Source organism: Balaenoptera acutorostrata, chromosome 18 (assembly GCF_949987535.1).
Source record: "Balaenoptera acutorostrata chromosome 18, mBalAcu1.1, whole genome shotgun sequence".
Taxonomy (NCBI): domain Eukaryota; kingdom Metazoa; phylum Chordata; class Mammalia; order Artiodactyla; family Balaenopteridae; genus Balaenoptera; species Balaenoptera acutorostrata.
This window is the reverse complement of record NC_080081.1, coordinates 43,632,155-44,199,668: the sequence shown is the minus strand read 5'-3', so window position 1 is coordinate 44,199,668 and position 567,514 is coordinate 43,632,155.

Here is a 567,514-nt window from a genome sequence, read left to right as displayed (position 1 = left end):
ACTCTCCAGTTTGTAAGTTGATACGCAGCATACACGCAGGACCCAAGCTTCCTGGTTCTAGGCAGTTTTCTGATACCCAAACGGCTGCTTAAGCAAGGTCTCTAGCCGTCTTGAAAAGCTTACTCCCGTGAAACTAAAGCAGAACAGCATTGAAGGCCTCATGGAGCTGCTGCATGCCTCCCGTTTTGTAAGGCTATTCAGAACCTTACATCGAGGCTAGTCCTCCCCTTTCCTTTCATTTAGTTATAGAGCAGAGCAGGGTGAGCTTCCAACTAGGAACTGGAAGCACAAGGTTTCTTTCAGGAAAACTCATTTTCTTCGCAGAATCAGGCAGGCAGTGACTAAATCCCTGGCAACAACAATGCTTTTCAGGGATCTTTGAGGCCGCATGAACGGCGCTTTCCTAATGGGAAAACAAGCCTTGTGCCATCAGTCTCCAGTTTCTAGGTTGACACGCAGCATACACGGAGGACCAGAGCTTCCTGGCTCTATGCAGTGTTCTGTTACTGAAACGGGTGTTGAAGTCAGGTTCCTAGGAGTCTTGGAAATCTTACTACCGTGAAACTAAAGCAGGCCAGCCTTGAAGGCCTCAGGTAGCTGCTGCCTGCCTCCCGTTTTGTAAGGATTTTCAGGGACTTACATGGAAGCTAGTGCTGCCCTTGACTTTCACTCTAGTTATAGAGCAGAGCAGGGTGAGCTTCCAACTAGGAAGTGGAAGCCCAATGTTTCTTTCAGGAAAACTCGTTTTCTTCGCAGAAGCAGGCAGGCAGTGACTAAATCCCCGGCAACAACACTGCTTTTCAGGTATCTTTGAGGCCGCATGAACGGCGCTTTCCTAATGTGAAAACTAGCCTTGTGTCATCAGTTTCCAGTTTCTAGGTTGACACGGAGCATACACGGAGGACCAGAGCTTCCTGGCTCTATGCAGTGTTCTTTTATCGAACGGGTGCTGTGGCAGGTCCCTAAGAGTCTTGAAAAGCTTACTACCGTGAAACTAAAGCAGAACAGTGAAGAAGGCCTCATGGAGCTGCTCCACGCCTCCCGTTTGGCAAGGCAAATCAGGGCCTTCCTTCGAGGCTAGGGCTCACGTTGACTTTCACTTTAGGTATAGAGCAGAGCAGGGTGAGCTTCCAACTAGGAACTGGAAGCACAAGGTTTCTTACCGGAAAACTCAGTATCTTCTCAGAACCATGCCGGCAGTGACTAAAACCCTGGCAACAACAATGCTTTTCAGGTATATTCGAGGCGGCATGAACGGAGCTTTCATAATGGGCAAACAAGCCTTGTGCCATCACTCTCCAGTTTGTAAGTTGATACGCAGCATACACGCAGGACCCAAGCTTCCTGGTTCTAGGCAGTTTTCTGATACCCAAACGGCTGCTTAAGCAAGGTCTCTAGCCGTCTTGAAAAGCTTACTCCCGTGAAACTAAAGCAGAACAGCATTGAAGGCCTCATGGAGCTGCTGCATGCCTCCCGTTTTGTAAGGCTATTCAGAACCTTACATCGAGGCTAGTCCTCTCCTTTCCTTTCATTTAGTTATAGAGCAGAGCAGGGTGAGCTTCCAACTAGGAACTGGAAGCACAAGGTTTCTTTCAGGAAAACTCAGTATCTTCTCAGAACCATGCCGGCAGTGACTAAAACCCTGGCAACAACAATGCTTTTCAGGTATATTCGAGGCGGCATGAACGGAGCTTTCATAATGGGCAAACAAGCCTTGTGCCATCACTCTCCAGTTTGTAAGTTGATACGCAGCATACACGCAGGACCCAAGCTTCCTGGTTCTAGGCAGTTTTCTGATACCCAAACGGCTGCTTAAGCAAGGTCTCTAGCCGTCTTGAAAAGCTTACTCCCGTGAAACTAAAGCAGAACAGCATTGAAGGCCTCATGGAGCTGCTGCATGCCTCCCGTTTTGTAAGGCTATTCAGAACCTTACATCGAGGCTAGTCCTCTCCTTTCCTTTCATTTAGTTATAGAGCAGAGCAGGGTGAGCTTCCAACTAGGAACTGGAAGCACAAGGTTTCTTTCAGGAAAACTCAGTATCTTCTCAGAACCATGCCGGCAGTGACTAAAACCCTGGCAACAACAATGCTTTTCAGGTATATTCGAGGCGGCATGAACGGAGCTTTCATAATGGGCAAACAAGCCTTGTGCCATCACTCTCCAGTTTGTAAGTTGATACGCAGCATACACGCAGGACCCAAGCTTCCTGGTTCTAGGCAGTTTTCTGATACCCAAACGGCTGCTTAAGCAAGGTCTCTAGCCGTCTTGAAAAGCTTACTCCCGTGAAACTAAAGCAGAACAGCATTGAAGTCCTCATGGAGCTGCTGCATGCCTCCCGTTTTGTAAGGCTATTCAGAACCTTACATCGAGGCTAGTCCTCCCCTTTCCTTTCATTTAGTTATAGAGCAGAGCAGGGTGAGCTTCCAACTAGGAACTGGAAGCACAAGGTTTCTTTCAGGAAAACTCATTTTCTTCGCAGAATCAGGCAGGCAGTGACTAAATCCCTGGCAACAACAATGCTTTTCAGGGATCTTTGAGGCCGCATGAACGGCGCTTTCCTAATGGGAAAACAAGCCTTGTGCCATCAGTCTCCAGTTTCTAGGTTGACACGCAGCATACACGGAGGACCAGAGCTTCCTGGCTCTATGCAGTGTTCTGTTACTGAAACGGGTGTTGAAGTCAGGTTCCTAGGAGTCTTGGAAATCTTACTACCGTGAAACTAAAGCAGGCCAGCCTTGAAGGCCTCAGGTAGCTGCTGCCTGCCTCCCGTTTTGTAAGGATTTTCAGGGACTTACATGGAAGCTAGTGCTGCCCTTGACTTTCACTCTAGTTATAGAGCAGAGCAGGGTGAGCTTCCAACTAGGAAGTGGAAGCCCAATGTTTCTTTCAGGAAAACTCGTTTTCTTCGCAGAAGCAGGCAGGCAGTGACTAAATCCCCGGCAACAACACTGCTTTTCAGGTATCTTTGAGGCCGCATGAACGGCGCTTTCCTAATGTGAAAACTAGCCTTGTGTCATCAGTTTCCAGTTTCTAGGTTGACACGGAGCATACACGGAGGACCAGAGCTTCCTGGCTCTATGCAGTGTTCTTTTATCGAACGGGTGCTGTGGCAGGTCCCTAAGAGTCTTGAAAAGCTTACTACCGTGAAACTAAAGCAGAACAGTGAAGAAGGCCTCATGGAGCTGCTCCACGCCTCCCGTTTGGCAAGGCAAATCAGGGCCTTCCTTCGAGGCTAGGGCTCACGTTGACTTTCACTTTAGGTATAGAGCAGAGCAGGGTGAGCTTCCAACTAGGAACTGGAAGCACAAGGTTTCTTACCGGAAAACTCAGTATCTTCTCAGAACCATGCCGGCAGTGACTAAAACCCTGGCAACAACAATGCTTTTCAGGTATATTCGAGGCGGCATGAACGGAGCTTTCATAATGGGCAAACAAGCCTTGTGCCATCACTCTCCAGTTTGTAAGTTGATACGCAGCATACACGCAGGACCCAAGCTTCCTGGTTCTAGGCAGTTTTCTGATACCCAAACGGCTGCTTAAGCAAGGTCTCTAGCCGTCTTGAAAAGCTTACTCCCGTGAAACTAAAGCAGAACAGCATTGAAGGCCTCATGGAGCTGCTGCATGCCTCCCGTTTTGTAAGGCTATTCAGAACCTTACATCGAGGCTAGTCCTCTCCTTTCCTTTCATTTAGTTATAGAGCAGAGCAGGGTGAGCTTCCAACTAGGAACTGGAAGCACAAGGTTTCTTTCAGGAAAACTCAGTATCTTCTCAGAACCATGCCGGCAGTGACTAAAACCCTGGCAACAACAATGCTTTTCAGGTATATTCGAGGCGGCATGAACGGAGCTTTCATAATGGGCAAACAAGCCTTGTGCCATCACTCTCCAGTTTGTAAGTTGATACGCAGCATACACGCAGGACCCAAGCTTCCTGGTTCTAGGCAGTTTTCTGATACCCAAACGGCTGCTTAAGCAAGGTCTCTAGCCGTCTTGAAAAGCTTACTCCCGTGAAACTAAAGCAGAACAGCATTGAAGGCCTCATGGAGCTGCTGCATGCCTCCCGTTTTGTAAGGCTATTCAGAACCTTACATCGAGGCTAGTCCTCTCCTTTCCTTTCATTTAGTTATAGAGCAGAGCAGGGTGAGCTTCCAACTAGGAACTGGAAGCACAAGGTTTCTTTCAGGAAAACTCAGTATCTTCTCAGAACCATGCTGGCAGTGACTAAAACCCTGGCAACAACAATGCTTTTCAGGTATATTCGAGGCAGCATGAACGGAGCTTTCATAATGGGCAAACAAGCCTTGTGCCATCACTCTCCAGTTTGTAAGTTGATACGCAGCATACACGCAAGACCCAAGCTTCCTGGTTCTAGGCAGTTTTCTGATACCCAAACGGCTGCTTAAGCAAGGTCTCTAGCCGTCTTGAAAAGCTTACTCCCGTGAAACTAAAGCAGAACAGCATTGAAGGCCTCATGGAGCTGCTGCATGCCTCCCGTTTTGTAAGGCTATTCAGAACCTTACATCGAGGCTAGTCCTCCCCTTTCCTTTCATTTAGTTATAGAGCAGAGCAGGGTGAGCTTCCAACTAGGAACTGGAAGCACAAGGTTTCTTTCAGGAAAACTCATTTTCTTCGCAGAATCAGGCAGGCAGTGACTAAATCCCTGGCAACAACAATGCTTTTCAGGGATCTTTGAGGCCGCATGAACGGCGCTTTCCTAATGGGAAAACAAGCCTTGTGCCATCAGTCTCCAGTTTCTAGGTTGACACGCAGCATACACGGAGGACCAGAGCTTCCTGGCTCTATGCAGTGTTCTGTTACTGAAACGGGTGTTGAAGTCAGGTTCCTAGGAGTCTTGGAAATCTTACTACCGTGAAACTAAAGCAGGCCAGCCTTGAAGGCCTCAGGTAGCTGCTGCCTGCCTCCCGTTTTGTAAGGATTTTCAGGGACTTACATGGAAGCTAGTGCTGCCCTTGACTTTCACTCTAGTTATAGAGCAGAGCAGGGTGAGCTTCCAACTAGGAAGTGGAAGCCCAATGTTTCTTTCAGGAAAACTCGTTTTCTTCGCAGAAGCAGGCAGGCAGTGACTAAATCCCCGGCAACAACACTGCTTTTCAGGTATCTTTGAGGCCGCATGAACGGCGCTTTCCTAATGTGAAAACTAGCCTTGTGTCATCAGTTTCCAGTTTCTAGGTTGACACGGAGCATACACGGAGGACCAGAGCTTCCTGGCTCTATGCAGTGTTCTTTTATCGAACGGGTGCTGTGGCAGGTCCCTAAGAGTCTTGAAAAGCTTACTACCGTGAAAGTAAAGCAGAACAGTGAAGAAGGCCTCATGGAGCTGCTCCACGCCTCCCGTTTGGCAAGGCAAATCAGGGCCTTCCTTCGAGGCTAGGGCTCACGTTGACTTTCACTTTAGGTATAGAGCAGAGCAGGGTGAGCTTCCAACTAGGAACTGGAAGCACAAGGTTTCTTACCGGAAAACTCAGTATCTTCTCAGAACCATGCCGGCAGTGACTAAAACCCTGGCAACAACAATGCTTTTCAGGTATATTCGAGGCGGCATGAACGGAGCTTTCATAATGGGCAAACAAGCCTTGTGCCATCACTCTCCAGTTTGTAAGTTGATACGCAGCATACACGCAGGACCCAAGCTTCCTGGTTCTAGGCAGTTTTCTGATACCCAAACGGCTGCTTAAGCAAGGTCTCTAGCCGTCTTGAAAAGCTTACTCCCGAGAAACTAAAGCAGAACAGCATTGAAGGCCTCATGGAGCTGCTGCATGCCTCCCGTTTTGTAAGGCTATTCAGAACCTTACATCGAGGCTAGTCCTCCCCTTTCCTTTCATTTAGTTATAGAGCAGAGCAGGGTGAGCTTCCAACTAGGAACTGGAAGCACAAGGTTTCTTTCAGGAAAACTCATTTTCTTCGCAGAATCAGGCAGGCAGTGACTAAATCCCTGGCAACAACAATGCTTTTCAGGGATCTTTGAGGCCGCATGAACGGCGCTTTCCTAATGGGAAAACAAGCCTTGTGCCATCAGTCTCCAGTTTCTAGGTTGACACGCAGCATACACGGAGGACCAGAGCTTCCTGGCTCTATGCAGTGTTCTGTTACTGAAACGGGTGTTGAAGTCAGGTTCCTAGGAGTCTTGGAAATCTTACTACCGTTAAACTAAAGCAGGCCAGCCTTGAAGGCCTCAGGTAGCTGCTGCCTGCCTCCCGTTTTGTAAGGATATTCAGGGACTTACATGGAAGCTAGTGCTGCCCTTGACTTTCACTCTAGTTATAGAGCAGAGCAGGGTGAGCTCCCAACTAGGAAGTGGAAGCCCAAGGTTTCTTTCAGGAAAACTCGTTTTCTTCGCAGAAGCAGGCAGGCAGTGACTAAATCCCCGGCAACAACACTGCTTTTCAGGTATCTTTGAGGCCGCATGAACGGCGCTTTCCTAATGTGAAAACTAGCCTTGTGTCATCAGTTTCCAGTTTCTAGGTTGACACGGAGCATACACGGAGGACCAGAGCTTCCTGGCTCTATGCAGTGTTCTTTTATCGAACGGGTGCTGTGGCAGGTCCCTAAGAGTCTTGAAAAGCTTACTACCGTGAAACTAAAGCAGAACAGTGAAGAAGGCCTCATGGAGCTGCTCCACGCCTCCCGTTTGGCAAGGCAAATCAGGGCCTTCCTTCGAGGCTAGGGCTCACGTTGACTTTCACTTTAGGTATAGAGCAGAGCAGGGTGAGCTTCCAACTAGGAACTGGAAGCACAAGGTTTCTTACCGGAAAACTCAGTATCTTCTCAGAACCATGCCGGCAGTGACTAAAACCCTGGCAACAACAATGCTTTTCAGGTATATTCGAGGCGGCATGAACGGAGCTTTCATAATGGGCAAACAAGCCTTGTGCCATCACTCTCCAGTTTGTAAGTTGATACGCAGCATACACGCAGGACCCAAGCTTCCTGGTTCTAGGCAGTTTTCTGATACCCAAACGGCTGCTTAAGCAAGGTCTCTAGCCGTCTTGAAAAGCTTACTCCCGTGAAACTAAAGCAGAACAGCATTGAAGTCCTCATGGAGCTGCTGCATGCCTCCCGTTTTGTAAGGCTATTCAGAACCTTACATCGAGGCTAGTCCTCTCCTTTCCTTTCATTTAGTTATAGAGCAGAGCAGGGTGAGCTTCCAACTAGGAACTGGAAGCACAAGGTTTCTTTCAGGAAAACTCAGTATCTTCTCAGAACCATGCCGGCAGTGACTAAAACCCTGGCAACAACAATGCTTTTCAGGTATATTCGAGGCGGCATGAACGGAGCTTTCATAATGGGCAAACAAGCCTTGTGCCATCACTCTCCAGTTTGTAAGTTGATACGCAGCATACACGCAGGACCCAAGCTTCCTGGTTCTAGGCAGTTTTCTGATACCCAAACGGCTGCTTAAGCAAGGTCTCTAGCCGTCTTGAAAAGCTTACTCCCGTGAAACTAAAGCAGAACAGCATTGAAGGCCTCATGGAGCTGCTGCATGCCTCCCGTTTTGTAAGGCTATTCAGAACCTTACATCGAGGCTAGTCCTCCCCTTTCCTTTCATTTAGTTATAGAGCAGAGCAGGGTGAGCTTCCAACTAGGAACTGGAAGCACAAGGTTTCTTTCAGGAAAACTCATTTTCTTCGCAGAATCAGGCAGGCAGTGACTAAATCCCTGGCAACAACAATGCTTTTCAGGGATCTTTGAGGCCGCATGAACGGCGCTTTCCTAATGGGAAAACAAGCCTTGTGCCATCAGTCTCCAGTTTCTAGGTTGACACGCAGCATACACGGAGGACCAGAGCTTCCTGGCTCTATGCAGTGTTCTGTTACTGAAACGGGTGTTGAAGTCAGGTTCCTAGGAGTCTTGGAAATCTTACTACCGTTAAACTAAAGCAGGCCAGCCTTGAAGGCCTCAGGTAGCTGCTGCCTGCCTCCCGTTTTGTAAGGATATTCAGGGATTTACATGGAAGCTAGTGCTGCCCTTGACTTTCACTCTAGTTATAGAGCAGAGCAGGGTGAGCTCCCAACTAGGAAGTGGAAGCCCAAGGTTTCTTTCAGGAAAACTCGTTTTCTTCGCAGAAGCAGGCAGGCAGTGACTAAATCCCTGGCAACAACACTGCTTTTCAGGTATCTTTGAGGCCGCATGAACGGCGCTTTCCTAATGTGAATACTAGCCTTGTGTCATCAGTTTCCAGTTTCTAGGTTGACACGGAGCATACACGGAGGACCAGAGCTTCCTGGCTCTATGCAGTGTTCTTTTATCGAACGGGTGCTGTGGCAGGTCCCTAAGAGTCTTGAAAAGCTTACTACCGTGAAACTAAAGCAGAACAGTGAAGAAGGCCTCATGGAGCTGCTCCACGCCTCCCGTTTGGCAAGGCAAATCAGGGCCTTCCTTCGAGGCTAGGGCTCACGTTGACTTTCACTTTAGGTATAGAGCAGAGCAGGGTGAGCTTCCAACTAGGAACTGGAAGCACAAGGTTTCTTACCGGAAAACTCAGTATCTTCTCAGAACCATGCCGGCAGTGACTAAAACCCTGGCAACAACAATGCTTTTCAGGTATATTCGAGGCGGCATGAACGGAGCTTTCATAATGGGCAAACAAGCCTTGTGCCATCACTCTCCAGTTTGTAAGTTGATACGCAGCATACACGCAGGACCCAAGCTTCCTGGTTCTAGGCAGTTTTCTGATACCCAAACGGCTGCTTAAGCAAGGTCTCTAGCCGTCTTGAAAAGCTTACTCCCGTGAAACTAAAGCAGAACAGCATTGAAGGCCTCATGGAGCTGCTGCATGCCTCCCGTTTTGTAAGGCTATTCAGAACCTTACATCGAGGCTAGTCCTCTCCTTTCCTTTCATTTAGTTATAGAGCAGAGCAGGGTGAGCTTCCAACTAGGAACTGGAAGCACAAGGTTTCTTTCAGGAAAACTCAGTATCTTCTCAGAACCATGCCGGCAGTGACTAAAACCCTGGCAACAACAATGCTTTTCAGGTATATTCGAGGCGGCATGAACGGAGCTTTCATAATGGGCAAACAAGCCTTGTGCCATCACTCTCCAGTTTGTAAGTTGATACGCAGCATACACGCAGGACCCAAGCTTCCTGGTTCTAGGCAGTTTTCTGATACCCAAACGGCTGCTTAAGCAAGGTCTCTAGCCGTCTTGAAAAGCTTACTCCCGTGAAACTAAAGCAGAACAGCATTGAAGGCCTCATGGAGCTGCTGCATGCCTCCCGTTTTGTAAGGCTATTCAGAACCTTACATCGAGGCTAGTCCTCCCCTTTCCTTTCATTTAGTTATAGAGCAGAGCAGGGTGAGCTTCCAACTAGGAACTGGAAGCACAAGGTTTCTTTCAGGAAAACTCATTTTCTTCGCAGAATCAGGCAGGCAGTGACTAAATCCCTGGCAACAACAATGCTTTTCAGGGATCTTTGAGGCCGCATGAACGGCGCTTTCCTAATGGGAAAACAAGCCTTGTGCCATCAGTCTCCAGTTTCTAGGTTGACACGCAGCATACACGGAGGACCAGAGCTTCCTGGCTCTATGCAGTGTTCTGTTACTGAAACGGGTGTTGAAGTCAGGTTCCTAGGAGTCTTGGAAATCTTACTACCGTTAAACTAAAGCAGGCCAGCCTTGAAGGCCTCAGGTAGCTGCTGCCTGCCTCCCGTTTTGTAAGGATATTCAGGGATTTACATGGAAGCTAGTGCTGCCCTTGACTTTCACTCTAGTTATAGAGCAGAGCAGGGTGAGCTCCCAACTAGGAAGTGGAAGCCCAAGGTTTCTTTCAGGAAAACTCGTTTTCTTCGCAGAAGCAGGCAGGCAGTGACTAAATCCCTGGCAACAACACTGCTTTTCAGGTATCTTTGAGGCCGCATGAACGGCGCTTTCCTAATGTGAATACTAGCCTTGTGTCATCAGTTTCCAGTTTCTAGGTTGACACGGAGCATACACGGAGGACCAGAGCTTCCTGGCTCTATGCAGTGTTCTTTTATCGAACGGGTGCTGTGGCAGGTCCCTAAGAGTCTTGAAAAGCTTACTACCGTGAAACTAAAGCAGAACAGTGAAGAAGGCCTCATGGAGCTGCTCCACGCCTCCCGTTTGGCAAGGCAAATCAGGGCCTTCCTTCGAGGCTAGGGCTCACGTTGACTTTCACTTTAGGTATAGAGCAGAGCAGGGTGAGCTTCCAACTAGGAACTGGAAGCACAAGGTTTCTTACCGGAAAACTCAGTATCTTCTCAGAACCATGCCGGCAGTGACTAAAACCCTGGCAACAACAATGCTTTTCAGGTATATTCGAGGCGGCATGAACGGAGCTTTCATAATGGGCAAACAAGCCTTGTGCCATCACTCTCCAGTTTGTAAGTTGATACGCAGCATACACGCAGGACCCAAGCTTCCTGGTTCTAGGCAGTTTTCTGATACCCAAACGGCTGCTTAAGCAAGGTCTCTAGCCGTCTTGAAAAGCTTACTCCCGTGAAACTAAAGCAGAACAGCATTGAAGGCCTCATGGAGCTGCTGCATGCCTCCCGTTTTGTAAGGCTATTCAGAACCTTACATCGAGGCTAGTCCTCTCCTTTCCTTTCATTTAGTTATAGAGCAGAGCAGGGTGAGCTTCCAACTAGGAACTGGAAGCACAAGGTTTCTTTCAGGAAAACTCAGTATCTTCTCAGAACCATGCCGGCAGTGACTAAAACCCTGGCAACAACAATGCTTTTCAGGTATATTCGAGGCGGCATGAACGGAGCTTTCATAATGGGCAAACAAGCCTTGTGCCATCACTCTCCAGTTTGTAAGTTGATACGCAGCATACACGCAGGACCCAAGCTTCCTGGTTCTAGGCAGTTTTCTGATACCCAAACGGCTGCTTAAGCAAGGTCTCTAGCCGTCTTGAAAAGCTTACTCCCGTGAAACTAAAGCAGAACAGCATTGAAGGCCTCATGGAGCTGCTGCATGCCTCCCGTTTTGTAAGGCTATTCAGAACCTTACATCGAGGCTAGTCCTCTCCTTTCCTTTCATTTAGTTATAGAGCAGAGCAGGGTGAGCTTCCAACTAGGAACTGGAAGCACAAGGTTTCTTTCAGGAAAACTCAGTATCTTCTCAGAACCATGCCGGCAGTGACTAAAACCCTGGCAACAACAATGCTTTTCAGGTATATTCGAGGCGGCATGAACGGAGCTTTCATAATGGGCAAACAAGCCTTGTGCCATCACTCTCCAGTTTGTAAGTTGATACGCAGCATACACGCAGGACCCAAGCTTCCTGGTTCTAGGCAGTTTTCTGATACCCAAACGGCTGCTTAAGCAAGGTCTCTAGCCGTCTTGAAAAGCTTACTCCCGTGAAACTAAAGCAGAACAGCATTGAAGGCCTCATGGAGCTGCTGCATGCCTCCCGTTTTGTAAGGCTATTCAGAACCTTACATCGAGGCTAGTCCTCCCCTTTCCTTTCATTTAGTTATAGAGCAGAGCAGGGTGAGCTTCCAACTAGGAACTGGAAGCACAAGGTTTCTTTCAGGAAAACTCATTTTCTTCGCAGAATCAGGCAGGCAGTGACTAAATCCCTGGCAACAACAATGCTTTTCAGGGATCTTTGAGGCCGCATGAACGGCGCTTTCCTAATGGGAAAACAAGCCTTGTGCCATCAGTCTCCAGTTTCTAGGTTGACACGCAGCATACACGGAGGACCAGAGCTTCCTGGCTCTATGCAGTGTTCTGTTACTGAAACGGGTGTTGAAGTCAGGTTCCTAGGAGTCTTGGAAATCTTACTACCGTGAAACTAAAGCAGGCCAGCCTTGAAGGCCTCAGGTAGCTGCTGCCTGCCTCCCGTTTTGTAAGGATTTTCAGGGACTTACATGGAAGCTAGTGCTGCCCTTGACTTTCACTCTAGTTATAGAGCAGAGCAGGGTGAGCTTCCAACTAGGAAGTGGAAGCCCAATGTTTCTTTCAGGAAAACTCGTTTTCTTCGCAGAAGCAGGCAGGCAGTGACTAAATCCCCGGCAACAACACTGCTTTTCAGGTATCTTTGAGGCCGCATGAACGGCGCTTTCCTAATGTGAAAACTAGCCTTGTGTCATCAGTTTCCAGTTTCTAGGTTGACACGGAGCATACACGGAGGACCAGAGCTTCCTGGCTCTATGCAGTGTTCTTTTATCGAACGGGTGCTGTGGCAGGTCCCTAAGAGTCTTGAAAAGCTTACTACCGTGAAACTAAAGCAGAAGAGTGAAGAAGGCCTCATGGAGCTGCTCCACGCCTCCCGTTTGGCAAGGCAAATCAGGGCCTTCCTTCGAGGCTAGGGCTCACGTTGACTTTCACTTTAGGTATAGAGCAGAGCAGGGTGAGCTTCCAACTAGGAACTGGAAGCACAAGGTTTCTTACCGGAAAACTCAGTATCTTCTCAGAACCATGCCGGCAGTGACTAAAACCCTGGCAACAACAATGCTTTTCAGGTATATTCGAGGCGGCATGAACGGAGCTTTCATAATGGGCAAACAAGCCTTGTGCCATCACTCTCCAGTTTGTAAGTTGATACGCAGCATACACGCAGGACCCAAGCTTCCTGGTTCTAGGCAGTTTTCTGATACCCAAACGGCTGCTTAAGCAAGGTCTCTAGCCGTCTTGAAAAGCTTACTCCCGAGAAACTAAAGCAGAACAGCATTGAAGGCCTCATGGAGCTGCTGCATGCCTCCCGTTTTGTAAGGCTATTCAGAACCTTACATCGAGGCTAGTCCTCCCCTTTCCTTTCATTTAGTTATAGAGCAGAGCAGGGTGAGCTTCCAACTAGGAACTGGAAGCACAAGGTTTCTTTCAGGAAAACTCATTTTCTTCGCAGAATCAGGCAGGCAGTGACTAAATCCCTGGCAACAACAATGCTTTTCAGGGATCTTTGAGGCCGCATGAACGGCGCTTTCCTAATGGGAAAACAAGCCTTGTGCCATCAGTCTCCAGTTTCTAGGTTGACACGCAGCATACACGGAGGACCAGAGCTTCCTGGCTCTATGCAGTGTTCTGTTACTGAAACGGGTGTTGAAGTCAGGTTCCTAGGAGTCTTGGAAATCTTACTACCGTTAAACTAAAGCAGGCCAGCCTTGAAGGCCTCAGGTAGCTGCTGCCTGCCTCCCGTTTTGTAAGGATTTTCAGGGACTTACATGGAAGCTAGTGCTGCCCTTGACTTTCACTCTAGTTATAGAGCAGAGCAGGGTGAGCTCCCAACTAGGAAGTGGAAGCCCAAGGTTTCTTTCAGGAAAACTCGTTTTCTTCGCAGAAGCAGGCAGGCAGTGACTAAATCCCTGGCAACAACACTGCTTTTCAGGTATCTTTGAGGCCGCATGAACGGCGCTTTCCAAATGGGAAAACAAGCCTTGTGCCATCAGTTTCCAGTTTCTAGGTTGACACGCAGCATACACGGAGGACCAGAGCTTCCTGGCTCTATGCAGTGTTCTGTTACTGAAACGGGTGTTGAAGTCAGGTTCCTAGGATTCTTGGAAATCTTACTACCGTGAAACTAAAGCAGGCCAGCCTTGAAGGCCTCAGGTAGCTGCTGCCTGCCTCCCGTTTTGTAAGGATTTTCAGGGACTTACATGGAAGCTAGTGCTGCCCTTGACTTTCACTCTAGTTATAGAGCAGAGCAGGGTGAGCTTCCAACTAGGAAGTGGAAGCCCAATGTTTCTTTCAGGAAAACTCGTTTTCTTCGCAGAAGCAGGCAGGCAGTGACTAAATCCCCGGCAACAACACTGCTTTTCAGGTATCTTTGAGGCCGCATGAACGGCGCTTTCCTAATGTGAAAACTAGCCTTGTGTCATCAGTTTCCAGTTTCTAGGTTGACACGGAGCATACACGGAGGACCAGAGCTTCCTGGCTCTATGCAGTGTTCTTTTATCGAACGGGTGCTGTGGCAGGTCCCTAAGAGTCTTGAAAAGCTTACTACCGTGAAACTAAAGCAGAACAGTGAAGAAGGCCTCATGGAGCTGCTCCACGCCTCCCGTTTGGCAAGGCAAATCAGGGCCTTCCTTCGAGGCTAGGGCTCACGTTGACTTTCACTTTAGGTATAGAGCAGAGCAGGGTGAGCTTCCAACTAGGAACTGGAAGCACAAGGTTTCTTACCGGAAAACTCAGTATCTTCTCAGAACCATGCCGGCAGTGACTAAAACCCTGGCAACAACAATGCTTTTCAGGTATATTCGAGGCGGCATGAACGGAGCTTTCATAATGGGCAAACAGGCCTTGTGCCATCACTCTCCAGTTTGTAAGTTGATACGCAGCATACACGCAGGACCCAAGCTTCCTGGTTCTAGGCAGTTTTCTGATACCCAAACGGCTGCTTAAGCAAGGTCTCTAGCCGTCTTGAAAAGCTTACTCCCGAGAAACTAAAGCAGAACAGCATTGAAGGCCTCATGGAGCTGCTGCATGCCTCCCGTTTTGTAAGGCTATTCAGAACCTTACATCGAGGCTAGTCCTCCCCTTTCCTTTCATTTAGTTATAGAGCAGAGCAGGGTGAGCTTCCAACTAGGAACTGGAAGCACAAGGTTTCTTTCAGGAAAACTCATTTTCTTCGCAGAATCAGGCAGGCAGTGACTAAATCCCTGGCAACAACAATGCTTTTCAGGGATCTTTGAGGAGGCATGAACGGCGCTTTCCTAATGGGAAAACAAGCCTTGTGCCATCAGTCTCCAGTTTCTAGGTTGACACGCAGCATACACGGAGGACCAGAGCTTCCTGGCTCTATGCAGTGTTCTGTTACTGAAACGGGTGTTGAAGTCAGGTTCCTAGGAGTCTTGGAAATCTTACTACCGTTAAACTAAAGCAGGCCAGACTTGAAGGCCTCAGGTAGCTGCTGCCTGCCTCCCGTTTTGTAAGGATTTTCAGGGACTGACATGGAAGCTAGTGCTGCCCTTGACTTTCACTCTAGTTATAGAGCAGAGCAGGGTGAGCTCCCAACTAGGAAGTGGAAGCCCAAGGTTTCTTTCAGGAAAACTCGTTTTCTTCGCAGAAGCAGGCAGGCAGTGACTAAATCCCTGGCAACAACACTGCTTTTCAGGTATCTTTGAGGCCGCATGAACGGCGCTTTCCAAATGGGAAAACAAGCCTTGTGCCATCAGTTTCCAGTTTCTAGGTTGACACGCAGCATACACGGAGGACCAGAGCTTCCTGGCTCTATGCAGTGTTCTGTTACTGAAACGGGTGTTGAAGTCAGGTTCCTAGGATTCTTGGAAATCTTACTACCGTGAAACTAAAGCAGGCCAGCCTTGAAGGCCTCAGGTAGCTGCTGCCTGCCTCCCGTTTTGTAAGGATTTTCAGGGACTTACATGGAAGCTAGTGCTGCCCTTGACTTTCACTCTAGTTATAGAGCAGAGCAGGGTGAGCTTCCAACTAGGAAGTGGAAGCCCAATGTTTCTTTCAGGAAAACTCGTTTTCTTCGCAGAAGCAGGCAGGCAGTGACTAAATCCCCGGCAACAACACTGCTTTTCAGGTATCTTTGAGGCCGCATGAACGGCGCTTTTCTAATGTGAAAACTAGCCTTGTGTCATCAGTTTCCAGTTTCTAGGTTGACACGGAGCATACACGGAGGACCAGAGCTTCCTGGCTCTATGCAGTGTTCTTTTATCGAACGGGTGCTGTGGCAGGTCCCTAAGAGTCTTGAAAAGCTTACTACCGTGAAACTAAAGCAGAACAGTGAAGAAGGCCTCATGGAGCTGCTCCACGCCTCCCGTTTGGCAAGGCAAATCAGGGCCTTCCTTCGAGGCTAGGGCTCACGTTGACTTTCACTTTAGGTATAGAGCAGAGCAGGGTGAGCTTCCAACTAGGAACTGGAAGCACAAGGTTTCTTACCGGAAAACTCAGTATCTTCTCAGAACCATGCCGGCAGTGACTAAAACCCTGGCAACAACAATGCTTTTCAGGTATATTCGAGGCGGCATGAACGGAGCTTTCATAATGGGCAAACAAGCCTTGTGCCATCACTCTCCAGTTTGTAAGTTGATACGCAGCATACACGCAGGACCCAAGCTTCCTGGTTCTAGGCAGTTTTCTGATACCCAAACGGCTGCTTAAGCAAGGTCTCTAGCCGTCTTGAAAAGCTTACTCCCGTGAAACTAAAGCAGAACAGCATTGAAGGCCTCATGGAGCTGCTGCATGCCTCCCGTTTTGTAAGGCTATTCAGAACCTTACATCGAGGCTAGTCCTCTCCTTTCCTTTCATTTAGTTATAGAGCAGAGCAGGGTGAGCTTCCAACTAGGAACTGGAAGCACAAGGTTTCTTTCAGGAAAACTCAGTATCTTCTCAGAACCATGCCGGCAGTGACTAAAACCCTGGCAACAACAATGCTTTTCAGGTATATTCGAGGCGGCATGAACGGAGCTTTCATAATGGGCAAACAAGCCTTGTGCCATCACTCTCCAGTTTGTAAGTTGATACGCAGCATACACGCAGGACCCAAGCTTCCTGGTTCTAGGCAGTTTTCTGATACCCAAACGGCTGCTTAAGCAAGGTCTCTAGCCGTCTTGAAAAGCTTACTCCCGAGAAACTAAAGCAGAACAGCATTGAAGGCCTCATGGAGCTGCTGCATGCCTCCCGTTTTGTAAGGCTATTCAGAACCTTACATCGAGGCTAGTCCTCTCCTTTCCTTTCATTTAGTTATAGAGCAGAGCAGGGTGAGCTTCCAACTAGGAACTGGAAGCACAAGGTTTCTTTCAGGAAAACTCAGTATCTTCTCAGAACCATGCCGGCAGTGACTAAAACCCTGGCAACAACAATGCTTTTCAGGTATATTCGAGGCGGCATGAACGGAGCTTTCATAATGGGCAAACAAGCCTTGTGCCATCACTCTCCAGTTTGTAAGTTGATACGCAGCATACACGCAGGACCCAAGCTTCCTGGTTCTAGGCAGTTTTCTGATACCCAAACGGCTGCTTAAGCAAGGTCTCTAGCCGTCTTGAAAAGCTTACTCCCGAGAAACTAAAGCAGAACAGCATTGAAGGCCTCATGGAGCTGCTGCATGCCTCCCGTTTTGTAAGGCTATTCAGAACCTTACATCGAGGCTAGTCCTCCCCTTTCCTTTCATTTAGTTATAGAGCAGAGCAGGGTGAGCTTCCAACTAGGAACTGGAAGCACAAGGTTTCTTTCAGGAAAACTCATTTTCTTCGCAGAATCAGGCAGGCAGTGACTAAATCCCTGGCAACAACAATGCTTTTCAGGGATCTTTGAGGAGGCATGAACGGCGCTTTCCTAATGGGAAAACAAGCCTTGTGCCATCAGTCTCCAGTTTCTAGGTTGACACGCAGCATACACGGAGGACCAGAGCTTCCTGGCTCTATGCAGTGTTCTGTTACTGAAACGGGTGTTGAAGTCAGGTTCCTAGGAGTCTTGGAAATCTTACTACCGTTAAACTAAAGCAGGCCAGACTTGAAGGCCTCAGGTAGCTGCTGCCTGCCTCCCGTTTTGTAAGGATTTTCAGGGACTTACATGGAAGCTAGTGCTGCCCTTGACTTTCACTCTAGTTATAGAGCAGAGCAGGGTGAGCTCCCAACTAGGAAGTGGAAGCCCAAGGTTTCTTTCAGGAAAACTCGTTTTCTTCGCAGAAGCAGGCAGGCAGTGACTAAATCCCTGGCAACAACACTGCTTTTCAGGTATCTTTGAGGCCGCATGAACGGCGCTTTCCAAATGGGAAAACAAGCCTTGTGCCATCAGTTTCCAGTTTCTAGGTTGACACGCAGCATACACGGAGGACCAGAGCTTCCTGGCTCTATGCAGTGTTCTGTTACTGAAACGGGTGTTGAAGTCAGGTTCCTAGGAGTCTTGGAAATCTTACTACCGTGAAACTAAAGCAGGCCAGCCTTGAAGGCCTCAGGTAGCTGCTGCCTGCCTCCCGTTTTGTAAGGATTTTCAGGGACTTACATGGAAGCTAGTGCTGCCCTTGACTTTCACTCTAGTTATAGAGCAGAGCAGGGTGAGCTTCCAACTAGGAAGTGGAAGCCCAATGTTTCTTTCAGGAAAACTCGTTTTCTTCGCAGAAGCAGGCAGGCAGTGACTAAATCCCCGGCAACAACACTGCTTTTCAGGTATCTTTGAGGCCGCATGAACGGCGCTTTCCTAATGTGAAAACTAGCCTTGTGTCATCAGTTTCCAGTTTCTAGGTTGACACGGAGCATACACGGAGGACCAGAGCTTCCTGGCTCTATGCAGTGTTCTTTTATCGAACGGGTGCTGTGGCAGGTCCCTAAGAGTCTTGAAAAGCTTACTACCGTGAAACTAAAGCAGAACAGTGAAGAAGGCCTCATGGAGCTGCTCCACGCCTCCCGTTTGGCAAGGCAAATCAGGGCCTTCCTTCGAGGCTAGGGCTCACGTTGACTTTCACTTTAGGTATAGAGCAGAGCAGGGTGAGCTTCCAACTAGGAACTGGAAGCACAAGGTTTCTTACCGGAAAACTCAGTATCTTCTCAGAACCATGCCGGCAGTGACTAAAACCCTGGCAACAACAATGCTTTTCAGGTATATTCGAGGCGGCATGAACGGAGCTTTCATAATGGGCAAACAAGCCTTGTGCCATCACTCTCCAGTTTGTAAGTTGATACGCAGCATACACGCAGGACCCAAGCTTCCTGGTTCTAGGCAGTTTTCTGATACCCAAACGGCTGCTTAAGCAAGGTCTCTAGCCGTCTTGAAAAGCTTACTCCCGTGAAACTAAAGCAGAACAGCATTGAAGGCCTCATGGAGCTGCTGCATGCCTCCCGTTTTGTAAGGCTATTCAGAACCTTACATCGAGGCTAGTCCTCTCCTTTCCTTTCATTTAGTTATAGAGCAGAGCAGGGTGAGCTTCCAACTAGGAACTGGAAGCACAAGGTTTCTTTCAGGAAAACTCAGTATCTTCTCAGAACCATGCCGGCAGTGACTAAAACCCTGGCAACAACAATGCTTTTCAGGTATATTCGAGGCGGCATGAACGGAGCTTTCATAATGGGCAAACAAGCCTTGTGCCATCACTCTCCAGTTTGTAAGTTGATACGCAGCATACACGCAGGACCCAAGCTTCCTGGTTCTAGGCAGTTTTCTGATACCCAAACGGCTGCTTAAGCAAGGTCTCTAGCCGTCTTGAAAAGCTTACTCCCGTGAAACTAAAGCAGAACAGCATTGAAGGCCTCATGGAGCTGCTGCATGCCTCCCGTTTTGTAAGGCTATTCAGAACCTTACATCGAGGCTAGTCCTCTCCTTTCCTTTCATTTAGTTATAGAGCAGAGCAGGGTGAGCTTCCAACTAGGAACTGGAAGCACAAGGTTTCTTTCAGGAAAACTCAGTATCTTCTCAGAACCATGCCGGCAGTGACTAAAACCCTGGCAACAACAATGCTTTTCAGGTATATTCGAGGCGGCATGAACGGAGCTTTCATAATGGGCAAACAAGCCTTGTGCCATCACTCTCCAGTTTGTAAGTTGATACGCAGCATACACGCAGGACCCAAGCTTCCTGGTTCTAGGCAGTTTTCTGATACCCAAACGGCTGCTTAAGCAAGGTCTCTAGCCGTCTTGAAAAGCTTACTCCCGTGAAACTAAAGCAGAACAGCATTGAAGGCCTCATGGAGCTGCTGCATGCCTCCCGTTTTGTAAGGCTATTCAGAACCTTACATCGAGGCTAGTCCTCCCCTTTCCTTTCATTTAGTTATAGAGCAGAGCAGGGTGAGCTTCCAACTAGGAACTGGAAGCACAAGGTTTCTTTCAGGAAAACTCATTTTCTTCGCAGAATCAGGCAGGCAGTGACTAAATCCCTGGCAACAACAATGCTTTTCAGGGATCTTTGAGGCCGCATGAACGGCGCTTTCCTAATGGGAAAACAAGCCTTGTGCCATCAGTCTCCAGTTTCTAGGTTGACACGCAGCATACACGGAGGACCAGAGCTTCCTGGCTCTATGCAGTGTTCTGTTACTGAAACGGGTGTTGAAGTCAGGTTCCTAGGAGTCTTGGAAATCTTACTACCGTTAAACTAAAGCAGGCCAGCCTTGAAGGCCTCAGGTAGCTGCTGCCTGCCTCCCGTTTTGTAAGGATATTCAGGGATTTACATGGAAGCTAGTGCTGCCCTTGACTTTCACTCTAGTTATAGAGCAGAGCAGGGTGAGCTCCCAACTAGGAAGTGGAAGCCCAAGGTTTCTTTCAGGAAAACTCGTTTTCTTCGCAGAAGCAGGCAGGCAGTGACTAAATCCCTGGCAACAACACTGCTTTTCAGGTATCTTTGAGGCCGCATGAACGGCGCTTTCCTAATGTGAATACTAGCCTTGTGTCATCAGTTTCCAGTTTCTAGGTTGACACGGAGCATACACGGAGGACCAGAGCTTCCTGGCTCTATGCAGTGTTCTTTTATCGAACGGGTGCTGTGGCAGGTCCCTAAGAGTCTTGAAAAGCTTACTACCGTGAAACTAAAGCAGAACAGTGAAGAAGGCCTCATGGAGCTGCTCCACGCCTCCCGTTTGGCAAGGCAAATCAGGGCCTTCCTTCGAGGCTAGGGCTCACGTTGACTTTCACTTTAGGTATAGAGCAGAGCAGGGTGAGCTTCCAACTAGGAACTGGAAGCACAAGGTTTCTTACCGGAAAACTCAGTATCTTCTCAGAACCATGCCGGCAGTGACTAAAACCCTGGCAACAACAATGCTTTTCAGGTATATTCGAGGCGGCATGAACGGAGCTTTCATAATGGGCAAACAAGCCTTGTGCCATCACTCTCCAGTTTGTAAGTTGATACGCAGCATACACGCAGGACCCAAGCTTCCTGGTTCTAGGCAGTTTTCTGATACCCAAACGGCTGCTTAAGCAAGGTCTCTAGCCGTCTTGAAAAGCTTACTCCCGTGAAACTAAAGCAGAACAGCATTGAAGGCCTCATGGAGCTGCTGCATGCCTCCCGTTTTGTAAGGCTATTCAGAACCTTACATCGAGGCTAGTCCTCTCCTTTCCTTTCATTTAGTTATAGAGCAGAGCAGGGTGAGCTTCCAACTAGGAACTGGAAGCACAAGGTTTCTTTCAGGAAAACTCAGTATCTTCTCAGAACCATGCCGGCAGTGACTAAAACCCTGGCAACAACAATGCTTTTCAGGTATATTCGAGGCGGCATGAACGGAGCTTTCATAATGGGCAAACAAGCCTTGTGCCATCACTCTCCAGTTTGTAAGTTGATACGCAGCATACACGCAGGACCCAAGCTTCCTGGTTCTAGGCAGTTTTCTGATACCCAAACGGCTGCTTAAGCAAGGTCTCTAGCCGTCTTGAAAAGCTTACTCCCGTGAAACTAAAGCAGAACAGCATTGAAGGCCTCATGGAGCTGCTGCATGCCTCCCGTTTTGTAAGGCTATTCAGAACCTTACATCGAGGCTAGTCCTCTCCTTTCCTTTCATTTAGTTATAGAGCAGAGCAGGGTGAGCTTCCAACTAGGAACTGGAAGCACAAGGTTTCTTTCAGGAAAACTCAGTATCTTCTCAGAACCATGCCGGCAGTGACTAAAACCCTGGCAACAACAATGCTTTTCAGGTATATTCGAGGCGGCATGAACGGAGCTTTCATAATGGGCAAACAAGCCTTGTGCCATCACTCTCCAGTTTGTAAGTTGATACGCAGCATACACGCAGGACCCAAGCTTCCTGGTTCTAGGCAGTTTTCTGATACCCAAACGGCTGCTTAAGCAAGGTCTCTAGCCGTCTTGAAAAGCTTACTCCCGTGAAACTAAAGCAGAACAGCATTGAAGGCCTCATGGAGCTGCTGCATGCCTCCCGTTTTGTAAGGCTATTCAGAACCTTACATCGAGGCTAGTCCTCCCCTTTCCTTTCATTTAGTTATAGAGCAGAGCAGGGTGAGCTTCCAACTAGGAACTGGAAGCACAAGGTTTCTTTCAGGAAAACTCATTTTCTTCGCAGAATCAGGCAGGCAGTGACTAAATCCCTGGCAACAACAATGCTTTTCAGGGATCTTTGAGGCCGCATGAACGGCGCTTTCCTAATGGGAAAACAAGCCTTGTGCCATCAGTCTCCAGTTTCTAGGTTGACACGCAGCATACACGGAGGACCAGAGCTTCCTGGCTCTATGCAGTGTTCTGTTACTGAAACGGGTGTTGAAGTCAGGTTCCTAGGAGTCTTGGAAATCTTACTACCGTGAAACTAAAGCAGGCCAGCCTTGAAGGCCTCAGGTAGCTGCTGCCTGCCTCCCGTTTTGTAAGGATTTTCAGGGACTTACATGGAAGCTAGTGCTGCCCTTGACTTTCACTCTAGTTATAGAGCAGAGCAGGGTGAGCTTCCAACTAGGAAGTGGAAGCCCAATGTTTCTTTCAGGAAAACTCGTTTTCTTCGCAGAAGCAGGCAGGCAGTGACTAAATCCCCGGCAACAACACTGCTTTTCAGGTATCTTTGAGGCCGCATGAACGGCGCTTTCCTAATGTGAAAACTAGCCTTGTGTCATCAGTTTCCAGTTTCTAGGTTGACACGGAGCATACACGGAGGACCAGAGCTTCCTGGCTCTATGCAGTGTTCTTTTATCGAACGGGTGCTGTGGCAGGTCCCTAAGAGTCTTGAAAAGCTTACTACCGTGAAACTAAAGCAGAACAGTGAAGAAGGCCTCATGGAGCTGCTCCACGCCTCCCGTTTGGCAAGGCAAATCAGGGCCTTCCTTCGAGGCTAGGGCTCACGTTGACTTTCACTTTAGGTATAGAGCAGAGCAGGGTGAGCTTCCAACTAGGAACTGGAAGCACAAGGTTTCTTACCGGAAAACTCAGTATCTTCTCAGAACCATGCCGGCAGTGACTAAAACCCTGGCAACAACAATGCTTTTCAGGTATATTCGAGGCGGCATGAACGGAGCTTTCATAATGGGCAAACAAGCCTTGTGCCATCACTCTCCAGTTTGTAAGTTGATACGCAGCATACACGCAGGACCCAAGCTTCCTGGTTCTAGGCAGTTTTCTGATACCCAAACGGCTGCTTAAGCAAGGTCTCTAGCCGTCTTGAAAAGCTTACTCCCGAGAAACTAAAGCAGAACAGCATTGAAGGCCTCATGGAGCTGCTGCATGCCTCCCGTTTTGTAAGGCTATTCAGAACCTTACATCGAGGCTAGTCCTCCCCTTTCCTTTCATTTAGTTATAGAGCAGAGCAGGGTGAGCTTCCAACTAGGAACTGGAAGCACAAGGTTTCTTTCAGGAAAACTCATTTTCTTCGCAGAATCAGGCAGGCAGTGACTAAATCCCTGGCAACAACAATGCTTTTCAGGGATCTTTGAGGCCGCATGAACGGCGCTTTCCTAATGGGAAAACAAGCCTTGTGCCATCAGTCTCCAGTTTCTAGGTTGACACGCAGCATACACGGAGGACCAGAGCTTCCTGGCTCTATGCAGTGTTCTGTTACTGAAACGGGTGTTGAAGTCAGGTTCCTAGGAGTCTTGGAAATCTTACTACCGTTAAACTAAAGCAGGCCAGCCTTGAAGGCCTCAGGTAGCTGCTGCCTGCCTCCCGTTTTGTAAGGATTTTCAGGGACTTACATGGAAGCTAGTGCTGCCCTTGACTTTCACTGTAGTTATAGAGCAGAGCAGGGTGAGCTCCCAACTAGGAAGTGGAAGCCCAAGGTTTCTTTCAGGAAAACTCGTTTTCTTCGCAGAAGCAGGCAGGCAGTGACTAAATCCCTGGCAACAACACTGCTTTTCAGGTATCTTTGAGGCCGCATGAACGGCGCTTTCCAAATGGGAAAACAAGCCTTGTGCCATCAGTTTCCAGTTTCTAGGTTGACACGCAGCATACACGGAGGACCAGAGCTTCCTGGCTCTATGCAGTGTTCTGTTACTGAAACGGGTGTTGAAGTAAGGTTCCTAGGATTCTTGGAAATCTTACTACCGTGAAACTAAAGCAGGCCAGCCTTGAAGGCCTCAGGTAGCTGCTGCCTGCCTCCCGTTTTGTAAGGATTTTCAGGGACTTACATGGAAGCTAGTGCTGCCCTTGACTTTCACTCTAGTTATAGAGCAGAGCAGGGTGAGCTTCCAACTAGGAAGTGGAAGCCCAATGTTTCTTTCAGGAAAACTCGTTTTCTTCGCAGAAGCAGGCAGGCAGTGACTAAATCCCCGGCAACAACACTGCTTTTCAGGTATCTTTGAGGCCGCATGAACGGCGCTTTCCTAATGTGAAAACTAGCCTTGTGTCATCAGTTTCCAGTTTCTAGGTTGACACGGAGCATACACGGAGGACCAGAGCTTCCTGGCTCTATGCAGTGTTCTTTTAAAGAACGGGTGCTGTGGCAGGTCCCTAAGAGTCTTGAAAAGCTTACTACCGTGAAACTAAAGCAGAACAGTGAAGAAGGCCTCATGGAGCTGCTCCACGCCTCCCGTTTGGCAAGGCAAATCAGGGCCTTCCTTCGAGGCTAGGGCTCACGTTGACTTTCACTTTAGGTATAGAGCAGAGCAGGGTGAGCTTCCAACTAGGAACTGGAAGCACAAGGTTTCTTACCGGAAAACTCAGTATCTTCTCAGAACCATGCCGGCAGTGACTAAAACCCTGGCAACAACAATGCTTTTCAGGTATATTCGAGGCGGCATGAACGGAGCTTTCATAATGGGCAAACAAGCCTTGTGCCATCACTCTCCAGTTTGTAAGTTGATACGCAGCATACACGCAGGACCCAAGCTTCCTGGTTCTAGGCAGTTTTCTGATACCCAAACGGCTGCTTAAGCAAGGTCTCTAGCCGTCTTGAAAAGCTTACTCCCGAGAAACTAAAGCAGAACAGCATTGAAGGCCTCATGGAGCTGCTGCATGCCTCCCGTTTTGTAAGGCTATTCAGAACCTTACATCGAGGCTAGTCCTCCCCTTTCCTTTCATTTAGTTATAGAGCAGAGCAGGGTGAGCTTCCAACTAGGAACTGGAAGCACAAGGTTTCTTTCAGGAAAACTCATTTTCTTCGCAGAATCAGGCAGGCAGTGACTAAATCCCTGGCAACAACAATGCTTTTCAGGGATCTTTGAGGAGGCATGAACGGCGCTTTCCTAATGGGAAAACAAGCCTTGTGCCATCAGTCTCCAGTTTCTAGGTTGACACGCAGCATACACGGAGGACCAGAGCTTCCTGGCTCTATGCAGTGTTCTGTTACTGAAACGGGTGTTGAAGTCAGGTTCCTAGGAGTCTTGGAAATCTTACTACCGTTAAACTAAAGCAGGCCAGACTTGAAGGCCTCAGGTAGCTGCTGCCTGCCTCCCGTTTTGTAAGGATATTCAGGGACTGACATGGAAGCTAGTGCTGCCCTTGACTTTCACTCTAGTTATAGAGCAGAGCAGGGTGAGCTCCCAACTAGGAAGTGGAAGCCCAAGGTTTCTTTCAGGAAAACTCGTTTTCTTCGCAGAAGCAGGCAGGCAGTGACTAAATCCCTGGCAACAACACTGCTTTTCAGGTATCTTTGAGGCCGCATGAACGGCGCTTTCCAAATGGGAAAACAAGCCTTGTGCCATCAGTTTCCAGTTTCTAGGTTGACACGCAGCATACACGGAGGACCAGAGCTTCCTGGCTCTATGCAGTGTTCTGTTACTGAAACGGGTGTTGAAGTCAGGTTCCTAGGATTCTTGGAAATCTTACTACCGTGAAACTAAAGCAGGCCAGCCTTGAAGGCCTCAGGTAGCTGCTGCCTGCCTCCCGTTTTGTAAGGATTTTCAGGGACTTACATGGAAGCTAGTGCTGCCCTTGACTTTCACTCTAGTTATAGAGCAGAGCAGGGTGAGCTTCCAACTAGGAAGTGGAAGCCCAATGTTTCTTTCAGGAAAACTCGTTTTCTTCGCAGAAGCAGGCAGGCAGTGACTAAATCCCCGGCAACAACACTGCTTTTCAGGTATCTTTGAGGCCGCATGAACGGCGCTTTTCTAATGTGAAAACTAGCCTTGTGTCATCAGTTTCCAGTTTCTAGGTTGACACGGAGCATACACGGAGGACCAGAGCTTCCTGGCTCTATGCAGTGTTCTTTTATCGAACGGGTGCTGTGGCAGGTCCCTAAGAGTCTTGAAAAGCTTACTACCGTGAAACTAAAGCAGAACAGTGAAGAAGGCCTCATGGAGCTGCTCCACGCCTCCCGTTTGGCAAGGCAAATCAGGGCCTTCCTTCGAGGCTAGGGCTCACGTTGACTTTCACTTTAGGTATAGAGCAGAGCAGGGTGAGCTTCCAACTAGGAACTGGAAGCACAAGGTTTCTTACCGGAAAACTCAGTATCTTCTCAGAACCATGCCGGCAGTGACTAAAACCCTGGCAACAACAATGCTTTTCAGGTATATTCGAGGCGGCATGAACGGAGCTTTCATAATGGGCAAACAAGCCTTGTGCCATCACTCTCCAGTTTGTAAGTTGATACGCAGCATACACGCAGGACCCAAGCTTCCTGGTTCTAGGCAGTTTTCTGATACCCAAACGGCTGCTTAAGCAAGGTCTCTAGCCGTCTTGAAAAGCTTACTCCCGTGAAACTAAAGCAGAACAGCATTGAAGGCCTCATGGAGCTGCTGCATGCCTCCCGTTTTGTAAGGCTATTCAGAACCTTACATCGAGGCTAGTCCTCTCCTTTCCTTTCATTTAGTTATAGAGCAGAGCAGGGTGAGCTTCCAACTAGGAACTGGAAGCACAAGGTTTCTTTCAGGAAAACTCAGTATCTTCTCAGAACCATGCCGGCAGTGACTAAAACCCTGGCAACAACAATGCTTTTCAGGTATATTCGAGGCGGCATGAACGGAGCTTTCATAATGGGCAAAGAAGCCTTGTGCCATCACTCTCCAGTTTGTAAGTTGATACGCAGCATACACGCAGGACCCAAGCTTCCTGGTTCTAGGCAGTTTTCTGATACCCAAACGGCTGCTTAAGCAAGGTCTCTAGCCGTCTTGAAAAGCTTACTCCCGTGAAACTAAAGCAGAACAGCATTGAAGGCCTCATGGAGCTGCTGCATGCCTCCCGTTTTGTAAGGCTATTCAGAACCTTACATCGAGGCTAGTCCTCTCCTTTCCTTTCATTTAGTTATAGAGCAGAGCAGGGTGAGCTTCCAACTAGGAACTGGAAGCACAAGGTTTCTTTCAGGAAAACTCAGTATCTTCTCAGAACCATGCCGGCAGTGACTAAAACCCTGGCAACAACAATGCTTTTCAGGTATATTCGAGGCGGCATGAACGGAGCTTTCATAATGGGCAAACAAGCCTTGTGCCATCACTCTCCAGTTTGTAAGTTGATACGCAGCATACACGCAGGACCCAAGCTTCCTGGTTCTAGGCAGTTTTCTGATACCCAAACGGCTGCTTAAGCAAGGTCTCTAGCCGTCTTGAAAAGCTTACTCCCGAGAAACTAAAGCAGAACAGCATTGAAGGCCTCATGGAGCTGCTGCATGCCTCCCGTTTTGTAAGGCTATTCAGAACCTTACATCGAGGCTAGTCCTCCCCTTTCCTTTCATTTAGTTATAGAGCAGAGCAGGGTGAGCTTCCAACTAGGAACTGGAAGCACAAGGTTTCTTTCAGGAAAACTCATTTTCTTCGCAGAATCAGGCAGGCAGTGACTAAATCCCTGGCAACAACAATGCTTTTCAGGGATCTTTGAGGAGGCATGAACGGCGCTTTCCTAATGGGAAAACAAGCCTTGTGCCATCAGTCTCCAGTTTCTAGGTTGACACGCAGCATACACGGAGGACCAGAGCTTCCTGGCTCTATGCAGTGTTCTGTTACTGAAACGGGTGTTGAAGTCAGGTTCCTAGGAGTCTTGGAAATCTTACTACCGTTAAACTAAAGCAGGCCAGACTTGAAGGCCTCAGGTAGCTGCTGCCTGCCTCCCGTTTTGTAAGGATTTTCAGGGACTTACATGGAAGCTAGTGCTGCCCTTGACTTTCACTCTAGTTATAGAGCAGAGCAGGGTGAGCTCCCAACTAGGAAGTGGAAGCCCAAGGTTTCTTTCAGGAAAACTCGTTTTCTTCGCAGAAGCAGGCAGGCAGTGACTAAATCCCTGGCAACAACACTGCTTTTCAGGTATCTTTGAGGCCGCATGAACGGCGCTTTCCAAATGGGAAAACAAGCCTTGTGCCATCAGTTTCCAGTTTCTAGGTTGACACGCAGCATACACGGAGGACCAGAGCTTCCTGGCTCTATGCAGTGTTCTGTTACTGAAACGGGTGTTGAAGTCAGGTTCCTAGGAGTCTTGGAAATCTTACTACCGTGAAACTAAAGCAGGCCAGCCTTGAAGGCCTCAGGTAGCTGCTGCCTGCCTCCCGTTTTGTAAGGATTTTCAGGGACTTACATGGAAGCTAGTGCTGCCCTTGACTTTCACTCTAGTTATAGAGCAGAGCAGGGTGAGCTTCCAACTAGGAAGTGGAAGCCCAATGTTTCTTTCAGGAAAACTCGTTTTCTTCGCAGAAGCAGGCAGGCAGTGACTAAATCCCCGGCAACAACACTGCTTTTCAGGTATCTTTGAGGCCGCATGAACGGCGCTTTCCTAATGTGAAAACTAGCCTTGTGTCATCAGTTTCCAGTTTCTAGGTTGACACGGAGCATACACGGAGGACCAGAGCTTCCTGGCTCTATGCAGTGTTCTTTTATCGAACGGGTGCTGTGGCAGGTCCCTAAGAGTCTTGAAAAGCTTACTACCGTGAAACTAAAGCAGAACAGTGAAGAAGGCCTCATGGAGCTGCTCCACGCCTCCCGTTTGGCAAGGCAAATCAGGGCCTTCCTTCGAGGCTAGGGCTCACGTTGACTTTCACTTTAGGTATAGAGCAGAGCAGGGTGAGCTTCCAACTAGGAACTGGAAGCACAAGGTTTCTTACCGGAAAACTCAGTATCTTCTCAGAACCATGCCGGCAGTGACTAAAACCCTGGCAACAACAATGCTTTTCAGGTATATTCGAGGCGGCATGAACGGAGCTTTCATAATGGGCAAACAAGCCTTGTGCCATCACTCTCCAGTTTGTAAGTTGATACGCAGCATACACGCAGGACCCAAGCTTCCTGGTTCTAGGCAGTTTTCTGATACCCAAACGGCTGCTTAAGCAAGGTCTCTAGCCGTCTTGAAAAGCTTACTCCCGTGAAACTAAAGCAGAACAGCATTGAAGGCCTCATGGAGCTGCTGCATGCCTCCCGTTTTGTAAGGCTATTCAGAACCTTACATCGAGGCTAGTCCTCTCCTTTCCTTTCATTTAGTTATAGAGCAGAGCAGGGTGAGCTTCCAACTAGGAACTGGAAGCACAAGGTTTCTTTCAGGAAAACTCAGTATCTTCTCAGAACCATGCCGGCAGTGACTAAAACCCTGGCAACAACAATGCTTTTCAGGTATATTCGAGGCGGCATGAACGGAGCTTTCATAATGGGCAAACAAGCCTTGTGCCATCACTCTCCAGTTTGTAAGTTGATACGCAGCATACACGCAGGACCCAAGCTTCCTGGTTCTAGGCAGTTTTCTGATACCCAAACGGCTGCTTAAGCAAGGTCTCTAGCCGTCTTGAAAAGCTTACTCCCGTGAAACTAAAGCAGAACAGCATTGAAGGCCTCATGGAGCTGCTGCATGCCTCCCGTTTTGTAAGGCTATTCAGAACCTTACATCGAGGCTAGTCCTCTCCTTTCCTTTCATTTAGTTATAGAGCAGAGCAGGGTGAGCTTCCAACTAGGAACTGGAAGCACAAGGTTTCTTTCAGGAAAACTCAGTATCTTCTCAGAACCATGCCGGCAGTGACTAAAACCCTGGCAACAACAATGCTTTTCAGGTATATTCGAGGCGGCATGAACGGAGCTTTCATAATGGGCAAACAGGCCTTGTGCCATCACTCTCCAGTTTGTAAGTTGATACGCAGCATACACGCAGGACCCAAGCTTCCTGGTTCTAGGCAGTTTTCTGATACCCAAACGGCTGCTTAAGCAAGGTCTCTAGCCGTCTTGAAAAGCTTACTCCCGTGAAACTAAAGCAGAACAGCATTGAAGGCCTCATGGAGCTGCTGCATGCCTCCCGTTTTGTAAGGCTATTCAGAACCTTACATCGAGGCTAGTCCTCCCCTTTCCTTTCATTTAGTTATAGAGCAGAGCAGGGTGAGCTTCCAACTAGGAACTGGAAGCACAAGGTTTCTTTCAGGAAAACTCATTTTCTTCGCAGAATCAGGCAGGCAGTGACTAAATCCCTGGCAACAACAATGCTTTTCAGGGATCTTTGAGGCCGCATGAACGGCGCTTTCCTAATGGGAAAACAAGCCTTGTGCCATCAGTCTCCAGTTTCTAGGTTGACACGCAGCATACACGGAGGACCAGAGCTTCCTGGCTCTATGCAGTGTTCTGTTACTGAAACGGGTGTTGAAGTCAGGTTCCTAGGAGTCTTGGAAATCTTACTACCGTTAAACTAAAGCAGGCCAGCCTTGAAGGCCTCAGGTAGCTGCTGCCTGCCTCCCGTTTTGTAAGGATATTCAGGGATTTACATGGAAGCTAGTGCTGCCCTTGACTTTCACTCTAGTTATAGAGCAGAGCAGGGTGAGCTCCCAACTAGGAAGTGGAAGCCCAAGGTTTCTTTCAGGAAAACTCGTTTTCTTCGCAGAAGCAGGCAGGCAGTGACTAAATCCCTGGCAACAACACTGCTTTTCAGGTATCTTTGAGGCCGCATGAACGGCGCTTTCCTAATGTGAATACTAGCCTTGTGTCATCAGTTTCCAGTTTCTAGGTTGACACGGAGCATACACGGAGGACCAGAGCTTCCTGGCTCTATGCAGTGTTCTTTTATCGAACGGGTGCTGTGGCAGGTCCCTAAGAGTCTTGAAAAGCTTACTACCGTGAAACTAAAGCAGAACAGTGAAGAAGGCCTCATGGAGCTGCTCCACGCCTCCCGTTTGGCAAGGCAAATCAGGGCCTTCCTTCGAGGCTAGGGCTCACGTTGACTTTCACTTTAGGTATAGAGCAGAGCAGGGTGAGCTTCCAACTAGGAACTGGAAGCACAAGGTTTCTTACCGGAAAACTCAGTATCTTCTCAGAACCATGCCGGCAGTGACTAAAACCCTGGCAACAACAATGCTTTTCAGGTATATTCGAGGCGGCATGAACGGAGCTTTCATAATGGGCAAACAAGCCTTGTGCCATCACTCTCCAGTTTGTAAGTTGATACGCAGCATACACGCAGGACCCAAGCTTCCTGGTTCTAGGCAGTTTTCTGATACCCAAACGGCTGCTTAAGCAAGGTCTCTAGCCGTCTTGAAAAGCTTACTCCCGTGAAACTAAAGCAGAACAGCATTGAAGGCCTCATGGAGCTGCTGCATGCCTCCCGTTTTGTAAGGCTATTCAGAACCTTACATCGAGGCTAGTCCTCTCCTTTCCTTTCATTTAGTTATAGAGCAGAGCAGGGTGAGCTTCCAACTAGGAACTGGAAGCACAAGGTTTCTTTCAGGAAAACTCAGTATCTTCTCAGAACCATGCCGGCAGTGACTAAAACCCTGGCAACAACAATGCTTTTCAGGTATATTCGAGGCGGCATGAACGGAGCTTTCATAATGGGCAAACAAGCCTTGTGCCATCACTCTCCAGTTTGTAAGTTGATACGCAGCATACACGCAGGACCGAAGCTTCCTGGTTCTAGGCAGTTTTCTGATACCCAAACGGCTGCTTAAGCAAGGTCTCTAGCCGTCTTGAAAAGCTTACTCCCGTGAAACTAAAGCAGAACAGCATTGAAGGCCTCATGGAGCTGCTGCATGCCTCCCGTTTTGTAAGGCTATTCAGAACCTTACATCGAGGCTAGTCCTCCCCTTTCCTTTCACTTAGTTATAGAGCAGAGCAGGGTGAGCTTCCAACTAGGAACTGGAAGCACAAGGTTTCTTTCAGGAAAACTCATTTTCTTCGCAGAATCAGGCAGGCAGTGACTAAATCCCTGGCAACAACAATGCTTTTCAGGGATCTTTGAGGCCGCATGAACGGCGCTTTCCTAATGGGAAAACAAGCCTTGTGCCATCAGTCTCCAGTTTCTAGGTTGACACGCAGCATACACGGAGGACCAGAGCTTCCTGGCTCTATGCAGTGTTCTGTTACTGAAACGGGTGTTGAAGTCAGGTTCCTAGGAGTCTTGGAAATCTTACTACCGTTAAACTAAAGCAGGCCAGCCTTGAAGGCCTCAGGTAGCTGCTGCCTGCCTCCCGTTTTGTAAGGATATTCAGGGATTTACATGGAAGCTAGTGCTGCCCTTGACTTTCACTCTAGTTATAGAGCAGAGCAGGGTGAGCTCCCAACTAGGAAGTGGAAGCCCAAGGTTTCTTTCAGGAAAACTCGTTTTCTTCGCAGAAGCAGGCAGGCAGTGACTAAATCCCTGGCAACAACACTGCTTTTCAGGTATCTTTGAGGCCGCATGAACGGCGCTTTCCTAATGTGAATACTAGCCTTGTGTCATCAGTTTCCAGTTTCTAGGTTGACACGGAGCATACACGGAGGACCAGAGCTTCCTGGCTCTATGCAGTGTTCTTTTATCGAACGGGTGCTGTGGCAGGTCCCTAAGAGTCTTGAAAAGCTTACTACCGTGAAACTAAAGCAGAACAGTGAAGAAGGCCTCATGGAGCTGCTCCACGCCTCCCGTTTGGCAAGGCAAATCAGGGCCTTCCTTCGAGGCTAGGGCTCACGTTGACTTTCACTTTAGGTATAGAGCAGAGCAGGGTGAGCTTCCAACTAGGAACTGGAAGCACAAGGTTTCTTACCGGAAAACTCAGTATCTTCTCAGAACCATGCCGGCAGTGACTAAAACCCTGGCAACAACAATGCTTTTCAGGTATATTCGAGGCGGCATGAACGGAGCTTTCATAATGGGCAAACAAGCCTTGTGCCATCACTCTCCAGTTTGTAAGTTGATACGCAGCATACACGCAGGACCCAAGCTTCCTGGTTCTAGGCAGTTTTCTGATACCCAAACGGCTGCTTAAGCAAGGTCTCTAGCCGTCTTGAAAAGCTTACTCCCGTGAAACTAAAGCAGAACAGCATTGAAGGCCTCATGGAGCTGCTGCATGCCTCCCGTTTTGTAAGGCTATTCAGAACCTTACATCGAGGCTAGTCCTCTCCTTTCCTTTCATTTAGTTATAGAGCAGAGCAGGGTGAGCTTCCAACTAGGAACTGGAAGCACAAGGTTTCTTTCAGGAAAACTCAGTATCTTCTCAGAACCATGCCGGCAGTGACTAAAACCCTGGCAACAACAATGCTTTTCAGGTATATTCGAGGCGGCATGAACGGAGCTTTCATAATGGGCAAACAAGCCTTGTGCCATCACTCTCCAGTTTGTAAGTTGATACGCAGCATACACGCAGGACCCAAGCTTCCTGGTTCTAGGCAGTTTTCTGATACCCAAACGGCTGCTTAAGCAAGGTCTCTAGCCGTCTTGAAAAGCTTACTCCCGTGAAACTAAAGCAGAAGAGCATTGAAGGCCTCATGGAGCTGCTGCATGCCTCCCGTTTTGTAAGGCTATTCAGAACCTTACATCGAGGCTAGTCCTCCCCTTTCCTTTCATTTAGTTATAGAGCAGAGCAGGGTGAGCTTCCAACTAGGAACTGGAAGCACAAGGTTTCTTTCAGGAAAACTCATTTTCTTCGCAGAATCAGGCAGGCAGTGACTAAATCCCTGGCAACAACAATGCTTTTCAGGGATCTTTGAGGCCGCATGAACGGCGCTTTCCTAATGGGAAAACAAGCCTTGTGCCATCAGTCTCCAGTTTCTAGGTTGACACGCAGCATACACGGAGGACCAGAGCTTCCTGGCTCTATGCAGTGTTCTGTTACTGAAACGGGTGTTGAAGTCAGGTTCCTAGGAGTCTTGGAAATCTTACTACCGTGAAACTAAAGCAGGCCAGCCTTGAAGGCCTCAGGTAGCTGCTGCCTGCCTCCCGTTTTGTAAGGATTTTCAGGGACTTACATGGAAGCTAGTGCTGCCCTTGACTTTCACTCTAGTTATAGAGCAGAGCAGGGTGAGCTTCCAACTAGGAAGTGGAAGCCCAATGTTTCTTTCAGGAAAACTCGTTTTCTTCGCAGAAGCAGGCAGGCAGTGACTAAATCCCCGGCAACAACACTGCTTTTCAGGTATCTTTGAGGCCGCATGAACGGCGCTTTCCTAATGTGAAAACTAGCCTTGTGTCATCAGTTTCCAGTTTCTAGGTTGACACGGAGCATACACGGAGGACCAGAGCTTCCTGGCTCTATGCAGTGTTCTTTTATCGAACGGGTGCTGTGGCAGGTCCCTAAGAGTCTTGAAAAGCTTACTACCGTGAAACTAAAGCAGAACAGTGAAGAAGGCCTCATGGAGCTGCTCCACGCCTCCCGTTTGGCAAGGCAAATCAGGGCCTTCCTTCGAGGCTAGGGCTCACGTTGACTTTCACTTTAGGTATAGAGCAGAGCAGGGTGAGCTTCCAACTAGGAACTGGAAGCACAAGGTTTCTTACCGGAAAACTCAGTATCTTCTCAGAACCATGCCGGCAGTGACTAAAACCCTGGCAACAACAATGCTTTTCAGGTATATTCGAGGCGGCATGAACGGAGCTTTCATAATGGGCAAACAAGCCTTGTGCCATCACTCTCCAGTTTGTAAGTTGATACGCAGCATACACGCAGGACCCAAGCTTCCTGGTTCTAGGCAGTTTTCTGATACCCAAACGGCTGCTTAAGCAAGGTCTCTAGCCGTCTTGAAAAGCTTACTCCCGAGAAACTAAAGCAGAACAGCATTGAAGGCCTCATGGAGCTGCTGCATGCCTCCCGTTTTGTAAGGCTATTCAGAACCTTACATCGAGGCTAGTCCTCCCCTTTCCTTTCATTTAGTTATAGAGCAGAGCAGGGTGAGCTTCCAACTAGGAACTGGAAGCACAAGGTTTCTTTCAGGAAAACTCATTTTCTTCGCAGAATCAGGCAGGCAGTGACTAAATCCCTGGCAACAACAATGCTTTTCAGGGATCTTTGAGGCCGCATGAACGGCGCTTTCCTAATGGGAAAACAAGCCTTGTGCCATCAGTCTCCAGTTTCTAGGTTGACACGCAGCATACACGGAGGACCAGAGCTTCCTGGCTCTATGCAGTGTTCTGTTACTGAAACGGGTGTTGAAGTCAGGTTCCTAGGAGTCTTGGAAATCTTACTACCGTTAAACTAAAGCAGGCCAGCCTTGAAGGCCTCAGGTAGCTGCTGCCTGCCTCCCGTTTTGTAAGGATTTTCAGGGACTTACATGGAAGCTAGTGCTGCCCTTGACTTTCACTCTAGTTATAGAGCAGAGCAGGGTGAGCTTCCAACTAGGAAGTGGAAGCCCAATGTTTCTTTCAGGAAAACTCGTTTTCTTCGCAGAAGCAGGCAGGCAGTGACTAAATCCCCGGCAACAACACTGCTTTTCAGGTATCTTTGAGGCCGCATGAACGGCGCTTTCCTAATGTGAAAACTAGCCTTGTGTCATCAGTTTCCAGTTTCTAGGTTGACATGGAGCATACACGGAGGACCAGAGCTTCCTGGCTCTATGCAGTGTTCTTTTATCGAACGGGTGCTGTGGCAGGTCCCTAAGAGTCTTGAAAAGCTTACTACCGTGAAACTAAAGCAGAACAGTGAAGAAGGCCTCATGGAGCTGCTCCACGCCTCCCGTTTGGCAAGGCAAATCAGGGCCTTCCTTCGAGGCTAGGGCTCACGTTGACTTTCACTTTAGGTATAGAGCAGAGCAGGGTGAGCTTCCAACTAGGAACTGGAAGCACAAGGTTTCTTACCGGAAAACTCAGTATCTTCTCAGAACCATGCCGGCAGTGACTAAAACCCTGGCAACAACAATGCTTTTCAGGTATATTCGAGGCGGCATGAACGGAGCTTTCATAATGGGCAAACAAGCCTTGTGCCATCACTCTCCAGTTTGTAAGTTGATACGCAGCATACACGCAGGACCCAAGCTTCCTGGTTCTAGGCAGTTTTCTGATACCCAAACGGCTGCTTAAGCAAGGTCTCTAGCCGTCTTGAAAAGCTTACTCCCGAGAAACTAAAGCAGAACAGCATTGAAGGCCTCATGGAGCTGCTGCATGCCTCCCGTTTTGTAAGGCTATTCAGAACCTTACATCGAGGCTAGTCCTCCCCTTTCCTTTCATTTAGTTATAGAGCAGAGCAGGGTGAGCTTCCAACTAGGAACTGGAAGCACAAGGTTTCTTTCAGGAAAACTCATTTTCTTCGCAGAATCAGGCAGGCAGTGACTAAATCCCTGGCAACAACAATGCTTTTCAGGGATCTTTGAGGAGGCATGAACGGCGCTTTCCTAATGGGAAAACAAGCCTTGTGCCATCAGTCTCCAGTTTCTAGGTTGACACGCAGCATACACGGAGGACCAGAGCTTCCTGGCTCTATGCAGTGTTCTGTTACTGAAACGGGTGTTGAAGTCAGGTTCCTAGGAGTCTTGGAAATCTTACTACCGTTAAACTAAAGCAGGCCAGACTTGAAGGCCTCAGGTAGCTGCTGCCTGCCTCCCGTTTTGTAAGGATTTTCAGGGACTTACATGGAAGCTAGTGCTGCCCTTGACTTTCACTCTAGTTATAGAGCAGAGCAGGGTGAGCTCCCAACTAGGAAGTGGAAGCCCAAGGTTTCTTTCAGGAAAACTCGTTTTCTTCGCAGAAGCAGGCAGGCAGTGACTAAATCCCTGGCAACAACACTGCTTTTCAGGTATCTTTGAGGCCGCATGAACGGCGCTTTCCAAATGGGAAAACAAGCCTTGTGCCATCAGTTTCCAGTTTCTAGGTTGACACGCAGCATACACGGAGGACCAGAGCTTCCTGGCTCTATGCAGTGTTCTGTTACTGAAACGGGTGTTGAAGTCAGGTTCCTAGGAGTCTTGGAAATCTTACTACCGTGAAACTAAAGCAGGCCAGCCTTGAAGGCCTCAGGTAGCTGCTGCCTGCCTCCCGTTTTGTAAGGATTTTCAGGGACTTACATGGAAGCTAGTGCTGCCCTTGACTTTCACTCTAGTTATAGAGCAGAGCAGGGTGAGCTTCCAACTAGGAAGTGGAAGCCCAATGTTTCTTTCAGGAAAACTCGTTTTCTTCGCAGAAGCAGGCAGGCAGTGACTAAATCCCCGGCAACAACACTGCTTTTCAGGTATCTTTGAGGCCGCATGAACGGCGCTTTCCTAATGTGAAAACTAGCCTTGTGTCATCAGTTTCCAGTTTCTAGGTTGACACGGAGCATACACGGAGGACCAGAGCTTCCTGGCTCTATGCAGTGTTCTTTTATCGAACGGGTGCTGTGGCAGGTCCCTAAGAGTCTTGAAAAGCTTACTACCGTGAAACTAAAGCAGAACAGTGAAGAAGGCCTCATGGAGCTGCTCCACGCCTCCCGTTTGGCAAGGCAAATCAGGGCCTTCCTTCGAGGCTAGGGCTCACGTTGACTTTCACTTTAGGTATAGAGCAGAGCAGGGTGAGCTTCCAACTAGGAACTGGAAGCACAAGGTTTCTTACCGGAAAACTCAGTATCTTCTCAGAACCATGCCGGCAGTGACTAAAACCCTGGCAACAACAATGCTTTTCAGGTATATTCGAGGCGGCATGAACGGAGCTTTCATAATGGGCAAACAAGCCTTGTGCCATCACTCTCCAGTTTGTAAGTTGATACGCAGCATACACGCAGGACCCAAGCTTCCTGGTTCTAGGCAGTTTTCTGATACCCAAACGGCTGCTTAAGCAAGGTCTCTAGCCGTCTTGAAAAGCTTACTCCCGTGAAACTAAAGCAGAACAGCATTGAAGGCCTCATGGAGCTGCTGCATGCCTCCCGTTTTGTAAGGCTATTCAGAACCTTACATCGAGGCTAGTCCTCTCCTTTCCTTTCATTTAGTTATAGAGCAGAGCAGGGTGAGCTTCCAACTAGGAACTGGAAGCACAAGGTTTCTTTCAGGAAAACTCAGTATCTTCTCAGAACCATGCCGGCAGTGACTAAAACCCTGGCAACAACAATGCTTTTCAGGTATATTCGAGGCGGCATGAACGGAGCTTTCATAATGGGCAAACAAGCCTTGTGCCATCACTCTCCAGTTTGTAAGTTGATACGCAGCATACACGCAGGACCCAAGCTTCCTGGTTCTAGGCAGTTTTCTGATACCCAAACGGCTGCTTAAGCAAGGTCTCTAGCCGTCTTGAAAAGCTTACTCCCGTGAAACTAAAGCAGAAGAGCATTGAAGGCCTCATGGAGCTGCTGCATGCCTCCCGTTTTGTAAGGCTATTCAGAACCTTACATCGAGGCTAGTCCTCTCCTTTCCTTTCATTTAGTTATAGAGCAGAGCAGGGTGAGCTTCCAACTAGGAACTGGAAGCACAAGGTTTCTTTCAGGAAAACTCAGTATCTTCTCAGAACCATGCCGGCAGTGACTAAAACCCTGGCAACAACAATGCTTTTCAGGTATATTCGAGGCGGCATGAACGGAGCTTTCATAATGGGCAAACAAGCCTTGTGCCATCACTCTCCAGTTTGTAAGTTGATACGCAGCATACACGCAGGACCCAAGCTTCCTGGTTCTAGGCAGTTTTCTGATACCCAAACGGCTGCTTAAGCAAGGTCTCTAGCCGTCTTGAAAAGCTTACTCCCGTGAAACTAAAGCAGAACAGCATTGAAGGCCTCATGGAGCTGCTGCATGCCTCCCGTTTTGTAAGGCTATTCAGAACCTTACATCGAGGCTAGTCCTCCCCTTTCCTTTCATTTAGTTATAGAGCAGAGCAGGGTGAGCTTCCAACTAGGAACTGGAAGCACAAGGTTTCTTTCAGGAAAACTCATTTTCTTCGCAGAAGCAGGCAGGCAGTGACTAAATCCCTGGCAACAACAATGCTTTTCAGGGATCTTTGAGGCCGCATGAACGGCGCTTTCCTAATGGGAAAACAAGCCTTGTGCCATCAGTCTCCAGTTTCTAGGTTGACACGCAGCATACACGGAGGACCAGAGCTTCCTGGCTCTATGCAGTGTTCTGTTACTGAAACGGGTGTTGAAGTCAGGTTCCTAGGAGTCTTGGAAATCTTACTACCGTGAAACTAAAGCAGGCCAGCCTTGAAGGCCTCAGGTAGCTGCTGCCTGCCTCCCGTTTTGTAAGGATTTTCAGGGACTTACATGGAAGCTAGTGCTGCCCTTGACTTTCACTCTAGTTATAGAGCAGAGCAGGGTGAGCTTCCAACTAGGAAGTGGAAGCCCAATGTTTCTTTCAGGAAAACTCGTTTTCTTCGCAGAAGCAGGCAGGCAGTGACTAAATCCCCGGCAACAACACTGCTTTTCAGGTATCTTTGAGGCCGCATGAACGGCGCTTTCCTAATGTGAAAACTAGCCTTGTGTCATCAGTTTCCAGTTTCTAGGTTGACACGGAGCATACACGGAGGACCAGAGCTTCCTGGCTCTATGCAGTGTTCTTTTATCGAACGGGTGCTGTGGCAGGTCCCTAAGAGTCTTGAAAAGCTTACTACCGTGAAACTAAAGCAGAACAGTGAAGAAGGCCTCATGGAGCTGCTCCACGCCTCCCGTTTGGCAAGGCAAATCAGGGCCTTCCTTCGAGGCTAGGGCTCACGTTGACTTTCACTTTAGGTATAGAGCAGAGCAGGGTGAGCTTCCAACTAGGAACTGGAAGCACAAGGTTTCTTACCGGAAAACTCAGTATCTTCTCAGAACCATGCCGGCAGTGACTAAAACCCTGGCAACAACAATGCTTTTCAGGTATATTCGAGGCGGCATGAACGGAGCTTTCATAATGGGCAAACAAGCCTTGTGCCATCACTCTCCAGTTTGTAAGTTGATACGCAGCATACACGCAGGACCCAAGCTTCCTGGTTCTAGGCAGTTTTCTGATACCCAAACGGCTGTTTAAGCAAGGTCTCTAGCCGTCTTGAAAAGCTTACTCCCGTGAAACTAAAGCAGAACAGCATTGAAGGCCTCATGGAGCTGCTGCATGCCTCCCGTTTTGTAAGGCTATTCAGAACCTTACATCGAGGCTAGTCCTCTCCTTTCCTTTCATTTAGTTATAGAGCAGAGCAGGGTGAGCTTCCAACTAGGAACTGGAAGCACAAGGTTTCTTTCAGGAAAACTCAGTATCTTCTCAGAACCATGCCGGCAGTGACTAAAACCCTGGCAAAAACAATGCTTTTCAGGGATCTTTGAGGCCGCATGAACGGCGCTTTCCTAATGGGAAAACAAGCCTTGTGCCATCAGTCTCCAGTTTCCTGGTTGACACGCAGCATACACGGAGAACCAGAGCTTCCTGGCTCTATGCAGTGTTCTGTTACTGAAACGGGTGTTGAAGTCAGGTTCCTAGGAGTCTTGGAAATCTTACTACCGTTACACTAGAGCAGGCCAGCCTTGAAGGCCTCAGGTAGCTGCTGCCTGCTCCCGTTTTGTAAGGATATTCAGGGACTGACATGGAAGCTAGTGCTGCCCTTGACTTTCACTCTAGTTATAGAGCAGAGCAGGGTGAGCTCCCAACTAGGAAGTGGAAGCCCAAGGTTTCTTTCAGGAAAACTCGTTTTCTTCGCAGAAGCAGGCAGGCAGTGACTAAATCCCTGGCAACAACAATGCTTTTCAGGGATCTTTGAGGCCGCATGAACGGCGCTTTCCTAATGGGAAAACAAGCCTTGTGCCATCAGTCTCCAGTTTCCTGGTTGACACGCAGCATACACGGAGGACCAGAGCTTCCTGGCTCTATGCAGTGTTCTGTTACTGAAACGGGTGTTGAAGTCAGGTTCCTAGGAGTCTTGGAAATCTTACTACCGTGAAACTAAAGCAGGCCAGCCTTGAAGGCCTCAGGTAGCTGCTGCCTGCCTCCCGTTTTGTAAGGATATTCAGGGACTGACATGGAAGCTAGTGCTGCCCTTGACTTTCACTCTAGTTATAGAGCAGAGCAGGGTGAGCTCCCAACTAGGAAGTGGAAGCCCAAGGTTTCTTTCAGGAAAACTCGTTTTCTTCGCAGAAGCAGGCAGGCAGTGACTAAATCCCTGGCAACAACACTGCTTTTCAGGTATCTTTGAGGCCGCATGAACGGCGCTTTCCAAATGGGAAAACAAGCCTTGTGCCATCAGTTTCCAGTTTCTAGGTTGACACGCAGCATACACGGAGGACCAGAGCTTCCTGGCTCTATGCAGTGTTCTGTTACTGAAACGGGTGTTGAAGTAAGGTTCCTAGGATTCTTGGAAATCTTACTACCGTGAAACTAAAGCAGGCCAGCCTTGAAGGCCTCAGGTAGCTGCTGCCTGCCTCCCGTTTTGTAAGGATATTCAGGGACTTACATGGAAGCTAGTGCTGCCCTTGACTTTCACTCTAGTTATAGAGCAGAGCAGGGTGAGCTTCCAACTAGGAAGTGGAAGCCCAATGTTTCTTTCAGGAAAACTCGTTTTCTTCGCAGAAGCAGGCAGGCAGTGACTAAATCCCCGGCAACAACACTGCTTTTCAGGTATCTTTGAGGCCGCATGAACGGCGCTTTCCTAATGTGAAAACTAGCCTTGTGTCATCAGTTTCCAGTTTCTAGGTTGACACGCAGCATACACGGAGGACCAGAGCTTCCTGGCTCTATGCAGTGTTCTTTTATCGAACGGGTGCTGTGGCAGGTCCCTAAGAGTCTTGAAAAGCTTACTACCGTGAAACTAAAGCAGAACAGTGAAGAAGGCCTCATGGAGCTGCTCCACGCCTCCCGTTTGGCAAGGCAAATCAGGGCCTTCCTTCGAGGCTAGGGCTCACGTTGACTTTCACTTTAGGTATAGAGCAGAGCAGGGTGAGCTTCCAACTAGGAACTGGAAGCACAAGGTTTCTTACCGGAAAACTCAGTATCTTCTCAGAACCATGCCGGCAGTGACTAAAACCCTGGCAACAACAATGCTTTTCAGGTATATTCGAGGCGGCATGAACGGAGCTTTCATAATGGGCAAACAAGCCTTGTGCCATCACTCTCCAGTTTGTAAGTTGATACGCAGCATACACGCAGGACCCAAGCTTCCTGGTTCTAGGCAGTTTTCTGATACCCAAACGGCTGCTTAAGCAAGGTCTCTAGCCGTCTTGAAAAGCTTACTCCCGTGAAACTAAAGCAGAACAGCATTGAAGGCCTCATGGAGCTGCTGCATGCCTCCCGTTTTGTAAGGCTATTCAGAACCTTACATCGAGGCTAGTCCTCTCCTTTCCTTTCATTTAGTTATAGAGCAGAGCAGGGTGAGCTTCCAACTAGGAACTGGAAGCACAAGGTTTCTTTCAGGAAAACTCAGTATCTTCTCAGAACCATGCCGGCAGTGACTAAAACCCTGGCAACAACAATGCTTTTCAGGTATATTCGAGGCGGCATGAACGGAGCTTTCATAATGGGCAAACAAGCCTTGTGCCATCACTCTCCAGTTTGTAAGTTGATACGCAGCATACACGCAGGACCCAAGCTTCCTGGTTCTAGGCAGTTTTCTGATACCCAAACGGCTGCTTAAGCAAGGTCTCTAGCCGTCTTGAAAAGCTTACTCCCGTGAAACTAAAGCAGAAGAGCATTGAAGGCCTCATGGAGCTGCTGCATGCCTCCCGTTTTGTAAGGCTATTCAGAACCTTACATCGAGGCTAGTCCTCCCCTTTCCTTTCATTTAGTTATAGAGCAGAGCAGGGTGAGCTTCCAACTAGGAACTGGAAGCACAAGGTTTCTTTCAGGAAAACTCATTTTCTTCGCAGAATCAGGCAGGCAGTGACTAAATCCCTGGCAACAACAATGCTTTTCAGGGATCTTTGAGGCCGCATGAACGGCGCTTTCCTAATGGGAAAACAAGCCTTGTGCCATCAGTCTCCAGTTTCTAGGTTGACACGCAGCATACACGGAGGACCAGAGCTTCCTGGCTCTATGCAGTGTTCTGTTACTGAAACGGGTGTTGAAGTCAGGTTCCTAGGAGTCTTGGAAATCTTACTACCGTTAAACTAAAGCAGGCCAGCCTTGAAGGCCTCAGGTAGCTGCTGCCTGCCTCCCGTTTTGTAAGGATATTCAGGGATTTACATGGAAGCTAGTGCTGCCCTTGACTTTCACTCTAGTTATAGAGCAGAGCAGGGTGAGCTCCCAACTAGGAAGTGGAAGCCCAAGGTTTCTTTCAGGAAAACTCGTTTTCTTCGCAGAAGCAGGCAGGCAGTGACTAAATCCCTGGCAACAACACTGCTTTTCAGGTATCTTTGAGGCCGCATGAACGGCGCTTTCCTAATGTGAATACTAGCCTTGTGTCATCAGTTTCCAGTTTCTAGGTTGACACGGAGCATACACGGAGGACCAGAGCTTCCTGGCTCTATGCAGTGTTCTTTTATCGAACGGGTGCTGTGGCAGGTCCCTAAGAGTCTTGAAAAGCTTACTACCGTGAAACTAAAGCAGAACAGTGAAGAAGGCCTCATGGAGCTGCTCCACGCCTCCCGTTTGGCAAGGCAAATCAGGGCCTTCCTTCGAGGCTAGGGCTCACGTTGACTTTCACTTTAGGTATAGAGCAGAGCAGGGTGAGCTTCCAACTAGGAACTGGAAGCACAAGGTTTCTTACCGGAAAACTCAGTATCTTCTCAGAACCATGCCGGCAGTGACTAAAACCCTGGCAACAACAATGCTTTTCAGGTATATTCGAGGCGGCATGAACGGAGCTTTCATAATGGGCAAACAAGCCTTGTGCCATCACTCTCCAGTTTGTAAGTTGATACGCAGCATACACGCAGGACCCAAGCTTCCTGGTTCTAGGCAGTTTTCTGATACCCAAACGGCTGCTTAAGCAAGGTCTCTAGCCGTCTTGAAAAGCTTACTCCCGTGAAACTAAAGCAGAACAGCATTGAAGGCCTCATGGAGCTGCTGCATGCCTCCCGTTTTGTAAGGCTATTCAGAACCTTACATCGAGGCTAGTCCTCTCCTTTCCTTTCATTTAGTTATAGAGCAGAGCAGGGTGAGCTTCCAACTAGGAACTGGAAGCACAAGGTTTCTTTCAGGAAAACTCAGTATCTTCTCAGAACCATGCCGGCAGTGACTAAAACCCTGGCAACAACAATGCTTTTCAGGTATATTCGAGGCGGCATGAACGGAGCTTTCATAATGGGCAAACAAGCCTTGTGCCATCACTCTCCAGTTTGTAAGTTGATACGCAGCATACACGCAGGACCCAAGCTTCCTGGTTCTAGGCAGTTTTCTGATACCCAAACGGCTGCTTAAGCAAGGTCTCTAGCCGTCTTGAAAAGCTTACTCCCGTGAAACTAAAGCAGAACAGCATTGAAGGCCTCATGGAGCTGCTGCATGCCTCCCGTTTTGTAAGGCTATTCAGAACCTTACATCGAGGCTAGTCCTCCCCTTTCCTTTCATTTAGTTATAGAGCAGAGCAGGGTGAGCTTCCAACTAGGAACTGGAAGCACAAGGTTTCTTTCAGGAAAACTCATTTTCTTCGCAGAATCAGGCAGGCAGTGACTAAATCCCTGGCAACAACAATGCTTTTCAGGGATCTTTGAGGCCGCATGAACGGCGCTTTCCTAATGGGAAAACAAGCCTTGTGCCATCAGTCTCCAGTTTCTAGGTTGACACGCAGCATACACGGAGGACCAGAGCTTCCTGGCTCTATGCAGTGTTCTGTTACTGAAACGGGTGTTGAAGTCAGGTTCCTAGGAGTCTTGGAAATCTTACTACCGTGAAACTAAAGCAGGCCAGCCTTGAAGGCCTCAGGTAGCTGCTGCCTGCCTCCCGTTTTGTAAGGATTTTCAGGGACTTACATGGAAGCTAGTGCTGCCCTTGACTTTCACTCTAGTTATAGAGCAGAGCAGGGTGAGCTCCCAACTAGGAAGTGGAAGCCCAATGTTTCTTTCAGGAAAACTCGTTTTCTTCGCAGAAGCAGGCAGGCAGTGACTAAATCCCCGGCAACAACACTGCTTTTCAGGTATCTTTGAGGCCGCATGAACGGCGCTTTCCTAATGTGAAAACTAGCCTTGTGTCATCAGTTTCCAGTTTCTAGGTTGACACGGAGCATACACGGAGGACCAGAGCTTCCTGGCTCTATGCAGTGTTCTTTTATCGAACGGGTGCTGTGGCAGGTCCCTAAGAGTCTTGAAAAGCTTACTACCGTGAAACTAAAGCAGAACAGTGAAGAAGGCCTCATGGAGCTGCTCCACGCCTCCCGTTTGGCAAGGCAAATCAGGGCCTTCCTTCGAGGCTAGGGCTCACGTTGACTTTCACTTTAGGTATAGAGCAGAGCAGGGTGAGCTTCCAACTAGGAACTGGAAGCACAAGGTTTCTTACCGGAAAACTCAGTATCTTCTCAGAACCATGCCGGCAGTGACTAAAACCCTGGCAACAACAATGCTTTTCAGGTATATTCGAGGCGGCATGAACGGAGCTTTCATAATGGGCAAACAAGCCTTGTGCCATCACTCTCCAGTTTGTAAGTTGATACGCAGCATACACGCAGGACCCAAGCTTCCTGGTTCTAGGCAGTTTTCTGATACCCAAACGGCTGCTTAAGCAAGGTCTCTAGCCGTCTTGAAAAGCTTACTCCCGAGAAACTAAAGCAGAACAGCATTGAAGGCCTCATGGAGCTGCTGCATGCCTCCCGTTTTGTAAGGCTATTCAGAACCTTACATCGAGGCTAGTCCTCCCCTTTCCTTTCATTTAGTTATAGAGCAGAGCAGGGTGAGCTTCCAACTAGGAACTGGAAGCACAAGGTTTCTTTCAGGAAAACTCATTTTCTTCGCAGAATCAGGCAGGCAGTGACTAAATCCCTGGCAACAACAATGCTTTTCAGGGATCTTTGAGGCCGCATGAACGGCGCTTTCCTAATGGGAAAACAAGCCTTGTGCCATCAGTCTCCAGTTTCTAGGTTGACACGCAGCATACACGGAGGACCAGAGCTTCCTGGCTCTATGCAGTGTTCTGTTACTGAAACGGGTGTTGAAGTCAGGTTCCTAGGAGTCTTGGAAATCTTACTACCGTGAAACTAAAGCAGGCCAGCCTTGAAGGCCTCAGGTAGCTGCTGCCTGCCTCCCGTTTTGTAAGGATTTTCAGGGACTTACATGGAAGCTAGTGCTGCCCTTGACTTTCACTCTAGTTATAGAGCAGAGCAGGGTGAGCTCCCAACTAGGAAGTGGAAGCCCAAGGTTTCTTTCAGGAAAACTCGTTTTCTTCGCAGAAGCAGGCAGGCAGTGACTAAATCCCTGGCAACAACACTGCTTTTCAGGTATCTTTGAGGCCGCATGAACGGCGCTTTCCAAATGGGAAAACAAGCCTTGTGCCATCAGTTTCCAGTTTCTAGGTTGACACGCAGCATACACGGAGGACCAGAGCTTCCTGGCTCTATGCAGTGTTCTGTTACTGAAACGGGTGTTGAAGTAAGGTTCCTAGGATTCTTGGAAATCTTACTACCGTGAAACTAAAGCAGGCCAGCCTTGAAGGCCTCAGGTAGCTGCTGCCTGCCTCCCGTTTTGTAAGGATTTTCAGGGACTTACATGGAAGCTAGTGCTGCCCTTGACTTTCACTCTAGTTATAGAGCAGAGCAGGGTGAGCTTCCAACTAGGAAGTGGAAGCCCAATGTTTCTTTCAGGAAAACTCGTTTTCTTCGCAGAAGCAGGCAGGCAGTGACTAAATCCCCGGCAACAACACTGCTTTTCAGGTATCTTTGAGGCCGCATGAACGGCGCTTTCCTAATGTGAAAACTAGCCTTGTGTCATCAGTTTCCAGTTTCTAGGTTGACATGGAGCATACACGGAGGACCAGAGCTTCCTGGCTCTATGCAGTGTTCTTTTATCGAACGGGTGCTGTGGCAGGTCCCTAAGAGTCTTGAAAAGCTTACTACCGTGAAACTAAAGCAGAACAGTGAAGAAGGCCTCATGGAGCTGCTCCACGCCTCCCGTTTGGCAAGGCAAATCAGGGCCTTCCTTCGAGGCTAGGGCTCACGTTGACTTTCACTTTAGGTATAGAGCAGAGCAGGGTGAGCTTCCAACTAGGAACTGGAAGCACAAGGTTTCTTACCGGAAAACTCAGTATCTTCTCAGAACCATGCCGGCAGTGACTAAAACCCTGGCAACAACAATGCTTTTCAGGTATATTCGAGGCGGCATGAACGGAGCTTTCATAATGGGCAAACAAGCCTTGTGCCATCACTCTCCAGTTTGTAAGTTGATACGCAGCATACACGCAGGACCCAAGCTTCCTGGTTCTAGGCAGTTTTCTGATACCCAAACGGCTGCTTAAGCAAGGTCTCTAGCCGTCTTGAAAAGCTTACTCCCGAGAAACTAAAGCAGAACAGCATTGAAGGCCTCATGGAGCTGCTGCATGCCTCCCGTTTTGTAAGGCTATTCAGAACCTTACATCGAGGCTAGTCCTCCCCTTTCCTTTCATTTAGTTATAGAGCAGAGCAGGGTGAGCTTCCAACTAGGAACTGGAAGCACAAGGTTTCTTTCAGGAAAACTCATTTTCTTCGCAGAATCAGGCAGGCAGTGACTAAATCCCTGGCAACAACAATGCTTTTCAGGGATCTTTGAGGAGGCATGAACGGCGCTTTCCTAATGGGAAAACAAGCCTTGTGCCATCAGTCTCCAGTTTCTAGGTTGACACGCAGCATACACGGAGGACCAGAGCTTCCTGGCTCTATGCAGTGTTCTGTTACTGAAACGGGTGTTGAAGTCAGGTTCCTAGGAGTCTTGGAAATCTTACTACCGTTAAACTAAAGCAGGCCAGACTTGAAGGCCTCAGGTAGCTGCTGCCTGCCTCCCGTTTTGTAAGGATTTTCAGGGACTTACATGGAAGCTAGTGCTGCCCTTGACTTTCACTCTAGTTATAGAGCAGAGCAGGGTGAGCTCCCAACTAGGAAGTGGAAGCCCAAGGTTTCTTTCAGGAAAACTCGTTTTCTTCGCAGAAGCAGGCAGGCAGTGACTAAATCCCTGGCAACAACACTGCTTTTCAGGTATCTTTGAGGCCGCATGAACGGCGCTTTCCAAATGGGAAAACAAGCCTTGTGCCATCAGTTTCCAGTTTCTAGGTTGACACGCAGCATACACGGAGGACCAGAGCTTCCTGGCTCTATGCAGTGTTCTGTTACTGAAACGGGTGTTGAAGTCAGGTTCCTAGGAGTCTTGGAAATCTTACTACCGTGAAACTAAAGCAGGCCAGCCTTGAAGGCCTCAGGTAGCTGCTGCCTGCCTCCCGTTTTGTAAGGATTTTCAGGGACTTACATGGAAGCTAGTGCTGCCCTTGACTTTCACTCTAGTTATAGAGCAGAGCAGGGTGAGCTTCCAACTAGGAAGTGGAAGCCCAATGTTTCTTTCAGGAAAACTCGTTTTCTTCGCAGAAGCAGGCAGGCAGTGACTAAATCCCCGGCAACAACACTGCTTTTCAGGTATCTTTGAGGCCGCATGAACGGCGCTTTCCTAATGTGAAAACTAGCCTTGTGTCATCAGTTTCCAGTTTCTAGGTTGACACGGAGCATACACGGAGGACCAGAGCTTCCTGGCTCTATGCAGTGTTCTTTTATCGAACGGGTGCTGTGGCAGGTCCCTAAGAGTCTTGAAAAGCTTACTACCGTGAAACTAAAGCAGAACAGTGAAGAAGGCCTCATGGAGCTGCTCCACGCCTCCCGTTTGGCAAGGCAAATCAGGGCCTTCCTTCGAGGCTAGGGCTCACGTTGACTTTCACTTTAGGTATAGAGCAGAGCAGGGTGAGCTTCCAACTAGGAACTGGAAGCACAAGGTTTCTTACCGGAAAACTCAGTATCTTCTCAGAACCATGCCGGCAGTGACTAAAACCCTGGCAACAACAATGCTTTTCAGGTATATTCGAGGCGGCATGAACGGAGCTTTCATAATGGGCAAACAAGCCTTGTGCCATCACTCTCCAGTTTGTAAGTTGATACGCAGCATACACGCAGGACCCAAGCTTCCTGGTTCTAGGCAGTTTTCTGATACCCAAACGGCTGCTTAAGCAAGGTCTCTAGCCGTCTTGAAAAGCTTACTCCCGTGAAACTAAAGCAGAACAGCATTGAAGGCCTCATGGAGCTGCTGCATGCCTCCCGTTTTGTAAGGCTATTCAGAACCTTACATCGAGGCTAGTCCTCTCCTTTCCTTTCATTTAGTTATAGAGCAGAGCAGGGTGAGCTTCCAACTAGGAACTGGAAGCACAAGGTTTCTTTCAGGAAAACTCAGTATCTTCTCAGAACCATGCCGGCAGTGACTAAAACCCTGGCAACAACAATGCTTTTCAGGTATATTCGAGGCGGCATGAACGGAGCTTTCATAATGGGCAAACAAGCCTTGTGCCATCACTCTCCAGTTTGTAAGTTGATACGCAGCATACACGCAGGACCCAAGCTTCCTGGTTCTAGGCAGTTTTCTGATACCCAAACGGCTGCTTAAGCAAGGTCTCTAGCCGTCTTGAAAAGCTTACTCCCGTGAAACTAAAGCAGAACAGCATTGAAGGCCTCATGGAGCTGCTGCATGCCTCCCGTTTTGTAAGGCTATTCAGAACCTTACATCGAGGCTAGTCCTCTCCTTTCCTTTCATTTAGTTATAGAGCAGAGCAGGGTGAGCTTCCAACTAGGAACTGGAAGCACAAGGTTTCTTTCAGGAAAACTCAGTATCTTCTCAGAACCATGCCGGCAGTGACTAAAACCCTGGCAACAACAATGCTTTTCAGGTATATTCGAGGCGGCATGAACGGAGCTTTCATAATGGGCAAACAAGCCTTGTGCCATCACTCTCCAGTTTGTAAGTTGATACGCAGCATACACGCAGGACCCAAGCTTCCTGGTTCTAGGCAGTTTTCTGATACCCAAACGGCTGCTTAAGCAAGGTCTCTAGCCGTCTTGAAAAGCTTACTCCCGTGAAACTAAAGCAGAACAGCATTGAAGGCCTCATGGAGCTGCTGCATGCCTCCCGTTTTGTAAGGCTATTCAGAACCTTACATCGAGGCTAGTCCTCCCCTTTCCTTTCATTTAGTTATAGAGCAGAGCAGGGTGAGCTTCCAACTAGGAACTGGAAGCACAAGGTTTCTTTCAGGAAAACTCATTTTCTTCGCAGAATCAGGCAGGCAGTGACTAAATCCCTGGCAACAACAATGCTTTTCAGGGATCTTTGAGGCCGCATGAACGGCGCTTTCCTAATGGGAAAACAAGCCTTGTGCCATCAGTCTCCAGTTTCTAGGTTGACACGCAGCATACACGGAGGACCAGAGCTTCCTGGCTCTATGCAGTGTTCTGTTACTGAAACGGGTGTTGAAGTCAGGTTCCTAGGAGTCTTGGAAATCTTACTACCGTGAAACTAAAGCAGGCCAGCCTTGAAGGCCTCAGGTAGCTGCTGCCTGCCTCCCGTTTTGTAAGGATTTTCAGGGACTTACATGGAAGCTAGTGCTGCCCTTGACTTTCACTCTAGTTATAGAGCAGAGCAGGGTGAGCTTCCAACTAGGAAGTGGAAGCCCAATGTTTCTTTCAGGAAAACTCGTTTTCTTCGCAGAAGCAGGCAGGCAGTGACTAAATCCCCGGCAACAACACTGCTTTTCAGGTATCTTTGAGGCCGCATGAACGGCGCTTTCCTAATGTGAAAACTAGCCTTGTGTCATCAGTTTCCAGTTTCTAGGTTGACACGGAGCATACACGGAGGACCAGAGCTTCCTGGCTCTATGCAGTGTTCTTTTATCGAACGGGTGCTGTGGCAGGTCCCTAAGAGTCTTGAAAAGCTTACTACCGTGAAACTAAAGCAGAACAGTGAAGAAGGCCTCATGGAGCTGCTCCACGCCTCCCGTTTGGCAAGGCAAATCAGGGCCTTCCTTCGAGGCTAGGGCTCACGTTGACTTTCACTTTAGGTATAGAGCAGAGCAGGGTGAGCTTCCAACTAGGAACTGGAAGCACAAGGTTTCTTACCGGAAAACTCAGTATCTTCTCAGAACCATGCCGGCAGTGACTAAAACCCTGGCAACAACAATGCTTTTCAGGTATATTCGAGGCGGCATGAACGGAGCTTTCATAATGGGCAAACAAGCCTTGTGCCATCACTCTCCAGTTTGTAAGTTGATACGCAGCATACACGCAGGACCCAAGCTTCCTGGTTCTAGGCAGTTTTCTGATACCCAAACGGCTGCTTAAGCAAGGTCTCTAGCCGTCTTGAAAAGCTTACTCCCGTGAAACTAAAGCAGAAGAGCATTGAAGGCCTCATGGAGCTGCTGCATGCCTCCCGTTTTGTAAGGCTATTCAGAACCTTACATCGAGGCTAGTCCTCTCCTTTCCTTTCATTTAGTTATAGAGCAGAGCAGGGTGAGCTTCCAACTAGGAACTGGAAGCACAAGGTTTCTTTCAGGAAAACTCAGTATCTTCTCAGAACCATGCCGGCAGTGACTAAAACCCTGGCAACAACAATGCTTTTCAGGGATCTTTGAGGCCGCATGAACGGCGCTTTCCTAATGGGAAAACAAGCCTTGTGCCATCAGTCTCCAGTTTCCTGGTTGACACGCAGCATACACGGAGAACCAGAGCTTCCTGGCTCTATGCAGTGTTCTGTTACTGAAACGGGTGTTGAAGTCAGGTTCCTAGGAGTCTTGGAAATCTTACTACCGTTACACTAGAGCAGGCCAGCCTTGAAGGCCTCAGGTAGCTGCTGCCTGCTCCCGTTTTGTAAGGATATTCAGGGACTGACATGGAAGCTAGTGCTGCCCTTGACTTTCACTCTAGTTATAGAGCAGAGCAGGGTGAGCTCCCAACTAGGAAGTGGAAGCCCAAGGTTTCTTTCAGGAAAACTCGTTTTCTTCGCAGAAGCAGGCAGGCAGTGACTAAATCCCTGGCAACAACAATGCTTTTCAGGGATCTTTGAGGCCGCATGAACGGCGCTTTCCTAATGGGAAAACAAGCCTTGTGCCATCAGTCTCCAGTTTCCTGGTTGACACGCAGCATACACGGAGGACCAGAGCTTCCTGGCTCTATGCAGTGTTCTGTTACTGAAACGGGTGTTGAAGTCAGGTTCCTAGGAGTCTTGGAAATCTTACTACCGTGAAACTAAAGCAGGCCAGCCTTGAAGGCCTCAGGTAGCTGCTGCCTGCCTCCCGTTTTGTAAGGATATTCAGGGACTGACATGGAAGCTAGTGCTGCCCTTGACTTTCACTCTAGTTATAGAGCAGAGCAGGGTGAGCTCCCAACTAGGAAGTGGAAGCCCAAGGTTTCTTTCAGGAAAACTCGTTTTCTTCGCAGAAGCAGGCAGGCAGTGACTAAATCCCTGGCAACAACACTGCTTTTCAGGTATCTTTGAGGCCGCATGAACGGCGCTTTCCAAATGGGAAAACAAGCCTTGTGCCATCAGTTTCCAGTTTCTAGGTTGACACGCAGCATACACGGAGGACCAGAGCTTCCTGGCTCTATGCAGTGTTCTGTTACTGAAACGGGTGTTGAAGTAAGGTTCCTAGGATTCTTGGAAATCTTACTACCGTGAAACTAAAGCAGGCCAGCCTTGAAGGCCTCAGGTAGCTGCTGCCTGCCTCCCGTTTTGTAAGGATATTCAGGGACTTACATGGAAGCTAGTGCTGCCCTTGACTTTCACTCTAGTTATAGAGCAGAGCAGGGTGAGCTTCCAACTAGGAAGTGGAAGCCCAATGTTTCTTTCAGGAAAACTCGTTTTCTTCGCAGAAGCAGGCAGGCAGTGACTAAATCCCCGGCAACAACACTGCTTTTCAGGTATCTTTGAGGCCGCATGAACGGCGCTTTCCTAATGTGAAAACTAGCCTTGTGTCATCAGTTTCCAGTTTCTAGGTTGACACGCAGCATACACGGAGGACCAGAGCTTCCTGGCTCTATGCAGTGTTCTTTTATCGAACGGGTGCTGTGGCAGGTCCCTAAGAGTCTTGAAAAGCTTACTACCGTGAAACTAAAGCAGAACAGTGAAGAAGGCCTCATGGAGCTGCTCCACGCCTCCCGTTTGGCAAGGCAAATCAGGGCCTTCCTTCGAGGCTAGGGCTCACGTTGACTTTCACTTTAGGTATAGAGCAGAGCAGGGTGAGCTTCCAACTAGGAACTGGAAGCACAAGGTTTCTTACCGGAAAACTCAGTATCTTCTCAGAACCATGCCGGCAGTGACTAAAACCCTGGCAACAACAATGCTTTTCAGGTATATTCGAGGCGGCATGAACGGAGCTTTCATAATGGGCAAACAAGCCTTGTGCCATCACTCTCCAGTTTGTAAGTTGATACGCAGCATACACGCAGGACCCAAGCTTCCTGGTTCTAGGCAGTTTTCTGATACCCAAACGGCTGCTTAAGCAAGGTCTCTAGCCGTCTTGAAAAGCTTACTCCCGTGAAACTAAAGCAGAACAGCATTGAAGGCCTCATGGAGCTGCTGCATGCCTCCCGTTTTGTAAGGCTATTCAGAACCTTACATCGAGGCTAGTCCTCTCCTTTCCTTTCATTTAGTTATAGAGCAGAGCAGGGTGAGCTTCCAACTAGGAACTGGAAGCACAAGGTTTCTTTCAGGAAAACTCAGTATCTTCTCAGAACCATGCCGGCAGTGACTAAAACCCTGGCAACAACAATGCTTTTCAGGTATATTCGAGGCGGCATGAACGGAGCTTTCATAATGGGCAAACAAGCCTTGTGCCATCACTCTCCAGTTTGTAAGTTGATACGCAGCATACACGCAGGACCCAAGCTTCCTGGTTCTAGGCAGTTTTCTGATACCCAAACGGCTGCTTAAGCAAGGTCTCTAGCCGTCTTGAAAAGCTTACTCCCGTGAAACTAAAGCAGAACAGCATTGAAGTCCTCATGGAGCTGCTGCATGCCTCCCGTTTTGTAAGGCTATTCAGAACCTTACATCGAGGCTAGTCCTCCCCTTTCCTTTCATTTAGTTATAGAGCAGAGCAGGGTGAGCTTCCAACTAGGAACTGGAAGCACAAGGTTTCTTTCAGGAAAACTCATTTTCTTCGCAGAAGCAGGCAGGCAGTGACTAAATCCCTGGCAACAACAATGCTTTTCAGGGATCTTTGAGGCCGCATGAACGGCGCTTTCCTAATGGGAAAACAAGCCTTGTGCCATCAGTCTCCAGTTTCCTGGTTGACACGCAGCATACACGGAGGACCAGAGCTTCCTGGCTCTATGCAGTGTTCTGTTCCTGAAACGGGTGTTGAAGTCAGGTTCCTAGGAGTCTTGGAAATCTTACTACCGTGAAACTAAAGCAGGCCAGCCTTGAAGGCCTCAGGTAGCAGCTGCCTGCCTCCCGTTTTGTAAGGATATTCAGGGACTTACATGGAAGCTAGTGCTGCCCTTGACTTTCACTCTAGTGATAGAGCAGAACAGGGTGAGCTTCCAACTAGGAAGTGGAAGCCCAATGTTTCTTTCAGGAAAACTCGTTTTCTTCGCAGAAGCAGGCAGGCAGTGACTAAATCCCCGGCAACAACACTGCTTTTCAGGTATCTTTGAGGCCGCATGAACGGCGCTTTCCTAATGTGAAAACTAGCCTTGTGTCATCAGTTTCCAGTTTCTAGGTTGACACGGAGCATACACGGAGGACCAGAGCTTCCTGGCTCTATGCAGTGTTCTTTTATCGAACGGGTGCTGTGGCAGGTCCCTAAGAGTCTTGAAAAGCTTACTCCCGTGAAACTAAAGCAGAACAGTGAAGAAGGCCTCATGGAGCTGCTCCACGCCTCCCGTTTGGCAAGGCAAATCAGGGCCTTCCTTCGAGGCTAGGGCTCACGTTGACTTTCACTTTAGGTATAGAGCAGAGCAGGGTGAGCTTCCAACTAGGAACTGGAAGCACAAGGTTTCTTACCGGAAAACTCAGTATCTTCTCAGAACCATGCCGGCAGTGACTAAAACCCTGGCAACAACAATGCTTTTCAGGTATATTCGAGGCGGCATGAACGGAGCTTTCATAATGGGCAAACAAGCCTTGTGCCATCACTCTCCAGTTTGTAAGTTGATACGCAGCATACACGCAGGACCCAAGCTTCCTGGTTCTAGGCAGTTTTCTGATACCCAAACGGCTGCTTAAGCAAGGTCTCTAGCCGTCTTGAAAAGCTTACTCCCGTGAAACTAAAGCAGAACAGCATTGAAGGCCTCATGGAGCTGCTGCATGCCTCCCGTTTTGTAAGGCTATTCAGAACCTTACATCGAGGCTAGTCCTCTCCTTTCCTTTCATTTAGTTATAGAGCAGAGCAGGGTGAGCTTCCAACTAGGAACTGGAAGCACAAGGTTTCTTTCAGGAAAACTCAGTATCTTCTCAGAACCATGCCGGCAGTGACTAAAACCCTGGCAACAACAATGCTTTTCAGGTATATTCGAGGCGGCATGAACGGAGCTTTCATAATGGGCAAACAAGCCTTGTGCCATCACTCTCCAGTTTGTAAGTTGATACGCAGCATACACGCAGGACCCAAGCTTCCTGGTTCTAGGCAGTTTTCTGATACCCAAACGGCTGCTTAAGCAAGGTCTCTAGCCGTCTTGAAAAGCTTACTCCCGTGAAACTAAAGCAGAACAGCATTGAAGGCCTCATGGAGCTGCTGCATGCCTCCCGTTTTGTAAGGCTATTCAGAACCTTACATCGAGGCTAGTCCTCTCCTTTCCTTTCATTTAGTTATAGAGCAGAGCAGGGTGAGCTTCCAACTAGGAACTGGAAGCACAAGGTTTCTTTCAGGAAAACTCAGTATCTTCTCAGAACCATGCCGGCAGTGACTAAAACCCTGGCAACAACAATGCTTTTCAGGTATATTCGAGGCGGCATGAACGGAGCTTTCATAATGGGCAAACAAGCCTTGTGCCATCACTCTCCAGTTTGTAAGTTGATACGCAGCATACACGCAGGACCGAAGCTTCCTGGTTCTAGGCAGTTTTCTGATACCCAAACGGCTGCTTAAGCAAGGTCTCTAGCCGTCTTGAAAAGCTTACTCCCGTGAAACTAAAGCAGAACAGCATTGAAGGCCTCATGGAGCTGCTGCATGCCTCCCGTTTTGTAAGGCTATTCAGAACCTTACATCGAGGCTAGTCCTCCCCTTTCCTTTCATTTAGTTATAGAGCAGAGCAGGGTGAGCTTCCAACTAGGAACTGGAAGCACAAGGTTTCTTTCAGGAAAACTCATTTTCTTCGCAGAATCAGGCAGGCAGTGACTAAATCCCTGGCAACAACAATGCTTTTCAGGGATCTTTGAGGCCGCATGAACGGCGCTTTCCTAATGGGAAAACAAGCCTTGTGCCATCAGTCTCCAGTTTCTAGGTTGACACGCAGCATACACGGAGGACCAGAGCTTCCTGGCTCTATGCAGTGTTCTGTTACTGAAACGGGTGTTGAAGTCAGGTTCCTAGGAGTCTTGGAAATCTTACTACCGTGAAACTAAAGCAGGCCAGCCTTGAAGGCCTCAGGTAGCTGCTGCCTGCCTCCCGTTTTGTAAGGATTTTCAGGGACTTACATGGAAGCTAGTGCTGCCCTTGACTTTCACTCTAGTTATAGAGCAGAGCAGGGTGAGCTTCCAACTAGGAAGTGGAAGCCCAATGTTTCTTTCAGGAAAACTCGTTTTCTTCGCAGAAGCAGGCAGGCAGTGACTAAATCCCCGGCAACAACACTGCTTTTCAGGTATCTTTGAGGCCGCATGAACGGCGCTTTCCTAATGTGAAAACTAGCCTTGTGTCATCAGTTTCCAGTTTCTAGGTTGACACGGAGCATACACGGAGGACCAGAGCTTCCTGGCTCTATGCAGTGTTCTTTTATCGAACGGGTGCTGTGGCAGGTCCCTAAGAGTCTTGAAAAGCTTACTACCGTGAAACTAAAGCAGAACAGTGAAGAAGGCCTCATGGAGCTGCTCCACGCCTCCCGTTTGGCAAGGCAAATCAGGGCCTTCCTTCGAGGCTAGGGCTCACGTTGACTTTCACTTTAGGTATAGAGCAGAGCAGGGTGAGCTTCCAACTAGGAACTGGAAGCACAAGGTTTCTTACCGGAAAACTCAGTATCTTCTCAGAACCATGCCGGCAGTGACTAAAACCCTGGCAACAACAATGCTTTTCAGGTATATTCGAGGCGGCATGAACGGAGCTTTCATAATGGGCAAACAAGCCTTGTGCCATCACTCTCCAGTTTGTAAGTTGATACGCAGCATACACGCAGGACCCAAGCTTCCTGGTTCTAGGCAGTTTTCTGATACCCAAACGGCTGCTTAAGCAAGGTCTCTAGCCGTCTTGAAAAGCTTACTCCCGTGAAACTAAAGCAGAAGAGCATTGAAGGCCTCATGGAGCTGCTGCATGCCTCCCGTTTTGTAAGGCTATTCAGAACCTTACATCGAGGCTAGTCCTCTCCTTTCCTTTCATTTAGTTATAGAGCAGAGCAGGGTGAGCTTCCAACTAGGAACTGGAAGCACAAGGTTTCTTTCAGGAAAACTCAGTATCTTCTCAGAACCATGCCGGCAGTGACTAAAACCCTGGCAACAACAATGCTTTTCAGGGATCTTTGAGGCCGCATGAACGGCGCTTTCCTAATGGGAAAACAAGCCTTGTGCCATCAGTCTCCAGTTTCCTGGTTGACACGCAGCATACACGGAGGACCAGAGCTTCCTGGCTCTATGCAGTGTTCTGTTACTGAAACGGGTGTTGAAGTCAGGTTCCTAGGAGTCTTGGAAATCTTACTACCGTTACACTAGAGCAGGCCAGCCTTGAAGGCCTCAGGTAGCTGCTGCCTGCCTCCCGTTTTGTAAGGATATTCAGGGACTGACATGGAAGCTAGTGCTGCCCTTGACTTTCACTCTAGTTATAGAGCAGAGCAGGGTGAGCTTCCAACTAGGAAGTGGAAGCCCAAGGTTTCTTTCAGGAAAACTCGTTTTCTTCGCAGAAGCAGGCAGGCAGTGACTAAATCCCTGGCAACAACAATGCTTTTCAGGGATCTTTGAGGCCGCATGAACGGCGCTTTCCTAATGGGAAAACAAGCCTTGTGCCATCAGTCTCCAGTTTCCTGGTTGACACGCAGCATACACGGAGGACCAGAGCTTCCTGGCTCTATGCAGTGTTCTGTTACTGAAACGGGTGTTGAAGTCAGGTTCCTAGGAGTCTTGGAAATCTTACTACCGTGAAACTAAAGCAGGCCAGCCTTGAAGGCCTCAGGTAGCTGCTGCCTGCCTCCCGTTTTGTAAGGATATTCAGGGACTGACATGGAAGCTAGTGCTGCCCTTGACTTTCACTCTAGTTATAGAGCAGAGCAGGGTGAGCTCCCAACTAGGAAGTGGAAGCCCAAGGTTTCTTTCAGGAAAACTCGTTTTCTTCGCAGAAGCAGGCAGGCAGTGACTAAATCCCTGGCAACAACACTGCTTTTCAGGTATCTTTGAGGCCGCATGAACGGCGCTTTCCAAATGGGAAAACAAGCCTTGTGCCATCAGTTTCCAGTTTCTAGGTTGACACGCAGCATACACGGAGGACCAGAGCTTCCTGGCTCTATGCAGTGTTCTGTTACTGAAACGGGTGTTGAAGTCAGGTTCCTAGGAGTCTTGGAAATCTTACTACCGTGAAACTAAAGCAGGCCAGCCTTGAAGGCCTCAGGTAGCTGCTGCCTGCCTCCCGTTTTGTAAGGATATTCAGGGACTTACATGGAAGCTAGTGCTGCCCTTGACTTTCACTCTAGTTATAGAGCAGAGCAGGGTGAGCTTCCAACTAGGAAGTGGAAGCCCAATGTTTCTTTCAGGAAAACTCGTTTTCTTCGCAGAAGCAGGCAGGCAGTGACTAAATCCCCGGCAACAACACTGCTTTTCAGGTATCTTTGAGGCCGCATGAACGGCGCTTTCCTAATGTGAAAACTAGCCTTGTGTCATCAGTTTCCAGTTTCTAGGTTGACACGCAGCATACACGGAGGACCAGAGCTTCCTGGCTCTATGCAGTGTTCTTTTATCGAACGGGTGCTGTGGCAGGTCCCTAAGAGTCTTGAAAAGCTTACTACCGTGAAACTAAAGCAGAACAGTGAAGAAGGCCTCATGGAGCTGCTCCACGCCTCCCGTTTGGCAAGGCAAATCAGGGCCTTCCTTCGAGGCTAGGGCTCACGTTGACTTTCACTTTAGGTATAGAGCAGAGCAGGGTGAGCTTCCAACTAGGAACTGGAAGCACAAGGTTTCTTACCGGAAAACTCAGTATCTTCTCAGAACCATGCCGGCAGTGACTAAAACCCTGGCAACAACAATGCTTTTCAGGTATATTCGAGGCGGCATGAACGGAGCTTTCATAATGGGCAAACAAGCCTTGTGCCATCACTCTCCAGTTTGTAAGTTGATACGCAGCATACACGCAGGACCCAAGCTTCCTGGTTCTAGGCAGTTTTCTGATACCCAAACGGCTGCTTAAGCAAGGTCTCTAGCCGTCTTGAAAAGCTTACTCCCGTGAAACTAAAGCAGAACAGCATTGAAGGCCTCATGGAGCTGCTGCATGCCTCCCGTTTTGTAAGGCTATTCAGAACCTTACATCGAGGCTAGTCCTCTCCTTTCCTTTCATTTAGTTATAGAGCAGAGCAGGGTGAGCTTCCAACTAGGAACTGGAAGCACAAGGTTTCTTTCAGGAAAACTCAGTATCTTCTCAGAACCATGCCGGCAGTGACTAAAACCCTGGCAACAACAATGCTTTTCAGGTATATTCGAGGCGGCATGAACGGAGCTTTCATAATGGGCAAACAAGCCTTGTGCCATCACTCTCCAGTTTGTAAGTTGATACGCAGCATACTCGCAGGACCCAAGCTTCCTGGTTCTAGGCAGTTTTCTGATACCCAAACGGCTGCTTAAGCAAGGTCTCTAGCCGTCTTGAAAAGCTTACTCCCGTGAAACTAAAGCAGAACAGCATTGAAGTCCTCATGGAGCTGCTGCATGCCTCCCGTTTTGTAAGGCTATTCAGAACCTTACATCGAGGCTAGTCCTCCCCTTTCCTTTCATTTAGTTATAGAGCAGAGCAGGGTGAGCTTCCAACTAGGAACTGGAAGCACAAGGTTTCTTTCAGGAAAACTCATTTTCTTCGCAGAAGCAGGCAGGCAGTGACTAAATCCCTGGCAACAACAATGCTTTTCAGGGATCTTTGAGGCCGCATGAACGGCGCTTTCCTAATGGGAAAACAAGCCTTGTGCCATCAGTCTCCAGTTTCTAGGTTGACACGCAGCATACACGGAGGACCAGAGCTTCCTGGCTCTATGCAGTGTTCTGTTACTGAAACGGGTGTTGAAGTCAGGTTCCTAGGAGTCTTGGAAATCTTACTACCGTGAAACTAAAGCAGGCCAGCCTTGAAGGCCTCAGGTAGCTGCTGCCTGCCTCCCGTTTTGTAAGGATTTTCAGGGACTTACATGGAAGCTAGTGCTGCCCTTGACTTTCACTCTAGTTATAGAGCAGAGCAGGGTGAGCTTCCAACTAGGAAGTGGAAGCCCAATGTTTCTTTCAGGAAAACTCGTTTTCTTCGCAGAAGCAGGCAGGCAGTGACTAAATCCCCGGCAACAACACTGCTTTTCAGGTATCTTTGAGGCCGCATGAACGGCGCTTTCCTAATGTGAAAACTAGCCTTGTGTCATCAGTTTCCAGTTTCTAGGTTGACACGGAGCATACACGGAGGACCAGAGCTTCCTGGCTCTATGCAGTGTTCTTTTATCGAACGGGTGCTGTGGCAGGTCCCTAAGAGTCTTGAAAAGCTTACTACCGTGAAACTAAAGCAGAACAGTGAAGAAGGCCTCATGGAGCTGCTCCACGCCTCCCGTTTGGCAAGGCAAATCAGGGCCTTCCTTCGAGGCTAGGGCTCACGTTGACTTTCACTTTAGGTATAGAGCAGAGCAGGGTGAGCTTCCAACTAGGAACTGGAAGCACAAGGTTTCTTACCGGAAAACTCAGTATCTTCTCAGAACCATGCCGGCAGTGACTAAAACCCTGGCAACAACAATGCTTTTCAGGTATATTCGAGGCGGCATGAACGGAGCTTTCATAATGGGCAAACAAGCCTTGTGCCATCACTCTCCAGTTTGTAAGTTGATACGCAGCATACACGCAGGACCCAAGCTTCCTGGTTCTAGGCAGTTTTCTGATACCCAAACGGCTGCTTAAGCAAGGTCTCTAGCCGTCTTGAAAAGCTTACTCCCGTGAAACTAAAGCAGAAGAGCATTGAAGGCCTCATGGAGCTGCTGCATGCCTCCCGTTTTGTAAGGCTATTCAGAACCTTACATCGAGGCTAGTCCTCTCCTTTCCTTTCATTTAGTTATAGAGCAGAGCAGGGTGAGCTTCCAACTAGGAACTGGAAGCACAAGGTTTCTTTCAGGAAAACTCAGTATCTTCTCAGAACCATGCCGGCAGTGACTAAAACCCTGGCAACAACAATGCTTTTCAGGGATCTTTGAGGCCGCATGAACGGCGCTTTCCTAATGGGAAAACAAGCCTTGTGCCATCAGTCTCCAGTTTCCTGGTTGACACGCAGCATACACGGAGGACCAGAGCTTCCTGGCTCTATGCAGTGTTCTGTTACTGAAACGGGTGTTGAAGTCAGGTTCCTAGGAGTCTTGGAAATCTTACTACCGTTACACTAGAGCAGGCCAGCCTTGAAGGCCTCAGGTAGCTGCTGCCTGCCTCCCGTTTTGTAAGGATATTCAGGGACTGACATGGAAGCTAGTGCTGCCCTTGACTTTCACTCTAGTTATAGAGCAGAGCAGGGTGAGCTCCCAACTAGGAAGTGGAAGCCCAAGGTTTCTTTCAGGAAAACTCGTTTTCTTCGCAGAAGCAGGCAGGCAGTGACTAAATCCCTGGCAACAACAATGCTTTTCAGGGATCTTTGAGGCCGCATGAACGGCGCTTTCCTAATGGGAAAACAAGCCTTGTGCCATCAGTCTCCAGTTTCCTGGTTGACACGCAGCATACACGGAGGACCAGAGCTTCCTGGCTCTATGCAGTGTTCTGTTACTGAAACGGGTGTTGAAGTCAGGTTCCTAGGAGTCTTGGAAATCTTACTACCGTGAAACTAAAGCAGGCCAGCCTTGAAGGCCTCAGGTAGCTGCTGCCTGCCTCCCGTTTTGTAAGGATATTCAGGGACTGACATGGAAGCTAGTGCTGCCCTTGACTTTCACTCTAGTTATAGAGCAGAGCAGGGTGAGCTCCCAACTAGGAAGTGGAAGCCCAAGGTTTCTTTCAGGAAAACTCGTTTTCTTCGCAGAAGCAGGCAGGCAGTGACTAAATCCCTGGCAACAACACTGCTTTTCAGGTATCTTTGAGGCCGCATGAACGGCGCTTTCCAAATGGGAAAACAAGCCTTGTGCCATCAGTTTCCAGTTTCTAGGTTGACACGCAGCATACACGGAGGACCAGAGCTTCCTGGCTCTATGCAGTGTTCTGTTACTGAAACGGGTGTTGAAGTAAGGTTCCTAGGATTCTTGGAAATCTTACTACCGTGAAACTAAAGCAGGCCAGCCTTGAAGGCCTCAGGTAGCTGCTGCCTGCCTCCCGTTTTGTAAGGATATTCAGGGACTTACATGGAAGCTAGTGCTGCCCTTGACTTTCACTCTAGTTATAGAGCAGAGCAGGGTGAGCTTCCAACTAGGAAGTGGAAGCCCAATGTTTCTTTCAGGAAAACTCGTTTTCTTCGCAGAAGCAGGCAGGCAGTGACTAAATCCCCGGCAACAACACTGCTTTTCAGGTATCTTTGAGGCCGCATGAACGGCGCTTTCCTAATGTGAAAACTAGCCTTGTGTCATCAGTTTCCAGTTTCTAGGTTGACACGCAGCATACACGGAGGACCAGAGCTTCCTGGCTCTATGCAGTGTTCTTTTATCGAACGGGTGCTGTGGCAGGTCCCTAAGAGTCTTGAAAAGCTTACTACCGTGAAACTAAAGCAGAACAGTGAAGAAGGCCTCATGGAGCTGCTCCACGCCTCCCGTTTGGCAAGGCAAATCAGGGCCTTCCTTCGAGGCTAGGGCTCACGTTGACTTTCACTTTAGGTATAGAGCAGAGCAGGGTGAGCTTCCAACTAGGAACTGGAAGCACAAGGTTTCTTACCGGAAAACTCAGTATCTTCTCAGAACCATGCCGGCAGTGACTAAAACCCTGGCAACAACAATGCTTTTCAGGTATATTCGAGGCGGCATGAACGGAGCTTTCATAATGGGCAAACAAGCCTTGTGCCATCACTCTCCAGTTTGTAAGTTGATACGCAGCATACACGCAGGACCCAAGCTTCCTGGTTCTAGGCAGTTTTCTGATACCCAAACGGCTGCTTAAGCAAGGTCTCTAGCCGTCTTGAAAAGCTTACTCCCGTGAAACTAAAGCAGAAGAGCATTGAAGGCCTCATGGAGCTGCTGCATGCCTCCCGTTTTGTAAGGCTATTCAGAACCTTACATCGAGGCTAGTCCTCTCCTTTCCTTTCATTTAGTTATAGAGCAGAGCAGGGTGAGCTTCCAACTAGGAACTGGAAGCACAAGGTTTCTTTCAGGAAAACTCAGTATCTTCTCAGAACCATGCCGGCAGTGACTAAAACCCTGGCAACAACAATGCTTTTCAGGGATCTTTGAGGCCGCATGAACGGCGCTTTCCTAATGGGAAAACAAGCCTTGTGCCATCAGTCTCCAGTTTCCTGGTTGACACGCAGCATACACGGAGGACCAGAGCTTCCTGGCTCTATGCAGTGTTCTGTTACTGAAACGGGTGTTGAAGTCAGGTTCCTAGGAGTCTTGGAAATCTTACTACCGTTACACTAGAGCAGGCCAGCCTTGAAGGCCTCAGGTAGCTGCTGCCTGCCTCCCGTTTTGTAAGGATATTCAGGGACTGACATGGAAGCTAGTGCTGCCCTTGACTTTCACTCTAGTTATAGAGCAGAGCAGGGTGAGCTCCCAACTAGGAAGTGGAAGCCCAAGGTTTCTTTCAGGAAAACTCGTTTTCTTCGCAGAAGCAGGCAGGCAGTGACTAAATCCCTGGCAACAACAATGCTTTTCAGGGATCTTTGAGGCCGCATGAACGGCGCTTTCCTAATGGGAAAACAAGCCTTGTGCCATCAGTCTCCAGTTTCCTGGTTGACACGCAGCATACACGGAGGACCAGAGCTTCCTGGCTCTATGCAGTGTTCTGTTACTGAAACGGGTGTTGAAGTCAGGTTCCTAGGAGTCTTGGAAATCTTACTACCGTGAAACTAAAGCAGGCCAGCCTTGAAGGCCTCAGGTAGCTGCTGCCTGCCTCCCGTTTTGTAAGGATATTCAGGGACTGACATGGAAGCTAGTGCTGCCCTTGACTTTCACTCTAGTTATAGAGCAGAGCAGGGTGAGCTCCCAACTAGGAAGTGGAAGCCCAAGGTTTCTTTCAGGAAAACTCGTTTTCTTCGCAGAAGCAGGCAGGCAGTGACTAAATCCCTGGCAACAACACTGCTTTTCAGGTATCTTTGAGGCCGCATGAACGGCGCTTTCCAAATGGGAAAACAAGCCTTGTGCCATCAGTTTCCAGTTTCTAGGTTGACACGCAGCATACACGGAGGACCAGAGCTTCCTGGCTCTATGCAGTGTTCTGTTACTGAAACGGGTGTTGAAGTAAGGTTCCTAGGATTCTTGGAAATCTTACTACCGTGAAACTAAAGCAGGCCAGCCTTGAAGGCCTCAGGTAGCTGCTGCCTGCCTCCCGTTTTGTAAGGATATTCAGGGACTTACATGGAAGGTAGTGCTGCCCTTGACTTTCACTCTAGTTATAGAGCAGAGCAGGGTGAGCTTCCAACTAGGAAGTGGAAGCCCAATGTTTCTTTCAGGAAAACTCGTTTTCTTCGCAGAAGCAGGCAGGCAGTGACTAAATCCCCGGCAACAACACTGCTTTTCAGGTATCTTTGAGGCCGCATGAACGGCGCTTTCCTAATGTGAAAACTAGCCTTGTGTCATCAGTTTCCAGTTTCTAGGTTGACACGCAGCATACACGGAGGACCAGAGCTTCCTGGCTCTATGCAGTGTTCTTTTATCGAACGGGTGCTGTGGCAGGTCCCTAAGAGTCTTGAAAAGCTTACTACCGTGAAACTAAAGCAGAACAGTGAAGAAGGCCTCATGGAGCTGCTCCACGCCTCCCGTTTGGCAAGGCAAATCAGGGCCTTCCTTCGAGGCTAGGGCTCACGTTGACTTTCACTTTAGGTATAGAGCAGAGCAGGGTGAGCTTCCAACTAGGAACTGGAAGCACAAGGTTTCTTACCGGAAAACTCAGTATCTTCTCAGAACCATGCCGGCAGTGACTAAAACCCTGGCAACAACAATGCTTTTCAGGTATATTCGAGGCGGCATGAACGGAGCTTTCATAATGGGCAAACAAGCCTTGTGCCATCACTCTCCAGTTTGTAAGTTGATACGCAGCATACACGCAGGACCCAAGCTTCCTGGTTCTAGGCAGTTTTCTGATACCCAAACGGCTGCTTAAGCAAGGTCTCTAGCCGTCTTGAAAAGCTTACTCCCGTGAAACTAAAGCAGAACAGCATTGAAGGCCTCATGGAGCTGCTGCATGCCTCCCGTTTTGTAAGGCTATTCAGAACCTTACATCGAGGCTAGTCCTCTCCTTTCCTTTCATTTAGTTATAGAGCAGAGCAGGGTGAGCTTCCAACTAGGAACTGGAAGCACAAGGTTTCTTTCAGGAAAACTCAGTATCTTCTCAGAACCATGCCGGCAGTGACTAAAACCCTGGCAACAACAATGCTTTTCAGGTATATTCGAGGCGGCATGAACGGAGCTTTCATAATGGGCAAACAAGCCTTGTGCCATCACTCTCCAGTTTGTAAGTTGATACGCAGCATACACGCAGGACCCAAGCTTCCTGGTTCTAGGCAGTTTTCTGATACCCAAACGGCTGCTTAAGCAAGGTCTCTAGCCGTCTTGAAAAGCTTACTCCCGTGAAACTAAAGCAGAACAGCATTGAAGTCCTCATGGAGCTGCTGCATGCCTCCCGTTTTGTAAGGCTATTCAGAACCTTACATCGAGGCTAGTCCTCCCCTTTCCTTTCATTTAGTTATAGAGCAGAGCAGGGTGAGCTTCCAACTAGGAACTGGAAGCACAAGGTTTCTTTCAGGAAAACTCATTTTCTTCGCAGAAGCAGGCAGGCAGTGACTAAATCCCTGGCAACAACAATGCTTTTCAGGGATCTTTGAGGCCGCATGAACGGCGCTTTCCTAATGGGAAAACAAGCCTTGTGCCATCAGTCTCCAGTTTCCTGGTTGACACGCAGCATACACGGAGGACCAGAGCTTCCTGGCTCTATGCAGTGTTCTGTTCCTGAAACGGGTGTTGAAGTCAGGTTCCTAGGAGTCTTGGAAATCTTACTACCGTGAAACTAAAGCAGGCCAGCCTTGAAGGCCTCAGGTAGCAGCTGCCTGCCTCCCGTTTTGTAAGGATATTCAGGGACTTACATGGAAGCTAGTGCTGTCCTTGACTTTCACTCTAGTGATAGAGCAGAACAGGGTGAGCTCCCAACTAGGAAGTGGAAGCCCAAGGTTTCTTTCAGGAAAACTCGTTTTCTTCGCAGAAGCAGGCAGGCAGTGACTAAATCCCTGGCAACAACACTGCTTTTCAGGTATCTTTGAGGCCGCATGAACGGCGCTTTCCTAATGGGAAAACAAGCCTTGTGCCATCAGTTTCCAGTTTCTAGGTTGACACGCAGCATACACGGAGGACCAGAGCTTCCTGTCTCTATGCAGTGTTCTGTTACTGAAACGGGTGTTGAAGTAAGGTTCCTAGGATTCTTGGAAATCTTACTACCGTGAAACTAAAGCAGGCCAGCCTTGAAGGCCTCAGGTAGCTGCTGCCTGCCTCCCGTTTTGTAAGGATATTCAGGGACTTACATGGAAGCTAGTGCTGCCCTTGACTTTCACTCTAGTTATAGAGCAGAGCAGGGTGAGCTTCCAACTAGGAAGTGGAAGCCCAAGGTTTCTTTCAGGAAAACTCGTTTTCTTCGCAGAAGCAGGCAGGCAGTGACTAAATCCCCGGCAACAACACTGCTTTTCAGGTATCTTTGAGGCCGCATGAACGGCGCTTTCCTAATGTGAAAACTAGCCTTGTGTCATCAGTTTCCAGTTTCTAGGTTGACACGCAGCATACACGGAGGACCAGAGCTTCCTGGCTCTATGCAGTGTTCTTTTATCGAACGGGTGCTGTGGCAGGTCCCTAAGAGTCTTGAAAAGCTTACTACCGTGAAACTAAAGCAGAACAGTGAAGAAGGCCTCATGGAGCTGCTCCACGCCTCCCGTTTGGCAAGGCAAATCAGGGCCTTCCTTCGAGGCTAGGGCTCACGTTGACTTTCACTTTAGGTATAGAGCAGAGCAGGGTGAGCTTCCAACTAGGAACTGGAAGCACAAGGTTTCTTACCGGAAAACTCAGTATCTTCTCAGAACCATGCCGGCAGTGACTAAAACCCTGGCAACAACAATGCTTTTCAGGTATATTCGAGGCGGCATGAACGGAGCTTTCATAATGGGCAAACAAGCCTTGTGCCATCACTCTCCAGTTTGTAAGTTGATACGCAGCATACACGCAGGACCCAAGCTTCCTGGTTCTAGGCAGTTTTCTGATACCCAAACGGCTGCTTAAGCAAGGTCTCTAGCCGTCTTGAAAAGCTTACTCCCGAGAAACTAAAGCAGAACAGCATTGAAGGCCTCATGGAGCTGCTGCATGCCTCCCGTTTTGTAAGGCTATTCAGAACCTTACATCGAGGCTAGTCCTCCCCTTTCCTTTCATTTAGTTATAGAGCAGAGCAGGGTGAGCTTCCAACTAGGAACTGGAAGCACAAGGTTTCTTTCAGGAAAACTCATTTTCTTCGCAGAATCAGGCAGGCAGTGACTAAATCCCTGGCAACAACAATGCTTTTCAGGGATCTTTGAGGAGGCATGAACGGCGCTTTCCTAATGGGAAAACAAGCCTTGTGCCATCAGTCTCCAGTTTCTAGGTTGACACGCAGCATACACGGAGGACCAGAGCTTCCTGGCTCTATGCAGTGTTCTGTTACTGAAACGGGTGTTGAAGTCAGGTTCCTAGGAGTCTTGGAAATCTTACTACCGTTAAACTAAAGCAGGCCAGACTTGAAGGCCTCAGGTAGCTGCTGCCTGCCTCCCGTTTTGTAAGGATTTTCAGGGACTTACATGGAAGCTAGTGCTGCCCTTGACTTTCACTCTAGTTATAGAGCAGAGCAGGGTGAGCTCCCAACTAGGAAGTGGAAGCCCAAGGTTTCTTTCAGGAAAACTCGTTTTCTTCGCAGAAGCAGGCAGGCAGTGACTAAATCCCTGGCAACAACACTGCTTTTCAGGTATCTTTGAGGCCGCATGAACGGCGCTTTCCAAATGGGAAAACAAGCCTTGTGCCATCAGTTTCCAGTTTCTAGGTTGACACGCAGCATACACGGAGGACCAGAGCTTCCTGGCTCTATGCAGTGTTCTGTTACTGAAACGGGTGTTGAAGTCAGGTTCCTAGGAGTCTTGGAAATCTTACTACCGTGAAACTAAAGCAGGCCAGCCTTGAAGGCCTCAGGTAGCTGCTGCCTGCCTCCCGTTTTGTAAGGATTTTCAGGGACTTACATGGAAGCTAGTGCTGCCCTTGACTTTCACTCTAGTTATAGAGCAGAGCAGGGTGAGCTTCCAACTAGGAAGTGGAAGCCCAATGTTTCTTTCAGGAAAACTCGTTTTCTTCGCAGAAGCAGGCAGGCAGTGACTAAATCCCCGGCAACAACACTGCTTTTCAGGTATCTTTGAGGCCGCATGAACGGCGCTTTCCTAATGTGAAAACTAGCCTTGTGTCATCAGTTTCCAGTTTCTAGGTTGACACGGAGCATACACGGAGGACCAGAGCTTCCTGGCTCTATGCAGTGTTCTTTTATCGAACGGGTGCTGTGGCAGGTCCCTAAGAGTCTTGAAAAGCTTACTACCGTGAAACTAAAGCAGAACAGTGAAGAAGGCCTCATGGAGCTGCTCCACGCCTCCCGTTTGGCAAGGCAAATCAGGGCCTTCCTTCGAGGCTAGGGCTCACGTTGACTTTCACTTTAGGTATAGAGCAGAGCAGGGTGAGCTTCCAACTAGGAACTGGAAGCACAAGGTTTCTTACCGGAAAACTCAGTATCTTCTCAGAACCATGCCGGCAGTGACTAAAACCCTGGCAACAACAATGCTTTTCAGGTATATTCGAGGCGGCATGAACGGAGCTTTCATAATGGGCAAACAAGCCTTGTGCCATCACTCTCCAGTTTGTAAGTTGATACGCAGCATACACGCAGGACCCAAGCTTCCTGGTTCTAGGCAGTTTTCTGATACCCAAACGGCTGCTTAAGCAAGGTCTCTAGCCGTCTTGAAAAGCTTACTCCCGTGAAACTAAAGCAGAACAGCATTGAAGGCCTCATGGAGCTGCTGCATGCCTCCCGTTTTGTAAGGCTATTCAGAACCTTACATCGAGGCTAGTCCTCTCCTTTCCTTTCATTTAGTTATAGAGCAGAGCAGGGTGAGCTTCCAACTAGGAACTGGAAGCACAAGGTTTCTTTCAGGAAAACTCAGTATCTTCTCAGAACCATGCCGGCAGTGACTAAAACCCTGGCAACAACAATGCTTTTCAGGTATATTCGAGGCGGCATGAACGGAGCTTTCATAATGGGCAAACAAGCCTTGTGCCATCACTCTCCAGTTTGTAAGTTGATACGCAGCATACACGCAGGACCCAAGCTTCCTGGTTCTAGGCAGTTTTCTGATACCCAAACGGCTGCTTAAGCAAGGTCTCTAGCCGTCTTGAAAAGCTTACTCCCGTGAAACTAAAGCAGAACAGCATTGAAGGCCTCATGGAGCTGCTGCATGCCTCCCGTTTTGTAAGGCTATTCAGAACCTTACATCGAGGCTAGTCCTCTCCTTTCCTTTCATTTAGTTATAGAGCAGAGCAGGGTGAGCTTCCAACTAGGAACTGGAAGCACAAGGTTTCTTTCAGGAAAACTCAGTATCTTCTCAGAACCATGCCGGCAGTGACTAAAACCCTGGCAACAACAATGCTTTTCAGGTATATTCGAGGCGGCATGAACGGAGCTTTCATAATGGGCAAACAAGCCTTGTGCCATCACTCTCCAGTTTGTAAGTTGATACGCAGCATACACGCAGGACCCAAGCTTCCTGGTTCTAGGCAGTTTTCTGATACCCAAACGGCTGCTTAAGCAAGGTCTCTAGCCGTCTTGAAAAGCTTACTCCCGTGAAACTAAAGCAGAACAGCATTGAAGGCCTCATGGAGCTGCTGCATGCCTCCCGTTTTGTAAGGCTATTCAGAACCTTACATCGAGGCTAGTCCTCCCCTTTCCTTTCATTTAGTTATAGAGCAGAGCAGGGTGAGCTTCCAACTAGGAACTGGAAGCACAAGGTTTCTTTCAGGAAAACTCATTTTCTTCGCAGAATCAGGCAGGCAGTGACTAAATCCCTGGCAACAACAATGCTTTTCAGGGATCTTTGAGGCCGCATGAACGGCGCTTTCCTAATGGGAAAACAAGCCTTGTGCCATCAGTCTCCAGTTTCTAGGTTGACACGCAGCATACACGGAGGACCAGAGCTTCCTGGCTCTATGCAGTGTTCTGTTACTGAAACGGGTGTTGAAGTCAGGTTCCTAGGAGTCTTGGAAATCTTACTACCGTTAAACTAAAGCAGGCCAGCCTTGAAGGCCTCAGGTAGCTGCTGCCTGCCTCCCGTTTTGTAAGGATATTCAGGGATTTACATGGAAGCTAGTGCTGCCCTTGACTTTCACTCTAGTTATAGAGCAGAGCAGGGTGAGCTCCCAACTAGGAAGTGGAAGCCCAAGGTTTCTTTCAGGAAAACTCGTTTTCTTCGCAGAAGCAGGCAGGCAGTGACTAAATCCCTGGCAACAACACTGCTTTTCAGGTATCTTTGAGGCCGCATGAACGGCGCTTTCCTAATGTGAATACTAGCCTTGTGTCATCAGTTTCCAGTTTCTAGGTTGACACGGAGCATACACGGAGGACCAGAGCTTCCTGGCTCTATGCAGTGTTCTTTTATCGAACGGGTGCTGTGGCAGGTCCCTAAGAGTCTTGAAAAGCTTACTACCGTGAAACTAAAGCAGAACAGTGAAGAAGGCCTCATGGAGCTGCTCCACGCCTCCCGTTTGGCAAGGCAAATCAGGGCCTTCCTTCGAGGCTAGGGCTCACGTTGACTTTCACTTTAGGTATAGAGCAGAGCAGGGTGAGCTTCCAACTAGGAACTGGAAGCACAAGGTTTCTTACCGGAAAACTCAGTATCTTCTCAGAACCATGCCGGCAGTGACTAAAACCCTGGCAACAACAATGCTTTTCAGGTATATTCGAGGCGGCATGAACGGAGCTTTCATAATGGGCAAACAAGCCTTGTGCCATCACTCTCCAGTTTGTAAGTTGATACGCAGCATACACGCAGGACCCAAGCTTCCTGGTTCTAGGCAGTTTTCTGATACCCAAACGGCTGCTTAAGCAAGGTCTCTAGCCGTCTTGAAAAGCTTACTCCCGTGAAACTAAAGCAGAACAGCATTGAAGGCCTCATGGAGCTGCTGCATGCCTCCCGTTTTGTAAGGCTATTCAGAACCTTACATCGAGGCTAGTCCTCTCCTTTCCTTTCATTTAGTTATAGAGCAGAGCAGGGTGAGCTTCCAACTAGGAACTGGAAGCACAAGGTTTCTTTCAGGAAAACTCAGTATCTTCTCAGAACCATGCCGGCAGTGACTAAAACCCTGGCAACAACAATGCTTTTCAGGTATATTCGAGGCGGCATGAACGGAGCTTTCATAATGGGCAAACAAGCCTTGTGCCATCACTCTCCAGTTTGTAAGTTGATACGCAGCATACACGCAGGACCCAAGCTTCCTGGTTCTAGGCAGTTTTCTGATACCCAAACGGCTGCTTAAGCAAGGTCTCTAGCCGTCTTGAAAAGCTTACTCCCGTGAAACTAAAGCAGAACAGCATTGAAGGCCTCATGGAGCTGCTGCATGCCTCCCGTTTTGTAAGGCTATTCAGAACCTTACATCGAGGCTAGTCCTCTCCTTTCCTTTCATTTAGTTATAGAGCAGAGCAGGGTGAGCTTCCAACTAGGAACTGGAAGCACAAGGTTTCTTTCAGGAAAACTCAGTATCTTCTCAGAACCATGCCGGCAGTGACTAAAACCCTGGCAACAACAATGCTTTTCAGGTATATTCGAGGCGGCATGAACGGAGCTTTCATAATGGGCAAACAAGCCTTGTGCCATCACTCTCCAGTTTGTAAGTTGATACGCAGCATACACGCAGGACCCAAGCTTCCTGGTTCTAGGCAGTTTTCTGATACCCAAACGGCTGCTTAAGCAAGGTCTCTAGCCGTCTTGAAAAGCTTACTCCCGTGAAACTAAAGCAGAACAGCATTGAAGGCCTCATGGAGCTGCTGCATGCCTCCCGTTTTGTAAGGCTATTCAGAACCTTACATCGAGGCTAGTCCTCCCCTTTCCTTTCATTTAGTTATAGAGCAGAGCAGGGTGAGCTTCCAACTAGGAACTGGAAGCACAAGGTTTCTTTCAGGAAAACTCATTTTCTTCGCAGAATCAGGCAGGCAGTGACTAAATCCCTGGCAACAACAATGCTTTTCAGGGATCTTTGAGGCCGCATGAACGGCGCTTTCCTAATGGGAAAACAAGCCTTGTGCCATCAGTCTCCAGTTTCTAGGTTGACACGCAGCATACACGGAGGACCAGAGCTTCCTGGCTCTATGCAGTGTTCTGTTACTGAAACGGGTGTTGAAGTCAGGTTCCTAGGAGTCTTGGAAATCTTACTACCGTGAAACTAAAGCAGGCCAGCCTTGAAGGCCTCAGGTAGCTGCTGCCTGCCTCCCGTTTTGTAAGGATTTTCAGGGACTTACATGGAAGCTAGTGCTGCCCTTGACTTTCACTCTAGTTATAGAGCAGAGCAGGGTGAGCTTCCAACTAGGAAGTGGAAGCCCAATGTTTCTTTCAGGAAAACTCGTTTTCTTCGCAGAAGCAGGCAGGCAGTGACTAAATCCCCGGCAACAACACTGCTTTTCAGGTATCTTTGAGGCCGCATGAACGGCGCTTTCCTAATGTGAAAACTAGCCTTGTGTCATCAGTTTCCAGTTTCTAGGTTGACACGGAGCATACACGGAGGACCAGAGCTTCCTGGCTCTATGCAGTGTTCTTTTATCGAACGGGTGCTGTGGCAGGTCCCTAAGAGTCTTGAAAAGCTTACTACCGTGAAACTAAAGCAGAACAGTGAAGAAGGCCTCATGGAGCTGCTCCACGCCTCCCGTTTGGCAAGGCAAATCAGGGCCTTCCTTCGAGGCTAGGGCTCACGTTGACTTTCACTTTAGGTATAGAGCAGAGCAGGGTGAGCTTCCAACTAGGAACTGGAAGCACAAGGTTTCTTACCGGAAAACTCAGTATCTTCTCAGAACCATGCCGGCAGTGACTAAAACCCTGGCAACAACAATGCTTTTCAGGTATATTCGAGGCGGCATGAACGGAGCTTTCATAATGGGCAAACAAGCCTTGTGCCATCACTCTCCAGTTTGTAAGTTGATACGCAGCATACACGCAGGACCCAAGCTTCCTGGTTCTAGGCAGTTTTCTGATACCCAAACGGCTGCTTAAGCAAGGTCTCTAGCCGTCTTGAAAAGCTTACTCCCGTGAAACTAAAGCAGAAGAGCATTGAAGGCCTCATGGAGCTGCTGCATGCCTCCCGTTTTGTAAGGCTATTCAGAACCTTACATCGAGGCTAGTCCTCTCCTTTCCTTTCATTTAGTTATAGAGCAGAGCAGGGTGAGCTTCCAACTAGGAACTGGAAGCACAAGGTTTCTTTCAGGAAAACTCAGTATCTTCTCAGAACCATGCCGGCAGTGACTAAAACCCTGGCAACAACAATGCTTTTCAGGGATCTTTGAGGCCGCATGAACGGCGCTTTCCTAATGGGAAAACAAGCCTTGTGCCATCAGTCTCCAGTTTCCTGGTTGACACGCAGCATACACGGAGAACCAGAGCTTCCTGGCTCTATGCAGTGTTCTGTTACTGAAACGGGTGTTGAAGTCAGGTTCCTAGGAGTCTTGGAAATCTTACTACCGTTACACTAGAGCAGGCCAGCCTTGAAGGCCTCAGGTAGCTGCTGCCTGCTCCCGTTTTGTAAGGATATTCAGGGACTGACATGGAAGCTAGTGCTGCCCTTGACTTTCACTCTAGTTATAGAGCAGAGCAGGGTGAGCTCCCAACTAGGAAGTGGAAGCCCAAGGTTTCTTTCAGGAAAACTCGTTTTCTTCGCAGAAGCAGGCAGGCAGTGACTAAATCCCTGGCAACAACAATGCTTTTCAGGGATCTTTGAGGCCGCATGAACGGCGCTTTCCTAATGGGAAAACAAGCCTTGTGCCATCAGTCTCCAGTTTCCTGGTTGACACGCAGCATACACGGAGGACCAGAGCTTCCTGGCTCTATGCAGTGTTCTGTTACTGAAACGGGTGTTGAAGTCAGGTTCCTAGGAGTCTTGGAAATCTTACTACCGTGAAACTAAAGCAGGCCAGCCTTGAAGGCCTCAGGTAGCTGCTGCCTGCCTCCCGTTTTGTAAGGATATTCAGGGACTGACATGGAAGCTAGTGCTGCCCTTGACTTTCACTCTAGTTATAGAGCAGAGCAGGGTGAGCTCCCAACTAGGAAGTGGAAGCCCAAGGTTTCTTTCAGGAAAACTCGTTTTCTTCGCAGAAGCAGGCAGGCAGTGACTAAATCCCTGGCAACAACACTGCTTTTCAGGTATCTTTGAGGCCGCATGAACGGCGCTTTCCAAATGGGAAAACAAGCCTTGTGCCATCAGTTTCCAGTTTCTAGGTTGACACGCAGCATACACGGAGGACCAGAGCTTCCTGGCTCTATGCAGTGTTCTGTTACTGAAACGGGTGTTGAAGTAAGGTTCCTAGGATTCTTGGAAATCTTACTACCGTGAAACTAAAGCAGGCCAGCCTTGAAGGCCTCAGGTAGCTGCTGCCTGCCTCCCGTTTTGTAAGGATATTCAGGGACTTACATGGAAGCTAGTGCTGCCCTTGACTTTCACTCTAGTTATAGAGCAGAGCAGGGTGAGCTTCCAACTAGGAAGTGGAAGCCCAATGTTTCTTTCAGGAAAACTCGTTTTCTTCGCAGAAGCAGGCAGGCAGTGACTAAATCCCCGGCAACAACACTGCTTTTCAGGTATCTTTGAGGCCGCATGAACGGCGCTTTCCTAATGTGAAAACTAGCCTTGTGTCATCAGTTTCCAGTTTCTAGGTTGACACGCAGCATACACGGAGGACCAGAGCTTCCTGGCTCTATGCAGTGTTCTTTTATCGAACGGGTGCTGTGGCAGGTCCCTAAGAGTCTTGAAAAGCTTACTACCGTGAAACTAAAGCAGAACAGTGAAGAAGGCCTCATGGAGCTGCTCCACGCCTCCCGTTTGGCAAGGCAAATCAGGGCCTTCCTTCGAGGCTAGGGCTCACGTTGACTTTCACTTTAGGTATAGAGCAGAGCAGGGTGAGCTTCCAACTAGGAACTGGAAGCACAAGGTTTCTTACCGGAAAACTCAGTATCTTCTCAGAACCATGCCGGCAGTGACTAAAACCCTGGCAACAACAATGCTTTTCAGGTATATTCGAGGCGGCATGAACGGAGCTTTCATAATGGGCAAACAAGCCTTGTGCCATCACTCTCCAGTTTGTAAGTTGATACGCAGCATACACGCAGGACCCAAGCTTCCTGGTTCTAGGCAGTTTTCTGATACCCAAACGGCTGCTTAAGCAAGGTCTCTAGCCGTCTTGAAAAGCTTACTCCCGTGAAACTAAAGCAGAACAGCATTGAAGGCCTCATGGAGCTGCTGCATGCCTCCCGTTTTGTAAGGCTATTCAGAACCTTACATCGAGGCTAGTCCTCTCCTTTCCTTTCATTTAGTTATAGAGCAGAGCAGGGTGAGCTTCCAACTAGGAACTGGAAGCACAAGGTTTCTTTCAGGAAAACTCAGTATCTTCTCAGAACCATGCCGGCAGTGACTAAAACCCTGGCAACAACAATGCTTTTCAGGTATATTCGAGGCGGCATGAACGGAGCTTTCATAATGGGCAAACAAGCCTTGTGCCATCACTCTCCAGTTTGTAAGTTGATACGCAGCATACACGCAGGACCCAAGCTTCCTGGTTCTAGGCAGTTTTCTGATACCCAAACGGCTGCTTAAGCAAGGTCTCTAGCCGTCTTGAAAAGCTTACTCCCGTGAAACTAAAGCAGAACAGCATTGAAGTCCTCATGGAGCTGCTGCATGCCTCCCGTTTTGTAAGGCTATTCAGAACCTTACATCGAGGCTAGTCCTCCCCTTTCCTTTCATTTAGTTATAGAGCAGAGCAGGGTGAGCTTCCAACTAGGAACTGGAAGCACAAGGTTTCTTTCAGGAAAACTCATTTTCTTCGCAGAAGCAGGCAGGCAGTGACTAAATCCCTGGCAACAACAATGCTTTTCAGGGATCTTTGAGGCCGCATGAACGGCGCTTTCCTAATGGGAAAACAAGCCTTGTGCCATCAGTCTCCAGTTTCCTGGTTGACACGCAGCATACACGGAGGACCAGAGCTTCCTGGCTCTATGCAGTGTTCTGTTCCTGAAACGGGTGTTGAAGTCAGGTTCCTAGGAGTCTTGGAAATCTTACTACCGTGAAACTAAAGCAGGCCAGCCTTGAAGGCCTCAGGTAGCAGCTGCCTGCCTCCCGTTTTGTAAGGATATTCAGGGACTTACATGGAAGCTAGTGCTGCCCTTGACTTTCACTCTAGTGATAGAGCAGAACAGGGTGAGCTTCCAACTAGGAAGTGGAAGCCCAATGTTTCTTTCAGGAAAACTCGTTTTCTTCGCAGAAGCAGGCAGGCAGTGACTAAATCCCCGGCAACAACACTGCTTTTCAGGTATCTTTGAGGCCGCATGAACGGCGCTTTCCTAATGTGAAAACTAGCCTTGTGTCATCAGTTTCCAGTTTCTAGGTTGACACGGAGCATACACGGAGGACCAGAGCTTCCTGGCTCTATGCAGTGTTCTTTTATCGAACGGGTGCTGTGGCAGGTCCCTAAGAGTCTTGAAAAGCTTACTCCCGTGAAACTAAAGCAGAACAGTGAAGAAGGCCTCATGGAGCTGCTCCACGCCTCCCGTTTGGCAAGGCAAATCAGGGCCTTCCTTCGAGGCTAGGGCTCACGTTGACTTTCACTTTAGGTATAGAGCAGAGCAGGGTGAGCTTCCAACTAGGAACTGGAAGCACAAGGTTTCTTACCGGAAAACTCAGTATCTTCTCAGAACCATGCCGGCAGTGACTAAAACCCTGGCAACAACAATGCTTTTCAGGTATATTCGAGGCGGCATGAACGGAGCTTTCATAATGGGCAAACAAGCCTTGTGCCATCACTCTCCAGTTTGTAAGTTGATACGCAGCATACACGCAGGACCCAAGCTTCCTGGTTCTAGGCAGTTTTCTGATACCCAAACGGCTGCTTAAGCAAGGTCTCTAGCCGTCTTGAAAAGCTTACTCCCGTGAAACTAAAGCAGAACAGCATTGAAGGCCTCATGGAGCTGCTGCATGCCTCCCGTTTTGTAAGGCTATTCAGAACCTTACATCGAGGCTAGTCCTCTCCTTTCCTTTCATTTAGTTATAGAGCAGAGCAGGGTGAGCTTCCAACTAGGAACTGGAAGCACAAGGTTTCTTTCAGGAAAACTCAGTATCTTCTCAGAACCATGCCGGCAGTGACTAAAACCCTGGCAACAACAATGCTTTTCAGGTATATTCGAGGCGGCATGAACGGAGCTTTCATAATGGGCAAACAAGCCTTGTGCCATCACTCTCCAGTTTGTAAGTTGATACGCAGCATACACGCAGGACCCAAGCTTCCTGGTTCTAGGCAGTTTTCTGATACCCAAACGGCTGCTTAAGCAAGGTCTCTAGCCGTCTTGAAAAGCTTACTCCCGTGAAACTAAAGCAGAACAGCATTGAAGGCCTCATGGAGCTGCTGCATGCCTCCCGTTTTGTAAGGCTATTCAGAACCTTACATCGAGGCTAGTCCTCTCCTTTCCTTTCATTTAGTTATAGAGCAGAGCAGGGTGAGCTTCCAACTAGGAACTGGAAGCACAAGGTTTCTTTCAGGAAAACTCAGTATCTTCTCAGAACCATGCCGGCAGTGACTAAAACCCTGGCAACAACAATGCTTTTCAGGTATATTCGAGGCGGCATGAACGGAGCTTTCATAATGGGCAAACAAGCCTTGTGCCATCACTCTCCAGTTTGTAAGTTGATACGCAGCATACACGCAGGACCGAAGCTTCCTGGTTCTAGGCAGTTTTCTGATACCCAAACGGCTGCTTAAGCAAGGTCTCTAGCCGTCTTGAAAAGCTTACTCCCGTGAAACTAAAGCAGAACAGCATTGAAGGCCTCATGGAGCTGCTGCATGCCTCCCGTTTTGTAAGGCTATTCAGAACCTTACATCGAGGCTAGTCCTCCCCTTTCCTTTCATTTAGTTATAGAGCAGAGCAGGGTGAGCTTCCAACTAGGAACTGGAAGCACAAGGTTTCTTTCAGGAAAACTCATTTTCTTCGCAGAATCAGGCAGGCAGTGACTAAATCCCTGGCAACAACAATGCTTTTCAGGGATCTTTGAGGCCGCATGAACGGCGCTTTCCTAATGGGAAAACAAGCCTTGTGCCATCAGTCTCCAGTTTCTAGGTTGACACGCAGCATACACGGAGGACCAGAGCTTCCTGGCTCTATGCAGTGTTCTGTTACTGAAACGGGTGTTGAAGTCAGGTTCCTAGGAGTCTTGGAAATCTTACTACCGTGAAACTAAAGCAGGCCAGCCTTGAAGGCCTCAGGTAGCTGCTGCCTGCCTCCCGTTTTGTAAGGATTTTCAGGGACTTACATGGAAGCTAGTGCTGCCCTTGACTTTCACTCTAGTTATAGAGCAGAGCAGGGTGAGCTTCCAACTAGGAAGTGGAAGCCCAATGTTTCTTTCAGGAAAACTCGTTTTCTTCGCAGAAGCAGGCAGGCAGTGACTAAATCCCCGGCAACAACACTGCTTTTCAGGTATCTTTGAGGCCGCATGAACGGCGCTTTCCTAATGTGAAAACTAGCCTTGTGTCATCAGTTTCCAGTTTCTAGGTTGACACGGAGCATACACGGAGGACCAGAGCTTCCTGGCTCTATGCAGTGTTCTTTTATCGAACGGGTGCTGTGGCAGGTCCCTAAGAGTCTTGAAAAGCTTACTACCGTGAAACTAAAGCAGAACAGTGAAGAAGGCCTCATGGAGCTGCTCCACGCCTCCCGTTTGGCAAGGCAAATCAGGGCCTTCCTTCGAGGCTAGGGCTCACGTTGACTTTCACTTTAGGTATAGAGCAGAGCAGGGTGAGCTTCCAACTAGGAACTGGAAGCACAAGGTTTCTTACCGGAAAACTCAGTATCTTCTCAGAACCATGCCGGCAGTGACTAAAACCCTGGCAACAACAATGCTTTTCAGGTATATTCGAGGCGGCATGAACGGAGCTTTCATAATGGGCAAACAAGCCTTGTGCCATCACTCTCCAGTTTGTAAGTTGATACGCAGCATACACGCAGGACCCAAGCTTCCTGGTTCTAGGCAGTTTTCTGATACCCAAACGGCTGCTTAAGCAAGGTCTCTAGCCGTCTTGAAAAGCTTACTCCCGTGAAACTAAAGCAGAAGAGCATTGAAGGCCTCATGGAGCTGCTGCATGCCTCCCGTTTTGTAAGGCTATTCAGAACCTTACATCGAGGCTAGTCCTCTCCTTTCCTTTCATTTAGTTATAGAGCAGAGCAGGGTGAGCTTCCAACTAGGAACTGGAAGCACAAGGTTTCTTTCAGGAAAACTCAGTATCTTCTCAGAACCATGCCGGCAGTGACTAAAACCCTGGCAACAACAATGCTTTTCAGGGATCTTTGAGGCCGCATGAACGGCGCTTTCCTAATGGGAAAACAAGCCTTGTGCCATCAGTCTCCAGTTTCCTGGTTGACACGCAGCATACACGGAGGACCAGAGCTTCCTGGCTCTATGCAGTGTTCTGTTACTGAAACGGGTGTTGAAGTCAGGTTCCTAGGAGTCTTGGAAATCTTACTACCGTTACACTAGAGCAGGCCAGCCTTGAAGGCCTCAGGTAGCTGCTGCCTGCCTCCCGTTTTGTAAGGATATTCAGGGACTGACATGGAAGCTAGTGCTGCCCTTGACTTTCACTCTAGTTATAGAGCAGAGCAGGGTGAGCTTCCAACTAGGAAGTGGAAGCCCAAGGTTTCTTTCAGGAAAACTCGTTTTCTTCGCAGAAGCAGGCAGGCAGTGACTAAATCCCTGGCAACAACAATGCTTTTCAGGGATCTTTGAGGCCGCATGAACGGCGCTTTCCTAATGGGAAAACAAGCCTTGTGCCATCAGTCTCCAGTTTCCTGGTTGACACGCAGCATACACGGAGGACCAGAGCTTCCTGGCTCTATGCAGTGTTCTGTTACTGAAACGGGTGTTGAAGTCAGGTTCCTAGGAGTCTTGGAAATCTTACTACCGTGAAACTAAAGCAGGCCAGCCTTGAAGGCCTCAGGTAGCTGCTGCCTGCCTCCCGTTTTGTAAGGATATTCAGGGACTGACATGGAAGCTAGTGCTGCCCTTGACTTTCACTCTAGTTATAGAGCAGAGCAGGGTGAGCTCCCAACTAGGAAGTGGAAGCCCAAGGTTTCTTTCAGGAAAACTCGTTTTCTTCGCAGAAGCAGGCAGGCAGTGACTAAATCCCTGGCAACAACACTGCTTTTCAGGTATCTTTGAGGCCGCATGAACGGCGCTTTCCAAATGGGAAAACAAGCCTTGTGCCATCAGTTTCCAGTTTCTAGGTTGACACGCAGCATACACGGAGGACCAGAGCTTCCTGGCTCTATGCAGTGTTCTGTTACTGAAACGGGTGTTGAAGTCAGGTTCCTAGGAGTCTTGGAAATCTTACTACCGTGAAACTAAAGCAGGCCAGCCTTGAAGGCCTCAGGTAGCTGCTGCCTGCCTCCCGTTTTGTAAGGATATTCAGGGACTTACATGGAAGCTAGTGCTGCCCTTGACTTTCACTCTAGTTATAGAGCAGAGCAGGGTGAGCTTCCAACTAGGAAGTGGAAGCCCAATGTTTCTTTCAGGAAAACTCGTTTTCTTCGCAGAAGCAGGCAGGCAGTGACTAAATCCCCGGCAACAACACTGCTTTTCAGGTATCTTTGAGGCCGCATGAACGGCGCTTTCCTAATGTGAAAACTAGCCTTGTGTCATCAGTTTCCAGTTTCTAGGTTGACACGCAGCATACACGGAGGACCAGAGCTTCCTGGCTCTATGCAGTGTTCTTTTATCGAACGGGTGCTGTGGCAGGTCCCTAAGAGTCTTGAAAAGCTTACTACCGTGAAACTAAAGCAGAACAGTGAAGAAGGCCTCATGGAGCTGCTCCACGCCTCCCGTTTGGCAAGGCAAATCAGGGCCTTCCTTCGAGGCTAGGGCTCACGTTGACTTTCACTTTAGGTATAGAGCAGAGCAGGGTGAGCTTCCAACTAGGAACTGGAAGCACAAGGTTTCTTACCGGAAAACTCAGTATCTTCTCAGAACCATGCCGGCAGTGACTAAAACCCTGGCAACAACAATGCTTTTCAGGTATATTCGAGGCGGCATGAACGGAGCTTTCATAATGGGCAAACAAGCCTTGTGCCATCACTCTCCAGTTTGTAAGTTGATACGCAGCATACACGCAGGACCCAAGCTTCCTGGTTCTAGGCAGTTTTCTGATACCCAAACGGCTGCTTAAGCAAGGTCTCTAGCCGTCTTGAAAAGCTTACTCCCGTGAAACTAAAGCAGAACAGCATTGAAGGCCTCATGGAGCTGCTGCATGCCTCCCGTTTTGTAAGGCTATTCAGAACCTTACATCGAGGCTAGTCCTCTCCTTTCCTTTCATTTAGTTATAGAGCAGAGCAGGGTGAGCTTCCAACTAGGAACTGGAAGCACAAGGTTTCTTTCAGGAAAACTCAGTATCTTCTCAGAACCATGCCGGCAGTGACTAAAACCCTGGCAACAACAATGCTTTTCAGGTATATTCGAGGCGGCATGAACGGAGCTTTCATAATGGGCAAACAAGCCTTGTGCCATCACTCTCCAGTTTGTAAGTTGATACGCAGCATACTCGCAGGACCCAAGCTTCCTGGTTCTAGGCAGTTTTCTGATACCCAAACGGCTGCTTAAGCAAGGTCTCTAGCCGTCTTGAAAAGCTTACTCCCGTGAAACTAAAGCAGAACAGCATTGAAGTCCTCATGGAGCTGCTGCATGCCTCCCGTTTTGTAAGGCTATTCAGAACCTTACATCGAGGCTAGTCCTCCCCTTTCCTTTCATTTAGTTATAGAGCAGAGCAGGGTGAGCTTCCAACTAGGAACTGGAAGCACAAGGTTTCTTTCAGGAAAACTCATTTTCTTCGCAGAAGCAGGCAGGCAGTGACTAAATCCCTGGCAACAACAATGCTTTTCAGGGATCTTTGAGGCCGCATGAACGGCGCTTTCCTAATGGGAAAACAAGCCTTGTGCCATCAGTCTCCAGTTTCTAGGTTGACACGCAGCATACACGGAGGACCAGAGCTTCCTGGCTCTATGCAGTGTTCTGTTACTGAAACGGGTGTTGAAGTCAGGTTCCTAGGAGTCTTGGAAATCTTACTACCGTGAAACTAAAGCAGGCCAGCCTTGAAGGCCTCAGGTAGCTGCTGCCTGCCTCCCGTTTTGTAAGGATTTTCAGGGACTTACATGGAAGCTAGTGCTGCCCTTGACTTTCACTCTAGTTATAGAGCAGAGCAGGGTGAGCTTCCAACTAGGAAGTGGAAGCCCAATGTTTCTTTCAGGAAAACTCGTTTTCTTCGCAGAAGCAGGCAGGCAGTGACTAAATCCCCGGCAACAACACTGCTTTTCAGGTATCTTTGAGGCCGCATGAACGGCGCTTTCCTAATGTGAAAACTAGCCTTGTGTCATCAGTTTCCAGTTTCTAGGTTGACACGGAGCATACACGGAGGACCAGAGCTTCCTGGCTCTATGCAGTGTTCTTTTATCGAACGGGTGCTGTGGCAGGTCCCTAAGAGTCTTGAAAAGCTTACTACCGTGAAACTAAAGCAGAACAGTGAAGAAGGCCTCATGGAGCTGCTCCACGCCTCCCGTTTGGCAAGGCAAATCAGGGCCTTCCTTCGAGGCTAGGGCTCACGTTGACTTTCACTTTAGGTATAGAGCAGAGCAGGGTGAGCTTCCAACTAGGAACTGGAAGCACAAGGTTTCTTACCGGAAAACTCAGTATCTTCTCAGAACCATGCCGGCAGTGACTAAAACCCTGGCAACAACAATGCTTTTCAGGTATATTCGAGGCGGCATGAACGGAGCTTTCATAATGGGCAAACAAGCCTTGTGCCATCACTCTCCAGTTTGTAAGTTGATACGCAGCATACACGCAGGACCCAAGCTTCCTGGTTCTAGGCAGTTTTCTGATACCCAAACGGCTGCTTAAGCAAGGTCTCTAGCCGTCTTGAAAAGCTTACTCCCGTGAAACTAAAGCAGAAGAGCATTGAAGGCCTCATGGAGCTGCTGCATGCCTCCCGTTTTGTAAGGCTATTCAGAACCTTACATCGAGGCTAGTCCTCTCCTTTCCTTTCATTTAGTTATAGAGCAGAGCAGGGTGAGCTTCCAACTAGGAACTGGAAGCACAAGGTTTCTTTCAGGAAAACTCAGTATCTTCTCAGAACCATGCCGGCAGTGACTAAAACCCTGGCAACAACAATGCTTTTCAGGGATCTTTGAGGCCGCATGAACGGCGCTTTCCTAATGGGAAAACAAGCCTTGTGCCATCAGTCTCCAGTTTCCTGGTTGACACGCAGCATACACGGAGGACCAGAGCTTCCTGGCTCTATGCAGTGTTCTGTTACTGAAACGGGTGTTGAAGTCAGGTTCCTAGGAGTCTTGGAAATCTTACTACCGTTACACTAGAGCAGGCCAGCCTTGAAGGCCTCAGGTAGCTGCTGCCTGCCTCCCGTTTTGTAAGGATATTCAGGGACTGACATGGAAGCTAGTGCTGCCCTTGACTTTCACTCTAGTTATAGAGCAGAGCAGGGTGAGCTCCCAACTAGGAAGTGGAAGCCCAAGGTTTCTTTCAGGAAAACTCGTTTTCTTCGCAGAAGCAGGCAGGCAGTGACTAAATCCCTGGCAACAACAATGCTTTTCAGGGATCTTTGAGGCCGCATGAACGGCGCTTTCCTAATGGGAAAACAAGCCTTGTGCCATCAGTCTCCAGTTTCCTGGTTGACACGCAGCATACACGGAGGACCAGAGCTTCCTGGCTCTATGCAGTGTTCTGTTACTGAAACGGGTGTTGAAGTCAGGTTCCTAGGAGTCTTGGAAATCTTACTACCGTGAAACTAAAGCAGGCCAGCCTTGAAGGCCTCAGGTAGCTGCTGCCTGCCTCCCGTTTTGTAAGGATATTCAGGGACTGACATGGAAGCTAGTGCTGCCCTTGACTTTCACTCTAGTTATAGAGCAGAGCAGGGTGAGCTCCCAACTAGGAAGTGGAAGCCCAAGGTTTCTTTCAGGAAAACTCGTTTTCTTCGCAGAAGCAGGCAGGCAGTGACTAAATCCCTGGCAACAACACTGCTTTTCAGGTATCTTTGAGGCCGCATGAACGGCGCTTTCCAAATGGGAAAACAAGCCTTGTGCCATCAGTTTCCAGTTTCTAGGTTGACACGCAGCATACACGGAGGACCAGAGCTTCCTGGCTCTATGCAGTGTTCTGTTACTGAAACGGGTGTTGAAGTAAGGTTCCTAGGATTCTTGGAAATCTTACTACCGTGAAACTAAAGCAGGCCAGCCTTGAAGGCCTCAGGTAGCTGCTGCCTGCCTCCCGTTTTGTAAGGATATTCAGGGACTTACATGGAAGCTAGTGCTGCCCTTGACTTTCACTCTAGTTATAGAGCAGAGCAGGGTGAGCTTCCAACTAGGAAGTGGAAGCCCAATGTTTCTTTCAGGAAAACTCGTTTTCTTCGCAGAAGCAGGCAGGCAGTGACTAAATCCCCGGCAACAACACTGCTTTTCAGGTATCTTTGAGGCCGCATGAACGGCGCTTTCCTAATGTGAAAACTAGCCTTGTGTCATCAGTTTCCAGTTTCTAGGTTGACACGCAGCATACACGGAGGACCAGAGCTTCCTGGCTCTATGCAGTGTTCTTTTATCGAACGGGTGCTGTGGCAGGTCCCTAAGAGTCTTGAAAAGCTTACTACCGTGAAACTAAAGCAGAACAGTGAAGAAGGCCTCATGGAGCTGCTCCACGCCTCCCGTTTGGCAAGGCAAATCAGGGCCTTCCTTCGAGGCTAGGGCTCACGTTGACTTTCACTTTAGGTATAGAGCAGAGCAGGGTGAGCTTCCAACTAGGAACTGGAAGCACAAGGTTTCTTACCGGAAAACTCAGTATCTTCTCAGAACCATGCCGGCAGTGACTAAAACCCTGGCAACAACAATGCTTTTCAGGTATATTCGAGGCGGCATGAACGGAGCTTTCATAATGGGCAAACAAGCCTTGTGCCATCACTCTCCAGTTTGTAAGTTGATACGCAGCATACACGCAGGACCCAAGCTTCCTGGTTCTAGGCAGTTTTCTGATACCCAAACGGCTGCTTAAGCAAGGTCTCTAGCCGTCTTGAAAAGCTTACTCCCGTGAAACTAAAGCAGAAGAGCATTGAAGGCCTCATGGAGCTGCTGCATGCCTCCCGTTTTGTAAGGCTATTCAGAACCTTACATCGAGGCTAGTCCTCTCCTTTCCTTTCATTTAGTTATAGAGCAGAGCAGGGTGAGCTTCCAACTAGGAACTGGAAGCACAAGGTTTCTTTCAGGAAAACTCAGTATCTTCTCAGAACCATGCCGGCAGTGACTAAAACCCTGGCAACAACAATGCTTTTCAGGGATCTTTGAGGCCGCATGAACGGCGCTTTCCTAATGGGAAAACAAGCCTTGTGCCATCAGTCTCCAGTTTCCTGGTTGACACGCAGCATACACGGAGGACCAGAGCTTCCTGGCTCTATGCAGTGTTCTGTTACTGAAACGGGTGTTGAAGTCAGGTTCCTAGGAGTCTTGGAAATCTTACTACCGTTACACTAGAGCAGGCCAGCCTTGAAGGCCTCAGGTAGCTGCTGCCTGCCTCCCGTTTTGTAAGGATATTCAGGGACTGACATGGAAGCTAGTGCTGCCCTTGACTTTCACTCTAGTTATAGAGCAGAGCAGGGTGAGCTCCCAACTAGGAAGTGGAAGCCCAAGGTTTCTTTCAGGAAAACTCGTTTTCTTCGCAGAAGCAGGCAGGCAGTGACTAAATCCCTGGCAACAACAATGCTTTTCAGGGATCTTTGAGGCCGCATGAACGGCGCTTTCCTAATGGGAAAACAAGCCTTGTGCCATCAGTCTCCAGTTTCCTGGTTGACACGCAGCATACACGGAGGACCAGAGCTTCCTGGCTCTATGCAGTGTTCTGTTACTGAAACGGGTGTTGAAGTCAGGTTCCTAGGAGTCTTGGAAATCTTACTACCGTGAAACTAAAGCAGGCCAGCCTTGAAGGCCTCAGGTAGCTGCTGCCTGCCTCCCGTTTTGTAAGGATATTCAGGGACTGACATGGAAGCTAGTGCTGCCCTTGACTTTCACTCTAGTTATAGAGCAGAGCAGGGTGAGCTCCCAACTAGGAAGTGGAAGCCCAAGGTTTCTTTCAGGAAAACTCGTTTTCTTCGCAGAAGCAGGCAGGCAGTGACTAAATCCCTGGCAACAACACTGCTTTTCAGGTATCTTTGAGGCCGCATGAACGGCGCTTTCCAAATGGGAAAACAAGCCTTGTGCCATCAGTTTCCAGTTTCTAGGTTGACACGCAGCATACACGGAGGACCAGAGCTTCCTGGCTCTATGCAGTGTTCTGTTACTGAAACGGGTGTTGAAGTAAGGTTCCTAGGATTCTTGGAAATCTTACTACCGTGAAACTAAAGCAGGCCAGCCTTGAAGGCCTCAGGTAGCTGCTGCCTGCCTCCCGTTTTGTAAGGATATTCAGGGACTTACATGGAAGGTAGTGCTGCCCTTGACTTTCACTCTAGTTATAGAGCAGAGCAGGGTGAGCTTCCAACTAGGAAGTGGAAGCCCAATGTTTCTTTCAGGAAAACTCGTTTTCTTCGCAGAAGCAGGCAGGCAGTGACTAAATCCCCGGCAACAACACTGCTTTTCAGGTATCTTTGAGGCCGCATGAACGGCGCTTTCCTAATGTGAAAACTAGCCTTGTGTCATCAGTTTCCAGTTTCTAGGTTGACACGCAGCATACACGGAGGACCAGAGCTTCCTGGCTCTATGCAGTGTTCTTTTATCGAACGGGTGCTGTGGCAGGTCCCTAAGAGTCTTGAAAAGCTTACTACCGTGAAACTAAAGCAGAACAGTGAAGAAGGCCTCATGGAGCTGCTCCACGCCTCCCGTTTGGCAAGGCAAATCAGGGCCTTCCTTCGAGGCTAGGGCTCACGTTGACTTTCACTTTAGGTATAGAGCAGAGCAGGGTGAGCTTCCAACTAGGAACTGGAAGCACAAGGTTTCTTACCGGAAAACTCAGTATCTTCTCAGAACCATGCCGGCAGTGACTAAAACCCTGGCAACAACAATGCTTTTCAGGTATATTCGAGGCGGCATGAACGGAGCTTTCATAATGGGCAAACAAGCCTTGTGCCATCACTCTCCAGTTTGTAAGTTGATACGCAGCATACACGCAGGACCCAAGCTTCCTGGTTCTAGGCAGTTTTCTGATACCCAAACGGCTGCTTAAGCAAGGTCTCTAGCCGTCTTGAAAAGCTTACTCCCGTGAAACTAAAGCAGAACAGCATTGAAGGCCTCATGGAGCTGCTGCATGCCTCCCGTTTTGTAAGGCTATTCAGAACCTTACATCGAGGCTAGTCCTCTCCTTTCCTTTCATTTAGTTATAGAGCAGAGCAGGGTGAGCTTCCAACTAGGAACTGGAAGCACAAGGTTTCTTTCAGGAAAACTCAGTATCTTCTCAGAACCATGCCGGCAGTGACTAAAACCCTGGCAACAACAATGCTTTTCAGGTATATTCGAGGCGGCATGAACGGAGCTTTCATAATGGGCAAACAAGCCTTGTGCCATCACTCTCCAGTTTGTAAGTTGATACGCAGCATACACGCAGGACCCAAGCTTCCTGGTTCTAGGCAGTTTTCTGATACCCAAACGGCTGCTTAAGCAAGGTCTCTAGCCGTCTTGAAAAGCTTACTCCCGTGAAACTAAAGCAGAACAGCATTGAAGTCCTCATGGAGCTGCTGCATGCCTCCCGTTTTGTAAGGCTATTCAGAACCTTACATCGAGGCTAGTCCTCCCCTTTCCTTTCATTTAGTTATAGAGCAGAGCAGGGTGAGCTTCCAACTAGGAACTGGAAGCACAAGGTTTCTTTCAGGAAAACTCATTTTCTTCGCAGAAGCAGGCAGGCAGTGACTAAATCCCTGGCAACAACAATGCTTTTCAGGGATCTTTGAGGCCGCATGAACGGCGCTTTCCTAATGGGAAAACAAGCCTTGTGCCATCAGTCTCCAGTTTCCTGGTTGACACGCAGCATACACGGAGGACCAGAGCTTCCTGGCTCTATGCAGTGTTCTGTTCCTGAAACGGGTGTTGAAGTCAGGTTCCTAGGAGTCTTGGAAATCTTACTACCGTGAAACTAAAGCAGGCCAGCCTTGAAGGCCTCAGGTAGCAGCTGCCTGCCTCCCGTTTTGTAAGGATATTCAGGGACTTACATGGAAGCTAGTGCTGTCCTTGACTTTCACTCTAGTGATAGAGCAGAACAGGGTGAGCTCCCAACTAGGAAGTGGAAGCCCAAGGTTTCTTTCAGGAAAACTCGTTTTCTTCGCAGAAGCAGGCAGGCAGTGACTAAATCCCTGGCAACAACACTGCTTTTCAGGTATCTTTGAGGCCGCATGAACGGCGCTTTCCTAATGGGAAAACAAGCCTTGTGCCATCAGTTTCCAGTTTCTAGGTTGACACGCAGCATACACGGAGGACCAGAGCTTCCTGTCTCTATGCAGTGTTCTGTTACTGAAACGGGTGTTGAAGTAAGGTTCCTAGGATTCTTGGAAATCTTACTACCGTGAAACTAAAGCAGGCCAGCCTTGAAGGCCTCAGGTAGCTGCTGCCTGCCTCCCGTTTTGTAAGGATATTCAGGGACTTACATGGAAGCTAGTGCTGCCCTTGACTTTCACTCTAGTTATAGAGCAGAGCAGGGTGAGCTTCCAACTAGGAAGTGGAAGCCCAAGGTTTCTTTCAGGAAAACTCGTTTTCTTCGCAGAAGCAGGCAGGCAGTGACTAAATCCCCGGCAACAACACTGCTTTTCAGGTATCTTTGAGGCCGCATGAACGGCGCTTTCCTAATGTGAAAACTAGCCTTGTGTCATCAGTTTCCAGTTTCTAGGTTGACACGCAGCATACACGGAGGACCAGAGCTTCCTGGCTCTATGCAGTGTTCTTTTATCGAACGGGTGCTGTGGCAGGTCCCTAAGAGTCTTGAAAAGCTTACTACCGTGAAACTAAAGCAGAACAGTGAAGAAGGCCTCATGGAGCTGCTCCACGCCTCCCGTTTGGCAAGGCAAATCAGGGCCTTCCTTCGAGGCTAGGGCTCACGTTGACTTTCACTTTAGGTATAGAGCAGAGCAGGGTGAGCTTCCAACTAGGAACTGGAAGCACAAGGTTTCTTACCGGAAAACTCAGTATCTTCTCAGAACCATGCCGGCAGTGACTAAAACCCTGGCAACAACAATGCTTTTCAGGTATATTCGAGGCGGCATGAACGGAGCTTTCATAATGGGCAAACAAGCCTTGTGCCATCACTCTCCAGTTTGTAAGTTGATACGCAGCATACACGCAGGACCCAAGCTTCCTGGTTCTAGGCAGTTTTCTGATACCCAAACGGCTGCTTAAGCAAGGTCTCTAGCCGTCTTGAAAAGCTTACTCCCGTGAAACTAAAGCAGAACAGCATTGAAGTCCTCATGGAGCTGCTGCATGCCTCCCGTTTTGTAAGGCTATTCAGAACCTTACATCGAGGCTAGTCCTCTCCTTTCCTTTCATTTAGTTATAGAGCAGAGCAGGGTGAGCTTCCAACTAGGAACTGGAAGCACAAGGTTTCTTTCAGGAAAACTCAGTATCTTCTCAGAACCATGCCGGCAGTGACTAAAACCCTGGCAACAACAATGCTTTTCAGGTATATTCGAGGCGGCATGAACGGAGCTTTCATAATGGGCAAACAAGCCTTGTGCCATCACTCTCCAGTTTGTAAGTTGATACGCAGCATACACGCAGGACCCAAGCTTCCTGGTTCTAGGCAGTTTTCTGATACCCAAACGGCTGCTTAAGCAAGGTCTCTAGCCGTCTTGAAAAGCTTACTCCCGTGAAACTAAAGCAGAACAGCATTGAAGGCCTCATGGAGCTGCTGCATGCCTCCCGTTTTGTAAGGCTATTCAGAACCTTACATCGAGGCTAGTCCTCCCCTTTCCTTTCATTTAGTTATAGAGCAGAGCAGGGTGAGCTTCCAACTAGGAACTGGAAGCACAAGGTTTCTTTCAGGAAAACTCATTTTCTTCGCAGAAGCAGGCAGGCAGTGACTAAATCCCTGGCAACAACAATGCTTTTCAGGGATCTTTGAGGCCGCATGAACGGCGCTTTCCTAATGGGAAAACAAGCCTTGTGCCATCAGTCTCCAGTTTCCTGGTTGACACGCAGCATACACGGAGGACCAGAGCTTCCTGGCTCTATGCAGTGTTCTGTTACTGAAACGGGTGTTGAAGTCAGGTTCCTAGGAGTCTTGGAAATCTTACTACCGTGAAACTAAAGCAGGCCAGCCTTGAAGGCCTCAGGTAGCTGCTGCCTGCCTCCCGTTTTGTAAGGATATTCAGGGACTGACATGGAAGCTAGTGCTGCCCTTGACTTTCACTCTAGTTATAGAGCAGAGCAGGGTGAGCTCCCAACTAGGAAGTGGAAGCCCAAGGTTTCTTTCAGGAAAACTCGTTTTCTTCGCAGAAGCAGGCAGGCAGTGACTAAATCCCTGGCAACAACACTGCTTTTCAGGTATCTTTGAGGCCGCATGAACGGCGCTTTCCTAATGGGAAAACAAGCCTTGTGCCATCAGTCTCCAGTTTCCTGGTTGACACGCAGCATACACGGAGGACCAGAGCTTCCTGGCTCTATGCAGTGTTCTGTTCCTGAAACGGGTGTTGAAGTCAGGTTCCTAGGAGTCTTGGAAATCTTACTACCGTGAAACTAAAGCAGGCCAGCCTTGAAGGCCTCAGGTAGCTGCTGCCTGCCTCCCGTTTTGTAAGGATATTCAGGGACTGACATGGAAGCTAGTGCTGCCCTTGACTTTCACTCTAGTTATAGAGCAGAGCAGAGTGAGCTCCCAACTAGGAAGTGGAAGCCCAAGGTTTCTTTCAGGAAAACTCGTTTTCTTCGCAGAAGCAGGCAGGCAGTGACTAAATCCCTGGCAACAACACTGCTTTTCAGGTATCTTTGAGGCCGCATGAACGGCGCTTTCCAAATGGGAAAACAAGCCTTGTGCCATCAGTTTCCAGTTTCTAGGTTGACACGCAGCATACACGGAGGACCAGAGCTTCCTGGCTCTATGCAGTGTTCTGTTACTGAAACGGGTGTTGAAGTAAGGTTCCTAGGATTCTTGGAAATCTTACTACCGTGAAACTAAAGCAGGCCAGCCTTGAAGGCCTCAGGTAGCTGCTGCCTGCCTCCCGTTTTGTAAGGATTTTCAGGGACTTACATGGAAGCTAGTGCTGCCCTTGACTTTCACTCTAGTTATAGAGCAGAGCAGGGTGAGCTTCCAACTAGGAAGTGGAAGCCCAATGTTTCTTTCAGGAAAACTCGTTTTCTTCGCAGAAGCAGGCAGGCAGTGACTAAATCCCCGGCAACAACACTGCTTTTCAGGTATCTTTGAGGCCGCATGAACGGCGCTTTCCTAATGTGAAAACTAGCCTTGTGTCATCAGTTTCCAGTTTCTAGGTTGACACGCAGCATACACGGAGGACCAGAGCTTCCTGGCTCTACGCAGTGTTCTTTTATCGAACGGGTGCTGTGGCAGGTCCCTAAGAGTCTTGAAAAGCTTACTACCGTGAAACTAAAGCAGAACAGTGAAGAAGGCCTCATGGAGCTGCTCCACGCCTCCCGTTTGGCAAGGCAAATCAGGGCCTTCCTTCGAGGCTAGGGCTCACGTTGACTTTCACTTTAGGTATAGAGCAGAGCAGGGTGAGCTTCCAACTAGGAACTGGAAGCACAAGGTTTCTTACCGGAAAACTCAGTATCTTCTCAGAACCATGCCGGCAGTGACTAAAACCCTGGCAACAACAATGCTTTTCAGGTATATTCGAGGCGGCATGAACGGAGCTTTCATAATGGGCAAACAAGCCTTGTGCCATCACTCTCCAGTTTGTAAGTTGATACGCAGCATACACGCAGGACCCAAGCTTCCTGGTTCTAGGCAGTTTTCTGATACCCAAACGGCTGCTTAAGCAAGGTCTCTAGCCGTCTTGAAAAGCTTACTCCCGTGAAACTAAAGCAGAACAGCATTGAAGGCCTCATGGAGCTGCTGCATGCCTCCCGTTTTGTAAGGCTATTCAGAACCTTACATCGAGGCTAGTCCTCTCCTTTCCTTTCATTTAGTTATAGAGCAGAGCAGGGTGAGCTTCCAACTAGGAACTGGAAGCACAAGGTTTCTTTCAGGAAAACTCAGTATCTTCTCAGAACCATGCCGGCAGTGACTAAAACCCTGGCAACAACAATGCTTTTCAGGTATATTCGAGGCGGCATGAACGGAGCTTTCATAATGGGCAAACAAGCCTTGTGCCATCACTCTCCAGTTTGTAAGTTGATACGCAGCATACACGCAGGACCCAAGCTTCCTGGTTCTAGGCAGTTTTCTGATACCCAAACGGCTGCTTAAGCAAGGTCTCTAGCCGTCTTGAAAAGCTTACTCCCGTGAAACTAAAGCAGAACAGCATTGAAGGCCTCATGGAGCTGCTGCATGCCTCCCGTTTTGTAAGGCTATTCAGAACCTTACATCGAGGCTAGTCCTCCCCTTTCCTTTCATTTAGTTATAGAGCAGAGCAGGGTGAGCTTCCAACTAGGAACTGGAAGCACAAGGTTTCTTTCAGGAAAACTCATTTTCTTCGCAGAAGCAGGCAGGCAGTGACTAAATCCCTGGCAACAACAATGCTTTTCAGGGATCTTTGAGGCCGCATGAACGGCGCTTTCCTAATGGGAAAACAAGCCTTGTGCCATCAGTCTCCAGTTTCCTGGTTGACACGCAGCATACACGGAGGACCAGAGCTTCCTGGCTCTATGCAGTGTTCTGTTACTGAAACGGGTGTTGAAGTCAGGTTCCTAGGAGTCTTGGAAATCTTACTACCGTGAAACTAAAGCAGGCCAGCCTTGAAGGCCTCAGGTAGCTGCTGCCTGCCTCCCGTTTTGTAAGGATATTCAGGGACTGACATGGAAGCTAGTGCTGCCCTTGACTTTCACTCTAGTTATAGAGCAGAGCAGGGTGAGCTCCCAACTAGGAAGTGGAAGCCCAAGGTTTCTTTCAGGAAAACTCGTTTTCTTCGCAGAAGCAGGCAGGCAGTGACTAAATCCCTGGCAACAACACTGCTTTTCAGGTATCTTTGAGGCCGCATGAACGGCGCTTTCCTAATGGGAAAACAAGCCTTGTGCCATCAGTCTCCAGTTTCCTGGTTGACACGCAGCATACACGGAGGACCAGAGCTTCCTGGCTCTATGCAGTGTTCTGTTCCTGAAACGGGTGTTGAAGTCAGGTTCCTAGGAATCTTGGAAATCTTACTACCGTGAAACTAAAGCAGGCCAGCCTTGAAGGCCTCAGGTAGCTGCTGCCTGCCTCCCGTTTTGTAAGGATATTCAGGGACTGACATGGAAGCTAGTGCTGCCCTTGACTTTCACTCTAGTTATAGAGCAGAGCAGAGTGAGCTCCCAACTAGGAAGTGGAAGCCCAAGGTTTCTTTCAGGAAAACTCGTTTTCTTCGCAGAAGCAGGCAGGCAGTGACTAAATCCCTGGCAACAACACTGCTTTTCAGGTATCTTTGAGGCCGCATGAACGGCGCTTTCCAAATGGGAAAACAAGCCTTGTGCCATCAGTTTCCAGTTTCTAGGTTGACACGCAGCATACACGGAGGACCAGAGCTTCCTGGCTCTATGCAGTGTTCTGTTACTGAAACGGGTGTTGAAGTAAGGTTCCTAGGATTCTTGGAAATCTTACTACCGTGAAACTAAAGCAGGCCAGCCTTGAAGGCCTCAGGTAGCTGCTGCCTGCCTCCCGTTTTGTAAGGATATTCAGGGACTTACATGGAAGCTAGTGCTGCCCTTGACTTTCACTCTAGTTATAGAGCAGAGCAGGGTGAGCTTCCAACTAGGAAGTGGAAGCCCAATGTTTCTTTCAGGAAAACTCGTTTTCTTCGCAGAAGCAGGCAGGCAGTGACTAAATCCCCGGCAACAACACTGCTTTTCAGGTATCTTTGAGGCCGCATGAACGGCGCTTTCCTAATGTGAAAACTAGCCTTGTGTCATCAGTTTCCAGTTTCTAGGTTGACACGCAGCATACACGGAGGACCAGAGCTTCCTGGCTCTACGCAGTGTTCTTTTATCGAACGGGTGCTGTGGCAGGTCCCTAAGAGTCTTGAAAAGCTTACTACCGTGAAACTAAAGCAGAACAGTGAAGAAGGCCTCATGGAGCTGCTCCACGCCTCCCGTTTGGCAAGGCAAATCAGGGCCTTCCTTCGAGGCTAGGGCTCACGTTGACTTTCACTTTAGGTATAGAGCAGAGCAGGGTGAGCTTCCAACTAGGAACTGGAAGCACAAGGTTTCTTACCGGAAAACTCAGTATCTTCTCAGAACCATGCCGGCAGTGACTAAAACCCTGGCAACAACAATGCTTTTCAGGTATATTCGAGGCGGCATGAACGGAGCTTTCATAATGGGCAAACAAGCCTTGTGCCATCACTCTCCAGTTTGTAAGTTGATACGCAGCATACACGCAGGACCCAAGCTTCCTGGTTCTAGGCAGTTTTCTGATACCCAAACGGCTGCTTAAGCAAGGTCTCTAGCCGTCTTGAAAAGCTTACTCCCGTGAAACTAAAGCAGAACAGCATTGAAGGCCTCATGGAGCTGCTGCATGCCTCCCGTTTTGTAAGGCTATTCAGAACCTTACATCGAGGCTAGTCCTCTCCTTTCCTTTCATTTAGTTATAGAGCAGAGCAGGGTGAGCTTCCAACTAGGAACTGGAAGCACAAGGTTTCTTTCAGGAAAACTCAGTATCTTCTCAGAACCATGCCGGCAGTGACTAAAACCCTGGCAACAACAATGCTTTTCAGGTATATTCGAGGCGGCATGAACGGAGCTTTCATAATGGGCAAACAAGCCTTGTGCCATCACTCTCCAGTTTGTAAGTTGATACGCAGCATACACGCAGGACCCAAGCTTCCTGGTTCTAGGCAGTTTTCTGATACCCAAACGGCTGCTTAAGCAAGGTCTCTAGCCGTCTTGAAAAGCTTACTCCCGTGAAACTAAAGCAGAACAGCATTGAAGGCCTCATGGAGCTGCTGCATGCCTCCCGTTTTGTAAGGCTATTCAGAACCTTACATCGAGGCTAGTCCTCCCCTTTCCTTTCATTTAGTTATAGAGCAGAGCAGGGTGAGCTTCCAACTAGGAACTGGAAGCACAAGGTTTCTTTCAGGAAAACTCATTTTCTTCGCAGAAGCAGGCAGGCAGTGACTAAATCCCTGGCAACAACAATGCTTTTCAGGGATCTTTGAGGCCGCATGAACGGCGCTTTCCTAATGGGAAAACAAGCCTTGTGCCATCAGTCTCCAGTTTCTAGGTTGACACGCAGCATACACGGAGGACCAGAGCTTCCTGGCTCTATGCAGTGTTCTGTTACTGAAACGGGTGTTGAAGTCAGGTTCCTAGGAGTCTTGGAAATCTTACTACCGTTAAACTAAAGCAGGCCAGCCTTGAAGGCCTCAGGTAGCTGCTGCCTGCCTCCCGTTTTGTAAGGATATTCAGGGACTTACATGGAAGCTAGTGCTGCCCTTGACTTTCACTCTAGTGATAGAGCAGAGCAGGGTGAGCTCCCAACTAGGAAGTGGAAGCCCAAGGTTTCTTTCAGGAAAACTGGTTTTCTTCGCAGAAGCAGGCAGGCAGTGACTAAATCCCTGGCAACAACACTGCTTTTCAGGTATCTTTGAGGCCGCATGAACGGCGCTTTCCAAATGGGAAAACAAGCCTTGTGCCATCAGTTTCCAGTTTCTAGGTTGACACGCAGCATACACGGAGGACCAGAGCTTCCTGGCTCTATGCAGTGTTGTTACTGAAACGGGTGTTGAAGTAAGGTTCCTAGGATTCTTGGAAATCTTACTACCGTGAAACTAAAGCAGGCCAGCCTTGAAGGCCTCAGGTAGCTGCTGCCTGCCTCCCGTTTTGTAAGGATTTTCAGGGACTTACATGGAAGCTAGTGCTGCCCTTGACTTTCACTCTAGTTATAGAGCAGAGCAGGGTGAGCTTCCAACTAGGAAGTGGAAGCCCAATGTTTCTTTCAGGAAAACTCGTTTTCTTCGCAGAAGCAGGCAGGCAGTGACTAAATCCCCGGCAACAACACTGCTTTTCAGGTATCTTTGAGGCCGCATGAACGGCGCTTTCCTAATGTGAAAACTAGCCTTGTGTCATCAGTTTCCAGTTTCTAGGTTGACACGGAGCATACACGGAGGACCAGAGCTTCCTGGCTCTATGCAGTGTTCTTTTATAGAACGGGTGCTGTGGCAGGTCACTAAGAGTCTTGAAAAGCTTACTACCGTGAAACTAAAGCAGAACAGTGAAGAAGGCCTCATGGAGCTGCTCCACGCCTCCCGTTTGGCAAGGCAAATCAGGGCCTTCCTTCGAGGCTAGGGCTCACGTTGACTTTCACTTTAGGTATAGAGCAGAGCAGGGTGAGCTTCCAACTAGGAACTGGAAGCACAAGGTTTCTTACCGGAAAACTCAGTATCTTCTCAGAACCATGCCGGCAGTGACTAAAACCCTGGCAACAACAATGCTTTTCAGGTATATTCGAGGCGGCATGAACGGAGCTTTCATAATGGGCAAACAAGCCTTGTGCCATCACTCTCCAGTTTGTAAGTTGATACGCAGCATACACGCAGGACCCAAGCTTCCTGGTTCTAGGCAGTTTTCTGATACCCAAACGGCTGCTTAAGCAAGGTCTCTAGCCGTCTTGAAAAGCTTACTCCCGTGAAACTAAAGCAGAACAGCATTGAAGGCCTCATGGAGCTGCTGCATGCCTCCCGTTTTGTAAGGCTATTCAGAACTTTACATCGAGGCTAGTCCTCTCCTTTCCTTTCATTTAGTTATAGAGCAGAGCAGGGTGAGCTTCCAACTAGGAACTGGAAGCACAAGGTTTCTTTCAGGAAAACTCAGTATCTTCTCAGAACCATGCCGGCAGTGACTAAAACCCTGGCAACAACAATGCTTTTCAGGTATATTCGAGGCGGCATGAACGGAGCTTTCATAATGGGCAAACAAGCCTTGTGCCATCACTCTCCAGTTTGTAAGTTGATACGCAGCATACACGCAGGACCCAAGCTTCCTGGTTCTAGGCAGTTTTCTGATACCCAAACGGCTGCTTAAGCAAGGTCTCTAGCCGTCTTGAAAAGCTTACTCCCGTGAAACTAAAGCAGAACAGCATTGAAGGCCTCATGGAGCTGCTGCATGCCTCCCGTTTTGTAAGGCTATTCAGAACCTTACATCGAAGCTAGTCCTCCCCTTTCCTTTCATTTAGTTATAGAGCAGAGCAGGGTGAGCTTCCAACTAGGAACTGGAAGCACAAGGTTTCTTTCAGGAAAACTCATTTTCTTCGCAGAATCAGGCAGGCAGTGACTAAATCCCTGGCAACAACAATGCTTTTCAGGGATCTTTGAGGCCGCATGAACGGCGCTTTCCTAATGGGAAAACAAGCCTTGTGCCATCAGTCTCCAGTTTCTAGGTTGACACGCAGCATACACGGAGGACCAGAGCTTCCTGGCTCTATGCAGTGTTCTGTTACTGAAACGGGTGTTGAAGTCAGGTTCCTAGGAGTCTTGGAAATCTTACTACCGTTAAACTAAAGCAGGCCAGCCTTGAAGGCCTCAGGTAGCTGCTGCCTGCCTCCCGTTTTGTAAGGATATTCAGGGACTTACATGGAAGCTAGTGCTGCCCTTGACTTTCACTCTAGTTATAGAGCAGAGCAGGGTGAGCTCCCAACTAGGAAGTGGAAGCCCAAGGTTTCTTTCAGGAAAACTCGTTTTCTTCGCAGAAGCAGGCAGGCAGTGACTAAATCCCTGGCAACAACACTGCTTTTCAGGTATCTTTGAGGCCGCATGAACGGCGCTTTCCAAATGGGAAAACAAGCCTTGTGCCATCAGTTTCCAGTTTCTAGGTTGACACGCAGCATACACGGAGGACCAGAGCTTCCTGGCTCTATGCAGTGTTCTGTTACTGAAACGGGTGTTGAAGTAAGGTTCCTAGGAGTCTTGGAAATCTTACTACCGTGAAACTAAAGCAGGCCAGCCTTGAAGGCCTCAGGTAGCTGCTGCCTGCCTCCCGTTTTGTAAGGATTTTCAGGGACTTACATGGAAGCTAGTGCTGCCCTTGACTTTCACTCTAGTTATAGAGCAGAGCAGGGTGAGCTCCCAACTAGGAAGTGGAAGCCCAAGGTTTCTTTCAGGAAAACTCGTTTTCTTCGCAGAAGCAGGCAGGCAGTGACTAAATCCCTGGCAACAACACTGCTTTTCAGGTATCTTTGAGGCCGCATGAACGGCGCTTTCCTAATGTGAAAACTAGCCTTGTGTCATCAGTTTCCAGTTTCTAGGTTGACACGGAGCATACACGGAGGACCAGAGCTTCCTGGCTCTATGCAGTGTTCTTTTATCGAACGGGTGCTGTGGCAGGTCCCTAAGAGTCTTGAAAAGCTTACTACCGTGAAACTAAAGCAGAACAGTGAAGAAGGCCTCATGGAGCTGCTCCACGCCTCCCGTTTGGCAAGGCAAATCAGGGCCTTCCTTCGAGGCTAGGGCTCACGTTGACTTTCACTTTAGGTATAGAGCAGAGCAGGGTGAGCTTCCAACTAGGAACTGGAAGCACAAGGTTTCTTACCGGAAAACTCAGTATCTTCTCAGAACCATGCCGGCAGTGACTAAAACCCTGGCAACAACAATGCTTTTCAGGTATATTCGAGGCGGCATGAACGGAGCTTTCATAATGGGCAAACAAGCCTTGTGCCATCACTCTCCAGTTTGTAAGTTGATACGCAGCATACACGCAGGACCCAAGCTTCCTGGTTCTAGGCAGTTTTCTGATACCCAAACGGCTGCTTAAGCAAGGTCTCTAGCCGTCTTGAAAAGCTTACTCCCGTGAAACTAAAGCAGAACAGCATTGAAGGCCTCATGGAGCTGCTGCATGCCTCCCGTTTTGTAAGGCTATTCAGAACCTTACATCGAGGCTAGTCCTCCCCTTTCCTTTCATTTAGTTATAGAGCAGAGCAGGGTGAGCTTCCAACTAGGAACTGGAAGCACAAGGTTTCTTTCAGGAAAACTCATTTTCTTCGCAGAATCAGGCAGGCAGTGACTAAATCCCTGGCAACAACAATGCTTTTCAGGGATCTTTGAGGCCGCATGAACGGCGCTTTCCTAATGGGAAAACAAGCCTTGTGCCATCAGTCTCCAGTTTCTAGGTTGACACGCAGCATACACGGAGGACCAGAGCTTCCTGGCTCTATGCAGTGTTCTGTTACTGAAACGGGTGTTGAAGTCAGGTTCCTAGGAGTCTTGGAAATCTTACTACCGTTAAACTAAAGCAGGCCAGCCTTGAAGGCCTCAGGTAGCTGCTGCCTGCCTCCCGTTTTGTAAGGATATTCAGGGACTTACATGGAAGCTAGTGCTGCCCTTGACTTTCACTCTAGTGATAGAGCAGAGCAGGGTGAGCTCCCAACTAGGAAGTGGAAGCCCAAGGTTTCTTTCAGGAAAACTCGTTTTCTTCGCAGAAGCAGGCAGGCAGTGACTAAATCCCTGGCAACAACACTGCTTTTCAGGTATCTTTGAGGCCGCATGAACGGCGCTTTCCAAATGGGAAAACAAGCCTTGTGCCATCAGTTTCCAGTTTCTAGGTTGACACGCAGCATACACGGAGGACCAGAGCTTCCTGTCTCTATGCAGTGTTCTGTTACTGAAGCGGGTGTTGAAGTAAGGTTCCTAGGATTCTTGGAAATCTTACTACCGTGAAACTAAAGCAGGCCAGCCTTGAAGGCCTCAGGTAGCTGCTGCCTGCCTCCCGTTTTGTAAGGATATTCAGGGACTTACATGGAAGCTAGTGCTGCCCTTGACTTTCACTCTAGTTATAGAGCAGAGCAGGGTGAGCTTCCAACTAGGAAGTGGAAGCCCAATGTTTCTTTCAGGAAAACTCGTTTTCTTCGCAGAAGCAGGCAGGCAGTGACTAAATCCCCGGCAACAACACTGCTTTTCAGGTATCTTTGAGGCCGCATGAACGGCGCTTTCCTAATGTGAAAACTAGCCTTGTGTCATCAGTTTCCAGTTTCTAGGTTGACACGCAGCATACACGGAGGACCAGAGCTTCCTGGCTCTATGCAGTGTTCTTTTATCGAACGGGTGCTGTGGCAGGTCCCTAAGAGTCTTGAAAAGCTTACTACCGTGAAACTAAAGCAGAACAGTGAAGAAGGCCTCATGGAGCTGCTCCACGCCTCCCGTTTGGCAAGGCAAATCAGGGCCTTCCTTCGAGGCTAGGGCTCACGTTGACTTTCACTTTAGGTATAGAGCAGAGCAGGGTGAGCTTCCAACTAGGAACTGGAAGCACAAGGTTTCTTACCGGAAAACTCAGTATCTTCTCAGAACCATGCCGGCAGTGACTAAAACCCTGGCAACAACAATGCTTTTCAGGTATATTCGAGGCGGCATGAACGGAGCTTTCATAATGGGCAAACAAGCCTTGTGCCATCACTCTCCAGTTTGTAAGTTGATACGCAGCATACACGCAGGACCCAAGCTTCCTGGTTCTAGGCAGTTTTCTGATACCCAAACGGCTGCTTAAGCAAGGTCTCTAGCCGTCTTGAAAAGCTTACTCCCGTGAAACTAAAGCAGAACAGCATTGAAGGCCTCATGGAGCTGCTGCATGCCTCCCGTTTTGTAAGGCTATTCAGAACCTTACATCGAGGCTAGTCCTCCCCTTTCCTTTCATTTAGTTATAGAGCAGAGCAGGGTGAGCTTCCAACTAGGAACTGGAAGCACAAGGTTTCTTTCAGGAAAACTCATTTTCTTCGCAGAATCAGGCAGGCAGTGACTAAATCCCTGGCAACAACAATGCTTTTCAGGGATCTTTGAGGCCGCATGAACGGCGCTTTCCTAATGGGAAAACAAGCCTTGTGCCATCAGTCTCCAGTTTCTAGGTTGACACGCAGCATACACGGAGGACCAGAGCTTCCTGGCTCTATGCAGTGTTCTGTTACTGAAACGGGTGTTGAAGTCAGGTTCCTAGGAGTCTTGGAAATCTTACTACCGTTAAACTAAAGCAGGCCAGCCTTGAAGGCCTCAGGTAGCTGCTGCCTGCCTCCCGTTTTGTAAGGATATTCAGGGACTTACATGGAAGCTAGTGCTGCCCTTGACTTTCACTCTAGTGATAGAGCAGAGCAGGGTGAGCTCCCAACTAGGAAGTGGAAGCCCAAGGTTTCTTTCAGGAAAACTCGTTTTCTTCGCAGAAGCAGGCAGGCAGTGACTAAATCCCTGGCAACAACACTGCTTTTCAGGTATCTTTGAGGCCGCATGAACGGCGCTTTCCAAATGGGAAAACAAGCCTTGTGCCATCAGTTTCCAGTTTGTAGGTTGACACGCAGCATACACGGAGGACCAGAGCTTCCTGGATCTATGCAGTGTTGTTACTGAAACGGGTGTTGAAGTAAGGTTCCTAGGATTCTTGGAAATCTTACTACCGTGAAACTAAAGCAGGCCAGCCTTGAAGGCCTCAGGTAGCTGCTGCCTGCCTCCCGTTTTGTAAGGATATTCAGGGACTTACATGGAAGCTAGTGCTGCCCTTGACTTTCACTCTAGTTATAGAGCAGAGCAGGGTGAGCTTCCAACTAGGAAGTGGAAGCCCAATGTTTCTTTCAGGAAAACTCGTTTTCTTCGCAGAAGCAGGCAGGCAGTGACTAAATCCCCGGCAACAACACTGCTTTTCAGGTATCTTTGAGGCCGCATGAACGGCGCTTTCCTAATGTGAAAACTAGCCTTGTGTCATCAGTTTCCAGTTTCTAGGTTGACACGCAGCATACACGGAGGACCAGAGCTTCCTGGCTCTATGCAGTGTTCTTTTATCGAACGGGTGCTGTGGCAGGTCCCTAAGAGTCTTGAAAAGCTTACTACCGTGAAACTAAAGCAGAACAGTGAAGAAGGCCTCATGGAGCTGCTCCACGCCTCCCGTTTGGCAAGGCAAATCAGGGCCTTCCTTCGAGGCTAGGGCTCACGTTGACTTTCACTTTAGGTATAGAGCAGAGCAGGGTGAGCTTCCAACTAGGAACTGGAAGCACAAGGTTTCTTACCGGAAAACTCAGTATCTTCTCAGAACCATGCCGGCAGTGACTAAAACCCTGGCAACAACAATGCTTTTCAGGTATATTCGAGGCGGCATGAACGGAGCTTTCATAATGGGCAAGCAAGCCTTGTGCCATCACTCTCCAGTTTGTAAGTTGATACGCAGCATACACGCAGGACCCAAGCTTCCTGGTTCTAGGCAGTTTTCTGATACCCAAACGGCTGCTTAAGCAAGGTCTCTAGCCGTCTTGAAAAGCTTACTCCCGTGAAACTAAAGCAGAACAGCATTGAAGGCCTCATGGAGCTGCTGCATGCCTCCCGTTTTGTAAGGCTATTCAGAACCTTACATCGAGGCTAGTCCTCCCCTTTCCTTTCATTTAGTTATAGAGCAGAGCAGGGTGAGCTTCCAACTAGGAACTGGAAGCACAAGGTTTCTTTCAGGAAAACTCATTTTCTTCGCAGAATCAGGCAGGCAGTGACTAAATCCCTGGCAACAACAATGCTTTTCAGGGATCTTTGAGGCCGCATGAACGGCGCTTTCCTAATGGGAAAACAAGCCTTGTGCCATCAGTCTCCAGTTTCTAGGTTGACACGCAGCATACACGGAGGACCAGAGCTTCCTGGCTCTATGCAGTGTTCTGTTACTGAAACGGGTGTTGAAGTCAGGTTCCTAGGAGTCTTGGAAATCTTACTACCGTTAAACTAAAGCAGGCCAGCCTTGAAGGCCTCAGGTAGCTGCTGCCTGCCTCCCGTTTTGTAAGGATATTCAGGGACTTACATGGAAGCTAGTGCTGCCCTTGACTTTCACTCTAGTTATAGAGCAGAGCAGGGTGAGCTCCCAACTAGGAAGTGGAAGCCCAAGGTTTCTTTCAGGAAAACTCGTTTTCTTCGCAGAAGCAGGCAGGCAGTGACTAAATCCCTGGCAACAACACTGCTTTTCAGGTATCTTTGAGGCCGCATGAACGGCGCTTTCCAAATGGGAAAACAAGCCTTGTGCCATCAGTTTCCAGTTTCTAGGTTGACACGCAGCATACACGGAGGACCAGAGCTTCCTGGCTCTATGCAGTGTTCTGTTACTGAAACGGGTGTTGAAGTAAGGTTCCTAGGAGTCTTGGAAATCTTACTACCGTGAAACTAAAGCAGGCCAGCCTTGAAGGCCTCAGGTAGCTGCTGCCTGCCTCCCGTTTTGTAAGGATTTTCAGGGACTTACATGGAAGCTAGTGCTGCCCTTGACTTTCACTCTAGTTATAGAGCAGAGCAGGGTGAGCTCCCAACTAGGAAGTGGAAGCCCAAGGTTTCTTTCAGGAAAACTCGTTTTCTTCGCAGAAGCAGGCAGGCAGTGACTAAATCCCTGGCAACAACACTGCTTTTCAGGTATCTTTGAGGCCGCATGAACGGCGCTTTCCTAATGTGAAAACTAGCCTTGTGTCATCAGTTTCCAGTTTCTAGGTTGACACGGAGCATACACGGAGGACCAGAGCTTCCTGGCTCTATGCAGTGTTCTTTTATCGAACGGGTGCTGTGGCAGGTCCCTAAGAGTCTTGAAAAGCTTACTACCGTGAAACTAAAGCAGAACAGTGAAGAAGGCCTCATGGAGCTGCTCCACGCCTCCCGTTTGGCAAGGCAAATCAGGGCCTTCCTTCGAGGCTAGGGCTCACGTTGACTTTCACTTTAGGTATAGAGCAGAGCAGGGTGAGCTTCCAACTAGGAACTGGAAGCACAAGGTTTCTTACCGGAAAACTCAGTATCTTCTCAGAACCATGCCGGCAGTGACTAAAACCCTGGCAACAACAATGCTTTTCAGGTATATTCGAGGCGGCATGAACGGAGCTTTCATAATGGGCAAACAAGCCTTGTGCCATCACTCTCCAGTTTGTAAGTTGATACGCAGCATACACGCAGGACCCAAGCTTCCTGGTTCTAGGCAGTTTTCTGATACCCAAACGGCTGCTTAAGCAAGGTCTCTAGCCGTCTTGAAAAGCTTACTCCCGTGAAACTAAAGCAGAACAGCATTGAAGGCCTCATGGAGCTGCTGCATGCCTCCCGTTTTGTAAGGCTATTCAGAACCTTACATCGAGGCTAGTCCTCCCCTTTCCTTTCATTTAGTTATAGAGCAGAGCAGGGTGAGCTTCCAACTAGGAACTGGAAGCACAAGGTTTCTTTCAGGAAAACTCATTTTCTTCGCAGAATCAGGCAGGCAGTGACTAAATCCCTGGCAACAACAATGCTTTTCAGGGATCTTTGAGGCCGCATGAACGGCGCTTTCCTAATGGGAAAACAAGCCTTGTGCCATCAGTCTCCAGTTTCTAGGTTGACACGCAGCATACACGGAGGACCAGAGCTTCCTGGCTCTATGCAGTGTTCTGTTACTGAAACGGGTGTTGAAGTCAGGTTCCTAGGAGTCTTGGAAATCTTACTACCGTTAAACTAAAGCAGGCCAGCCTTGAAGGCCTCAGGTAGCTGCTGCCTGCCTCCCGTTTTGTAAGGATATTCAGGGACTTACATGGAAGCTAGTGCTGCCCTTGACTTTCACTCTAGTGATAGAGCAGAGCAGGGTGAGCTCCCAACTAGGAAGTGGAAGCCCAAGGTTTCTTTCAGGAAAACTCGTTTTCTTCGCAGAAGCAGGCAGGCAGTGACTAAATCCCTGGCAACAACACTGCTTTTCAGGTATCTTTGAGGCCGCATGAACGGCGCTTTCCAAATGGGAAAACAAGCCTTGTGCCATCAGTTTCCAGTTTCTAGGTTGACACGCAGCATACACGGAGGACCAGAGCTTCCTGTCTCTATGCAGTGTTCTGTTACTGAAGCGGGTGTTGAAGTAAGGTTCCTAGGATTCTTGGAAATCTTACTACCGTGAAACTAAAGCAGGCCAGCCTTGAAGGCCTCAGGTAGCTGCTGCCTGCCTCCCGTTTTGTAAGGATATTCAGGGACTTACATGGAAGCTAGTGCTGCCCTTGACTTTCACTCTAGTTATAGAGCAGAGCAGGGTGAGCTTCCAACTAGGAAGTGGAAGCCCAATGTTTCTTTCAGGAAAACTCGTTTTCTTCGCAGAAGCAGGCAGGCAGTGACTAAATCCCCGGCAACAACACTGCTTTTCAGGTATCTTTGAGGCCGCATGAACGGCGCTTTCCTAATGTGAAAACTAGCCTTGTGTCATCAGTTTCCAGTTTCTAGGTTGACACGCAGCATACACGGAGGACCAGAGCTTCCTGGCTCTATGCAGTGTTCTTTTATCGAACGGGTGCTGTGGCAGGTCCCTAAGAGTCTTGAAAAGCTTACTACCGTGAAACTAAAGCAGAACAGTGAAGAAGGCCTCATGGAGCTGCTCCACGCCTCCCGTTTGGCAAGGCAAATCAGGGCCTTCCTTCGAGGCTAGGGCTCACGTTGACTTTCACTTTAGGTATAGAGCAGAGCAGGGTGAGCTTCCAACTAGGAACTGGAAGCACAAGGTTTCTTACCGGAAAACTCAGTATCTTCTCAGAACCATGCCGGCAGTGACTAAAACCCTGGCAACAACAATGCTTTTCAGGTATATTCGAGGCGGCATGAACGGAGCTTTCATAATGGGCAAACAAGCCTTGTGCCATCACTCTCCAGTTTGTAAGTTGATACGCAGCATACACGCAGGACCCAAGCTTCCTGGTTCTAGGCAGTTTTCTGATACCCAAACGGCTGCTTAAGCAAGGTCTCTAGCCGTCTTGAAAAGCTTACTCCCGTGAAACTAAAGCAGAACAGCATTGAAGGCCTCATGGAGCTGCTGCATGCCTCCCGTTTTGTAAGGCTATTCAGAACCTTACATCGAGGCTAGTCCTCCCCTTTCCTTTCATTTAGTTATAGAGCAGAGCAGGGTGAGCTTCCAACTAGGAACTGGAAGCACAAGGTTTCTTTCAGGAAAACTCATTTTCTTCGCAGAATCAGGCAGGCAGTGACTAAATCCCTGGCAACAACAATGCTTTTCAGGGATCTTTGAGGCCGCATGAACGGCGCTTTCCTAATGGGAAAACAAGCCTTGTGCCATCAGTCTCCAGTTTCTAGGTTGACACGCAGCATACACGGAGGACCAGAGCTTCCTGGCTCTATGCAGTGTTCTGTTACTGAAACGGGTGTTGAAGTCAGGTTCCTAGGAGTCTTGGAAATCTTACTACCGTTAAACTAAAGCAGGCCAGCCTTGAAGGCCTCAGGTAGCTGCTGCCTGCCTCCCGTTTTGTAAGGATATTCAGGGACTTACATGGAAGCTAGTGCTGCCCTTGACTTTCACTCTAGTGATAGAGCAGAGCAGGGTGAGCTCCCAACTAGGAAGTGGAAGCCCAAGGTTTCTTTCAGGAAAACTCGTTTTCTTCGCAGAAGCAGGCAGGCAGTGACTAAATCCCTGGCAACAACACTGCTTTTCAGGTATCTTTGAGGCCGCATGAACGGCGCTTTCCAAATGGGAAAACAAGCCTTGTGCCATCAGTTTCCAGTTTGTAGGTTGACACGCAGCATACACGGAGGACCAGAGCTTCCTGGATCTATGCAGTGTTGTTACTGAAACGGGTGTTGAAGTAAGGTTCCTAGGATTCTTGGAAATCTTACTACCGTGAAACTAAAGCAGGCCAGCCTTGAAGGCCTCAGGTAGCTGCTGCCTGCCTCCCGTTTTGTAAGGATATTCAGGGACTTACATGGAAGCTAGTGCTGCCCTTGACTTTCACTCTAGTTATAGAGCAGAGCAGGGTGAGCTTCCAACTAGGAAGTGGAAGCCCAATGTTTCTTTCAGGAAAACTCGTTTTCTTCGCAGAAGCAGGCAGGCAGTGACTAAATCCCCGGCAACAACACTGCTTTTCAGGTATCTTTGAGGCCGCATGAACGGCGCTTTCCTAATGTGAAAACTAGCCTTGTGTCATCAGTTTCCAGTTTCTAGGTTGACACGCAGCATACACGGAGGACCAGAGCTTCCTGGCTCTATGCAGTGTTCTTTTATCGAACGGGTGCTGTGGCAGGTCCCTAAGAGTCTTGAAAAGCTTACTACCGTGAAACTAAAGCAGAACAGTGAAGAAGGCCTCATGGAGCTGCTCCACGCCTCCCGTTTGGCAAGGCAAATCAGGGCCTTCCTTCGAGGCTAGGGCTCACGTTGACTTTCACTTTAGGTATAGAGCAGAGCAGGGTGAGCTTCCAACTAGGAACTGGAAGCACAAGGTTTCTTACCGGAAAACTCAGTATCTTCTCAGAACCATGCCGGCAGTGACTAAAACCCTGGCAACAACAATGCTTTTCAGGTATATTCGAGGCGGCATGAACGGAGCTTTCATAATGGGCAAGCAAGCCTTGTGCCATCACTCTCCAGTTTGTAAGTTGATACGCAGCATACACGCAGGACCCAAGCTTCCTGGTTCTAGGCAGTTTTCTGATACCCAAACGGCTGCTTAAGCAAGGTCTCTAGCCGTCTTGAAAAGCTTACTCCCGTGAAACTAAAGCAGAACAGCATTGAAGGCCTCATGGAGCTGCTGCATGCCTCCCGTTTTGTAAGGCTATTCAGAACCTTACATCGAGGCTAGTCCTCCCCTTTCCTTTCATTTAGTTATAGAGCAGAGCAGGGTGAGCTTCCAACTAGGAACTGGAAGCACAAGGTTTCTTTCAGGAAAACTCATTTTCTTCGCAGAATCAGGCAGGCAGTGACTAAATCCCTGGCAACAACAATGCTTTTCAGGGATCTTTGAGGCCGCATGAACGGCGCTTTCCTAATGGGAAAACAAGCCTTGTGCCATCAGTCTCCAGTTTCTAGGTTGACACGCAGCATACACGGAGGACCAGAGCTTCCTGGCTCTATGCAGTGTTCTGTTACTGAAACGGGTGTTGAAGTCAGGTTCCTAGGAGTCTTGGAAATCTTACTACCGTGAAACTAAAGCAGGCCAGCCTAGAAGGCCTCAGGTAGCTGCTGCCTGCCTCCCGTTTTGTAAGGATATTCAGGGACTTACATGGAAGCTAGTGCTGCCCTTGACTTTCAGTCTAGTGATAGAGCAGAGCAGGGTGAGCTCCCAACTAGGAAGTGGAAGCCCAAGGTTTCTTTCAGGAAAACTCGTTTTCTTCGCAGAAGCAGGCAGGCAGTGACTAAATCCCTGGCAACAACACTGCTTTTCAGGTATCTTTGAGGCCGCATGAACGGCGCTTTCCAAATGGGAAAACAAGCCTTGTGCCATCAGTTTCCAGTTTCTAGGTTGACACGCAGCATACACGGAGGACCAGAGCTTCCTGTCTCTATGCAGTGTTCTGTTACTGAAGCGGTTGTTGAAGTAAGGTTCCTAGGATTCTTGGAAATCTTACTACCGTGAAACTAAAGCAGGCCAGCCTTGAAGGCCTCAGGTAGCTGCTGCCTGCCTCCCGTTTTGTAAGGATATTCAGGGACTTACATGGAAGCTAGTGCTGCCCTTGACTTTCACTCTAGTTATAGAGCAGAGCAGGGTGAGCTTCCAACTAGGAAGTGGAAGCCCAATGTTTCTTTCAGGAAAACTCGTTTTCTTCGCAGAAGCAGGCAGGCAGTGACTAAATCCCCGGCAACAACACTGCTTTTCAGGTATCTTTGAGGCCGCATGAACGGCGCTTTCCTAATGTGAAAACTAGCCTTGTGTCATCAGTTTCCAGTTTCTAGGTTGACACGCAGCATACACGGAGGACCAGAGCTTCCTGGCTCTATGCAGTGTTCTTTTATCGAACGGGTGCTGTGGCAGGTCCCTAAGAGTCTTGAAAAGCTTACTACCGTGAAACTAAAGCAGAACAGTGAAGAAGGCCTCATGGAGCTGCTCCACGCCTCCCGTTTGGCAAGGCAAATCAGGGCCTTCCTTCGAGGCTAGGGCTCACGTTGACTTTCACTTTAGGTATAGAGCAGAGCAGGGTGAGCTTCCAACTAGGAACTGGAAGCACAAGGTTTCTTACCGGAAAACTCAGTATCTTCTCAGAACCATGCCGGCAGTGACTAAAACCCTGGCAACAACAATGCTTTTCAGGTATATTCGAGGCGGCATGAACGGAGCTTTCATAATGGGCAAACAAGCCTTGTGCCATCACTCTCCAGTTTGTAAGTTGATACGCAGCATACACGCAGGACCCAAGCTTCCTGGTTCTAGGCAGTTTTCTGATACCCAAACGGCTGCTTAAGCAAGGTCTCTAGCCGTCTTGAAAAGCTTACTCCCGTGAAACTAAAGCAGAACAGCATTGAAGGCCTCATGGAGCTGCTGCATGCCTCCCGTTTTGTAAGGCTATTCAGAACCTTACATCGAGGCTAGTCCTCCCCTTTCCTTTCATTTAGTTATAGAGCAGAGCAGGGTGAGCTTCCAACTAGGAACTGGAAGCACAAGGTTTCTTTCAGGAAAACTCATTTTCTTCGCAGAATCAGGCAGGCAGTGACTAAATCCCTGGCAACAACAATGCTTTTCAGGGATCTTTGAGGCCGCATGAACGGCGCTTTCCTAATGGGAAAACAAGCCTTGTGCCATCACTCTCCAGTTTGTAAGTTGATACGCAGCATACACGCAGGACCCAAGCTTCCTGGTTCTAGGCAGTTTTCTGATACCCAAACGGCTGCTTAAGCAAGGTCTCTAGCCGTCTTGAAAAGCTTACTCCCGTGAAACTAAAGCAGAACAGCATTGAAGGCCTCATGGAGCTGCTGCATGCCTCCCGTTTTGTAAGGCTATTCAGAACCTTACATCGAGGCTAGTCCTCTCCTTTCCTTTCATTTAGTTATAGAGCAGAGCAGGGTGAGCTTCCAACTAGGAACTGGAAGCACAAGGTTTCTTTCAGGAAAACTCAGTATCTTCTCAGAACCATGCCGGCAGTGACTAAAACCCTGGCAACAACAATGCTTTTCAGGTATATTCGAGGCGGCATGAACGGAGCTTTCATAATGGGCAAACAAGCCTTGTGCCATCACTCTCCAGTTTGTAAGTTGATACGCAGCATACACGCAGGACCGAAGCTTCCTGGTTCTAGGCAGTTTTCTGATACCCAAACGGCTGCTTAAGCAAGGTCTCTAGCCGTCTTGAAAAGCTTACTCCCGTGAAACTAAAGCAGAACAGCATTGAAGGCCTCATGGAGCTGCTGCATGCCTCCCGTTTTGTAAGGCTATTCAGAACCTTACATCGAGGCTAGTCCTCCCCTTTCCTTTCATTTAGTTATAGAGCAGAGCAGGGTGAGCTTCCAACTAGGAACTGGAAGCACAAGGTTTCTTTCAGGAAAACTCATTTTCTTCGCAGAATCAGGCAGGCAGTGACTAAATCCCTGGCAACAACAATGCTTTTCAGGGATCTTTGAGGCCGCATGAACGGCGCTTTCCTAATGGGAAAACAAGCCTTGTGCCATCAGTCTCCAGTTTCTAGGTTGACACGCAGCATACACGGAGGACCAGAGCTTCCTGGCTCTATGCAGTGTTCTGTTACTGAAACGGGTGTTGAAGTCAGGTTCCTAGGAGTCTTGGAAATCTTACTACCGTGAAACTAAAGCAGGCCAGCCTTGAAGGCCTCAGGTAGCTGCTGCCTGCCTCCCGTTTTGTAAGGATTTTCAGGGACTTACATGGAAGCTAGTGCTGCCCTTGACTTTCACTCTAGTTATAGAGCAGAGCAGGGTGAGCTTCCAACTAGGAAGTGGAAGCCCAATGTTTCTTTCAGGAAAACTCGTTTTCTTCGCAGAAGCAGGCAGGCAGTGACTAAATCCCCGGCAACAACACTGCTTTTCAGGTATCTTTGAGGCCGCATGAACGGCGCTTTCCTAATGTGAAAACTAGCCTTGTGTCATCAGTTTCCAGTTTCTAGGTTGACACGGAGCATACACGGAGGACCAGAGCTTCCTGGCTCTATGCAGTGTTCTTTTATCGAACGGGTGCTGTGGCAGGTCCCTAAGAGTCTTGAAAAGCTTACTACCGTGAAACTAAAGCAGAACAGTGAAGAAGGCCTCATGGAGCTGCTCCACGCCTCCCGTTTGGCAAGGCAAATCAGGGCCTTCCTTCGAGGCTAGGGCTCACGTTGACTTTCACTTTAGGTATAGAGCAGAGCAGGGTGAGCTTCCAACTAGGAACTGGAAGCACAAGGTTTCTTACCGGAAAACTCAGTATCTTCTCAGAACCATGCCGGCAGTGACTAAAACCCTGGCAACAACAATGCTTTTCAGGTATATTCGAGGCGGCATGAACGGAGCTTTCATAATGGGCAAACAAGCCTTGTGCCATCACTCTCCAGTTTGTAAGTTGATACGCAGCATACACGCAGGACCCAAGCTTCCTGGTTCTAGGCAGTTTTCTGATACCCAAACGGCTGCTTAAGCAAGGTCTCTAGCCGTCTTGAAAAGCTTACTCCCGTGAAACTAAAGCAGAAGAGCATTGAAGGCCTCATGGAGCTGCTGCATGCCTCCCGTTTTGTAAGGCTATTCAGAACCTTACATCGAGGCTAGTCCTCTCCTTTCCTTTCATTTAGTTATAGAGCAGAGCAGGGTGAGCTTCCAACTAGGAACTGGAAGCACAAGGTTTCTTTCAGGAAAACTCAGTATCTTCTCAGAACCATGCCGGCAGTGACTAAAACCCTGGCAACAACAATGCTTTTCAGGGATCTTTGAGGCCGCATGAACGGCGCTTTCCTAATGGGAAAACAAGCCTTGTGCCATCAGTCTCCAGTTTCCTGGTTGACACGCAGCATACACGGAGGACCAGAGCTTCCTGGCTCTATGCAGTGTTCTGTTACTGAAACGGGTGTTGAAGTCAGGTTCCTAGGAGTCTTGGAAATCTTACTACCGTTACACTAGAGCAGGCCAGCCTTGAAGGCCTCAGGTAGCTGCTGCCTGCCTCCCGTTTTGTAAGGATATTCAGGGACTGACATGGAAGCTAGTGCTGCCCTTGACTTTCACTCTAGTTATAGAGCAGAGCAGGGTGAGCTTCCAACTAGGAAGTGGAAGCCCAAGGTTTCTTTCAGGAAAACTCGTTTTCTTCGCAGAAGCAGGCAGGCAGTGACTAAATCCCTGGCAACAACAATGCTTTTCAGGGATCTTTGAGGCCGCATGAACGGCGCTTTCCTAATGGGAAAACAAGCCTTGTGCCATCAGTCTCCAGTTTCCTGGTTGACACGCAGCATACACGGAGGACCAGAGCTTCCTGGCTCTATGCAGTGTTCTGTTACTGAAACGGGTGTTGAAGTCAGGTTCCTAGGAGTCTTGGAAATCTTACTACCGTGAAACTAAAGCAGGCCAGCCTTGAAGGCCTCAGGTAGCTGCTGCCTGCCTCCCGTTTTGTAAGGATATTCAGGGACTGACATGGAAGCTAGTGCTGCCCTTGACTTTCACTCTAGTTATAGAGCAGAGCAGGGTGAGCTCCCAACTAGGAAGTGGAAGCCCAAGGTTTCTTTCAGGAAAACTCGTTTTCTTCGCAGAAGCAGGCAGGCAGTGACTAAATCCCTGGCAACAACACTGCTTTTCAGGTATCTTTGAGGCCGCATGAACGGCGCTTTCCAAATGGGAAAACAAGCCTTGTGCCATCAGTTTCCAGTTTCTAGGTTGACACGCAGCATACACGGAGGACCAGAGCTTCCTGGCTCTATGCAGTGTTCTGTTACTGAAACGGGTGTTGAAGTAAGGTTCCTAGGATTCTTGGAAATCTTACTACCGTGAAACTAAAGCAGGCCAGCCTTGAAGGCCTCAGGTAGCTGCTGCCTGCCTCCCGTTTTGTAAGGATATTCAGGGACTTACATGGAAGCTAGTGCTGCCCTTGACTTTCACTCTAGTTATAGAGCAGAGCAGGGTGAGCTTCCAACTAGGAAGTGGAAGCCCAATGTTTCTTTCAGGAAAACTCGTTTTCTTCGCAGAAGCAGGCAGGCAGTGACTAAATCCCCGGCAACAACACTGCTTTTCAGGTATCTTTGAGGCCGCATGAACGGCGCTTTCCTAATGTGAAAACTAGCCTTGTGTCATCAGTTTCCAGTTTCTAGGTTGACACGCAGCATACACGGAGGACCAGAGCTTCCTGGCTCTATGCAGTGTTCTTTTATCGAACGGGTGCTGTGGCAGGTCCCTAAGAGTCTTGAAAAGCTTACTACCGTGAAACTAAAGCAGAACAGTGAAGAAGGCCTCATGGAGCTGCTCCACGCCTCCCGTTTGGCAAGGCAAATCAGGGCCTTCCTTCGAGGCTAGGGCTCACGTTGACTTTCACTTTAGGTATAGAGCAGAGCAGGGTGAGCTTCCAACTAGGAACTGGAAGCACAAGGTTTCTTACCGGAAAACTCAGTATCTTCTCAGAACCATGCCGGCAGTGACTAAAACCCTGGCAACAACAATGCTTTTCAGGTATATTCGAGGCGGCATGAACGGAGCTTTCATAATGGGCAAACAAGCCTTGTGCCATCACTCTCCAGTTTGTAAGTTGATACGCAGCATACACGCAGGACCCAAGCTTCCTGGTTCTAGGCAGTTTTCTGATACCCAAACGGCTGCTTAAGCAAGGTCTCTAGCCGTCTTGAAAAGCTTACTCCCGTGAAACTAAAGCAGAACAGCATTGAAGGCCTCATGGAGCTGCTGCATGCCTCCCGTTTTGTAAGGCTATTCAGAACCTTACATCGAGGCTAGTCCTCTCCTTTCCTTTCATTTAGTTATAGAGCAGAGCAGGGTGAGCTTCCAACTAGGAACTGGAAGCACAAGGTTTCTTTCAGGAAAACTCAGTATCTTCTCAGAACCATGCCGGCAGTGACTAAAACCCTGGCAACAACAATGCTTTTCAGGTATATTCGAGGCGGCATGAACGGAGCTTTCATAATGGGCAAACAAGCCTTGTGCCATCACTCTCCAGTTTGTAAGTTGATACGCAGCATACTCGCAGGACCCAAGCTTCCTGGTTCTAGGCAGTTTTCTGATACCCAAACGGCTGCTTAAGCAAGGTCTCTAGCCGTCTTGAAAAGCTTACTCCCGTGAAACTAAAGCAGAACAGCATTGAAGTCCTCATGGAGCTGCTGCATGCCTCCCGTTTTGTAAGGCTATTCAGAACCTTACATCGAGGCTAGTCCTCCCCTTTCCTTTCATTTAGTTATAGAGCAGAGCAGGGTGAGCTTCCAACTAGGAACTGGAAGCACAAGGTTTCTTTCAGGAAAACTCATTTTCTTCGCAGAAGCAGGCAGGCAGTGACTAAATCCCTGGCAACAACAATGCTTTTCAGGGATCTTTGAGGCCGCATGAACGGCGCTTTCCTAATGGGAAAACAAGCCTTGTGCCATCAGTCTCCAGTTTCTAGGTTGACACGCAGCATACACGGAGGACCAGAGCTTCCTGGCTCTATGCAGTGTTCTGTTACTGAAACGGGTGTTGAAGTCAGGTTCCTAGGAGTCTTGGAAATCTTACTACCGTGAAACTAAAGCAGGCCAGCCTTGAAGGCCTCAGGTAGCTGCTGCCTGCCTCCCGTTTTGTAAGGATTTTCAGGGACTTACATGGAAGCTAGTGCTGCCCTTGACTTTCACTCTAGTTATAGAGCAGAGCAGGGTGAGCTTCCAACTAGGAAGTGGAAGCCCAATGTTTCTTTCAGGAAAACTCGTTTTCTTCGCAGAAGCAGGCAGGCAGTGACTAAATCCCCGGCAACAACACTGCTTTTCAGGTATCTTTGAGGCCGCATGAACGGCGCTTTCCTAATGTGAAAACTAGCCTTGTGTCATCAGTTTCCAGTTTCTAGGTTGACACGGAGCATACACGGAGGACCAGAGCTTCCTGGCTCTATGCAGTGTTCTTTTATCGAACGGGTGCTGTGGCAGGTCCCTAAGAGTCTTGAAAAGCTTACTACCGTGAAACTAAAGCAGAACAGTGAAGAAGGCCTCATGGAGCTGCTCCACGCCTCCCGTTTGGCAAGGCAAATCAGGGCCTTCCTTCGAGGCTAGGGCTCACGTTGACTTTCACTTTAGGTATAGAGCAGAGCAGGGTGAGCTTCCAACTAGGAACTGGAAGCACAAGGTTTCTTACCGGAAAACTCAGTATCTTCTCAGAACCATGCCGGCAGTGACTAAAACCCTGGCAACAACAATGCTTTTCAGGTATATTCGAGGCGGCATGAACGGAGCTTTCATAATGGGCAAACAAGCCTTGTGCCATCACTCTCCAGTTTGTAAGTTGATACGCAGCATACACGCAGGACCCAAGCTTCCTGGTTCTAGGCAGTTTTCTGATACCCAAACGGCTGCTTAAGCAAGGTCTCTAGCCGTCTTGAAAAGCTTACTCCCGTGAAACTAAAGCAGAAGAGCATTGAAGGCCTCATGGAGCTGCTGCATGCCTCCCGTTTTGTAAGGCTATTCAGAACCTTACATCGAGGCTAGTCCTCTCCTTTCCTTTCATTTAGTTATAGAGCAGAGCAGGGTGAGCTTCCAACTAGGAACTGGAAGCACAAGGTTTCTTTCAGGAAAACTCAGTATCTTCTCAGAACCATGCCGGCAGTGACTAAAACCCTGGCAACAACAATGCTTTTCAGGGATCTTTGAGGCCGCATGAACGGCGCTTTCCTAATGGGAAAACAAGCCTTGTGCCATCAGTCTCCAGTTTCCTGGTTGACACGCAGCATACACGGAGGACCAGAGCTTCCTGGCTCTATGCAGTGTTCTGTTACTGAAACGGGTGTTGAAGTCAGGTTCCTAGGAGTCTTGGAAATCTTACTACCGTTACACTAGAGCAGGCCAGCCTTGAAGGCCTCAGGTAGCTGCTGCCTGCCTCCCGTTTTGTAAGGATATTCAGGGACTGACATGGAAGCTAGTGCTGCCCTTGACTTTCACTCTAGTTATAGAGCAGAGCAGGGTGAGCTCCCAACTAGGAAGTGGAAGCCCAAGGTTTCTTTCAGGAAAACTCGTTTTCTTCGCAGAAGCAGGCAGGCAGTGACTAAATCCCTGGCAACAACAATGCTTTTCAGGGATCTTTGAGGCCGCATGAACGGCGCTTTCCTAATGGGAAAACAAGCCTTGTGCCATCAGTCTCCAGTTTCCTGGTTGACACGCAGCATACACGGAGGACCAGAGCTTCCTGGCTCTATGCAGTGTTCTGTTACTGAAACGGGTGTTGAAGTCAGGTTCCTAGGAGTCTTGGAAATCTTACTACCGTGAAACTAAAGCAGGCCAGCCTTGAAGGCCTCAGGTAGCTGCTGCCTGCCTCCCGTTTTGTAAGGATATTCAGGGACTGACATGGAAGCTAGTGCTGCCCTTGACTTTCACTCTAGTTATAGAGCAGAGCAGGGTGAGCTCCCAACTAGGAAGTGGAAGCCCAAGGTTTCTTTCAGGAAAACTCGTTTTCTTCGCAGAAGCAGGCAGGCAGTGACTAAATCCCTGGCAACAACACTGCTTTTCAGGTATCTTTGAGGCCGCATGAACGGCGCTTTCCAAATGGGAAAACAAGCCTTGTGCCATCAGTTTCCAGTTTCTAGGTTGACACGCAGCATACACGGAGGACCAGAGCTTCCTGGCTCTATGCAGTGTTCTGTTACTGAAACGGGTGTTGAAGTAAGGTTCCTAGGATTCTTGGAAATCTTACTACCGTGAAACTAAAGCAGGCCAGCCTTGAAGGCCTCAGGTAGCTGCTGCCTGCCTCCCGTTTTGTAAGGATATTCAGGGACTTACATGGAAGCTAGTGCTGCCCTTGACTTTCACTCTAGTTATAGAGCAGAGCAGGGTGAGCTTCCAACTAGGAAGTGGAAGCCCAATGTTTCTTTCAGGAAAACTCGTTTTCTTCGCAGAAGCAGGCAGGCAGTGACTAAATCCCCGGCAACAACACTGCTTTTCAGGTATCTTTGAGGCCGCATGAACGGCGCTTTCCTAATGTGAAAACTAGCCTTGTGTCATCAGTTTCCAGTTTCTAGGTTGACACGCAGCATACACGGAGGACCAGAGCTTCCTGGCTCTATGCAGTGTTCTTTTATCGAACGGGTGCTGTGGCAGGTCCCTAAGAGTCTTGAAAAGCTTACTACCGTGAAACTAAAGCAGAACAGTGAAGAAGGCCTCATGGAGCTGCTCCACGCCTCCCGTTTGGCAAGGCAAATCAGGGCCTTCCTTCGAGGCTAGGGCTCACGTTGACTTTCACTTTAGGTATAGAGCAGAGCAGGGTGAGCTTCCAACTAGGAACTGGAAGCACAAGGTTTCTTACCGGAAAACTCAGTATCTTCTCAGAACCATGCCGGCAGTGACTAAAACCCTGGCAACAACAATGCTTTTCAGGTATATTCGAGGCGGCATGAACGGAGCTTTCATAATGGGCAAACAAGCCTTGTGCCATCACTCTCCAGTTTGTAAGTTGATACGCAGCATACACGCAGGACCCAAGCTTCCTGGTTCTAGGCAGTTTTCTGATACCCAAACGGCTGCTTAAGCAAGGTCTCTAGCCGTCTTGAAAAGCTTACTCCCGTGAAACTAAAGCAGAAGAGCATTGAAGGCCTCATGGAGCTGCTGCATGCCTCCCGTTTTGTAAGGCTATTCAGAACCTTACATCGAGGCTAGTCCTCTCCTTTCCTTTCATTTAGTTATAGAGCAGAGCAGGGTGAGCTTCCAACTAGGAACTGGAAGCACAAGGTTTCTTTCAGGAAAACTCAGTATCTTCTCAGAACCATGCCGGCAGTGACTAAAACCCTGGCAACAACAATGCTTTTCAGGGATCTTTGAGGCCGCATGAACGGCGCTTTCCTAATGGGAAAACAAGCCTTGTGCCATCAGTCTCCAGTTTCCTGGTTGACACGCAGCATACACGGAGGACCAGAGCTTCCTGGCTCTATGCAGTGTTCTGTTACTGAAACGGGTGTTGAAGTCAGGTTCCTAGGAGTCTTGGAAATCTTACTACCGTTACACTAGAGCAGGCCAGCCTTGAAGGCCTCAGGTAGCTGCTGCCTGCCTCCCGTTTTGTAAGGATATTCAGGGACTGACATGGAAGCTAGTGCTGCCCTTGACTTTCACTCTAGTTATAGAGCAGAGCAGGGTGAGCTCCCAACTAGGAAGTGGAAGCCCAAGGTTTCTTTCAGGAAAACTCGTTTTCTTCGCAGAAGCAGGCAGGCAGTGACTAAATCCCTGGCAACAACAATGCTTTTCAGGGATCTTTGAGGCCGCATGAACGGCGCTTTCCTAATGGGAAAACAAGCCTTGTGCCATCAGTCTCCAGTTTCCTGGTTGACACGCAGCATACACGGAGGACCAGAGCTTCCTGGCTCTATGCAGTGTTCTGTTACTGAAACGGGTGTTGAAGTCAGGTTCCTAGGAGTCTTGGAAATCTTACTACCGTGAAACTAAAGCAGGCCAGCCTTGAAGGCCTCAGGTAGCTGCTGCCTGCCTCCCGTTTTGTAAGGATATTCAGGGACTGACATGGAAGCTAGTGCTGCCCTTGACTTTCACTCTAGTTATAGAGCAGAGCAGGGTGAGCTCCCAACTAGGAAGTGGAAGCCCAAGGTTTCTTTCAGGAAAACTCGTTTTCTTCGCAGAAGCAGGCAGGCAGTGACTAAATCCCTGGCAACAACACTGCTTTTCAGGTATCTTTGAGGCCGCATGAACGGCGCTTTCCAAATGGGAAAACAAGCCTTGTGCCATCAGTTTCCAGTTTCTAGGTTGACACGCAGCATACACGGAGGACCAGAGCTTCCTGGCTCTATGCAGTGTTCTGTTACTGAAACGGGTGTTGAAGTAAGGTTCCTAGGATTCTTGGAAATCTTACTACCGTGAAACTAAAGCAGGCCAGCCTTGAAGGCCTCAGGTAGCTGCTGCCTGCCTCCCGTTTTGTAAGGATATTCAGGGACTTACATGGAAGGTAGTGCTGCCCTTGACTTTCACTCTAGTTATAGAGCAGAGCAGGGTGAGCTTCCAACTAGGAAGTGGAAGCCCAATGTTTCTTTCAGGAAAACTCGTTTTCTTCGCAGAAGCAGGCAGGCAGTGACTAAATCCCCGGCAACAACACTGCTTTTCAGGTATCTTTGAGGCCGCATGAACGGCGCTTTCCTAATGTGAAAACTAGCCTTGTGTCATCAGTTTCCAGTTTCTAGGTTGACACGCAGCATACACGGAGGACCAGAGCTTCCTGGCTCTATGCAGTGTTCTTTTATCGAACGGGTGCTGTGGCAGGTCCCTAAGAGTCTTGAAAAGCTTACTACCGTGAAACTAAAGCAGAACAGTGAAGAAGGCCTCATGGAGCTGCTCCACGCCTCCCGTTTGGCAAGGCAAATCAGGGCCTTCCTTCGAGGCTAGGGCTCACGTTGACTTTCACTTTAGGTATAGAGCAGAGCAGGGTGAGCTTCCAACTAGGAACTGGAAGCACAAGGTTTCTTACCGGAAAACTCAGTATCTTCTCAGAACCATGCCGGCAGTGACTAAAACCCTGGCAACAACAATGCTTTTCAGGTATATTCGAGGCGGCATGAACGGAGCTTTCATAATGGGCAAACAAGCCTTGTGCCATCACTCTCCAGTTTGTAAGTTGATACGCAGCATACACGCAGGACCCAAGCTTCCTGGTTCTAGGCAGTTTTCTGATACCCAAACGGCTGCTTAAGCAAGGTCTCTAGCCGTCTTGAAAAGCTTACTCCCGTGAAACTAAAGCAGAACAGCATTGAAGGCCTCATGGAGCTGCTGCATGCCTCCCGTTTTGTAAGGCTATTCAGAACCTTACATCGAGGCTAGTCCTCTCCTTTCCTTTCATTTAGTTATAGAGCAGAGCAGGGTGAGCTTCCAACTAGGAACTGGAAGCACAAGGTTTCTTTCAGGAAAACTCAGTATCTTCTCAGAACCATGCCGGCAGTGACTAAAACCCTGGCAACAACAATGCTTTTCAGGTATATTCGAGGCGGCATGAACGGAGCTTTCATAATGGGCAAACAAGCCTTGTGCCATCACTCTCCAGTTTGTAAGTTGATACGCAGCATACACGCAGGACCCAAGCTTCCTGGTTCTAGGCAGTTTTCTGATACCCAAACGGCTGCTTAAGCAAGGTCTCTAGCCGTCTTGAAAAGCTTACTCCCGTGAAACTAAAGCAGAACAGCATTGAAGTCCTCATGGAGCTGCTGCATGCCTCCCGTTTTGTAAGGCTATTCAGAACCTTACATCGAGGCTAGTCCTCCCCTTTCCTTTCATTTAGTTATAGAGCAGAGCAGGGTGAGCTTCCAACTAGGAACTGGAAGCACAAGGTTTCTTTCAGGAAAACTCATTTTCTTCGCAGAAGCAGGCAGGCAGTGACTAAATCCCTGGCAACAACAATGCTTTTCAGGGATCTTTGAGGCCGCATGAACGGCGCTTTCCTAATGGGAAAACAAGCCTTGTGCCATCAGTCTCCAGTTTCCTGGTTGACACGCAGCATACACGGAGGACCAGAGCTTCCTGGCTCTATGCAGTGTTCTGTTCCTGAAACGGGTGTTGAAGTCAGGTTCCTAGGAGTCTTGGAAATCTTACTACCGTGAAACTAAAGCAGGCCAGCCTTGAAGGCCTCAGGTAGCAGCTGCCTGCCTCCCGTTTTGTAAGGATATTCAGGGACTTACATGGAAGCTAGTGCTGTCCTTGACTTTCACTCTAGTGATAGAGCAGAACAGGGTGAGCTCCCAACTAGGAAGTGGAAGCCCAAGGTTTCTTTCAGGAAAACTCGTTTTCTTCGCAGAAGCAGGCAGGCAGTGACTAAATCCCTGGCAACAACACTGCTTTTCAGGTATCTTTGAGGCCGCATGAACGGCGCTTTCCTAATGGGAAAACAAGCCTTGTGCCATCAGTTTCCAGTTTCTAGGTTGACACGCAGCATACACGGAGGACCAGAGCTTCCTGTCTCTATGCAGTGTTCTGTTACTGAAACGGGTGTTGAAGTAAGGTTCCTAGGATTCTTGGAAATCTTACTACCGTGAAACTAAAGCAGGCCAGCCTTGAAGGCCTCAGGTAGCTGCTGCCTGCCTCCCGTTTTGTAAGGATATTCAGGGACTTACATGGAAGCTAGTGCTGCCCTTGACTTTCACTCTAGTTATAGAGCAGAGCAGGGTGAGCTTCCAACTAGGAAGTGGAAGCCCAAGGTTTCTTTCAGGAAAACTCGTTTTCTTCGCAGAAGCAGGCAGGCAGTGACTAAATCCCCGGCAACAACACTGCTTTTCAGGTATCTTTGAGGCCGCATGAACGGCGCTTTCCTAATGTGAAAACTAGCCTTGTGTCATCAGTTTCCAGTTTCTAGGTTGACACGCAGCATACACGGAGGACCAGAGCTTCCTGGCTCTATGCAGTGTTCTTTTATCGAACGGGTGCTGTGGCAGGTCCCTAAGAGTCTTGAAAAGCTTACTACCGTGAAACTAAAGCAGAACAGTGAAGAAGGCCTCATGGAGCTGCTCCACGCCTCCCGTTTGGCAAGGCAAATCAGGGCCTTCCTTCGAGGCTAGGGCTCACGTTGACTTTCACTTTAGGTATAGAGCAGAGCAGGGTGAGCTTCCAACTAGGAACTGGAAGCACAAGGTTTCTTACCGGAAAACTCAGTATCTTCTCAGAACCATGCCGGCAGTGACTAAAACCCTGGCAACAACAATGCTTTTCAGGTATATTCGAGGCGGCATGAACGGAGCTTTCATAATGGGCAAACAAGCCTTGTGCCATCACTCTCCAGTTTGTAAGTTGATACGCAGCATACACGCAGGACCCAAGCTTCCTGGTTCTAGGCAGTTTTCTGATACCCAAACGGCTGCTTAAGCAAGGTCTCTAGCCGTCTTGAAAAGCTTACTCCCGTGAAACTAAAGCAGAACAGCATTGAAGTCCTCATGGAGCTGCTGCATGCCTCCCGTTTTGTAAGGCTATTCAGAACCTTACATCGAGGCTAGTCCTCTCCTTTCCTTTCATTTAGTTATAGAGCAGAGCAGGGTGAGCTTCCAACTAGGAACTGGAAGCACAAGGTTTCTTTCAGGAAAACTCAGTATCTTCTCAGAACCATGCCGGCAGTGACTAAAACCCTGGCAACAACAATGCTTTTCAGGTATATTCGAGGCGGCATGAACGGAGCTTTCATAATGGGCAAACAAGCCTTGTGCCATCACTCTCCAGTTTGTAAGTTGATACGCAGCATACACGCAGGACCCAAGCTTCCTGGTTCTAGGCAGTTTTCTGATACCCAAACGGCTGCTTAAGCAAGGTCTCTAGCCGTCTTGAAAAGCTTACTCCCGTGAAACTAAAGCAGAACAGCATTGAAGGCCTCATGGAGCTGCTGCATGCCTCCCGTTTTGTAAGGCTATTCAGAACCTTACATCGAGGCTAGTCCTCCCCTTTCCTTTCATTTAGTTATAGAGCAGAGCAGGGTGAGCTTCCAACTAGGAACTGGAAGCACAAGGTTTCTTTCAGGAAAACTCATTTTCTTCGCAGAAGCAGGCAGGCAGTGACTAAATCCCTGGCAACAACAATGCTTTTCAGGGATCTTTGAGGCCGCATGAACGGCGCTTTCCTAATGGGAAAACAAGCCTTGTGCCATCAGTCTCCAGTTTCCTGGTTGACACGCAGCATACACGGAGGACCAGAGCTTCCTGGCTCTATGCAGTGTTCTGTTACTGAAACGGGTGTTGAAGTCAGGTTCCTAGGAGTCTTGGAAATCTTACTACCGTGAAACTAAAGCAGGCCAGCCTTGAAGGCCTCAGGTAGCTGCTGCCTGCCTCCCGTTTTGTAAGGATATTCAGGGACTGACATGGAAGCTAGTGCTGCCCTTGACTTTCACTCTAGTTATAGAGCAGAGCAGGGTGAGCTCCCAACTAGGAAGTGGAAGCCCAAGGTTTCTTTCAGGAAAACTCGTTTTCTTCGCAGAAGCAGGCAGGCAGTGACTAAATCCCTGGCAACAACACTGCTTTTCAGGTATCTTTGAGGCCGCATGAACGGCGCTTTCCTAATGGGAAAACAAGCCTTGTGCCATCAGTCTCCAGTTTCCTGGTTGACACGCAGCATACACGGAGGACCAGAGCTTCCTGGCTCTATGCAGTGTTCTGTTCCTGAAACGGGTGTTGAAGTCAGGTTCCTAGGAGTCTTGGAAATCTTACTACCGTGAAACTAAAGCAGGCCAGCCTTGAAGGCCTCAGGTAGCTGCTGCCTGCCTCCCGTTTTGTAAGGATATTCAGGGACTGACATGGAAGCTAGTGCTGCCCTTGACTTTCACTCTAGTTATAGAGCAGAGCAGAGTGAGCTCCCAACTAGGAAGTGGAAGCCCAAGGTTTCTTTCAGGAAAACTCGTTTTCTTCGCAGAAGCAGGCAGGCAGTGACTAAATCCCTGGCAACAACACTGCTTTTCAGGTATCTTTGAGGCCGCATGAACGGCGCTTTCCAAATGGGAAAACAAGCCTTGTGCCATCAGTTTCCAGTTTCTAGGTTGACACGCAGCATACACGGAGGACCAGAGCTTCCTGGCTCTATGCAGTGTTCTGTTACTGAAACGGGTGTTGAAGTAAGGTTCCTAGGATTCTTGGAAATCTTACTACCGTGAAACTAAAGCAGGCCAGCCTTGAAGGCCTCAGGTAGCTGCTGCCTGCCTCCCGTTTTGTAAGGATTTTCAGGGACTTACATGGAAGCTAGTGCTGCCCTTGACTTTCACTCTAGTTATAGAGCAGAGCAGGGTGAGCTTCCAACTAGGAAGTGGAAGCCCAATGTTTCTTTCAGGAAAACTCGTTTTCTTCGCAGAAGCAGGCAGGCAGTGACTAAATCCCCGGCAACAACACTGCTTTTCAGGTATCTTTGAGGCCGCATGAACGGCGCTTTCCTAATGTGAAAACTAGCCTTGTGTCATCAGTTTCCAGTTTCTAGGTTGACACGCAGCATACACGGAGGACCAGAGCTTCCTGGCTCTACGCAGTGTTCTTTTATCGAACGGGTGCTGTGGCAGGTCCCTAAGAGTCTTGAAAAGCTTACTACCGTGAAACTAAAGCAGAACAGTGAAGAAGGCCTCATGGAGCTGCTCCACGCCTCCCGTTTGGCAAGGCAAATCAGGGCCTTCCTTCGAGGCTAGGGCTCACGTTGACTTTCACTTTAGGTATAGAGCAGAGCAGGGTGAGCTTCCAACTAGGAACTGGAAGCACAAGGTTTCTTACCGGAAAACTCAGTATCTTCTCAGAACCATGCCGGCAGTGACTAAAACCCTGGCAACAACAATGCTTTTCAGGTATATTCGAGGCGGCATGAACGGAGCTTTCATAATGGGCAAACAAGCCTTGTGCCATCACTCTCCAGTTTGTAAGTTGATACGCAGCATACACGCAGGACCCAAGCTTCCTGGTTCTAGGCAGTTTTCTGATACCCAAACGGCTGCTTAAGCAAGGTCTCTAGCCGTCTTGAAAAGCTTACTCCCGTGAAACTAAAGCAGAACAGCATTGAAGGCCTCATGGAGCTGCTGCATGCCTCCCGTTTTGTAAGGCTATTCAGAACCTTACATCGAGGCTAGTCCTCTCCTTTCCTTTCATTTAGTTATAGAGCAGAGCAGGGTGAGCTTCCAACTAGGAACTGGAAGCACAAGGTTTCTTTCAGGAAAACTCAGTATCTTCTCAGAACCATGCCGGCAGTGACTAAAACCCTGGCAACAACAATGCTTTTCAGGTATATTCGAGGCGGCATGAACGGAGCTTTCATAATGGGCAAACAAGCCTTGTGCCATCACTCTCCAGTTTGTAAGTTGATACGCAGCATACACGCAGGACCCAAGCTTCCTGGTTCTAGGCAGTTTTCTGATACCCAAACGGCTGCTTAAGCAAGGTCTCTAGCCGTCTTGAAAAGCTTACTCCCGTGAAACTAAAGCAGAACAGCATTGAAGGCCTCATGGAGCTGCTGCATGCCTCCCGTTTTGTAAGGCTATTCAGAACCTTACATCGAGGCTAGTCCTCCCCTTTCCTTTCATTTAGTTATAGAGCAGAGCAGGGTGAGCTTCCAACTAGGAACTGGAAGCACAAGGTTTCTTTCAGGAAAACTCATTTTCTTCGCAGAAGCAGGCAGGCAGTGACTAAATCCCTGGCAACAACAATGCTTTTCAGGGATCTTTGAGGCCGCATGAACGGCGCTTTCCTAATGGGAAAACAAGCCTTGTGCCATCAGTCTCCAGTTTCCTGGTTGACACGCAGCATACACGGAGGACCAGAGCTTCCTGGCTCTATGCAGTGTTCTGTTACTGAAACGGGTGTTGAAGTCAGGTTCCTAGGAGTCTTGGAAATCTTACTACCGTGAAACTAAAGCAGGCCAGCCTTGAAGGCCTCAGGTAGCTGCTGCCTGCCTCCCGTTTTGTAAGGATATTCAGGGACTGACATGGAAGCTAGTGCTGCCCTTGACTTTCACTCTAGTTATAGAGCAGAGCAGGGTGAGCTCCCAACTAGGAAGTGGAAGCCCAAGGTTTCTTTCAGGAAAACTCGTTTTCTTCGCAGAAGCAGGCAGGCAGTGACTAAATCCCTGGCAACAACACTGCTTTTCAGGTATCTTTGAGGCCGCATGAACGGCGCTTTCCTAATGGGAAAACAAGCCTTGTGCCATCAGTCTCCAGTTTCCTGGTTGACACGCAGCATACACGGAGGACCAGAGCTTCCTGGCTCTATGCAGTGTTCTGTTCCTGAAACGGGTGTTGAAGTCAGGTTCCTAGGAATCTTGGAAATCTTACTACCGTGAAACTAAAGCAGGCCAGCCTTGAAGGCCTCAGGTAGCTGCTGCCTGCCTCCCGTTTTGTAAGGATATTCAGGGACTGACATGGAAGCTAGTGCTGCCCTTGACTTTCACTCTAGTTATAGAGCAGAGCAGAGTGAGCTCCCAACTAGGAAGTGGAAGCCCAAGGTTTCTTTCAGGAAAACTCGTTTTCTTCGCAGAAGCAGGCAGGCAGTGACTAAATCCCTGGCAACAACACTGCTTTTCAGGTATCTTTGAGGCCGCATGAACGGCGCTTTCCAAATGGGAAAACAAGCCTTGTGCCATCAGTTTCCAGTTTCTAGGTTGACACGCAGCATACACGGAGGACCAGAGCTTCCTGGCTCTATGCAGTGTTCTGTTACTGAAACGGGTGTTGAAGTAAGGTTCCTAGGATTCTTGGAAATCTTACTACCGTGAAACTAAAGCAGGCCAGCCTTGAAGGCCTCAGGTAGCTGCTGCCTGCCTCCCGTTTTGTAAGGATATTCAGGGACTTACATGGAAGCTAGTGCTGCCCTTGACTTTCACTCTAGTTATAGAGCAGAGCAGGGTGAGCTTCCAACTAGGAAGTGGAAGCCCAATGTTTCTTTCAGGAAAACTCGTTTTCTTCGCAGAAGCAGGCAGGCAGTGACTAAATCCCCGGCAACAACACTGCTTTTCAGGTATCTTTGAGGCCGCATGAACGGCGCTTTCCTAATGTGAAAACTAGCCTTGTGTCATCAGTTTCCAGTTTCTAGGTTGACACGCAGCATACACGGAGGACCAGAGCTTCCTGGCTCTACGCAGTGTTCTTTTATCGAACGGGTGCTGTGGCAGGTCCCTAAGAGTCTTGAAAAGCTTACTACCGTGAAACTAAAGCAGAACAGTGAAGAAGGCCTCATGGAGCTGCTCCACGCCTCCCGTTTGGCAAGGCAAATCAGGGCCTTCCTTCGAGGCTAGGGCTCACGTTGACTTTCACTTTAGGTATAGAGCAGAGCAGGGTGAGATTCCAACTAGGAACTGGAAGCACAAGGTTTCTTACCGGAAAACTCAGTATCTTCTCAGAACCATGCCGGCAGTGACTAAAACCCTGGCAACAACAATGCTTTTCAGGTATATTCGAGGCGGCATGAACGGAGCTTTCATAATGGGCAAACAAGCCTTGTGCCATCACTCTCCAGTTTGTAAGTTGATACGCAGCATACACGCAGGACCCAAGCTTCCTGGTTCTAGGCAGTTTTCTGATACCCAAACGGCTGCTTAAGCAAGGTCTCTAGCCGTCTTGAAAAGCTTACTCCCGTGAAACTAAAGCAGAACAGCATTGAAGGCCTCATGGAGCTGCTGCATGCCTCCCGTTTTGTAAGGCTATTCAGAACCTTACATCGAGGCTAGTCCTCTCCTTTCCTTTCATTTAGTTATAGAGCAGAGCAGGGTGAGCTTCCAACTAGGAACTGGAAGCACAAGGTTTCTTTCAGGAAAACTCAGTATCTTCTCAGAACCATGCCGGCAGTGACTAAAACCCTGGCAACAACAATGCTTTTCAGGTATATTCGAGGCGGCATGAACGGAGCTTTCATAATGGGCAAACAAGCCTTGTGCCATCACTCTCCAGTTTGTAAGTTGATACGCAGCATACACGCAGGACCCAAGCTTCCTGGTTCTAGGCAGTTTTCTGATACCCAAACGGCTGCTTAAGCAAGGTCTCTAGCCGTCTTGAAAAGCTTACTCCCGTGAAACTAAAGCAGAACAGCATTGAAGGCCTCATGGAGCTGCTGCATGCCTCCCGTTTTGTAAGGCTATTCAGAACCTTACATCGAGGCTAGTCCTCCCCTTTCCTTTCATTTAGTTATAGAGCAGAGCAGGGTGAGCTTCCAACTAGGAACTGGAAGCACAAGGTTTCTTTCAGGAAAACTCATTTTCTTCGCAGAAGCAGGCAGGCAGTGACTAAATCCCTGGCAACAACAATGCTTTTCAGGGATCTTTGAGGCCGCATGAACGGCGCTTTCCTAATGGGAAAACAAGCCTTGTGCCATCAGTCTCCAGTTTCTAGGTTGACACGCAGCATACACGGAGGACCAGAGCTTCCTGGCTCTATGCAGTGTTCTGTTACTGAAACGGGTGTTGAAGTCAGGTTCCTAGGAGTCTTGGAAATCTTACTACCGTTAAACTAAAGCAGGCCAGCCTTGAAGGCCTCAGGTAGCTGCTGCCTGCCTCCCGTTTTGTAAGGATATTCAGGGACTTACATGGAAGCTAGTGCTGCCCTTGACTTTCACTCTAGTGATAGAGCAGAGCAGGGTGAGCTCCCAACTAGGAAGTGGAAGCCCAAGGTTTCTTTCAGGAAAACTGGTTTTCTTCGCAGAAGCAGGCAGGCAGTGACTAAATCCCTGGCAACAACACTGCTTTTCAGGTATCTTTGAGGCCGCATGAACGGCGCTTTCCAAATGGGAAAACAAGCCTTGTGCCATCAGTTTCCAGTTTCTAGGTTGACACGCAGCATACACGGAGGACCAGAGCTTCCTGGCTCTATGCAGTGTTGTTACTGAAACGGGTGTTGAAGTAAGGTTCCTAGGATTCTTGGAAATCTTACTACCGTGAAACTAAAGCAGGCCAGCCTTGAAGGCCTCAGGTAGCTGCTGCCTGCCTCCCGTTTTGTAAGGATTTTCAGGGACTTACATGGAAGCTAGTGCTGCCCTTGACTTTCACTCTAGTTATAGAGCAGAGCAGGGTGAGCTTCCAACTAGGAAGTGGAAGCCCAATGTTTCTTTCAGGAAAACTCGTTTTCTTCGCAGAAGCAGGCAGGCAGTGACTAAATCCCCGGCAACAACACTGCTTTTCAGGTATCTTTGAGGCCGCATGAACGGCGCTTTCCTAATGTGAAACTAGCCTTGTGTCATCAGTTTCCAGTTTCTAGGTTGACACGGAGCATACACGGAGGACCAGAGCTTCCTGGCTCTATGCAGTGTTCTTTTATCGAACGGGTGCTGTGGCAGGTCACTAAGAGTCTTGAAAAGCTTACTACCGTGAAACTAAAGCAGAACAGTGAAGAAGGCCTCATGGAGCTGCTCCACGCCTCCCGTTTGGCAAGGCAAATCAGGGCCTTCCTTCGAGGCTAGGGCTCACGTTGACTTTCACTTTAGGTATAGAGCAGAGCAGGGTGAGCTTCCAACTAGGAACTGGAAGCACAAGGTTTCTTACCGGAAAACTCAGTATCTTCTCAGAACCATGCCGGCAGTGACTAAAACCCTGGCAACAACAATGCTTTTCAGGTATATTCGAGGCGGCATGAACGGAGCTTTCATAATGGGCAAACAAGCCTTGTGCCATCACTCTCCAGTTTGTAAGTTGATACGCAGCATACACGCAGGACCCAAGCTTCCTGGTTCTAGGCAGTTTTCTGATACCCAAACGGCTGCTTAAGCAAGGTCTCTAGCCGTCTTGAAAAGCTTACTCCCGTGAAACTAAAGCAGAACAGCATTGAAGGCCTCATGGAGCTGCTGCATGCCTCCCGTTTTGTAAGGCTATTCAGAACTTTACATCGAGGCTAGTCCTCTCCTTTCCTTTCATTTAGTTATAGAGCAGAGCAGGGTGAGCTTCCAACTAGGAACTGGAAGCACAAGGTTTCTTTCAGGAAAACTCAGTATCTTCTCAGAACCATGCCGGCAGTGACTAAAACCCTGGCAACAACAATGCTTTTCAGGTATATTCGAGGCGGCATGAACGGAGCTTTCATAATGGGCAAACAAGCCTTGTGCCATCACTCTCCAGTTTGTAAGTTGATACGCAGCATACACGCAGGACCCAAGCTTCCTGGTTCTAGGCAGTTTTCTGATACCCAAACGGCTGCTTAAGCAAGGTCTCTAGCCGTCTTGAAAAGCTTACTCCCGTGAAACTAAAGCAGAACAGCATTGAAGGCCTCATGGAGCTGCTGCATGCCTCCCGTTTTGTAAGGCTATTCAGAACCTTACATCGAAGCTAGTCCTCCCCTTTCCTTTCATTTAGTTATAGAGCAGAGCAGGGTGAGCTTCCAACTAGGAACTGGAAGCACAAGGTTTCTTTCAGGAAAACTCATTTTCTTCGCAGAATCAGGCAGGCAGTGACTAAATCCCTGGCAACAACAATGCTTTTCAGGGATCTTTGAGGCCGCATGAACGGCGCTTTCCTAATGGGAAAACAAGCCTTGTGCCATCAGTCTCCAGTTTCTAGGTTGACACGCAGCATACACGGAGGACCAGAGCTTCCTGGCTCTATGCAGTGTTCTGTTACTGAAACGGGTGTTGAAGTCAGGTTCCTAGGAGTCTTGGAAATCTTACTACCGTTAAACTAAAGCAGGCCAGCCTTGAAGGCCTCAGGTAGCTGCTGCCTGCCTCCCGTTTTGTAAGGATATTCAGGGACTTACATGGAAGCTAGTGCTGCCCTTGACTTTCACTCTAGTTATAGAGCAGAGCAGGGTGAGCTCCCAACTAGGAAGTGGAAGCCCAAGGTTTCTTTCAGGAAAACTCGTTTTCTTCGCAGAAGCAGGCAGGCAGTGACTAAATCCCTGGCAACAACACTGCTTTTCAGGTATCTTTGAGGCCGCATGAACGGCGCTTTCCAAATGGGAAAACAAGCCTTGTGCCATCAGTTTCCAGTTTCTAGGTTGACACGCAGCATACACGGAGGACCAGAGCTTCCTGGCTCTATGCAGTGTTCTGTTACTGAAACGGGTGTTGAAGTAAGGTTCCTAGGAGTCTTGGAAATCTTACTACCGTGAAACTAAAGCAGGCCAGCCTTGAAGGCCTCAGGTAGCTGCTGCCTGCCTCCCGTTTTGTAAGGATTTTCAGGGACTTACATGGAAGCTAGTGCTGCCCTTGACTTTCACTCTAGTTATAGAGCAGAGCAGGGTGAGCTCCCAACTAGGAAGTGGAAGCCCAAGGTTTCTTTCAGGAAAACTCGTTTTCTTCGCAGAAGCAGGCAGGCAGTGACTAAATCCCTGGCAACAACACTGCTTTTCAGGTATCTTTGAGGCCGCATGAACGGCGCTTTCCTAATGTGAAAACTAGCCTTGTGTCATCAGTTTCCAGTTTCTAGGTTGACACGGAGCATACACGGAGGACCAGAGCTTCCTGGCTCTATGCAGTGTTCTTTTATCGAACGGGTGCTGTGGCAGGTCCCTAAGAGTCTTGAAAAGCTTACTACCGTGAAACTAAAGCAGAACAGTGAAGAAGGCCTCATGGAGCTGCTCCACGCCTCCCGTTTGGCAAGGCAAATCAGGGCCTTCCTTCGAGGCTAGGGCTCACGTTGACTTTCACTTTAGGTATAGAGCAGAGCAGGGTGAGCTTCCAACTAGGAACTGGAAGCACAAGGTTTCTTACCGGAAAACTCAGTATCTTCTCAGAACCATGCCGGCAGTGACTAAAACCCTGGCAACAACAATGCTTTTCAGGTATATTCGAGGCGGCATGAACGGAGCTTTCATAATGGGCAAACAAGCCTTGTGCCATCACTCTCCAGTTTGTAAGTTGATACGCAGCATACACGCAGGACCCAAGCTTCCTGGTTCTAGGCAGTTTTCTGATACCCAAACGGCTGCTTAAGCAAGGTCTCTAGCCGTCTTGAAAAGCTTACTCCCGTGAAACTAAAGCAGAACAGCATTGAAGGCCTCATGGAGCTGCTGCATGCCTCCCGTTTTGTAAGGCTATTCAGAACCTTACATCGAGGCTAGTCCTCCCCTTTCCTTTCATTTAGTTATAGAGCAGAGCAGGGTGAGCTTCCAACTAGGAACTGGAAGCACAAGGTTTCTTTCAGGAAAACTCATTTTCTTCGCAGAATCAGGCAGGCAGTGACTAAATCCCTGGCAACAACAATGCTTTTCAGGGATCTTTGAGGCCGCATGAACGGCGCTTTCCTAATGGGAAAACAAGCCTTGTGCCATCAGTCTCCAGTTTCTAGGTTGACACGCAGCATACACGGAGGACCAGAGCTTCCTGGCTCTATGCAGTGTTCTGTTACTGAAACGGGTGTTGAAGTCAGGTTCCTAGGAGTCTTGGAAATCTTACTACCGTTAAACTAAAGCAGGCCAGCCTTGAAGGCCTCAGGTAGCTGCTGCCTGCCTCCCGTTTTGTAAGGATATTCAGGGACTTACATGGAAGCTAGTGCTGCCCTTGACTTTCAGTCTAGTGATAGAGCAGAGCAGGGTGAGCTCCCAACTAGGAAGTGGAAGCCCAAGGTTTCTTTCAGGAAAACTCGTTTTCTTCGCAGAAGCAGGCAGGCAGTGACTAAATCCCTGGCAACAACACTGCTTTTCAGGTATCTTTGAGGCCGCATGAACGGCGCTTTCCAAATGGGAAAACAAGCCTTGTGCCATCAGTTTCCAGTTTCTAGGTTGACACGCAGCATACACGGAGGACCAGAGCTTCCTGTCTCTATGCAGTGTTCTGTTACTGAAGCGGGTGTTGAAGTAAGGTTCCTAGGATTCTTGGAAATCTTACTACCGTGAAACTAAAGCAGGCCAGCCTTGAAGGCCTCAGGTAGCTGCTGCCTGCCTCCCGTTTTGTAAGGATATTCAGGGACTTACATGGAAGCTAGTGCTGCCCTTGACTTTCACTCTAGTTATAGAGCAGAGCAGGGTGAGCTTCCAACTAGGAAGTGGAAGCCCAATGTTTCTTTCAGGAAAACTCGTTTTCTTCGCAGAAGCAGGCAGGCAGTGACTAAATCCCCGGCAACAACACTGCTTTTCAGGTATCTTTGAGGCCGCATGAACGGCGCTTTCCTAATGTGAAAACTAGCCTTGTGTCATCAGTTTCCAGTTTCTAGGTTGACACGCAGCATACACGGAGGACCAGAGCTTCCTGGCTCTATGCAGTGTTCTTTTATCGAACGGGTGCTGTGGCAGGTCCCTAAGAGTCTTGAAAAGCTTACTACCGTGAAACTAAAGCAGAACAGTGAAGAAGGCCTCATGGAGCTGCTCCACGCCTCCCGTTTGGCAAGGCAAATCAGGGCCTTCCTTCGAGGCTAGGGCTCACGTTGACTTTCACTTTAGGTATAGAGCAGAGCAGGGTGAGCTTCCAACTAGGAACTGGAAGCACAAGGTTTCTTACCGGAAAACTCAGTATCTTCTCAGAACCATGCCGGCAGTGACTAAAACCCTGGCAACAACAATGCTTTTCAGGTATATTCGAGGCGGCATGAACGGAGCTTTCATAATGGGCAAACAAGCCTTGTGCCATCACTCTCCAGTTTGTAAGTTGATACGCAGCATACACGCAGGACCCAAGCTTCCTGGTTCTAGGCAGTTTTCTGATACCCAAACGGCTGCTTAAGCAAGGTCTCTAGCCGTCTTGAAAAGCTTACTCCCGTGAAACTAAAGCAGAACAGCATTGAAGGCCTCATGGAGCTGCTGCATGCCTCCCGTTTTGTAAGGCTATTCAGAACCTTACATCGAGGCTAGTCCTCCCCTTTCCTTTCATTTAGTTATAGAGCAGAGCAGGGTGAGCTTCCAACTAGGAACTGGAAGCACAAGGTTTCTTTCAGGAAAACTCATTTTCTTCGCAGAATCAGGCAGGCAGTGACTAAATCCCTGGCAACAACAATGCTTTTCAGGGATCTTTGAGGCCGCATGAACGGCGCTTTCCTAATGGGAAAACAAGCCTTGTGCCATCAGTCTCCAGTTTCTAGGTTGACACGCAGCATACACGGAGGACCAGAGCTTCCTGGCTCTATGCAGTGTTCTGTTACTGAAACGGGTGTTGAAGTCAGGTTCCTAGGAGTCTTGGAAATCTTACTACCGTTAAACTAAAGCAGGCCAGCCTTGAAGGCCTCAGGTAGCTGCTGCCTGCCTCCCGTTTTGTAAGGATATTCAGGGACTTACATGGAAGCTAGTGCTGCCCTTGACTTTCACTCTAGTGATAGAGCAGAGCAGGGTGAGCTCCCAACTAGGAAGTGGAAGCCCAAGGTTTCTTTCAGGAAAACTCGTTTTCTTCGCAGAAGCAGGCAGGCAGTGACTAAATCCCTGGCAACAACACTGCTTTTCAGGTATCTTTGAGGCCGCATGAACGGCGCTTTCCAAATGGGAAAACAAGCCTTGTGCCATCAGTTTCCAGTTTGTAGGTTGACACGCAGCATACACGGAGGACCAGAGCTTCCTGGATCTATGCAGTGTTGTTACTGAAACGGGTGTTGAAGTAAGGTTCCTAGGATTCTTGGAAATCTTACTACCGTGAAACTAAAGCAGGCCAGCCTTGAAGGCCTCAGGTAGCTGCTGCCTGCCTCCCGTTTTGTAAGGATATTCAGGGACTTACATGGAAGCTAGTGCTGCCCTTGACTTTCACTCTAGTTATAGAGCAGAGCAGGGTGAGCTTCCAACTAGGAAGTGGAAGCCCAATGTTTCTTTCAGGAAAACTCGTTTTCTTCGCAGAAGCAGGCAGGCAGTGACTAAATCCCCGGCAACAACACTGCTTTTCAGGTATCTTTGAGGCCGCATGAACGGCGCTTTCCTAATGTGAAAACTAGCCTTGTGTCATCAGTTTCCAGTTTCTAGGTTGACACGCAGCATACACGGAGGACCAGAGCTTCCTGGCTCTATGCAGTGTTCTTTTATCGAACGGGTGCTGTGGCAGGTCCCTAAGAGTCTTGAAAAGCTTACTACCGTGAAACTAAAGCAGAACAGTGAAGAAGGCCTCATGGAGCTGCTCCACGCCTCCCGTTTGGCAAGGCAAATCAGGGCCTTCCTTCGAGGCTAGGGCTCACGTTGACTTTCACTTTAGGTATAGAGCAGAGCAGGGTGAGCTTCCAACTAGGAACTGGAAGCACAAGGTTTCTTACCGGAAAACTCAGTATCTTCTCAGAACCATGCCGGCAGTGACTAAAACCCTGGCAACAACAATGCTTTTCAGGTATATTCGAGGCGGCATGAACGGAGCTTTCATAATGGGCAAGCAAGCCTTGTGCCATCACTCTCCAGTTTGTAAGTTGATACGCAGCATACACGCAGGACCCAAGCTTCCTGGTTCTAGGCAGTTTTCTGATACCCAAACGGCTGCTTAAGCAAGGTCTCTAGCCGTCTTGAAAAGCTTACTCCCGTGAAACTAAAGCAGAACAGCATTGAAGGCCTCATGGAGCTGCTGCATGCCTCCCGTTTTGTAAGGCTATTCAGAACCTTACATCGAGGCTAGTCCTCCCCTTTCCTTTCATTTAGTTATAGAGCAGAGCAGGGTGAGCTTCCAACTAGGAACTGGAAGCACAAGGTTTCTTTCAGGAAAACTCATTTTCTTCGCAGAATCAGGCAGGCAGTGACTAAATCCCTGGCAACAACAATGCTTTTCAGGGATCTTTGAGGCCGCATGAACGGCGCTTTCCTAATGGGAAAACAAGCCTTGTGCCATCAGTCTCCAGTTTCTAGGTTGACACGCAGCATACACGGAGGACCAGAGCTTCCTGGCTCTATGCAGTGTTCTGTTACTGAAACGGGTGTTGAAGTCAGGTTCCTAGGAGTCTTGGAAATCTTACTACCGTGAAACTAAAGCAGGCCAGCCTAGAAGGCCTCAGGTAGCTGCTGCCTGCCTCCCGTTTTGTAAGGATATTCAGGGACTTACATGGAAGCTAGTGCTGCCCTTGACTTTCAGTCTAGTGATAGAGCAGAGCAGGGTGAGCTCCCAACTAGGAAGTGGAAGCCCAAGGTTTCTTTCAGGAAAACTCGTTTTCTTCGCAGAAGCAGGCAGGCAGTGACTAAATCCCTGGCAACAACACTGCTTTTCAGGTATCTTTGAGGCCGCATGAACGGCGCTTTCCAAATGGGAAAACAAGCCTTGTGCCATCAGTTTCCAGTTTCTAGGTTGACACGCAGCATACACGGAGGACCAGAGCTTCCTGTCTCTATGCAGTGTTCTGTTACTGAAGCGGTTGTTGAAGTAAGGTTCCTAGGATTCTTGGAAATCTTACTACCGTGAAACTAAAGCAGGCCAGCCTTGAAGGCCTCAGGTAGCTGCTGCCTGCCTCCCGTTTTGTAAGGATATTCAGGGACTTACATGGAAGCTAGTGCTGCCCTTGACTTTCACTCTAGTTATAGAGCAGAGCAGGGTGAGCTTCCAACTAGGAAGTGGAAGCCCAATGTTTCTTTCAGGAAAACTCGTTTTCTTCGCAGAAGCAGGCAGGCAGTGACTAAATCCCCGGCAACAACACTGCTTTTCAGGTATCTTTGAGGCCGCATGAACGGCGCTTTCCTAATGTGAAAACTAGCCTTGTGTCATCAGTTTCCAGTTTCTAGGTTGACACGCAGCATACACGGAGGACCAGAGCTTCCTGGCTCTATGCAGTGTTCTTTTATCGAACGGGTGCTGTGGCAGGTCCCTAAGAGTCTTGAAAAGCTTACTACCGTGAAACTAAAGCAGAACAGTGAAGAAGGCCTCATGGAGCTGCTCCACGCCTCCCGTTTGGCAAGGCAAATCAGGGCCTTCCTTCGAGGCTAGGGCTCACGTTGACTTTCACTTTAGGTATAGAGCAGAGCAGGGTGAGCTTCCAACTAGGAACTGGAAGCACAAGGTTTCTTACCGGAAAACTCAGTATCTTCTCAGAACCATGCCGGCAGTGACTAAAACCCTGGCAACAACAATGCTTTTCAGGTATATTCGAGGCGGCATGAACGGAGCTTTCATAATGGGCAAACAAGCCTTGTGCCATCACTCTCCAGTTTGTAAGTTGATACGCAGCATACACGCAGGACCCAAGCTTCCTGGTTCTAGGCAGTTTTCTGATACCCAAACGGCTGCTTAAGCAAGGTCTCTAGCCGTCTTGAAAAGCTTACTCCCGTGAAACTAAAGCAGAACAGCATTGAAGGCCTCATGGAGCTGCTGCATGCCTCCCGTTTTGTAAGGCTATTCAGAACCTTACATCGAGGCTAGTCCTCCCCTTTCCTTTCATTTAGTTATAGAGCAGAGCAGGGTGAGCTTCCAACTAGGAACTGGAAGCACAAGGTTTCTTTCAGGAAAACTCATTTTCTTCGCAGAATCAGGCAGGCAGTGACTAAATCCCTGGCAACAACAATGCTTTTCAGGGATCTTTGAGGCCGCATGAACGGCGCTTTCCTAATGGGAAAACAAGCCTTGTGCCATCAGTCTCCAGTTTCTAGGTTGACACGCAGCATACACGGAGGACCAGAGCTTCCTGGCTCTATGCAGTGTTCTGTTACTGAAACGGGTGTTGAAGTCAGGTTCCTAGGAGTCTTGGAAATCTTACTACCGTTAAACTAAAGCAGGCCAGCCTAGAAGGCCTCAGGTAGCTGCTGCCTGCCTCCCGTTTTGTAAGGATATTCAGGGACTTACATGGAAGCTAGTGCTGCCCTTGACTTTCAGTCTAGTGATAGAGCAGAGCAGGGTGAGCTCCCAACTAGGAAGTGGAAGCCCAAGGTTTCTTTCAGGAAAACTCGTTTTCTTCGCAGAAGCAGGCAGGCAGTGACTAAATCCCTGGCAACAACACTGCTTTTCAGGTATCTTTGAGGCCGCATGAACGGCGCTTTCCAAATGGGAAAACAAGCCTTGTGCCATCAGTTTCCAGTTTCTAGGTTGACACGCAGCATACACGGAGGACCAGAGCTTCCTGTCTCTATGCAGTGTTCTGTTACTGAAGCGGGTGTTGAAGTAAGGTTCCTAGGATTCTTGGAAATCTTACTACCGTGAAACTAAAGCAGGCCAGCCTTGAAGGCCTCAGGTAGCTGCTGCCTGCCTCCCGTTTTGTAAGGATATTCAGGGACTTACATGGAAGCTAGTGCTGCCCTTGACTTTCACTCTAGTTATAGAGCAGAGCAGGGTGAGCTTCCAACTAGGAAGTGGAAGCCCAATGTTTCTTTCAGGAAAACTCGTTTTCTTCGCAGAAGCAGGCAGGCAGTGACTAAATCCCCGGCAACAACACTGCTTTTCAGGTATCTTTGAGGCCGCATGAACGGCGCTTTCCTAATGTGAAAACTAGCCTTGTGTCATCAGTTTCCAGTTTCTAGGTTGACACGCAGCATACACGGAGGACCAGAGCTTCCTGGCTCTATGCAGTGTTCTTTTATCGAACGGGTGCTGTGGCAGGTCCCTAAGAGTCTTGAAAAGCTTACTACCGTGAAACTAAAGCAGAACAGTGAAGAAGGCCTCATGGAGCTGCTCCACGCCTCCCGTTTGGCAAGGCAAATCAGGGCCTTCCTTCGAGGCTAGGGCTCACGTTGACTTTCACTTTAGGTATAGAGCAGAGCAGGGTGAGCTTCCAACTAGGAACTGGAAGCACAAGGTTTCTTACCGGAAAACTCAGTATCTTCTCAGAACCATGCCGGCAGTGACTAAAACCCTGGCAACAACAATGCTTTTCAGGTATATTCGAGGCGGCATGAACGGAGCTTTCATAATGGGCAAGCAAGCCTTGTGCCATCACTCTCCAGTTTGTAAGTTGATACGCAGCATACACGCAGGACCCAAGCTTCCTGGTTCTAGGCAGTTTTCTGATACCCAAACGGCTGCTTAAGCAAGGTCTCTAGCCGTCTTGAAAAGCTTACTCCCGTGAAACTAAAGCAGAACAGCATTGAAGGCCTCATGGAGCTGCTGCATGCCTCCCGTTTTGTAAGGCTATTCAGAACCTTACATCGAGGCTAGTCCTCCCCTTTCCTTTCATTTAGTTATAGAGCAGAGCAGGGTGAGCTTCCAACTAGGAACTGGAAGCACAAGGTTTCTTTCAGGAAAACTCATTTTCTTCGCAGAATCAGGCAGGCAGTGACTAAATCCCTGGCAACAACAATGCTTTTCAGGGATCTTTGAGGCCGCATGAACGGCGCTTTCCTAATGGGAAAACAAGCCTTGTGCCATCAGTCTCCAGTTTCTAGGTTGACACGCAGCATACACGGAGGACCAGAGCTTCCTGGCTCTATGCAGTGTTCTGTTACTGAAACGGGTGTTGAAGTCAGGTTCCTAGGAGTCTTGGAAATCTTACTACCGTGAAACTAAAGCAGGCCAGCCTAGAAGGCCTCAGGTAGCTGCTGCCTGCCTCCCGTTTTGTAAGGATATTCAGGGACTTACATGGAAGCTAGTGCTGCCCTTGACTTTCAGTCTAGTGATAGAGCAGAGCAGGGTGAGCTCCCAACTAGGAAGTGGAAGCCCAAGGTTTCTTTCAGGAAAACTCGTTTTCTTCGCAGAAGCAGGCAGGCAGTGACTAAATCCCTGGCAACAACACTGCTTTTCAGGTATCTTTGAGGCCGCATGAACGGCGCTTTCCAAATGGGAAAACAAGCCTTGTGCCATCAGTTTCCAGTTTCTAGGTTGACACGCAGCATACACGGAGGACCAGAGCTTCCTGTCTCTATGCAGTGTTCTGTTACTGAAGCGGGTGTTGAAGTAAGGTTCCTAGGATTCTTGGAAATCTTACTACCGTGAAACTAAAGCAGGCCAGCCTTGAAGGCCTCAGGTAGCTGCTGCCTGCCTCCCGTTTTGTAAGGATATTCAGGGACTTACATGGAAGCTAGTGCTGCCCTTGACTTTCACTCTAGTTATAGAGCAGAGCAGGGTGAGCTTCCAACTAGGAAGTGGAAGCCCAATGTTTCTTTCAGGAAAACTCGTTTTCTTCGCAGAAGCAGGCAGGCAGTGACTAAATCCCCGGCAACAACACTGCTTTTCAGGTATCTTTGAGGCCGCATGAACGGCGCTTTCCTAATGTGAAAACTAGCCTTGTGTCATCAGTTTCCAGTTTCTAGGTTGACACGCAGCATACACGGAGGACCAGAGCTTCCTGGCTCTATGCAGTGTTCTTTTATCGAACGGGTGCTGTGGCAGGTCCCTAAGAGTCTTGAAAAGCTTACTACCGTGAAACTAAAGCAGAACAGTGAAGAAGGCCTCATGGAGCTGCTCCACGCCTCCCGTTTGGCAAGGCAAATCAGGGCCTTCCTTCGAGGCTAGGGCTCACGTTGACTTTCACTTTAGGTATAGAGCAGAGCAGGGTGAGCTTCCAACTAGGAACTGGAAGCACAAGGTTTCTTACCGGAAAACTCAGTATCTTCTCAGAACCATGCCGGCAGTGACTAAAACCCTGGCAACAACAATGCTTTTCAGGTATATTCGAGGCGGCATGAACGGAGCTTTCATAATGGGCAAGCAAGCCTTGTGCCATCACTCTCCAGTTTGTAAGTTGATACGCAGCATACACGCAGGACCCAAGCTTCCTGGTTCTAGGCAGTTTTCTGATACCCAAACGGCTGCTTAAGCAAGGTCTCTAGCCGTCTTGAAAAGCTTACTCCCGTGAAACTAAAGCAGAACAGCATTGAAGGCCTCATGGAGCTGCTGCATGCCTCCCGTTTTGTAAGGCTATTCAGAACCTTACATCGAGGCTAGTCCTCCCCTTTCCTTTCATTTAGTTATAGAGCAGAGCAGGGTGAGCTTCCAACTAGGAACTGGAAGCACAAGGTTTCTTTCAGGAAAACTCATTTTCTTCGCAGAATCAGGCAGGCAGTGACTAAATCCCTGGCAACAACAATGCTTTTCAGGGATCTTTGAGGCCGCATGAACGGCGCTTTCCTAATGGGAAAACAAGCCTTGTGCCATCAGTCTCCAGTTTCTAGGTTGACACGCAGCATACACGGAGGACCAGAGCTTCCTGGCTCTATGCAGTGTTCTGTTACTGAAACGGGTGTTGAAGTCAGGTTCCTAGGAGTCTTGGAAATCTTACTACCGTGAAACTAAAGCAGGCCAGCCTAGAAGGCCTCAGGTAGCTGCTGCCTGCCTCCCGTTTTGTAAGGATATTCAGGGACTTACATGGAAGCTAGTGCTGCCCTTGACTTTCAGTCTAGTGATAGAGCAGAGCAGGGTGAGCTCCCAACTAGGAAGTGGAAGCCCAAGGTTTCTTTCAGGAAAACTCGTTTTCTTCGCAGAAGCAGGCAGGCAGTGACTAAATCCCTGGCAACAACACTGCTTTTCAGGTATCTTTGAGGCCGCATGAACGGCGCTTTCCAAATGGGAAAACAAGCCTTGTGCCATCAGTTTCCAGTTTCTAGGTTGACACGCAGCATACACGGAGGACCAGAGCTTCCTGTCTCTATGCAGTGTTCTGTTACTGAAGCGGGTGTTGAAGTAAGGTTCCTAGGATTCTTGGAAATCTTACTACCGTGAAACTAAAGCAGGCCAGCCTTGAAGGCCTCAGGTAGCTGCTGCCTGCCTCCCGTTTTGTAAGGATATTCAGGGACTTACATGGAAGCTAGTGCTGCCCTTGACTTTCACTCTAGTTATAGAGCAGAGCAGGGTGAGCTTCCAACTAGGAAGTGGAAGCCCAATGTTTCTTTCAGGAAAACTCGTTTTCTTCGCAGAAGCAGGCAGGCAGTGACTAAATCCCCGGCAACAACACTGCTTTTCAGGTATCTTTGAGGCCGCATGAACGGCGCTTTCCTAATGTGAAAACTAGCCTTGTGTCATCAGTTTCCAGTTTCTAGGTTGACACGCAGCATACACGGAGGACCAGAGCTTCCTGGCTCTATGCAGTGTTCTTTTATCGAACGGGTGCTGTGGCAGGTCCCTAAGAGTCTTGAAAAGCTTACTACCGTGAAACTAAAGCAGAACAGTGAAGAAGGCCTCATGGAGCTGCTCCACGCCTCCCGTTTGGCAAGGCAAATCAGGGCCTTCCTTCGAGGCTAGGGCTCACGTTGACTTTCACTTTAGGTATAGAGCAGAGCAGGGTGAGCTTCCAACTAGGAACTGGAAGCACAAGGTTTCTTACCGGAAAACTCAGTATCTTCTCAGAACCATGCCGGCAGTGACTAAAACCCTGGCAACAACAATGCTTTTCAGGTATATTCGAGGCGGCATGAACGGAGCTTTCATAATGGGCAAACAAGCCTTGTGCCATCACTCTCCAGTTTGTAAGTTGATACGCAGCATACACGCAGGACCCAAGCTTCCTGGTTCTAGGCAGTTTTCTGATACCCAAACGGCTGCTTAAGCAAGGTCTCTAGCCGTCTTGAAAAGCTTACTCCCGTGAAACTAAAGCAGAACAGCATTGAAGGCCTCATGGAGCTGCTGCATGCCTCCCGTTTTGTAAGGCTATTCAGAACCTTACATCGAGGCTAGTCCTCCCCTTTCCTTTCATTTAGTTATAGAGCAGAGCAGGGTGAGCTTCCAACTAGGAACTGGAAGCACAAGGTTTCTTTCAGGAAAACTCATTTTCTTCGCAGAATCAGGCAGGCAGTGACTAAATCCCTGGCAACAACAATGCTTTTCAGGGATCTTTGAGGCCGCATGAACGGCGCTTTCCTAATGGGAAAACAAGCCTTGTGCCATCAGTCTCCAGTTTCTAGGTTGACACGCAGCATACACGGAGGACCAGAGCTTCCTGGCTCTATGCAGTGTTCTGTTACTGAAACGGGTGTTGAAGTCAGGTTCCTAGGAGTCTTGGAAATCTTACTACCGTGAAACTAAAGCAGGCCAGCCTAGAAGGCCTCAGGTAGCTGCTGCCTGCCTCCCGTTTTGTAAGGATATTCAGGGACTTACATGGAAGCTAGTGCTGCCCTTGACTTTCAGTCTAGTGATAGAGCAGAGCAGGGTGAGCTCCCAACTAGGAAGTGGAAGCCCAAGGTTTCTTTCAGGAAAACTCGTTTTCTTCGCAGAAGCAGGCAGGCAGTGACTAAATCCCTGGCAACAACACTGCTTTTCAGGTATCTTTGAGGCCGCATGAACGGCGCTTTCCAAATGGGAAAACAAGCCTTGTGCCATCAGTTTCCAGTTTCTAGGTTGACACGCAGCATACACGGAGGACCAGAGCTTCCTGTCTCTATGCAGTGTTCTGTTACTGAAGCGGGTGTTGAAGTAAGGTTCCTAGGATTCTTGGAAATCTTACTACCGTGAAACTAAAGCAGGCCAGCCTTGAAGGCCTCAGGTAGCTGCTGCCTGCCTCCCGTTTTGTAAGGATATTCAGGGACTTACATGGAAGCTAGTGCTGCCCTTGACTTTCACTCTAGTTATAGAGCAGAGCAGGGTGAGCTTCCAACTAGGAAGTGGAAGCCCAATGTTTCTTTCAGGAAAACTCGTTTTCTTCGCAGAAGCAGGCAGGCAGTGACTAAATCCCCGGCAACAACACTGCTTTTCAGGTATCTTTGAGGCCGCATGAACGGCGCTTTCCTAATGTGAAAACTAGCCTTGTGTCATCAGTTTCCAGTTTCTAGGTTGACACGCAGCATACACGGAGGACCAGAGCTTCCTGGCTCTATGCAGTGTTCTTTTATCGAACGGGTGCTGTGGCAGGTCCCTAAGAGTCTTGAAAAGCTTACTACCGTGAAACTAAAGCAGAACAGTGAAGAAGGCCTCATGGAGCTGCTCCACGCCTCCCGTTTGGCAAGGCAAATCAGGGCCTTCCTTCGAGGCTAGGGCTCACGTTGACTTTCACTTTAGGTATAGAGCAGAGCAGGGTGAGCTTCCAACTAGGAACTGGAAGCACAAGGTTTCTTACCGGAAAACTCAGTATCTTCTCAGAACCATGCCGGCAGTGACTAAAACCCTGGCAACAACAATGCTTTTCAGGTATATTCGAGGCGGCATGAACGGAGCTTTCATAATGGGCAAGCAAGCCTTGTGCCATCACTCTCCAGTTTGTAAGTTGATACGCAGCATACACGCAGGACCCAAGCTTCCTGGTTCTAGGCAGTTTTCTGATACCCAAACGGCTGCTTAAGCAAGGTCTCTAGCCGTCTTGAAAAGCTTACTCCCGTGAAACTAAAGCAGAACAGCATTGAAGGCCTCATGGAGCTGCTGCATGCCTCCCGTTTTGTAAGGCTATTCAGAACCTTACATCGAGGCTAGTCCTCCCCTTTCCTTTCATTTAGTTATAGAGCAGAGCAGGGTGAGCTTCCAACTAGGAACTGGAAGCACAAGGTTTCTTTCAGGAAAACTCATTTTCTTCGCAGAATCAGGCAGGCAGTGACTAAATCCCTGGCAACAACAATGCTTTTCAGGGATCTTTGAGGCCGCATGAACGGCGCTTTCCTAATGGGAAAACAAGCCTTGTGCCATCAGTCTCCAGTTTCTAGGTTGACACGCAGCATACACGGAGGACCAGAGCTTCCTGGCTCTATGCAGTGTTCTGTTACTGAAACGGGTGTTGAAGTCAGGTTCCTAGGAGTCTTGGAAATCTTACTACCGTGAAACTAAAGCAGGCCAGCCTAGAAGGCCTCAGGTAGCTGCTGCCTGCCTCCCGTTTTGTAAGGATATTCAGGGACTTACATGGAAGCTAGTGCTGCCCTTGACTTTCAGTCTAGTGATAGAGCAGAGCAGGGTGAGCTCCCAACTAGGAAGTGGAAGCCCAAGGTTTCTTTCAGGAAAACTCGTTTTCTTCGCAGAAGCAGGCAGGCAGTGACTAAATCCCTGGCAACAACACTGCTTTTCAGGTATCTTTGAGGCCGCATGAACGGCGCTTTCCAAATGGGAAAACAAGCCTTGTGCCATCAGTTTCCAGTTTCTAGGTTGACACGCAGCATACACGGAGGACCAGAGCTTCCTGGATCTATGCAGTGTTGTTACTGAAACGGGTGTTGAAGTAAGGTTCCTAGGATTCTTGGAAATCTTACTACCGTGAAACTAAAGCAGGCCAGCCTTGAAGGCCTCAGGTAGCTGCTGCCTGCCTCCCGTTTTGTAAGGATATTCAGGGACTTACATGGAAGCTAGTGCTGCCCTTGACTTTCACTCTAGTTATAGAGCAGAGCAGGGTGAGCTTCCAACTAGGAAGTGGAAGCCCAATGTTTCTTTCAGGAAAACTCGTTTTCTTCGCAGAAGCAGGCAGGCAGTGACTAAATCCCCGGCAACAACACTGCTTTTCAGGTATCTTTGAGGCCGCATGAACGGCGCTTTCCTAATGTGAAAACTAGCCTTGTGTCATCAGTTTCCAGTTTCTAGGTTGACACGCAGCATACACGGAGGACCAGAGCTTCCTGGCTCTATGCAGTGTTCTTTTATCGAACGGGTGCTGTGGCAGGTCCCTAAGAGTCTTGAAAAGCTTACTACCGTGAAACTAAAGCAGAACAGTGAAGAAGGCCTCATGGAGCTGCTCCACGCCTCCCGTTTGGCAAGGCAAATCAGGGCCTTCCTTCGAGGCTAGGGCTCACGTTGACTTTCACTTTAGGTATAGAGCAGAGCAGGGTGAGCTTCCAACTAGGAACTGGAAGCACAAGGTTTCTTACCGGAAAACTCAGTATCTTCTCAGAACCATGCCGGCAGTGACTAAAACCCTGGCAACAACAATGCTTTTCAGGTATATTCGAGGCGGCATGAACGGAGCTTTCATAATGGGCAAGCAAGCCTTGTGCCATCACTCTCCAGTTTGTAAGTTGATACGCAGCATACACGCAGGACCCAAGCTTCCTGGTTCTAGGCAGTTTTCTGATACCCAAACGGCTGCTTAAGCAAGGTCTCTAGCCGTCTTGAAAAGCTTACTCCCGTGAAACTAAAGCAGAACAGCATTGAAGGCCTCATGGAGCTGCTGCATGCCTCCCGTTTTGTAAGGCTATTCAGAACCTTACATCGAGGCTAGTCCTCCCCTTTCCTTTCATTTAGTTATAGAGCAGAGCAGGGTGAGCTTCCAACTAGGAACTGGAAGCACAAGGTTTCTTTCAGGAAAACTCATTTTCTTCGCAGAATCAGGCAGGCAGTGACTAAATCCCTGGCAACAACAATGCTTTTCAGGGATCTTTGAGGCCGCATGAACGGCGCTTTCCTAATGGGAAAACAAGCCTTGTGCCATCAGTCTCCAGTTTCTAGGTTGACACGCAGCATACACGGAGGACCAGAGCTTCCTGGCTCTATGCAGTGTTCTGTTACTGAAACGGGTGTTGAAGTCAGGTTCCTAGGAGTCTTGGAAATCTTACTACCGTGAAACTAAAGCAGGCCAGCCTAGAAGGCCTCAGGTAGCTGCTGCCTGCCTCCCGTTTTGTAAGGATATTCAGGGACTTACATGGAAGCTAGTGCTGCCCTTGACTTTCAGTCTAGTGATAGAGCAGAGCAGGGTGAGCTCCCAACTAGGAAGTGGAAGCCCAAGGTTTCTTTCAGGAAAACTCGTTTTCTTCGCAGAAGCAGGCAGGCAGTGACTAAATCCCTGGCAACAACACTGCTTTTCAGGTATCTTTGAGGCCGCATGAACGGCGCTTTCCAAATGGGAAAACAAGCCTTGTGCCATCAGTTTCCAGTTTCTAGGTTGACACGCAGCATACACGGAGGACCAGAGCTTCCTGTCTCTATGCAGTGTTCTGTTACTGAAGCGGGTGTTGAAGTAAGGTTCCTAGGATTCTTGGAAATCTTACTACCGTGAAACTAAAGCAGGCCAGCCTTGAAGGCCTCAGGTAGCTGCTGCCTGCCTCCCGTTTTGTAAGGATATTCAGGGACTTACATGGAAGCTAGTGCTGCCCTTGACTTTCACTCTAGTTATAGAGCAGAGCAGGGTGAGCTTCCAACTAGGAAGTGGAAGCCCAATGTTTCTTTCAGGAAAACTCGTTTTCTTCGCAGAAGCAGGCAGGCAGTGACTAAATCCCCGGCAACAACACTGCTTTTCAGGTATCTTTGAGGCCGCATGAACGGCGCTTTCCTAATGTGAAAACTAGCCTTGTGTCATCAGTTTCCAGTTTCTAGGTTGACACGCAGCATACACGGAGGACCAGAGCTTCCTGGCTCTATGCAGTGTTCTTTTATCGAACGGGTGCTGTGGCAGGTCCCTAAGAGTCTTGAAAAGCTTACTACCGTGAAACTAAAGCAGAACAGTGAAGAAGGCCTCATGGAGCTGCTCCACGCCTCCCGTTTGGCAAGGCAAATCAGGGCCTTCCTTCGAGGCTAGGGCTCACGTTGACTTTCACTTTAGGTATAGAGCAGAGCAGGGTGAGCTTCCAACTAGGAACTGGAAGCACAAGGTTTCTTACCGGAAAACTCAGTATCTTCTCAGAACCATGCCGGCAGTGACTAAAACCCTGGCAACAACAATGCTTTTCAGGTATATTCGAGGCGGCATGAACGGAGCTTTCATAATGGGCAAACAAGCCTTGTGCCATCACTCTCCAGTTTGTAAGTTGATACGCAGCATACACGCAGGACCCAAGCTTCCTGGTTCTAGGCAGTTTTCTGATACCCAAACGGCTGCTTAAGCAAGGTCTCTAGCCGTCTTGAAAAGCTTACTCCCGTGAAACTAAAGCAGAACAGCATTGAAGGCCTCATGGAGCTGCTGCATGCCTCCCGTTTTGTAAGGCTATTCAGAACCTTACATCGAGGCTAGTCCTCCCCTTTCCTTTCATTTAGTTATAGAGCAGAGCAGGGTGAGCTTCCAACTAGGAACTGGAAGCACAAGGTTTCTTTCAGGAAAACTCATTTTCTTCGCAGAATCAGGCAGGCAGTGACTAAATCCCTGGCAACAACAATGCTTTTCAGGGATCTTTGAGGCCGCATGAACGGCGCTTTCCTAATGGGAAAACAAGCCTTGTGCCATCAGTCTCCAGTTTCTAGGTTGACACGCAGCATACACGGAGGACCAGAGCTTCCTGGCTCTATGCAGTGTTCTGTTACTGAAACGGGTGTTGAAGTCAGGTTCCTAGGAGTCTTGGAAATCTTACTACCGTTAAACTAAAGCAGGCCAGCCTTGAAGGCCTCAGGTAGCTGCTGCCTGCCTCCCGTTTTGTAAGGATATTCAGGGACTTACATGGAAGCTAGTGCTGCCCTTGACTTTCACTCTAGTGATAGAGCAGAGCAGGGTGAGCTCCCAACTAGGAAGTGGAAGCCCAAGGTTTCTTTCAGGAAAACTCGTTTTCTTCGCAGAAGCAGGCAGGCAGTGACTAAATCCCTGGCAACAACACTGCTTTTCAGGTATCTTTGAGGCCGCATGAACGGCGCTTTCCAAATGGGAAAACAAGCCTTGTGCCATCAGTTTCCAGTTTCTAGGTTGACACGCAGCATACACGGAGGACCAGAGCTTCCTGGCTCTATGCAGTGTTGTTACTGAAACGGGTGTTGAAGTAAGGTTCCTAGGATTCTTGGAAATCTTACTACCGTGAAACTAAAGCAGGCCAGCCTTGAAGGCCTCAGGTAGCTGCTGCCTGCCTCCCGTTTTGTAAGGATTTTCAGGGACTTACATGGAAGCTAGTGCTGCCCTTGACTTTCACTCTAGTTATAGAGCAGAGCAGGGTGAGCTTCCAACTAGGAAGTGGAAGCCCAATGTTTCTTTCAGGAAAACTCGTTTTCTTCGCAGAAGCAGGCAGGCAGTGACTAAATCCCCGGCAACAACACTGCTTTTCAGGTATCTTTGAGGCCGCATGAACGGCGCTTTCCTAATGTGAAAACTAGCCTTGTGTCATCAGTTTCCAGTTTCTAGGTTGACACGGAGCATACACGGAGGACCAGAGCTTCCTGGCTCTATGCAGTGTTCTTTTATCGAACGGGTGCTGTGGCAGGTCACTAAGAGTCTTGAAAAGCTTACTACCGTGAAACTAAAGCAGAACAGTGAAGAAGGCCTCATGGAGCTGCTCCACGCCTCCCGTTTGGCAAGGCAAATCAGGGCCTTCCTTCGAGGCTAGGGCTCACGTTGACTTTCACTTTAGGTATAGAGCAGAGCAGGGTGAGCTTCCAACTAGGAACTGGAAGCACAAGGTTTCTTACCGGAAAACTCAGTATCTTCTCAGAACCATGCCGGCAGTGACTAAAACCCTGGCAACAACAATGCTTTTCAGGTATATTCGAGGCGGCATGAACGGAGCTTTCATAATGGGCAAACAAGCCTTGTGCCATCACTCTCCAGTTTGTAAGTTGATACGCAGCATACACGCAGGACCCAAGCTTCCTGGTTCTAGGCAGTTTTCTGATACCCAAACGGCTGCTTAAGCAAGGTCTCTAGCCGTCTTGAAAAGCTTACTCCCGTGAAACTAAAGCAGAACAGCATTGAAGGCCTCATGGAGCTGCTGCATGCCTCCCGTTTTGTAAGGCTATTCAGAACTTTACATCGAGGCTAGTCCTCTCCTTTCCTTTCATTTAGTTATAGAGCAGAGCAGGGTGAGCTTCCAACTAGGAACTGGAAGCACAAGGTTTCTTTCAGGAAAACTCAGTATCTTCTCAGAACCATGCCGGCAGTGACTAAAACCCTGGCAACAACAATGCTTTTCAGGTATATTCGAGGCGGCATGAACGGAGCTTTCATAATGGGCAAACAAGCCTTGTGCCATCACTCTCCAGTTTGTAAGTTGATACGCAGCATACACGCAGGACCCAAGCTTCCTGGCTCTATGCAGTGTTCTGTTACTGAAACGGGTGTTGAAGTCAGGTTCCTAGGAGTCTTGGAAATCTTACTACCGTTAAACTAAAGCAGGCCAGCCTTGAAGGCCTCAGGTAGCTGCTGCCTGCCTCCCGTTTTGTAAGGATATTCAGGGACTTACATGGAAGCTAGTGCTGCCCTTGACTTTCACTCTAGTGATAGAGCAGAGCAGGGTGAGCTCCCAACTAGGAAGTGGAAGCCCAAGGTTTCTTTCAGGAAAACTCGTTTTCTTCGCAGAAGCAGGCAGGCAGTGACTAAATCCCTGGCAACAACACTGCTTTTCAGGTATCTTTGAGGCCGCATGAACGGCGCTTTCCAAATGGGAAAACAAGCCTTGTGCCATCAGTTTCCAGTTTCTAGGTTGACACGCAGCATACACGGAGGACCAGAGCTTCCTGGCTCTATGCAGTGTTGTTACTGAAACGGGTGTTGAAGTAAGGTTCCTAGGATTCTTGGAAATCTTACTACCGTGAAACTAAAGCAGGCCAGCCTTGAAGGCCTCAGGTAGCTGCTGCCTGCCTCCCGTTTTGTAAGGATTTTCAGGGACTTACATGGAAGCTAGTGCTGCCCTTGACTTTCACTCTAGTTATAGAGCAGAGCAGGGTGAGCTTCCAACTAGGAAGTGGAAGCCCAATGTTTCTTTCAGGAAAACTCGTTTTCTTCGCAGAAGCAGGCAGGCAGTGACTAAATCCCCGGCAACAACACTGCTTTTCAGGTATCTTTGAGGCCGCATGAACGGCGCTTTCCTAATGTGAAAACTAGCCTTGTGTCATCAGTTTCCAGTTTCTAGGTTGACACGGAGCATACACGGAGGACCAGAGCTTCCTGGCTCTATGCAGTGTTCTTTTATCGAACGGGTGCTGTGGCAGGTCCCTAAGAGTCTTGAAAAGCTTACTACCGTGAAACTAAAGCAGAACAGTGAAGAAGGCCTCATGGAGCTGCTCCACGCCTCCCGTTTGGCAAGGCAAATCAGGGCCTTCCTTCGAGGCTAGGGCTCACGTTGACTTTCACTTTAGGTATAGAGCAGAGCAGGGTGAGCTTCCAACTAGGAACTGGAAGCACAAGGTTTCTTACCGGAAAACTCAGTATCTTCTCAGAACCATGCCGGCAGTGACTAAAACCCTGGCAACAACAATGCTTTTCAGGTATATTCGAGGCGGCATGAACGGAGCTTTCATAATGGGCAAACAAGCCTTGTGCCATCACTCTCCAGTTTGTAAGTTGATACGCAGCATACACGCAGGACCCAAGCTTCCTGGTTCTAGGCAGTTTTCTGATACCCAAACGGCTGCTTAAGCAAGGTCTCTAGCCGTCTTGAAAAGCTTACTCCCGTGAAACTAAAGCAGAACAGCATTGAAGGCCTCATGGAGCTGCTGCATGCCTCCCGTTTTGTAAGGCTATTCAGAACTTTACATCGAGGCTAGTCCTCTCCTTTCCTTTCATTTAGTTATAGAGCAGAGCAGGGTGAGCTTCCAACTAGGAACTGGAAGCACAAGGTTTCTTTCAGGAAAACTCAGTATCTTCTCAGAACCATGCCGGCAGTGACTAAAACCCTGGCAACAACAATGCTTTTCAGGTATATTCGAGGCGGCATGAACGGAGCTTTCATAATGGGCAAACAAGCCTTGTGCCATCACTCTCCAGTTTGTAAGTTGATACGCAGCATACACGCAGGACCCAAGCTTCCTGGTTCTAGGCAGTTTTCTGATACCCAAACGGCTGCTTAAGCAAGGTCTCTAGCCGTCTTGAAAAGCTTACTCCCGTGAAACTAAAGCAGAACAGCATTGAAGGCCTCATGGAGCTGCTGCATGCCTCCCGTTTTGTAAGGCTATTCAGAACCTTACATCGAAGCTAGTCCTCCCCTTTCCTTTCATTTAGTTATAGAGCAGAGCAGGGTGAGCTTCCAACTAGGAACTGGAAGCACAAGGTTTCTTTCAGGAAAACTCATTTTCTTCGCAGAATCAGGCAGGCAGTGACTAAATCCCTGGCAACAACAATGCTTTTCAGGGATCTTTGAGGCCGCATGAACGGCGCTTTCCTAATGGGAAAACAAGCCTTGTGCCATCAGTCTCCAGTTTCTAGGTTGACACGCAGCATACACGGAGGACCAGAGCTTCCTGGCTCTATGCAGTGTTCTGTTACTGAAACGGGTGTTGAAGTCAGGTTCCTAGGAGTCTTGGAAATCTTACTACCGTTAAACTAAAGCAGGCCAGCCTTGAAGGCCTCAGGTAGCTGCTGCCTGCCTCCCGTTTTGTAAGGATATTCAGGGACTTACATGGAAGCTAGTGCTGCCCTTGACTTTCACTCTAGTTATAGAGCAGAGCAGGGTGAGCTCCCAACTAGGAAGTGGAAGCCCAAGGTTTCTTTCAGGAAAACTCGTTTTCTTCGCAGAAGCAGGCAGGCAGTGACTAAATCCCTGGCAACAACACTGCTTTTCAGGTATCTTTGAGGCCGCATGAACGGCGCTTTCCAAATGGGAAAACAAGCCTTGTGCCATCAGTTTCCAGTTTCTAGGTTGACACGCAGCATACACGGAGGACCAGAGCTTCCTGGCTCTATGCAGTGTTCTGTTACTGAAACGGGTGTTGAAGTAAGGTTCCTAGGAGTCTTGGAAATCTTACTACCGTGAAACTAAAGCAGGCCAGCCTTGAAGGCCTCAGGTAGCTGCTGCCTGCCTCCCGTTTTGTAAGGATTTTCAGGGACTTACATGGAAGCTAGTGCTGCCCTTGACTTTCACTCTAGTTATAGAGCAGAGCAGGGTGAGCTCCCAACTAGGAAGTGGAAGCCCAAGGTTTCTTTCAGGAAAACTCGTTTTCTTCGCAGAAGCAGGCAGGCAGTGACTAAATCCCTGGCAACAACACTGCTTTTCAGGTATCTTTGAGGCCGCATGAACGGCGCTTTCCTAATGTGAAAACTAGCCTTGTGTCATCAGTTTCCAGTTTCTAGGTTGACACGGAGCATACACGGAGGACCAGAGCTTCCTGGCTCTATGCAGTGTTCTTTTATCGAACGGGTGCTGTGGCGCAGGTCCCTAAGAGTGTTGAAAAGCTTACTACCGTGAAACTAAAGCAGAACAGTGAAGAAGGCCTCATGGAGCTGCTCCACGCCTCCCGTTTGGCAAGGCAAATCAGGGCCTTCCTTCGAGGCTAGGGCTCACGTTGACTTTCACTTTAGGTATAGAGCAGAGCAGGGTGAGCTTCCAACTAGGAACTGGAAGCACAAGGTTTCTTACCGGAAAACTCAGTATCTTCTCAGAACCATGCCGGCAGTGACTAAAACCCTGGCAACAACAATGCTTTTCAGGTATATTCGAGGCGGCATGAACGGAGCTTTCATAATGGGCAAACAAGCCTTGTGCCATCACTCTCCAGTTTGTAAGTTGATACGCAGCATACACGCAGGACCCAAGCTTCCTGGTTCTAGGCAGTTTTCTGATACCCAAACGGCTGCTTAAGCAAGGTCTCTAGCCGTCTTGAAAAGCTTACTCCCGTGAAACTAAAGCAGAACAGCATTGAAGGCCTCATGGAGCTGCTGCATGCCTCCCGTTTTGTAAGGCTATTCAGAACCTTACATCGAAGCTAGTCCTCCCCTTTCCTTTCATTTAGTTATAGAGCAGAGCAGGGTGAGCTTCCAACTAGGAACTGGAAGCACAAGGTTTCTTTCAGGAAAACTCATTTTCTTCGCAGAATCAGGCAGGCAGTGACTAAATCCCTGGCAACAACAATGCTTTTCAGGGATCTTTGAGGCCGCATGAACGGCGCTTTCCTAATGGGAAAACAAGCCTTGTGCCATCAGTCTCCAGTTTCTAGGTTGACACGCAGCATACACGGAGGACCAGAGCTTCCTGGCTCTATGCAGTGTTCTGTTACTGAAACGGGTGTTGAAGTCAGGTTCCTAGGAGTCTTGGAAATCTTACTACCGTTAAACTAAAGCAGGCCAGCCTTGAAGGCCTCAGGTAGCTGCTGCCTGCCTCCCGTTTTGTAAGGATATTCAGGGACTTACATGGAAGCTAGTGCTGCCCTTGACTTTCACTCTAGTTATAGAGCAGAGCAGGGTGAGCTCCCAACTAGGAAGTGGAAGCCCAAGGTTTCTTTCAGGAAAACTCGTTTTCTTCGCAGAAGCAGGCAGGCAGTGACTAAATCCCTGGCAACAACACTGCTTTTCAGGTATCTTTGAGGCCGCATGAACGGCGCTTTCCAAATGGGAAAACAAGCCTTGTGCCATCAGTTTCCAGTTTCTAGGTTGACACGCAGCATACACGGAGGACCAGAGCTTCCTGGCTCTATGCAGTGTTCTGTTACTGAAACGGGTGTTGAAGTAAGGTTCCTAGGAGTCTTGGAAATCTTACTACCGTGAAACTAAAGCAGGCCAGCCTTGAAGGCCTCAGGTAGCTGCTGCCTGCCTCCCGTTTTGTAAGGATTTTCAGGGACTTACATGGAAGCTAGTGCTGCCCTTGACTTTCACTCTAGTTATAGAGCAGAGCAGGGTGAGCTTCCAACTAGGAACTGGAAGCACAAGTTTTCTTTCAGGAAAACTCAGTATCTTCTCAGAACCATGCCGGCAGTGACTAAAACCCTGGCAACAACAATGCTTTTCAGGTATATTCGAGGCGGCATGAACGGAGCTTTCATAATGGGCAAACAAGCCTTGTGCCATCACTCTCCAGTTTGTAAGTTGATACGCAGCATACACGCAGGACCCAAGCTTCCTGGTTCTAGGCAGTTTTCTGATACCCAAACGGCTGCTTAAGCAAGGTCTCTAGCCGTCTTGAAAAGCTTACTCCCGTGAAACTAAAGCAGAACAGCATTGAAGGCCTCATGGAGCTGCTGCATGCCTCCCGTTTTGTAAGGCTATTCAGAACCTTACATCGAGGCTAGTCCTCTCCTTTCCTTTCATTTAGTTATAGAGCAGAGCAGGGTGAGCTTCCAACTAGGAACTGGAAGCACAAGGTTTCTTTCAGGAAAACTCAGTATCTTCTCAGAACCATGCCGGCAGTGACTAAAACCCTGGCAACAACAATGCTTTTCAGGTATATTCGAGGCGGCATGAACGGAGCTTTCATAATGGGCAAACAAGCCTTGTGCCATCACTCTCCAGTTTGTAAGTTGATACGCAGCATACACGCAGGACCCAAGCTTCCTGGTTCTAGGCAGTTTTCTGATACCCAAACGGCTGCTTAAGCAAGGTCTCTAGCCGTCTTGAAAAGCTTACTCCCGTGAAACTAAAGCAGAACAGCATTGAAGTCCTCATGGAGCTGCTGCATGCCTCCCGTTTTGTAAGGCTATTCAGAACCTTACATCGAGGCTAGTCCTCCCCTTTCCTTTCATTTAGTTATAGAGCAGAGCAGGGTGAGCTTCCAACTAGGAACTGGAAGCACAAGGTTTCTTTCAGGAAAACTCATTTTCTTCGCAGAAGCAGGCAGGCAGTGACTAAATCCCTGGCAACAACAATGCTTTTCAGGGATCTTTGAGGCCGCATGAACGGCGCTTTCCTAATGGGAAAACAAGCCTTGTGCCATCAGTCTCCAGTTTCCTGGTTGACACGCAGCATACACGGAGGACCAGAGCTTCCTGGCTCTATGCAGTGTTCTGTTCCTGAAACGGGTGTTGAAGTCAGGTTCCTAGGAGTCTTGGAAATCTTACTACCGTGAAACTAAAGCAGGCCAGCCTAGAAGGCCTCAGGTAGCTGCTGCCTGCCTCCCGTTTTGTAAGGATATTCAGGGACTTACATGGAAGCTAGTGCTGCCCTTGACTTTCAGTCTAGTGATAGAGCAGAGCAGGGTGAGCTCCCAACTAGGAAGTGGAAGCCCAAGGTTTCTTTCAGGAAAACTCGTTTTCTTCGCAGAAGCAGGCAGGCAGTGACTAAATCCCTGGCAACAACACTGCTTTTCAGGTATCTTTGAGGCCGCATGAACGGCGCTTTCCAAATGGGAAAACAAGCCTTGTGCCATCAGTTTCCAGTTTCTAGGTTGACACGCAGCATACACGGAGGACCAGAGCTTCCTGTCTCTATGCAGTGTTCTGTTACTGAAGCGGGTGTTGAAGTAAGGTTCCTAGGATTCTTGGAAATCTTACTACCGTGAAACTAAAGCAGGCCAGCCTTGAAGGCCTCAGGTAGCTGCTGCCTGCCTCCCGTTTTGTAAGGATATTCAGGGACTTACATGGAAGCTAGTGCTGCCCTTGACTTTCACTCTAGTTATAGAGCAGAGCAGGGTGAGCTTCCAACTAGGAAGTGGAAGCCCAATGTTTCTTTCAGGAAAACTCGTTTTCTTCGCAGAAGCAGGCAGGCAGTGACTAAATCCCCGGCAACAACACTGCTTTTCAGGTATCTTTGAGGCCGCATGAACGGCGCTTTCCTAATGTGAAAACTAGCCTTGTGTCATCAGTTTCCAGTTTCTAGGTTGACACGCAGCATACACGGAGGACCAGAGCTTCCTGGCTCTATGCAGTGTTCTTTTATCGAACGGGTGCTGTGGCAGGTCCCTAAGAGTCTTGAAAAGCTTACTCCCGTGAAACTAAAGCAGAACAGTGAAGAAGGCCTCATGGAGCTGCTCCACGCCTCCCGTTTGGCAAGGCAAATCAGGGCCTTCCTTCGAGGCTAGGGCTCACGTTGACTTTCACTTTAGGTATAGAGCAGAGCAGGGTGAGCTTCCAACTAGGAACTGGAAGCACAAGGTTTCTTACCGGAAAACTCAGTATCTTCTCAGAACCATGCCGGCAGTGACTAAAACCCTGGCAACAACAATGCTTTTCAGGTATATTCGAGGCGGCATGAACGGAGCTTTCATAATGGGCAAACAAGCCTTGTGCCATCACTCTCCAGTTTGTAAGTTGATACGCAGCATACACGCAGGACCCAAGCTTCCTGGTTCTAGGCAGTTTTCTGATACCCAAACGGCTGCTTAAGCAAGGTCTCTAGCCGTCTTGAAAAGCTTACTCCCGTGAAACTAAAGCAGAACAGCATTGAAGGCCTCATGGAGCTGCTGCATGCCTCCCGTTTTGTAAGGCTATTCAGAACCTTACATCGAGGCTAGTCCTCCCCTTTCCTTTCATTTAGTTATAGAGCAGAGCAGGGTGAGCTTCCAACTAGGAACTGGAAGCACAAGGTTTCTTTCAGGAAAACTCATTTTCTTCACAGAATCAGGCAGGCAGTGACTAAATCCCTGGCAACAACAATGCTTTTCAGGGATCTTTGAGGCCGCATGAACGGCGCTTTCCTAATGGGAAAACAAGCCTTGTGCCATCAGTCTCCAGTTTCTAGGTTGACACGCAGCATACACGGAGGACCAGAGCTTCCTGGCTCTATGCAGTGTTCTGTTACTGAAACGGGTGTTGAAGTCAGGTTCCTAGGAGTCTTGGAAATCTTACTACCGTTAAACTAAAGCAGGCCAGCCTTGAAGGCCTCAGGTAGCTGCTGCCTGCCTCCCGTTTTGTAAGGATATTCAGGGACTTACATGGAAGCTAGTGCTGCCCTTGACTTTCACTCTAGTGATAGAGCAGAGCAGGGTGAGCTCCCAACTAGGAAGTGGAAGCCCAAGGTTTCTTTCAGGAAAACTCGTTTTCTTCGCAGAAGCAGGCAGGCAGTGACTAAATCCCTGGCAACAACACTGCTTTTCAGGTATCTTTGAGGCCGCATGAACGGCGCTTTCCAAATGGGAAAACAAGCCTTGTGCCATCAGTTTCCAGTTTCTAGGTTGACACGCAGCATACACGGAGGACCAGAGCTTCCTGGCTCTATGCAGTGTTGTTACTGAAACGGGTGTTGAAGTAAGGTTCCTAGGATTCTTGGAAATCTTACTACCGTGAAACTAAAGCAGGCCAGCCTTGAAGGCCTCAGGTAGCTGCTGCCTGCCTCCCGTTTTGTAAGGATTTTCAGGGACTTACATGGAAGCTAGTGCTGCCCTTGACTTTCACTCTAGTTATAGAGCAGAGCAGGGTGAGCTTCCAACTAGGAAGTGGAAGCCCAATGTTTCTTTCAGGAAAACTCGTTTTCTTCGCAGAAGCAGGCAGGCAGTGACTAAATCCCCGGCAACAACACTGCTTTTCAGGTATCTTTGAGGCCGCATGAACGGCGCTTTCCTAATGTGAAAACTAGCCTTGTGTCATCAGTTTCCAGTTTCTAGGTTGACACGGAGCATACACGGAGGACCAGAGCTTCCTGGCTCTATGCAGTGTTCTTTTATCGAACGGGTGCTGTGGCAGGTCCCTAAGAGTCTTGAAAAGCTTACTCCCGTGAAACTAAAGCAGAACAGTGAAGAAGGCCTCATGGAGCTGCTCCACGCCTCCCGTTTGGCAAGGCAAATCAGGGCCTTCCTTCGAGGCTAGGGCTCACGTTGACTTTCACTTTAGGTATAGAGCAGAGCAGGGTGAGCTTCCAACTAGGAACTGGAAGCACAAGGTTTCTTACCGGAAAACTCAGTATCTTCTCAGAACCATGCCGGCAGTGACTAAAACCCTGGCAACAACAATGCTTTTCAGGTATATTCGAGGCGGCATGAACGGAGCTTTCATAATGGGCAAACAAGCCTTGTGCCATCACTCTCCAGTTTGTAAGTTGATACGCAGCATACACGCAGGACCCAAGCTTCCTGGTTCTAGGCAGTTTTCTGATACCCAAACGGCTGCTTAAGCAAGGTCTCTAGCCGTCTTGAAAAGCTTACTCCCGTGAAACTAAAGCAGAACAGCATTGAAGGCCTCATGGAGCTGCTGCATGCCTCCCGTTTTGTAAGGCTATTCAGAACTTTACATCGAGGCTAGTCCTCTCCTTTCCTTTCATTTAGTTATAGAGCAGAGCAGGGTGAGCTTCCAACTAGGAACTGGAAGCACAAGGTTTCTTTCAGGAAAACTCAGTATCTTCTCAGAACCATGCCGGCAGTGACTAAAACCCTGGCAACAACAATGCTTTTCAGGTATATTCGAGGCGGCATGAACGGAGCTTTCATAATGGGCAAACAAGCCTTGTGCCATCACTCTCCAGTTTGTAAGTTGATACGCAGCATACACGCAGGACCCAAGCTTCCTGGTTCTAGGCAGTTTTCTGATACCCAAACGGCTGCTTAAGCAAGGTCTCTAGCCGTCTTGAAAAGCTTACTCCCGTGAAACTAAAGCAGAACAGCATTGAAGGCCTCATGGAGCTGCTGCATGCCTCCCGTTTTGTAAGGCTATTCAGAACCTTACATCGAAGCTAGTCCTCCCCTTTCCTTTCATTTAGTTATAGAGCAGAGCAGGGTGAGCTTCCAACTAGGAACTGGAAGCACAAGGTTTCTTTCAGGAAAACTCATTTTCTTCGCAGAATCAGGCAGGCAGTGACTAAATCCCTGGCAACAACAATGCTTTTCAGGGATCTTTGAGGCCGCATGAACGGCGCTTTCCTAATGGGAAAACAAGCCTTGTGCCATCAGTCTCCAGTTTCTAGGTTGACACGCAGCATACACGGAGGACCAGAGCTTCCTGGCTCTATGCAGTGTTCTGTTACTGAAACGGGTGTTGAAGTCAGGTTCCTAGGAGTCTTGGAAATCTTACTACCGTTAAACTAAAGCAGGCCAGCCTTGAAGGCCTCAGGTAGCTGCTGCCTGCCTCCCGTTTTGTAAGGATATTCAGGGACTTACATGGAAGCTAGTGCTGCCCTTGACTTTCACTCTAGTTATAGAGCAGAGCAGGGTGAGCTCCCAACTAGGAAGTGGAAGCCCAAGGTTTCTTTCAGGAAAACTCGTTTTCTTCGCAGAAGCAGGCAGGCAGTGACTAAATCCCTGGCAACAACACTGCTTTTCAGGTATCTTTGAGGCCGCATGAACGGCGCTTTCCAAATGGGAAAACAAGCCTTGTGCCATCAGTTTCCAGTTTCTAGGTTGACACGCAGCATACACGGAGGACCAGAGCTTCCTGGCTCTATGCAGTGTTCTGTTACTGAAACGGGTGTTGAAGTAAGGTTCCTAGGAGTCTTGGAAATCTTACTACCGTGAAACTAAAGCAGGCCAGCCTTGAAGGCCTCAGGTAGCTGCTGCCTGCCTCCCGTTTTGTAAGGATTTTCAGGGACTTACATGGAAGCTAGTGCTGCCCTTGACTTTCACTCTAGTTATAGAGCAGAGCAGGGTGAGCTCCCAACTAGGAAGTGGAAGCCCAAGGTTTCTTTCAGGAAAACTCGTTTTCTTCGCAGAAGCAGGCAGGCAGTGACTAAATCCCTGGCAACAACACTGCTTTTCAGGTATCTTTGAGGCCGCATGAACGGCGCTTTCCTAATGTGAAAACTAGCCTTGTGTCATCAGTTTCCAGTTTCTAGGTTGACACGCAGCATACACGGAGGACCAGAGCTTCCTGGCTCTATGCAGTGTTCTTTTATCGAACGGGTGCTGTGGCAGGTCCCTAAGAGTCTTGAAAAGCTTACTACCGTGAAACTAAAGCAGAACAGTGAAGAAGGCCTCATGGAGCTGCTCCACGCCTCCCGTTTGGCAAGGCAAATCAGGGCCTTCCTTCGAGGCTAGGGCTCACGTTGACTTTCACTTTAGGTATAGAGCAGAGCAGGGTGAGCTTCCAACTAGGAACTGGAAGCACAAGGTTTCTTACCGGAAAACTCAGTATCTTCTCAGAACCATGCCGGCAGTGACTAAAACCCTGGCAACAACAATGCTTTTCAGGTATATTCGAGGCGGCATGAACGGAGCTTTCATAATGGGCAAGCAAGCCTTGTGCCATCACTCTCCAGTTTGTAAGTTGATACGCAGCATACACGCAGGACCCAAGCTTCCTGGTTCTAGGCAGTTTTCTGATACCCAAACGGCTGCTTAAGCAAGGTCTCTAGCCGTCTTGAAAAGCTTACTCCCGTGAAACTAAAGCAGAACAGCATTGAAGGCCTCATGGAGCTGCTGCATGCCTCCCGTTTTGTAAGGCTATTCAGAACCTTACATCGAGGCTAGTCCTCCCCTTTCCTTTCATTTAGTTATAGAGCAGAGCAGGGTGAGCTTCCAACTAGGAACTGGAAGCACAAGGTTTCTTTCAGGAAAACTCATTTTCTTCGCAGAATCAGGCAGGCAGTGACTAAATCCCTGGCAACAACAATGCTTTTCAGGGATCTTTGAGGCCGCATGAACGGCGCTTTCCTAATGGGAAAACAAGCCTTGTGCCATCAGTCTCCAGTTTCTAGGTTGACACGCAGCATACACGGAGGACCAGAGCTTCCTGGCTCTATGCAGTGTTCTGTTACTGAAACGGGTGTTGAAGTCAGGTTCCTAGGAGTCTTGGAAATCTTACTACCGTGAAACTAAAGCAGGCCAGCCTAGAAGGCCTCAGGTAGCTGCTGCCTGCCTCCCGTTTTGTAAGGATATTCAGGGACTTACATGGAAGCTAGTGCTGCCCTTGACTTTCAGTCTAGTGATAGAGCAGAGCAGGGTGAGCTCCCAACTAGGAAGTGGAAGCCCAAGGTTTCTTTCAGGAAAACTCGTTTTCTTCGCAGAAGCAGGCAGGCAGTGACTAAATCCCTGGCAACAACACTGCTTTTCAGGTATCTTTGAGGCCGCATGAACGGCGCTTTCCAAATGGGAAAACAAGCCTTGTGCCATCAGTTTCCAGTTTCTAGGTTGACACGCAGCATACACGGAGGACCAGAGCTTCCTGTCTCTATGCAGTGTTCTGTTACTGAAGCGGGTGTTGAAGTAAGGTTCCTAGGATTCTTGGAAATCTTACTACCGTGAAACTAAAGCAGGCCAGCCTTGAAGGCCTCAGGTAGCTGCTGCCTGCCTCCCGTTTTGTAAGGATATTCAGGGACTTACATGGAAGCTAGTGCTGCCCTTGACTTTCACTCTAGTTATAGAGCAGAGCAGGGTGAGCTTCCAACTAGGAAGTGGAAGCCCAATGTTTCTTTCAGGAAAACTCGTTTTCTTCGCAGAAGCAGGCAGGCAGTGACTAAATCCCCGGCAACAACACTGCTTTTCAGGTATCTTTGAGGCCGCATGAACGGCGCTTTCCTAATGTGAAAACTAGCCTTGTGTCATCAGTTTCCAGTTTCTAGGTTGACACGCAGCATACACGGAGGACCAGAGCTTCCTGGCTCTATGCAGTGTTCTTTTATCGAACGGGTGCTGTGGCAGGTCCCTAAGAGTCTTGAAAAGCTTACTCCCGTGAAACTAAAGCAGAACAGTGAAGAAGGCCTCATGGAGCTGCTCCACGCCTCCCGTTTGGCAAGGCAAATCAGGGCCTTCCTTCGAGGCTAGGGCTCACGTTGACTTTCACTTTAGGTATAGAGCAGAGCAGGGTGAGCTTCCAACTAGGAACTGGAAGCACAAGGTTTCTTACCGGAAAACTCAGTATCTTCTCAGAACCATGCCGGCAGTGACTAAAACCCTGGCAACAACAATGCTTTTCAGGTATATTCGAGGCGGCATGAACGGAGCTTTCATAATGGGCAAACAAGCCTTGTGCCATCACTCTCCAGTTTGTAAGTTGATACGCAGCATACACGCAGGACCCAAGCTTCCTGGTTCTAGGCAGTTTTCTGATACCCAAACGGCTGCTTAAGCAAGGTCTCTAGCCGTCTTGAAAAGCTTACTCCCGTGAAACTAAAGCAGAACAGCATTGAAGGCCTCATGGAGCTGCTGCATGCCTCCCGTTTTGTAAGGCTATTCAGAACCTTACATCGAGGCTAGTCCTCCCCTTTCCTTTCATTTAGTTATAGAGCAGAGCAGGGTGAGCTTCCAACTAGGAACTGGAAGCACAAGGTTTCTTTCAGGAAAACTCATTTTCTTCGCAGAATCAGGCAGGCAGTGACTAAATCCCTGGCAACAACAATGCTTTTCAGGGATCTTTGAGGCCGCATGAACGGCGCTTTCCTAATGGGAAAACAAGCCTTGTGCCATCAGTCTCCAGTTTCTAGGTTGACACGCAGCATACACGGAGGACCAGAGCTTCCTGGCTCTATGCAGTGTTCTGTTACTGAAACGGGTGTTGAAGTCAGGTTCCTAGGAGTCTTGGAAATCTTACTACCGTTAAACTAAAGCAGGCCAGCCTTGAAGGCCTCAGGTAGCTGCTGCCTGCCTCCCGTTTTGTAAGGATATTCAGGGACTTACATGGAAGCTAGTGCTGCCCTTGACTTTCACTCTAGTGATAGAGCAGAGCAGGGTGAGCTCCCAACTAGGAAGTGGAAGCCCAAGGTTTCTTTCAGGAAAACTCGTTTTCTTCGCAGAAGCAGGCAGGCAGTGACTAAATCCCTGGCAACAACACTGCTTTTCAGGTATCTTTGAGGCCGCATGAACGGCGCTTTCCAAATGGGAAAACAAGCCTTGTGCCATCAGTTTCCAGTTTGTAGGTTGACACGCAGCATACACGGAGGACCAGAGCTTCCTGGATCTATGCAGTGTTGTTACTGAAACGGGTGTTGAAGTAAGGTTCCTAGGATTCTTGGAAATCTTACTACCGTGAAACTAAAGCAGGCCAGCCTTGAAGGCCTCAGGTAGCTGCTGCCTGCCTCCCGTTTTGTAAGGATATTCAGGGACTTACATGGAAGCTAGTGCTGCCCTTGACTTTCACTCTAGTTATAGAGCAGAGCAGGGTGAGCTTCCAACTAGGAAGTGGAAGCCCAATGTTTCTTTCAGGAAAACTCGTTTTCTTCGCAGAAGCAGGCAGGCAGTGACTAAATCCCCGGCAACAACACTGCTTTTCAGGTATCTTTGAGGCCGCATGAACGGCGCTTTCCTAATGTGAAAACTAGCCTTGTGTCATCAGTTTCCAGTTTCTAGGTTGACACGCAGCATACACGGAGGACCAGAGCTTCCTGGCTCTATGCAGTGTTCTTTTATCGAACGGGTGCTGTGGCAGGTCCCTAAGAGTCTTGAAAAGCTTACTACCGTGAAACTAAAGCAGAACAGTGAAGAAGGCCTCATGGAGCTGCTCCACGCCTCCCGTTTGGCAAGGCAAATCAGGGCCTTCCTTCGAGGCTAGGGCTCACGTTGACTTTCACTTTAGGTATAGAGCAGAGCAGGGTGAGCTTCCAACTAGGAACTGGAAGCACAAGGTTTCTTACCGGAAAACTCAGTATCTTCTCAGAACCATGCCGGCAGTGACTAAAACCCTGGCAACAACAATGCTTTTCAGGTATATTCGAGGCGGCATGAACGGAGCTTTCATAATGGGCAAGCAAGCCTTGTGCCATCACTCTCCAGTTTGTAAGTTGATACGCAGCATACACGCAGGACCCAAGCTTCCTGGTTCTAGGCAGTTTTCTGATACCCAAACGGCTGCTTAAGCAAGGTCTCTAGCCGTCTTGAAAAGCTTACTCCCGTGAAACTAAAGCAGAACAGCATTGAAGGCCTCATGGAGCTGCTGCATGCCTCCCGTTTTGTAAGGCTATTCAGAACCTTACATCGAGGCTAGTCCTCCCCTTTCCTTTCATTTAGTTATAGAGCAGAGCAGGGTGAGCTTCCAACTAGGAACTGGAAGCACAAGGTTTCTTTCAGGAAAACTCATTTTCTTCGCAGAATCAGGCAGGCAGTGACTAAATCCCTGGCAACAACAATGCTTTTCAGGGATCTTTGAGGCCGCATGAACGGCGCTTTCCTAATGGGAAAACAAGCCTTGTGCCATCAGTCTCCAGTTTCTAGGTTGACACGCAGCATACACGGAGGACCAGAGCTTCCTGGCTCTATGCAGTGTTCTGTTACTGAAACGGGTGTTGAAGTCAGGTTCCTAGGAGTCTTGGAAATCTTACTACCGTGAAACTAAAGCAGGCCAGCCTAGAAGGCCTCAGGTAGCTGCTGCCTGCCTCCCGTTTTGTAAGGATATTCAGGGACTTACATGGAAGCTAGTGCTGCCCTTGACTTTCAGTCTAGTGATAGAGCAGAGCAGGGTGAGCTCCCAACTAGGAAGTGGAAGCCCAAGGTTTCTTTCAGGAAAACTCGTTTTCTTCGCAGAAGCAGGCAGGCAGTGACTAAATCCCTGGCAACAACACTGCTTTTCAGGTATCTTTGAGGCCGCATGAACGGCGCTTTCCAAATGGGAAAACAAGCCTTGTGCCATCAGTTTCCAGTTTCTAGGTTGACACGCAGCATACACGGAGGACCAGAGCTTCCTGTCTCTATGCAGTGTTCTGTTACTGAAGCGGGTGTTGAAGTAAGGTTCCTAGGATTCTTGGAAATCTTACTACCGTGAAACTAAAGCAGGCCAGCCTTGAAGGCCTCAGGTAGCTGCTGCCTGCCTCCCGTTTTGTAAGGATATTCAGGGACTTACATGGAAGCTAGTGCTGCCCTTGACTTTCACTCTAGTTATAGAGCAGAGCAGGGTGAGCTTCCAACTAGGAAGTGGAAGCCCAATGTTTCTTTCAGGAAAACTCGTTTTCTTCGCAGAAGCAGGCAGGCAGTGACTAAATCCCCGGCAACAACACTGCTTTTCAGGTATCTTTGAGGCCGCATGAACGGCGCTTTCCTAATGTGAAAACTAGCCTTGTGTCATCAGTTTCCAGTTTCTAGGTTGACACGCAGCATACACGGAGGACCAGAGCTTCCTGGCTCTATGCAGTGTTCTTTTATCGAACGGGTGCTGTGGCAGGTCCCTAAGAGTCTTGAAAAGCTTACTACCGTGAAACTAAAGCAGAACAGTGAAGAAGGCCTCATGGAGCTGCTCCACGCCTCCCGTTTGGCAAGGCAAATCAGGGCCTTCCTTCGAGGCTAGGGCTCACGTTGACTTTCACTTTAGGTATAGAGCAGAGCAGGGTGAGCTTCCAACTAGGAACTGGAAGCACAAGGTTTCTTACCGGAAAACTCAGTATCTTCTCAGAACCATGCCGGCAGTGACTAAAACCCTGGCAACAACAATGCTTTTCAGGTATATTCGAGGCGGCATGAACGGAGCTTTCATAATGGGCAAACAAGCCTTGTGCCATCACTCTCCAGTTTGTAAGTTGATACGCAGCATACACGCAGGACCCAAGCTTCCTGGTTCTAGGCAGTTTTCTGATACCCAAACGGCTGCTTAAGCAAGGTCTCTAGCCGTCTTGAAAAGCTTACTCCCGTGAAACTAAAGCAGAACAGCATTGAAGGCCTCATGGAGCTGCTGCATGCCTCCCGTTTTGTAAGGCTATTCAGAACCTTACATCGAGGCTAGTCCTCCCCTTTCCTTTCATTTAGTTATAGAGCAGAGCAGGGTGAGCTTCCAACTAGGAACTGGAAGCACAAGGTTTCTTTCAGGAAAACTCATTTTCTTCGCAGAATCAGGCAGGCAGTGACTAAATCCCTGGCAACAACAATGCTTTTCAGGGATCTTTGAGGCCGCATGAACGGCGCTTTCCTAATGGGAAAACAAGCCTTGTGCCATCAGTCTCCAGTTTCTAGGTTGACACGCAGCATACACGGAGGACCAGAGCTTCCTGGCTCTATGCAGTGTTCTGTTACTGAAACGGGTGTTGAAGTCAGGTTCCTAGGAGTCTTGGAAATCTTACTACCGTTAAACTAAAGCAGGCCAGCCTTGAAGGCCTCAGGTAGCTGCTGCCTGCCTCCCGTTTTGTAAGGATATTCAGGGACTTACATGGAAGCTAGTGCTGCCCTTGACTTTCACTCTAGTGATAGAGCAGAGCAGGGTGAGCTCCCAACTAGGAAGTGGAAGCCCAAGGTTTCTTTCAGGAAAACTCGTTTTCTTCGCAGAAGCAGGCAGGCAGTGACTAAATCCCTGGCAACAACACTGCTTTTCAGGTATCTTTGAGGCCGCATGAACGGCGCTTTCCAAATGGGAAAACAAGCCTTGTGCCATCAGTTTCCAGTTTCTAGGTTGACACGCAGCATACACGGAGGACCAGAGCTTCCTGGCTCTATGCAGTGTTGTTACTGAAACGGGTGTTGAAGTAAGGTTCCTAGGATTCTTGGAAATCTTACTACCGTGAAACTAAAGCAGGCCAGCCTTGAAGGCCTCAGGTAGCTGCTGCCTGCCTCCCGTTTTGTAAGGATTTTCAGGGACTTACATGGAAGCTAGTGCTGCCCTTGACTTTCACTCTAGTTATAGAGCAGAGCAGGGTGAGCTTCCAACTAGGAAGTGGAAGCCCAATGTTTCTTTCAGGAAAACTCGTTTTCTTCGCAGAAGCAGGCAGGCAGTGACTAAATCCCCGGCAACAACACTGCTTTTCAGGTATCTTTGAGGCCGCATGAACGGCGCTTTCCTAATGTGAAAACTAGCCTTGTGTCATCAGTTTCCAGTTTCTAGGTTGACACGGAGCATACACGGAGGACCAGAGCTTCCTGGCTCTATGCAGTGTTCTTTTATCGAACGGGTGCTGTGGCAGGTCACTAAGAGTCTTGAAAAGCTTACTACCGTGAAACTAAAGCAGAACAGTGAAGAAGGCCTCATGGAGCTGCTCCACGCCTCCCGTTTGGCAAGGCAAATCAGGGCCTTCCTTCGAGGCTAGGGCTCACGTTGACTTTCACTTTAGGTATAGAGCAGAGCAGGGTGAGCTTCCAACTAGGAACTGGAAGCACAAGGTTTCTTACCGGAAAACTCAGTATCTTCTCAGAACCATGCCGGCAGTGACTAAAACCCTGGCAACAACAATGCTTTTCAGGTATATTCGAGGCGGCATGAACGGAGCTTTCATAATGGGCAAACAAGCCTTGTGCCATCACTCTCCAGTTTGTAAGTTGATACGCAGCATACACGCAGGACCCAAGCTTCCTGGTTCTAGGCAGTTTTCTGATACCCAAACGGCTGCTTAAGCAAGGTCTCTAGCCGTCTTGAAAAGCTTACTCCCGTGAAACTAAAGCAGAACAGCATTGAAGGCCTCATGGAGCTGCTGCATGCCTCCCGTTTTGTAAGGCTATTCAGAACTTTACATCGAGGCTAGTCCTCTCCTTTCCTTTCATTTAGTTATAGAGCAGAGCAGGGTGAGCTTCCAACTAGGAACTGGAAGCACAAGGTTTCTTTCAGGAAAACTCAGTATCTTCTCAGAACCATGCCGGCAGTGACTAAAACCCTGGCAACAACAATGCTTTTCAGGTATATTCGAGGCGGCATGAACGGAGCTTTCATAATGGGCAAACAAGCCTTGTGCCATCACTCTCCAGTTTGTAAGTTGATACGCAGCATACACGCAGGACCCAAGCTTCCTGGTTCTAGGCAGTTTTCTGATACCCAAACGGCTGCTTAAGCAAGGTCTCTAGCCGTCTTGAAAAGCTTACTCCCGTGAAACTAAAGCAGAACAGCATTGAAGGCCTCATGGAGCTGCTGCATGCCTCCCGTTTTGTAAGGCTATTCAGAACCTTACATCGAAGCTAGTCCTCCCCTTTCCTTTCATTTAGTTATAGAGCAGAGCAGGGTGAGCTTCCAACTAGGAACTGGAAGCACAAGGTTTCTTTCAGGAAAACTCATTTTCTTCGCAGAATCAGGCAGGCAGTGACTAAATCCCTGGCAACAACAATGCTTTTCAGGGATCTTTGAGGCCGCATGAACGGCGCTTTCCTAATGGGAAAACAAGCCTTGTGCCATCAGTCTCCAGTTTCTAGGTTGACACGCAGCATACACGGAGGACCAGAGCTTCCTGGCTCTATGCAGTGTTCTGTTACTGAAACGGGTGTTGAAGTCAGGTTCCTAGGAGTCTTGGAAATCTTACTACCGTTAAACTAAAGCAGGCCAGCCTTGAAGGCCTCAGGTAGCTGCTGCCTGCCTCCCGTTTTGTAAGGATATTCAGGGACTTACATGGAAGCTAGTGCTGCCCTTGACTTTCACTCTAGTTATAGAGCAGAGCAGGGTGAGCTCCCAACTAGGAAGTGGAAGCCCAAGGTTTCTTTCAGGAAAACTCGTTTTCTTCGCAGAAGCAGGCAGGCAGTGACTAAATCCCTGGCAACAACACTGCTTTTCAGGTATCTTTGAGGCCGCATGAACGGCGCTTTCCAAATGGGAAAACAAGCCTTGTGCCATCAGTTTCCAGTTTCTAGGTTGACACGCAGCATACACGGAGGACCAGAGCTTCCTGGCTCTATGCAGTGTTCTGTTACTGAAACGGGTGTTGAAGTAAGGTTCCTAGGAGTCTTGAAAATCTTACTACCGTGAAACTAAAGCAGGCCAGCCTTGAAGGCCTCAGGTAGCTGCTGCCTGCCTCCCGTTTTGTAAGGATTTTCAGGGACTTACATGGAAGCTAGTGCTGCCCTTGACTTTCACTCTAGTTATAGAGCAGAGCAGGGTGAGCTCCCAACTAGGAAGTGGAAGCCCAAGGTTTCTTTCAGGAAAACTCGTTTTCTTCGCAGAAGCAGGCAGGCAGTGACTAAATCCCTGGCAACAACACTGCTTTTCAGGTATCTTTGAGGCCGCATGAACGGCGCTTTCCTAATGTGAAAACTAGCCTTGTGTCATCAGTTTCCAGTTTCTAGGTTGACACGGAGCATACACGGAGGACCAGAGCTTCCTGGCTCTATGCAGTGTTCTTTTATCGAACGGGTGCTGTGGCAGGTCCCTAAGAGTCTTGAAAAGCTTACTACCGTGAAACTAAAGCAGAACAGTGAAGAAGGCCTCATGGAGCTGCTCCACGCCTCCCGTTTGGCAAGGCAAATCAGGGCCTTCCTTCGAGGCTAGGGCTCACGTTGACTTTCACTTTAGGTATAGAGCAGAGCAGGGTGAGCTTCCAACTAGGAACTGGAAGCACAAGGTTTCTTACCGGAAAACTCAGTATCTTCTCAGAACCATGCCGGCAGTGACTAAAACCCTGGCAACAACAATGCTTTTCAGGTATATTCGAGGCGGCATGAACGGAGCTTTCATAATGGGCAAACAAGCCTTGTGCCATCACTCTCCAGTTTGTAAGTTGATACGCAGCATACACGCAGGACCCAAGCTTCCTGGTTCTAGGCAGTTTTCTGATACCCAAACGGCTGCTTAAGCAAGGTCTCTAGCCGTCTTGAAAAGCTTACTCCCGTGAAACTAAAGCAGAACAGCATTGAAGGCCTCATGGAGCTGCTGCATGCCTCCCGTTTTGTAAGGCTATTCAGAACCTTACATCGAAGCTAGTCCTCCCCTTTCCTTTCATTTAGTTATAGAGCAGAGCAGGGTGAGCTTCCAACTAGGAACTGGAAGCACAAGGTTTCTTTCAGGAAAACTCATTTTCTTCGCAGAATCAGGCAGGCAGTGACTAAATCCCTGGCAACAACAATGCTTTTCAGGGATCTTTGAGGCCGCATGAACGGCGCTTTCCTAATGGGAAAACAAGCCTTGTGCCATCAGTCTCCAGTTTCTAGGTTGACACGCAGCATACACGGAGGACCAGAGCTTCCTGGCTCTATGCAGTGTTCTGTTACTGAAACGGGTGTTGAAGTCAGGTTCCTAGGAGTCTTGGAAATCTTACTACCGTTAAACTAAAGCAGGCCAGCCTTGAAGGCCTCAGGTAGCTGCTGCCTGCCTCCCGTTTTGTAAGGATATTCAGGGACTTACATGGAAGCTAGTGCTGCCCTTGACTTTCACTCTAGTTATAGAGCAGAGCAGGGTGAGCTCCCAACTAGGAAGTGGAAGCCCAAGGTTTCTTTCAGGAAAACTCGTTTTCTTCGCAGAAGCAGGCAGGCAGTGACTAAATCCCTGGCAACAACACTGCTTTTCAGGTATCTTTGAGGCCGCATGAACGGCGCTTTCCAAATGGGAAAACAAGCCTTGTGCCATCAGTTTCCAGTTTCTAGGTTGACACGCAGCATACACGGAGGACCAGAGCTTCCTGGCTCTATGCAGTGTTCTGTTACTGAAACGGGTGTTGAAGTAAGGTTCCTAGGAGTCTTGGAAATCTTACTACCGTGAAACTAAAGCAGGCCAGCCTTGAAGGCCTCAGGTAGCTGCTGCCTGCCTCCCGTTTTGTAAGGATTTTCAGGGACTTACATGGAAGCTAGTGCTGCCCTTGACTTTCACTCTAGTTATAGAGCAGAGCAGGGTGAGCTTCCAACTAGGAACTGGAAGCACAAGGTTTCTTTCAGGAAAACTCAGTATCTTCTCAGAACCATGCCGGCAGTGACTAAAACCCTGGCAACAACAATGCTTTTCAGGTATATTCGAGGCGGCATGAACGGAGCTTTCATAATGGGCAAACAAGCCTTGTGCCATCACTCTCCAGTTTGTAAGTTGATACGCAGCATACACGCAGGACCCAAGCTTCCTGGTTCTAGGCAGTTTTCTGATACCCAAACGGCTGCTTAAGCAAGGTCTCTAGCCGTCTTGAAAAGCTTACTCCCGTGAAACTAAAGCAGAACAGCATTGAAGGCCTCATGGAGCTGCTGCATGCCTCCCGTTTTGTAAGGCTATTCAGAACCTTACATCGAGGCTAGTCCTCTCCTTTCCTTTCATTTAGTTATAGAGCAGAGCAGGGTGAGCTTCCAACTAGGAACTGGAAGCACAAGGTTTCTTTCAGGAAAACTCAGTATCTTCTCAGAACCATGCCGGCAGTGACTAAAACCCTGGCAACAACAATGCTTTTCAGGTATATTCGAGGCGGCATGAACGGAGCTTTCATAATGGGCAAACAAGCCTTGTGCCATCACTCTCCAGTTTGTAAGTTGATACGCAGCATACACGCAGGACCCAAGCTTCCTGGTTCTAGGCAGTTTTCTGATACCCAAACGGCTGCTTAAGCAAGGTCTCTAGCCGTCTTGAAAAGCTTACTCCCGTGAAACTAAAGCAGAACAGCATTGAAGTCCTCATGGAGCTGCTGCATGCCTCCCGTTTTGTAAGGCTATTCAGAACCTTACATCGAGGCTAGTCCTCCCCTTTCCTTTCATTTAGTTATAGAGCAGAGCAGGGTGAGCTTCCAACTAGGAACTGGAAGCACAAGGTTTCTTTCAGGAAAACTCATTTTCTTCGCAGAAGCAGGCAGGCAGTGACTAAATCCCTGGCAACAACAATGCTTTTCAGGGATCTTTGAGGCCGCATGAACGGCGCTTTCCTAATGGGAAAACAAGCCTTGTGCCATCAGTCTCCAGTTTCCTGGTTGACACGCAGCATACACGGAGGACCAGAGCTTCCTGGCTCTATGCAGTGTTCTGTTCCTGAAACGGGTGTTGAAGTCAGGTTCCTAGGAGTCTTGGAAATCTTACTACCGTGAAACTAAAGCAGGCCAGCCTTGAAGGCCTCAGGTAGCTGCTGCCTGCCTCCCGTTTTGTAAGGATATTCAGGGACTTACATGGAAGCTAGTGCTGCCCTTGACTTTCACTCTAGTGATAGAGCAGAACAGGGTGAGCTCCCAACTAGGAAGTGGAAGCCCAAGGTTTCTTTCAGGAAAACTCGTTTTCTTCGCAGAAGCAGGCAGGCAGTGACTAAATCCCTGGCAACAACACTGCTTTTCAGGTATCTTTGAGGCCGCATGAACGGCGCTTTCCTAATGGGAAAACAAGCCTTGTGCCATCAGTTTCCAGTTTCTAGGTTGACACGCAGCATACACGGAGGACCAGAGCTTCCTGTCTCTATGCAGTGTTCTGTTACTGAAACGGGTGTTGAAGTAAGGTTCCTAGGATTCTTGGAAATCTTACTACCGTGAAACTAAAGCAGGCCAGCCTTGAAGGCCTCAGGTAGCTGCTGCCTGCCTCCCGTTTTGTAAGGATATTCAGGGACTTACATGGAAGCTAGTGCTGCCCTTGACTTTCACTCTAGTTATAGAGCAGAGCAGGGTGAGCTTCCAACTAGGAAGTGGAAGCCCAATGTTTCTTTCAGGAAAACTCGTTTTCTTCGCAGAAGCAGGCAGGCAGTGACTAAATCCCCGGCAACAACACTGCTTTTCAGGTATCTTTGAGGCCGCATGAACGGCGCTTTCCTAATGTGAAAACTAGCCTTGTGTCATCAGTTTCCAGTTTCTAGGTTGACACGCAGCATACACGGAGGACCAGAGCTTCCTGGCTCTATGCAGTGTTCTTTTATCGAACGGGTGCTGTGGCAGGTCCCTAAGAGTCTTGAAAAGCTTACTACCGTGAAACTAAAGCAGAACAGTGAAGAAGGCCTCATGGAGCTGCTCCACGCCTCCCGTTTGGCAAGGCAAATCAGGGCCTTCCTTCGAGGCTAGGGCTCACGTTGACTTTCACTTTAGGTATAGAGCAGAGCAGGGTGAGCTTCCAACTAGGAACTGGAAGCACAAGGTTTCTTACCGGAAAACTCAGTATCTTCTCAGAACCATGCCGGCAGTGACTAAAACCCTGGCAACAACAATGCTTTTCAGGTATATTCGAGGCGGCATGAACGGAGCTTTCATAATGGGCAAACAAGCCTTGTGCCATCACTCTCCAGTTTGTAAGTTGATACGCAGCATACACGCAGGACCCAAGCTTCCTGGTTCTAGGCAGTTTTCTGATACCCAAACGGCTGCTTAAGCAAGGTCTCTAGCCGTCTTGAAAAGCTTACTCCCGTGAAACTAAAGCAGAACAGCATTGAAGGCCTCATGGAGCTGCTGCATGCCTCCCGTTTTGTAAGGCTATTCAGAACCTTACATCGAGGCTAGTCCTCCCCTTTCCTTTCATTTAGTTATAGAGCAGAGCAGGGTGAGCTTCCAACTAGGAACTGGAAGCACAAGGTTTCTTTCAGGAAAACTCATTTTCTTCGCAGAATCAGGCAGGCAGTGACTAAATCCCTGGCAACAACAATGCTTTTCAGGGATCTTTGAGGCCGCATGAACGGCGCTTTCCTAATGGGAAAACAAGCCTTGTGCCATCAGTCTCCAGTTTCTAGGTTGACACGCAGCATACACGGAGGACCAGAGCTTCCTGGCTCTATGCAGTGTTCTGTTACTGAAACGGGTGTTGAAGTCAGGTTCCTAGGAGTCTTGGAAATCTTACTACCGTTAAACTAAAGCAGGCCAGCCTTGAAGGCCTCAGGTAGCTGCTGCCTGCCTCCCGTTTTGTAAGGATATTCAGGGACTTACATGGAAGCTAGTGCTGCCCTTGACTTTCACTCTAGTGATAGAGCAGAGCAGGGTGAGCTCCCAACTAGGAAGTGGAAGCCCAAGGTTTCTTTCAGGAAAACTCGTTTTCTTCGCAGAAGCAGGCAGGCAGTGACTAAATCCCTGGCAACAACACTGCTTTTCAGGTATCTTTGAGGCCGCATGAACGGCGCTTTCCAAATGGGAAAACAAGCCTTGTGCCATCAGTTTCCAGTTTCTAGGTTGACACGCAGCATACACGGAGGACCAGAGCTTCCTGGCTCTATGCAGTGTTCTGTTACTGAAACGGGTGTTGAAGTAAGGTTCCTAGGAGTCTTGGAAATCTTACTACCGTGAAACTAAAGCAGGCCAGCCTTGAAGGCCTCAGGTAGCTGCTGCCTGCCTCCCGTTTTGTAAGGATTTTCAGGGACTTACATGGAAGCTAGTGCTGCCCTTGACTTTCACTCTAGTTATAGAGCAGAGCAGGGTGAGCTTCCAACTAGGAACTGGAAGCACAAGGTTTCTTTCAGGAAAACTCAGTATCTTCTCAGAACCATGCCGGCAGTGACTAAAACCCTGGCAACAACAATGCTTTTCAGGTATATTCGAGGCGGCATGAACGGAGCTTTCATAATGGGCAAACAAGCCTTGTGCCATCACTCTCCAGTTTGTAAGTTGATACGCAGCATACACGCAGGACCCAAGCTTCCTGGTTCTAGGCAGTTTTCTGATACCCAAACGGCTGCTTAAGCAAGGTCTCTAGCCGTCTTGAAAAGCTTACTCCCGTGAAACTAAAGCAGAACAGCATTGAAGGCCTCATGGAGCTGCTGCATGCCTCCCGTTTTGTAAGGCTATTCAGAACCTTACATCGAGGCTAGTCCTCTCCTTTCCTTTCATTTAGTTATAGAGCAGAGCAGGGTGAGCTTCCAACTAGGAACTGGAAGCACAAGGTTTCTTTCAGGAAAACTCAGTATCTTCTCAGAACCATGCCGGCAGTGACTAAAACCCTGGCAACAACAATGCTTTTCAGGTATATTCGAGGCGGCATGAACGGAGCTTTCATAATGGGCAAACAAGCCTTGTGCCATCACTCTCCAGTTTGTAAGTTGATACGCAGCATACACGCAGGACCCAAGCTTCCTGGTTCTAGGCAGTTTTCTGATACCCAAACGGCTGCTTAAGCAAGGTCTCTAGCCGTCTTGAAAAGCTTACTCCCGTGAAACTAAAGCAGAACAGCATTGAAGTCCTCATGGAGCTGCTGCATGCCTCCCGTTTTGTAAGGCTATTCAGAACCTTACATCGAGGCTAGTCCTCCCCTTTCCTTTCATTTAGTTATAGAGCAGAGCAGGGTGAGCTTCCAACTAGGAACTGGAAGCACAAGGTTTCTTTCAGGAAAACTCATTTTCTTCGCAGAAGCAGGCAGGCAGTGACTAAATCCCTGGCAACAACAATGCTTTTCAGGGATCTTTGAGGCCGCATGAACGGCGCTTTCCTAATGGGAAAACAAGCCTTGTGCCATCAGTCTCCAGTTTCCTGGTTGACACGCAGCATACACGGAGGACCAGAGCTTCCTGGCTCTATGCAGTGTTCTGTTCCTGAAACGGGTGTTGAAGTCAGGTTCCTAGGAGTCTTGGAAATCTTACTACCGTGAAACTAAAGCAGGCCAGCCTTGAAGGCCTCAGGTAGCTGCTGCCTGCCTCCCGTTTTGTAAGGATATTCAGGGACTTACATGGAAGCTAGTGCTGCCCTTGACTTTCACTCTAGTGATAGAGCAGAACAGGGTGAGCTCCCAACTAGGAAGTGGAAGCCCAAGGTTTCTTTCAGGAAAACTCGTTTTCTTCGCAGAAGCAGGCAGGCAGTGACTAAATCCCTGGCAACAACACTGCTTTTCAGGTATCTTTGAGGCCGCATGAACGGCGCTTTCCTAATGGGAAAACAAGCCTTGTGCCATCAGTTTCCAGTTTCTAGGTTGACACGCAGCATACACGGAGGACCAGAGCTTCCTGTCTCTATGCAGTGTTCTGTTACTGAAACGGGTGTTGAAGTAAGGTTCCTAGGATTCTTGGAAATCTTACTACCGTGAAACTAAAGCAGGCCAGCCTTGAAGGCCTCAGGTAGCTGCTGCCTGCCTCCCGTTTTGTAAGGATATTCAGGGACTTACATGGAAGCTAGTGCTGCCCTTGACTTTCACTCTAGTTATAGAGCAGAGCAGGGTGAGCTTCCAACTAGGAAGTGGAAGCCCAATGTTTCTTTCAGGAAAACTCGTTTTCTTCGCAGAAGCAGGCAGGCAGTGACTAAATCCCCGGCAACAACACTGCTTTTCAGGTATCTTTGAGGCCGCATGAACGGCGCTTTCCTAATGTGAAAACTAGCCTTGTGTCATCAGTTTCCAGTTTCTAGGTTGACACGCAGCATACACGGAGGACCAGAGCTTCCTGGCTCTATGCAGTGTTCTTTTATCGAACGGGTGCTGTGGCAGGTCCCTAAGAGTCTTGAAAAGCTTACTACCGTGAAACTAAAGCAGAACAGTGAAGAAGGCCTCATGGAGCTGCTCCACGCCTCCCGTTTGGCAAGGCAAATCAGGGCCTTCCTTCGAGGCTAGGGCTCACGTTGACTTTCACTTTAGGTATAGAGCAGAGCAGGGTGAGCTTCCAACTAGGAACTGGAAGCACAAGGTTTCTTACCGGAAAACTCAGTATCTTCTCAGAACCATGCCGGCAGTGACTAAAACCCTGGCAACAACAATGCTTTTCAGGTATATTCGAGGCGGCATGAACGGAGCTTTCATAATGGGCAAACAAGCCTTGTGCCATCACTCTCCAGTTTGTAAGTTGATACGCAGCATACACGCAGGACCCAAGCTTCCTGGTTCTAGGCAGTTTTCTGATACCCAAACGGCTGCTTAAGCAAGGTCTCTAGCCGTCTTGAAAAGCTTACTCCCGTGAAACTAAAGCAGAACAGCATTGAAGGCCTCATGGAGCTGCTGCATGCCTCCCGTTTTGTAAGGCTATTCAGAACCTTACATCGAGGCTAGTCCTCCCCTTTCCTTTCATTTAGTTATAGAGCAGAGCAGGGTGAGCTTCCAACTAGGAACTGGAAGCACAAGGTTTCTTTCAGGAAAACTCATTTTCTTCGCAGAATCAGGCAGGCAGTGACTAAATCCCTGGCAACAACAATGCTTTTCAGGGATCTTTGAGGCCGCATGAACGGCGCTTTCCTAATGGGAAAACAAGCCTTGTGCCATCAGTCTCCAGTTTCTAGGTTGACACGCAGCATACACGGAGGACCAGAGCTTCCTGGCTCTATGCAGTGTTCTGTTACTGAAACGGGTGTTGAAGTCAGGTTCCTAGGAGTCTTGGAAATCTTACTACCGTTAAACTAAAGCAGGCCAGCCTTGAAGGCCTCAGGTAGCTGCTGCCTGCCTCCCGTTTTGTAAGGATATTCAGGGACTTACATGGAAGCTAGTGCTGCCCTTGACTTTCACTCTAGTGATAGAGCAGAGCAGGGTGAGCTCCCAACTAGGAAGTGGAAGCCCAAGGTTTCTTTCAGGAAAACTCGTTTTCTTCGCAGAAGCAGGCAGGCAGTGACTAAATCCCTGGCAACAACACTGCTTTTCAGGTATCTTTGAGGCCGCATGAACGGCGCTTTCCAAATGGGAAAACAAGCCTTGTGCCATCAGTTTCCAGTTTCTAGGTTGACACGCAGCATACACGGAGGACCAGAGCTTCCTGGCTCTATGCAGTGTTCTGTTACTGAAACGGGTGTTGAAGTAAGGTTCCTAGGAGTCTTGGAAATCTTACTACCGTGAAACTAAAGCAGGCCAGCCTTGAAGGCCTCAGGTAGCTGCTGCCTGCCTCCCGTTTTGTAAGGATTTTCAGGGACTTACATGGAAGCTAGTGCTGCCCTTGACTTTCACTCTAGTTATAGAGCAGAGCAGGGTGAGCTCCCAACTAGGAAGTGGAAGCCCAAGGTTTCTTTCAGGAAAACTCGTTTTCTTCGCAGAAGCAGGCAGGCAGTGACTAAATCCCTGGCAACAACACTGCTTTTCAGGTATCTTTGAGGCCGCATGAACGGCGCTTTCCTAATGTGAAAACTAGCCTTGTGTCATCAGTTTCCAGTTTCTAGGTTGACACGCAGCATACACGGAGGACCAGAGCTTCCTGGCTCTATGCAGTGTTCTTTTATCGAACGGGTGCTGTGGCAGGTCCCTAAGAGTCTTGAAAAGCTTACTACCGTGAAACTAAAGCAGAACAGTGAAGAAGGCCTCATGGAGCTGCTCCACGCCTCCCGTTTGGCAAGGCAAATCAGGGCCTTCCTTCGAGGCTAGGGCTCACGTTGACTTTCACTTTAGGTATAGAGCAGAGCAGGGTGAGCTTCCAACTAGGAACTGGAAGCACAAGGTTTCTTACCGGAAAACTCAGTATCTTCTCAGAACCATGCCGGCAGTGACTAAAACCCTGGCAACAACAATGCTTTTCAGGTATATTCGAGGCGGCATGAACGGAGCTTTCATAATGGGCAAGCAAGCCTTGTGCCATCACTCTCCAGTTTGTAAGTTGATACGCAGCATACACGCAGGACCCAAGCTTCCTGGTTCTAGGCAGTTTTCTGATACCCAAACGGCTGCTTAAGCAAGGTCTCTAGCCGTCTTGAAAAGCTTACTCCCGTGAAACTAAAGCAGAACAGCATTGAAGGCCTCATGGAGCTGCTGCATGCCTCCCGTTTTGTAAGGCTATTCAGAACCTTACATCGAGGCTAGTCCTCCCCTTTCCTTTCATTTAGTTATAGAGCAGAGCAGGGTGAGCTTCCAACTAGGAACTGGAAGCACAAGGTTTCTTTCAGGAAAACTCATTTTCTTCGCAGAATCAGGCAGGCAGTGACTAAATCCCTGGCAACAACAATGCTTTTCAGGGATCTTTGAGGCCGCATGAACGGCGCTTTCCTAATGGGAAAACAAGCCTTGTGCCATCAGTCTCCAGTTTCTAGGTTGACACGCAGCATACACGGAGGACCAGAGCTTCCTGGCTCTATGCAGTGTTCTGTTACTGAAACGGGTGTTGAAGTCAGGTTCCTAGGAGTCTTGGAAATCTTACTACCGTGAAACTAAAGCAGGCCAGCCTAGAAGGCCTCAGGTAGCTGCTGCCTGCCTCCCGTTTTGTAAGGATATTCAGGGACTTACATGGAAGCTAGTGCTGCCCTTGACTTTCAGTCTAGTGATAGAGCAGAGCAGGGTGAGCTCCCAACTAGGAAGTGGAAGCCCAAGGTTTCTTTCAGGAAAACTCGTTTTCTTCGCAGAAGCAGGCAGGCAGTGACTAAATCCCTGGCAACAACACTGCTTTTCAGGTATCTTTGAGGCCGCATGAACGGCGCTTTCCAAATGGGAAAACAAGCCTTGTGCCATCAGTTTCCAGTTTCTAGGTTGACACGCAGCATACACGGAGGACCAGAGCTTCCTGTCTCTATGCAGTGTTCTGTTACTGAAGCGGGTGTTGAAGTAAGGTTCCTAGGATTCTTGGAAATCTTACTACCGTGAAACTAAAGCAGGCCAGCCTTGAAGGCCTCAGGTAGCTGCTGCCTGCCTCCCGTTTTGTAAGGATATTCAGGGACTTACATGGAAGCTAGTGCTGCCCTTGACTTTCACTCTAGTTATAGAGCAGAGCAGGGTGAGCTTCCAACTAGGAAGTGGAAGCCCAATGTTTCTTTCAGGAAAACTCGTTTTCTTCGCAGAAGCAGGCAGGCAGTGACTAAATCCCCGGCAACAACACTGCTTTTCAGGTATCTTTGAGGCCGCATGAACGGCGCTTTCCTAATGTGAAAACTAGCCTTGTGTCATCAGTTTCCAGTTTCTAGGTTGACACGCAGCATACACGGAGGACCAGAGCTTCCTGGCTCTATGCAGTGTTCTTTTATCGAACGGGTGCTGTGGCAGGTCCCTAAGAGTCTTGAAAAGCTTACTACCGTGAAACTAAAGCAGAACAGTGAAGAAGGCCTCATGGAGCTGCTCCACGCCTCCCGTTTGGCAAGGCAAATCAGGGCCTTCCTTCGAGGCTAGGGCTCACGTTGACTTTCACTTTAGGTATAGAGCAGAGCAGGGTGAGCTTCCAACTAGGAACTGGAAGCACAAGGTTTCTTACCGGAAAACTCAGTATCTTCTCAGAACCATGCCGGCAGTGACTAAAACCCTGGCAACAACAATGCTTTTCAGGTATATTCGAGGCGGCATGAACGGAGCTTTCATAATGGGCAAACAAGCCTTGTGCCATCACTCTCCAGTTTGTAAGTTGATACGCAGCATACACGCAGGACCCAAGCTTCCTGGTTCTAGGCAGTTTTCTGATACCCAAACGGCTGCTTAAGCAAGGTCTCTAGCCGTCTTGAAAAGCTTACTCCCGTGAAACTAAAGCAGAACAGCATTGAAGGCCTCATGGAGCTGCTGCATGCCTCCCGTTTTGTAAGGCTATTCAGAACCTTACATCGAGGCTAGTCCTCCCCTTTCCTTTCATTTAGTTATAGAGCAGAGCAGGGTGAGCTTCCAACTAGGAACTGGAAGCACAAGGTTTCTTTCAGGAAAACTCATTTTCTTCGCAGAATCAGGCAGGCAGTGACTAAATCCCTGGCAACAACAATGCTTTTCAGGGATCTTTGAGGCCGCATGAACGGCGCTTTCCTAATGGGAAAACAAGCCTTGTGCCATCAGTCTCCAGTTTCTAGGTTGACACGCAGCATACACGGAGGACCAGAGCTTCCTGGCTCTATGCAGTGTTCTGTTACTGAAACGGGTGTTGAAGTCAGGTTCCTAGGAGTCTTGGAAATCTTACTACCGTTAAACTAAAGCAGGCCAGCCTTGAAGGCCTCAGGTAGCTGCTGCCTGCCTCCCGTTTTGTAAGGATATTCAGGGACTTACATGGAAGCTAGTGCTGCCCTTGACTTTCACTCTAGTGATAGAGCAGAGCAGGGTGAGCTCCCAACTAGGAAGTGGAAGCCCAAGGTTTCTTTCAGGAAAACTCGTTTTCTTCGCAGAAGCAGGCAGGCAGTGACTAAATCCCTGGCAACAACACTGCTTTTCAGGTATCTTTGAGGCCGCATGAACGGCGCTTTCCAAATGGGAAAACAAGCCTTGTGCCATCAGTTTCCAGTTTCTAGGTTGACACGCAGCATACACGGAGGACCAGAGCTTCCTGGCTCTATGCAGTGTTGTTACTGAAACGGGTGTTGAAGTAAGGTTCCTAGGATTCTTGGAAATCTTACTACCGTGAAACTAAAGCAGGCCAGCCTTGAAGGCCTCAGGTAGCTGCTGCCTGCCTCCCGTTTTGTAAGGATTTTCAGGGACTTACATGGAAGCTAGTGCTGCCCTTGACTTTCACTCTAGTTATAGAGCAGAGCAGGGTGAGCTTCCAACTAGGAAGTGGAAGCCCAATGTTTCTTTCAGGAAAACTCGTTTTCTTCGCAGAAGCAGGCAGGCAGTGACTAAATCCCCGGCAACAACACTGCTTTTCAGGTATCTTTGAGGCCGCATGAACGGCGCTTTCCTAATGTGAAAACTAGCCTTGTGTCATCAGTTTCCAGTTTCTAGGTTGACACGGAGCATACACGGAGGACCAGAGCTTCCTGGCTCTATGCAGTGTTCTTTTATCGAACGGGTGCTGTGGCAGGTCACTAAGAGTCTTGAAAAGCTTACTACCGTGAAACTAAAGCAGAACAGTGAAGAAGGCCTCATGGAGCTGCTCCACGCCTCCCGTTTGGCAAGGCAAATCAGGGCCTTCCTTCGAGGCTAGGGCTCACGTTGACTTTCACTTTAGGTATAGAGCAGAGCAGGGTGAGCTTCCAACTAGGAACTGGAAGCACAAGGTTTCTTACCGGAAAACTCAGTATCTTCTCAGAACCATGCCGGCAGTGACTAAAACCCTGGCAACAACAATGCTTTTCAGGTATATTCGAGGCGGCATGAACGGAGCTTTCATAATGGGCAAACAAGCCTTGTGCCATCACTCTCCAGTTTGTAAGTTGATACGCAGCATACACGCAGGACCCAAGCTTCCTGGTTCTAGGCAGTTTTCTGATACCCAAACGGCTGCTTAAGCAAGGTCTCTAGCCGTCTTGAAAAGCTTACTCCCGTGAAACTAAAGCAGAACAGCATTGAAGGCCTCATGGAGCTGCTGCATGCCTCCCGTTTTGTAAGGCTATTCAGAACTTTACATCGAGGCTAGTCCTCTCCTTTCCTTTCATTTAGTTATAGAGCAGAGCAGGGTGAGCTTCCAACTAGGAACTGGAAGCACAAGGTTTCTTTCAGGAAAACTCAGTATCTTCTCAGAACCATGCCGGCAGTGACTAAAACCCTGGCAACAACAATGCTTTTCAGGTATATTCGAGGCGGCATGAACGGAGCTTTCATAATGGGCAAACAAGCCTTGTGCCATCACTCTCCAGTTTGTAAGTTGATACGCAGCATACACGCAGGACCCAAGCTTCCTGGTTCTAGGCAGTTTTCTGATACCCAAACGGCTGCTTAAGCAAGGTCTCTAGCCGTCTTGAAAAGCTTACTCCCGTGAAACTAAAGCAGAACAGCATTGAAGGCCTCATGGAGCTGCTGCATGCCTCCCGTTTTGTAAGGCTATTCAGAACCTTACATCGAAGCTAGTCCTCCCCTTTCCTTTCATTTAGTTATAGAGCAGAGCAGGGTGAGCTTCCAACTAGGAACTGGAAGCACAAGGTTTCTTTCAGGAAAACTCATTTTCTTCGCAGAATCAGGCAGGCAGTGACTAAATCCCTGGCAACAACAATGCTTTTCAGGGATCTTTGAGGCCGCATGAACGGCGCTTTCCTAATGGGAAAACAAGCCTTGTGCCATCAGTCTCCAGTTTCTAGGTTGACACGCAGCATACACGGAGGACCAGAGCTTCCTGGCTCTATGCAGTGTTCTGTTACTGAAACGGGTGTTGAAGTCAGGTTCCTAGGAGTCTTGGAAATCTTACTACCGTTAAACTAAAGCAGGCCAGCCTTGAAGGCCTCAGGTAGCTGCTGCCTGCCTCCCGTTTTGTAAGGATATTCAGGGACTTACATGGAAGCTAGTGCTGCCCTTGACTTTCACTCTAGTTATAGAGCAGAGCAGGGTGAGCTCCCAACTAGGAAGTGGAAGCCCAAGGTTTCTTTCAGGAAAACTCGTTTTCTTCGCAGAAGCAGGCAGGCAGTGACTAAATCCCTGGCAACAACACTGCTTTTCAGGTATCTTTGAGGCCGCATGAACGGCGCTTTCCAAATGGGAAAACAAGCCTTGTGCCATCAGTTTCCAGTTTCTAGGTTGACACGCAGCATACACGGAGGACCAGAGCTTCCTGGCTCTATGCAGTGTTCTGTTACTGAAACGGGTGTTGAAGTAAGGTTCCTAGGAGTCTTGGAAATCTTACTACCGTGAAACTAAAGCAGGCCAGCCTTGAAGGCCTCAGGTAGCTGCTGCCTGCCTCCCGTTTTGTAAGGATTTTCAGGGACTTACATGGAAGCTAGTGCTGCCCTTGACTTTCACTCTAGTTATAGAGCAGAGCAGGGTGAGCTCCCAACTAGGAAGTGGAAGCCCAAGGTTTCTTTCAGGAAAACTCGTTTTCTTCGCAGAAGCAGGCAGGCAGTGACTAAATCCCTGGCAACAACACTGCTTTTCAGGTATCTTTGAGGCCGCATGAACGGCGCTTTCCTAATGTGAAAACTAGCCTTGTGTCATCAGTTTCCAGTTTCTAGGTTGACACGGAGCATACACGGAGGACCAGAGCTTCCTGGCTCTATGCAGTGTTCTTTTATCGAACGGGTGCTGTGGCAGGTCCCTAAGAGTCTTGAAAAGCTTACTACCGTGAAACTAAAGCAGAACAGTGAAGAAGGCCTCATGGAGCTGCTCCACGCCTCCCGTTTGGCAAGGCAAATCAGGGCCTTCCTTCGAGGCTAGGGCTCACGTTGACTTTCACTTTAGGTATAGAGCAGAGCAGGGTGAGCTTCCAACTAGGAACTGGAAGCACAAGGTTTCTTACCGGAAAACTCAGTATCTTCTCAGAACCATGCCGGCAGTGACTAAAACCCTGGCAACAACAATGCTTTTCAGGTATATTCGAGGCGGCATGAACGGAGCTTTCATAATGGGCAAACAAGCCTTGTGCCATCACTCTCCAGTTTGTAAGTTGATACGCAGCATACACGCAGGACCCAAGCTTCCTGGTTCTAGGCAGTTTTCTGATACCCAAACGGCTGCTTAAGCAAGGTCTCTAGCCGTCTTGAAAAGCTTACTCCCGTGAAACTAAAGCAGAACAGCATTGAAGGCCTCATGGAGCTGCTGCATGCCTCCCGTTTTGTAAGGCTATTCAGAACCTTACATCGAAGCTAGTCCTCCCCTTTCCTTTCATTTAGTTATAGAGCAGAGCAGGGTGAGCTTCCAACTAGGAACTGGAAGCACAAGGTTTCTTTCAGGAAAACTCATTTTCTTCGCAGAATCAGGCAGGCAGTGACTAAATCCCTGGCAACAACAATGCTTTTCAGGGATCTTTGAGGCCGCATGAACGGCGCTTTCCTAATGGGAAAACAAGCCTTGTGCCATCAGTCTCCAGTTTCTAGGTTGACACGCAGCATACACGGAGGACCAGAGCTTCCTGGCTCTATGCAGTGTTCTGTTACTGAAACGGGTGTTGAAGTCAGGTTCCTAGGAGTCTTGGAAATCTTACTACCGTTAAACTAAAGCAGGCCAGCCTTGAAGGCCTCAGGTAGCTGCTGCCTGCCTCCCGTTTTGTAAGGATATTCAGGGACTTACATGGAAGCTAGTGCTGCCCTTGACTTTCACTCTAGTTATAGAGCAGAGCAGGGTGAGCTCCCAACTAGGAAGTGGAAGCCCAAGGTTTCTTTCAGGAAAACTCGTTTTCTTCGCAGAAGCAGGCAGGCAGTGACTAAATCCCTGGCAACAACACTGCTTTTCAGGTATCTTTGAGGCCGCATGAACGGCGCTTTCCAAATGGGAAAACAAGCCTTGTGCCATCAGTTTCCAGTTTCTAGGTTGACACGCAGCATACACGGAGGACCAGAGCTTCCTGGCTCTATGCAGTGTTCTGTTACTGAAACGGGTGTTGAAGTAAGGTTCCTAGGAGTCTTGGAAATCTTACTACCGTGAAACTAAAGCAGGCCAGCCTTGAAGGCCTCAGGTAGCTGCTGCCTGCCTCCCGTTTTGTAAGGATTTTCAGGGACTTACATGGAAGCTAGTGCTGCCCTTGACTTTCACTCTAGTTATAGAGCAGAGCAGGGTGAGCTTCCAACTAGGAACTGGAAGCACAAGGTTTCTTTCAGGAAAACTCAGTATCTTCTCAGAACCATGCCGGCAGTGACTAAAACCCTGGCAACAACAATGCTTTTCAGGTATATTCGAGGCGGCATGAACGGAGCTTTCATAATGGGCAAACAAGCCTTGTGCCATCACTCTCCAGTTTGTAAGTTGATACGCAGCATACACGCAGGACCCAAGCTTCCTGGTTCTAGGCAGTTTTCTGATACCCAAACGGCTGCTTAAGCAAGGTCTCTAGCCGTCTTGAAAAGCTTACTCCCGTGAAACTAAAGCAGAACAGCATTGAAGGCCTCATGGAGCTGCTGCATGCCTCCCGTTTTGTAAGGCTATTCAGAACCTTACATCGAGGCTAGTCCTCTCCTTTCCTTTCATTTAGTTATAGAGCAGAGCAGGGTGAGCTTCCAACTAGGAACTGGAAGCACAAGGTTTCTTTCAGGAAAACTCAGTATCTTCTCAGAACCATGCCGGCAGTGACTAAAACCCTGGCAACAACAATGCTTTTCAGGTATATTCGAGGCGGCATGAACGGAGCTTTCATAATGGGCAAACAAGCCTTGTGCCATCACTCTCCAGTTTGTAAGTTGATACGCAGCATACACGCAGGACCCAAGCTTCCTGGTTCTAGGCAGTTTTCTGATACCCAAACGGCTGCTTAAGCAAGGTCTCTAGCCGTCTTGAAAAGCTTACTCCCGTGAAACTAAAGCAGAACAGCATTGAAGTCCTCATGGAGCTGCTGCATGCCTCCCGTTTTGTAAGGCTATTCAGAACCTTACATCGAGGCTAGTCCTCCCCTTTCCTTTCATTTAGTTATAGAGCAGAGCAGGGTGAGCTTCCAACTAGGAACTGGAAGCACAAGGTTTCTTTCAGGAAAACTCATTTTCTTCGCAGAAGCAGGCAGGCAGTGACTAAATCCCTGGCAACAACAATGCTTTTCAGGGATCTTTGAGGCCGCATGAACGGCGCTTTCCTAATGGGAAAACAAGCCTTGTGCCATCAGTCTCCAGTTTCCTGGTTGACACGCAGCATACACGGAGGACCAGAGCTTCCTGGCTCTATGCAGTGTTCTGTTCCTGAAACGGGTGTTGAAGTCAGGTTCCTAGGAGTCTTGGAAATCTTACTACCGTGAAACTAAAGCAGGCCAGCCTTGAAGGCCTCAGGTAGCTGCTGCCTGCCTCCCGTTTTGTAAGGATATTCAGGGACTTACATGGAAGCTAGTGCTGCCCTTGACTTTCACTCTAGTGATAGAGCAGAACAGGGTGAGCTCCCAACTAGGAAGTGGAAGCCCAAGGTTTCTTTCAGGAAAACTCGTTTTCTTCGCAGAAGCAGGCAGGCAGTGACTAAATCCCTGGCAACAACACTGCTTTTCAGGTATCTTTGAGGCCGCATGAACGGCGCTTTCCTAATGGGAAAACAAGCCTTGTGCCATCAGTTTCCAGTTTCTAGGTTGACACGCAGCATACACGGAGGACCAGAGCTTCCTGTCTCTATGCAGTGTTCTGTTACTGAAACGGGTGTTGAAGTAAGGTTCCTAGGATTCTTGGAAATCTTACTACCGTGAAACTAAAGCAGGCCAGCCTTGAAGGCCTCAGGTAGCTGCTGCCTGCCTCCCGTTTTGTAAGGATATTCAGGGACTTACATGGAAGCTAGTGCTGCCCTTGACTTTCACTCTAGTTATAGAGCAGAGCAGGGTGAGCTTCCAACTAGGAAGTGGAAGCCCAATGTTTCTTTCAGGAAAACTCGTTTTCTTCGCAGAAGCAGGCAGGCAGTGACTAAATCCCCGGCAACAACACTGCTTTTCAGGTATCTTTGAGGCCGCATGAACGGCGCTTTCCTAATGTGAAAACTAGCCTTGTGTCATCAGTTTCCAGTTTCTAGGTTGACACGCAGCATACACGGAGGACCAGAGCTTCCTGGCTCTATGCAGTGTTCTTTTATCGAACGGGTGCTGTGGCAGGTCCCTAAGAGTCTTGAAAAGCTTACTACCGTGAAACTAAAGCAGAACAGTGAAGAAGGCCTCATGGAGCTGCTCCACGCCTCCCGTTTGGCAAGGCAAATCAGGGCCTTCCTTCGAGGCTAGGGCTCACGTTGACTTTCACTTTAGGTATAGAGCAGAGCAGGGTGAGCTTCCAACTAGGAACTGGAAGCACAAGGTTTCTTACCGGAAAACTCAGTATCTTCTCAGAACCATGCCGGCAGTGACTAAAACCCTGGCAACAACAATGCTTTTCAGGTATATTCGAGGCGGCATGAACGGAGCTTTCATAATGGGCAAACAAGCCTTGTGCCATCACTCTCCAGTTTGTAAGTTGATACGCAGCATACACGCAGGACCCAAGCTTCCTGGTTCTAGGCAGTTTTCTGATACCCAAACGGCTGCTTAAGCAAGGTCTCTAGCCGTCTTGAAAAGCTTACTCCCGTGAAACTAAAGCAGAACAGCATTGAAGGCCTCATGGAGCTGCTGCATGCCTCCCGTTTTGTAAGGCTATTCAGAACCTTACATCGAGGCTAGTCCTCTCCTTTCCTTTCATTTAGTTATAGAGCAGAGCAGGGTGAGCTTCCAACTAGGAACTGGAAGCACAAGGTTTCTTTCAGGAAAACTCAGTATCTTCTCAGAACCATGCCGGCAGTGACTAAAACCCTGGCAACAACAATGCTTTTCAGGTATATTCGAGGCGGCATGAACGGAGCTTTCATAATGGGCAAACAAGCCTTGTGCCATCACTCTCCAGTTTGTAAGTTGATACGCAGCATACACGCAGGACCCAAGCTTCCTGGTTCTAGGCAGTTTTCTGATACCCAAACGGCTGCTTAAGCAAGGTCTCTAGCCGTCTTGAAAAGCTTACTCCCGTGAAACTAAAGCAGAACAGCATTGAAGGCCTCATGGAGCTGCTGCATGCCTCCCGTTTTGTAAGGCTATTCAGAACCTTACATCGAGGCTAGTCCTCTCCTTTCCTTTCATTTAGTTATAGAGCAGAGCAGGGTGAGCTTCCAACTAGGAACTGGAAGCACAAGGTTTCTTTCAGGAAAACTCAGTATCTTCTCAGAACCATGCCGGCAGTGACTAAAACCCTGGCAACAACAATGCTTTTCAGGTATATTCGAGGCGGCATGAACGGAGCTTTCATAATGGGCAAACAAGCCTTGTGCCATCACTCTCCAGTTTGTAAGTTGATACGCAGCATACACGCAGGACCCAAGCTTCCTGGTTCTAGGCAGTTTTCTGATACCCAAACGGCTGCTTAAGCAAGGTCTCTAGCCGTCTTGAAAAGCTTACTCCCGTGAAACTAAAGCAGAACAGCATTGAAGGCCTCATGGAGCTGCTGCATGCCTCCCGTTTTGTAAGGCTATTCAGAACCTTACATCGAGGCTAGTCCTCCCCTTTCCTTTCATTTAGTTATAGAGCAGAGCAGGGTGAGCTTCCAACTAGGAACTGGAAGCACAAGGTTTCTTTCAGGAAAACTCATTTTCTTCGCAGAATCAGGCAGGCAGTGACTAAATCCCTGGCAACAACAATGCTTTTCAGGGATCTTTGAGGCCGCATGAACGGCGCTTTCCTAATGGGAAAACAAGCCTTGTGCCATCAGTCTCCAGTTTCTAGGTTGACACGCAGCATACACGGAGGACCAGAGCTTCCTGGCTCTATGCAGTGTTCTGTTACTGAAACGGGTGTTGAAGTCAGGTTCCTAGGAGTCTTGGAAATCTTACTACCGTGAAACTAAAGCAGGCCAGCCTTGAAGGCCTCAGGTAGCTGCTGCCTGCCTCCCGTTTTGTAAGGATTTTCAGGGACTTACATGGAAGCTAGTGCTGCCCTTGACTTTCACTCTAGTTATAGAGCAGAGCAGGGTGAGCTTCCAACTAGGAAGTGGAAGCCCAATGTTTCTTTCAGGAAAACTCGTTTTCTTCGCAGAAGCAGGCAGGCAGTGACTAAATCCCCGGCAACAACACTGCTTTTCAGGTATCTTTGAGGCCGCATGAACGGCGCTTTCCTAATGTGAAAACTAGCCTTGTGTCATCAGTTTCCAGTTTCTAGGTTGACACGGAGCATACACGGAGGACCAGAGCTTCCTGGCTCTATGCAGTGTTCTTTTATCGAACGGGTGCTGTGGCAGGTCCCTAAGAGTCTTGAAAAGCTTACTACCGTGAAACTAAAGCAGAACAGTGAAGAAGGCCTCATGGAGCTGCTCCACGCCTCCCGTTTGGCAAGGCAAATCAGGGCCTTCCTTCGAGACTAGGGCTCACGTTGACTTTCACTTTAGGTATAGAGCAGAGCAGGGTGAGCTTCCAACTAGGAACTGGAAGCACAAGGTTTCTTACCGGAAAACTCAGTATCTTCTCAGAACCATGCCGGCAGTGACTAAAACCCTGGCAACAACAATGCTTTTCAGGTATATTCGAGGCGGCATGAACGGAGCTTTCATAATGGGCAAACAAGCCTTGTGCCATCACTCTCCAGTTTGTAAGTTGATACGCAGCATACACGCAGGACCCAAGCTTCCTGGTTCTAGGCAGTTTTCTGATACCCAAACGGCTGCTTAAGCAAGGTCTCTAGCCGTCTTGAAAAGCTTACTCCCGTGAAACTAAAGCAGAACAGCATTGAAGGCCTCATGGAGCTGCTGCATGCCTCCCGTTTTGTAAGGCTATTCAGAACCTTACATCGAGGCTAGTCCTCCCCTTTCCTTTCATTTAGTTATAGAGCAGAGCAGGGTGAGCTTCCAACTAGGAACTGGAAGCACAAGGTTTCTTTCAGGAAAACTCATTTTCTTCGCAGAAGCAGGCAGGCAGTGACTAAATCCCTGGCAACAACAATGCTTTTCAGGGATCTTTGAGGCCGCATGAACGGCGCTTTCCTAATGGGAAAACAAGCCTTGTGCCATCAGTCTCCAGTTTCCTGGTTGACACGCAGCATACACGGAGGACCAGAGCTTCCTGGCTCTATGCAGTGTTCTGTTCCTGAAACGGGTGTTGAAGTCAGGTTCCTAGGAGTCTTGGAAATCTTACTACCGTGAAACTAAAGCAGGCCAGCCTTGAAGGCCTCAGGTAGCTGCTGCCTGCCTCCCGTTTTGTAAGGATATTCAGGGACTTACATGGAAGCTAGTGCTGCCCTTGACTTTCACTCTAGTGATAGAGCAGAACAGGGTGAGCTCCCAACTAGGAAGTGGAAGCCCAAGGTTTCTTTCAGGAAAACTCGTTTTCTTCGCAGAAGCAGGCAGGCAGTGACTAAATCCCTGGCAACAACACTGCTTTTCAGGTATCTTTGAGGCCGCATGAACGGCGCTTTCCTAATGGGAAAACAAGCCTTGTGCCATCAGTTTCCAGTTTCTAGGTTGACACGCAGCATACACGGAGGACCAGAGCTTCCTGTCTCTATGCAGTGTTCTGTTACTGAAACGGGTGTTGAAGTAAGGTTCCTAGGATTCTTGGAAATCTTACTACCGTGAAACTAAAGCAGGCCAGCCTTGAAGGCCTCAGGTAGCTGCTGCCTGCCTCCCGTTTTGTAAGGATATTCAGGGACTTACATGGAAGCTAGTGCTGCCCTTGACTTTCACTCTAGTTATAGAGCAGAGCAGGGTGAGCTTCCAACTAGGAAGTGGAAGCCCAATGTTTCTTTCAGGAAAACTCGTTTTCTTCGCAGAAGCAGGCAGGCAGTGACTAAATCCCCGGCAACAACACTGCTTTTCAGGTATCTTTGAGGCCGCATGAACGGCGCTTTCCTAATGTGAAAACTAGCCTTGTGTCATCAGTTTCCAGTTTCTAGGTTGACACGCAGCATACACGGAGGACCAGAGCTTCCTGGCTCTATGCAGTGTTCTTTTATCGAACGGGTGCTGTGGCAGGTCCCTAAGAGTCTTGAAAAGCTTACTACCGTGAAACTAAAGCAGAACAGTGAAGAAGGCCTCATGGAGCTGCTCCACGCCTCCCGTTTGGCAAGGCAAATCAGGGCCTTCCTTCGAGGCTAGGGCTCACGTTGACTTTCACTTTAGGTATAGAGCAGAGCAGGGTGAGCTTCCAACTAGGAACTGGAAGCACAAGGTTTCTTACCGGAAAACTCAGTATCTTCTCAGAACCATGCCGGCAGTGACTAAAACCCTGGCAACAACAATGCTTTTCAGGTATATTCGAGGCGGCATGAACGGAGCTTTCATAATGGGCAAACAAGCCTTGTGCCATCACTCTCCAGTTTGTAAGTTGATACGCAGCATACACGCAGGACCCAAGCTTCCTGGTTCTAGGCAGTTTTCTGATACCCAAACGGCTGCTTAAGCAAGGTCTCTAGCCGTCTTGAAAAGCTTACTCCCGTGAAACTAAAGCAGAACAGCATTGAAGGCCTCATGGAGCTGCTGCATGCCTCCCGTTTTGTAAGGCTATTCAGAACCTTACATCGAGGCTAGTCCTCCCCTTTCCTTTCATTTAGTTATAGAGCAGAGCAGGGTGAGCTTCCAACTAGGAACTGGAAGCACAAGGTTTCTTTCAGGAAAACTCATTTTCTTCGCAGAATCAGGCAGGCAGTGACTAAATCCCTGGCAACAACAATGCTTTTCAGGGATCTTTGAGGCCGCATGAACGGCGCTTTCCTAATGGGAAAACAAGCCTTGTGCCATCAGTCTCCAGTTTCTAGGTTGACACGCAGCATACACGGAGGACCAGAGCTTCCTGGCTCTATGCAGTGTTCTGTTACTGAAACGGGTGTTGAAGTCAGGTTCCTAGGAGTCTTGGAAATCTTACTACCGTTAAACTAAAGCAGGCCAGCCTTGAAGGCCTCAGGTAGCTGCTGCCTGCCTCCCGTTTTGTAAGGATATTCAGGGACTTACATGGAAGCTAGTGCTGCCCTTGACTTTCACTCTAGTGATAGAGCAGAGCAGGGTGAGCTCCCAACTAGGAAGTGGAAGCCCAAGGTTTCTTTCAGGAAAACTCGTTTTCTTCGCAGAAGCAGGCAGGCAGTGACTAAATCCCTGGCAACAACACTGCTTTTCAGGTATCTTTGAGGCCGCATGAACGGCGCTTTCCAAATGGGAAAACAAGCCTTGTGCCATCAGTTTCCAGTTTCTAGGTTGACACGCAGCATACACGGAGGACCAGAGCTTCCTGGCTCTATGCAGTGTTGTTACTGAAACGGGTGTTGAAGTAAGGTTCCTAGGATTCTTGGAAATCTTACTACCGTGAAACTAAAGCAGGCCAGCCTTGAAGGCCTCAGGTAGCTGCTGCCTGCCTCCCGTTTTGTAAGGATTTTCAGGGACTTACATGGAAGCTAGTGCTGCCCTTGACTTTCACTCTAGTTATAGAGCAGAGCAGGGTGAGCTTCCAACTAGGAAGTGGAAGCCCAATGTTTCTTTCAGGAAAACTCGTTTTCTTCGCAGAAGCAGGCAGGCAGTGACTAAATCCCCGGCAACAACACTGCTTTTCAGGTATCTTTGAGGCCGCATGAACGGCGCTTTCCTAATGTGAAAACTAGCCTTGTGTCATCAGTTTCCAGTTTCTAGGTTGACACGGAGCATACACGGAGGACCAGAGCTTCCTGGCTCTATGCAGTGTTCTTTTATCGAACGGGTGCTGTGGCAGGTCCCTAAGAGTCTTGAAAAGCTTACTACCGTGAAACTAAAGCAGAACAGTGAAGAAGGCCTCATGGAGCTGCTCCACGCCTCCCGTTTGGCAAGGCAAATCAGGGCCTTCCTTCGAGGCTAGGGCTCACGTTGACTTTCACTTTAGGTATAGAGCAGAGCAGGGTGAGCTTCCAACTAGGAACTGGAAGCACAAGGTTTCTTACCGGAAAACTCAGTATCTTCTCAGAACCATGCCGGCAGTGACTAAAACCCTGGCAACAACAATGCTTTTCAGGTATATTCGAGGCGGCATGAACGGAGCTTTCATAATGGGCAAACAAGCCTTGTGCCATCACTCTCCAGTTTGTAAGTTGATACGCAGCATACACGCAGGACCCAAGCTTCCTGGTTCTAGGCAGTTTTCTGATACCCAAACGGCTGCTTAAGCAAGGTCTCTAGCCGTCTTGAAAAGCTTACTCCCGTGAAACTAAAGCAGAACAGCATTGAAGGCCTCATGGAGCTGCTGCATGCCTCCCGTTTTGTAAGGCTATTCAGAACTTTACATCGAGGCTAGTCCTCTCCTTTCCTTTCATTTAGTTATAGAGCAGAGCAGGGTGAGCTTCCAACTAGGAACTGGAAGCACAAGGTTTCTTTCAGGAAAACTCAGTATCTTCTCAGAACCATGCCGGCAGTGACTAAAACCCTGGCAACAACAATGCTTTTCAGGTATATTCGAGGCGGCATGAACGGAGCTTTCATAATGGGCAAACAAGCCTTGTGCCATCACTCTCCAGTTTGTAAGTTGATACGCAGCATACACGCAGGACCCAAGCTTCCTGGTTCTAGGCAGTTTTCTGATACCCAAACGGCTGCTTAAGCAAGGTCTCTAGCCGTCTTGAAAAGCTTACTCCCGTGAAACTAAAGCAGAACAGCATTGAAGGCCTCATGGAGCTGCTGCATGCCTCCCGTTTTGTAAGGCTATTCAGAACCTTACATCGAGGCTAGTCCTCCCCTTTCCTTTCATTTAGTTATAGAGCAGAGCAGGGTGAGCTTCCAACTAGGAACTGGAAGCACAAGGTTTCTTTCAGGAAAACTCATTTTCTTCGCAGAATCAGGCAGGCAGTGACTAAATCCCTGGCAACAACAATGCTTTTCAGGGATCTTTGAGGCCGCATGAACGGCGCTTTCCTAATGGGAAAACAAGCCTTGTGCCATCAGTCTCCAGTTTCTAGGTTGACACGCAGCATACACGGAGGACCAGAGCTTCCTGGCTCTATGCAGTGTTCTGTTACTGAAACGGGTGTTGAAGTCAGGTTCCTAGGAGTCTTGGAAATCTTACTACCGTTAAACTAAAGCAGGCCAGCCTTGAAGGCCTCAGGTAGCTGCTGCCTGCCTCCCGTTTTGTAAGGATATTCAGGGACTTACATGGAAGCTAGTGCTGCCCTTGACTTTCACTCTAGTTATAGAGCAGAGCAGGGTGAGCTCCCAACTAGGAAGTGGAAGCCCAAGGTTTCTTTCAGGAAAACTCGTTTTCTTCGCAGAAGCAGGCAGGCAGTGACTAAATCCCTGGCAACAACACTGCTTTTCAGGTATCTTTGAGGCCGCATGAACGGCGCTTTCCAAATGGGAAAACAAGCCTTGTGCCATCAGTTTCCAGTTTCTAGGTTGACACGCAGCATACACGGAGGACCAGAGCTTCCTGGCTCTATGCAGTGTTCTGTTACTGAAACGGGTGTTGAAGTAAGGTTCCTAGGAGTCTTGGAAATCTTACTACCGTGAAACTAAAGCAGGCCAGCCTTGAAGGCCTCAGGTAGCTGCTGCCTGCCTCCCGTTTTGTAAGGATTTTCAGGGACTTACATGGAAGCTAGTGCTGCCCTTGACTTTCACTCTAGTTATAGAGCAGAGCAGGGTGAGCTTCCAACTAGGAAGTGGAAGCCCAATGTTTCTTTCAGGAAAACTCGTTTTCTTCGCAGAAGCAGGCAGGCAGTGACTAAATCCCCGGCAACAACACTGCTTTTCAGGTATCTTTGAGGCCGCATGAACGGCGCTTTCCTAATGTGAAAACTAGCCTTGTGTCATCAGTTTCCAGTTTCTAGGTTGACACGGAGCATACACGGAGGACCAGAGCTTCCTGGCTCTATGCAGTGTTCTTTTATCGAACGGGTGCTGTGGCAGGTCCCTAAGAGTCTTGAAAAGCTTACTACCGTGAAACTAAAGCAGAACAGTGAAGAAGGCCTCATGGAGCTGCTCCACGCCTCCCGTTTGGCAAGGCAAATCAGGGCCTTCCTTCGAGGCTAGGGCTCACGTTGACTTTCACTTTAGGTATAGAGCAGAGCAGGGTGAGCTTCCAACTAGGAACTGGAAGCACAAGGTTTCTTACCGGAAAACTCAGTATCTTCTCAGAACCATGCCGGCAGTGACTAAAACCCTGGCAACAACAATGCTTTTCAGGTATATTCGAGGCGGCATGAACGGAGCTTTCATAATGGGCAAACAAGCCTTGTGCCATCACTCTCCAGTTTGTAAGTTGATACGCAGCATACACGCAGGACCCAAGCTTCCTGGTTCTAGGCAGTTTTCTGATACCCAAACGGCTGCTTAAGCAAGGTCTCTAGCCGTCTTGAAAAGCTTACTCCCGTGAAACTAAAGCAGAACAGCATTGAAGGCCTCATGGAGCTGCTGCATGCCTCCCGTTTTGTAAGGCTATTCAGAACCTTACATCGAGGCTAGTCCTCTCCTTTCCTTTCATTTAGTTATAGAGCAGAGCAGGGTGAGCTTCCAACTAGGAACTGGAAGCACAAGGTTTCTTTCAGGAAAACTCAGTATCTTCTCAGAACCATGCCGGCAGTGACTAAAACCCTGGCAACAACAATGCTTTTCAGGTATATTCGAGGCGGCATGAACGGAGCTTTCATAATGGGCAAACAAGCCTTGTGCCATCACTCTCCAGTTTGTAAGTTGATACGCAGCATACACGCAGGACCCAAGCTTCCTGGTTCTAGGCAGTTTTCTGATACCCAAACGGCTGCTTAAGCAAGGTCTCTAGCCGTCTTGAAAAGCTTACTCCCGTGAAACTAAAGCAGAACAGCATTGAAGGCCTCATGGAGCTGCTGCATGCCTCCCGTTTTGTAAGGCTATTCAGAACCTTACATCGAGGCTAGTCCTCTCCTTTCCTTTCATTTAGTTATAGAGCAGAGCAGGGTGAGCTTCCAACTAGGAACTGGAAGCACAAGGTTTCTTTCAGGAAAACTCAGTATCTTCTCAGAACCATGCCGGCAGTGACTAAAACCCTGGCAACAACAATGCTTTTCAGGTATATTCGAGGCGGCATGAACGGAGCTTTCATAATGGGCAAACAAGCCTTGTGCCATCACTCTCCAGTTTGTAAGTTGATACGCAGCATACACGCAGGACCCAAGCTTCCTGGTTCTAGGCAGTTTTCTGATACCCAAACGGCTGCTTAAGCAAGGTCTCTAGCCGTCTTGAAAAGCTTACTCCCGTGAAACTAAAGCAGAACAGCATTGAAGGCCTCATGGAGCTGCTGCATGCCTCCCGTTTTGTAAGGCTATTCAGAACCTTACATCGAGGCTAGTCCTCCCCTTTCCTTTCATTTAGTTATAGAGCAGAGCAGGGTGAGCTTCCAACTAGGAACTGGAAGCACAAGGTTTCTTTCAGGAAAACTCATTTTCTTCGCAGAATCAGGCAGGCAGTGACTAAATCCCTGGCAACAACAATGCTTTTCAGGGATCTTTGAGGCCGCATGAACGGCGCTTTCCTAATGGGAAAACAAGCCTTGTGCCATCAGTCTCCAGTTTCTAGGTTGACACGCAGCATACACGGAGGACCAGAGCTTCCTGGCTCTATGCAGTGTTCTGTTACTGAAACGGGTGTTGAAGTCAGGTTCCTAGGAGTCTTGGAAATCTTACTACCGTGAAACTAAAGCAGGCCAGCCTTGAAGGCCTCAGGTAGCTGCTGCCTGCCTCCCGTTTTGTAAGGATTTTCAGGGACTTACATGGAAGCTAGTGCTGCCCTTGACTTTCACTCTAGTTATAGAGCAGAGCAGGGTGAGCTTCCAACTAGGAAGTGGAAGCCCAATGTTTCTTTCAGGAAAACTCGTTTTCTTCGCAGAAGCAGGCAGGCAGTGACTAAATCCCCGGCAACAACACTGCTTTTCAGGTATCTTTGAGGCCGCATGAACGGCGCTTTCCTAATGTGAAAACTAGCCTTGTGTCATCAGTTTCCAGTTTCTAGGTTGACACGGAGCATACACGGAGGACCAGAGCTTCCTGGCTCTATGCAGTGTTCTTTTATCGAACGGGTGCTGTGGCAGGTCCCTAAGAGTCTTGAAAAGCTTACTACCGTGAAACTAAAGCAGAACAGTGAAGAAGGCCTCATGGAGCTGCTCCACGCCTCCCGTTTGGCAAGGCAAATCAGGGCCTTCCTTCGAGGCTAGGGCTCACGTTGACTTTCACTTTAGGTATAGAGCAGAGCAGGGTGAGCTTCCAACTAGGAACTGGAAGCACAAGGTTTCTTACCGGAAAACTCAGTATCTTCTCAGAACCATGCCGGCAGTGACTAAAACCCTGGCAACAACAATGCTTTTCAGGTATATTCGAGGCGGCATGAACGGAGCTTTCATAATGGGCAAACAAGCCTTGTGCCATCACTCTCCAGTTTGTAAGTTGATACGCAGCATACACGCAGGACCCAAGCTTCCTGGTTCTAGGCAGTTTTCTGATACCCAAACGGCTGCTTAAGCAAGGTCTCTAGCCGTCTTGAAAAGCTTACTCCCGTGAAACTAAAGCAGAACAGCATTGAAGGCCTCATGGAGCTGCTGCATGCCTCCCGTTTTGTAAGGCTATTCAGAACCTTACATCGAGGCTAGTCCTCTCCTTTCCTTTCATTTAGTTATAGAGCAGAGCAGGGTGAGCTTCCAACTAGGAACTGGAAGCACAAGGTTTCTTTCAGGAAAACTCAGTATCTTCTCAGAACCATGCCGGCAGTGACTAAAACCCTGGCAACAACAATGCTTTTCAGGGATCTTTGAGGCCGCATGAACGGCGCTTTCCTAATGGGAAAACAAGCCTTGTGCCATCAGTCTCCAGTTTCCTGGTTGACACGCAGCATACACGGAGGACCAGAGCTTCCTGGCTCTATGCAGTGTTCTGTTACTGAAACGGGTGTTGAAGTCAGGTTCCTAGGAGTCTTGGAAATCTTACTACCGTTACACTAGAGCAGGCCAGCCTTGAAGGCCTCAGGTAGCTGCTGCCTGCCTCCCGTTTTGAAGGATATTCAGGGACTGACATGGAAGCTAGTGCTGCCCTTGACTTTCACTCTAGTTATAGAGCAGAGCAGGGTGAGCTCCCAACTAGGAAGTGGAAGCCCAAGGTTTCTTTCAGGAAAACTCGTTTTCTTCGCAGAAGCAGGCAGGCAGTGACTAAATCCCTGGCAACAACAATGCTTTTCAGGGATCTTTGAGGCCGCATGAACGGCGCTTTCCTAATGGGAAAACAAGCCTTGTGCCATCAGTCTCCAGTTTCTAGGTTGACACGCAGCATACACGGAGGACCAGAGCTTCCTGGCTCTATGCAGTGTTCTGTTACTGAAACGGGTGTTGAAGTCAGGTTCCTAGGAGTCTTGGAAATCTTACTACCGTGAAACTAAAGCAGGCCAGCCTTGAAGGCCTCAGGTAGCTGCTGCCTGCCTCCCGTTTTGTAAGGATATTCAGGGACTTACATGGAAGCTAGTGCTGCCCTTGACTTTCACTCTAGTGATAGAGCAGAACAGGGTGAGCTCCCAACTAGGAAGTGGAAGCCCAAGGTTTCTTTCAGGAAAACTCGTTTTCTTCGCAGAAGCAGGCAGGCAGTGACTAAATCCCTGGCAACAACACTGCTTTCCAGGTATCTTTGAGGCCGCATGAACGGCGCTTTCCAAATGGGAAAACAAGCCTTGTGCCATCAGTTTCCAGTTTCTAGGTTGACACGCAGCATACACGGAGGACCAGAGCTTCCTGGCTCTATGCAGTGTTCTGTTACTGAAACGGGTGTTGAAGTAAGGTTCCTAGGATTCTTGGAAATCTTACTACCGTGAAACTAAAGCAGGCCAGCCTTGAAGGCCTCAGGTAGCTGCTGCCTGCCTCCCGTTTTGTAAGGATATTCAGGGACTTACATGGAAGCTAGTGCTGCCCTTGACTTTCACTCTAGTTATAGAGCAGAGCAGGGTGAGCTTCCAACTAGGAAGTGGAAGCCCAATGTTTCTTTCAGGAAAACTCGTTTTCTTCGCAGAAGCAGGCAGGCAGTGACTAAATCCCCGGCAACAACACTGCTTTTCAGGTATCTTTGAGGCCGCATGAACGGCGCTTTCCTAATGTGAAAACTAGCCTTGTGTCATCAGTTTCCAGTTTCTAGGTTGACACGCAGCATACACGGAGGACCAGAGCTTCCTGGCTCTATGCAGTGTTCTTTTATCGAACGGGTGCTGTGGCAGGTCCCTAAGAGTCTTGAAAAGCTTACTACCGTGAAACTAAAGCAGAACAGTGAAGAAGGCCTCATGGAGCTGCTCCACGCCTCCCGTTTGGCAAGGCAAATCAGGGCCTTCCTTCGAGGCTAGGGCTCACGTTGACTTTCACTTTAGGTATAGAGCAGAGCAGGGTGAGCTTCCAACTAGGAACTGGAAGCACAAGGTTTCTTACCGGAAAACTCAGTATCTTCTCAGAACCATGCCGGCAGTGACTAAAACCCTGGCAACAACAATGCTTTTCAGGTATATTCGAGGCGGCATGAACGGAGCTTTCATAATGGGCAAACAAGCCTTGTGCCATCACTCTCCAGTTTGTAAGTTGATACGCAGCATACACGCAGGACCCAAGCTTCCTGGTTCTAGGCAGTTTTCTGATACCCAAACGGCTGCTTAAGCAAGGTCTCTAGCCGTCTTGAAAAGCTTACTCCCGTGAAACTAAAGCAGAACAGCATTGAAGGCCTCATGGAGCTGCTGCATGCCTCCCGTTTTGTAAGGCTATTCAGAACCTTACATCGAGGCTAGTCCTCTCCTTTCCTTTCATTTAGTTATAGAGCAGAGCAGGGTGAGCTTCCAACTAGGAACTGGAAGCACAAGGTTTCTTTCAGGAAAACTCAGTATCTTCTCAGAACCATGCCGGCAGTGACTAAAACCCTGGCAACAACAATGCTTTTCAGGGATCTTTGAGGCCGCATGAACGGCGCTTTCCTAATGGGAAAACAAGCCTTGTGCCATCAGTCTCCAGTTTCCTGGTTGACACGCAGCATACACGGAGGACCAGAGCTTCCTGGCTCTATGCAGTGTTCTGTTACTGAAACGGGTGTTGAAGTCAGGTTCCTAGGAGTCTTGGAAATCTTACTACCGTGAAACTAAAGCAGGCCAGCCTTGAAGGCCTCAGGTAGCTGCTGCCTGCCTCCCGTTTTGTAAGGATATTCAGGGACTGACATGGAAGCTAGTGCTGCCCTTGACTTTCACTCTAGTTATAGAGCAGAGCAGGGTGAGCTCCCAACTAGGAAGTGGAAGCCCAAGGTTTCTTTCAGGAAAACTCGTTTTCTTCGCAGAAGCAGGCAGGCAGTGACTAAATCCCTGGCAACAACACTGCTTTTCAGGTATCTTTGAGGCCGCATGAACGGCGCTTTCCAAATGGGAAAACAAGCCTTGTGCCATCAGTTTCCAGTTTCTAGGTTGACACGCAGCATACACGGAGGACCAGAGCTTCCTGGCTCTATGCAGTGTTCTGTTACTGAAACGGGTGTTGAAGTAAGGTTCCTAGGATTCTTGGAAATCTTACTACCGTGAAACTAAAGCAGGCCAGCCTTGAAGGCCTCAGGTAGCTGCTGCCTGCCTCCCGTTTTGTAAGGATTTTCAGGGACTTACATGGAAGCTAGTGCTGCCCTTGACTTTCACTCTTGTTATAGAGCAGAGCAGGGTGAGCTTCCAACTAGGAAGTGGAAGCCCAATGTTTCTTTCAGGAAAACTCGTTTTCTTCGCAGAAGCAGGCAGGCAGTGACTAAATCCCCGGCAACAACACTGCTTTTCAGGTATCTTTGAGGCCGCATGAACGGCGCTTTCCTAATGTGAAAACTAGCCTTGTGTCATCAGTTTCCAGTTTCTAGGTTGACACGGAGCATACACGGAGGACCAGAGCTTCCTGGCTCTATGCAGTGTTCTTTTATCGAACGGGTGCTGTGGCAGGTCCCTAAGAGTCTTGAAAAGCTTACTCCCGTGAAACTAAAGCAGAACAGTGAAGAAGGCCTCATGGAGCTGCTCCACGCCTCCCGTTTGGCAAGGCAAATCAGGGCCTTCCTTCGAGGCTAGGGCTCACGTTGACTTTCACTTTAGGTATAGAGCAGAGCAGGGTGAGCTTCCAACTAGGAACTGGAAGCACAAGGTTTCTTACCGGAAAACTCAGTATCTTCTCAGAACCATGCCGGCAGTGACTAAAACCCTGGCAACAACAATGCTTTTCAGGTATATTCGAGGCGGCATGAACGGAGCTTTCATAATGGGCAAACAAGCCTTGTGCCATCACTCTCCAGTTTGTAAGTTGATACGCAGCATACACGCAGGACCCAAGCTTCCTGGTTCTAGGCAGTTTTCTGATACCCAAACGGCTGCTTAAGCAAGGTCTCTAGCCGTCTTGAAAAGCTTACTCCCGTGAAACTAAAGCAGAACAGCATTGAAGGCCTCATGGAGCTGCTGCATGCCTCCCGTTTTGTAAGGCTATTCAGAACCTTACATCGAGGCTAGTCCTCTCCTTTCCTTTCATTTAGTTATAGAGCAGAGCAGGGTGAGCTTCCAACTAGGAACTGGAAGCACAAGGTTTCTTTCAGGAAAACTCAGTATCTTCTCAGAACCATGCCGGCAGTGACTAAAACCCTGGCAACAACAATGCTTTTCAGGTATATTCGAGGCGGCATGAACGGAGCTTTCATAATGGGCAAACAAGCCTTGTGCCATCACTCTCCAGTTTGTAAGTTGATACGCAGCATACACGCAGGACCCAAGCTTCCTGGTTCTAGGCAGTTTTCTGATACCCAAACGGCTGCTTAAGCAAGGTCTCTAGCCGTCTTGAAAAGCTTACTCCCGTGAAACTAAAGCAGAACAGCATTGAAGGCCTCATGGAGCTGCTGCATGCCTCCCGTTTTGTAAGGCTATTCAGAACCTTACATCGAGGCTAGTCCTCCCCTTTCCTTTCATTTAGTTATAGAGCAGAGCAGGGTGAGCTTCCAACTAGGAACTGGAAGCACAAGGTTTCTTTCAGGAAAACTCATTTTCTTCGCAGAATCAGGCAGGCAGTGACTAAATCCCTGGCAACAACAATGCTTTTCAGGGATCTTTGAGGCCGCATGAACGGCGCTTTCCTAATGGGAAAACAAGCCTTGTGCCATCAGTCTCCAGTTTCTAGGTTGATACGCAGCATACACGGAGGACCAGAGCTTCCTGGCTCTATGCAGTGTTCTGTTACTGAAACGGGTGTTGAAGTCAGGTTCCTAGGAGTCTTGGAAATCTTACTACCGTTAAACTAAAGCAGGCCAGCCTTGAAGGCCTCAGGTAGCTGCTGCCTGCCTCCCGTTTTGTAAGGATATTCAGGGACTTACATGGAAGCTAGTGCTGCCCTTGACTTTCACTCTAGTGATAGAGCAGAGCAGGGTGAGCTCCCAACTAGGAAGTGGAAGCCCAAGGTTTCTTTCAGGAAAACTCGTTTTCTTCGCAGAAGCAGGCAGGCAGTGACTAAATCCCTGGCAACAACACTGCTTTTCAGGTATCTTTGAGGCCGCATGAACGGCGCTTTCCAAATGGGAAAACAAGCCTTGTGCCATCAGTTTCCAGTTTCTAGGTTGACACGCAGCATACACGGAGGACCAGAGCTTCCTGGCTCTATGCAGTGTTCTGTTACTGAAACGGGTGTTGAAGTAAGGTTCCTAGGATTCTTGGAAATCTTACTACCGTGAAACTAAAGCAGGCCAGCCTTGAAGGCCTCAGGTAGCTGCTGCCTGCCTCCCGTTTTGTAAGGATTTTCAGGGACTTACATGGAAGCTAGTGCTGCCCTTGACTTTCACTCTAGTTATAGAGCAGAGCAGGGTGAGCTTCCAACTAGGAAGTGGAAGCCCAATGTTTCTTTCAGGAAAACTCGTTTTCTTCGCAGAAGCAGGCAGGCAGTGACTAAATCCCCGGCAACAACACTGCTTTTCAGGTATCTTTGAGGCCGCATGAACGGCGCTTTCCTAATGTGAAAACTAGCCTTGTGTCATCAGTTTCCAGTTTCTAGGTTGACACGGAGCATACACGGAGGACCAGAGCTTCCTGGCTCTATGCAGTGTTCTTTTATCGAACGGGTGCTGTGGCAGGTCCCTAAGAGTCTTGAAAAGCTTACTACCGTGAAACTAAAGCAGAACAGTGAAGAAGGCCTCATGGAGCTGCTCCACGCCTCCCGTTTGGCAAGGCAAATCAGGGCCTTCCTTCGAGGCTAGGGCTCACGTTGACTTTCACTTTAGGTATAGAGCAGAGCAGGGTGAGCTTCCAACTAGGAACTGGAAGCACAAGGTTTCTTACCGGAAAACTCAGTATCTTCTCAGAACCATGCCGGCAGTGACTAAAACCCTGGCAACAACAATGCTTTTCAGGTATATTCGAGGCGGCATGAACGGAGCTTTCATAATGGGCAAACAAGCCTTGTGCCATCACTCTCCAGTTTGTAAGTTGATACGCAGCATACACGCAGGACCCAAGCTTCCTGGTTCTAGGCAGTTTTCTGATACCCAAACGGCTGCTTAAGCAAGGTCTCTAGCCGTCTTGAAAAGCTTACTCCCGTGAAACTAAAGCAGAACAGCATTGAAGGCCTCATGGAGCTGCTGCATGCCTCCCGTTTTGTAAGGCTATTCAGAACCTTACATCGAGGCTAGTCCTCTCCTTTCCTTTCATTTAGTTATAGAGCAGAGCAGGGTGAGCTTCCAACTAGGAACTGGAAGCACAAGGTTTCTTTCAGGAAAACTCAGTATCTTCTCAGAACCATGCCGGCAGTGACTAAAACCCTGGCAACAACAATGCTTTTCAGGGATCTTTGAGGCCGCATGAACGGCGCTTTCCTAATGGGAAAACAAGCCTTGTGCCATCAGTCTCCAGTTTCCTGGTTGACACGCAGCATACACGGAGGACCAGAGCTTCCTGGCTCTATGCAGTGTTCTGTTACTGAAACGGGTGTTGAAGTCAGGTTCCTAGGAGTCTTGGAAATCTTACTACCGTGAAACTAAAGCAGGCCAGCCTTGAAGGCCTCAGGTAGCTGCTGCCTGCCTCCCGTTTTGTAAGGATATTCAGGGACTGACATGGAAGCTAGTGCTGCCCTTGACTTTCACTCTAGTTATAGAGCAGAGCAGGGTGAGCTCCCAACTAGGAAGTGGAAGCCCAAGGTTTCTTTCAGGAAAACTCGTTTTCTTCGCAGAAGCAGGCAGGCAGTGACTAAATCCCTGGCAACAACACTGCTTTTCAGGTATCTTTGAGGCCGCATGAACGGCGCTTTCCAAATGGGAAAACAAGCCTTGTGCCATCAGTTTCCAGTTTCTAGGTTGACACGCAGCATACACGGAGGACCAGAGCTTCCTGGCTCTATGCAGTGTTCTGTTACTGAAACGGGTGTTGAAGTAAGGTTCCTAGGATTCTTGGAAATCTTACTACCGTGAAACTAAAGCAGGCCAGCCTTGAAGGCCTCAGGTAGCTGCTGCCTGCCTCCCGTTTTGTAAGGATATTCAGGGACTTACATGGAAGCTAGTGCTGCCCTTGACTTTCACTCTAGTTATAGAGCAGAGCAGGGTGAGCTTCCAACTAGGAAGTGGAAGCCCAATGTTTCTTTCAGGAAAACTCGTTTTCTTCGCAGAAGCAGGCAGGCAGTGACTAAATCCCCGGCAACAACACTGCTTTTCAGGTATCTTTGAGGCCGCATGAACGGCGCTTTCCTAATGTGAAAACTAGCCTTGTGTCATCAGTTTCCAGTTTCTAGGTTGACACGCAGCATACACGGAGGACCAGAGCTTCCTGGCTCTATGCAGTGTTCTTTTATCGAACGGGTGCTGTGGCAGGTCCCTAAGAGTCTTGAAAAGCTTACTACCGTGAAACTAAAGCAGAACAGTGAAGAAGGCCTCATGGAGCTGCTCCACGCCTCCCGTTTGGCAAGGCAAATCAGGGCCTTCCTTCGAGGCTAGGGCTCACGTTGACTTTCACTTTAGGTATAGAGCAGAGCAGGGTGAGCTTCCAACTAGGAACTGGAAGCACAAGGTTTCTTACCGGAAAACTCAGTATCTTCTCAGAACCATGCCGGCAGTGACTAAAACCCTGGCAACAACAATGCTTTTCAGGTATATTCGAGGCGGCATGAACGGAGCTTTCATAATGGGCAAACAAGCCTTGTGCCATCACTCTCCAGTTTGTAAGTTGATACGCAGCATACACGCAGGACCCAAGCTTCCTGGTTCTAGGCAGTTTTCTGATACCCAAACGGCTGCTTAAGCAAGGTCTCTAGCCGTCTTGAAAAGCTTACTCCCGTGAAACTAAAGCAGAACAGCATTGAAGGCCTCATGGAGCTGCTGCATGCCTCCCGTTTTGTAAGGCTATTCAGAACCTTACATCGAGGCTAGTCCTCCCCTTTCCTTTCATTTAGTTATAGAGCAGAGCAGGGTGAGCTTCCAACTAGGAACTGGAAGCACAAGGTTTCTTTCAGGAAAACTCATTTTCTTCGCAGAATCAGGCAGGCAGTGACTAAATCCCTGGCAACAACAATGCTTTTCAGGGATCTTTGAGGCCGCATGAACGGCGCTTTCCTAATGGGAAAACAAGCCTTGTGCCATCAGTCTCCAGTTTCTAGGTTGACACGCAGCATACACGGAGGACCAGAGCTTCCTGGCTCTATGCAGTGTTCTGTTACTGAAACGGGTGTTGAAGTCAGGTTCCTAGGAGTCTTGGAAATCTTACTACCGTGAAACTAAAGCAGGCCAGCCTTGAAGGCCTCAGGTAGCTGCTGCCTGCCTCCCGTTTTGTAAGGATATTCAGGGACTTACATGGAAGCTAGTGCTGCCCTTGACTTTCACTCTAGTGATAGAGCAGAGCAGGGTGAGCTCCCAACTAGGAAGTGGAAGCCCAAGGTTTCTTTCAGGAAAACTCGTTTTCTTCGCAGAAGCAGGCAGGCAGTGACTAAATCCCTGGCAACAACACTGCTTTTCAGGTATCTTTGAGGCCGCATGAACGGCGCTTTCCAAATGGGAAAACAAGCCTTGTGCCATCAGTTTCCAGTTTCTAGGTTGACACGCAGCATACACGGAGGACCAGAGCTTCCTGGCTCTATGCAGTGTTCTGTTACTGAAACGGGTGTTGAAGTAAGGTTCCTAGGATTCTTGGAAATCTTACTACCGTGAAACTAAAGCAGGCCAGCCTTGAAGGCCTCAGGTAGCTGCTGCCTGCCTCCCGTTTTGTAAGGATATTCAGGGACTTACATGGAAGCTAGTGCTGCCCTTGACTTTCACTCTAGTTATAGAGCAGAGCAGGGTGAGCTTCCAACTAGGAAGTGGAAGCCCAAGGTTTCTTTCAGGAAAACTCGTTTTCTTCGCAGAAGCAGGCAGGCAGTGACTAAATCCCCGGCAACAACACTGCTTTTCAGGTATCTTTGAGGCCGCATGAACGGCGCTTTCCTAATGTGAAAACTAGCCTTGTGTCATCAGTTTCCAGTTTCTAGGTTGACACGCAGCATACACGGAGGACCAGAGCTTCCTGGCTCTATGCAGTGTTCTTTTATCGAACGGGTGCTGTGGCAGGTCCCTAAGAGTCTTGAAAAGCTTACTACCGTGAAACTAAAGCAGAACAGTGAAGAAGGCCTCATGGAGCTGCTCCACGCCTCCCGTTTGGCAAGGCAAATCAGGGCCTTCCTTCGAGGCTAGGGCTCACGTTGACTTTCACTTTAGGTATAGAGCAGAGCAGGGTGAGCTTCCAACTAGGAACTGGAAGCACAAGGTTTCTTACCGGAAAACTCAGTATCTTCTCAGAACCATGCCGGCAGTGACTAAAACCCTGGCAACAACAATGCTTTTCAGGTATATTCGAGGCGGCATGAACGGAGCTTTCATAATGGGCAAACAAGCCTTGTGCCATCACTCTCCAGTTTGTAAGTTGATACGCAGCATACACGCAGGACCCAAGCTTCCTGGTTCTAGGCAGTTTTTTGATACCCAAACGGCTGCTTAAGCAAGGTCTCTAGCCGTCTTGAAAAGCTTACTCCCGTGAAACTAAAGCAGAACAGCATTGAAGGCCTCATGGAGCTGCTGCATGCCTCCCGTTTTGTAAGGCTATTCAGAACCTTACATCGAGGCTAGTCCTCTCCTTTCCTTTCATTTAGTTATAGAGCAGAGCAGGGTGAGCTTCCAACTAGGAACTGGAAGCACAAGGTTTCTTTCAGGAAAACTCAGTATCTTCTCAGAACCATGCCGGCAGTGACTAAAACCCTGGCAACAACAATGCTTTTCAGGTATATTCGAGGCGGCATGAACGGAGCTTTCATAATGGGCAAACAAGCCTTGTGCCATCACTCTCCAGTTTGTAAGTTGATACGCAGCATACACGCAGGACCCAAGCTTCCTGGTTCTAGGCAGTTTTCTGATACCCAAACGGCTGCTTAAGCAAGGTCTCTAGCCGTCTTGAAAAGCTTACTCCCGTGAAACTAAAGCAGAACAGCATTGAAGGCCTCATGGAGCTGCTGCATGCCTCCCGTTTTGTAAGGCTATTCAGAACCTTACATCGAGGCTAGTCCTCCCCTTTCCTTTCATTTAGTTATAGAGCAGAGCAGTGTGAGCTTCCAACTAGGAACTGGAAGCACAAGGTTTCTTTCAGGAAAACTCATTTTCTTCGCAGAATCAGGCAGGCAGTGACTAAATCCCTGGCAACAACAATGCTTTTCAGGGATCTTTGAGGCCGCATGAACGGCGCTTTCCAAATGGGAAAACAAGCCTTGTGCCATCAGTTTCCAGTTTCTAGGTTGACACGCAGCATACACGGAGGACCAGAGCTTCCTGGCTCTATGCAGTGTTCTGTTACTGAAACGGGTGTTGAAGTAAGGTTCCTAGGATTCTTGGAAATCTTACTACCGTGAAACTAAAGCAGGCCAGCCTTGAAGGCCTCAGGTAGCTGCTGCCTGCCTCCCGTTTTGTAAGGATATTCAGGGACTTACATGGAAGCTAGTGCTGCCCTTGACTTTCACTCTAGTTATAGAGCAGAGCAGGGTGAGCTTCCAACTAGGAAGTGGAAGCCCAATGTTTCTTTCAGGAAAACTCGTTTTCTTCGCAGAAGCAGGCAGGCAGTGACTAAATCCCCGGCAACAACACTGCTTTTCAGGTATCTTTGAGGCCGCATGAACGGCGCTTTCCTAATGTGAAAACTAGCCTTGTGTCATCAGTTTCCAGTTTCTAGGTTGACACGCAGCATACACGGAGGACCAGAGCTTCCTGGCTCTATGCAGTGTTCTTTTATCGAACGGGTGCTGTGGCAGGTCCCTAAGAGTCTTGAAAAGCTTACTACCGTGAAACTAAAGCAGAACAGTGAAGAAGGCCTCATGGAGCTGCTCCACGCCTCCCGTTTGGCAAGGCAAATCAGGGCCTTCCTTCGAGGCTAGGGCTCACGTTGACTTTCACTTTAGGTATAGAGCAGAGCAGGGTGAGCTTCCAACTAGGAACTGGAAGCACAAGGTTTCTTACCGGAAAACTCAGTATCTTCTCAGAACCATGCCGGCAGTGACTAAAACCCTGGCAACAACAATGCTTTTCAGGTATATTCGAGGCGGCATGAACGGAGCTTTCATAATGGGCAAACAAGCCTTGTGCCATCACTCTCCAGTTTGTAAGTTGATACGCAGCATACACGCAGGACCCAAGCTTCCTGGTTCTAGGCAGTTTTCTGATACCCAAACGGCTGCTTAAGCAAGGTCTCTAGCCGTCTTGAAAAGCTTACTCCCGTGAAACTAAAGCAGAACAGCATTGAAGGCCTCATGGAGCTGCTGCATGCCTCCCGTTTTGTAAGGCTATTCAGAACCTTACATCGAGGCTAGTCCTCTCCTTTCCTTTCATTTAGTTATAGAGCAGAGCAGGGTGAGCTTCCAACTAGGAACTGGAAGCACAAGGTTTCTTTCAGGAAAACTCATTTTCTTCGCAGAATCAGGCAGGCAGTGACTAAATCCCTGGCAACAACAATGCTTTTCAGGGATCTTTGAGGCCGCATGAACGGCGCTTTCCTAATGGGAAAACAAGCCTTGTGCCATCAGTCTCCAGTTTCTAGGTTGACACGCAGCATACACGGAGGACCAGAGCTTCCTGGCTCTATGCAGTGTTCTGTTACTGAAACGGGTGTTGAAGTCAGGTTCCTAGGAGTCTTGGAAATCTTACTACCGTGAAACTAAAGCAGGCCAGCCTTGAAGGCCTCAGGTAGCTGCTGCCTGCCTCCCGTTTTGTAAGGATATTCAGGGACTTACATGGAAGCTAGTGCTGCCCTTGACTTTCACTCTAGTGATAGAGCAGAGCAGGGTGAGCTCCCAACTAGGAAGTGGAAGCCCAAGGTTTCTTTCAGGAAAACTCGTTTTCTTCGCAGAAGCAGGCAGGCAGTGACTAAATCCCTGGCAACAACACTGCTTTTCAGGTATCTTTGAGGCCGCATGAACGGCGCTTTCCAAATGGGAAAACAAGCCTTGTGCCATCAGTTTCCAGTTTCTAGGTTGACACGCAGCATACACGGAGGACCAGAGCTTCCTGGCTCTATGCAGTGTTCTGTTACTGAAACGGGTGTTGAAGTAAGGTTCCTAGGATTCTTGGAAATCTTACTACCGTGAAACTAAAGCAGGCCAGCCTTGAAGGCCTCAGGTAGCTGCTGCCTGCCTCCCGTTTTGTAAGGATATTCAGGGACTTACATGGAAGCTAGTGCTGCCCTTGACTTTCACTCTAGTTATAGAGCAGAGCAGGGTGAGCTTCCAACTAGGAAGTGGAAGCCCAAGGTTTCTTTCAGGAAAACTCGTTTTCTTCGCAGAAGCAGGCAGGCAGTGACTAAATCCCCGGCAACAACACTGCTTTTCAGGTATCTTTGAGGCCGCATGAACGGCGCTTTCCTAATGTGAAAACTAGCCTTGTGTCATCAGTTTCCAGTTTCTAGGTTGACACGCAGCATACACGGAGGACCAGAGCTTCCTGGCTCTATGCAGTGTTCTTTTATCGAACGGGTGCTGTGGCAGGTCCCTAAGAGTCTTGAAAAGCTTACTACCGTGAAACTAAAGCAGAACAGTGAAGAAGGCCTCATGGAGCTGCTCCACGCCTCCCGTTTGGCAAGGCAAATCAGGGCCTTCCTTCGAGGCTAGGGCTCACGTTGACTTTCACTTTAGGTATAGAGCAGAGCAGGGTGAGCTTCCAACTAGGAACTGGAAGCACAAGGTTTCTTACCGGAAAACTCAGTATCTTCTCAGAACCATGCCGGCAGTGACTAAAACCCTGGCAACAACAATGCTTTTCAGGTATATTCGAGGCGGCATGAACGGAGCTTTCATAATGGGCAAACAAGCCTTGTGCCATCACTCTCCAGTTTGTAAGTTGATACGCAGCATACACGCAGGACCCAAGCTTCCTGGTTCTAGGCAGTTTTTTGATACCCAAACGGCTGCTTAAGCAAGGTCTCTAGCCGTCTTGAAAAGCTTACTCCCGTGAAACTAAAGCAGAACAGCATTGAAGGCCTCATGGAGCTGCTGCATGCCTCCCGTTTTGTAAGGCTATTCAGAACCTTACATCGAGGCTAGTCCTCTCCTTTCCTTTCATTTAGTTATAGAGCAGAGCAGGGTGAGCTTCCAACTAGGAACTGGAAGCACAAGGTTTCTTTCAGGAAAACTCAGTATCTTCTCAGAACCATGCCGGCAGTGACTAAAACCCTGGCAACAACAATGCTTTTCAGGTATATTCGAGGCGGCATGAACGGAGCTTTCATAATGGGCAAACAAGCCTTGTGCCATCACTCTCCAGTTTGTAAGTTGATACGCAGCATACACGCAGGACCCAAGCTTCCTGGTTCTAGGCAGTTTTCTGATACCCAAACGGCTGCTTAAGCAAGGTCTCTAGCCGTCTTGAAAAGCTTACTCCCGTGAAACTAAAGCAGAACAGCATTGAAGGCCTCATGGAGCTGCTGCATGCCTCCCGTTTTGTAAGGCTATTCAGAACCTTACATCGAGGCTAGTCCTCCCCTTTCCTTTCATTTAGTTATAGAGCAGAGCAGTGTGAGCTTCCAACTAGGAACTGGAAGCACAAGGTTTCTTTCAGGAAAACTCATTTTCTTCGCAGAATCAGGCAGGCAGTGACTAAATCCCTGGCAACAACAATGCTTTTCAGGGATCTTTGAGGCCGCATGAACGGCGCTTTCCTAATGGGAAAACAAGCCTTGTGCCATCAGTCTCCAGTTTCTAGGTTGACACGCAGCATACACGGAGGACCAGAGCTTCCTGGCTCTATGCAGTGTTCTGTTACTGAAACGGGTGTTGAAGTCAGGTTCCTAGGAGTCTTGGAAATCTTACTACCGTGAAACTAAAGCAGGCCAGCCTTGAAGGCCTCAGGTAGCTGCTGCCTGCCTCCCGTTTTGTAAGGATATTCAGGGACTTACATGGAAGCTAGTGCTGCCCTTGACTTTCACTCTAGTTATAGAGCAGAACAGGGTGAGCTCCCAACTAGGAAGTGGAAGCCCAAGGTTTCTTTCAGGAAAACTCGTTTTCTTCGCAGAAGCAGGCAGGCAGTGACTAAATCCCTGGCAACAACACTGCTTTCCAGGTATCTTTGAGGCCGCATGAACGGCGCTTTCCAAATGGGAAAACAAGCCTTGTGCCATCAGTTTCCAGTTTGTAGGTTGACACGCAGCATACACGGAGGACCAGAGCTTCCTGGCTCTATGCAGTGTTCTGTTACTGAAACGGGTGTTGAAGTAAGGTTCCTAGGATTCTTGGAAATCTTACTACCGTGAAACTAAAGCAGGCCAGCCTTGAAGGCCTCAGGTAGCTGCTGCCTGCCTCCCGTTTTGTAAGGATATTCAGGGACTTACATGGAAGCTAGTGCTGCCCTTGACTTTCACTCTAGTTATAGAGCAGAGCAGGGTGAGCTTCCAACTAGGAAGTGGAAGCCCAATGTTTCTTTCAGGAAAACTCGTTTTCTTCGCAGAAGCAGGCAGGCAGTGACTAAATCCCCGGCAACAACACTGCTTTTCAGGTATCTTTGAGGCCGCATGAACGGCGCTTTCCTAATGTGAAAACTAGCCTTGTGTCATCAGTTTCCAGTTTCTAGGTTGACACGCAGCATACACGGAGGACCAGAGCTTCCTGGCTCTATGCAGTGTTCTTTTATCGAACGGGTGCTGTGGCAGGTCCCTAAGAGTCTTGAAAAGCTTACTACCGTGAAACTAAAGCAGAACAGTGAAGAAGGCCTCATGGAGCTGCTCCACGCCTCCCGTTTGGCAAGGCAAATCAGGGCCTTCCTTCGAGGCTAGGGCTCACGTTGACTTTCACTTTAGGTATAGAGCAGAGCAGGGTGAGCTTCCAACTAGGAACTGGAAGCACAAGGTTTCTTACCGGAAAACTCAGTATCTTCTCAGAACCATGCCGGCAGTGACTAAAACCCTGGCAACAACAATGCTTTTCAGGTATATTCGAGGCGGCATGAACGGAGCTTTCATAATGGGCAAACAAGCCTTGTGCCATCACTCTCCAGTTTGTAAGTTGATACGCAGCATACACGCAGGACCCAAGCTTCCTGGTTCTAGGCAGTTTTCTGATACCCAAACGGCTGCTTAAGCAAGGTCTCTAGCCGTCTTGAAAAGCTTACTCCCGTGAAACTAAAGCAGAACAGCATTGAAGGCCTCATGGAGCTGCTGCATGCCTCCCGTTTTGTAAGGCTATTCAGAACCTTACATCGAGGCTAGTCCTCCCCTTTCCTTTCATTTAGTTATAGAGCAGAGCAGGGTGAGCTTCCAACTAGGAACTGGAAGCACAAGGTTTCTTTCAGGAAAACTCATTTTCTTCGCAGAATCAGGCAGGCAGTGACTAAATCCCTGGCAACAACAATGCTTTTCAGGGATCTTTGAGGCCGCATGAACGGCGCTTTCCTAATGGGAAAACAAGCCTTGTGCCATCAGTCTCCAGTTTCTAGGTTGACACACAGCATACACGGAGGACCAGAGCTTCCTGCCTCTATGCAGTGTTCTGTTACTGAAACGGGTGTTGAAGTCAGGTTCCTAGGAGTCTTGGAAATCTTACTACCGTGAAACTAAAGCAGGCCAGCCTTGAAGGCCTCAGGTAGCTGCTGCCTGCCTCCCGTTTTGTAAGGATATTCAGGGACTTACATGGAAGCTAGTGCTGCCCTTGACTTTCAGTCTAGTGATAGAGCAGAGCAGGGTGAGCTCCCAACTAGGAAGTGGAAGCCCAAGGTTTCTTTCAGGAAAACTCGTTTTCTTCGCAGAAGCAGGCAGGCAGTGACTAAATCCCTGGCAACAACACTGCTTTTCAGGTATCTTTGAGGCCGCATGAACGGCGCTTTCCAAATGGGAAAACAAGCCTTGTGCCATCAGTTTCCAGTTTCTAGGTTGACACGCAGCATACACGGAGGACCAGAGCTTCCTGGCTCTATGCAGTGTTCTGTTACTGAAACGGGTGTTGAAGTAAGGTTCCTAGGATTCTTGGAAATCTTACTACCGTGAAACTAAAGCAGGCCAGCCTTGAAGGCCTCAGGTAGCTGCTGCCTGCCTCCCGTTTTGTAAGGATATTCAGGGACTTACATGGAAGCTAGTGCTGCCCTTGACTTTCACTCTAGTTATAGAGCAGAGCAGGGTGAGCTTCCAACTAGGAAGTGGAAGCCCAATGTTTCTTTCAGGAAAACTCGTTTTCTTCGCAGAAGCAGGCAGGCAGTGACTAAATCCCCGGCAACAACACTGCTTTTCAGGTATCTTTGAGGCCGCATGAACGGCGCTTTCCTAATGTGAAAACTAGCCTTGTGTCATCAGTTTCCAGTTTCTAGGTTGACACGCAGCATACACGGAGGACCAGAGCTTCCTGGCTCTATGCAGTGTTCTTTTATCGAACGGGTGCTGTGGCAGGTCCCTAAGAGTCTTGAAAAGCTTACTACCGTGAAACTAAAGCAGAACAGTGAAGAAGGCCTCATGGAGCTGCTCCACGCCTCCCGTTTGGCAAGGCAAATCAGGGCCTTCCTTCGAGGCTAGGGCTCACGTTGACTTTCACTTTAGGTATAGAGCAGAGCAGGGTGAGCTTCCAACTAGGAACTGGAAGCACAAGGTTTCTTACCGGAAAACTCAGTATCTTCTCAGAACCATGCCGGCAGTGACTAAAACCCTGGCAACAACAATGCTTTTCAGGTATATTCGAGGCGGCATGAACGGAGCTTTCATAATGGGCAAACAAGCCTTGTGCCATCACTCTCCAGTTTGTAAGTTGATACGCAGCATACACGCAGGACCCAAGCTTCCTGGTTCTAGGCAGTTTTCTGATACCCAAACGGCTGCTTAAGCAAGGTCTCTAGCCGTCTTGAAAAGCTTACTCCCGTGAAACTAAAGCAGAACAGCATTGAAGGCCTCATGGAGCTGCTGCATGCCTCCCGTTTTGTAAGGCTATTCAGAACCTTACATCGAGGCTAGTCCTCCCCTTTCCTTTCATTTAGTTATAGAGCAGAGCAGGGTGAGCTTCCAACTAGGAACTGGAAGCACAAGGTTTCTTTCAGGAAAACTCATTTTCTTCGCAGAATCAGGCAGGCAGTGACTAAATCCCTGGCAACAACAATGCTTTTCAGGGATCTTTGAGGCCGCATGAACGGCGCTTTCCTAATGGGAAAACAAGCCTTGTGCCATCAGTCTCCAGTTTCTAGGTTGACACGCAGCATACACGGAGGACCAGAGCTTCCTGGCTCTATGCAGTGTTCTGTTACTGAAACGGGTGTTGAAGTCAGGTTCCTAGGAGTCTTGGAAATCTTACTACCGTGAAACTAAAGCAGGCCAGCCTTGAAGGCCTCAGGTAGCTGCTGCCTGCCTCCCGTTTTGTAAGGATATTCAGGGACTTACATGGAAGCTAGTGCTGCCCTTGACTTTCACTCTAGTGATAGAGCAGAGCAGGGTGAGCTCCCAACTAGGAAGTGGAAGCCCAAGGTTTCTTTCAGGAAAACTCGTTTTCTTCGCAGAAGCAGGCAGGCAGTGACTAAATCCCTGGCAACAACACTGCTTTTCAGGTATCTTTGAGGCCGCATGAACGGCGCTTTCCAAATGGGAAAACAAGCCTTGTGCCATCAGTTTCCAGTTTCTAGGTTGACACGCAGCATACACGGAGGACCAGAGCTTCCTGGCTCTATGCAGTGTTCTGTTACTGAAACGGGTGTTGAAGTAAGGTTCCTAGGATTCTTGGAAATCTTACTACCGTGAAACTAAAGCAGGCCAGCCTTGAAGGCCTCAGGTAGCTGCTGCCTGCCTCCCGTTTTGTAAGGATTTTCAGGGACTTACATGGAAGCTAGTGCTGCCCTTGACTTTCACTCTAGTTATAGAGCAGAGCAGGGTGAGCTTCCAACTAGGAAGTGGAAGCCCAATGTTTCTTTCAGGAAAACTCGTTTTCTTCGCAGAAGCAGGCAGGCAGTGACTAAATCCCCGGCAACAACACTGCTTTTCAGGTATCTTTGAGGCCGCATGAACGGCGCTTTCCTAATGTGAAAACTAGCCTTGTGTCATCAGTTTCCAGTTTCTAGGTTGACACGGAGCATACACGGAGGACCAGAGCTTCCTGGCTCTATGCAGTGTTCTTTTATCGAACGGGTGCTGTGGCAGGTCCCTAAGAGTCTTGAAAAGCTTACTACCGTGAAACTAAAGCAGAACAGTGAAGAAGGCCTCATGGAGCTGCTCCACGCCTCCCGTTTGGCAAGGCAAATCAGGGCCTTCCTTCGAGGCTAGGGCTCACGTTGACTTTCACTTTAGGTATAGAGCAGAGCAGGGTGAGCTTCCAACTAGGAACTGGAAGCACAAGGTTTCTTACCGGAAAACTCAGTATCTTCTCAGAACCATGCCGGCAGTGACTAAAACCCTGGCAACAACAATGCTTTTCAGGTATATTCGAGGCGGCATGAACGGAGCTTTCATAATGGGCAAACAAGCCTTGTGCCATCACTCTCCAGTTTGTAAGTTGATACGCAGCATACACGCAGGACCCAAGCTTCCTGGTTCTAGGCAGTTTTCTGATACCCAAAAGGCTGCTTAAGCAAGGTCTCTAGCCGTCTTGAAAAGCTTACTCCCGTGAAACTAAAGCAGAACAGCATTGAAGGCCTCATGGAGCTGCTGCATGCCTCCCGTTTTGTAAGGCTATTCAGAACTTTCCATCGAGGCTAGTCCTCTCCTTTCCTTTCATTTAGTTATAGAGCAGAGCAGGGTGAGCTTCCAACTAGGAACTGGAAGCACAAGGTTTCTTTCAGGAAAACTCAGTATCTTCTCAGAACCATGCCGGCAGTGACTAAAACCCTGGCAACAACAATGCTTTTCAGGTATATTCGAGGCGGCATGAACGCAGCTTTCATAATGGGCAAACAAGCCTTGTGCCATCACTCTCCAGTTTGTAAGTTGATACGCAGCATACACGCAGGACCCAAGCTTCCTGGTTCTAGGCAGTTTTCTGATACCCAAACGGCTGCTTAAGCAAGGTCTCTAGCCGTCTTGAAAAGCTTACTCCCGTGAAACTAAAGCAGAACAGCATTGAAGGCCTCATGGAGCTGCTGCATGCCTCCCGTTTTGTAAGGCTATTCAGAACCTTACATCGAGGCTAGTCCTCCCCTTTCCTTTCATTTAGTTATAGAGCAGAGCAGGGTGAGCTTCCAACTAGGAACTGGAAGCACAAGGTTTCTTTCAGGAAAACTCATTTTCTTCGCAGAATCAGGCAGGCAGTGACTAAATCCCTGGCAACAACAATGCTTTTCAGGGATCTTTGAGGCCGCATGAACGGCGCTTTCCTAATGGGAAAACAAGCCTTGTGCCATCAGTCTCCAGTTTCTAGGTTGACACGCAGCATACACGGAGGACCAGAGCTTCCTGGCTCTATGCAGTGTTCTGTTACTGAAACGGGTGTTGAAGTCAGGTTCCTAGGAGTCTTGGAAATCTTACTACCGTTAAACTAAAGCAGGCCAGCCTTGAAGGCCTCAGGTAGCTGCTGCCTGCCTCCCGTTTTGTAAGGATATTCAGGGACTTACATGGAAGCTAGTGCTGCCCTTGACTTTCACTCTAGTTATAGAGCAGAGCAGGGTGAGCTCCCAACTAGGAAGTGGAAGCCCAAGGTTTCTTTCAGGAAAACTCGTTTTCTTCGCAGAAGCAGGCAGGCAGTGACTAAATCCCTGGCAACAACACTGCTTTTCAGGTATCTTTGAGGCCGCATGAACGGCGCTTTCCAAATGGGAAAACAAGCCTTGTGCCATCAGTTTCCAGTTTCTAGGTTGACACGCAGCATACACGGAGGACCAGAGCTTCCTGGCTCTATGCAGTGTTCTGTTACTGAAACGGGTGTTGAAGTAAGGTTCCTAGGAGTCTTGGAAATCTTACTACCGTGAAACTAAAGCAGGCCAGCCTTGAAGGCCTCAGGTAGCTGCTGCCTGCCTCCCGTTTTGTAAGGATTTTCAGGGACTTACATGGAAGCTAGTGCTGCCCTTGACTTTCACTCTAGTTATAGAGCAGAGCAGGGTGAGCTTCCAACTAGGAAGTGGAAGCCCAATGTTTCTTTCAGGAAAACTCGTTTTCTTCGCAGAAGCAGGCAGGCAGTGACTAAATCCCCGGCAACAACACTGCTTTTCAGGTATCTTTGAGGCCGCATGAACGGCGCTTTCCTAATGTGAAAACTAGCCTTGTGTCATCAGTTTCCAGTTTCTAGGTTGACACGGAGCATACACGGAGGACCAGAGCTTCCTGGCTCTATGCAGTGTTCTTTTATCGAACGGGTGCTGTGGCAGGTCCCTAAGAGTCTTGAAAAGCTTACTACCGTGAAACTAAAGCAGAACAGTGAAGAAGGCCTCATGGAGCTGCTCCACGCCTCCCGTTTGGCAAGGCAAATCAGGGCCTTCCTTCGAGGCTAGGGCTCACGTTGACTTTCACTTTAGGTATAGAGCAGAGCAGGGTGAGCTTCCAACTAGGAACTGGAAGCACAAGGTTTCTTACCGGAAAACTCAGTATCTTCTCAGAACCATGCCGGCAGTGACTAAAACCCTGGCAACAACAATGCTTTTCAGGTATATTCGAGGCGGCATGAACGGAGCTTTCATAATGGGCAAACAAGCCTTGTGCCATCACTCTCCAGTTTGTAAGTTGATACGCAGCATACACGCAGGACCCAAGCTTCCTGGTTCTAGGCAGTTTTCTGATACCCAAACGGCTGCTTAAGCAAGGTCTCTAGCCGTCTTGAAAAGCTTACTCCCGAGAAACTAAAGCAGAACAGCATTGAAGGCCTCATGGAGCTGCTGCATGCCTCCCGTTTTGTAAGGCTATTCAGAACCTTACATCGAGGCTAGTCCTCCCCTTTCCTTTCATTTAGTTATAGAGCAGAGCAGGGTGAGCTTCCAACTAGGAACTGGAAGCACAAGGTTTCTTTCAGGAAAACTCATTTTCTTCGCAGAATCAGGCAGGCAGTGACTAAATCCCTGGCAACAACAATGCTTTTCAGGGATCTTTGAGGAGGCATGAACGGCGCTTTCCTAATGGGAAAACAAGCCTTGTGCCATCAGTCTCCAGTTTCTAGGTTGACACGCAGCATACACGGAGGACCAGAGCTTCCTGGCTCTATGCAGTGTTCTGTTACTGAAACGGGTGTTGAAGTCAGGTTCCTAGGAGTCTTGGAAATCTTACTACCGTTAAACTAAAGCAGGCCAGACTTGAAGGCCTCAGGTAGCTGCTGCCTGCCTCCCGTTTTGTAAGGATTTTCAGGGACTTACATGGAAGCTAGTGCTGCCCTTGACTTTCACTCTAGTTATAGAGCAGAGCAGGGTGAGCTCCCAACTAGGAAGTGGAAGCCCAAGGTTTCTTTCAGGAAAACTCGTTTTCTTCGCAGAAGCAGGCAGGCAGTGACTAAATCCCTGGCAACAACACTGCTTTTCAGGTATCTTTGAGGCCGCATGAACGGCGCTTTCCAAATGGGAAAACAAGCCTTGTGCCATCAGTTTCCAGTTTCTAGGTTGACACGCAGCATACACGGAGGACCAGAGCTTCCTGGCTCTATGCAGTGTTCTGTTACTGAAACGGGTGTTGAAGTCAGGTTCCTAGGAGTCTTGGAAATCTTACTACCGTGAAACTAAAGCAGGCCAGCCTTGAAGGCCTCAGGTAGCTGCTGCCTGCCTCCCGTTTTGTAAGGATTTTCAGGGACTTACATGGAAGCTAGTGCTGCCCTTGACTTTCACTCTAGTTATAGAGCAGAGCAGGGTGAGCTTCCAACTAGGAAGTGGAAGCCCAATGTTTCTTTCAGGAAAACTCGTTTTCTTCGCAGAAGCAGGCAGGCAGTGACTAAATCCCCGGCAACAACACTGCTTTTCAGGTATCTTTGAGGCCGCATGAACGGCGCTTTCCTAATGTGAAAACTAGCCTTGTGTCATCAGTTTCCAGTTTCTAGGTTGACACGGAGCATACACGGAGGACCAGAGCTTCCTGGCTCTATGCAGTGTTCTTTTATCGAACGGGTGCTGTGGCAGGTCCCTAAGAGTCTTGAAAAGCTTACTACCGTGAAACTAAAGCAGAACAGTGAAGAAGGCCTCATGGAGCTGCTCCACGCCTCCCGTTTGGCAAGGCAAATCAGGGCCTTCCTTCGAGGCTAGGGCTCACGTTGACTTTCACTTTAGGTATAGAGCAGAGCAGGGTGAGCTTCCAACTAGGAACTGGAAGCACAAGGTTTCTTACCGGAAAACTCAGTATCTTCTCAGAACCATGCCGGCAGTGACTAAAACCCTGGCAACAACAATGCTTTTCAGGTATATTCGAGGCGGCATGAACGGAGCTTTCATAATGGGCAAACAAGCCTTGTGCCATCACTCTCCAGTTTGTAAGTTGATACGCAGCATACACGCAGGACCCAAGCTTCCTGGTTCTAGGCAGTTTTCTGATACCCAAACGGCTGCTTAAGCAAGGTCTCTAGCCGTCTTGAAAAGCTTACTCCCGTGAAACTAAAGCAGAACAGCATTGAAGGCCTCATGGAGCTGCTGCATGCCTCCCGTTTTGTAAGGCTATTCAGAACCTTACATCGAGGCTAGTCCTCTCCTTTCCTTTCATTTAGTTATAGAGCAGAGCAGGGTGAGCTTCCAACTAGGAACTGGAAGCACAAGGTTTCTTTCAGGAAAACTCAGTATCTTCTCAGAACCATGCCGGCAGTGACTAAAACCCTGGCAACAACAATGCTTTTCAGGTATATTCGAGGCGGCATGAACGGAGCTTTCATAATGGGCAAACAAGCCTTGTGCCATCACTCTCCAGTTTGTAAGTTGATACGCAGCATACACGCAGGACCCAAGCTTCCTGGTTCTAGGCAGTTTTCTGATACCCAAACGGCTGCTTAAGCAAGGTCTCTAGCCGTCTTGAAAAGCTTACTCCCGTGAAACTAAAGCAGAACAGCATTGAAGGCCTCATGGAGCTGCTGCATGCCTCCCGTTTTGTAAGGCTATTCAGAACCTTACATCGAGGCTAGTCCTCTCCTTTCCTTTCATTTAGTTATAGAGCAGAGCAGGGTGAGCTTCCAACTAGGAACTGGAAGCACAAGGTTTCTTTCAGGAAAACTCAGTATCTTCTCAGAACCATGCCGGCAGTGACTAAAACCCTGGCAACAACAATGCTTTTCAGGTATATTCGAGGCGGCATGAACGGAGCTTTCATAATGGGCAAACAAGCCTTGTGCCATCACTCTCCAGTTTGTAAGTTGATACGCAGCATACACGCAGGACCCAAGCTTCCTGGTTCTAGGCAGTTTTCTGATACCCAAACGGCTGCTTAAGCAAGGTCTCTAGCCGTCTTGAAAAGCTTACTCCCGTGAAACTAAAGCAGAACAGCATTGAAGGCCTCATGGAGCTGCTGCATGCCTCCCGTTTTGTAAGGCTATTCAGAACCTTACATCGAGGCTAGTCCTCCCCTTTCCTTTCATTTAGTTATAGAGCAGAGCAGGGTGAGCTTCCAACTAGGAACTGGAAGCACAAGGTTTCTTTCAGGAAAACTCATTTTCTTCGCAGAATCAGGCAGGCAGTGACTAAATCCCTGGCAACAACAATGCTTTTCAGGGATCTTTGAGGCCGCATGAACGGCGCTTTCCTAATGGGAAAACAAGCCTTGTGCCATCAGTCTCCAGTTTCTAGGTTGACACGCAGCATACACGGAGGACCAGAGCTTCCTGGCTCTATGCAGTGTTCTGTTACTGAAACGGGTGTTGAAGTCAGGTTCCTAGGAGTCTTGGAAATCTTACTACCGTGAAACTAAAGCAGGCCAGCCTTGAAGGCCTCAGGTAGCTGCTGCCTGCCTCCCGTTTTGTAAGGATTTTCAGGGACTTACATGGAAGCTAGTGCTGCCCTTGACTTTCACTCTAGTTATAGAGCAGAGCAGGGTGAGCTTCCAACTAGGAAGTGGAAGCCCAATGTTTCTTTCAGGAAAACTCGTTTTCTTCGCAGAAGCAGGCAGGCAGTGACTAAATCCCCGGCAACAACACTGCTTTTCAGGTATCTTTGAGGCCGCATGAACGGCGCTTTCCTAATGTGAAAACTAGCCTTGTGTCATCAGTTTCCAGTTTCTAGGTTGACACGGAGCATACACGGAGGACCAGAGCTTCCTGGCTCTATGCAGTGTTCTTTTATCGAACGGGTGCTGTGGCAGGTCCCTAAGAGTCTTGAAAAGCTTACTACCGTGAAACTAAAGCAGAACAGTGAAGAAGGCCTCATGGAGCTGCTCCACGCCTCCCGTTTGGCAAGGCAAATCAGGGCCTTCCTTCGAGGCTAGGGCTCACGTTGACTTTCACTTTAGGTATAGAGCAGAGCAGGGTGAGCTTCCAACTAGGAACTGGAAGCACAAGGTTTCTTACCGGAAAACTCAGTATCTTCTCAGAACCATGCCGGCAGTGACTAAAACCCTGGCAACAACAATGCTTTTCAGGTATATTCGAGGCGGCATGAACGGAGCTTTCATAATGGGCAAACAAGCCTTGTGCCATCACTCTCCAGTTTGTAAGTTGATACGCAGCATACACGCAGGACCCAAGCTTCCTGGTTCTAGGCAGTTTTCTGATACCCAAACGGCTGCTTAAGCAAGGTCTCTAGCCGTCTTGAAAAGCTTACTCCCGTGAAACTAAAGCAGAACAGCATTGAAGGCCTCATGGAGCTGCTGCATGCCTCCCGTTTTGTAAGGCTATTCAGAACCTTACATCGAGGCTAGTCCTCTCCTTTCCTTTCATTTAGTTATAGAGCAGAGCAGGGTGAGCTTCCAACTAGGAACTGGAAGCACAAGGTTTCTTTCAGGAAAACTCAGTATCTTCTCAGAACCATGCCGGCAGTGACTAAAACCCTGGCAACAACAATGCTTTTCAGGGATCTTTGAGGCCGCATGAACGGCGCTTTCCTAATGGGAAAACAAGCCTTGTGCCATCAGTCTCCAGTTTCCTGGTTGACACGCAGCATACACGGAGGACCAGAGCTTCCTGGCTCTATGCAGTGTTCTGTTACTGAAACGGGTGTTGAAGTCAGGTTCCTAGGAGTCTTGGAAATTTACTACCGTTACACTAGAGCAGGCCAGCCTTGAAGGCCTCAGGTAGCTGCTGCCTGCCTCCCGTTTTGTAAGGATATTCAGGGACTGACATGGAAGCTAGTGCTGCCCTTGACTTTCACTCTAGTTATAGAGCAGAGCAGGGTGAGCTCCCAACTAGGAAGTGGAAGCCCAAGGTTTCTTTCAGGAAAACTCGTTTTCTTCGCAGAAGCAGGCAGGCAGTGACTAAATCCCTGGCAACAACACTGCTTTTCAGGTATCTTTGAGGCCGCATGAACGGCGCTTTCCTAATGGGAAAACAAGCCTTGTGCCATCAGTCTCCAGTTTCCTGGTTGACACGCAGCATACACGGAGGACCAGAGCTTCCTGGCTCTATGCAGTGTTATGTTACTGAAACGGGTGTTGAAGTCAGGTTCCTAGGAGTCTTGGAAATCTTACTACCGTGAAACTAAAGCAGGCCAGCCTTGATTCAGGCCTCAGGTAGCTGCTGCCTGCCTCCCGTTTTGTAAGGATATTCAGGGACTGACATGGAAGCTAGTGCTGCCCTTGACTTTCACTCTAGTTATAGAGCAGAGCAGGGTGAGCTCCCAACTAGGAAGTGGAAGCCCAAGGTTTCTTTCAGGAAAACTCGTTTTCTTCGCAGAAGCAGGCAGGCAGTGACTAAATCCCTGGCAACAACACTGCTTTTCAGGTATCTTTGAGGCCGCATGAACGGCGCTTTCCAAATGGGAAAACAAGCCTTGTGCCATCAGTTTCCAGTTTCTAGGTTGACACGCAGCATACACGGAGGACCAGAGCTTCCTGGCTCTATGCAGTGTTCTGTTACTGAAACGGGTGTTGAAGTAAGGTTCCTAGGATTCTTGGAAATCTTACTACCGTGAAACTAAAGCAGGCCAGCCTTGAAGGCCTCAGGTAGCTGCTGCCTGCCTCCCGTTTTGTAAGGATATTCAGGGACTTACATGGAAGCTAGTGCTGCCCTTGACTTTCACTCTAGTTATAGAGCAGAGCAGGGTGAGCTTCCAACTAGGAAGTGGAAGCCCAATGTTTCTTTCAGGAAAACTCGTTTTCTTCGCAGAAGCAGGCAGGCAGTGACTAAATCCCCGGCAACAACACTGCTTTTCAGGTATCTTTGAGGCCGCATGAACGGCGCTTTCCTAATGTGAAAACTAGCCTTGTGTCATCAGTTTCCAGTTTCTAGGTTGACACGCAGCATACACGGAGGACCAGAGCTTCCTGGCTCTATGCAGTGTTCTTTTATCGAACGGGTGCTGTGGCAGGTCCCTAAGAGTCTTGAAAAGCTTACTACCGTGAAACTAAAGCAGAACAGTGAAGAAGGCCTCATGGAGCTGCTCCACGCCTCCCGTTTGGCAAGGCAAATCAGGGCCTTCCTTCGAGGCTAGGGCTCACGTTGACTTTCACTTTAGGTATAGAGCAGAGCAGGGTGAGCTTCCAACTAGGAACTGGAAGCACAAGGTTTCTTACCGGAAAACTCAGTATCTTCTCAGAACCATGCCGGCAGTGACTAAAACCCTGGCAACAACAATGCTTTTCAGGTATATTCGAGGCGGCATGAACGGAGCTTTCATAATGGGCAAACAAGCCTTGTGCCATCACTCTCCAGTTTGTAAGTTGATACGCAGCATACACGCAGGACCCAAGCTTCCTGGTTCTAGGCAGTTTTCTGATACCCAAACGGCTGCTTAAGCAAGGTCTCTAGCCGTCTTGAAAAGCTTACTCCCGTGAAACTAAAGCAGAACAGCATTGAAGGCCTCATGGAGCTGCTGCATGCCTCCCGTTTTGTAAGGCTATTCAGAACCTTACATCGAGGCTAGTCCTCTCCTTTCCTTTCATTTAGTTATAGAGCAGAGCAGGGTGAGCTTCCAACTAGGAACTGGAAGCACAAGGTTTCTTTCAGGAAAACTCAGTATCTTCTCAGAACCATGCCGGCAGTGACTAAAACCCTGGCAACAACAATGCTTTTCAGGTATATTCGAGGCGGCATGAACGGAGCTTTCATAATGGGCAAACAAGCCTTGTGCCATCACTCTCCAGTTTGTAAGTTGATACGCAGCATACACGCAGGACCCAAGCTTCCTGGTTCTAGGCAGTTTTCTGATACCCAAACGGCTGCTTAAGCAAGGTCTCTAGCCGTCTTGAAAAGCTTACTCCCGTGAAACTAAAGCAGAACAGCATTGAAGGCCTCATGGAGCTGCTGCATGCCTCCCGTTTTGTAAGGCTATTCAGAACCTTACATCGAGGCTAGTCCTCCCCTTTCCTTTCATTTAGTTATAGAGCAGAGCAGGGTGAGCTTCCAACTAGGAACTGGAAGCACAAGGTTTCTTTCAGGAAAACTCATTTTCTTCGCAGAAGCAGGCAGGCAGTGACTAAATCCCTGGCAACAACAATGCTTTTCAGGGATCTTTGAGGCCGCATGAACGGCGCTTTCCTAATGGGAAAACAAGCCTTGTGCCATCAGTCTCCAGTTTCCTGGTTGACACGCAGCATACACGGAGGACCAGAGCTTCCTGGCTCTATGCAGTGTTCTGTTCCTGAAACGGGTGTTGAAGTCAGGTTCCTAGGAGTCTTGGAAATCTTACTACCGTGAAACTAAAGCAGGCCAGCCTTGAAGGCCTCAGGTAGCTGCTGCCTGCCTCCCGTTTTGTAAGGATATTCAGGGACTTACATGGAAGCTAGTGCTGCCCTTGACTTTCACTCTAGTGATAGAGCAGAACAGGGTGAGCTCCCAACTAGGAAGTGGAAGCCCAAGGTTTCTTTCAGGAAAACTCGTTTTCTTCGCAGAAGCAGGCAGGCAGTGACTAAATCCCTGGCAACAACACTGCTTTTCAGGTATCTTTGAGGCCGCATGAACGGCGCTTTCCTAATGGGAAAACAAGCCTTGTGCCATCAGTTTCCAGTTTCTAGGTTGACACGCAGCATACACGGAGGACCAGAGCTTCCTGTCTCTATGCAGTGTTCTGTTACTGAAACGGGTGTTGAAGTAAGGTTCCTAGGATTCTTGGAAATCTTACTACCGTGAAACTAAAGCAGGCCAGCCTTGAAGGCCTCAGGTAGCTGCTGCCTGCCTCCCGTTTTGTAAGGATATTCAGGGACTTACATGGAAGCTAGTGCTGCCCTTGACTTTCACTCTAGTTATAGAGCAGAGCAGGGTGAGCTTCCAACTAGGAAGTGGAAGCCCAATGTTTCTTTCAGGAAAACTCGTTTTCTTCGCAGAAGCAGGCAGGCAGTGACTAAATCCCCGGCAACAACACTGCTTTTCAGGTATCTTTGAGGCCGCATGAACGGCGCTTTCCTAATGTGAAAACTAGCCTTGTGTCATCAGTTTCCAGTTTCTAGGTTGACACGCAGCATACACGGAGGACCAGAGCTTCCTGGCTCTATGCAGTGTTCTTTTATCGAACGGGTACTGTGGCAGTTCCCTAAGAGTCTTGAAAAGCTTACTACCGTGAAACTAAAGCAGAACAGTGAAGAAGGCCTCATGGAGCTGCTCCACGCCTCCCGTTTGGCAAGGCAAATCAGGGCCTTCCTTCGAGGCTAGGGCTCACGTTGACTTTCACTTTAGGTATAGAGCAGAGCAGGGTGAGCTTCCAACTAGGAACTGGAAGCACAAGGTTTCTTACCGGAAAACTCAGTATCTTCTCAGAACCATGCCGGCAGTGACTAAAACCCTGGCAACAACAATGCTTTTCAGGTATATTCGAGGCGGCATGAACGGAGCTTTCATAATGGGCAAACAAGCCTTGTGCCATCACTCTCCAGTTTGTAAGTTGATACGCAGCATACACGCAGGACCCAAGCTTCCTGGTTCTAGGCAGTTTTCTGATACCCAAACGGCTGCTTAAGCAAGGTCTCTAGCCGTCTTGAAAAGCTTACTCCCGTGAAACTAAAGCAGAACAGCATTGAAGTCCTCATGGAGCTGCTGCCTGCCTCCCGTTTTGTAAGGCTATTCAGAACCTTACATCGAGGCTAGTCCTCTCCTTTCCTTTCATTTAGTTATAGAGCAGAGCAGGGTGAGCTTCCAACTAGGAACTGGAAGCACAAGGTTTCTTTCAGGAAAACTCAGTATCTTCTCAGAACCATGCCGGCAGTGACTAAAACCCTGGCAACAACAATGCTTTTCAGGTATATTCGAGGCGGCATGAACGGAGCTTTCATACTGGGCAAACAAGCCTTGTGCCATCACTCTCCAGTTTGTAAGTTGATACGCAGCATACACGCAGGACCCAAGCTTCCTGGTTCTAGGCAGTTTTCTGATACCCAAACGGCTGCTTAAGCAAGGTCTCTAGCCGTCTTGAAAAGCTTACTCCCGTGAAACTAAAGCAGAACAGCATTGAAGGCCTCATGGAGCTGCTGCATGCCTCCCGTTTTGTAAGGCTATTCAGAACCTTACATCGAGGCTAGTCCTCCCCTTTCCTTTCATTTAGTTATAGAGCAGAGCAGGGTGAGCTTCCAACTAGGAACTGGAAGCACAAGGTTTCTTTCAGGAAAACTCATTTTCTTCGCAGAAGCAGGCAGGCAGTGACTAAATCCCTGGCAACAACAATGCTTTTCAGGGATCTTTGAGGCCGCATGAACGGCGCTTTCCTAATGGGAAAACAAGCCTTGTGCCATCAGTCTCCAGTTTCCTGGTTGACACGCAGCATACACGGAGGACCAGAGCTTCCTGGCTCTATGCAGTGTTCTGTTACTGAAACGGGTGTTGAAGTCAGGTTCCTAGGAGTCTTGGAAATCTTACTACCGTGAAACTAAAGCAGGCCAGCCTTGAAGGCCTCAGGTAGCTGCTGCCTGCCTCCCGTTTTGTAAGGATATTCAGGGACTGACATGGAAGCTAGTGCTGCCCTTGACTTTCACTCTAGTTATAGAGCAGAGCAGGGTGAGCTCCCAACTAGGAAGTGGAAGCCCAAGGTTTCTTTCAGGAAAACTCGTTTTCTTCGCAGAAGCAGGCAGGCAGTGACTAAATCCCTGGCAACAACACTGCTTTTCAGGTATCTTTGAGGCCGCATGAACGGCGCTTTCCTAATGGGAAAACAAGCCTTGTGCCATCAGTCTCCAGTTTCCTGGTTGACACGCAGCATACACGGAGGACCAGAGCTTCCTGGCTCTATGCAGTGTTCTGTTCCTGAAACGGGTGTTGAAGTCAGGTTCCTAGGAGTCTTGGAAATCTTACTACCGTGAAACTAAAGCAGGCCAGCCTTGAAGGCCTCAGGTAGCTGCTGCCTGCCTCCCGTTTTGTAAGGATATTCAGGGACTGACATGGAAGCTAGTGCTGCCCTTGACTTTCACTCTAGTTATAGAGCAGAGCAGAGTGAGCTCCCAACTAGGAAGTGGAAGCCCAAGGTTTCTTTCAGGAAAACTCGTTTTCTTCGCAGAAGCAGGCAGGCAGTGACTAAATCCCTGGCAACAACACTGCTTTTCAGGTATCTTTGAGGCCGCATGAACGGCGCTTTCCAAATGGGAAAACAAGCCTTGTGCCATCAGTTTCCAGTTTCTAGGTTGACACGCAGCATACACGGAGGACCAGAGCTTCCTGGCTCTATGCAGTGTTCTGTTACTGAAACGGGTGTTGAAGTAAGGTTCCTAGGATTCTTGGAAATCTTACTACCGTGAAACTAAAGCAGGCCAGCCTTGAAGGCCTCAGGTAGCTGCTGCCTGCCTCCCGTTTTGTAAGGATATTCAGGGACTTACATGGAAGCTAGTGCTGCCCTTGACTTTCACTCTAGTTATAGAGCAGAGCAGGGTGAGCTTCCAACTAGGAAGTGGAAGCCCAATGTTTCTTTCAGGAAAACTCGTTTTCTTCGCAGAAGCAGGCAGGCAGTGACTAAATCCCCGGCAACAACACTGCTTTTCAGGTATCTTTGAGGCCGCATGAACGGCGCTTTCCTAATGTGAAAACTAGCCTTGTGTCATCAGTTTCCAGTTTCTAGGTTGACACGCAGCATACACGGAGGACCAGAGCTTCCTGGCTCTACGCAGTGTTCTTTTATCGAACGGGTGCTGTGGCAGGTCCCTAAGAGTCTTGAAAAGCTTACTACCGTGAAACTAAAGCAGAACAGTGAAGAAGGCCTCATGGAGCTGCTCCACGCCTCCCGTTTGGCAAGGCAAATCAGGGCCTTCCTTCGAGGCTAGGGCTCACGTTGACTTTCACTTTAGGTATAGAGCAGAGCAGGGTGAGCTTCCAACTAGGAACTGGAAGCACAAGGTTTCTTACCGGAAAACTCAGTATCTTCTCAGAACCATGCCGGCAGTGACTAAAACCCTGGCAACAACAATGCTTTTCAGGTATATTCGAGGCGGCATGAACGGAGCTTTCATAATGGGCAAACAAGCCTTGTGCCATCACTCTCCAGTTTGTAAGTTGATACGCAGCATACACGCAGGACCCAAGCTTCCTGGTTCTAGGCAGTTTTCTGATACCCAAACGGCTGCTTAAGCAAGGTCTCTAGCCGTCTTGAAAAGCTTACTCCCGTGAAACTAAAGCAGAACAGCATTGAAGGCCTCATGGAGCTGCTGCATGCCTCCCGTTTTGTAAGGCTATTCAGAACCTTACATCGAGGCTAGTCCTCTCCTTTCCTTTCATTTAGTTATAGAGCAGAGCAGGGTGAGCTTCCAACTAGGAACTGGAAGCACAAGGTTTCTTTCAGGAAAACTCAGTATCTTCTCAGAACCATGCCGGCAGTGACTAAAACCCTGGCAACAACAATGCTTTTCAGGTATATTCGAGGCGGCATGAACGGAGCTTTCATAATGGGCAAACAAGCCTTGTGCCATCACTCTCCAGTTTGTAAGTTGATACGCAGCATACACGCAGGACCCAAGCTTCCTGGTTCTAGGCAGTTTTCTGATACCCAAACGGCTGCTTAAGCAAGGTCTCTAGCCGTCTTGAAAAGCTTACTCCCGTGAAACTAAAGCAGAACAGCATTGAAGGCCTCATGGAGCTGCTGCATGCCTCCCGTTTTGTAAGGCTATTCAGAACCTTACATCGAGGCTAGTCCTCCCCTTTCCTTTCATTTAGTTATAGAGCAGAGCAGGGTGAGCTTCCAACTAGGAACTGGAAGCACAAGGTTTCTTTCAGGAAAACTCATTTTCTTCGCAGAATCAGGCAGGCAGTGACTAAATCCCTGGCAACAACAATGCTTTTCAGGGATCTTTGAGGCCGCATGAACGGCGCTTTCCTAATGGGAAAACAAGCCTTGTGCCATCAGTCTCCAGTTTCCTGGTTGACACGCAGCATACACGGAGGACCAGAGCTTCCTGGCTCTATGCAGTGTTCTGTTACTGAAACGGGTGTTGAAGTCAGGTTCCTAGGAGTCTTGGAAATCTTACTACCGTTAAACTAAAGCAGGCCAGCCTTGAAGGCCTCAGGTAGCTGCTGCCTGCCTCCCGTTTTGTAAGGATATTCAGGGACTTACATGGAAGCTAGTGCTGCCCTTGACTTTCACTCTAGTTATAGAGCAGAGCAGGGTGAGCTCCCAACTAGGAAGTGGAAGCCCAAGGTTTCTTTCAGGAAAACTCGTTTTCTTCGCAGAAGCAGGCAGGCAGTGACTAAATCCCTGGCAACAACACTGCTTTTCAGGTATCTTTGAGGCCGCATGAACGGCGCTTTCCAAATGGGAAAACAAGCCTTGTGCCATCAGTTTCCAGTTTCTAGGTTGACACGCAGCATACACGGAGGACCAGAGCTTCCTGTCTCTATGCAGTGTTCTGTTACTGAAACGGGTGTTGAAGTCAGGTTCCTAGGATTCTTGGAAATCTTACTACCGTGAAACTAAAGCAGGCCAGCCTTGAAGGCCTCAGGTAGCTGCTGCCTGCCTCCCGTTTTGTAAGGATATTCAGGGACTTACATGGAAGCTAGTGCTGCCCTTGACTTTCACTCTAGTTATAGAGCAGAGCAGGGTGAGCTTCCAACTAGGAAGTGGAAGCCCAATGTTTCTTTCAGGAAAACTCGTTTTCTTCGCAGAAGCAGGCAGGCAGTGACTAAATCCCCGGCAACAACACTGCTTTTCAGGTATCTTTGAGGCCGCATGAACGGCGCTTTCCTAATGTGAAAACTAGCCTTGTGTCATCAGTTTCCAGTTTCTAGGTTGACACGCAGCATACACGGAGGACCAGAGCTTCCTGGTTCTATGCAGTGTTCTTTTATCGAACGGGTGCTGTGGCAGGTCCCTAAGAGTCTTGAAAAGCTTACTCCCGTGAAACTAAAGCAGAACAGTGAAGTAGGCCTCATGGAGCTGCTCCACGCCTCCCGTTTGGCAAGGCAAATCAGGGCCTTCCTTCGAGGCTAGGGCTCACGTTGACTTTCACTTTAGGTATAGAGCAGAGCAGGGTGAGCTTCCAACTAGGAACTGGAAGCACAAGGTTTCTTACCGGAAAACTCAGTATCTTCTCAGAACCATGCCGGCAGTGACTAAAACCCTGGCAACAACAATGCTTTTCAGGTATATTCGAGGCGGCATGAACGGAGCTTTCATAATGGGCAAACAAGCCTTGTGCCATCACTCTCCAGTTTGTAAGTTGATACGCAGCATACACGCAGGACCCAAGCTTCCTGGTTCTAGGCAGTTTTCTGATACCCAAACGGCTGCTTAAGCAAGGTCTCTAGCCGTCTTGAAAAGCTTACTCCCGTGAAACTAAAGCAGAACAGCATTGAAGGCCTCATGGAGCTGCTGCATGCCTCCCGTTTTGTAAGGCTATTCAGAACCTTACATCGAGGCTAGTCCTCCCCTTTCCTTTCATTTAGTTATAGAGCAGAGCAGGGTGAGCTTCCAACTAGGAACTGGAAGCACAAGGTTTCTTTCAGGAAAACTCATTTTCTTCGCAGAATCAGGCAGGCAGTGACTAAATCCCTGGCAACAACAATGCTTTTCAGGGATCTTTGAGGCCGCATGAACGGCGCTTTCCTAATGGGAAAACAAGCCTTGTGCCATCAGTCTCCAGTTTCTAGGTTGACACGCAGCATACACGGAGGACCAGAGCTTCCTGGCTCTATGCAGTGTTCTGTTACTGAAACGGGTGTTGAAGTCAGGTTCCTAGGAGTCTTGGAAATCTTACTACCGTTAAACTAAAGCAGGCCAGCCTTGAAGGCCTCAGGTAGCTGCTGCCTGCCTCCCGTTTTGTAAGGATATTCAGGGACTTACATGGAAGCTAGTGCTGCCCTTGACTTTCATTCTAGTTATAGAGCACAGCAGGGTGAGCTCCCAACTAGGAAGTGGAATCCCAAGGTTTCTTTCAGGATAACTCGTTTTCTTCGCAGAAGCAGGCAGGCAGTGACTAAATCCCCGGCAACAACACTGCTTTTCAGGTATCTTTGAGGCCGCATGAACGGCGCTTTCCAAATGGGAAAACAAGCCTTGTGCCATCAGTTTCCAGTTTCTAGGTTGACACGCAGCATACACGGAGGACCAGAGCTTCCTGGCTCAATGCAGTGTTCTGTTACTGAAACGGGTGTTGAAGTAAGGTTCCTAGGATTCTTGGAAATCTTACTACCGTGAAACTAAAGCAGGCCAGCCTTGAAGGCCTCAGGTAGCTGCTGCCTGCCTCCCGTTTTGTAAGGATATTCAGGGACTTACATGGAAGCTAGTGCTGCCCTTGACTTTCACTCTAGTTATAGAGCAGAGCAGGGTGAGCTTCCAACTAGGAAGTGGAAGCCCAATGTTTCTTTCAGGAAAACTCGTTTTCTTCGCAGAAGCAGGCAGGCAGTGACTAAATCCCCGGCAACAACACTGCTTTTCAGGTATCTTTGAGGCCGCATGAACGGCGCTTTCCTAATGTGAAAACTAGCCTTGTGTCATCAGTTTCCAGTTTCTAGGTTGACACGGAGCATACACGGAGGACCAGAGCTTCCTGGCTCTACGCAGTGTTCTTTTATCGAACGGGTGCTGTGGCAGGTCCCTAAGAGTCTTGAAAAGCTTACTACCGTGAAACTAAAGCAGAACAGTGAAGAAGGCCTCATGGAGCTGCTCCACGCCTCCCGTTTGGCAAGGCAAATCAGGGCCTTCCTTCGAGGCTAGGGCTCACGTTGACTTTCACTTTAGGTATAGAGCAGAGCAGGGTGAGCTTCCAACTAGGAACTGGAAGCACAAGGTTTCTTACCGGAAAACTCAGTATCTTCTCAGAACCATGCCGGCAGTGACTAAAACCCTGGCAACAACAATGCTTTTCAGGTATATTCGAGGCGGCATGAACGGAGCTTTCATAATGGGCAAACAAGCCTTGTGCCATCACTCTCCAGTTTGTAAGTTGATACGCAGCATACACGCAGGACCCAAGCTTCCTGGTTCTAGGCAGTTTTCTGATACCCAAACGGCTGCTTAAGCAAGGTCTCTAGCCGTCTTGAAAAGCTTACTCCCGTGAAACTAAAGCAGAACAGCATTGAAGGCCTCATGGAGCTGCTGCATGCCTCCCGTTTTGTAAGGCTATTCAGAACCTTACATCGAGGCTAGTCCTCTCCTTTCCTTTCATTTAGTTATAGAGCAGAGCAGGGTGAGCTTCCAACTAGGAACTGGAAGCACAAGGTTTCTTTCAGGAAAACTCAGTATCTTCTCAGAACCATGCCGGCAGTGACTAAAACCCTGGCAACAACAATGCTTTTCAGGTATATTCGAGGCGGCATGAACGGAGCTTTCATAATGGGCAAACAAGCCTTGTGCCATCACTCTCCAGTTTGTAAGTTGATACGCAGCATACACGCAGGACCCAAGCTTCCTGGTTCTAGGCAGTTTTCTGATACCCAAACGGCTGCTTAAGCAAGGTCTCTAGCCGTCTTGAAAAGCTTACTCCCGTGAAACTAAAGCAGAACAGCATTGAAGGCCTCATGGAGCTGCTGCATGCCTCCCGTTTTGTAAGGCTATTCAGAACCTTACATCGAGGCTAGTCCTCCCCTTTCCTTTCATTTAGTTATAGAGCAGAGCAGGGTGAGCTTCCAACTAGGAACTGGAAGCACAAGGTTTCTTTCAGGAAAACTCATTTTCTTCGCAGAATCAGGCAGGCAGTGACTAAATCCCTGGCAACAACAATGCTTTTCAGGGATCTTTGAGGCCGCATGAACGGCGCTTTCCTAATGGGAAAACAAGCCTTGTGCCATCAGTCTCCAGTTTCTAGGTTGATACGCAGCATACACGGAGGACCAGAGCTTCCTGGCTCTATGCAGTGTTCTGTTACTGAAACGGGTGTTGAAGTCAGGTTCCTAGGAGTCTTGGAAATCTTACTACCGTTAAACTAAAGCAGGCCAGCCTTGAAGGCCTCAGGTAGCTGCTGCCTGCCTCCCGTTTTGTAAGGATATTCAGGGACTTACATGGAAGCTAGTGCTGCCCTTGACTTTCACTCTAGTGATAGAGCAGAGCAGGGTGAGCTCCCAACTAGGAAGTGGAAGCCCAAGGTTTCTTTCAGGAAAACTCGTTTTCTTCGCAGAAGCAGGCAGGCAGTGACTAAATCCCTGGCAACAACACTGCTTTTCAGGTATCTTTGAGGCCGCATGAACGGCGCTTTCCAAATGGGAAAACAAGCCTTGTGCCATCAGTTTCCAGTTTCTAGGTTGACACGCAGCATACACGGAGGACCAGAGCTTCCTGGCTCTATGCAGTGTTCTGTTACTGAAACGGGTGTTGAAGTAAGGTTCCTAGGATTCTTGGAAATCTTACTACCGTGAAACTAAAGCAGGCCAGCCTTGAAGGCCTCAGGTAGCTGCTGCCTGCCTCCCGTTTTGTAAGGATTTTCAGGGACTTACATGGAAGCTAGTGCTGCCCTTGACTTTCACTCTAGTTATAGAGCAGAGCAGGGTGAGCTTCCAACTAGGAAGTGGAAGCCCAATGTTTCTTTCAGGAAAACTCGTTTTCTTCGCAGAAGCAGGCAGGCAGTGACTAAATCCCCGGCAACAACACTGCTTTTCAGGTATCTTTGAGGCCGCATGAACGGCGCTTTCCTAATGTGAAAACTAGCCTTGTGTCATCAGTTTCCAGTTTCTAGGTTGACACGGAGCATACACGGAGGACCAGAGCTTCCTGGCTCTATGCAGTGTTCTTTTATCGAACGGGTGCTGTGGCAGGTCCCTAAGAGTCTTGAAAAGCTTACTACCGTGAAACTAAAGCAGAACAGTGAAGAAGGCCTCATGGAGCTGCTCCACGCCTCCCGTTTGGCAAGGCAAATCAGGGCCTTCCTTCGAGGCTAGGGCTCACGTTGACTTTCACTTTAGGTATAGAGCAGAGCAGGGTGAGCTTCCAACTAGGAACTGGAAGCACAAGGTTTCTTACCGGAAAACTCAGTATCTTCTCAGAACCATGCCGGCAGTGACTAAAACCCTGGCAACAACAATGCTTTTCAGGTATATTCGAGGCGGCATGAACGGAGCTTTCATAATGGGCAAACAAGCCTTGTGCCATCACTCTCCAGTTTGTAAGTTGATACGCAGCATACACGCAGGACCCAAGCTTCCTGGTTCTAGGCAGTTTTCTGATACCCAAACGGCTGCTTAAGCAAGGTCTCTAGCCGTCTTGAAAAGCTTACTCCCGTGAAACTAAAGCAGAACAGCATTGAAGGCCTCATGGAGCTGCTGCATGCCTCCCGTTTTGTAAGGCTATTCAGAACCTTACATCGAGGCTAGTCCTCTCCTTTCCTTTCATTTAGTTATAGAGCAGAGCAGGGTGAGCTTCCAACTAGGAACTGGAAGCACAAGGTTTCTTTCAGGAAAACTCAGTATCTTCTCAGAACCATGCCGGCAGTGACTAAAACCCTGGCAACAACAATGCTTTTCAGGTATATTCGAGGCGGCATGAACGGAGCTTTCATAATGGGCAAACAAGCCTTGTGCCATCACTCTCCAGTTTGTAAGTTGATACGCAGCATACACGCAGGACCCAAGCTTCCTGGTTCTAGGCAGTTTTCTGATACCCAAACGGCTGCTTAAGCAAGGTCTCTAGCCGTCTTGAAAAGCTTACTCCCGTGAAACTAAAGCAGAACAGCATTGAAGGCCTCATGGAGCTGCTGCATGCCTCCCGTTTTGTAAGGCTATTCAGAACCTTACATCGAGGCTAGTCCTCCCCTTTCCTTTCATTTAGTTATAGAGCAGAGCAGGGTGAGCTTCCAACTAGGAACTGGAAGCACAAGGTTTCTTTCAGGAAAACTCATTTTCTTCGCAGAATCAGGCAGGCAGTGACTAAATCCCTGGCAACAACAATGCTTTTCAGGGATCTTTGAGGCCGCATGAACGGCGCTTTCCTAATGGGAAAACAAGCCTTGTGCCATCAGTCTCCAGTTTCTTGGTTGACACGCAGCATACACGGAGGACCAGAGCTTCCTGGCTCTATGCAGTGTTCTGTTCCTGAAACGGGTGTTGAAGTCAGGTTCCTAGGAGTCTTGGAAATCTTACTACCGTTAAACTAAAGCAGGCCAGCCTTGAAGGCCTCAGGTAGCTGCTGCCTGCCTCCCGTTTTGTAAGGATATTCAGGGACTTACATGGAAGCTAGTGCTGCCCTTGACTTTCACTCTAGTTATAGAGCAGAGCAGGGTGAGCTTCCAACTAGGAAGTGGAAGCCCAAGGTTTCTTTCAGGAAAACTCGTTTTCTTCGCAGAAGCAGGCAGGCAGTGACTAAATCCCTGGCAACAACACTGCTTTTCAGGTATCTTTGAGGCCGCATGAACGGCGCTTTCCAAATGGGAAAACAAGCCTTGTGCCATCAGTTTCCAGTTTGTAGGTTGACACGCAGCATACACGGAGGACCAGAGCTTCCTGGCTCTATGCAGTGTTCTGTTACTGAAACGGGTGTTGAAGTAAGGTTCCTAGGATTCTTGGAAATCTTACTACCGTGAAACTAAAGCAGGCCAGCCTTGAAGGCCTCAGGTAGCTGCTGCCTGCCTCCCGTTTTGTAAGGATATTCAGGGACTTACATGGAAGCTAGTGCTGCCCTTGACTTTCACTCTAGTTATAGAGCAGAGCAGGGTGAGCTTCCAACTAGGAAGTGGAAGCCCAATGTTTCTTTCAGGAAAACTCGTTTTCTTCGCAGAAGCAGGCAGGCAGTGACTAAATCCCCGGCAACAACACTGCTTTTCAGGTATCTTTGAGGCCGCATGAACGGCGCTTTCCCTATGTGAAAACTAGCCTTGTGTCATCAGTTTCCAGTTTCTAGGTTGACACGCAGCATACACGGAGGACCAGAGCTTCCTGGCTCTATGCAGTGTTCTTTTATCGAACGGGTGCTGTGGCAGGTCCCTAAGAGTCTTGAAAAGCTTACTACCGTGAAACTAAAGCAGAACAGTGAAGAAGGCCTCATGGAGCTGCTCCACGCCTCCCGTTTGGCAAGGCAAATCAGGGCCTTCCTTCGAGGCTAGGGCTCACGTTGACTTTCACTTTAGGTATAGAGCAGAGCAGGGTGAGCTTCCAACTAGGAACTGGAAGCACAAGGTTTCTTACCGGAAAACTCAGTATCTTCTCAGAACCATGCCGGCAGTGACTAAAACCCTGGCAACAACAATGCTTTTCAGGTATATTCGAGGCGGCATGAACGGAGCTTTCATAATGGGCAAGCAAGCCTTGTGCCATCACTCTCCAGTTTGTAAGTTGATACGCAGCATACACGCAGGACCCAAGCTTCCTGGTTCCAGGCAGTTTTCTGATACCCAAACGGCTGCTTAAGCAAGGTCTCTAGCCGTCTTGAAAAGCTTACTCCCGTGAAACTAAAGCAGAACAGCATTGAAGGCCTCATGGAGCTGCTGCATGCCTCCCGTTTTGTAAGGCTATTCAGAACCTTACATCGAGGCTAGTCCTCCCCTTTCCTTTCATTTAGTTATAGAGCAGAGCAGGGTGAGCTTCCAACTAGGAACTGGAAGCACAAGGTTTCTTTCAGGAAAACTCATTTTCTTCGCAGAATCAGGCAGGCAGTGACTAAATCCCTGGCAACAACAATGCTTTTCAGGGATCTTTGAGGCCGCATGAACGGCGCTTTCCTAATGGGAAAACAAGCCTTGTGCCATCAGTCTCCAGTTTCTAGGTTGACACGCAGCATACACGGAGGACCAGAGCTTCCTGGCTCTATGCAGTGTTCTGTTACTGAAACGGGTGTTGAAGTCAGGTTCCTAGGAGTCTTGGAAATCTTACTACCGTGAAACTAAAGCAGGCCAGCCTTGAAGGCCTCAGGTAGCTGCTGCCTGCCTCCCGTTTTGTAAGGATATTCAGGGACTTACATGGAAGCTAGTGCTGCCCTTGACTTTCACTCTAGTGATAGAGCAGAGCAGGGTGAGCTCCCAACTAGGAAGTGGAAGCCCAAGGTTTCTTTCAGGAAAACTCGTTTTCTTCGCAGAAGCAGGCAGGCAGTGACTAAATCCCTGGCAACAACACTGCTTTTCAGGTATCTTTGAGGCCGCATGAACGGCGCTTTCCAAATGGGAAAACAAGCCTTGTGCCATCAGTTTCCAGTTTGTAGGTTGACACGCAGCATACACGGAGGACCAGAGCTTCCTGGCTCTATGCAGTGTTGTTACTGAAACGGGTGTTGAAGTAAGGTTCCTAGGATTCTTGGAAATCTTACTACCGTGAAACTAAAGCAGGCCAGCCTTGAAGGCCTCAGGTAGCTGCTGCCTGCCTCCCGTTTTGTAAGGATATTCAGGGACTTACATGGAAGCTAGTGCTGCCCTTGACTTTCACTCTAGTTATAGAGCAGAGCAGGGTGAGCTTCCAACTAGGAAGTGGAAGCCCAATGTTTCTTTCAGGAAAACTCGTTTTCTTCGCAGAAGCAGGCAGGCAGTGACTAAATCCCCGGCAACAACACTGCTTTTCAGGTATCTTTGAGGCCGCATGAACGGCGCTTTCCCTATGTGAAAACTAGCCTTGTGTCATCAGTTTCCAGTTTCTAGGTTGACACGCAGCATACACGGAGGACCAGAGCTTCCTGGCTCTATGCAGTGTTCTTTTATCGAACGGGTGCTGTGGCAGGTCCCTAAGAGTCTTGAAAAGCTTACTACCGTGAAACTAAAGCAGAACAGTGAAGAAGGCCTCATGGAGCTGCTCCACGCCTCCCGTTTGGCAAGGCAAATCAGGGCCTTCCTTCGAGGCTAGGGCTCACGTTGACTTTCACTTTAGGTATAGAGCAGAGCAGGGTGAGCTTCCAACTAGGAACTGGAAGCACAAGGTTTCTTACCGGAAAACTCAGTATCTTCTCAGAACCATGCCGGCAGTGACTAAAACCCTGGCAACAACAATGCTTTTCAGGTATATTCGAGGCGGCATGAACGGAGCTTTCATAATGGGCAAGCAAGCCTTGTGCCATCACTCTCCAGTTTGTAAGTTGATACGCAGCATACACGCAGGACCCAAGCTTCCTGGTTCTAGGCAGTTTTCTGATACCCAAACGGCTGCTTAAGCAAGGTCTCTAGCCGTCTTGAAAAGCTTACTCCCGTGAAACTAAAGCAGAACAGCATTGAAGGCCTCATGGAGCTGCTGCATGCCTCCCGTTTTGTAAGGCTATTCAGAACCTTACATCGAGGCTAGTCCTCCCCTTTCCTTTCATTTAGTTATAGAGCAGAGCAGGGTGAGCTTCCAACTAGGAACTGGAAGCACAAGGTTTCTTTCAGGAAAACTCATTTTCTTCGCAGAATCAGGCAGGCAGTGACTAAATCCCTGGCAACAACAATGCTTTTCAGGGATCTTTGAGGCCGCATGAACGGCGCTTTCCTAATGGGAAAACAAGCCTTGTGCCATCAGTCTCCAGTTTCTAGGTTGACACGCAGCATACACGGAGGACCAGAGCTTCCTGGCTCTATGCAGTGTTCTGTTACTGAAACGGGTGTTGAAGTCAGGTTCCTAGGAGTCTTGGAAATCTTACTACCGTGAAACTAAAGCAGGCCAGCCTTGAAGGCCTCAGGTAGCTGCTGCCTGCCTCCCGTTTTGTAAGGATATTCAGGGACTTACATGGAAGCTAGTGCTGCCCTTGACTTTCAGTCTAGTGATAGAGCAGAGCAGGGTGAGCTCCCAACTAGGAAGTGGAAGCCCAAGGTTTCTTTCAGGAAAACTCGTTTTCTTCGCAGAAGCAGGCAGGCAGTGACTAAATCCCTGGCAACAACACTGCTTTTCAGGTATCTTTGAGGCCGCATGAACGGCGCTTTCCAAATGGGAAAACAAGCCTTGTGCCATCAGTTTCCAGTTTCTAGGTTGACACGCAGCATACACGGAGGACCAGAGCTTCCTGTCTCTATGCAGTGTTCTGTTACTGAAGCGGGTGTTGAAGTAAGGTTCCTAGGATTCTTGGAAATCTTACTACCGTGAAACTAAAGCAGGCCAGCCTTGAAGGCCTCAGGTAGCTGCTGCCTGCCTCCCGTTTTGTAAGGATATTCAGGGACTTACATGGAAGCTAGTGCTGCCCTTGACTTTCACTCTAGTTATAGAGCAGAGCAGGGTGAGCTTCCAACTAGGAAGTGGAAGCCCAATGTTTCTTTCAGGAAAACTCGTTTTCTTCGCAGAAGCAGGCAGGCAGTGACTAAATCCCCGGCAACAACACTGCTTTTCAGGTATCTTTGAGGCCGCATGAACGGCGCTTTCCTAATGTGAAAACTAGCCTTGTGTCATCAGTTTCCAGTTTCTAGGTTGACACGCAGCATACACGGAGGACCAGAGCTTCCTGGCTCTATGCAGTGTTCTTTTATCGAACGGGTGCTGTGGCAGGTCCCTAAGAGTCTTGAAAAGCTTACTACCGTGAAACTAAAGCAGAACAGTGAAGAAGGCCTCATGGAGCTGCTCCACGCCTCCCGTTTGGCAAGGCAAATCAGGGCCTTCCTTCGAGGCTAGGGCTCACGTTGACTTTCACTTTAGGTATAGAGCAGAGCAGGGTGAGCTTCCAACTAGGAACTGGAAGCACAAGGTTTCTTACCGGAAAACTCAGTATCTTCTCAGAACCATGCCGGCAGTGACTAAAACCCTGGCAACAACAATGCTTTTCAGGTATATTCGAGGCGGCATGAACGGAGCTTTCATAATGGGCAAACAAGCCTTGTGCCATCACTCTCCAGTTTGTAAGTTGATACGCAGCATACACGCAGGACCCAAGCTTCCTGGTTCTAGGCAGTTTTCTGATACCCAAAAGGCTGCTTAAGCAAGGTCTCTAGCCGTCTTGAAAAGCTTACTCCCGTGAAACTAAAGCAGAACAGCATTGAAGGCCTCATGGAGCTGCTGCATGCCTCCCGTTTTGTAAGGCTATTCAGAACCTTACATCGAGGCTAGTCCTCCCCTTTCCTTTCATTTAGTTATAGAGCAGAGCAGGGTGAGCTTCCAACTAGGAACTGGAAGCACAAGGTTTCTTTCAGGAAAACTCATTTTCTTCGCAGAATCAGGCAGGCAGTGACTAAATCCCTGGCAACAACAATGCTTTTCAGGGATCTTTGAGGCCGCATGAACGGCGCTTTCCTAATGGGAAAACAAGCCTTGTGCCATCAGTCTCCAGTTTCTAGGTTGACACGCAGCATACACGGAGGACCAGAGCTTCCTGGCTCTATGCAGTGTTCTGTTACTGAAACGGGTGTTGAAGTCAGGTTCCTAGGAGTCTTGGAAATCTTACTACCGTTAAACTAAAGCAGGCCAGCCTTGAAGGCCTCAGGTAGCTGCTGCCTGCCTCCCGTTTTGTAAGGATATTCAGGGACTTACATGGAAGCTAGTGCTGCCCTTGACTTTCACTCTAGTGATAGAGCAGAGCAGGGTGAGCTCCCAACTAGGAAGTGGAAGCCCAAGGTTTCTTTCAGGAAAACTCGTTTTCTTCGCAGAAGCAGGCAGGCAGTGACTAAATCCCTGGCAACAACACTGCTTTTCAGGTATCTTTGAGGCCGCATGAACGGCGCTTTCCAAATGGGAAAACAAGCCTTGTGCCATCAGTTTCCAGTTTCTAGGTTGACACGCAGCATACACGGAGGACCAGAGCTTCCTGGCTCTATGCAGTGTTGTTACTGAAACGGGTGTTGAAGTAAGGTTCCTAGGAGTCTTGGAAATCTTACTACCGTGAAACTAAAGCAGGCCAGCCTTGAAGGCCTCAGGTAGCTGCTGCCTGCCTCCCGTTTTGTAAGGATTTTCAGGGACTTACATGGAAGCTAGTGCTGCCCTTGACTTTCACTCTAGTTATAGAGCAGAGCAGGGTGAGCTTCCAACTAGGAAGTGGAAGCCCAATGTTTCTTTCAGGAAAACTCGTTTTCTTCGCAGAAGCAGGCAGGCAGTGACTAAATCCCCGGCAACAACACTGCTTTTCAGGTATCTTTGAGGCCGCATGAACGGCGCTTTCCTAATGTGAAAACTAGCCTTGTGTCATCAGTTTCCAGTTTCTAGGTTGACACGGAGCATACACGGAGGACCAGAGCTTCCTGGCTCTATGCAGTGTTCTTTTATCGAACGGGTGCTGTGGCAGGTCCCTAAGAGTCTTGAAAAGCTTACTACCGTGAAACTAAAGCAGAACAGTGAAGAAGGCCTCATGGAGCTGCTCCACGCCTCCCGTTTGGCAAGGCAAATCAGGGCCTTCCTTCGAGGCTAGGGCTCACGTTGACTTTCACTTTAGGTATAGAGCAGAGCAGGGTGAGCTTCCAACTAGGAACTGGAAGCACAAGGTTTCTTACCGGAAAACTCAGTATCTTCTCAGAACCATGCCGGCAGTGACTAAAACCCTGGCAACAACAATGCTTTTCAGGTATATTCGAGGCGGCATGAACGGAGCTTTCATAATGGGCAAACAAGCCTTGTGCCATCACTCTCCAGTTTGTAAGTTGATACGCAGCATACACGCAGGACCCAAGCTTCCTGGTTCTAGGCAGTTTTCTGATACCCAAACGGCTGCTTAAGCAAGGTCTCTAGCCGTCTTGAAAAGCTTACTCCCGTGAAACTAAAGCAGAACAGCATTGAAGGCCTCATGGAACTGCTGCATGCCTCCCGTTTTGTAAGGCTATTCAGAACTTTACATCGAGGCTAGTCCTCTCCTTTCCTTTCATTTAGTTATAGAGCAGAGCAGGGTGAGCTTCCAACTAGGAACTGGAAGCACAAGGTTTCTTTCAGGAAAACTCAGTATCTTCTCAGAACCATGCCGGCAGTGACTAAAACCCTGGCAACAACAATGCTTTTCAGGTATATTCGAGGCGGCATGAACGGAGCTTTCATAATGGGCAAACAAGCCTTGTGCCATCACTCTCCAGTTTGTAAGTTGATACGCAGCATACACGCAGGACCCAAGCTTCCTGGTTCTAGGCAGTTTTCTGATACCCAAACGGCTGCTTAAGCAAGGTCTCTAGCCGTCTTGAAAAGCTTACTCCCGTGAAACTAAAGCAGAACAGCATTGAAGGCCTCATGGAGCTGCTGCATGCCTCCCGTTTTGTAAGGCTATTCAGAACCTTACATCGAGGCTAGTCCTCCCCTTTCCTTTCATTTAGTTATAGAGCAGAGCAGGGTGAGCTTCCAACTAGGAACTGGAAGCACAAGGTTTCTTTCAGGAAAACTCATTTTCTTCGCAGAATCAGGCAGGCAGTGACTAAATCCCTGGCAACAACAATGCTTTTCAGGGATCTTTGAGGCCGCATGAACGGCGCTTTCCTAATGGGAAAACAAGCCTTGTGCCATCAGTCTCCAGTTTCTAGGTTGACACGCAGCATACACGGAGGACCAGAGCTTCCTGGCTCTATGCAGTGTTCTGTTACTGAAACGGGTGTTGAAGTCAGGTTCCTAGGAGTCTTGGAAATCTTACTACCGTTAAACTAAAGCAGGCCAGCCTTGAAGGCCTCAGGTAGCTGCTGCCTGCCTCCCGTTTTGTAAGGATATTCAGGGACTTACATGGAAGCTAGTGCTGCCCTTGACTTTCACTCTAGTTATAGAGCAGAGCAGGGTGAGCTCCCAACTAGGAAGTGGAAGCCCAAGGTTTCTTTCAGGAAAACTCGTTTTCTTCGCAGAAGCAGGCAGGCAGTGACTAAATCCCTGGCAACAACACTGCTTTTCAGGTATCTTTGAGGCCGCATGAACGGCGCTTTCCAAATGGGAAAACAAGCCTTGTGCCATCAGTTTCCAGTTTCTAGGTTGACACGCAGCATACACGGAGGACCAGAGCTTCCTGGCTGTATGCAGTGTTCTGTTACTGAAACGGGTGTTGAAGTAAGGTTCCTAGGATTCTTGGAAATCTTACTACCGTGAAACTAAAGCAGGCCAGCCTTGAAGGCCTCAGGTAGCTGCTGCCTGCCTCCCGTTTTGTAAGGATATTCAGGGACTTACATGGAAGCTAGTGCTGCCCTTGACTTTCACTCTATTATAGAGCAGAGCAGGGTGAGCTTCCAACTAGGAAGTGGAAGCCCAATGTTTCTTTCAGGAAAACTCGTTTTCTTCGCAGAAGCAGGCAGGCAGTGACTAAATCCCCGGCAACAACACTGCTTTTCAGGTATCTTTGAGGCCGCATGAACGGCGCTTTCCCTATGTGAAAACTAGCCTTGTGTCATCAGTTTCCAGTTTCTAGGTTGACACGCAGCATACACGGAGGACCAGAGCTTCCTGGCTCTATGCAGTGTTCTTTTATCGAACGGGTGCTGTGGCAGGTCCCTAAGAGTCTTGAAAAGCTTACTACCGTGAAACTAAAGCAGAACAGTGAAGAAGGCCTCATGGAGCTGCTCCACGCCTCCCGTTTGGCAAGGCAAATCAGGGCCTTCCTTCGAGGCTAGGGCTCACGTTGACTTTCACTTTAGGTATAGAGCAGAGCAGGGTGAGTTTCCAACTAGGAACTGGAAGCACAAGGTTTCTTACCGGAAAACTCAGTATCTTCTCAGAACCATGCCGGCAGTGACTAAAACCCTGGCAACAACAATGCTTTTCAGGTATATTCGAGGCGGCATGAACGGAGCTTTCATAATGGGCAAGCAAGCCTTGTGCCATCACTCTCCAGTTTGTAAGTTGATACGCAGCATACACGCAGGACCCAAGCTTCCTGGTTCTAGGCAGTTTTCTGATACCCAAACGGCTGCTTAAGCAAGGTCTCTAGCCGTCTTGAAAAGCTTACTCCCGTGAAACTAAAGCAGAACAGCATTGAAGGCCTCATGGAGCTGCTGCATGCCTCCCGTTTTGTAAGGCTATTCAGAACCTTACATCGAGGCTAGTCCTCCCCTTTCCTTTCATTTAGTTATAGAGCAGAGCAGGGTGAGCTTCCAACTAGGAACTGGAAGCACAAGGTTTCTTTCAGGAAAACTCATTTTCTTCGCAGAAGCAGGCAGGCAGTGACTAAATCCCTGGCAACAACAATGCTTTTCAGGGATCTTTGAGGCCGCATGAACGGCGCTTTCCTAATGGGAAAACAAGCCTTGTGCCATCAGTCTCCAGTTTCTAGGTTGACACGCAGCATACACGGAGGACCAGAGCTTCCTGGCTCTATGCAGTGTTCTGTTACTGAAACGGGTGTTGAAGTCAGGTTCCTAGGAGTCTTGGAAATCTTACTACCGTGAAACTAAAGCAGGCCAGCCTTGAAGGCCTCAGGTAGCTGCTGCCTGCCTCCCGTTTTGTAAGGATATTCAGGGACTTACATGGAAGCTAGTGCTGCCCTTGACTTTCAGTCTAGTGATAGAGCAGAGCAGGGTGAGCTCCCAACTAGGAAGTGGAAGCCCAAGGTTTCTTTCAGGAAAACTCGTTTTCTTCGCAGAAGCAGGCAGGCAGTGACTAAATCCCTGGCAACAACACTGCTTTTCAGGTATCTTTGAGGCCGCATGAACGGCGCTTTCCAAATGGGAAAACAAGCCTTGTGCCATCAGTTTCCAGTTTCTAGGTTGACACGCAGCATACACGGAGGACCAGAGCTTCCTGTCTCTATGCAGTGTTCTGTTACTGAAGCGGGTGTTGAAGTAAGGTTCCTAGGATTCTTGGAAATCTTACTACCGTGAAACTAAAGCAGGCCAGCCTTGAAGGCCTCAGGTAGCTGCTGCCTGCCTCCCGTTTTGTAAGGATATTCAGGGACTTACATGGAAGCTAGTGCTGCCCTTGACTTTCACTCTAGTTATAGAGCAGAGCAGGGTGAGCTTCCAACTAGGAAGTGGAAGCCCAATGTTTCTTTCAGGAAAACTCGTTTTCTTCGCAGAAGCAGGCAGGCAGTGACTAAATCCCCGGCAACAACACTGCTTTTCAGGTATCTTTGAGGCCGCATGAACGGCGCTTTCCTAATGTGAAAACTAGCCTTGTGTCATCAGTTTCCAGTTTCTAGGTTGACACGCAGCATACACGGAGGACCAGAGCTTCCTGGCTCTATGCAGTGTTCTTTTATCGAACGGGTGCTGTGGCAGGTCCCTAAGAGTCTTGAAAAGCTTACTACCGTGAAACTAAAGCAGAACAGTGAAGAAGGCCTCATGGAGCTGCTCCACGCCTCCCGTTTGGCAAGGCAAATCAGGGCCTTCCTTCGAGGCTAGGGCTCACGTTGACTTTCACTTTAGGTATAGAGCAGAGCAGGGTGAGCTTCCAACTAGGAACTGGAAGCACAAGGTTTCTTACCGGAAAACTCAGTATCTTCTCAGAACCATGCCGGCAGTGACTAAAACCCTGGCAACAACAATGCTTTTCAGGTATATTCGAGGCGGCATGAACGGAGCTTTCATAATGGGCAAACAAGCCTTGTGCCATCACTCTCCAGTTTGTAAGTTGATACGCAGCATACACGCAGGACCCAAGCTTCCTGGTTCTAGGCAGTTTTCTGATACCCAAACGGCTGCTTAAGCAAGGTCTCTAGCCGTCTTGAAAAGCTTACTCCCGTGAAACTAAAGCAGAACAGCATTGAAGGCCTCATGGAGCTGCTGCATGCCTCCCGTTTTGTAAGGCTATTCAGAACCTTACATCGAGGCTAGTCCTCCCCTTTCCTTTCATTTAGTTATAGAGCAGAGCAGGGTGAGCTTCCAACTAGGAACTGGAAGCACAAGGTTTCTTTCAGGAAAACTCATTTTCTTCGCAGAATCAGGCAGGCAGTGACTAAATCCCTGGCAACAACAATGCTTTTCAGGGATCTTTGAGGCCGCATGAACGGCGCTTTCCTAATGGGAAAACAAGCCTTGTGCCATCAGTCTCCAGTTTCTAGGTTGACACGCAGCATACACGGAGGACCAGAGCTTCCTGGCTCTATGCAGTGTTCTGTTACTGAAACGGGTGTTGAAGTCAGGTTCCTAGGAGTCTTGGAAATCTTACTACCGTGAAACTAAAGCAGGCCAGCCTTGAAGGCCTCAGGTAGCTGCTGCCTGCCTCCCGTTTTGTAAGGATATTCAGGGACTTACATGGAAGCTAGTGCTGCCCTTGACTTTCAGTCTAGTGATAGAGCAGAGCAGGGTGAGCTCCCAACTAGGAAGTGGAAGCCCAAGGTTTCTTTCAGGAAAACTCGTTTTCTTCGCAGAAGCAGGCAGGCAGTGACTAAATCCCTGGCAACAACACTGCTTTTCAGGTATCTTTGAGGCCGCATGAACGGCGCTTTCCAAATGGGAAAACAAGCCTTGTGCCATCAGTTTCCAGTTTCTAGGTTGACACGCAGCATACACGGAGGACCAGAGCTTCCTGTCTCTATGCAGTGTTCTGTTACTGAAGCGGGTGTTGAAGTAAGGTTCCTAGGATTCTTGGAAATCTTACTACCGTGAAACTAAAGCAGGCCAGCCTTGAAGGCCTCAGGTAGCTGCTGCCTGCCTCCCGTTTTGTAAGGATATTCAGGGACTTACATGGAAGCTAGTGCTGCCCTTGACTTTCACTCTAGTTATAGAGCAGAGCAGGGTGAGCTTCCAACTAGGAAGTGGAAGCCCAATGTTTCTTTCAGGAAAACTCGTTTTCTTCGCAGAAGCAGGCAGGCAGTGACTAAATCCCCGGCAACAACACTGCTTTTCAGGTATCTTTGAGGCCGCATGAACGGCGCTTTCCTAATGTGAAAACTAGCCTTGTGTCATCAGTTTCCAGTTTCTAGGTTGACACGCAGCATACACGGAGGACCAGAGCTTCCTGGCTCTATGCAGTGTTCTTTTATCGAACGGGTGCTGTGGCAGGTCCCTAAGAGTCTTGAAAAGCTTACTACCGTGAAACTAAAGCAGAACAGTGAAGAAGGCCTCATGGAGCTGCTCCACGCCTCCCGTTTGGCAAGGCAAATCAGGGCCTTCCTTCGAGGCTAGGGCTCACGTTGACTTTCACTTTAGGTATAGAGCAGAGCAGGGTGAGCTTCCAACTAGGAACTGGAAGCACAAGGTTTCTTACCGGAAAACTCAGTATCTTCTCAGAACCATGCCGGCAGTGACTAAAACCCTGGCAACAACAATGCTTTTCAGGTATATTCGAGGCAGCATGAACGGAGCTTTCATAATGGGCAAACAAGCCTTGTGCCATCACTCTCCAGTTTGTAAGTTGATACGCAGCATACACGCAGGACCCAAGCTTCCTGGTTCTAGGCAGTTTTCTGATACCCAAACGGCTGCTTAAGCAAGGTCTCTAGCCGTCTTGAAAAGCTTACTCCCGTGAAACTAAAGCAGAACAGCATTGAAGGCCTCATGGAGCTGCTGCATGCCTCCCGTTTTGTAAGGCTATTCAGAACCTTACATCGAGGCTAGTCCTCCCCTTTCCTTTCATTTAGTTATAGAGCAGAGCAGGGTGAGCTTCCAACTAGGAACTGGAAGCACAAGGTTTCTTTCAGGAAAACTCATTTTCTTCGCAGAATCAGGCAGGCAGTGACTAAATCCCTGGCAACAACAATGCTTTTCAGGGATCTTTGAGGCCGCATGAACGGCGCTTTCCTAATGGGAAAACAAGCCTTGTGCCATCAGTCTCCAGTTTCTAGGTTGACACGCAGCATACACGGAGGACCAGAGCTTCCTGGCTCTATGCAGTGTTCTGTAACTGAAACGGGTGTTGAAGTCAGGTTCCTAGGAGTCTTGGAAATCTTACTACCGTTAAACTAAAGCAGGCCAGCCTTGAAGGCCTCAGGTAGCTGCTGCCTGCCTCCCGTTTTGTAAGGATATTCAGGGACTTACATGGAAGCTAGTGCTGCCCTTGACTTTCAGTCTAGTGATAGAGCAGAGCAGGGTGAGCTCCCAACTAGGAAGTGGAAGCCCAAGGTTTCTTTCAGGAAAACTCGTTTTCTTCGCAGAAGCAGGCAGGCAGTGACTAAATCCCTGGCAACAACACTGCTTTTCAGGTATCTTTGAGGCCGCATGAACGGCGCTTTCCAAATGGGAAAACAAGCCTTGTGCCATCAGTTTCCAGTTTCTAGGTTGACACGCAGCATACACGGAGGACCAGAGCTTCCTGTCTCTATGCAGTGTTCTGTTACTGAAGCGGGTGTTGAAGTAAGGTTCCTAGGATTCTTGGAAATCTTACTACCGTGAAACTAAAGCAGGCCAGCCTTGAAGGCCTCAGGTAGCTGCTGCCTGCTTCCCGTTTTGTAAGGATATTCAGGGACTTACATGGAAGCTAGTGCTGCCCTTGACTTTCACTCTAGTTATAGAGCAGAGCAGGGTGAGCTTCCAACTAGGAAGTGGAAGCCCAATGTTTCTTTCAGGAAAACTCGTTTTCTTCGCAGAAGCAGGCAGGCAGTGACTAAATCCCCGGCAACAACACTGCTTTTCAGGTATCTTTGAGGCCGCATGAACGGCGCTTTCCTAATGTGAAAACTAGCCTTGTGTCATCAGTTTCCAGTTTCTAGGTTGACACGCAGCATACACGGAGGACCAGAGCTTCCTGGCTCTATGCAGTGTTCTTTTATCGAACGGGTGCTGTGGCAGGTCCCTAAGAGTCTTGAAAAGCTTACTACCGTGAAACTAAAGCAGAACAGTGAAGAAGGCCTCATGGAGCTGCTCCACGCCTCCCGTTTGGCAAGGCAAATCAGGGCCTTCCTTCGAGGCTAGGGCTCACGTTGACTTTCACTTTAGGTATAGAGCAGAGCAGGGTGAGCTTCCAACTAGGAACTGGAAGCACAAGGTTTCTTTCAGGAAAACTCAGTATCTTCTCAGAACCATGCCGGCAGTGACTAAAACCCTGGCAACAACAATGCTTTTCAGGTATATTCGAGGCGGCATGAACGGAGCTTTCATAATGGGCAAACAAGCCTTGTGCCATCACTCTCCAGTTTGTAAGTTGATACGCAGCATACACGCAGGACCCAAGCTTCCTGGTTCTAGGCAGTTTTCTGATACCCAAACGGCTGCTTAAGCAAGGTCTCTAGCCGTCTTGAAAAGCTTACTCCCGTGAAACTAAAGCAGAACAGCATTGAAGGCCTCATGGAGCTGCTGCATGCCTCCCGTTTTGTAAGGCTATTCAGAACCTTACATCGAGGCTAGTCCTCCCCTTTCCTTTCATTTAGTTATAGAGCAGAGCAGGGTGAGCTTCCAACTAGGAACTGGAAGCACAAGGTTTCTTTCAGGAAAACTCATTTTCTTCGCAGAAGCAGGCAGGCAGTGACTAAATCCCTGGCAACAACAATGCTTTTCAGGGATCTTTGAGGCCGCATGAACGGCGCTTTCCTAATGGGAAAACAAGCCTTGTGCCATCAGTCTCCAGTTTCTAGGTTGACACGCAGCATACACGGAGGACCAGAGCTTCCTGGCTCTATGCAGTGTTCTGTTACTGAAACGGGTGTTGAAGTCAGGTTCCTAGGAGTCTTGGAAATCTTACTACCGTGAAACTAAAGCAGGCCAGCCTTGAAGGCCTCAGGTAGCTGCTGCCTGCCTCCCGTTTTGTAAGGATATTCAGGGACTTACATGGAAGCTAGTGCTGCCCTTGACTTTCAGTCTAGTGATAGAGCAGAGCAGGGTGAGCTCCCAACTAGGAAGTGGAAGCCCAAGGTTTCTTTCAGGAAAACTCGTTTTCTTCGCAGAAGCAGGCAGGCAGTGACTAAATCCCTGGCAACAACACTGCTTTTCAGGTATCTTTGAGGCCGCATGAACGGCGCTTTCCAAATGGGAAAACAAGCCTTGTGCCATCAGTTTCCAGTTTCTAGGTTGACACGCAGCATACACGGAGGACCAGAGCTTCCTGTCTCTATGCAGTGTTCTGTTACTGAAGCGGGTGTTGAAGTAAGGTTCCTAGGATTCTTGGAAATCTTACTACCGTGAAACTAAAGCAGGCCAGCCTTGAAGGCCTCAGGTAGCTGCTGCCTGCCTCCCGTTTTGTAAGGATATTCAGGGACTTACATGGAAGCTAGTGCTGCCCTTGACTTTCACTCTAGTTATAGAGCAGAGCAGGGTGAGCTTCCAACTAGGAAGTGGAAGCCCAATGTTTCTTTCAGGAAAACTCGTTTTCTTCGCAGAAGCAGGCAGGCAGTGACTAAATCCCCGGCAACAACACTGCTTTTCAGGTATCTTTGAGGCCGCATGAACGGCGCTTTCCTAATGTGAAAACTAGCCTTGTGTCATCAGTTTCCAGTTTCTAGGTTGACACGCAGCATACACGGAGGACCAGAGCTTCCTGGCTCTATGCAGTGTTCTTTTATCGAACGGGTGCTGTGGCAGGTCCCTAAGAGTCTTGAAAAGCTTACTACCGTGAAACTAAAGCAGAACAGTGAAGAAGGCCTCATGGAGCTGCTCCACGCCTCCCGTTTGGCAAGGCAAATCAGGGCCTTCCTTCGAGGCTAGGGCTCACGTTGACTTTCACTTTAGGTATAGAGCAGAGCAGGGTGAGCTTCCAACTAGGAACTGGAAGCACAAGGTTTCTTACCGGAAAACTCAGTATCTTCTCAGAACCATGCCGGCAGTGACTAAAACCCTGGCAACAACAATGCTTTTCAGGTATATTCGAGGCAGCATGAACGGAGCTTTCATAATGGGCAAACAAGCCTTGTGCCATCACTCTCCAGTTTGTAAGTTGATACGCAGCATACACGCAGGACCCAAGCTTCCTGGTTCTAGGCAGTTTTCTGATACCCAAACGGCTGCTTAAGCAAGGTCTCTAGCCGTCTTGAAAAGCTTACTCCCGTGAAACTAAAGCAGAACAGCATTGAAGGCCTCATGGAGCTGCTGCATGCCTCCCGTTTTGTAAGGCTATTCAGAACCTTACATCGAGGCTAGTCCTCCCCTTTCCTTTCATTTAGTTATAGAGCAGAGCAGGGTGAGCTTCCAACTAGGAACTGGAAGCACAAGGTTTCTTTCAGGAAAACTCATTTTCTTCGCAGAATCAGGCAGGCAGTGACTAAATCCCTGGCAACAACAATGCTTTTCAGGGATCTTTGAGGCCGCATGAACGGCGCTTTCCTAATGGGAAAACAAGCCTTGTGCCATCAGTCTCCAGTTTCTAGGTTGACACGCAGCATACACGGAGGACCAGAGCTTCCTGGCTCTATGCAGTGTTCTGTAACTGAAACGGGTGTTGAAGTCAGGTTCCTAGGAGTCTTGGAAATCTTACTACCGTTAAACTAAAGCAGGCCAGCCTTGAAGGCCTCAGGTAGCTGCTGCCTGCCTCCCGTTTTGTAAGGATATTCAGGGACTTACATGGAAGCTAGTGCTGCCCTTGACTTTCAGTCTAGTGATAGAGCAGAGCAGGGTGAGCTCCCAACTAGGAAGTGGAAGCCCAAGGTTTCTTTCAGGAAAACTCGTTTTCTTCGCAGAAGCAGGCAGGCAGTGACTAAATCCCTGGCAACAACACTGCTTTTCAGGTATCTTTGAGGCCGCATGAACGGCGCTTTCCAAATGGGAAAACAAGCCTTGTGCCATCAGTTTCCAGTTTCTAGGTTGACACGCAGCATACACGGAGGACCAGAGCTTCCTGTCTCTATGCAGTGTTCTGTTACTGAAGCGGGTGTTGAAGTAAGGTTCCTAGGATTCTTGGAAATCTTACTACCGTGAAACTAAAGCAGGCCAGCCTTGAAGGCCTCAGGTAGCTGCTGCCTGCTTCCCGTTTTGTAAGGATATTCAGGGACTTACATGGAAGCTAGTGCTGCCCTTGACTTTCACTCTAGTTATAGAGCAGAGCAGGGTGAGCTTCCAACTAGGAAGTGGAAGCCCAATGTTTCTTTCAGGAAAACTCGTTTTCTTCGCAGAAGCAGGCAGGCAGTGACTAAATCCCCGGCAACAACACTGCTTTTCAGGTATCTTTGAGGCCGCATGAACGGCGCTTTCCTAATGTGAAAACTAGCCTTGTGTCATCAGTTTCCAGTTTCTAGGTTGACACGCAGCATACACGGAGGACCAGAGCTTCCTGGCTCTATGCAGTGTTCTTTTATCGAACGGGTGCTGTGGCAGGTCCCTAAGAGTCTTGAAAAGCTTACTACCGTGAAACTAAAGCAGAACAGTGAAGAAGGCCTCATGGAGCTGCTCCACGCCTCCCGTTTGGCAAGGCAAATCAGGGCCTTCCTTCGAGGCTAGGGCTCACGTTGACTTTCACTTTAGGTATAGAGCAGAGCAGGGTGAGCTTCCAACTAGGAACTGGAAGCACAAGGTTTCTTACCGGAAAACTCAGTATCTTCTCAGAACCATGCCGGCAGTGACTAAAACCCTGGCAACAACAATGCTTTTCAGGTATATTCGAGGCAGCATGAACGGAGCTTTCATAATGGGCAAACAAGCCTTGTGCCATCACTCTCCAGTTTGTAAGTTGATACGCAGCATACACGCAGGACCCAAGCTTCCTGGTTCTAGGCAGTTTTCTGATACCCAAACGGCTGCTTAAGCAAGGTCTCTAGCCGTCTTGAAAAGCTTACTCCCGTGAAACTAAAGCAGAACAGCATTGAAGGCCTCATGGAGCTGCTGCATGCCTCCCGTTTTGTAAGGCTATTCAGAACCTTACATCGAGGCTAGTCCTCCCCTTTCCTTTCATTTAGTTATAGAGCAGAGCAGGGTGAGCTTCCAACTAGGAACTGGAAGCACAAGGTTTCTTTCAGGAAAACTCATTTTCTTCGCAGAATCAGGCAGGCAGTGACTAAATCCCTGGCAACAACAATGCTTTTCAGGGATCTTTGAGGCCGCATGAACGGCGCTTTCCAAATGGGAAAACAAGCCTTGTGCCATCAGTTTCCAGTTTCTAGGTTGACACGCAGCATACACGGAGGACCAGAGCTTCCTGGCTCTATGCAGTGTTCTGTTACTGAAACGGGTGTTGAAGTAAGGTTCCTAGGAGTCTTGGAAATCTTACTACCGTGAAACTAAAGCAGGCCAGCCTTGAAGGCCTCAGGTAGCTGCTGCCTGCCTCCCGTTTTATAAGGATATTCAGGGACTTACATGGAAGCTAGTGCTGCCCTTGACTTTCACTCTAGTTATAGAGCAGAGCAGGGTGAGCTTCCAACTAGGAAGTGGAAGCCCAATGTTTCTTTCAGGAAAACTCGTTTTCTTCGCAGAAGCAGGCAGGCAGTGACTAAATCCCCGGCAACAACACTGCTTTTCAGGTATCTTTGAGGCCGCAAGAACGGCGCTTTCCTAATGTGAAAACTAGCCTTGTGTCATCAGTTTCCAGTTTCTAGGTTGACACGGAGCATACACGGAGGACCAGAGCTTCCTGGCTCTATGCAGTGTTCTTTAATCGAACGGGTGCTGTGGCAGGTCCCTAAGAGTCTTGAAAAGCTTACTACCGTGAAACTAAAGCAGAACAGTGAAGAAGGCCTCATGGAGCTGCTCCACGCCTCCCGTTTGGCAAGGCAAATCAGGGCCTTCCTTCGAGGCTAGGGCTCACGTTGACTTTCACTTTAGGTATAGAGCAGAGCAGGGTGAGCTTCCAACTAGGAACTGGAAGCACAAGGTTTCTTACCGGAAAACTCAGTATCTTCTCAGAACCATGCCGGCAGTGACTAAAACCCTGGCAACAACAATGCTTTTCAGGTATATTCGAGGCAGCATGAACGGAGCTTTCATAATGGGCAAACAAGCCTTGTGCCATCACTCTCCAGTTTGTAAGTTGATACGCAGCATACACGCAGGACCCAAGCTTCCTGGTTCTAGGCAGTTTTCTGATACCCAAACGGCTGCTTAAGCAAGGTCTCTAGCCGTCTTGAAAAGCTTACTCCCGTGAAACTAAAGCAGAACAGCATTGAAGGCCTCATGGAGCTGCTGCATGCCTCCCGTTTTGTAAGGCTATTCAGAACCTTACATCGAGGCTAGTCCTCCCCTTTCCTTTCATTTAGTTATAGAGCAGAGCAGGGTGAGCTTCCAACTAGGAACTGGAAGCACAAGGTTTCTTTCAGGAAAACTCAGTATCTTCTCAGAACCATGCCGGCAGTGACTAAATCCCTGGCAACAACAATGCTTTTCAGGTATATTCGAGGCGGCATGAACAGAGCTTTCATAATGGGCAAACAAGCCTTGTGCCATCACTCTCCAGTTTGTAAGTTGATACGCAGCATACACGCAGGACCCAAGCTTCCTGGTTCGAGGCAGTTTTCTGATACCCAAACGGCTGCTTAAGCAAGGTCTCTAGCCGTCTTGAAAAGCTTACTCCTGTGAAACTAAAGCAGAACAGCATTGAAGGCCTCAGGTAGCTGCTGCCTGCCTCCCGTTTTGTAAGGATATTCAGGGACTGACATGGAAGCTAGTGCTGCCCTTGACTTTCACTCTAGTTATAGAGCAGAGCAGGGTGAGCTTCCAACTAGGAAGTGGAAGCCCAAGGTTTCTTTCAGGAAAACTCGTTTTCTTCGCAGAAGCAGGCAGGCAGTGACTAAATCCCTGGCAACAACACTGCTTTTCAGGTATCTTTGAGGCCGCATGAACGGCGCTTTCCAAATGGGAAAACAAGCCTTGTGCCATCAGTTTCCAGTTTGTAGGTTGACACGCAGCATACACGGAGGACCAGAGCTTCCTGGCTCTATGCAGTGTTCTGTTACTGAAACGGGTGTTGAAGTAAGGTTCCTAGGATTCTTGGAAATCTTACTACCGTGAAACTAAAGCAGGCCAGCCTTGAAGGCCTCAGGTAGCTGCTGCCTGCCTCCCGTTTTGTAAGGACATTCAGGGACTTACATGGAAGCTAGTGCTGCCCTTGACTTTCACTCTAGTTATAGAGCAGAGCAGGGTGAGCTTCCAACTAGGAAGTGGAAGCCCAATGTTTCTTTCAGGAAAACTCGTTTTCTTCGCAGAAGCAGGCAGGCAGTGACTAAATCCCCGGCAACAACACTGCTTTTCAGGTATCTTTGAGGCCGCATGAACGGCGCTTTCCCTATGTGAAAACTAGCCTTGTGTCATCAGTTTCCAGTTTCTAGGTTGACACGCAGCATACACGGAGGACCAGAGCTTCCTGGCTCTATGCAGTGTTCTTTTATCGAACGGGTGCTGTGGCAGGTCCCTAAGAGTCTTGAAAAGCTTACTACCGTGAAACTAAAGCAGAACAGTGAAGAAGGCCTCATGGAGCTGCTCCACGCCTCCCGTTTGGCAAGGCAAATCAGGGCCTTCCTTCGAGGCTAGGGCTCACGTTGACTTTCACTTTAGGTATAGAGCAGAGCAGGGTGAGCTTCCAACTAGGAACTGGAAGCACAAGGTTTCTTACCGGAAAACTCAGTATCTTCTCAGAACCATGCCGGCAGTGACTAAAACCCTGGCAACAACAATGCTTTTCAGGTATATTCGAGGCAGCATGAACGGAGCTTTCATAATGGGCAAACAAGCCTTGTGCCATCACTCTCCAGTTTGTAAGTTGATACGCAGCATACACGCAGGACCCAAGCTTCCTGGTTCTAGGCAGTTTTCTGATACCCAAACGGCTGCTTAAGCAAGGTCTCTAGCCGTCTTGAAAAGCTTACTCCCGTGAAACTAAAGCAGAACAGCATTGAAGGCCTCATGGAGCTGCTGCATGCCTCCCGTTTTGTAAGGCTATTCAGAACCTTACATCGAGGCTAGTCCTCCCCTTTCCTTTCATTTAGTTATAGAGCAGAGCAGGGTGAGCTTCCAACTAGGAACTGGAAGCACAAGGTTTCTTTCAGGAAAACTCATTTTCTTCGCAGAATCAGGCAGGCAGTGACTAAATCCCTGGCAACAACAATGCTTTTCAGGGATCTTTGAGGCCGCATGAACGGCGCTTTCCTAATGGGAAAACAAGCCTTGTGCCATCAGTCTCCAGTTTCTAGGTTGACACGCAGCATACACGGAGGACCAGAGCTTCCTGGCTCTATGCAGTGTTCTGTTACTGAAACGGGTGTTGAAGTCAGGTTCCTAGGAGTCTTGGAAATCTTACTACCGTGAAACTAAAGCAGGCCAGCCTTGAAGGCCTCAGGTAGCTGCTGCCTGCCTCCCGTTTTGTAAGGATATTCAGGGACTTACATGGAAGCTAGTGCTGCCCTTGACTTTCAGTCTAGTGATAGAGCAGAGCAGGGTGAGCTCCCAACTAGGAAGTGGAAGCCCAAGGTTTCTTTCAGGAAAACTCGTTTTCTTCGCAGAAGCAGGCAGGCAGTGACTAAATCCCTGGCAACAACACTGCTTTTCAGGTATCTTTGAGGCCGCATGAACGGCGCTTTCCAAATTGGAAAACAAGCCTTGTGCCATCAGTTTCCAGTTTCTAGGTTGACACGCAGCATACACGGAGGACCAGAGCTTCCTGTCTCTATGCAGTGTTCTGTTACTGAAGCGGGTGTTGAAGTAAGGTTCCTAGGAGTCTTGGAAATCTTACTACCGTGAAACTAAAGCAGGCCAGCCTTGAAGGCCTCAGGTAGCTGCTGCCTGCCTCCCGTTTTGTAAGGATATTCAGGGACTTACATGGAAGCTAGTGCTGCCCTTGACTTTCACTCTAGTTATAGAGCAGAGCAGGGTGAGCTTCCAACTAGGAAGTGGAAGCCCAATGTTTCTTTCAGGAAAACTCGTTTTCTTCGCAGAAGCAGGCAGGCAGTGACTAAATCCCCGGCAACAACACTGCTTTTCAGGTATCTTTGAGGCCGCATGAACGGCGCTTTCCTAATGTGAAAACTAGCCTTGTGTCATCAGTTTCCAGTTTCTAGGTTGACACGCAGCATACACGGAGGACCAGAGCTTCCTGGCTCTATGCAGTGTTCTTTTATCGAACGGGTGCTGTGGCAGGTCCCTAAGAGTCTTGAAAAGCTTACTACCGTGAAACTAAAGCAGAACAGTGAAGAAGGCCTCATGGAGCTGCTCCACGCCTCCCGTTTGGCAAGGCAAATCAGGGCCTTCCTTCGAGGCTAGGGCTCACGTTGACTTTCACTTTAGGTATAGAGCAGAGCAGGGTGAGCTTCCAACTAGGAACTGGAAGCACAAGGTTTCTTACCGGAAAACTCAGTATCTTCTCAGAACCATGCCGGCAGTGACTAAAACCCTGGCAACAACAATGCTTTTCAGGTATATTCGAGGCGGCATGAACGGAGCTTTCATAATGGGCAAACAAGCCTTGTGCCATCACTCTCCAGTTTGTAAGTTGATACGCAGCATACACGCAGGACCCAAGCTTCCTGGTTCTAGGCAGTTTTCTGATACCCAAACGGCTGCTTAAGCAAGGTCTCTAGCCGTCTTGAAAAGCTTACTCCCGTGAAACTAAAGCAGAACAGCATTGAAGGCCTCATGGAGCTGCTGCATGCCTCCCGTTTTGTAAGGCTATTCAGAACCTTACATCGAGGCTAGTCCTCCCCTTTCCTTTCATTTAGTTATAGAGCAGAGCAGGGTGAGCTTCCAACTAGGAACTGGAAGCACAAGGTTTCTTTCAGGAAAACTCATTTTCTTCGCAGAATCAGGCAGGCAGTGACTAAATCCCTGGCAACAACAATGCTTTTCAGGGATCTTTGAGGCCGCATGAACGGCGCTTTCCTAATGGGAAAACAAGCCTTGTGCCATCAGTCTCCAGTTTCTAGGTTGACACGCAGCATACACGGAGGACCAGAGCTTCCTGGCTCTATGCAGTGTTCTGTTACTGAAACGGGTGTTGAAGTCAGGTTCCTAGGAGTCTTGGAAATCTTACTACCGTTAAACTAAAGCAGGCCAGCCTTGAAGGCCTCAGGTAGCTGCTGCCTGCCTCCCGTTTTGTAAGGATATTCAGGGACTTACATGGAAGCTAGTGCTGCCCTTGACTTTCACTCTAGTGATAGAGCAGAGCAGGGTGAGCTCCCAACTAGGAAGTGGAAGCCCAAGGTTTCTTTCAGGAAAACTCGTTTTCTTCGCAGAAGCAGGCAGGCAGTGACTAAATCCCTGGCAACAACACTGCTTTTCAGGTATCTTTGAGGCCGCATGAACGGCGCTTTCCAAATGGGAAAACAAGCCTTGTGCCATCAGTTTCCAGTTTCTAGGTTGACACGCAGCATACACGGAGGACCAGAGCTTCCTGGCTCTATGCAGTGTTGTTACTGAAACGGGTGTTGAAGTAAGGTTCCTAGGATTCTTGGAAATCTTACTACCGTGAAACTAAAGCAGGCCAGCCTTGAAGGCCTCAGGTAGCTGCTGCCTGCCTCCCGTTTTGTAAGGATTTTCAGGGACTTACATGGAAGCTAGTGCTGCCCTTGACTTTCACTCTAGTTATAGAGCAGAGCAGGGTGAGCTTCCAACTAGGAAGTGGAAGCCCAATGTTTCTTTCAGGAAAACTCGTTTTCTTCGCAGAAGCAGGCAGGCAGTGACTAAATCCCCGGCAACAACACTGCTTTTCAGGTATCTTTGAGGCCGCATGAACGGCGCTTTCCTAATGTGAAAACTAGCCTTGTGTCATCAGTTTCCAGTTTCTAGGTTGACACGGAGCATACACGGAGGACCAGAGCTTCCTGGCTCTATGCAGTGTTCTTTTATCGAACGGGTGCTGTGGCAGGTCCCTAAGAGTCTTGAAAAGCTTACTACCGTGAAACTAAAGCAGAACAGTGAAGAAGGCCTCATGGAGCTGCTCCACGCCTCCCGTTTGGCAAGGCAAATCAGGGCCTTCCTTCGAGGCTAGGGCTCACGTTGACTTTCACTTTAGGTATAGAGCAGAGCAGGGTGAGCTTCCAACTAGGAACTGGAAGCACAAGGTTTCTTACCGGAAAACTCAGTATCTTCTCAGAACCATGCCGGCAGTGACTAAAACCCTGGCAACAACAATGCTTTTCAGGTATATTCGAGGCGGCATGAACGGAGCTTTCATAATGGGCAAACAAGCCTTGTGCCATCACTCTCCAGTTTGTAAGTTGATACGCAGCATACACGCAGGACCCAAGCTTCCTGGTTCTAGGCAGTTTTCTGATACCCAAACGGCTGCTTAAGCAAGGTCTCTAGCCGTCTTGAAAAGCTTACTCCCGTGAAACTAAAGCAGAACAGCATTGAAGGCCTCATGGAGCTGCTGCATGCCTCCCGTTTTGTAAGGCTATTCAGAACTTTACATCGAGGCTAGTCCTCTCCTTTCCTTTCATTTAGTTATAGAGCAGAGCAGGGTGAGCTTCCAACTAGGAACTGGAAGCACAAGGTTTCTTTCAGGAAAACTCAGTATCTTCTCAGAACCATGCCGGCAGTGACTAAAACCCTGGCAACAACAATGCTTTTCAGGTATATTCGAGGCGGCATGAACGGAGCTTTCATAATGGGCAAACAAGCCTTGTGCCATCACTCTCCAGTTTGTAAGTTGATACGCAGCATACACGCAGGACCCAAGCTTCCTGGTTCTAGGCAGTTTTCTGATACCCAAACGGCTGCTTAAGCAAGGTCTCTAGCCGTCTTGAAAAGCTTACTCCCGTGAAACTAAAGCAGAACAGCATTGAAGGCCTCATGGAGCTGCTGCATGCCTCCCGTTTTGTAAGGCTATTCAGAACCTTACATCGAGGCTAGTCCTCCCCTTTCCTTTCATTTAGTTATAGAGCAGAGCAGGGTGAGCTTCCAACTAGGAACTGGAAGCACAAGGTTTCTTTCAGGAAAACTCATTTTCTTCGCAGAATCAGGCAGGCAGTGACTAAATCCCTGGCAACAACAATGCTTTTCAGGGATCTTTGAGGCCGCATGAACGGCGCTTTCCTAATGGGAAAACAAGCCTTGTGCCATCAGTCTCCAGTTTCTAGGTTGACACGCAGCATACACGGAGGACCAGAGCTTCCTGGCTCTATGCAGTGTTCTGTTACTGAAACGGGTGTTGAAGTCAGGTTCCTAGGAGTCTTGGAAATCTTACTACCGTGAAACTAAAGCAGGCCAGCCTTGAAGGCCTCAGGTAGCTGCTGCCTGCCTCCCGTTTTGTAAGGATATTCAGGGACTTACATGGAAGCTAGTGCTGCCCTTGACTTTCACTCTAGTTATAGAGCAGAGCAGGGTGAGCTCCCAACTAGGAAGTGGAAGCCCAAGGTTTCTTTCAGGAAAACTCGTTTTCTTCGCAGAAGCAGGCAGGCAGTGACTAAATCCCTGGCAACAACACTGCTTTTCAGGTATCTTTGAGGCCGCATGAACGGCGCTTTCCAAATGGGAAAACAAGCCTTGTGCCATCAGTTTCCAGTTTCTAGGTTGACACGCAGCATACACGGAGGACCAGAGCTTCCTGGCTCTATGCAGTGTTCTGTTACTGAAACGGGTGTTGAAGTAAGGTTCCTAGGAGTCTTGGAAATCTTACTACCGTGAAACTAAAGCAGGCCAGCCTTGAAGGCCTCAGGTAGCTGCTGCCTGCCTCCCGTTTTATAAGGATATTCAGGGACTTACATGGAAGCTAGTGCTGCCCTTGACTTTCACTCTAGTTATAGAGCAGAGCAGGGTGAGCTTCCAACTAGGAAGTGGAAGCCCAATGTTTCTTTCAGGAAAACTCGTTTTCTTCGCAGAAGCAGGCAGGCAGTGACTAAATCCCCGGCAACAACACTGCTTTTCAGGTATCTTTGAGGCCGCAAGAACGGCGCTTTCCTAATGTGAAAACTAGCCTTGTGTCATCAGTTTCCAGTTTCTAGGTTGACACGGAGCATACACGGAGGACCAGAGCTTCCTGGCTCTATGCAGTGTTCTTTAATCGAACGGGTGCTGTGGCAGGTCCCTAAGAGTCTTGAAAAGCTTACTACCGTGAAACTAAAGCAGAACAGTGAAGAAGGCCTCATGGAGCTGCTCCACGCCTCCCGTTTGGCAAGGCAAATCAGGGCCTTCCTTCGAGGCTAGGGCTCACGTTGACTTTCACTTTAGGTATAGAGCAGAGCAGGGTGAGCTTCCAACTAGGAACTGGAAGCACAAGGTTTCTTACCGGAAAACTCAGTATCTTCTCAGAACCATGCCGGCAGTGACTAAAACCCTGGCAACAACAATGCTTTTCAGGTATATTCGAGGCGGCATGAACGGAGCTTTCATAATGGGCAAGCAAGCCTTGTGCCATCACTCTCCAGTTTGTAAGTTGATACGCAGCATACACGCAGGACCCAAGCTTCCTGGTTCTAGGCAGTTTTCTGATACCCAAACGGCTGCTTAAGCAAGGTCTCTAGCCGTCTTGAAAAGCTTACTCCCGTGAAACTAAAGCAGAACAGCATTGAAGTCCTCATGGAGCTGCTGCATGCCTCCCGTTTTGTAAGGCTATTCAGAACCTTACATCGAGGCTAGTCCTCTCCTTTCCTTTCATTTAGTTATAGAGCAGAGCAGGGTGAGCTTCCAACTAGGAACTGGAAGCACAAGGTTTCTTTCAGGAAAACTCAGTATCTTCTCAGAACCATGCCGGCAGTGACTAAAACCCTGGCAACAACAATGCTTTCCAGGTATATTCGAGGCGGCATGAACGGAGCTTTCATAATGGGCAAACAAGCCTTGTGCCATCACTCTCCAGTTTGTAAGTTGATACGCAGCATACACGCAGGACCCAAGCTTCCTGGTTCTAGGCAGTTTTCTGATACCCAAACGGCTGCTTAAGCAAGGTCTCTAGCCGTCTTGAAAAGCTTACTCCCGTGAAACTAAAGCAGAACAGCATTGAAGTCCTCATGGAGCTGCTGCATGCCTCCCGTTTTGTAAGGCTATTCAGAACCTTACATCGAGGCTAGTCCTCTCCTTTCCTTTCATTTAGTTATAGAGAAGAGCAGGGTGAGCTTCCAACTAGGAACTGGAAGCACAAGGTTTCTTTCAGGAAAACTCAGTATCTTCTCAGAACCATGCCGGCAGTGACTAAATCCCTGGCAACAACAATGCTTTTCAGGTATATTCGAGGCGGCATGAACAGAGCTTTCATAATGGGCAAACAAGCCTTGTGCCATCACTCTCCAGTTTGTAAGTTGATACGCAGCATACACGCAGGACCCAAGCTTCCTGGTTCTAGGCAGTTTTCTGATACCCAAACGGCTGCTTAAGCAAGGTCTCTAGCCGTCTTGAAAAGCTTACTCCTGTGAAACTAAAGCAGAACAGCATTGAAGGCCTCAGGTAGCTGCTGCCTGCCTCCCGTTTTGTAAGGATATTCAGGGACTGACATGGAAGCTAGTGCTGCCCTTGACTTTCACTCTAGTTATAGAGCAGAGCAGGGTGAGCTTCCAACTAGGAAGTGGAAGCCCAAGGTTTCTTTCAGGAAAACTCGTTTTCTTCGCAGAAGCAGGCAGGCAGTGACTAAATCCCTGGCAACAACACTGCTTTTCAGGTATCTTTGAGGCCGCATGAACGGCGCTTTCCAAATGGGAAAACAAGGCTTGTGCCATCAGTTTCCAGTTTGTAGGTTGACACGCAGCATACACGGAGGACCAGAGCTTCCTGGCTCTATGCAGTGTTCTGTTACTGAAACGGGTGTTGAAGTAAGGTTCCTAGGATTCTTGGAAATCTTACTACCGTGAAACTAAAGCAGGCCAGCCTTGAAGGCCTCAGGTAGCTGCTGCCTGCCTCCCGTTTTGTAAGGATATTCAGGGACTTACATGGAAGCTAGTGCTGCCCTTGACTTTCACTCTAGTTATAGAGCAGAGCAGGGTGAGCTTCCAACTAGGAAGTGGAAGCCCAATGTTTCTTTCAGGAAAACTCGTTTTCTTCGCAGAAGCAGGCAGGCAGTGACTAAATCCCCGGCAACAACACTGCTTTTCAGGTATCTTTGAGGCCGCATGAACGGCGCTTTCCCTATGTGAAAAGTAGCCTTGTGTCATCAGTTTCCAGTTTCTAGGTTGACACGCAGCATACACGGAGGACCAGAGCTTCCTGGCTCTATGCAGTGTTCTTTTATCGAACGGGTGCTGTGGCAGGTCCCTAAGAGTCTTGAAAAGCTTACTACCGTGAAACTAAAGCAGAACAGTGAAGAAGGCCTCATGGAGCTGCTCCACGCCTCCCGTTTGGCAAGGCAAATCAGGGCCTTCCTTCGAGGCTAGGGCTCACGTTGACTTTCACTTTAGGTATAGAGCAGAGCAGGGTGAGCTTCCAACTAGGAACTGGAAGCACAAGGTTTCTTACCGGAAAACTCAGTATCTTCTCAGAACCATGCCGGCAGTGACTAAAACCCTGGCAACAACAATGCTTTTCAGGTATATTCGAGGCGGCATGAACGGAGCTTTCATAATGGGCAAGCAAGCCTTGTGCCATCACTCTCCAGTTTGTAAGTTGATACGCAGCATACACGCAGGACCCAAGCTTCCTGGTTCTAGGCAGTTTTCTGATACCCAAACGGCTGCTTAAGCAAGGTCTCTAGCCGTCTTGAAAAGCTTACTCCCGTGAAACTAAAGCAGAACAGCATTGAAGGCCTCATGGAGCTGCTGCATGCCTCCCGTTTTGTAAGGCTATTCAGAACCTTACATCGAGGCTAGTCCTCCCCTTTCCTTTCATTTAGTTATAGAGCAGAGCAGGGTGAGCTTCCAACTAGGAACTGGAAGCACAAGGTTTCTTTCAGGAAAACTCATTTTCTTCGCAGAAGCAGGCAGGCAGTGACTAAATCCCTGGCAACAACAATGCTTTTCAGGGATCTTTGAGGCCGCATGAACGGCGCTTTCCTAATGGGAAAACAAGCCTTGTGCCATCAGTCTCCAGTTTCTAGGTTGACACGCAGCATACACGGAGGACCAGAGCTTCCTGGCTCTATGCAGTGTTCTGTTACTGAAACGGGTGTTGAAGTCAGGTTCCTAGGAGTCTTGGAAATCTTACTACCGTGAAACTAAAGCAGGCCAGCCTTGAAGGCCTCAGGTAGCTGCTGCCTGCCTCCCGTTTTGTAAGGATATTCAGGGACTTACATGGAAGCTAGTGCTGCCCTTGACTTTCACTCTAGTTATAGAGCAGAGCAGGGTGAGCTTCCAACTAGGAAGTGGAAGCCCAATGTTTCTTTCAGGAAAACTCGTTTTCTTCGCAGAAGCAGGCAGGCAGTGACTAAATCCCCGGCAACAACACTGCTTTTCAGGTATCTTTGAGGCCGCATGAACGGCGCTTTCCTAATGTGAAAACTAGCCTTGTGTCATCAGTTTCCAGTTTCTAGGTTGACACGCAGCATACACGGAGGACCAGAGCTTCCTGGCTCTATGCAGTGTTCTTTTATCGAACGGGTGCTGTGGCAGGTCCCTAAGAGTCTTGAAAAGCTTACTACCGTGAAACTAAAGCAGAACAGTGAAGAAGGCCTCATGGAGCTGCTCCACGCCTCCCGTTTGGCAAGGCAAATCAGGGCCTTCCTTCGAGGCTAGGGCTCACGTTGACTTTCACTTTAGGTATAGAGCAGAGCAGGGTGAGCTTCCAACTAGGAACTGGAAGCACAAGGTTTCTTACCGGAAAACTCAGTATCTTCTCAGAACCATGCCGGCAGTGACTAAAACCCTGGCAACAACAATGCTTTTCAGGTATATTCGAGGCGGCATGAACGGAGCTTTCATAATGGGCAAACAAGCCTTGTGCCATCACTCTCCAGTTTGTAAGTTGATACGCAGCATACACGCAGGACCCAAGCTTCCTGGTTCTAGGCAGTTTTCTGATACCCAAACGGCTGCTTAAGCAAGGTCTCTAGCCGTCTTGAAAAGCTTACTCCCGTGAAACTAAAGCAGAACAGCATTGAAGGCCTCATGGAGCTGCTGCATGCCTCCCGTTTTGTAAGGCTATTCAGAACCTTACATCGAGGCTAGTCCTCCCCTTTCCTTTCATTTAGTTATAGAGCAGAGCAGGGTGAGCTTCCAACTAGGAACTGGAAGCACAAGGTTTCTTTCAGGAAAACTCATTTTCTTCGCAGAATCAGGCAGGCAGTGACTAAATCCCTGGCAACAACAATGCTTTTCAGGGATCTTTGAGGCCGCATGAACGGCGCTTTCCTAATGGGAAAACAAGCCTTGTGCCATCAGTCTCCAGTTTCTAGGTTGACACGCAGCATACACGGAGGACCAGAGCTTCCTGGCTCTATGCAGTGTTCTGTTACTGAAACGGGTGTTGAAGTCAGGTTCCTAGGAGTCTTGGAAATCTTACTACCGTTAAACTAAAGCAGGCCAGCCTTGAAGGCCTCAGGTAGCTGCTGCCTGCCTCCCGTTTTGTAAGGATATTCAGGGACTTACATGGAAGCTAGTGCTGCCCTTGACTTTCACTCTAGTGATAGAGCAGAGCAGGGTGAGCTCCCAACTAGGAAGTGGAAGCCCAAGGTTTCTTTCAGGAAAACTCGTTTTCTTCGCAGAAGCAGGCAGGCAGTGACTAAATCCCTGGCAACAACACTGCTTTTCAGGTATCTTTGAGGCCGCATGAACGGCGCTTTCCAAATGGGAAAACAAGCCTTGTGCCATCAGTTTCCAGTTTCTAGGTTGACACGCAGCATACACGGAGGACCAGAGCTTCCTGGCTCTATGCAGTGTTCTGTTACTGAAACGGGTGTTGAAGTAAGGTTCCTAGGATTCTTGGAAATCTTACTACCGTGAAACTAAAGCAGGCCAGCCTTGAAGGCCTCAGGTAGCTGCTGCCTGCCTCCCGTTTTGTAAGGATTTTCAGGGACTTACATGGAAGCTAGTGCTGCCCTTGACTTTCACTCTAGTTATAGAGCAGAGCAGGGTGAGCTTCCAACTAGGAAGTGGAAGCCCAATGTTTCTTTCAGGAAAACTCGTTTTCTTCGCAGAAGCAGGCAGGCAGTGACTAAATCCCCGGCAACAACACTGCTTTTCAGGTATCTTTGAGGCCGCATGAACGGCGCTTTCCTAATGTGAAAACTAGCCTTGTGTCATCAGTTTCCAGTTTCTAGGTTGACACGGAGCATACACGGAGGACCAGAGCTTCCTGGCTCTATGCAGTGTTCTTTTATCGAACGGGTGCTGTGGCAGGTCCCTAAGAGTCTTGAAAAGCTTACTACCGTGAAACTAAAGCAGAACAGTGAAGAAGGCCTCATGGAGCTGCTCCACGCCTCCCGTTTGGCAAGGCAAATCAGGGCCTTCCTTCGAGGCTAGGGCTCACGTTGACTTTCACTTTAGGTATAGAGCAGAGCAGGGTGAGCTTCCAACTAGGAACTGGAAGCACAAGGTTTCTTACCGGAAAACTCAGTATCTTCTCAGAACCATGCCGGCAGTGACTAAAACCCTGGCAACAACAATGCTTTTCAGGTATATTCGAGGCGGCATGAACGGAGCTTTCATAATGGGCAAACAAGCCTTGTGCCATCACTCTCCAGTTTGTAAGTTGATACGCAGCATACACGCAGGACCCAAGCTTCCTGGTTCTAGGCAGTTTTCTGATACCCAAACGGCTGCTTAAGCAAGGTCTCTAGCCGTCTTGAAAAGCTTACTCCCGTGAAACTAAAGCAGAACAGCATTGAAGGCCTCATGGAGCTGCTGCATGCCTCCCGTTTTGTAAGGCTATTCAGAACCTTACATCGAGGCTAGTCCTCTCCTTTCCTTTCATTTAGTTATAGAGCAGAGCAGGGTGAGCTTCCAACTAGGAACTGGAAGCACAAGGTTTCTTTCAGGAAAACTCAGTATCTTCTCAGAACCATGCCGGCAGTGACTAAAACCCTGGCAACAACAATGCTTTTCAGGTATATTCGAGGCGGCATGAACGGAGCTTTCATAATGGGCAAACAAGCCTTGTGCCATCACTCTCCAGTTTGTAAGTTGATACGCAGCATACACGCAGGACCCAAGCTTCCTGGTTCTAGGCAGTTTTCTGATACCCAAACGGCTGCTTAAGCAAGGTCTCTAGCCGTCTTGAAAAGCTTACTCCCGTGAAACTAAAGCAGAACAGCATTGAAGGCCTCATGGAGCTGCTGCATGCCTCCCGTTTTGTAAGGCTATTCAGAACCTTACATCGAGGCTAGTCCTCCCCTTTCCTTTCATTTAGTTATAGAGCAGAGCAGGGTGAGCTTCCAACTAGGAACTGGAAGCACAAGGTTTCTTTCAGGAAAACTCATTTTCTTCGCAGAATCAGGCAGGCAGTGACTAAATCCCTGGCAACAACAATGCTTTTCAGGGATCTTTGAGGCCGCATGAACGGCGCTTTCCTAATGGGAAAACAAGCCTTGTGCCATCAGTCTCCAGTTTCTAGGTTGACACGCAGCATACACGGAGGACCAGAGCTTCCTGGCTCTATGCAGTGTTCTGTTACTGAAACGGGTGTTGAAGTCAGGTTCCTAGGAGTCTTGGAAATCTTACTACCGTTAAACTAAAGCAGGCCAGCCTTGAAGGCCTCAGGTAGCTGCTGCCTGCCTCCCGTTTTGTAAGGATATTCAGGGACTTACATGGAAGCTAGTGCTGCCCTTGACTTTCACTCTAGTGATAGAGCAGAGCAGGGTGAGCTCCCAACTAGGAAGTGGAAGCCCAAGGTTTCTTTCAGGAAAACTCGTTTTCTTCGCAGAAGCAGGCAGGCAGTGACTAAATCCCTGGCAACAACACTGCTTTTCAGGTATCTTTGAGGCCGCATGAACGGCGCTTTCCAAATGGGAAAACAAGCCTTGTGCCATCAGTTTCCAGTTTCTAGGTTGACACGCAGCATACACGGAGGACCAGAGCTTCCTGGCTCTATGCAGTGTTCTGTTACTGAAACGGGTGTTGAAGTAAGGTTCCTAGGAGTCTTGGAAATCTTACTACCGTGAAACTAAAGCAGGCCAGCCTTGAAGGCCTCAGGTAGCTGCTGCCTGCCTCCCGTTTTATAAGGATATTCAGGGACTTACATGGAAGCTAGTGCTGCCCTTGACTTTCACTCTAGTTATAGAGCAGAGCAGGGTGAGCTTCCAACTAGGAAGTGGAAGCCCAATGTTTCTTTCAGGAAAACTCGTTTTCTTCGCAGAAGCAGGCAGGCAGTGACTAAATCCCCGGCAACAACACTGCTTTTCAGGTATCTTTGAGGCCGCAAGAACGGCGCTTTCCTAATGTGAAAACTAGCCTTGTGTCATCAGTTTCCAGTTTCTAGGTTGACACGGAGCATACACGGAGGACCAGAGCTTCCTGGCTCTATGCAGTGTTCTTTAATCGAACGGGTGCTGTGGCAGGTCCCTAAGAGTCTTGAAAAGCTTACTACCGTGAAACTAAAGCAGAACAGTGAAGAAGGCCTCATGGAGCTGCTCCACGCCTCCCGTTTGGCAAGGCAAATCAGGGCCTTCCTTCGAGGCTAGGGCTCACGTTGACTTTCACTTTAGGTATAGAGCAGAGCAGGGTGAGCTTCCAACTAGGAACTGGAAGCACAAGGTTTCTTACCGGAAAACTCAGTATCTTCTCAGAACCATGCCGGCAGTGACTAAAACCCTGGCAACAACAATGCTTTTCAGGTATATTCGAGGCGGCATGAACGGAGCTTTCATAATGGGCAAGCAAGCCTTGTGCCATCACTCTCCAGTTTGTAAGTTGATACGCAGCATACACGCAGGACCCAAGCTTCCTGGTTCTAGGCAGTTTTCTGATACCCAAACGGCTGCTTAAGCAAGGTCTCTAGCCGTCTTGAAAAGCTTACTCCCGTGAAACTAAAGCAGAACAGCATTGAAGGCCTCATGGAGCTGCTGCATGCCTCCCGTTTTGTAAGGCTATTCAGAACCTTACATCGAGGCTAGTCCTCCCCTTTCCTTTCATTTAGTTATAGAGCAGAGCAGGGTGAGCTTCCAACTAGGAACTGGAAGCACAAGGTTTCTTTCAGGAAAACTCAGTATCTTCTCAGAACCATGCCGGCAGTGACTAAATCCCTGGCAACAACAATGCTTTTCAGGTATATTCGAGGCGGCATGAACGGAGCTTTCATAATGGGCAAACAAGCCTTGTGCCATCACTCTCCAGTTTGTAAGTTGATACGCAGCATACACGCAGGACCCAAGCTTCCTGGTTCTAGGCAGTTTTCTGATACCCAAACGGCTGCTTAAGCAAGGTCTCTAGCCGTCTTGAAAAGCTTACTCCCGTGAAACTAAAGCAGAACAGCATTGAAGTCCTCATGGAGCTGCTGCATGCCTCCCGTTTTGTAAGGCTATTCAGAACCTTACATCGAGGCTAGTCCTCTCCTTTCCTTTCATTTAGTTATAGAGAAGAGCAGGGTGAGCTTCCAACTAGGAACTGGAAGCACAAGGTTTCTTTCAGGAAAACTCAGTATCTTCTCAGAACCATGCCGGCAGTGACTAAATCCCTGGCAACAACAATGCTTTTCAGGTATATTCGAGGCGGCATGAACAGAGCTTTCATAATGGGCAAACAAGCCTTGTGCCATCACTCTCCAGTTTGTAAGTTGATACGCAGCATACACGCAGGACCCAAGCTTCCTGGTTCTAGGCAGTTTTCTGATACCCAAACGGCTGCTTAAGCAAGGTCTCTAGCCGTCTTGAAAAGCTTACTCCTGTGAAACTAAAGCAGAACAGCATTGAAGGCCTCAGGTAGCTGCTGCCTGCCTCCCGTTTTGTAAGGATATTCAGGGACTGACATGGAAGCTAGTGCTGCCCTTGACTTTCACTCTAGTTATAGAGCAGAGCAGGGTGAGCTTCCAACTAGGAAGTGGAAGCCCAAGGTTTCTTTCAGGAAAACTCGTTTTCTTCGCAGAAGCAGGCAGGCAGTGACTAAATCCCTGGCAACAACACTGCTTTTCAGGTATCTTTGAGGCCGCATGAACGGCGCTTTCCAAATGGGAAAACAAGCCTTGTGCCATCAGTTTCCAGTTTGTAGGTTGACACGCAGCATACACGGAGGACCAGAGCTTCCTGGCTCTATGCAGTGTTCTGTTACTGAAACGGGTGTTGAAGTAAGGTTCCTAGGATTCTTGGAAATCTTACTACCGTGAAACTAAAGCAGGCCAGCCTTGAAGGCCTCAGGTAGCTGCTGCCTGCCTCCCGTTTTGTAAGGATATTCAGGGACTTACATGGAAGCTAGTGCTGCCCTTGACTTTCACTCTAGTTATAGAGCAGAGCAGGGTGAGCTTCCAACTAGGAAGTGGAAGCCCAATGTTTCTTTCAGGAAAACTCGTTTTCTTCGCAGAAGCAGGCAGGCAGTGACTAAATCCCCGGCAACAACACTGCTTTTCAGGTATCTTTGAGGCCGCATGAACGGCGCTTTCCCTATGTGAAAACTAGCCTTGTGTCATCAGTTTCCAGTTTCTAGGTTGACACGCAGCATACACGGAGGACCAGAGCTTCCTGGCTCTATGCAGTGTTCTTTTATCGAACGGGTGCTGTGGCAGGTCCCTAAGAGTCTTGAAAAGCTTACTACCGTGAAACTAAAGCAGAACAGTGAAGAAGGCCTCATGGAGCTGCTCCACGCCTCCCGTTTGGCAAGGCAAATCAGGGCCTTCCTTCGAGGCTAGGGCTCACGTTGACTTTCACTTTAGGTATAGAGCAGAGCAGGGTGAGCTTCCAACTAGGAACTGGAAGCACAAGGTTTCTTACCGGAAAACTCAGTATCTTCTCAGAACCATGCCGGCAGTGACTAAAACCCTGGCAACAACAATGCTTTTCAGGTATATTCGAGGCGGCATGAACGGAGCTTTCATAATGGGCAAGCAAGCCTTGTGCCATCACTCTCCAGTTTGTAAGTTGATACGCAGCATACACGCAGGACCCAAGCTTCCTGGTTCTAGGCAGTTTTCTGATACCCAAACGGCTGCTTAAGCAAGGTCTCTAGCCGTCTTGAAAAGCTTACTCCCGTGAAACTAAAGCAGAACAGCATTGAAGGCCTCATGGAGCTGCTGCATGCCTCCCGTTTTGTAAGGCTATTCAGAACCTTACATCGAGGCTAGTCCTCCCCTTTCCTTTCATTTAGTTATAGAGCAGAGCAGGGTGAGCTTCCAACTAGGAACTGGAAGCACAAGGTTTCTTTCAGGAAAACTCATTTTCTTCGCAGAATCAGGCAGGCAGTGACTAAATCCCTGGCAACAACAATGCTTTTCAGGGATCTTTGAGGCCGCATGAACGGCGCTTTCCTAATGGGAAAACAAGCCTTGTGCCATCAGTCTCCAGTTTCTAGGTTGACACGCAGCATACACGGAGGACCAGAGCTTCCTGGCTCTATGCAGTGTTCTGTTACTGAAACGGGTGTTGAAGTCAGGTTCCTAGGAGTCTTGGAAATCTTACTACCGTGAAACTAAAGCAGGCCAGCCTTGAAGGCCTCAGGTAGCTGCTGCCTGCCTCCCGTTTTGTAAGGATATTCAGGGACTTACATGGAAGCTAGTGCTGCCCTTGACTTTCAGTCTAGTGATAGAGCAGAGCAGGGTGAGCTCCCAACTAGGAAGTGGAAGCCCAAGGTTTCTTTCAGGAAAACTCGTTTTCTTCGCAGAAGCAGGCAGGCAGTGACTAAATCCCTGGCAACAACACTGCTTTTCAGGTATCTTTGAGGCCGCATGAACGGCGCTTTCCAAATGGGAAAACAAGCCTTGTGCCATCAGTTTCCAGTTTCTAGGTTGACACGCAGCATACACGGAGGACCAGAGCTTCCTGTCTCTATGCAGTGTTCTGTTACTGAAACGGGTGTTGAAGTAAGGTTCCTAGGATTCTTGGAAATCTTACTACCGTGAAACTAAAGCAGGCCAGCCTTGAAGGCCTCAGGTAGCTGCTGCCTGCCTCCCGTTTTGTAAGGATATTCAGGGACTTACATGGAAGCTAGTGCTGCCCTTGACTTTCACTCTAGTTATAGAGCAGAGCAGGGTGAGCTTCCAACTAGGAAGTGGAAGCCCAATGTTTCTTTCAGGAAAACTCGTTTTCTTCGCAGAAGCAGGCAGGCAGTGACTAAATCCCCGGCAACAACACTGCTTTTCAGGTATCTTTGAGGCCGCATGAACGGCGCTTTCCTAATGTGAAAACTAGCCTTGTGTCATCAGTTTCCAGTTTCTAGGTTGACACGCAGCATACACGGAGGACCAGAGCTTCCTGGCTCTATGCAGTGTTCTTTTATCGAACGGGTGCTGTGGCAGGTCCCTAAGAGTCTTGAAAAGCTTACTACCGTGAAACTAAAGCAGAACAGTGAAGAAGGCCTCATGGAGCTGCTCCACGCCTCCCGTTTGGCAAGGCAAATCAGGGCCTTCCTTCGAGGCTAGGGCTCACGTTGACTTTCACTTTAGGTATAGAGCAGAGCAGGGTGAGCTTCCAACTAGGAACTGGAAGCACAAGGTTTCTTACCGGAAAACTCAGTATCTTCTCAGAACCATGCCGGCAGTGACTAAAACCCTGGCAACAACAATGCTTTTCAGGTATATTCGAGGCGGCATGAACGGAGCTTTCATAATGGGCAAACAAGCCTTGTGCCATCACTCTCCAGTTTGTAAGTTGATACGCAGCATACACGCAGGACCCAAGCTTCCTGGTTCTAGGCAGTTTTCTGATACCCAAACGGCTGCTTAAGCAAGGTCTCTAGCCGTCTTGAAAAGCTTACTCCCGTGAAACTAAAGCAGAACAGCATTGAAGGCCTCATGGAGCTGCTGCATGCCTCCCGTTTTGTAAGGCTATTCAGAACCTTACATCGAGGCTAGTCCTCTCCTTTCCTTTCATTTAGTTATAGAGAAGAGCAGGGTGAGCTTCCAACTAGGAACTGGAAGCACAAGGTTTCTTTCAGGAAAACTCAGTATCTTCTCAGAACCATGCCGGCAGTGACTAAATCCCTGGCAACAACAATGCTTTTCAGGTATATTCGAGGCGGCATGAACAGAGCTTTCATAATGGGCAAACAAGCCTTGTGCCATCACTCTCCAGTTTGTAAGTTGATACGCAGCATACACGCAGGACCCAAGCTTCCTGGTTCTAGGCAGTTTTCTGATACCCAAACGGCTGCTTAAGCAAGGTCTCTAGCCGTCTTGAAAAGCTTACTCCTGTGAAACTAAAGCAGAACAGCATTGAAGGCCTCAGGTAGCTGCTGCCTGCCTCCCGTTTTGTAAGGATATTCAGGGACTGACATGGAAGCTAGTGCTGCCCTTGACTTTCACTCTAGTTATAGAGCAGAGCAGGGTGAGCTTCCAACTAGGAAGTGGAAGCCCAAGGTTTCTTTCAGGAAAACTCGTTTTCTTCGCAGAAGCAGGCAGGCAGTGACTAAATCCCTGGCAACAACACTGCTTTTCAGGTATCTTTGAGGCCGCATGAACGGCGCTTTCCAAATGGGAAAACAAGCCTTGTGCCATCAGTTTCCAGTTTGTAGGTTGACACGCAGCATACACGGAGGACCAGAGCTTCCTGGCTCTATGCAGTGTTCTGTTACTGAAACGGGTGTTGAAGTAAGGTTCCTAGGATTCTTGGAAATCTTACTACCGTGAAACTAAAGCAGGCCAGCCTTGAAGGCCTCAGGTAGCTGCTGCCTGCCTCCCGTTTTGTAAGGATATTCAGGGACTTACATGGAAGCTAGTGCTGCCCTTGACTTTCACTCTAGTTATAGAGCAGAGCAGGGTGAGCTTCCAACTAGGAAGTGGAAGCCCAATGTTTCTTTCAGGAAAACTCGTTTTCTTCGCAGAAGCAGGCAGGCAGTGACTAAATCCCCGGCAACAACACTGCTTTTCAGGTATCTTTGAGGCCGCATGAACGGCGCTTTCCCTATGTGAAAACTAGCCTTGTGTCATCAGTTTCCAGTTTCTAGGTTGACACGCAGCATACACGGAGGACCAGAGCTTCCTGGCTCTATGCAGTGTTCTTTTATCGAACGGGTGCTGTGGCAGGTCCCTAAGAGTCTTGAAAAGCTTACTCCCGTGAAACTAAAGCAGAACAGTGAAGAAGGCCTCATGGAGCTGCTCCACGCCTCCCGTTTGGCAAGGCAAATCAGGGCCTTCCTTCGAGGCTAGGGCTCACGTTGACTTTCACTTTAGGTATAGAGCAGAGCAGGGTGAGCTTCCAACTAGGAACTGGAAGCACAAGGTTTCTTACCGGAAAACTCAGTATCTTCTCAGAACCATGCCGGCAGTGACTAAAACCCTGGCAACAACAATGCTTTTCAGGTATATTCGAGGCGGCATGAACGGAGCTTTCATAATGGGCAAGCAAGCCTTGTGCCATCACTCTCCAGTTTGTAAGTTGATACGCAGCATACACGCAGGACCCAAGCTTCCTGGTTCTAGGCAGTTTTCTGATACCCAAACGGCTGCTTAAGCAAGGTCTCTAGCCGTCTTGAAAAGCTTACTCCCGTGAAACTAAAGCAGAACAGCATTGAAGGCCTCATGGAGCTGCTGCATGCCTCCCGTTTTGTAAGGCTATTCAGAACCTTACATCGAGGCTAGTCCTCCCCTTTCCTTTCATTTAGTTATAGAGCAGAGCAGGGTGAGCTTCCAACTAGGAACTGGAAGCACAAGGTTTCTTTCAGGAAAACTCATTTTCTTCGCAGAATCAGGCAGGCAGTGACTAAATCCCTGGCAACAACAATGCTTTTCAGGGATCTTTGAGGCCGCATGAACGGCGCTTTCCTAATGGGAAAACAAGCCTTGTGCCATCAGTCTCCAGTTTCTAGGTTGACACGCAGCATACACGGAGGACCAGAGCTTCCTGGCTCTATGCAGTGTTCTGTTACTGAAACGGGTGTTGAAGTCAGGTTCCTAGGAGTCTTGGAAATCTTACTACCGTGAAACTAAAGCAGGCCAGCCTTGAAGGCCTCAGGTAGCTGCTGCCTGCCTCCCGTTTTGTAAGGATATTCAGGGACTTACATGGAAGCTAGTGCTGCCCTTGACTTTCAGTCTAGTGATAGAGCAGAGCAGGGTGAGCTCCCAACTAGGAAGTGGAAGCCCAAGGTTTCTTTCAGGAAAACTCGTTTTCTTCGCAGAAGCAGGCAGGCAGTGACTAAATCCCTGGCAACAACACTGCTTTTCAGGTATCTTTGAGGCCGCATGAACGGCGCTTTCCAAATGGGAAAACAAGCCTTGTGCCATCAGTTTCCAGTTTCTAGGTTGACACGCAGCATACACGGAGGACCAGAGCTTCCTGTCTCTATGCAGTGTTCTGTTACTGAAGCGGGTGTTGAAGTAAGGTTCCTAGGATTCTTGGAAATCTTACTACCGTGAAACTAAAGCAGGCCAGCCTTGAAGGCCTCAGGTAGCTGCTGCCTGCCTCCCGTTTTGTAAGGATATTCAGGGACTTACATGGAAGCTAGTGCTGCCCTTGACTTTCACTCTAGTTATAGAGCAGAGCAGGGTGAGCTTCCAACTAGGAAGTGGAAGCCCAATGTTTCTTTCAGGAAAACTCGTTTTCTTCGCAGAAGCAGGCAGGCAGTGACTAAATCCCCGGCAACAACACTGCTTTTCAGGTATCTTTGAGGCCGCATGAACGGCGCTTTCCTAATGTGAAAACTAGCCTTGTGTCATCAGTTTCCAGTTTCTAGGTTGACACGCAGCATACACGGAGGACCAGAGCTTCCTGGCTCTATGCAGTGTTCTTTTATCGAACGGGTGCTGTGGCAGGTCCCTAAGAGTCTTGAAAAGCTTACTACCGTGAAACTAAAGCAGAACAGTGAAGAAGGCCTCATGGAGCTGCTCCACGCCTCCCGTTTGGCAAGGCAAATCAGGGCCTTCCTTCGAGGCTAGGGCTCACGTTGACTTTCACTTTAGGTATAGAGCAGAGCAGGGTGAGCTTCCAACTAGGAACTGGAAGCACAAGGTTTCTTTCAGGAAAACTCAGTATCTTCTCAGAACCATGCCGGCAGTGACTAAAACCCTGGCAACAACAATGCTTTTCAGGTATATTCGAGGCGGCATGAACGGAGCTTTCATAATGGGCAAACAAGCCTTGTGCCATCACTCTCCAGTTTGTAAGTTGATACGCAGCATACACGCAGGACCCAAGCTTCCTGGTTCTAGGCAGTTTTCTGATACCCAAACGGCTGCTTAAGCAAGGTCTCTAGCCGTCTTGAAAAGCTTACTCCCGTGAAACTAAAGCAGAACAGCATTGAAGGCCTCATGGAGCTGCTGCATGCCTCCCGTTTTGTAAGGCTATTCAGAACCTTACATCGAGGCTAGTCCTCCCCTTTCCTTTCATTTAGTTATAGAGCAGAGCAGGGTGAGCTTCCAACTAGGAACTGGAAGCACAAGGTTTCTTTCAGGAAAACTCATTTTCTTCGCAGAATCAGGCAGGCAGTGACTAAATCCCTGGCAACAACAATGCTTTTCAGGGATCTTTGAGGCCGCATGAACGGCGCTTTCCTAATGGGAAAACAAGCCTTGTGCCATCAGTCTCCAGTTTCTAGGTTGACACGCAGCATACACGGAGGACCAGAGCTTCCTGGCTCTATGCAGTGTTCTGTTACTGAAACGGGTGTTGAAGTCAGGTTCCTAGGAGTCTTGGAAATCTTACTACCGTGAAACTAAAGCAGGCCAGCCTTGAAGGCCTCAGGTAGCTGCTGCCTGCCTCCCGTTTTGTAAGGATATTCAGGGACTTACATGGAAGCAGTGCTGCCCTTGACTTTCAGTCTAGTGATAGAGCAGAGCAGGGTGAGCTCCCAACTAGGAAGTGGAAGCCCAAGGTTTCTTTCAGGAAAACTCGTTTTCTTCGCAGAAGCAGGCAGGCAGTGACTAAATCCCTGGCAACAACACTGCTTTTCAGGTATCTTTGAGGCCGCATGAACGGCGCTTTCCAAATGGGAAAACAAGCCTTGTGCCATCAGTTTCCAGTTTCTAGGTTGACACGCAGCATACACGGAGGACCAGAGCTTCCTGTCTCTATGCAGTGTTCTGTTACTGAAGCGGGTGTTGAAGTAAGGTTCCTAGGATTCTTGGAAATCTTACTACCGTGAAACTAAAGCAGGCCAGCCTTGAAGGCCTCAGGTAGCTGCTGCCTGCCTCCCGTTTTGTAAGGATATTCAGGGACTTACATGGAAGCTAGTGCTGCCCTTGACTTTCACTCTAGTTATAGAGCAGAGCAGGGTGAGCTTCCAACTAGGAAGTGGAAGCCCAATGTTTCTTTCAGGAAAACTCGTTTTCTTCGCAGAAGCAGGCAGGCAGTGACTAAATCCCCGGCAACAACACTGCTTTTCAGGTATCTTTGAGGCTGCATGAACGGCGCTTTCCTAATGTGAAAACTAGCCTTGTGTCATCAGTTTCCAGTTTCTAGGTTGACACGCAGCATACACGGAGGACCAGAGCTTCCTGGCTCTATGCAGTGTTCTTTTATCGAACGGGTGCTGTGGCAGGTCCCTAAGAGTCTTGAAAAGCTTACTCCCGTGAAACTAAAGCAGAACAGTGAAGAAGGCCTCATGGAGCTGCTCCACGCCTCCCGTTTGGCAAGGCAAATCAGGGCCTTCCTTCGAGGCTAGGGCTCACGTTGACTTTCACTTTAGGTATAGAGCAGAGCAGGGTGAGCTTCCAACTAGGAACTGGAAGCACAAGGTTTCTTACCGGAAAACTCAGTATCTTCTCAGAACCATGCCGGCAGTGACTAAAACCCTGGCAACAACAATGCTTTTCAGGTATATTCGAGGCAGCATGAACGGAGCTTTCATAATGGGCAAACAAGCCTTGTGCCATCACTCTCCAGTTTGTAAGTTGATACGCAGCATACACGCAGGACCCAAGCTTCCTGGTTCTAGGCAGTTTTCTGATACCCAAACGGCTGCTTAAGCAAGGTCTCTAGCCGTCTTGAAAAGCTTACTCCCGTGAAACTAAAGCAGAACAGCATTGAAGGCCTCATGGAGCTGCTGCATGCCTCCCGTTTTGTAAGGCTATTCAGAACCTTACATCGAGGCTAGTCCTCCCCTTTCCTTTCATTTAGTTATAGAGCAGAGCAGGGTGAGCTTCCAACTAGGAACTGGAAGCACAAGGTTTCTTTCAGGAAAACTCATTTTCTTCGCAGAATCAGGCAGGCAGTGACTAAATCCCTGGCAACAACAATGCTTTTCAGGGATCTTTGAGGGCGCATGAACGGCGCTTTCCTAATGGGAAAACAAGCCTTGTGCCATCAGTCTCCAGTTTCTAGGTTGACACGCAGCATACACGGAGGACCAGAGCTTCCTGGCTCTATGCAGTGTTCTGTAACTGAAACGGGTGTTGAAGTCAGGTTCCTAGGAGTCTTGGAAATCTTACTACCGTTAAACTAAAGCAGGCCAGCCTTGAAGGCCTCAGGTAGCTGCTGCCTGCCTCCCGTTTTGTAAGGATATTCAGGGACTTACATGGAAGCTAGTGCTGCCCTTGACTTTCAGTCTAGTGATAGAGCAGAGCAGGGTGAGCTCCCAACTAGGAAGTGGAAGCCCAAGGTTTCTTTCAGGAAAACTCGTTTTGTTTGCAGAAGCAGGCAGGCAGTGACTAAATCCCTGGCAACAACACTGCTTTTCAGGTATCTTTGAGGCCGCATGAACGGCGCTTTCCAAATGGGAAAACAAGCCTTGTGCCATCAGTTTCCAGTTTCTAGGTTGACACGCAGCATACACGGAGGACCAGAGCTTCCTGTCTCTATGCAGTGTTCTGTTACTGAAGCGGGTGTTGAAGTAAGGTTCCTAGGATTCTTGGAAATCTTACTACCGTGAAACTAAAGCAGGCCAGCCTTGAAGGCCTCAGGTAGCTGCTGCCTGCCTCCCGTTTTGTAAGGATATTCAGGGACTTACATGGAAGCTAGTGCTGCCCTTGACTTTCACTCTAGTTATAGAGCAGAGCAGGGTGAGCTTCCAACTAGGAAGTGGAAGCCCAATGTTTCTTTCAGGAAAACTCGTTTTCTTCGCAGAAGCAGGCAGGCAGTGACTAAATCCCCGGCAACAACACTGCTTTTCAGGTATCTTTGAGGCCGCATGAACGGCGCTTTCCTAATGTGAAAACTAGCCTTGTGTCATCAGTTTCCAGTTTCTAGGTTGACACGCAGCATACACGGAGGACCAGAGCTTCCTGGCTCTATGCAGTGTTCTTTTATCGAACGGGTGCTGTGGCAGGTCCCTAAGAGTCTTGAAAAGCTTACTACCGTGAAACTAAAGCAGAACAGTGAAGAAGGCCTCATGGAGCTGCTCCACGCCTCCCGTTTGGCAAGGCAAATCAGGGCCTTCCTTCGAGGCTAGGGCTCACGTTGACTTTCACTTTAGGTATAGAGCAGAGCAGGGTGAGCTTCCAACTAGGAACTGGAAGCACAAGGTTTCTTACCGGAAAACTCAGTATCTTCTCAGAACCATGCCGGCAGTGACTAAAACCCTGGCAACAACAATGCTTTTCAGGTATATTCGAGGCAGCATGAACGGAGCTTTCATAATGGGCAAACAGGCCTTGTGCCATCACTCTCCAGTTTGTAAGTTGATACGCAGCATACACGCAGGACCCAAGCTTCCTGGTTCTAGGCAGTTTTCTGATACCCAAACGGCTGCTTAAGCAAGGTCTCTAGCCGTCTTGAAAAGCTTACTCCCGTGAAACTAAAGCAGAACAGCATTGAAGGCCTCATGGAGCTGCTGCATGCCTCCCGTTTTGTAAGGCTATTCAGAACCTTACATCGAGGCTAGTCCTCCCCTTTCCTTTCATTTAGTTATAGAGCAGAGCAGGGTGAGCTTCCAACTAGGAACTGGAAGCACAAGGTTTCTTTCAGGAAAACTCATTTTCTTCGCAGAATCAGGCAGGCAGTGACTAAATCCCTGGCAACAACAATGCTTTTCAGGGATCTTTGAGGCCGCATGAACGGCGCTTTCCTAATGGGAAAACAAGCCTTGTGCCATCAGTCTCCAGTTTCTAGGTTGACACGCAGCATACACGGAGGACCAGAGCTTCCTGGCTCTATGCAGTGTTCTGTTACTGAAACGGGTGTTGAAGTCAGGTTCCTAGGAGTCTTGGAAATCTTACTACCGTGAAACTAAAGCAGGCCAGCCTTGAAGGCCTCAGGTAGCTGCTGCCTGCCTCCCGTTTTGTAAGGATATTCAGGGACTTACATGGAAGCTAGTGCTGCCCTTGATTTTCAGTCTAGTGATACAGCAGAGCAGGGTGAGCTCCCAACTAGGAAGTGGAAGCCCAAGGTTTCTTTCAGGAAAACTCGTTTTCTTCGCAGAAGCAGGCAGGCAGTGACTAAATCCCTGGCAACAACACTGCTTTTCAGGTATCTTTGAGGCCGCATGAACGGCGCTTTCCAAATGGGAAAACAAGCCTTGTGCCATCAGTTTCCAGTTTCTAGGTTGACACGCAGCATACACGGAGGACCAGAGCTTCCTGTCTCTATGCAGTGTTCTGTTACTGAAGCGGGTGTTGAAGTAAGGTTCCTAGGATTCTTGGAAATCTTACTACCGTGAAACTAAAGCAGGCCAGCCTTGAAGGCCTCAGGTAGCTGCTGCCTGCCTCCCGTTTTGTAAGGATATTCAGGGACTTACATGGAAGCTAGTGCTGCCCTTGACTTTCACTCTAGTTATAGAGCAGAGCAGGGTGAGCTTCCAACTAGGAAGTGGAAGCCCAAGGTTTCTTTCAGGAAAACTCGTTTTCTTCGCAGAAGCAGGCAGGCAGTGACTAAATCCCCGGCAACAACACTGCTTTTCAGGTATCTTTGAGGCCGCATGAACGGCGCTTTCCTAATGTGAAAACTAGCCTTGTGTCATCAGTTTCCAGTTTCTAGGTTGACACGCAGCATACACGGAGGACCAGAGCTTCCTGGCTCTATGCAGTGTTCTTTTATCGAACGGGTGCTGTGGCAGGTCCCTAAGAGTCTTGAAAAGCTTACTACCGTGAAACTAAAGCAGAACAGTGAAGAAGGCCTCATGGAGCTGCTGCATGCCTCCCGTTTTGTAAGGCTATTCAGAACCTTACATCGAGGCTAGTCCTCCCCTTTCCTTTCATTTAGTTATAGAGCAGAGCAGGGTGAGCTTCCAACTAGGAACTGGAAGCACAAGGTTTCTTTCAGGAAAACTCATTTTCTTCGCAGAAGCAGGCAGGCAGTGACTAAATCCCTGGCAACAACAATGCTTTTCAGGGATCTTTGAGGCCGCATGAACGGCGCTTTCCTAATGGGAAAACAAGCCTTGTGCCATCAGTCTCCAGTTTCTAGGTTGACACGCAGCATACACGGAGGACCAGAGCTTCCTGGCTCTATGCAGTGTTCTGTTACTGAAACGGGTGTTGAAGTCAGGTTCCTAGGAGTCTTGGAAATCTTACTACCGTGAAACTAAAGCAGGCCAGCCTTGAAGGCCTCAGGTAGCTGCTGCCTGCCTCCCGTTTTGTAAGGATATTCAGGGACTTACATGGAAGCTAGTGCTGCCCTTGACTTTCAGTCTAGTGATAGAGCAGAGCAGGGTGAGCTCCCAACTAGGAAGTGGAAGCCCAAGGTTTCTTTCAGGAAAACTCGTTTTCTTCGCAGAAGCAGGCAGGCAGTGACTAAATCCCTGGCAACAACACTGCTTTTCAGGTATCTTTGAGGCCGCATGAACGGCGCTTTCCAAATGGGAAAACAAGCCTTGTGCCATCAGTTTCCAGTTTCTAGGTTGACACGCAGCATACACGGAGGACCAGAGCTTCCTGTCTCTATGCAGTGTTCTGTTACTGAAGCGGGTGTTGAAGTAAGGTTCCTAGGATTCTTGGAAATCTTACTACCGTGAAACTAAAGCAGGCCAGCCTTGAAGGCCTCAGGTAGCTGCTGCCTGCCTCCCGTTTTGTAAGGATATTCAGGGACTTACATGGAAGCTAGTGCTGCCCTTGACTTTCACTCTAGTTATAGAGCAGAGCAGGGTGAGCTTCCAACTAGGAAGTGGAAGCCCAATGTTTCTTTCAGGAAAACTCGTTTTCTTCGCAGAAGCAGGCAGGCAGTGACTAAATCCCCGGCAACAACACTGCTTTTCAGGTATCTTTGAGGCCGCATGAACGGCGCTTTCCTAATGTGAAAACTAGCCTTGTGTCATCAGTTTCCAGTTTCTAGGTTGACACGCAGCATACACGGAGGACCAGAGCTTCCTGGCTCTATGCAGTGTTCTTTTATCGAACGGGTGCTGTGGCAGGTCCCTAAGAGTCTTGAAAAGCTTACTACCGTGAAACTAAAGCAGAACAGTGAAGAAGGCCTCATGGAGCTGCTCCACGCCTCCCGTTTGGCAAGGCAAATCAGGGCCTTCCTTCGAGGCTAGGGCTCACGTTGACTTTCACTTTAGGTATAGAGCAGAGCAGGGTGAGCTTCCAACTAGGAACTGGAAGCACAAGGTTTCTTACCGGAAAACTCAGTATCTTCTCAGAACCATGCCGGCAGTGACTAAAACCCTGGCAACAACAATGCTTTTCAGGTATATTCGAGGCGGCATGAACGGAGCTTTCATAATGGGCAAACAAGCCTTGTGCCATCACTCTCCAGTTTGTAAGTTGATACGCAGCATACACGCAGGACCCAAGCTTCCTGGTTCTAGGCAGTTTTCTGATACCCAAACGGCTGCTTAAGCAAGGTCTCTAGCCGTCTTGAAAAGCTTACTCCCGTGAAACTAAAGCAGAACAGCATTGAAGGCCTCATGGAGCTGCTGCATGCCTCCCGTTTTGTAAGGCTATTCAGAACCTTACATCGAGGCTAGTCCTCTCCTTTCCTTTCATTTAGTTATAGAGAAGAGCAGGGTGAGCTTCCAACTAGGAACTGGAAGCACAAGGTTTCTTTCAGGAAAACTCAGTATCTTCTCAGAACCATGCCGGCAGTGACTAAATCCCTGGCAACAACAATGCTTTTCAGGTATATTCGAGGCGGCATGAACAGAGCTTTCATAATGGGCAAACAAGCCTTGTGCCATCACTCTCCAGTTTGTAAGTTGATACGCAGCATACACGCAGGACCCAAGCTTCCTGGTTCTAGGCAGTTTTCTGATACCCAAACGGCTGCTTAAGCAAGGTCTCTAGCCGTCTTGAAAAGCTTACTCCTGTGAAACTAAAGCAGAACAGCATTGAAGGCCTCAGGTAGCTGCTGCCTGCCTCCCGTTTTGTAAGGATATTCAGGGACTGACATGGAAGCTAGTGCTGCCCTTGACTTTCACTCTAGTTATAGAGCAGAGCAGGGTGAGCTTCCAACTAGGAAGTGGAAGCCCAAGGTTTCTTTCAGGAAAACTCGTTTTCTTCGCAGAAGCAGGCAGGCAGTGACTAAATCCCTGGCAACAACACTGCTTTTCAGGTATCTTTGAGGCCGCATGAACGGCGCTTTCCAAATGGGAAAACAAGCCTTGTGCCATCAGTTTCCAGTTTGTAGGTTGACACGCAGCATACACGGAGGACCAGAGCTTCCTGGCTCTATGCAGTGTTCTGTTACTGAAACGGGTGTTGAAGTAAGGTTCCTAGGATTCTTGGAAATCTTACTACCGTGAAACTAAAGCAGGCCAGCCTTGAAGGCCTCAGGTAGCTGCTGCCTGCCTCCCGTTTTGTAAGGATATTCAGGGACTTACATGGAAGCTAGTGCTGCCCTTGACTTTCACTCTAGTTATAGAGCAGAGCAGGGTGAGCTTCCAACTAGGAAGTGGAAGCCCAATGTTTCTTTCAGGAAAACTCGTTTTCTTCGCAGAAGCAGGCAGGCAGTGACTAAATCCCCGGCAACAACACTGCTTTTCAGGTATCTTTGAGGCCGCATGAACGGCGCTTTCCCTATGTGAAAACTAGCCTTGTGTCATCAGTTTCCAGTTTCTAGGTTGACACGCAGCATACACGGAGGACCAGAGCTTCCTGGCTCTATGCAGTGTTCTTTTATCGAACGGGTGCTGTGGCAGGTCCCTAAGAGTCTTGAAAAGCTTACTCCCGTGAAACTAAAGCAGAACAGTGAAGAAGGCCTCATGGAGCTGCTCCACGCCTCCCGTTTGGCAAGGCAAATCAGGGCCTTCCTTCGAGGCTAGGGCTCACGTTGACTTTCACTTTAGGTATAGAGCAGAGCAGGGTGAGCTTCCAACTAGGAACTGGAAGCACAAGGTTTCTTACCGGAAAACTCAGTATCTTCTCAGAACCATGCCGGCAGTGACTAAAACCCTGGCAACAACAATGCTTTTCAGGTATATTCGAGGCGGCATGAACGGAGCTTTCATAATGGGCAAGCAAGCCTTGTGCCATCACTCTCCAGTTTGTAAGTTGATACGCAGCATACACGCAGGACCCAAGCTTCCTGGTTCTAGGCAGTTTTCTGATACCCAAACGGCTGCTTAAGCAAGGTCTCTAGCCGTCTTGAAAAGCTTACTCCCGTGAAACTAAAGCAGAACAGCATTGAAGGCCTCATGGAGCTGCTGCATGCCTCCCGTTTTGTAAGGCTATTCAGAACCTTACATCGAGGCTAGTCCTCCCCTTTCCTTTCATTTAGTTATAGAGCAGAGCAGGGTGAGCTTCCAACTAGGAACTGGAAGCACAAGGTTTCTTTCAGGAAAACTCATTTTCTTCGCAGAATCAGGCAGGCAGTGACTAAATCCCTGGCAACAACAATGCTTTTCAGGGATCTTTGAGGCCGCATGAACGGCGCTTTCCTAATGGGAAAACAAGCCTTGTGCCATCAGTCTCCAGTTTCTAGGTTGACACGCAGCATACACGGAGGACCAGAGCTTCCTGGCTCTATGCAGTGTTCTGTTACTGAAACGGGTGTTGAAGTCAGGTTCCTAGGAGTCTTGGAAATCTTACTACCGTGAAACTAAAGCAGGCCAGCCTTGAAGGCCTCAGGTAGCTGCTGCCTGCCTCCCGTTTTGTAAGGATATTCAGGGACTTACATGGAAGCTAGTGCTGCCCTTGACTTTCAGTCTAGTGATAGAGCAGAGCAGGGTGAGCTCCCAACTAGGAAGTGGAAGCCCAAGGTTTCTTTCAGGAAAACTCGTTTTCTTCGCAGAAGCAGGCAGGCAGTGACTAAATCCCTGGCAACAACACTGCTTTTCAGGTATCTTTGAGGCCGCATGAACGGCGCTTTCCAAATGGGAAAACAAGCCTTGTGCCATCAGTTTCCAGTTTCTAGGTTGACACGCAGCATACACGGAGGACCAGAGCTTCCTGTCTCTATGCAGTGTTCTGTTACTGAAGCGGGTGTTGAAGTAAGGTTCCTAGGATTCTTGGAAATCTTACTACCGTGAAACTAAAGCAGGCCAGCCTTGAAGGCCTCAGGTAGCTGCTGCCTGCCTCCCGTTTTGTAAGGATATTCAGGGACTTACATGGAAGCTAGTGCTGCCCTTGACTTTCACTCTAGTTATAGAGCAGAGCAGGGTGAGCTTCCAACTAGGAAGTGGAAGCCCAATGTTTCTTTCAGGAAAACTCGTTTTCTTCGCAGAAGCAGGCAGGCAGTGACTAAATCCCCGGCAACAACACTGCTTTTCAGGTATCTTTGAGGCCGCATGAACGGCGCTTTCCTAATGTGAAAACTAGCCTTGTGTCATCAGTTTCCAGTTTCTAGGTTGACACGCAGCATACACGGAGGACCAGAGCTTCCTGGCTCTATGCAGTGTTCTTTTATCGAACGGGTGCTGTGGCAGGTCCCTAAGAGTCTTGAAAAGCTTACTACCGTGAAACTAAAGCAGAACAGTGAAGAAGGCCTCATGGAGCTGCTCCACGCCTCCCGTTTGGCAAGGCAAATCAGGGCCTTCCTTCGAGGCTAGGGCTCACGTTGACTTTCACTTTAGGTATAGAGCAGAGCAGGGTGAGCTTCCAACTAGGAACTGGAAGCACAAGGTTTCTTTCAGGAAAACTCAGTATCTTCTCAGAACCATGCCGGCAGTGACTAAAACCCTGGCAACAACAATGCTTTTCAGGTATATTCGAGGCGGCATGAACGGAGCTTTCATAATGGGCAAACAAGCCTTGTGCCATCACTCTCCAGTTTGTAAGTTGATACGCAGCATACACGCAGGACCCAAGCTTCCTGGTTCTAGGCAGTTTTCTGATACCCAAACGGCTGCTTAAGCAAGGTCTCTAGCCGTCTTGAAAAGCTTACTCCCGTGAAACTAAAGCAGAACAGCATTGAAGGCCTCATGGAGCTGCTGCATGCCTCCCGTTTTGTAAGGCTATTCAGAACCTTACATCGAGGCTAGTCCTCCCCTTTCCTTTCATTTAGTTATAGAGCAGAGCAGGGTGAGCTTCCAACTAGGAACTGGAAGCACAAGGTTTCTTTCAGGAAAACTCATTTTCTTCGCAGAATCAGGCAGGCAGTGACTAAATCCCTGGCAACAACAATGCTTTTCAGGGATCTTTGAGGCCGCATGAACGGCGCTTTCCTAATGGGAAAACAAGCCTTGTGCCATCAGTCTCCAGTTTCTAGGTTGACACGCAGCATACACGGAGGACCAGAGCTTCCTGGCTCTATGCAGTGTTCTGTTACTGAAACGGGTGTTGAAGTCAGGTTCCTAGGAGTCTTGGAAATCTTACTACCGTGAAACTAAAGCAGGCCAGCCTTGAAGGCCTAAGGTAGCTGCTGCCTGCCTCCCGTTTTGTAAGGATATTCAGGGACTTACATGGAAGCAGTGCTGCCCTTGACTTTCAGTCTAGTGATAGAGCAGAGCAGGGTGAGCTCCCAACTAGGAAGTGGAAGCCCAAGGTTTCTTTCAGGAAAACTCGTTTTCTTCGCAGAAGCAGGCAGGCAGTGACTAAATCCCTGGCAACAACACTGCTTTTCAGGTATCTTTGAGGCCGCATGAACGGCGCTTTCCAAATGGGAAAACAAGCCTTGTGCCATCAGTTTCCAGTTTCTAGGTTGACACGCAGCATACACGGAGGACCAGAGCTTCCTGTCTCTATGCAGTGTTCTGTTACTGAAGCGGGTGTTGAAGTAAGGTTCCTAGGATTCTTGGAAATCTTACTACCGTGAAACTAAAGCAGGCCAGCCTTGAAGGCCTCAGGTAGCTGCTGCCTGCCTCCCGTTTTGTAAGGATATTCAGGGACTTACATGGAAGCTAGTGCTGCCCTTGACTTTCACTCTAGTTATAGAGCAGAGCAGGGTGAGCTTCCAACTAGGAAGTGGAAGCCCAATGTTTCTTTCAGGAAAACTCGTTTTCTTCGCAGAAGCAGGCAGGCAGTGACTAAATCCCCGGCAACAACACTGCTTTTCAGGTATCTTTGAGGCCGCATGAACGGCGCTTTCCTAATGTGAAAACTAGCCTTGTGTCATCAGTTTCCAGTTTCTAGGTTGACACGCAGCATACACGGAGGACCAGAGCTTCCTGGCTCTATGCAGTGTTCTTTTATCGAACGGGTGCTGTGGCAGGTCCCTAAGAGTCTTGAAAAGCTTACTACCGTGAAACTAAAGCAGAACAGTGAAGAAGGCCTCATGGAGCTGCTCCACGCCTCCCGTTTGGCAAGGCAAATCAGGGCCTTCCTTCGAGGCTAGGGCTCACGTTGACTTTCACTTTAGGTATAGAGCAGAGCAGGGTGAGCTTCCAACTAGGAACTGGAAGCACAAGGTTTCTTTCAGGAAAACTCAGTATCTTCTCAGAACCATGCCGGCAGTGACTAAAACCCTGGCAACAACAATGCTTTTCAGGTATATTCGAGGCGGCATGAACGGAGCTTTCATAATGGGCAAACAAGCCTTGTGCCATCACTCTCCAGTTTGTAAGTTGATACGCAGCATACACGCAGGACCCAAGCTTCCTGGTTCTAGGCAGTTTTCTGATACCCAAACGGCTGCTTAAGCAAGGTCTCTAGCCGTCTTGAAAAGCTTACTCCCGTGAAACTAAAGCAGAACAGCATTGAAGGCCTCATGGAGCTGCTGCATGCCTCCCGTTTTGTAAGGCTATTCAGAACCTTACATCGAGGCTAGTCCTCCCCTTTCCTTTCATTTAGTTATAGAGCAGAGCAGGGTGAGCTTCCAACTAGGAACTGGAAGCACAAGGTTTCTTTCAGGAAAACTCATTTTCTTCGCAGAATCAGGCAGGCAGTGACTAAATCCCTGGCAACAACAATGCTTTTCAGGGATCTTTGAGGCCGCATGAACGGCGCTTTCCTAATGGGAAAACAAGCCTTGTGCCATCAGTCTCCAGTTTCTAGGTTGACACGCAGCATACACGGAGGACCAGAGCTTCCTGGCTCTATGCAGTGTTCTGTTACTGAAACGGGTGTTGAAGTCAGGTTCCTAGGAGTCTTGGAAATCTTACTACCGTGAAACTAAAGCAGGCCAGCCTTGAAGGCCTCAGGTAGCTGCTGCCTGCCTCCCGTTTTGTAAGGATATTCAGGGACTTACATGGAAGCAGTGCTGCCCTTGACTTTCAGTCTAGTGATAGAGCAGAGCAGGGTGAGCTCCCAACTAGGAAGTGGAAGCCCAAGGTTTCTTTCAGGAAAACTCGTTTTCTTCGCAGAAGCAGGCAGGCAGTGACTAAATCCCTGGCAACAACACTGCTTTTCAGGTATCTTTGAGGCCGCATGAACGGCGCTTTCCAAATGGGAAAACAAGCCTTGTGCCATCAGTTTCCAGTTTCTAGGTTGACACGCAGCATACACGGAGGACCAGAGCTTCCTGTCTCTATGCAGTGTTCTGTTACTGAAGCGGGTGTTGAAGTAAGGTTCCTAGGATTCTTGGAAATCTTACTACCGTGAAACTAAAGCAGGCCAGCCTTGAAGGCCTCAGGTAGCTGCTGCCTGCCTCCCGTTTTGTAAGGATATTCAGGGACTTACATGGAAGCTAGTGCTGCCCTTGACTTTCACTCTAGTTATAGAGCAGAGCAGGGTGAGCTTCCAACTAGGAAGTGGAAGCCCAATGTTTCTTTCAGGAAAACTCGTTTTCTTCGCAGAAGCAGGCAGGCAGTGACTAAATCCCCGGCAACAACACTGCTTTTCAGGTATCTTTGAGGCCGCATGAACGGCGCTTTCCTAATGTGAAAACTAGCCTTGTGTCATCAGTTTCCAGTTTCTAGGTTGACACGCAGCATACACGGAGGACCAGAGCTTCCTGGCTCTATGCAGTGTTCTTTTATCGAACGGGTGCTGTGGCAGGTCCCTAAGAGTCTTGAAAAGCTTACTCCCGTGAAACTAAAGCAGAACAGTGAAGAAGGCCTCATGGAGCTGCTCCACGCCTCCCGTTTGGCAAGGCAAATCAGGGCCTTCCTTCGAGGCTAGGGCTCACGTTGACTTTCACTTTAGATATAGAGCAGAGCAGGGTGAGCTTCCAACTAGGAACTGGAAGCACAAGGTTTCTTACCGGAAAACTCAGTATCTTCTCAGAACCATGCCGGCAGTGACTAAAACCCTGGCAACAACAATGCTTTTCAGGTATATTCGAGGCAGCATGAACGGAGCTTTCATAATGGGCAAACAAGCCTTGTGCCATCACTCTCCAGTTTGTAAGTTGATACGCAGCATACACGCAGGACCCAAGCTTCCTGGTTCTAGGCAGTTTTCTGATACCCAAACGGCTGCTTAAGCAAGGTCTCTAGCCGTCTTGAAAAGCTTACTCCCGTGAAACTAAAGCAGAACAGCATTGAAGGCCTCATGGAGCTGCTGCATGCCTCCCGTTTTGTAAGGCTATTCAGAACCTTACATCGAGGCTAGTCCTCCCCTTTCCTTTCATTTAGTTATAGAGCAGAGCAGGGTGAGCTTCCAACTAGGAACTGGAAGCACAAGGTTTCTTTCAGGAAAACTCATTTTCTTCGCAGAATCAGGCAGGCAGTGACTAAATCCCTGGCAACAACAATGCTTTTCAGGGATCTTTGAGGGCGCATGAACGGCGCTTTCCTAATGGGAAAACAAGCCTTGTGCCATCAGTCTCCAGTTTCTAGGTTGACACGCAGCATACACGGAGGACCAGAGCTTCCTGGCTCTATGCAGTGTTCTGTAACTGAAACGGGTGTTGAAGTCAGGTTCCTAGGAGTCTTGGAAATCTTACTACCGTTAAACTAAAGCAGGCCAGCCTTGAAGGCCTCAGGTAGCTGCTGCCTGCCTCCCGTTTTGTAAGGATATTCAGGGACTTACATGGAAGCTAGTGCTGCCCTTGACTTTCAGTCTAGTGATAGAGCAGAGCAGGGTGAGCTCCCAACTAGGAAGTGGAAGCCCAAGGTTTCTTTCAGGAAAACTCGTTTTCTTCGCAGAAGCAGGCAGGCAGTGACTAAATCCCTGGCAACAACACTGCTTTTCAGGTATCTCTGAGGCCGCATGAACGGCGCTTTCCAAATGGGAAAACAAGCCTTGTGCCATCAGTTTCCAGTTTCTAGGTTGACACGCAGCATACACGGAGGACCAGAGCTTCCTGTCTCTATGCAGTGTTCTGTTACTGAAGCGGGTGTTGAAGTAAGGTTCCTAGGATTCTTGGAAATCTTACTACCGTGAAACTAAAGCAGGCCAGCCTTGAAGGCCTCAGGTAGCTGCTGCCTGCCTCCCGTTTTGTAAGGATATTCAGGGACTTACATGGAAGCTAGTGCTGCCCTTGACTTTCACTCTAGTTATAGAGCAGAGCAGGGTGAGCTTCCAACTAGGAAGTGGAAGCCCAATGTTTCTTTCAGGAAAACTCGTTTTCTTCGCAGAAGCAGGCAGGCAGTGACTAAATCCCCGGCAACAACACTGCTTTTCAGGTATCTTTGAGGCCGCATGAACGGCGCTTTCCTAATGTGAAAACTAGCCTTGTGTCATCAGTTTCCAGTTTCTAGGTTGACACGCAGCATACACGGAGGACCAGAGCTTCCTGGCTCTATGCAGTGTTCTTTTATCGAACGGGTGCTGTGGCAGGTCCCTAAGAGTCTTGAAAAGCTTACTACCGTGAAACTAAAGCAGAACAGTGAAGAAGGCCTCATGGAGCTGCTCCACGCCTCCCGTTTGGCAAGGCAAATCAGGGCCTTCCTTCGAGGCTAGGGCTCACGTTGACTTTCACTTTAGGTATAGAGCAGAGCAGGGTGAGCTTCCAACTAGGAACTGGAAGCACAAGGTTTCTTACCGGAAAACTCAGTATCTTCTCAGAACCATGCCGGCAGTGACTAAAACCCTGGCAACAACAATGCTTTTCAGGTATATTCGAGGCAGCATGAACGGAGCTTTCATAATGGGCAAACAGGCCTTGTGCCATCACTCTCCAGTTTGTAAGTTGATACGCAGCATACACGCAGGACCCAAGCTTCCTGGTTCTAGGCAGTTTTCTGATACCCAAACGGCTGCTTAAGCAAGGTCTCTAGCCGTCTTGAAAAGCTTACTCCCGTGAAACTAAAGCAGAACAGCATTGAAGGCCTCATGGAGCTGCTGCATGCCTCCCGTTTTGTAAGGCTATTCAGAACCTTACATCGAGGCTAGTCCTCCCCTTTCCTTTCATTTAGTTATAGAGCAGAGCAGGGTGAGCTTCCAACTAGGAACTGGAAGCACAAGGTTTCTTTCAGGAAAACTCATTTTCTTCGCAGAATCAGGCAGGCAGTGACTAAATCCCTGGCAACAACAATGCTTTTCAGGGATCTTTGAGGCCGCATGAACGGCGCTTTCCTAATGGGAAAACAAGCCTTGTGCCATCAGTCTCCAGTTTCTAGGTTGACACGCAGCATACACGGAGGACCAGAGCTTCCTGGCTCTATGCAGTGTTCTGTTACTGAAACGGGTGTTGAAGTCAGGTTCCTAGGAGTCTTGGAAATCTTACTACCGTGAAACTAAAGCAGGCCAGCCTTGAAGGCCTCAGGTAGCTGCTGCCTGCCTCCCGTTTTGTAAGGATATTCAGGGACTTACATGGAAGCTAGTGCTGCCCTTGATTTTCAGTCTAGTGATACAGCAGAGCAGGGTGAGCTCCCAACTAGGAAGTGGAAGCCCAAGGTTTCTTTCAGGAAAACTCGTTTTCTTCGCAGAAGCAGGCAGGCAGTGACTAAATCCCTGGCAACAACACTGCTTTTCAGGTATCTTTGAGGCCGCATGAACGGCGCTTTCCAAATGGGAAAACAAGCCTTGTGCCATCAGTTTCCAGTTTCTAGGTTGACACGCAGCATACACGGAGGACCAGAGCTTCCTGTCTCTATGCAGTGTTCTGTTACTGAAGCGGGTGTTGAAGTAAGGTTCCTAGGATTCTTGGAAATCTTACTACCGTGAAACTAAAGCAGGCCAGCCTTGAAGGCCTCAGGTAGCTGCTGCCTGCCTCCCGTTTTGTAAGGATATTCAGGGACTTACATGGAAGCTAGTGCTGCCCTTGACTTTCACTCTAGTTATAGAGCAGAGCAGGGTGAGCTTCCAACTAGGAAGTGGAAGCCCAAGGTTTCTTTCAGGAAAACTCGTTTTCTTCGCAGAAGCAGGCAGGCAGTGACTAAATCCCCGGCAACAACACTGCTTTTCAGGTATCTTTGAGGCCGCATGAACGGCGCTTTCCTAATGTGAAAACTAGCCTTGTGTCATCAGTTTCCAGTTTCTAGGTTGACACGCAGCATACACGGAGGACCAGAGCTTCCTGGCTCTATGCAGTGTTCTTTTATCGAACGGGTGCTGTGGCAGGTCCCTAAGAGTCTTGAAAAGCTTACTACCGTGAAACTAAAGCAGAACAGTGAAGAAGGCCTCATGGAGCTGCTGCATGCCTCCCGTTTTGTAAGGCTATTCAGAACCTTACATCGAGGCTAGTCCTCCCCTTTCCTTTCATTTAGTTATAGAGCAGAGCAGGGTGAGCTTCCAACTAGGAACTGGAAGCACAAGGTTTCTTTCAGGAAAACTCATTTTCTTCGCAGAAGCAGGCAGGCAGTGACTAAATCCCTGGCAACAACAATGCTTTTCAGGGATCTTTGAGGCCGCATGAACGGCGCTTTCCTAATGGGAAAACAAGCCTTGTGCCATCAGTCTCCAGTTTCTAGGTTGACACGCAGCATACACGGAGGACCAGAGCTTCCTGGCTCTATGCAGTGTTCTGTTACTGAAACGGGTGTTGAAGTCAGGTTCCTAGGAGTCTTGGAAATCTTACTACCGTTAAACTAAAGCAGGCCAGCCTTGAAGGCCTCAGGTAGCTGCTGCCTGCCTCCCGTTTTGTAAGGATATTCAGGGACTTACATGGAAGCTAGTGCTGCCCTTGACTTTCACTCTAGTTATAGAGCAGAGCAGGGTGAGCTTCCAACTAGGAAGTGGAAGCCCAATGTTTCTTTCAGGAAAACTCGTTTTCTTCGCAGAAGCAGGCAGGCAGTGACTAAATCCCCGGCAACAACACTGCTTTTCAGGTATCTTTTAGGCCGCATGAACGGCGCTTTCCTAATGTGAATACTAGCCTTGTGTCATCAGTTTCCAGTTTCTAGGTTGACACGGAGCATACACGGAGGACCAGAGCTTCCTGGCTCTATGCAGTGTTCTTTTATCGAACGGGTGCTGTGGCAGGTCCCTAAGAGTCTTGAAAAGCTTACTACCGTGAAACTAAAGCAGAACAGTGAAGAAGGCCTCATGGAGCTGCTCCACGCCTCCCGTTTGGCAAGGCAAATCAGGGCCTTCCTTCGAGGCTAGGGCTCACGTTGACTTTCACTTTAGGTATAGAGCAGAGCAGGGTGAGCTTCCAACTAGGAACTGGAAGCACAAGGTTTCTTACCGGAAAACTCAGTATCTTCTCAGAACCATGCCGGCAGTGACTAAAACCCTGGCAACAACAATGCTTTTCAGGTATATTCGAGGCGGCATGAACGGAGCTTTCATAATGGGCAAACAAGCCTTGTGCCATCACTCTCCAGTTTGTAAGTTGATACGCAGCATACACGCAGGACCCAAGCTTCCTGGTTCTAGGCAGTTTTCTGATACCCAAACGGCTGCTTAAGCAAGGTCTCTAGCCGTCTTGAAAAGCTTACTCCCGTGAAACTAAAGCAGAACAGCATTGAAGGCCTCATGGAGCTGCTGCATGCCTCCCGTTTTGTAAGGCTATTCAGAACCTTACATCGAGGCTAGTCCTCTCCTTTCCTTTCATTTAGTTATAGAGCAGAGCAGGGTGAGCTTCCAACTAGGAACTGGAAGCACAAGGTTTCTCTCAGGAAAACTCAGTATCTTCTCAGAACCATGCCGGCAGTGACTAAAACCCTGGCAACAACAATGCTTTTCAGGTATATTCGAGGCGGCATGAACGGAGCTTTCATAATGGGCAAACAAGCCTTGTGCCATCACTCTCCAGTTTGTAAGTTGATACGCAGCATACACGCAGGACCCAAGCTTCCTGGTTCTAGGCAGTTTTCTGATACCCAAACGGCTGCTTAAGCAAGGTCTCTAGCCGTCTTGAAAAGCTTACTCCCGTGAAACTAAAGCAGAACAGCATTGAAGGCCTCATGGAGCTGCTGCATGCCTCCCGTTTTGTAAGGCTATTCAGAACCTTACATCGAGGCTAGTCCTCCCCTTTCCTTTCATTTAGTTATAGAGCAGAGCAGGGTGAGCTTCCAACTAGGAACTGGAAGCACAAGGTTTCTTTCAGGAAAACTCATTTTCTTCGCAGAATCAGGCAGGCAGTGACTAAATCCCTGGCAACAACAATGCTTTTCAGGGATCTTTGAGGCCGCATGAACGGCGCTTTCCTAATGGGAAAACAAGCCTTGTGCCATCAGTCTCCAGTTTCTAGGTTGACACGCAGCATACACGGAGGACCAGAGCTTCCTGGCTCTATGCAGTGTTCTGTTACTGAAACGGGTGTTGAAGTCAGGTTCCTAGGAGTCTTGGAAATCTTACTACCGTTAAACTAAAGCAGGCCAGCCTTGAAGGCCTCAGGTAGCTGCTGCCTGCCTCCCGTTTTGTAAGGATATTCAGGGACTTACATGGAAGCTAGTGCTGCCCTTGACTTTCAGTCTAGTGATAGAGCAGAGCAGGGTGAGCTCCCAACTAGGAAGTGGAAGCCCAAGGTTTCTTTCAGGAAAACTCGTTTTCTTCGCAGAAGCAGGCAGGCAGTGACTAAATCCCTGGCAACAACACTGCTTTTCAGGTATCTTTGAGGCCGCATGAACGGCGCTTTCCAAATGGGAAAACAAGCCTTGTGCCATCAGTTTCCAGTTTCTAGGTTGACACGCAGCATACACGGAGGACCAGAGCTTCCTGTCTCTATGCAGTGTTCTGTTACTGAAGCGGGTGTTGAAGTAAGGTTCCTAGGATTCTTGGAAATCTTACTACCGTGAAACTAAAGCAGGCCAGCCTTGAAGGCCTCAGGTAGCTGCTGTCTGCCTCCCGTTTTGTAAGGATATTCAGGGACTTACATGGAAGCTAGTGCTGCCCTTGACTTTCACTCTAGTTATAGAGCAGAGCAGGGTGAGCTTCCAACTAGGAAGTGGAAGCCCAATGTTTCTTTCAGGAAAACTCGTTTTCTTCGCAGAAGCAGGCAGGCAGTGACTAAATCCCCGGCAACAACACTGCTTTTCAGGTATCTTTGAGGCCGCATGAACGGCGCTTTCCTAATGTGAAAACTAGCCTTGTGTCATCAGTTTCCAGTTTCTAGGTTGACACGCAGCATACACGGAGGACCAGAGCTTCCTGGCTCTATGCAGTGTTCTTTTATCGAACGGGTGCTGTGGCAGGTCCCTAAGAGTCTTGAAAAGCTTACTACCGTGAAACTAAAGCAGAACAGTGAAGAAGGCCTCATGGAGCTGCTCCACGCCTCCCGTTTGGCAAGGCAAATCAGGGCCTTCCTTCGAGGCTAGGGCTCACGTTGACTTTCACTTTAGGTATAGAGCAGAGCAGGGTGAGCTTCCAACTAGGAACTGGAAGCACAAGGTTTCTTACCGGAAAACTCAGTATCTTCTCAGAACCATGCCGGCAGTGACTAAAACCCTGGCAACAACAATGCTTTTCAGGTATATTCGAGGCAGCATGAACGGAGCTTTCATAATGGGCAAACAAGCCTTGTGCCATCACTCTCCAGTTTGTAAGTTGATACGCAGCATACACGCAGGACCCAAGCTTCCTGGTTCTAGGCAGTTTTCTGATACCCAAACGGCTGCTTAAGCAAGGTCTCTAGCCGTCTTGAAAAGCTTACTCCCGTGAAACTAAAGCAGAACAGCATTGAAGGCCTCATGGAGCTGCTGCATGCCTCCCGTTTTGTAAGGCTATTCAGAACCTTACATCGAGGCTAGTCCTCCCCTTTCCTTTCATTTAGTTATAGAGCAGAGCAGGGTGAGCTTCCAACTAGGAACTGGAAGCACAAGGTTTCTTTCAGGAAAACTCATTTTCTTCGCAGAATCAGGCAGGCAGTGACTAAATCCCTGGCAACAACAATGCTTTTCAGGGATCTTTGAGGCCGCATGAACGGCGCTTTCCTAATGGGAAAACAAGCCTTGTGCCATCAGTCTCCAGTTTCTAGGTTGACACGCAGCATACACGGAGGACCAGAGCTTCCTGGCTCTATGCAGTGTTCTGTAACTGAAACGGGTGTTGAAGTCAGGTTCCTAGGAGTCTTGGAAATCTTACTACCGTTAAACTAAAGCAGGCCAGCCTTGAAGGCCTCAGGTAGCTGCTGCCTGCCTCCCGTTTTGTAAGGATATTCAGGGACTTACATGGAAGCTAGTGCTGCCCTTGACTTTCAGTCTAGTGATAGAGCAGAGCAGGGTGAGCTCCCAACTAGGAAGTGGAAGCCCAAGGTTTCTTTCAGGAAAACTCGTTTTCTTCGCAGAAGCAGGCAGGCAGTGACTAAATCCCTGGCAACAACACTGCTTTTCAGGTATCTTTGAGGCCGCATGAACGGCGCTTTCCAAATGGGAAAACAAGCCTTGTGCCATCAGTTTCCAGTTTCTAGGTTGACACGCAGCATACACGGAGGACCAGAGCTTCCTGTCTCTATGCAGTGTTCTGTTACTGAAGCGGGTGTTGAAGTAAGGTTCCTAGGATTCTTGGAAATCTTACTACCGTGAAACTAAAGCAGGCCAGCCTTGAAGGCCTCCGGTAGCTGCTGCCTGCCTCCCGTTTTGTAAGGATATTCAGGGACTTACATGGAAGCTAGTGCTGCCCTTGACTTTCACTCTAGTTATAAAGCAGAGCAGGGTGAGCTTCCAACTAGGAAGTGGAAGCCCAATGTTTCTTTCAGGAAAACTCGTTTTCTTCGCAGAAGCAGGCAGGCAGTGACTAAATCCCCGGCAACAACACTGCTTTTCAGGTATCTTTGAGGCCGCATGAACGGCGCTTTCCTAATGTGAAAACTAGCCTTGTGTCATCAGTTTCCAGTTTCTAGGTTGACACGCAGCATACACGGAGGACCAGAGCTTCCTGGCTCTATGCAGTGTTCTTTTATCGAACGGGTGCTGTGGCAGGTCCCTAAGAGTCTTGAAAAGCTTACTACCGTGAAACTAAAGCAGAACAGTGAAGAAGGCCTCATGGAGCTGCTCCACGCCTCCCGTTTGGCAAGGCAAATCAGGGCCTTCCTTCGAGGCTAGGGCTCACGTTGACTTTCACTTTAGGTATAGAGCAGAGCAGGGTGAGCTTCCAACTAGGAACTGGAAGCACAAGGTTTCTTACCGGAAAACTCAGTATCTTCTCAGAACCATGCCGGCAGTGACTAAAACCCTGGCAACAACAATGCTTTTCAGGTATATTCGAGGCAGCATGAACGGAGCTTTCATAATGGGCAAACAAGCCTTGTGCCATCACTCTCCAGTTTGTAAGTTGATACGCAGCATACACGCAGGACCCAAGCTTCCTGGTTCTAGGCAGTTTTCTGATACCCAAACGGCTGCTTAAGCAAGGTCTCTAGCCGTCTTGAAAAGCTTACTCCCGTGAAACTAAAGCAGAACAGCATTGAAGGCCTCATGGAGCTGCTGCATGCCTCCCGTTTTGTAAGGCTATTCAGAACCTTACATCGAGGCTAGTCCTCCCCTTTCCTTTCATTTAGTTATAGAGCAGAGCAGGGTGAGCTTCCAACTAGGAACTGGAAGCACAAGGTTTCTTTCAGGAAAACTCATTTTCTTCGCAGAATCAGGCAGGCAGTGACCAAATCCCTGGCAACAACAATGCTTTTCAGGGATCTTTGAGGGCGCATGAACGGCGCTTTCCTAATGGGAAAACAAGCCTTGTGCCATCAGTCTCCAGTTTCTAGGTTGACACGCAGCATACACGGAGGACCAGAGCTTCCTGGCTCTATGCAGTGTTCTGTAACTGAAACGGGTGTTGAAGTCAGGTTCCTAGGAGTCTTGGAAATCTTACTACCGTTAAACTAAAGCAGGCCAGCCTTGAAGGCCTCAGGTAGCTGCTGCCTGCCTCCCGTTTTGTAAGGATATTCAGGGACTTACATGGAAGCTAGTGCTGCCCTTGACTTTCAGTCTAGTGATACAGCAGAGCAGGGTGAGCTCCCAACTAGGAAGTGGAAGCCCAAGGTTTCTTTCAGGAAAACTCGTTTTCTTCGCAGAAGCAGGCAGGCAGTGACTAAATCCCTGGCAACAACACTGCTTTTCAGGTATCTTTGAGGCCGCATGAACGGCGCTTTCCAAATGGGAAAACAAGCCTTGTGCCATCAGTTTCCAGTTTCTAGGTTGACACGCAGCATACACGGAGGACCAGAGCTTCCTGTCTCTATGCAGTGTTCTGTTACTGAAGCGGGTGTTGAAGTAAGGTTCCTAGGATTCTTGGAAATCTTACTACCGTGAAACTAAAGCAGGCCAGCCTTGAAGGCCTCAGGTAGCTGCTGCCTGCCTCCCGTTTTGTAAGGATATTCAGGGACTTACATGGAAGCTAGTGCTGCCCTTGACTTTCACTCTAGTTATAGAGCAGAGCAGGGTGAGCTTCCAACTAGGAAGTGGAAGCCCAAGGTTTCTTTCAGGAAAACTCGTTTTCTTCGCAGAAGCAGGCAGGCAGTGACTAAATCCCCGGCAACAACACTGCTTTTCAGGTATCTTTGAGGCCGCATGAACGGCGCTTTCCTAATGTGAAAACTAGCCTTGTGTCATCAGTTTCCAGTTTCTAGGTTGACACGCAGCATACACGGAGGACCAGAGCTTCCTGGCTCTATGCAGTGTTCTTTTATCGAACGGGTGCTGTGGCAGGTCCCTAAGAGTCTTGAAAAGCTTACTACCGTGAAACTAAAGCAGAACAGTGAAGAAGGCCTCATGGAGCTGCTCCACGCCTCCCGTTTGGCAAGGCAAATCAGGGCCTTCCTTCGAGGCTAGGGCTCACGTTGACTTTCACTTTAGGTATAGAGCAGAGCAGGGTGAGCTTCCAACTAGGAACTGGAAGCACAAGGTTTCTTACCGGAAAACTCAGTATCTTCTCAGAACCATGCCGGCAGTGACTAAAACCCTGGCAACAACAATGCTTTTCAGGTATATTCGAGGCGGCATGAACGGAGCTTTCATAATGGGCAAACAAGCCTTGTGCCATCACTCTCCAGTTTGTAAGTTGATACGCAGCATACACGCAGGACCCAAGCTTCCTGGTTCTAGGCAGTTTTCTGATACCCAAACGGCTGCTTAAGCAAGGTCTCTAGCCGTCTTGAAAAGCTTACTCCCGTGAAACTAAAGCAGAACAGCATTGAAGGCCTCATGGAGCTGCTGCATGCCTCCCGTTTTGTAAGGCTATTCAGAACCTTACATCGAGGCTAGTCCTCCCCTTTCCTTTCATTTAGTTATAGAGCAGAGCAGGGTGAGCTTCCAACTAGGAACTGGAAGCACAAGGTTTCTTTCAGGAAAACTCATTTTCTTCGCAGAATCAGGCAGGCAGTGACTAAATCCCTGGCAACAACAATGCTTTTCAGGGATCTTTGAGGCCGCATGAACGGCGCTTTCCTAATGGGAAAAAAAGCCTTGTGCCATCAGTCTCCAGTTTCTAGGTTGACACGCAGCATACACGGAGGACCAGAGCTTCCTGGCTCTATGCAGTGTTCTGTTACTGAAACGGGTGTTGAAGTCAGGTTCCTAGGAGTCTTGGAAATCTTACTACCGTTAAACTAAAGCAGGCCAGCCTTGAAGGCCTCAGGTAGCTGCTGCCTGCCTCCCGTTTTGTAAGGATATTCAGGGACTTACATGGAAGCTAGTGCTGCCCTTGACTTTCACTCTAGTTATAGAGCAGAGCAGGGTGAGCTTCCAACTAGGAAGTGGAAGCCCAATGTTTCTTTCAGGAAAACTCGTTTTCTTCGCAGAAGCAGGCAGGCAGTGACTAAATCCCCGGCAACAACACTGCTTTTCAGGTATCTTTTAGGCCGCATGAACGGCGCTTTCCTAATGTGAATACTAGCCTTGTGTCATCAGTTTCCAGTTTCTAGGTTGACACGGAGCATACACGGAGGACCAGAGCTTCCTGGCTCTATGCAGTGTTCTTTTATCGAACGGGTGCTGTGGCAGGTCCCTAAGAGTCTTGAAAAGCTTACTACCGTGAAACTAAAGCAGAACAGTGAAGAAGGCCTCATGGAGCTGCTCCACGCCTCCCGTTTGGCAAGGCAAATCAGGGCCTTCCTTCGAGGCTAGGGCTCACGTTGACTTTCACTTTAGGTATAGAGCAGAGCAGGGTGAGCTTCCAACTAGGAACTGGAAGCACAAGGTTTCTTACCGGAAAACTCAGTATCTTCTCAGAACCATGCCGGCAGTGACTAAAACCCTGGCAACAACAATGCTTTTCAGGTATATTCGAGGCGGCATGAACGGAGCTTTCATAATGGGCAAACAAGCCTTGTGCCATCACTCTCCAGTTTGTAAGTTGATACGCAGCATACACGCAGGACCCAAGCTTCCTGGTTCTAGGCAGTTTTCTGATACCCAAACGGCTGCTTAAGCAAGGTCTCTAGCCGTCTTGAAAAGCTTACTCCCGTGAAACTAAAGCAGAACAGCATTGAAGGCCTCATGGAGCTGCTGCATGCCTCCCGTTTTGTAAGGCTATTCAGAACCTTACATCGAGGCTAGTCCTCTCCTTTCCTTTCATTTAGTTATAGAGCAGAGCAGGGTGAGCTTCCAACTAGGAACTGGAAGCACAAGGTTTCTCTCAGGAAAACTCAGTATCTTCTCAGAACCATGCCGGCAGTGACTAAAACCCTGGCAACAACAATGCTTTTCAGGTATATTCGAGGCGGCATGAACGGAGCTTTCATAATGGGCAAACAAGCCTTGTGCCATCACTCTCCAGTTTGTAAGTTGATACGCAGCATACACGCAGGACCCAAGCTTCCTGGTTCTAGGCAGTTTTCTGATACCCAAACGGCTGCTTAAGCAAGGTCTCTAGCCGTCTTGAAAAGCTTACTCCCGTGAAACTAAAGCAGAACAGCATTGAAGGCCTCATGGAGCTGCTGCATGCCTCCCGTTTTGTAAGGCTATTCAGAACCTTACATCGAGGCTAGTCCTCCCCTTTCCTTTCATTTAGTTATAGAGCAGAGCAGGGTGAGCTTCCAACTAGGAACTGGAAGCACAAGGTTTCTTTCAGGAAAACTCATTTTCTTCGCAGAATCAGGCAGGCAGTGACTAAATCCCTGGCAACAACAATGCTTTTCAGGGATCTTTGAGGCCGCATGAACGGCGCTTTCCTAATGGGAAAACAAGCCTTGTGCCATCAGTCTCCAGTTTCTAGGTTGACACGCAGCATACACGGAGGACCAGAGCTTCCTGGCTCTATGCAGTGTTCTGTTACTGAAACGGGTGTTGAAGTCAGGTTCCTAGGAGTCTTGGAAATCTTACTACCGTTAAACTAAAGCAGGCCAGCCTTGAAGGCCTCAGGTAGCTGCTGCCTGCCTCCCGTTTTGTAAGGATATTCAGGGACTTACATGGAAGCTAGTGCTGCCCTTGACTTTCAGTCTAGTGATAGAGCAGAGCAGGGTGAGCTCCCAACTAGGAAGTGGAAGCCCAAGGTTTCTTTCAGGAAAACTCGTTTTCTTCGCAGAAGCAGGCAGGCAGTGACTAAATCCCTGGCAACAACACTGCTTTTCAGGTATCTTTGAGGCCGCATGAACGGCGCTTTCCAAATGGGAAAACAAGCCTTGTGCCATCAGTTTCCAGTTTCTAGGTTGACACGCAGCATACACGGAGGACCAGAGCTTCCTGTCTCTATGCAGTGTTCTGTTACTGAAGCGGGTGTTGAAGTAAGGTTCCTAGGATTCTTGGAAATCTTACTACCGTGAAACTAAAGCAGGCCAGCCTTGAAGGCCTCAGGTAGCTGCTGCCTGCCTCCCGTTTTGTAAGGATATTCAGGGACTTACATGGAAGCTAGTGCTGCCCTTGACTTTCACTCTAGTTATAGAGCAGAGCAGGGTGAGCTTCCAACTAGGAAGTGGAAGCCCAATGTTTCTTTCAGGAAAACTCGTTTTCTTCGCAGAAGCAGGCAGGCAGTGACTAAATCCCCGGCAACAACACTGCTTTTCAGGTATCTTTGAGGCCGCATGAACGGCGCTTTCCTAATGTGAAAACTAGCCTTGTGTCATCAGTTTCCAGTTTCTAGGTTGACACGCAGCATACACGGAGGACCAGAGCTTCCTGGCTCTATGCAGTGTTCTTTTATCGAACGGGTGCTGTGGCAGGTCCCTAAGAGTCTTGAAAAGCTTACTACCGTGAAACTAAAGCAGAACAGTGAAGAAGGCCTCATGGAGCTGCTCCACGCCTCCCGTTTGGCAAGGCAAATCAGGGCCTTCCTTCGAGGCTAGGGCTCACGTTGACTTTCACTTTAGGTATAGAGCAGAGCAGGGTGAGCTTCCAACTAGGAACTGGAAGCACAAGGTTTCTTACCGGAAAACTCAGTATCTTCTCAGAACCATGCCGGCAGTGACTAAAACCCTGGCAACAACAATGCTTTTCAGGTATATTCGAGGCGGCATGAACGGAGCTTTCATAATGGGCAAACAAGCCTTGTGCCATCACTCTCCAGTTTGTAAGTTGATACGCAGCATACACGCAGGACCCAAGCTTCCTGGTTCTAGGCAGTTTTCTGATACCCAAACGGCTGCTTAAGCAAGGTCTCTAGCCGTCTTGAAAAGCTTACTCCCGTGAAACTAAAGCAGAACAGCATTGAAGGCCTCATGGAGCTGCTGCATGCCTCCCGTTTTGTAAGGCTATTCAGAACCTTACATCGAGGCTAGTCCTCTCCTTTCCTTTCATTTAGTTATAGAGAAGAGCAGGGTGAGCTTCCAACTAGGAACTGGAAGCACAAGGTTTCTTTCAGGAAAACTCAGTATCTTCTCAGAACCATGCCGGCAGTGACTAAATCCCTGGCAACAACAATGCTTTTCAGGTATATTCGAGGCGGCATGAACAGAGCTTTCATAATGGGCAAACAAGCCTTGTGCCATCACTCTCCAGTTTGTAAGTTGATACGCAGCATACACGCAGGACCCAAGCTTCCTGGTTCTAGGCAGTTTTCTGATACCCAAACGGCTGCTTAAGCAAGGTCTCTAGCCGTCTTGAAAAGCTTACTCCTGTGAAACTAAAGCAGAACAGCATTGAAGGCCTCAGGTAGCTGCTGCCTGCCTCCCGTTTTGTAAGGATATTCAGGGACTGACATGGAAGCTAGTGCTGCCCTTGACTTTCACTCTAGTTATAGAGCAGAGCAGGGTGAGCTTCCAACTAGGAAGTGGAAGCCCAAGGTTTCTTTCAGGAAAACTCGTTTTCTTCGCAGAAGCAGGCAGGCAGTGACTAAATCCCTGGCAACAACACTGCTTTTCAGGTATCTTTGAGGCCGCATGAACGGCGCTTTCCAAATGGGAAAACAAGCCTTGTGCCATCAGTTTCCAGTTTGTAGGTTGACACGCAGCATACACGGAGGACCAGAGCTTCCTGGCTCTATGCAGTGTTCTGTTACTGAAACGGGTGTTGAAGTAAGGTTCCTAGGATTCTTGGAAATCTTACTACCGTGAAACTAAAGCAGGCCAGCCTTGAAGGCCTCAGGTAGCTGCTGCCTGCCTCCCGTTTTGTAAGGATATTCAGGGACTTACATGGAAGCTAGTGCTGCCCTTGACTTTCACTCTAGTTATAGAGCAGAGCAGGGTGAGCTTCCAACTAGGAAGTGGAAGCCCAATGTTTCTTTTAGGAAAACTCGTTTTCTTCGCAGAAGCAGGCAGGCAGTGACTAAATCCCCGGCAACAACACTGCTTTTCAGGTATCTTTGAGGCCGCATGAACGGCGCTTTCCCTATGTGAAAACTAGCCTTGTGTCATCAGTTTCCAGTTTCTAGGTTGACACGCAGCATACACGGAGGACCAGAGCTTCCTGGCTCTATGCAGTGTTCTTTTATCGAACGGGTGCTGTGGCAGGTCCCTAAGAGTCTTGAAAAGCTTACTCCCGTGAAACTAAAGCAGAACAGTGAAGAAGGCCTCATGGAGCTGCTCCACGCCTCCCGTTTGGCAAGGCAAATCAGGGCCTTCCTTCGAGGCTAGGGCTCACGTTGACTTTCACTTTAGGTATAGAGCAGAGCAGGGTGAGCTTCCAACTAGGAACTGGAAGCACAAGGTTTCTTACCGGAAAACTCAGTATCTTCTCAGAACCATGCCGGCAGTGACTAAAACCCTGGCAACAACAATGCTTTTCAGGTATATTCGAGGCGGCATGAACGGAGCTTTCATAATGGGCAAGCAAGCCTTGTGCCATCACTCTCCAGTTTGTAAGTTGATACGCAGCATACACGCAGGACCCAAGCTTCCTGGTTCTAGGCAGTTTTCTGATACCCAAACGGCTGCTTAAGCAAGGTCTCTAGCCGTCTTGAAAAGCTTACTCCCGTGAAACTAAAGCAGAACAGCATTGAAGGCCTCATGGAGCTGCTGCATGCCTCCCGTTTTGTAAGGCTATTCAGAACCTTACATCGAGGCTAGTCCTCCCCTTTCCTTTCATTTAGTTATAGAGCAGAGCAGGGTGAGCTTCCAACTAGGAACTGGAAGCACAAGGTTTCTTTCAGGAAAACTCATTTTCTTCGCAGAATCAGGCAGGCAGTGACTAAATCCCTGGCAACAACAATGCTTTTCAGGGATCTTTGAGGCCGCATGAACGGCGCTTTCCTAATGGGAAAACAAGCCTTGTGCCATCAGTCTCCAGTTTCTAGGTTGACACGCAGCATACACGGAGGACCAGAGCTTCCTGGCTCTATGCAGTGTTCTGTTACTGAAACGGGTGTTGAAGTCAGGTTCCTAGGAGTCTTGGAAATCTTACTACCGTGAAACTAAAGCAGGCCAGCCTTGAAGGCCTCAGGTAGCTGCTGCCTGCCTCCCGTTTTGTAAGGATATTCAGGGACTTACATGGAAGCTAGTGCTGCCCTTGACTTTCAGTCTAGTGATAGAGCAGAGCAGGGTGAGCTCCCAACTAGGAAGTGGAAGCCCAAGGTTTCTTTCAGGAAAACTCGTTTTCTTCGCAGAAGCAGGCAGGCAGTGACTAAATCCCTGGCAACAACACTGCTTTTCAGGTATCTTTGAGGCCGCATGAACGGCGCTTTCCAAATGGGAAAACAAGCCTTGTGCCATCAGTTTCCAGTTTCTAGGTTGACACGCAGCATACACGGAGGACCAGAGCTTCCTGTCTCTATGCAGTGTTCTGTTACTGAAGCGGGTGTTGAAGTAAGGTTCCTAGGATTCTTGGAAATCTTACTACCGTGAAACTAAAGCAGGCCAGCCTTGAAGGCCTCAGGTAGCTGCTGCCTGCCTCCCGTTTTGTAAGGATATTCAGGGACTTACATGGAAGCTAGTGCTGCCCTTGACTTTCACTCTAGTTATAGAGCAGAGCAGGGTGAGCTTCCAACTAGGAAGTGGAAGCCCAATGTTTCTTTCAGGAAAACTCGTTTTCTTCGCAGAAGCAGGCAGGCAGTGACTAAATCCCCGGCAACAACACTGCTTTTCAGGTATCTTTGAGGCCGCATGAACGGCGCTTTCCTAATGTGAAAACTAGCCTTGTGTCATCAGTTTCCAGTTTCTAGGTTGACACGCAGCATACACGGAGGACCAGAGCTTCCTGGCTCTATGCAGTGTTCTTTTATCGAACGGGTGCTGTGGCAGGTCCCTAAGAGTCTTGAAAAGCTTACTACCGTGAAACTAAAGCAGAACAGTGAAGAAGGCCTCATGGAGCTGCTCCACGCCTCCCGTTTGGCAAGGCAAATCAGGGCCTTCCTTCGAGGCTAGGGCTCACGTTGACTTTCACTTTAGGTATAGAGCAGAGCAGGGTGAGCTTCCAACTAGGAACTGGAAGCACAAGGTTTCTTTCAGGAAAACTCAGTATCTTCTCAGAACCATGCCGGCAGTGACTAAAACCCTGGCAACAACAATGCTTTTCAGGTATATTCGAGGCGGCATGAACGGAGCTTTCATAATGGGCAAACAAGCCTTGTGCCATCACTCTCCAGTTTGTAAGTTGATACGCAGCATACACGCAGGACCCAAGCTTCCTGGTTCTAGGCAGTTTTCTGATACCCAAACGGCTGCTTAAGCAAGGTCTCTAGCCGTCTTGAAAAGCTTACTCCCGTGAAACTAAAGCAGAACAGCATTGAAGGCCTCATGGAGCTGCTGCATGCCTCCCGTTTTGTAAGGCTATTCAGAACCTTACATCGAGGCTAGTCCTCCCCTTTCCTTTCATTTAGTTATAGAGCAGAGCAGGGTGAGCTTCCAACTAGGAACTGGAAGCACAAGGTTTCTTTCAGGAAAACTCATTTTCTTCGCAGAATCAGGCAGGCAGTGACTAAATCCCTGGCAACAACAATGCTTTTCAGGGATCTTTGAGGCCGCATGAACGGCGCTTTCCTAATGGGAAAACAAGCCTTGTGCCATCAGTCTCCAGTTTCTAGGTTGACACGCAGCATACACGGAGGACCAGAGCTTCCTGGCTCTATGCAGTGTTCTGTTACTGAAACGGGTGTTGAAGTCAGGTTCCTAGGAGTCTTGGAAATCTTACTACCGTGAAACTAAAGCAGGCCAGCCTTGAAGGCCTCAGGTAGCTGCTGCCTGCCTCCCGTTTTGTAAGGATATTCAGGGACTTACATGGAAGCAGTGCTGCCCTTGACTTTCAGTCTAGTGATAGAGCAGAGCAGGGTGAGCTCCCAACTAGGAAGTGGAAGCCCAAGGTTTCTTTCAGGAAAACTCGTTTTCTTCGCAGAAGCAGGCAGGCAGTGACTAAATCCCTGGCAACAACACTGCTTTTCAGGTATCTTTGAGGCCGCATGAACGGCGCTTTCCAAATGGGAAAACAAGCCTTGTGCCATCAGTTTCCAGTTTCTAGGTTGACACGCAGCATACACGGAGGACCAGAGCTTCCTGTCTCTATGCAGTGTTCTGTTACTGAAGCGGGTGTTGAAGTAAGGTTCCTAGGATTCTTGGAAATCTTACTACCGTGAAACTAAAGCAGGCCAGCCTTGAAGGCCTCAGGTAGCTGCTGCCTGCCTCCCGTTTTGTAAGGATATTCAGGGACTTACATGGAAGCTAGTGCTGCCCTTGACTTTCACTCTAGTTATAGAGCAGAGCAGGGTGAGCTTCCAACTAGGAAGTGGAAGCCCAATGTTTCTTTCAGGAAAACTCGTTTTCTTCGCAGAAGCAGGCAGGCAGTGACTAAATCCCCGGCAACAACACTGCTTTTCAGGTATCTTTGAGGCCGCATGAACGGCGCTTTCCTAATGTGAAAACTAGCCTTGTGTCATCAGTTTCCAGTTTCTAGGTTGACACGCAGCATACACGGAGGACCAGAGCTTCCTGGCTCTATGCAGTGTTCTTTTATCGAACGGGTGCTGTGGCAGGTCCCTAAGAGTCTTGAAAAGCTTACTCCCGTGAAACTAAAGCAGAACAGTGAAGAAGGCCTCATGGAGCTGCTCCACGCCTCCCGTTTGGCAAGGCAAATCAGGGCCTTCCTTCGAGGCTAGGGCTCACGTTGACTTTCACTTTAGGTATAGAGCAGAGCAGGGTGAGCTTCCAACTAGGAACTGGAAGCACAAGGTTTCTTACCGGAAAACTCAGTATCTTCTCAGAACCATGCCGGCAGTGACTAAAACCCTGGCAACAACAATGCTTTTCAGGTATATTCGAGGCAGCATGAACGGAGCTTTCATAATGGGCAAACAAGCCTTGTGCCATCACTCTCCAGTTTGTAAGTTGATACGCAGCATACACGCAGGACCCAAGCTTCCTGGTTCTAGGCAGTTTTCTGATACCCAAACGGCTGCTTAAGCAAGGTCTCTAGCCGTCTTGAAAAGCTTACTCCCGTGAAACTAAAGCAGAACAGCATTGAAGGCCTCATGGAGCTGCTGCATGCCTCCCGTTTTGTAAGGCTATTCAGAACCTTACATCGAGGCTAGTCCTCCCCTTTCCTTTCATTTAGTTATAGAGCAGAGCAGGGTGAGCTTCCAACTAGGAACTGGAAGCACAAGGTTTCTTTCAGGAAAACTCATTTTCTTCGCAGAATCAGGCAGGCAGTGACTAAATCCCTGGCAACAACAATGCTTTTCAGGGATCTTTGAGGGCGCATGAACGGCGCTTTCCTAATGGGAAAACAAGCCTTGTGCCATCAGTCTCCAGTTTCTAGGTTGACACGCAGCATACACGGAGGACCAGAGCTTCCTGGCTCTATGCAGTGTTCTGTAACTGAAACGGGTGTTGAAGTCAGGTTCCTAGGAGTCTTGGAAATCTTACTACCGTGAAACTAAAGCAGGCCAGCCTTGAAGGCCTCAGGTAGCTGCTGCCTGCCTCCCGTTTTGTAAGGATATTCAGGGACTTACATGGAAGCTAGTGCTGCCCTTGACTTTCAGTCTAGTGATAGAGCAGAGCAGGGTGAGCTCCCAACTAGGAAGTGGAAGCCCAAGGTTTCTTTCAGGAAAACTCGTTTTCTTCGCAGAAGCAGGCAGGCAGTGACTAAATCCCTGGCAACAACACTGCTTTTCAGGTATCTTTGAGGCCGCATGAACGGCGCTTTCCAAATGGGAAAACAAGCCTTGTGCCATCAGTTTCCAGTTTCTAGGTTGACACGCAGCATACACGGAGGACCAGAGCTTCCTGTCTCTATGCAGTGTTCTGTTACTGAAGCGGGTGTTGAAGTAAGGTTCCTAGGATTCTTGGAAATCTTACTACCGTGAAACTAAAGCAGGCCAGCCTTGAAGGCCTCAGGTAGCTGCTGCCTGCCTCCCGTTTTGTAAGGATATTCAGGGACTTACATGGAAGCTAGTGCTGCCCTTGACTTTCACTCTAGTTATAGAGCAGAGCAGGGTGAGCTTCCAACTAGGAAGTGGAAGCCCAATGTTTCTTTCAGGAAAACTCGTTTTCTTCGCAGAAGCAGGCAGGCAGTGACTAAATCCCCGGCAACAACACTGCTTTTCAGGTATCTTTGAGGCCGCATGAACGGCGCTTTCCTAATGTGAAAACTAGCCTTGTGTCATCAGTTTCCAGTTTCTAGGTTGACACGCAGCATACACGGAGGACCAGAGCTTCCTGGCTCTATGCAGTGTTCTTTTATCGAACGGGTGCTGTGGCAGGTCCCTAAGAGTCTTGAAAAGCTTACTACCGTGAAACTAAAGCAGAACAGTGAAGAAGGCCTCATGGAGCTGCTCCACGCCTCCCGTTTGGCAAGGCAAATCAGGGCCTTCCTTCGAGGCTAGGGCTCACGTTGACTTTCACTTTAGGTATAGAGCAGAGCAGGGTGAGCTTCCAACTAGGAACTGGAAGCACAAGGTTTCTTACCGGAAAACTCAGTATCTTCTCAGAACCATGCCGGCAGTGACTAAAACCCTGGCAACAACAATGCTTTTCAGGTATATTCGAGGCAGCATGAACGGAGCTTTCATAATGGGCAAACAGGCCTTGTGCCATCACTCTCCAGTTTGTAAGTTGATACGCAGCATACACGCAGGACCCAAGCTTCCTGGTTCTAGGCAGTTTTCTGATACCCAAACGGCTGCTTAAGCAAGGTCTCTAGCCGTCTTGAAAAGCTTACTCCCGTGAAACTAAAGCAGAACAGCATTGAAGGCCTCATGGAGCTGCTGCATGCCTCCCGTTTTGTAAGGCTATTCAGAACCTTACATCGAGGCTAGTCCTCCCCTTTCCTTTCATTTAGTTATAGAGCAGAGCAGGGTGAGCTTCCAACTAGGAACTGGAAGCACAAGGTTTCTTTCAGGAAAACTCATTTTCTTCGCAGAATCAGGCAGGCAGTGACTAAATCCCTGGCAACAACAATGCTTTTCAGGGATCTTTGAGGCCGCATGAACGGCGCTTTCCTAATGGGAAAACAAGCCTTGTGCCATCAGTCTCCAGTTTCTAGGTTGACACGCAGCATACACGGAGGACCAGAGCTTCCTGGCTCTATGCAGTGTTCTGTTACTGAAACGGGTGTTGAAGTCAGGTTCCTAGGAGTCTTGGAAATCTTACTACCGTTAAACTAAAGCAGGCCAGCCTTGAAGGCCTCAGGTAGCTGCTGCCTGCCTCCCGTTTTGTAAGGATATTCAGGGACTTACATGGAAGCTAGTGCTGCCCTTGATTTTCAGTCTAGTGATAGAGCAGAGCAGGGTGAGCTCCCAACTAGGAAGTGGAAGCCCAAGGTTTCTTTCAGGAAAACTCGTTTTCTTCGCAGAAGCAGGCAGGCAGTGACTAAATCCCTGGCAACAACACTGCTTTTCAGGTATCTTTGAGGCCGCATGAACGGCGCTTTCCAAATGGGAAAACAAGCCTTGTGCCATCAGTTTCCAGTTTCTAGGTTGACACGCAGCATACACGGAGGACCAGAGCTTCCTGTCTCTATGCAGTGTTCTGTTACTGAAGCGGGTGTTGAAGTAAGGTTCCTAGGATTCTTGGAAATCTTACTACCGTGAAACTAAAGCAGGCCAGCCTTGAAGGCCTCAGGTAGCTGCTGCCTGCCTCCCGTTTTGTAAGGATATTCAGGGACTTACATGGAAGCTAGTGCTGCCCTTGACTTTCACTCTAGTTATAGAGCAGAGCAGGGTGAGCTTCCAACTAGGAAGTGGAAGCCCAAGGTTTCTTTCAGGAAAACTCGTTTTCTTCGCAGAAGCAGGCAGGCAGTGACTAAATCCCCGGCAACAACACTGCTTTTCAGGTATCTTTGAGGCCGCATGAACGGCGCTTTCCTAATGTGAAAACTAGCCTTGTGTCATCAGTTTCCAGTTTCTAGGTTGACACGCAGCATACACGGAGGACCAGAGCTTCCTGGCTCTATGCAGTGTTCTTTTATCGAACGGGTGCTGTGGCAGGTCCCTAAGAGTCTTGAAAAGCTTACTACCGTGAAACTAAAGCAGAACAGTGAAGAAGGCCTCATGGAGCTGCTGCATGCCTCCCGTTTTGTAAGGCTATTCAGAACCTTACATCGAGGCTAGTCCTCCCCTTTCCTTTCATTTAGTTATAGAGCAGAGCAGGGTGAGCTTCCAACTAGGAACTGGAAGCACAAGGTTTCTTTCAGGAAAACTCATTTTCTTCGCAGAAGCAGGCAGGCAGTGACTAAATCCCTGGCAACAACAATGCTTTTCAGGGATCTTTGAGGCCGCATGAACGGCGCTTTCCTAATGGGAAAACAAGCCTTGTGCCATCAGTCTCCAGTTTCTAGGTTGACACGCAGCATACACGGAGGACCAGAGCTTCCTGGCTCTATGCAGTGTTCTGTTACTGAAACGGGTGTTGAAGTCAGGTTCCTAGGAGTCTTGGAAATCTTACTACCGTTAAACTAAAGCAGGCCAGCCTTGAAGGCCTCAGGTAGCTGCTGCCTGCCTCCCGTTTTGTAAGGATATTCAGGGACTTACATGGAAGCTAGTGCTGCCCTTGACTTTCACTCTAGTTATAGAGCAGAGCAGGGTGAGCTTCCAACTAGGAAGTGGAAGCCCAATGTTTCTTTCAGGAAAACTCGTTTTCTTCGCAGAAGCAGGCAGGCAGTGACTAAATCCCCGGCAACAACACTGCTTTTCAGGTATCTTTTAGGCCGCATGAACGGCGCTTTCCTAATGTGAATACTAGCCTTGTGTCATCAGTTTCCAGTTTCTAGGTTGACACGGAGCATACACGGAGGACCAGAGCTTCCTGGCTCTATGCAGTGTTCTTTTATCGAACGGGTGCTGTGGCAGGTCCCTAAGAGTCTTGAAAAGCTTACTACCGTGAAACTAAAGCAGAACAGTGAAGAAGGCCTCATGGAGCTGCTCCACGCCTCCCGTTTGGCAAGGCAAATCAGGGCCTTCCTTCGAGGCTAGGGCTCACGTTGACTTTCACTTTAGGTATAGAGCAGAGCAGGGTGAGCTTCCAACTAGGAACTGGAAGCACAAGGTTTCTTACCGGAAAACTCAGTATCTTCTCAGAACCATGCCGGCAGTGACTAAAACCCTGGCAACAACAATGCTTTTCAGGTATATTCGAGGCGGCATGAACGGAGCTTTCATAATGGGCAAACAAGCCTTGTGCCATCACTCTCCAGTTTGTAAGTTGATACGCAGCATACACGCAGGACCCAAGCTTCCTGGTTCTAGGCAGTTTTCTGATACCCAAACGGCTGCTTAAGCAAGGTCTCTAGCCGTCTTGAAAAGCTTACTCCCGTGAAACTAAAGCAGAACAGCATTGAAGGCCTCATGGAGCTGCTGCATGCCTCCCGTTTTGTAAGGCTATTCAGAACCTTACATCGAGGCTAGTCCTCTCCTTTCCTTTCATTTAGTTATAGAGCAGAGCAGGGTGAGCTTCCAACTAGGAACTGGAAGCACAAGGTTTCTCTCAGGAAAACTCAGTATCTTCTCAGAACCATGCCGGCAGTGACTAAAACCCTGGCAACAACAATGCTTTTCAGGTATATTCGAGGCGGCATGAACGGAGCTTTCATAATGGGCAAACAAGCCTTGTGCCATCACTCTCCAGTTTGTAAGTTGATACGCAGCATACACGCAGGACCCAAGCTTCCTGGTTCTAGGCAGTTTTCTGATACCCAAACGGCTGCTTAAGCAAGGTCCCTAGCCGTCTTGAAAAGCTTACTCCCGTGAAACTAAAGCAGAACAGCATTGAAGGCCTCATGGAGCTGCTGCATGCCTCCCGTTTTGTAAGGCTATTCAGAACCTTACATCGAGGCTAGTCCTCCCCTTTCCTTTCATTTAGTTATAGAGCAGAGCAGGGTGAGCTTCCAACTAGGAACTGGAAGCACAAGGTTTCTTTCAGGAAAACTCATTTTCTTCGCAGAATCAGGCAGGCAGTGACTAAATCCCTGGCAACAACAATGCTTTTCAGGGATCTTTGAGGCCGCATGAACGGCGCTTTCCTAATGGGAAAACAAGCCTTGTGCCATCAGTCTCCAGTTTCTAGGTTGACACGCAGCATACACGGAGGACCAGAGCTTCCTGGCTCTATGCAGTGTTCTGTTACTGAAACGGGTGTTGAAGTCAGGTTCCTAGGAGTCTTGGAAATCTTACTACCGTTAAACTAAAGCAGGCCAGCCTTGAAGGCCTCAGGTAGCTGCTGCCTGCCTCCCGTTTTGTAAGGATATTCAGGGACTTACATGGAAGCTAGTGCTGCCCTTGACTTTCAGTCTAGTGATAGAGCAGAGCAGGGTGAGCTCCCAACTAGGAAGTGGAAGCCCAAGGTTTCTTTCAGGAAAACTCGTTTTCTTCGCAGAAGCAGGCAGGCAGTGACTAAATCCCTGGCAACAACACTGCTTTTCAGGTATCTTTGAGGCCGCATGAACGGCGCTTTCCAAATGGGAAAACAAGCCTTGTGCCATCAGTTTCCAGTTTCTAGGTTGACACGCAGCATACACGGAGGACCAGAGCTTCCTGTCTCTATGCAGTGTTCTGTTACTGAAGCGGGTGTTGAAGTAAGGTTCCTAGGATTCTTGGAAATCTTACTACCGTGAAACTAAAGCAGGCCAGCCTTGAAGGCCTCAGGTAGCTGCTGCCTGCCTCCCGTTTTGTAAGGATATTCAGGGACTTACATGGAAGCTAGTGCTGCCCTTGACTTTCACTCTAGTTATAAAGCAGAGCAGGGTGAGCTTCCAACTAGGAAGTGGAAGCCCAATGTTTCTTTCAGGAAAACTCGTTTTCTTCGCAGAAGCAGGCAGGCAGTGACTAAATCCCCGGCAACAACACTGCTTTTCAGGTATCTTTGAGGCCGCATGAACGGCGCTTTCCTAATGTGAAAACTAGCCTTGTGTCATCAGTTTCCAGTTTCTAGGTTGACACGCAGCATACACGGAGGACCAGAGCTTCCTGGCTCTATGCAGTGTTCTTTTATCGAACGGGTGCTGTGGCAGGTCCCTAAGAGTCTTGAAAAGCTTACTACCGTGAAACTAAAGCAGAACAGTGAAGAAGGCCTCATGGAGCTGCTCCACGCCTCCCGTTTGGCAAGGCAAATCAGGGCCTTCCTTCGAGGCTAGGGCTCACGTTGACTTTCACTTTAGGTATAGAGCAGAGCAGGGTGAGCTTCCAACTAGGAACTGGAAGCACAAGGTTTCTTACCGGAAAACTCAGTATCTTCTCAGAACCATGCCGGCAGTGACTAAAACCCTGGCAACAACAATGCTTTTCAGGTATATTCGAGGCAGCATGAACGGAGCTTTCATAATGGGCAAACAAGCCTTGTGCCATCACTCTCCAGTTTGTAAGTTGATACGCAGCATACACGCAGGACCCAAGCTTCCTGGTTCTAGGCAGTTTTCTGATACCCAAACGGCTGCTTAAGCAAGGTCTCTAGCCGTCTTGAAAAGCTTACTCCCGTGAAACTAAAGCAGAACAGCATTGAAGGCCTCATGGAGCTGCTGCATGCCTCCCGTTTTGTAAGGCTATTCAGAACCTTACATCGAGGCTAGTCCTCCCCTTTCCTTTCATTTAGTTATAGAGCAGAGCAGGGTGAGCTTCCAACTAGGAACTGGAAGCACAAGGTTTCTTTCAGGAAAACTCATTTTCTTCGCAGAATCAGGCAGGCAGTGACTAAATCCCTGGCAACAACAATGCTTTTCAGGGATCTTTGAGGCCGCATGAACGGCGCTTTCCTAATGGGAAAACAAGCCTTGTGCCATCAGTCTCCAGTTTCTAGGTTGACACGCAGCATACACGGAGGACCAGAGCTTCCTGGCTCTATGCAGTGTTCTGTAACTGAAACGGGTGTTGAAGTCAGGTTCCTAGGAGTCTTGGAAATCTTACTACCGTTAAACTAAAGCAGGCCAGCCTTGAAGGCCTCAGGTAGCTGCTGCCTGCCTCCCGTTTTGTAAGGATATTCAGGGACTTACATGGAAGCTAGTGCTGCCCTTGACTTTCAGTCTAGTGATAGAGCAGAGCAGGGTGAGCTCCCAACTAGGAAGTGGAAGCCCAAGGTTTCTTTCAGGAAAACTCGTTTTCTTCGCAGAAGCAGGCAGGCAGTGACTAAATCCCTGGCAACAACACTGCTTTTCAGGTATCTTTGAGGCCGCATGAACGGCGCTTTCCTAATGGGAAAACAAGCCTTGTGCCATCAGTTTCCAGTTTCTAGGTTGACACGCAGCATACACGGAGGACCAGAGCTTCCTGTCTCTATGCAGTGTTCTGTTACTGAAGCGGGTGTTGAAGTAAGGTTCCTAGGATTCTTGGAAATCTTACTACCGTGAAACTAAAGCAGGCCAGCCTTGAAGGCCTCCGGTAGCTGCTGCCTGCCTCCCGTTTTGTAAGGATATTCAGGGACTTACATGGAAGCTAGTGCTGCCCTTGACTTTCACTCTAGTTATAAAGCAGAGCAGGGTGAGCTTCCAACTAGGAAGTGGAAGCCCAATGTTTCTTTCAGGAAAACTCGTTTTCTTCGCAGAAGCAGGCAGGCAGTGACTAAATCCCCGGCAACAACACTGCTTTTCAGGTATCTTTGAGGCCGCATGAACGGCGCTTTCCTAATGTGAAAACTAGCCTTGTGTCATCAGTTTCCAGTTTCTAGGTTGACACGCAGCATACACGGAGGACCAGAGCTTCCTGGCTCTATGCAGTGTTCTTTTATCGAACGGGTGCTGTGGCAGGTCCCTAAGAGTCTTGAAAAGCTTACTACCGTGAAACTAAAGCAGAACAGTGAAGAAGGCCTCATGGAGCTGCTCCACGCCTCCCGTTTGGCAAGGCAAATCAGGGCCTTCCTTCGAGGCTAGGGCTCACGTTGACTTTCACTTTAGGTATAGAGCAGAGCAGGGTGAGCTTCCAACTAGGAACTGGAAGCACAAGGTTTCTTACCGGAAAACTCAGTATCTTCTCAGAACCATGCCGGCAGTGACTAAAACCCTGGCAACAACAATGCTTTTCAGGTATATTCGAGGCAGCATGAACGGAGCTTTCATAATGGGCAAACAAGCCTTGTGCCATCACTCTCCAGTTTGTAAGTTGATACGCAGCATACACGCAGGACCCAAGCTTCCTGGTTCTAGGCAGTTTTCTGATACCCAAACGGCTGCTTAAGCAAGGTCTCTAGCCGTCTTGAAAAGCTTACTCCCGTGAAACTAAAGCAGAACAGCATTGAAGGCCTCATGGAGCTGCTGCATGCCTCCCGTTTTGTAAGGCTATTCAGAACCTTACATCGAGGCTAGTCCTCCCCTTTCCTTTCATTTAGTTATAGAGCAGAGCAGGGTGAGCTTCCAACTAGGAACTGGAAGCACAAGGTTTCTTTCAGGAAAACTCATTTTCTTCGCAGAATCAGGCAGGCAGTGACCAAATCCCTGGCAACAACAATGCTTTTCAGGGATCTTTGAGGGCGCATGAACGGCGCTTTCCTAATGGGAAAACAAGCCTTGTGCCATCAGTCTCCAGTTTCTAGGTTGACACGCAGCATACACGGAGGACCAGAGCTTCCTGGCTCTATGCAGTGTTCTGTAACTGAAACGGGTGTTGAAGTCAGGTTCCTAGGAGTCTTGGAAATCTTACTACCGTTAAACTAAAGCAGGCCAGCCTTGAAGGCCTCAGGTAGCTGCTGCCTGCCTCCCGTTTTGTAAGGATATTCAGGGACTTACATGGAAGCTAGTGCTGCCCTTGACTTTCAGTCTAGTGATACAGCAGAGCAGGGTGAGCTCCCAACTAGGAAGTGGAAGCCCAAGGTTTCTTTCAGGAAAACTCGTTTTCTTCGCAGAAGCAGGCAGGCAGTGACTAAATCCCTGGCAACAACACTGCTTTTCAGGTATCTTTGAGGCCGCATGAACGGCGCTTTCCAAATGGGAAAACAAGCCTTGTGCCATCAGTTTCCAGTTTCTAGGTTGACACGCAGCATACACGGAGGACCAGAGCTTCCTGTCTCTATGCAGTGTTCTGTTACTGAAGCGGGTGTTGAAGTAAGGTTCCTAGGATTCTTGGAAATCTTACTACCGTGAAACTAAAGCAGGCCAGCCTTGAAGGCCTCAGGTAGCTGCTGCCTGCCTCCCGTTTTGTAAGGATATTCAGGGACTTACATGGAAGCTAGTGCTGCCCTTGACTTTCACTCTAGTTATAGAGCAGAGCAGGGTGAGCTTCCAACTAGGAAGTGGAAGCCCAAGGTTTCTTTCAGGAAAACTCGTTTTCTTCGCAGAAGCAGGCAGGCAGTGACTAAATCCCCGGCAACAACACTGCTTTTCAGGTATCTTTGAGGCCGCATGAACGGCGCTTTCCTAATGTGAAAACTAGCCTTGTGTCATCAGTTTCCAGTTTCTAGGTTGACACGCAGCATACACGGAGGACCAGAGCTTCCTGGCTCTATGCAGTGTTCTTTTATCGAACGGGTGCTGTGGCAGGTCCCTAAGAGTCTTGAAAAGCTTACTACCGTGAAACTAAAGCAGAACAGTGAAGAAGGCCTCATGGAGCTGCTCCACGCCTCCCGTTTGGCAAGGCAAATCAGGGCCTTCCTTCGAGGCTAGGGCTCACGTTGACTTTCACTTTAGGTATAGAGCAGAGCAGGGTGAGCTTCCAACTAGGAACTGGAAGCACAAGGTTTCTTACCGGAAAACTCAGTATCTTCTCAGAACCATGCCGGCAGTGACTAAAACCCTGGCAACAACAATGCTTTTCAGGTATATTCGAGGCGGCATGAACGGAGCTTTCATAATGGGCAAACAAGCCTTGTGCCATCACTCTCCAGTTTGTAAGTTGATACGCAGCATACACGCAGGACCCAAGCTTCCTGGTTCTAGGCAGTTTTCTGATACCCAAACGGCTGCTTAAGCAAGGTCTCTAGCCGTCTTGAAAAGCTTACTCCCGTGAAACTAAAGCAGAACAGCATTGAAGGCCTCATGGAGCTGCTGCATGCCTCCCGTTTTGTAAGGCTATTCAGAACCTTACATCGAGGCTAGTCCTCCCCTTTCCTTTCATTTAGTTATAGAGCAGAGCAGGGTGAGCTTCCAACTAGGAACTGGAAGCACAAGGTTTCTTTCAGGAAAACTCATTTTCTTCGCAGAATCAGGCAGGCAGTGACTAAATCCCTGGCAACAACAATGCTTTTCAGGGATCTTTGAGGCCGCATGAACGGCGCTTTCCTAATGGGAAAAAAAGCCTTGTGCCATCAGTCTCCAGTTTCTAGGTTGACACGCAGCATACACGGAGGACCAGAGCTTCCTGGCTCTATGCAGTGTTCTGTTACTGAAACGGGTGTTGAAGTCAGGTTCCTAGGAGTCTTGGAAATCTTACTACCGTTAAACTAAAGCAGGCCAGCCTTGAAGGCCTCAGGTAGCTGCTGCCTGCCTCCCGTTTTGTAAGGATATTCAGGGACTTACATGGAAGCTAGTGCTGCCCTTGACTTTCACTCTAGTTATAGAGCAGAGCAGGGTGAGCTTCCAACTAGGAAGTGGAAGCCCAATGTTTCTTTCAGGAAAACTCGTTTTCTTCGCAGAAGCAGGCAGGCAGTGACTAAATCCCCGGCAACAACACTGCTTTTCAGGTATCTTTTAGGCCGCATGAACGGCGCTTTCCTAATGTGAATACTAGCCTTGTGTCATCAGTTTCCAGTTTCTAGGTTGACACGGAGCATACACGGAGGACCAGAGCTTCCTGGCTCTATGCAGTGTTCTTTTATCGAACGGGTGCTGTGGCAGGTCCCTAAGAGTCTTGAAAAGCTTACTACCGTGAAACTAAAGCAGAACAGTGAAGAAGGCCTCATGGAGCTGCTCCACGCCTCCCGTTTGGCAAGGCAAATCAGGGCCTTCCTTCGAGGCTAGGGCTCACGTTGACTTTCACTTTAGGTATAGAGCAGAGCAGGGTGAGCTTCCAACTAGGAACTGGAAGCACAAGGTTTCTTACCGGAAAACTCAGTATCTTCTCAGAACCATGCCGGCAGTGACTAAAACCCTGGCAACAACAATGCTTTTCAGGTATATTCGAGGCGGCATGAACGGAGCTTTCATAATGGGCAAACAAGCCTTGTGCCATCACTCTCCAGTTTGTAAGTTGATACGCAGCATACACGCAGGACCCAAGCTTCCTGGTTCTAGGCAGTTTTCTGATACCCAAACGGCTGCTTAAGCAAGGTCTCTAGCCGTCTTGAAAAGCTTACTCCCGTGAAACTAAAGCAGAACAGCATTGAAGGCCTCATGGAGCTGCTGCATGCCTCCCGTTTTGTAAGGCTATTCAGAACCTTACATCGAGGCTAGTCCTCTCCTTTCCTTTCATTTAGTTATAGAGCAGAGCAGGGTGAGCTTCCAACTAGGAACTGGAAGCACAAGGTTTCTCTCAGGAAAACTCAGTATCTTCTCAGAACCATGCCGGCAGTGACTAAAACCCTGGCAACAACAATGCTTTTCAGGTATATTCGAGGCGGCATGAACGGAGCTTTCATAATGGGCAAACAAGCCTTGTGCCATCACTCTCCAGTTTGTAAGTTGATACGCAGCATACACGCAGGACCCAAGCTTCCTGGTTCTAGGCAGTTTTCTGATACCCAAACGGCTGCTTAAGCAAGGTCTCTAGCCGTCTTGAAAAGCTTACTCCCGTGAAACTAAAGCAGAACAGCATTGAAGGCCTCATGGAGCTGCTGCATGCCTCCCGTTTTGTAAGGCTATTCAGAACCTTACATCGAGGCTAGTCCTCCCCTTTCCTTTCATTTAGTTATAGAGCAGAGCAGGGTGAGCTTCCAACTAGGAACTGGAAGCACAAGGTTTCTTTCAGGAAAACTCATTTTCTTCGCAGAAGCAGGCAGGCAGTGACTAAATCCCCGGCAACAACACTGCTTTTCAGGGATCTTTGAGGCCGCATGAACGGCGCTTTCCTAATGTGAAAACTAGCCTTGTGTCATCAGTTTCCAGTTTCTAGGTTGACACGCAGCATACACGGAGGACCAGAGCTTCCTGGCTCTATGCAGTGTTCTTTTATCGAACGGGTGCTGTGGCAGGTCCCTAAGAGTCTTGAAAAGCTTACTACCGTGAAACTAAAGCAGAACAGTGAAGAAGGCCTCATGGAGCTGCTCCACGCCTCCCGTTTGGCAAGGCAAATCAGGGCCTTCCTTCGAGGCTAGGGCTCACGTTGACTTTCACTTTAGGTATCGAGCAGAGCAGGGTGAGCTTCCAACTAGGAACTGGAAGCACAAGGTTTCTTACCGGAAAACTCAGTATCTTCTCAGAACCATGCCGGCAGTGACTAAAACCCTGGCAACAACAATGCTTTTCAGGTATATTCGAGGCAGCATGAACGGAGCTTTCATAATGGGCAAACAAGCCTTGTGCCATCACTCTCCAGTTTGTAAGTTGATACGCAGCATACACGCAGGACCCAAGCTTCCTGGTTCTAGGCAGTTTTCTGATACCCAAACGGCTGCTTAAGCAAGGTCTCTAGCCGTCTTGAAAAGCTTACTCCCGTGAAACTAAAGCAGAACAGCATTGAAGGCCTCATGGAGCTGCTGCATGCCTCCCGTTTTGTAAGGCTATTCAGAACCTTACATCGAGGCTAGTCCTCCCCTTTCCTTTCATTTAGTTATAGAGCAGAGCAGGGTGAGCTTCCAACTAGGAACTGGAAGCACAAGGTTTCTTTCAGGAAAACTCATTTTCTTCGCAGAATCAGGCAGGCAGTGACTAAATCCCTGGCAACAACAATGCTTTTCAGGGATCTTTGAGGGCGCATGAACGGCGCTTTCCTAATGGGAAAACAAGCCTTGTGCCATCAGTCTCCAGTTTCTAGGTTGACACGCAGCATACACGGAGGACCAGAGCTTCCTGGCTCTATGCAGTGTTCTGTAACTGAAAAGGGTGTTGAAGTCAGGTTCCTAGGAGTCTTGGAAATCTTACTACCGTTAAACTAAAGCAGGCCAGCCTTGAAGGCCTCAGGTAGCTGCTGCCTGCCTCCCGTTTTGTAAGGATATTCAGGGACTTACATGGAAGCTAGTGCTGCCCTTGACTTTCAGTCTAGTGATAGAGCAGAGCAGGGTGAGCTCCCAACTAGGAAGTGGAAGCCCAAGGTTTCTTTCAGGAAAACTCGTTTTCTTCGCAGAAGCAGGCAGGCAGTGACTAAATCCCTGGCAACAACACTGCTTTTCAGGTATCTTTGAGGCCGCATGAACGGCGCTTTCCAAATGGGAAAACAAGCCTTGTGCCATCAGTTTCCAGTTTCTAGGTTGACACGCAGCATACACGGAGGACCAGAGCTTCCTGTCTCTATGCAGTGTTCTGTTACTGAAGCGGGTGTTGAAGTAAGGTTCCTAGGATTCTTGGAAATCTTACTACCGTGAAACTAAAGCAGGCCAGCCTTGAAGGCCTCAGGTAGCTGCTGCCTGCCTCCCGTTTTGTAAGGATATTCAGGGACTTACATGGAAGCTAGTGCTGCCCTTGACTTTCACTCTAGTTATAAAGCAGAGCAGGGTGAGCTTCCAACTAGGAAGTGGAAGCCCAATGTTTCTTTCAGGAAAACTCGTTTTCTTCGCAGAAGCAGGCAGGCAGTGACTAAATCCCCGGCAACAACACTGCTTTTCAGGTATCTTTGAGGCCGCATGAACGGCGCTTTCCTAATGTGAAAACTAGCCTTGTGTCATCAGTTTCCAGTTTCTAGGTTGACACGCAGCATACACGGAGGACCAGAGCTTCCTGGCTCTATGCAGTGTTCTTTTATCGAACGGGTGCTGTGGCAGGTCCCTAAGAGTCTTGAAAAGCTTACTACCGTGAAACTAAAGCAGAACAGTGAAGAAGGCCTCATGGAGCTGCTCCACGCCTCCCGTTTGGCAAGGCAAATCAGGGCCTTCCTTCGAGGCTAGGGCTCACGTTGACTTTCACTTTAGGTATAGAGCAGAGCAGGGTGAGCTTCCAACTAGGAACTGGAAGCACAAGGTTTCTTACCGGAAAACTCAGTATCTTCTCAGAACCATGCCGGCAGTGACTAAAACCCTGGCAACAACAATGCTTTTCAGGTATATTCGAGGCAGCATGAACGGAGCTTTCATAATGGGCAAACAAGCCTTGTGCCATCACTCTCCAGTTTGTAAGTTGATACGCAGCATACACGCAGGACCCAAGCTTCCTGGTTCTAGGCAGTTTTCTGATACCCAAACGGCTGCTTAAGCAAGGTCTCTAGCCGTCTTGAAAAGCTTACTCCCGTGAAACTAAAGCAGAACAGCATTGAAGGCCTCATGGAGCTGCTGCATGCCTCCCGTTTTGTAAGGCTATTCAGAACCTTACATCGAGGCTAGTCCTCCCCTTTCCTTTCATTAAGTTATAGAGCAGAGCAGGGTGAGCTTCCAACTAGGAACTGGAAGCACAAGGTTTCTTTCAGGAAAACTCATTTTCTTCGCAGAATCAGGCAGGCAGTGACTAAATCCCTGGCAACAACAATGCTTTTCAGGGATCTTTGAGGCCGCATGAACGGCGCTTTCCTAATGGGAAAACAAGCCTTGTGCCATCAGTCTCCAGTTTCTAGGTTGACACGCAGCATACACGGAGGACCAGAGCTTCCTGGCTCTATGCAGTGTTCTGTTACTGAAACGGGTGTTGAAGTCAGGTTCCTAGGAGTCTTGGAAATCTTACTACCGTTAAACTAAAGCAGGCCAGCCTTGAAGGCCTCAGGTAGCTGCTGCCTGCCTCCCGTTTTGTAAGGATATTCAGGGACTTACATGGAAGCTAGTGCTGCCCTTGACTTTCACTCTAGTTATAGAGCAGAGCAGGGTGAGCTTCCAACTAGGAAGTGGAAGCCCAATGTTTCTTTCAGGAAAACTCGTTTTCTTCGCAGAAGCAGGCAGGCAGTGACTAAATCCCCGGCAACAACACTGCTTTTCAGGTATCTTTTAGGCCGCATGAACGGCGCTTTCCTAATGTGAATACTAGCCTTGTGTCATCAGTTTCCAGTTTCTAGGTTGACACGGAGCATACACGGAGGACCAGAGCTTCCTGGCTCTATGCAGTGTTCTTTTATCGAACGGGTGCTGTGGCAGGTCCCTAAGAGTCTTGAAAAGCTTACTACCGTGAAACTAAAGCAGAACAGTGAAGAAGGCCTCATGGAGCTGCTCCACGCCTCCCGTTTGGCAAGGCAAATCAGGGCCTTCCTTCGAGGCTAGGGCTCACGTTGACTTTCACTTTAGGTATAGAGCAGAGCAGGGTGAGCTTCCAACTAGGAACTGGAAGCACAAGGTTTCTTACCGGAAAACTCAGTATCTTCTCAGAACCATGCCGGCAGTGACTAAAACCCTGGCAACAACAATGCTTTTCAGGTATATTCGAGGCGGCATGAACGGAGCTTTCATAATGGGCAAACAAGCCTTGTGCCATCACTCTCCAGTTTGTAAGTTGATACGCAGCATACACGCAGGACCCAAGCTTCCTGGTTCTAGGCAGTTTTCTGATACCCAAACGGCTGCTTAAGCAAGGTCTCTAGCCGTCTTGAAAAGCTTACTCCCGTGAAACTAAAGCAGAACAGCATTGAAGGCCTCATGGAGCTGCTGCATGCCTCCCGTTTTGTAAGGCTATTCAGAACCTTACATCGAGGCTAGTCCTCTCCTTTCCTTTCATTTAGTTATAGAGCAGAGCAGGGTGAGCTTCCAACTAGGAACTGGAAGCACAAGGTTTCTCTCAGGAAAACTCAGTATCTTCTCAGAACCATGCCGGCAGTGACTAAAACCCTGGCAACAACAATGCTTTTCAGGTATATTCGAGGCGGCATGAACGGAGCTTTCATAATGGGCAAACAAGCCTTGTGCCATCACTCTCCAGTTTGTAAGTTGATACGCAGCATACACGCAGGACCCAAGCTTCCTGGTTCTAGGCAGTTTTCTGATACCCAAACGGCTGCTTAAGCAAGGTCTCTAGCCGTCTTGAAAAGCTTACTCCCGTGAAACTAAAGCAGAACAGCATTGAAGGCCTCATGGAGCTGCTGCATGCCTCCCGTTTTGTAAGGCTATTCAGAACCTTACATCGAGGCTAGTCCTCCCCTTTCCTTTCATTTAGTTATAGAGCAGAGCAGGGTGAGCTTCCAACTAGGAACTGGAAGCACAAGGTTTCTTTCAGGAAAACTCATTTTCTTCGCAGAAGCAGGCAGGCAGTGACTAAATCCCCGGCAACAACACTGCTTTTCAGGGATCTTTGAGGCCGCATGAACGGCGCTTTCCTAATGTGAAAACTAGCCTTGTGTCATCAGTTTCCAGTTTCTAGGTTGACACGCAGCATACACGGAGGACCAGAGCTTCCTGGCTCTATGCAGTGTTCTTTTATCGAACGGGTGCTGTGGCAGGTCCCTAAGAGTCTTGAAAAGCTTACTACCGTGAAACTAAAGCAGAACAGTGAAGAAGGCCTCATGGAGCTGCTCCACGCCTCCCGTTTGGCAAGGCAAATCAGGGCCTTCCTTCGAGGCTAGGGCTCACGTTGACTTTCACTTTAGGTATCGAGCAGAGCAGGGTGAGCTTCCAACTAGGAACTGGAAGCACAAGGTTTCTTACCGGAAAACTCAGTATCTTCTCAGAACCATGCCGGCAGTGACTAAAACCCTGGCAACAACAATGCTTTTCAGGTATATTCGAGGCAGCATGAACGGAGCTTTCATAATGGGCAAACAAGCCTTGTGCCATCACTCTCCAGTTTGTAAGTTGATACGCAGCATACACGCAGGACCCAAGCTTCCTGGTTCTAGGCAGTTTTCTGATACCCAAACGGCTGCTTAAGCAAGGTCTCTAGCCGTCTTGAAAAGCTTACTCCCGTGAAACTAAAGCAGAACAGCATTGAAGGCCTCATGGAGCTGCTGCATGCCTCCCGTTTTGTAAGGCTATTCAGAACCTTACATCGAGGCTAGTCCTCCCCTTTCCTTTCATTTAGTTATAGAGCAGAGCAGGGTGAGCTTCCAACTAGGAACTGGAAGCACAAGGTTTCTTTCAGGAAAACTCATTTTCTTCGCAGAATCAGGCAGGCAGTGACTAAATCCCTGGCAACAACAATGCTTTTCAGGGATCTTTGAGGGCGCATGAACGGCGCTTTCCTAATGGGAAAACAAGCCTTGTGCCATCAGTCTCCAGTTTCTAGGTTGACACGCAGCATACACGGAGGACCAGAGCTTCCTGGCTCTATGCAGTGTTCTGTAACTGAAAAGGGTGTTGAAGTCAGGTTCCTAGGAGTCTTGGAAATCTTACTACCGTTAAACTAAAGCAGGCCAGCCTTGAAGGCCTCAGGTAGCTGCTGCCTGCCTCCCGTTTTGTAAGGATATTCAGGGACTTACATGGAAGCTAGTGCTGCCCTTGACTTTCAGTCTAGTGATAGAGCAGAGCAGGGTGAGCTCCCAACTAGGAAGTGGAAGCCCAAGGTTTCTTTCAGGAAAACTCGTTTTCTTCGCAGAAGCAGGCAGGCAGTGACTAAATCCCTGGCAACAACACTGCTTTTCAGGTATCTTTGAGGCCGCATGAACGGCGCTTTCCAAATGGGAAAACAAGCCTTGTGCCATCAGTTTCCAGTTTCTAGGTTGACACGCAGCATACACGGAGGACCAGAGCTTCCTGTCTCTATGCAGTGTTCTGTTACTGAAGCGGGTGTTGAAGTAAGGTTCCTAGGATTCTTGGAAATCTTACTACCGTGAAACTAAAGCAGGCCAGCCTTGAAGGCCTCAGGTAGCTGCTGCCTGCCTCCCGTTTTGTAAGGATATTCAGGGACTTACATGGAAGCTAGTGCTGCCCTTGACTTTCACTCTAGTTATAAAGCAGAGCAGGGTGAGCTTCCAACTAGGAAGTGGAAGCCCAATGTTTCTTTCAGGAAAACTCGTTTTCTTCGCAGAAGCAGGCAGGCAGTGACTAAATCCCCGGCAACAACACTGCTTTTCAGGTATCTTTGAGGCCGCATGAACGGCGCTTTCCTAATGTGAAAACTAGCCTTGTGTCATCAGTTTCCAGTTTCTAGGTTGACACGCAGCATACACGGAGGACCAGAGCTTCCTGGCTCTATGCAGTGTTCTTTTATCGAACGGGTGCTGTGGCAGGTCCCTAAGAGTCTTGAAAAGCTTACTACCGTGAAACTAAAGCAGAACAGTGAAGAAGGCCTCATGGAGCTGCTCCACGCCTCCCGTTTGGCAAGGCAAATCAGGGCCTTCCTTCGAGGCTAGGGCTCACGTTGACTTTCACTTTAGGTATAGAGCAGAGCAGGGTGAGCTTCCAACTAGGAACTGGAAGCACAAGGTTTCTTACCGGAAAACTCAGTATCTTCTCAGAACCATGCCGGCAGTGACTAAAACCCTGGCAACAACAATGCTTTTCAGGTATATTCGAGGCAGCATGAACGGAGCTTTCATAATGGGCAAACAAGCCTTGTGCCATCACTCTCCAGTTTGTAAGTTGATACGCAGCATACACGCAGGACCCAAGCTTCCTGGTTCTAGGCAGTTTTCTGATACCCAAACGGCTGCTTAAGCAAGGTCTCTAGCCGTCTTGAAAAGCTTACTCCCGTGAAACTAAAGCAGAACAGCATTGAAGGCCTCATGGAGCTGCTGCATGCCTCCCGTTTTGTAAGGCTATTCAGAACCTTACATCGAGGCTAGTCCTCCCCTTTCCTTTCATTTAGTTATAGAGCAGAGCAGGGTGAGCTTCCAACTAGGAACTGGAAGCACAAGGTTTCTTTCAGGAAAACTCATTTTCTTCGCAGAATCAGGCAGGCAGTGACTAAATCCCTGGCAACAACAATGCTTTTCAGGGATCTTTGAGGCCGCATGAACGGCGCTTTCCTAATGGGAAAACAAGCCTTGTGCCATCAGTCTCCAGTTTCTAGGTTGACACGCAGCATACACGGAGGACCAGAGCTTCCTGGCTCTATGCAGTGTTCTGTAACTGAAACGGGTGTTGAAGTCAGGTTCCTAGGAGTCTTGGAAATCTTACTACCGTTAAACTAAAGCAGGCCAGCCTTGAAGGCCTCAGGTAGCTGCTGCCTGCCTCCCGTTTTGTAAGGATATTCAGGGACTTACATGGAAGCTAGTGCTGCCCTTGACTTTCAGTCTAGTGATAGAGCAGAGCAGGGTGAGCTCCCAACTAGGAAGTGGAAGCCCAAGGTTTCTTTCAGGAAAACTCGTTTTCTTCGCAGAAGCAGGCAGGCAGTGACTAAATCCCTGGCAACAACACTGCTTTTCAGGTATCTTTGAGGCCGCATGAACGGCGCTTTCCAAATGGGAAAACAAGCCTTGTGCCATCAGTTTCCAGTTTCTAGGTTGACACGCAGCATACACGGAGGACCAGAGCTTCCTGTCTCTATGCAGTGTTCTGTTACTGAAGCGGGTGTTGAAGTAAGGTTCCTAGGATTCTTGGAAATCTTACTACCGTGAAACTAAAGCAGGCCAGCCTTGAAGGCCTCCGGTAGCTGCTGCCTGCCTCCCGTTTTGTAAGGATATTCAGGGACTTACATGGAAGCTAGTGCTGCCCTTGACTTTCACTCTAGTTATAAAGCAGAGCAGGGTGAGCTTCCAACTAGGAAGTGGAAGCCCAATGTTTCTTTCAGGAAAACTCGTTTTCTTCGCAGAAGCAGGCAGGAAGTGACTAAATCCCCGGCAACAACACTGCTTTTCAGGTATCTTTGAGGCCGCATGAACGGCGCTTTCCTAATGTGAAAACTAGCCTTGTGTCATCAGTTTCCAGTTTCTAGGTTGACACGCAGCATACACGGAGGACCAGAGCTTCCTGGCTCTATGCAGTGTTCTTTTATCGAACGGGTGCTGTGGCAGGTCCCTAAGAGTCTTGAAAAGCTTACTACCGTGAAACTAAAGCAGAACAGTGAAGAAGGCCTCATGGAGCTGCTCCACGCCTCCCGTTTGGCAAGGCAAATCAGGGCCTTCCTTCGAGGCTAGGGCTCACGTTGACTTTCACTTTAGGTATAGAGCAGAGCAGGGTGAGCTTCCAACTAGGAACTGGAAGCACAAGGTTTCTTACCGGAAAACTCAGTATCTTCTCAGAACCATGCCGGCAGTGACTAAAACCCTGGCAACAACAATGCTTTTCAGGTATATTCGAGGCAGCATGAACGGAGCTTTCATAATGGGCAAACAAGCCTTGTGCCATCACTCTCCAGTTTGTAAGTTGATACGCAGCATACACGCAGGACCCAAGCTTCCTGGTTCTAGGCAGTTTTCTGATACCCAAACGGCTGCTTAAGCAAGGTCTCTAGCCGTCTTGAAAAGCTTACTCCCGTGAAACTAAAGCAGAACAGCATTGAAGGCCTCATGGAGCTGCTGCATGCCTCCCGTTTTGTAAGGCTATTCAGAACCTTACATCGAGGCTAGTCCTCCCCTTTCCTTTCATTTAGTTATAGAGCAGAGCAGGGTGAGCTTCCAACTAGGAACTGGAAGCACAAGGTTTCTTTCAGGAAAACTCATTTTCTTCGCAGAATCAGGCAGGCAGTGACCAAATCCCTGGCAACAACAATGCTTTTCAGGGATCTTTGAGGGCGCATGAACGGCGCTTTCCTAATGGGAAAACAAGCCTTGTGCCATCAGTCTCCAGTTTCTAGGTTGACACGCAGCATACACGGAGGACCAGAGCTTCCTGGCTCTATGCAGTGTTCTGTAACTGAAACGGGTGTTGAAGTCAGGTTCCTAGGAGTCTTGGAAATCTTACTACCGTTAAACTAAAGCAGGCCAGCCTTGAAGGCCTCAGGTAGCTGCTGCCTGCCTCCCGTTTTGTAAGGATATTCAGGGACTTACATGGAAGCTAGTGCTGCCCTTGACTTTCAGTCTAGTGATACAGCAGAGCAGGGTGAGCTCCCAACTAGGAAGTGGAAGCCCAAGGTTTCTTTCAGGAAAACTCGTTTTCTTCGCAGAAGCAGGCAGGCAGTGACTAAATCCCTGGCAACAACACTGCTTTTCAGGTATCTTTGAGGCCGCATGAACGGCGCTTTCCAAATGGGAAAACAAGCCTTGTGCCATCAGTTTCCAGTTTCTAGGTTGACACGCAGCATACACGGAGGACCAGAGCTTCCTGTCTCTATGCAGTGTTCTGTTACTGAAGCGGGTGTTGAAGTAAGGTTCCTAGGATTCTTGGAAATCTTACTACCGTGAAACTAAAGCAGGCCAGCCTTGAAGGCCTCAGGTAGCTGCTGCCTGCCTCCCGTTTTGTAAGGATATTCAGGGACTTACATGGAAGCTAGTGCTGCCCTTGACTTTCACTCTAGTTATAGAGCAGAGCAGGGTGAGCTTCCAACTAGGAAGTGGAAGCCCAAGGTTTCTTTCAGGAAAACTCGTTTTCTTCGCAGAAGCAGGCAGGCAGTGACTAAATCCCCGGCAACAACACTGCTTTTCAGGTATCTTTGAGGCCGCATGAACGGCGCTTTCCTAATGTGAAAACTAGCCTTGTGTCATCAGTTTCCAGTTTCTAGGTTGACACGCAGCATACACGGAGGACCAGAGCTTCCTGGCTCTATGCAGTGTTCTTTTATCGAACGGGTGCTGTGGCAGGTCCCTAAGAGTCTTGAAAAGCTTACTACCGTGAAACTAAAGCAGAACAGTGAAGAAGGCCTCATGGAGCTGCTCCACGCCTCCCGTTTGGCAAGGCAAATCAGGGCCTTCCTTCGAGGCTAGGGCTCACGTTGACTTTCACTTTAGGTATAGAGCAGAGCAGGGTGAGCTTCCAACTAGGAACTGGAAGCACAAGGTTTCTTACCGGAAAACTCAGTATCTTCTCAGAACCATGCCGGCAGTGACTAAAACACTGGCAACAACAATGCTTTTCAGGTATATTCGAGGCGGCATGAACGGAGCTTTCATAATGGGCAAACAAGCCTTGTGCCATCACTCTCCAGTTTGTAAGTTGATACGCAGCATACACGCAGGACCCAAGCTTCCTGGTTCTAGGCAGTTTTCTGATACCCAAACGGCTGCTTAAGCAAGGTCTCTAGCCGTCTTGAAAAGCTTACTCCCGTGAAACTAAAGCAGAACAGCATTGAAGGCCTCATGGAGCTGCTGCATGCCTCCCGTTTTGTAAGGCTATTCAGAACCTTACATCGAGGCTAGTCCTCCCCTTTCCTTTCATTTAGTTATAGAGCAGAGCAGGGTGAGCTTCCAACTAGGAACTGGAAGCACAAGGTTTCTTTCAGGAAAACTCATTTTCTTCGCAGAATCAGGCAGGCAGTGACTAAATCCCTGGCAACAACAATGCTTTTCAGGGATCTTTGAGGCCGCATGAACGGCGCTTTCCTAATGGGAAAAAAAGCCTTGTGCCATCAGTCTCCAGTTTCTAGGTTGACACGCAGCATACACGGAGGACCAGAGCTTCCTGGCTCTATGCAGTGTTCTGTTACTGAAACGGGTGTTGAAGTCAGGTTCCTAGGAGTCTTGGAAATCTTACTACCGTTAAACTAAAGCAGGCCAGCCTTGAAGGCCTCAGGTAGCTGCTGCCTGCCTCCCGTTTTGTAAGGATATTCAGGGACTTACATGGAAGCTAGTGCTGCCCTTGACTTTCACTCTAGTTATAGAGCAGAGCAGGGTGAGCTTCCAACTAGGAAGTGGAAGCCCAATGTTTCTTTCAGGAAAACTCGTTTTCTTCGCAGAAGCAGGCAGGCAGTGACTAAATCCCCGGCAACAACACTGCTTTTCAGGTATCTTTTAGGCCGCATGAACGGCGCTTTCCTAATGTGAATACTAGCCTTGTGTCATCAGTTTCCAGTTTCTAGGTTGACACGGAGCATACACGGAGGACCAGAGCTTCCTGGCTCTATGCAGTGTTCTTTTATCGAACGGGTGCTGTGGCAGGTCCCTAAGAGTCTTGAAAAGCTTACTACCGTGAAACTAAAGCAGAACAGTGAAGAAGGCCTCATGGAGCTGCTCCACGCCTCCCGTTTGGCAAGGCAAATCAGGGCCTTCCTTCGAGGCTAGGGCTCACGTTGACTTTCACTTTAGGTATAGAGCAGAGCAGGGTGAGCTTCCAACTAGGAACTGGAAGCACAAGGTTTCTTACCGGAAAACTCAGTATCTTCTCAGAACCATGCCGGCAGTGACTAAAACCCTGGCAACAACAATGCTTTTCAGGTATATTCGAGGCGGCATGAACGGAGCTTTCATAATGGGCAAACAAGCCTTGTGCCATCACTCTCCAGTTTGTAAGTTGATACGCAGCATACACGCAGGACCCAAGCTTCCTGGTTCTAGGCAGTTTTCTGATACCCAAACGGCTGCTTAAGCAAGGTCTCTAGCCGTCTTGAAAAGCTTACTCCCGTGAAACTAAAGCAGAACAGCATTGAAGGCCTCATGGAGCTGCTGCATGCCTCCCGTTTTGTAAGGCTATTCAGAACCTTACATCGAGGCTAGTCCTCTCCTTTCCTTTCATTTAGTTATAGAGCAGAGCAGGGTGAGCTTCCAACTAGGAACTGGAAGCACAAGGTTTCTCTCAGGAAAACTCAGTATCTTCTCAGAACCATGCCGGCAGTGACTAAAACCCTGGCAACAACAATGCTTTTCAGGTATATTCGAGGCGGCATGAACGGAGCTTTCATAATGGGCAAACAAGCCTTGTGCCATCACTCTCCAGTTTGTAAGTTGATACGCAGCATACACGCAGGACCCAAGCTTCCTGGTTCTAGGCAGTTTTCTGATACCCAAACGGCTGCTTAAGCAAGGTCTCTAGCCGTCTTGAAAAGCTTACTCCCGTGAAACTAAAGCAGAACAGCATTGAAGGCCTCATGGAGCTGCTGCATGCCTCCCGTTTTGTAAGGCTATTCAGAACCTTACATCGAGGCTAGTCCTCCCCTTTCCTTTCATTTAGTTATAGAGCAGAGCAGGGTGAGCTTCCAACTAGGAACTGGAAGCACAAGGTTTCTTTCAGGAAAACTCATTTTCTTCGCAGAAGCAGGCAGGCAGTGACTAAATCCCCGGCAACAACACTGCTTTTCAGGTATCTTTGAGGCCGCATGAACGGCGCTTTCCTAATGTGAAAACTAGCCTTGTGTCATCAGTTTCCAGTTTCTAGGTTGACACGCAGCATACACGGAGGACCAGAGCTTCCTGGCTCTATGCAGTGTTCTTTTATCGAACGGGTGCTGTGGCAGGTCCCTAAGAGTCTTGAAAAGCTTACTACCGTGAAACTAAAGCAGAACAGTGAAGAAGGCCTCATGGAGCTGCTCCACGCCTCCCGTTTGGCAAGGCAAATCAGGGCCTTCCTTCGAGGCTAGGGCTCACGTTGACTTTCACTTTAGGTATAGAGCAGAGCAGGGTGAGCTTCCAACTAGGAACTGGAAGCACAAGGTTTCTTACCGGAAAACTCAGTATCTTCTCAGAACCATGCCGGCAGTGACTAAAACCCTGGCAACAACAATGCTTTTCAGGTATATTCGAGGCAGCATGAACGGAGCTTTCATAATGGGCAAACAAGCCTTGTGCCATCACTCTCCAGTTTGTAAGTTGATACGCAGCATACACGCAGGACCCAAGCTTCCTGGTTCTAGGCAGTTTTCTGATACCCAAACGGCTGCTTAAGCAAGGTCTCTAGCCGTCTTGAAAAGCTTACTCCCGTGAAACTAAAGCAGAACAGCATTGAAGGCCTCATGGAGCTGCTGCATGCCTCCCGTTTTGTAAGGCTATTCAGAACCTTACATCGAGGCTAGTCCTCCCCTTTCCTTTCATTTAGTTATAGAGCAGAGCAGGGTGAGCTTCCAACTAGGAACTGGAAGCACAAGGTTTCTTTCAGGAAAACTCATTTTCTTCGCAGAATCAGGCAGGCAGTGACTAAATCCCTGGCAACAACAATGCTTTTCAGGGATCTTTGAGGGCGCATGAACGGCGCTTTCCTAATGGGAAAACAAGCCTTGTGCCATCAGTCTCCAGTTTCTAGGTTGACACGCAGCATACACGGAGGACCAGAGCTTCCTGGCTCTATGCAGTGTTCTGTAACTGAAAAGGGTGTTGAAGTCAGGTTCCTAGGAGTCTTGGAAATCTTACTACCGTTAAACTAAAGCAGGCCAGCCTTGAAGGCCTCAGGTAGCTGCTGCCTGCCTCCCGTTTTGTAAGGATATTCAGGGACTTACATGGAAGCTAGTGCTGCCCTTGACTTTCAGTCTAGTGATAGAGCAGAGCAGGGTGAGCTCCCAACTAGGAAGTGGAAGCCCAAGGTTTCTTTCAGGAAAACTCGTTTTCTTCGCAGAAGCAGGCAGGCAGTGACTAAATCCCTGGCAACAACACTGCTTTTCAGGTATCTTTGAGGCCGCATGAACGGCGCTTTCCAAATGGGAAAACAAGCCTTGTGCCATCAGTTTCCAGTTTCTAGGTTGACACGCAGCATACACGGAGGACCAGAGCTTCCTGTCTCTATGCAGTGTTCTGTTACTGAAGCGGGTGTTGAAGTAAGGTTCCTAGGATTCTTGGAAATCTTACTACCGTGAAACTAAAGCAGGCCAGCCTTGAAGGCCTCAGGTAGCTGCTGCCTGCCTCCCGTTTTGTAAGGATATTCAGGGACTTACATGGAAGCTAGTGCTGCCCTTGACTTTCACTCTAGTTATAGAGCAGAGCAGGGTGAGCTTCCAACTAGGAAGTGGAAGCCCAATGTTTCTTTCAGGAAAACTCGTTTTCTTCGCAGAAGCAGGCAGGCAGTGACTAAATCCCCGGCAACAACACTGCTTTTCAGGTATCTTTGAGGCCGCATGAACGGCGCTTTCCTAATGTGAAAACTAGCCTTGTGTCATCAGTTTCCAGTTTCTAGGTTGACACGCAGCATACACGGAGGACCAGAGCTTCCTGGCTCTATGCAGTGTTCTTTTATCGAACGGGTGCTGTGGCAGGTCCCTAAGAGTCTTGAAAAGCTTACTCCCGTGAAACTAAAGCAGAACAGTGAAGAAGGCCTCATGGAGCTGCTCCACGCCTCCCGTTTGGCAAGGCAAATCAGGGCCTTCCTTCGAGGCTAGGGCTCACGTTGACTTTCACTTTAGGTATAGAGCAGAGCAGGGTGAGCTTCCAACTAGGAACTGGAAGCACAAGGTTTCTTACCGGAAAACTCAGTATCTTCTCAGAACCATGCCGGCAGTGACTAAAACCCTGGCAACAACAATGCTTTTCAGGTATATTCGAGGCAGCATGAACGGAGCTTTCATAATGGGCAAACAAGCCTTGTGCCATCACTCTCCAGTTTGTAAGTTGATACGCAGCATACACGCAGGACCCAAGCTTCCTGGTTCTAGGCAGTTTTCTGATACCCAAACGGCTGCTTAAGCAAGGTCTCTAGCCGTCTTGAAAAGCTTACTCCCGTGAAACTAAAGCAGAACAGCATTGAAGGCCTCATGGAGCTGCTGCATGCCTCCCGTTTTGTAAGGCTATTCAGAACCTTACATCGAGGCTAGTCCTCCCCTTTCCTTTCATTTAGTTATAGAGCAGAGCAGGGTGAGCTTCCAACTAGGAACTGGAAGCACAAGGTTTCTTTCAGGAAAACTCATTTTCTTCGCAGAATCAGGCAGGCAGTGACCAAATCCCTGGCAACAACAATGCTTTTCAGGGATCTTTGAGGGCGCATGAACGGCGCTTTCCTAATGGGAAAACAAGCCTTGTGCCATCAGTCTCCAGTTTCTAGGTTGACACGCAGCATACACGGAGGACCAGAGCTTCCTGGCTCTATGCAGTGTTCTGTAACTGAAACGGGTGTTGAAGTCAGGTTCCTAGGAGTCTTGGAAATCTTACTACCGTTAAACTAAAGCAGGCCAGCCTTGAAGGCCTCAGGTAGCTGCTGCCTGCCTCCCGTTTTGTAAGGATATTCAGGGACTTACATGGAAGCTAGTGCTGCCCTTGACTTTCAGTCTAGTGATACAGCAGAGCAGGGTGAGCTCCCAACTAGGAAGTGGAAGCCCAAGGTTTCTTTCAGGAAAACTCGTTTTCTTCGCAGAAGCAGGCAGGCAGTGACTAAATCCCTGGCAACAACACTGCTTTTCAGGTATCTTTGAGGCCGCATGAACGGTGCTTTCCAAATGGGAAAACAAGCCTTGTGCCATCAGTTTCCAGTTTCTAGGTTGACACGCAGCATACACGGAGGACCAGAGCTTCCTGTCTCTATGCAGTGTTCTGTTACTGAAGCGGGTGTTGAAGTAAGGTTCCTAGGATTCTTGGAAATCTTACTACCGTGAAACTAAAGCAGGCCAGCCTTGAAGGCCTCAGGTAGCTGCTGCCTGCCTCCCGTTTTGTAAGGATATTCAGGGACTTACATGGAAGCTAGTGCTGCCCTTGACTTTCACTCTAGTTATAGAGCAGAGCAGGGTGAGCTTCCAACTAGGAAGTGGAAGCCCAATGTTTCTTTCAGGAAAACTCGTTTTCTTCGCAGAAGCAGGCAGGCAGTGACTAAATCCCCGGCAACAACACTGCTTTTCAGGTATCTTTGAGGCCGCATGAACGGCGCTTTCCTAATGTGAAAACTAGCCTTGTGTCATCAGTTTCCAGTTTCTAGGTTGACACGCAGCATACACGGAGGACCAGAGCTTCCTGGCTCTATGCAGTGTTCTTTTATCGAACGGGTGCTGTGGCAGGTCCCTAAGAGTCTTGAAAAGCTTACTACCGTGAAACTAAAGCAGAACAGTGAAGAAGGCCTCATGGAGCTGCTCCACGCCTCCCGTTTGGCAAGGCAAATCAGGGCCTTCCTTCGAGGCTAGGGCTCACGTTGACTTTCACTTTAGGTATAGAGCAGAGCAGGGTGAGCTTCCAACTAGGAACTGGAAGCACAAGGTTTCTTACCGGAAAACTCAGTATCTTCTCAGAACCATGCCGGCAGTGACTAAAACCCTGGCAACAACAATGCTTTTCAGGTATATTCGAGGCGGCATGAACGGAGCTTTCATAATGGGCAAACAAGCCTTGTGCCATCACTCTCCAGTTTGTAAGTTGATACGCAGCATACACGCAGGACCCAAGCTTCCTGGTTCTAGGCAGTTTTCTGATACCCAAACGGCTGCTTAAGCAAGGTCTCTAGCCGTCTTGAAAAGCTTACTCCCGTGAAACTAAAGCAGAACAGCATTGAAGGCCTCATGGAGCTGCTGCATGCCTCCCGTTTTGTAAGGCTATTCAGAACCTTACATCGAGGCTAGTCCTCCCCTTTCCTTTCATTTAGTTATAGAGCAGAGCAGGGTGAGCTTCCAACTAGGAACTGGAAGCACAAGGTTTCTTTCAGGAAAACTCATTTTCTTCGCAGAATCAGGCAGGCAGTGACTAAATCCCTGGCAACAACAATGCTTTTCAGGGATCTTTGAGGCCGCATGAACGGCGCTTTCCTAATGGGAAAACAAGCCTTGTGCCATCAGTCTCCAGTTTCTAGGTTGACACGCAGCATACACGGAGGACCAGAGCTTCCTGGCTCTATGCAGTGTTCTGTTACTGAAACGGGTGTTGAAGTCAGGTTCCTAGGAGTCTTGGAAATCTTACTACCGTTAAACTAAAGCAGGCCAGCCTTGAAGGCCTCAGGTAGCTGCTGCCTGCCTCCCGTTTTGTAAGGATATTCAGGGACTTACATGGAAGCTAGTGCTGCCCTTGACTTTCACTCTAGTTATAGAGCAGAGCAGGGTGAGCTTCCAACTAGGAAGTGGAAGCCCAATGTTTCTTTCAGGAAAACTCGTTTTCTTCGCAGAAGCAGGCAGGCAGTGACTAAATCCCCGGCAACAACACTGCTTTTCAGGTATCTTTTAGGCCGCATGAACGGCGCTTTCCTAATGTGAATACTAGCCTTGTGTCATCAGTTTCCAGTTTCTAGGTTGACACGGAGCATACACGGAGGACCAGAGCTTCCTGGCTCTATGCAGTGTTCTTTTATCGAACGGGTGCTGTGGCAGGTCCCTAAGAGTCTTGAAAAGCTTACTACCGTGAAACTAAAGCAGAACAGTGAAGAAGGCCTCATGGAGCTGCTCCACGCCTCCCGTTTGGCAAGGCAAATCAGGGCCTTCCTTCGAGGCTAGGGCTCACGTTGACTTTCACTTTAGGTATAGAGCAGAGCAGGGTGAGCTTCCAACTAGGAACTGGAAGCACAAGGTTTCTTACCGGAAAACTCAGTATCTTCTCAGAACCATGCCGGCAGTGACTAAAACCCTGGCAACAACAATGCTTTTCAGGTATATTCGAGGCAGCATGAACGGAGCTTTCATAATGGGCAAACAAGCCTTGTGCCATCACTCTCCAGTTTGTAAGTTGATACGCAGCATACACGCAGGACCCAAGCTTCCTGGTTCTAGGCAGTTTTCTGATACCCAAACGGCTGCTTAAGCAAGGTCTCTAGCCGTCTTGAAAAGCTTACTCCCGTGAAACTAAAGCAGAACAGCATTGAAGGCCTCATGGAGCTGCTGCATGCCTCCCGTTTTGTAAGGCTATTCAGAACCTTACATCGAGGCTAGTCCTCCCCTTTCCTTTCATTTAGTTATAGAGCAGAGCAGGGTGAGCTTCCAACTAGGAACTGGAAGCACAAGGTTTCTTTCAGGAAAACTCATTTTCTTCGCAGAATCAGGCAGGCAGTGACCAAATCCCTGGCAACAACAATGCTTTTCAGGGATCTTTGAGGGCGCATGAACGGCGCTTTCCTAATGGGAAAACAAGCCTTGTGCCATCAGTCTCCAGTTTCTAGGTTGACACGCAGCATACACGGAGGACCAGAGCTTCCTGGCTCTATGCAGTGTTCTGTAACTGAAACGGGTGTTGAAGTCAGGTTCCTAGGAGTCTTGGAAATCTTACTACCGTTAAACTAAAGCAGGCCAGCCTTGAAGGCCTCAGGTAGCTGCTGCCTGCCTCCCGTTTTGTAAGGATATTCAGGGACTTACATGGAAGCTAGTGCTGCCCTTGACTTTCAGTCTAGTGATACAGCAGAGCAGGGTGAGCTCCCAACTAGGAAGTGGAAGCCCAAGGTTTCTTTCAGGAAAACTCGTTTTCTTCGCAGAAGCAGGCAGGCAGTGACTAAATCCCTGGCAACAACACTGCTTTTCAGGTATCTTTGAGGCCGCATGAACGGCGCTTTCCAAATGGGAAAACAAGCCTTGTGCCATCAGTTTCCAGTTTCTAGGTTGACACGCAGCATACACGGAGGACCAGAGCTTCCTGTCTCTATGCAGTGTTCTGTTACTGAAGCGGGTGTTGAAGTAAGGTTCCTAGGATTCTTGGAAATCTTACTACCGTGAAACTAAAGCAGGCCAGCCTTGAAGGCCTCAGGTAGCTGCTGCCTGCCTCCCGTTTTGTAAGGATATTCAGGGACTTACATGGAAGCTAGTGCTGCCCTTGACTTTCACTCTAGTTATAGAGCAGAGCAGGGTGAGCTTCCAACTAGGAAGTGGAAGCCCAATGTTTCTTTCAGGAAAACTCGTTTTCTTCGCAGAAGCAGGCAGGCAGTGACTAAATCCCCGGCAACAACACTGCTTTTCAGGTATCTTTGAGGCCGCATGAACGGCGCTTTCCTAATGTGAAAACTAGCCTTGTGTCATCAGTTTCCAGTTTCTAGGTTGACACGCAGCATACACGGAGGACCAGAGCTTCCTGGCTCTATGCAGTGTTCTTTTATCGAACGGGTGCTGTGGCAGGTCCCTAAGAGTCTTGAAAAGCTTACTACCGTGAAACTAAAGCAGAACAGTGAAGAAGGCCTCATGGAGCTGCTCCACGCCTCCCGTTTGGCAAGGCAAATCAGGGCCTTCCTTCGAGGCTAGGGCTCACGTTGACTTTCACTTTAGGTATAGAGCAGAGCAGGGTGAGCTTCCAACTAGGAACTGGAAGCACAAGGTTTCTTACCGGAAAACTCAGTATCTTCTCAGAACCATGCCGGCAGTGACTAAAACCCTGGCAACAACAATGCTTTTCAGGTATATTAGAGGCGGCATGAACGGAGCTTTCATAATGGGCAAACAAGCCTTGTGCCATCACTCTCCAGTTTGTAAGTTGATACGCAGCATACACGCAGGACCCAAGCTTCCTGGTTCTAGGCAGTTTTCTGATACCCAAACGGCTGCTTAAGCAAGGTCTCTAGCCGTCTTGAAAAGCTTACTCCCGTGAAACTAAAGCAGAACAGCATTGAAGGCCTCATGGAGCTGCTGCATGCCTCCCGTTTTGTAAGGCTATTCAGAACCTTACATCGAGGCTAGTCCTCCCCTTTCCTTTCATTAAGTTATAGAGCAGAGCAGGGTGAGCTTCCAACTAGGAACTGGAAGCACAAGGTTTCTTTCAGGAAAACTCATTTTCTTCGCAGAATCAGGCAGGCAGTGACTAAATCCCTGGCAACAACAATGCTTTTCAGGGATCTTTGAGGCCGCATGAACGGCGCTTTCCTAATGGGAAAACAAGCCTTGTGCCATCAGTCTCCAGTTTCTAGGTTGACACGCAGCATACACGGAGGACCAGAGCTTCCTGGCTCTATGCAGTGTTCTGTTACTGAAACGGGTGTTGAAGTCAGGTTCCTAGGAGTCTTGGAAATCTTACTACCGTTAAACTAAAGCAGGCCAGCCTTGAAGGCCTCAGGTAGCTGCTGCCTGCCTCCCGTTTTGTAAGGATATTCAGGGACTTACATGGAAGCTAGTGCTGCCCTTGACTTTCACTCTAGTTATAGAGCAGAGCAGGGTGAGCTTCCAACTAGGAAGTGGAAGCCCAATGTTTCTTTCAGGAAAACTCGTTTTCTTCGCAGAAGCAGGCAGGCAGTGACTAAATCCCCGGCAACAACACTGCTTTTCAGGTATCTTTTAGGCCGCATGAACGGCGCTTTCCTAATGTGAATACTAGCCTTGTGTCATCAGTTTCCAGTTTCTAGGTTGACACGGAGCATACACGGAGGACCAGAGCTTCCTGGCTCTATGCAGTGTTCTTTTATCGAACGGGTGCTGTGGCAGGTCCCTAAGAGTCTTGAAAAGCTTACTACCGTGAAACTAAAGCAGAACAGTGAAGAAGGCCTCATGGAGCTGCTCCACGCCTCCCGTTTGGCAAGGCAAATCAGGGCCTTCCTTCGAGGCTAGGGCTCACGTTGACTTTCACTTTAGGTATAGAGCAGAGCAGGGTGAGCTTCCAACTAGGAACTGGAAGCACAAGGTTTCTTACCGGAAAACTCAGTATCTTCTCAGAACCATGCCGGCAGTGACTAAAACCCTGGCAACAACAATGCTTTTCAGGTATATTCGAGGCGGCATGAACGGAGCTTTCATAATGGGCAAACAAGCCTTGTGCCATCACTCTCCAGTTTGTAAGTTGATACGCAGCATACACGCAGGACCCAAGCTTCCTGGTTCTAGGCAGTTTTCTGATACCCAAACGGCTGCTTAAGCAAGGTCTCTAGCCGTCTTGAAAAGCTTACTCCCGTGAAACTAAAGCAGAACAGCATTGAAGGCCTCATGGAGCTGCTGCATGCCTCCCGTTTTGTAAGGCTATTCAGAACCTTACATCGAGGCTAGTCCTCTCCTTTCCTTTCATTTAGTTATAGAGCAGAGCAGGGTGAGCTTCCAACTAGGAACTGGAAGCACAAGGTTTCTCTCAGGAAAACTCAGTATCTTCTCAGAACCATGCCGGCAGTGACTAAAACCCTGGCAACAACAATGCTTTTCAGGTATATTCGAGGCGGCATGAACGGAGCTTTCATAATGGGCAAACAAGCCTTGTGCCATCACTCTCCAGTTTGTAAGTTGATACGCAGCATACACGCAGGACCCAAGCTTCCTGGTTCTAGGCAGTTTTCTGATACCCAAACGGCTGCTTAAGCAAGGTCTCTAGCCGTCTTGAAAAGCTTACTCCCGTGAAACTAAAGCAGAACAGCATTGAAGGCCTCATGGAGCTGCTGCATGCCTCCCGTTTTGTAAGGCTATTCAGAACCTTACATCGAGGCTAGTCCTCCCCTTTCCTTTCATTTAGTTATAGAGCAGAGCAGGGTGAGCTTCCAACTAGGAACTGGAAGCACAAGGTTTCTTTCAGGAAAACTCATTTTCTTCGCAGAATCAGGCAGGCAGTGACTAAATCCCTGGCAACAACAATGCTTTTCAGGGATCTTTGAGGCCGCATGAACGGCGCTTTCCTAATGGGAAAACAAGCCTTGTGCCATCAGTCTCCAGTTTCTAGGTTGACACGCAGCATACACGGAGGACCAGAGCTTCCTGGCTCTATGCAGTGTTCTGTTACTGAAACGGGTGTTGAAGTCAGGTTCCTAGGAGTCTTGGAAATCTTACTACCGTGAAACTAAAGCAGGCCAGCCTTGAAGGCCTCAGGTAGCTGCTGCCTGCCTCCCGTTTTGTAAGGATTTTCAGGGACTTACATGGAAGCTAGTGCTGCCCTTGACTTTCACTCTAGTTATAGAGCAGAGCAGGGTGAGCTTCCAACTAGGAAGTGGAAGCCCAATGTTTCTTTCAGGAAAACTCGTTTTCTTCGCAGAAGCAGGCAGGCAGTGACTAAATCCCCGGCAACAACACTGCTTTTCAGGTATCTTTGAGGCCGCATGAACGGCGCTTTCCTAATGTGAAAACTAGCCTTGTGTCATCAGTTTCCAGTTTCTAGGTTGACACGCAGCATACACGGAGGACCAGAGCTTCCTGGCTCTATGCAGTGTTCTTTTATCGAACGGGTGCTGTGGCAGGTCCCTAAGAGTCTTGAAAAGCTTACTACCGTGAAACTAAAGCAGAACAGTGAAGAAGGCCTCATGGAGCTGCTCCACGCCTCCCGTTTGGCAAGGCAAATCAGGGCCTTCCTTCGAGGCTAGGGCTCACGTTGACTTTCACTTTAGGTATAGAGCAGAGCAGGGTGAGCTTCCAACTAGGAACTGGAAGCACAAGGTTTCTTACCGGAAAACTCAGTATCTTCTCAGAACCATGCCGGCAGTGACTAAAACCCTGGCAACAACAATGCTTTTCAGGTATATTCGAGGCGGCATGAACGGAGCTTTCATAATGGGCAAACAAGCCTTGTGCCATCACTCTCCAGTTTGTAAGTTGATACGCAGCATACACGCAGGACCCAAGCTTCCTGGTTCTAGGCAGTTTTCTGATACCCAAACGGCTGCTTAAGCAAGGTCTCTAGCCGTCTTGAAAAGCTTACTCCCGAGAAACTAAAGCAGAATAGCATTGAAGGCCTCATGGAGCTGCTGCATGCCTCCCGTTTTGTAAGGCTATTCAGAACCTTACATCGAGGCTAGTCCTCCCCTTTCCTTTCATTTAGTTATAGAGCAGAGCAGGGTGAGCTTCCAACTAGGAACTGGAAGCACAAGGTTTCTTTCAGGAAAACTCATTTTCTTCGCAGAATCAGGCAGGCAGTGACTAAATCCCTGGCAACAACAATGCTTTTCAGGGATCTTTGAGGCCGCATGAACGGCGCTTTCCTAATGGGAAAACAAGCCTTGTGCCATCAGTCTCCAGTTTCTAGGTTGACACGCAGCATACACGGAGGACCAGAGCTTCCTGGCTCTATGCAGTGTTCTGTTACTGAAACGGGTGTTGAAGTCAGGTTCCTAGGAGTCTTGGAAATCTTACTACCGTGAAACTAAAGCAGGCCAGCCTTGAAGGCCTCAGGTAGCTGCTGCCTGCCTCCCGTTTTGTAAGGATTTTCAGGGACTTACATGGAAGCTAGTGCTGCCCTTGACTTTCACTCTAGTTATAGAGCAGAGCAGGGTGAGCTTCCAACTAGGAAGTGGAAGCCCAATGTTTCTTTCAGGAAAACTCGTTTTCTTCGCAGAAGCAGGCAGGCAGTGACTAAATCCCCGGCAACAACACTGCTTTTCAGGTATCTTTGAGGCCGCATGAACGGCGCTTTCCTAATGTGAAAACTAGCCTTGTGTCATCAGTTTCCAGTTTCTAGGTTGACACGGAGCATACACGGAGGACCAGAGCTTCCTGGCTCTATGCAGTGTTCTTTTATCGAACGGGTGCTGTGGCAGGTCCCTAAGAGTCTTGAAAAGCTTACTACCGTGAAACTAAAGCAGAACAGTGAAGAAGGCCTCATGGAGCTGCTCCACGCCTCCCGTTTGGCAAGGCAAATCAGGGCCTTCCTTCGAGGCTAGGGCTCACGTTGACTTTCACTTTAGGTATAGAGCAGAGCAGGGTGAGCTTCCAACTAGGAACTGGAAGCACAAGGTTTCTTACCGGAAAACTCAGTATCTTCTCAGAACCATGCCGGCAGTGACTAAAACCCTGGCAACAACAATGCTTTTCAGGTATATTCGAGGCGGCATGAACGGAGCTTTCATAATGGGCAAACAAGCCTTGTGCCATCACTCTCCAGTTTGTAAGTTGATACGCAGCATACACGCAGGACCCAAGCTTCCTGGTTCTAGGCAGTTTTCTGATACCCAAACGGCTGCTTAAGCAAGGTCTCTAGCCGTCTTGAAAAGCTTACTCCCGAGAAACTAAAGCAGAACAGCATTGAAGGCCTCATGGAGCTGCTGCATGCCTCCCGTTTTGTAAGGCTATTCAGAACCTTACATCGAGGCTAGTCCTCCCCTTTCCTTTCATTTAGTTATAGAGCAGAGCAGGGTGAGCTTCCAACTAGGAACTGGAAGCACAAGGTTTCTTTCAGGAAAACTCATTTTCTTCGCAGAATCAGGCAGGCAGTGACTAAATCCCTGGCAACAACAATGCTTTTCAGGGATCTTTGAGGCCGCATGAACGGCGCTTTCCTAATGGGAAAACAAGCCTTGTGCCATCAGTCTCCAGTTTCTAGGTTGACACGCAGCATACACGGAGGACCAGAGCTTCCTGGCTCTATGCAGTGTTCTGTTACTGAAACGGGTGTTGAAGTCAGGTTCCTAGGAGTCTTGGAAATCTTACTACCGTTAAACTAAAGCAGGCCAGCCTTGAAGGCCTCAGGTAGCTGCTGCCTGCCTCCCGTTTTGTAAGGATATTCAGGGACTTACATGGAAGCTAGTGCTGCCCTTGACTTTCAGTCTAGTGATAGAGCAGAGCAGGGTGAGCTCCCAACTAGGAAGTGGAAGCCCAAGGTTTCTTTCAGGAAAACTCGTTTTCTTCGCAGAAGCAGGCAGGCAGTGACTAAATCCCTGGCAACAACACTGCTTTTCAGGTATCTTTGAGGCCGCATGAACGGCGCTTTCCAAATGGGAAAACAAGCCTTGTGCCATCAGTTTCCAGTTTCTAGGTTGACACGCAGCATACACGTAGGACCAGAGCTTCCTGGCTCTATGCAGTGTTCTGTTACTGAAACGGGTGTTGAAGTAAGGTTCCTAGGATTCTTGGAAATCTTACTACCGTGAAACTAAAGCAGGCCAGCCTTGAAGGCCTCAGGTAGCTGCTGCCTGCCTCCCGTTTTGTAAGGATTTTCAGGGACTTACATGGAAGCTAGTGCTGCCCTTGACTTTCACTCTAGTTATAGAGCAGAGCAGGGTGAGCTTCCAACTAGGAAGTGGAAGCCCAATGTTTCTTTCAGGAAAACTCGTTTTCTTCGCAGAAGCAGGCAGGCAGTGACTAAATCCCCGGCAACAACACTGCTTTTCAGGTATCTTTGAGGCCGCATGAACGGCGCTTTCCTAATGTGAAAACTAGCCTTGTGTCATCAGTTTCCAGTTTCTAGGTTGACACGGAGCATACACGGAGGACCAGAGCTTCCTGGCTCTATGCAGTGTTCTTTTATCGAACGGGTGCTGTGGCAGGTCCCTAAGAGTCTTGAAAAGCTTACTACCGTGAAACTAAAGCAGAACAGTGAAGAAGGCCTCATGGAGCTGCTCCACGCCTCCCGTTTGGCAAGGCAAATCAGGGCCTTCCTTCGAGGCTAGGGCTCACGTTGACTTTCACTTTAGGTATAGAGCAGAGCAGGGTGAGCTTCCAACTAGGAACTGGAAGCACAAGGTTTCTTACCGGAAAACTCAGTATCTTCTCAGAACCATGCCGGCAGTGACTAAAACCCTGGCAACAACAATGCTTTTCAGGTATATTCGAGGCAGCATGAACGGAGCTTTCATAATGGGCAAACAAGCCTTGTGCCATCACTCTCCAGTTTGTAAGTTGATACGCAGCATACACGCAGGACCCAAGCTTCCTGGTTCTAGGCAGTTTTCTGATACCCAAACGGCTGCTTAAGCAAGGTCTCTAGCCGTCTTGAAAAGCTTACTCCCGTGAAACTAAAGCAGAACAGCATTGAAGGCCTCAGGTGGCTGCTGCCTGCCTCCCGTTTTGTAAGGATATTCAGGGACTGACATGGAAGCTAGTGCTGCCCTTGACTTTCACTCTAGTTATAGAGCAGAGCAGGGTGAGCTCCCAACTAGGAAGTGGAAGCCCAAGGTTTCTTTCAGGAAAACTCGTTTTCTTCGCAGAAGCAGGCAGGAAGTGACTAAATCCCCGGCAACAACACTGCTTTTCAGGTATCTTTGAGGCCGCATGAACGGCGCTTTCCAAAAGGGAAAACAAGCCTTGTGCCATCAGTTTCCAGTTTCTAGGTTGACACGCAGCATACACGGAGGACCAGAGCTTCCTGGCTCTATGCAGTGTTCTGTTACTGAAACGGGTGTTGAAGTAAGGTTCCTAGGATTCTTGGAAATCTTACTACCGTGAAACTAAAGCAGGCCAGCCTTGAAGGCCTCAGGTAGCTGCTGCCTGCCTCCCGTTTTGTAAGGATTTTCAGGGACTTACATGGAAGCTAGTGCTGCCCTTGACTTTCACTCTAGTTATAGAGCAGAGCAGGGTGAGCTTCCAACTAGGAAGTGGAAGCCCAATGTTTCTTTCAGGAAAACTCGTTTTCTTCGCAGAAGCAGGCAGGCAGTGACTAAATCCCCGGCAACAACACTGCTTTTCAGGTATCTTTGAGGCCGCATGAACGGCGCTTTCCTAATGTGAAAACTAGCCTTGTGTCATCAGTTTCCAGTTTCTAGGTTGACACGCAGCATACACGGAGGACCAGAGCTTCCTGGCTCTATGCAGTGTTCTTTTATCGAACGGGTGCTGTGGCAGGTCCCTAAGAGTCTTGAAAAGCTTACTACCGTGAAACTAAAGCAGAACAGTGAAGAAGGCCTCATGGAGCTGCTCCACGCCTCCCGTTTGGCAAGGCAAATCAGGGCCTTCCTTCGAGGCTAGGGCTCACGTTGACTTTCACTTTAGGTATAGAGCAGAGCAGGGTGAGCTTCCAACTAGGAACTGGAAGCACAAGGTTTCTTACCGGAAAACTCAGTATCTTCTCAGAACCATGCCGGCAGTGACTAAAACCCTGGCAACAACAATGCTTTTCAGGTATATTCGAGGCGGCATGAACGGAGCTTTCATAATGGGCAAACAAGCCTTGTGCCATCACTCTCCAGTTTGTAAGTTGATACGCAGCATACACGCAGGACCCAAGCTTCCTGGTTCTAGGCAGTTTTCTGATACCCAAACGGCTGCTTAAGCAAGGTCTCTAGCCGTCTTGAAAAGCTTACTCCCGTGAAACTAAAGCAGAACAGCATTGAAGGCTTCATGGAGCTGCTGCATGCCTCCCGTTTTGTAAGGCTATTCAGAACCTTACATCGAGGCTAGTCCTCTCCTTTCCTTTCATTTAGTTATAGAGCAGAGCAGGGTGAGCTTCCAACTAGGAACTGGAAGCACAAGGTTTCTTTCAGGAAAACTCAGTATCTTCTCAGAACCATGCCGGCAGTGACTAAAACCCTGGCAACAACAATGCTTTTCAGGTATATTCGAGGCGGCATGAACGGAGCTTTCATAATGGGCAAACAAGCCTTGTGCCATCACTCTCCAGTTTGTAAGTTAATACGCAGCATACACGCAGGACCCAAGCTTCCTGGTTCTAGGCAGTTTTCTGATACCCAAACGGCTGCTTAAGCAAGGTCTCTAGCCGTCTTGAAAAGCTTACTCCCGTGAAACTAAAGCAGAACAGCATTGAAGTCCTCATGGAGCTGCTGCATGCCTCCCGTTTTGTAAGGCTATTCAGAACCTTACATCGAGGCTAGTCCTCTCCTTTCCTTTCATTTAGTTATAGAGCAGAGCAGGGTGAGCTTCCAACTAGGAACTGGAAGCACAAGGTTTCTTTCAGGAAAACTCAGTATCTTCTCAGAACCATGCCGGCAGTGACTAAAACCCTTGCAACAACAATGCTTTTCAGGTATATTCGAGGCGGCATGAACAGAGCTTTCATAATGGGCAAACAAGCCTTGTGCCATCACTCTCCAGTTTGTAAGTTGATACGCAGCATACACGCAGGACCCAAGCTTCCTGGTTCTAGGCAGTTTTCTGATACCCAAACGGCTGCTTAAGCAAGGTCTCTAGCCGTCTTGAAAAGCTTACTCCCGTGAAACTAAAGCAGAACAGCATTGAAGGCCTCAGGTAGCTGCTGCCTGCCTCCCGTTTTGTAAGGATATTCAGGGACTGACATGGAAGCTAGTGCTGCCCTTGACTTTCAGTCTAGTGATAGAGCAGAGCAGGGTGAGCTCCCAACTAGGAAGTGGAAGCCCAAGGTTTCTTTCAGGAAAACTCGTTTTCTTCGCAGAAGCCGGCAGGCAGTGACTAAATCCCTGGCAACAACACTGCTTTTCAGGTATCTTTGAGGCCGCATGAACGGCGCTTTCCAAATGGGAAAACAAGCCTTGTGCCATCAGTTTCCAGTTTCTAGGTTGACACGCAGCATACACGGAGGACCAGAGCTTCCTGTCTCTATGCAGTGTTCTGTTACTGAAGCGGGTGTTGAAGTAAGGTTCCTAGGATTCTTGGAAATCTTACTACCGTGAAACTAAAGCAGGCCAGCCTTGAAGGCCTCAGGTAGCTGCTGCCTGCCTCCCGTTTTGTAAGGATATTCAGGGACTTACATGGAAGCTAGTGCTGCCCTTGACTTTCACTCTAGTTATAGAGCAGAGCAGGGTGAGCTTCCAACTAGGAAGTGGAAGCCCAATGTTTCTTTCAGGAAAACTCGTTTTCTTCGCAGAAGCAGGCAGGCAGTGACTAAATCCCCGGCAACAACACTGCTTTTCAGGTATCTTTGAGGCCGCATGAACGGCGCTTTCCTAATGTGAAAACTAGCCTTGTGTCATCAGTTTCCAGTTTCTAGGTTGACACGCAGCATACACGGAGGACCAGAGCTTCCTGGCTCTATGCAGTGTTCTTTTATCGAACGGGTGCTGTGGCAGGTCCCTAAGAGTCTTGAAAAGCTTACTACCGTGAAACTAAAGCAGAACAGTGAAGAAGGCCTCATGGAGCTGCTCCACGCCTCCCGTTTGGCAAGGCAAATCAGGGCCTTCCTTCGAGGCTAGGGCTCACGTTGACTTTCACTTTAGGTATAGAGCAGAGCAGGGTGAGCTTCCAACTAGGAACTGGAAGCACAAGGTTTCTTACCGGAAAACTCAGTATCTTCTCAGAACCATGCCGGCAGTGACTAAAACCCTGGCAACAACAATGCTTTTCAGGTATATTCGAGGCGGCATGAACGGAGCTTTCATAATGGGCAAACAAGCCTTGTGCCATCACTCTCCAGTTTGTAAGTTGATACGCAGCATACACGCAGGACCCAAGCTTCCTGGTTCTAGGCAGTTTTCTGATACCCAAACGGCTGCTTAAGCAAGGTCTCTAGCCGTCTTGAAAAGCTTACTCCCGTGAAACTAAAGCAGAACAGCATTGAAGGCCTCATGGAGCTGCTGCATGCCTCCCGTTTTGTAAGGCTATTCAGAACCTTACATCGAGGCTAGTCCTCTCCTTTCCTTTCATTTAGTTATAGAGCAGAGCAGGGTGAGCTTCCAACTAGGAACTGGAAGCACAAGGTTTCTCTCAGGAAAACTCAGTATCTTCTCAGAACCATGCCGGCAGTGACTAAAACCCTGGCAACAACAATGCTTTTCAGGTATATTCGAGGCGGCATGAACGGAGCTTTCATAATGGGCAAACAAGCCTTGTGCCATCACTCTCCAGTTTGTAAGTTGATACGCAGCATACACGCAGGACCCAAGCTTCCTGGTTCTAGGCAGTTTTCTGATACCCAAACGGCTGCTTAAGCAAGGTCTCTAGCCGTCTTGAAAAGCTTACTCCCGTGAAACTAAAGCAGAACAGCATTGAAGGCCTCATGGAGCTGCTGCATGCCTCCCGTTTTGTAAGGCTATTCAGAACCTTACATCGAGGCTAGTCCTCCCCTTTCCTTTCATTTAGTTATAGAGCAGAGCAGGGTGAGCTTCCAACTAGGAACTGGAAGCACAAGGTTTCTTTCAGGAAAACTCATTTTCTTCGCAGAATCAGGCAGGCAGTGACTAAATCCCTGGCAACAACAATGCTTTTCAGGGATCTTTGAGGCCGCATGAACGGCGCTTTCCTAATGGGAAAACAAGCCTTGTGCCATCAGTCTCCAGTTTCTAGGTTGACACGCAGCATACACGGAGGACCAGAGCTTCCTGGCTCTATGCAGTGTTCTGTTACTGAAACGGGTGTTGAAGTCAGGTTCCTAGGAGTCTTGGAAATCTTACTACCGTGAAACTAAAGCAGGCCAGCCTTGAAGGCCTCAGGTAGCTGCTGCCTGCCTCCCGTTTTGTAAGGATTTTCAGGGACTTACATGGAAGCTAGTGCTGCCCTTGACTTTCACTCTAGTTATAGAGCAGAGCAGGGTGAGCTTCCAACTAGGAAGTGGAAGCCCAATGTTTCTTTCAGGAAAACTCGTTTTCTTCGCAGAAGCAGGCAGGCAGTGACTAAATCCCCGGCAACAACACTGCTTTTCAGGTATCTTTGAGGCCGCATGAACGGCGCTTTCCTAATGTGAAAACTAGCCTTGTGTCATCAGTTTCCAGTTTCTAGGTTGACACGCAGCATACACGGAGGACCAGAGCTTCCTGGCTCTATGCAGTGTTCTTTTATCGAACGGGTGCTGTGGCAGGTCCCTAAGAGTCTTGAAAAGCTTACTACCGTGAAACTAAAGCAGAACAGTGAAGAAGGCCTCATGGAGCTGCTCCACGCCTCCCGTTTGGCAAGGCAAATCAGGGCCTTCCTTCGAGGCTAGGGCTCACGTTGACTTTCACTTTAGGTATAGAGCAGAGCAGGGTGAGCTTCCAACTAGGAACTGGAAGCACAAGGTTTCTTACCGGAAAACTCAGTATCTTCTCAGAACCATGCCGGCAGTGACTAAAACCCTGGCAACAACAATGCTTTTCAGGTATATTCGAGGCGGCATGAACGGAGCTTTCATAATGGGCAAACAAGCCTTGTGCCATCACTCTCCAGTTTGTAAGTTGATACGCAGCATACACGCAGGACCCAAGCTTCCTGGTTCTAGGCAGTTTTCTGATACCCAAACGGCTGCTTAAGCAAGGTCTCTAGCCGTCTTGAAAAGCTTACTCCCGAGAAACTAAAGCAGAATAGCATTGAAGGCCTCATGGAGCTGCTGCATGCCTCCCGTTTTGTAAGGCTATTCAGAACCTTACATCGAGGCTAGTCCTCCCCTTTCCTTTCATTTAGTTATAGAGCAGAGCAGGGTGAGCTTCCAACTAGGAACTGGAAGCACAAGGTTTCTTTCAGGAAAACTCATTTTCTTCGCAGAATCAGGCAGGCAGTGACTAAATCCCTGGCAACAACAATGCTTTTCAGGGATCTTTGAGGCCGCATGAACGGCGCTTTCCTAATGGGAAAACAAGCCTTGTGCCATCAGTCTCCAGTTTCTAGGTTGACACGCAGCATACACGGAGGACCAGAGCTTCCTGGCTCTATGCAGTGTTCTGTTACTGAAACGGGTGTTGAAGTCAGGTTCCTAGGAGTCTTGGAAATCTTACTACCGTGAAACTAAAGCAGGCCAGCCTTGAAGGCCTCAGGTAGCTGCTGCCTGCCTCCCGTTTTGTAAGGATTTTCAGGGACTTACATGGAAGCTAGTGCTGCCCTTGACTTTCACTCTAGTTATAGAGCAGAGCAGGGTGAGCTTCCAACTAGGAAGTGGAAGCCCAATGTTTCTTTCAGGAAAACTCGTTTTCTTCGCAGAAGCAGGCAGGCAGTGACTAAATCCCCGGCAACAACACTGCTTTTCAGGTATCTTTGAGGCCGCATGAACGGCGCTTTCCTAATGTGAAAACTAGCCTTGTGTCATCAGTTTCCAGTTTCTAGGTTGACACGGAGCATACACGGAGGACCAGAGCTTCCTGGCTCTATGCAGTGTTCTTTTATCGAACGGGTGCTGTGGCAGGTCCCTAAGAGTCTTGAAAAGCTTACTACCGTGAAACTAAAGCAGAACAGTGAAGAAGGCCTCATGGAGCTGCTCCACGCCTCCCGTTTGGCAAGGCAAATCAGGGCCTTCCTTCGAGGCTAGGGCTCACGTTGACTTTCACTTTAGGTATAGAGCAGAGCAGGGTGAGCTTCCAACTAGGAACTGGAAGCACAAGGTTTCTTACCGGAAAACTCAGTATCTTCTCAGAACCATGCCGGCAGTGACTAAAACCCTGGCAACAACAATGCTTTTCAGGTATATTCGAGGCGGCATGAACGGAGCTTTCATAATGGGCAAACAAGCCTTGTGCCATCACTCTCCAGTTTGTAAGTTGATACGCAGCATACACGCAGGACCCAAGCTTCCTGGTTCTAGGCAGTTTTCTGATACCCAAACGGCTGCTTAAGCAAGGTCTCTAGCCGTCTTGAAAAGCTTACTCCCGTGAAACTAAAGCAGAACAGCATTGAAGGCCTCAGGTGGCTGCTGCCTGCCTCCCGTTTTGTAAGGATATTCAGGGACTGACATGGAAGCTAGTGCTGCCCTTGACTTTCACTCTAGTTATAGAGCAGAGCAGGGTGAGCTCCCAACTAGGAAGTGGAAGCCCAAGGTTTCTTTCAGGAAAACTCGTTTTCTTCGCAGAAGCAGGCAGGAAGTGACTAAATCCCCGGCAACAACACTGCTTTTCAGGTATCTTTGAGGCCGCATGAACGGCGCTTTCCAAAAGGGAAAACAAGCCTTGTGCCATCAGTTTCCAGTTTCTAGGTTGACACGCAGCATACACGGAGGACCAGAGCTTCCTGGCTCTATGCAGTGTTCTGTTACTGAAACGGGTGTTGAAGTAAGGTTCCTAGGATTCTTGGAAATCTTACTACCGTGAAACTAAAGCAGGCCAGCCTTGAAGGCCTCAGGTAGCTGCTGCCTGCCTCCCGTTTTGTAAGGATTTTCAGGGACTTACATGGAAGCTAGTGCTGCCCTTGACTTTCACTCTAGTTATAGAGCAGAGCAGGGTGAGCTTCCAACTAGGAAGTGGAAGCCCAATGTTTCTTTCAGGAAAACTCGTTTTCTTCGCAGAAGCAGGCAGGCAGTGACTAAATCCCCGGCAACAACACTGCTTTTCAGGTATCTTTGAGGCCGCATGAACGGCGCTTTCCTAATGTGAAAACTAGCCTTGTGTCATCAGTTTCCAGTTTCTAGGTTGACACGCAGCATACACGGAGGACCAGAGCTTCCTGGCTCTATGCAGTGTTCTTTTATCGAACGGGTGCTGTGGCAGGTCCCTAAGAGTCTTGAAAAGCTTACTACCGTGAAACTAAAGCAGAACAGTGAAGAAGGCCTCATGGAGCTGCTCCACGCCTCCCGTTTGGCAAGGCAAATCAGGGCCTTCCTTCGAGGCTAGGGCTCACGTTGACTTTCACTTTAGGTATAGAGCAGAGCAGGGTGAGCTTCCAACTAGGAACTGGAAGCACAAGGTTTCTTACCGGAAAACTCAGTATCTTCTCAGAACCATGCCGGCAGTGACTAAAACCCTGGCAACAACAATGCTTTTCAGGTATATTCGAGGCGGCATGAACGGAGCTTTCATAATGGGCAAACAAGCCTTGTGCCATCACTCTCCAGTTTGTAAGTTGATACGCAGCATACACGCAGGACCCAAGCTTCCTGGTTCTAGGCAGTTTTCTGATACCCAAACGGCTGCTTAAGCAAGGTCTCTAGCCGTCTTGAAAAGCTTACTCCCGTGAAACTAAAGCAGAACAGCATTGAAGGCTTCATGGAGCTGCTGCATGCCTCCCGTTTTGTAAGGCTATTCAGAACCTTACATCGAGGCTAGTCCTCTCCTTTCCTTTCATTTAGTTATAGAGCAGAGCAGGGTGAGCTTCCAACTAGGAACTGGAAGCACAAGGTTTCTTTCAGGAAAACTCAGTATCTTCTCAGAACCATGCCGGCAGTGACTAAAACCCTGGCAACAACAATGCTTTTCAGGTATATTCGAGGCGGCATGAACGGAGCTTTCATAATGGGCAAACAAGCCTTGTGCCATCACTCTCCAGTTTGTAAGTTAATACGCAGCATACACGCAGGACCCAAGCTTCCTGGTTCTAGGCAGTTTTCTGATACCCAAACGGCTGCTTAAGCAAGGTCTCTAGCCGTCTTGAAAAGCTTACTCCCGTGAAACTAAAGCAGAACAGCATTGAAGTCCTCATGGAGCTGCTGCATGCCTCCCGTTTTGTAAGGCTATTCAGAACCTTACATCGAGGCTAGTCCTCTCCTTTCCTTTCATTTAGTTATAGAGCAGAGCAGGGTGAGCTTCCAACTAGGAACTGGAAGCACAAGGTTTCTTTCAGGAAAACTCAGTATCTTCTCAGAACCATGCCGGCAGTGACTAAAACCCTTGCAACAACAATGCTTTTCAGGTATATTCGAGGCGGCATGAACAGAGCTTTCATAATGGGCAAACAAGCCTTGTGCCATCACTCTCCAGTTTGTAAGTTGATACGCAGCATACACGCAGGACCCAAGCTTCCTGGTTCTAGGCAGTTTTCTGATACCCAAACGGCTGCTTAAGCAAGGTCTCTAGCCGTCTTGAAAAGCTTACTCCCGTGAAACTAAAGCAGAACAGCATTGAAGGCCTCAGGTAGCTGCTGCCTGCCTCCCGTTTTGTAAGGATATTCAGGGACTGACATGGAAGCTAGTGCTGCCCTTGACTTTCAGTCTAGTGATAGAGCAGAGCAGGGTGAGCTCCCAACTAGGAAGTGGAAGCCCAAGGTTTCTTTCAGGAAAACTCGTTTTCTTCGCAGAAGCAGGCAGGCAGTGACTAAATCCCTGGCAACAACACTGCTTTTCAGGTATCTTTGAGGCCGCATGAACGGCGCTTTCCAAATGGGAAAACAAGCCTTGTGCCATCAGTTTCCAGTTTCTAGGTTGACACGCAGCATACACGGAGGACCAGAGCTTCCTGTCTCTATGCAGTGTTCTGTTACTGAAGCGGGTGTTGAAGTAAGGTTCCTAGGATTCTTGGAAATCTTACTACCGTGAAACTAAAGCAGGCCAGCCTTGAAGGCCTCAGGTAGCTGCTGCCTGCCTCCCGTTTTGTAAGGATATTCAGGGACTTACATGGAAGCTAGTGCTGCCCTTGACTTTCACTCTAGTTATAGAGCAGAGCAGGGTGAGCTTCCAACTAGGAAGTGGAAGCCCAATGTTTCTTTCAGGAAAACTCGTTTTCTTCGCAGAAGCAGGCAGGCAGTGACTAAATCCCCGGCAACAACACTGCTTTTCAGGTATCTTTGAGGCCGCATGAACGGCGCTTTCCTAATGTGAAAACTAGCCTTGTGTCATCAGTTTCCAGTTTCTAGGTTGACACGCAGCATACACGGAGGACCAGAGCTTCCTGGCTCTATGCAGTGTTCTTTTATCGAACGGGTGCTGTGGCAGGTCCCTAAGAGTCTTGAAAAGCTTACTACCGTGAAACTAAAGCAGAACAGTGAAGAAGGCCTCATGGAGCTGCTCCACGCCTCCCGTTTGGCAAGGCAAATCAGGGCCTTCCTTCGAGGCTAGGGCTCACGTTGACTTTCACTTTAGGTATAGAGCAGAGCAGGGTGAGCTTCCAACTAGGAACTGGAAGCACAAGGTTTCTTACCGGAAAACTCAGTATCTTCTCAGAACCATGCCGGCAGTGACTAAAACCCTGGCAACAACAATGCTTTTCAGGTATATTCGAGGCGGCATGAACGGAGCTTTCATAATGGGCAAACAAGCCTTGTGCCATCACTCTCCAGTTTGTAAGTTGATACGCAGCATACACGCAGGACCCAAGCTTCCTGGTTCTAGGCAGTTTTCTGATACCCAAACGGCTGCTTAAGCAAGGTCTCTAGCCGTCTTGAAAAGCTTACTCCCGTGAAACTAAAGCAGAACAGCATTGAAGGCCTCATGGAGCTGCTGCATGCCTCCCGTTTTGTAAGGCTATTCAGAACCTTACATCGAGGCTAGTCCTCTCCTTTCCTTTCATTTAGTTATAGAGCAGAGCAGGGTGAGCTTCCAACTAGGAACTGGAAGCACAAGGTTTCTTACCGGAAAACTCAGTATCTTCTCAGAACCATGCCGGCAGTGACTAAAACCCTGGCAACAACAATGCTTTTCAGGTATATTCGAGGCGGCATGAACGGAGCTTTCATAATGGGCAAACAAGCCTTGTGCCATCACTCTCCAGTTTGTAAGTTGATACGCAGCATACACGCAGGACCCAAGCTTCCTGGTTCTAGGCAGTTTTCTGATACCCAAACGGCTGCTTAAGCAAGGTCTCTAGCCGTCTTGAAAAGCTTACTCCCGTGAAACTAAAGCAGAACAGCATTGAAGGCCTCATGGAGCTGCTGCATGCCTCCCGTTTTGTAAGGCTATTCAGAACCTTACATCGAGGCTAGTCCTCCCCTTTCCTTTCATTTAGTTATAGAGCAGAGCAGGGTGAGCTTCCAACTAGGAACTGGAAGCACAAGGTTTCTTTCAGGAAAACTCATTTTCTTCGCAGAATCAGGCAGGCAGTGACTAAATCCCTGGCAACAACAATGCTTTTCAGGGATCTTTGAGGCCGCATGAACGGCGCTTTCCTAATGGGAAAACAAGCCTTGTGCCATCAGTCTCCAGTTTCTAGGTTGACACGCAGCATACACGGAGGACCAGAGCTTCCTGGCTCTATGCAGTGTTCTGTTACTGAAACGGGTGTTGAAGTCAGGTTCCTAGGAGTCTTGGAAATCTTACTACCGTTAAACTAAAGCAGGCCAGCCTTGAAGGCCTCAGGTAGCTGCTGCCTGCCTCCCGTTTTGTAAGGATATTCAGGGACTTACATGGAAGCTAGTGCTGCCCTTGACTTTCAGTCTAGTGATAGAGCAGAGCAGGGTGAGCTCCCAACTAGGAAGTGGAAGCCCAAGGTTTCTTTCAGGAAAACTCGTTTTCTTCGCAGAAGCAGGCAGGCAGTGACTAAATCCCTGGCAACAACACTGCTTTTCAGGTATCTTTGAGGCCGCATGAACGGCGCTTTCCAAATGGGAAAACAAGCCTTGTGCCATCAGTTTCCAGTTTCTAGGTTGACACGCAGCATACACGGAGGACCAGAGCTTCCTGTCTCTATGCAGTGTTCTGTTACTGAAGCGGGTGTTGAAGTAAGGTTCCTAGGATTCTTGGAAATCTTACTACCGTGAAACTAAAGCAGGCCAGCCTTGAAGGCCTCAGGTAGCTGCTGCCTGCCTCCCGTTTTGTAAGGATATTCAGGGACTTACATGGAAGCTAGTGCTGCCCTTGACTTTCACTCTAGTTATAGAGCAGAGCAGGGTGAGCTTCCAACTAGGAAGTGGAAGCCCAATGTTTCTTTCAGGAAAACTCGTTTTCTTCGCAGAAGCAGGCAGGCAGTGACTAAATCCCCGGCAACAACACTGCTTTTCAGGTATCTTTGAGGCCGCATGAACGGCGCTTTCCTAATGTGAAAACTAGCCTTGTGTCATCAGTTTCCAGTTTCTAGGTTGACACGCAGCATACACGGAGGACCAGAGCTTCCTGGCTCTATGCAGTGTTCTTTTATCGAACGGGTGCTGTGGCAGGTCCCTAAGAGTCTTGAAAAGCTTACTACCGTGAAACTAAAGCAGAACAGTGAAGAAGGCCTCATGGAGCTGCTCCACGCCTCCCGTTTGGCAAGGCAAATCAGGGCCTTCCTTCGAGGCTAGGGCTCACGTTGACTTTCACTTTAGGTATAGAGCAGAGCAGGGTGAGCTTCCAACTAGGAACTGGAAGCACAAGGTTTCTTACCGGAAAACTCAGTATCTTCTCAGAACCATGCCGGCAGTGACTAAAACCCTGGCAACAACAATGCTTTTCAGGTATATTCGAGGCAGCATGAACGGAGCTTTCATAATGGGCAAACAAGCCTTGTGCCATCACTCTCCAGTTTGTAAGTTGATACGCAGCATACACGCAGGACCCAAGCTTCCTGGTTCTAGGCAGTTTTCTGATACCCAAACGGCTGCTTAAGCAAGGTCTCTAGCCGTCTTGAAAAGCTTACTCCCGTGAAACTAAAGCAGAACAGCATTGAAGGCCTCATGGAGCTGCTGCATGCCTCCCGTTTTGTAAGGCTATTCAGAACCTTACATCGAGGCTAGTCCTCCCCTTTCCTTTCATTTAGTTATAGAGCAGAGCAGGGTGAGCTTCCAACTAGGAACTGGAAGCACAAGGTTTCTTTCAGGAAAACTCATTTTCTTCGCAGAATCAGGCAGGCAGTGACTAAATCCCTGGCAACAACAATGCTTTTCAGGGATCTTTGAGGGCGCATGAACGGCGCTTTCCTAATGGGAAAACAAGCCTTGTGCCATCAGTCTCCAGTTTCTAGGTTGACACGCAGCATACACGGAGGACCAGAGCTTCCTGGCTCTATGCAGTGTTCTGTAACTGAAAAGGGTGTTGAAGTCAGGTTCCTAGGAGTCTTGGAAATCTTACTACCGTTAAACTAAAGCAGGCCAGCCTTGAAGGCCTCAGGTAGCTGCTGCCTGCCTCCCGTTTTGTAAGGATATTCAGGGACTTACATGGAAGCTAGTGCTGCCCTTGACTTTCAGTCTAGTGATAGAGCAGAGCAGGGTGAGCTCCCAACTAGGAAGTGGAAGCCCAAGGTTTCTTTCAGGAAAACTCGTTTTCTTCGCAGAAGCAGGCAGGCAGTGCCTAAATCCCTGGCAACAACACTGCTTTTCAGGTATCTTTGAGGCCGCATGAACGGCGCTTTCCAAATGGGAAAACAAGCCTTGTGCCATCAGTTTCCAGTTTCTAGGTTGACACGCAGCATACACGGAGGACCAGAGCTTCCTGTCTCTATGCAGTGTTCTGTTACTGAAGCGGGTGTTGAAGTAAGGTTCCTAGGATTCTTGGAAATCTTACTACCGTGAAACTAAAGCAGGCCAGCCTTGAAGGCCTCAGGTAACTGCTGCCTGCCTCCCGTTTTGTAAGGATATTCAGGGACTTACATGGAAGCTAGTGCTGCCCTTGACTTTCACTCTAGTTATAAAGCAGAGCAGGGTGAGCTTCCAACTAGGAAGTGGAAGCCCAATGTTTCTTTCAGGAAAACTCGTTTTCTTCGCAGAAGCAGGCAGGCAGTGACTAAATCCCCGGCAACAACACTGCTTTTCAGGTATCTTTGAGGCCGCATGAACGGCGCTTTCCTAATGTGAAAACTAGCCTTGTGTCATCAGTTTCCAGTTTCTAGGTTGACACGCAGCATACACGGAGGACCAGAGCTTCCTGGCTCTATGCAGTGTTCTTTTATCGAACGGGTGCTGTGGCAGGTCCCTAAGAGTCTTGAAAAGCTTACTACCGTGAAACTAAAGCAGAACAGTGAAGAAGGCCTCATGGAGCTGCTCCACGCCTCCCGTTTGGCAAGGCAAATCAGGGCCTTCCTTCGAGGCTAGGGCTCACGTTGACTTTCACTTTAGGTATAGAGCAGAGCAGGGTGAGCTTCCAACTAGGAACTGGAAGCACAAGGTTTCTTACCGGAAAACTCAGTATCTTCTCAGAACCATGCCGGCAGTGACTAAAACCCTGGCAACAACAATGCTTTTCAGGTATATTCGAGGCGGCATGAACGGAGCTTTCATAATGGGCAAACAAGCCTTGTGCCATCACTCTCCAGTTTGTAAGTTGATACGCAGCATACACGCAGGACCCAAGCTTCCTGGTTCTAGGCAGTTTTCTGATACCCAAACGGCTGCTTAAGCAAGGTCTCTAGCCGTCTTGAAAAGCTTACTCCCGTGAAACTAAAGCAGAACAGCATTGAAGGCCTCATGGAGCTGCTGCATGCCTCCCGTTTTGTAAGGCTATTCAGAACCTTACATCGAGGCTAGTCCTCTCCTTTCCTTTCATTTAGTTATAGAGAAGAGCAGGGTGAGCTTCCAACTAGGAACTGGAAGCACAAGGTTTCTTTCAGGAAAACTCAGTATCTTCTCAGAACCATGCCGGCAGTGACTAAATCCCTGGCAACAACAATGCTTTTCAGGTATATTCGAGGCGGCATGAACAGAGCTTTCATAATGGGCAAACAAGCCTTGTGCCATCACTCTCCAGTTTGTAAGTTGATACGCAGCATACACGCAGGACCCAAGCTTCCTGGTTCTAGGCAGTTTTCTGATACCCAAACGGCTGCTTAAGCAAGGTCTCTAGCCGTCTTGAAAAGCTTACTCCTGTGAAACTAAAGCAGAACAGCATTGAAGGCCTCAGGTAGCTGCTGCCTGCCTCCCGTTTTGTAAGGATATTCAGGGACTGACATGGAAGCTAGTGCTGCCCTTGACTTTCACTCTAGTTATAGAGCAGAGCAGGGTGAGCTTCCAACTAGGAAGTGGAAGCCCAAGGTTTCTTTCAGGAAAACTCGTTTTCTTCGCAGAAGCAGGCAGGCAGTGACTAAATCCCTGGCAACAACACTGCTTTTCAGGTATCTTTGAGGCCGCATGAACGGCGCTTTCCAAATGGGAAAACAAGCCTTGTGCCATCAGTTTCCAGTTTGTAGGTTGACACGCAGCATACACGGAGGACCAGAGCTTCCTGGCTCTATGCAGTGTTCTGTTACTGAAACGGGTGTTGAAGTAAGGTTCCTAGGATTCTTGGAAATCTTACTACCGTGAAACTAAAGCAGGCCAGCCTTGAAGGCCTCAGGTAGCTGCTGCCTGCCTCCCGTTTTGTAAGGATATTCAGGGACTTACATGGAAGCTAGTGCTGCCCTTGACTTTCACTCTAGTTATAGAGCAGAGCAGGGTGAGCTTCCAACTAGGAAGTGGAAGCCCAATGTTTCTTTCAGGAAAACTCGTTTTCTTCGCAGAAGCAGGCAGGCAGTGACTAAATCCCCGGCAACAACACTGCTTTTCAGGTATCTTTGAGGCCGCATGAACGGCGCTTTCCCTATGTGAAAACTAGCCTTGTGTCATCAGTTTCCAGTTTCTAGGTTGACACGCAGCATACACGGAGGACCAGAGCTTCCTGGCTCTATGCAGTGTTCTTTTATCGAACGGGTGCTGTGGCAGGTCCCTAAGAGTCTTGAAAAGCTTACTCCCGTGAAACTAAAGCAGAACAGTGAAGAAGGCCTCATGGAGCTGCTCCACGCCTCCCGTTTGGCAAGGCAAATCAGGGCCTTCCTTCGAGGCTAGGGCTCACGTTGACTTTCACTTTAGGTATAGAGCAGAGCAGGGTGAGCTTCCAACTAGGAACTGGAAGCACAAGGTTTCTTACCGGAAAACTCAGTATCTTCTCAGAACCATGCCGGCAGTGACTAAAACCCTGGCAACAACAATGCTTTTCAGGTATATTCGAGGCGGCATGAACGGAGCTTTCATAATGGGCAAGCAAGCCTTGTGCCATCACTCTCCAGTTTGTAAGTTGATACGCAGCATACACGCAGGACCCAAGCTTCCTGGTTCTAGGCAGTTTTCTGATACCCAAACGGCTGCTTAAGCAAGGTCTCTAGCCGTCTTGAAAAGCTTACTCCCGTGAAACTAAAGCAGAACAGCATTGAAGGCCTCATGGAGCTGCTGCATGCCTCCCGTTTTGTAAGGCTATTCAGAACCTTACATCGAGGCTAGTCCTCCCCTTTCCTTTCATTTAGTTATAGAGCAGAGCAGGGTGAGCTTCCAACTAGGAACTGGAAGCACAAGGTTTCTTTCAGGAAAACTCATTTTCTTCGCAGAATCAGGCAGGCAGTGACTAAATCCCTGGCAACAACAATGCTTTTCAGGGATCTTTGAGGCCGCATGAACGGCGCTTTCCTAATGGGAAAACAAGCCTTGTGCCATCAGTCTCCAGTTTCTAGGTTGACACGCAGCATACACGGAGGACCAGAGCTTCCTGGCTCTATGCAGTGTTCTGTTACTGAAACGGGTGTTGAAGTCAGGTTCCTAGGAGTCTTGGAAATCTTACTACCGTGAAACTAAAGCAGGCCAGCCTTGAAGGCCTCAGGTAGCTGCTGCCTGCCTCCCGTTTTGTAAGGATATTCAGGGACTTACATGGAAGCTAGTGCTGCCCTTGACTTTCAGTCTAGTGATAGAGCAGAGCAGGGTGAGCTCCCAACTAGGAAGTGGAAGCCCAAGGTTTCTTTCAGGAAAACTCGTTTTCTTCGCAGAAGCAGGCAGGCAGTGACTAAATCCCTGGCAACAACACTGCTTTTCAGGTATCTTTGAGGCCGCATGAACGGCGCTTTCCAAATGGGAAAACAAGCCTTGTGCCATCAGTTTCCAGTTTCTAGGTTGACACGCAGCATACACGGAGGACCAGAGCTTCCTGTCTCTATGCAGTGTTCTGTTACTGAAGCGGGTGTTGAAGTAAGGTTCCTAGGATTCTTGGAAATCTTACTACCGTGAAACTAAAGCAGGCCAGCCTTGAAGGCCTCAGGTAGCTGCTGCCTGCCTCCCGTTTTGTAAGGATATTCAGGGACTTACATGGAAGCTAGTGCTGCCCTTGACTTTCACTCTAGTTATAGAGCAGAGCAGGGTGAGCTTCCAACTAGGAAGTGGAAGCCCAATGTTTCTTTCAGGAAAACTCGTTTTCTTCGCAGAAGCAGGCAGGCAGTGACTAAATCCCCGGCAACAACACTGCTTTTCAGGTATCTTTGAGGCCGCATGAACGGCGCTTTCCTAATGTGAAAACTAGCCTTGTGTCATCAGTTTCCAGTTTCTAGGTTGACACGCAGCATACACGGAGGACCAGAGCTTCCTGGCTCTATGCAGTGTTCTTTTATCGAACGGGTGCTGTGGCAGGTCCCTAAGAGTCTTGAAAAGCTTACTACCGTGAAACTAAAGCAGAACAGTGAAGAAGGCCTCATGGAGCTGCTCCACGCCTCCCGTTTGGCAAGGCAAATCAGGGCCTTCCTTCGAGGCTAGGGCTCACGTTGACTTTCACTTTAGGTATAGAGCAGAGCAGGGTGAGCTTCCAACTAGGAACTGGAAGCACAAGGTTTCTTTCAGGAAAACTCAGTATCTTCTCAGAACCATGCCGGCAGTGACTAAAACCCTGGCAACAACAATGCTTTTCAGGTATATTCGAGGCGGCATGAACGGAGCTTTCATAATGGGCAAACAAGCCTTGTGCCATCACTCTCCAGTTTGTAAGTTGATACGCAGCATACACGCAGGACCCAAGCTTCCTGGTTCTAGGCAGTTTTCTGATACCCAAACGGCTGCTTAAGCAAGGTCTCTAGCCGTCTTGAAAAGCTTACTCCCGTGAAACTAAAGCAGAACAGCATTGAAGGCCTCATGGAGCTGCTGCATGCCTCCCGTTTTGTAAGGCTATTCAGAACCTTACATCGAGGCTAGTCCTCCCCTTTCCTTTCATTTAGTTATAGAGCAGAGCAGGGTGAGCTTCCAACTAGGAACTGGAAGCACAAGGTTTCTTTCAGGAAAACTCATTTTCTTCGCAGAATCAGGCAGGCAGTGACTAAATCCCTGGCAACAACAATGCTTTTCAGGGATCTTTGAGGCCGCATGAACGGCGCTTTCCTAATGGGAAAACAAGCCTTGTGCCATCAGTCTCCAGTTTCTAGGTTGACACGCAGCATACACGGAGGACCAGAGCTTCCTGGCTCTATGCAGTGTTCTGTTACTGAAAAGGGTGTTGAAGTCAGGTTCCTAGGATTCTTGGAAATCTTACTACCGTGAAACTAAAGCAGGCCAGCCTTGAAGGCCTCAGGTAGCTGCTGCCTGCCTCCCGTTTTGTAAGGATATTCAGGGACTTACATGGAAGCAGTGCTGCCCTTGACTTTCAGTCTAGTGATAGAGCAGAGCAGGGTGAGCTCCCAACTAGGAAGTGGAAGCCCAAGGTTTCTTTCAGGAAAACTCGTTTTCTTCGCAGAAGCAGGCAGGCAGTGACTAAATCCCTGGCAACAACACTGCTTTTCAGGTATCTTTGAGGCCGCATGAACGGCGCTTTCCAAATGGGAAAACAAGCCTTGTGCCATCAGTTTCCAGTTTCTAGGTTGACACGCAGCATACACGGAGGACCAGAGCTTCCTGTCTCTATGCAGTGTTCTGTTACTGAAGCGGGTGTTGAAGTAAGGTTCCTAGGATTCTTGGAAATCTTACTACCGTGAAACTAAAGCAGGCCAGCCTTGAAGGCCTCAGGTAGCTGCTGCCTGCCTCCCGTTTTGTAAGGATATTCAGGGACTTACATGGAAGCTAGTGCTGCCCTTGACTTTCACTCTAGTTATAGAGCAGAGCAGGGTGAGCTTCCAACTAGGAAGTGGAAGCCCAATGTTTCTTTCAGGAAAACTCGTTTTCTTCGCAGAAGCAGGCAGGCAGTGACTAAATCCCCGGCAACAACACTGCTTTTCAGGTATCTTTGAGGCCGCATGAACGGCGCTTTCCTAATGTGAAAACTAGCCTTGTGTCATCAGTTTCCAGTTTCTAGGTTGACACGCAGCATACACGGAGGACCAGAGCTTCCTGGCTCTATGCAGTGTTCTTTTATCGAACGGGTGCTGTGGCAGGTCCCTAAGAGTCTTGAAAAGCTTACTCCCGTGAAACTAAAGCAGAACAGTGAAGAAGGCCTCATGGAGCTGCTCCACGCCTCCCGTTTGGCAAGGCAAATCAGGGCCTTCCTTCGAGGCTAGGGCTCACGTTGACTTTCACTTTAGGTATAGAGCAGAGCAGGGTGAGCTTCCAACTAGGAACTGGAAGCACAAGGTTTCTTACCGGAAAACTCAGTATCTTCTCAGAACCATGCCGGCAGTGACTAAAACCCTGGCAACAACAATGCTTTTCAGGTATATTCGAGGCAGCATGAACGGAGCTTTCATAATGGGCAAACAAGCCTTGTGCCATCACTCTCCAGTTTGTAAGTTGATACGCAGCATACACGCAGGACCCAAGCTTCCTGGTTCTAGGCAGTTTTCTGATACCCAAACGGCTGCTTAAGCAAGGTCTCTAGCCGTCTTGAAAAGCTTACTCCCGTGAAACTAAAGCAGAACAGCATTGAAGGCCTCATGGAGCTGCTGCATGCCTCCCGTTTTGTAAGGCTATTCAGAACCTTACATCGAGGCTAGTCCTCCCCTTTCCTTTCATTTAGTTATAGAGCAGAGCAGGGTGAGCTTCCAACTAGGAACTGGAAGCACAAGGTTTCTTTCAGGAAAACTCATTTTCTTCGCAGAATCAGGCAGGCAGTGACTAAATCCCTGGCAACAACAATGCTTTTCAGGGATCTTTGAGGGCGCATGAACGGCGCTTTCCTAATGGGAAAACAAGCCTTGTGCCATCAGTCTCCAGTTTCTAGGTTGACACGCAGCATACACGGAGGACCAGAGCTTCCTGGCTCTATGCAGTGTTCTGTAACTGAAACGGGTGTTGAAGTCAGGTTCCTAGGAGTCTTGGAAATCTTACTACCGTTAAACTAAAGCAGGCCAGCCTTGAAGGCCTCAGGTAGCTGCTGCCTGCCTCCCGTTTTGTAAGGATATTCAGGGACTTACATGGAAGCTAGTGCTGCCCTTGACTTTCAGTCTAGTGATAGAGCAGAGCAGGGTGAGCTCCCAACTAGGAAGTGGAAGCCCAAGGTTTCTTTCAGGAAAACTCGTTTTCTTCGCAGAAGCAGGCAGGCAGTGACTAAATCCCTGGCAACAACACTGCTTTTCAGGTATCTTTGAGGCCGCATGAACGGCGCTTTCCAAATGGGAAAACAAGCCTTGTGCCATCAGTTTCCAGTTTCTAGGTTGACACGCAGCATACACGGAGGACCAGAGCTTCCTGTCTCTATGCAGTGTTCTGTTACTGAAGCGGGTGTTGAAGTAAGGTTCCTAGGATTCTTGGAAATCTTACTACCGTGAAACTAAAGCAGGCCAGCCTTGAAGGCCTCAGGTAGCTGCTGCCTGCCTCCCGTTTTGTAAGGATATTCAGGGACTTACATGGAAGCTAGTGCTGCCCTTGACTTTCACTCTAGTTATAGAGCAGAGCAGGGTGAGCTTCCAACTAGGAAGTGGAAGCCCAATGTTTCTTTCAGGAAAACTCGTTTTCTTCGCAGAAGCAGGCAGGCAGTGACTAAATCCCCGGCAACAACACTGCTTTTCAGGTATCTTTGAGGCCGCATGAACGGCGCTTTCCTAATGTGAAAACTAGCCTTGTGTCATCAGTTTCCAGTTTCTAGGTTGACACGCAGCATACACGGAGGACCAGAGCTTCCTGGCTCTATGCAGTGTTCTTTTATCGAACGGGTGCTGTGGCAGGTCCCTAAGAGTCTTGAAAAGCTTACTACCGTGAAACTAAAGCAGAACAGTGAAGAAGGCCTCATGGAGCTGCTCCACGCCTCCCGTTTGGCAAGGCAAATCAGGGCCTTCCTTCGAGGCTAGGGCTCACGTTGACTTTCACTTTAGGTATAGAGCAGAGCAGGGTGAGCTTCCAACTAGGAACTGGAAGCACAAGGTTTCTTACCGGAAAACTCAGTATCTTCTCAGAACCATGCCGGCAGTGACTAAAACCCTGGCAACAACAATGCTTTTCAGGTATATTCGAGGCAGCATGAACGGAGCTTTCATAATGGGCAAACAGGCCTTGTGCCATCACTCTCCAGTTTGTAAGTTGATACGCAGCATACACGCAGGACCCAAGCTTCCTGGTTCTAGGCAGTTTTCTGATACCCAAACGGCTGCTTAAGCAAGGTCTCTAGCCGTCTTGAAAAGCTTACTCCCGTGAAACTAAAGCAGAACAGCATTGAAGGCCTCATGGAGCTGCTGCATGCCTCCCGTTTTGTAAGGCTATTCAGAACCTTACATCGAGGCTAGTCCTCCCCTTTCCTTTCATTTAGTTATAGAGCAGAGCAGGGTGAGCTTCCAACTAGGAACTGGAAGCACAAGGTTTCTTTCAGGAAAACTCATTTTCTTCGCAGAATCAGGCAGGCAGTGACTAAATCCCTGGCAACAACAATGCTTTTCAGGGATCTTTGAGGCCGCATGAACGGCGCTTTCCTAATGGGAAAACAAGCCTTGTGCCATCAGTCTCCAGTTTCTAGGTTGACACGCAGCATACACGGAGGACCAGAGCTTCCTGGCTCTATGCAGTGTTCTGTTACTGAAACGGGTGTTGAAGTCAGGTTCCTAGGAGTCTTGGAAATCTTACTACCGTTAAACTAAAGCAGGCCAGCCTTGAAGGCCTCAGGTAGCTGCTGCCTGCCTCCCGTTTTGTAAGGATATTCAGGGACTTACATGGAAGCTAGTGCTGCCCTTGATTTTCAGTCTAGTGATACAGCAGAGCAGGGTGAGCTCCCAACTAGGAAGTGGAAGCCCAAGGTTTCTTTCAGGAAAACTCGTTTTCTTCGCAGAAGCAGGCAGGCAGTGACTAAATCCCTGGCAACAACACTGCTTTTCAGGTATCTTTGAGGCCGCATGAACGGCGCTTTCCAAATGGGAAAACAAGCCTTGTGCCATCAGTTTCCAGTTTCTAGGTTGACACGCAGCATACACGGAGGACCAGAGCTTCCTGTCTCTATGCAGTGTTCTGTTACTGAAGCGGGTGTTGAAGTAAGGTTCCTAGGATTCTTGGAAATCTTACTACCGTGAAACTAAAGCAGGCCAGCCTTGAAGGCCTCAGGTAGCTGCTGCCTGCCTCCCGTTTTGTAAGGATATTCAGGGACTTACATGGAAGCTAGTGCTGCCCTTGACTTTCACTCTAGTTATAGAGCAGAGCAGGGTGAGCTTCCAACTAGGAAGTGGAAGCCCAAGGTTTCTTTCAGGAAAACTCGTTTTCTTCGCAGAAGCAGGCAGGCAGTGACTAAATCCCCGGCAACAACACTGCTTTTCAGGTATCTTTGAGGCCGCATGAACGGCGCTTTCCTAATGTGAAAACTAGCCTTGTGTCATCAGTTTCCAGTTTCTAGGTTGACACGCAGCATACACGGAGGACCAGAGCTTCCTGGCTCTATGCAGTGTTCTTTTATCGAACGGGTGCTGTGGCAGGTCCCTAAGAGTCTTGAAAAGCTTACTACCGTGAAACTAAAGCAGAACAGTGAAGAAGGCCTCATGGAGCTGCTGCATGCCTCCCGTTTTGTAAGGCTATTCAGAACCTTACATCGAGGCTAGTCCTCCCCTTTCCTTTCATTTAGTTATAGAGCAGAGCAGGGTGAGCTTCCAACTAGGAACTGGAAGCACAAGGTTTCTTTCAGGAAAACTCATTTTCTTCGCAGAAGCAGGCAGGCAGTGACTAAATCCCTGGCAACAACAATGCTTTTCAGGGATCTTTGAGGCCGCATGAACGGCGCTTTCCTAATGGGAAAAGAAGCCTTGTGCCATCAGTCTCCAGTTTCTAGGTTGACACGCAGCATACACGGAGGACCAGAGCTTCCTGGCTCTATGCAGTGTTCTGTTACTGAAACGGGTGTTGAAGTCAGGTTCCTAGGAGTCTTGGAAATCTTACTACCGTTAAACTAAAGCAGGCCAGCCTTGAAGGCCTCAGGTAGCTGCTGCCTGCCTCCCGTTTTGTAAGGATATTCAGGGACTTACATGGAAGCTAGTGCTGCCCTTGACTTTCACTCTAGTTATAGAGCAGAGCAGGGTGAGCTTCAAACTAGGAAGTGGAAGCCCAATGTTTCTTTCAGGAAAACTCGTTTTCTTCGCAGAAGCAGGCAGGCAGTGACTAAATCCCCGGCAACAACACTGCTTTTCAGGTATCTTTTAGGCCGCATGAACGGCGCTTTCCTAATGTGAATACTAGCCTTGTGTCATCAGTTTCCAGTTTCTAGGTTGACACGGAGCATACACGGAGGACCAGAGCTTCCTGGCTCTATGCAGTGTTCTTTTATCGAACGGGTGCTGTGGCAGGTCCCTAAGAGTCTTGAAAAGCTTACTACCGTGAAACTAAAGCAGAACAGTGAAGAAGGCCTCATGGAGCTGCTCCACGCCTCCCGTTTGGCAAGGCAAATCAGGGCCTTCCTTCGAGGCTAGGGCTCACGTTGACTTTCACTTTAGGTATAGAGCAGAGCAGGGTGAGCTTCCAACTAGGAACTGGAAGCACAAGGTTTCTTACCGGAAAACTCAGTATCTTCTCAGAACCATGCCGGCAGTGACTAAAACCCTGGCAACAACAATGCTTTTCAGGTATATTCGAGGCGGCATGAACGGAGCTTTCATAATGGGCAAACAAGCCTTGTGCCATCACTCTCCAGTTTGTAAGTTGATACGTAGCATACACGCAGGACCCAAGCTTCCTGGTTCTAGGCAGTTTTCTGATACCCAAACGGCTGCTTAAGCAAGGTCTCTAGCCGTCTTGAAAAGCTTACTCCCGTGAAACTAAAGCAGAACAGCATTGAAGGCCTCATGGAGCTGCTGCATGCCTCCCGTTTTGTAAGGCTATTCAGAACCTTACATCGAGGCTAGTCCTCTCCTTTCCTTTCATTTAGTTATAGAGCAGAGCAGGGTGAGCTTCCAACTAGGAACTGGAAGCACAAGGTTTCTCTCAGGAAAACTCAGTATCTTCTCAGAACCATGCCGGCAGTGACTAAAACCCTGGCAACAACAATGCTTTTCAGGTATATTCGAGGCGGCATGAACGGAGCTTTCATAATGGGCAAACAAGCCTTGTGCCATCACTCTCCAGTTTGTAAGTTGATACGCAGCATACACGCAGGACCCAAGCTTCCTGGTTCTAGGCAGTTTTCTGATACCCAAACGGCTGCTTAAGCAAGGTCTCTAGCCGTCTTGAAAAGCTTACTCCCGTGAAACTAAAGCAGAACAGCATTGAAGGCCTCATGGAGCTGCTGCATGCCTCCCGTTTTGTAAGGCTATTCAGAACCTTACATCGAGGCTAGTCCTCCCCTTTCCTTTCATTTAGTTATAGAGCAGAGCAGGGTGAGCTTCCAACTAGGAACTGGAAGCACAAGGTTTCTTTCAGGAAAACTCATTTTCTTCGCAGAATCAGGCAGGCAGTGACTAAATCCCTGGCAACAACAATGCTTTTCAGGGATCTTTGAGGCCGCATGAACGGCGCTTTCCTAATGGGAAAACAAGCCTTGTGCCATCAGTCTCCAGTTTCTAGGTTGACACGCAGCATACACGGAGGACCAGAGCTTCCTGGCTCTATGCAGTGTTCTGTTACTGAAACGGGTGTTGAAGTCAGGTTCCTAGGAGTCTTGGAAATCTTACTACCGTTAAACTAAAGCAGGCCAGCCTTGAAGGCCTCAGGTAGCTGCTGCCTGCCTCCCGTTTTGTAAGGATATTCAGGGACTTACATGGAAGCTAGTGCTGCCCTTGACTTTCAGTCTAGTGATAGAGCAGAGCAGGGTGAGCTCCCAACTAGGAAGTGGAAGCCCAAGGTTTCTTTCAGGAAAACTCGTTTTCTTCGCAGAAGCAGGCAGGCAGTGACTAAATCCCTGGCAACAACACTGCTTTTCAGGTATCTTTGAGGCCGCATGAACGGCGCTTTCCAAATGGGAAAACAAGCCTTGTGCCATCAGTTTCCAGTTTCTAGGTTGACACGCAGCATACACGGAGGACCAGAGCTTCCTGTCTCTATGCAGTGTTCTGTTACTGAAGCGGGTGTTGAAGTAAGGTTCCTAGGATTCTTGGAAATCTTACTACCGTGAAACTAAAGCAGGCCAGCCTTGAAGGCCTCAGGTAGCTGCTGCCTGCCTCCCGTTTTGTAAGGATATTCAGGGACTTACATGGAAGCTAGTGCTGCCCTTGACTTTCACTCTAGTTATAGAGCAGAGCAGGGTGAGCTTCCAACTAGGAAGTGGAAGCCCAATGTTTCTTTCAGGAAAACTCGTTTTCTTCGCAGAAGCAGGCAGGCAGTGACTAAATCCCCGGCAACAACACTGCTTTTCAGGTATCTTTGAGGCCGCATGAACGGCGCTTTCCTAATGTGAAAACTAGCCTTGTGTCATCAGTTTCCAGTTTCTAGGTTGACACGCAGCATACACGGAGGACCAGAGCTTCCTGGCTCTATGCAGTGTTCTTTTATCGAACGGGTGCTGTGGCAGGTCCCTAAGAGTCTTGAAAAGCTTACTACCGTGAAACTAAAGCAGAACAGTGAAGAAGGCCTCATGGAGCTGCTCCACGCCTCCCGTTTGGCAAGGCAAATCAGGGCCTTCCTTCGAGGCTAGGGCTCACGTTGACTTTCACTTTAGGTATAGAGCAGAGCAGGGTGAGCTTCCAACTAGGAACTGGAAGCACAAGGTTTCTTACCGGAAAACTCAGTATCTTCTCAGAACCATGCCGGCAGTGACTAAAACCCTGGCAACAACAATGCTTTTCAGGTATATTCGAGGCAGCATGAACGGAGCTTTCATAATGGGCAAACAAGCCTTGTGCCATCACTCTCCAGTTTGTAAGTTGATACGCAGCATACACGCAGGACCCAAGCTTCCTGGTTCTAGGCAGTTTTCTGATACCCAAACGGCTGCTTAAGCAAGGTCTCTAGCCGTCTTGAAAAGCTTACTCCCGTGAAACTAAAGCAGAACAGCATTGAAGGCCTCATGGAGCTGCTGCATGCCTCCCGTTTTGTAAGGCTATTCAGAACCTTACATCGAGGCTAGTCCTCCCCTTTCCTTTCATTTAGTTATAGAGCAGAGCAGGGTGAGCTTCCAACTAGGAACTGGAAGCACAAGGTTTCTTTCAGGAAAACTCATTTTCTTCGCAGAATCAGGCAGGCAGTGACTAAATCCCTGGCAACAACAATGCTTTTCAGGGATCTTTGAGGCCGCATGAACGGCGCTTTCCTAATGGGAAAACAAGCCTTGTGCCATCAGTCTCCAGTTTCTAGGTTGACACGCAGCATACACGGAGGACCAGAGCTTCCTGGCTCTATGCAGTGTTCTGTAACTGAAACGGGTGTTGAAGTCAGGTTCCTAGGAGTCTTGGAAATCTTACTACCGTTAAACTAAAGCAGGCCAGCCTTGAAGGCCTCAGGTAGCTGCTGCCTGCCTCCCGTTTTGTAAGGATATTCAGGGACTTACATGGAAGCTAGTGCTGCCCTTGACTTTCAGTCTAGTGATAGAGCAGAGCAGGGTGAGCTCCCAACTAGGAAGTGGAAGCCCAAGGTTTCTTTCAGGAAAACTCGTTTTCTTCGCAGAAGCAGGCAGGCAGTGACTAAATCCCTGGCAACAACACTGCTTTTCAGGTATCTTTGAGGCCGCATGAACGGCGCTTTCCTAATGGGAAAACAAGCCTTGTGCCATCAGTTTCCAGTTTCTAGGTTGACACGCAGCATACACGGAGGACCAGAGCTTCCTGTCTCTATGCAGTGTTCTGTTACTGAAGCGGGTGTTGAAGTAAGGTTCCTAGGATTCTTGGAAATCTTACTACCGTGAAACTAAAGCAGGCCAGCCTTGAAGGCCTCCGGTAGCTGCTGCCTGCCTCCCGTTTTGTAAGGATATTCAGGGACTTACATGGAAGCTAGTGCTGCCCTTGACTTTCACTCTAGTTATAAAGCAGAGCAGGGTGAGCTTCCAACTAGGAAGTGGAAGCCCAATGTTTCTTTCAGGAAAACTCGTTTTCTTCGCAGAAGCAGGCAGGCAGTGACTAAATCCCCGGCAACAACACTGCTTTTCAGGTATCTTTGAGGCCGCATGAACGGCGCTTTCCTAATGTGAAAACTAGCCTTGTGTCATCAGTTTCCAGTTTCTAGGTTGACACGCAGCATACACGGAGGACCAGAGCTTCCTGGCTCTATGCAGTGTTCTTTTATCGAACGGGTGCTGTGGCAGGTCCCTAAGAGTCTTGAAAAGCTTACTACCGTGAAACTAAAGCAGAACAGTGAAGAAGGCCTCATGGAGCTGCTCCACGCCTCCCGTTTGGCAAGGCAAATCAGGGCCTTCCTTCGAGGCTAGGGCTCACGTTGACTTTCACTTTAGGTATCGAGCAGAGCAGGGTGAGCTTCCAACTAGGAACTGGAAGCACAAGGTTTCTTACCGGAAAACTCAGTATCTTCTCAGAACCATGCCGGCAGTGACTAAAACCCTGGCAACAACAATGCTTTTCAGGTATATTCGAGGCAGCATGAACGGAGCTTTCATAATGGGCAAACAAGCCTTGTGCCATCACTCTCCAGTTTGTAAGTTGATACGCAGCATACACGCAGGACCCAAGCTTCCTGGTTCTAGGCAGTTTTCTGATACCCAAACGGCTGCTTAAGCAAGGTCTCTAGCCGTCTTGAAAAGCTTACTCCCGTGAAACTAAAGCAGAACAGCATTGAAGGCCTCATGGAGCTGCTGCATGCCTCCCGTTTTGTAAGGCTATTCAGAACCTTACATCGAGGCTAGTCCTCCCCTTTCCTTTCATTTAGTTATAGAGCAGAGCAGGGTGAGCTTCCAACTAGGAACTGGAAGCACAAGGTTTCTTTCAGGAAAACTCATTTTCTTCGCAGAATCAGGCAGGCAGTGACCAAATCCCTGGCAACAACAATGCTTTTCAGGGATCTTTGAGGGCGCATGAACGGCGCTTTCCTAATGGGAAAACAAGCCTTGTGCCATCAGTCTCCAGTTTCTAGGTTGACACGCAGCATACACGGAGGACCAGAGCTTCCTGGCTCTATGCAGTGTTCTGTAACTGAAACGGGTGTTGAAGTCAGGTTCCTAGGAGTCTTGGAAATCTTACTACCGTTAAACTAAAGCAGGCCAGCCTTGAAGGCCTCAGGTAGCTGCTGCCTGCCTCCCGTTTTGTAAGGATATTCAGGGACTTACATGGAAGCTAGTGCTGCCCTTGACTTTCAGTCTAGTGATACAGCAGAGCAGGGTGAGCTCCCAACTAGGAAGTGGAAGCCCAAGGTTTCTTTCAGGAAAACTCGTTTTCTTCGCAGAAGCAGGCAGGCAGTGACTAAATCCCTGGCAACAACACTGCTTTTCAGGTATCTTTGAGGCCGCATGAACGGCGCTTTCCAAATGGGAAAACAAGCCTTGTGCCATCAGTTTCCAGTTTCTAGGTTGACACGCAGCATACACGGAGGACCAGAGCTTCCTGTCTCTATGCAGTGTTCTGTTACTGAAGCGGGTGTTGAAGTAAGGTTCCTAGGATTCTTGGAAATCTTACTACCGTGAAACTAAAGCAGGCCAGCCTTGAAGGCCTCAGGTAGCTGCTGCCTGCCTCCCGTTTTGTAAGGATATTCAGGGACTTACATGGAAGCTAGTGCTGCCCTTGACTTTCACTCTAGTTATAGAGCAGAGCAGGGTGAGCTTCCAACTAGGAAGTGGAAGCCCAAGGTTTCTTTCAGGAAAACTCGTTTTCTTCGCAGAAGCAGGCAGGCAGTGACTAAATCCCCGGCAACAACACTGCTTTTCAGGTATCTTTGAGGCCGCATGAACGGCGCTTTCCTAATGTGAAAACTAGCCTTGTGTCATCAGTTTCCAGTTTCTAGGTTGACACGCAGCATACACGGAGGACCAGAGCTTCCTGGCTCTATGCAGTGTTCTTTTATCGAACGGGTGCTGTGGCAGGTCCCTAAGAGTCTTGAAAAGCTTACTACCGTGAAACTAAAGCAGAACAGTGAAGAAGGCCTCATGGAGCTGCTCCACGCCTCCCGTTTGGCAAGGCAAATCAGGGCCTTCCTTCGAGGCTAGGGCTCACGTTGACTTTCACTTTAGGTATAGAGCAGAGCAGGGTGAGCTTCCAACTAGGAACTGGAAGCACAAGGTTTCTTACCGGAAAACTCAGTATCTTCTCAGAACCATGCCGGCAGTGACTAAAACCCTGGCAACAACAATGCTTTTCAGGTATATTCGAGGCGGCATGAACGGAGCTTTCATAATGGGCAAACAAGCCTTGTGCCATCACTCTCCAGTTTGTAAGTTGATACGCAGCATACACGCAGGACCCAAGCTTCCTGGTTCTAGGCAGTTTTCTGATACCCAAACGGCTGCTTAAGCAAGGTCTCTAGCCGTCTTGAAAAGCTTACTCCCGTGAAACTAAAGCAGAACAGCATTGAAGGCCTCATGGAGCTGCTGCATGCCTCCCGTTTTGTAAGGCTATTCAGAACCTTACATCGAGGCTAGTCCTCCCCTTTCCTTTCATTTAGTTATAGAGCAGAGCAGGGTGAGCTTCCAACTAGGAACTGGAAGCACAAGGTTTCTTTCAGGAAAACTCATTTTCTTCGCAGAATCAGGCAGGCAGTGACTAAATCCCTGGCAACAACAATGCTTTTCAGGGATCTTTGAGGCCGCATGAACGGCGCTTTCCTAATGGGAAAAAAAGCCTTGTGCCATCAGTCTCCAGTTTCTAGGTTGACACGCAGCATACACGGAGGACCAGAGCTTCCTGGCTCTATGCAGTGTTCTGTTACTGAAACGGGTGTTGAAGTCAGGTTCCTAGGAGTCTTGGAAATCTTACTACCGTTAAACTAAAGCAGGCCAGCCTTGAAGGCCTCAGGTAGCTGCTGCCTGCCTCCCGTTTTGTAAGGATATTCAGGGACTTACATGGAAGCTAGTGCTGCCCTTGACTTTCACTCTAGTTATAGAGCAGAGCAGGGTGAGCTTCCAACTAGGAAGTGGAAGCCCAATGTTTCTTTCAGGAAAACTCGTTTTCTTCGCAGAAGCAGGCAGGCAGTGACTAAATCCCCGGCAACAACACTGCTTTTCAGGTATCTTTTAGGCCGCATGAACGGCGCTTTCCTAATGTGAATACTAGCCTTGTGTCATCAGTTTCCAGTTTCTAGGTTGACACGGAGCATACACGGAGGACCAGAGCTTCCTGGCTCTATGCAGTGTTCTTTTATCGAACGGGTGCTGTGGCAGGTCCCTAAGAGTCTTGAAAAGCTTACTACCGTGAAACTAAAGCAGAACAGTGAAGAAGGCCTCATGGAGCTGCTCCACGCCTCCCGTTTGGCAAGGCAAATCAGGGCCTTCCTTCGAGGCTAGGGCTCACGTTGACTTTCACTTTAGGTATAGAGCAGAGCAGGGTGAGCTTCCAACTAGGAACTGGAAGCACAAGGTTTCTTACCGGAAAACTCAGTATCTTCTCAGAACCATGCCGGCAGTGACTAAAACCCTGGCAACAACAATGCTTTTCAGGTATATTCGAGGCGGCATGAACGGAGCTTTCATAATGGGCAAACAAGCCTTGTGCCATCACTCTCCAGTTTGTAAGTTGATACGCAGCATACACGCAGGACCCAAGCTTCCTGGTTCTAGGCAGTTTTCTGATACCCAAACGGCTGCTTAAGCAAGGTCTCTAGCCGTCTTGAAAAGCTTACTCCCGTGAAACTAAAGCAGAACAGCATTGAAGGCCTCATGGAGCTGCTGCATGCCTCCCGTTTCGTAAGGCTATTCAGAACCTTACATCGAGGCTAGTCCTCTCCTTTCCTTTCATTTAGTTATAGAGCAGAGCAGGGTGAGCTTCCAACTAGGAACTGGAAGCACAAGGTTTCTCTCAGGAAAACTCAGTATCTTCTCAGAACCATGCCGGCAGTGACTAAAACCCTGGCAACAACAATGCTTTTCAGGTATATTCGAGGCGGCATGAACGGAGCTTTCATAATGGGCAAACAAGCCTTGTGCCATCACTCTCCAGTTTGTAAGTTGATACGCAGCATACACGCAGGACCCAAGCTTCCTGGTTCTAGGCAGTTTTCTGATACCCAAACGGCTGCTTAAGCAAGGTCTCTAGCCGTCTTGAAAAGCTTACTCCCGTGAAACTAAAGCAGAACAGCATTGAAGGCCTCATGGAGCTGCTGCATGCCTCCCGTTTTGTAAGGCTATTCAGAACCTTACATCGAGGCTAGTCCTCCCCTTTCCTTTCATTTAGTTATAGAGCAGAGCAGGGTGAGCTTCCAACTAGGAACTGGAAGCACAAGGTTTCTTTCAGGAAAACTCATTTTCTTCGCAGAAGCAGGCAGGCAGTGACTAAATCCCCGGCAACAACACTGCTTTTCAGGGATCTTTGAGGCCGCATGAACGGCGCTTTCCTAATGTGAAAACTAGCCTTGTGTCATCAGTTTCCAGTTTCTAGGTTGACACGCAGCATACACGGAGGACCAGAGCTTCCTGGCTCTATGCAGTGTTCTTTTATCGAACGGGTGCTGTGGCAGGTCCCTAAGAGTCTTGAAAAGCTTACTACCGTGAAACTAAAGCAGAACAGTGAAGAAGGCCTCATGGAGCTGCTCCACGCCTCCCGTTTGGCAAGGCAAATCAGGGCCTTCCTTCGAGGCTAGGGCTCACGTTGACTTTCACTTTAGGTATCGAGCAGAGCAGGGTGAGCTTCCAACTAGGAACTGGAAGCACAAGGTTTCTTACCGGAAAACTCAGTATCTTCTCAGAACCATGCCGGCAGTGACTAAAACCCTGGCAACAACAATGCTTTTCAGGTATATTCGAGGCAGCATGAACGGAGCTTTCATAATGGGCAAACAAGCCTTGTGCCATCACTCTCCAGTTTGTAAGTTGATACGCAGCATACACGCAGGACCCAAGCTTCCTGGTTCTAGGCAGTTTTCTGATACCCAAACGGCTGCTTAAGCAAGGTCTCTAGCCGTCTTGAAAAGCTTACTCCCGTGAAACTAAAGCAGAACAGCATTGAAGGCCTCATGGAGCTGCTGCATGCCTCCCGTTTTGTAAGGCTATTCAGAACCTTACATCGAGGCTAGTCCTCCCCTTTCCTTTCATTTAGTTATAGAGCAGAGCAGGGTGAGCTTCCAACTAGGAACTGGAAGCACAAGGTTTCTTTCAGGAAAACTCATTTTCTTCGCAGAATCAGGCAGGCAGTGACTAAATCCCTGGCAACAACAATGCTTTTCAGGGATCTTTGAGGGCGCATGAACGGCGCTTTCCTAATGGGAAAACAAGCCTTGTGCCATCAGTCTCCAGTTTCTAGGTTGACACGCAGCATACACGGAGGACCAGAGCTTCCTGGCTCTATGCAGTGTTCTGTAACTGAAAAGGGTGTTGAAGTCAGGTTCCTAGGAGTCTTGGAAATCTTACTACCGTTAAACTAAAGCAGGCCAGCCTTGAAGGCCTCAGGTAGCTGCTGCCTGCCTCCCGTTTTGTAAGGATATTCAGGGACTTACATGGAAGCTAGTGCTGCCCTTGACTTTCAGTCTAGTGATAGAGCAGAGCAGGGTGAGCTCCCAACTAGGAAGTGGAAGCCCAAGGTTTCTTTCAGGAAAACTCGTTTTCTTCGCAGAAGCAGGCAGGCAGTGACTAAATCCCTGGCAACAACACTGCTTTTCAGGTATCTTTGAGGCCGCATGAACGGCGCTTTCCAAATGGGAAAACAAGCCTTGTGCCATCAGTTTCCAGTTTCTAGGTTGACACGCAGCATACACGGAGGACCAGAGCTTCCTGTCTCTATGCAGTGTTCTGTTACTGAAGCGGGTGTTGAAGTAAGGTTCCTAGGATTCTTGGAAATCTTACTACCGTGAAACTAAAGCAGGCCAGCCTTGAAGGCCTCAGGTAGCTGCTGCCTGCCTCCCGTTTTGTAAGGATATTCAGGGACTTACATGGAAGCTAGTGCTGCCCTTGACTTTCACTCTAGTTATAAAGCAGAGCAGGGTGAGCTTCCAACTAGGAAGTGGAAGCCCAATGTTTCTTTCAGGAAAACTCGTTTTCTTCGCAGAAGCAGGCAGGCAGTGACTAAATCCCCGGCAACAACACTGCTTTTCAGGTATCTTTGAGGCCGCATGAACGGCGCTTTCCTAATGTGAAAACTAGCCTTGTGTCATCAGTTTCCAGTTTCTAGGTTGACACGCAGCATACACGGAGGACCAGAGCTTCCTGGCTCTATGCAGTGTTCTTTTATCGAACGGGTGCTGTGGCAGGTCCCTAAGAGTCTTGAAAAGCTTACTACCGTGAAACTAAAGCAGAACAGTGAAGAAGGCCTCATGGAGCTGCTCCACGCCTCCCGTTTGGCAAGGCAAATCAGGGCCTTCCTTCGAGGCTAGGGCTCACGTTGACTTTCACTTTAGGTATAGAGCAGAGCAGGGTGAGCTTCCAACTAGGAACTGGAAGCACAAGGTTTCTTACCGGAAAACTCAGTATCTTCTCAGAACCATGCCGGCAGTGACTAAAACCCTGGCAACAACAATGCTTTTCAGGTATATTCGAGGCAGCATGAACGGAGCTTTCATAATGGGCAAACAAGCCTTGTGCCATCACTCTCCAGTTTGTAAGTTGATACGCAGCATACACGCAGGACCCAAGCTTCCTGGTTCTAGGCAGTTTTCTGATACCCAAACGGCTGCTTAAGCAAGGTCTCTAGCCGTCTTGAAAAGCTTACTCCCGTGAAACTAAAGCAGAACAGCATTGAAGGCCTCATGGAGCTGCTGCATGCCTCCCGTTTTGTAAGGCTATTCAGAACCTTACATCGAGGCTAGTCCTCCCCTTTCCTTTCATTTAGTTATAGAGCAGAGCAGGGTGAGCTTCCAACTAGGAACTGGAAGCACAAGGTTTCTTTCAGGAAAACTCATTTTCTTCGCAGAATCAGGCAGGCAGTGACTAAATCCCTGGCAACAACAATGCTTTTCAGGGATCTTTGAGGCCGCATGAACGGCGCTTTCCTAATGGGAAAACAAGCCTTGTGCCATCAGTCTCCAGTTTCTAGGTTGACACGCAGCATACACGGAGGACCAGAGCTTCCTGGCTCTATGCAGTGTTCTGTAACTGAAACGGGTGTTGAAGTCAGGTTCCTAGGAGTCTTGGAAATCTTACTACCGTTAAACTAAAGCAGGCCAGCCTTGAAGGCCTCAGGTAGCTGCTGCCTGCCTCCCGTTTTGTAAGGATATTCAGGGACTTACATGGAAGCTAGTGCTGCCCTTGACTTTCAGTCTAGTGATAGAGCAGAGCAGGGTGAGCTCCCAACTAGGAAGTGGAAGCCCAAGGTTTCTTTCAGGAAAACTCGTTTTCTTCGCAGAAGCAGGCAGGCAGTGACTAAATCCCTGGCAACAACACTGCTTTTCAGGTATCTTTGAGGCCGCATGAACGGCGCTTTCCAAATGGGAAAACAAGCCTTGTGCCATCAGTTTCCAGTTTCTAGGTTGACACGCAGCATACACGGAGGACCAGAGCTTCCTGTCTCTATGCAGTGTTCTGTTACTGAAGCGGGTGTTGAAGTAAGGTTCCTAGGATTCTTGGAAATCTTACTACCGTGAAACTAAAGCAGGCCAGCCTTGAAGGCCTCCGGTAGCTGCTGCCTGCCTCCCGTTTTGTAAGGATATTCAGGGACTTACATGGAAGCTAGTGCTGCCCTTGACTTTCACTCTAGTTATAAAGCAGAGCAGGGTGAGCTTCCAACTAGGAAGTGGAAGCCCAATGTTTCTTTCAGGAAAACTCGTTTTCTTCGCAGAAGCAGGCAGGCAGTGACTAAATCCCCGGCAACAACACTGCTTTTCAGGTATCTTTGAGGCCGCATGAACGGCGCTTTCCTAATGTGAAAACTAGCCTTGTGTCATCAGTTTCCAGTTTCTAGGTTGACACGCAGCATACACGGAGGACCAGAGCTTCCTGGCTCTATGCAGTGTTCTTTTATCGAACGGGTGCTGTGGCAGGTCCCTAAGAGTCTTGAAAAGCTTACTACCGTGAAACTAAAGCAGAACAGTGAAGAAGGCCTCATGGAGCTGCTCCACGCCTCCCGTTTGGCAAGGCAAATCAGGGCCTTCCTTCGAGGCTAGGGCTCACGTTGACTTTCACTTTAGGTATAGAGCAGAGCAGGGTGAGCTTCCAACTAGGAACTGGAAGCACAAGGTTTCTTACCGGAAAACTCAGTATCTTCTCAGAACCATGCCGGCAGTGACTAAAACCCTGGCAACAACAATGCTTTTCAGGTATATTCGAGGCAGCATGAACGGAGCTTTCATAATGGGCAAACAAGCCTTGTGCCATCACTCTCCAGTTTGTAAGTTGATACGCAGCATACACGCAGGACCCAAGCTTCCTGGTTCTAGGCAGTTTTCTGATACCCAAACGGCTGCTTAAGCAAGGTCTCTAGCCGTCTTGAAAAGCTTACTCCCGTGAAACTAAAGCAGAACAGCATTGAAGGCCTCATGGAGCTGCTGCATGCCTCCCGTTTTGTAAGGCTATTCAGAACCTTACATCGAGGCTAGTCCTCCCCTTTCCTTTCATTTAGTTATAGAGCAGAGCAGGGTGAGCTTCCAACTAGGAACTGGAAGCACAAGGTTTCTTTCAGGAAAACTCATTTTCTTCGCAGAATCAGGCAGGCAGTGACCAAATCCCTGGCAACAACAATGCTTTTCAGGGATCTTTGAGGGCGCATGAACGGCGCTTTCCTAATGGGAAAACAAGCCTTGTGCCATCAGTCTCCAGTTTCTAGGTTGACACGCAGCATACACGGAGGACCAGAGCTTCCTGGCTCTATGCAGTGTTCTGTAACTGAAACGGGTGTTGAAGTCAGGTTCCTAGGAGTCTTGGAAATCTTACTACCGTTAAACTAAAGCAGGCCAGCCTTGAAGGCCTCAGGTAGCTGCTGCCTGCCTCCCGTTTTGTAAGGATATTCAGGGACTTACATGGAAGCTAGTGCTGCCCTTGACTTTCAGTCTAGTGATACAGCAGAGCAGGGTGAGCTCCCAACTAGGAAGTGGAAGCCCAAGGTTTCTTTCAGGAAAACTCGTTTTCTTCGCAGAAGCAGGCAGGCAGTGACTAAATCCCTGGCAACAACACTGCTTTTCAGGTATCTTTGAGGCCGCATGAACGGCGCTTTCCAAATGGGAAAACAAGCCTTGTGCCATCAGTTTCCAGTTTCTAGGTTGACACGCAGCATACACGGAGGACCAGAGCTTCCTGTCTCTATGCAGTGTTCTGTTACTGAAGCGGGTGTTGAAGTAAGGTTCCTAGGATTCTTGGAAATCTTACTACCGTGAAACTAAAGCAGGCCAGCCTTGAAGGCCTCAGGTAGCTGCTGCCTGCCTCCCGTTTTGTAAGGATATTCAGGGACTTACATGGAAGCTAGTGCTGCCCTTGACTTTCACTCTAGTTATAGAGCAGAGCAGGGTGAGCTTCCAACTAGGAAGTGGAAGCCCAAGGTTTCTTTCAGGAAAACTCGTTTTCTTCGCAGAAGCAGGCAGGCAGTGACTAAATCCCCGGCAACAACACTGCTTTTCAGGTATCTTTGAGGCCGCATGAACGGCGCTTTCCTAATGTGAAAACTAGCCTTGTGTCATCAGTTTCCAGTTTCTAGGTTGACACGCAGCATACACGGAGGACCAGAGCTTCCTGGCTCTATGCAGTGTTCTTTTATCGAACGGGTGCTGTGGCAGGTCCCTAAGAGTCTTGAAAAGCTTACTACCGTGAAACTAAAGCAGAACAGTGAAGAAGGCCTCATGGAGCTGCTCCACGCCTCCCGTTTGGCAAGGCAAATCAGGGCCTTCCTTCGAGGCTAGGGCTCACGTTGACTTTCACTTTAGGTATAGAGCAGAGCAGGGTGAGCTTCCAACTAGGAACTGGAAGCACAAGGTTTCTTACCGGAAAACTCAGTATCTTCTCAGAACCATGCCGGCAGTGACTAAAACCCTGGCAACAACAATGCTTTTCAGGTATATTCGAGGCGGCATGAACGGAGCTTTCATAATGGGCAAACAAGCCTTGTGCCATCACTCTCCAGTTTGTAAGTTGATACGCAGCATACACGCAGGACCCAAGCTTCCTGGTTCTAGGCAGTTTTCTGATACCCAAACGGCTGCTTAAGCAAGGTCTCTAGCCGTCTTGAAAAGCTTACTCCCGTGAAACTAAAGCAGAACAGCATTGAAGGCCTCATGGAGCTGCTGCATGCCTCCCGTTTTGTAAGGCTATTCAGAACCTTACATCGAGGCTAGTCCTCCCCTTTCCTTTCATTTAGTTATAGAGCAGAGCAGGGTGAGCTTCCAACTAGGAACTGGAAGCACAAGGTTTCTTTCAGGAAAACTCATTTTCTTCGCAGAATCAGGCAGGCAGTGACTAAATCCCTGGCAACAACAATGCTTTTCAGGGATCTTTGAGGCCGCATGAACGGCGCTTTCCTAATGGGAAAAAAAGCCTTGTGCCATCAGTCTCCAGTTTCTAGGTTGACACGCAGCATACACGGAGGACCAGAGCTTCCTGGCTCTATGCAGTGTTCTGTTACTGAAACGGGTGTTGAAGTCAGGTTCCTAGGAGTCTTGGAAATCTTACTACCGTTAAACTAAAGCAGGCCAGCCTTGAAGGCCTCAGGTAGCTGCTGCCTGCCTCCCGTTTTGTAAGGATATTCAGGGACTTACATGGAAGCTAGTGCTGCCCTTGACTTTCACTCTAGTTATAGAGCAGAGCAGGGTGAGCTTCCAACTAGGAAGTGGAAGCCCAATGTTTCTTTCAGGAAAACTCGTTTTCTTCGCAGAAGCAGGCAGGCAGTGACTAAATCCCCGGCAACAACACTGCTTTTCAGGTATCTTTTAGGCCGCATGAACGGCGCTTTCCTAATGTGAATACTAGCCTTGTGTCATCAGTTTCCAGTTTCTAGGTTGACACGGAGCATACACGGAGGACCAGAGCTTCCTGGCTCTATGCAGTGTTCTTTTATCGAACGGGTGCTGTGGCAGGTCCCTAAGAGTCTTGAAAAGCTTACTACCGTGAAACTAAAGCAGAACAGTGAAGAAGGCCTCATGGAGCTGCTCCACGCCTCCCGTTTGGCAAGGCAAATCAGGGCCTTCCTTCGAGGCTAGGGCTCACGTTGACTTTCACTTTAGGTATAGAGCAGAGCAGGGTGAGCTTCCAACTAGGAACTGGAAGCACAAGGTTTCTTACCGGAAAACTCAGTATCTTCTCAGAACCATGCCGGCAGTGACTAAAACCCTGGCAACAACAATGCTTTTCAGGTATATTCGAGGCGGCATGAACGGAGCTTTCATAATGGGCAAACAAGCCTTGTGCCATCACTCTCCAGTTTGTAAGTTGATACGCAGCATACACGCAGGACCCAAGCTTCCTGGTTCTAGGCAGTTTTCTGATACCCAAACGGCTGCTTAAGCAAGGTCTCTAGCCGTCTTGAAAAGCTTACTCCCGTGAAACTAAAGCAGAACAGCATTGAAGGCCTCATGGAGCTGCTGCATGCCTCCCGTTTTGTAAGGCTATTCAGAACCTTACATCGAGGCTACTCCTCTCCTTTCCTTTCATTTAGTTATAGAGCAGAGCAGGGTGAGCTTCCAACTAGGAACTGGAAGCACAAGGTTTCTCTCAGGAAAACTCAGTATCTTCTCAGAACCATGCCGGCAGTGACTAAAACCCTGGCAACAACAATGCTTTTCAGGTATATTCGAGGCGGCATGAACGGAGCTTTCATAATGGGCAAACAAGCCTTGTGCCATCACTCTCCAGTTTGTAAGTTGATACGCAGCATACACGCAGGACCCAAGCTTCCTGGTTCTAGGCAGTTTTCTGATACCCAAACGGCTGCTTAAGCAAGGTCTCTAGCCGTCTTGAAAAGCTTACTCCCGTGAAACTAAAGCAGAACAGCATTGAAGGCCTCATGGAGCTGCTGCATGCCTCCCGTTTTGTAAGGCTATTCAGAACCTTACATCGAGGCTAGTCCTCCCCTTTCCTTTCATTTAGTTATAGAGCAGAGCAGGGTGAGCTTCCAACTAGGAACTGGAAGCACAAGGTTTCTTTCAGGAAAACTCATTTTCTTCGCAGAAGCAGGCAGGCAGTGACTAAATCCCCGGCAACAACACTGCTTTTCAGGTATCTTTGAGGCCGCATGAACGGCGCTTTCCTAATGTGAAAACTAGCCTTGTGTCATCAGTTTCCAGTTTCTAGGTTGACACGCAGCATACACGGAGGACCAGAGCTTCCTGGCTCTATGCAGTGTTCTTTTATCGAACGGGTGCTGTGGCAGGTCCCTAAGAGTCTTGAAAAGCTTACTACCGTGAAACTAAAGCAGAACAGTGAAGAAGGCCTCATGGAGCTGCTCCACGCCTCCCGTTTGGCAAGGCAAATCAGGGCCTTCCTTCGAGGCTAGGGCTCACGTTGACTTTCACTTTAGGTATAGAGCAGAGCAGGGTGAGCTTCCAACTAGGAACTGGAAGCACAAGGTTTCTTACCGGAAAACTCAGTATCTTCTCAGAACCATGCCGGCAGTGACTAAAACCCTGGCAACAACAATGCTTTTCAGGTATATTCGAGGCAGCATGAACGGAGCTTTCATAATGGGCAAACAAGCCTTGTGCCATCACTCTCCAGTTTGTAAGTTGATACGCAGCATACACGCAGGACCCAAGCTTCCTGGTTCTAGGCAGTTTTCTGATACCCAAACGGCTGCTTAAGCAAGGTCTCTAGCCGTCTTGAAAAGCTTACTCCCGTGAAACTAAAGCAGAACAGCATTGAAGGCCTCATGGAGCTGCTGCATGCCTCCCGTTTTGTAAGGCTATTCAGAACCTTACATCGAGGCTAGTCCTCCCCTTTCCTTTCATTTAGTTATAGAGCAGAGCAGGGTGAGCTTCCAACTAGGAACTGGAAGCACAAGGTTTCTTTCAGGAAAACTCATTTTCTTCGCAGAATCAGGCAGGCAGTGACTAAATCCCTGGCAACAACAATGCTTTTCAGGGATCTTTGAGGGCGCATGAACGGCGCTTTCCTAATGGGAAAACAAGCCTTGTGCCATCAGTCTCCAGTTTCTAGGTTGACACGCAGCATACACGGAGGACCAGAGCTTCCTGGCTCTATGCAGTGTTCTGTAACTGAAAAGGGTGTTGAAGTCAGGTTCCTAGGAGTCTTGGAAATCTTACTACCGTTAAACTAAAGCAGGCCAGCCTTGAAGGCCTCAGGTAGCTGCTGCCTGCCTCCCGTTTTGTAAGGATATTCAGGGACTTACATGGAAGCTAGTGCTGCCCTTGACTTTCAGTCTAGTGATAGAGCAGAGCAGGGTGAGCTCCCAACTAGGAAGTGGAAGCCCAAGGTTTCTTTCAGGAAAACTCGTTTTCTTCGCAGAAGCAGGCAGGCAGTGACTAAATCCCTGGCAACAACACTGCTTTTCAGGTATCTTTGAGGCCGCATGAACGGCGCTTTCCAAATGGGAAAACAAGCCTTGTGCCATCAGTTTCCAGTTTCTAGGTTGACACGCAGCATACACGGAGGACCAGAGCTTCCTGTCTCTATGCAGTGTTCTGTTACTGAAGCGGGTGTTGAAGTAAGGTTCCTAGGATTCTTGGAAATCTTACTACCGTGAAACTAAAGCAGGCCAGCCTTGAAGGCCTCAGGTAGCTGCTGCCTGCCTCCCGTTTTGTAAGGATATTCAGGGACTTACATGGAAGCTAGTGCTGCCCTTGACTTTCACTCTAGTTATAGAGCAGAGCAGGGTGAGCTTCCAACTAGGAAGTGGAAGCCCAATGTTTCTTTCAGGAAAACTCGTTTTCTTCGCAGAAGCAGGCAGGCAGTGACTAAATCCCCGGCAACAACACTGCTTTTCAGGTATCTTTGAGGCCGCATGAACGGCGCTTTCCTAATGTGAAAACTAGCCTTGTGTCATCAGTTTCCAGTTTCTAGGTTGACACGCAGCATACACGGAGGACCAGAGCTTCCTGGCTCTATGCAGTGTTCTTTTATCGAACGGGTGCTGTGGCAGGTCCCTAAGAGTCTTGAAAAGCTTACTCCCGTGAAACTAAAGCAGAACAGTGAAGAAGGCCTCATGGAGCTGCTCCACGCCTCCCGTTTGGCAAGGCAAATCAGGGCCTTCCTTCGAGGCTAGGGCTCACGTTGACTTTCACTTTAGGTATAGAGCAGAGCAGGGTGAGCTTCCAACTAGGAACTGGAAGCACAAGGTTTCTTACCGGAAAACTCAGTATCTTCTCAGAACCATGCCGGCAGTGACTAAAACCCTGGCAACAACAATGCTTTTCAGGTATATTCGAGGCAGCATGAACGGAGCTTTCATAATGGGCAAACAAGCCTTGTGCCATCACTCTCCAGTTTGTAAGTTGATACGCAGCATACACGCAGGACCCAAGCTTCCTGGTTCTAGGCAGTTTTCTGATACCCAAACGGCTGCTTAAGCAAGGTCTCTAGCCGTCTTGAAAAGCTTACTCCCGTGAAACTAAAGCAGAACAGCATTGAAGGCCTCATGGAGCTGCTGCATGCCTCCCGTTTTGTAAGGCTATTCAGAACCTTACATCGAGGCTAGTCCTCCCCTTTCCTTTCATTTAGTTATAGAGCAGAGCAGGGTGAGCTTCCAACTAGGAACTGGAAGCACAAGGTTTCTTTCAGGAAAACTCATTTTCTTCGCAGAATCAGGCAGGCAGTGACCAAATCCCTGGCAACAACAATGCTTTTCAGGGATCTTTGAGGGCGCATGAACGGCGCTTTCCTAATGGGAAAACAAGCCTTGTGCCATCAGTCTCCAGTTTCTAGGTTGACACGCAGCATACACGGAGGACCAGAGCTTCCTGGCTCTATGCAGTGTTCTGTAACTGAAACGGGTGTTGAAGTCAGGTTCCTAGGAGTCTTGGAAATCTTACTACCGTTAAACTAAAGCAGGCCAGCCTTGAAGGCCTCAGGTAGCTGCTGCCTGCCTCCCGTTTTGTAAGGATATTCAGGGACTTACATGGAAGCTAGTGCTGCCCTTGACTTTCAGTCTAGTGATACAGCAGAGCAGGGTGAGCTCCCAACTAGGAAGTGGAAGCCCAAGGTTTCTTTCAGGAAAACTCGTTTTCTTCGCAGAAGCAGGCAGGCAGTGACTAAATCCCTGGCAACAACACTGCTTTTCAGGTATCTTTGAGGCCGCATGAACGGTGCTTTCCAAATGGGAAAACAAGCCTTGTGCCATCAGTTTCCAGTTTCTAGGTTGACACGCAGCATACACGGAGGACCAGAGCTTCCTGTCTCTATGCAGTGTTCTGTTACTGAAGCGGGTGTTGAAGTAAGGTTCCTAGGATTCTTGGAAATCTTACTACCGTGAAACTAAAGCTGGCCAGCCTTGAAGGCCTCAGGTAGCTGCTGCCTGCCTCCCGTTTTGTAAGGATATTCAGGGACTTACATGGAAGCTAGTGCTGCTCTTGACTTTCACTCTAGTTATAGAGCAGAGCAGGGTGAGCTTCCAACTAGGAAGTGGAAGCCCAATGTTTCTTTCAGGAAAACTCGTTTTCTTCGCAGAAGCAGGCAGGCAGTGACTAAATCCCCGGCAACAACACTGCTTTTCAGGTATCTTTGAGGCCGCATGAACGGCGCTTTCCTAATGTGAAAACTAGCCTTGTGTCATCAGTTTCCAGTTTCTAGGTTGACACGCAGCATACACGGAGGACCAGAGCTTCCTGGCTCTATGCAGTGTTCTTTTATCGAACGGGTGCTGTGGCAGGTCCCTAAGAGTCTTGAAAAGCTTACTACCGTGAAACTAAAGCAGAACAGTGAAGAAGGCCTCATGGAGCTGCTCCACGCCTCCCGTTTGGCAAGGCAAATCAGGGCCTTCCTTCGAGGCTAGGGCTCACGTTGACTTTCACTTTAGGTATAGAGCAGAGCAGGGTGAGCTTCCAACTAGGAACTGGAAGCACAAGGTTTCTTACCGGAAAACTCAGTATCTTCTCAGAACCATGCCGGCAGTGACTAAAACCCTGGCAACAACAATGCTTTTCAGGTATATTCGAGGCGGCATGAACGGAGCTTTCATAATGGGCAAACAAGCCTTGTGCCATCACTCTCCAGTTTGTAAGTTGATACGCAGCATACACGCAGGACCCAAGCTTCCTGGTTCTAGGCAGTTTTCTGATACCCAAACGGCTGCTTAAGCAAGGTCTCTAGCCGTCTTGAAAAGCTTACTCCCGTGAAACTAAAGCAGAACAGCATTGAAGGCCTCATGGAGCTGCTGCATGCCTCCCGTTTTGTAAGGCTATTCAGAACCTTACATCGAGGCTAGTCCTCCCCTTTCCTTTCATTTAGTTATAGAGCAGAGCAGGGTGAGCTTCCAACTAGGAACTGGAAGCACAAGGTTTCTTTCAGGAAAACTCATTTTCTTCGCAGAATCAGGCAGGCAGTGACTAAATCCCTGGCAACAACAATGCTTTTCAGGGATCTTTGAGGCCGCATGAACGGCGCTTTCCTAATGGGAAAACAAGCCTTGTGCCATCAGTCTCCAGTTTCTAGGTTGACACGCAGCATACACGGAGGACCAGAGCTTCCTGGCTCTATGCAGTGTTCTGTTACTGAAACGGGTGTTGAAGTCAGGTTCCTAGGAGTCTTGGAAATCTTACTACCGTTAAACTAAAGCAGGCCAGCCTTGAAGGCCTCAGGTAGCTGCTGCCTGCCTCCCGTTTTGTAAGGATATTCAGGGACTTACATGGAAGCTAGTGCTGCCCTTGACTTTCACTCTAGTTATAGAGCAGAGCAGGGTGAGCTTCCAACTAGGAAGTGGAAGCCCAATGTTTCTTTCAGGAAAACTCGTTTTCTTCGCAGAAGCAGGCAGGCAGTGACTAAATCCCCGGCAACAACACTGCTTTTCAGGTATCTTTTAGGCCGCATGAACGGCGCTTCCCTAATGTGAATACTAGCCTTGTGTCATCAGTTTCCAGTTTCTAGGTTGACACGGAGCATACACGGAGGACCAGAGCTTCCTGGCTCTATGCAGTGTTCTTTTATCGAACGGGTGCTGTGGCAGGTCCCTAAGAGTCTTGAAAAGCTTACTACCGTGAAACTAAAGCAGAACAGTGAAGAAGGCCTCATGGAGCTGCTCCACGCCTCCCGTTTGGCAAGGCAAATCAGGGCCTTCCTTCGAGGCTAGGGCTCACGTTGACTTTCACTTTAGGTATAGAGCAGAGCAGGGTGAGCTTCCAACTAGGAACTGGAAGCACAAGGTTTCTTACCGGAAAACTCAGTATCTTCTCAGAACCATGCCGGCAGTGACTAAAACCCTGGCAACAACAATGCTTTTCAGGTATATTCGAGGCAGCATGAACGGAGCTTTCATAATGGGCAAACAAGCCTTGTGCCATCACTCTCCAGTTTGTAAGTTGATACGCAGCATACACGCAGGACCCAAGCTTCCTGGTTCTAGGCAGTTTTCTGATACCCAAACGGCTGCTTAAGCAAGGTCTCTAGCCGTCTTGAAAAGCTTACTCCCGTGAAACTAAAGCAGAACAGCATTGAAGGCCTCATGGAGCTGCTGCATGCCTCCCGTTTTGTAAGGCTATTCAGAACCTTACATCGAGGCTAGTCCTCCCCTTTCCTTTCATTTAGTTATAGAGCAGAGCAGGGTGAGCTTCCAACTAGGAACTGGAAGCACAAGGTTTCTTTCAGGAAAACTCATTTTCTTCGCAGAATCAGGCAGGCAGTGACCAAATCCCTGGCAACAACAATGCTTTTCAGGGATCTTTGAGGGCGCATGAACGGCGCTTTCCTAATGGGAAAACAAGCCTTGTGCCATCAGTCTCCAGTTTCTAGGTTGACACGCAGCATACACGGAGGACCAGAGCTTCCTGGCTCTATGCAGTGTTCTGTAACTGAAACGGGTGTTGAAGTCAGGTTCCTAGGAGTCTTGGAAATCTTACTACCGTTAAACTAAAGCAGGCCAGCCTTGAAGGCCTCAGGTAGCTGCTGCCTGCCTCCCGTTTTGTAAGGATATTCAGGGACTTACATGGAAGCTAGTGCTGCCCTTGACTTTCAGTCTAGTGATACAGCAGAGCAGGGTGAGCTCCCAACTAGGAAGTGGAAGCCCAAGGTTTCTTTCAGGAAAACTCGTTTTCTTCGCAGAAGCAGGCAGGCAGTGACTAAATCCCTGGCAACAACACTGCTTTTCAGGTATCTTTGAGGCCGCATGAACGGCGCTTTCCAAATGGGAAAACAAGCCTTGTGCCATCAGTTTCCAGTTTCTAGGTTGACACGCAGCATACACGGAGGACCAGAGCTTCCTGTCTCTATGCAGTGTTCTGTTACTGAAGCGGGTGTTGAAGTAAGGTTCCTAGGATTCTTGGAAATCTTACTACCGTGAAACTAAAGCAGGCCAGCCTTGAAGGCCTCAGGTAGCTGCTGCCTGCCTCCCGTTTTGTAAGGATATTCAGGGACTTACATGGAAGCTAGTGCTGCCCTTGACTTTCACTCTAGTTATAGAGCAGAGCAGGGTGAGCTTCCAACTAGGAAGTGGAAGCCCAATGTTTCTTTCAGGAAAACTCGTTTTCTTCGCAGAAGCAGGCAGGCAGTGACTAAATCCCCGGCAACAACACTGCTTTTCAGGTATCTTTGAGGCCGCATGAACGGCGCTTTCCTAATGTGAAAACTAGCCTTGTGTCATCAGTTTCCAGTTTCTAGGTTGACACGCAGCATACACGGAGGACCAGAGCTTCCTGGCTCTATGCAGTGTTCTTTTATCGAACGGGTGCTGTGGCAGGTCCCTAAGAGTCTTGAAAAGCTTACTACCGTGAAACTAAAGCAGAACAGTGAAGAAGGCCTCATGGAGCTGCTCCACGCCTCCCGTTTGGCAAGGCAAATCAGGGCCTTCCTTCGAGGCTAGGGCTCACGTTGACTTTCACTTTAGGTATAGAGCAGAGCAGGGTGAGCTTCCAACTAGGAACTGGAAGCACAAGGTTTCTTACCGGAAAACTCAGTATCTTCTCAGAACCATGCCGGCAGTGACTAAAACCCTGGCAACAACAATGCTTTTCAGGTATATTCGAGGCGGCATGAACGGAGCTTTCATAATGGGCAAACAAGCCTTGTGCCATCACTCTCCAGTTTGTAAGTTGATACGCAGCATACACGCAGGACCCAAGCTTCCTGGTTCTAGGCAGTTTTCTGATACCCAAACGGCTGCTTAAGCAAGGTCTCTAGCCGTCTTGAAAAGCTTACTCCCGTGAAACTAAAGCAGAACAGCATTGAAGGCCTCATGGAGCTGCTGCATGCCTCCCGTTTTGTAAGGCTATTCAGAACCTTACATCGAGGCTAGTCCTCCCCTTTCCTTTCATTTAGTTATAGAGCAGAGCAGGGTGAGCTTCCAACTAGGAACTGGAAGCACAAGGTTTCTTTCAGGAAAACTCATTTTCTTCGCAGAATCAGGCAGGCAGTGACTAAATCCCTGGCAACAACAATGCTTTTCAGGGATCTTTGAGGCCGCATGAACGGCGCTTTCCTAATGGGAAAACAAGCCTTGTGCCATCAGTCTCCAGTTTCTAGGTTGACACGCAGCATACACGGAGGACCAGAGCTTCCTGGCTCTATGCAGTGTTCTGTTACTGAAACGGGTGTTGAAGTCAGGTTCCTAGGAGTCTTGGAAATCTTACTACCGTTAAACTAAAGCAGGCCAGCCTTGAAGGCCTCAGGTAGCTGCTGCCTGCCTCCCGTTTTGTAAGGATATTCAGGGACTTACATGGAAGCTAGTGCTGCCCTTGACTTTCACTCTAGTTATAGAGCAGAGCAGGGTGAGCTTCCAACTAGGAAGTGGAAGCCCAATGTTTCTTTCAGGAAAACTCGTTTTCTTCGCAGAAGCAGGCAGGCAGTGACTAAATCCCCGGCAACAACACTGCTTTTCAGGTATCTTTTAGGCCGCATGAACGGCGCTTTCCTAATGTGAATACTAGCCTTGTGTCATCAGTTTCCAGTTTCTAGGTTGACACGGAGCATACACGGAGGACCAGAGCTTCCTGGCTCTATGCAGTGTTCTTTTATCGAACGGGTGCTGTGGCAGGTCCCTAAGAGTCTTGAAAAGCTTACTACCGTGAAACTAAAGCAGAACAGTGAAGAAGGCCTCATGGAGCTGCTCCACGCCTCCCGTTTGGCAAGGCAAATCAGGGCCTTCCTTCGAGGCTAGGGCTCACGTTGACTTTCACTTTAGGTATAGAGCAGAGCAGGGTGAGCTTCCAACTAGGAACTGGAAGCACAAGGTTTCTTACCGGAAAACTCAGTATCTTCTCAGAACCATGCCGGCAGTGACTAAAACCCTGGCAACAACAATGCTTTTCAGGTATATTCGAGGCGGCATGAACGGAGCTTTCATAATGGGCAAACAAGCCTTGTGCCATCACTCTCCAGTTTGTAAGTTGATACGCAGCATACACGCAGGACCCAAGCTTCCTGGTTCTAGGCAGTTTTCTGATACCCAAACGGCTGCTTAAGCAAGGTCTCTAGCCGTCTTGAAAAGCTTACTCCCGTGAAACTAAAGCAGAACAGCATTGAAGGCCTCATGGAGCTGCTGCATGCCTCCCGTTTTGTAAGGCTATTCAGAACCTTACATCGAGGCTAGTCCTCTCCTTTCCTTTCATTTAGTTATAGAGCAGAGCAGGGTGAGCTTCCAACTAGGAACTGGAAGCACAAGGTTTCTCTCAGGAAAACTCAGTATCTTCTCAGAACCATGCCGGCAGTGACTAAAACCCTGGCAACAACAATGCTTTTCAGGTATATTCGAGGCGGCATGAACGGAGCTTTCATAATGGGCAAACAAGCCTTGTGCCATCACTCTCCAGTTTGTAAGTTGATACGCAGCATACACGCAGGACCCAAGCTTCCTGGTTCTAGGCAGTTTTCTGATACCCAAACGGCTGCTTAAGCAAGGTCTCTAGCCGTCTTGAAAAGCTTACTCCCGTGAAACTAAAGCAGAACAGCATTGAAGGCCTCATGGAGCTGCTGCATGCCTCCCGTTTTGTAAGGCTATTCAGAACCTTACATCGAGGCTAGTCCTCCCCTTTCCTTTCATTTAGTTATAGAGCAGAGCAGGGTGAGCTTCCAACTAGGAACTGGAAGCACAAGGTTTCTTTCAGGAAAACTCATTTTCTTCGCAGAATCAGGCAGGCAGTGACTAAATCCCTGGCAACAACAATGCTTTTCAGGGATCTTTGAGGCCGCATGAACGGCGCTTTCCTAATGGGAAAACAAGCCTTGTGCCATCAGTCTCCAGTTTCTAGGTTGACACGCAGCATACACGGAGGACCAGAGCTTCCTGGCTCTATGCAGTGTTCTGTTACTGAAACGGGTGTTGAAGTCAGGTTCCTAGGAGTCTTGGAAATCTTACTACCGTGAAACTAAAGCAGGCCAGCCTTGAAGGCCTCAGGTAGCTGCTGCCTGCCTCCCGTTTTGTAAGGATTTTCAGGGACTTACATGGAAGCTAGTGCTGCCCTTGACTTTCACTCTAGTTATAGAGCAGAGCAGGGTGAGCTTCCAACTAGGAAGTGGAAGCCCAATGTTTCTTTCAGGAAAACTCGTTTTCTTCGCAGAAGCAGGCAGGCAGTGACTAAATCCCCGGCAACAACACTGCTTTTCAGGTATCTTTGAGGCCGCATGAACGGCGCTTTCCTAATGTGAAAACTAGCCTTGTGTCATCAGTTTCCAGTTTCTAGGTTGACACGCAGCATACACGGAGGACCAGAGCTTCCTGGCTCTATGCAGTGTTCTTTTATCGAACGGGTGCTGTGGCAGGTCCCTAAGAGTCTTGAAAAGCTTACTACCGTGAAACTAAAGCAGAACAGTGAAGAAGGCCTCATGGAGCTGCTCCACGCCTCCCGTTTGGCAAGGCAAATCAGGGCCTTCCTTCGAGGCTAGGGCTCACGTTGACTTTCACTTTAGGTATAGAGCAGAGCAGGGTGAGCTTCCAACTAGGAACTGGAAGCACAAGGTTTCTTACCGGAAAACTCAGTATCTTCTCAGAACCATGCCGGCAGTGACTAAAACCCTGGCAACAACAATGCTTTTCAGGTATATTCGAGGCGGCATGAACGGAGCTTTCATAATGGGCAAACAAGCCTTGTGCCATCACTCTCCAGTTTGTAAGTTGATACGCAGCATACACGCAGGACCCAAGCTTCCTGGTTCTAGGCAGTTTTCTGATACCCAAACGGCTGCTTAAGCAAGGTCTCTAGCCGTCTTGAAAAGCTTACTCCCGAGAAACTAAAGCAGAATAGCATTGAAGGCCTCATGGAGCTGCTGCATGCCTCCCGTTTTGTAAGGCTATTCAGAACCTTACATCGAGGCTAGTCCTCCCCTTTCCTTTCATTTAGTTATAGAGCAGAGCAGGGTGAGCTTCCAACTAGGAACTGGAAGCACAAGGTTTCTTTCAGGAAAACTCATTTTCTTCGCAGAATCAGGCAGGCAGTGACTAAATCCCTGGCAACAACAATGCTTTTCAGGGATCTTTGAGGCCGCATGAACGGCGCTTTCCTAATGGGAAAACAAGCCTTGTGCCATCAGTCTCCAGTTTCTAGGTTGACACGCAGCATACACGGAGGACCAGAGCTTCCTGGCTCTATGCAGTGTTCTGTTACTGAAACGGGTGTTGAAGTCAGGTTCCTAGGAGTCTTGGAAATCTTACTACCGTTAAACTAAAGCAGGCCAGCCTTGAAGGCCTCAGGTAGCTGCTGCCTGCCTCCCGTTTTGTAAGGATTTTCAGGGACTTACATGGAAGCTAGTGCTGCCCTTGACTTTCACTCTAGTTATAGAGCAGAGCAGGGTGAGCTTCCAACTAGGAAGTGGAAGCCCAATGTTTCTTTCAGGAAAACTCGTTTTCTTCGCAGAAGCAGGCAGGCAGTGACTAAATCCCCGGCAACAACACTGCTTTTCAGGTATCTTTGAGGCCGCATGAACGGCGCTTTCCTAATGTGAAAACTAGCCTTGTGTCATCAGTTTCCAGTTTCTAGGTTGACACGGAGCATACACGGAGGACCAGAGCTTCCTGGCTCTATGCAGTGTTCTTTTATCGAACGGGTGCTGTGGCAGGTCCCTAAGAGTCTTGAAAAGCTTACTACCGTGAAACTAAAGCAGAACAGTGAAGAAGGCCTCATGGAGCTGCTCCACGCCTCCCGTTTGGCAAGGCAAATCAGGGCCTTCCTTCGAGGCTAGGGCTCACGTTGACTTTCACTTTAGGTATAGAGCAGAGCAGGGTGAGCTTCCAACTAGGAACTGGAAGCACAAGGTTTCTTACCGGAAAACTCAGTATCTTCTCAGAACCATGCCGGCAGTGACTAAAACCCTGGCAACAACAATGCTTTTCAGGTATATTCGAGGCGGCATGAACGGAGCTTTCATAATGGGCAAACAAGCCTTGTGCCATCACTCTCCAGTTTGTAAGTTGATACGCAGCATACACGCAGGACCCAAGCTTCCTGGTTCTAGGCAGTTTTCTGATACCCAAACGGCTGCTTAAGCAAGGTCTCTAGCCGTCTTGAAAAGCTTACTCCCGAGAAACTAAAGCAGAACAGCATTGAAGGCCTCATGGAGCTGCTGCATGCCTCCCGTTTTGTAAGGCTATTCAGAACCTTACATCGAGGCTAGTCCTCCCCTTTCCTTTCATTTAGTTATAGAGCAGAGCAGGGTGAGCTTCCAACTAGGAACTGGAAGCACAAGGTTTCTTTCAGGAAAACTCATTTTCTTCGCAGAATCAGGCAGGCAGTGACTAAATCCCTGGCAACAACAATGCTTTTCAGGGATCTTTGAGGCCGCATGAACGGCGCTTTCCTAATGGGAAAACAAGCCTTGTGCCATCAGTCTCCAGTTTCTAGGATGACACGCAGCATACACGGAGGACCAGAGCTTCCTGGCTCTATGCAGTGTTCTGTTACTGAAACGGGTGTTGAAGTCAGGTTCCTAGGAGTCTTGGAAATCTTACTACCGTTAAACTAAAGCAGGCCAGCCTTGAAGGCCTCAGGTAGCTGCTGCCTGCCTCCCGTTTTGTAAGGATATTCAGGGACTTACATGGAAGCTAGTGCTGCCCTTGACTTTCACTCTAGTTATAGAGCAGAGCAGGGTGAGCTCCCAACTAGGAAGTGGAAGCCCAAGGTTTCTTTCAGGAAAACTCGTTTTGTTTGCAGAAGCAGGCAGGCAGTGACTAAATCCCTGGCAACAACACTGCTTTTCAGGTATCTTTGAGGCCGCATGAACGGCGCTTTCCAAATGGGAAAACAAGCCTTGTGCCATCAGTTTCCAGTTTCTAGGTTGACACGCAGCATACACGTAGGACCAGAGCTTCCTGGCTCTATGCAGTGTTCTGTTACTGAAACGGGTGTTGAAGTAAGGTTCCTAGGATTCTTGGAAATCTTACTACCGTGAAACTAAAGCAGGCCAGCCTTGAAGGCCTCAGGTAGCTGCTGCCTGCCTCCCGTTTTGTAAGGATTTTCAGGGACTTACATGGAAGCTAGTGCTGCCCTTGACTTTCACTCTAGTTATAGAGCAGAGCAGGGTGAGCTTCCAACTAGGAAGTGGAAGCCCAATGTTTCTTTCAGGAAAACTCGTTTTCTTCGCAGAAGCAGGCAGGCAGTGACTAAATCCCCGGCAACAACACTGCTTTTCAGGTATCTTTGAGGCCGCATGAACGGCGCTTTCCTAATGTGAAAACTAGCCTTGTGTCATCAGTTTCCAGTTTCTAGGTTGACACGGAGCATACACGGAGGACCAGAGCTTCCTGGCTCTATGCAGTGTTCTTTTATCGAACGGGTGCTGTGGCAGGTCCCTAAGAGTCTTGAAAAGCTTACTACCGTGAAACTAAAGCAGAACAGTGAAGAAGGCCTCATGGAGCTGCTCCACGCCTCCCGTTTGGCAAGGCAAATCAGGGCCTTCCTTCGAGGCTAGGGCTCACGTTGACTTTCACTTTAGGTATAGAGCAGAGCAGGGTGAGCTTCCAACTAGGAACTGGAAGCACAAGGTTTCTTACCGGAAAACTCAGTATCTTCTCAGAACCATGCCGGCAGTGACTAAAACCCTGGCAACAACAATGCTTTTCAGGTATATTCGAGGCAGCATGAACGGAGCTTTCATAATGGGCAAACAAGCCTTGTGCCATCACTCTCCAGTTTGTAAGTTGATACGCAGCATACACGCAGGACCCAAGCTTCCTGGTTCTAGGCAGTTTTCTGATACCCAAACGGCTGCTTAAGCAAGGTCTCTAGCCGTCTTGAAAAGCTTACTCCCGTGAAACTAAAGCAGAACAGCATTGAAGGCCTCAGGTGGCTGCTGCCTGCCTCCCGTTTTGTAAGGATATTCAGGGACTGACATGGAAGCTAGTGCTGCCCTTGACTTTCACTCTAGTTATAGAGCAGAGCAGGGTGAGCTCCCAACTAGGAAGTGGAAGCCCAAGGTTTCTTTCAGGAAAACTCGTTTTCTTCGCAGAAGCAGGCAGGAAGTGACTAAATCCCCGGCAACAACACTGCTTTTCAGGTATCTTTGAGGCCGCATGAACGGCGCTTTCCAAAAGGGAAAACAAGCCTTGTGCCATCAGTTTCCAGTTTCTAGGTTGACACGCAGCATACACGGAGGACCAGAGCTTCCTGGCTCTATGCAGTGTTCTGTTACTGAAACGGGTGTTGAAGTAAGGTTCCTAGGATTCTTGGAAATCTTACTACCGTGAAACTAAAGCAGGCCAGCCTTGAAGGCCTCAGGTAGCTGCTGCCTGCCTCCCGTTTTGTAAGGATTTTCAGGGACTTACATGGAAGCTAGTGCTGCCCTTGACTTTCACTCTAGTTATAGAGCAGAGCAGGGTGAGCTTCCAACTAGGAAGTGGAAGCCCAATGTTTCTTTCAGGAAAACTCGTTTTCTTCGCAGAAGCAGGCAGGCAGTGACTAAATCCCCGGCAACAACACTGCTTTTCAGGTATCTTTGAGGCCGCATGAACGGCGCTTTCCTAATGTGAAAACTAGCCTTGTGTCATCAGTTTCCAGTTTCTAGGTTGACACGCAGCATACACGGAGGACCAGAGCTTCCTGGCTCTATGCAGTGTTCTTTTATCGAACGGGTGCTGTGGCAGGTCCCTAAGAGTCTTGAAAAGCTTACTACCGTGAAACTAAAGCAGAACAGTGAAGAAGGCCTCATGGAGCTGCTCCACGCCTCCCGTTTGGCAAGGCAAATCAGGGCCTTCCTTCGAGGCTAGGGCTCACGTTGACTTTCACTTTAGGTATAGAGCAGAGCAGGGTGAGCTTCCAACTAGGAACTGGAAGCACAAGGTTTCTTACCGGAAAACTCAGTATCTTCTCAGAACCATGCCGGCAGTGACTAAAACCCTGGCAACAACAATGCTTTTCAGGTATATTCGAGGCGGCATGAACGGAGCTTTCATAATGGGCAAACAAGCCTTGTGCCATCACTCTCCAGTTTGTAAGTTGATACGCAGCATACACGCAGGACCCAAGCTTCCTGGTTCTAGGCAGTTTTCTGATACCCAAACGGCTGCTTAAGCAAGGTCTCTAGCCGTCTTGAAAAGCTTACTCCCGTGAAACTAAAGCAGAACAGCATTGAAGGCTTCATGGAGCTGCTGCATGCCTCCCGTTTTGTAAGGCTATTCAGAACCTTACATCGAGGCTAGTCCTCTCCTTTCCTTTCATTTAGTTATAGAGCAGAGCAGGGTGAGCTTCCAACTAGGAACTGGAAGCACAAGGTTTCTTTCAGGAAAACTCAGTATCTTCTCAGAACCATGCCGGCAGTGACTAAAACCCTGGCAACAACAATGCTTTTCAGGTATATTCGAGGCGGCATGAACGGAGCTTTCATAATGGGCAAACAAGCCTTGTGCCATCACTCTCCAGTTTGTAAGTTAATACGCAGCATACACGCAGGACCCAAGCTTCCTGGTTCTAGGCAGTTTTCTGATACCCAAACGGCTGCTTAAGCAAGGTCTCTAGCCGTCTTGAAAAGCTTACTCCCGTGAAACTAAAGCAGAACAGCATTGAAGTCCTCATGGAGCTGCTGCATGCCTCCCGTTTTGTAAGGCTATTCAGAACCTTACATCGAGGCTAGTCCTCTCCTTTCCTTTCATTTAGTTATAGAGCAGAGCAGGGTGAGCTTCCAACTAGGAACTGGAAGCACAAGGTTTCTTTCAGGAAAACTCAGTATCTTCTCAGAACCATGCCGGCAGTGACTAAAACCCTTGCAACAACAATGCTTTTCAGGTATATTCGAGGCGGCATGAACAGAGCTTTCATAATGGGCAAACAAGCCTTGTGCCATCACTCTCCAGTTTGTAAGTTGATACGCAGCATACACGCAGGACCCAAGCTTCCTGGTTCTAGGCAGTTTTCTGATACCCAAACGGCTGCTTAAGCAAGGTCTCTAGCCGTCTTGAAAAGCTTACTCCCGTGAAACTAAAGCAGAACAGCATTGAAGGCCTCAGGTAGCTGCTGCCTGCCTCCCGTTTTGTAAGGATATTCAGGGACTGACATGGAAGCTAGTGCTGCCCTTGACTTTCACTCTAGTGATAGAGCAGAGCAGGGTGAGCTTCCAACTAGGAAGTGGAAGCCCAATGTTTCTTTCAGGAAAACTCGTTTTCTTCGCAGAAGCAGGCAGGCAGTGACTAAATCCCCGGCAACAACACTGCTTTTCAGGTATCTTTGAGGCCGCATGAACGGCGCTTTCCAAATGGGAAAACAAGCCTTGTGCCATCAGTTTCCAGTTTCTAGGTTGACACGCAGCATACACGGAGGACCAGAGCTTCCTGTCTCTATGCAGTGTTCTGTTACTGAAGCGGGTGTTGAAGTCAGGTTCCTAGGAGTCTTGGAAATCTTACTACCGTTAAACTAAAGCAGGCCAGCCTTGAAGGCCTCAGGTAGCTGCTGCCTGCCTCCCGTTTTGTAAGGATATTCAGGGACTTACATGGAAGCTAGTGCTGCCCTTGACTTTCAGTCTAGTGATACAGCAGAGCAGGGTGAGCTCCCAACTAGGAAGTGGAAGCCCAAGGTTTCTTTCAGGAAAACTCGTTTTCTTCGCAGAAGCAGGCAGGCAGTGACTAAATCCCTGGCAACAACACTGCTTTTCAGGTATCTTTGAGGCCGCATGAACGGCGCTTTCCAAATGGGAAAACAAGCCTTGTGCCATCAGTTTCCAGTTTCTAGGTTGACACGCAGCATACACGGAGGACCAGAGCTTCCTGTCTCTATGCAGTGTTCTGTTACTGAAGCGGGTGTTGAAGTAAGGTTCCTAGGATTCTTGGAAATCTTACTACCGTGAAACTAAAGCAGGCCAGCCTTGAAGGCCTCAGGTAGCTGCTGCCTGCCTCCCGTTTTGTAAGGATATTCAGGGACTTACATGGAAGCTAGTGCTGCCCTTGACTTTCACTCTAGTTATAGAGCAGAGCAGGGTGAGCTTCCAACTAGGAAGTGGAAGCCCAATGTTTCTTTCAGGAAAACTCGTTTTCTTCGCAGAAGCAGGCAGGCAGTGACTAAATCCCCGGCAACAACACTGCTTTTCAGGTATCTTTGAGGCCGCATGAACGGCGCTTTCCTAATGTGAAAACTAGCCTTGTGTCATCAGTTTCCAGTTTCTAGGTTGACACGCAGCATACACGGAGGACCAGAGCTTCCTGGCTCTATGCAGTGTTCTTTTATCGAACGGGTGCTGTGGCAGGTCCCTAAGAGTCTTGAAAAGCTTACTACCGTGAAACTAAAGCAGAACAGTGAAGAAGGCCTCATGGAGCTGCTCCACGCCTCCCGTTTGGCAAGGCAAATCAGGGCCTTCCTTCGAGGCTAGGGCTCACGTTGACTTTCACTTTAGGTATAGAGCAGAGCAGGGTGAGCTTCCAACTAGGAACTGGAAGCACAAGGTTTCTTACCGGAAAACTCAGTATCTTCTCAGAACCATGCCGGCAGTGACTAAAACCCTGGCAACAACAATGCTTTTCAGGTATATTCGAGGCGGCATGAACGGAGCTTTCATAATGGGCAAACAAGCCTTGTGCCATCACTCTCCAGTTTGTAAGTTGATACGCAGCATACACGCAGGACCCAAGCTTCCTGGTTCTAGGCAGTTTTCTGATACCCAAACGGCTGCTTAAGCAAGGTCTCTAGCCGTCTTGAAAAGCTTACTCCCGTGAAACTAAAGCAGAACAGCATTGAAGGCCTCATGGAGCTGCTGCATGCCTCCCGTTTTGTAAGGCTATTCAGAACCTTACATCGAGGCTAGTCCTCCCCTTTCCTTTCATTTAGTTATAGAGCAGAGCAGGGTGAGCTTCCAACTAGGAACTGGAAGCACAAGGTTTCTTTCAGGAAAACTCATTTTCTTCGCAGAATCAGGCAGGCAGTGACTAAATCCCTGGCAACAACAATGCTTTTCAGGGATCTTTGAGGCCGCATGAACGGCGCTTTCCTAATGGGAAAACAAGCCTTGTGCCATCAGTCTCCAGTTTCTAGGTTGACACGCAGCATACACGGAGGACCAGAGCTTCCTGGCTCTATGCAGTGTTCTGTTACCGAAACGGGTGTTGAAGTCAGGTTCCTAGGAGTCTTGGAAATCTTACTACCGTTAAACTAAAGCAGGCCAGCCTTGAAGGCCTCAGGTAGCTGCTGCCTGCCTCCCGTTTTGTAAGGATATTCAGGGACTTACATGGAAGCTAGTGCTGCCCTTGACTTTCACTCTAGTTATAGAGCAGAGCAGGGTGAGCTTCCAACTAGGAAGTGGAAGCCCAATGTTTCTTTCAGGAAAACTCGTTTTCTTCGCAGAAGCAGGCAGGCAGTGACTAAATCCCCGGCAACAACACTGCTTTTCAGGTATCTTTTAGGCCGCATGAACGGCGCTTTCCTAATGTGAATACTAGCCTTGTGTCATCAGTTTCCAGTTTCTAGGTTGACACGGAGCATACACGGAGGACCAGAGCTTCCTGGCTCTATGCAGTGTTCTTTTATCGAACGGGTGCTGTGGCAGGTCCCTAAGAGTCTTGAAAAGCTTACTACCGTGAAACTAAAGCAGAACAGTGAAGAAGGCCTCATGGAGCTGCTCCACGCCTCCCGTTTGGCAAGGCAAATCAGGGCCTTCCTTCGAGGCTAGGGCTCACGTTGACTTTCACTTTAGGTATAGAGCAGAGCAGGGTGAGCTTCCAACTAGGAACTGGAAGCACAAGGTTTCTTACCGGAAAACTCAGTATCTTCTCAGAACCATGCCGGCAGTGACTAAAACCCTGGCAACAACAATGCTTTTCAGGTATATTCGAGGCGGCATGAACGGAGCTTTCATAATGGGCAAACAAGCCTTGTGCCATCACTCTCCAGTTTGTAAGTTGATACGCAGCATACACGCAGGACCCAAGCTTCCTGGTTCTCGGCAGTTTTCTGATACCCAAACGGCTGCTTAAGCAAGGTCTCTAGCCGTCTTGAAAAGCTTACTCCTGTGAAACTAAAGCAGAACAGCATTGAAGGCCTCATGGAGCTGCTGCATGCCTCCCGTTTTGTAAGGCTATTCAGAACCTTACATCGAGGCTAGTCCTCTCCTTTCCTTTCATTTAGTTATAGAGCAGAGCAGGGTGAGCTTCCAACTAGGAACTGGAAGCACAAGGTTTCTCTCAGGAAAACTCAGTATCTTCTCAGAACCATGCCGGCAGTGACTAAAACCCTGGCAACAACAATGCTTTTCAGGTATATTCGAGGCGGCATGAACGGAGCTTTCATAATGGGCAAACAAGCCTTGTGCCATCACTCTCCAGTTTGTAAGTTGATACGCAGCATACACGCAGGACCCAAGCTTCCTGGTTCTAGGCAGTTTTCTGATACCCAAACGGCTGCTTAAGCAAGGTCTCTAGCCGTCTTGAAAAGCTTACTCCCGTGAAACTAAAGCAGAACAGCATTGAAGGCCTCATGGAGCTGCTGCATGCCTCCCGTTTTGTAAGGCTATTCAGAACCTTACATCGAGGCTAGTCCTCCCCTTTCCTTTCATTTAGTTATAGAGCAGAGCAGGGTGAGCTTCCAACTAGGAACTGGAAGCACAAGGTTTCTTTCAGGAAAACTCATTTTCTTCGCAGAAGCAGGCAGGCAGTGACTAAATCCCTGGCAACAACAATGCTTTTCAGGGATCTTTGAGGCCGCATGAACGGCGCTTTCCTAATGGGAAAACAAGCCTTGTGCCATCAGTCTCCAGTTTCTAGGTTGACACGCAGCATACACGGAGGACCAGAGCTTCCTGGCTCTATGCAGTGTTCTGTTACTGAAACGGGTGTTGAAGTCAGGTTCCTAGGAGTCTTGGAAATCTTACTACCGTGAAACTAAAGCAGGCCAGCCTTGAAGGCCTCAGGTAGCTGCTGCCTGCCTCCCGTTTTGTAAGGATTTTCAGGGACTTACATGGAAGCTAGTGCTGCCCTTGACTTTCACTCTAGTTATAGAGCAGAGCAGGGTGAGCTTCCAACTAGGAAGTGGAAGCCCAATGTTTCTTTCAGGAAAACTCGTTTTCTTCGCAGAAGCAGGCAGGCAGTGACTAAATCCCCGGCAACAACACTGCTTTTCAGGTATCTTTGAGGCCGCATGAACGGCGCTTTCCTAATGTGAAAACTAGCCTTGTGTCATCAGTTTCCAGTTTCTAGGTTGACACGGAGCATACACGGAGGACCAGAGCTTCCTGGCTCTATGCAGTGTTCTTTTATCGAACGGGTGCTGTGGCAGGTCCCTAAGAGTCTTGAAAAGCTTACTACCGTGAAACTAAAGCAGAACAGTGAAGAAGGCCTCATGGAGCTGCTCCACGCCTCCCGTTTGGCAAGGCAAATCAGGGCCTTCCTTCGAGGCTAGGGCTCACGTTGACTTTCACTTTAGGTATAGAGCAGAGCAGGGTGAGCTTCCAACTAGGAACTGGAAGCACAAGGTTTCTTACCGGAAAACTCAGTATCTTCTCAGAACCATGCCGGCAGTGACTAAAACCCTGGCAACAACAATGCTTTTCAGGTATATTCGAGGCGGCATGAACGGAGCTTTCATAATGGGCAAACAAGCCTTGTGCCATCACTCTCCAGTTTGTAAGTTGATACGCAGCATACACGCAGGACCCAAGCTTCCTGGTTCTAGGCAGTTTTCTGATACCCAAACGGCTGCTTAAGCAAGGTCTCTAGCCGTCTTGAAAAGCTTACTCCCGTGAAACTAAAGCAGAACAGCATTGAAGGCCTCATGGAGCTGCTGCATGCCTCCCGTTTTGTAAGGCTATTCAGAACCTTACATCGAGGCTAGTCCTCCCCTTTCCTTTCATTTAGTTATAGAGCAGAGCAGGGTGAGCTTCCAACTAGGAACTGGAAGCACAAGGTTTCTTTCAGGAAAACTCATTTTCTTCGCAGAATCAGGCAGGCAGTGACTAAATCCCTGGCAACAACAATGCTTTTCAGGGATCTTTGAGGCCGCATGAACGGCGCTTTCCTAATGGGAAAACAAGCCTTGTGCCATCAGTCTCCAGTTTCTAGGTTGACACGCAGCATACACGGAGGACCAGAGCTTCCTGGCTCTATGCAGTGTTCTGTTACTGAAACGGGTGTTGAAGTCAGGTTCCTAGGAGTCTTGGAAATCTTACTACCGTTAAACTAAAGCAGGCCAGCCTTGAAGGCCTCAGGTAGCTGCTGCCTGCCTCCCGTTTTGTAAGGATATTCAGGGACTTACATGGAAGCTAGTGCTGCCCTTGACTTTCACTCTAGTTATAGAGCAGAGCAGGGTGAGCTCCCAACTAGGAAGTGGAAGCCCAAGGTTTCTTTCAGGAAAACTCGTTTTCTTCGCAGAAGCAGGCAGGCAGTGACTAAATCCCTGGCAACAACACTGCTTTTCAGGTATCTTTGAGGCCGCATGAACGGCGCTTTCCAAATGGGAAAACAAGCCTTGTGCCATCAGTTTCCAGTTTCTAGGTTGACACGCAGCATACACGGAGGACCAGAGCTTCCTGGCTCTATGCAGTGTTCTGTTACTGAAACGGGTGTTGAAGTAAGGTTCCTAGGATTCTTGGAAATCTTACTACCGTGAAACTAAAGCAGGCCAGCCTTGAAGGCCTCAGGTAGCTGCTGCCTGCCTCCCGTTTTGTAAGGATTTTCAGGGACTTACATGGAAGCTAGTGCTGCCCTTGACTTTCACTCTAGTTATAGAGCAGAGCAGGGTGAGCTTCCAACTAGGAAGTGGAAGCCCAATGTTTCTTTCAGGAAAACTCGTTTTCTTCGCAGAAGCAGGCAGGCAGTGACTAAATCCCCGGCAACAACACTGCTTTTCAGGTATCTTTGAGGCCGCATGAACGGCGCTTTCCTAATGTGAAAACTAGCCTTGTGTCATCAGTTTCCAGTTTCTAGGTTGACACGGAGCATACACGGAGGACCAGAGCTTCCTGGCTCTATGCAGTGTTCTTTTATCGAACGGGTGCTGTGGCAGGTCCCTAAGAGTCTTGAAAAGCTTACTACCGTGAAACTAAAGCAGAACAGTGAAGAAGGCCTCATGGAGCTGCTCCACGCCTCCCGTTTGGCAAGGCAAATCAGGGCCTTCCTTCGAGGCTAGGGCTCACGTTGACTTTCACTTTAGGTATAGAGCAGAGCAGGGTGAGCTTCCAACTAGGAACTGGAAGCACAAGGTTTCTTACCGGAAAACTCAGTATCTTCTCAGAACCATGCCGGCAGTGACTAAAACCCTGGCAACAACAATGCTTTTCAGGTATATTCGAGGCGGCATGAACGGAGCTTTCATAATGGGCAAACAAGCCTTGTGCCATCACTCTCCAGTTTGTAAGTTGATACGCAGCATACACGCAGGACCCAAGCTTCCTGGTTCTAGGCAGTTTTCTGATACCCAAACGGCTGCTTAAGCAAGGTCTCTAGCCGTCTTGAAAAGCTTACTCCCGTGAAACTAAAGCAGAACAGCATTGAAGGCCTCATGGAGCTGCTGCATGCCTCCCGTTTTGTAAGGCTATTCAGAACCTTACATCGAGGCTAGTCCTCTCCTTTCCTTTCATTTAGTTATAGAGCAGAGCAGGGTGAGCTTCCAACTAGGAACTGGAAGCACAAGGTTTCTTTCAGGAAAACTCAGTATCTTCTCAGAACCATGCCGGCAGTGACTAAAACCCTGGCAACAACAATGCTTTTCAGGTATATTCGAGGCGGCATGAACGGAGCTTTCATAATGGGCAAACAAGCCTTGTGCCATCACTCTCCAGTTTGTAAGTTGATACGCAGCATACACGCAGGACCCAAGCTTCCTGGTTCTAGGCAGTTTTCTGATACCCAAACGGCTGCTTAAGCAAGGTCTCTAGCCGTCTTGAAAAGCTTACTCCCGTGAAACTAAAGCAGAACAGCATTGAAGGCCTCATGGAGCTGCTGCATGCCTCCCGTTTTGTAAGGCTATTCAGAACCTTACATCGAGGCTAGTCCTCTCCTTTCCTTTCATTTAGTTATAGAGCAGAGCAGGGTGAGCTTCCAACTAGGAACTGGAAGCACAAGGTTTCTTTCAGGAAAACTCAGTATCTTCTCAGAACCATGCCGGCAGTGACTAAAACCCTGGCAACAACAATGCTTTTCAGGTATATTCGAGGCGGCATGAACGGAGCTTTCATAATGGGCAAACAAGCCTTGTGCCATCACTCTCCAGTTTGTAAGTTGATACGCAGCATACACGCAAGACCCAAGCTTCCTGGTTCTAGGCAGTTTTCTGATACCCAAACGGCTGCTTAAGCAAGGTCTCTAGCCGTCTTGAAAAGCTTACTCCCGTGAAACTAAAGCAGAACAGCATTGAAGGCCTCATGGAGCTGCTGCATGCCTCCCGTTTTGTAAGGCTATTCAGAACCTTACATCGAGGCTAGTCCTCCCCTTTCCTTTCATTTAGTTATAGAGCAGAGCAGGGTGAGCTTCCAACTAGGAACTGGAAGCACAAGGTTTCTTTCAGGAAAACTCATTTTCTTCGCAGAATCAGGCAGGCAGTGACTAAATCCCTGGCAACAACAATGCTTTTCAGGGATCTTTGAGGCCGCATGAACGGCGCTTTCCTAATGGGAAAACAAGCCTTGTGCCATCAGTCTCCAGTTTCTAGGTTGACACGCAGCATACACGGAGGACCAGAGCTTCCTGGCTCTATGCAGTGTTCTGTTACTGAAACGGGTGTTGAAGTCAGGTTCCTAGGAGTCTTGGAAATCTTACTACCGTGAAACTAAAGCAGGCCAGCCTTGAAGGCCTCAGGTAGCTGCTGCCTGCCTCCCGTTTTGTAAGGATTTTCAGGGACTTACATGGAAGCTAGTGCTGCCCTTGACTTTCACTCTAGTTATAGAGCAGAGCAGGGTGAGCTTCCAACTAGGAAGTGGAAGCCCAATGTTTCTTTCAGGAAAACTCGTTTTCTTCGCAGAAGCAGGCAGGCAGTGACTAAATCCCCGGCAACAACACTGCTTTTCAGGTATCTTTGAGGCCGCATGAACGGCGCTTTCCTAATGTGAAAACTAGCCTTGTGTCATCAGTTTCCAGTTTCTAGGTTGACACGGAGCATACACGGAGGACCAGAGCTTCCTGGCTCTATGCAGTGTTCTTTTATCGAACGGGTGCTGTGGCAGGTCCCTAAGAGTCTTGAAAAGCTTACTACCGTGAAACTAAAGCAGAACAGTGAAGAAGGCCTCATGGAGCTGCTCCACGCCTCCCGTTTGGCAAGGCAAATCAGGGCCTTCCTTCGAGGCTAGGGCTCACGTTGACTTTCACTTTAGGTATAGAGCAGAGCAGGGTGAGCTTCCAACTAGGAACTGGAAGCACAAGGTTTCTTACCGGAAAACTCAGTATCTTCTCAGAACCATGCCGGCAGTGACTAAAACCCTGGCAACAACAATGCTTTTCAGGTATATTCGAGGCGGCATGAACGGAGCTTTCATAATGGGCAAACAAGCCTTGTGCCATCACTCTCCAGTTTGTAAGTTGATACGCAGCATACACGCAGGACCCAAGCTTCCTGGTTCTAGGCAGTTTTCTGATACCCAAACGGCTGCTTAAGCAAGGTCTCTAGCCGTCTTGAAAAGCTTACTCCCGTGAAACTAAAGCAGAACAGCATTGAAGGCCTCATGGAGCTGCTGCATGCCTCCCGTTTTGTAAGGCTATTCAGAACCTTACATCGAGGCTAGTCCTCCCCTTTCCTTTCATTTAGTTATAGAGCAGAGCAGGGTGAGCTTCCAACTAGGAACTGGAAGCACAAGGTTTCTTTCAGGAAAACTCATTTTCTTCGCAGAATCAGGCAGGCAGTGACTAAATCCCTGGCAACAACAATGCTTTTCAGGGATCTTTGAGGCCGCATGAACGGCGCTTTCCTAATGGGAAAACAAGCCTTGTGCCATCAGTCTCCAGTTTCTAGGTTGACACGCAGCATACACGGAGGACCAGAGCTTCCTGGCTCTATGCAGTGTTCTGTTACTGAAACGGGTGTTGAAGTCAGGTTCCTAGGAGTCTTGGAAATCTTACTACCGTTAAACTAAAGCAGGCCAGCCTTGAAGGCCTCAGGTAGCTGCTGCCTGCCTCCCGTTTTGTAAGGATATTCAGGGACTTACATGGAAGCTAGTGCTGCCCTTGACTTTCACTCTAGTTATAGAGCAGAGCAGGGTGAGCTCCCAACTAGGAAGTGGAAGCCCAAGGTTTCTTTCAGGAAAACTCGTTTTCTTCGCAGAAGCAGGCAGGCAGTGACTAAATCCCCGGCAACAACACTGCTTTTCAGGTATCTTTGAGGCCGCATGAACGGCGCTTTCCTAATGTGAAAACTAGCCTTGTGTCATCAGTTTCCAGTTTCTAGGTTGACACGGAGCATACACGGAGGACCAGAGCTTCCTGGCTCTATGCAGTGTTCTTTTATCGAACGGGTGCTGTGGCAGGTCCCTAAGAGTCTTGAAAAGCTTACTACCGTGAAACTAAAGCAGAACAGTGAAGAAGGCCTCATGGAGCTGCTCCACGCCTCCCGTTTGGCAAGGCAAATCAGGGCCTTCCTTCGAGGCTAGGGCTCACGTTGACTTTCACTTTAGGTATAGAGCAGAGCAGGGTGAGCTTCCAACTAGGAACTGGAAGCACAAGGTTTCTTACCGGAAAACTCAGTATCTTCTCAGAACCATGCCGGCAGTGACTAAAACCCTGGCAACAACAATGCTTTTCAGGTATATTCGAGGCGGCATGAACGGAGCTTTCATAATGGGCAAACAAGCCTTGTGCCATCACTCTCCAGTTTGTAAGTTGATACGCAGCATACACGCAGGACCCAAGCTTCCTGGTTCTAGGCAGTTTTCTGATACCCAAACGGCTGCTTAAGCAAGGTCTCTAGCCGTCTTGAAAAGCTTACTCCCGTGAAACTAAAGCAGAACAGCATTGAAGTCCTCATGGAGCTGCTGCATGCCTCCCGTTTTGTAAGGCTATTCAGAACCTTACATCGAGGCTAGTCCTCTCCTTTCCTTTCATTTAGTTATAGAGCAGAGCAGGGTGAGCTTCCAACTAGGAACTGGAAGCACAAGGTTTCTTTCAGGAAAACTCAGTATCTTCTCAGAACCATGCCGGCAGTGACTAAAACCCTGGCAACAACAATGCTTTTCAGGTATATTCGAGGCGGCATGAACGGAGCTTTCATAATGGGCAAACAAGCCTTGTGCCATCACTCTCCAGTTTGTAAGTTGATACGCAGCATACACGCAGGACCCAAGCTTCCTGGTTCTAGGCAGTTTTCTGATACCCAAACGGCTGCTTAAGCAAGGTCTCTAGCCGTCTTGAAAAGCTTACTCCCGTGAAACTAAAGCAGAACAGCATTGAAGGCCTCATGGAGCTGCTGCATGCCTCCCGTTTTGTAAGGCTATTCAGAACCTTACATCGAGGCTAGTCCTCCCCTTTCCTTTCATTTAGTTATAGAGCAGAGCAGGGTGAGCTTCCAACTAGGAACTGGAAGCACAAGGTTTCTTTCAGGAAAACTCATTTTCTTCGCAGAATCAGGCAGGCAGTGACTAAATCCCTGGCAACAACAATGCTTTTCAGGGATCTTTGAGGCCGCATGAACGGCGCTTTCCTAATGGGAAAACAAGCCTTGTGCCATCAGTCTCCAGTTTCTAGGTTGACACGCAGCATACACGGAGGACCAGAGCTTCCTGGCTCTATGCAGTGTTCTGTTACTGAAACGGGTGTTGAAGTCAGGTTCCTAGGAGTCTTGGAAATCTTACTACCGTTAAACTAAAGCAGGCCAGCCTTGAAGGCCTCAGGTAGCTGCTGCCTGCCTCCCGTTTTGTAAGGATATTCAGGGATTTACATGGAAGCTAGTGCTGCCCTTGACTTTCACTCTAGTTATAGAGCAGAGCAGGGTGAGCTCCCAACTAGGAAGTGGAAGCCCAAGGTTTCTTTCAGGAAAACTCGTTTTCTTCGCAGAAGCAGGCAGGCAGTGACTAAATCCCTGGCAACAACACTGCTTTTCAGGTATCTTTGAGGCCGCATGAACGGCGCTTTCCTAATGTGAATACTAGCCTTGTGTCATCAGTTTCCAGTTTCTAGGTTGACACGGAGCATACACGGAGGACCAGAGCTTCCTGGCTCTATGCAGTGTTCTTTTATCGAACGGGTGCTGTGGCAGGTCCCTAAGAGTCTTGAAAAGCTTACTACCGTGAAACTAAAGCAGAACAGTGAAGAAGGCCTCATGGAGCTGCTCCACGCCTCCCGTTTGGCAAGGCAAATCAGGGCCTTCCTTCGAGGCTAGGGCTCACGTTGACTTTCACTTTAGGTATAGAGCAGAGCAGGGTGAGCTTCCAACTAGGAACTGGAAGCACAAGGTTTCTTACCGGAAAACTCAGTATCTTCTCAGAACCATGCCGGCAGTGACTAAAACCCTGGCAACAACAATGCTTTTCAGGTATATTCGAGGCGGCATGAACGGAGCTTTCATAATGGGCAAACAAGCCTTGTGCCATCACTCTCCAGTTTGTAAGTTGATACGCAGCATACACGCAGGACCCAAGCTTCCTGGTTCTAGGCAGTTTTCTGATACCCAAACGGCTGCTTAAGCAAGGTCTCTAGCCGTCTTGAAAAGCTTACTCCCGTGAAACTAAAGCAGAACAGCATTGAAGGCCTCATGGAGCTGCTGCATGCCTCCCGTTTTGTAAGGCTATTCAGAACCTTACATCGAGGCTAGTCCTCTCCTTTCCTTTCATTTAGTTATAGAGCAGAGCAGGGTGAGCTTCCAACTAGGAACTGGAAGCACAAGGTTTCTTTCAGGAAAACTCAGTATCTTCTCAGAACCATGCCGGCAGTGACTAAAACCCTGGCAACAACAATGCTTTTCAGGTATATTCGAGGCGGCATGAACGGAGCTTTCATAATGGGCAAACAAGCCTTGTGCCATCACTCTCCAGTTTGTAAGTTGATACGCAGCATACACGCAGGACCCAAGCTTCCTGGTTCTAGGCAGTTTTCTGATACCCAAACGGCTGCTTAAGCAAGGTCTCTAGCCGTCTTGAAAAGCTTACTCCCGTGAAACTAAAGCAGAACAGCATTGAAGGCCTCATGGAGCTGCTGCATGCCTCCCGTTTTGTAAGGCTATTCAGAACCTTACATCGAGGCTAGTCCTCCCCTTTCCTTTCATTTAGTTATAGAGCAGAGCAGGGTGAGCTTCCAACTAGGAACTGGAAGCACAAGGTTTCTTTCAGGAAAACTCATTTTCTTCGCAGAATCAGGCAGGCAGTGACTAAATCCCTGGCAACAACAATGCTTTTCAGGGATCTTTGAGGCCGCATGAACGGCGCTTTCCTAATGGGAAAACAAGCCTTGTGCCATCAGTCTCCAGTTTCTAGGTTGACACGCAGCATACACGGAGGACCAGAGCTTCCTGGCTCTATGCAGTGTTCTGTTACTGAAACGGGTGTTGAAGTCAGGTTCCTAGGAGTCTTGGAAATCTTACTACCGTTAAACTAAAGCAGGCCAGCCTTGAAGGCCTCAGGTAGCTGCTGCCTGCCTCCCGTTTTGTAAGGATATTCAGGGATTTACATGGAAGCTAGTGCTGCCCTTGACTTTCACTCTAGTTATAGAGCAGAGCAGGGTGAGCTCCCAACTAGGAAGTGGAAGCCCAAGGTTTCTTTCAGGAAAACTCGTTTTCTTCGCAGAAGCAGGCAGGCAGTGACTAAATCCCTGGCAACAACACTGCTTTTCAGGTATCTTTGAGGCCGCATGAACGGCGCTTTCCTAATGTGAATACTAGCCTTGTGTCATCAGTTTCCAGTTTCTAGGTTGACACGGAGCATACACGGAGGACCAGAGCTTCCTGGCTCTATGCAGTGTTCTTTTATCGAACGGGTGCTGTGGCAGGTCCCTAAGAGTCTTGAAAAGCTTACTACCGTGAAACTAAAGCAGAACAGTGAAGAAGGCCTCATGGAGCTGCTCCACGCCTCCCGTTTGGCAAGGCAAATCAGGGCCTTCCTTCGAGGCTAGGGCTCACGTTGACTTTCACTTTAGGTATAGAGCAGAGCAGGGTGAGCTTCCAACTAGGAACTGGAAGCACAAGGTTTCTTACCGGAAAACTCAGTATCTTCTCAGAACCATGCCGGCAGTGACTAAAACCCTGGCAACAACAATGCTTTTCAGGTATATTCGAGGCGGCATGAACGGAGCTTTCATAATGGGCAAACAAGCCTTGTGCCATCACTCTCCAGTTTGTAAGTTGATACGCAGCATACACGCAGGACCCAAGCTTCCTGGTTCTAGGCAGTTTTCTGATACCCAAACGGCTGCTTAAGCAAGGTCTCTAGCCGTCTTGAAAAGCTTACTCCCGTGAAACTAAAGCAGAACAGCATTGAAGGCCTCATGGAGCTGCTGCATGCCTCCCGTTTTGTAAGGCTATTCAGAACCTTACATCGAGGCTAGTCCTCTCCTTTCCTTTCATTTAGTTATAGAGCAGAGCAGGGTGAGCTTCCAACTAGGAACTGGAAGCACAAGGTTTCTTTCAGGAAAACTCAGTATCTTCTCAGAACCATGCCGGCAGTGACTAAAACCCTGGCAACAACAATGCTTTTCAGGTATATTCGAGGCGGCATGAACGGAGCTTTCATAATGGGCAAACAAGCCTTGTGCCATCACTCTCCAGTTTGTAAGTTGATACGCAGCATACACGCAGGACCCAAGCTTCCTGGTTCTAGGCAGTTTTCTGATACCCAAACGGCTGCTTAAGCAAGGTCTCTAGCCGTCTTGAAAAGCTTACTCCCGTGAAACTAAAGCAGAACAGCATTGAAGGCCTCATGGAGCTGCTGCATGCCTCCCGTTTTGTAAGGCTATTCAGAACCTTACATCGAGGCTAGTCCTCCCCTTTCCTTTCATTTAGTTATAGAGCAGAGCAGGGTGAGCTTCCAACTAGGAACTGGAAGCACAAGGTTTCTTTCAGGAAAACTCATTTTCTTCGCAGAATCAGGCAGGCAGTGACTAAATCCCTGGCAACAACAATGCTTTTCAGGGATCTTTGAGGCCGCATGAACGGCGCTTTCCTAATGGGAAAACAAGCCTTGTGCCATCAGTCTCCAGTTTCTAGGTTGACACGCAGCATACACGGAGGACCAGAGCTTCCTGGCTCTATGCAGTGTTCTGTTACTGAAACGGGTGTTGAAGTCAGGTTCCTAGGAGTCTTGGAAATCTTACTACCGTTAAACTAAAGCAGGCCAGCCTTGAAGGCCTCAGGTAGCTGCTGCCTGCCTCCCGTTTTGTAAGGATATTCAGGGATTTACATGGAAGCTAGTGCTGCCCTTGACTTTCACTCTAGTTATAGAGCAGAGCAGGGTGAGCTCCCAACTAGGAAGTGGAAGCCCAAGGTTTCTTTCAGGAAAACTCGTTTTCTTCGCAGAAGCAGGCAGGCAGTGACTAAATCCCTGGCAACAACACTGCTTTTCAGGTATCTTTGAGGCCGCATGAACGGCGCTTTCCTAATGTGAATACTAGCCTTGTGTCATCAGTTTCCAGTTTCTAGGTTGACACGGAGCATACACGGAGGACCAGAGCTTCCTGGCTCTATGCAGTGTTCTTTTATCGAACGGGTGCTGTGGCAGGTCCCTAAGAGTCTTGAAAAGCTTACTACCGTGAAACTAAAGCAGAACAGTGAAGAAGGCCTCATGGAGCTGCTCCACGCCTCCCGTTTGGCAAGGCAAATCAGGGCCTTCCTTCGAGGCTAGGGCTCACGTTGACTTTCACTTTAGGTATAGAGCAGAGCAGGGTGAGCTTCCAACTAGGAACTGGAAGCACAAGGTTTCTTACCGGAAAACTCAGTATCTTCTCAGAACCATGCCGGCAGTGACTAAAACCCTGGCAACAACAATGCTTTTCAGGTATATTCGAGGCGGCATGAACGGAGCTTTCATAATGGGCAAACAAGCCTTGTGCCATCACTCTCCAGTTTGTAAGTTGATACGCAGCATACACGCAGGACCCAAGCTTCCTGGTTCTAGGCAGTTTTCTGATACCCAAACGGCTGCTTAAGCAAGGTCTCTAGCCGTCTTGAAAAGCTTACTCCCGTGAAACTAAAGCAGAACAGCATTGAAGGCCTCATGGAGCTGCTGCATGCCTCCCGTTTTGTAAGGCTATTCAGAACCTTACATCGAGGCTAGTCCTCTCCTTTCCTTTCATTTAGTTATAGAGCAGAGCAGGGTGAGCTTCCAACTAGGAACTGGAAGCACAAGGTTTCTTTCAGGAAAACTCAGTATCTTCTCAGAACCATGCCGGCAGTGACTAAAACCCTGGCAACAACAATGCTTTTCAGGTATATTCGAGGCGGCATGAACGGAGCTTTCATAATGGGCAAACAAGCCTTGTGCCATCACTCTCCAGTTTGTAAGTTGATACGCAGCATACACGCAGGACCCAAGCTTCCTGGTTCTAGGCAGTTTTCTGATACCCAAACGGCTGCTTAAGCAAGGTCTCTAGCCGTCTTGAAAAGCTTACTCCCGTGAAACTAAAGCAGAACAGCATTGAAGGCCTCATGGAGCTGCTGCATGCCTCCCGTTTTGTAAGGCTATTCAGAACCTTACATCGAGGCTAGTCCTCTCCTTTCCTTTCATTTAGTTATAGAGCAGAGCAGGGTGAGCTTCCAACTAGGAACTGGAAGCACAAGGTTTCTTTCAGGAAAACTCAGTATCTTCTCAGAACCATGCCGGCAGTGACTAAAACCCTGGCAGCAACAATGCTTTTCAGGTATATTCGAGGCGGCATGAACGGAGCTTTCATAATGGGCAAACAAGCCTTGTGCCATCACTCTCCAGTTTGTAAGTTGATACGCAGCATACACGCAGGACCCAAGCTTCCTGGTTCTAGGCAGTTTTCTGATACCCAAACGGCTGCTTAAGCAAGGTCTCTAGCCGTCTTGAAAAGCTTACTCCCGTGAAACTAAAGCAGAACAGCATTGAAGGCCTCATGGAGCTGCTGCATGCCTCCCGTTTTGTAAGGCTATTCAGAACCTTACATCGAGGCTAGTCCTCCCCTTTCCTTTCATTTAGTTATAGAGCAGAGCAGGGTGAGCTTCCAACTAGGAACTGGAAGCACAAGGTTTCTTTCAGGAAAACTCATTTTCTTCGCAGAATCAGGCAGGCAGTGACTAAATCCCTGGCAACAACAATGCTTTTCAGGGATATTTGAGGCCGCATGAACGGCGCTTTCCTAATGGGAAAACAAGCCTTGTGCCATCAGTCTCCAGTTTCTAGGTTGACACGCAGCATACACGGAGGACCAGAGCTTCCTGGCTCTATGCAGTGTTCTGTTACTGAAACGGGTGTTGAAGTCAGGTTCCTAGGAGTCTTGGAAATCTTACTACCGTGAAACTAAAGCAGGCCAGCCTTGAAGGCCTCAGGTAGCTGCTGCCTGCCTCCCGTTTTGTAAGGATTTTCAGGGACTTACATGGAAGCTAGTGCTGCCCTTGACTTTCACTCTAGTTATAGAGCAGAGCAGGGTGAGCTTCCAACTAGGAAGTGGAAGCCCAATGTTTCTTTCAGGAAAACTCGTTTTCTTCGCAGAAGCAGGCAGGCAGTGACTAAATCCCCGGCAACAACACTGCTTTTCAGGTATCTTTGAGGCCGCATGAACGGCGCTTTCCTAATGTGAAAACTAGCCTTGTGTCATCAGTTTCCAGTTTCTAGGTTGACACGGAGCATACACGGAGGACCAGAGCTTCCTGGCTCTATGCAGTGTTCTTTTATCGAACGGGTGCTGTGGCAGGTCCCTAAGAGTCTTGAAAAGCTTACTACCGTGAAACTAAAGCAGAACAGTGAAGAAGGCCTCATGGAGCTGCTCCACGCCTCCCGTTTGGCAAGGCAAATCAGGGCCTTCCTTCGAGGCTAGGGCTCACGTTGACTTTCACTTTAGGTATAGAGCAGAGCAGGGTGAGCTTCCAACTAGGAACTGGAAGCACAAGGTTTCTTACCGGAAAACTCAGTATCTTCTCAGAACCATGCCGGCAGTGACTAAAACCCTGGCAACAACAATGCTTTTCAGGTATATTCGAGGCGGCATGAACGGAGCTTTCATAATGGGCAAACAAGCCTTGTGCCATCACTCTCCAGTTTGTAAGTTGATACGCAGCATACACGCAGGACCCAAGCTTCCTGGTTCTAGGCAGTTTTCTGATACCCAAACGGCTGCTTAAGCAAGGTCTCTAGCCGTCTTGAAAAGCTTACTCCCGTGAAACTAAAGCAGAACAGCATTGAAGGCCTCATGGAGCTGCTGCATGCCTCCCGTTTTGTAAGGCTATTCAGAACCTTACATCGAGGCTAGTCCTCTCCTTTCCTTTCATTTAGTTATAGAGCAGAGCAGGGTGAGCTTCCAACTAGGAACTGGAAGCACAAGGTTTCTTTCAGGAAAACTCAGTATCTTCTCAGAACCATGCCGGCAGTGACTAAAACCCTGGCAACAACAATGCTTTTCAGGGATCTTTGAGGCCGCATGAACGGCGCTTTCCTAATGGGAAAACAAGCCTTGTGCCATCAGTCTCCAGTTTCCTGGTTGACACGCAGCATACACGGAGGACCAGAGCTTCCTGGCTCTATGCAGTGTTCTGTTACTGAAACGGGTGTTGAAGTCAGGTTCCTAGGAGTCTTGGAAATCTTACTACCGTTACACTAGAGCAGGCCAGCCTTGAAGGCCTCAGGTAGCTGCTGCCTGCCTCCCGTTTTGTAAGGATATTCAGGGACTGACATGGAAGCTAGTGCTGCCCTTGACTTTCACTCTAGTTATAGAGCAGAGCAGGGTGAGCTCCCAACTAGGAAGTGGAAGCCCAAGGTTTCTTTCAGGAAAACTCGTTTTCTTCGCAGAAGCAGGCAGGCAGTGACTAAATCCCTGGCAACAACAATGCTTTTCAGGGATCTTTGAGGCCGCATGAACGGCGCTTTCCTAATGGGAAAACAAGCCTTGTGCCATCAGTCTCCAGTTTCCTGGTTGACACGCAGCATACACGGAGGACCAGAGCTTCCTGGCTCTATGCAGTGTTCTGTTACTGAAACGGGTGTTGAAGTCAGGTTCCTAGGAGTCTTGGAAATCTTACTACCGTGAAACTAAAGCAGGCCAGCCTTGAAGGCCTCAGGTAGCTGCTACCTGCCTCCCGTTTTGTAAGGATATTCAGGGACTGACATGGAAGCTAGTGCTGCCCTTGACTTTCACTCTAGTTATAGAGCAGAGCAGGGTGAGCTTCCAACTAGGAAGTGGAAGCCCAAGGTTTCTTTCAGGAAAACTCGTTTTCTTCGCAGAAGCAGGCAGGCAGTGACTAAATCCCTGGCAACAACACTGCTTTTCAGGTATCTTTGAGGCCGCATGAACGGCGCTTTCCAAATGGGAAAACAAGCCTTGTGCCATCAGTTTCCAGTTTCTAGGTTGACACGCAGCATACACGGAGGAACAGAGCTTCCTGGCTCTATGCAGTGTTCTGTTACTGAAACGGGTGTTGAAGTAAGGTTCCTAGGATTCTTGGAAATCTTACTACCGTGAAACTAAAGCAGGCCAGCCTTGAAGGCCTCAGGTAGCTGCTGCCTGCCTCCCGTTTTGTAAGGATATTCAGGGACTTACATGGAAGCTAGTGCTGCCCTTGACTTTCACTCTAGTTATAGAGCAGAGCAGGGTGAGCTTCCAACTAGGAAGTGGAAGCCCAATGTTTCTTTCAGGAAAACTCGTTTTCTTCGCAGAAGCAGGCAGGCAGTGACTAAATCCCCAGCAACAACACTGCTTTTCAGGTATCTTTGAGGCCGCATGAACGGCGCTTTCCTAATGTGAAAACTAGCCTTGTGTCATCAGTTTCCAGTTTCTAGGTTGACACGCAGCATACACGGAGGACCAGAGCTTCCTGGCTCTATGCAGTGTTCTTTTATCGAACGGGTGCTGTGGCAGGTCCCTAAGAGTCTTGAAAAGCTTACTACCGTGAAACTAAAGCAGAACAGTGAAGAAGGCCTCATGGAGCTGCTCCACGCCTCCCGTTTGGCAAGGCAAATCAGGGCCTTCCTTCGAGGCTAGGGCTCACGTTGACTTTCACTTTAGGTATAGAGCAGAGCAGGGTGAGCTTCCAACTAGGAACTGGAAGCACAAGGTTTCTTACCGGAAAACTCAGTATCTTCTCAGAACCATGCCGGCAGTGACTAAAACCCTGGCAACAACAATGCTTTTCAGGTATATTCGAGGCGGCATGAACGGAGCTTTCATAATGGGCAAACAAGCCTTGTGCCATCACTCTCCAGTTTGTAAGTTGATACGCAGCATACACGCAGGACCCAAGCTTCCTGGTTCTAGGCAGTTTTCTGATACCCAAACGGCTGCTTAAGCAAGGTCTCTAGCCGTCTTGAAAAGCTTACTCCCGTGAAACTAAAGCAGAACAGCATTGAAGGCCTCATGGAGCTGCTGCATGCCTCCCGTTTTGTAAGGCTATTCAGAACCTTACATCGAGGCTAGTCCTCTCCTTTCCTTTCATTTAGTTATAGAGCAGAGCAGGGTGAGCTTCCAACTAGGAACTGGAAGCACAAGGTTTCTTTCAGGAAAACTCAGTATCTTCTCAGAACCATGCCGGCAGTGACTAAAACCCTGGCAACAACAATGCTTTTCAGGTATATTCGAGGCGGCATGAACGGAGCTTTCATAATGGGCAAACAAGCCTTGTGCCATCACTCTCCAGTTTGTAAGTTGATACGCAGCATACACGCAGGACCGAAGCTTCCTGGTTCTAGGCAGTTTTCTGATACCCAAACGGCTGCTTAAGCAAGGTCTCTAGCCGTCTTGAAAAGCTTACTCCCGTGAAACTAAAGCAGAACAGCATTGAAGTCCTCATGGAGCTGCTGCATGCCTCCCGTTTTGTAAGGCTATTCAGAACCTTACATCGAGGCTAGTCCTCCCCTTTCCTTTCATTTAGTTATAGAGCAGAGCAGGGTGAGCTTCCAACTAGGAACTGGAAGCACAAGGTTTCTTTCAGGAAAACTCATTTTCTTCGCAGAAGCAGGCAGGCAGTGACTAAATCCCTGGCAACAACAATGCTTTTCAGGGATCTTTGAGGCCGCATGAACGGCGCTTTCCTAATGGGAAAACAAGCCTTGTGCCATCAGTCTCCAGTTTCCTGGTTGACACGCAGCATACACGGAGGACCAGAGCTTCCTGGCTCTATGCAGTGTTCTGTTCCTGAAACGGGTGTTGAAGTCAGGTTCCTAGGAGTCTTGGAAATCTTACTACCGTGAAACTAAAGCAGGCCAGCCTTGAAGGCCTCAGGTAGCTGCTGCCTGCCTCCCGTTTTGTAAGGATATTCAGGGACTTACATGGAAGCTAGTGCTGCCCTTGACTTTCACTCTAGTGATAGAGCAGAACAGGGTGAGCTCCCAACTAGGAAGTGGAAGCCCAAGGTTTCTTTCAGGAAAACTCGTTTTCTTCGCAGAAGCAGGCAGGCAGTGACTAAATCCCTGGCAACAACACTGCTTTTCAGGTATCTTGGAGGCCGCATGAACGGCGCTTTCCTAATGGGAAAACAAGCCTTGTGCCATCAGTTTCCAGTTTCTAGGTTGACACGCAGCATACACGGAGGACCAGAGCTTCCTGGCTCTATGCAGTGTTCTGTTACTGAAACGGGTGTTGAAGTAAGGTTCCTAGGATTCTTGGAAATCTTACTACCGTGAAACTAAAGCAGGCCAGACTTGAAGGCCTCAGGTAGCTGCTGCCTGCCTCCCGTTTTGTAAGGATATTCAGGGACTTACATGGAAGCTAGTGCTGCCCTTGACTTTCACTCTAGTTATAGAGCAGAGCAGGGTGAGCTTCCAACTAGGAAGTGGAAGCCCAATGTTTCTTTCAGGAAAACTCGTTTTCTTCGCAGAAGCAGGCAGGCAGTGACTAAATCCCCGGCAACAACACTGCTTTTCAGGTATCTTTGAGGCCGCATGAACGGCGCTTTCCTAATGTGAAAACTAGCCTTGTGTCATCAGTTTCCAGTTTCTAGGTTGACACGCAGCATACACGGAGGACCAGAGCTTCCTGGCTCTATGCAGTGTTCTTTTATCGAACGGGTGCTGTGGCAGGTCCCTAAGAGTCTTGAAAAGCTTACTACCGTGAAACTAAAGCAGAACAGTGAAGAAGGCCTCATGGAGCTGCTCCACGCCTCCCGTTTGGCAAGGCAAATCAGGGCCTTCCTTCGAGGCTAGGGCTCACGTTGACTTTCACTTTAGGTATAGAGCAGAGCAGGGTGAGCTTCCAACTAGGAACTGGAAGCACAAGGTTTCTTACCGGAAAACTCAGTATCTTCTCAGAACCATGCCGGCAGTGACTAAAACCCTGGCAACAACAATGCTTTTCAGGTATATTCGAGGCGGCATGAACGGAGCTTTCATAATGGGCAAACAAGCCTTGTGCCATCACTCTCCAGTTTGTAAGTTGATACGCAGCATACACGCAGGACCCAAGCTTCCTGGTTCTAGGCAGTTTTCTGATACCCAAACGGCTGCTTAAGCAAGGTCTCTAGCCGTCTTGAAAAGCTTACTCCCGTGAAACTAAAGCAGAACAGCATTGAAGTCCTCATGGAGCTGCTGCATGCCTCCCGTTTTGTAAGGCTATTCAGAACCTTACATCGAGGCTAGTCCTCTCCTTTCCTTTCATTTAGTTATAGAGCAGAGCAGGGTGAGCTTCCAACTAGGAACTGGAAGCACAAGGTTTCTTTCAGGAAAACTCAGTATCTTCTCAGAACCATGCCGGCAGTGACTAAAATCCTGGCAACAACAATGCTTTTCAGGTATATTCGAGGCGGCATGAACGGAGCTTTCATAATGGGCAAACAAGCCTTGTGCCATCACTCTCCAGTTTGTAAGTTGATACGCAGCATACACGCAGGACCCAAGCTTCCTGGTTCTAGGCAGTTTTCTGATACCCAAACGGCTGCTTAAGCAAGGTCTCTAGCCGTCTTGAAAAGCTTACTCCCGTGAAACTAAAGCAGAACAGCATTGAAGGCCTCATGGAGCTGCTGCATGCCTCCCGTTTTGTAAGGCTATTCAGAACCTTACATCGAGGCTAGTCCTCCCCTTTCCTTTCATTTAGTTATAGAGCAGAGCAGGGTGAGCTTCCAACTAGGAACTGGAAGCACAAGGTTTCTTTCAGGAAAACTCATTTTCTTCGCAGAAGCAGGCAGGCAGTGACTAAATCCCTGGCAACAACAATGCTTTTCAGGGATCTTTGAGGCCGCATGAACGGCGCTTTCCTAATGGGAAAACAAGCCTTGTGCCATCAGTCTCCAGTTTCCTGGTTGACACGCAGCATACACGGAGGACCAGAGCTTCCTGGCTCTATGCAGTGTTCTGTTACTGAAACGGGTGTTGAAGTCAGGTTCCTAGGAGTCTTGGAAATCTTACTACCGTGAAACTAAAGCAGGCCAGCCTTGAAGGCCTCAGGTAGCTGCTGCCTGCCTCCCGTTTTGTAAGGATATTCATGGACTGACATGGAAGCTAGTGCTGCCCTTGACTTTCACTCTAGTTATAGAGCAGAGCAGGGTGAGCTCCCAACTAGGAAGTGGAAGCCCAAGGTTTCTTTCAGGAAAACTCGTTTTCTTCGCAGAAGCAGGCAGGCAGTGACTAAATCCCTGGCAACAACACTGCTTTTCAGGTATCTTTGAGGCCGCATGAACGGCGCTTTCCTAATGGGAAAACAAGCCTTGTGCCATCAGTCTCCAGTTTCCTGGTTGACACGCAGCATACACGGAGGACCAGAGCTTCCTGGCTCTATGCAGTGTTCTGTTCCTGAAACGGGTGTTGAAGTCAGGTTCCTAGGAGTCTTGGAAATCTTACTACCGTGAAACTAAAGCAGGCCAGCCTTGAAGGCCTCAGGTAGCTGCTGCCTGCCTCCCGTTTTGTAAGGATATTCAGGGACTGACATGGAAGCTAGTGCTGCCCTTGACTTTCACTCTAGTTATAGAGCAGAGCAGGGTGAGCTCCCAACTAGGAAGTGGAAGCCCAAGGTTTCTTTCAGGAAAACTCGTTTTCTTCGCAGAAGCAGGCAGGCAGTGACTAAATCCCTGGCAACAACACTGCTTTTCAGGTATCTTTGAGGCCGCATGAACTGCGCTTTCCAAATGGGAAAACAAGCCTTGTGCCATCAGTTTCCAGTTTCTAGGTTGACACGCAGCATACACGGAGGACCAGAGCTTCCTGGCTCTATGCAGTGTTCTGTTACTGAAACGGGTGTTGAAGTAAGGTTCCTAGGATTCTTGGAAATCTTACTACCGTGAAACTAAAGCAGGCCAGCCTTGAAGGCCTCAGGTAGCTGCTGCCTGCCTCCCGTTTTGTAAGGATATTCAGGGACTTACATGGAAGCTAGTGCTGCCCTTGACTTTCACTCTAGTTATAGAGCAGAGCAGGGTGAGCTTCCAACTAGGAAGTGGAAGCCCAATGTTTCTTTCAGGAAAACTCGTTTTCTTCGCAGAAGCAGGCAGGCAGTGACTAAATCCCCGGCAACAACACTGCTTTTCAGGTATCTTTGAGGCCGCATGAACGGCGCTTTCCTAATGTGAAAACTAGCCTTGTGTCATCAGTTTCCAGTTTCTAGGTTGACACGCAGCATACACGGAGGACCAGAGCTTCCTGGCTCTATGCAGTGTTCTTTTATCGAACGGGTGCTGTGGCAGGTCCCTAAGAGTCTTGAAAAGCTTACTACCGTGAAACTAAAGCAGAACAGTGAAGAAGGCCTCATGGAGCTGCTCCACGCCTCCCGTTTGGCAAGGCAAATCAGGGCCTTCCTTCGAGGCTAGGGCTCACGTTGACTTTCACTTTAGGTATAGAGCAGAGCAGGGTGAGCTTCCAACTAGGAACTGGAAGCACAAGGTTTCTTACCGGAAAACTCAGTATCTTCTCAGAACCATGCCGGCAGTGACTAAAACCCTGGCAACAACAATGCTTTTCAGGTATATTCGAGGCGGCATGAACGGAGCTTTCATAATGGGCAAACAAGCCTTGTGCCATCACTCTCCAGTTTGTAAGTTGATACGCAGCATACACGCAGGACCCAAGCTTCCTGGTTCTAGGCAGTTTTCTGATACCCAAACGGCTGCTTAAGCAAGGTCTCTAGCCGTCTTGAAAAGCTTACTCCCGTGAAACTAAAGCAGAACAGCATTGAAGGCCTCATGGAGCTGCTGCATGCCTCCCGTTTTGTAAGGCTATTCAGAACCTTACATCGAGGCTAGTCCTCTCCTTTCCTTTCATTTAGTTATAGAGCAGAGCAGGGTGAGCTTCCAACTAGGAACTGGAAGCACAAGGTTTCTTTCAGGAAAACTCAGTATCTTCTCAGAACCATGCCGGCAGTGACTAAAACCCTGGCAACAACAATGCTTTTCAGGTATATTCGAGGCGGCATGAACGGAGCTTTCATAATGGGCAAACAAGCCTTGTGCCATCACTCTCCAGTTTGTAAGTTGATACGTAGCATACACGCAGGACCCAAGCTTCCTGGTTCTAGGCAGTTTTCTGATACCCAAACGGCTGCTTAAGCAAGGTCTCTAGCCGTCTTGAAAAGCTTACTCCCGTGAAACTAAAGCAGAACAGCATTGAAGGCCTCATGGAGCTGCTGCATGCCTCCCGTTTTGTAAGGCTATTCAGAACCTTACATCGAGGCTAGTCCTCCCCTTTCCTTTCATTTAGTTATAGAGCAGAGCAGGGTGAGCTTCCAACTAGGAACTGGAAGCACAAGGTTTCTTTCAGGAAAACTCATTTTCTTCGCAGAATCAGGCAGGCAGTGACTAAATCCCTGGCAACAACAATGCTTTTCAGGGATCTTTGAGGCCGCATGAACGGCGCTTTCCTAATGGGAAAACAAGCCTTGTGCCATCAGTCTCCAGTTTCTAGGTTGACACGCAGCATACACGGAGGACCAGAGCTTCCTGGCTCTATGCAGTGTTCTGTTACTGAAACGGGTGTTGAAGTCAGGTTCCTAGGAGTCTTGGAAATCTTACTACCGTTAAACTAAAGCAGGCCAGCCTTGAAGGCCTCAGGTAGCTGCTGCCTGCCTCCCGTTTTGTAAGGATATTCAGGGACTTACATGGAAGCTAGTGCTGCCCTTGACTTTCACTCTAGTTATAGAGCAGAGCAGGGTGAGCTTCCAACTAGGAAGTGGAAGCCCAATGTTTCTTTCAGGAAAACTCGTTTTCTTCGCAGAAGCAGGCAGGCAGTGACTAAATCCCTGGCAACAACACTGCTTTTCAGGTATCTTTGAGGCCGCATGAACGGCGCTTTCCAAATGGGAAAACAAGCCTTGTGCCATCAGTTTCCAGTTTCTAGGTTGACACGCAGCATACACGGAGGACCAGAGCTTCCTGTCTCTATGCAGTGTTCTGTTACTGAAACGGGTGTTGAAGTAAGGTTCCTAGGAATCTTGGAAATCTTACTACCGTGAAACTAAAGCAGGCCAGCCTTGAAGGCCTCAGGTAGCTGCTGCCTGCCTCCCGTTTTGTAAGGATATTCAGGGACTTACATGGAAGCTAGTGCTGCCCTTGACTTTCACTCTAGTTATAGAGCAGAGCAGGGTGAGCTTCCAACTAGGAAGTGGAAGCCCAATGTTTCTTTCAGGAAAACTCGTTTTCTTCGCAGAAGCAGGCAGGCAGTGACTAAATCCCCGGCAACAACACTGCTTTTCAGGTATCTTTGAGGCCGCATGAACGGCGCTTTCCTAATGTGAAAACTAGCCTTGTGTCATCAGTTTCCAGTTTCTAGGTTGACACGCAGCATACACGGAGGACCAGAGCTTCCTGGCTCTATGCAGTGTTCTTTTATCGAACGGGTGCTGTGGCAGGTCCCTAAGAGTCTTGAAAAGCTTACTCCCGTGAAACTAAAGCAGAACAGTGAAGTAGGCCTCATGGAGCTGCTCCACGCCTCCCGTTTGGCAAGGCAAATCAGGGCCTTCCTTCGAGGCTAGGGCTCACGTTGACTTTCACTTTAGGTATAGAGCAGAGCAGGGTGAGCTTCCAACTAGGAACTGGAAGCACAAGGTTTCTTACCGGAAAACTCAGTATCTTCTCAGAACCATGCCGGCAGTGACTAAAACCCTGGCAACAACAATGCTTTTCAGGTATATTCGAGGCGGCATGAACGGAGCTTTCATAATGGGCAAACAAGCCTTGTGCCATCACTCTCCAGTTTGTAAGTTGATACGCAGCATACACGCAGGACCCAAGCTTCCTGGTTCTAGGCAGTTTTCTGATACCCAAACGGCTGCTTAAGCAAGGTCTCTAGCCGTCTTGAAAAGCTTACTCCCGTGAAACTAAAGCAGAACAGCATTGAAGGCCTCATGGAGCTGCTGCATGCCTCCCGTTTTGTAAGGCTATTCAGAACCTTACATCGAGGCTAGTCCTCCCCTTTCCTTTCATTTAGTTATAGAGCAGAGCAGGGTGAGCTTCCAACTAGGAACTGGAAGCACAAGGTTTCTTTCAGGAAAACTCATTTTCTTCGCAGAATCAGGCAGGCAGTGACTAAATCCCTGGCAACAACAATGCTTTTCAGGGATCTTTGAGGCCGCATGAACGGCGCTTTCCTAATGGGAAAACAAGCCTTGTGCCATCAGTCTCCAGTTTCTAGGTTGACACGCAGCATACACGGAGGACCAGAGCTTCCTGGCTCTATGCAGTGTTCTGTTACTGAAACGGGTGTTGAAGTCAGGTTCCTAGGAGTCTTGGAAATCTTACTACCGTTAAACTAAAGCAGGCCAGCCTTGAAGGCCTCAGGTAGCTGCTGCCTGCCTCCCGTTTTGTAAGGATATTCAGGGACTTACATGGAAGCTAGTGCTGCCCTTGACTTTCATTCTAGTTATAGAGCACAGCAGGGTGAGCTCCCAACTAGGAAGTGGAATCCCAAGGTTTCTTTCAGGATAACTCGTTTTCTTCGCAGAAGCAGGCAGGCAGTGACTAAATCCCCGGCAACAACACTGCTTTTCAGGTATCTTTGAGGCCGCATGAACGGCGCTTTCCAAATGGGAAAACAAGCCTTGTGCCATCAGTTTCCAGTTTCTAGGTTGACACGCAGCATACACGGAGGACCAGAGCTTCCTGGCTCAATGCAGTGTTCTGTTACTGAAACGGGTGTTGAAGTAAGGTTCCTAGGATTCTTGGAAATCTTACTACCGTGAAACTAAAGCAGGCCAGCCTTGAAGGCCTCAGGTAGCTGCTGCCTGCCTCCCGTTTTGTAAGGATTTTCAGGGACTTACATGGAAGCTAGTGCTGCCCTTGACTTTCACTCTTGTTATAGAGCAGAGCAGGGTGAGCTTCCAACTAGGAAGTGGAAGCCCAATGTTTCTTTCAGGAAAACTCGTTTTCTTCGCAGAAGCAGGCAGGCAGTGACTAAATCCCCGGCAACAACACTGCTTTTCAGGTATCTTTGAGGCCGCATGAACGGCGCTTTCCCTATGTGAAAACTAGCCTTGTGTCATCAGTTTCCAGTTTCTAGGTTGACACGGAGCATACACGGAGGACCAGAGCTTCCTGGCTCTATGCAGTGTTCTTTTATCGAACGGGTGCTGTGGCAGGTCCCTAAGAGTCTTGAAAAGCTTACTACCGTGAAACTAAAGCAGAACAGTGAAGAAGGCCTCATGGAGCTGCTCCACGCCTCCCGTTTGGCAAGGCAAATCAGGGCCTTCCTTCGAGGCTAGGGCTCACGTTGACTTTCACTTTAGGTATAGAGCAGAGCAGGGTGAGCTTCCAACTAGGAACTGGAAGCACAAGGTTTCTTACCGGAAAACTCAGTATCTTCTCAGAACCATGCCGGCAGTGACTAAAACCCTGGCAACAACAATGCTTTTCAGGTATATTCGAGGCGGCATGAACGGAGCTTTCATAATGGGCAAACAAGCCTTGTGCCATCACTCTCCAGTTTGTAAGTTGATACGCAGCATACACGCAGGACCCAAGCTTCCTGGTTCTAGGCAGTTTTCTGATACCCAAACGGCTGCTTAAGCAAGGTCTCTAGCCGTCTTGAAAAGCTTACTCCCGTGAAACTAAAGCAGAACAGCATTGAAGGCCTCATGGAGCTGCTGCATGCCTCCCGTTTTGTAAGGCTATTCAGAACCTTACATCGAGGCTAGTCCTCTCCTTTCCTTTCATTTAGTTATAGAGCAGAGCAGGGTGAGCTTCCAACTAGGAACTGGAAGCACAAGGTTTCTTTCAGGAAAACTCAGTATCTTCTCAGAACCATGCCGGCAGTGACTAAAACCCTGGCAACAACAATGCTTTTCAGGTATATTCGAGGCGGCATGAACGGAGCTTTCATAATGGGCAAACAAGCCTTGTGCCATCACTCTCCAGTTTGTAAGTTGATACGCAGCATACACGCAGGACCCAAGCTTCCTGGTTCTAGGCAGTTTTCTGATACCCAAACGGCTGCTTAAGCAAGGTCTCTAGCCGTCTTGAAAAGCTTACTCCCGTGAAACTAAAGCAGAACAGCATTGAAGGCCTCATGGAGCTGCTGCATGCCTCCCGTTTTGTAAGGCTATTCAGAACCTTACATCGAGGCTAGTCCTCCCCTTTCCTTTCATTTAGTTATAGAGCAGAGCAGGGTGAGCTTCCAACTAGGAACTGGAAGCACAAGGTTTCTTTCAGGAAAACTCATTTTCTTCGCAGAATCAGGCAGGCAGTGACTAAATCCCTGGCAACAACAATGCTTTTCAGGTATCTTTGAGGCCGCATGAACGGCGCTTTCCAAATGGGAAAACAAGCCTTGTGCCATCAGTTTCCAGTTTCTAGGTTGACACGCAGCATACACGGAGGACCAGAGCTTCCTGGCTCTATGCAGTGTTCTGTTACTGAAACGGGTGTTGAAGTAAGGTTCCTAGGATTCTTGGAAATCTTACTACCGTGAAACTAAAGCAGGCCAGCCTTGAAGGCCTCAGGTAGTTGCTGCCTGCCTCCCGTTTTGTAAGGATTTTCAGGGACTTACATGGAAGCTAGTGCTGCCCTTGACTTTCACTCTAGTTATAGAGCAGAGCAGGGTGAGCTTCCAACTAGGAAGTGGAAGCCCAATGTTTCTTTCAGGAAAACTCGTTTTCTTCGCAGAAGCAGGCAGGCAGTGACTAAATCCCCGGCAACAACACTGCTTTTCAGGTATCTTTGAGGCCGCATGAACGGCGCTTTCCCAATGTGAAAACTAGCCTTGTGTCATCAGTTTCCAGTTTCTAGGTTGACACGGAGCATACACGGAGGACCAGAGCTTCCTGGCTCTATGCAGTGTTCTTTTATCGAACGGGTGCTGTGGCAGGTCCCTAAGAGTCTTGAAAAGCTTACTCCCGTGAAACTAAAGCAGAACAGTGAAGAAGGCCTCATGGAGCTGCTCCACGCCTCCCGTTTGGCAAGGCAAATCAGGGCCTTCCTTCGAGGCTAGGGCTCACGTTGACTTTCACTTTAGGTATAGAGCAGAGCAGGGTGAGCTTCCAACTAGGAACTGGAAGCACAAGGTTTCTTACCGGAAAACTCAGTATCTTCTCAGAACCATGCCGGCAGTGACTAAAACCCTGGCAACAACAATGCTTTTCAGGTATATTCGAGGCGGCATGAACGGAGCTTTCATAATGGGCAAACAAGCCTTGTGCCATCACTCTCCAGTTTGTAAGTTGATACGCAGCATACACGCAGGACCCAAGCTTCCTGGTTCTAGGCAGTTTTCTGATACCCAAACGGCTGCTTAAGCAAGGTCTCTAGCCGTCTTGAAAAGCTTACTCCCGTGAAACTAAAGCAGAACAGCATTGAAGGCCTCATGGAGCTGCTGCATGCCTCCCGTTTTGTAAGGCTATTCAGAACCTTACATCGAGGCTAGTCCTCTCCTTTCCTTTCATTTAGTTATAGAGCAGAGCAGGGTGAGCTTCCAACTAGGAACTGGAAGCACAAGGTTTCTTTCAGGAAAACTCAGTATCTTCTCAGAACCATGCCGGCAGTGACTAAAACCCTGGCAACAACAATGCTTTTCAGGTATATTCGAGGCGGCATGAACGGAGCTTTCATAATGGGCAAACAAGCCTTGTGCCATCACTCTCCAGTTTGTAAGTTGATACGCAGCATACACGCAGGACCCAAGCTTCCTGGTTCTAGGCAGTTTTCTGATACCCAAACGGCTGCTTAAGCAAGGTCTCTAGCCGTCTTGAAAAGCTTACTCCCGTGAAACTAAAGCAGAACAGCATTGAAGGCCTCATGGAGCTGCTGCATGCCTCCCGTTTTGTAAGGCTATTCAGAACCTTACATCGAGGCTAGTCCTCCCCTTTCCTTTCATTTAGTTATAGAGCAGAGCAGGGTGAGCTTCCAACTAGGAACTGGAAGCACAAGGTTTCTTTCAGGAAAACTCATTTTCTTCGCAGAATCAGGCAGGCAGTGACTAAATCCCTGGCAACAACAATGCTTTTCAGGGATCTTTGAGGCCGCATGAACGGCGCTTTCCTAATGGGAAAACAAGCCTTGTGCCATCAGTCTCCAGTTTCTAGGTTGACACGCAGCATACACGGAGGACCAGAGCTTCCTGGCTCTATGCAGTGTTCTGTTACTGAAACGGGTGTTGAAGTCAGGTTCCTAGGAGTCTTGGAAATCTTACTACCGTTAAACTAAAGCAGGCCAGCCTTGAAGGCCTCAGGTAGCTGCTGCCTGCCTCCCGTTTTGTAAGGATATTCAGGGACTTACATGGAAGCTAGTGCTGCCCTTGACTTTCACTCTAGTTATAGAGCAGAGCAGGGTGAGCTCCCAACTAGGAAGTGGAAGCCCAAGGTTTCTTTCAGGAAAACTCGTTTTCTTCGCAGAAGCAGGCAGGCAGTGACTAAATCCCTGGCAACAACACTGCTTTTCAGGTATCTTTGAGGCCGCATGAACGGCGCTTTCCAAATGGGAAAACAAGCCTTGTGCCATCAGTTTCCAGTTTCTAGGTTGACACGCAGCATACACGGAGGACCAGAGCTTCCTGGCTCTATGCAGTGTTCTGTTACTGAAACGGGTGTTGAAGTAAGGTTCCTAGGAGTCTTGGAAATCTTACTACCGTGAAACTAAAGCAGGCCAGCCTTGAAGGCCTCAGGTAGCTGCTGCCTGCCTCCCGTTTTATAAGGATATTCAGGGACTTACATGGAAGCTAGTGCTGCCCTTGACTTTCACTCTAGTTATAGAGCAGAGCAGGGTGAGCTTCCAACTAGGAAGTGGAAGCCCAATGTTTCTTTCAGGAAAACTCGTTTTCTTCGCAGAAGCAGGCAGGCAGTGACTAAATCCCCGGCAACAACACTGCTTTTCAGGTATCTTTGAGGCCGCAAGAACGGCGCTTTCCTAATGTGAAAACTAGCCTTGTGTCATCAGTTTCCAGTTTCTAGGTTGACACGGAGCATACACGGAGGACCAGAGCTTCCTGGCTCTATGCAGTGTTCTTTAATCGAACGTGTGCTGTGGCAGGTCCCTAAGAGTCTTGAAAAGCTTACTACCGTGAAACTAAAGCAGAACAGTGAAGAAGGCCTCATGGAGCTGCTCCACGCCTCCCGTTTGGCAAGGCAAATCAGGGCCTTCCTTCGAGGCTAGGGCTCACGTTGACTTTCACTTTAGGTATAGAGCAGAGCAGGGTGAGCTTCCAACTAGGAACTGGAAGCACAAGGTTTCTTACCGGAAAACTCAGTATCTTCTCAGAACCATGCCGGCAGTGACTAAAACCCTGGCAACAACAATGCTTTTCAGGTATATTCGAGGCGGCATGAACGGAGCTTTCATAATGGGCAAGCAAGCCTTGTGCCATCACTCTCCAGTTTGTAAGTTGATACGCAGCATACACGCAGGACCCAAGCTTCCTGGTTCTAGGCAGTTTTCTGATACCCAAACGGCTGCTTAAGCAAGGTCTCTAGCCGTCTTGAAAAGCTTACTCCCGTGAAACTAAAGCAGAACAGCATTGAAGTCCTCATGGAGCTGCTGCATGCCTCCCGTTTTGTAAGGCTATTCAGAACCTTACATCGAGGCTAGTCCTCTCCTTTCCTTTCATTTAGTTATAGAGCAGAGCAGGGTGAGCTTCCAACTAGGAACTGGAAGCACAAGGTTTCTTTCAGGAAAACTCAGTATCTTCTCAGAACCATGCCGGCAGTGACTAAAACCCTGGCAACAACAATGCTTTTCAGGTATATTCGAGGCGGCATGAACGGAGCTTTCATAATGGGCAAACAAGCCTTGTGCCATCACTCTCCAGTTTGTAAGTTGATACGCAGCATACACGCAGGACCCAAGCTTCCTGGTTCTAGGCAGTTTTCTGATACCCAAACGGCTGCTTAAGCAAGGTCTCTAGCCGTCTTGAAAAGCTTACTCCCGTGAAACTAAAGCAGAACAGCATTGAAGTCCTCATGGAGCTGCTGCATGCCTCCCGTTTTGTAAGGCTATTCAGAACCTTACATCGAGGCTAGTCCTCTCCTTTCCTTTCATTTAGTTATAGAGAAGAGCAGGGTGAGCTTCCAACTAGGAACTGGAAGCACAAGGTTTCTTTCAGGAAAACTCAGTATCTTCTCAGAACCATGCCGGCAGTGACTAAATCCCTGGCAACAACAATGCTTTTCAGGTATATTCGAGGCGGCATGAACAGAGCTTTCATAATGGGCAAACAAGCCTTGTGCCATCACTCTCCAGTTTGTAAGTTGATACGCAACATACACGCAGGACCCAAGCTTCCTGGTTCTAGGCAGTTTTCTGATACCCAAACGGCTGCTTAAGCAAGGTCTCTAGCCGTCTTGAAAAGCTTACTCCCGTGAAACTAAAGCAGAACAGCATTGAAGTCCTCATGGAGCTGCTGCATGCCTCCCGTTTTGTAAGGCTATTCAGAACCTTACATCGAGGCTAGTCCTCCCCTTTCCTTTCATTTAGTTATAGAGCAGAGCAGGGTGAGCTTCCAACTAGGAACTGGAAGCACAAGGTTTCTTTCAGGAAAACTCATTTTCTTCGCAGAATCAGGCAGGCAGTGACTAAATCCCTGGCAACAACAATGCTTTTCAGGTATCTTTGAGGCCGCATGAACGGCGCTTTCCAAATGGGAAAACAAGCCTTGTGCCATCAGTTTCCAGTTTCTAGGTTGACACGCAGCATACACGGAGGACCAGAGCTTCCTGGCTCTATGCAGTGTTCTGTTACTGAAACGGGTGTTGAAGTAAGGTTCCTAGGATTCTTGGAAATCTTACTACCGTGAAACTAAAGCAGGCCAGCCTTGAAGGCCTCAGGTAGCTGCTGCCTTCCTCCCGTTTTGTAAGGATTTTCAGGGACTTACATGGAAGCTAGTGCTGCCCTTGACTTTCACTCTAGTTATAGAGCAGAGCAGGGTGAGCTTCCAACTAGGAAGTGGAAGCCCAATGTTTCTTTCAGGAAAACTCGTTTTCTTCGCAGAAGCAGGCAGGCAGTGACTAAATCCCCGGCAACAACACTGCTTTTCAGGTATCTTTGAGGCCGCATGAACGGCGCTTTCCCAATGTGAAAACTAGCCTTGTGTCATCAGTTTCCAGTTTCTAGGTTGACACGGAGCATACACGGAGGACCAGAGCTTCCTGGCTCTATGCAGTGTTCTTTTATCGAACGGGTGCTGTGGCAGGTCCCTAAGAGTCTTGAAAAGCTTACTCCCGTGAAACTAAAGCAGAACAGTGAAGAAGGCCTCATGGAGCTGCTCCACGCCTCCCGTTTGGCAAGGCAAATCAGGGCCTTCCTTCGAGGCTAGGGCTCACGTTGACTTTCACTTTAGGTATAGAGCAGAGCAGGGTGAGCTTCCAACTAGGAACTGGAAGCACAAGGTTTCTTACCGGAAAACTCAGTATCTTCTCAGAACCATGCCGGCAGTGACTAAAACCCTGGCAACAACAATGCTTTTCAGGTATATTCGAGGCGGCATGAACGGAGCTTTCATAATGGGCAAACAAGCCTTGTGCCATCACTCTCCAGTTTGTAAGTTGATACGCAGCATACACGCAGGACCCAAGCTTCCTGGTTCTAGGCAGTTTTCTGATACCCAAACGGCTGCTTAAGCAAGGTCTCTAGCCGTCTTGAAAAGCTTACTCCCGTGAAACTAAAGCAGAACAGCATTGAAGGCCTCATGGAGCTGCTGCATGCCTCCCGTTTTGTAAGGCTATTCAGAACCTTACATCGAGGCTAGTCCTCTCCTTTCCTTTCATTTAGTTATAGAGCAGAGCAGGGTGAGCTTCCAACTAGGAACTGGAAGCACAAGGTTTCTTTCAGGAAAACTCAGTATCTTCTCAGAACCATGCCGGCAGTGACTAAAACCCTGGCAACAACAATGCTTTTCAGGTATATTCGAGGCGGCATGAACGGAGCTTTCATAATGGGCAAACAAGCCTTGTGCCATCACTCTCCAGTTTGTAAGTTGATACGCAGCATACACGCAGGACCCAAGCTTCCTGGTTCTAGGCAGTTTTCTGATACCCAAACGGCTGCTTAAGCAAGGTCTCTAGCCGTCTTGAAAAGCTTACTCCCGTGAAACTAAAGCAGAACAGCATTGAAGGCCTCATGGAGCTGCTGCATGCCTCCCGTTTTGTAAGGCTATTCAGAACCTTACATCGAGGCTAGTCCTCCCCTTTCCTTTCATTTAGTTATAGAGCAGAGCAGGGTGAGCTTCCAACTAGGAACTGGAAGCACAAGGTTTCTTTCAGGAAAACTCATTTTCTTCGCAGAATCAGGCAGGCAGTGACTAAATCCCTGGCAACAACAATGCTTTTCAGGGATCTTTGAGGCCGCATGAACGGCGCTTTCCTAATGGGAAAACAAGCCTTGTGCCATCAGTCTCCAGTTTCTAGGTTGACACGCAGCATACACGGAGGACCAGAGCTTCCTGGCTCTATGCAGTGTTCTGTAACTGAAACGGGTGTTGAAGTCAGGTTCCTAGGAGTCTTGGAAATCTTACTACCGTTAAACTAAAGCAGGCCAGCCTTGAAGGCCTCAGGTAGCTGCTGCCTGCCTCCCGTTTTGTAAGGATATTCAGGGACTTACATGGAAGCTAGTGCTGCCCTTGACTTTCACTCTAGTTATAGAGCAGAGCAGGGTGAGCTCCCAACTAGGAAGTGGAAGCCCAAGGTTTCTTTCAGGAAAACTCGTTTTCTTCGCAGAAGCAGGCAGGCAGTGACTAAATCCCTGGCAACAACACTGCTTTTCAGGTATCTTTGAGGCCGCATGAACGGCGCTTTCCAAATGGGAAAACAAGCCTTGTGCCATCAGTTTCCAGTTTCTAGGTTGACACGCAGCATACACGGAGGACCAGAGCTTCCTGGCTCTATGCAGTGTTCTGTTACTGAAACGGGTGTTGAAGTAAGGTTCCTAGGAGTCTTGGAAATCTTACTACCGTGAAACTAAAGCAGGCCAGCCTTGAAGGCCTCAGGTAGCTGCTGCCTGCCTCCCGTTTTATAAGGATATTCAGGGACTTACATGGAAGCTAGTGCTGCCCTTGACTTTCACTCTAGTTATAGAGCAGAGCAGGGTGAGCTTCCAACTAGGAAGTGGAAGCCCAATGTTTCTTTCAGGAAAACTCGTTTTCTTCGCAGAAGCAGGCAGGCAGTGACTAAATCCCCGGCAACAACACTGCTTTTCAGGTATCTTTGAGGCCGCAAGAACGGCGCTTTCCTAATGTGAAAACTAGCCTTGTGTCATCAGTTTCCAGTTTCTAGGTTGACACGGAGCATACACGGAGGACCAGAGCTTCCTGGCTCTATGCAGTGTTCTTTAATCGAACGGGTGCTGTGGCAGGTCCCTAAGAGTCTTGAAAAGCTTACTACCGTGAAACTAAAGCAGAACAGTGAAGAAGGCCTCATGGAGCTGCTCCACGCCTCCCGTTTGGCAAGGCAAATCAGGGCCTTCCTTCGAGGCTAGGGCTCACGTTGACTTTCACTTTAGGTATAGAGCAGAGCAGGGTGAGCTTCCAACTAGGAACTGGAAGCACAAGGTTTCTTACCGGAAAACTCAGTATCTTCTCAGAACCATGCCGGCAGTGACTAAAACCCTGGCAACAACAATGCTTTTCAGGTATATTCGAGGCGGCATGAACGGAGCTTTCATAATGGGCAAGCAAGCCTTGTGCCATCACTCTCCAGTTTGTAAGTTGATACGCAGCATACACGCAGGACCCAAGCTTCCTGGTTCTAGGCAGTTTTCTGATACCCAAACGGCTGCTTAAGCAAGGTCTCTAGCCGTCTTGAAAAGCTTACTCCCGTGAAACTAAAGCAGAACAGCATTGAAGTCCTCATGGAGCTGCTGCATGCCTCCCGTTTTGTAAGGCTATTCAGAACCTTACATCGAGGCTAGTCCTCTCCTTTCCTTTCATTTAGTTATAGAGCAGAGCAGGGTGAGCTTCCAACTAGGAACTGGAAGCACAAGGTTTCTTTCAGGAAAACTCAGTATCTTCTCAGAACCATGCCGGCAGTGACTAAAACCCTGGCAACAACAATGCTTTTCAGGTATATTCGAGGCGGCATGAACGGAGCTTTCATAATGGGCAAACAAGCCTTGTGCCATCACTCTCCAGTTTGTAAGTTGATACGCAGCATACACGCAGGACCCAAGCTTCCTGGTTCTAGGCAGTTTTCTGATACCCAAACGGCTGCTTAAGCAAGGTCTCTAGCCGTCTTGAAAAGCTTACTCCCGTGAAACTAAAGCAGAACAGCATTGAAGTCCTCATGGAGCTGCTGCATGCCTCCCGTTTTGTAAGGCTATTCAGAACCTTACATCGAGGCTAGTCCTCTCCTTTCCTTTCATTTAGTTATAGAGAAGAGCAGGGTGAGCTTCCAACTAGGAACTGGAAGCACAAGGTTTCTTTCAGGAAAACTCAGTATCTTCTCAGAACCATGCCGGCAGTGACTAAATCCCTGGCAACAACAATGCTTTTCAGGTATATTCGAGGCGGCATGAACAGAGCTTTCATAATGGGCAAACAAGCCTTGTGCCATCACTCTCCAGTTTGTAAGTTGATACGCAACATACACGCAGGACCCAAGCTTCCTGGTTCTAGGCAGTTTTCTGATACCCAAACGGCTGCTTAAGCAAGGTCTCTAGCCGTCTTGAAAAGCTTACTCCTGTGAAACTAAAGCAGAACAGCATTGAAGGCCTCAGGTAGCTGCTGCCTGCCTCCCGTTTTGTAAGGATATTCAGGGACTGACATGGAAGCTAGTGCTGCCCTTGACTTTCACTCTAGTTATAGAGCAGAGCAGGGAGAGCTTCCAACTAGGAAGTGGAAGCCCAAGGTTTCTTTCAGGAAAACTCGTTTTCTTCGCAGAAGCAGGCAGGCAGTGACTAAATCCCTGGCAACAACACTGCTTTTCAGGTATCTTTGAGGCCGCATGAACGGCGCTTTCCAAATGGGAAAACAAGCCTTGTGCCATCAGTTTCCAGTTTGTAGGTTGACACGCAGCATACACGGAGGACCAGAGCTTCCTGGCTCTATGCAGTGTTCTGTTACTGAAACGGGTGTTGAAGTAAGGTTCCTAGGATTCTTGGAAATCTTACTACCGTGAAACTAAAGCAGGCCAGCCTTGAAGGCCTCAGGTAGCTGCTGCCTGCCTCCCGTTTTGTAAGGATATTCAGGGACTTACATGGAAGCTAGTGATGCCCTTGACTTTCACTCTAGTTATAGAGCAGAGCAGGGTGAGCTTCCAACTAGGAAGTGGAAGCCCAATGTTTCTTTCAGGAAAACTCGTTTTCTTCGCAGAAGCAGGCAGGCAGTGACTAAATCCCCGGCAACAACACTGCTTTTCAGGTATCTTTGAGGCCGCATGAACGGCGCTTTCCCTATGTGAAAACTAGCCTTGTGTCATCAGTTTCCAGTTTCTAGGTTGACACGCAGCATACACGGAGGACCAGAGCTTCCTGGCTCTATGCAGTGTTCTTTTATCGAACGGGTGCTGTGGCAGGTCCCTAAGAGTCTTGAAAAGCTTACTACCGTGAAACTAAAGCAGAACAGTGAAGAAGGCCTCATGGAGCTGCTCCACGCCTCCCGTTTGGCAAGGCAAATCAGGGCCTTCCTTCGAGGCTAGGGCTCACGTTGACTTTCACTTTAGGTATAGAGCAGAGCAGGGTGAGCTTCCAACTAGGAACTGGAAGCACAAGGTTTCTTACCGGAAAACTCAGTATCTTCTCAGAACCATGCCGGCAGTGACTAAAACCCTGGCAACAACAATGCTTTTCAGGTATATTCGAGGCGGCATGAACGGAGCTTTCATAATGGGCAAGCAAGCCTTGTGCCATCACTCTCCAGTTTGTAAGTTGATACGCAGCATACACGCAGGACCCAAGCTTCCTGGTTCTAGGCAGTTTTCTGATACCCAAACGGCTGCTTAAGCAAGGTCTCTAGCCGTCTTGAAAAGCTTACTCCCGTGAAACTAAAGCAGAACAGCATTGAAGGCCTCATGGAGCTGCTGCATGCCTCCCGTTTTGTAAGGCTATTCAGAACCTTACATCGAGGCTAGTCCTCCCCTTTCCTTTCATTTAGTTATAGAGCAGAGCAGGGTGAGCTTCCAACTAGGAACTGGAAGCACAAGGTTTCTTTCAGGAAAACTCATTTTCTTCGCAGAATCAGGCAGGCAGTGACTAAATCCCTGGCAACAACAATGCTTTTCAGGGATCTTTGAGGCCGCATGAACGGCGCTTTCCTAATGGGAAAACAAGCCTTGTGCCATCAGTCTCCAGTTTCTAGGTTGACACGCAGCATACACGGAGGACCAGAGCTTCCTGGCTCTATGCAGTGTTCTGTTACTGAAACGGGTGTTGAAGTCAGGTTCCTAGGAGTCTTGGAAATCTTACTACCGTGAAACTAAAGCAGGCCAGCCTTGAAGGCCTCAGGTAGCTGCTGCCTGCCTCCCGTTTTGTAAGGATATTCAGGGACTTACATGGAAGCTAGTGCTGCCCTTGACTTTCAGTCTAGTGATAGAGCAGAGCAGGGTGAGCTCCCAACTAGGAAGTGGAAGCCCAAGGTTTCTTTCAGGAAAACTCGTTTTCTTCGCAGAAGCAGGCAGGCAGTGACTAAATCCCTGGCAACAACACTGCTTTTCAGGTATCTTTGAGGCCGCATGAACGGCGCTTTCCAAATGGGAAAACAAGCCTTGTGCCATCAGTTTCCAGTTTCTAGGTTGACACGCAGCATACACGGAGGACCAGAGCTTCCTGTCTCTATGCAGTGTTCTGTTACTGAAGCGGGTGTTGAAGTAAGGTTCCTAGGATTCTTGGAAATCTTACTACCGTGAAACTAAAGCAGGCCAGCCTTGAAGGCCTCAGGTAGCTGCTGCCTGCCTCCCGTTTTGTAAGGATATTCAGGGACTTACATGGAAGCTAGTGCTGCCCTTGACTTTCACTCTAGTTATAGAGCAGAGCAGGGTGAGCTTCCAACTAGGAAGTGGAAGCCCAATGTTTCTTTCAGGAAAACTCGTTTTCTTCGCAGAAGCAGGCAGGCAGTGACTAAATCCCCGGCAACAACACTGCTTTTCAGGTATCTTTGAGGCCGCATGAACGGCGCTTTCCTAATGTGAAAACTAGCCTTGTGTCATCAGTTTCCAGTTTCTAGGTTGACACGCAGCATACACGGAGGACCAGAGCTTCCTGGCTCTATGCAGTGTTCTTTTATCGAACGGGTGCTGTGGCAGGTCCCTAAGAGTCTTGAAAAGCTTACTACCGTGAAACTAAAGCAGAACAGTGAAGAAGGCCTCATGGAGCTGCTCCACGCCTCCCGTTTGGCAAGGCAAATCAGGGCCTTCCTTCGAGGCTAGGGCTCACGTTGACTTTCACTTTAGGTATAGAGCAGAGCAGGGTGAGCTTCCAACTAGGAACTGGAAGCACAAGGTTTCTTACCGGAAAACTCAGTATCTTCTCAGAACCATGCCGGCAGTGACTAAAACCCTGGCAACAACAATGCTTTTCAGGTATATTCGAGGCGGCATGAACGGAGCTTTCATAATGGGCAAACAAGCCTTGTGCCATCACTCTCCAGTTTGTAAGTTGATACGCAGCATACACGCAGGACCCAAGCTTCCTGGTTCTAGGCAGTTTTCTGATACCCAAACGGCTGCTTAAGCAAGGTCTCTAGCCGTCTTGAAAAGCTTACTCCCGTGAAACTAAAGCAGAACAGCATTGAAGGCCTCATGGAGCTGCTGCATGCCTCCCGTTTTGTAAGGCTATTCAGAACCTTACATCGAGGCTAGTCCTCCCCTTTCCTTTCATTTAGTTATAGAGCAGAGCAGGGTGAGCTTCCAACTAGGAACTGGAAGCACAAGGTTTCTTTCAGGAAAACTCATTTTCTTCGCAGAATCAGGCAGGCAGTGACTAAATCCCTGGCAACAACAATGCTTTTCAGGGATCTTTGAGGGCGCATGAACGGCGCTTTCCTAATGGGAAAACAAGCCTTGTGCCATCAGTCTCCAGTTTCTAGGTTGACACGCAGCATACACGGAGAACCAGAGCTTCCTGGCTCTATGCAGTGTTCTGTAACTGAAACGGGTGTTGAAGTCAGGTTCCTAGGAGTCTTGGAAATCTTACTACCGTTAAACTAAAGCAGGCCAGCCTTGAAGGCCTCAGGTAGCTGCTGCCTGCCTCCCGTTTTGTAAGGATATTCAGGGACTTACATGGAAGCTAGTGCTGCCCTTGACTTTCAGTCTAGTGATAGAGCAGAGCAGGGTGAGCTCCCAACTAGGAAGTGGAAGCCCAAGGTTTCTTTCAGGAAAACTCGTTTTCTTCGCAGAAGCAGGCAGGCAGTGACTAAATCCCTGGCAACAACACTGCTTTTCAGGTATCTTTGAGGCCGCATGAACGGCGCTTTCCAAATGGGAAAACAAGCCTTGTGCCATCAGTTTCCAGTTTCTAGGTTGACACGCAGCATACACGGAGGACCAGAGCTTCCTGTCTCTATGCAGTGTTCTGTTACTGAAGCGGGTGTTGAAGTAAGGTTCCTAGGATTCTTGGAAATCTTACTACCGTGAAACTAAAGCAGGCCAGCCTTGAAGGCCTCAGGTAGCTGCTGCCTGCCTCCCGTTTTGTAAGGATATTCAGGGACTTACATGGAAGCTAGTGCTGCCCTTGACTTTCACTCTAGTTATAGAGCAGAGCAGGGTGAGCTTCCAACTAGGAAGTGGAAGCCCAATGTTTCTTTCAGGAAAACTCGTTTTCTTCGCAGAAGCAGGCAGGCAGTGACTAAATCCCCGGCAACAACACTGCTTTTCAGGTATCTTTGAGGCCGCATGAACGGCGCTTTCCTAATGTGAAAACTAGCCTTGTGTCATCAGTTTCCAGTTTCTAGGTTGACACGCAGCATACACGGAGGACCAGAGCTTCCTGGCTCTATGCAGTGTTCTTTTATCGAACGGGTGCTGTGGCAGGTCCCTAAGAGTCTTGAAAAGCTTACTACCGTGAAACTAAAGCAGAACAGTGAAGAAGGCCTCATGGAGCTGCTCCACGCCTCCCGTTTGGCAAGGCAAATCAGGGCCTTCCTTCGAGGCTAGGGCTCACGTTGACTTTCACTTTAGGTATAGAGCAGAGCAGGGTGAGCTTCCAACTAGGAACTGGAAGCACAAGGTTTCTTACCGGAAAACTCAGTATCTTCTCAGAACCATGCCGGCAGTGACTAAAACCCTGGCAACAACAATGCTTTTCAGGTATATTCGAGGCAGCATGAACGGAGCTTTCATAATGGGCAAACAAGCCTTGTGCCATCACTCTCCAGTTTGTAAGTTGATACGCAGCATACACGCAGGACCCAAGCTTCCTGGTTCTAGGCAGTTTTCTGATACCCAAACGGCTGCTTAAGCAAGGTCTCTAGCCGTCTTGAAAAGCTTACTCCCGTGAAACTAAAGCAGAACAGCATTGAAGGCCTCATGGAGCTGCTGCATGCCTCCCGTTTTGTAAGGCTATTCAGAACCTTACATCGAGGCTAGTCCTCCCCTTTCCTTTCATTTAGTTATAGAGCAGAGCAGGGTGAGCTTCCAACTAGGAACTGGAAGCACAAGGTTTCTTTCAGGAAAACTCATTTTCTTCGCAGAATCAGGCAGGCAGTGACTAAATCCCTGGCAACAACAATGCTTTTCAGGGATCTTTGAGGGCGCATGAACGGCGCTTTCCTAATGGGAAAACAAGCCTTGTGCCATCAGTCTCCAGTTTCTAGGTTGACACGCAGCATACACGGAGGACCAGAGCTTCCTGGCTCTATGCAGTGTTCTGTAACTGAAACGGGTGTTGAAGTCAGGTTCCTAGGAGTCTTGGAAATCTTACTACCGTGAAACTAAAGCAGGCCAGCCTTGAAGGCCTCAGGTAGCTGCTGCCTGCCTCCCGTTTTGTAAGGATATTCAGGGACTTACATGGAAGCTAGTGCTGCCCTTGACTTTCAGTCTAGTGATAGAGCAGAGCAGGGTGAGCTCCCAACTAGGAAGTGGAAGCCCAAGGTTTCTTTCAGGAAAACTCGTTTTCTTCGCAGAAGCAGGCAGGCAGTGACTAAATCCCTGGCAACAACACTGCTTTTCAGGTATCTTTGAGGCCGCATGAACGGCGCTTTCCTAATGGGAAAACAAGCCTTGTGCCATCAGTTTCCAGTTTCTAGGTTGACACGCAGCATACACGGAGGACCAGTTCTTCCTGTCTCTATGCAGTGTTCTGTTACTGAAGCGGGTGTTGAAGTAAGGTTCCTAGGATTCTTGGAAATCTTACTACCGTGAAACTAAAGCAGGCCAGCCTTGAAGGCCTCAGGTAGCTGCTGCCTGCCTCCCGTTTTGTAAGGATATTCAGGGACTTACATGGAAGCTAGTGCTGCCCTTGACTTTCACTCTAGTTATAGAGCAGAGCAGGGTGAGCTTCCAACTAGGAAGTGGAAGCCCAATGTTTCTTTCAGGAAAACTCGTTTTCTTCGCAGAAGCAGGCAGGCAGTGACTAAATCCCCGGCAACAACACTGCTTTTCAGGTATCTTTGAGGCCGCATGAACGGCGCTTTCCTAATGTGAAAACTAGCCTTGTGTCATCAGTTTCCAGTTTCTAGGTTGACACGCAGCATACACGGAGGACCAGAGCTTCCTGGCTCTATGCAGTGTTCTTTTATCGAACGGGTGCTGTGGCAGGTCCCTAAGAGTCTTGAAAAGCTTACTACCGTGAAACTAAAGCAGAACAGTGAAGAAGGCCTCATGGAGCTGCTCCACGCCTCCCGTTTGGCAAGGCAAATCAGGGCCTTCCTTCGAGGCTAGGGCTCACGTTGACTTTCACTTTAGGTATAGAGCAGAGCAGGGTGAGCTTCCAACTAGGAACTGGAAGCACAAGGTTTCTTACCGGAAAACTCAGTATCTTCTCAGAACCATGCCGGCAGTGACTAAAACCCTGGCAACAACAATGCTTTTCAGGTATATTCGAGGCAGCATGAACGGAGCTTTCATAATGGGCAAACAAGCCTTGTGCCATCACTCTCCAGTTTGTAAGTTGATACGCAGCATACACGCAGGACCCAAGCTTCCTGGTTCTAGGCAGTTTTCTGATACCCAAACGGCTGCTTAAGCAAGGTCTCTAGCCGTCTTGAAAAGCTTACTCCCGTGAAACTAAAGCAGAACAGCATTGAAGGCCTCATGGAGCTGCTGCATGCCTCCCGTTTTGTAAGGCTATTCAGAACCTTACATCGAGGCTAGTCCTCCCCTTTCCTTTCATTTAGTTATAGAGCAGAGCAGGGTGAGCTTCCAACTAGGAACTGGAAGCACAAGGTTTCTTTCAGGAAAACTCATTTTCTTCGCAGAATCAGGCAGGCAGTGACTAAATCCCTGGCAACAACAATGCTTTTCAGGGATCTTTGAGGGCGCATGAACGGCGCTTTCCTAATGGGAAAACAAGCCTTGTGCCATCAGTCTCCAGTTTCTAGGTTGACACGCAGCATACACGGAGGACCAGAGCTTCCTGGCTCTATGCAGTGTTCTGTAACTGAAACGGGTGTTGAAGTCAGGTTCCTAGGAGTCTTGGAAATCTTACTACCGTGAAACTAAAGCAGGCCAGCCTTGAAGGCCTCAGGTAGCTGCTGCCTGCCTCCCGTTTTGTAAGGATATTCAGGGACTTACATGGAAGCTAGTGCTGCCCTTGACTTTCAGTCTAGTGATAGAGCAGAGCAGGGTGAGCTCCCAACTAGGAAGTGGAAGCCCAAGGTTTCTTTCAGGAAAACTCGTTTTCTTCGCAGAAGCAGGCAGGCAGTGACTAAATCCCTGGCAACAACACTGCTTTTCAGGTATCTTTGAGGCCGCATGAACGGCGCTTTCCTAATGGGAAAACAAGCCTTGTGCCATCAGTTTCCAGTTTCTAGGTTGACACGCAGCATACACGGAGGACCAGTTCTTCCTGTCTCTATGCAGTGTTCTGTTACTGAAGCGGGTGTTGAAGTAAGGTTCCTAGGATTCTTGGAAATCTTACTACCGTGAAACTAAAGCAGGCCAGCCTTGAAGGCCTCAGGTAGCTGCTGCCTGCCTCCCGTTTTGTAAGGATATTCAGGGACTTACATGGAAGCTAGTGCTGCCCTTGACTTTCACTCTAGTTATAGAGCAGAGCAGGGTGAGCTTCCAACTAGGAAGTGGAAGCCCAATGTTTCTTTCAGGAAAACTCGTTTTCTTCGCAGAAGCAGGCAGGCAGTGACTAAATCCCCGGCAACAACACTGCTTTTCAGGTATCTTTGAGGCCGCATGAACGGCGCTTTCCTAATGTGAAAACTAGCCTTGTGTCATCAGTTTCCAGTTTCTAGGTTGACACGCAGCATACACGGAGGACCAGAGCTTCCTGGCTCTATGCAGTGTTCTTTTATCGAACGGGTGCTGTGGCAGGTCCCTAAGAGTCTTGAAAAGCTTACTACCGTGAAACTAAAGCAGAACAGTGAAGAAGGCCTCATGGAGCTGCTCCACGCCTCCCGTTTGGCAAGGCAAATCAGGGCCTTCCTTCGAGGCTAGGGCTCACGTTGACTTTCACTTTAGGTATAGAGCAGAGCAGGGTGAGCTTCCAACTAGGAACTGGAAGCACAAGGTTTCTTACCGGAAAACTCAGTATCTTCTCAGAACCATGCCGGCAGTGACTAAAACCCTGGCAACAACAATGCTTTTCAGGTATATTCGAGGCAGCATGAACGGAGCTTTCATAATGGGCAAACAAGCCTTGTGCCATCACTCTCCAGTTTGTAAGTTGATACGCAGCATACACGCAGGACCCAAGCTTCCTGGTTCTAGGCAGTTTTCTGATACCCAAACGGCTGCTTAAGCAAGGTCTCTAGCCGTCTTGAAAAGCTTACTCCCGTGAAACTAAAGCAGAACAGCATTGAAGGCCTCATGGAGCTGCTGCATGCCTCCCGTTTTGTAAGGCTATTCAGAACCTTACATCGAGGCTAGTCCTCCCCTTTCCTTTCATTTAGTTATAGAGCAGAGCAGGGTGAGCTTCCAACTAGGAACTGGAAGCACAAGGTTTCTTTCAGGAAAACTCATTTTCTTCGCAGAATCAGGCAGGCAGTGACTAAATCCCTGGCAACAACAATGCTTTTCAGGGATCTTTGAGGGCGCATGAACGGCGCTTTCCTAATGGGAAAACAAGCCTTGTGCCATCAGTCTCCAGTTTCTAGGTTGACACGCAGCATACACGGAGGACCAGAGCTTCCTGGCTCTATGCAGTGTTCTGTAACTGAAACGGGTGTTGAAGTCAGGTTCCTAGGAGTCTTGGAAATCTTACTACCGTGAAACTAAAGCAGGCCAGCCTTGAAGGCCTCAGGTAGCTGCTGCCTGCCTCCCGTTTTGTAAGGATATTCAGGGACTTACATGGAAGCTAGTGCTGCCCTTGACTTTCAGTCTAGTGATAGAGCAGAGCAGGGTGAGCTCCCAACTAGGAAGTGGAAGCCCAAGGTTTCTTTCAGGAAAACTCGTTTTCTTCGCAGAAGCAGGCAGGCAGTGACTAAATCCCTGGCAACAACACTGCTTTTCAGGTATCTTTGAGGCCGCATGAACGGCGCTTTCCTAATGGGAAAACAAGCCTTGTGCCATCAGTTTCCAGTTTCTAGGTTGACACGCAGCATACACGGAGGACCAGTTCTTCCTGTCTCTATGCAGTGTTCTGTTACTGAAGCGGGTGTTGAAGTAAGGTTCCTAGGATTCTTGGAAATCTTACTACCGTGAAACTAAAGCAGGCCAGCCTTGAAGGCCTCAGGTAGCTGCTGCCTGCCTCCCGTTTTGTAAGGATATTCAGGGACTTACATGGAAGCTAGTGCTGCCCTTGACTTTCACTCTAGTTATAGAGCAGAGCAGGGTGAGCTTCCAACTAGGAAGTGGAAGCCCAATGTTTCTTTCAGGAAAACTCGTTTTCTTCGCAGAAGCAGGCAGGCAGTGACTAAATCCCCGGCAACAACACTGCTTTTCAGGTATCTTTGAGGCCGCATGAACGGCGCTTTCCTAATGTGAAAACTAGCCTTGTGTCATCAGTTTCCAGTTTCTAGGTTGACACGCAGCATACACGGAGGACCAGAGCTTCCTGGCTCTATGCAGTGTTCTTTTATCAAACGGGTGCTGTGGCAGGTCCCTAAGAGTCTTGAAAAGCTTACTACCGTGAAACTAAAGCAGAACAGTGAAGAAGGCCTCATGGAGCTGCTCCACGCCTCCCGTTTGGCAAGGCAAATCAGGGCCTTCCTTCGAGGCTAGGGCTCACGTTGACTTTCACTTTAGGTATAGAGCAGAGCAGGGTGAGCTTCCAACTAGGAACTGGAAGCACAAGGTTTCTTACCGGAAAACTCAGTATCTTCTCAGAACCATGCCGGCAGTGACTAAAACCCTGGCAAAAACAATGCTTTTCAGGTATATTCGAGGCAGCATGAACGGAGCTTTCATAATGGGCAAACAAGCCTTGTGCCATCACTCTCCAGTTTGTAAGTTGATACGCAGCATACACGCAGGACCCAAGCTTCCTGGTTCTAGGCAGTTTTCTGATACCCAAACGGCTGCTTAAGCAAGGTCTCTAGCCGTCTTGAAAAGCTTACTCCCGTGAAACTAAAGCAGAACAGCATTGAAGGCCTCATGGAGCTGCTGCATGCCTCCCGTTTTGTAAGGCTATTCAGAACCTTACATCGAGGCTAGTCCTCCCCTTTCCTTTCATTTAGTTATAGAGCAGAGCAGGGTGAGCTTCCAACTAGGAACTGGAAGCACAAGGTTTCTTTCAGGAAAACTCATTTTCTTCGCAGAATCAGGCAGGCAGTGACTAAATCCCTGGCAACAACAATGCTTTTCAGGGATCTTTGAGGGCGCATGAACGGCGCTTTCCTAATGGGAAAACAAGCCTTGTGCCATCAGTCTCCAGTTTCTAGGTTGACACGCAGCATACACGGAGGACCAGAGCTTCCTGGCTCTATGCAGTGTTCTGTAACTGAAACGGGTGTTGAAGTCAGGTTCCTAGGAGTCTTGGAAATCTTACTACCGTTAAACTAAAGCAGGCCAGCCTTGAAGGCCTCAGGTAGCTGCTGCCTGCCTCCCGTTTTGTAAGGATATTCAGGGACTTACATGGAAGCTAGTGCTGCCCTTGACTTTCAGTCTAGTGATAGAGCAGAGCAGGGTGAGCTCCCAACTAGGAAGTGGAAGCCCAAGGTTTCTTTCAGGAAAACTCGTTTTCTTCGCAGAAGCAGGCAGGCAGTGACTAAATCCCTGGCAACAACACTGCTTTTCAGGTATCTTTGAGGCCGCATGAACGGCGCTTTCCTAATGGGAAAACAAGCCTTGTGCCATCAGTTTCCAGTTTCTAGGTTGACACGCAGCATACACGGAGGACCAGTTCTTCCTGTCTCTATGCAGTGTTCTGTTACTGAAGCGGGTGTTGAAGTAAGGTTCCTAGGATTCTTGGAAATCTTACTACCGTGAAACTAAAGCAGGCCAGCCTTGAAGGCCTCAGGTAGCTGCTGCCTGCCTCCCGTTTTGTAAGGATATTCAGGGACTTACATGGAAGCTAGTGCTGCCCTTGACTTTCACTCTAGTTATAGAGCAGAGCAGGGTGAGCTTCCAACTAGGAAGTGGAAGCCCAATGTTTCTTTCAGGAAAACTCGTTTTCTTCGCAGAAGCAGGCAGGCAGTGACTAAATCCCCGGCAACAACACTGCTTTTCAGGTATCTTTGAGGCCGCATGAACGGCGCTTTCCTAATGTGAAAACTAGCCTTGTGTCATCAGTTTCCAGTTTCTAGGTTGACACGCAGCATACACGGAGGACCAGAGCTTCCTGGCTCTATGCAGTGTTCTTTTATCAAACGGGTGCTGTGGCAGGTCCCTAAGAGTCTTGAAAAGCTTACTACCGTGAAACTAAAGCAGAACAGTGAAGAAGGCCTCATGGAGCTGCTCCACGCCTCCCGTTTGGCAAGGCAAATCAGGGCCTTCCTTCGAGGCTAGGGCTCACGTTGACTTTCACTTTAGGTATAGAGCAGAGCAGGGTGAGCTTCCAACTAGGAACTGGAAGCACAAGGTTTCTTACCGGAAAACTCAGTATCTTCTCAGAACCATGCCGGCAGTGACTAAAACCCTGGCAAAAACAATGCTTTTCAGGTATATTCGAGGCAGCATGAACGGAGCTTTCATAATGGGCAAACAAGCCTTGTGCCATCACTCTCCAGTTTGTAAGTTGATACGCAGCATACACGCAGGACCCAAGCTTCCTGGTTCTAGGCAGTTTTCTGATACCCAAACGGCTGCTTAAGCAAGGTCTCTAGCCGTCTTGAAAAGCTTACTCCCGTGAAACTAAAGCAGAACAGCATTGAAGGCCTCATGGAGCTGCTGCATGCCTCCCGTTTTGTAAGGCTATTCAGAACCTTACATCGAGGCTAGTCCTCCCCTTTCCTTTCATTTAGTTATAGAGCAGAGCAGGGTGAGCTTCCAACTAGGAACTGGAAGCACAAGGTTTCTTTCAGGAAAACTCATTTTCTTCGCAGAATCAGGCAGGCAGTGACTAAATCCCTGGCAACAACAATGCTTTTCAGGGATCTTTGAGGGCGCATGAACGGCGCTTTCCTAATGGGAAAACAAGCCTTGTGCCATCAGTCTCCAGTTTCTAGGTTGACACGCAGCATACACGGAGGACCAGAGCTTCCTGGCTCTATGCAGTGTTCTGTAACTGAAACGGGTGTTGAAGTCAGGTTCCTAGGAGTCTTGGAAATCTTACTACCGTTAAACTAAAGCAGGCCAGCCTTGAAGGCCTCAGGTAGCTGCTGCCTGCCTCCCGTTTTGTAAGGATATTCAGGGACTGACATGGAAGCTAGTGCTGCCCTTGACTTTCACTCTAGTTATAGAGCAGAGCAGGGAGAGCTTCCAACTAGGAAGTGGAAGCCCAAGGTTTCTTTCAGGAAAACTCGTTTTCTTCGCAGAAGCAGGCAGGCAGTGACTAAATCCCTGGCAACAACACTGCTTTTCAGGTATCTTTGAGGCCGCATGAACGGCGCTTTCCAAATGGGAAAACAAGCCTTGTGCCATCAGTTTCCAGTTTGTAGGTTGACACGCAGCATACACGGAGGACCAGAGCTTCCTGGCTCTATGCAGTGTTCTGTTACTGAAACGGGTGTTGAAGTAAGGTTCCTAGGATTCTTGGAAATCTTACTACCGTGAAACTAAAGCAGGCCAGCCTTGAAGGCCTCAGGTAGCTGCTGCCTGCCTCCCGTTTTGTAAGGATATTCAGGGACTTACATGGAAGCTAGTGATGCCCTTGACTTTCACTCTAGTTATAGAGCAGAGCAGGGTGAGCTTCCAACTAGGAAGTGGAAGCCCAATGTTTCTTTCAGGAAAACTCGTTTTCTTCGCAGAAGCAGGCAGGCAGTGACTAAATCCCCGGCAACAACACTGCTTTTCAGGTATCTTTGAGGCCGCATGAACGGCGCTTTCCCTATGTGAAAACTAGCCTTGTGTCATCAGTTTCCAGTTTCTAGGTTGACACGCAGCATACACGGAGGACCAGAGCTTCCTGGCTCTATGCAGTGTTCTTTTATCGAACGGGTGCTGTGGCAGGTCCCTAAGAGTCTTGAAAAGCTTACTACCGTGAAACTAAAGCAGAACAGTGAAGAAGGCCTCATGGAGCTGCTCCACGCCTCCCGTTTGGCAAGGCAAATCAGGGCCTTCCTTCGAGGCTAGGGCTCACGTTGACTTTCACTTTAGGTATAGAGCAGAGCAGGGTGAGCTTCCAACTAGGAACTGGAAGCACAAGGTTTCTTACCGGAAAACTCAGTATCTTCTCAGAACCATGCCGGCAGTGACTAAAACCCTGGCAACAACAATGCTTTTCAGGTATATTCGAGGCGGCATGAACGGAGCTTTCATAATGGGCAAGCAAGCCTTGTGCCATCACTCTCCAGTTTGTAAGTTGATACGCAGCATACACGCAGGACCCAAGCTTCCTGGTTCTAGGCAGTTTTCTGATACCCAAACGGCTGCTTAAGCAAGGTCTCTAGCCGTCTTGAAAAGCTTACTCCCGTGAAACTAAAGCAGAACAGCATTGAAGGCCTCATGGAGCTGCTGCATGCCTCCCGTTTTGTAAGGCTATTCAGAACCTTACATCGAGGCTAGTCCTCCCCTTTCCTTTCATTTAGTTATAGAGCAGAGCAGGGTGAGCTTCCAACTAGGAACTGGAAGCACAAGGTTTCTTTCAGGAAAACTCATTTTCTTCGCAGAATCAGGCAGGCAGTGACTAAATCCCTGGCAACAACAATGCTTTTCAGGGATCTTTGAGGCCGCATGAACGGCGCTTTCCTAATGGGAAAACAAGCCTTGTGCCATCAGTCTCCAGTTTCTAGGTTGACACGCAGCATACACGGAGGACCAGAGCTTCCTGGCTCTATGCAGTGTTCTGTTACTGAAACGGGTGTTGAAGTCAGGTTCCTAGGAGTCTTGGAAATCTTACTACCGTTAAACTAAAGCAGGCCAGCCTTGAAGGCCTCAGGTAGCTGCTGCCTGCCTCCCGTTTTGTAAGGATATTCAGGGACTTACATGGAAGCTAGTGCTGCCCTTGACTTTCACTCTAGTGATAGAGCAGAGCAGGGTGAGCTCCCAACTAGGAAGTGGAAGCCCAAGGTTTCTTTCAGGAAAACTCGTTTTCTTCGCAGAAGCAGGCAGGCAGTGACTAAATCCCTGGCAACAACACTGCTTTTCAGGTATCTTTGAGGCCGCATGAACGGCGCTTTCCAAATGGGAAAACAAGCCTTGTGCCATCAGTTTCCAGTTTCTAGGTTGACACGCAGCATACACGGAGGACCAGAGCTTCCTGTCTCTATGCAGTGTTCTGTTACTGAAGCGGGTGTTGAAGTAAGGTTCCTAGGATTCTTGGAAATCTTACTACCGTGAAACTAAAGCAGGCCAGCCTTGAAGGCCTCAGGTAGCTGCTGCCTGCCTCCCGTTTTGTAAGGATATTCAGGGACTTACATGGAAGCTAGTGCTGCCCTTGACTTTCACTCTAGTTATAGAGCAGAGCAGGGTGAGCTTCCAACTAGGAAGTGGAAGCCCAATGTTTCTTTCAGGAAAACTCGTTTTCTTCGCAGAAGCAGGCAGGCAGTGACTAAATCCCCGGCAACAACACTGCTTTTCAGGTATCTTTGAGGCCGCATGAACGGCGCTTTCCTAATGTGAAAACTAGCCTTGTGTCATCAGTTTCCAGTTTCTAGGTTGACACGCAGCATACACGGAGGACCAGAGCTTCCTGGCTCTATGCAGTGTTCTTTTATCGAACGGGTGCTGTGGCAGGTCCCTAAGAGTCTTGAAAAGCTTACTACCGTGAAACTAAAGCAGAACAGTGAAGAAGGCCTCATGGAGCTGCTCCACGCCTCCCGTTTGGCAAGGCAAATCAGGGCCTTCCTTCGAGGCTAGGGCTCACGTTGACTTTCACTTTAGGTATAGAGCAGAGCAGGGTGAGCTTCCAACTAGGAACTGGAAGCACAAGGTTTCTTACCGGAAAACTCAGTATCTTCTCAGAACCATGCCGGCAGTGACTAAAACCCTGGCAACAACAATGCTTTTCAGGTATATTCGAGGCGGCATGAACGGAGCTTTCATAATGGGCAAACAAGCCTTGTGCCATCACTCTCCAGTTTGTAAGTTGATACGCAGCATACACGCAGGACCCAAGCTTCCTGGTTCTAGGCAGTTTTCTGATACCCAAACGGCTGCTTAAGCAAGGTCTCTAGCCGTCTTGAAAAGCTTACTCCCGTGAAACTAAAGCAGAACAGCATTGAAGGCCTCATGGAGCTGCTGCATGCCTCCCGTTTTGTAAGGCTATTCAGAACCTTACATCGAGGCTAGTCCTCCCCTTTCCTTTCATTTAGTTATAGAGCAGAGCAGGGTGAGCTTCCAACTAGGAACTGGAAGCACAAGGTTTCTTTCAGGAAAACTCATTTTCTTCGCAGAATCAGGCAGGCAGTGACTAAATCCCTGGCAACAACAATGCTTTTCAGGGATCTTTGAGGGCGCATGAACGGCGCTTTCCTAATGGGAAAACAAGCCTTGTGCCATCAGTCTCCAGTTTCTAGGTTGACACGCAGCATACACGGAGAACCAGAGCTTCCTGGCTCTATGCAGTGTTCTGTAACTGAAACGGGTGTTGAAGTCAGGTTCCTAGGAGTCTTGGAAATCTTACTACCGTTAAACTAAAGCAGGCCAGCCTTGAAGGCCTCAGGTAGCTGCTGCCTGCCTCCCGTTTTGTAAGGATATTCAGGGACTTACATGGAAGCTAGTGCTGCCCTTGACTTTCAGTCTAGTGATAGAGCAGAGCAGGGTGAGCTCCCAACTAGGAAGTGGAAGCCCAAGGTTTCTTTCAGGAAAACTCGTTTTCTTCGCAGAAGCAGGCAGGCAGTGACTAAATCCCTGGCAACAACACTGCTTTTCAGGTATCTTTGAGGCCGCATGAACGGCGCTTTCCAAATGGGAAAACAAGCCTTGTGCCATCAGTTTCCAGTTTCTAGGTTGACACGCAGCATACACGGAGGACCAGAGCTTCCTGTCTCTATGCAGTGTTCTGTTACTGAAGCGGGTGTTGAAGTAAGGTTCCTAGGATTCTTGGAAATCTTACTACCGTGAAACTAAAGCAGGCCAGCCTTGAAGGCCTCAGGTAGCTGCTGCCTGCCTCCCGTTTTGTAAGGATATTCAGGGACTTACATGGAAGCTAGTGCTGCCCTTGACTTTCACTCTAGTTATAGAGCAGAGCAGGGTGAGCTTCCAACTAGGAAGTGGAAGCCCAATGTTTCTTTCAGGAAAACTCGTTTTCTTCGCAGAAGCAGGCAGGCAGTGACTAAATCCCCGGCAACAACACTGCTTTTCAGGTATCTTTGAGGCCGCATGAACGGCGCTTTCCTAATGTGAAAACTAGCCTTGTGTCATCAGTTTCCAGTTTCTAGGTTGACACGCAGCATACACGGAGGACCAGAGCTTCCTGGCTCTATGCAGTGTTCTTTTATCGAACGGGTGCTGTGGCAGGTCCCTAAGAGTCTTGAAAAGCTTACTACCGTGAAACTAAAGCAGAACAGTGAAGAAGGCCTCATGGAGCTGCTCCACGCCTCCCGTTTGGCAAGGCAAATCAGGGCCTTCCTTCGAGGCTAGGGCTCACGTTGACTTTCACTTTAGGTATAGAGCAGAGCAGGGTGAGCTTCCAACTAGGAACTGGAAGCACAAGGTTTCTTACCGGAAAACTCAGTATCTTCTCAGAACCATGCCGGCAGTGGCTAAAACCCTGGCAACAACAATGCTTTTCAGGTATATTCGAGGCAGCATGAACGGAGCTTTCATAATGGGCAAACAAGCCTTGTGCCATCACTCTCCAGTTTGTAAGTTGATACGCAGCATACACGCAGGACCCAAGCTTCCTGGTTCTAGGCAGTTTTCTGATACCCAAACGGCTGCTTAAGCAAGGTCTCTAGCCGTCTTGAAAAGCTTACTCCCGTGAAACTAAAGCAGAACAGCATTGAAGGCCTCATGGAGCTGCTGCATGCCTCCCGTTTTGTAAGGCTATTCAGAACCTTACATCGAGGCTAGTCCTCCCCTTTCCTTTCATTTAGTTATAGAGCAGAGCAGGGTGAGCTTCCAACTAGGAACTGGAAGCACAAGGTTTCTTTCAGGAAAACTCATTTTCTTCGCAGAATCAGGCAGGCAGTGACTAAATCCCTGGCAACAACAATGCTTTTCAGGGATCTTTGAGGGCGCATGAACGGCGCTTTCCTAATGGGAAAACAAGCCTTGTGCCATCAGTCTCCAGTTTCTAGGTTGACACGCAGCATACACGGAGGACCAGAGCTTCCTGGCTCTATGCAGTGTTCTGTAACTGAAACGGGTGTTGAAGTCAGGTTCCTAGGAGTCTTGGAAATCTTACTACCGTGAAACTAAAGCAGGCCAGCCTTGAAGGCCTCAGGTAGCTGCTGCCTGCCTCCCGTTTTGTAAGGATATTCAGGGACTTACATGGAAGCTAGTGCTGCCCTTGACTTTCAGTCTAGTGATAGAGCAGAGCAGGGTGAGCTCCCAACTAGGAAGTGGAAGCCCAAGGTTTCTTTCAGGAAAACTCGTTTTCTTCGCAGAAGCAGGCAGGCAGTGACTAAATCCCTGGCAACAACACTGCTTTTCAGGTATCTTTGAGGCCGCATGAACGGCGCTTTCCTAATGGGAAAACAAGCCTTGTGCCATCAGTTTCCAGTTTCTAGGTTGACACGCAGCATACACGGAGGACCAGTTCTTCCTGTCTCTATGCAGTGTTCTGTTACTGAAGCGGGTGTTGAAGTAAGGTTCCTAGGATTCTTGGAAATCTTACTACCGTGAAACTAAAGCAGGCCAGCCTTGAAGGCCTCAGGTAGCTGCTGCCTGCCTCCCGTTTTGTAAGGATATTCAGGGACTTACATGGAAGCTAGTGCTGCCCTTGACTTTCACTCTAGTTATAGAGCAGAGCAGGGTGAGCTTCCAACTAGGAAGTGGAAGCCCAATGTTTCTTTCAGGAAAACTCGTTTTCTTCGCAGAAGCAGGCAGGCAGTGACTAAATCCCCGGCAACAACACTGCTTTTCAGGTATCTTTGAGGCCGCATGAACGGCGCTTTCCTAATGTGAAAACTAGCCTTGTGTCATCAGTTTCCAGTTTCTAGGTTGACACGCAGCATACACGGAGGACCAGAGCTTCCTGGCTCTATGCAGTGTTCTTTTATCGAACGGGTGCTGTGGCAGGTCCCTAAGAGTCTTGAAAAGCTTACTACCGTGAAACTAAAGCAGAACAGTGAAGAAGGCCTCATGGAGCTGCTCCACGCCTCCCGTTTGGCAAGGCAAATCAGGGCCTTCCTTCGAGGCTAGGGCTCACGTTGACTTTCACTTTAGGTATAGAGCAGAGCAGGGTGAGCTTCCAACTAGGAACTGGAAGCACAAGGTTTCTTACCGGAAAACTCAGTATCTTCTCAGAACCATGCCGGCAGTGACTAAAACCCTGGCAAAAACAATGCTTTTCAGGTATATTCGAGGCAGCATGAACGGAGCTTTCATAATGGGCAAACAAGCCTTGTGCCATCACTCTCCAGTTTGTAAGTTGATACGCAGCATACACGCAGGACCCAAGCTTCCTGGTTCTAGGCAGTTTTCTGATACCCAAACGGCTGCTTAAGCAAGGTCTCTAGCCGTCTTGAAAAGCTTACTCCCGTGAAACTAAAGCAGAACAGCGTTGAAGGCCTCATGGAGCTGCTGCATGCCTCCCGTTTTGTAAGGCTATTCAGAACCTTACATCGAGGCTAGTCCTCCCCTTTCCTTTCATTTAGTTATAGAGCAGAGCAGGGTGAGCTTCCAACTAGGAACTGGAAGCACAAGGTTTCTTTCAGGAAAACTCATTTTCTTCGCAGAATCAGGCAGGCAGTGACTAAATCCCTGGCAACAACAATGCTTTTCAGGGATCTTTGAGGGCGCATGAACGGCGCTTTCCTAATGGGAAAACAAGCCTTGTGCCATCAGTCTCCAGTTTCTAGGTTGACACGCAGCATACACGGAGGACCAGAGCTTCCTGGCTCTATGCAGTGTTCTGTAACTGAAACGGGTGTTGAAGTCAGGTTCCTAGGAGTCTTGGAAATCTTACTACCGTTAAACTAAAGCAGGCCAGCCTTGAAGGCCTCAGGTAGCTGCTGCCTGCCTCCCGTTTTGTAAGGATATTCAGGGACTTACATGGAAGCTAGTGCTGCCCTTGACTTTCAGTCTAGTGATAGAGCAGAGCAGGGTGAGCTCCCAACTAGGAAGTGGAAGCCCAAGGTTTCTTTCAGGAAAACTCGTTTTCTTCGCAGAAGCAGGCAGGCAGTGACTAAATCCCTGGCAACAACACTGCTTTTCAGGTATCTTTGAGGCCGCATGAACGGCGCTTTCCAAATGGGAAAACAAGCCTTGTGCCATCAGTTTCCAGTTTCTAGGTTGACACGCAGCATACACGGAGGACCAGAGCTTCCTGGCTCTATGCAGTGTTCTGTTACTGAAACGGGTGTTGAAGTAAGGTTCCTAGGATTCTTGGAAATCTTACTACCGTGAAACTAAAGCAGGCCAGCCTTGAAGGCCTCAGGTAGCTGCTGCCTGCCTCCCGTTTTGTAAGGATTTTCAGGGACTTACATGGAAGCTAGTGCTGCCCTTGACTTTCACTCTAGTTATAGAGCAGAGCAGGGTGAGCTTCCAACTAGGAAGTGGAAGCCCAATGTTTCTTTCAGGAAAACTCGTTTTCTTCGCAGAAGCAGGCAGGCAGTGACTAAATCCCCGGCAACAACACTGCTTTTCAGGTATCTTTGAGGCCGCATGAACGGCGCTTACCTAATGTGAAAACTAGCCTTGTGTCATCAGTTTCCAGTTTCTAGGTTGACACGGAGCATACACGGAGGACCAGAGCTTCCTGGCTCTATGCAGTGTTCTTTTATCGAACGGGTGCTGTGGCAGGTCCCTAAGAGTCTTGAAAAGCTTACTACCGTGAAACTAAAGCAGAACAGTGAAGAAGGCCTCATGGAGCTGCTCCACGCCTCCCGTTTGGCAAGGCAAATCAGGGCCTTCCTTCGAGGCTAGGGCTCACGTTGACTTTCACTTTAGGTATAGAGCAGAGCAGGGTGAGCTTCCAACTAGGAACTGGAAGCACAAGGTTTCTTACCGGAAAACTCAGTATCTTCTCAGAACCATGCCGGCAGTGACTAAAACCCTGGCAACAACAATGCTTTTCAGGTATATTCGAGGCGGCATGAACGGAGCTTTCATAATGGGCAAACAAGCCTTGTGCCATCACTCTCCAGTTTGTAAGTTGATACGCAGCATACACGCAGGACCCAAGCTTCCTGGTTCTAGGCAGTTTTCTGATACCCAAACGGCTGCTTAAGCAAGGTCTCTAGCCGTCTTGAAAAGCTTACTCCCGTGAAACTAAAGCAGAACAGCATTGAAGGCCTCATGGAGCTGCTGCATGCCTCCCGTTTTGTAAGGCTATTCAGAACCTTACATCGAGGCTAGTCCTCTCCTTTCCTTTCATTTAGTTATAGAGCAGAGCAGGGTGAGCTTCCAACTAGGAACTGGAAGCACAAGGTTTCTTTCAGGAAAACTCAGTATCTTCTCAGAACCATGCCGGCAGTGACTAAAACCCTGGCAACAACAATGCTTTTCAGGTATATTCGAGGCGGCATGAACGGAGCTTTCATAATGGGCAAACAAGCCTTGTGCCATCACTCTCCAGTTTGTAAGTTAATACGCAGCATACACGCAGGACCCAAGCTTCCTGGTTCTAGGCAGTTTTCTGATACCCAAACGGCTGCTTAAGCAAGGTCTCTAGCCGTCTTGAAAAGCTTACTCCCGTGAAACTAAAGCAGAACACCATTGAAGTCCTCATGGAGCTGCTGCATGCCTCCCGTTTTGTAAGGCTATTCAGAACCTTACATCGAGGCTAGTCCTCTCCTTTCCTTTCATTTAGTTATAGAGCAGAGCAGGGTGAGCTTCCAACTAGGAACTGGAAGCACAAGGTTTCTTTCAGGAAAACTCAGTATCTTCTCAGAACCATGCCGGCAGTGACTAAAACCCTGGCAACAACAATGCTTTTCAGGTATATTCGAGGCGGCATGAACGGAGCTTTCATAATGGGCAAACAAGCCTTGTGCCATCACTCTCCAGTTTGTAAGTTGATACGCAGCATACACGCAGGACCCAAGCTTCCTGGTTCTAGGCAGTTTTCTGATACCCAAACGGCTGCTTAAGCAAGGTCTCTAGCCGTCTTGAAAAGCTTACTCCCGAGAAACTAAAGCAGAACAGCATTGAAGGCCTCATGGAGCTGCTGCATGCCTCCCGTTTTGTAAGGCTATTCAGAACCTTACATCGAGGCTAGTCCTCTCCTTTCCTTTCATTTAGTTATAGAGAAGAGCAGGGTGAGCTTCCAACTAGGAACTGGAAGCACAAGGTTTCTTTCAGGAAAACTCAGTATCTTCTCAGAACCATGCCGGCAGTGACTAAATCCCTGGCAACAACAATGCTTTTCAGGTATATTCGAGGCGGCATGAACAGAGCTTTCATAATGGGCAAACAAGCCTTGTGCCATCACTCTCCAGTTTGTAAGTTGATACGCAACATACACGCAGGACCCAAGCTTCCTGGTTCTAGGCAGTTTTCTGATACCCAAACGGCTGCTTAAGCAAGGTCTCTAGCCGTCTTGAAAAGCTTACTCCTGTGAAACTAAAGCAGAACAGCATTGAAGGCCTCAGGTAGCTGCTGCCTGCCTCCCGTTTTGTAAGGATATTCAGGGACTGACATGGAAGCTAGTGCTGCCCTTGACTTTCACTCTAGTTATAGAGCAGAGCAGGGAGAGCTTCCAACTAGGAAGTGGAAGCCCAAGGTTTCTTTCAGGAAAACTCGTTTTCTTCGCAGAAGCAGGCAGGCAGTGACTAAATCCCTGGCAACAACACTGCTTTTCAGGTATCTTTGAGGCCGCATGAACGGCGCTTTCCAAATGGGAAAACAAGCCTTGTGCCATCAGTTTCCAGTTTGTAGGTTGACACGCAGCATACACGGAGGACCAGAGCTTCCTGGCTCTATGCAGTGTTCTGTTACTGAAACGGGTGTTGAAGTAAGGTTCCTAGGATTCTTGGAAATCTTACTACCGTGAAACTAAAGCAGGCCAGCCTTGAAGGCCTCAGGTAGCTGCTGCCTGCCTCCCGTTTTGTAAGGATATTCAGGGACTTACATGGAAGCTAGTGATGCCCTTGACTTTCACTCTAGTTATAGAGCAGAGCAGGGTGAGCTTCCAACTAGGAAGTGGAAGCCCAATGTTTCTTTCAGGAAAACTCGTTTTCTTCGCAGAAGCAGGCAGGCAGTGACTAAATCCCCGGCAACAACACTGCTTTTCAGGTATCTTTGAGGCCGCATGAACGGCGCTTTCCCTATGTGAAAACTAGCCTTGTGTCATCAGTTTCCAGTTTCTAGGTTGACACGCAGCATACACGGAGGACCAGAGCTTCCTGGCTCTATGCAGTGTTCTTTTATCGAACGGGTGCTGTGGCAGGTCCCTAAGAGTCTTGAAAAGCTTACTACCGTGAAACTAAAGCAGAACAGTGAAGAAGGCCTCATGGAGCTGCTCCACGCCTCCCGTTTGGCAAGGCAAATCAGGGCCTTCCTTCGAGGCTAGGGCTCACGTTGACTTTCACTTTAGGTATAGAGCAGAGCAGGGTGAGCTTCCAACTAGGAACTGGAAGCACAAGGTTTCTTACCGGAAAACTCAGTATCTTCTCAGAACCATGCCGGCAGTGACTAAAACCCTGGCAACAACAATGCTTTTCAGGTATATTCGAGGCGGCATGAACGGAGCTTTCATAATGGGCAAGCAAGCCTTGTGCCATCACTCTCCAGTTTGTAAGTTGATACGCAGCATACACGCAGGACCCAAGCTTCCTGGTTCTAGGCAGTTTTCTGATACCCAAACGGCTGCTTAAGCAAGGTCTCTAGCCGTCTTGAAAAGCTTACTCCCGTGAAACTAAAGCAGAACAGCATTGAAGGCCTCATGGAGCTGCTGCATGCCTCCCGTTTTGTAAGGCTATTCAGAACCTTACATCGAGGCTAGTCCTCCCCTTTCCTTTCATTTAGTTATAGAGCAGAGCAGGGTGAGCTTCCAACTAGGAACTGGAAGCACAAGGTTTCTTTCAGGAAAACTCATTTTCTTCGCAGAATCAGGCAGGCAGTGACTAAATCCCTGGCAACAACAATGCTTTTCAGGGATCTTTGAGGCCGCATGAACGGCGCTTTCCTAATGGGAAAACAAGCCTTGTGCCATCAGTCTCCAGTTTCTAGGTTGACACGCAGCATACACGGAGGACCAGAGCTTCCTGGCTCTATGCAGTGTTCTGTTACTGAAACGGGTGTTGAAGTCAGGTTCCTAGGAGTCTTGGAAATCTTACTACCGTGAAACTAAAGCAGGCCAGCCTTGAAGGCCTCAGGTAGCTGCTGCCTGCCTCCCGTTTTGTAAGGATATTCAGGGACTTACATGGAAGCTAGTGCTGCCCTTGACTTTCAGTCTAGTGATAGAGCAGAGCAGGGTGAGCTCCCAACTAGGAAGTGGAAGCCCAAGGTTTCTTTCAGGAAAACTCGTTTTCTTCGCAGAAGCAGGCAGGCAGTGACTAAATCCCTGGCAACAACACTGCTTTTCAGGTATCTTTGAGGCCGCATGAACGGCGCTTTCCAAATGGGAAAACAAGCCTTGTGCCATCAGTTTCCAGTTTCTAGGTTGACACGCAGCATACACGGAGGACCAGAGCTTCCTGTCTCTATGCAGTGTTCTGTTACTGAAGCGGGTGTTGAAGTAAGGTTCCTAGGATTCTTGGAAATCTTACTACCGTGAAACTAAAGCAGGCCAGCCTTGAAGGCCTCAGGTAGCTGCTGCCTGCCTCCCGTTTTGTAAGGATATTCAGGGACTTACATGGAAGCTAGTGCTGCCCTTGACTTTCACTCTAGTTATAGAGCAGAGCAGGGTGAGCTTCCAACTAGGAAGTGGAAGCCCAATGTTTCTTTCAGGAAAACTCGTTTTCTTCGCAGAAGCAGGCAGGCAGTGACTAAATCCCCGGCAACAACACTGCTTTTCAGGTATCTTTGAGGCCGCATGAACGGCGCTTTCCTAATGTGAAAACTAGCCTTGTGTCATCAGTTTCCAGTTTCTAGGTTGACACGCAGCATACACGGAGGACCAGAGCTTCCTGGCTCTATGCAGTGTTCTTTTATCGAACGGGTGCTGTGGCAGGTCCCTAAGAGTCTTGAAAAGCTTACTACCGTGAAACTAAAGCAGAACAGTGAAGAAGGCCTCATGGAGCTGCTCCACGCCTCCCGTTTGGCAAGGAAAATCAGGGCCTTCCTTCGAGGCTAGGGCTCACGTTGACTTTCACTTTAGGTATAGAGCAGAGCAGGGTGAGCTTCCAACTAGGAACTGGAAGCACAAGGTTTCTTACCGGAAAACTCAGTATCTTCTCAGAACCATGCCGGCAGTGACTAAAACCCTGGCAACAACAATGCTTTTCAGGTATATTCGAGGCGGCATGAACGGAGCTTTCATAATGGGCAAACAAGCCTTGTGCCATCACTCTCCAGTTTGTAAGTTGATACGCAGCATACACGCAGGACCCAAGCTTCCTGGTTCTAGGCAGTTTTCTGATACCCAAACGGCTGCTTAAGCAAGGTCTCTAGCCGTCTTGAAAAGCTTACTCCCGTGAAACTAAAGCAGAACAGCATTGAAGGCCTCATGGAGCTGCTGCATGCCTCCCGTTTTGTAAGGCTATTCAGAACCTTACATCGAGGCTAGTCCTCCCCTTTCCTTTCATTTAGTTATAGAGCAGAGCAGGGTGAGCTTCCAACTAGGAACTGGAAGCACAAGGTTTCTTTCAGGAAAACTCATTTTCTTCGCAGAATCAGGCAGGCAGTGACTAAATCCCTGGCAACAACAATGCTTTTCAGGGATCTTTGAGGGCGCATGAACGACGCTTTCCTAATGGGAAAACAAGCCTTGTGCCATCAGTCTCCAGTTTCTAGGTTGACACGCAGCATACACGGAGAACCAGAGCTTCCTGGCTCTATGCAGTGTTCTGTAACTGAAACGGGTGTTGAAGTCAGGTTCCTAGGAGTCTTGGAAATCTTACTACCGTTAAACTAAAGCAGGCCAGCCTTGAAGGCCTCAGGTAGCTGCTGCCTGCCTCCCGTTTTGTAAGGATATTCAGGGACTTACATGGAAGCTAGTGCTGCCCTTGACTTTCAGTCTAGTGATAGAGCAGAGCAGGGTGAGCTCCCAACTAGGAAGTGGAAGCCCAAGGTTTCTTTCAGGAAAACTCGTTTTCTTCGCAGAAGCAGGCAGGCAGTGACTAAATCCCTGGCAACAACACTGCTTTTCAGGTATCTTTGAGGCCGCATGAACGGCGCTTTCCAAATGGGAAAACAAGCCTTGTGCCATCAGTTTCCAGTTTCTAGGTTGACACGCAGCATACACGGAGGACCAGAGCTTCCTGTCTCTATGCAGTGTTCTGTTACTGAAGCGGGTGTTGAAGTAAGGTTCCTAGGATTCTTGGAAATCTTACTACCGTGAAACTAAAGCAGGCCAGCCTTGAAGGCCTCAGGTAGCTGCTGCCTGCCTCCCGTTTTGTAAGGATATTCAGGGACTTACATGGAAGCTAGTGCTGCCCTTGACTTTCACTCTAGTTATAGAGCAGAGCAGGGTGAGCTTCCAACTAGGAAGTGGAAGCCCAATGTTTCTTTCAGGAAAACTCGTTTTCTTCGCAGAAGCAGGCAGGCAGTGACTAAATCCCCGGCAACAACACTGCTTTTCAGGTATCTTTGAGGCCGCATGAACGGCGCTTTCCTAATGTGAAAACTAGCCTTGTGTCATCAGTTTCCAGTTTCTAGGTTGACACGCAGCATACACGGAGGACCAGAGCTTCCTGGCTCTATGCAGTGTTCTTTTATCGAACGGGTGCTGTGGCAGGTCCCTAAGAGTCTTGAAAAGCTTACTACCGTGAAACTAAAGCAGAACAGTGAAGAAGGCCTCATGGAGCTGCTCCACGCCTCCCGTTTGGCAAGGCAAATCAGGGCCTTCCTTCGAGGCTAGGGCTCACGTTGACTTTCACTTTAGGTATAGAGCAGAGCAGGGTGAGCTTCCAACTAGGAACTGGAAGCACAAGGTTTCTTACCGGAAAACTCAGTATCTTCTCAGAACCATGCCGGCAGTGACTAAAACCCTGGCAACAACAATGCTTTTCAGGTATATTCGAGGCAGCATGAACGGAGCTTTCATAATGGGCAAACAAGCCTTGTGCCATCACTCTCCAGTTTGTAAGTTGATACGCAGCATACACGCAGGACCCAAGCTTCCTGGTTCTAGGCAGTTTTCTGATACCCAAACGGCTGCTTAAGCAAGGTCTCTAGCCGTCTTGAAAAGCTTACTCCCGTGAAACTAAAGCAGAACAGCATTGAAGGCCTCATGGAGCTGCTGCATGCCTCCCGTTTTGTAAGGCTATTCAGAACCTTACATCGAGGCTAGTCCTCCCCTTTCCTTTCATTTAGTTATAGAGCAGAGCAGGGTGAGCTTCCAACTAGGAACTGGAAGCACAAGGTTTCTTTCAGGAAAACTCATTTTCTTCGCAGAATCAGGCAGGCAGTGACTAAATCCCTGGCAACAACAATGCTTTTCAGGGATCTTTGAGGGCGCATGAACGGCGCTTTCCTAATGGGAAAACAAGCCTTGTGCCATCAGTCTCCAGTTTCTAGGTTGACACGCAGCATACACGGAGGACCAGAGCTTCCTGGCTCTATGCAGTGTTCTGTAACTGAAACGGGTGTTGAAGTCAGGTTCCTAGGAGTCTTGGAAATCTTACTACCGTGAAACTAAAGCAGGCCAGCCTTGAAGGCCTCAGGTAGCTGCTGCCTGCCTCCCGTTTTGTAAGGATATTCAGGGACTTACATGGAAGCTAGTGCTGCCCTTGACTTTCAGTCTAGTGATAGAGCAGAGCAGGGTGAGCTCCCAACTAGGAAGTGGAAGCCCAAGGTTTCTTTCAGGAAAACTCGTTTTCTTCGCAGAAGCAGGCAGGCAGTGACTAAATCCCTGGCAACAACACTGCTTTTCAGGTATCTTTGAGGCCGCAAGAACGGCGCTTTCCTAATGGGAAAACAAGCCTTGTGCCATCAGTTTCCAGTTTCTAGGTTGACACGCAGCATACACGGAGGACCAGTTCTTCCTGTCTCTATGCAGTGTTCTGTTACTGAAGCGGGTGTTGAAGTAAGGTTCCTAGGATTCTTGGAAATCTTACTACCGTGAAACTAAAGCAGGCCAGCCTTGAAGGCCTCAGGTAGCTGCTGCCTGCCTCCCGTTTTGTAAGGATATTCAGGGACTTACATGGAAGCTAGTGCTGCCCTTGACTTTCACTCTAGTTATAGAGCAGAGCAGGGTGAGCTTCCAACTAGGAAGTGGAAGCCCAATGTTTCTTTCAGGAAAACTCGTTTTCTTCGCAGAAGCAGGCAGGCAGTGACTAAATCCCCGGCAACAACACTGCTTTTCAGGTATCTTTGAGGCCGCATGAACGGCGCTTTCCTAATGTGAAAACTAGCCTTGTGTCATCAGTTTCCAGTTTCTAGGTTGACACGCAGCATACACGGAGGACCAGAGCTTCCTGGCTCTATGCAGTGTTCTTTTATCAAACGGGTGCTGTGGCAGGTCCCTAAGAGTCTTGAAAAGCTTACTACCGTGAAACTAAAGCAGAACAGTGAAGAAGGCCTCATGGAGCTGCTCCACGCCTCCCGTTTGGCAAGGCAAATCAGGGCCTTCCTTCGAGGCTACGGCTCACGTTGACTTTCACTTTAGGTATAGAGCAGAGCAGGGTGAGCTTCCAACTAGGAACTGGAAGCACAAGGTTTCTTACCGGAAAACTCAGTATCTTCTCAGAACCATGCCGGCAGTGACTAAAACCCTGGCAAAAACAATGCTTTTCAGGTATATTCGAGGCAGCATGAACGGAGCTTTCATAATGGGCAAACAAGCCTTGTGCCATCACTCTCCAGTTTGTAAGTTGATACGCAGCATACACGCAGGACCCAAGCTTCCTGGTTCTAGGCAGTTTTCTGATACCCAAACGGCTGCTTAAGCAAGGTCTCTAGCCGTCTTGAAAAGCTTACTCCCGTGAAACTAAAGCAGAACAGCATTGAAGGCCTCATGGAGCTGCTGCATGCCTCCCGTTTTGTAAGGCTATTCAGAACCTTACATCGAGGCTAGTCCTCCCCTTTCCTTTCATTTAGTTATAGAGCAGAGCAGGGTGAGCTTCCAACTAGGAACTGGAAGCACAAGGTTTCTTTCAGGAAAACTCATTTTCTTCGCAGAATCAGGCAGGCAGTGACTAAATCCCTGGCAACAACAATGCTTTTCAGGGATCTTTGAGGGCGCATGAACGGCGCTTTCCTAATGGGAAAACAAGCCTTGTGCCATCAGTCTCCAGTTTCTAGGTTGACACGCAGCATACACGGAGGACCAGAGCTTCCTGGCTCTATGCAGTGTTCTGTAACTGAAACGGGTGTTGAAGTCAGGTTCCTAGGAGTCTTGGAAATCTTACTACCGTTAAACTAAAGCAGGCCAGCCTTGAAGGCCTCAGGTAGCTGCTGCCTGCCTCCCGTTTTGTAAGGATATTCAGGGACTTACATGGAAGCTAGTGCTGCCCTTGACTTTCAGTCTAGTGATAGAGCAGAGCAGGGTGAGCTCCCAACTAGGAAGTGGAAGCCCAAGGTTTCTTTCAGGAAAACTCGTTTTCTTCGCAGAAGCAGGCAGGCAGTGACTAAATCCCTGGCAACAACACTGCTTTTCAGGTATCTTTGAGGCCGCATGAACGGCGCTTTCCAAATGGGAAAACAAGCCTTGTGCCATCAGTTTCCAGTTTCTAGGTTGACACGCAGCATACACGGAGGACCAGAGCTTCCTGGCTCTATGCAGTGTTCTGTTACTGAAACGGGTGTTGAAGTAAGGTTCCTAGGATTCTTGGAAATCTTACTACCGTGAAACTAAAGCAGGCCAGCCTTGAAGGCCTCAGGTAGCTGCTGCCTGCCTCCCGTTTTGTAAGGATTTTCAGGGACTTACATGGAAGCTAGTGCTGCCCTTGACTTTCACTCTAGTTATAGAGCAGAGCAGGGTGAGCTTCCAACTAGGAAGTGGAAGCCCAATGTTTCTTTCAGGAAAACTCGTTTTCTTCGCAGAAGCAGGCAGGCAGTGACTAAATCCCCGGCAACAACACTGCTTTTCAGGTATCTTTGAGGCCGCATGAACGGCGCTTTCCTAATGTGAAAACTAGCCTTGTGTCATCAGTTTCCAGTTTCTAGGTTGACACGGAGCATACACGGAGGACCAGAGCTTCCTGGCTCTATGCAGTGTTCTTTTATCGAACGGGTGCTGTGGCAGGTCCCTAAGAGTCTTGAAAAGCTTACTACCGTGAAAGTAAAGCAGAACAGTGAAGAAGGCCTCATGGAGCTGCTCCACGCCTCCCGTTTGGCAAGGCAAATCAGGGCCTTCCTTCGAGGCTAGGGCTCACGTTGACTTTCACTTTAGGTATAGAGCAGAGCAGGGTGAGCTTCCAACTAGGAACTGGAAGCACAAGGTTTCTTACCGGAAAACTCAGTATCTTCTCAGAACCATGCCGGCAGTGACTAAAACCCTGGCAACAACAATGCTTTTCAGGTATATTCGAGGCGGCATGAACGGAGCTTTCATAATGGGCAAACAAGCCTTGTGCCATCACTCTCCAGTTTGTAAGTTGATACGCAGCATACACGCAGGACCCAAGCTTCCTGGTTCTAGGCAGTTTTCTGATACCCAAACGGCTGCTTAAGCAAGGTCTCTAGCCGTCTTGAAAAGCTTACTCCCGTGAAACTAAAGCAGAACAGCATTGAAGGCCTCATGGAGCTGCTGCATGCCTCCCGTTTTGTAAGGCTATTCAGAACCTTACATCGAGGCTAGTCCTCTCCTTTCCTTTCATTTAGTTATAGAGCAGAGCAGGGTGAGCTTCCAACTAGGAACTGGAAGCACAAGGTTTCTTTCAGGAAAACTCAGTATCTTCTCAGAACCATGCCGGCAGTGACTAAAACCCTGGCAACAACAATGCTTTTCAGGTATATTCGAGGCGGCATGAACGGAGCTTTCATAATGGGCAAACAAGCCTTGTGCCATCACTCTCCAGTTTGTAAGTTAATACGCAGCATACACGCAGGACCCAAGCTTCCTGGTTCTAGGCAGTTTTCTGATACCCAAACGGCTGCTTAAGCAAGGTCTCTAGCCGTCTTGAAAAGCTTACTCCCGTGAAACTAAAGCAGAACACCATTGAAGTCCTCATGGAGCTGCTGCATGCCTCCCGTTTTGTAAGGCTATTCAGAACCTTACATCGAGGCTAGTCCTCTCCTTTCCTTTCATTTAGTTATAGAGCAGAGCAGGGTGAGCTTCCAACTAGGAACTGGAAGCACAAGGTTTCTTTCAGGAAAACTCAGTATCTTCTCAGAACCATGCCGGCAGTGACTAAAACCCTGGCAACAACAATGCTTTTCAGGTATATTCGAGGCGGCATGAACGGAGCTTTCATAATGGGCAAACAAGCCTTGTGCCATCACTCTCCAGTTTGTAAGTTGATACGCAGCATACACGCAGGACCCAAGCTTCCTGGTTCTAGGCAGTTTTCTGATACCCAAACGGCTGCTTAAGCAAGGTCTCTAGCCGTCTTGAAAAGCTTACTCCCGAGAAACTAAAGCAGAACAGCATTGAAGGCCTCATGGAGCTGCTGCATGCCTCCCGTTTTGTAAGGCTATTCAGAACCTTACATCGAGGCTAGTCCTCCCCTTTCCTTTCATTTAGTTATAGAGCAGAGCAGGGTGAGCTTCCAACTAGGAACTGGAAGCACAAGGTTTCTTTCAGGAAAACTCATTTTCTTCGCAGAATCAGGCAGGCAGTGACTAAATCCCTGGCAACAACAATGCTTTTCAGGGATCTTTGAGGCCGCATGAACGGCGCTTTCCTAATGGGAAAACAAGCCTTGTGCCATCAGTCTCCAGTTTCTAGGTTGACACGCAGCATACACGGAGGACCAGAGCTTCCTGGCTCTATGCAGTGTTCTGTTACTGAAACGGGTGTTGAAGTCAGGTTCCTAGGAGTCTTGGAAATCTTACTACCGTTAAACTAAAGCAGGCCAGCCTTGAAGGCCTCAGGTAGCTGCTGCCTGCCTCCCGTTTTGTAAGGATATTCAGGGACTTACATGGAAGCTAGTGCTGCCCTTGACTTTCACTCTAGTTATAGAGCAGAGCAGGGTGAGCTCCCAACTAGGAAGTGGAAGCCCAAGGTTTCTTTCAGGAAAACTCGTTTTCTTCGCAGAAGCAGGCAGGCAGTGACTAAATCCCTGGCAACAACACTGCTTTTCAGGTATCTTTGAGGCCGCATGAACGGCGCTTTCCAAATGGGAAAACAAGCCTTGTGCCATCAGTTTCCAGTTTCTAGGTTGACACGCAGCATACACGGAGGACCAGAGCTTCCTGGCTCTATGCAGTGTTCTGTTACTGAAGCGGGTGTTGAAGTAAGGTTCCTAGGATTCTTGGAAATCTTACTACCGTGAAACTAAATCAGGCCAGCCTTGAAGGCCTCAGGTAGCTGCTGCCTGCCTCCCGTTTTGTAAGGATATTCAGGGACTTACATGGAAGCTAGTGCTGCCCTTGACTTTCACTCTAGTTATAGAGCAGAGCAGGGTGAGCTTCCAACTAGGAAGTGGAAGCCCAATGTTTCTTTCAGGAAAACTCGTTTTCTTCGCAGAAGCAGGCAGGCAGTGACTAAATCCCCGGCAACAACACTGCTTTTCAGGTATCTTTGAGGCCGCATGAACGGCGCTTTCCTAATGTGAAAACTAGCCTTGTGTCATCAGTTTCCAGTTTCTAGGTTGACACGCAGCATACACGGAGGACCAGAGCTTCCTGGCTCTATGCAGTGTTCTTTTATCGAACGGGTGCTGTGGCAGGTCCCTAAGAGTCTTGAAAAGCTTACTACCGTGAAACTAAAGCAGAACAGTGAAGAAGGCCTCATGGAGCTGCTCCACGCCTCCCGTTTGGCAAGGCAAATCAGGGCCTTCCTTCGAGGCTAGGGCTCACGTTGACTTTCACTTTAGGTATAGAGCAGAGCAGGGTGAGCTTCCAACTAGGAACTGGAAGCACAAGGTTTCTTACCGGAAAACTCAGTATCTTCTCAGAACCATGCCGGCAGTGACTAAAACCCTGGCAACAACAATGCTTTTCAGGTATATTCGAGGCGGCATGAACGGAGCTTTCATAATGGGCAAACAAGCCTTGTGCCATCACTCTCCAGTTTGTAAGTTGATACGCAGCATACACGCAGGACCCAAGCTTCCTGGTTCTAGGCAGTTTTCTGATACCCAAACGGCTGCTTAAGCAAGGTCTCTAGCCGTCTTGAAAAGCTTACTCCCGTGAAACTAAAGCAGAACAGCATTGAAGGCCTCATGGAGCTGCTGCATGCCTCCCGTTTTGTAAGGCTATTCAGAACGTTACATCGAGGCTAGTCCTCCCCTTTCCTTTCATTTAGTTATAGAGCAGAGCAGGGTGAGCTTCCAACTAGGAACTGGAAGCACAAGGTTTCTTTCAGGAAAACTCGTTTTCTTCGCAGAAGCAGGCAGGCAGTGACTAAATCCCTGGCAACAACACTGCTTTTCAGGTATCTTTGAGGCCGCATGAACGGCGCTTTCCAAATGGGAAAACAAGCCTTGTGCCATCAGTTTCCAGTTTCTAGGTTGACACGCAGCATACACGGAGGACCAGAGCTTCCTGTCTCTATGCAGTGTTCTGTTACTGAAGCGGGTGTTGAAGTAAGGTTCCTAGGATTCTTGGAAATCTTACTACCGTGAAACTAAAGCAGGCCAGCCTTGAAGGCCTCAGGTAGCTGCTGCCTGCCTCCCGTTTTGTAAGGATATTCAGGGACTTACATGGAAGCTAGTGCTGCCCTTGACTTTCACTCTAGTTATAGAGCAGAGCAGGGTGAGCTTCCAACTAGGAAGTGGAAGCCCAATGTTTCTTTCAGGAAAACTCGTTTTCTTCGCAGAAGCAGGCAGGCAGTGACTAAATCCCCGGCAACAACACTGCTTTTCAGGTATCTTTGAGGCCGCATGAACGGCGCTTTCCTAATGTGAAAACTAGCCTTGTGTCATCAGTTTCCAGTTTCTAGGTTGACACGCAGCATACACGGAGGACCAGAGCTTCCTGGCTCTATGCAGTGTTCTTTTATCGAACGGGTGCTGTGGCAGGTCCCTAAGAGTCTTGAAAAGCTTACTACCGTGAAACTAAAGCAGAACAGTGAAGAAGGCCTCATGGAGCTGCTCCACGCCTCCCGTTTGGCAAGGCAAATCAGGGCCTTCCTTCGAGGCTAGGGCTCACGTTGACTTTCACTTTAGGTATAGAGCAGAGCAGGGTGAGCTTCCAACTAGGAACTGGAAGCACAAGGTTTCTTACCGGAAAACTCAGTATCTTCTCAGAACCATGCCGGCAGTGACTAAAACCCTGGCAACAACAATGCTTTTCAGGTATATTCGAGGCAGCATGAACGGAGCTTTCATAATGGGCAAACAAGCCTTGTGCCATCACTCTCCAGTTTGTAAGTTGATACGCAGCATACACGCAGGACCCAAGCTTCCTGGTTCTAGGCAGTTTTCTGATACCCAAACGGCTGCTTAAGCAAGGTCTCTAGCCGTCTTGAAAAGCTTACTCCCGTGAAACTAAAGCAGAACAGCATTGAAGGCCTCATGGAGCTGCTGCATGCCTCCCATTTTGTAAGGCTATTCAGAACCTTACATCGAGGCTAGTCCTCCCCTTTCCTTTCATTTAGTTATAGAGCAGAGCAGGGTGAGCTTCCAACTAGGAACTGGAAGCACAAGGTTTCTTTCAGGAAAACTCATTTTCTTCGCAGAATCAGGCAGGCAGTGACTAAATCCCTGGCAACAACAATGCTTTTCAGGGATCTTTGAGGGCGCATGAACGGCGCTTTCCTAATGGGAAAACAAGCCTTGTGCCATCAGTCTCCAGTTTCTAGGTTGACACGCAGCATACACGGAGGACCAGAGCTTCCTGGCTCTATGCAGTGTTCTGTAACTGAAACGGGTGTTGAAGTCAGGTTCCTAGGAGTCTTGGAAATCTTACTACCGTGAAACTAAAGCAGGCCAGCCTTGAAGGCCTCAGGTAGCTGCTGCCTGCCTCCCGTTTTGTAAGGATATTCAGGGACTTACATGGAAGCTAGTGCTGCCCTTGACTTTCAGTCTAGTGATAGAGCAGAGCAGGGTGAGCTCCCAACTAGGAAGTGGAAGCCCAAGGTTTCTTTCAGGAAAACTCGTTTTCTTCGCAGAAGCAGGCAGGCAGTGACTAAATCCCTGGCAACAACACTGCTTTTCAGGTATCTTTGAGGCCGCATGAACGGCGCTTTCCAAATGGGAAAACAAGCCTTGTGCCATCAGTTTCCAGTTTCTAGGTTGACACGCAGCATACACGGAGGACCAGTTCTTCCTGTCTCTATGCAGTGTTCTGTTACTGAAGCGGGTGTTGAAGTAAGGTTCCTAGGATTCTTGGAAATCTTACTACCGTGAAACTAAAGCAGGCCAGCCTTGAAGGCCTCAGGTAGCTGCTGCCTGCCTCCCGTTTTGTAAGGATATTCAGGGACTTACATGGAAGCTAGTGCTGCCCTTGACTTTCACTCTAGTTATAGAGCAGAGCAGGGTGAGCTTCCAACTAGGAAGTGGAAGCCCAATGTTTCTTTCAGGAAAACTCGTTTTCTTCGCAGAAGCAGGCAGGCAGTGACTAAATCCCCGGCAACAACACTGCTTTTCAGGTATCTTTGAGGCCGCATGAACGGCGCTTTCCTAATGTGAAAACTAGCCTTGTGTCATCAGTTTCCAGTTTCTAGGTTGACACGCAGCATACACGGAGGACCAGAGCTTCCTGGCTCTATGCAGTGTTCTTTTATCAAACGGGTGCTGTGGCAGGTCCCTAAGAGTCTTGAAAAGCTTACTACCGTGAAACTAAAGCAGAACAGTGAAGAAGGCCTTATGGAGCTGCTCCACGCCTCCCGTTTGGCAAGGCAAATCAGGGCCTTCCTTCGAGGCTAGGGCTCACGTTGACTTTCACTTTAGGTATAGAGCAGAGCAGGGTGAGCTTCCAACTAGGAACTGGAAGCACAAGGTTTCTTACCGGAAAACTCAGTATCTTCTCAGAACCATGCCGGCAGTGACTAAAACCCTGGCAACAACAATGCTTTTCAGGTATATTCGAGGCAGCATGAACGGAGCTTTCATAATGGGCAAACAAGCCTTGTGCCATCACTCTCCAGTTTGTAAGTTGATACGCAGCATACACGCAGGACCCAAGCTTCCTGGTTCTAGGCAGTTTTCTGATACCCAAACGGCTGCTTAAGCAAGGTCTCTAGCCGTCTTGAAAAGCTTACTCCCGTGAAACTAAAGCAGAACAGCATTGAAGGCCTCATGGAGCTGCTGCATGCCTCCCGTTTTGTAAGGCTATTCAGAACCTTACATCGAGGCTAGTCCTCCCCTTTCCTTTCATTTAGTTATAGAGCAGAGCAGGGTGAGCTTCCAACTAGGAACTGGAAGCACAAGGTTTCTTTCAGGAAAACTCATTTTCTTCGCAGAATCAGGCAGGCAGTGACTAAATCCCTGGCAACAACAATGCTTTTCAGGGATCTTTGAGGGCGCATGAACGGCGCTTTCCTAATGGGAAAACAAGCCTTGTGCCATCAGTCTCCAGTTTCTAGGTTGACACGCAGCATACACGGAGGACCAGAGCTTCCTGGCTCTATGCAGTGTTCTGTAACTGAAACGGGTGTTGAAGTCAGGTTCCTAGGAGTCTTGGAAATCTTACTACCGTTAAACTAAAGCAGGCCAGCCTTGAAGGCCTCAGGTAGCTGCTGCCTGCCTCCCGTTTTGTAAGGATATTCAGGGACTTACATGGAAGCTAGTGCTGCCCTTGACTTTCAGTCTAGTGATAGAGCAGAGCAGGGTGAGCTCCCAACTAGGAAGTGGAAGCCCAAGGTTTCTTTCAGGAAAACTCGTTTTCTTCGCAGAAGCAGGCAGGCAGTGACTAAATCCCTGGCAACAACACTGCTTTTCAGGTATCTTTGAGGCCGCATGAACGGCGCTTTCCAAATGGGAAAACAAGCCTTGTGCCATCAGTTTCCAGTTTCTAGGTTGACACGCAGCATACACGGAGGACCAGAGCTTCCTGGCTCTATGCAGTGTTCTGTTACTGAAACGGGTGTTGAAGTAAGGTTCCTAGGATTCTTGGAAATCTTACTACCGTGAAACTAAAGCAGGCCAGCCTTGAAGGCCTCAGGTAGCTGCTGCCTGCCTCCCGTTTTGTAAGGATTTTCAGGGACTTACATGGAAGCTAGTGCTGCCCTTGACTTTCACTCTAGTTATAGAGCAGAGCAGGGTGAGCTTCCAACTAGGAAGTGGAAGCCCAATGTTTCTTTCAGGAAAACTCGTTTTCTTCGCAGAAGCAGGCAGGCAGTGACTAAATCCCCGGCAACAACACTGCTTTTCAGGTATCTTTGAGGCCGCATGAACGGCGCTTTCCTAATGTGAAAACTAGCCTTGTGTCATCAGTTTCCAGTTTCTAGGTTGACACGGAGCATACACGGAGGACCAGAGCTTCCTGGCTCTATGCAGTGTTGTTTTATCGAACGGGTGCTGTGGCAGGTCCCTAAGAGTCTTGAAAAGCTTACTACCGTGAAACTAAAGCAGAACAGTGAAGAAGGCCTCATGGAGCTGCTCCACGCCTCCCGTTTGGCAAGGCAAATCAGGGCCTTCCTTCGAGGCTAGGGCTCACGTTGACTTTCACTTTAGGTATAGAGCAGAGCAGGGTGAGCTTCCAACTAGGAACTGGAAGCACAAGGTTTCTTACCGGAAAACTCAGTATCTTCTCAGAACCATGCCGGCAGTGACTAAAACCCTGGCAACAACAATGCTTTTCAGGTATATTCGAGGCGGCATGAACGGAGCTTTCATAATGGGCAAACAAGCCTTGTGCCATCACTCTCCAGTTTGTAAGTTGATACGCAGCATACACGCAGGACCCAAGCTTCCTGGTTCTAGGCAGTTTTCTGATACCCAAACGGCTGCTTAAGCAAGGTCTCTAGCCGTCTTGAAAAGCTTACTCCCGTGAAACTAAAGCAGAACAGCATTGAAGGCCTCATGGAGCTGCTGCATGCCTCCCGTTTTGTAAGGCTATTCAGAACCTTACATCGAGGCTAGTCCTCTCCTTTCCTTTCATTTAGTTATAGAGCAGAGCAGGGTGAGCTTCCAACTAGGAACTGGAAGCACAAGGTTTCTTTCAGGAAAACTCAGTATCTTCTCAGAACCATGCCGGCAGTGACTAAAACCCTGGCAACAACAATGCTTTTCAGGTATATTCGAGGCGGCATGAACGGAGCTTTCATAATGGGCAAACAAGCCTTGTGCCATCACTCTCCAGTTTGTAAGTTGATACGCAGCATACACGCAGGACCCAAGCTTCCTGGTTCTAGGCAGTTTTCTGATACCCAAACGGCTGCTTAAGCAAGGTCTCTAGCCGTCTTGAAAAGCTTACTCCCGTGAAACTAAAGCAGAACAGCATTGAAGGCCTCATGGAGCTGCTGCATGCCTCCCGTTTTGTAAGGCTATTCAGAACCTTACATCGAGGCTAGTCCTCCCCTTTCCTTTCATTTAGTTATAGAGCAGAGCAGGGTGAGCTTCCAACTAGGAACTGGAAGCACAAGGTTTCTTTCAGGAAAACTCATTTTCTTCGCAGAATCAGGCAGGCAGTGACTAAATCCCTGGCAACAACAATGCTTTTCAGGGATCTTTGAGGCCGCATGAACGGCGCTTTCCTAATGGGAAAACAAGCCTTGTGCCATCAGTCTCCAGTTTCTAGGTTGACACGCAGCATACACGGAGGACCAGAGCTTCCTGGCTCTATGCAGTGTTCTGTTACTGAAACGGGTGTTGAAGTCAGGTTCCTAGGAGTCTTGGAAATCTTACTACCGTTAAACTAAAGCAGGCCAGCCTTGAAGGCCTCAGGTAGCTGCTGCCTGCCTCCCGTTTTGTAAGGATATTCAGGGAATTACATGGAAGCTAGTGCTGCCCTTGACTTTCACTCTAGTTATAGAGCAGAGCAGGGTGAGCTCCCAACTAGGAAGTGGAAGCCCAAGGTTTCTTTCAGGAAAACTCGTTTTCTTCGCAGAAGCAGGCAGGCAGTGACTAAATCCCTGGCAACAACACTGCTTTTCAGGTATCTTTGAGGCCGCATGAACGGCGCTTTCCAAATGGGAAAACAAGCCTTGTGCCATCAGTTTCCAGTTTCTAGGTTGACACGCAGCATACACGGAGGACCAGAGCTTCCTGGCTCTATGCAGTGTTCTGTTACTGAAACGGGTGTTGAAGTAAGGTTCCTAGGAGTCTTGGAAATCTTACTACCGTGAAACTAAAGCAGGCCAGCCTTGAAGGCCTCAGGTAGCTGCTGCCTGCCTCCCGTTTTATAAGGATATTCAGGGACTTACATGGAAGCTAGTGCTGCCCTTGACTTTCACTCTAGTTATAGAGCAGAGCAGGGTGAGCTTCCAACTAGGAAGTGGAAGCCCAATGTTTCTTTCAGGAAAACTCGTTTTCTTCGCAGAAGCAGGCAGGCAGTGACTAAATCCCCGGCAACAACACTGCTTTTCAGGTATCTTTGAGGCCGCAAGAACGGCGCTTTCCTAATGTGAAAACTAGCCTTGTGTCATCAGTTTCCAGTTTCTAGGTTGACACGGAGCATACACGGAGGACCAGAGCTTCCTGGCTCTATGCAGTGTTCTTTAATCGAACGGGTGCTGTGGCAGGTCCCTAAGAGTCTTGAAAAGCTTACTACCGTGAAACTAAAGCAGAACAGTGAAGAAGGCCTCATGGAGCTGCTCCACGCCTCCCGTTTGGCAAGGCAAATCAGGGCCTTCCTTCGAGGCTAGGGCTCACGTTGACTTTCACTTTAGGTATAGAGCAGAGCAGGGTGAGCTTCCAACTAGGAACTGGAAGCACAAGGTTTCTTACCGGAAAACTCAGTATCTTCTCAGAACCATGCCGGCAGTGACTAAAACCCTGGCAACAACAATGCTTTTCAGGTATATTCGAGGCGGCATGAACGGAGCTTTCATAATGGGCAAGCAAGCCTTGTGCCATCACTCTCCAGTTTGTAAGTTGATACGCAGCATACACGCAGGACCCAAGCTTCCTGGTTCTAGGCAGTTTTCTGATACCCAAACGGCTGCTTAAGCAAGGTCTCTAGCCGTCTTGAAAAGCTTACTCCCGTGAAACTAAAGCAGAACAGCATTGAAGTCCTCATGGAGCTGCTGCATGCCTCCCGTTTTGTAAGGCTATTCAGAACCTTACATCGAGGCTAGTCCTCTCCTTTCCTTTCATTTAGTTATAGAGAAGAGCAGGGTGAGCTTCCAACTAGGAACTGGAAGCACAAGGTTTCTTTCAGGAAAACTCAGTATCTTCTCAGAACCATGCCGGCAGTGACTAAATCCCTGGCAACAACAATGCTTTTCAGGTATATTCGAGGCGGCATGAACAGAGCTTTCATAAGGGGCAAACAAGCCTTGTGCCATCACTCTCCAGTTTGTAAGTTGATACGCAGCATACACGCAGGACCCAAGCTTCCTGGTTCTAGGCAGTTTTCTGATACCCAAACGGCTGCTTAAGCAAGGTCTCTAGCCGTCTTGAAAAGCTTACACCTGTGAAACTAAAGCAGAACAGCATTGAAGGCCTCAGGTAGCTGCTGCCTGCCTCCCGTTTTGTAAGGATATTCAGGGACTGACATGGAAGCTAGTGCTGCCCTTGACTTTCACTCTAGTTATAGAGCAGAGCAGGGAGAGCTTCCAACTAGGAAGTGGAAGCCCAAGGTTTCTTTCAGGAAAACTCGTTTTCTTCGCAGAAGCAGGCAGGCAGTGACTAAATCCCTGGCAACAACACTGCTTTTCAGGTATCTTTGAGGCCGCATGAACGGCGCTTTCCAAATGGGAAAACAAGCCTTGTGCCATCAGTTTCCAGTTTGTAGGTTGACACGCAGCATACACGGAGGACCAGAGCTTCCTGGCTCTATGCAGTGTTCTGTTACTGAAACGGGTGTTGAAGTAAGGTTCCTAGGATTCTTGGAAATCTTACTACCGTGAAACTAAAGCAGGCCAGCCTTGAAGGCCTCAGGTAGCTGCTGCCTGCCTCCCGTTTTGTAAGGATATTCAGGGACTTACATGGAAGCTAGTGCTGCCCTTGACTTTCACTCTAGTTATAGAGCAGAGCAGGGTGAGCTTCCAACTAGGAAGTGGAAGCCCAATGTTTCTTTCAGGAAAACTCGTTTTCTTCGCAGAAGCAGGCAGGCAGTGACTAAATCCCCGGCAACAACACTGCTTTTCAGGTATCTTTGAGGCCGCATGAACGGCGCTTTCCCTATGTGAAAACTAGCCTTGTGTCATCAGTTTCCAGTTTCTAGGTTGACACGCAGCATACACGGAGGACCAGAGCTTCCTGGCTCTATGCAGTGTTCTTTTATCGAACGGGTGCTGTGGCAGGTCCCTAAGAGTCTTGAAAAGCTTACTACCGTGAAACTAAAGCAGAACAGTGAAGAAGGCCTCATGGAGCTGCTCCACGCCTCCCGTTTGGCAAGGCAAATCAGGGCCTTCCTTCGAGGCTAGGGCTCACGTTGACTTTCACTTTAGGTATAGAGCAGAGCAGGGTGAGCTTCCAACTAGGAACTGGAAGCACAAGGTTTCTTACCGGAAAACTCAGTATCTTCTCAGAACCATGCCGGCAGTGACTAAAACCCTGGCAACAACAATGCTTTTCAGGTATATTCGAGGCGGCATGAACGGAGCTTTCATAATGGGCAAGCAAGCCTTGTGCCATCACTCTCCAGTTTGTAAGTTGATACGCAGCATACACGCAGGACCCAAGCTTCCTGGTTCTAGGCAGTTTTCTGATACCCAAACGGCTGCTTAAGCAAGGTCTCTAGCCGTCTTGAAAAGCTTACTCCCGTGAAACTAAAGCAGAACAGCATTGAAGGCCTCATGGAGCTGCTGCATGCCTCCCGTTTTGTAAGGCTATTCAGAACCTTACATCGAGGCTAGTCCTCCCCTTTCCTTTCATTTAGTTATAGAGCAGAGCAGGGTGAGCTTCCAACTAGGAACTGGAAGCACAAGGTTTCTTTCAGGAAAACTCATTTTCTTCGCAGAATCAGGCAGGCAGTGACTAAATCCCTGGCAACAACAATGCTTTTCAGGGATCTTTGAGGGCGCATGAACGGCGCTTTCCTAATGGGAAAACAAGCCTTGTGCCATCAGTCTCCAGTTTCTAGGTTGACACGCAGCATACACGGAGGACCAGAGCTTCCTGGCTCTATGCAGTGTTCTGTAACTGAAACGGGTGTTGAAGTCAGGTTCCTAGGAGTCTTGGAAATCTTACTACCGTGAAACTAAAGCAGGCCAGCCTTGAAGGCCTCAGGTAGCTGCTGCCTGCCTCCCGTTTTGTAAGGATATTCAGGGACTTACATGGAAGCTAGTGCTGCCCTTGACTTTCAGTCTAGTGATAGAGCAGAGCAGGGTGAGCTCCCAACTAGGAAGTGGAAGCCCAAGGTTTCTTTCAGGAAAACTCGTTTTCTTCGCAGAAGCAGGCAGGCAGTGACTAAATCCCTGGCAACAACACTGCTTTTCAGGTATCTTTGAGGCCGCATGAACGGCGCTTTCCAAATGGGAAAACAAGCCTTGTGCCATCAGTTTCCAGTTTCTAGGTTGACACGCAGCATACACGGAGGACCAGAGCTTCCTGTCTCTATGCAGTGTTCTGTTACTGAAGCGGGTGTTGAAGTAAGGTTCCTAGGATTCTTGGAAATCTTACTACCGTGAAACTAAAGCAGGCCAGCCTTGAAGGCCTCAGGTAGCTGCTGCCTGCCTCCCGTTTTGTAAGGATATTCAGGGACTTACATGGAAGCTAGTGCTGCCCTTGACTTTCACTCTAGTTATAGAGCAGAGCAGGGTGAGCTTCCAACTAGGAAGTGGAAGCCCAATGTTTCTTTCAGGAAAACTCGTTTTCTTCGCAGAAGCAGGCAGGCAGTGACTAAATCCCCGGCAACAACACTGCTTTTCAGGTATCTTTGAGGCCGCATGAACGGCGCTTTCCTAATGTGAAAACTAGCCTTGTGTCATCAGTTTCCAGTTTCTAGGTTGACACGCAGCATACACGGAGGACCAGAGCTTCCTGGCTCTATGCAGTGTTCTTTTATCGAACGGGTGCTGTGGCAGGTCCCTAAGAGTCTTGAAAAGCTTACTACCGTGAAACTAAAGCAGAACAGTGAAGAAGGCCTCATGGAGCTGCTCCACGCCTCCCGTTTGGCAAGGCAAATCAGGGCCTTCCTTCGAGGCTAGGGCTCACGTTGACTTTCACTTTAGGTATAGAGCAGAGCAGGGTGAGCTTCCAACTAGGAACTGGAAGCACAAGGTTTCTTACCGGAAAACTCAGTATCTTCTCAGAACCATGCCGGCAGTGACTAAAACCCTGGCAACAACAATGCTTTTCAGGTATATTCGAGGCGGCATGAACGGAGCTTTCATAATGGGCAAACAAGCCTTGTGCCATCACTCTCCAGTTTGTAAGTTGATACGCAGCATACACGCAGGACCCAAGCTTCCTGGTTCTAGGCAGTTTTCTGATACCCAAACGGCTGCTTAAGCAAGGTCTCTAGCCGTCTTGAAAAGCTTACTCCCGTGAAACTAAAGCAGAACAGCATTGAAGGCCTCATGGAGCTGCTGCATGCCTCCCGTTTTGTAAGGCTATTCAGAACCTTACATCGAGGCTAGTCCTCCCCTTTCCTTTCATTTAGTTATAGAGCAGAGCAGGGTGAGCTTCCAACTAGGAACTGGAAGCACAAGGTTTCTTTCAGGAAAACTCATTTTCTTCGCAGAATCAGGCAGGCAGTGACTAAATCCCTGGCAACAACAATGCTTTTCAGGGATCTTTGAGGCCGCATGAACGGCGCTTTCCTAATGGGAAAACAAGCCTTGTGCCATCAGTCTCCAGTTTCTAGGTTGACACGCAGCATACACGGAGGACCAGAGCTTCCTGGCTCTATGCAGTGTTCTGTTACTGAAACGGGTGTTGAAGTCAGGTTCCTAGGAGTCTTGGAAATCTTACTACCGTGAAACTAAAGCAGGCCAGCCTTGAAGGCCTCAGGTAGCTGCTGCCTGCCTCCCGTTTTGTAAGGATATTCAGGGACTTACATGGAAGCTAGTGCTGCCCTTGACTTTCAGTCTAGTGATAGAGCAGAGCAGGGTGAGCTCCCAACTAGGAAGTGGAAGCCCAAGGTTTCTTTCAGGAAAACTCGTTTTCTTCGCAGAAGCAGGCAGGCAGTGACTAAATCCCTGGCAACAACACTGCTTTTCAGGTATCTTTGAGGCCGCATGAACGGCGCTTTCCAAATGGGAAAACAAGCCTTGTGCCATCAGTTTCCAGTTTCTAGGTTGACACGCAGCATACACGGAGGACCAGAGCTTCCTGTCTCTATGCAGTGTTCTGTTACTGAAGCGGGTGTTGAAGTAAGGTTCCTAGGGTTCTTGGAAATCTTACTACCGTGAAACTAAAGCAGGCCAGCCTTGAAGGCCTCAGGTAGCTGCTGCCTGCCTCCCGTTTTGTAAGGATATTCAGGGACTTACATGGAAGCTAGTGCTGCCCTTGACTTTCACTCTAGTTATAGAGCAGAGCAGGGTGAGCTTCCAACTAGGAAGTGGAAGCCCAATGTTTCTTTCAGGAAAACTCGTTTTCTTCGCAGAAGCAGGCAGGCAGTGACTAAATCCCCGGCAACAACACTGCTTTTCAGGTATCTTTGAGGCCGCATGAACGGCGCTTTCCTAATGTGAAAACTAGCCTTGTGTCATCAGTTTCCAGTTTCTAGGTTGACACGCAGCATACACGGAGGACCAGAGCTTCCTGGCTCTATGCAGTGTTCTTTTATCGAACGGGTGCTGTGGCAGGTCCCTAAGAGTCTTGAAAAGCTTACTACCGTGAAACTAAAGCAGAACAGTGAAGAAGGCCTCATGGAGCTGCTCCACGCCTCCCGTTTGGCAAGGCAAATCAGGGCCTTCCTTCGAGGCTAGGGCTCACGTTGACTTTCACTTTAGGTATAGAGCAGAGCAGGGTGAGCTTCCAACTAGGAACTGGAAGCACAAGGTTTCTTACCGGAAAACTCAGTATCTTCTCAGAACCATGCCGGCAGTGACTAAAACCCTGGCAACAACAATGCTTTTCAGGTATATTCGAGGCAGCATGAACGGAGCTTTCATAATGGGCAAACAAGCCTTGTGCCATCACTCTCCAGTTTGTAAGTTGATACGCAGCATACACGCAGGACCCAAGCTTCCTGGTTCTAGGCAGTTTTCTGATACCCAAACGGCTGCTTAAGCAAGGTCTCTAGCCGTCTTGAAAAGCTTACTCCCGTGAAACTAAAGCAGAACAGCATTGAAGGCCTCATGGAGCTGCTGCATGCCTCCCGTTTTGTAAGGCTATTCAGAACCTTACATCGAGGCTAGTCCTCCCCTTTCCTTTCATTTAGTTATAGAGCAGAGCAGGGTGAGCTTCCAACTAGGAACTGGAAGCACAAGGTTTCTTTCAGGAAAACTCATTTTCTTCGCAGAATCAGGCAGGCAGTGACTAAATCCCTGGCAACAACAATGCTTTTCAGGGATCTTTGAGGGCGCATGAACGGCGCTTTCCTAATGGGAAAACAAGCCTTGTGCCATCAGTCTCCAGTTTCTAGGTTGACACGCAGCATACACGGAGGACCAGAGCTTCCTGGCTCTATGCAGTGTTCTGTAACTGAAACGGGTGTTGAAGTCAGGTTCCTAGGAGTCTTGGAAATCTTACTACCGTTAAACTAAAGCAGGCCAGCCTTGAAGGCCTCAGGTAGCTGCTGCCTGCCTCCCGTTTTGTAAGGATATTCAGGGACTTACATGGAAGCTAGTGCTGCCCTTGACTTTCAGTCTAGTGATAGAGCAGAGCAGGGTGAGCTCCCAACTAGGAAGTGGAAGCCCAAGGTTTCTTTCAGGAAAACTCGTTTTCTTCGCAGAAGCAGGCAGGCAGTGACTAAATCCCTGGCAACAACACTGCTTTTCAGGTATCTTTGAGGCCGCAAGAACGGCGCTTTCCAAATGGGAAAACAAGCCTTGTGCCATCAGTTTCCAGTTTCTAGGTTGACACGCAGCATACACGGAGGACCAGTTCTTCCTGTCTCTATGCAGTGTTCTGTTACTGAAGCGGGTGTTGAAGTAAGGTTCCTAGGATTCTTGGAAATCTTACTACCGTGAAACTAAAGCAGGCCAGCCTTGAAGGCCTCAGGTAGCTGCTGCCTGCCTCCCGTTTTGTAAGGATATTCAGGGACTTACATGGAAGCTAGTGCTGCCCTTGACTTTCACTCTAGTTATAGAGCAGAGCAGGGTGAGCTTCCAACTAGGAAGTGGAAGCCCAATGTTTCTTTCAGGAAAACTCGTTTTCTTCGCAGAAGCAGGCAGGCAGTGACTAAATCCCCGGCAACAACACTGCTTTTCAGGTATCTTTGAGGCCGCATGAACGGCGCTTTCCTAATGTGAAAACTAGCCTTGTGTCATCAGTTTCCAGTTTCTAGGTTGACACGCAGCATACACGGAGGACCAGAGCTTCCTGGCTCTATGCAGTGTTCTTTTATCAAACGGGTGCTGTGGCAGGTCCCTAAGAGTCTTGAAAAGCTTACTACCGTGAAACTAAAGCAGAACAGTGAAGAAGGCCTCATGGAGCTGCTCCACGCCTCCCGTTTGGCAAGGCAAATCAGGGCCTTCCTTCGAGGCTAGGGCTCACGTTGACTTTCACTTTAGGTATAGAGCAGAGCAGGGTGAGCTTCCAACTAGGAACTGGAAGCACAAGGTTTCTTACCGGAAAACTCAGTATCTTCTCAGAACCATGCCGGCAGTGACTAAAACCCTGGCAACAACAATGCTTTTCAGGTATATTCGAGGCAGCATGAACGGAGCTTTCATAATGGGCAAACAAGCCTTGTGCCATCACTCTCCAGTTTGTAAGTTGATACGCAGCATACACGCAGGACCCAAGCTTCCTGGTTCTAGGCAGTTTTCTGATACCCAAACGGCTGCTTAAGCAAGGTCTCTAGCCGTCTTGAAAAGCTTACTCCCGTGAAACTAAAGCAGAACAGCATTGAAGGCCTCATGGAGCTGCTGCATGCCTCCCGTTTTGTAAGGCTATTCAGAACCTTACATCGAGGCTAGTCCTCCCCTTTCCTTTCATTTAGTTATAGAGCAGAGCAGGGTGAGCTTCCAACTAGGAACTGGAAGCACAAGGTTTCTTTCAGGAAAACTCATTTTCTTCGCAGAATCAGGCAGGCAGTGACTAAATCCCTGGCAACAACAATGCTTTTCAGGGATCTTTGAGGCCGCATGAACGGCGCTTTCCTAATGGGAAAACAAGCCTTGTGCCATCAGTCTCCAGTTTCTAGGTTGACACGCAGCATACACGGAGGACCAGAGCTTCCTGGCTCTATGCAGTGTTCTGTAACTGAAACGGGTGTTGAAGTCAGGTTCCTAGGAGTCTTGGAAATCTTACTACCGTTAAACTAAAGCAGGCCAGCCTTGAAGGCCTCAGGTAGCTGCTGCCTGCCTCCCGTTTTGTAAGGATATTCAGGGACTTACATGGAAGCTAGTGCTGCCCTTGACTTTCAGTCTAGTGATAGAGCAGAGCAGGGTGAGCTCCCAACTAGGAAGTGGAAGCCCAAGGTTTCTTTCAGGAAAACTCGTTTTCTTCGCAGAAGCAGGCAGGCAGTGACTAAATCCCTGGCAACAACACTGCTTTTCAGGTATCTTTGAGGCCGCATGAACGGCGCTTTCCAAATGGGAAAACAAGCCTTGTGCCATCAGTTTCCAGTTTCTAGGTTGACACGCAGCATACACGGAGGACCAGAGCTTCCTGTCTCTATGCAGTGTTCTGTTACTGAAGCGGGTGTTGAAGTAAGGTTCCTAGGATTCTTGGAAATCTTACTACCGTGAAACTAAAGCAGGCCAGCCTTGAAGGCCTCAGGTAGCTGCTGCCTGCCTCCCGTTTTGTAAGGATATTCAGGGACTTACATGGAAGCTAGTGCTGCCCTTGACTTTCACTCTAGTTATAGAGCAGAGCAGGGTGAGCTTCCAACTAGGAAGTGGAAGCCCAATGTTTCTTTCAGGAAAACTCGTTTTCTTCGCAGAAGCAGGCAGGCAGTGACTAAATCCCCGGCAACAACACTGCTTTTCAGGTATCTTTGAGGCCGCATGAACGGCGCTTTCCTAATGTGAAAACTAGCCTTGTGTCATCAGTTTCCAGTTTCTAGGTTGACACGCAGCATACACGGAGGACCAGAGCTTCCTGGCTCTATGCAGTGTTCTTTTATCGAACGGGTGCTGTGGCAGGTCCCTAAGAGTCTTGAAAAGCTTACTACCGTGAAACTAAAGCAGAACAGTGAAGAAGGCCTCATGGAGCTGCTCCACGCCTCCCGTTTGGCAAGGCAAATCAGGGCCTTCCTTCGAGGCTAGGGCTCATGTTGACTTTCACTTTAGGTATAGAGCAGAGCAGGGTGAGCTTCCAACTAGGAACTGGAAGCACAAGGTTTCTTACCGGAAAACTCAGTATCTTCTCAGAACCATGCCGGCAGTGACTAAAACCCTGGCAACAACAATGCTTTTCAGGTATATTCGAGGCGGCATGAACGGAGCTTTCATAATGGGCAAACAAGCCTTGTGCCATCACTCTCCAGTTTGTAAGTTGATACGCAGCATACACGCAGGACCCAAGCTTCCTGGTTCTAGGCAGTTTTCTGATACCCAAACGGCTGCTTAAGCAAGGTCTCTAGCCGTCTTGAAAAGCTTACTCCCGTGAAACTAAAGCAGAACAGCATTGAAGGCCTCATGGAGCTGCTGCATGCCTCCCGTTTTGTAAGGCTATTCAGAACCTTACATCGAGGCTAGTCCTCCCCTTTCCTTTCATTTAGTTATAGAGCAGAGCAGGGTGAGCTTCCAACTAGGAACTGGAAGCACAAGGTTTCTTTCAGGAAAACTCATTTTCTTCGCAGAATCAGGCAGGCAGTGACTAAATCCCTGGCAACAACAATGCTTTTCAGGGATCTTTGAGGCCGCATGAACGGCGCTTTCCTAATGGGAAAACAAGCCTTGTGCCATCAGTCTCCAGTTTCTAGGTTGACACGCAGCATACACGGAGGACCAGAGCTTCCTGGCTCTATGCAGTGTTCTGTAACTGAAACGGGTGTTGAAGTCAGGTTCCTAGGAGTCTTGGAAATCTTACTACCGTTAAACTAAAGCAGGCCAGCCTTGAAGGCCTCAGGTAGCTGCTGCCTGCCTCCCGTTTTGTAAGGATATTCAGGGACTTACATGGAAGCTAGTGCTGCCCTTGACTTTCACTCTAGTTATAGAGCAGAGCAGGGTGAGCTTCCAACTAGGAAGTGGAAGCCCAATGTTTCTTTCAGGAAAACTCGTTTTCTTCGCAGAAGCAGGCAGGCAGTGACTAAATCCCCGGCAACAACACTGCTTTTCAGGTATCTTTTAGGCCGCATGAACGGCGCTTTCCTAATGTGAATACTAGCCTTGTGTCATCAGTTTCCAGTTTCTAGGTTGACACGGAGCATACACGGAGGACCAGAGCTTCCTGGCTCTATGCAGTGTTCTTTTATCGAACGGGTGCTGTGGCAGGTCCCTAAGAGTCTTGAAAAGCTTACTACCGTGAAACTAAAGCAGAACAGTGAAGAAGGCCTCATGGAGCTGCTCCACGCCTCCCGTTTGGCAAGGCAAATCAGGGCCTTCCTTCGAGGCTAGGGCTCACGTTGACTTTCACTTTAGGTATAGAGCAGAGCAGGGTGAGCTTCCAACTAGGAACTGGAAGCACAAGGTTTCTTACCGGAAAACTCAGTATCTTCTCAGAACCATGCCGGCAGTGACTAAAACCCTGGCAACAACAATGCTTTTCAGGTATATTCGAGGCGGCATGAACGGAGCTTTCATAATGGGCAAACAAGCCTTGTGCCATCACTCTCCAGTTTGTAAGTTGATACGCAGCATACACGCAGGACCCAAGCTTCCTGGTTCTAGGCAGTTTTCTGATACCCAAACGGCTGCTTAAGCAAGGTCTCTAGCCGTCTTGAAAAGCTTACTCCCGTGAAACTAAAGCAGAACAGCATTGAAGGCCTCATGGAGCTGCTGCATGCCTCCCGTTTTGTAAGGCTATTCAGAACCTTACATCGAGGCTAGTCCTCTCCTTTCCTTTCATTTAGTTATAGAGCAGAGCAGGGTGAGCTTCCAACTAGGAACTGGAAGCACAAGGTTTCTCTCAGGAAAACTCAGTATCTTCTCAGAACCATGCCGGCAGTGACTAAAACCCTGGCAACAACAATGCTTTTCAGGTATATTCGAGGCGGCATGAACGGAGCTTTCATAATGGGCAAACAAGCCTTGTGCCATCACTCTCCAGTTTGTAAGTTGATACGCAGCATACACGCAGGACCCAAGCTTCCTGGTTCTAGGCAGTTTTCTGATACCCAAACGGCTGCTTAAGCAAGGTCTCTAGCCGTCTTGAAAAGCTTACTCCCGTGAAACTAAAGCAGAACAGCATTGAAGGCCTCATGGAGCTGCTGCATGCCTCCCGTTTTGTAAGGCTATTCAGAACCTTACATCGAGGCTAGTCCTCCCCTTTCCTTTCATTTAGTTATAGAGCAGAGCAGGGTGAGCTTCCAACTAGGAACTGGAAGCACAAGGTTTCTTTCAGGAAAACTCATTTTCTTCGCAGAATCAGGCAGGCAGTGACTAAATCCCTGGCAACAACAATGCTTTTCAGGGATCTTTGAGGCCGCATGAACGGCGCTTTCCTAATGGGAAAACAAGCCTTGTGCCATCAGTCTCCAGTTTCTAGGTTGACACGCAGCATACACGGAGGACCAGAGCTTCCTGGCTCTATGCAGTGTTCTGTTACTGAAACGGGTGTTGAAGTCAGGTTCCTAGGAGTCTTGGAAATCTTACTACCGTTAAACTAAAGCAGGCCAGCCTTGAAGGCCTCAGGTAGCTGCTGCCTGCCTCCCGTTTTGTAAGGATATTCAGGGACTTACATGGAAGCTAGTGCTGCCCTTGACTTTCACTCTAGTTATAGAGCAGAGCAGGGTGAGCTTCCAACTAGGAAGTGGAAGCCCAATGTTTCTTTCAGGAAAACTCGTTTTCTTCGCAGAAGCAGGCAGGCAGTGACTAAATCCCCGGCAACAACACTGCTTTTCAGGTATCTTTGAGGCCGCATGAACGGCGCTTTCCTAATGTGAAAACTAGCCTTGTGTCATCAGTTTCCAGTTTCTAGGTTGACACGCAGCATACACGGAGGACCAGAGCTTCCTGGCTCTATGCAGTGTTCTTTTATCAAACGGGTGCTGTGGCAGGTCCCTAAGAGTCTTGAAAAGCTTACTACCGTGAAACTAAAGCAGAACAGTGAAGAAGGCCTCATGGAGCTGCTCCACGCCTCCCGTTTGGCAAGGCAAATCAGGGCCTTCCTTCGAGGCTAGGGCTCACGTTGACTTTCACTTTAGGTATAGAGCAGAGCAGGGTGAGCTTCCAACTAGGAACTGGAAGCACAAGGTTTCTTACCGGAAAACTCAGTATCTTCTCAGAACCATGCCGGCAGTGACTAAAACCCTGGCAACAACAATGCTTTTCAGGTATATTCGAGGCAGCATGAACGGAGCTTTCATAATGGGCAAACAAGCCTTGTGCCATCACTCTCCAGTTTGTAAGTTGATACGCAGCATACACGCAGGACCCAAGCTTCCTGGTTCTAGGCAGTTTTCTGATACCCAAACGGCTGCTTAAGCAAGGTCTCTAGCCGTCTTGAAAAGCTTACTCCCGTGAAACTAAAGCAGAACAGCATTGAAGGCCTCATGGAGCTGCTGCATGCCTCCCGTTTTGTAAGGCTATTCAGAACCTTACATCGAGGCTAGTCCTCCCCTTTCCTTTCATTTAGTTATAGAGCAGAGCAGGGTGAGCTTCCAACTAGGAACTGGAAGCACAAGGTTTCTTTCAGGAAAACTCATTTTCTTCGCAGAATCAGGCAGGCAGTGACTAAATCCCTGGCAACAACAATGCTTTTCAGGGATCTTTGAGGCCGCATGAACGGCGCTTTCCTAATGGGAAAACAAGCCTTGTGCCATCAGTCTCCAGTTTCTAGGTTGACACGCAGCATACACGGAGGACCAGAGCTTCCTGGCTCTATGCAGTGTTCTGTAACTGAAACGGGTGTTGAAGTCAGGTTCCTAGGAGTCTTGGAAATCTTACTACCGTTAAACTAAAGCAGGCCAGCCTTGAAGGCCTCAGGTAGCTGCTGCCTGCCTCCCGTTTTGTAAGGATATTCAGGGACTTACATGGAAGCTAGTGCTGCCCTTGACTTTCAGTCTAGTGATAGAGCAGAGCAGGGTGAGCTCCCAACTAGGAAGTGGAAGCCCAAGGTTTCTTTCAGGAAAACTCGTTTTCTTCGCAGAAGCAGGCAGGCAGTGACTAAATCCCTGGCAACAACACTGCTTTTCAGGTATCTTTGAGGCCGCATGAACGGCGCTTTCCAAATGGGAAAACAAGCCTTGTGCCATCAGTTTCCAGTTTCTAGGTTGACACGCAGCATACACGGAGGACCAGAGCTTCCTGTCTCTATGCAGTGTTCTGTTACTGAAGCGGGTGTTGAAGTAAGGTTCCTAGGATTCTTGGAAATCTTACTACCGTGAAACTAAAGCAGGCCAGCCTTGAAGGCCTCAGGTAGCTGCTGCCTGCCTCCCGTTTTGTAAGGATATTCAGGGACTTACATGGAAGCTAGTGCTGCCCTTGACTTTCACTCTAGTTATAGAGCAGAGCAGGGTGAGCTTCCAACTAGGAAGTGGAAGCCCAATGTTTCTTTCAGGAAAACTCGTTTTCTTCGCAGAAGCAGGCAGGCAGTGACTAAATCCCCGGCAACAACACTGCTTTTCAGGTATCTTTGAGGCCGCATGAACGGCGCTTTCCTAATGTGAAAACTAGCCTTGTGTCATCAGTTTCCAGTTTCTAGGTTGACACGCAGCATACACGGAGGACCAGAGCTTCCTGGCTCTATGCAGTGTTCTTTTATCGAACGGGTGCTGTGGCAGGTCCCTAAGAGTCTTGAAAAGCTTACTACCGTGAAACTAAAGCAGAACAGTGAAGAAGGCCTCATGGAGCTGCTCCACGCCTCCCGTTTGGCAAGGCAAATCAGGGCCTTCCTTCGAGGCTAGGGCTCACGTTGACTTTCACTTTAGGTATAGAGCAGAGCAGGGTGAGCTTCCAACTAGGAACTGGAAGCACAAGGTTTCTTACCGGAAAACTCAGTATCTTCTCAGAACCATGCCGGCAGTGACTAAAACCCTGGCAACAACAATGCTTTTCAGGTATATTCGAGGCGGCATGAACGGAGCTTTCATAATGGGCAAACAAGCCTTGTGCCATCACTCTCCAGTTTGTAAGTTGATACGCAGCATACACGCAGGACCCAAGCTTCCTGGTTCTAGGCAGTTTTCTGATACCCAAACGGCTGCTTAAGCAAGGTCTCTAGCCGTCTTGAAAAGCTTACTCCCGTGAAACTAAAGCAGAACAGCATTGAAGGCCTCATGGAGCTGCTGCATGCCTCCCGTTTTGTAAGGCTATTCAGAACCTTACATCGAGGCTAGTCCTCCCCTTTCCTTTCATTTAGTTATAGAGCAGAGCAGGGTGAGCTTCCAACTAGGAACTGGAAGCACAAGGTTTCTTTCAGGAAAACTCATTTTCTTCGCAGAATCAGGCAGGCAGTGACTAAATCCCTGGCAACAACAATGCTTTTCAGGGATCTTTGAGGCCGCATGAACGGCGCTTTCCTAATGGGAAAACAAGCCTTGTGCCATCAGTCTCCAGTTTCTAGGTTGACACGCAGCATACACGGAGGACCAGAGCTTCCTGGCTCTATGCAGTGTTCTGTTACTGAAACGGGTGTTGAAGTCAGGTTCCTAGGAGTCTTGGAAATCTTACTACCGTTAAACTAAAGCAGGCCAGCCTTGAAGGCCTCAGGTAGCTGCTGCCTGCCTCCCGTTTTGTAAGGATATTCAGGGACTTACATGGAAGCTAGTGCTGCCCTTGACTTTCACTCTAGTTATAGAGCAGAGCAGGGTGAGCTTCCAACTAGGAAGTGGAAGCCCAATGTTTCTTTCAGGAAAACTCGTTTTCTTCGCAGAAGCAGGCAGGCAGTGACTAAATCCCCGGCAACAACACTGCTTTTCAGGTATCTTTTAGGCCGCATGAACGGCGCTTTCCTAATGTGAATACTAGCCTTGTGTCATCAGTTTCCAGTTTCTAGGTTGACACGGAGCATACACGGAGGACCAGAGCTTCCTGGCTCTATGCAGTGTTCTTTTATCGAACGGGTGCTGTGGCAGGTCCCTAAGAGTCTTGAAAAGCTTACTACCGTGAAACTAAAGCAGAACAGTGAAGAAGGCCTCATGGAGCTGCTCCACGCCTCCCGTTTGGCAAGGCAAATCAGGGCCTTCCTTCGAGGCTAGGGCTCACGTTGACTTTCACTTTAGGTATAGAGCAGAGCAGGGTGAGCTTCCAACTAGGAACTGGAAGCACAAGGTTTCTTACCGGAAAACTCAGTATCTTCTCAGAACCATGCCGGCAGTGACTAAAACCCTGGCAACAACAATGCTTTTCAGGTATATTCGAGGCGGCATGAACGGAGCTTTCATAATGGGCAAACAAGCCTTGTGCCATCACTCTCCAGTTTGTAAGTTGATACGCAGCATACACGCAGGACCCAAGCTTCCTGGTTCTAGGCAGTTTTCTGATACCCAAACGGCTGCTTAAGCAAGGTCTCTAGCCGTCTTGAAAAGCTTACTCCCGTGAAACTAAAGCAGAACAGCATTGAAGGCCTCATGGAGCTGCTGCATGCCTCCCGTTTTGTAAGGCTATTCAGAACCTTACATCGAGGCTAGTCCTCTCCTTTCCTTTCATTTAGTTATAGAGCAGAGCAGGGTGGGCTTCCAACTAGGAACTGGAAGCACAAGGTTTCTCTCAGGAAAACTCAGTATCTTCTCAGAACCATGCCGGCAGTGACTAAAACCCTGGCAACAACAATGCTTTTCAGGTATATTCGAGGCGGCATGAACGGAGCTTTCATAATGGGCAAACAAGCCTTGTGCCATCACTCTCCAGTTTGTAAGTTGATACGCAGCATACACGCAGGACCCAAGCTTCCTGGTTCTAGGCAGTTTTCTGATACCCAAACGGCTGCTTAAGCAAGGTCTCTAGCCGTCTTGAAAAGCTTACTCCCGTGAAACTAAAGCAGAACAGCATTGAAGGCCTCATGGAGCTGCTGCATGCCTCCCGTTTTGTAAGGCTATTCAGAACCTTACATCGAGGCTAGTCCTCCCCTTTCCTTTCATTTAGTTATAGAGCAGAGCAGGGTGAGCTTCCAACTAGGAACTGGAAGCACAAGGTTTCTTTCAGGAAAACTCATTTTCTTCGCAGAATCAGGCAGGCAGTGACTAAATCCCTGGCAACAACAATGCTTTTCAGGGATCTTTGAGGCCGCATGAACGGCGCTTTCCTAATGGGAAAACAAGCCTTGTGCCATCAGTCTCCAGTTTCTAGGTTGACACGCAGCATACACGGAGGACCAGAGCTTCCTGGCTCTATGCAGTGTTCTGTTACTGAAACGGGTGTTGAAGTCAGGTTCCTAGGAGTCTTGGAAATCTTACTACCGTTAAACTAAAGCAGGCCAGCCTTGAAGGCCTCAGGTAGCTGCTGCCTGCCTCCCGTTTTGTAAGGATATTCAGGGACTTACATGGAAGCTAGTGCTGCCCTTGACTTTCAGTCTAGTGATAGAGCAGAGCAGGGTGAGCTCCCAACTAGGAAGTGGAAGCCCAAGGTTTCTTTCGGAAAACTCGTTTTCTTCGCAGAAGCAGGCAGGCAGTGACTAAATCCCTGGCAACAACACTGCTTTTCAGGTATCTTTGAGGCCGCATGAACGGCGCTTTCCAAATGGGAAAACAAGCCTTGTGCCATCAGTTTCCAGTTTCTAGGTTGACACGCAGCATACACGGAGGACCAGAGCTTCCTGTCTCTATGCAGTGTTCTGTTACTGAAGCGGGTGTTGAAGTAAGGTTCCTAGGATTCTTGGAAATCTTACTACCGTGAAACTAAAGCAGGCCAGCCTTGAAGGCCTCAGGTAGCTGCTGCCTGCCTCCCGTTTTGTAAGGATATTCAGGGACTTACATGGAAGCTAGTGCTGCCCTTGACTTTCACTCTAGTTATAGAGCAGAGCAGGGTGAGCTTCCAACTAGGAAGTGGAAGCCCAATGTTTCTTTCAGGAAAACTCGTTTTCTTCGCAGAAGCAGGCAGGCAGTGACTAAATCCCCGGCAACAACACTGCTTTTCAGGTATCTTTGAGGCCGCATGAACGGCGCTTTCCTAATGTGAAAACTAGCCTTGTGTCATCAGTTTCCAGTTTCTAGGTTGACACGCAGCATACACGGAGGACCAGAGCTTCCTGGCTCTATGCAGTGTTCTTTTATCGAACGGGTGCTGTGGCAGGTCCCTAAGAGTCTTGAAAAGCTTACTACCGTGAAACTAAAGCAGAACAGTGAAGAAGGCCTCATGGAGCTGCTCCACGCCTCCCGTTTGGCAAGGCAAATCAGGGCCTTCCTTCGAGGCTAGGGCTCACGTTGACTTTCACTTTAGGTATAGAGCAGAGCAGGGTGAGCTTCCAACTAGGAACTGGAAGCACAAGGTTTCTTACCGGAAAACTCAGTATCTTCTCAGAACCATGCCGGCAGTGACTAAAACCCTGGCAACAACAATGCTTTTCAGGTATATTCGAGGCAGCATGAACGGAGCTTTCATAATGGGCAAACAAGCCTTGTGCCATCACTCTCCAGTTTGTAAGTTGATACGCAGCATACACGCAGGACCCAAGCTTCCTGGTTCTAGGCAGTTTTCTGATACCCAAACGGCTGCTTAAGCAAGGTCTCTAGCCGTCTTGAAAAGCTTACTCCCGTGAAACTAAAGCAGAACAGCATTGAAGGCCTCATGGAGCTGCTGCATGCCTCCCGTTTTGTAAGGCTATTCAGAACCTTACATCGAGGCTAGTCCTCCCCTTTCCTTTCATTTAGTTATAGAGCAGAGCAGGGTGAGCTTCCAACTAGGAACTGGAAGCACAAGGTTTCTTTCAGGAAAACTCATTTTCTTCGCAGAATCAGGCAGGCAGTGACTAAATCCCTGGCAACAACAATGCTTTTCAGGGATCTTTGAGGGCGCATGAACGGCGCTTTCCTAATGGGAAAACAAGCCTTGTGCCATCAGTCTCCAGTTTCTAGGTTGACACGCAGCATACACGGAGGACCAGAGCTTCCTGGCTCTATGCAGTGTTCTGTAACTGAAACGGGTGTTGAAGTCAGGTTCCTAGGAGTCTTGGAAATCTTACTACCGTTAAACTAAAGCAGGCCAGCCTTGAAGGCCTCAGGTAGCTGCTGCCTGCCTCCCGTTTTGTAAGGATATTCAGGGACTTACATGGAAGCTAGTGCTGCCCTTGACTTTCAGTCTAGTGATAGAGCAGAGCAGGGTGAGCTCCCAACTAGGAAGTGGAAGCCCAAGGTTTCTTTCAGGAAAACTCGTTTTCTTCGCAGAAGCAGGCAGGCAGTGACTAAATCCCTGGCAACAACACTGCTTTTCAGGTATCTTTGAGGCCGCATGAACGGCGCTTTCCAAATGGGAAAACAAGCCTTGTGCCATCAGTTTCCAGTTTCTAGGTTGACACGCAGCATACACGGAGGACCAGAGCTTCCTGTCTCTATGCAGTGTTCTGTTACTGAAGCGGGTGTTGAAGTAAGGTTCCTAGGATTCTTGGAAATCTTACTACCGTGAAACTAAAGCAGGCCAGCCTTGAAGGCCTCAGGTAGCTGCTGCCTGCCTCCCGTTTTGTAAGGATATTCAGGGACTTACATGGAAGCTAGTGCTGCCCTTGACTTTCACTCTAGTTATAGAGCAGAGCAGGGTGAGCTTCCAACTAGGAAGTGGAAGCCCAATGTTTCTTTCAGGAAAACTCGTTTTCTTCGCAGAAGCAGGCAGGCAGTGACTAAATCCCCGGCAACAACACTGCTTTTCAGGTATCTTTGAGGCCGCATGAACGGCGCTTTCCTAATGTGAAAACTAGCCTTGTGTCATCAGTTTCCAGTTTCTAGGTTGACACGCAGCATACACGGAGGACCAGAGCTTCCTGGCTCTATGCAGTGTTCTTTTATCGAACGGGTGCTGTGGCAGGTCCCTAAGAGTCTTGAAAAGCTTACTACCGTGAAACTAAAGCAGAACAGTGAAGAAGGCCTCATGGAGCTGCTCCACGCCTCCCGTTTGGCAAGGCAAATCAGGGCCTTCCTTCGAGGCTAGGGCTCACGTTGACTTTCACTTTAGGTATAGAGCAGAGCAGGGTGAGCTTCCAACTAGGAACTGGAAGCACAAGGTTTCTTACCGGAAAACTCAGTATCTTCTCAGAACCATGCCGGCAGTGACTAAAACCCTGGCAACAACAATGCTTTTCAGGTATATTCGAGGCAGCATGAACGGAGCTTTCATAATGGGCAAACAAGCCTTGTGCCATCACTCTCCAGTTTGTAAGTTGATACGCAGCATACACGCAGGACCCAAGCTTCCTGGTTCTAGGCAGTTTTCTGATACCCAAACGGCTGCTTAAGCAAGGTCTCTAGCCGTCTTGAAAAGCTTACTCCCGTGAAACTAAAGCAGAACAGCATTGAAGGCCTCATGGAGCTGCTGCATGCCTCCCGTTTTGTAAGGCTATTCAGAACCTTACATCGAGGCTAATCCTCCCCTTTCCTTTCATTTAGTTATAGAGCAGAGCAGGGTGAGCTTCCAACTAGGAACTGGAAGCACAAGGTTTCTTTCAGGAAAACTCATTTTCTTCGCAGAATCAGGCAGGCAGTGACTAAATCCCTGGCAACAACAATGCTTTTCAGGGATCTTTGAGGGCGCATGAACGGCGCTTTCCTAATGGGAAAACAAGCCTTGTGCCATCAGTCTCCAGTTTCTAGGTTGACACGCAGCATACACGGAGGACCAGAGCTTCCTGGCTCTATGCAGTGTTCTGTAACTGAAACGGGTGTTGAAGTCAGGTTCCTAGGAGTCTTGGAAATCTTACTACCGTGAAACTAAAGCAGGCCAGCCTTGAAGGCCTCAGGTAGCTGCTGCCTGCCTCCCGTTTTGTAAGGATATTCAGGGACTTACATGGAAGCTAGTGCTGCCCTTGACTTTCAGTCTAGTGATAGAGCAGAGCAGGGTGAGCTCCCAACTAGGAAGTGGAAGCCCAAGGTTTCTTTCAGGAAAACTCGTTTTCTTCGCAGAAGCAGGCAGGCAGTGACTAAATCCCTGGCAACAACACTGCTTTTCAGGTATCTTTGAGGCCGCATGAACGGCGCTTTCCAAATGGGAAAACAAGCCTTGTGCCATCAGTTTCCAGTTTCTAGGTTGACACGCAGCATACACGGAGGACCAGAGCTTCCTGTCTGTATGCAGTGTTCTGTTACTGAAGCGGGTGTTGAAGTAAGGTTCCTAGGATTCTTGGAAATCTTACTACCGTGAAACTAAAGCAGGCCAGCCTTGAAGGCCTCAGGTAGCTGCTGCCTGCCTCCCGTTTTGTAAGGATATTCAGGGACTTACATGGAAGCTAGTGCTGCCCTTGACTTTCACTCTAGTTATAGAGCAGAGCAGGGTGAGCTTCCAACTAGGAAGTGGAAGCCCAATGTTTCTTTCAGGAAAACTCGTTTTCTTCGCAGAAGCAGGCAGGCAGTGACTAAATCCCCGGCAACAACACTGCTTTTCAGGTATCTTTGAGGCCGCATGAACGGCGCTTTCCTAATGTGAAAACTAGCCTTGTGTCATCAGTTTCCAGTTTCTAGGTTGACACGCAGCATACACGGAGGACCAGAGCTTCCTGGCTCTATGCAGTGTTCTTTTATCGAACGGGTGCTGTGGCAGGTCCCTAAGAGTCTTGAAAAGCTTACTACCGTGAAACTAAAGCAGAACAGTGAAGAAGGCCTCATGGAGCTGCTCCACGCCTCCCGTTTGGCAAGGCAAATCAGGGCCTTCCTTCGAGGCTAGGGCTCACGTTGACTTTCACTTTAGGTATAGAGCAGAGCACGGTGAGCTTCCAACTAGGAACTGGAAGCACAAGGTTTCTTACCGGAAAACTCAGTATCTTCTCAGAACCATGCCGGCAGTGACTAAAACCCTGGCAACAACAATGCTTTTCAGGTATATTCGAGGCGGCATGAACGGAGCTTTCATAATGGGCAAACAAGCCTTGTGCCATCACTCTCCAGTTTGTAAGTTGATACGCAGCATACACGCAGGACCCAAGCTTCCTGGTTCTAGGCAGTTTTCTGATACCCAAACGGCTGCTTAAGCAAGGTCTCTAGCCGTCTTGAAAAGCTTACTCCCGTGAAACTAAAGCAGAACAGCATTGAAGGCCTCATGGAGCTGCTGCATGCCTCCCGTTTTGTAAGGCTATTCAGAACCTTACATCGAGGCTAGTCCTCCCCTTTCCTTTCATTTAGTTATAGAGCAGAGCAGGGTGAGCTTCCAACTAGGAACTGGAAGCACAAGGTTTCTTTCAGGAAAACTCATTTTCTTCGCAGAATCAGGCAGGCAGTGACTAAATCCCTGGCAACAACAATGCTTTTCAGGGATCTTTGAGGCCGCATGAACGGCGCTTTCCTAATGGGAAAACAAGCCTTGTGCCATCAGTCTCCAGTTTCTAGGTTGACACGCAGCATACACGGAGGACCAGAGCTTCCTGGCTCTATGCAGTGTTCTGTTACCGAAACGGGTGTTGAAGTCAGGTTCCTAGGAGTCTTGGAAATCTTACTACCGTTAAACTAAAGCAGGCCAGCCTTGAAGGCCTCAGGTAGCTGCTGCCTGCCTCCCGTTTTGTAAGGATATTCAGGGACTTACATGGAAGCTAGTGCTGCCCTTGACTTTCAGTCTAGTGATAGAGCAGAGCAGGGTGAGCTCCCAACTAGGAAGTGGAAGCCCAAGGTTTCTTTCAGGAAAACTCGTTTTCTTCGCAGAAGCAGGCAGGCAGTGACTAAATCCCTGGCAACAACACTGCTTTTCAGGTATCTTTGAGGCCGCATGAACGGCGCTTTCCAAATGGGAAAACAAGCCTTGTGCCATCAGTTTCCAGTTTCTAGGTTGACACGCAGCATACACGGAGGACCAGAGCTTCCTGGCTCTATGCAGTGTTCTGTTACTGAAACGGGTGTTGAAGTAAGGTTCCTAGGATTCTTGGAAATCTTACTACCGTGAAACTAAAGCAGGCCAGCCTTGAAGGCCTCAGGTAGCTGCTGCCTGCCTCCCGTTTTGTAAGGATTTTCAGGGACTTACATGGAAGCTAGTGCTGCCCTTGACTTTCACTCTAGTTATAGAGCAGAGCAGGGTGAGCTTCCAACTAGGAAGTGGAAGCCCAATGTTTCTTTCAGGAAAACTCGTTTTCTTCGCAGAAGCAGGCAGGCAGTGACTAAATCCCCGGCAACAACACTGCTTTTCAGGTATCTTTGAGGCCGCATGAACGGCGCTTTCCTAATGTGAAAACTAGCCTTGTGTCATCAGTTTCCAGTTTCTAGGTTGACACGGAGCATACACGGAGGACCAGAGCTTCCTGGCTCTATGCAGTGTTCTTTTATCGAACGGGTGCTGTGGCAGGTCCCTAAGAGTCTTGAAAAGCTTACTACCGTGAAACTAAAGCAGAACAGTGAAGAAGGCCTCATGGAGCTGCTCCACGCCTCCCGTTTGGCAAGGCAAATCAGGGCCTTCCTTCGAGGCTAGGGCTCACGTTGACTTTCACTTTAGGTATAGAGCAGAGCAGGGTGAGCTTCCAACTAGGAACTGGAAGCACAAGGTTTCTTACCGGAAAACTCAGTATCTTCTCAGAACCATGCCGGCAGTGACTAAAACCCTGGCAACAACAATGCTTTTCAGGTATATTCGAGGCGGCATGAACGGAGCTTTCATAATGGGCAAACAAGCCTTGTGCCATCACTCTCCAGTTTGTAAGTTGATACGCAGCATACACGCAGGACCCAAGCTTCCTGGTTCTAGGCAGTTTTCTGATACCCAAACGGCTGCTTAAGCAAGGTCTCTAGCCGTCTTGAAAAGCTTACTCCCGTGAAACTAAAGCAGAACAGCATTGAAGGCCTCATGGAGCTGCTGCATGCCTCCCGTTTTGTAAGGCTATTCAGAACCTTACATCGAGGCTAGTCCTCTCCTTTCCTTTCATTTAGTTATAGAGCAGAGCAGGGTGAGCTTCCAACTAGGAACTGGAAGCACAAGGTTTCTTTCAGGAAAACTCAGTATCTTCTCAGAACCATGCCGGCAGTGACTAAAACCCTGGCAACAACAATGCTTTTCAGGTATATTCGAGGCGGCATGAACGGAGCTTTCATAATGGGCAAACAAGCCTTGTGCCATCACTCTCCAGTTTGTAAGTTGATACGCAGCATACACGCAGGACCCAAGCTTCCTGGTTCTAGGCAGTTTTCTGATACCCAAACGGCTGCTTAAGCAAGGTCTCTAGCCGTCTTGAAAAGCTTACTCCCGTGAAACTAAAGCAGAACAGCATTGAAGGCCTCATGGAGCTGCTGCATGCCTCCCGTTTTGTAAGGCTATTCAGAACCTTACATCGAGGCTAGTCCTCCCCTTTCCTTTCATTTAGTTATAGAGCAGAGCAGGGTGAGCTTCCAACTAGGAACTGGAAGCACAAGGTTTCTTTCAGGAAAACTCATTTTCTTCGCAGAATCAGGCAGGCAGTGACTAAATCCCTGGCAACAACAATGCTTTTCAGGGATCTTTGAGGCCGCATGAACGGCGCTTTCCTAATGGGAAAACAAGCCTTGTGCCATCAGTCTCCAGTTTCTAGGTTGACACGCAGCATACACGGAGGACCAGAGCTTCCTGGCTCTATGCAGTGTTCTGTTACTGAAACGGGTGTTGAAGTCAGGTTCCTAGGAGTCTTGGAAATCTTACTACCGTTAAACTAAAGCAGGCCAGCCTTGAAGGCCTCAGGTAGCTGCTGCCTGCCTCCCGTTTTGTAAGGATATTCAGGGACTTACATGGAAGCTAGTGCTGCCCTTGACTTTCACTCTAGTTATAGAGCAGAGCAGGGTGAGCTCCCAACTAGGAAGTGGAAGCCCAAGGTTTCTTTCAGGAAAACTCGTTTTCTTCGCAGAAGCAGGCAGGCAGTGACTAAATCCCTGGCAACAACACTGCTTTTCAGGTATCTTTGAGGCCGCATGAACGGCGCTTTCCAAATGGGAAAACAAGCCTTGTGCCATCAGTTTCCAGTTTCTAGGTTGACACGCAGCATACACGGAGGACCAGAGCTTCCTGGCTCTATGCAGTGTTCTGTTACTGAAACGGGTGTTGAAGTAAGGTTCCTAGGAGTCTTGGAAATCTTACTACCGTGAAACTAAAGCAGGCCAGCCTTGAAGGCCTCAGGTAGCTGCTGCCTGCCTCCCGTTTTATAAGGATATTCAGGGACTTACATGGAAGCTAGTGCTGCCCTTGACTTTCACTCTAGTTATAGAGCAGAGCAGGGTGAGCTTCCAACTAGGAAGTGGAAGCCCAATGTTTCTTTCAGGAAAACTCGTTTTCTTCGCAGAAGCAGGCAGGCAGTGACTAAATCCCCGGCAACAACACTGCTTTTCAGGTATCTTTGAGGCCGCAAGAACGGCGCTTTCCTAATGTGAAAACTAGCCTTGTGTCATCAGTTTCCAGTTTCTAGGTTGACACGGAGCATACACGGAGGACCAGAGCTTCCTGGCTCTATGCAGTGTTCTTTAATCGAACGGGTGCTGTGGCAGGTCCCTAAGAGTCTTGAAAAGCTTACTACCGTGAAACTAAAGCAGAACAGTGAAGAAGGCCTCATGGAGCTGCTCCACGCCTCCCGTTTGGCAAGGCAAATCAGGGCCTTCCTTCGAGGCTAGGGCTCACGTTGACTTTCACTTTAGGTATAGAGCAGAGCAGGGTGAGCTTCCAACTAGGAACTGGAAGCACAAGGTTTCTTACCGGAAAACTCAGTATCTTCTCAGAACCATGCCGGCAGTGACTAAAACCCTGGCAACAACAATGCTTTTCAGGTATATTCGAGGCGGCATGAACGGAGCTTTCATAATGGGCAAGCAAGCCTTGTGCCATCACTCTCCAGTTTGTAAGTTGATACGCAGCATACACGCAGGACCCAAGCTTCCTGGTTCTAGGCAGTTTTCTGATACCCAAACGGCTGCTTAAGCAAGGTCTCTAGCCGTCTTGAAAAGCTTACTCCCGTGAAACTAAAGCAGAACAGCATTGAAGTCCTCATGGAGCTGCTGCATGCCTCCCGTTTTGTAAGGCTATTCAGAACCTTACATCGAGGCTAGTCCTCTCCTTTCCTTTCATTTAGTTATAGAGCAGAGCAGGGTGAGCTTCCAACTAGGAACTGGAAGCACAAGGTTTCTTTCAGGAAAACTCAGTATCTTCTCAGAACCATGCCGGCAGTGACTAAAACCCTGGCAACAACAATGCTTTTCAGGTATATTCGAGGCGGCATGAACGGAGCTTTCATAATGGGCAAACAAGCCTTGTGCCATCACTCTCCAGTTTGTAAGTTGATACGCAGCATACACGCAGGACCCAAGCTTCCTGGTTCTAGGCAGTTTTCTGATACCCAAACGGCTGCTTAAGCAAGGTCTCTAGCCGTCTTGAAAAGCTTACTCCCGTGAAACTAAAGCAGAACAGCATTGAAGTCCTCATGGAGCTGCTGCATGCCTCCCGTTTTGTAAGGCTATTCAGAACCTTACATCGAGGCTAGTCCTCTCCTTTCCTTTCATTTAGTTATAGAGAAGAGCAGGGTGAGCTTCCAACTAGGAACTGGAAGCACAAGGTTTCTTTCAGGAAAACTCAGTATCTTCTCAGAACCATGCCGGCAGTGACTAAATCCCTGGCAACAACAATGCTTTTCAGGTATATTCGAGGCGGCATGAACAGAGCTTTCATAATGGGCAAACAAGCCTTGTGCCATCACTCTCCAGTTTGTAAGTTGATACGCAGCATACACGCAGGACCCAAGCTTCCTGGTTCTAGGCAGTTTTCTGATACCCAAACGGCTGCTTAAGCAAGGTCTCTAGCCGTCTTGAAAAGCTTACACCTGTGAAACTAAAGCAGAACAGCATTGAAGGCCTCAGGTAGCTGCTGCCTGCCTCCCGTTTTGTAAGGATATTCAGGGACTGACATGGAAGCTAGTGCTGCCCTTGACTTTCACTCTAGTTATAGAGCAGAGCAGGGAGAGCTTCCAACTAGGAAGTGGAAGCCCAAGGTTTCTTTCAGGAAAACTCGTTTTCTTCGCAGAAGCAGGCAGGCAGTGACTAAATCCCTGGCAACAACACTGCTTTTCAGGTATCTTTGAGGCCGCATGAACGGCGCTTTCCAAATGGGAAAACAAGCCTTGTGCCATCAGTTTCCAGTTTGTAGGTTGACACGCAGCATACACGGAGGACCAGAGCTTCCTGGCTCTATGCAGTGTTCTGTTACTGAAACGGGTGTTGAAGTAAGGTTCCTAGGATTCTTGGAAATCTTACTACCGTGAAACTAAAGCAGGCCAGCCTTGAAGGCCTCAGGTAGCTGCTGCCTGCCTCCCGTTTTGTAAGGATATTCAGGGACTTACATGGAAGCTAGTGCTGCCCTTGACTTTCACTCTAGTTATAGAGCAGAGCAGGGTGAGCTTCCAACTAGGAAGTGGAAGCCCAATGTTTCTTTCAGGAAAACTCGTTTTCTTCGCAGAAGCAGGCAGGCAGTGACTAAATCCCCGGCAACAACACTGCTTTTCAGGTATCTTTGAGGCCGCATGAACGGCGCTTTCCCTATGTGAAAACTAGCCTTGTGTCATCAGTTTCCAGTTTCTAGGTTGACACGCAGCATACACGGAGGACCAGAGCTTCCTGGCTCTATGCAGTGTTCTTTTATCGAACGGGTGCTGTGGCAGGTCCCTAAGAGTCTTGAAAAGCTTACTACCGTGAAACTAAAGCAGAACAGTGAAGAAGGCCTCATGGAGCTGCTCCACGCCTCCCGTTTGGCAAGGCAAATCAGGGCCTTCCTTCGAGGCTAGGGCTCACGTTGACTTTCACTTTAGGTATAGAGCAGAGCAGGGTGAGCTTCCAACTAGGAACTGGAAGCACAAGGTTTCTTACCGGAAAACTCAGTATCTTCTCAGAACCATGCCGGCAGTGACTAAAACCCTGGCAACAACAATGCTTTTCAGGTATATTCGAGGCGGCATGAACGGAGCTTTCATAATGGGCAAGCAAGCCTTGTGCCATCACTCTCCAGTTTGTAAGTTGATACGCAGCATACACGCAGGACCCAAGCTTCCTGGTTCTAGGCAGTTTTCTGATACCCAAACGGCTGCTTAAGCAAGGTCTCTAGCCGTCTTGAAAAGCTTACTCCCGTGAAACTAAAGCAGAACAGCATTGAAGGCCTCATGGAGCTGCTGCATGCCTCCCGTTTTGTAAGGCTATTCAGAACCTTACATCGAGGCTAGTCCTCCCCTTTCCTTTCATTTAGTTATAGAGCAGAGCAGGGTGAGCTTCCAACTAGGAACTGGAAGCACAAGGTTTCTTTCAGGAAAACTCATTTTCTTCGCAGAATCAGGCAGGCAGTGACTAAATCCCTGGCAACAACAATGCTTTTCAGGGATCTTTGAGGCCGCATGAACGGCGCTTTCCTAATGGGAAAACAAGCCTTGTGCCATCAGTCTCCAGTTTCTAGGTTGACACGCAGCATACACGGAGGACCAGAGCTTCCTGGCTCTATGCAGTGTTCTGTTACTGAAACGGGTGTTGAAGTCAGGTTCCTAGGAGTCTTGGAAATCTTACTACCGTGAAACTAAAGCAGGCCAGCCTTGAAGGCCTCAGGTAGCTGCTGCCTGCCTCCCGTTTTGTAAGGATATTCAGGGACTTACATGGAAGCTAGTGCTGCCCTTGACTTTCAGTCTAGTGATAGAGCAGAGCAGGGTGAGCTCCCAACTAGGAAGTGGAAGCCCAAGGTTTCTTTCAGGAAAACTCGTTTTCTTCGCAGAAGCAGGCAGGCAGTGACTAAATCCCTGGCAACAACACTGCTTTTCAGGTATCTTTGAGGCCGCATGAACGGCGCTTTCCAAATGGGAAAACAAGCCTTGTGCCATCAGTTTCCAGTTTCTAGGTTGACACGCAGCATACACGGAGGACCAGAGCTTCCTGTCTCTATGCAGTGTTCTGTTACTGAAGCGGGTGTTGAAGTAAGGTTCCTAGGATTCTTGGAAATCTTACTACCGTGAAACTAAAGCAGGCCAGCCTTGAAGGCCTCAGGTAGCTGCTGCCTGCCTCCCGTTTTGTAAGGATATTCAGGGACTTACATGGAAGCTAGTGCTGCCCTTGACTTTCACTCTAGTTATAGAGCAGAGCAGGGTGAGCTTCCAACTAGGAAGTGGAAGCCCAATGTTTCTTTCAGGAAAACTCGTTTTCTTCGCAGAAGCAGGCAGGCAGTGACTAAATCCCCGGCAACAACACTGCTTTTCAGGTATCTTTGAGGCCGCATGAACGGCGCTTTCCTAATGTGAAAACTAGCCTTGTGTCATCAGTTTCCAGTTTCTAGGTTGACACGCAGCATACACGGAGGACCAGAGCTTCCTGGCTCTATGCAGTGTTCTTTTATCGAACGGGTGCTGTGGCAGGTCCCTAAGAGTCTTGAAAAGCTTACTACCGTGAAACTAAAGCAGAACAGTGAAGAAGGCCTCATGGAGCTGCTCCACGCCTCCCGTTTGGCAAGGCAAATCAGGGCCTTCCTTCGAGGCTAGGGCTCACGTTGACTTTCACTTTAGGTATAGAGCAGAGCAGGGTGAGCTTCCAACTAGGAACTGGAAGCACAAGGTTTCTTACCGGAAAACTCAGTATCTTCTCAGAACCATGCCGGCAGTGACTAAAACCCTGGCAACAACAATGCTTTTCAGGTATATTCGAGGCGGCATGAACGGAGCTTTCATAATGGGCAAACAAGCCTTGTGCCATCACTCTCCAGTTTGTAAGTTGATACGCAGCATACACGCAGGACCCAAGCTTCCTGGTTCTAGGCAGTTTTCTGATACCCAAACGGCTGCTTAAGCAAGGTCTCTAGCCGTCTTGAAAAGCTTACTCCCGTGAAACTAAAGCAGAACAGCATTGAAGGCCTCATGGAGCTGCTGCATGCCTCCCGTTTTGTAAGGCTATTCAGAACCTTACATCGAGGCTAGTCCTCCCCTTTCCTTTCATTTAGTTATAGAGCAGAGCAGGGTGAGCTTCCAACTAGGAACTGGAAGCACAAGGTTTCTTTCAGGAAAACTCATTTTCTTCGCAGAATCAGGCAGGCAGTGACTAAATCCCTGGCAACAACAATGCTTTTCAGGGATCTTTGAGGCCGCATGAACGGCGCTTTCCTAATGGGAAAACAAGCCTTGTGCCATCAGTCTCCAGTTTCTAGGTTGACACGCAGCATACACGGAGGACCAGAGCTTCCTGGCTCTATGCAGTGTTCTGTTACTGAAACGGGTGTTGAAGTCAGGTTCCTAGGAGTCTTGGAAATCTTACTACCGTGAAACTAAAGCAGGCCAGCCTTGAAGGCCTCAGGTAGCTGCTGCCTGCCTCCCGTTTTGTAAGGATATTCAGGGACTTACATGGAAGCTAGTGCTGCCCTTGACTTTCAGTCTAGTGATAGAGCAGAGCAGGGTGAGCTCCCAACTAGGAAGTGGAAGCCCAAGGTTTCTTTCAGGAAAACTCGTTTTCTTCGCAGAAGCAGGCAGGCAGTGACTAAATCCCTGGCAACAACACTGCTTTTCAGGTATCTTTGAGGCCGCATGAACGGCGCTTTCCAAATGGGAAAACAAGCCTTGTGCCATCAGTTTCCAGTTTCTAGGTTGATACGCAGCATACACGGAGGACCAGAGCTTCCTGTCTCTATGCAGTGTTCTGTTACTGAAGCGGGTGTTGAAGTAAGGTTCCTAGGATTCTTGGAAATCTTACTACCGTGAAACTAAAGCAGGCCAGCCTTGAAGGCCTCAGGTAGCTGCTGCCTGCCTCCCGTTTTGTAAGGATATTCAGGGACTTACATGGAAGCTAGTGCTGCCCTTGACTTTCACTCTAGTTATAGAGCAGAGCAGGGTGAGCTTCCAACTAGGAAGTGGAAGCCCAATGTTTCTTTCAGGAAAACTCGTTTTCTTCGCAGAAGCAGGCAGGCAGTGACTAAATCCCCGGCAACAACACTGCTTTTCAGGTATCTTTGAGGCCGCATGAACGGCGCTTTCCTAATGTGAAAACTAGCCTTGTGTCATCAGTTTCCAGTTTCTAGGTTGACACGCAGCATACACGGAGGACCAGAGCTTCCTGGCTCTATGCAGTGTTCTTTTATCGAACGGGTGCTGTGGCAGGTCCCTAAGAGTCTTGAAAAGCTTACTACCGTGAAACTAAAGCAGAACAGTGAAGAAGGCCTCATGGAGCTGCTCCACGCCTCCCGTTTGGCAAGGCAAATCAGGGCCTTCCTTCGAGGCTAGGGCTCACGTTGACTTTCACTTTAGGTATAGAGCAGAGCAGGGTGAGCTTCCAACTAGGAACTGGAAGCACAAGGTTTCTTACCGGAAAACTCAGTATCTTCTCAGAACCATGCCGGCAGTGACTAAAACCCTGGCAACAACAATGCTTTTCAGGTATATTCGAGGCAGCATGAACGGAGCTTTCATAATGGGCAAACAAGCCTTGTGCCATCACTCTCCAGTTTGTAAGTTGATACGCAGCATACACGCAGGACCCAAGCTTCCTGGTTCTAGGCAGTTTTCTGATACCCAAACGGCTGCTTAAGCAAGGTCTCTAGCCGTCTTGAAAAGCTTACTCCCGTGAAACTAAAGCAGAACATCATTGAAGGCCTCATGGAGCTGCTGCATGCCTCCCGTTTTGTAAGGCTATTCAGAACCTTACATCGAGGCTAGTCCTCCCCTTTCCTTTCATTTAGTTATAGAGCAGAGCAGGGTGAGCTTCCAACTAGGAACTGGAAGCACAAGGTTTCTTTCAGGAAAACTCATTTTCTTCGCAGAATCAGGCAGGCAGTGACTAAATCCCTGGCAACAACAATGCTTTTCAGGGATCTTTGAGGGCGCATGAACGGCGCTTTCCTAATGGGAAAACAAGCCTTGTGCCATCAGTCTCCAGTTTCTAGGTTGACACGCAGCATACACGGAGGACCAGAGCTTCCTGGCTCTATGCAGTGTTCTGTAACTGAAACGGGTGTTGAAGTCAGGTTCCTAGGAGTCTTGGAAATCTTACTACCGTTAAACTAAAGCAGGCCAGCCTTGAAGGCCTCAGGTAGCTGCTGCCTGCCTCCCGTTTTGTAAGGATATTCAGGGACTTACATGGAAGCTAGTGCTGCCCTTGACTTTCAGTCTAGTGATAGAGCAGAGCAGGGTGAGCTCCCAACTAGGAAGTGGAAGCCCAAGGTTTCTTTCAGGAAAACTCGTTTTCTTCGCAGAAGCAGGCAGGCAGTGACTAAATCCCTGGCAACAACACTGCTTTTCAGGTATCTTTGAGGCCGCAAGAACGGCGCTTTCCAAATGGGAAAACAAGCCTTGTGCCATCAGTTTCCAGTTTCTAGGTTGACACGCAGCATACACGGAGGACCAGTTCTTCCTGTCTCTATGCAGTGTTCTGTTACTGAAGCGGGTGTTGAAGTAAGGTTCCTAGGATTCTTGGAAATCTTACTACCGTGAAACTAAAGCAGGCCAGCCTTGAAGGCCTCAGGTAGCTGCTGCCTGCCTCCCGTTTTGTAAGGATATTCAGGGACTTACATGGAAGCTAGTGCTGCCCTTGACTTTCACTCTAGTTATAGAGCAGAGCAGGGTGAGCTTCCAACTAGGAAGTGGAAGCCCAATGTTTCTTTCAGGAAAACTCGTTTTCTTCGCAGAAGCAGGCAGGCAGTGACTAAATCCCCGGCAACAACACTGCTTTTCAGGTATCTTTGAGGCCGCATGAACGGCGCTTTCCTAATGTGAAAACTAGCCTTGTGTCATCAGTTTCCAGTTTCTAGGTTGACACGCAGCATACACGGAGGACCAGAGCTTCCTGGCTCTATGCAGTGTTCTTTTATCAAACGGGTGCTGTGGCAGGTCCCTAAGAGTCTTGAAAAGCTTACTACCGTGAAACTAAAGCAGAACAGTGAAGAAGGCCTCATGGAGCTGCTCCACGCCTCCCGTTTGGCAAGGCAAATCAGGGCCTTCCTTCGAGGCTAGGGCTCACGTTGACTTTCACTTTAGGTATAGAGCAGAGCAGGGTGAGCTTCCAACTAGGAACTGGAAGCACAAGGTTTCTTACCGGAAAACTCAGTATCTTCTCAGAACCATGCCGGCAGTGACTAAAACCCTGGCAACAACAATGCTTTTCAGGTATATTCGAGGCAGCATGAACGGAGCTTTCATAATGGGCAAACAAGCCTTGTGCCATCACTCTCCAGTTTGTAAGTTGATACGCAGCATACACGCAGGACCCAAGCTTCCTGGTTCTAGGCAGTTTTCTGATACCCAAACGGCTGCTTAAGCAAGGTCTCTAGCCGTCTTGAAAAGCTTACTCCCGTGAAACTAAAGCAGAACAGCATTGAAGGCCTCATGGAGCTGCTGCATGCCTCCCGTTTTGTAAGGCTATTCAGAACCTTACATCGAGGCTAGTCCTCCCCTTTCCTTTCATTTAGTTATAGAGCAGAGCAGGGTGAGCTTCCAACTAGGAACTGGAAGCACAAGGTTTCTTTCAGGAAAACTCATTTTCTTCGCAGAATCAGGCAGGCAGTGACTAAATCCCTGGCAACAACAATGCTTTTCAGGGATCTTTGAGGCCGCATGAACGGCGCTTTCCTAATGGGAAAACAAGCCTTGTGCCATCAGTCTCCAGTTTCTAGGTTGACACGCAGCATACACGGAGGACCAGAGCTTCCTGGCTCTATGCAGTGTTCTGTAACTGAAACGGGTGTTGAAGTCAGGTTCCTAGGAGTCTTGGAAATCTTACTACCGTTAAACTAAAGCAGGCCAGCCTTGAAGGCCTCAGGTAGCTGCTGCCTGCCTCCCGTTTTGTAAGGATATTCAGGGACTTACATGGAAGCTAGTGCTGCCCTTGACTTTCAGTCTAGTGATAGAGCAGAGCAGGGTGAGCTCCCAACTAGGAAGTGGAAGCCCAAGGTTTCTTTCAGGAAAACTCGTTTTCTTCGCAGAAGCAGGCAGGCAGTGACTAAATCCCTGGCAACAACACTGCTTTTCAGGTATCTTTGAGGCCGCATGAACGGCGCTTTCCAAATGGGAAAACAAGCCTTGTGCCATCAGTTTCCAGTTTCTAGGTTGACACGCAGCATACACGGAGGACCAGAGCTTCCTGTCTCTATGCAGTGTTCTGTTACTGAAGCGGGTGTTGAAGTAAGGTTCCTAGGATTCTTGGAAATCTTACTACCGTGAAACTAAAGCAGGCCAGCCTTGAAGGCCTCAGGTAGCTGCTGCCTGCCTCCCGTTTTGTAAGGATTTTCAGGGACTTACATGGAAGCTAGTGCTGCCCTTGACTTTCACTCTAGTTATAGAGCAGAGCAGGGTGAGCTTCCAACTAGGAAGTGGAAGCCCAATGTTTCTTTCAGGAAAACTCGTTTTCTTCGCAGAAGCAGGCAGGCAGTGACTAAATCCCCGGCAACAACACTGCTTTTCAGGTATCTTTGAGGCCGCATGAACGGCGCTTTCCTAATGTGAAAACTAGCCTTGTGTCATCAGTTTCCAGTTTCTAGGTTGACACGCAGCATACACGGAGGACCAGAGCTTCCTGGCTCTATGCAGTGTTCTTTTATCGAACGGGTGCTGTGGCAGGTCCCTAAGAGTCTTGAAAAGCTTACTACCGTGAAACTAAAGCAGAACAGTGAAGAAGGCCTCATGGAGCTGCTCCACGCCTCCCGTTTGGCAAGGCAAATCAGGGCCTTCCTTCGAGGCTAGGGCTCACGTTGACTTTCACTTTAGGTATAGAGCAGAGCAGGGTGAGCTTCCAACTAGGAACTGGAAGCACAAGGTTTCTTACCGGAAAACTCAGTATCTTCTCAGAACCATGCCGGCAGTGACTAAAACCCTGGCAACAACAATGCTTTTCAGGTATATTCGAGGCGGCATGAACGGAGCTTTCATAATGGGCAAACAAGCCTTGTGCCATCACTCTCCAGTTTGTAAGTTGATACGCAGCATACACGCAGGACCCAAGCTTCCTGGTTCTAGGCAGTTTTCTGATACCCAAACGGCTGCTTAAGCAAGGTCTCTAGCCGTCTTGAAAAGCTTACTCCCGTGAAACTAAAGCAGAACAGCATTGAAGGCCTCATGGAGCTGCTGCATGCCTCCCGTTTTGTAAGGCTATTCAGAACCTTACATCGAGGCTAGTCCTCCCCTTTCCTTTCATTTAGTTATAGAGCAGAGCAGGGTGAGCTTCCAACTAGGAACTGGAAGCACAAGGTTTCTTTCAGGAAAACTCATTTTCTTCGCAGAATCAGGCAGGCAGTGACTAAATCCCTGGCAACAACAATGCTTTTCAGGGATCTTTGAGGCCGCATGAACGGCGCTTTCCTAATGGGAAAACAAGCCTTGTGCCATCAGTCTCCAGTTTCTAGGTTGACACGCAGCATACACGGAGGACCAGAGCTTCCTGGCTCTATGCAGTGTTCTGTTACTGAAACGGGTGTTGAAGTCAGGTTCCTAGGAGTCTTGGATATCTTACTACCGTTAAACTAAAGCAGGCCAGCCTTGAAGGCCTCAGGTAGCTGCTGCCTGCCTCCCGTTTTGTAAGAATATTCAGGGACTTACATGGAAGCTAGTGCTGCCCTTGACTTTCACTCTAGTTATAGAGCAGAGCAGGGTGAGCTTCCAACTAGGAAGTGGAAGCCCAATGTTTCTTTCAGGAAAACTCGTTTTCTTCGCAGAAGCAGGCAGGCAGTGACTAAATCCCCGGCAACAACACTGCTTTTCAGGTATCTTTTAGGCCGCATGAACGGCGCTTTCCTAATGTGAATACTAGCCTTGTGTCATCAGTTTCCAGTTTCTAGGTTGACACGGAGCATACACGGAGGACCAGAGCTTCCTGGCTCTATGCAGTGTTCTTTTATCGAACGGGTGCTGTGGCAGGTCCCTAAGAGTCTTGAAAAGCTTACTACCGTGAAACTAAAGCAGAACAGTGAAGAAGGCCTCATGGAGCTGCTCCACGCCTCCCGTTTGGCAAGGCAAATCAGGGCCTTCCTTCGAGGCTAGGGCTCACGTTGACTTTCACTTTAGGTATAGAGCAGAGCAGGGTGAGCTTCCAACTAGGAACTGGAAGCACAAGGTTTCTTACCGGAAAACTCAGTATCTTCTCAGAACCATGCCGGCAGTGACTAAAACCCTGGCAACAACAATGCTTTTCAGGTATATTCGAGGCGGCATGAACGGAGCTTTCATAATGGGCAAACAAGCCTTGTGCCATCACTCTCCAGTTTGTAAGTTGATACGCAGCATACACGCAGGACCCAAGCTTCCTGGTTCTAGGCAGTTTTCTGATACCCAAACGGCTGCTTAAGCAAGGTCTCTAGCCGTCTTGAAAAGCTTACTCCCGTGAAACTAAAGCAGAACAGCATTGAAGGCCTCATGGAGCTGCTGCATGCCTCCCGTTTTGTAAGGCTATTCAGAACCTTACATCGAGGCTAGTCCTCTCCTTTCCTTTCATTTAGTTATAGAGCAGAGCAGGGTGAGCTTCCAACTAGGAACTGGAAGCACAAGGTTTCTCTCAGGAAAACTCAGTATCTTCTCAGAACCATGCCGGCAGTGACTAAAACCCTGGCAACAACAATGCTTTTCAGGTATATTCGAGGCGGCATGAACGGAGCTTTCATAATGGGCAAACAAGCCTTGTGCCATCACTCTCCAGTTTGTAAGTTGATACGCAGCATACACGCAGGACCCAAGCTTCCTGGTTCTAGGCAGTTTTCTGATACCCAAACGGCTGCTTAAGCAAGGTCTCTAGCCGTCTTGAAAAGCTTACTCCCGTGAAACTAAAGCAGAACAGCATTGAAGGCCTCATGGAGCTGCTGCATGCCTCCCGTTTTGTAAGGCTATTCAGAACCTTACATCGAGGCTAGTCCTCCCCTTTCCTTTCATTTAGTTATAGAGCAGAGCAGGGTGAGCTTCCAACTAGGAACTGGAAGCACAAGGTTTCTTTCAGGAAAACTCATTTTCTTCGCAGAATCAGGCAGGCAGTGACTAAATCCCTGGCAACAACAATGCTTTTCAGGGATCTTTGAGGCCGCATGAACGGCGCTTTCCTAATGGGAAAACAAGCCTTGTGCCATCAGTCTCCAGTTTCTAGGTTGACACGCAGCATACACGGAGGACCAGAGCTTCCTGGCTCTATGCAGTGTTCTGTTACTGAAACGGGTGTTGAAGTCAGGTTCCTAGGAGTCTTGGAAATCTTACTACCGTTAAACTAAAGCAGGCCAGCCTTGAAGGCCTCAGGTAGCTGCTGCCTGCCTCCCGTTTTGTAAGGATATTCAGGGACTTACATGGAAGCTAGTGCTGCCCTTGACTTTCAGTCTAGTGATAGAGCAGAGCAGGGTGAGCTCCCAACTAGGAAGTGGAAGCCCAAGGTTTCTTTCGGAAAACTCGTTTTCTTCGCAGAAGCAGGCAGGCAGTGACTAAATCCCTGGCAACAACACTGCTTTTCAGGTATCTTTGAGGCCGCATGAACGGCGCTTTCCAAATGGGAAAACAAGCCTTGTGCCATCAGTTTCCAGTTTCTAGGTTGACACGCAGCATACACGGAGGACCAGAGCTTCCTGTCTCTATGCAGTGTTCTGTTACTGAAGCGGGTGTTGAAGTAAGGTTCCTAGGATTCTTGGAAATCTTACTACCGTGAAACTAAAGCAGGCCAGCCTTGAAGGCCTCAGGTAGCTGCTGCCTGCCTCCCGTTTTGTAAGGATATTCAGGGACTTACATGGAAGCTAGTGCTGCCCTTGACTTTCACTCTAGTTATAGAGCAGAGCAGGGTGAGCTTCCAACTAGGAAGTGGAAGCCCAATGTTTCTTTCAGGAAAACTCGTTTTCTTCGCAGAAGCAGGCAGGCAGTGACTAAATCCCCGGCAACAACACTGCTTTTCAGGTATCTTTGAGGCCGCATGAACGGCGCTTTCCTAATGTGAAAACTAGCCTTGTGTCATCAGTTTCCAGTTTCTAGGTTGACACGCAGCATACACGGAGGACCAGAGCTTCCTGGCTCTATGCAGTGTTCTTTTATCGAACGGGTGCTGTGGCAGGTCCCTAAGAGTCTTGAAAAGCTTACTACCGTGAAACTAAAGCAGAACAGTGAAGAAGGCCTCATGGAGCTGCTCCACGCCTCCCGTTTGGCAAGGCAAATCAGGGCCTTCCTTCGAGGCTAGGGCTCACGTTGACTTTCACTTTAGGTATAGAGCAGAGCAGGGTGAGCTTCCAACTAGGAACTGGAAGCACAAGGTTTCTTACCGGAAAACTCAGTATCTTCTCAGAACCATGCCGGCAGTGACTAAAACCCTGGCAACAACAATGCTTTTCAGGTATATTCGAGGCAGCATGAACGGAGCTTTCATAATGGGCAAACAAGCCTTGTGCCATCACTCTCCAGTTTGTAAGTTGATACGCAGCATACACGCAGGACCCAAGCTTCCTGGTTCTAGGCAGTTTTCTGATACCCAAACGGCTGCTTAAGCAAGGTCTCTAGCCGTCTTGAAAAGCTTACTCCCGTGAAACTAAAGCAGAACAGCATTGAAGGCCTCATGGAGCTGCTGCATGCCTCCCGTTTTGTAAGGCTATTCAGAACCTTACATCGAGGCTAGTCCTCCCCTTTCCTTTCATTTAGTTATAGAGCAGAGCAGGGTGAGCTTCCAACTAGGAACTGGAAGCACAAGGTTTCTTTCAGGAAAACTCATTTTCTTCGCAGAATCAGGCAGGCAGTGACTAAATCCCTGGCAACAACAATGCTTTTCAGGGATCTTTGAGGCCGCATGAACGGCGCTTTCCTAATGGGAAAACAAGCCTTGTGCCATCAGTCTCCAGTTTCTAGGTTGACACGCAGCATACACGGAGGACCAGAGCTTCCTGGCTCTATGCAGTGTTCTGTAACTGAAACGGGTGTTGAAGTCAGGTTCCTAGGAGTCTTGGAAATCTTACTACCGTTAAACTAAAGCAGGCCAGCCTTGAAGGCCTCAGGTAGCTGCTGCCTGCCTCCCGTTTTGTAAGGATATTCAGGGACTTACATGGAAGCTAGTGCTGCCCTTGACTTTCAGTCTAGTGATAGAGCAGAGCAGGGTGAGCTCCCAACTAGGAAGTGGAAGCCCAAGGTTTCTTTCAGGAAAACTCGTTTTCTTCGCAGAAGCAGGCAGGCAGTGACTAAATCCCCGGCAACAACACTGCTTTTCAGGTATCTTTTAGGCCGCATGAACGGCGCTTTCCTAATGTGAATACTAGCCTTGTGTCATCAGTTTCCAGTTTCTAGGTTGACACGGAGCATACACGGAGGACCAGAGCTTCCTGGCTCTATGCAGTGTTCTTTTATCGAACGGGTGCTGTGGCAGGTCCCTAAGAGTCTTGAAAAGCTTACTACCGTGAAACTAAAGCAGAACAGTGAAGAAGGCCTCATGGAGCTGCTCCACGCCTCCCGTTTGGCAAGGCAAATCAGGGCCTTCCTTCGAGGCTAGGGCTCACGTTGACTTTCACTTTAGGTATAGAGCAGAGCAGGGTGAGCTTCCAACTAGGAACTGGAAGCACAAGGTTTCTTACCGGAAAACTCAGTATCTTCTCAGAACCATGCCGGCAGTGACTAAAACCCTGGCAACAACAATGCTTTTCAGGTATATTCGAGGCGGCATGAACGGAGCTTTCATAATGGGCAAACAAGCCTTGTGCCATCACTCTCCAGTTTGTAAGTTGATACGCAGCATACACGCAGGACCCAAGCTTCCTGGTTCTAGGCAGTTTTCTGATACCCAAACGGCTGCTTAAGCAAGGTCTCTAGCCGTCTTGAAAAGCTTACTCCCGTGAAACTAAAGCAGAACAGCATTGAAGGCCTCATGGAGCTGCTGCATGCCTCCCGTTTTGTAAGGCTATTCAGAACCTTACATCGAGGCTAGTCCTCTCCTTTCCTTTCATTTAGTTATAGAGCAGAGCAGGGTGAGCTTCCAACTAGGAACTGGAAGCACAAGGTTTCTCTCAGGAAAACTCAGTATCTTCTCAGAACCATGCCGGCAGTGACTAAAACCCTGGCAACAACAATGCTTTTCAGGTATATTCGAGGCGGCATGAACGGAGCTTTCATAATGGGCAAACAAGCCTTGTGCCATCACTCTCCAGTTTGTAAGTTGATACGCAGCATACACGCAGGACCCAAGCTTCCTGGTTCTAGGCAGTTTTCTGATACCCAAACGGCTGCTTAAGCAAGGTCTCTAGCCGTCTTGAAAAGCTTACTCCCGTGAAACTAAAGCAGAACAGCATTGAAGGCCTCATGGAGCTGCTGCATGCCTCCCGTTTTGTAAGGCTATTCAGAACCTTACATCGAGGCTAGTCCTCCCCTTTCCTTTCATTTAGTTATAGAGCAGAGCAGGGTGAGCTTCCAACTAGGAACTGGAAGCACAAGGTTTCTTTCAGGAAAACTCATTTTCTTCGCAGAATCAGGCAGGCAGTGACTAAATCCCTGGCAACAACAATGCTTTTCAGGGATCTTTGAGGCCGCATGAACGGCGCTTTCCTAATGGGAAAACAAGCCTTGTGCCATCAGTCTCCAGTTTCTAGGTTGACACGCAGCATACACGGAGGACCAGAGCTTCCTGGCTCTATGCAGTGTTCTGTTACTGAAACGGGTGTTGAAGTCAGGTTCCTAGGAGTCTTGGAAATCTTACTACCGTTAAACTAAAGCAGGCCAGCCTTGAAGGCCTCAGGTAGCTGCTGCCTGCCTCCCGTTTTGTAAGGATATTCAGGGACTTACATGGAAGCTAGTGCTGCCCTTGACTTTCAGTCTAGTGATAGAGCAGAGCAGGGTGAGCTCCCAACTAGGAAGTGGAAGCCCAAGGTTTCTTTCGGAAAACTCGTTTTCTTCGCAGAAGCAGGCAGGCAGTGACTAAATCCCTGGCAACAACACTGCTTTTCAGGTATCTTTGAGGCCGCATGAACGGCGCTTTCCAAATGGGAAAACAAGCCTTGTGCCATCAGTTTCCAGTTTCTAGGTTGACACGCAGCATACACGGAGGACCAGAGCTTCCTGTCTCTATGCAGTGTTCTGTTACTGAAGCGGGTGTTGAAGTAAGGTTCCTAGGATTCTTGGAAATCTTACTACCGTGAAACTAAAGCAGGCCAGCCTTGAAGGCCTCAGGTAGCTGCTGCCTGCCTCCCGTTTTGTAAGGATATTCAGGGACTTACATGGAAGCTAGTGCTGCCCTTGACTTTCACTCTAGTTATAGAGCAGAGCAGGGTGAGCTTCCAACTAGGAAGTGGAAGCCCAATGTTTCTTTCAGGAAAACTCGTTTTCTTCGCAGAAGCAGGCAGGCAGTGACTAAATCCCCGGCAACAACACTGCTTTTCAGGTATCTTTGAGGCCGCATGAACGGCGCTTTCCTAATGTGAAAACTAGCCTTGTGTCATCAGTTTCCAGTTTCTAGGTTGACACGCAGCATACACGGAGGACCAGAGCTTCCTGGCTCTATGCAGTGTTCTTTTATCGAACGGGTGCTGTGGCAGGTCCCTAAGAGTCTTGAAAAGCTTACTACCGTGAAACTAAAGCAGAACAGTGAAGAAGGCCTCATGGAGCTGCTCCACGCCTCCCGTTTGGCAAGGCAAATCAGGGCCTTCCTTCGAGGCTAGGGCTCACGTTGACTTTCACTTTAGGTATAGAGCAGAGCAGGGTGAGCTTCCAACTAGGAACTGGAAGCACAAGGTTTCTTACCGGAAAACTCAGTATCTTCTCAGAACCATGCCGGCAGTGACTAAAACCCTGGCAACAACAATGCTTTTCAGGTATATTCGAGGCAGCATGAACGGAGCTTTCATAATGGGCAAACAAGCCTTGTGCCATCACTCTCCAGTTTGTAAGTTGATACGCAGCATACACGCAGGACCCAAGCTTCCTGGTTCTAGGCAGTTTTCTGATACCCAAACGGCTGCTTAAGCAAGGTCTCTAGCCGTCTTGAAAAGCTTACTCCCGTGAAACTAAAGCAGAACAGCATTGAAGGCCTCATGGAGCTGCTGCATGCCTCCCGTTTTGTAAGGCTATTCAGAACCTTACATCGAGGCTAGTCCTCCCCTTTCCTTTCATTTAGTTATAGAGCAGAGCAGGGTGAGCTTCCAACTAGGAACTGGAAGCACAAGGTTTCTTTCAGGAAAACTCATTTTCTTCGCAGAATCAGGCAGGCAGTGACTAAATCCCTGGCAACAACAATGCTTTTCAGGGATCTTTGAGGCCGCATGAACGGCGCTTTCCTAATGGGAAAACAAGCCTTGTGCCATCAGTCTCCAGTTTCTAGGTTGACACGCAGCATACACGGAGGACCAGAGCTTCCTGGCTCTATGCAGTGTTCTGTAACTGAAACGGGTGTTGAAGTCAGGTTCCTAGGAGTCTTGGAAATCTTACTACCGTTAAACTAAAGCAGGCCAGCCTTGAAGGCCTCAGGTAGCTGCTGCCTGCCTCCCGTTTTGTAAGGATATTCAGGGACTTACATGGAAGCTAGTGCTGCCCTTGACTTTCAGTCTAGTGATAGAGCAGAGCAGGGTGAGCTCCCAACTAGGAAGTGGAAGCCCAAGGTTTCTTTCAGGAAAACTCGTTTTCTTCGCAGAAGCAGGCAGGCAGTGACTAAATCCCTGGCAACAACACTGCTTTTCAGGTATCTTTGAGGCCGCATGAACGGCGCTTTCCAAATGGGAAAAGAAGCCTTGTGCCATCAGTTTCCAGTTTCTAGGTTGACACGCAGCATACACGGAGGACCAGAGCTTCCTGTCTCTATGCAGTGTTCTGTTACTGAAGCGGGTGTTGAAGTAAGGTTCCTAGGATTCTTGGAAATCTTACTACCGTGAAACTAAAGCAGGCCAGCCTTGAAGGCCTCAGGTAGCTGCTGCCTGCCTCCCGTTTTGTAAGGATATTCAGGGACTTACATGGAAGCTAGTGCTGCCCTTGACTTTCACTCTAGTTATAGAGCAGAGCAGGGTGAGCTTCCAACTAGGAAGTGGAAGCCCAATGTTTCTTTCAGGAAAACTCGTTTTCTTCGCAGAAGCAGGCAGGCAGTGACTAAATCCCCGGCAACAACACTGCTTTTCAGGTATCTTTGAGGCCGCATGAACGGCGCTTTCCTAATGTGAAAACTAGCCTTGTGTCATCAGTTTCCAGTTTCTAGGTTGACACGCAGCATACACGGAGGACCAGAGCTTCCTGGCTCTATGCAGTGTTCTTTTATCGAACGGGTGCTGTGGCAGGTCCCTAAGAGTCTTGAAAAGCTTACTACCGTGAAACTAAAGCAGAACAGTGAAGAAGGCCTCATGGAGCTGCTCCACGCCTCCCGTTTGGCAAGGCAAATCAGGGCCTTCCTTCGAGGCTAGGGCTCACGTTGACTTTCACTTTAGGTATAGAGCAGAGCAGGGTGAGCTTCCAACTAGGAACTGGAAGCACAAGGTTTCTTACCGGAAAACTCAGTATCTTCTCAGAACCATGCCGGCAGTGACTAAAACCCTGGCAACAACAATGCTTTTCAGGTATATTCGAGGCAGCATGAACGGAGCTTTCATAATGGGCAAACAAGCCTTGTGCCATCACTCTCCAGTTTGTAAGTTGATACGCAGCATACACGCAGGACCCAAGCTTCCTGGTTCTAGGCAGTTTTCTGATACCCAAACGGCTGCTTAAGCAAGGTCTCTAGCCGTCTTGAAAAGCTTACTCCCGTGAAACTAAAGCAGAACAGCATTGAAGGCCTCATGGAGCTGCTGCATGCCTCCCGTTTTGTAAGGCTATTCAGAACCTTACATCGAGGCTAGTCCTCCCCTTTCCTTTCATTTAGTTATAGAGCAGAGCAGGGTGAGCTTCCAACTAGGAACTGGAAGCACAAGGTTTCTTTCAGGAAAACTCATTTTCTTCGCAGAATCAGGCAGGCAGTGACTAAATCCCTGGCAACAACAATGCTTTTCAGGGATCTTTGAGGCCGCATGAACGGCGCTTTCCTAATGGGAAAACAAGCCTTGTGCCATCAGTCTCCAGTTTCTAGGTTGACACGCAGCATACACGGAGGACCAGAGCTTCCTGGCTCTATGCAGTGTTCTGTAACTGAAACGGGTGTTGAAGTCAGGTTCCTAGGAGTCTTGGAAATCTTACTACCGTTAAACTAAAGCAGGCCAGCCTTGAAGGCCTCAGGTAGCTGCTGCCTGCCTCCCGTTTTGTAAGGATATTCAGGGACTTACATGGAAGCTAGTGCTGCCCTTGACTTTCAGTCTAGTGATAGAGCAGAGCAGGGTGAGCTCCCAACTAGGAAGTGGAAGCCCAAGGTTTCTTTCAGGAAAACTCGTTTTCTTCGCAGAAGCAGGCAGGCAGTGACTAAATCCCTGGCAACAACACTGCTTTTCAGGTATCTTTGAGGCCGCATGAACGGCGCTTTCCAAATGGGAAAAGAAGCCTTGTGCCATCAGTTTCCAGTTTCTAGGTTGACACGCAGCATACACGGAGGACCAGAGCTTCCTGTCTCTATGCAGTGTTCTGTTACTGAAGCGGGTGTTGAAGTAAGGTTCCTAGGATTCTTGGAAATCTTACTACCGTGAAACTAAAGCAGGCCAGCCTTGAAGGCCTCAGGTAGCTGCTGCCTGCCTCCCGTTTTGTAAGGATATTCAGGGACTTACATGGAAGCTAGTGCTGCCCTTGACTTTCACTCTAGTTATAGAGCAGAGCAGGGTGAGCTTCCAACTAGGAAGTGGAAGCCCAATGTTTCTTTCAGGAAAACTCGTTTTCTTCGCAGAAGCAGGCAGGCAGTGACTAAATCCCCGGCAACAACACTGCTTTTCAGGTATCTTTGAGGCCGCATGAACGGCGCTTTCCTAATGTGAAAACTAGCCTTGTGTCATCAGTTTCCAGTTTCTAGGTTGACACGCAGCATACACGGAGGACCAGAGCTTCCTGGCTCTATGCAGTGTTCTTTTATCGAACGGGTGCTGTGGCAGGTCCCTAAGAGTCTGAAAAGCTTACTACCGTGAAACTAAAGCAGAACAGTGAAGAAGGCCTCATGGAGCTGCTCCACGCCTCCCGTTTGGCAAGGCAAATCAGGGCCTTCCTTCGAGGCTAGGGCTCACGTTGACTTTCACTTTAGGTATAGAGCAGAGCAGGGTGAGCTTCCAACTAGGAACTGGAAGCACAAGGTTTCTTACCGGAAAACTCAGTATCTTCTCAGAACCATGCCGGCAGTGACTAAAACCCTGGCAACAACAATGCTTTTCAGGTATATTCGAGGCAGCATGAACGGAGCTTTCATAATGGGCAAACAAGCCTTGTGCCATCACTCTCCAGTTTGTAAGTTGATACGCAGCATACACGCAGGACCCAAGCTTCCTGGTTCTAGGCAGTTTTCTGATACCCAAACGGCTGCTTAAGCAAGGTCTCTAGCCGTCTTGAAAAGCTTACTCCCGTGAAACTAAAGCAGAACAGCATTGAAGGCCTCATGGAGCTGCTGCATGCCTCCCGTTTTGTAAGGCTATTCAGAACCTTACATCGAGGCTAGTCCTCCCCTTTCCTTTCATTTAGTTATAGAGCAGAGCAGGGTGAGCTTCCAACTAGGAACTGGAAGCACAAGGTTTCTTTCAGGAAAACTCATTTTCTTCGCAGAATCAGGCAGGCAGTGACTAAATCCCTGGCAACAACAATGCTTTTCAGGGATCTTTGAGGCCGCATGAACGGCGCTTTCCTAATGGGAAAACAAGCCTTGTGCCATCAGTCTCCAGTTTCTAGGTTGACACGCAGCATACACGGAGGACCAGAGCTTCCTGGCTCTATGCAGTGTTCTGTAACTGAAACGGGTGTTGAAGTCAGGTTCCTAGGAGTCTTGGAAATCTTACTACCGTTAAACTAAAGCAGGCCAGCCTTGAAGGCCTCAGGTAGCTGCTGCCTGCCTCCCGTTTTGTAAGGATATTCAGGGACTTACATGGAAGCTAGTGCTGCCCTTGACTTTCAGTCTAGTGATAGAGCAGAGCAGGGTGAGCTCCCAACTAGGAAGTGGAAGCCCAAGGTTTCTTTCAGGAAAACTCGTTTTCTTCGCAGAAGCAGGCAGGCAGTGACTAAATCCCTGGCAACAACACTGCTTTTCAGGTATCTTTGAGGCCGCATGAACGGCGCTTTCCAAATGGGAAAACAAGCCTTGTGCCATCAGGTTCCAGTTTCTAGGTTGACACGCAGCATACACGGAGGACCAGAGCTTCCTGTCTCTATGCAGTGTTCTGTTACTGAAGCGGGTGTTGAAGTAAGGTTCCTAGGATTCTTGGAAATCTTACTACCGTGAAACTAAAGCAGGCCAGCCTTGAAGGCCTCAGGTAGCTGCTGCCTGCCTCCCGTTTTGTAAGGATATTCAGGGACTTACATGGAAGCTAGTGCTGCCCTTGACTTTCACTCTAGTTATAGAGCAGAGCAGGGTGAGCTTCCAACTAGGAAGTGGAAGCCCAATGTTTCTTTCAGGAAAACTCGTTTTCTTCGCAGAAGCAGGCAGGCAGTGACTAAATCCCCGGCAACAACACTGCTTTTCAGGTATCTTTGAGGCCGCATGAACGGCGCTTTCCTAATGTGAAAACTAGCCTTGTGTCATCAGTTTCCAGTTTCTAGGTTGACACGCAGCATACACGGAGGACCAGAGCTTCCTGGCTCTATGCAGTGTTCTTTTATCGAACGGGTGCTGTGGCAGGTCCCTAAGAGTCTTGAAAAGCTTACTACCGTGAAACTAAAGCAGAACAGTGAAGAAGGCCTCATGGAGCTGCTCCACGCCTCCCGTTTGGCAAGGCAAATCAGGGCCTTCCTTCGAGGCTAGGGCTCACGTTGACTTTCACTTTAGGTATAGAGCAGAGCAGGGTGAGCTTCCAACTAGGAACTGGAAGCACAAGGTTTCTTACCGGAAAACTCAGTATCTTCTCAGAACCATGCCGGCAGTGACTAAAACCCTGGCAACAACAATGCTTTTCAGGTATATTCGAGGCGGCATGAACGGAGCTTTCATAATGGGCAAACAAGCCTTGTGCCATCACTCTCCAGTTTGTAAGTTGATACGCAGCATACACGCAGGACCCAAGCTTCCTGGTTCTAGGCAGTTTTCTGATACCCAAACGGCTGCTTAAGCAAGGTCTCTAGCCGTCTTGAAAAGCTTACTCCCGTGAAACTAAAGCAGAACAGCATTGAAGGCCTCATGGAGCTGCTGCATGCCTCCCGTTTTGTAAGGCTATTCAGAACCTTACATCGAGGCTAGTCCTCCCCTTTCCTTTCATTTAGTTATAGAGCAGAGCAGGGTGAGCTTCCAACTAGGAACTGGAAGCACAAGGTTTCTTTCAGGAAAACTCATTTTCTTCGCAGAATCAGGCAGGCAGTGACTAAATCCCTGGCAACAACAATGCTTTTCAGGGATCTTTGAGGCCGCATGAACGGCGCTTTCCTAATGGGAAAACAAGCCTTGTGCCATCAGTCTCCAGTTTCTAGGTTGACACGCAGCATACACGGAGGACCAGAGCTTCCTGGCTCTATGCAGTGTTCTGTTACCGAAACGGGTGTTGAAGTCAGGTTCCTAGGAGTCTTGGAAATCTTACTACCGTTAAACTAAAGCAGGCCAGCCTTGAAGGCCTCAGGTAGCTGCTGCCTGCCTCCCGTTTTGTAAGGATATTCAGGGACTTACATGGAAGCTAGTGCTGCCCTTGACTTTCAGTCTAGTGATAGAGCAGAGCAGGGTGAGCTCCCAACTAGGAAGTGGAAGCCCAAGGTTTCTTTCAGGAAAACTCGTTTTCTTCGCAGAAGCAGGCAGGCAGTGACTAAATCCCCGGCAACAACACTGCTTTTCAGGTATCTTTTAGGCCGCATGAACGGCGCTTTCCTAATGTGAATACTAGCCTTGTGTCATCAGTTTCCAGTTTCTAGGTTGACACGGAGCATACACGGAGGACCAGAGCTTCCTGGCTCTATGCAGTGTTCTTTTATCGAACGGGTGCTGTGGCAGGTCCCTAAGAGTCTTGAAAAGCTTACTACCGTGAAACTAAAGCAGAACAGTGAAGAAGGCCTCATGGAGCTGCTCCACGCCTCCCGTTTGGCAAGGCAAATCAGGGCCTTCCTTCGAGGCTAGGGCTCACGTTGACTTTCACTTTAGGTATAGAGCAGAGCAGGGTGAGCTTCCAACTAGGAACTGGAAGCACAAGGTTTCTTACCGGAAAACTCAGTATCTTCTCAGAACCATGCCGGCAGTGACTAAAACCCTGGCAACAACAATGCTTTTCAGGTATATTCGAGGCGGCATGAACGGAGCTTTCATAATGGGCAAACAAGCCTTGTGCCATCACTCTCCAGTTTGTAAGTTGATACGCAGCATACACGCAGGACCCAAGCTTCCTGGTTCTAGGCAGTTTTCTGATACCCAAACGGCTGCTTAAGCAAGGTCTCTAGCCGTCTTGAAAAGCTTACTCCCGTGAAACTAAAGCAGAACAGCATTGAAGGCCTCATGGAGCTGCTGCATGCCTCCCGTTTTGTAAGGCTATTCAGAACCTTACATCGAGGCTAGTCCTCTCCTTTCCTTTCATTTAGTTATAGAGCAGAGCAGGGTGAGCTTCCAACTAGGAACTGGAAGCACAAGGTTTCTCTCAGGAAAACTCAGTATCTTCTCAGAACCATGCCGGCAGTGACTAAAACCCTGGCAACAACAATGCTTTTCAGGTATATTCGAGGCGGCATGAACGGAGCTTTCATAATGGGCAAACAAGCCTTGTGCCATCACTCTCCAGTTTGTAAGTTGATACGCAGCATACACGCAGGACCCAAGCTTCCTGGTTCTAGGCAGTTTTCTGATACCCAAACGGCTGCTTAAGCAAGGTCTCTAGCCGTCTTGAAAAGCTTACTCCCGTGAAACTAAAGCAGAACAGCATTGAAGGCCTCATGGAGCTGCTGCATGCCTCCCGTTTTGTAAGGCTATTCAGAACCTTACATCGAGGCTAGTCCTCCCCTTTCCTTTCATTTAGTTATAGAGCAGAGCAGGGTGAGCTTCCAACTAGGAACTGGAAGCACAAGGTTTCTTTCAGGAAAACTCATTTTCTTCGCAGAAGCAGGCAGGCAGTGACTAAATCCCTGGCAACAACAATGCTTTTCAGGGATCTTTGAGGCCGCATGAACGGCGCTTTCCTAATGGGAAAACAAGCCTTGTGCCATCAGTCTCCAGTTTCTAGGTTGACACGCAGCATACACGGAGGACCAGAGCTTCCTGGCTCTATGCAGTGTTCTGTAACTGAAACGGGTGTTGAAGTCAGGTTCCTAGGAGTCTTGGAAATCTTACTACCGTTAAACTAAAGCAGGCCAGCCTTGAAGGCCTCAGGTAGCTGCTGCCTGCCTCCCGTTTTGTAAGGATATTCAGGGACTTACATGGAAGCTAGTGCTGCCCTTGACTTTCAGTCTAGTGATAGAGCAGAGCAGGGTGAGCTCCCAACTAGGAAGTGGAAGCCCAAGGTTTCTTTCAGGAAAACTCGTTTTCTTCGCAGAAGCAGGCAGGCAGTGACTAAATCCCTGGCAACAACACTGCTTTTCAGGTATCTTTGAGGCCGCATGAACGGCGCTTTCCAAATGGGAAAACAAGCCTTGTGCCATCAGGTTCCAGTTTCTAGGTTGACACGCAGCATACACGGAGGACCAGAGCTTCCTGTCTCTATGCAGTGTTCTGTTACTGAAGCGGGTGTTGAAGTAAGGTTCCTAGGATTCTTGGAAATCTTACTACCGTGAAACTAAAGCAGGCCAGCCTTGAAGGCCTCAGGTAGCTGCTGCCTGCCTCCCGTTTTGTAAGGATATTCAGGGACTTACATGGAAGCTAGTGCTGCCCTTGACTTTCACTCTAGTTATAGAGCAGAGCAGGGTGAGCTTCCAACTAGGAAGTGGAAGCCCAATGTTTCTTTCAGGAAAACTCGTTTTCTTCGCAGAAGCAGGCAGGCAGTGACTAAATCCCCGGCAACAACACTGCTTTTCAGGTATCTTTGAGGCCGCATGAACGGCGCTTTCCTAATGTGAAAACTAGCCTTGTGTCATCAGTTTCCAGTTTCTAGGTTGACACGCAGCATACACGGAGGACCAGAGCTTCCTGGCTCTATGCAGTGTTCTTTTATCGAACGGGTGCTGTGGCAGGTCCCTAAGAGTCTGAAAAGCTTACTACCGTGAAACTAAAGCAGAACAGTGAAGAAGGCCTCATGGAGCTGCTCCACGCCTCCCGTTTGGCAAGGCAAATCAGGGCCTTCCTTCGAGGCTAGGGCTCACGTTGACTTTCACTTTAGGTATAGAGCAGAGCAGGGTGAGCTTCCAACTAGGAACTGGAAGCACAAGGTTTCTTACCGGAAAACTCAGTATCTTCTCAGAACCATGCCGGCAGTGACTAAAACCCTGGCAACAACAATGCTTTTCAGGTATATTCGAGGCAGCATGAACGGAGCTTTCATAATGGGCAAACAAGCCTTGTGCCATCACTCTCCAGTTTGTAAGTTGATACGCAGCATACACGCAGGACCCAAGCTTCCTGGTTCTAGGCAGTTTTCTGATACCCAAACGGCTGCTTAAGCAAGGTCTCTAGCCGTCTTGAAAAGCTTACTCCCGTGAAACTAAAGCAGAACAGCATTGAAGGCCTCATGGAGCTGCTGCATGCCTCCCGTTTTGTAAGGCTATTCAGAACCTTACATCGAGGCTAGTCCTCCCCTTTCCTTTCATTTAGTTATAGAGCAGAGCAGGGTGAGCTTCCAACTAGGAACTGGAAGCACAAGGTTTCTTTCAGGAAAACTCATTTTCTTCGCAGAATCAGGCAGGCAGTGACTAAATCCCTGGCAACAACAATGCTTTTCAGGGATCTTTGAGGCCGCATGAACGGCGCTTTCCTAATGGGAAAACAAGCCTTGTGCCATCAGTCTCCAGTTTCTAGGTTGACACGCAGCATACACGGAGGACCAGAGCTTCCTGGCTCTATGCAGTGTTCTGTAACTGAAACGGGTGTTGAAGTCAGGTTCCTAGGAGTCTTGGAAATCTTACTACCGTTAAACTAAAGCAGGCCAGCCTTGAAGGCCTCAGGTAGCTGCTGCCTGCCTCCCGTTTTGTAAGGATATTCAGGGACTTACATGGAAGCTAGTGCTGCCCTTGACTTTCAGTCTAGTGATAGAGCAGAGCAGGGTGAGCTCCCAACTAGGAAGTGGAAGCCCAAGGTTTCTTTCAGGAAAACTCGTTTTCTTCGCAGAAGCAGGCAGGCAGTGACTAAATCCCTGGCAACAACACTGCTTTTCAGGTATCTTTGAGGCCGCATGAACGGCGCTTTCCAAATGGGAAAACAAGCCTTGTGCCATCAGGTTCCAGTTTCTAGGTTGACACGCAGCATACACGGAGGACCAGAGCTTCCTGTCTCTATGCAGTGTTCTGTTACTGAAGCGGGTGTTGAAGTAAGGTTCCTAGGATTCTTGGAAATCTTACTACCGTGAAACTAAAGCAGGCCAGCCTTGAAGGCCTCAGGTAGCTGCTGCCTGCCTCCCGTTTTGTAAGGATATTCAGGGACTTACATGGAAGCTAGTGCTGCCCTTGACTTTCACTCTAGTTATAGAGCAGAGCAGGGTGAGCTTCCAACTAGGAAGTGGAAGCCCAATGTTTCTTTCAGGAAAACTCGTTTTCTTCGCAGAAGCAGGCAGGCAGTGACTAAATCCCCGGCAACAACACTGCTTTTCAGGTATCTTTGAGGCCGCATGAACGGCGCTTTCCTAATGTGAAAACTAGCCTTGTGTCATCAGTTTCCAGTTTCTAGGTTGACACGCAGCATACACGGAGGACCAGAGCTTCCTGGCTCTATGCAGTGTTCTTTTATCGAACGGGTGCTGTGGCAGGTCCCTAAGAGTCTGAAAAGCTTACTACCGTGAAACTAAAGCAGAACAGTGAAGAAGGCCTCATGGAGCTGCTCCACGCCTCCCGTTTGGCAAGGCAAATCAGGGCCTTCCTTCGAGGCTAGGGCTCACGTTGACTTTCACTTTAGGTATAGAGCAGAGCAGGGTGAGCTTCCAACTAGGAACTGGAAGCACAAGGTTTCTTACCGGAAAACTCAGTATCTTCTCAGAACCATGCCGGCAGTGACTAAAACCCTGGCAACAACAATGCTTTTCAGGTATATTCGAGGCAGCATGAACGGAGCTTTCATAATGGGCAAACAAGCCTTGTGCCATCACTCTCCAGTTTGTAAGTTGATACGCAGCATACACGCAGGACCCAAGCTTCCTGGTTCTAGGCAGTTTTCTGATACCCAAACGGCTGCTTAAGCAAGGTCTCTAGCCGTCTTGAAAAGCTTACTCCCGTGAAACTAAAGCAGAACAGCATTGAAGGCCTCATGGAGCTGCTGCATGCCTCCCGTTTTGTAAGGCTATTCAGAACCTTACATCGAGGCTAGTCCTCCCCTTTCCTTTCATTTAGTTATAGAGCAGAGCAGGGTGAGCTTCCAACTAGGAACTGGAAGCACAAGGTTTCTTTCAGGAAAACTCATTTTCTTCGCAGAATCAGGCAGGCAGTGACTAAATCCCTGGCAACAACAATGCTTTTCAGGGATCTTTGAGGCCGCATGAACGGCGCTTTCCTAATGGGAAAACAAGCCTTGTGCCATCAGTCTCCAGTTTCTAGGTTGACACGCAGCATACACGGAGGACCAGAGCTTCCTGGCTCTATGCAGTGTTCTGTAACTGAAACGGGTGTTGAAGTCAGGTTCCTAGGAGTCTTGGAAATCTTACTACCGTTAAACTAAAGCAGGCCAGCCTTGAAGGCCTCAGGTAGCTGCTGCCTGCCTCCCGTTTTGTAAGGATATTCAGGGACTTACATGGAAGCTAGTGCTGCCCTTGACTTTCAGTCTAGTGATAGAGCAGAGCAGGGTGAGCTCCCAACTAGGAAGTGGAAGCCCAAGGTTTCTTTCAGGAAAACTCGTTTTCTTCGCAGAAGCAGGCAGGCAGTGACTAAATCCCTGGCAACAACACTGCTTTTCAGGTATCTTTGAGGCCGCATGAACGGCGCTTTCCAAATGGGAAAACAAGCCTTGTGCCATCAGTTTCCAGTTTCTAGGTTGACACGCAGCATACACGGAGGACCAGAGCTTCCTGTCTCTATGCAGTGTTCTGTTACTGAAGCGGGTGTTGAAGTAAGGTTCCTAGGATTCTTGGAAATCTTACTACCGTGAAACTAAAGCAGGCCAGCCTTGAAGGCCTCAGGTAGCTGCTGCCTGCCTCCCGTTTTGTAAGGATATTCAGGGACTTACATGGAAGCTAGTGCTGCCCTTGACTTTCACTCTAGTTATAGAGCAGAGCAGGGTGAGCTTCCAACTAGGAAGTGGAAGCCCAATGTTTCTTTCAGGAAAACTCGTTTTCTTCGCAGAAGCAGGCAGGCAGTGACTAAATCCCCGGCAACAACACTGCTTTTCAGGTATCTTTGAGGCCGCATGAACGGCGCTTTCCTAATGTGAAAACTAGCCTTGTGTCATCAGTTTCCAGTTTCTAGGTTGACACGCAGCATACACGGAGGACCAGAGCTTCCTGGCTCTATGCAGTGTTCTTTTATCGAACGGGTGCTGTGGCAGGTCCCTAAGAGTCTTGAAAAGCTTACTACCGTGAAACTAAAGCAGAACAGTGAAGAAGGCCTCATGGAGCTGCTCCACGCCTCCCGTTTGGCAAGGCAAATCAGGGCCTTCCTTCGAGGCTAGGGCTCACGTTGACTTTCACTTTAGGTATAGAGCAGAGCAGGGTGAGCTTCCAACTAGGAACTGGAAGCACAAGGTTTCTTACCGGAAAACTCAGTATCTTCTCAGAACCATGCCGGCAGTGACTAAAACCCTGGCAACAACAATGCTTTTCAGGTATATTCGAGGCGGCATGAACGGAGCTTTCATAATGGGCAAACAAGCCTTGTGCCATCACTCTCCAGTTTGTAAGTTGATACGCAGCATACACGCAGGACCCAAGCTTCCTGGTTCTAGGCAGTTTTCTGATACCCAAACGGCTGCTTAAGCAAGGTCTCTAGCCGTCTTGAAAAGCTTACTCCCGTGAAACTAAAGCAGAACAGCATTGAAGGCCTCATGGAGCTGCTGCATGCCTCCCGTTTTGTAAGGCTATTCAGAACCTTACATCGAGGCTAGTCCTCCCCTTTCCTTTCATTTAGTTATAGAGCAGAGCAGGGTGAGCTTCCAACTAGGAACTGGAAGCACAAGGTTTCTTTCAGGAAAACTCATTTTCTTCGCAGAATCAGGCAGGCAGTGACTAAATCCCTGGCAACAACAATGCTTTTCAGGGATCTTTGAGGCCGCATGAACGGCGCTTTCCTAATGGGAAAACAAGCCTTGTGCCATCAGTCTCCAGTTTCTAGGTTGACACGCAGCATACACGGAGGACCAGAGCTTCCTGGCTCTATGCAGTGTTCTGTTACCGAAACGGGTGTTGAAGTCAGGTTCCTAGGAGTCTTGGAAATCTTACTACCGTTAAACTAAAGCAGGCCAGCCTTGAAGGCCTCAGGTAGCTGCTGCCTGCCTCCCGTTTTGTAAGGATATTCAGGGACTTACATGGAAGCTAGTGCTGCCCTTGACTTTCACTCTAGTTATAGAGCAGAGCAGGGTGAGCTTCCAACTAGGAAGTGGAAGCCCAATGTTTCTTTCAGGAAAACTCGTTTTCTTCGCAGAAGCAGGCAGGCAGTGACTAAATCCCCGGCAACAACACTGCTTTTCAGGTATCTTTGAGGCCGCATGAACGGCGCTTTCCTAATGTGAAAACTAGCCTTGTGTCATCAGTTTCCAGTTTCTAGGTTGACACGCAGCATACACGGAGGACCAGAGCTTCCTGGCTCTATGCAGTGTTCTTTTATCGAACGGGTGCTGTGGCAGGTCCCTAAGAGTCTTGAAAAGCTTACTACCGTGAAACTAAAGCAGAACAGTGAAGAAGGCCTCATGGAGCTGCTCCACGCCTCCCGTTTGGCAAGGCAAATCAGGGCCTTCCTTCGAGGCTAGGGCTCACGTTGACTTTCACTTTAGGTATAGAGCAGAGCAGGGTGAGCTTCCAACTAGGAACTGGAAGCACAAGGTTTCTTACCGGAAAACTCAGTATCTTCTCAGAACCATGCCGGCAGTGACTAAAACCCTGGCAACAACAATGCTTTTCAGGTATATTCGAGGCGGCATGAACGGAGCTTTCATAATGGGCAAACAAGCCTTGTGCCATCACTCTCCAGTTTGTAAGTTGATACGCAGCATACACGCAGGACCCAAGCTTCCTGGTTCTAGGCAGTTTTCTGATACCCAAACGGCTGCTTAAGCAAGGTCTCTAGCCGTCTTGAAAAGCTTACTCCCGTGAAACTAAAGCAGAACAGCATTGAAGGCCTCATGGAGCTGCTGCATGCCTCCCGTTTTGTAAGGCTATTCAGAACCTTACATCGAGGCTAGTCCTCTCCTTTCCTTTCATTTAGTTATAGAGCAGAGCAGGGTGAGCTTCCAACTAGGAACTGGAAGCACAAGGTTTCTCTCAGGAAAACTCAGTATCTTCTCAGAACCATGCCGGCAGTGACTAAAACCCTGGCAACAACAATGCTTTTCAGGTATATTCGAGGCGGCATGAACGGAGCTTTCATAATGGGCAAACAAGCCTTGTGCCATCACTCTCCAGTTTGTAAGTTGATACGCAGCATACACGCAGGACCCAAGCTTCCTGGTTCTAGGCAGTTTTCTGATACCCAAACGGCTGCTTAAGCAAGGTCTCTAGCCGTCTTGAAAAGCTTACTCCCGTGAAACTAAAGCAGAACAGCATTGAAGGCCTCATGGAGCTGCTGCATGCCTCCCGTTTTGTAAGGCTATTCAGAACCTTACATCGAGGCTAGTCCTCCCCTTTCCTTTCATTTAGTTATAGAGCAGAGCAGGGTGAGCTTCCAACTAGGAACTGGAAGCACAAGGTTTCTTTCAGGAAAACTCATTTTCTTCGCAGAAGCAGGCAGGCAGTGACTAAATCCCTGGCAACAACAATGCTTTTCAGGGATCTTTGAGGCCGCATGAACGGCGCTTTCCTAATGGGAAAACAAGCCTTGTGCCATCAGTCTCAAGTTTCTAGGTTGACACGCAGCATACACGGAGGACCAGAGCTTCCTGGCTCTATGCAGTGTTCTGTTACTGAAACGGGTGTTGAAGTCAGGTTCCTAGGAGTCTTGGAAATCTTACTACCGTGAAACTAAAGCAGGCCAGCCTTGAAGGCCTCAGGTAGCTGCTGCCTGCCTCCCGTTTTGTAAGGATTTTCAGGGACTTACATGGAAGCTAGTGCTGCCCTTGACTTTCACTCTAGTTATAGAGCAGAGCAGGGTGAGCTTCCAACTAGGAAGTGGAAGCCCAATGTTTCTTTCAGGAAAACTCGTTTTCTTCGCAGAAGCAGGCAGGCAGTGACTAAATCCCCGGCAACAACACTGCTTTTCAGGTATCTTTGAGGCCGCATGAACGGCGCTTTCCTAATGTGAAAACTAGCCTTGTGTCATCAGTTTCCAGTTTCTAGGTTGACACGGAGCATACACGGAGGACCAGAGCTTCCTGGCTCTATGCAGTGTTCTTTTATCGAACGGGTGCTGTGGCAGGTCCCTAAGAGTCTTGAAAAGCTTACTACCGTGAAACTAAAGCAGAACAGTGAAGAAGGCCTCATGGAGCTGCTCCACGCCTCCCGTTTGGCAAGGCAAATCAGGGCCTTCCTTCGAGGCTAGGGCTCACGTTGACTTTCACTTTAGGTATAGAGCAGAGCAGGGTGAGCTTCCAACTAGGAACTGGAAGCACAAGGTTTCTTACCGGAAAACTCAGTATCTTCTCAGAACCATGCCGGCAGTGACTAAAACCCTGGCAACAACAATGCTTTTCAGGTATATTCGAGGCGGCATGAACGGAGCTTTCATAATGGGCAAACAAGCCTTGTGCCATCACTCTCCAGTTTGTAAGTTGATACGCAGCATACACGCAGGACCCAAGCTTCCTGGTTCTAGGCAGTTTTCTGATACCCAAACGGCTGCTTAAGCAAGGTCTCTAGCCGTCTTGAAAAGCTTACTCCCGTGAAACTAAAGCAGAACAGCATTGAAGGCCTCATGGAGCTGCTGCATGCCTCCCGTTTTGTAAGGCTATTCAGAACCTTACATCGAGGCTAGTCCTCCCCTTTCCTTTCATTTAGTTATAGAGCAGAGCAGGGTGAGCTTCCAACTAGGAACTGGAAGCACAAGGTTTCTTTCAGGAAAACTCATTTTCTTCGCAGAATCAGGCAGGCAGTGACTAAATCCCTGGCAACAACAATGCTTTTCAGGGATCTTTGAGGCCGCATGAACGGCGCTTTCCTAATGGGAAAACAAGCCTTGTGCCATCAGTCTCCAGTTTCTAGGTTGACACGCAGCATACACGGAGGACCAGAGCTTCCTGGCTCTATGCAGTGTTCTGTTACTGAAACGGGTGTTGAAGTCAGGTTCCTAGGAGTCTTGGAAATCTTACTACCGTGAAACTAAAGCAGGCCAGCCTTGAAGGCCTCAGGTAGCTGCTGCCTGCCTCCCGTTTTTTAAGGATTTTCAGGGACTTACATGGAAGCTAGTGCTGCCCTTGACTTTCACTCTAGTTATAGAGCAGAGCAGGGTGAGCTTCCAACTAGGAAGTGGAAGCCCAATGTTTCTTTCAGGAAAACTCGTTTTCTTCGCAGACGCAGGCAGGCAGTGACTAAATCCCCGGCAACAACACTGCTTTTCAGGTATCTTTGAGGCCGCATGAACGGCGCTTTCCTAATGTGAAAACTAGCCTTGTGTCATCAGTTTCCAGTTTCTAGGTTGACACGCAGCATACACGGAGGACCAGAGCTTCCTGGCTCTATGCAGTGTTCTTTTATCGAACGGGTGCTGTGGCAGGTCCCTAAGAGTCTTGAAAAGCTTACTACCGTGAAACTAAAGCAGAACAGTGAAGAAGGCCTCATGGAGCTGCTCCACGCCTCCCGTTTGGCAAGGCAAATCAGGGCCTTCCTTCGAGGCTAGGGCTCACGTTGACTTTCACTTTAGGTATAGAGCAGAGCAGGGTGAGCTTCCAACTAGGAACTGGAAGCACAAGGTTTCTTACCGGAAAACTCAGTATCTTCTCAGAACCATGCCGGCAGTGACTAAAACCCTGGCAACAACAATGCTTTTCAGGTATATTCGAGGCGGCATGAACGGAGCTTTCATAATGGGCAAACAAGCCTTGTGCCATCACTCTCCAGTTTGTAAGTTGATACGCAGCATACACGCAGGACCCAAGCTTCCTGGTTCTAGGCAGTTTTCTGATACCCAAACGGCTGCTTAAGCAAGGTCTCTAGCCGTCTTGAAAAGCTTACTCCCGTGAAACTAAAGCAGAACAGCATTGAAGGCCTCATGGAGCTGCTGCATGCCTCCCGTTTTGTAAGGCTATTCAGAACCTTACATCGAGGCTAGTCCTCCCCTTTCCTTTCATTTAGTTATAGAGCAGAGCAGGGTGAGCTTCCAACTAGGAACTGGAAGCACAAGGTTTCTTTCAGGAAAACTCATTTTCTTCGCAGAATCAGGCAGGCAGTGACTAAATCCCTGGCAACAACAATGCTTTTCAGGGATCTTTGAGGCCGCATGAACGGCGCTTTCCTAATGGGAAAACAAGCCTTGTGCCATCAGTCTCCAGTTTCTAGGTTGACACGCAGCATACACGGAGGACCAGAGCTTCCTGGCTCTATGCAGTGTTCTGTTACTGAAACGGGTGTTGAAGTCAGGTTCCTAGGAGTCTTGGAAATCTTACTACCGTTAAACTAAAGCAGGCCAGCCTTGAAGGCCTCAGGTAGCTGCTGCCTGCCTCCCGTTTTGTAAGGATATTCAGGGACTTACATGGAAGCTAGTGCTGCCCTTGACTTTCACTCTAGTTATAGAGCAGAGCAGGGTGAGCTCCCAACTAGGAAGTGGAAGCCCAAGGTTTCTTTCAGGAAAACTCGTTTTCTTCGCAGAAGCAGGCAGGCAGTGACTAAATCCCTGGCAACAACACTGCTTTTCAGGTATCTTTGAGGCCGCATGAACGGCGCTTTCCAAATGGGAAAACAAGCCTTGTGCCATCAGTTTCCAGTTTCTAGGTTGACACGCAGCATACACGGAGGACCAGAGCTTCCTGGCTCTATGCAGTGTTCTGTTACTGAAACGGGTGTTGAAGTAAGGTTCCTAGGATTCTTGGAAATCTTACTACCGTGAAACTAAAGCAGGCCAGCCTTGAAGGCCTCAGGTAGCTGCTGCCTGCCTCCCGTTTTGTAAGGATTTTCAGGGACTTACATGGAAGCTAGTGCTGCCCTTGACTTTCACTCTAGGTATAGAGCAGAGCAGGGTGAGCTTCCAACTAGGAAGTGGAAGCCCAATGTTTCTTTCAGGAAAACTCGTTTTCTTCGCAGAAGCAGGCAGGCAGTGACTAAATCCCCGGCAACAACACTGCTTTTCAGGTATCTTTGAGGCCGCATGAACGGCGCTTTCCTAATGTGAAAACTAGCCTTGTGTCATCAGTTTCCAGTTTCTAGGTTGACACGGAGCATACACGGAGGACCAGAGCTTCCTGGCTCTATGCAGTGTTCTTTTATCGAACGGGTGCTGTGGCAGGTCCCTAAGAGTCTTGAAAAGCTTACTACCGTGAAACTAAAGCAGAACAGTGAAGAAGGCCTCATGGAGCTGCTCCACGCCTCCCGTTTGGCAAGGCAAATCAGGGCCTTCCTTCGAGGCTAGGGCTCACGTTGACTTTCACTTTAGGTATAGAGCAGAGCAGGGTGAGCTTCCAACTAGGAACTGGAAGCACAAGGTTTCTTACCGGAAAACTCAGTATCTTCTCAGAACCATGCCGGCAGTGACTAAAACCCTGGCAACAACAATGCTTTTCAGGTATATTCGAGGCAGCATGAACGGAGCTTTCATAATGGGCAAACAAGCCTTGTGCCATCACTCTCCAGTTTGTAAGTTGATACGCAGCATACACGCAGGACCCAAGCTTCCTGGTTCTAGGCAGTTTTCTGATACCCAAACGGCTGCTTAAGCAAGGTCTCTAGCCGTCTTGAAAAGCTTACTCCCGTGAAACTAAAGCAGAACAGCATTGAAGGCCTCAGGTAGCTGCTGCCTGCCTCCCGTTTTGTAAGGATATTCAGGGACTGACATGGAAGCTAGTGCTGCCCTTGACTTTCACTCTAGTTATAGAGCAGAGCAGGGTGAGCTCCCAACTAGGAAGTGGAAGCCCAAGGTTTCTTTCAGGAAAACTCGTTTTCTTCGCAGAAGCAGGCAGGAAGTGACTAAATCCCTGGCAACAACACTGCTTTTCAGGTATCTTTGAGGCCGCATGAACGGCGCTTTCCAAAAGGGAAAACAAGCCTTGTGCCATCAGTTTCCAGTTTCTAGGTTGACACGCAGCATACACGGAGGACCAGAGCTTCCTGGCTCTATGCAGTGTTCTGTTACTGAAACGGGTGTTGAAGTAAGGTTCCTAGGATTCTTGGAAATCTTACTACCGTGAAACTAAAGCAGGCCAGCCTTGAAGGCCTCAGGTAGCTGCTGCCTGCCTCCCGTTTTGTAAGGATATTCAGGGACTTACATGGAAGCTAGTGCTGCCCTTGACTTTCACTCTAGTTATAGAGCAGAGCAGGGTGAGCTTCCAACTAGGAAGTGGAAGCCCAATGTTTCTTTCAGGAAAACTCGTTTTCTTCGCAGAAGCAGGCAGGCAGTGACTAAATCCCCGGCAACAACACTGCTTTTCAGGTATCTTTGAGGCCGCATGAACGGCGCTTTCCTAATGTGAAAACTAGCCTTGTGTCATCAGTTTCCAGTTTCTAGGTTGACACGCAGCATACACGGAGGACCAGAGCTTCCTGGCTCTATGCAGTGTTCTTTTATCGAACGGGTGCTGTGGCAGGTCCCTAAGAGTCTTGAAAAGCTTACTACCGTGAAACTAAAGCAGAACAGTGAAGAAGGCCTCATGGAGCTGCTCCACGCCTCCCGTTTGGCAAGGCAAATCAGGGCCTTCCTTCGAGGCTAGGGCTCACGTTGACTTTCACTTTAGGTATAGAGCAGAGCAGGGTGAGCTTCCAACTAGGAACTGGAAGCACAAGGTTTCTTACCGGAAAACTCAGTATCTTCTCAGAACCATGCCGGCAGTGACTAAAACCCTGGCAACAACAATGCTTTTCAGGTATATTCGAGGCGGCATGAACGGAGCTTTCATAATGGGCAAACAAGCCTTGTGCCATCACTCTCCAGTTTGTAAGTTGATACGCAGCATACACGCAGGACACAAGCTTCCTGGTTCTAGGCAGTTTTCTGATACCCAAACGGCTGCTTAAGCAAGGTCTCTAGCCGTCTTGAAAAGCTTACTCCCGTGAAACTAAAGCAGAACAGCATTGAAGGCCTCATGGAGCTGCTGCATGCCTCCCGTTTTGTAAGGCTATTCAGAACCTTACATCGAGGCTAGTCCTCTCCTTTCCTTTCATTTAGTTATAGAGCAGAGCAGGGTGAGCTTCCAACTAGGAACTGGAAGCACAAGGTTTCTTTCAGGAAAACTCAGTATCTTCTCAGAACCATGCCGGCAGTGACTAAAACCCTGGCAACAACAATGCTTTTCAGGTATATTCGAGGCGGCATGAACGGAGCTTTCATAATGGGCAAACAAGCCTTGTGCCATCACTCTCCAGTTTGTAAGTTAATACGCAGCATACACGCAGGACCCAAGCTTCCTGGTTCTAGGCAGTTTTCTGATACCCAAACGGCTGCTTAAGCAAGGTCTCTAGCCGTCTTGAAAAGCTTACTCCCGTGAAACTAAAGCAGAACAGCATTGAAGTCCTCATGGAGCTGCTGCATGCCTCCCGTTTTGTAAGGCTATTCAGAACCTTACATCGAGGCTAGTCCTCTCCTTTCCTTTCATTTAGTTATAGAGCAGAGCAGGGTGAGCTTCCAACTAGGAACTGGAAGCACAAGGTTTCTTTCAGGAAAACTCAGTATCTTCTCAGAACCATGCCGGCAGTGACTAAAACCCTGGCAACAACAATGCTTTTCAGGTATATTCGAGGCGGCATGAACGGAGCTTTCATAATGGGCAAACAAGCCTTGTGCCATCACTCTCCAGTTTGTAAGTTGATACGCAGCATACACGCAGGACCCAAGCTTCCTGGTTCTAGGCAGTTTTCTGATACCCAAACGGCTGCTTAAGCAAGGTCTCTAGCCGTCTTGAAAAGCTTACTCCCGTGAAACTAAAGCAGAACAGCATTGAAGGCCTCAGGTAGCTGCTGCCTGCCTCCCGTTTTGTAAGGATATTCAGGGACTGACATGGAAGCTAGTGCTGCCCTTGACTTTCACTCTAGTGATAGAGCAGAGCAGGGTGAGCTCCCAACTAGGAAGTGGAAGCCCAAGGTTTCTTTCAGGAAAACTCGTTTTCTTCACAGAAGCAGGCAGGCAGTGACTAAATCCCTGGCAACAACACTGCTTTTCAGGTATCTTTGAGGCCGCATGAACGGCGCTTTCCTAATGTGAAAACTAGCCTTGTGCCATCAGTTTCCAGTTTCTAGGTTGACACGCAGCATACACGGAGGACCAGAGCTTCCTGGCTCTATGCAGTGTTCTTTTATCGAACGGGTGCTGTGGCAGGTCCCTAAGAGTCTTGAAAAGCTTACTACCGTGAAACTAAAGCAGAACAGTGAAGAAGGCCTCATGGAGCTGCTCCACGCCTCCCGTTTGGCAAGGCAAATCAGGGCCTTCCTTCGAGGCTAGGGCTCACGTTGACTTTCACTTTAGGTATAGAGCAGAGCAGGGTGAGCTTCCAACTAGGAACTGGAAGCACAAGGTTTCTTACCGGAAAACTCAGTATCTTCTCAGAACCATGCCGGCAGTGACTAAAACCCTGGCAACAACAATGCTTTTCAGGTATATTCGAGGCGGCATGAACGGAGCTTTCATAATGGGCAAACAAGCCTTGTGCCATCACTCTCCAGTTTGTAAGTTGATACGCAGCATACACGCAGGACCCAAGCTTCCTGGTTCTAGGCAGTTTTCTGATACCCAAACGGCTGCTTAAGCAAGGTCTCTAGCCGTCTTGAAAAGCTTACTCCCGTGAAACTAAAGCAGAACAGCATTGAAGGCCTCATGGAGCTGCTGCATGCCTCCCGTTTTGTAAGGCTATTCAGAACCTTACATCGAGGCTAGTCCTCCCCTTTCCTTTCATTTAGTTATAGAGCAGAGCAGGGTGAGCTTCCAACTAGGAACTGGAAGCACAAGGTTTCTTTCAGGAAAACTCATTTTCTTCGCAGAATCAGGCAGGCAGTGACTAAATCCCTGGCAACAACAATGCTTTTCAGGGATCTTTGAGGCCGCATGAACGGCGCTTTCCTAATGGGAAAACAAGCCTTGTGCCATCAGTCTCCAGTTTCTAGGTTGACACGCAGCATACACGGAGGACCAGAGCTTCCTGGCTCTATGCAGTGTTCTGTTACTGAAACGGGTGTTGAAGTCAGGTTCCTAGGAGTCTTGGAAATCTTACTACCGTTAAACTAAAGCAGGCCAGCCTTGAAGGCCTCAGGTAGCTGCTGCCTGCCTCCCGTTTTGTAAGGATATTCAGGGACTTACATGGAAGCTAGTGCTGCCCTTGACTTTCACTCTAGTTATAGAGCAGAGCAGGGTGAGCTTCCAACTAGGAAGTGGAAGCCCAATGTTTCTTTCAGGAAAACTCGTTTTCTTCGCAGAAGCAGGCAGGCAGTGACTAAATCCCCGGCAACAACACTGCTTTTCAGGTATCTTTTAGGCCGCATGAACGGCGCTTTCCTAATGTGAATACTAGCCTTGTGTCATCAGTTTCCAGTTTCTAGGTTGACACGGAGCATACACGGAGGACCAGAGCTTCCTGGCTCTATGCAGTGTTCTTTTATCGAACGGGTGCTGTGGCAGGTCCCTAAGAGTCTTGAAAAGCTTACTACCGTGAAACTAAAGCAGAACAGTGAAGAAGGCCTCATGGAGCTGCTCCACGCCTCCCGTTTGGCAAGGCAAATCAGGGCCTTCCTTCGAGGCTAGGGCTCACGTTGACTTTCACTTTAGGTATAGAGCAGAGCAGGGTGAGCTTCCAACTAGGAACTGGAAGCACAAGGTTTCTTACCGGAAAACTCAGTATCTTCTCAGAACCATGCCGGCAGTGACTAAAACCCTGGCAACAACAATGCTTTTCAGGTATATTCGAGGCGGCATGAACGGAGCTTTCATAATGGGCAAACAAGCCTTGTGCCATCACTCTCCAGTTTGTAAGTTGATACGCAGCATACACGCAGGACCCAAGCTTCCTGGTTCTAGGCAGTTTTCTGATACCCAAACGGCTGCTTAAGCAAGGTCTCTAGCCGTCTTGAAAAGCTTACTCCCGTGAAACTAAAGCAGAACAGCATTGAAGGCCTCATGGAGCTGCTGCATGCCTCCCGTTTTGTAAGGCTATTCAGAACCTTACATCGAGGCTAGTCCTCTCTTTCCTTTCATTTAGTTATAGAGCAGAGCAGGGTGAGCTTCCAACTAGGAACTGGAAGCACAAGGTTTCTCTCAGGAAAACTCAGTATCTTCTCAGAACCATGCCGGCAGTGACTAAAACCCTGGCAACAACAATGCTTTTCAGGTATATTCGAGGCGGCATGAACGGAGCTTTCATAATGGGCAAACAAGCCTTGTGCCATCACTCTCCAGTTTGTAAGTTGATACGCAGCATACACGCAGGACCCAAGCTTCCTGGTTCTAGGCAGTTTTCTGATACCCAAACGGCTGCTTAAGCAAGGTCTCTAGCCGTCTTGAAAAGCTTACTCCCGTGAAACTAAAGCAGAACAGCATTGAAGGCCTCATGGAGCTGCTGCATGCCTCCCGTTTTGTAAGGCTATTCAGAACCTTACATCGAGGCTAGTCCTCCCCTTTCCTTTCATTTAGTTATAGAGCAGAGCAGGGTGAGCTTCCAACTAGGAACTGGAAGCACAAGGTTTCTTTCAGGAAAACTCATTTTCTTCGCAGAAGCAGGCAGGCAGTGACTAAATCCCTGGCAACAACAATGCTTTTCAGGGATCTTTGAGGCCGCATGAACGGCGCTTTCCTAATGGGAAAACAAGCCTTGTGCCATCAGTCTCCAGTTTCTAGGTTGACACGCAGCATACACGGAGGACCAGAGCTTCCTGGCTCTATGCAGTGTTCTGTTACTGAAACGGGTGTTGAAGTCAGGTTCCTAGGAGTCTTGGAAATCTTACTACCGTGAAACTAAAGCAGGCCAGCCTTGAAGGCCTCAGGTAGCTGCTGCCTGCCTCCCGTTTTGTAAGGATTTTCAGGGACTTACATGGAAGCTAGTGCTGCCCTTGACTTTCACTCTAGTTATAGAGCAGAGCAGGGTGAGCTTCCAACTAGGAAGTGGAAGCCCAATGTTTCTTTCAGGAAAACTCGTTTTCTTCGCAGAAGCAGGCAGGCAGTGACTAAATCCCCGGCAACAACACTGCTTTTCAGGTATCTTTGAGGCCGCATGAACGGCGCTTTCCTAATGTGAAAACTAGCCTTGTGTCATCAGTTTCCAGTTTCTAGGTTGACACGCAGCATACACGGAGGACCAGAGCTTCCTGGCTCTATGCAGTGTTCTTTTATCGAACGGGTGCTGTGGCAGGTCCCTAAGAGTCTTGAAAAGCTTACTACCGTGAAACTAAAGCAGAACAGTGAAGAAGGCCTCATGGAGCTGCTCCACGCCTCCCGTTTGGCAAGGCAAATCAGGGCCTTCCTTCGAGGCTAGGGCTCACGTTGACTTTCACTTTAGGTATAGAGCAGAGCAGGGTGAGGTTCCAACTAGGAACTGGAAGCACAAGGTTTCTTACCGGAAAACTCAGTATCTTCTCAGAACCATGCCGGCAGTGACTAAAACCCTGGCAACAACAATGCTTTTCAGGTATATTCGAGGCGGCATGAACGGAGCTTTCCTAATGGGCAAACAAGCCTTGTGCCATCACTCTCCAGTTTGTAAGTTGATACGCAGCATACACGCAGGACCCAAGCTTCCTGGTTCTAGGCAGTTTTCTGATACCCAAACGGCTGCTTAAGCAAGGTCTCTAGCCGTCTTGAAAAGCTTACTCCCGAGAAACTAAAGCAGAACAGCATTGAAGGCCTCATGGAGCTGCTGCATGCCTCCCGTTTTGTAAGGCTATTCAGAACCTTACATCGAGGCTAGTCCTCCCCTTTCCTTTCATTTAGTTATAGAGCAGAGCAGGGTGAGCTTCCAACTAGGAACTGGAAGCACAAGGTTTCTTTCAGGAAAATTCATTTTCTTCGCAGAATCAGGCAGGCAGTGACTAAATCCCTGGCAACAACAATGCTTTTCAGGGATCTTTGAGGCCGCATGAACGGCGCTTTCCTAATGGGAAAACAAGCCTTGTGCCATCAGTCTCCAGTTTCTAGGTTGACACGCAGCATACACGGAGGACCAGAGCTTCCTGGCTCTATGCAGTGTTCTGTTACTGAAACGGGTGTTGAAGTCAGGTTCCTAGGAGTTTTGGAAATCTTACTACCGTTAAACTAAAGCAGGCCAGCCTTGAAGGCCTCAGGTAGCTGCTGCCTGCCTCCCGTTTTGTAAGGATATTCAGGGACTTACATGGAAGCTAGTGCTGCCCTTGACTTTCACTCTAGTGATAGAGCAGAGCAGGGTGAGCTCCCAACTAGGAAGTGGAAGCCCAAGGTTTCTTTCAGGAAAACTCGTTTTCTTCGCAGAAGCAGGCAGGCAGTGACTAAATCCCTGGCAACAACACTGCTTTTCAGGTATCTTTGAGGCCGCATGAACGGCGCTTTACAAATGGGAAAACAAGCCTTGTGCCATCAGTTTCCAGTTTCTAGGTTGACACGCAGCATACACGGAGGACCAGAGCTTCCTGGCTCTATGCAGTGTTCTGTTACTGAAACGGGTGTTGAAGTAAGGTTCCTAGGATTCTTGGAAATCTTACTACCGTGAAACTAAAGCAGGCCAGCCTTGAAGGCCTCAGGTAGCTGCTGCCTGCCTCCCGTTTTGTAAGGATTTTCAGGGACTTACATGGAAGCTAGTGCTGCCCTTGACTTTCACTCTAGTTATAGAGCAGAGCAGGGTGAGCTTCCAACTAGGAAGTGGAAGCCCAATGTTTCTTTCAGGAAAACTCGTTTTCTTCGCAGAAGCAGGCAGGCAGTGACTAAATCCCCGGCAACAACACTGCTTTTCAGGTATCTTTGAGGCCGCATGAACGGCGCTTTCCTAATGTGAAAACTAGCCTTGTGTCATCAGTTTCCAGTTTCTAGGTTGACACGGAGCATACACGGAGGACCAGAGCTTCCTGGCTCTATGCAGTGTTGTTTTATCGAACGGGTGCTGTGGCAGGTCCCTAAGAGTCTTGAAAAGCTTACTACCGTGAAACTAAAGCAGAACAGTGAAGAAGGCCTCATGGAGCTGCTCCACGCCTCCCGTTTGGCAAGGCAAATCAGGGCCTTCCTTCGAGGCTAGGGCTCACGTTGACTTTCACTTTAGGTATAGAGCAGAGCAGGGTGAGCTTCCAACTAGGAACTGGAAGCACAAGGTTTCTTACCGGAAAACTCAGTATCTTCTCAGAACCATGCCGGCAGTGACTAAAACCCTGGCAACAACAATGCTTTTCAGGTATATTCGAGGCGGCATGAACGGAGCTTTCATAATGGGCAAACAAGCCTTGTGCCATCACTCTCCAGTTTGTAAGTTGATACGCAGCATACACGCAGGACCCAAGCTTCCTGGTTCTAGGCAGTTTTCTGATACCCAAACGGCTGCTTAAGCAAGGTCTCTAGCCGTCTTGAAAAGCTTACTCCCGTGAAACTAAAGCAGAACAGCATTGAAGGCCTCAGGTAGCTGCTGCCTGCCTCCCGTTTTGTAAGGATATTCAGGGACTGACATGGAAGCTAGTGCTGCCCTTGACTTTCACTCTAGTTATAGAGCAGAGCAGGGTGAGCTCCCAACTAGGAAGTGGAAGCCCAAGGTTTCTTTCAGGAAAACTCGTTTTCTTCGCAGAAGCAGGCAGGAAGTGACTAAATCCTTGGCAACAACACTGCTTTTCAGGTATCTTTGAGGCCGCATGAACGGCGCTTTCCAAAAGGGAAAACAAGCCTTGTGCCATCAGTTTCCAGTTTCTAGGTTGACACGCAGCATACACGGAGGACCAGAGCTTCCTGGCTCTATGCAGTGTTCTGTTACTGAAACGGGTGTTGAAGTAAGGTTCCTAGGATTCTTGGAAATCTTACTACCGTGAAACTAAAGCAGGCCAGCCTTGAAGGCCTCAGGTAGCTGCTGCCTGCCTCCCGTTTTGCAAGGATATTCAGGGACTTACATGGAAGCTAGTGCTGCCCTTGACTTTCACTCTAGTTATAGAGCAGAGCAGGGTGAGCTTCCAACTAGGAAGTGGAAGCCCAATGTTTCTTTCAGGAAAACTCGTTTTCTTCGCAGAAGCAGGCAGGCAGTGACTAAATCCCTGGCAACAACACTGCTTTTCAGGTATCTTTGAGGCCGCATGAACGGCGCTTTCCTAATGTGAAAACTAGCCTTGTGTCATCAGTTTCCAGTTTCTAGGTTGACACGCAGCATACACGGAGGACCAGAGCTTCCTGGCCCTATGCAGTGTTCTTTTATCGAACGGGTGCTGTGGCAGGTCCCTAAGAGTCTTGAAAAGCTTACTACCGTGAAACTAAAGCAGAACAGTGAAGAAGGCCTCATGGAGCTGCTCCACGCCTCCCGTTTGGCAAGGCAAATCAGGGCCTTCCTTCGAGGCTAGGGCTCACGTTGACTTTCACTTTAGGTATAGAGCAGAGCAGGGTGAGCTTCCAACTAGGAACTGGAAGCACAAGGTTTCTTACCGGAAAACTCAGTATCTTCTCAGAACCATGCCGGCAGTGACTAAAACCCTGGCAACAACAATGCTTTTCAGGTATATTCGAGGCGGCATGAACGGAGCTTTCATAATGGGCAAACAAGCCTTGTGCCATCACTCTCCAGTTTGTAAGTTGATACGCAGCATACACGCAGGACCCAAGCTTCCTGGTTCTAGGCAGTTTTCTGATACCCAAACGGCTGCTTAAGCAAGGTCTCTAGCCGTCTTGAAAAGCTTACTCCCGTGAAACTAAAGCAGAACAGCATTGAAGGCCTCATGGAGCTGCTGCATGCCTCCCGTTTTGTAAGGCTATTCAGAACCTTACATCGAGGCTAGTCCTCTCCTTTCCTTTCATTTAGTTATAGAGCAGAGCAGGGTGAGCTTCCAACTAGGAACTGGAAGCACAAGGTTTCTTTCAGGAAAACTCAGTATCTTCTCAGAACCATGCCGGCAGTGACTAAAACCCTGGCAACAACAATGCTTTTCAGGTATATTCGAGGCGGCATGAACGGAGCTTTCATAATGGGCAAACAAGCCTTGTGCCATCACTCTCCAGTTTGTAAGTTGATACGCAGCATACACGCAGGACCCAAGCTTCCTGGTTCTAGGCAGTTTTCTGATACCCAAACGGCTGCTTAAGCAAGGTCTCTAGCCGTCTTGAAAAGCTTACTCCCGTGAAACTAAAGCAGAACAGCATTGAAGGCCTCATGGAGCTGCTGCATGCCTCCCGTTTTGTAAGGCTATTCAGAACCTTACATCGAGGCTAGTCCTCTCCTTTCCTTTCATTTAGTTATAGAGCAGAGCAGGGTGAGCTTCCAACTAGGAACTGGAAGCACAAGGTTTCTTTCAGGAAAACTCAGTATCTTCTCAGAACCATGCCGGCAGTGACTAAAACCCTGGCAACAACAATGCTTTTCAGGTATATTCGAGGCGGCATGAACGGAGCTTTCATAATGGGCAAACAAGCCTTGTGCCATCACTCTCCAGTTTGTAAGTTGATACGCAGCATACACGCAGGACCCAAGCTTCCTGGTTCTAGGCAGTTTTCTGATACCCAAACGGCTGCTTAAGCAAGGTCTCTAGCCGTCTTGAAAAGCTTACTCCCGTGAAACTAAAGCAGAACAGCATTGAAGGCCTCAGGTAGCTGCTGCCTGCCTCCCGTTTTGTAAGGATATTCAGGGACTGACATGGAAGCTAGTGCTGCCCTTGACTTTCACTCTAGTGATAGAGCAGAGCAGGGTGAGCTCCCAACTAGGAAGTGGAAGCCCAAGGTTTCTTTCAGGAAAACTCGTTTTCTTCGCAGAAGCAGGCAGGCAGTGACTAAATCCCTGGCAACAACACTGCTTTTCAGGTATCTTTGAGGCCGCATGAACGGCGCTTTCCAAATGGGAAAACAAGCCTTGTGCCATCAGTTTCCAGTTTCTAGGTTGACACGCAGCATACACGGAGGACCAGAGCTTCCTGGCTCTATGCAGTGTTCTGTTACTGAAACGGGTGTTGAAGTAAGGTTCCTAGGATTCTTGGAAATCTTACTACCGTGAAACTAAAGCAGGCCAGCCTTGAAGGCCTCAGGTAGCTGCTGCCTGCCTCCCGTTTTGTAAGGATATTCAGGGACTTACATGGAAGCTAGTGCTGCCCTTGACTTTCACTCTAGTTATAGAGCAGAGCAGGGTGAGCTTCCAACTAGGAAGTGGAAGCCCAATGTTTCTTTCAGGAAAACTCGTTTTCTTCGCAGAAGCAGGCAGGCAGTGACTAAATCCCCGGCAACAACACTGCTTTTCAGGTATCTTTGAGGCCGCATGAACGGCGCTTTCCTAATGTGAAAACTAGCCTTGTGTCATCAGTTTCCAGTTTCTAGGTTGACACGCAGCATACACGGAGGACCAGAGCTTCCTGGCTCTATGCAGTGTTCTTTTATCGAACGGGTGCTGTGGCAGGTCCCTAAGAGTCTTGAAAAGCTTACTACCGTGAAACTAAAGCAGAACAGTGAAGAAGGCCTCATGGAGCTGCTCCACGCCTCCCGTTTGGCAAGGCAAATCAGGGCCTTCCTTCGAGGCTAGGGCTCACGTTGACTTTCACTTTAGGTATAGAGCAGAGCAGGGTGAGCTTCCAACTAGGAACTGGAAGCACAAGGTTTCTTTCAGGAAAACTCAGTATCTTCTCAGAACCATGCCGGCAGTGACTAAAACCCTGGCAACAACAATGCTTTTCAGGTATATTCGAGGCGGCATGAACGGAGCTTTCATAATGGGCAAACAAGCCTTGTGCCATCACTCTCCAGTTTGTAAGTTGATACGCAGCATACACGCAGGACCCAAGCTTCCTGGTTCTAGGCAGTTTTCTGATACCCAAACGGCTGCTTAAGCAAGGTCTCTAGCCGTCTTGAAAAGCTTACTCCCGTGAAACTAAAGCAGAACAGCATTGAAGGCCTCATGGAGCTGCTGCATGCCTCCCGTTTTGTAAGGCTATTCAGAACCTTACATCGAGGCTAGTCCTCTCCTTTCCTTTCATTTAGTTATAGAGCAGAGCAGGGTGAGCTTCCAACTAGGAACTGGAAGCACAAGGTTTCTTTCAGGAAAACTCAGTATCTTCTCAGAACCATGCCGGCAGTGACTAAAACCCTGGCAACAACAATGCTTTTCAGGTATATTCGAGGCGGCATGAACGGAGCTTTCCTAATGGGCAAACAAGCCTTGTGCCATCACTCTCCAGTTTGTAAGTTGATACGCAGCATACACGCAGGACCCAAGCTTCCTGGTTCTAGGCAGTTTTCTGATACCCAAACGGCTGCTTAAGCAAGGTCTCTAGCCGTCTTGAAAAGCTTACTCCCGTGAAACTAAAGCAGAACAGCATTGAAGGCCTCATGGAGCTGCTGCATGCCTCCCGTTTTGTAAGGCTATTCAGAACCTTACATCGAGGCTAGTCCTCCCCTTTCCTTTCATTTAGTTATAGAGCAGAGCAGGGTGAGCTTCCAACTAGGAACTGGAAGCACAAGGTTTCTTTCAGGAAAACTCATTTTCTTCGCAGAATCAGGCAGGCAGTGACTAAATCCCTGGCAACAACAATGCTTTTCAGGGATCTTTGAGGCCGCATGAACGGCGCTTTCCTAATGGGAAAACAAGCCTTGTGCCATCAGTCTCCAGTTTCTAGGTTGACACGCAGCATACACGGAGGACCAGAGCTTCCTGGCTCTATGCAGTGTTCTGTTACTGAAACGGGTGTTGAAGTCAGGTTCCTAGGAGTCTTGGGAATCTTACTACCGTGAAACTAAAGCAGGCCAGCCTTGAAGGCCTCAGGTAGCTGCTGCCTGCCTCCCGTTTTGTAAGGATTTTCAGGGACTTACATGGAAGCTAGTGCTGCCCTTGACTTTCACTCTAGTTATAGAGCAGAGCAGGGTGAGCTTCCAACTAGGAAGTGGAAGCCCAATGTTTCTTTCAGGAAAACTCGTTTTCTTCGCAGAAGCAGGCAGGCAGTGACTAAATCCCCGGCAACAACACTGCTTTTCAGGTATCTTTGAAGCCGCATGAACGGCGCTTTCCTAATGTGAAAACTAGCCTTGTGTCATCAGTTTCCAGTTTCTAGGTTGACACGGAGCATACACGGAGGACCAGAGCTTCCTGGCTCTATGCAGTGTTCTTTTATCGAACGGGTGCTGTGGCAGGTCCCTAAGAGTCTTGAAAAGCTTACTACCGTGAATCTAAAGCAGAACAGTGAAGAAGGCCTCATGGAGCTGCTCCACGCCTCCCGTTTGGCAAGGCAAATCAGGGCCTTCCTTCGAGGCTAGGGCTCACGTTGACTTTCACTTTAGGTATAGAGCAGAGCAGGGTGAGGTTCCAACTAGGAACTGGAAGCACAAGGTTTCTTACCGGAAAACTCAGTATCTTCTCAGAACCATGCCGGCAGTGACTAAAACCCTGGCAACAACAATGCTTTTCAGGTATATTCGAGGCGGCATGAACGGAGCTTTCATAATGGGCAAACAAGCCTTGTGCCATCACTCTCCAGTTTGTAAGTTGATACGCAGCATACACGCAGGACCCAAGCTTCCTGGTTCTAGGCAGTTTTCTGATACCCAAACGGCTGCTTAAGCAAGGTCTCTAGCCGTCTTGAAAAGCTTACTCCCGAGAAACTAAAGCAGAACAGCATTGAAGGCCTCATGGAGCTGCTGCATGCCTCCCGTTTTGTAAGCCTATTCAGAACCTTACATCGAGGCTAGTCCTCCCCTTTCCTTTCATTTAGTTATAGAGCAGAGCAGGGTGAGCTTCCAACTAGGAACTGGAAGCACAAGGTTTCTTTCAGGAAAACTCATTTTCTTCGCAGAATCAGGCAGGCAGTGACTAAATCCCTGGCAACAACACTGCTTTTCAGGGATCTTTGAGGCCGCATGAACGGCGCTTTCCAAATGGGAAAACAAGCCTTGTGCCATCAGTTTCCAGTTTCTAGGTTGACACGCAGCATACACGGAGGACCAGAGCTTCCTGGCTCTATGCAGTGTTCTGTTACTGAAACGGGTGTTGAAGTAAGGTTCCTAGGATTCTTGGAAATCTTACTACCGTGAAACTAAAGCAGGCCAGCCTTGAAGGCCTCAGGTAGCTGCTGCCTGCCTCCCGTTTTGTAAGGATTTTCAGGGACTTACATGGAAGCTAGTGCTGCCCTTGACTTTCACTCTAGTTATAGAGCAGAGCAGGGTGAGCTTCCAACTAGGAAGTGGAAGCCCAATGTTTCTTTCAGGAAAACTCGTTTTCTTCGCAGAAGCAGGCAGGCAGTGACTAAATCCCCGGCAACAACACTGCTTTTCAGGTATCTTTGAGGCCGCATGAACGGCGCTTTCCTAATGTGAAAACTAGCCTTGTGTCATCAGTTTCCAGTTTCTAGGTTGACACGCAGCATACACGGAGGACCAGAGCTTCCTGGCTCTATGCAGTGTTCTTTTATCGAACGGGTGCTGTGGCAGGTCCCTAAGAGTCTTGAAAAGCTTACTCCCGTGAAACTAAAGCAGAACAGTGAAGAAGGCCTCATGGAGCTGCTCCACGCCTCCCGTTTGGCAAGGCAAATCAGGGCCTTCCTTCGAGGCTAGGGCTCACGTTGACTTTCACTTTAGGTATAGAGCAGAGCAGGGTGAGCTTCCAACTAGGAACTGGAAGCACAAGGTTTCTTATCGGAAAACTCAGTATCTTCTCAGAACCATGCCGGCAGTGACTAAAACCCTGGCAACAACAATGCTTTTCAGGTATATTCGAGGCGGCATGAACGGAGCTTTCATAATGGGCAAACAAGCCTTGTGCCATCACTCTCCAGTTTGTAAGTTGATACGCAGCATACACGCAGGACCCAAGCTTCCTGGTTCTAGGCAGTTTTCTGATACCCAAACGGCTGCTTAAGCAAGGTCTCTAGCCGTCTTGAAAAGCTTACTCCCGTGAAACTAAAGCAGAACAGCATTGAAGGCCTCATGGAGCTGCTGCATGCCTCCCGTTTTGTAAGCCTATTCAGAACCTTACATCGAGGCTAGTCCTCTCCTTTCCTTTCATTTAGTTATAGAGCAGAGCAGGGTGAGCTTCCAACTAGGAACTGGAAGCACAAGGTTTCTTTCAGGAAAACTCAGTATCTTCTCAGAACCATGCCGGCAGTGACTAAAACCCTGGCAACAACAATGCTTTTCAGGTATATTCGAGGCGGCATGAACGGAGCTTTCCTAATGGGCAAACAAGCCTTGTGCCATCACTCTCCAGTTTGTAAGTTGATACGCAGCATACACGCAGGACCCAAGCTTCCTGGTTCTAGGCAGTTTTCTGATACCCAAACGGCTGCTTAAGCAAGGTCTCTAGCCGTCTTGAAAAGCTTACTCCCGTGAAACTAAAGCAGAACAGCATTGAAGGCCTCATGGAGCTGCTGCATGCCTCCCGTTTTGTAAGGCTATTCAGAACCTTACATCGAGGCTAGTCCTCCCCTTTCCTTTCATTTAGTTATAGAGCAGAGCAGGGTGAGCTTCCAACTAGGAACTGGAAGCACAAGGTTTCTTTCAGGAAAACTCATTTTCTTCGCAGAATCAGGCAGGCAGTGACTAAATCCCTGGCAACAACAATGCTTTTCAGGGATCTTTGAGGCCGCATGAACGGCGCTTTCCTAATGGGAAAACAAGCCTTGTGCCATCAGTCTCCAGTTTCTAGGTTGACACGCAGCATACACGGAGGACCAGAGCTTCCTGGCTCTATGCAGTGTTCTGTTACTGAAACGGGTGTTGAAGTCAGGTTCCTAGGAGTCTTGGAAATCTTACTACCGTTAAACTAAAGCAGGCCAGCCTTGAAGGCCTCAGGTAGCTGCTGCCTGCCTCCCGTTTTGTAAGGATATTCAGGGACTTACATGGAAGCTAGTGCTGGCCTTGACTTTAACTCTAGTTATAGAGCAGAGCAGGGTGAGCTCCCAACTAGGAAGTGGAAGCCCAAGGTTTCTTTCAGGAAAACTCGTTTTCTTCGCAGAAGCAGGCAGGCAGTGACTAAATCCCCGGCAACAACACTGCTTTTCAGGTATCTTTGAGGCCGCATGAACGGCGCTTTCCAAATGGGAAAACAAGCCTTGTGCCATCAGTCTCCAGTTTCTAGGTTGACACGCAGCATACACGGAGGACCAGAGCTTCCTGGCTCTATGCAGTGTTCTGTTACTGAAACGGGTGTTGAAGTAAGGTTCCTAGGATTCTTGGAAATCTTACTACCGTGAAACTAAAGCAGGCCAGCCTTGAAGGCCTCAGGTAGCTGCTGCCTGCCTCCCGTTTTGTAAGGATATTCAGGGACTTACATGGAAGCTAGTGCTGCCCTTGACTTTCACTCTAGTGATAGAGCAGAGCAGGGTGAGCTCCCAACTAGGAAGTGGAAGCCCAAGGTTTCTTTCAGGAAAACTCGTTTTCTTCGCAGAAGCAGGCAGGCAGTGACTAAATCCCTGGCAACAACACTGCTTTTCAGGTATCTTTGAGGCCGCATGAACGGCGCTTTCCAAATGGGAAAACAAGCCTTGTGCCATCAGTTTCCAGTTTCTAGGTTGACACGCAGCATACACGGAGGACCAGAGCTTCCTGGCTCTATGCAGTGTTCTTTTATCGAACGGGTGCTGTGGCAGGTCCCTAAGAGTCTTGAAAAGCTTACTACCGTGAAACTAAAGCAGAACAGTGAAGAAGGCCTCATGGAGCTGCTCCACGCCTCCCGTTTGGCAAGGCAAATCAGGGCCTTCCTTCGAGGCTAGGGCTCTCGTTGACTTTCACTTTAGGTATAGAGCAGAGCAGGGTGAGCTTCCAACTAGGAACTGGAAGCACAAGGTTTCTTACCGGAAAACTCAGTATCTTCTCAGAACCATGCCGGCAGTGACTAAAACCCTGGCAACAACAATGCTTTTCAGGTATATTCGAGGCAGCATGAACGGAGCTTTCCTAATGGGCAAACAAGCCTTGTGCCATCACTCTCCAGTTTGTAAGTTGATACGCAGCATACACGCAGGACCCAAGCTTCCTGGCTCTAGGCAGTTTTCTGATACCCAAACGGTTGCTTAAGCAAGGTCTCTAGGCGTCTTGAAAAGCTTACTCCTGTTAAACTAAAGCAGAACAGCGTTGAAGGCCTCATGGAGCTGCTGCATGCCTCCCGTTTTGTAAGGCTATTCAGAACCTTACATCGAGGCTAGTGCTCCCCTTTACTTTCATTTAGTTATAGAGCAGAGCAGGGTGAGCTTCCAACTAGGAACTGGAAGCACAAGGTTTCTCTCAGGAAAACTCATTTTTTTCGCAGAATCTGGCAGGCAGTGCCTAAATCCCCGGCAACAACAATGCTTTTCAGGGATCTTTGTAGCCGAATGAACGGCGCTTTCCTAATGGGAAAACAAGCCTTGTGCCATCAGTCTCCAGTTTCTAGGTTGACACGCAGCATACACGGAGGACCAGAGCTTCCTGGCTCTATGCAGTGTTTTGTTACTGAAACGGGTGTTGAAGTCAGGTTCCTAGGAGTCTTGGAAATCTTACTACCGTTAAACTAAAGCAGGCCAGCCTTGAAGGCCTCAGGTAGCTGCTGCCTGCCTCCCGTTTTGTAAGGATATTCAGGGACTTACATGGAAGCTAGTGCTGGCCTTGACTTTAACTCTAGTTATAGAGCAGAGCAGGGTGAGCTCCCAACTAGGAAGTGGAAGCCCAAGGTTTCTTTCAGGAAAACTCGTTTTCTTCGCAGAAGCAGGCAGGCAGTGACTAAATCCCCGGCAACAACACTGCTTTTCAGGTATCTTTGAGGCCGCATGAACGGCGCTTTCCAAATGGGAAAACAAGCCTTGTGCCATCAGTCTCCAGTTTCTAGGTTGACACGCAGCATACACGGAGGACCAGAGCTTCCTGGCTCTATGCAGTGTTCTGTTACTGAAACGGGTGTTGAAGTAAGGTTCCTAGGATTCTTGGAAATCTTACTACCGTGAAACTAAAGCAGGCCAGCCTTGAAGGCCTCAGGTAGCTGCTGCCTGCCTCCCGTTTTGTAAGGATATTCAGGGACTTACATGGAAGCTAGTGCTGCCCTTGACTTTCACTCTAGTGATAGAGCAGAGCAGGGTGAGCTCCCAACTAGGAAGTGGAAGCCCAAGGTTTCTTTCAGGAAAACTCGTTTTCTTCGCAGAAGCAGGCAGGCAGTGACTAAATCCCTGGCAACAACACTGCTTTTCAGGTATCTTTGAGGCCGCATGAACGGCGCTTTCCAAATGGGAAAACAAGCCTTGTGCCATCAGTTTCCAGTTTCTAGGTTGACACGCAGCATACACGGAGGACCAGAGCTTCCTGGCTCTATGCAGTGTTCTTTTATCGAACGGGTGCTGTGGCAGGTCCCTAAGAGTCTTGAAAAGCTTACTACCGTGAAACTAAAGCAGAACAGTGAAGAAGGCCTCATGGAGCTGCTCCACGCCTCCCGTTTGGCAAGGCAAATCAGGGCCTTCCTTCGAGGCTAGGGCTCTCGTTGACTTTCACTTTAGGTATAGAGCAGAGCAGGGTGAGCTTCCAACTAGGAACTGGAAGCACAAGGTTTCTTACCGGAAAACTCAGTATCTTCTCAGAACCATGCCGGCAGTGACTAAAACCCTGGCAACAACAATGCTTTTCAGGTATATTCGAGGCAGCATGAACGGAGCTTTCCTAATGGGCAAACAAGCCTTGTGCCATCACTCTCCAGTTTGTAAGTTGATACGCAGCATACACGCAGGACCCAAGCTTCCTGGCTCTAGGCAGTTTTCTGATACCCAAACGGTTGCTTAAGCAAGGTCTCTAGGCGTCTTGAAAAGCTTACTCCCGTTAAACTAAAGCAGAACAGCGTTGAAGGCCTCATGGAGCTGCTGCATGCCTCCCGTTTTGTAAGGCTATTCAGAACCTTACATCGAGGCTAGTGCTCCCCTTTACTTTCATTTAGTTATAGAGCAGAGCAGGGTGAGCTTCCAACTAGGAACTGGAAGCACAAGGTTTCTCTCAGGAAAACTCATTTTTTTCGCAGAATCTGGCAGGCAGTGCCTAAATCCTCGGCAACAACAATGCTTTTCAGGGATCTTTGTAGCCGAATGAACGGCGCTTTCCTAATGGGAAAACAAGCCTTGTGCCATCAGTCTCCAGTTTCTAGGTTGACACGCAGCATACACGGAGGACCAGAGCTTCCTGGCTCTATGCAGTGTTTTGTTACTGAAACGGGTGTTGAAGTCAGGTTCCTAGGAGTCTTGGAAATCTTACTACCGTTAAACTAAAGCAGGACAGCCTTGAAGGCCTCAGTTAGCTGCTGCAGGCCTCCCGTTTTGTAAGGATATTCAGGGACTTACATGGAAGCTAGTGCTGCCCTTGACTTTCACTCTAGTTATAGAGCAGAGCAGGGTGAGCTTCCAACTAGGAACTGGAAGCCCAAGGTTTCTTTCAGGAAAACTCATTTTCTTCGCAGAAGCAGGCAGGCAGTGACTAAATCCCTGGCAACAACACTGCTTTTCAGGTATCTTTGAGGCCGCATGAACGGCGCTTTCCAAATGGGAAAACAAGCCTTGTGCCATCAGTTTCCAGTTTCTAGGTTGACACGCAGCATACACGGAGGACCAGAGCTTCCTGGCTCTATGCAGTGTTCTTTTATCGAACGGGTGCTGTGGCAGGTCCCTAAGAGTCTTGAAAAGCTTACTACCGTGAAACTAAAGCAGAACAGTGAAGAAGGCCTCATGGAGCTGCTCCACGCCTCCCGTTTGGCAAGGCAAATCAGGGCCTTCCTTCGAGGCTAGGGCTCACGTTGACTTTCACTTTAGGTATAGAGCAGAGCAGGGTGAGCTTCCAACTAGGAACTGGAAGCACAAGGTTTCTTACCGGAAAACTCAGTATCTTCTCAGAACCATGCCGGCAGTGACTAAAACCCTGGCAACAACAATGCTTTTCAGGTATATTCGAGGCGGCATGAACGGAGCTTTCATAATGGGCAAACAAGCCTTGTGCCATCACTCTCCAGTTTGTAAGTTGATACGCAGCATACACGCAGGACCCAAGCTTCCTGGTTCTAGGCAGTTTTCTGATACCCAAACGGCTGCTTAAGCAAGGTCTCTAGCCGTCTTGAAAAGCTTACTCCCGTGAAACTAAAGCAGAACAGCATTGAAGGCCTCATGGAGCTGCTGCATGCCTCCCGTTTTGTAAGGCTATTCAGAACCTTACATCGAGGCTAGTCCTCTCCTTTCCTTTCATTTAGTTATAGTGCAGAGCAGGGTGAGCTTCCAACTAGGAACTGGAAGCACAAGGTTTCTTTCATGAAAACTCAGTATCTTCTCAGAACCATGCCGGCAGTGACTAAAACCCTGGCAACAACAATGCTTTTCAGGTATATTCGAGGCGACATGAACGGAGCTTTCATAATGGGCAAACAAGCCTTGTGCCATCACTCTCCAGTTTGTAAGTTGATACGCAGCATACACGCAGGACCCAAGCTTCCTGGTTCTAGGCAGTTTTCTGATACCCAAACGGCTGCTTAAGCAAGGTCTCTAGCCGTCTTGAAAAGCTTACTCCCGTGAAACTAAAGCAGAACAGCATTGAAGGCCTCATGGAGCTGCTGCATGCCTCCCGTTTTGTAAGGCTATTCAGAACCTTACATCGAGGCTAGTCCTCCCCTTTCCTTTCATTTAGTTATAGAGCAGAGCAGGGTGAGCTTTAAACTAGGAACTGGAAGCACAAGGTTTCTTTCAGGAAAACTCATTTTCTTCGCAGAATCAGGCAGGCAGTGACTAAATCCCTGGCAACAACAATGCTTTTCAGGGATCTTTGAGGCCGCATGAACGGCGCTTTCCTAATGGGAAAACAAGCCTTGTGCCATCAGTCTCCAGTTTCTAGGTTGACACGCAGCATACACGGAGGACCAGAGCTTCCTGGCTCTATGCAGTGTTCTGTTACTGAAACGGGTGTTGAAGTCAGGTTCCTAGGAGTCTTGGAAATCTTACTACCGTGAAACTAAAGCAGGCCAGCCTTGAAGGCCTCAGGTAGCTGCTGCCTGCCTCCCGTTTTGTAAGGATATTCAGGGACTTACATGGAAGCTAGTACTGCCCTTGACTTTCACTCTAGTTATAGAGCAGAGCAGGGTGAGCTCCCAACTAGGAAGTGGAAGCCCAAGGTTTCTTTCAGGAAAACTCAGTATCTTCTCAGAACCATGCCGGCAGTGACTAAATCCCTGGCAACAACAATGCTTTTCAGGTATATTCGAGGCGGCATGAACAGAGCTTTCATAATGGGCAAACAAGCCTTGTGCCATCACTCTCCAGTTTGTAAGTTGATACGCAGCATACACGCAGGACCCAAGCTTCCTGGTTCTAGGCAGTTTTCTGATACCCAAACGGCTGCTTAAGCAAGGTCTCTAGCCGTCTTGAAAAGCTTACTCCCGTGAAACTAAAGCAGAACAGCATTGAAGGCCTCAGGTAGCTGCTGCCTGCCTCCCGTTTTGTAAGGATATTCAGGGACTTACATGGAAGCTAGTGCTGCCCTTGACTTTCACTCTAGTTATAGAGCAGAGCAGGGTGAGCTCCCAACTAGGAAGTGGAAGCCCAAGGTTTCTTTCAGGAAAACTCGTTTTCTTCGCAGAAGCAGGCAGGCAGTGACTAAATCCCTGGCAACAACACTGCTTTTCAGGTATCTTTGAGGCCGCATGAACGGCGCTTTCCAAATGGGAAAACAAGCCTTGTGCCATCAGTTTCCAGTTTCTAGGTTGACACGCAGCATACACGGAGGACCAGAGCTTCCTGGCTCTATGCAGTGTTCTGTTACTGAAACGGGTGTTGAAGTCAGGTTCCTAGGAGTCTTGGGAATCTTACTACCGTGAAACTAAAGCAGGCCAGCCTTGAAGGCCTCAGGTAGCTGCTGCCTGCCTCCCGTTTTGTAAGGATTTTCAGGGACTTACATGGAAGCTAGTGCTGCCCTTGACTTTCACTCTAGTTATAGAGCAGAGCAGGGTGAGCTTCCAACTAGGAAGTGGAAGCCCAATGTTTCTTTCAGGAAAACTCGTTTTCTTCGCAGAAGCAGGCAGGCAGTGACTAAATCCCCGGCAACAACACTGCTTTTCAGGTATCTTTGAAGCCGCATGAACGGCGCTTTCCTAATGTGAAAACTAGCCTTGTGTCATCAGTTTCCAGTTTCTAGGTTGACACGGAGCATACACGGAGGACCAGAGCTTCCTGGCTCTATGCAGTGTTCTTTTATCGAACGGGTGCTGTGGCAGGTCCCTAAGAGTCTTGAAAAGCTTACTACCGTGAATCTAAAGCAGAACAGTGAAGAAGGCCTCATGGAGCTGCTCCACGCCTCCCGTTTGGCAAGGCAAATCAGGGCCTTCCTTCGAGGCTAGGGCTCACGTTGACTTTCACTTTAGGTATAGAGCAGAGCAGGGTGAGGTTCCAACTAGGAACTGGAAGCACAAGGTTTCTTACCGGAAAACTCAGTATCTTCTCAGAACCATGCCGGCAGTGACTAAAACCCTGGCAACAACAATGCTTTTCAGGTATATTCGAGGCGGCATGAACGGAGCTTTCATAATGGGCAAACAAGCCTTGTGCCATCACTCTCCAGTTTGTAAGTTGATACGCAGCATACACGCAGGACCCAAGCTTCCTGGTTCTAGGCAGTTTTCTGATACCCAAACGGCTGCTTAAGCAAGGTCTCTAGCCGTCTTGAAAAGCTTACTCCCGAGAAACTAAAGCAGAACAGCATTGAAGGCCTCATGGAGCTGCTGCATGCCTCCCGTTTTGTAAGCCTATTCAGAACCTTACATCGAGGCTAGTCCTCCCCTTTCCTTTCATTTAGTTATAGAGCAGAGCAGGGTGAGCTTCCAACTAGGAACTGGAAGCACAAGGTTTCTTTCAGGAAAACTCATTTTCTTCGCAGAATCAGGCAGGCAGTGACTAAATCCCTGGCAACAACACTGCTTTTCAGGGATCTTTGAGGCCGCATGAACGGCGCTTTCCAAATGGGAAAACAAGCCTTGTGCCATCAGTTTCCAGTTTCTAGGTTGACACGCAGCATACACGGAGGACCAGAGCTTCCTGGCTCTATGCAGTGTTCTGTTACTGAAACGGGTGTTGAAGTAAGGTTCCTAGGATTCTTGGAAATCTTACTACCGTGAAACTAAAGCAGGCCAGCCTTGAAGGCCTCAGGTAGCTGCTGCCTGCCTCCCGTTTTGTAAGGATTTTCAGGGACTTACATGGAAGCTAGTGCTGCCCTTGACTTTCACTCTAGTTATAGAGCAGAGCAGGGTGAGCTTCCAACTAGGAAGTGGAAGCCCAATGTTTCTTTCAGGAAAACTCGTTTTCTTCGCAGAAGCAGGCAGGCAGTGACTAAATCCCCGGCAACAACACTGCTTTTCAGGTATCTTTGAGGCCGCATGAACGGCGCTTTCCTAATGTGAAAACTAGCCTTGTGTCATCAGTTTCCAGTTTCTAGGTTGACACGCAGCATACACGGAGGACCAGAGCTTCCTGGCTCTATGCAGTGTTCTTTTATCGAACGGGTGCTGTGGCAGGTCCCTAAGAGTCTTGAAAAGCTTACTCCCGTGAAACTAAAGCAGAACAGTGAAGAAGGCCTCATGGAGCTGCTCCACGCCTCCCGTTTGGCAAGGCAAATCAGGGCCTTCCTTCGAGGCTAGGGCTCACGTTGACTTTCACTTTAGGTATAGAGCAGAGCAGGGTGAGCTTCCAACTAGGAACTGGAAGCACAAGGTTTCTTATCGGAAAACTCAGTATCTTCTCAGAACCATGCCGGCAGTGACTAAAACCCTGGCAACAACAATGCTTTTCAGGTATATTCGAGGCGGCATGAACGGAGCTTTCATAATGGGCAAACAAGCCTTGTGCCATCACTCTCCAGTTTGTAAGTTGATACGCAGCATACACGCAGGACCCAAGCTTCCTGGTTCTAGGCAGTTTTCTGATACCCAAACGGCTGCTTAAGCAAGGTCTCTAGCCGTCTTGAAAAGCTTACTCCCGTGAAACTAAAGCAGAACAGCATTGAAGGCCTCATGGAGCTGCTGCATGCCTCCCGTTTTGTAAGCCTATTCAGAACCTTACATCGAGGCTAGTCCTCTCCTTTCCTTTCATTTAGTTATAGAGCAGAGCAGGGTGAGCTTCCAACTAGGAACTGGAAGCACAAGGTTTCTTTCAGGAAAACTCAGTATCTTCTCAGAACCATGCCGGCAGTGACTAAAACCCTGGCAACAACAATGCTTTTCAGGTATATTCGAGGCGGCATGAACGGAGCTTTCCTAATGGGCAAACAAGCCTTGTGCCATCACTCTCCAGTTTGTAAGTTGATACGCAGCATACACGCAGGACCCAAGCTTCCTGGTTCTAGGCAGTTTTCTGATACCCAAACGGCTGCTTAAGCAAGGTCTCTAGCCGTCTTGAAAAGCTTACTCCCGTGAAACTAAAGCAGAACAGCATTGAAGGCCTCATGGAGCTGCTGCATGCCTCCCGTTTTGTAAGGCTATTCAGAACCTTACATCGAGGCTAGTCCTCCCCTTTCCTTTCATTTAGTTATAGAGCAGAGCAGGGTGAGCTTCCAACTAGGAACTGGAAGCACAAGGTTTCTTTCAGGAAAACTCATTTTCTTCGCAGAATCAGGCAGGCAGTGACTAAATCCCTGGCAACAACAATGCTTTTCAGGGATCTTTGAGGCCGCATGAACGGCGCTTTCCTAATGGGAAAACAAGCCTTGTGCCATCAGTCTCCAGTTTCTAGGTTGACACGCAGCATACACGGAGGACCAGAGCTTCCTGGCTCTATGCAGTGTTCTGTTACTGAAACGGGTGTTGAAGTCAGGTTCCTAGGAGTCTTGGAAATCTTACTACCGTTAAACTAAAGCAGGCCAGCCTTGAAGGCCTCAGGTAGCTGCTGCCTGCCTCCCGTTTTGTAAGGATATTCAGGGACTTACATGGAAGCTAGTGCTGGCCTTGACTTTAACTCTAGTTATAGAGCAGAGCAGGGTGAGCTCCCAACTAGGAAGTGGAAGCCCAAGGTTTCTTTCAGGAAAACTCGTTTTCTTCGCAGAAGCAGGCAGGCAGTGACTAAATCCCCGGCAACAACACTGCTTTTCAGGTATCTTTGAGGCCGCATGAACGGCGCTTTCCAAATGGGAAAACAAGCCTTGTGCCATCAGTCTCCAGTTTCTAGGTTGACACGCAGCATACACGGAGGACCAGAGCTTCCTGGCTCTATGCAGTGTTCTGTTACTGAAACGGGTGTTGAAGTAAGGTTCCTAGGATTCTTGGAAATCTTACTACCGTGAAACTAAAGCAGGCCAGCCTTGAAGGCCTCAGGTAGCTGCTGCCTGCCTCCCGTTTTGTAAGGATATTCAGGGACTTACATGGAAGCTAGTGCTGCCCTTGACTTTCACTCTAGTGATAGAGCAGAGCAGGGTGAGCTCCCAACTAGGAAGTGGAAGCCCAAGGTTTCTTTCAGGAAAACTCGTTTTCTTCGCAGAAGCAGGCAGGCAGTGACTAAATCCCTGGCAACAACACTGCTTTTCAGGTATCTTTGAGGCCGCATGAACGGCGCTTTCCAAATGGGAAAACAAGCCTTGTGCCATCAGTTTCCAGTTTCTAGGTTGACACGCAGCATACACGGAGGACCAGAGCTTCCTGGCTCTATGCAGTGTTCTTTTATCGAACGGGTGCTGTGGCAGGTCCCTAAGAGTCTTGAAAAGCTTACTACCGTGAAACTAAAGCAGAACAGTGAAGAAGGCCTCATGGAGCTGCTCCACGCCTCCCGTTTGGCAAGGCAAATCAGGGCCTTCCTTCGAGGCTAGGGCTCTCGTTGACTTTCACTTTAGGTATAGAGCAGAGCAGGGTGAGCTTCCAACTAGGAACTGGAAGCACAAGGTTTCTTACCGGAAAACTCAGTATCTTCTCAGAACCATGCCGGCAGTGACTAAAACCCTGGCAACAACAATGCTTTTCAGGTATATTCGAGGCAGCATGAACGGAGCTTTCCTAATGGGCAAACAAGCCTTGTGCCATCACTCTCCAGTTTGTAAGTTGATACGCAGCATACACGCAGGACCCAAGCTTCCTGGCTCTAGGCAGTTTTCTGATACCCAAACGGTTGCTTAAGCAAGGTCTCTAGGCGTCTTGAAAAGCTTACTCCTGTTAAACTAAAGCAGAACAGCGTTGAAGGCCTCATGGAGCTGCTGCATGCCTCCCGTTTTGTAAGGCTATTCAGAACCTTACATCGAGGCTAGTGCTCCCCTTTACTTTCATTTAGTTATAGAGCAGAGCAGGGTGAGCTTCCAACTAGGAACTGGAAGCACAAGGTTTCTCTCAGGAAAACTCATTTTTTTCGCAGAATCTGGCAGGCAGTGCCTAAATCCCCGGCAACAACAATGCTTTTCAGGGATCTTTGTAGCCGAATGAACGGCGCTTTCCTAATGGGAAAACAAGCCTTGTGCCATCAGTCTCCAGTTTCTAGGTTGACACGCAGCATACACGGAGGACCAGAGCTTCCTGGCTCTATGCAGTGTTTTGTTACTGAAACGGGTGTTGAAGTCAGGTTCCTAGGAGTCTTGGAAATCTTACTACCGTTAAACTAAAGCAGGCCAGCCTTGAAGGCCTCAGGTAGCTGCTGCCTGCCTCCCGTTTTGTAAGGATATTCAGGGACTTACATGGAAGCTAGTGCTGGCCTTGACTTTAACTCTAGTTATAGAGCAGAGCAGGGTGAGCTCCCAACTAGGAAGTGGAAGCCCAAGGTTTCTTTCAGGAAAACTCGTTTTCTTCGCAGAAGCAGGCAGGCAGTGACTAAATCCCCGGCAACAACACTGCTTTTCAGGTATCTTTGAGGCCGCATGAACGGCGCTTTCCAAATGGGAAAACAAGCCTTGTGCCATCAGTCTCCAGTTTCTAGGTTGACACGCAGCATACACGGAGGACCAGAGCTTCCTGGCTCTATGCAGTGTTCTGTTACTGAAACGGGTGTTGAAGTAAGGTTCCTAGGATTCTTGGAAATCTTACTACCGTGAAACTAAAGCAGGCCAGCCTTGAAGGCCTCAGGTAGCTGCTGCCTGCCTCCCGTTTTGTAAGGATATTCAGGGACTTACATGGAAGCTAGTGCTGCCCTTGACTTTCACTCTAGTGATAGAGCAGAGCAGGGTGAGCTCCCAACTAGGAAGTGGAAGCCCAAGGTTTCTTTCAGGAAAACTCGTTTTCTTCGCAGAAGCAGGCAGGCAGTGACTAAATCCCTGGCAACAACACTGCTTTTCAGGTATCTTTGAGGCCGCATGAACGGCGCTTTCCAAATGGGAAAACAAGCCTTGTGCCATCAGTTTCCAGTTTCTAGGTTGACACGCAGCATACACGGAGGACCAGAGCTTCCTGGCTCTATGCAGTGTTCTTTTATCGAACGGGTGCTGTGGCAGGTCCCTAAGAGTCTTGAAAAGCTTACTACCGTGAAACTAAAGCAGAACAGTGAAGAAGGCCTCATGGAGCTGCTCCACGCCTCCCGTTTGGCAAGGCAAATCAGGGCCTTCCTTCGAGGCTAGGGCTCTCGTTGACTTTCACTTTAGGTATAGAGCAGAGCAGGGTGAGCTTCCAACTAGGAACTGGAAGCACAAGGTTTCTTACCGGAAAACTCAGTATCTTCTCAGAACCATGCCGGCAGTGACTAAAACCCTGGCAACAACAATGCTTTTCAGGTATATTCGAGGCAGCATGAACGGAGCTTTCCTAATGGGCAAACAAGCCTTGTGCCATCACTCTCCAGTTTGTAAGTTGATACGCAGCATACACGCAGGACCCAAGCTTCCTGGCTCTAGGCAGTTTTCTGATACCCAAACGGTTGCTTAAGCAAGGTCTCTAGGCGTCTTGAAAAGCTTACTCCCGTTAAACTAAAGCAGAACAGCGTTGAAGGCCTCATGGAGCTGCTGCATGCCTCCCGTTTTGTAAGGCTATTCAGAACCTTACATCGAGGCTAGTGCTCCCCTTTACTTTCATTTAGTTATAGAGCAGAGCAGGGTGAGCTTCCAACTAGGAACTGGAAGCACAAGGTTTCTCTCAGGAAAACTCATTTTTTTCGCAGAATCTGGCAGGCAGTGCCTAAATCCCCGGCAACAACAATGCTTTTCAGGGATCTTTGTAGCCGAATGAACGGCGCTTTCCTAATGGGAAAACAAGCCTTGTGCCATCAGTCTCCAGTTTCTAGGTTGACACGCAGCATACACGGAGGACCAGAGCTTCCTGGCTCTATGCAGTGTTTTGTTACTGAAACGGGTGTTGAAGTCAGGTTCCTAGGAGTCTTGGAAATCTTACTACCGTTAAACTAAAGCAGGACAGCCTTGAAGGCCTCAGTTAGCTGCTGCAGGCCTCCCGTTTTGTAAGGATATTCAGGGACTTACATGGAAGCTAGTGCTGCCCTTGACTTTCACTCTAGTTATAGAGCAGAGCAGGGTGAGCTTCCAACTAGGAACTGGAAGCCCAAGGTTTCTTTCAGGAAAACTCATTTTCTTCGCAGAAGCAGGCAGGCAGTGACTAAATCCCTGGCAACAACACTGCTTTTCAGGTATCTTTGAGGCCGCATGAACGGCGCTTTCCAAATGGGAAAACAAGCCTTGTGCCATCAGTTTCCAGTTTCTAGGTTGACACGCAGCATACACGGAGGACCAGAGCTTCCTGGCTCTATGCAGTGTTCTTTTATCGAACGGGTGCTGTGGCAGGTCCCTAAGAGTCTTGAAAAGCTTACTACCGTGAAACTAAAGCAGAACAGTGAAGAAGGCCTCATGGAGCTGCTCCACGCCTCCCGTTTGGCAAGGCAAATCAGGGCCTTCCTTCGAGGCTAGGGCTCACGTTGACTTTCACTTTAGGTATAGAGCAGAGCAGGGTGAGCTTCCAACTAGGAACTGGAAGCACAAGGTTTCTTACCGGAAAACTCAGTATCTTCTCAGAACCATGCCGGCAGTGACTAAAACCCTGGCAACAACAATGCTTTTCAGGTATATTCGAGGCGGCATGAACGGAGCTTTCATAATGGGCAAACAAGCCTTGTGCCATCACTCTCCAGTTTGTAAGTTGATACGCAGCATACACGCAGGACCCAAGCTTCCTGGTTCTAGGCAGTTTTCTGATACCCAAACGGCTGCTTAAGCAAGGTCTCTAGCCGTCTTGAAAAGCTTACTCCCGTGAAACTAAAGCAGAACAGCATTGAAGGCCTCATGGAGCTGCTGCATGCCTCCCGTTTTGTAAGGCTATTCAGAACCTTACATCGAGGCTAGTCCTCTCCTTTCCTTTCATTTAGTTATAGTGCAGAGCAGGGTGAGCTTCCAACTAGGAACTGGAAGCACAAGGTTTCTTTCATGAAAACTCAGTATCTTCTCAGAACCATGCCGGCAGTGACTAAAACCCTGGCAACAACAATGCTTTTCAGGTATATTCGAGGCGACATGAACGGAGCTTTCATAATGGGCAAACAAGCCTTGTGCCATCACTCTCCAGTTTGTAAGTTGATACGCAGCATACACGCAGGACCCAAGCTTCCTGGTTCTAGGCAGTTTTCTGATACCCAAACGGCTGCTTAAGCAAGGTCTCTAGCCGTCTTGAAAAGCTTACTCCCGTGAAACTAAAGCAGAACAGCATTGAAGGCCTCATGGAGCTGCTGCATGCCTCCCGTTTTGTAAGGCTATTCAGAACCTTACATCGAGGCTAGTCCTCCCCTTTCCTTTCATTTAGTTATAGAGCAGAGCAGGGTGAGCTTTAAACTAGGAACTGGAAGCACAAGGTTTCTTTCAGGAAAACTCATTTTCTTCGCAGAATCAGGCAGGCAGTGACTAAATCCCTGGCAACAACAATGCTTTTCAGGGATCTTTGAGGCCGCATGAACGGCGCTTTCCTAATGGGAAAACAAGCCTTGTGCCATCAGTCTCCAGTTTCTAGGTTGACACGCAGCATACACGGAGGACCAGAGCTTCCTGGCTCTATGCAGTGTTCTGTTACTGAAACGGGTGTTGAAGTCAGGTTCCTAGGAGTCTTGGAAATCTTACTACCGTGAAACTAAAGCAGGCCAGCCTTGAAGGCCTCAGGTAGCTGCTGCCTGCCTCCCGTTTTGTAAGGATATTCAGGGACTTACATGGAAGCTAGTACTGCCCTTGACTTTCACTCTAGTTATAGAGCAGAGCAGGGTGAGCTCCCAACTAGGAAGTGGAAGCCCAAGGTTTCTTTCAGGAAAACTCAGTATCTTCTCAGAACCATGCCGGCAGTGACTAAATCCCTGGCAACAACAATGCTTTTCAGGTATATTCGAGGCGGCATGAACAGAGCTTTCATAATGGGCAAACAAGCCTTGTGCCATCACTCTCCAGTTTGTAAGTTGATACGCAGCATACACGCAGGACCCAAGCTTCCTGGTTCTAGGCAGTTTTCTGATACCCAAACGGCTGCTTAAGCAAGGTCTCTAGCCGTCTTGAAAAGCTTACTCCCGTGAAACTAAAGCAGAACAGCATTGAAGGCCTCAGGTAGCTGCTGCCTGCCTCCCGTTTTGTAAGGATATTCAGGGACTTACATGGAAGCTAGTGCTGCCCTTGACTTTCACTCTAGTTATAGAGCAGAGCAGGGTGAGCTCCCAACTAGGAAGTGGAAGCCCAAGGTTTCTTTCAGGAAAACTCGTTTTCTTCGCAGAAGCAGGCAGGCAGTGACTAAATCCCTGGCAACAACACTGCTTTTCAGGTATCTTTGAGGCCGCATGAACGGCGCTTTCCAAATGGGAAAACAAGCCTTGTGCCATCAGTTTCCAGTTTCTAGGTTGACACGCAGCATACACGGAGGACCAGAGCTTCCTGGCTCTATGCAGTGTTCTGTTACTGAAACGGGTGTTGAAGTAAGGTTCCTAGGATTCTTGGAAATCTTACTACCGTGAAACTAAAGCAGGCCAGCCTTGAAGGCCTCAGGTAGCTGCTGCCTGCCTCCCGTTTTGTAAGGATATTCAGGGACTTACATGGAAGCTAGTGCTGCCCTTGACTTTCACTCTAGTTATAGAGCAGAGCAGGGTGAGCTTCCAACTAGGAAGTGGAAGCCCAATGTTTCTTTCAGGAAAACTCGTTTTCTTCGCAGAAGCAGGCAGGCAGTGACTAAATCCCCGGCAACAACACTGCTTTTCAGGTATCTTTGAGGCCGCATGAACGGCGCTTTCCTAATGTGAAAACTAGCCTTGTGTCATCAGTTTCCAGTTTCTAGGTTGACACGCAGCATACACGGAGGACCAGAGCTTCCTGGCTCTATGCAGTGTTCTTTTATCGAACGGGTGCTGTGGCAGGTCCCTAAGAGTCTTGAAAAGCTTACTCCCGTGAAACTAAAGCAGAACAGTGAAGAAGGCCTCATGGAGCTGCTCCACGCCTCCCGTTTGGCAAGGCAAATCAGGGCCTTCCTTCGAGGCTAGGGCTCACGTTGACTTTCACTTTAGGTATAGAGCAGAGCAGGGTGAGCTTCCAACTAGGAACTGGAAGCACAAGGTTTCTTACCGGAAAACTCAGTATCTTCTCAGAACCATGCCGGCAGTGACTAAAACCCTGGCAACAACAATGCTTTTCAGGTATATTCGAGGCGGCATGAACGGAGCTTTCATAATGGGCAAACAAGCCTTGTGCCATCACTCTCCAGTTTGTAAGTTGATACGCAGCATACACGCAGGACCCAAGCTTCCTGGTTCTAGGCAGTTTTCTGATACCCAAACGGCTGCTTAAGCAAGGTCTCTAGCCGTCTTGAAAAGCTTACTCCCGTGAAACTAAAGCAGAACAGCATTGAAGGCCTCATGGAGCTGCTGCATGCCTCCCGTTTTGTAAGGCTATTCAGAACCTTACATCGAGGCTAGTCCTCTCCTTTCCTTTCATTTAGTTATAGAGCAGAGCAGGGTGAGCTTCCAACTAGGAACTGGAAGCACAAGGTTTCTTTCAGGAAAACTCAGTATCTTCTCAGAACCATGCCGGCAGTGACTAAAACACTGGCAACAACAATGCTTTTCAGGTATATTCGAGGCGGCATGAACGGAGCTTTCATAATGGGCAAACAAGCCTTGTGCCATCACTCTCCAGTTTGTAAGTTGATACGCAGCATACACGCAGGACCCAAGCTTCCTGGTTCTAGGCAGTTTTCTGATACCCAAACGGCTGCTTAAGCAAGGTCTCTAGCCGTCTTGAAAAGCTTACTCCCGTGAAACTAAAGCAGAACAGCATTGAAGGCCTCATGGAGCTGCTGCATGCCTCCCGTTTTGTAAGGCTATTCAGAACCTTACATCGAGGCTAGTCCTCCCCTTTCCTTTCATTTAGTTATAGAGCAGAGCAGGGTGAGCTTCCAACTAGGAACTGGAAGCACAAGGTTTCTTTCAGGAAAACTCATTTTCTTCGCAGAATCAGGCAGGCAGTGACTAAATCCCTGGCAACAACAATGCTTTTCAGGGATCTTTGAGGCCGCATGAACGGCGCTTTCCTAATGGGAAAACAAGCCTTGTGCCATCAGTCTCCAGTTTCTAGGTTGACACGCAGCATACACGGAGGACCAGAGCTTCCTGGCTCTATGCAGTGTTCTGTTACTGAAACGGGTGTTGAAGTCAGGTTCCTAGGAGTCTTGGAAATCTTACTACCGTGAAACTAAAGCAGGCCAGCCTTGAAGGCCTCAGGTAGCTGCTGCCTGCCTCCCGTTTTGTAAGGATATTCAGGGACTTACATGGAAGCTAGTGCTGCCCTTGACTTTCACTCTAGTGATAGAGCAGAGCAGGGTGAGCTCCCAACTAGGAAGTGGAAGCCCAAGGTTTCTTTCAGGAAAACTCGTTTTCTTCGCAGAAGCAGGCAGGCAGTGACTAAATCCCTGGCAACAACACTGCTTTTCAGGTATCTTTGAGGCCGCATGAACGGCGCTTTCCAAATGGGAAAACAAGCCTTGTGCCATCAGTTTCCAGTTTCTAGGTTGACACGCAGCATACACGGAGGACCAGAGCTTCCTGGCTCTATGCAGTGTTCTGTTATCGAACGGGTGCTGTGGCAGGTCCCTAAGAGTCTTGAAAAGCTTACTACCGTGAAACTAAAGCAGAACAGTGAAGAAGGCCTCATGGAGCTGCTCCACGCCTCCCGTTTGGCAAGGCAAATCAGGGCCTTCCTTCGAGGCTAGGGCTCTCGTTTACTTTCACTTTAGGTATAGAGCAGAGCAGGGTGAGCTTCCAACTAGGAACTGGAAGCACAAGGTTTCTTACCGGAAAACTCAGTATCTTCTCAGAACCATGCCGGCAGTGACTAAAACCCTGGCAACAACAATGCTTTTCAGGTATATTCGAGGCGGCATGAACGGAGCTTTCCTAATGGGCAAACAAGCCTTGTGCCATCACTCTCCAGTTTGTAAGTTGATACGCAGCATACACGCAGGACCCAAGCTTCCTGGCTCTAGGCAGTTTTCTGATACCCAAACGGTTGCTTAAGCAAGGTCTCTAGGCGTCTTGAAAAGCTTACTCCTGTTAAACTAAAGCAGAACAGCGTTGAAGGCCTCATGGAGCTGCTGCATGCCTCCCGTTTTGTAAGGCTATTCAGAACCTTACATCGAGGCTAGTGCTCCCCTTTACTTTCATTTAGTTATAGAGCAGAGCAGGGTGAGCTTCCAACTAGGAACTGGAAGCACAAGGTTTCTCTCAGGAAAGATCATTTTTTTCGCAGAATCTGGCAGGCAGTGCCTAAATCCCCGGCAACAACAATGCTTTTCAGGGATCTTTGTAGCCGAATGAACGGCGCTTTCCTAATGGGAAAACAAGCCTTGTGCCATCAGTCTCCAGTTTCTAGGTTGACACGCAGCATACACGGAGGACCAGAGCTTCCTGGCTCTATGCAGTGTTTTGTTACTGAAACGGGTGTTGAAGTCAGGTTCCTAGGAGTCTTGGAAATCTTACTACCGTTAAACTAAAGCAGGACAGCCTTGAAGGCCTCAGTTAGCTGCTGCAGGCCTCCCGTTTTGTAAGGATATTCAGGGACTTACATGGAAGCTAGTGCTGCCCTTGACTTTCACTCTAGTTATAGAGCAGAGCAGGGTGAGCTTCCAACTAGGAACTGGAAGCCCAAGGTTTCTTTCAGGAAAACTCATTTTCTTCGCAGAAGCAGGCAGGCAGTGACTAAATCCCCGGCAACAACAATGCTTTTCAGGTATCTTTGAGGGCGCATGAACGGCGCTTTCCAAATGGGAAAACAAGCCTTGTGCCATCGGTTTCCAGTTTCTAGGTTGACACGCAGCATACACGGAGGACCAGAGCTTCCTGGCTCTATGCAGTGTTCTTTTGTCGAACGGGTGCTGTGGCAGGTCCCTAAGAGTCTTGAAAAGCTTACTACCGTGAAACTAAAGCAGAACAGTGAAGAAGGCCTCATGGAGCTGCTCCACGCCTCCCGTTTGGCAAGGCAAATCAGGGCCTTCCTTCGAGGCTAGGGCTCACGTTGACTTTCACTTTAGGTATAGAGCAGAGCAGGGTGAGCTTCCAACTAGGAACTAGAAGCACAAGGTTTCTTACCGGAAAACTCAGTATCTTCTCAGAACCATGCCGGCAGTGACTAAAACCCTGGCAACAACAATGCTTTTCAGGTATATTCGAGGCCGCATGAACGGAGCTTTCCTAATGGGCAAACAAGCCTTGTGCCATCACTCTCCAGTTTGTAAGTTGATACGCAGCATACACGCAGGACCCAAGCTTCCTGGCTCTAGGCAGTTTTCTGATACCCAAACGGGTGCTTAAGCAAGGTCTCTAGGCGTCTTGAAAAGCTTACTCCCGTTAAACTAAAGCAGAACAGCGTTGAAGGCCTCATGGAGCTGCTGCATGCCTCCCGTTTTGTAAGGCTATTCAGAACCTTACATCGAGGCTAGTGCTCCCCTTTACTTTCATTTAGTTATAGAGCAGAGCAGGGTGAGCTTCCAACTAGGAACTGGAAGCACAAGGTTTCTTTCAGGAAAACTCATTTTCTTCGCAGAATCAGGCAGGCAGTGCCTAAATCCCCGGCAACAACAATGCTTTTCAGGGATCTTTGAAGCCGAATGAATGGCGCTTTCCTAATGGGAAAACAAGCCTTGTGCCATCAGTCTCCAGTTTCTAGGTTGACACGCAGCATACACGGAGGACCAGAGCTTCCTGGCTCTATGCAGTGTTCTGTTACCGAAACGGGTGTTGAAGTCAGGTTCCTAGGAGTCTTGGAAA